General features: G+C 47.8%; 2 protein-coding genes across 2 annotated transcripts; one reads left to right on the top strand and one right to left on the bottom strand.

The window, feature by feature from the left end:
* Window positions 1-49,995: 49,995 nt before the first annotated feature.
* RPS19 (ribosomal protein S19) lies at window positions 49,996-61,477 on the top strand. Its single transcript, XM_069201345.1, has 6 exons — window positions 49,996-50,089; window positions 50,706-50,776; window positions 51,049-51,149; window positions 60,717-60,900; window positions 61,059-61,113; window positions 61,413-61,477. The coding sequence occupies exons 2-6, from the start codon at window positions 50,706-50,708 to the stop codon at window positions 61,440-61,442; spliced, it is 441 nt and encodes a 146-aa protein (XP_069057446.1). The 5' UTR covers window positions 49,996-50,089; the 3' UTR covers window positions 61,443-61,477.
* A 215,776-nt stretch (window positions 61,478-277,253) lies between these two features.
* On the bottom strand, window positions 277,254-559,994 carry LOC138247461 (guanylate-binding protein 1-like). The gene is made up of 10 exons (XM_069202085.1): window positions 559,923-559,994; window positions 497,795-497,992; window positions 497,549-497,676; window positions 497,253-497,362; window positions 494,094-494,272; window positions 492,088-492,330; window positions 483,810-484,087; window positions 424,559-424,771; window positions 352,420-352,522; window positions 277,254-277,921 (listed from the first exon to the last, which is right to left on the bottom strand). Exons 2-10 carry the CDS (start codon window positions 497,967-497,969, stop codon window positions 277,611-277,613), a joined length of 1,740 nt encoding a protein of 579 aa, XP_069058186.1. The 5' UTR covers window positions 497,970-497,992; window positions 559,923-559,994; the 3' UTR covers window positions 277,254-277,610.
* Between the last annotated feature and the right edge of the window lie 16,722 nt (window positions 559,995-576,716).

Genomic DNA, 576,716 nt, shown 5'->3' with positions numbered 1-576,716 from the left:
TCCCTATGGGTGGCAAAGAAAATGCTGCAGCCCATAGGGATCTCCTGGAACCCCAATACCCTGGGTACCTCAGTACCATATACTAGGGAATTATATGGGTGTGCCAGTATGCCAATGTGAATTGGTAAATTTAGTCACTAGCCTGTTAGTGACAAATTTGGACAGCAGAGAGAGCATAACCACTGAGGTTCTGGTTAGCAGAGCCTCTGTGAGACAGTTAGGCATCACACAGGGAACACATACAGGCCACAAACTTATGAGCACTGGGGTCCTGGCTAGCAGGGTCCCAGCGACACATAACAAACATACTGACAACATAGGGTTTTCACTATGATCACTGGACCCTGGCTAGCAGGATCCCAGTGAGACAGTGAAAACACCCTGACATATACTCACAAACAGGCCAAAAGTGGGGGTCACAAGGCTAGAAAGAGGATACTTTCTCACAACTTTCAAGTACAGTTGTGTATCATCTGCATATTGATGAATCTTGATGCTGTCATCTGTGAATAGAACACCAAGCGGCTCCAAGTAAAGGCGTGTTGGAAAATGGGTTATTGGTAAGGGCAGGTAAGTACCTACACTTAGCAATAGGCCACTAACCTCCACTTAGGTCCAGTTAGGTCTCAGTAAATTAAACCTAGCTCAACCCTTGGTAGCTTGGCAACGAGTGACAATGCTTAACTTACGAGACAAAGTGTAAAGCATTCAAATATCACAAAACAGTAATCAAATAAAACACAGGAAACAGTTTAAAAATCCACAATCAATTTATACATATAGTTTATATTTTTATCTTTAAAGTGACACCAAAACGAATAAAATTGGATAAATGGAACCGGAGATATGAATTTTTAAAGAATTAATACTTTCTAGTGCATAGAAGCAACTAGCGCTCAAAGGGTTAAAAAGGTCACACTGGAAAGGAACAAAGTCCAGAGTTCAGGCCACCCATGAGGTAACACTGTCACACTTACTTTCAGAAGTATCTGAGTCAGGAAAGTGGTCCACAGCACCAGCCAAGGGTTCAGAGGCTCTGGTGTGCCTCTTGGGGTCTGGGACTACAACTCCCACAGTGCACCTCTTCAACTTATGGAGTTGCTCCATACGTCTCCAAACTTCTGGATTTTTTTCCAGAGGTCCTTTTTGTGTCCTTGAAGTGTCCCCAACTTGATCCAAGGTTCCAGAAGTTCTGAGTTGCTCCTTGGGAGTTGGGACTACAATTCCCAGAATGCACCTGGTCAGAATCCTCAAATGGCCACTGGACGCTGGTCAGCTGGGCTCTGCTTGCAGGACTTGGTGCAGGGGACTCTGGGCAGCTCCTTTGTACCTGCAGCAAACAAGCAGTAGAAGACAGGTAAAGTCCTTTTAGTGGTGAAGCCCAAGTGTGCAGCTGGTGCAGTCCTCCAGAGTGCAGTGTCCAGGTGCAGGTCTGGGTCCAGAAGGGCAGTCCTTTTTTTCCTGTAGTTCTTAACTGATAGGGATCTGAGGTGTAGGTACAGGTTCACCAGTTTCATCCTTGCTCCTGGGTGAAAAACAGGGGGGTCCTGGTTCTCCAATCAGGGGCAGGGTCCTTCCCCCTGTGATGACCACTTCCTGGGAAGTGTGGCAAAAATCAATCCCAGGGAGCAACATTCCTAAAAAATCCATCATGGCTGAAAGTGATTTGTAGAGGTTTCATCTGGCTGAGCCCACCCACTGGTGTGGCTAAAAATCCTAAACACACCCCTCTCCTGCCATCTCGTAATCTAATCAAGGGGGCACCTAATTGTCTTGGTTTGCAGGATGTGAGGGTGTTGCTGGGTTGCTCCAAATGTCCTTCTCTGCCTTTGAAGACCAGTATGGCAGCCCTCCCCCTTCCTGCTTCACCATCTGCTGAGGGGAGATCCCCTCACCCAGGCACATCTCTTTGTGTGGAGCCAGGCCACTTCACACCTCATCAATGCAGCCTGGCCAGGCTGCCAGAGGCTGACCAATCAGAGCAAAGCAGCAAAAACACTGCAGGGCTGAAGTTGGCATCTTTTCAGGTAAAGTTTAAAACTCTTTACCTGAACAAGTTATATTAAATCCCACAACTGGAAGTTGTGGGATTTATTATAACAATTAATTTGATACCAAACGTCTCGTATCTGTTACTTAAGGGGACTTTTAAAATTAAAATAAAGTCTCCCCATTCTAGCCTATGTAAGCCATTCACTGCAATGAGGGAAAAACAAATGTGGCTGTTTTACCTCACCAGGGCTTATAAAACTATTTTCATAAGGTCCCTGCTTATAGTTCCATGGCACCCAGCCATAGGGGCACATAGGGCACACCTTAGGGGTGACTTATATGTAAAAATAAGGTAGTTTAAGACTTTGGAACTACTTTTAATTCCAAAGTCGAATTGGCATGTAACTTTAATTTAAAAGCAGCCAGCAAGGCAGGCCTGCCTTTAAAAATGACACTGGGCACCTCATCAGTGCACCTATGGGGGCACAAACTATGCTGGGGACCCTAAACCTCCATGCCCTACCATATACTAGGGACTTATAGGTAGGTTGACTTAGCCAATTATAATTAGCCTAATTTGCATACTGATTTTACACAGACCACAGGCCCTGGGACTGGTTAGCAGTACCCAGGGCACCATCAGAGTCAGAAAAACGCCAGCAAAAAGTGAAAAATGGGGGTAAAAAGTTAGAGGGCCTCTGCAATCAGCCCTGTTCTCTCACAAGGCTGAAGAGGACAAGGGATATTACAGACCCTTCGTGAACTCCTGAGGTGAAAGAGGTCTTTTGGGACCTGAAAGTGTCCAAGTGAACAAACTGGTGTTAGTTGGAAGGGAAGGTGGAGCACCAGTGATGGACACTGCACATAAATCCTATTGAAGACACCACAGTGTGTATTGGGGTGGTAGGGTTGACTGTGTTGAAGTCAGCTGAGAGGTCCAACAATATCAGGAGACAGGGTTCATCTTCACCTGTGGGCTGTAGGCCATCATGTAAGGCAGCAGTCTCTGTGCTGCAGCGTGGTCTGATGCAAGGCTGAAAGTCAAGCAGGAGATGGTCAACATTAATGTGACCTTAGAGTGGAACATAGACTTCCTTTTGAATGATCTTGCTGATGAATGGTAGGTGATTGGTAGGCCACTAGTTGGCAAGGTTATCAGGATGTAGGTTTCTTTACGAGTGGGAGCACCTAGTCTGTGTTAAGACAGGATGCATTGAGTTAGGGGAGGATTCACAATGGCGAGTAAGGCGAGAGAGCATCCCCAGAGAAAGATCCGATGTAGGACGATGGTAAAACATCATCTTCATAAGAAGTGGGTTTGCGAGGGTTGAGTGCGAAATCCATATCTGGAAGAAATAGGGCTGACTGCTGTGCGGTTCTACGGGAAGGAGTGGATAGAAAAGATGAAGCAGGCTTGGTGTTGTCGGTTTGCAGTTGGATCTTCTGTATTTTCCCTTGAAGAAGAAGCTGATGGCATTGCACTTTTCTGTGGAGTGAGAAATAGGTGGACCTGCCAGGCAGTTCAAGTAGTGCTTGATTGGTTTGAACAGTGTTGTGCTTCTGTTAGTGGGTTTGATGGTGTTGGTATCCTACTTTCCTTTGGCTGATATTATGAGTAATCTGTGTATTACACAGAGGGACTCTAGTATCATGAGGTCATTGGGAGGTCTGTGAAAAAAGTGAATCTTCAATAAAAACCCAGGTTAATTTCAGTCAGAATAAGAGCTTAATATATCACAGTATTCGGTACTGGCATTTGAGATTAAATCCTTGAAGGTGCCAGCCACAGTAAGATGTATTTCTTCCAGAGTCCCTGACCTGGTTCTAGTCTTGAAGAAACCATCAATCATAATGGCCCTGTTTCACCCACAAATGTCTCTAGACCAGTGATTATCTTACCCATGAAAAGTCTACGAGCAAGATGTGCCAAGTATTTACCCTTCAGTGGGGGCACCGGTGGCAAGACAGAGACAAACTTAAGGCAACATGTCTTCAAAGTGTACCCAGTTAGAGTAGTGTGCATCTTCCAAGGCTTTTGTAGATCAGAAGTAGTGGGTATTAAATGGTAAATCTTTGGTGTCTTACCTTTGACCAATGCCAGTTGGGTTAAGCCAAGACCTTTGTCATTCTGCTAGACAATGTCATTGACAAAATAGAAAGGGAGAGGGAAACTCGGGTACTGTGGCCTGGAGAAACCTGCTTGCTGCCCACCAAACTCTACAGAGGTTCAAGGCAGGGTTCAAAAATAATGCATGTGCTGGTTGTTCTGACCACAGGAGCGGATGAAGCAATCTGAATGGAAAACACCACTTTATTGAGACACTCGCCATGTGCTCATGGGTTCCTCAAACACGAAACATTCCACTCTGAGTACACTGCACATAAAATACAGAGGGAGGATATGGGGAGGAAGAACCCCGGTTTTAAGGGACTGCATGAATTTTCAAGAGAGATGCTGGAGTTTCCTCTACCCTCCCACGGTCATAAAGTAGAAGTAAAAAAAGGGGCCTGCTCACCCAACCCAATTCAGTTGCCCCAACCACCTGTGACCCCATAGCCTTGTAACGGGGGCAGTAGCCATGATCCACTAAGAACTCTCGTGATGTGCTGGTGAAAGTCACTAAAATGATGGTGCCCCTCGAATACACTCACAGGTCTTCAGAATTGTTTTCTTTCATCAATAAATTAAATCATGAGGGAACAACCTGAGACTCATCGACTGACAATTTCCCTATGGGGTCAAATAGAGCAGAGACACAAAATGTGGAAGAAATGGCAGGTAGTGCAGCCTCCCCAGACATGTCATGACATTTGTGTATGCTGGTGGGTGCCTGTGCCATTGTAAGTAGAGGTGCTAAACTGTGTATCTGATAATGCAGACAATGGAAGGAAGTAACCTGATTAGCAGTGAACTGTCTGGGCACCATAATCTTAGCATTCTAGCAGTCTATATCTTTGCTAATAGTGTGGCACACAGCTGTAGAGTTCTAATGACTCCCTTTCTTCCTTCAGTTATACCATCTATGTGAAGAAGAAGTGGATGATGCTGATGGTGGCATTCTGTTGGCTCTTTTCCTGTCTCATTGGCTTCTCTCCGATGATGGGCTGGAACCGCTTCCAACAATATGTGACTACCAACCGGACCATTTACAGCACCCTGAGCATTCCCTCCGAGAGGTCCATCATTGGATATAACCTCCCTTATGGCGGCTTCTTGTCCAAGGTCTACTTCAGCAACCGGAGGAGCTTCAACTACAGCGAGGTGCATGGGTCACACATGGGTGCCTGCTCCTTCACAGCAGTCTTCAGCCCAGAGTACCAGGTCTACTTTGTCTTCTTTGCCTGCACTTTAGTGCCTCTGGTCATCATGCTCGGCCTGTACGCTGACATCTTCCGGGTCATTCATGGGCACTTTATGTCACGGTCTATCAGAGCCACCAAACGGGGGGAGGCAAACATGGCCTCTACGCTATTCATGCTGATGGGCATCTTCTGTGCCTGTTGGATCCCACTCAATGTGCTCAACAGCGTTCGTCTGCTATGCGGCCATTGTGTCATCCCAGAGGACCTGAACCGGCTGGCTGTGCTCTTGTCTCACACAAACTCATTGGCCAACCCTCTGGTGTATGCCATGAGGAGAAAGAACTTTGGCCAGGCGCTCAGGTCGGTCTTCTTCCGCTATGTCTTGTTTGGGTCTAGGGTGAAGGCCTGCTGCGCCAGGTCAAAAGTCTACCCGCAACACAACTTTTCATAGATGCGGTTACTGAAATGGAGTAGGCCACAAAGTTAATCTATTAGTCAAAATGTCTATGTTGTTATATTGTTCATTTCTTCACAGCCTCCTCCTCTACAAAGGTTTACGTGCCTGGAAGCACTTCTAAGTCTACTCTCCTGAATGCAATCCTTCCCCTCTATAGGACTTGTGTTCCTGTATACCCCCCAGGACCACCCAATTGCTTCCTACAGCTGCCTCACTGTATGCTCTGCAGGGATCCCCCTTTCAAACCTTTGTTGGACTTGTGCTACTGCGTGGTCTGCCTCAAGCTTCCTCTTACTGTGGTGTAGGGTCTGTAGGGACTTCCCTCTTAATGCCTTGCCTGTATGACATTTGTCAGTGGGTGCTCTACAAGTGCTTCCTCTCATTACCAGAAATACTTGACTTGTGTTACTGAAACCACTGCAAAGAGCTCCCTCTGGTGCTTGTGCCTCTATTCCTGTCCTTCCCCCCTGTGCTGGCACCATTTTAACAGGCTGGCGCCAACGCAGGCACGCTTGCACCATTGTGCAAGGGTGCCTGTGTTGCATGCAGGATTGTTTTTGTGCAGGAAGGGAAGGCTTCCTGCACAAAAAAAGCCCCGGAGGGTTTTTCCTCGTTCTAGGTGGGCTACAGAATGCAGCCTGCATACAATGAGGAAACAATTAGGATAAATTTACATATTTCTCCTCGTTACGCATCTTCTGGGGAGACATATCTTTTTGGTGCATTTCCGGGTTTACACATTCTTGTAAATCTGGAAATGTGTCACAATCCATGGATGTTGCATGGGAACACCCGCGCAACACCCGCAGTAATGCTTCCCCGGCGCAGACTTCGGCAGACAGGTAGGATATGGCACTTTTTATACAGCGGGCCCTTCTCATTGATATAAATGATGGCCTAAGGGCCTGATTCAGACCTTGGCGGATGGGATCTTCATCACAAATGTGACAGATATCCAGTGCGCCATATTACAAGTGCTATATCCTACAAATCCTGAGTCCTATGGCACTTGTAATAGGATGGATGGGATGTCTGTTGCACTGTCAGAGTAACCTGTCTGCCAAACTCAAAATCAGTTCCGTGCACGGGGGTGTCTCGCCAACCCTTTCTCTCATCATGGCATTCTGGAATTAAGAAGAAACCAAAATGACGAAATCCAAGCCAAAAAAGTCGAATGAAAAAAGTAAAAATGAGGGAAAAGTGAAAAGGAAGAAAAGTTAAATCAAAATATTTTTATATGAATTATTGCAGTAATGGTAACATGGTGGCGCTGCTGACGCTCTCAGCATGGCAGGGCTGGGGCTCGGTTAGGACAGGCAATGGTGTTAAGGTTGTGCGAGGTGTTATGGTTAGGGTTGTCTTATGCTTAAATTTTAGGTTTACAGATGCGACTAGGGTTGGGGCAACATTAGGTTGTGGCTGGTGCTAGTGTTAGGGCAGATGCTTTGTTGCGCTTAGGTTTAGTGTTTAGGGTTTAGGGTTTAGGCTTGGTGTGTTTGATGTTATGGTTTGGCTTAGAGTTAGGAGTAAATCTTAGTCTGGGTTTAAGTTTGCCGTTAAGTCTTTATTATGCTTTGTGTCAGGGATTTTCTCCATACGCGTATATTTCTCAATGGTTTATTTATAATGATTAATAAATAGAATGTAAGGCTAACTTATGATTGGTAATTGATTCCTCATAATATCTGCTTCTAAAATAAATGTAGTATTTTGAGCTGTCAGGGGTGTTACAGGGATTACTTGGGAGTAACTGAAAAGTACCTTGATTGCTACACAAATTAAAAATTACAAAATAAAATTGCACCATTTATTCATTGCTTTCTTGTTTTCTTTCAGTGTTTGTATTTTGAGTGACTGCGTCAAGTAAGTTCGTGATGTTGGGATGGAGAGCTTCGCAAGAGGGCAAAGTCTGCTTTGCCTGACAATTTTGTTTTTTATGGTCTAGATCCCCTCAGAAAGCACACTGGAGAACTGTGTGATAAACATATACATTGCACTCTCTTCTAGTAGGTCCCTGCCCTGCTCAGGAAAATGAAAGCCATGCATTAGACATGCAAGGGATAGTCATGTTTCCAACACATTCCTACCTAAGGATGCCACATTTCAAAATAACACGTATGACACCTCTCATAGCTGTCAGAATTATTAAACACAAAAATGAAATATGTGTCAACTCCTGAGAAACAACTCAACACTGGACTCTTGATTGATGTAAAACCTTTATGGAATGTTTCAAAGGATAAATACAGAGCAATGAAGAGAGACGGATGAACTTCCGGTTCATGACTCTTGATTTCTCTGCTCACAGGGTGCAGTTAAGGAGAGACTTTGCCATCAGAGAGAAAGACAGCAACTGTCACATTCAGAGATCATGACAGCAGATGGCAGCACCTATGACATGTATCAGACAATAATAAACATTATATTACATTTTAATTATGAGAAATAAACCTGGTGGTTCTGATTCAGGCAGATCTGCCTCTCAGTTTCAATCAGATGTAAAAGCACATGCACAGCACCTGAGAAAGAATGCTATCACCTCAATAAAGGAAAATTAAATTACGTCTGAAGATGTTACTTCCCTAGTTATCTGAGGAGACCAAACGCCAGGCCGGTGCACACCAGAGAAGATTGTGGAGGACTAGAAATGCAGACATTGGGCCTGATTACAACCTTGGCGGAGGGGATTACTCTGTCCCAAATGTGACGGATATCCCGTTCGCCGTGTTACAAGTTCCATAGGATATAATGGACCTGATGGGTCACGAGTGGTGAGCTGAACCTGATGGGTCACGAGTAGAGAGCTGAAACTGACTGTCACGAGTATTGAACTGAACCTGACGTGTCATGAGTAGAGAACTGAAACTGATGGGTCACAAGTATTGAGCTGAAACTGATGGGTCACGAGTAGAGAGCTCAACCAGCCGATCTCATTTTTGATGACCAAGGCTTAGCAGGGCCTGACAGAAGATCATTGCTGCCCCCTGGAAATACAGCTAGTCACTTCAACCAAAGGGTGACAATAGAGAGAACAGCAACTTAGTTTTCCTCCACTGCTAAAGGAGCAACTGAGACATTCCTGCATTACCACTGGGGCACCAGGTAGAGGATTCCCTCCCTACAGATGATGTCACTGGGGGAGGTGGACGACCGAATCAAAGGATCTATATGAGAGGTCTGACCTCCTTTGCAGTCAGCATTTTCCTACCCACCCACCCAACCATTGCTTAAAGACTTTGCTTGCTTCCAAGGCTTAAGAATGTTCCTTGCCTAACAATAGGGTCCAAATTTACAAACAATTTTCACTAGGTTTGCGTTACTTATTTAACACAAACCCTACTCAAAGTGTAGTCACTGAATTTACAATCCAAAGCAAATCATGATTTGTTTTGGATGGTAATCCAAAGTAAACCAAAGTTGGTAATGCGCTGCCTTGCGATACCTTGAGTCAAGGGGACAGTCCATGTGTGGTATAAGGGTGTTCCTGTGCATCTCGCATGTTTTTGACAGAAATCCCTAACTGTAAAGAATTGCAGACTGGGATTTGCGCCAAAAACACGTGTCGCTTTGAGCGAGGAGTAACAAGGAGAAATTTCTTCATTTCATTTTCCCTTGTTCTTTCTTCTTTGAATGTCTGCTGCACTCTACAGCACATATACAAAGTGGAAAAGCCTTAAAGCATTGTTTTTGTACTGGAAGGAACAATATCCTGTGCAGAAACTATGCTTACCACAACGCAAATATAAAGCTGGGCCTGTGTTTTTAGAGTTGCAAGACGGAGTTATAAGGTGATCCTAACGCTGCATGAAACAACAAGTACCTCCAGATAGTTGGGAGGCATTAAGGTTCTCCTCACATCACAGGGAGTCCTTATGGTGGGACCTGAGACAAACACAATGGTGCTTTTCAGTCCCTCAACGGGCAGTTATAATCCTGAGCAACTGTGGAGAGGGGCCTTGGTTCGTGCCAAATTATAGAAAGGTTTACAATGTTGGAGACCTTTAGATTTAATGAGCTCTAAATCAAAACGTTGGAAAGGTTGGATCCCTTTGTTGGAAGAGGAACTGACTTTATTTTATTTTGGCCCTGGTGTCGCACTAATCTAGCATGTGGGCAGAGGTCTAGGTCTGCCCTTTACACTTGAAAAGCAGTAAATAAAATATTGGAAAAGTTAACATTTTATGAACTTGAGACTTAAAATGGTAAATGTTGGTTATTATTACTGCATCCCTACAAAAGTTAGGGAGCCATACTAAGTTACTTGCTGCGCTCCCTCACCTAGCAGCCAGCCACAGCTGCTGCTTGCAACAGCAGTTCAGTGTCCACATGCTGGTTGTGTCCTAACTGGATTGTTGACTATACATGCTTTGTGGTGGAACTGGACGTAAAGATCATGCACCATGATGCCACATGCTACAGCACAAACATGAACAGATCACATGCTCTGAAAAAATGATGTGGCTTGTTGGTCTGTACATCACATGAGCCTGGTGGGGTGGGGGCTGTATCCATGCTCATGTGTTATCCTTGTCCAAACAGAATCAGAACATGGTGAGCACTGTTAGTAAAAAAAGTGCAATTAAATCTAGAGTAATTCCAGACATTCATTATAAAAGTAATACATTAACTTTTTAATATTAACTTTATAGCAATAGGTATGAGAGTCTAAAATCCAGAGCCGTGTTTACAACTTAAATGCAGGGCTGCATTTACAACTTTGTGGTGCAGGTCAGCGCCGCAAGGCTTCCTGCATCGCTGCCCTGCATAAAAAATAAAGGGCAGGAATACGCCATATTAATGACTTACAGTGCATTCCTGTCATTTCTGCCCACGCTGGTGCAGAAATTGGTGCCCAGTGGCAATGCAGGAACCCTTGCACCATGGTGCAAGGGTGTCTGCATTGTTGTTATGATTGTTTTTGTGCAGGAAAGGACACCTTCCTGCACAAAAACAATCAATAGAGGTGGGAACAAAATCAGAATAAATTACGTTTAAAAAAAAAATATATATGTATTTAGTACACGTAGTTAACAAGTACATTACACTGGTAGAATGTGCCAATATATATCCAGAAGTGTGTAATAGGCAAACTGTAATATTTGCAGATATCATTGCGTGGGACCTCGTATGTTCACGGAGCCCGTAATCTACATTTTCAACAAGAAACAGGACATTAACGGTGAGCAAACAACAAACTAAACAGTGTCATTAAGGAACCCTCCAACCCCCATGGTCTTCCAAGAACTCCAGTAGCCTTGTGAAAGTACAGTTATCAAGTTTGCTAGTAATGTGGTCTCTAGTTGGCAGCGGTATACACCCTTGTCCAAATAGGAACCACAATCCTAGTCAGGGTAAGTCACACACAATCCAAATTATCCTGTGCCCACCCTCTGGTAGCTTGGCACTGAGCAGGCAGGCTTAACTTAGAAGGCAATTCTAAGTATGTGTGCAATAAATGATACAGTAGGTAGGTCGCTCCCCCTGCTGCTGCAGCTCCTCCAGCTCCTCCAGGTTTCTGAGTTCCTGAGACCCACCTCACAGTAAGTACCCCCCACCTCCCTGCCCCTCGCCCTGCCCCGCGCTACTCACCCTCTCTGCTGCTCCTGCTTCTTTTCTTCTCATCTTCTTCTCTGTTCTTCCTCCTCCTCCTCCTTCTGCCTTCTGTTCTTCGTATCTTCATCTGTGATCTTCTGGACTCCTGTTCTTCTGTTCTTCTGTTCTTCCGGTCTTCTGTTCTTCTGTTCTTCCGGTCTTCTGTTCTTCTGTCTTCTGTTTTCTATCTTCTGTCTTCGACTCCTCTGCCTCCTCCGTCTTCTTCTCCCCGCGCCTGCCCTCCTGCTCCTGCCTCATCCCCCTCCCTCACTCGCCTCCCCCTCTCTATCACCCCTACCTACCCCGTTCGCTCTCTACCTCCCTCACTCCTCCTATCTACCTATCTCTCTATCTACCTATCTCTCTATCTATCTATTTCTCTATCTATCTACTTTCTCTATCTATTTCTCTATCTCTCCCCCCCTTCCCGCCACCCCCTCTATTACCTATCTTCCTATCCTCTCACTCTACCTCTCACCCTCACCCACCTCTACAACCCCCCCTCCCCTATCTTCACAACCCTACTCCTATCTCTCTCCCTAATCTCCTAAACCTCCTAACACTCACCCCCCTCCTCCCTTAAACCCCCCTCCCCCAGCTCTTCTCACTCTACCTGTCCCCCCCTCCCTCGCGCTTTCCCCCCACGACCTCCTGCACGCCCCCGCCCCCTGCTCCCATTCGACCCCAGCTGACCCCTCTCCCCCCTCCTACCTCATATGGCGGCCGCTGCGCGACAGTGGTAGCAACCCTTGACCCAAGGGTAGGTCGCTCCCCCTGCCGCTGCAGCTCCTCCAGCTCCTCCAGGTTCCTGAGTTCCTGAGACCGACCTCACAGTAAGTACCCCCCACCTCCCTGCCCCTCGCCCTGCCCCGCGCTACTCACCCTCTCTCCTGCTCCTGCTTCTTTTCTTCTCTTCTTCTTCTCTGTCCTTCCTCCTCGCTCCTCCTCTGTAATCTTCTTCTGTACTCTTCTTTTCCCCGTCTGCTCTCTTCTTCTGGGTGCTTCTCTGCCTCTCCTGTTCGCCTCTCTTCTTCCTCATCTTCTTCCGTGGTCTTCTGCCTGTCTTCTGCCTTCTGTTCTTCGTATCTTCATCTGTGATCTTCTGGACTCCTGTTCTTCTGTTCTTCTGTTCTTCCGGTCTTCTGTTCTTCTGTTCTTCCGGTCTTCTGTTCTTCTGTCTTCTGTCTTCTATCTTCTGTCTTCGGCTCCTCTGCCTCCTCCGTCTTCTTCTCCCCGCGCCTGCCCTCCTGCTCCTGCCTCATCCCCCTCTCTCACTCGCCTCCCCCTCTCTATCACCCCTACCTACCCCGTTCGCTATCTACCTCCCTCACTCCTCCTATCTACCTATCTCTCTATCTACCTATCTCTCTATCTATCTATTTCTCTATCTATCTATTTCTCTATCTATCTACTTTCTCTATCTATTTCTCTATCTCTCCCCCCCTTCCCGCCACCCCCTCTATTACCTATCTTCCTATCCTCTCACTCTACCTCTCACCCTCACCCACCTCTACAACCCCCCCACCCCTATCTTCACAACCCTACTCCTATCTCTCTCCCTAATCTCCTAAACCTCCTAACACTCACCCCCCTCCACCCTTAAACCCCCCTCCCCCTGCTCTTCTCACTCTACCTGTCCCCCCTCCCTCGCGCTTTCCCGCCGCGACCTCCTGCACGCCCCCGCCCCCCTGCTCCCATTTGACCCCAGCTGACCCCTCCCCCCCCTCCTACCTCATATGGCGGCCACTGCGCGGTGCGCCAGAGGCAAGCCCGTCTGCGCCTGTCCGCGCCTGGCCCGCGCCCAGCGCCACGACCCCTGGTCCCCAGCTCTCCCAAGCACGCTGATCCGCTACGACCCCACCACCCTCCACGCCCTCAACCCAGGGCGCTCCAACACCTGCTTCCAAGCTCACCCCAAACGCACCCATGGACCCTTTGCCTGCAACTCCTGCAAACGCTTCTTCCACCACGCAACTACCACGACCACAAGCCCACGCGCCATCAACCACCTCAAGTGCATCCTGGTCAACGCTCGTTCCGTCCACAAGCATGCCGTTGAACTCTGGGACCTCCTGGACTCCACAGCACCGGACGTCGCCTTCATCACGGAGACCTGGATGAACGCCTCCTCTGCTCCAGACATCGCCACCGCCATCCCCGAAGGCTACAAGATCTCCAGAAAAGACCGCACCAACCAAGTAGGAGGAGGTATCGCCATCGTCTTCAAAGACTCCATCAGCGTCACCACCTCCACCGAAGACACCACTCTCGCCGCTGAACACCTGCATTTTCAGATTCGCACCGACCCCAGGACCACCCTCAGAGGATCCCTCGTCTACCGTCTTCCCGGACCGCGCGCCCCTTTCAGCGACGCCATCGCGACTTCATCTCCCCGCACGCCCTCGCCTCGCCGGACTACATCCTCCTAGGCGACCTCAACTTCCACCTGGAACAAAACAACGACCCCAACACCACCACCCTGCTCGCCAACCTCGCCAACCTCGGCCTCAAGCAACTGGTGAACACCGCCACCCACATCGCCTGACACACGCTTGACCCCATCTTCTCCGCCAGCAAACACGTCTTCTTCAGCCACACCTCCGCTCTACACTGGACCGACCACAGCTGTGTACATTTCACATTCCGACGCGAGACCCGCCACCTCCGCACTCAACCCATCCCTCGTCGACAGTGGAACAAAATCCCCGAAGAGCAACTCTTCTCTGCACTCGCCGCCAACCAACCCACCCTCACCACCGACCCCAACAACGCAGCCCTCAGCCTCACGAACTGGATCTCCAACTGCGCAGACAACCTTGCTCCCCTCAAACGCACGCATCGACAGGCCAACACCAAAAAACCTCTCTGGTTCTCTGACACCCTCAAAGAATCAAAGAAAACTTGTCGCGCCCTCGAGAAGGCCTGGCGCAAGGACCACACCGCTGACAACATGACCGCCCTCAAGAACGCTACACGCGAACACCACCACCTGATCCGCGCTGCCAAAAGGAACTTTTTTACCGACAGACTGGACAAAAACAGCCACAACAGCAGAGAACTTTTTAGCATCGTCAAGGAGTTCTCCAACCCCAACGCCAACGCCGTCACGCCCTCACAAGATCTATGCAACTCCCTCGCCATCTTCTTCCATCGCAAGATCAGCGACCTCCACAACAGCTTCGGACACCAGACCCAACCAAGCATCACCGAACCCACACCTCCGACCATCACCCTCAACGACTGGACCCACATCAACACCGAAGAAACCAAAACCACCATGAACTCGATCCACTCCGGTGCTCCATCGGATCCCTGCCCTCACTTCATCTTCAATAAAGCCGACGACATCATCGCCCCGCACCTCCAGGCCGTCATCAACTCCTCTTTTTCTTCTGCTACCTTCCCCGAATGCTGGAAACACGCCGAAGTCAACGCACTACTAAAGAAACCTACGGCTGACCCGAGCGACCTGAAAAACATCCGCCCCATCTCGCTCCTCCCCTTCCCCGCCAAGGTAATAGAGAAGGCCGTCAACAAACAGCTGACCACCTTCCTGGAAGACAACAACCTGCTCGACCCTTCACAAACCGGATTCCGAACCAACCACAGCACTGAAACCGCCCTCATCTCAGTCACAGACGACATCAGAACCCTGATGGACAACGGCGAGACAGTCGCCCTCATCCTCCTCGACCTCTTGGCTGCCTTCGACACCGTCTGTCACCGCACCCTAATCACCCGCCTCCGCTCCACTAGGATCCAAGGCCAGGCCCTGTACTGGATCGCCTCCTTCCTCTCTAACCGATCCCAAAAGAGTCTACCTCCCTCCGTTTCGCTCAGACCCCACCGAGATCATCTGCGGCGTACCTCAAGGCTCATCACTCAGCCCGACACTGTTCAATGTCTACATGAGCCCCCTCGCCGACATCGTACGCAAGCACGACATCATCATCACCTCCTACGCCGACGACACCCAACTTATACTCTCCCTCACCAAGGACCCCGCCAAGACCAACCTACAAGAGAGCATGAAGGACGTCGCAGATTGGATGAGGCTCAGCCGCTTAAAGCTGAACTCTGACAAAACGGAAGTCCTCATCCTCGGCAACACCCCGTCCGCTTGGGACGACTCCTGGTGGCCCACGGCCCTCGGCACTGCACCGACCACCGCAAACCACACCCGCAACCTCGGCTTCATCTTGGACCCTCTTCTCACCATGACCAAGCAAGTCAACGCTGTGTCCTCCGCCTGCTTCCTCACCCTCCGCATGCTCCGCAAGATCTTCCGCTGGATCCCCACCGACACTAGAAAAACCGTGACCCACGCCCTCGTCACGAGCCGCCTGGACTACGGCAACACCCTCTATGCTGGGACCACCGCCAAGCTCCAAAAACGCCTGCAACGTATTCAAAACGCCTTGGCCCGCCTCATTCTCGACGTACCCCGCAACAGCCACATCTCCGCACACCTGAGACACCTGCATTGGCTCCCAGTCAGCAAAAGGATCACCTTCCGACTTCTCACCCACGCAAACAAAGCCCTCCACAACAAGGGACCGGATTACCTCGACCGTCGCCTCAGCTTCTACGCCCCCACCCGTCTCCTCCGTTCCTCGGGCCTCGCGCTCGCTGCCGTCCCTCGCATCCGCCGCTCCACGGCGGGTGGGAGGTCCTTATCCTTCCTGGCAGCCAAGACCTGGAACTCCCTCCCCACCAGCCTCAGGACCACCCAGGACCACTCCGCATTCCGGAGACTCCTAAAAACCTGGCTCTTCGAGCAGCAGTAACCCCCCCCTTTTTTCCCCTAGCGCCTTGAGACCCGCACGGGTGAGTAGCGCGCTTTATAAATATTAATTAATGATTTGATACAGTAAAACAGTGAAAACACCACAAACATACATGACACAGATTTAGACAAATATATGATATTTATCTGGTTATATTAAGTTCAAAACTATAAAGATCCAATAAGCACAAGTTGAGATATCACTTTTGCAGAATTAAAAAGAGTCTTAAATCTTAGAAATCAACAGTTGTCTCTTGTTTATACAAAGTACCTGGCTTGCGTAAAAAGACACACATAGACTGCAGATGAGGTGATGCTTGGAAAAATAGGGTGTGCGTTGGATTTTCCGACTCAGCACAGACGATGCGTCCTTTCTTTCCACGCTGCAAGGGGCTTTGCGTCTTTTTTCTGCGTGCAGGCTTGTTTCCTCACTGCGATGCAAGGATCTTTTTGACGCCCAAGGACGATGCAGGGAAATTCTGGGCATGTGGGAAGAAGTCACAGGCATGCTGTCGATCCGGTATGGCAATGCGTGAACTTTCTGTTGCATGGAAGGTGTGGCTTCGATTTTCCACTTGGGGAATCAGCTGCATTGTTCCGGTTTGGCTGTGCGTCGATCCAGTACGGCTGTGCATCGAATTTCTGGTCGCAAGGTCGGCACTGCGTTGAATCTTCACTCAGGAAGTTGGGCTGCGTCGTACCGGCTCGGCTGTGCGGCGATTTCACAGTCGCAAAACAGCTGTGCGTCGTTTCCGGCAGGCTGTGCATCGATTGTAGGCGCACAAGGAGTTTCCTGAAATGATGAAGCCTTTTTGGCCCTGACACTTCAGAAAACAGGTGGCAAGCTCAATCCAAGCCCTTGGGGAGCACTTCTCAGCAAAGTCAGAGGGCAGCAGGGCAGCAGTCATTCTCAGCAAAGCAGTCCAGATCAGTCCTTTGGGCAGCCAGCAAGTTCCCCTTGACAGGTTGCAGGTTCAGGTCCAGAAATGTCTGAGTTGGTGAGGCCAGAGACCCAGTTTATATACCCAAAAATGCCTTTGAAGTGGGAGAGACTTCAAAAAGGTGGTTGTGAAGTGCACAAGTTCTCCTTTCAGTACAGGTCTGCCTGTCAGGGTCCCAGTAGGGGGTTTGGCAGTCCATTGTGTGAGGGCAGGCCACTAGCCTTTGAAATGTTAGTGTCAGGCCTTCCACCCTTCCAGCCCAGGAAGACCCATTCAGTGTACAGGTGTGACGGAGTGTCCTGTGTCTGTGGTTGTCTGGGTGGAATGCACAAAGAAGCTTTTAAGTGCAGAGAAATGCTCACTGTCTCAAAGTGGCATTTCTAAAATTGTAACATAAAATCCAACCTCACCAATAAGCATGATTTCCTATTACCATTCTGGCCAAACCAAATATGACCTGGTTACCCCTTTCTGAGCAGAATCTACCACTCAAACAGTATATGAAGGTATCCATAATGCTATCCTATGAAATAAGCAGGCCTCACAGTAGTGGAAAACAAATTTAGGGGTTTTCCACTACCAGGACATTTAGAACACACATTTATAGGTCCTGCTTTTTACCTACAAAGCACCCTTCCATATGGGTTACCTAGGGCATCCCTTAAGGGTGACCTATATGTATTAAAAGGGGAGTTTAGGACTTGGCAAGTACTTTTAAATGCCAAGTCGAAGTGGCAGTGAAACTGCACACACAGGCCTTGCAATGACAGGCCTGAGACATGATTATGGGGCTACTTATGTGAGTGGCACAACCAGTGCATCAGGCCCACTAGTAGCATTCAATTTACAGGTCCTGGGCACATGTACTGCACTTTACTAGGGACCTACAAGTAAATCAAATATGCCAATTGGGAATTAACCAATATTACCATGTTTAAGGGAGCGAGCATATGCACTTTAGCACTGGTTGGCAGTGATAAAGTGTGCACAGTCCTAAAACCAGCAAAAACTGTGTCAGAAAAGTGGAGGGAGGCAGGCAGGCAAAAAATTGGGGGAAGGCTGTTACGTCTAACAAAGTTGTGCACATTAGTCCAATGACAGGATTAGATATCATGTGTAAAGAGCACTGTTCATCTCTCCTGTAGGGAAAGCAGCAATGCATAGGATGCAGTACCTACTGTTAAGTATACTAGGGGTTAGTGCCATCCTTATCCTGACAATTCTGTTCCCCCAAGCCTCCCTCAGTATATTCAATAAAGCCTTGTGTCATCAACCCAGGCAAGCAGGGTGCCCCCCTTATTACCTATTCTAGTCCATCTGATATGAGTCTCTTCTGCACCAGCCCATCCAATTAAGTCTTTCTTCCAGCCCTTATTGTCGAGGGCCAGGGACTAAGCCAGTGAATCGCAATGCGACATTTGGCCTCTGTGAGCCCCAGGATCGTGTATCGTATGCTAAGGGTCTTTTTGGGGTTTACAGGGAGTAGGCCCAGCAAGCACCTGAGTGGTTGTTGTGGTAGTGTCCACCCCATGACACGCTGAAGACAGGCAAGCATCTTGTCTGGAAACGGGATCACCCACGGGCAGTACCAGAGGAGGTGGAAAAAGTCAGCTTCAGTCACCTCACAGTGGGGACAACGGGGTTCTCTGTCAGGGTAAATGGTGTGAAAGCTTCTGGGAGAAAAATAAGTCATGTCCACTATGTTGTACTAAATTTGTTTGAAGCATGCACATGTGGTCCCACTACGAGCTCCCTCATGGATATTACCCCATTGTGCCTTCGTAAGGGGGTCCTCACATATGTCCTGCCACTTCTCCTTGACCTGTAGCAGGGGTGCCTGTCTGTTGGGGTGAAGGGCCCAGTATAGATGGCTTTTTTCTAGCCGCGTCAGCTGCAGCACCCTCCAAGTACCACCCCAGAATCCTGCACCAAGCTCGGACAGCCACCTCAAGTGCATACTTCTCAACACATGCTCCCTTGTCAAGCACTCAGTAGAAGTCTGGGACCTCCTCAACTCAACAGCCCCGGACGTCGCCTTCCTCAAGGAGCCTTGGATCAACCCCACTGCTGCCCTAGACATAGCCACGGTCATCCAGGACAACTACAAAATCATCCACAAGGACAGAACCAACCGGCTTGGAGGAGGCATTGCCATAATCTACAAGAATAACCTCCACCTGACTATCACCATTAAGTCGCAGCCTCAGTCAAAGCACGAGCACCTACATTTCCAGATCCAGACCAACCCAAACACCTCCCTACATGGCACCCTCATCTACAGGCCACCCGGGCCACGACCCCAGTTCTGCGAAGACGTCGCCGACCTCATCACCCCCAAGCACTCACCTCCTCCGACTACATCCTACTCGGCGACCTCAATTTCCACCTTGATACCCTCGATGACCCCAACACCTCAAACATCCTGGACAACCTCACAACTCCCAGCCTCAAACAACTTGTCAACGTCCCCACCCACAGAGCCAGACACATTCTCGACTCCGTCTTCTCAGCAGGGGACAACATCACCATCTCCACACCTCCGATCACCACTTCACAGATCACAAGTGCATCCACTTTACCTACACAAAGGACACCACACGCCACTATACTCCCCCACCCCCGGCAGATGCTGGGGCAAATTCACAGAAGCACAGCTCACCAACGCTCTCAACCACTCCCTCCCACCGGACGCAGCGGCGCTAATGAAGCCGCAGCCAACCTACACCTCTGGCTCTCAAACTGTGCCGACAACGTAGCCCCCCTAAGGAAATCAGCAGGGAATCGACAGATCAAAACACCCATGTGGTTTAAGCCAGACATACAGAAATCCAAGCCTGTCTTCAGACATAATGGAGGCTCAGCAAATCCACCGAAGACAGCACAGCCTACAAAATTGCAGCCACCATACACCACCAGAACATCAGAGCGGCCAAATAAGCCACCTTTCAAGCACGCCTCAACACCAGCACTCACAACAGCAAAGAGCTCTTCACCATCGTCAAAGAGTTCACAAACCCTGAGGCAGACACCTCATCCATCCCTCCCTCCCAAGACCTCTGCAACAATCTTGCTACCTTCTTTCACCGTAAGATACAGGACATCTACGAAGGCTTCATGAACCAAAGAACGCCAGCACCGCTCACCACCATGGACCTAGCACCCACCAGACACTGAACTCCTGGACCCCCATCAACATAGAGGACACCCAAAGACTGATTCACTTCATCCACGCGGGAGCACGCTCGGATCCATGGCCTCATTACATCCTCAACCTGGCCAGCGCCTCCATAGCCCCGGAGCTCTGACGAACCATCAACCTATCCTTCAAGACCGCCACATTCACCTCAGACTGGAAACATGCTAAAGTCAGCCCGGTACTCAAGAAACTCACCACCGACCCTAGGGAGCTGAAAAACTACAGACCTGTCTCTCTGTTCCCTTTTGCAGCCATGGTAACGGAATAAGCCGTCAAGCAGCGACTCCCTGAGTTCCTTGAGACACACTGTATCCTAGACCCTTCCCAGTCCGGATTCCGAAGCAACCACAGCACCGAAACCGCACTCCTAGCAGCCACCCAAAACATATGCATCATACTGGACCCTGGAGGCACTGCCGCTCTCATCCTCCTTGACCTCTCCGCTGCATTTGACACCGTCTCCCACTCCACCCTCTGCAACAGACTCCACAACGCCGGCATCCAAGACAAGGACCTGAACTTGATCAGGTCCTTCCTCACCGGAAGAACACAGAGGGTCAGACTACCACCGTTCACTTCACAACCTAAAGGCACTTGCTACGGAGTGCCCCAAGGATCCTCACTCAGCCCGATGCTTTTCAGTGTCTACATTGCCCCGCTCACTAAGATCACCAAACAACACAAGCTAAACATAGGGGGTCATTACAACTCTGCCGGTCTTCGACCGCCAGGGCTGTTTTGGAGGAAGCACCACCAACAGGCTGGTGGTGCTTCCAGAGGGATTACGACAGCGGCGGAAGCGCTGCGGTCGCACCGCCGGTACCGGCGGTTTCCCGCAACATTGGTCCCAACGGTGTAAATCCCCCAGGGCAGCGCTGCCCAGGGGATTACGAGTCCCCCTCCCGCCAGCCTTTTCATGGTAGTAAGAACCGCCATGAAAAGGCTGGCAGAAAGGGTAGTTGTGGGGCCTCCTGCCACGGCCCCATGGAGCTTTTCACTGTCTGCTATGCAGACAGTGAAAAGCACGACGGGCGCAACTGCACCCGTCGCACAGCCGCAACACCACTGGCTCCATTTGGAGCCGGCTCCCATGTTGCGGCCCAGATCCCCGCTGGGCCAGCGGGCGGAAACCAGGTTTCGGCCAGCCGGCCCAGCGGGGATCTCATAATAGACCCCGCGGGAGTGCGGGTGCATTGGCGGCCGCCTGGCGGTTCAACCTTGGCGGGCGGCCTCAGCCGCCCACCAAGGTTGTAATGAGGGCCATAGTCTCCTACGCCAACGACACCCAACTGATCCTCTCGGTGTCTGAAGACTCTGCGCAAGCCAAGAGGAATTTCCACAAAGGGATGAGAGCAGTCACTGCCTGGATGGAGGCCAGCTGTCTCAATCTCACTCGGACAAGACAGCGATCCTCGTGATCGGCTCCACTCCTTCTGCCTGGAATGACTCCTGGTAGCCCACCACTCTGGGTAATGCCCCTACCCCCACTGACCATTCGCGTAACCTGGGCAACATCCTGGATGCCTCTCTATCGATGACCTACCAAGTTAACGCTGTCTCCTCATCAAGCTTTCACACCCTCCATCTCCTGCGGAAGAGTTTCAAATGGATTCCCCCCCAACACGAGGAAGTCAGTCACCCATGCACTCATCACCAGCAAACTGGACTATGGCAATGCACTCTATGCCGGCATTACGAAGAAACTTCAATCAAGACTACAAAGAGTCCAGAATGCAGCAGCCAGGCTCATTTTGGACATCCTCCGACACAGCCAACTCTCCTCCCACCTTAGAGACCTGCACTGGCTCCCAGTCAACAAGCACATCACATACAAACTCCTGATCCACACCTTCAAGGCACTGCACAACATAGAACCGGCATACCTCAACTACTGCTTCACCTTCTACGTACCCAACAGATGTCTCCGTTCTTCCCAGCTCGCCCTTGCAGCCGTCCCCAAGATCCGGACAAGTACAGCAGTAGAAAGATCCTTCTCTTACCCAGCAGCTCGGACATGGAACACACTTCCCCTCAAGCTCAGGCAAACTGCATCACTGAAGCAATTCAGGAAGGACCTCAAGACCTGGCTCTTCGACTGAGCAGTACGCCTAAATTCAGCAGCTTGAGACCCTATGGGTGATTAGCCGTGCTCTACAAATCCATGATTGACTGATGCCATGTTCAGCATGGTCACCACCATAAGGGAGGGAGCGGCGCATCTGGGAACAGGGGCCACAACTGTCTGGCACAACTTTTGGCGTACTGAAGAAACTGGCCACGTCCCAGTCCAAATGTGTCAAACGCATACTGCATAGTTATGAAGCGCCCTTCTGGGTATAAACCAGACAGCGACAAGCAGCCCCCCTCCTACCAGCAGTCCACCTCCATACACAACGCTATTTGGGCAAAGGGGTGCAAGAGCCAAATATCCAGGTCTGGAGCAAAAGGGGTGTGGTTACTATCCGACGAGAGACCCTTTCCCACGGTCTCCCCATCTGACATATCAGGAACGGGCAAGCTTCGGGGATGAGCCGTCCCTTGAACAGTAATTCCCCTAGCTGGTAACCATTATTGGTACCGTCGAACAGGGACCTTTCCCAGTTCAGCTTCCCGTCCAACCAGTGAACCACGTGTTGTAAGTGGGCCACAAAAAAATATAGTTCTAGGTCAGGGACCTCCATACCTCCCCTGCTCCATTCCTCTTTAAGCACTGCAAGGCTGACCCTCGTCTAACACCCGCCCAGAGGAAGTTAAGCAATAATGAGTCAAGTTCCTTAAGATGAGAAATACAGTTATTTCTCCTCGTTACGCCCCCCCCTAGTGAGGCGTACAGTTCTGACGCATTCCCAGGTTCATAGATTCTTGTAAATCTGGGGCACTCTCAAAATCCATGGGTGTAGCGTGGGAAAGCCCATCGCAATACCCATGGAACGCATCCTTGCCGTAGTGTAAGGCAACGCAGCGCTTTGCACTGCCTTGCCTTACTCCATATCTATGAGGCCATGTAAAGTCACGCAGGGTGGCTTTGCGAATGCCTCATAGATATGATTGACAGGCCTGCGCCACCGGAACAAAATAAAGAGGGACGCTCTGGTGGCTCAGGCCTCTTGTCAATGAGGCCCCCAGTATATAAAGCACTTGTACCAGAGTTATGGCAAGAAATGAGACCGACGGGTGGCGAAATGCAGGAGTAAGTGTAGAGTTGCAGCCCTCCACCGGCTGCGGCTTTCCTTCTGCCCTTAGGCTTGTCCTAGAAGAGAGCCTACAGTTAGAGCTATTGACCGTCTCTGAGGTCACTAATGCTACTTTGGGCTGTAGCATCAGAACAGTAATAACTCATTAACTTTATTAGGTCAGCAGGTCAGCACAGCACGTTGAGTCAACTACCCGCAGCCATCCCTTCCCTGAGTTCAGGGGCGTAGCTACCACTGGTGCAGCAGGTGCAGTGCACCGGGGCCCACAGCCCTTTACTGCGTCCAGCAATAGTGAAATGGACCATTTTCCTTGCTTGCACCAGGCCCGTGGCATCATTGCTACGGTGCTGCCTGAGTTTTGTGCTTGGTGTCCCCACAACACCCCCGCCATCCCTACAAACCGCCCCCCACTCCCCCCCCCCCCCAAAATCCCGCATTGAGCAGAATGACCTTTATTCCTGCTTGCGTCCAGAGACATCTTAAGGAGTTTTGGGACCCTGGGCCAACTGAATTTAGGGGGCCCTTGTTCAGAACAGCATTGAATGTATTAAGCAGTTTCAGGTCGTTCACGCCCCCTTTGCCCAGGTCCCTTGTAAGGCACAGGCACTCTCCAAAGCATTTTCAAAATTATAACACAGGCAGCTCAGTGATATTACTGCAAATAGTCTCTGTGACCCTCCCAGTTATCATATGTAAGGTCCTGCTTTGATCGGAAAGAAACTTTTTGGGTGTTGCATGAAACATAAACAACATTTCTTTGCAAAATGTCTGTAATAAACTCTCACACATCACCCACATTGAAAGCAAAAGAAAGGAAAACGGTATTTAACACAATCTCTTAAAGACTTATTCAAGGTCACCGGGGCAAGGTTCTGCAGAACAGAGCAGGCGAAGTCAGGGGTCCCCCTGGAAGTCTGGGCCCACTTTGCCCAGGCCTCACAACGTCTCTGTCTGTGTCCCTCTGAGAAGGCTCCTACTGAAAGCACCAGCGGCTCCTCCTGGTTCATGCAGAGCTGCGCCTCAAGGAGCGAGACCCAGCCTGGGGCTCCCTCATCGGCCAGACCCGGACCTGAACAAGGATGCTCCAGGACTCGGCCTTCATTCATTTTTCCTTTGCTCGTGAGTCATAAAGCTGAGCAGATAATAGCCACAGTAATCATGAACAGATTGGCAGCCGCCAGCAGCCTCGGCTTTACCACCTATCGCGGGAGGGTAATCGATAGCGCCCACTTTCAGCCATTACAGATCCTCTGCAGAGCTGCAGGTTCAATAACCCTCGCGTCCGCACGATCTCAGCCTGACGACGCTTGAGACGCCTTGATAAGAGGATATCGACTGGGAGTTATTACTGCGGGGCCTGGCTTTAGGAGATCAGGAGGGGGTCAGCGCACAGAAACAAACAGATCCATGCCAAGCACTCTGCGCCTCGCAGGGGGAGGAAGGCGCTACATACGTGCCAATGTAATACAACACAGCCTCGGGGGGGACGACAGCTGTAGCATGAATTACGAACTATAAAAAATGGGTTACACTAGAACTGATCTTAATACACAACCTCTTTACTGAAAAAGGTTGTCCTGTCACACCAGTGTTTGTGGGTCAGGCTGAGCAAAAAACTGCCAGGACATCTTTGCTTATAGGTCAAGATTTCTGCTTTGCCTTTTCCCGGTTATGGTATTTATTTTTTCAAAATTTTCGTTTGCATTTATCCATATTTATTTTTTGGCCAAACTTATTACTATGTATCCATATTTATTTTGTGTTTTGAGAATAAATTGAGTCGTATAATGGTGGATTTTCACATTTACTTAACTGATGAACATACACTCACACTTTGATACCTGTCGCGTTTTAAGAAATTAGTCAGGCAAATATAACAAAACAATACACCCACAGGTACATATGACCATTATACGTTATATATACATTAACCTATGCTTGTATTTAAGGAAATCTCACCCTGTTTAGCTCCCCAACCTGTCTATCTGCTCAGCTGTTGGCCTGTAATACATGAAAGACAGAGTGGAGAGTCACTCACAAAAAGCACAATTTCCTGTATTTTTCTGTTTTAAAAAATAAATGCAGATAGGAAATAGATTGTTTTCTGTCCGTATTTATCTGTAAATATCAGTAAAAAGGGAACTTGGCCCTTTATTACGGTGTTACCTATTAACAGTACCTTCTTAGGAATTATCAAGTATTAAACAACCAATGCTTCCTTTTTCGCAAATATTCTCTGCCAGAGTCAAAAGTGCAGATGACGTAAGTGACAGAAGAGGGGTGACACCCTAGGGGTGTGACCCTTCGGCTACCCGTTATGAGGATACTTTTCTATCTTCCACCAGTGACATCCCCTCACAACCCACTCACATCTCTCATGGTTCCCAGCTGGATTCATGGGATCCAGCATTTATCATCTGCCTGACCCACTGGCCAAGGGCAGGGACTATGACCTAAGAGTCTGTCACCCACTTGAACTCAATTTTGCACAGGTATGGCCAGGTGTAGCCTGTATTTCAACCCACCCATGGAGTAGGACTGCTTGTGGTATGTCGCCTTCAATGGAGAAAGTGGCCTGCCCCGTCACAGAGTTCTTCTCTTGACAGGTTGGACAACTACCTGTGAAATCCCAGATGGCTTCACCACCAGGAACTCATAGACTGGGAATGGAGACAAGCCGATCAGCCCTAATGGACTCCTCAGGTAGGGTGACCCCTCCAACTAGAGGTGGGCGAGCCACTGAAAGCTTGAGCCAGGTTCAAGTCTCAAGTCAAGCTCTGTTGGGACCTCGAGCCCATAACGAGCTGAGCTTGCAAGTGGCTTCTGCCTGCCCCCCCCACCTCTACCCAGAATGTGACATTATGACCAGCACTGCCAACTTTGGAACTGGAGAACCAGGTTCGGTGCTGACCCTGCATACTGCGATTCTGGACAAATCACTTAATCTCACTATGCCTATAAAAATTAATGTGATTTGGTGTAGTGTAACAGGTGCTCGTGTAAAGTACTGCAATAACTTCGGGCAGAGTTTGCAGGGTATAAAAACTGCAGAAAAATGCATAAAGAGGTCAAACTAAACATGTACATAAAAAGGAAATACAGAGAGATACACACTAAGTGGCTGATTTTTACAAAGTGAAACCAGATAACTGGAAAAAACATGTCTTAGCATTTAAACTGTGTGATCTTAAGCAAATATTTTATTTTAGCAAAACTTTTTTATTCATTATCACTTAATAAAGCACTTTCAAATATGTGAGTTCAGAATGCCACTTATACAAAACCTGTTGTGTTTGATTTATTAGTCTATAATGTTGCTCTACAAGGCAATGCACAGGGTTTATTTGACAACTGTCTTCCCTCTTAGTTCACTAATAGTTCATGCTTAAAAAACATCACTTTTAATAAGTATTTCTCATTGCAGTGCTATAATGTCGTCAAAGCTTTCACATTTCAAAACTTTTTTTGAATTTTGAAGAGGCGTTATCATATTTTTTATGATGTTTGTATGATGTACATAGCAAACATTTTGAAGGCGCAGCTCGTGAATGGGCTCTATCCGAGCTAGACCCTTGGCTCGGCTCTAGCTCAGCTCTCCCTGTATATTTGTGAGCACGCCCACCTCTACCTCTGACATCACAAGAGTTACACCCCCTGGTGACGAAAGCCAATGCGATTGGCAGGGGCTTAGCTTGGTTAGTAAGACTCGGGGTATAAGACTCAGATTGCCCAACAATCACGCTGGCATAGGTTGTTTAAATACATAAAGGAAGCCAGACACGAGGTGGGCTGAAATGGCAGCGGAAAGGAAGAAGATTTTGGATTGTTAGTGGTACTTAAAACATAATCATTTTCAAACCAAGTTTTAAGGCAGTTGAGTTGTGTGCATGTGTGTGTGTCTGTAGGAGGCTGGCTCTCTACAGTATATAGTGTATGAAAATGATGTGCACTGCGGAGAGAGTCCAAGCAGCCCCACTTTGGTATCCAGAGGTACAAAGGAGAACACCTAATGCTCTGATTTTGTGGTAGTGTAGGCAAGCAATTAGGCTAATCCAGGAGCTGTGCTAAGCATTTGTTGTACTCACAGTATCAATAAATGCGGACACACACTCAGAAGAATAACTCGAGACAATTTACAAAAATATTATAGATTTTCATCAAATTTTTAAGACCAAGATCACCAATATACAGTAATTACTTTTTTAGTTATGATTTTTAAAAAGTCTAGTAAATGTTGCTTTTCTGTGTATAATTATGCTCCATATGAATCAATGGGGAAATAATTTAAAAGCATATAAAATCAGGCAATGCTTTAAAAAATAGCACCTTCTGTTTTGAGGTCAAGGTCATCGAATTGTCCAATGGGCCAGCCGGAGGATGTTGGGTGGATCCCGGGTTCAAGCGGGAGCAGCGGCAGAAGGTCTTGCAGCTGGCGTCCAAAGTAGAAGGGGACCACTTGGAAACACACTGCAAAGGTGGACTTAAAGTTAAGTCCAGTGGTTCCAATTGGAGGATGGAGGTTGCAGGGGATTAGGGGCCCCTAGAGCACAGCTGGTTAGCAGGTACAAGGGCAGGGAGACTGGGTGCAGCGCAGGTATGTTGGTGTGTTCGACATTGGTGGTCTGGTACCTCCGGTAGTGGTACGCCACAACCCTGGAGAGCTGTAGTGCCACTAAACTTGGCACAGTGGCAGGGCTGTTGTATTGAATTTGGCTGGGCTGCTTGGTCTGGGTCGTTGGTCAGCAGATGGTCACTTTAACAGACTTTGTGGGTTCCTAGCCTGCTGGGTGCAGGGAGTGATACCTTCATTCAAAGGAAGGGTCTTGGTGATTTTTAGAAACCTGGAGGTGCTCTGGGGTTTTGTAGAGTCCTTCAAGTTTCCAGACGACACCTCTATGGTGACTGTTTAGTCCTTGGAGCAGCACCGTTTTCTTTCTGCAGCAGGGCTACAGTTCTCGTGCCTTGGGTCTTCTTTGTCCTGGTCTTCTTTGTGTCCATTGAATCTGAGGACTTGGTCTAGGGATGCCCTCTAAATGCTGTATTTAAGGTATGTTAGAGGGAGTACCAGTTAGTGGCCAATGGGCCATGTACCTTAGGGTGGCTACACCCACTAAGTGACCACTTCCTGCGGGAAGGAATCACATGCCTTATTGCCTGATTGGCTATTTTCCTGCCATCCAAGATGGAGGAAAATTAAATGGAGTGGTCATCTTGACTGCCACACCTGAGGTGTGGTGCAGGCTGGGGAAAGCCACTCCTCCTATCCTTGTTACATTTCCCACTGGTTGTGCTGCGTAAAGTGGGGGCAACACAATTAGGCAGCCATCTGCAGCTAGCAGCAGAGGCAGAGGTCAGATTTAAAAGGCGGCATAAGCTTTAAAGCTGACCACTGGTGCAGGGTGCCTTCCTGGAGGAGGAGGTGTGACACCTCTGCTCAGGAAAGGCTTTGTGTTCTTATTCTTGAGAGCTTGGTTAGTCAGACTCTCACCCCAGGAATCCAGAATCAAGTCTGGTGGTGACAGGCTGGTAAGGAGCAGTCAGTAAATATGCCAGTTAGATTTTGCAGGGGGCACTTCTAAGGTGCCTTCTGGATACATTTTATAATAAATCCAACACTGGCATTAGTGTGAGTTTATTATTCTGAGTTGTTTGATACAAAACAACCCATGGTTCAGGAAGGCCATCATGTAGCTGGGGAACTAGTAATGAACGATGCCCAGCACATGCATTTGATGTGGCTTCCTTGCACACTTAATATGTCTAAGAATGAGCAAAGACACAGTAGGGGCATATTGGCTCATGCACACATATGCTCTCACATGCATAATAGTTCACCCTGCTATAGGGCTGCAAGGCTGCCAGAAGGGTAACTTACCTGTATTGCATGCAGTTTTAGTGGACATGTCACTTTTGGTGAGTGCCATGTTGAGTTTGCATCTTTTTATACACCTTGTCATGCACTTGCAATGGCAGTGTGCATGAGGCTGGTGTGGGGCCTCTCAGAGTGGCACAAGTGGTGCTGTAGGTCTGAGGGGCCCTCTTCAGTACCCATGCCCTGGGTACCAGGGGTACATTTACTACGGAATTTCAAAGGTGGCGGAAGTGCCAAACATGGTACTGTTTTGGGGGAAGAGATCTGGCCCTGGAAACCTGTTGAGCAGGGGGCCAGGTGTAACGGAGCCGCTTCGGCTCCGTTGCAAACGGAACCCCCGGGACATGATAAACAGTCCCCCGGGGGCACGTTCCTGTGGCCAGAAGACACGTCATCTGACACCGGCCCAGATGTCAGATTAAACGCGCCAGAATCCAGAAATGCTCGTCCAACGCCGGAGCGTAAAACGGAGCACGGAAGAAATGAGGAGGAGACCAATACCTCGGGGAGCCAAGGACCAAGAGGGACGTCGGAGCAGGAAACTGAACGTGGAGCGGAGGAGGGGGAGACCAAAACACCAACAGCCATGACGACTCCCGAGAAGAACCGTCGCAGGAGCAGTTCATATGCCACAGTGCATGCCACATCCCTGGAGGGAGGTGGCTTTCGCAGGTACGTGCCAGTATGCTCAACCCTCCGGGGTATTATTGGTAAAGGAGCTTTGCAGCTCCTTACCACCTACACTGCTCTGTTTTTTTTGTTTACTTATTTTTCTCTCTCTTTTCTTTTATTTCCTTCTCGTTGACACTGGGTGTGTACCCATACTTTTTATTTTACCCTTTTTCCTCTCCACACTGCTGCCAAGTTGAAAGGAATTTTGAGCCCTAATATGGGGTTAACAGTTTAAGTAAAACCTAATAAAACTAGCTGGAAATCTTCAAAAAGGCTTGTTTTCTCTTTTCAAAATCCTTAAATAAATAACTTGCTAAAACCTATCTACAGAGACACATCTATGCGGTTTTTCGGTGGTGTAAACATCCCCCACCCTCTGTCCCAAAAGAAGAAGGTCTGAAGGACAAGACCCTCACCTTTATTTTCTTATCTTTCTCTTCTCTCCGGGGAAAACACAGTCAGTGCCACTCTGACCGAAACCGTACCTGAGAAATAAGAAAAAGAAAAGGAGTAAGGAAGAGACTCCGGAAAGACATAGAAAGACTCAAGAAGAGCAGAAACTAAAAACATAGAAAAAGTAAACATAGAAAAATAAGAAGACATACTTGAATAAAGAAGTCAAACAAACTATTTTTCTGTTTAAAAGTGTCATCCTTCCTTTTGGTAAAAAGAACCCACTACACCAGGTTACTTACAATTTGAAACCACATCATTTTCCAGGCATAATATAGGGGAGCTAACCATGTCAAAAGAGGCTCTTTCTCACAGTGTGTGTGTGTGTGTCAGTGTGGGCATGTCTAAATCCAGGATGAAATCCAACAGACACCTCTCAATACCCGACTGAAAGCACCTGTACTCAAACATTTACAAGCATACTACATATTTTAGGGGGGTGTAAACCCAAGCACTACCTCCACCTTCCCCTCCCTGAAGCTATGCCCCTGGCTATTGGGTTTTGAAGTCCTGCTTTCCTCTAGACTGGCTGTCATGGGAGGCAGTCACCCTGGAAGAAAGAAGTGTAGTTATGCATTACACCTCGGCTAGCGGCTGCCACTTACTGTTTAGTATATCAGTAGAGTGACCAGCTTTTCATATTCAAAACCTAGTACGAGTAACTGACATAGAAGTAGGACTATCATTTGGCAATGATTATGACCATGTAACTACAAAGAACACTCTCCCATTGGAGCTAGAACAATTTTCAGTATTTGCAAAATGCTTGTCATTTGTTATCTATTATAGGCTCTGACAAATCTTTCAATGGACTAAGGGCCTGATTTAGAGTTTGGCGCATGGGTTACTCTGTCACAAATGTGACAGATATCCCATCCACTGTATTACAATCCCATTACATCCTATAGGAATCGTAATAGAGTGGACGGGATATCTGTCATGTTTGTGACAAAGTAACCCGTCCGCCAAACTCTAAATCACATCCTATATGTCAATATTTTAAGGCATTTATGATGTACATGTGGTTCAGTCACAGGAAGACCCAGGCCCGTGCAATAGTGGAACCTTTCATAGCCATGCACAAGAGAGTAACACAGATCACCAAGGCCACTAAGTCCCATATCTTGATTGTGCTGCATCTAACTCTGATGAACTTTAGAGAAGCCCACATACCACAAAGTGTCCAGTCATACAGCTGCTTGGGTGCAAGTTGCATCTCGTCTTCCCCAAGTCATTGATGGGCTGCTTCCTGACTTAAAGGAAGCGAGAGAACATGATTTCCATATAAAGAAAGCTGCAGCAATACGCAGACTATAGAAGACATTTGAGGCTGTGACAAGGAGATTGAGTATTGGCACCTTCCAAATGTTCACACAAGAATGACCCTCCCTTTGATCCTCTGCAATATGCAGTAATCAACATTAAGGGGTCCATGCTCACGGTTTGGAGGGATTTACACACGTTCATCCACAATACTTCTATGTGCTGAATGGAGGCCTGTGTCTGTCCTCCTCAACCTACTGACTAGAGATCTGTGTGAACCCTCATCAACTGACTGACTAGAGACCTGTAGGAATCCTCATCCATGACTGACTAGTGACCTGTGTGACTCCTCATCAAGTGACTGACTAGAGACCAGTGGGAATCCTCATCAGCCGACTCACTAGAGACCTGTGTGAATCCCCATCAACCAACTAACTAGAGATCTGTGCAAATCCTCATCAACCGACTGCCTAGAGACCTGAGTGAAGCCAGCTGGATGCTCTACATATGCAGCAACCGTCCATCCCTTTGAATGAATGAAATTACTTGTTAAAGCTCATGGTCACATCACAGCCTGAACTGATGGTCATGGTACTATTTGCAGGAAATAAAGCCATGTTCGTGTTGCGCTTTAGACAATACATTAGGATAAACATGGTTGCCTACATAAAGGCATCAATGAGACCTCCTTTCCTGTTGAAGCACCCCTTTCAGCCACTCCAAGTGCTGAGCTTTTTTAGGTGGAGCCTAGCAGCCAGAAATTGTAAAGACATCTGATGAGCTTCTCAAGAGCTTACCTAGGCTTACAGGGTAGCCACCTGGCCAGTTTTTTGCCGGCATGACCAGCATTTTAGTGTCTAGGCCAATAAAAAATTAATTAAATCACCTAAAGCTGAATTTTTCCTTACTCAGTGCATGCATAAAGTTGCAAATACAAGAACAAATCATTTCAAAAAGTTTTCCCAGCTTAGCTTAGTAACATGCAACAGAAGTGTTCCGCGCAACCCTGTCTTAAATGATCGTGCCAAAGCACGCCAACAGGTAGGATCGGGAGCGGTGTAATCCCGATACAGACTTTGTTGCTCCCCGATTGAACCCGTCGCTCAATACATTTAAGATCAAGTTCAATAATCACATTCTCAATAAGCATAACAGACACAGATTATAGTTTGAAATTTTATATAAGGAATTAATAGACAAAATACATGAAATATGTCTAGCAGCATCATGGATAATTCATAAGTACAAAAGACTCAGTAAAGTTCTATATGAAGTCCGGCATAGATTTGCCTTCTAAAAGTTGGAAGTAGGGGTGTTCCCTGGGTACAGAGAACACATGCCCCTTTATAGGACTTTAGACAATGGCTTTCATACATTAATGCACAAGTACATGGTTCTCATGATATGGACAGACAAGGAACAAGCAATAGGAAACATTTTACTACATAGTATATTGGGGGATTTGCTCATAGTAGTGTTGCATTGGATTTCGCCGTTCTCACAGTTTATTCAAGCATGCTAGTTGATACATTGTACGTCGATAGCCTGGGACAGTCTAACGCTCCTTGATTAGGTACGGTGCTGGGAGATTTCTCTGGGAACTCCCTTTATTTACTAGTGTAAAACTTGCAATTCTTTATTTAGAACGAGAACCAACGGTTCTATTCATCACATGGTATAGTACGACAGTGATTCAAGATGGAGGACAGCGTAAACAGAGTTCATGTTAGCTTAAGCTCAGTTTCTAATGCATTTAAAAAGAGAGAAAGAAAAGAAACAGCTCTCACAGGGGTTAGACTAACACATTTTAATGCAAGTAGGCACATGACCGCACACAAATGTAGATGTTTAAGGGGCATTCCCAAGCAAATCACTCCGGTGAGAGTCACAGACACTCTACCCAGGCTCAGTACAGACTGGCAGCCAACATAGCGAGTCACACACCTTCACTGTCTCTCTAACTGTGCACAGTTCACTGATCTGATGATTTCTGCAGCATATACTGTAACTGTGCTAGGTCACCTTAATTCCACTGCATTTAGAGGTATGTTTTTCCTAATTTATGTTTCAGACTGACACCAAATGCTTAGTGTTAACTTGTTCTGCACTAAGGATGAATGTTATGTATGTGTGATAAATGATGGGTGGAGATTTTGAGCTCCATGCAGCTTTAAAAACCAAGCTGTGTGGTCATCTTAGAAAAAGGCTGTAGGTTCATGACCTTTTTATTTCAGTGCTCTTGCAGCAGTTTCAAGATATTCTCATTGTTCAAAATGGTGTAATTTGTGATATATACATTTTTCCAAGCACTTCATCGCTTGGTTTTACCTCTGAGAAATTGTCACTCTAAGTATCACACATTTGGCAGTCAAATGTCACTCATATGGGCACTGAAACCATGGGAATGTCACTCATAATCTGAAAACTTGGCAGCTATGAACAAGGAGCTGCATATTGTAACATAAGCACCAGTGCATGCCAGTGCTAGCTTTCTGACACTGCAAGTAGGACCCCATCACAGACCAAGCTCAGGCTGGGAAGTATGAGCACTGTGGGTTAAAAGCTGGGTTGAAATTCTACACCAAGCGATTGCTGATGGTTAGATGAATTGCATGCAGTCATCTCATGTGTGCTTGATGTTCCGCCCTACGTGGTATGAGTATGCCCTGACGTGTGTCTTGTTCCCACTGTGCCACTGGAACCATGCTATACCTCAGCATCAGCCACTTGTAAATAAGCTCCTAAAGACTTTTGGCCTCATTACAAGGCACTCCAGCCGATCCGACCGCAAAACTACAACCTTGGCGGGTGGACCCACCTAAAGACCACCGTCCCCGCCAGGAATATTGTTTCTGAACTCAGCACCACCTTGCAGATTACAATCCCACTTTCTGCCAGCCTTTTAGTGGCAGGGAACCACCATGAAAAGGCTGGCAGAAAGCCTGTGCCAGGGGCCACAGGCAGGCTCCTGCACCGGTCGGGCACATGGGTTGGGCAATGCAGGGACCCCCCTGCCTTGCACCGTCAGAAAGTGCACTGTCTGATCCTGCCAGGCAGGGCCCCAGTGCTCATACTGTATGCCCTGTATGTGTTCCCTGTGTGGTGCCTAACTGTATCATTGAGGCTCTGCTAATCAGAGCCTCAGTGTTTATGCTCTCTCTGTTTTCTAAATTTGTCACTGCAGGCTAGTTACTAAATTTACCAATTCTCATTGGCACACTGGTACGCCCATATAATTCCCTTGTATATGGTACTTAGGTACCCAGGGTATTGGGGTTCCAGGAGATCCCTATGGGCTGCAGCATTTCTTTTGCCACCCATAGGGATCTCTGACAATTCTTACACAGGCCTGCCACTGCAGCCTGAGTGAAATAACATCCATGTTATTTCACAGCCATTTTTCACTGCACATAAGTAACTTATAAGTCACCTATATGTCTAAACCTCACTTGGTGAAGGTTGGGTGCCAAGTTACTTAGTGTGTGGGCACCCTGGCACTAGCCAAGGTGCCCCCACATTGTTCAGGGCAATTTCCCCAGACTTTGTGAGTGCGGGAACACCATTACATGCATGCACTATACATAGGTCACTACCTATGTATAGCGTCACTATGGTAACTCTGAACATGGCCATGTAACATGTCTAAGATCATGGAATTGTCACCCCAATACCATTCTGGTATTGGGGAGACAATTCCATGCATCCCCGGGTCTCTAGCACAGAACCCGGGTACTGCCAAACTGCCTTTCCGGGGTTTCCACTGCAGCTGCTGCTGCTTCCAACCCCTCAGACAGGATTCTGCCCTCCTGGGGTCTGGGCAGCCCCGGCCCAGGAAGGCAGAACAAAGGATTTCCTCTGAGAGAGGGTGTTACACCCTCTCACTTTGGAAATAGGTGTGAAGGGCTGGGAAGGAGTAGCCTCCCCCAGCCTCTGGCAATGCTTTGATGGGCACAGATGGTGCCCATCTCTGCATAAGCCAGTCTACACTGGTTCAGGGATCCCCGAGCCCTGCTCTGGTGCGAAACTCGACAAAGGAAAGGGGAGTGACCACTCCCCTGACCAGTACCTCCCAGGGGAGGTGCCCTGAGCTCCTCCAGTGTGTCCCAGACCTCTGCCATCTTGGATTCAGAGGTGTTGGGGGCACGCTGGACTGCTCTGAGTGGCCAGTGCCACCAGGTGACGTCAGAGACTCCCTCTGATAGGCTCTTACCTCTCTTGGTAGCCAATCCTCCTTTCTTGGTAGCCAAGCCTCCTTTTCTGGCTATTTAGGGTCTCTCCTCTGGGGTATTTGTCAGATAACAAATGCAAGAGCTCACAAGAGTTCCTCTGCACTTCCCTCTTCGACTTCGACCAAGGATCGACCGCTGACTGCTCCAGGACACCTGAAAAACCGCCAAAAGTAGCAAGATGACTACCAGCAACATTGTAGTGCCTCATCCTTTCTCGACTGTTTCCTGTTGGTGCATGCTCTGGGGGCTGTCTGCCTTCACCCTGCACTGGAAGCCAAGAAGAAATCTCCTGTGGGTTGACGGAATCTTCCCCCTGCTAACGCAGGCACCAAAAGACTGCATCACCGGTCCTCTGGGTCCCCTCTTATCCTGACAAGCGTGGTCCCTGGAACACAGGAGCTATATCCAAGTGACCCCCATGGCCCAGTGATCCTTCAGTCCAAGTTTGGTGGAGGTAAGTCCTTGCCTCCCCACACCAGACAGCAAACCTGTGTACTGTGTGATTTGCAGCTGCTTCGGCTTCTCTGTACTTCTCCAAGGATTCCTTTGTGCACAGCCTAGCCTAGGTCCCCAGCACTCCGTCCTTCAGTGCTCAACCCTCTGAGTTGGACTCCGATGTCGTGGGACCCTCCTTTTGTGACTCCAGTTCACAAATCTTCTAAGTGCCTGCTCCGGTACTTCTGCGGGTGCTGCCTGCTTCTGCAGGGCTCTCTGAGTTGCTGAGAGCCCCCTCTCTCTCCTCCTCCAAGGGGCGACATCCTGGTCCTTCCTGGTCCCCAGCAGCACCCACAAACCTCTACCGCAACCCTTGCAGCTAGCAAGGCTTGTTTGCGGTATTTCTGCATGGAAATACTTCTGCAACATTCAGCACGCCGTGGGACATCTTCTATCCAAAGGAGAAGTTCCTAGCCCTTTTCGTTGTTGCAGAATCTTTGGCTTCTTCCACCCGGAGGCAGCCCTTTTGCACCTTCATCCGAGGTTTCCTGGGCTCCTGCCCCCCTTGGGCTTGGTCCCTTTGCCTTGCAGATCCTCAGGTCCAGGAATCCGTCTTCAGTGCTTTGCTGGTGTTTGTGGTTCTTGCAGAATCCCCCTATCACGACTATTGTGTTCTTTTGGGGTAGTAGGGGAACTTTACTCCTACTTTTCAGGGTCTTGGGGTGGGGTATCTTGGACACGCTGACTGTTTTCTTACAGTCCCAGCGACCCTCTACAAGCTCCCATAGGTCTGGGGTTCATTTGTGATTCGCATTCCACTTTTGGAGTATATGGTTTGTGTTGCCCCTAGACCTATATTCACCTATTGAATCCTATTGTGATTCTACATTGTTTGCACTACTTTTCTTACTGTTACTTACCTATTTTGGGTTTGTGTACATATAACTTGTGTATATTACTTACCTTTTAACTGAGGGTACTCACTGAGATAATTGTAGCATATTGTCATAAAAATAAAGTACCTTTATTTTTAGTAACTCTGAGTATTGTGTTTTCTTATGATATTTTGCTATATGATATAAGTGGTATAGTAGGAGCTTTGTATGTCTCCTAGTTCAGCCTAAGCTGCTTTGCCATAGCTACCTTTATCAGCTTAAGCTGCTAGAAACACCTCTTCTACACTAATAAGGGATAACTGGACCTGGTACAGGGTGTACGTACCACAAGGTACCCACTGTAAGCCATGCCAGCCTCCTACAGTCATATTAACGTTTTATAAAATATATTTGCTTAACCTTATGTGATTTAGAGGAAACTGTGAAATTATGGGCCCTGTCAACAAGGTCTTATGTTAAGTTTCATGAAATAAATAAATGCTTGTAAATGTTTTGTGAAAGCAGAGAATTAGTATTTGTCAATTGTTCACACAGTGCAGACCAAGCGATTCGTAAGTGTCTTAAACCTTCTTGTGAGAACTGTCTGCTGAAATGTACTGTACTACGAATTGCTACTAATGTTACCTTGATGCATGAGAAATCAGGCCTGGACAATGGCCGCACTGACTAGAGCTAAGATTGCAACTAAAAAGTTACCTGATGAAACTAATGACGGGACCGGGGGAAGAGGAGCCAATCATCGACGTGTGAAAGACTGTCTCTCTATATCTTGGATTTGAGAAATGTAGTCAACTGGTTCTACTGTGAGCGTACGATATTCTGACCAATGGCGACGTGGGAAAATTACCTTATGGATTTTAGTATATCCAGACTATACTTTTGCACATTAGCCAGTCGTTCTCTTAGGAGTCAGACCTCATTCCCTATTTTTTTACCGGTCGAGTGTGAGCTATTCAGTTGCAGATGTCTTTCTCATCATTCCTTAGCCTCATCGCTTAATTATTTACATTGATTGCAAATGCTATTAATGCTTGTAGGAAGTTGGCTCTGTATATACTATCTCAAAGTAAGAGATAGTGTGCACAGAGTCCAAGGGTTCCCCTTAGAGGTAAGATAGTGGCAAAAAGAGATAATCTAATGCTCTATTTTGTGGTAGTGTGGTCGAGCAGTAGGCTTATCAGAAGGTAGTGTTAAGCATTTGTTGTACACACACAGGCAATAAGTGAGGAACACACACACTCAAAGACAATTCCAGGCCAATAGGTTTTTATATAGAAAAATATATTTTCTTAGTTTATTTTTAGAACCACAGGTTCAAGATTTACAATCAATACTTTAAATGAAAGGTATTTCACTCAGGTATCATAGGAACTTTGAATCAGCAAAATAGCATGTACAGTTCTGGCAAAAATGGCAATAAGCTATTTTAAAACTAGACACAGTGCAATTTTCAACAGTTCCTGGGAGAGGTAAGTATTTGTTAGTTTTGCAGGTAAGTAAACCACCTACAGGGTTCAAAGATGGGTCCAAGGTAGCCCACTGTTGGGGGTTCAGGGCAACCCCAAAATTACTGCACCAGCAGCTCAGGGCCGGGCAGGTGCAGAGGTCAAAGTGGTGCCCAAAACGCATAGGCTTCAATTGAGAAGGGGGTACCCCGGTTCCAGTCTGCCAGCAGGTAAGTACCCGCGACTTCGGAGGGCAGACCAGGGGGGTTTTGTAGGGCACCAGGGGGGACACAAGTCAGCACAAAAAGTACACCCTCAGCGGCACGGGGGCGGCCGGGTGCAGAGTGCAAACAGGCGTCGGGTTTGCAATAGGTTTCAATGGGAGACCCAGGGGTCTCTTCAACGAAGCAGGCAGGCAAGGGGGGGGGGCTCCTTGGGGTAGCCACCACCTGGGCAAGGGAGAGGGCCAGCTGGGGGTCGCTTCTGCACTGGAGGTCGGATCCTTCAGGTCCTGGGGCCTGTGGGTGCAGTGTCTTTTCCAGGCAGTCACGGTCAGGGGGAGCCTCTGGATTCCCTCTGCAGGCGTCGCTGGGGGGGCTAAGGGAGGGTCAACTCTGGCTACTCACAGGGTCGCAGTCGCCGGGGAGTCCTCCCTGCAGGGTTGTATCTCCGCAGGTCGAGCCGGGGACGTCGGGTGCAGAGTGGAAAGTCTCACGCTTCTGGCGGGAAACGTGCAGTCCTTTAAAAGTTGTTTCTTTGTTGCAAAGTTGTTTCTTCTTTGGAGCAGAGCCGCTGTCCTCTGGAGTTCTTGGTCCTTTTAGATGCAGGGTACTCCTCTGAGGCTTCAGAGGTCGCTGGACCCTGGGGGACGCGTCGCTGTTGCAGTTTTTCTTGAAATGGGGAGACAGGCCGGTAGCCAAAGCAGTTGGTGTCTCCGTCTTCTCTGCAGGGCTTCAGGTCAGCAGTCCTTCTTCATCTTCAGGTTGCAGGAATCTGATTTCCTAGGTTCTGGGTAGCCCTAAATACTGAATTTAGGGGTGTGTTTAGGTCTGGGAGGGCAGTAGCCAATGGCTACTGTCCTTGAGGGTGGCTACACCCTCTTTGTGCCTCCTCCCTGAGGGGAGGGGGGCACATCACTATTCCTATTGGGGGAATCCTCCAAAATCAAGATGGAGGATTTCTAAAGGCAGGGGTCACCTCAGCTCAGGACACCTTGGGGCTGTCCTGACTGGTGGGTGACTCCTCCTTGTTTTTCTCATTATCTCCCCTGGACTTGCCGACAAAAGTGGGGGCTGTGTCCAGGGGGCGGGCATCTCCACTAGCTGGAGTGCCCTGGGGCATTGTAACACGAAGCCTGAGCCTTTGAGGCTCACTGCTAGGTGTTACAGTTCCTGCAGGGGGAGGTGAAGCACCTCCACCCAGAGCAGGCTTTTGTTTCTGTCCTCAGAGAGCACAAAGGCCCTCACCACATGGGGTCAGAAACTCGTCTCTCAGCAGCAGGCTGGCACAGACCAGTCAGTCCTGCACTGAACAATTGGGTAAAATACAGGGGGCATCTCTAAGATGCTAGAATGTCACTGTCACAATAATCGTTAACAGAGGATTGCATTGTTCGTCTGTTGACAAATGTATGCCATCTCTGTTACTCAGTTATTGTTGTTATTGATATGTACGGGAACCCTTGAATGTTTCGTAATAAATGCCTTGTTTAGATTGATATTTTTCCCCCGCTTTGGTCAGCCTGTGTGGTTTGTATATGCTTATCATTTGGTATTGAGATTGATTTACGTGATATTAGCATTGTAAATCTAGGGAAATAAACTTACCAACTTTATTAAAAAGGTGCGGTTATTCATGGCCACCTGGGTCATGGTGTGTTAGAAAATTACTGACTCTTAAATGTTGATGTTGTTGAACTAGTTGTCTAAATGTTAGTTAAGGTTATGAGAAGTATTTGTAACCATGGTGGAATCACTCTAAGTATAGTCAAAAGGTCCATCGATCCTCCAACGTGTCCCCTTATCAAATAACATAGAAAACAAAATAAGGCTAGCCGCACTCACACCCCATACCCCGTCCACAAAAAAAAAGAAATGCTGAGGCTACTGCTGATGTGCTGGGGTGTGTTGACAACCATTAATGGGCATCAACTTTCAAAAGTCTCAAAAAAGGAGCTGAAAAACATTTGCAGGTTGTTTTCCCGGTCACCGTGTGATTTTGGCTTCTCATCAAGGAAACCGTGTGAGTTGGCAGGTCTGAGGTCAATAGCACTCACCCTATTAAACCAAACTTGTAATAAGGGCCTGTGACACAAAGTCCAACAACCAGCATGACTGACCTTAACCCCTTTGCAGCCAAGGTTGTAACGGTTACGTCCTTGGCTGCGGCGTTTAGGAGCTAAGGACTTAACCGTTACGTCCTAAGACCGGCCCATGGGGGAGCGCTACCTCGCCTCAGCGCCCCCACTGCAGGGATGGAAGGGGAATCACATCCCCTTCCACTCCCCCATGGTGTCTGATGATGTCAGTGCATCATTGCGCGCTGACCTCATTAGAGGCCTGCCACTCTGTGCTGGAAGCGCAGATCGGAAGAGAAATGCTTTTGCATTTTTCCTCCGATCACTGGCCTTTCCTCTGCTTTCATATCTCTCTCAGCATTTCCGCTGCCCGATGGCAATGCAATCGGGCAGCAGAAATGCCCACTAGACACCAGGGAATTTTTTTTTTGTTGCAATTGACATGAAGGAAGTGCCCCCTTTGGGCAAGGGCCACTCCCCAGGGGGCTAAATTATTCTTAGGTAATTTCTGCACCCACCCCCGGGGGCAGATTGGCCTAATATGATTAAGCCAATCTGCCCGGGGGGAGGGGGGCAGAAACCCCCTAGACACCAGGGATAATTTATTTTCTTTATTTTATTTTTTATATGTGGGGAGCAACCCATTACGCAAGGGTCGCTCCCCGGAGGTCAAAATTTATTTTAGGCAATTTCATTTTTATTAGGCCAATCTGCCCTCAAAGGGGACAGCAGAAACTACTAGACACCAGGGATTTTTATTTTTTTTAATTGACATGAGGAGAGCGGCCCCTTGGGCAAGGGCTGCACCCCAAGGAGCCAAATTATTTTTAGGTCATTTCTGCTCCCCCCCCCCCCCCCCCCCCCGGGGCACATCTGCCTAGAAACCACTAGACACCAGGGATTTTTTTTATATACTTACACATAATGGTAGCTGTCCCTTGGGTAAGGGCCGCTCCCCAGGCCATACCCCCACCCCAAATAAATGGGGCCAAAGTTGTTCTGCCCACCAGTGGGTAGATGGGGTAATTATCCCCGATCCACACCCCGGGGGGGGCAGAAAGTCTATTAGATGCCAGGTAATTAAAAAAAAAATAGTGGGGTGGTGGCTACCAACCAGTATGGGTTCTGGTTATGCCCCCACCCTAGCTGAAGGGGGTAACAGTATTTCAGCTCTCCCCCCGCACACTAAAACATCTTATTCCACGGCAAGCAAGAGGACATTTGATTATTTGGGGTTTTGGTTTTACATTTGGGCCATGAGAGCTTGGCTAACTCTCAAATCGTCCCACTTGGAATGGTGAGAGCTGCACTTTTTGGACTTTGGGAACCTGCTGTAGAAGGCTGGCCTGGCTTGTAGTGGGTACCAAGGGGTACTTACACTCTGTACCAGGTCCAGTTATCCCATATTATTGTAGAAGAGGTGTTTCTAGCAGCTTAGGCTGCTGATAGAAGGTAGCTATAGCAGAGCAGCTTAGGCTGAACTAGGAGACATGCAAAGCTCCTACTATACCACTGGTGTCATATGCACAATATCATAAGAAAACACAATACACAGATATACTAAAAATAAAGGTACTTTATTTTTATGACAATATGCCAAAAGTATCTCAGTGAGTACCCTCAGTATAAGGATGCCAAATATACACAAGATATATGTACACAATACCAAAAATATGCAGTAATAGCAAAAGGAAGTAATGCAAGCAGTGTAAAGTTACAATAGATTGCAATAGGAGCACATAGGTATAGGGGCAACACAAACCATATACTCCAAAAGTGGAATGCGAACCACGAATGGACCCCAAACCTATGTGAGCTTGTAGAGGGTCACTGGGACTGTAAGAAAACAGTGAGGGTTAGAAAAATAGCCCACCCCAAGACCCTGTAAGGTAGGTGTAAAGTGCACCTACAACCCCCAGAGAGCTCAGAAGTCGTGATAGGGGGATTCTGCAAGGAAAACCAACACCAGCAATGTAACAACAGTGGATTTCCGGACCTGAGTACCTGTAAGACAAGGGGACCAAGTCCAAGAGTCGCGTCAGTATCAAGAGTGGGCAGGAGCCCAGGAAATGCCAGCTGAGGGTGCAAGGAAGCTGCCACCGGATGGAAGAAGCTTGGTGTTTTGCAAGAATAAAGAGGACTAGGAACTTCCCCTTTGGGGGATGGATGTCCCACGTCGTGAAGAAGCTTGCAGAGGTGTTCCCATGCAGAAAGACCGCAAACAAGCCTTGCCAGCTGCAAGGGTCGCGGTTAGGGTTTTTGGATGCTGCTGTGGCCCAGGAGGGACCAGGATGTCGCCACTTGGATGAGGAGACAGAGGGGGCCCCCAGCAAGTCAGGGAGCCCCCACAGAAGCAGGCAGCACCCGCAGAAGTACCGGAACAGGCACTTAGAAGAGGAGTGAACCGGAGTCCACCCGAAGTCACAAAAGGGAGTCCCATGACTCCGGAGGACAACTCAGAAGGTTGTGCACTGCAGGCTCGAAAAGGCAGTTTGGCAGTACCATGGTTCTGTGCTAGAGACCCGGGGGATCATGTTACATGGCCATGTTCGGAGTTACCATTGTGAAGCTATACATAGGTAGTGACCTATGTATAGTGCACGCGTGTAATGGTGTCCCCGCACTCACAAAGTCTGTTGAATTTGCCCTGAACGATGTGGGGGCACCTTGGCTAGTGCCAGGGTGCCCACACACTAAGTAACTTTGCACCCAACCTTCACCAGGTGAAGGTTAGACATATAGGCGACTTAAAAGTTACTTAAGTGCAGTGGTAAATGGCTGTGAAATAACTTGGACGTTATTTCACTCAGGCTGCACTGGCAGGCCTGTGTAAGATTTGTCAGATCTCCCTTTGGGTGGCAAAAGAAATGCTGCAGCCCATAGGGATCTCTTGGAACCCCAATACCCTGGGTACCTCAGTACCATATTCTAGGGAATTATAAGAGTGTTCCAGTATGCCAATGTGAATTGGTGAAATTGGTCACTAGCCTGTTAGTGACAATTTGGAAAGCAGAGAGAGCATAACCACTGAGGTTCTGGTTAGCAGAGCCTCAGTGAGACAGTTAGTCATCACACAGGTAACTCATACAGGGCACACTTATGAGCAATGGGGCCCTGACTGGCAAGGTCCCAGTGACACATACACTAAAACAACATATATACAGTGAAATATGGGGGTAACATGCCAGGCAAGATGGTACTTTCCTACACCTACCATGTAGAAAAATCCACAAGACCTAGACACATCTGAGAACTAAACATCTGGGTGATTCCAGGGTGGTGTGCGTCACATGCACCACACACCATTTTGTTACTCCCAATACCCTGCAAACCTCCAACTTTGGTGGAAATCACATTTCCCCATATTTTTTGTGATGGAACCTTCCGGAATCTGCAGGAATCCACAAAATTCCTACCACCCAGCATTGTCTCATCTATACCAATAAAAATTCAGCTGCACTTGTCAGCCTAAAAATGTTTTTTTCAAACTGTCCTTTTGGACCCGCTTTCGTTCCCCCTGAATTGCGACATGTTTTTGGCTCTTCCCTGTCACAGGCACTTGGCCCACCTACACAAGTGAGGTATAATTTTTACTGGGAGACTGAGGGGAACGTTGGGTGGTAGGAAATGTGTCCTGGTGTGGTGATCCCACACAGAAAATGTGGGAACAATTTGATTTTTTTTAGCTGAAGTTGAGGTTTGCTGAGGATTCTGGGTAAGAAAACATTAGGGGATCCACGCAGGTCACACCTCCCTGGACTCTGTTGGGTGTCTAGTTTTCAGAAATGTCTGGGTTTGGTAGGATTCCCTAGATGGCTGCTGAGCCCAGGACCAAAAACGCAGGTACCTCCCCCTGCAAAAACAGGTAGTGTTGTATTTGATCATTTTGATGTGTCAGGATAGTGTTTTGGGGCATTTCCTTTCGCGGGCACTAGGCCTACTGTAGGAAAGTACCATCTTGCCTGGCATGTTACCCCCATATTTCACTGAATATATGTTGTTTTAGTGTATGTGTCACTGGGACCTTGCCAGCCAGGGCCCCAGTGCTCATAAGTGTGCCCTGTATGTGTTCCCTGTGTGATGACTAACTGTCTCACTTAGGCTCTGCTAACCAGAACCTCAGTGGTTATGCTCTCTCTTTACTTTCCAAATTGTCACTAACAGGCTAGTGACCAATTTCACCAATTCACATTGGCATACTGGAACACCGTTATAATTCCCTAGTATATGGTACTGAGGTACCCAGGGTATTGGGGTTCTAGGAGATCCCTATGGGCTGCAGCATTTCTTTTGCCACCCATAGGGAGCTCTGACAATTCTTACACAGCCTGAGTGAAATAACGTCCACGTTATTTCACAGCCATTTACCACTGCACTTAAGTAACTTATAAGTCACCTATATGTCTAACCTTTCCCTGGGAAAGGTTGGGTGCTAAGTTACTTAGTGTGTGGGCACCCTGGCACTAGCCAAGGTGCCCCCACATTGTTCAGGGCAAATTCCCCGGACTTTGTGAGTGCGGGGACACCATTTCACGCATGCACTATACATAGGTCACTACCTATGTATAGCGTCACAATGGTAACTCCGAACATGGCCATGTAACATGTCTAAGATCATGGAATTGTCACCCCAATGCCATTCTGGCATTGGGGAGACAATTCCATGATCCCCCGAGTCTCTAGCAAAGACCTGGGTACTGCCAAACTTCTTTTCCCGGGGTTTCACTGCAGCTGCTGCTGCTGCCAACCCCTCAGACAGGTTTCTGCCCTCCTGGGGTCCAGCCAGGCTTGGCCCAGGAAGGCAGAACAAAGGACTTCCTCAGAGAGAGGGTGTTACGCCCTCTCCCTTTGGAAAAAGGTGTCAGGGCTGGGGAGGAGTAGCCTCCCCCAGCCTCTGGAAATGCTTTCATGGGCACAGATGGTGCCCATCTCTGCATAAGCCAGTCTACACCGGTTCAGGGATCCCCCAGCCCTGCTCTGGTGTGAAACTGGACAAAGGAAAGGGGAGTGACCACTCCCCTGACCTGCACCTCCCAGGGGAGGTGCCCAGAGCTCTTCCAGTGTGCTCCAGACCTCTGCCATCTTGGAAACAGAGGTGCTGCTGGCACACTGGACTGCTCTGAGTGGCCAGTGCCAGCAGGTGATGTCAGAGACTCCTTCTGATAGGCTCTTACCTGTGTTGCTAGCCTATCCTCCTTCCTAGTTGGCCAAACCTCCTTTTCTGGCTATTTAGGGTCTCTGCTTTGGGGAATTCTTTAGATAACGAATGCAAGAGCTCATCAGAGTTCCTCTGCATCTCTCTCTTCACCTTCTGCCAAAGGATCGACCGATGACTGCTCAGGATGTCTGCAAAACCGCAACAAAGTAGCAAAGACGACTACTGCAACCTTGTTTCGCTGATCCTGCCGCTTTATCGCCTGTTTCCTGGTGGTGCATGCTCTGGGGGTAGCCTGCCTCCTTCTTGCACCAGGAGCTCTGAAGAAATCTCCCGTGGGTCGACGGAATCTTCCCCCTGCAACCGCAGGCAACAAAAGACTGCATCACGGGTCCTCTGGGTCCCCTCTCAGCATGACGAGCGTAGTCCCTGGAACTCAGCAACTCTGTCCAAGTGACTCCCACAGTCCAGTGACTCTTCAGTCCAAGTTTGGTGGAGGTAAGTCCTTGTCTCCCCACGCTAGACTGCATTGCTGGGTACTGCGTGATTTGCAGCTGCTCCGGCTCATGTACACTCTTCCAGGATTTCCTTCGTGCACAGCCAATCCTGGGTCCCCGACACTCTAATCTGCAGTGCACACCCTCCTGAGTTGTCCTCTGGCATTGTGGGACTCCCTTTTGTGTCTTCGGATGAGCTCCGGTTCACTCCTCTTCCAAGTGCCTGTTCCGGTACTTCTGCGGGTGCTGCCTGCTTCTGTGAGGGCTCCCAGACTTGCTGGGCGCCCCCTCTGTCTCCTCATCCATGTAGCGACATCCTGGTCCCTCCTGGGCCACAGCAGCATCCAAAAACCCTAACCGCGACCCTTGCAGCTAGCAAGGCTTGTTTGCAGTCTTTCTGCGTGGGAACACCTCTGCAAGCTTCTTCACGACGTGGGACATCCATCCTCCAAAGGGGAATTTTCTAGCCCTCTTCGTTCTTGCAGAATCCACAGCTTCTACCATCCGGTGGCAGCTTCTTTGCACCCTCAGCTGGCATTTCCTGGGCATCTGCCCACTCTCGACTTTGTCGCGACTCTTGGACTTCGTCCCCTTGTTCCACAGGTACTCTCGTCTGGAAATCCACTTTGGTTGCATTGCTGGTGTTGGTCTTCCTTGCAGAATTCCCCTATCACGACTTCTGTGCTCTCTGGGGAATATAGGTGCAATTTACACCTACTTTTCCGGGTCTTGGGGTGGGCTATTTTTCTAACCCTCACTGTTTTCTTACAGCCCCAGTGACCCTCTACAAGCTCACATAGGTTTGGGGTCCATTCGTGGTTTGCATTCCACTTTTGGAGTATATGGTTTGTGTTGCCCCTATACCTATGTGCTCCTATTGCAATCTACTGTAACTTTACATTGCTTGCATTACTTCCTTTTGCTATTACTGCATATTTTTGGTATTGTGTACATATATCTTGTGTATATTTGGCATCCTCATACTGAGGGTACTAACTGAGATACTTTTGGCATATTGTCAGAAAAATAAAGTACCTTTATTTTTAGTATATCTGTGTATTGTGTTTTCTTATGATATTGTGCATATGACACCAGTGGTATAGTAGGAGCTTTGCATGTCTCCTAGTTCAGCCTAAGCTGCTCTGCTATAGATACCTTCTATGAGCCTAAGCTGCTAGAAACACCTCTTCTACACTAATAAGGGGTAACTGGACCTGGTACAGAGTGTAAGTACCCCTTGGTACCCACTACAAGCCAGGCCAGCCTACTACACCTACCCACACAAGTGAGGTACCATTTTTATCGGGAGACTTGGGGGAACACTGGATGGAAGGAAATTTGTGACTCCTCTGAGATTCCAGAACTTTCTGTCACCGAAATGTAAGGAAAATGTGTTTTTTTGGCCAAATTGTGAGGTTTGCAAAGGTTTCTGGGTAACAGAATCTGGTGAGAGCCCCACAAGTCACCCCATCTTGGATTACCCTGGGTGTCTAGTTTTGAAAAATGCACAGGTTTTGTAGGTTTCCCTAGGTGCTGGCTGAGCTGGAGGCCAAAATCCACAGCTGGGCACGCACTTTGCAAAGAACAGCTCTGTTTTCTTTGGGAAAATGTGATTTTCCACATTGTGTTTTGGGGCACTTCTTGTCGCGGGTGCTAGGCCTACCCACACAGGTGAGGTACCATTTTTATTGGGAGACTTTGAGGAATGGTGGGTGGGTAGAAATTTGTGGCACCTCTCAGATTCCAGAACTTTCTGTCACCTAAATGTGAGAAAAATGTGTTTTTTTGACCAAATTTTGAAGTTTGCAAAGGATTCTGAGTAACAGAACCTGGTGAGAGCCCCACAAGCCACCCCTTCTTGTATTCCCCTACGTGTCTAGTTTAAAAAAATGCACAGGTTTGGTAGGTTTCCCTAGGTGCTGGCTGAGCTAGAGGCCAAAATCTACAGCAAGGCACTTTGCAAAAAACTTGTCAGATTTCAATGTAAAAATGTGATGTGTCCATTTTGCGTTTCCTGTCTCAAACATTAGGCCTACCCATGCAAGTGAGGTACCATTTTTATCTGGAAACTTGGGGGAACACAGAATAGCAAAACAAGTGTTATTGCCCCTTGTCTTTCTCTACATTTTTCCCTTCCAAATGTAAGACAGTGTGTAAAAAAGACTTCTATTTGAGAAATGCCCTGTAATTCACATGCTAGTATGGGCACCCCAGAATTCAGAGATGTGCAAATAACCACTGCTTCTCAATACCTTATCTTGTGCCCATTTTGGATATACAAAGGTTTTCTTGATACCTATTTCTCACTTTTTATATTTCAACAAATTAATTGCTGTATGCCCGCCCAGTATACAATGAAAACCTGTTGCAAGGTGCATCTCCTTTATTGGCTCTGGGTACCTAGAGTTCTTGATGAACCTACAAGCCCTATATATCCCCGCAACAGAAGAGTCTAGGAGATGTAACAGTATATTGCTTTTGAAAATGTGACGTTGCAGGAAAAAGTTACAGAGTAAAACGTGGAGAAAAATAGCTGTTGGTTTCACCTCAATTTCAATATTTTTTTATTTCAGCTGTTATTTTCTATAGGACACACTTGTAGGTTCTACACAAATTACTCCTTGCTGAATTCAGAATTGTTGTCTACTTCTCAGAAATGTTTAGCTTTCTGGGATCCAGCATTGGTTTCACACCCATTTCTGTCACTAAGTGGAAGAAGGCAAAAAGCACAAAAAATAGTAAAAAATGGGGTATGTCCCACTAGAATGCCAAAATTGTGTTGAAAGTTTTGGTTTTCTGATTCACGTCTGCCAGTTCCTGAAAGCTGGGAAGATGGGGATTTTAGCACTGCACTTTGTTGAGGTTTTTTTCAGGGGAAAAAAACACAAGTCTTCCTTTGCGGCCCTTCCCCCCCATTTTTTTAAAAACGAAATGTTTGCTGTATTTTGGCTAATTTCTTGGTCTCCTCCAGGGGAACCCACAAAGTCTAGGTGCTCTAGAATCCCTAGGATGTTGGAGAAAAAAAATTGGTATGGGTAGCTTATGTGAACAAAAAGTTATGAGGGCGTAAGCGCGAACTGCCCCCAAATAGCCCCCCAAAAAAGCTCGGCACAAGCGGGGAAAATGCCTGGCAGCCAAGGGGTTGATCAGTAGAAGCACCTTAACGTTTTTGAAAAAGGGCTTTTTAAATTGCTTTTTAACACGTTTATTCACCGTGACTGTGATTTAAAGATGGCCGCCCTGATGACTACATTGTGCAAAGCCTCCAGTTTCGAACGTTTCTATTTCTAAGGACCTCGGCGTGATCTCGCGAGATGCTGACGCAGGCACGCTGTGCGCACGCTCGCCCTTTCTTGTGCGGCTCGGAGACCCCGTGCTCTCCCTTTTCCCTTTCCGGCAGCGGGAGAGACGCAAGGTGATGGCGGCCCCGGGGAGCCCGGGCGCCCGGTGCACGGGGTTGGGGGCGGGAAGAGGCCTCTAGAGCGGGCGGGGGAGGTGTCAGCCGGACAGGGGTGTCAGGACCGGTGGTTCTGCGGGATTGGAAGGCGGCTGCGAGCGGGAGCCTCACGTGTCCGTTCGCAGCTTCTTGAAGGCTCTGCCCTGGTGCACGTGGGTCGGATTCCCCGGTGGTGACGGAGGGAAGAACCTTGTTCTGTTCCCCGCTTTTCCACTTCACCGCACTGAGTGATCCTGGGCATCTCCTCCACCCATGACCTCGCCCCCCAGTTGGCTCTTGTGATAAAGCGCGGCTGCCGGGCTTTGAGCGGGGAGTCTGCCGTGCCCCGTCATTGCAGTGTCTGCATGGGGTCCTGCAGCACCCCATAGCTTTAGCACTCTGGCACTCTTCAAAATACAAAGCATTTCACTGCAACACAACGAATGTGAAATTTCCAAAATAAATCACGTTTCACCTAGATTGTGACAGTCAAGATTCCATTTCAAGGTTTAGATTTAGCAGTACAGGCATCTTTGTTTTTCTGTATACAGGCTGTAAACTTGCTTTCGCCTTTTTTGTTGCTATATTTGTACAGATGCCTGGTGTTACAGTAAAAGACGTGAACCAGCAGGAGTTTGTCCGAGCCCTCTCCGCATTCCTGAAAAAGTGAGTTATTTTGTTTTTATTTAAGTATACGAGTGCTGCTTCTGTGTGCACAAAATAAGCAGTCTGCTAAATAAATTGTTTCTATTGCTATCAACATGATGGCAAACGTATTAAGTACTTTCCTGCTAAGATGCTAACGAAATACATCTTGCTTTGTGGCAAACCTTATTCCCCGTCCTTGTCATTTGAAGAAGTGACTAGTTTAGCATCCTTCTGTGTAACGAGCCACTGATGCACCTAGACTAAATGGTACTTCGTTGTTGCTCCTCAAGGTCAGGAAAACTGAAGGTTCCCGAATGGGTGGACACTGTCAAGCTGGCAAAGCACAAAGAACTGGCTCCATACGATGAGAACTGGTTTTACACCAGAGCTGGTGAGTGAGAAGCCTTTACATGTTTACCGCGTTTTCCTGGATATCATGTCAACATTGTAACTACTGACTTAATCCATTAGTAAGTTTGTGCTCTTAAGTTCTCGTGATGTTTTAGGCGGTCTCTTAGAAAAGAGTGCACATGTTTGTTTATTAGGTGAACTGACTAAAGAAGGGGGAAGTTTGGGAGTTCGTAGTAGTCGAATTCACAGAAAAAGGATGGGGCAAAGGTAGTAGGGAATAACTGAACATATGTAGAGCCATTCCCACACCTAAATATGCAGTGGTGTGCATATTTACACACATCACTTAGTAAAGATTTTTTTTATATATAGTTGCAGGCATAGGTCCCTCTATATACCCGATACGTACTTGTATATAGGAATTATTGCATGCTTCTGATGTATCTTGTCGTTAAGGATACAAAGTTTGGTTTTCCCAGATTGTATATGAACATATATTGTATTACACCTACGTGTACCTTTCCTATAATAAGACTTGCATACTGTGAATTGCATGTGCTTTCATAAACAAGCGTAACGCCATATACACTATCCTCGACTTGTCATTAACATCTGTTTATAACGTAGAATATTTTGCATTTTCCTTGTTTTGCTAAACCAGAAATAAATACATGTTATACAGATACCCGCACATGAGATGTGTACAGTAATATTTATAACATACCCAAGCATTACACTTAAGATTGATGTGAGAGTAATGCAGTCCTATATAGCGCCATCTAATCTATTTGTTGGTGTATGTAACAATAGTTACATGTCCAAACATACCAGTTGTGTGCATAAATTGTTTATTTGATATACATTTTTTTACACACTTGTGTTTTTTTTTTTGTACTCGAATCGTATTTCCTGGAAAACGTAAACATGGGCTGATATTAATATATATATATATATATATACTAATAATGGCTGTGATGTATAAACCTAAGTATCTTGTGTATTTACTAGACTTTTTTGTAAATATGTAGACATACACATGCAAGCGTGTTTACATATACATACAGATAACTGTGCCGCCCCTCTGTGGAGTATAGATGATGCATCTCTCTCGCTATCTCGCTCTATATATATGTGTGTGTGTATATATAGATGTGTGTCCATGATGTTTCGAAGTGTGTGTATTTTTCCTTGCTCCCTGAACTTTATGGTTTAATTTACAATGAATATATACATTTCGGACTTGATGGTGCAGGCGGTTCTTTCTGACCCTCCCCTTGCAGTGCAGTGTTGGGAGGATGCTGTGGAGGGACAACTGTGTGTGCATGCACCCACATATGTATATGCACATGCAGCAGAGGATTTAATGTCTTGTGCATAATGTGACTAATAGTGGTCGTATAAAGAAGCTAGCCCTTTACTAATCTTCAGAGGCTGAGGTGGCTCAGTGGATTTTGTTTGTAAGAAATTCTATTGTTTTGACTAAATAGGGTAAGATGTTCCACTTGTGGTATGCTGGAATGTGGGAGACAGTGTACCATTTTAGAGCGTGTGCCCCTTTGTCTGTAGTTGAGGGTTTTCTTTCTGGTGAAGTGTGGTCTTTTGCCATATATTGCCTTGTGGCTTATACAAAGAAGCTTGAAGTTGGATTTTATAGTAACCAGTGTAGGGTCCTCAAGGCAGGCGACTTTATACGTAGGAGGAGTCTAGCAGCACTGTTCTGAATTCTATAATCTAGTTGGTAAAGGTGAGTCGTGGTGTAGACCGTGAGGATAATCCAACTTTGATACATTAGATTGTTGCTTGGATCTTGGGGAAATCCTAGGTTCGATAACAAGCGTCACAGCATTTTCACTGGAGGAAAGCTTGATTTGGTCACCTCATCCAGTTGCATGTTCCTAGCCGAGGATGTTATTTTCAGGGATTCTTACCTCAAATATTTTGGTGGTGGTCTTGGATTGCCAGGCTAATTCTATTTGTACGTGTTTGTTGCTCAAAGCTTTTAAAAATGAGGTTTTGAAAAAGATGGTGCAGGTCACTTTTATAAAGTTATTTTTTTTCCTGCGAAAGACATCAACCACGTTTTGCGTTGCCAAAATTACCATCTCCCCATCATCCAGGAGGATTCAGACTTTATTCTGAAATGTATTTTTCTTTAAACCATTTAGGCATTTTACTGAGAGCCCGTTTTTCTATATATTTTTTTGTTTGTTTTTAATCTCCTTCCACTTTATGGTGTGAAGGAACTATGTAGTTCCAAAATGGGCACAAGATTTGGAACCTATAAGCAGGGGTTATGTGCACATCTGTGAATTTGTGGGTACCCATACTAGCATGTGAATGAGAGCAGAATTTCTCAACCTTTTGACATTTGAGGATTCCCCCACAAAAACCTCTCAGCTGGGAACCCAGGCATAAACAATGTAGACAATTTGAACTGCAAAACAATACACACAAAATACAGAAGCAAGCATTCTATCAAACATGCACAAATGATAACACTTAAGTTAATTCACAAACAAAATCTAAAAAAAATACATTTTAATAGGAAGGTTGGAGCTTTTCTAAATTCAGTTGAAGCCACACATCATCCATTCTATATTTATCACCTGCAGTGCTCCCACGCATTAATCTGAGCATACTAATGTAATTTTTGGCCTCCAATTTTAAATTCCTTGACGTTTACAGTGTTTCAAATCTCTCTTGTACATTTAGCCACTTTATTTTTAAACACATCTGTCAATATTTCCTAAGCAGTCGGACACCCTGAGAAGGCTTCATGGACCCCCAGGGGTCCCTGGGCCAGAGGTTGGGAACGACTGAATTAGAAGGTATTTCTCAATGTCTTTTCTTAAACATTGTCTTATATTTGGATGGTACAAATGCAGGGAAAATTGGTAGTCTTATTATTCTGTGTTCTCAAGTCTCAAAATAAAAACTGTACCTCCCTTGTGTGGGTAGACCTAGTGCCCACAATAGGGAATGACCCAAAACGCAACATGGACGCATCATGCTTTTTCCTTGCAAAACTGGTCTGTTTTGTACATAGTGAGTAGCTGTGGGTTTTGGGCCCTAACTCAGCGGACATCTATGGAAAATCTAGCAAACGTGTACATTTTAAAAACTGGACACCTATTTAAAGGATTGGTTACTTGCATGGTTCTTACCAGGTCGCTTGCAAACTTCAAACTTTGACTTAAAAAAAAACATATCCCCTCATTTCTATGATGGGAAGTTCTGGAGTTAAACCGGGTGAATGTTGACTCTTTTTGAATTTCATAAATTAGAGTTCAAGTGTAGAAAGGTGGAATGTAAACTGTATATTGCAGTGCGGTCATAACTCCAATATGGTGTTTCCAGTTCAAGGGGTCTATTTGGGTTGGCCTCTGCAGCAGCCATGTTTTGGCGTCTTGTGTACAAAATATTTCAGGACAGGAAGAATCTAACTTTTTTTTTTATTTTCTCCAAGAGGACGTTCTAACTATGGTGAAAGATTTATAAAAGAATAAAGAGAATGATACAGAATTACATGGGGGTAATAAACATTAGAGCAGTATGGGTTGACAGCTGAGGAAAGTGTGTGCAGAAAGCGGACCTTACTTTCTTGATTCAGGAGGAGGGGTTTGCTGCTGTTGCTTTCTGTAGAAGTATTTCATATTTTGTCTGCGAGGGACAGTGCTTTTGATCGAGATTTACATGACACAAGATCGCCACCTGGTGGTTAAACAGAGCTTTGCATTTCAGGTGAGTAGTCAATGGCGTGCCTTAATTACTAGTAGCGCCTCGTAACCTTTTTCGGTCTGGCATAGTGCGCCGGCGCTGCTTTTCTGATACCTTGATATGTATCTGGGCTTTTAACCACGCTCCTCCCTATCACTCGTTAATGAGCTTACCTTTTAAACATCCTTTGATACCACTGATACATGCTTTACGTTCCTCCCTTCTTGGGGAGGTTTTGTTACCACCTTGTGAAGCGGCTCTGTTACATGTATAATTGCACAATTGCTGATACGTTTGACTGTGATCGAACTTATTTTTCCTTTTTGTGTCCATCGTGCTCATGGCAGCTGTGGCGCTTTGAATCAGCTTGCTTATGTCAACTGTTTTTTACTTCTTTTTTTTTTTTTTTTTCTTTGTATAAGAACTCCGAGAGTGCATATATTACCTGCTGCTTCCCGTGTGTGCTTCTCTTGGCCCTTAACTTTGATGCTCTCCCAACCTCCCTCCACCATTCCTGTCAATCCAACAGCCTCTCCCCGCTTCTTTCCCCTTCACCCGTTCCCTTCTCGTTGTTTATCAGGTCGAGCAGTTGCAGTTTGCTGCCACACTTGGACGTATAATTAGCAGCAAACTGCAGAGGAGTGTGAGTGATTGAAAGGACCGCAAATGTCACATTTCAATCAGTTCCCAAGTCTTATGTTTAACTTCAGCCACTGAAATAATTCTTCATTGGTGTTTTTAATCAAATTAACGTCAACATTTATTTCATGGGTTCTGGTGGAAATATATTGAAAAAAAAAAAGCGGGGAACTAAGAAAGATCTTAGCCACGCAAGAGAATGTGCTGGATCTGTCCTCGTTAATGCTCAAAAGACTTCCCCAAGGGCAGACATGCAACAAATGCTTCATCTTCATTTGGAAAAAAGCAAAAACTGAAAATAGCGCTTTACTTCTGTTGTCATCACAGTAAACACCTGCATGCTATTTCCTTTAGTGGGCATTTGTGGAGTCCAAAATCTGCCATACAAATAGGAAACTAAGCTAGGCGAGAAGTGACAATTACAGTACCTGAAAGAATGCTTTGGATTTAGACACAATCAGAAAGAAAATGTGCTCTGGCTGGGAAGAGTCCAAATGTAAAATAATTCTGAAGGTCACTACATTTTCATCTACTTGCTAATTGTTAGCATCCCCAATTAGCCAGCAGGCTAGCTCAGTGGGATAACTGCTTACCCTTAAACAATGTGATAGGCCTGTCAGAAGTTCCAGTTCAATACCGAATTGACTTTGCTGACAAGTGTGCTGTTAACTAAGCAGGGTTGAAAGATGTTGGAAAAAATTGTGCTTTCAAAAGTGTGGAAATGAATTCTGTCAGCTATGGTATTGTGATGTGTGAAAGATTAGTGGTACCCAAAAGTTCGTCATAGACTAATGGGTTTACTACATGTGGGACATGGAGGAATGCTGGACGTGAAGCAAAAAGCCTGGATTGCTTTTTGGTAGCCAGGCATGTATATACAGATTGAACGTTTTGTCAAGAACTGCAGTCTGTGAGTGTAGTGACAAATCTCACACGTCACAGGACACACCTTTGACTTTCTTTCCATTTCCTGATTGGGCGTGGGAGAAAGTAGCCACATATGTTTGTGGTCCTTTTGAGTGTTTAGGTACTAATGAGAGGTCTGCAATAGTGATGATGGATTACCATTCTAAGTGGCCAGAAGTGGCATTCATGAGGGATGTAAAGTCATCCAACATGATTATATTTTGTGAGGGGTGTTTTTTTTTTTTTTTTTTAATAGAAGGGTAGCCAGGCATTATTCTGTCTGACAATGGTCCTCAATTTGTTTGAGGAATTTGAGTCATTTTTAGCAAGTGGGGTATTAAGCATTACTAGACACCTGTCTATCATCCCTGGGGAAATAGTTTGAAGTGTTTCAACAGCGTGTTGGGAGAGTGAATACAACTGGCTATATCTGGAAACCTGTGTTGGAAAAAAACAAGTAAAGGATATGCTATGGGATTACAGAATTACACCACATTCTGAGACTGGGGAAACCCCATTCAGGTTGATGAAAGGTAGAGTGCCGTGCACAGTGGTGGTGTTGCTTGCTTGGGTGGAAAAGACAAGACAGGCCAACAGTGGTTAAAGGAAAAAGCAATGAAAGAAGTTAGACGGTACCAAGACCAGTATTTGCAAAGACATAATGAAAAGTTGCTAACGGGGAGAAGGTGTGAAAGGGGAATGTATGGTTGTTTAAAAAAAAAAATAGAGCCTAAAGTGCTTGAAGCTAAAGGAAATTTGGTGATTGTCAGATGGAAAGTGGTGGAATAGGGGGAAGGTTACTATGTGCAGCGAGTTTGAAGCGAGACATTTTTCGGAAACAGAAGACTGCATCCGAGGTTACAGAAAATAGAACTTCTAATTGTGTTAAGATAAGACTGGACAAGTTAGTGATTGTGTTCATAGTATTCTTCCTTGATTGGTTAGGACGAGCATTCTTACAATGCATTATATAGTCCTTTATGTAAGGTTCTCTATTTTTGTTTTTTAAGTCTGTGATTCTCAACCCCCTCCCGTTACTATGGTTTTAGTTTATGATGTTTAGGAAGGGGGTTTGTTAGATCTTGGGACAGTCGAAGTATGTATTTGATCATTGTACTTCTCCTTACAAGCTATGGGATATAGAATGTGGCCAGTGGGAAGATGCCATGATGAGGCTGGGACAGCTGCTGGATGCTGCGGTCAAGGGTCCTTGTTGGGGACTGAATAAACAGCTTGAACCTATTTCCAAGGAGTGCTCTCTACTTGCTGGAAAAGTGGCCATGGCGCTCACATCGCAAACAGGCACGACAGCGTGAACTCTATCTGTGGTATTGCAGCGCTGGTCACATTGTTCAGTTTCCTAATCAGTCATTTCTTGTGGCTCTCCCCTTAAACACTTGAAAAATTGAGTGCTATACGTAAACAGAAATCCTCAGAGTGAAAGTGGTGCTACCGGCACAGCGGGAGAGCCGATAAAATATTCACTGCACTCTGGAAAACTCGAGCCATAATGCTTTGCAGGGCATTACTTTTACAAAACATTCTCAGAACTCTGCCTGTGGTGGGCTTAGGACAACGGGGCCACCACTAACACATTCAGCACAACATGCTGTTTCTGTCTACATCTTGGGTCCACATTCTAGGTTAGTGGGGACCCCAAAATAATATCCCGCCTACCATTCAGTGTCTGTTTAAGCTCTCTCATGGCTGGAACTTTTTGTTTTACAGCTGGGAGCTACTTGTGTGTTAAGGGCCTTGTTTGTAATATTGTTATAGGCGTGCCTTCCCTGAATGTGTAATGCACTATGCCCTCTAGGGGCTAAATACATGGTTACACTTGTCGTAGTTTGGACTCTTGCTCTGAGCAAGACTGCTGGTCTCAGGATGACAGTACTTTTGTAGGTGACTAAGTCTCTTCCTACAACTAGTTGTAACTGTTGTCCAAACCTTACCGGCTCACTAGCAGTACCTCACCAGAAACACAATAGTAAAAGGTGATTTGTAGCAGTCTCTTACGCATGGACTCAAAGATATCTCAGGGTTGTCGTGGTTAAACGGAAATTACCCTTTTCTCACAGATATATTATGTCTCATACAAGCAAAGGCAATGACACAGATGCAGTAAAGTTATAATAGTTTTTTATTTAACATAACTGCAGTTTGCAGTAAGTTGCATGAACTGCAATGATTAGGATAATGAATATACCAAGCAACAGTATTGTGAAGAAGAGTGTCATGGTTATAAAGACCCCCACCATTTTGCGATATATGACAGATATATATATATATATATTATATATAATGGAATATGCCCTAATGAGAATAGGCCTAATCTCCTACCTAAAGGAGAGCTGGCAAAGCCGTGTCCATGAGAGGAGCCCCCCAACCCTCGTTACCTTGGAATGAGGTCTCTATCTCAGACTCCGTAGGGACACGAAGACTGGGTCAGCGTCAAGACTGCAGCATCGGTATCAGCGATGGTGGCGATATACTCTTGTCGGAATCCCTCTGATTATCTGAAGTGTGGTGTATTTATACAGATCTACATGGTCCCCTGACGTAGGTGTATTCCAAAACAATAGATAACAGGCATGCTTGGGACGGCAATTAATATCAACAATCCCTCGAAAGTATAGAGAGGGAAAATCCCTAAGTGTGAACACATACTATTTGTTTGTCTCTTGTGCTTTATCTTGACGCCTTGGCACAGTGACCCTGATAATAAAACTCATAGCAAGTGGCCTAACTATAAACAAGGCAGCCATCTTAGAGGAAATAAATAATTCAATGAGTTAAGACAGAGCAAGCTAAGTAGGTTAAAAGTCACTAGGTGACTGGGGCACGAGTTTACAAGCCTACGGCTCAGCTAACTCCTGTTATCCCATTAAAACAAACTAGGATTCACTACACACTGCGTTATTTATTTCCATTTTCTTTGTGTGGTTATGCCCTTGAGTGGTCAACTATATAGTTACATGACCATGTTTCATGTGTCTTTTCTAGGGCAGTGGTTCCCAACCTGTGGTCTGGAAACCCCTGTGGATCTGCAAAGCCTTCTTTGGTGGAAGGGTGTGGACATGCGACTGATTATAAAAATATATAACAGTTTAGGCCCTCCCCCGCCTTTCAGTGATGACTCGGAGGGTGGGTCCCTGGGTTCCAGTAATGCTAAAGGTGGGTGGGGGCGGGCACAGAAGTTAAAAGGTTGGGAGCCACTGCACGGAAAACTGTACCAAAATGCCTTGCATTACTTTTACAAAAAATGTTTGCTCATAACTCAGCCTGTGGTGGTCCTATGACAATTAGAATACATTTAAAAGATTGACCACAAAGTGCTTTCTGTCTAGATCGTTTCAGTCCCCACACTGTTAGTGGGGGACTCCAAAATAATGACCCCTACCACCATTCATATTTTCTTGAGTTTTGTCATGGCTACAACTTTTTTCTTTACAGCTGCGAGAAGTTTTGTTTTAGAGGCCTTGTTTGTAATATTGCAGTAGGGCTGCTTGCCCTAAAATGCTCTCTCTGGGCTAAAATTATATGGTTACACTGCATTACTTTCTCCTGTTTTTTTTTTTTATGTGGTGTCCCCTAAGGGCTGTTATGAGCATTACAGTCTAATGCCAAGAGTTTTTCTGATGGTGTATGACAATGGTACGCGTTTTAATAATCTCTCCTTATTACAGTTATGAAAGTTCATGCCATCTTATGCTTCACTATGACTGAACACTCTTGATATGCTTGGGTGACACTTCCAGTTTTTCTCCTGCGGCTGTCTTGTATCTTTTTTTATTTAGGGGGGAAAATTGTTAGCCAGCAACTCTGATGGTGGGATGGTGAAAGTGGCATTCTATTGGAATTAGCATAGCAGACTTTAGTTGCGATGTTAAATGGCAACATTTTCATTTTTTTGCTGCAGATGGAAGAAGGTAAATTGGAAGTGTTAGTTATATACAGGGCAACTGGAATTGCATGGTAGGATAAAAAGAAATTGAGGCAGGCGTTGACCAATTTATGTGGCAAGAAAAGTCCAGTTATGGATTTACACTGCCAATAGCTCTAACTCAAGCAAATGAGGGACTTATTCTAATGCTTGTTTTGAGGGAAATTGCAGCCTCTGGTTGAATTGGTGCACAGTGACACCTGCTGCATTGATTGTACAGATTGCATTAATGCTAGCTTGGGCATTGACCAAGTCCTGACCCACAGCAAGTGTTATGGTTGTTAGCCGGTGATGGTGTCCAGGTCGCATTCGGTCACTGTATTATCTATTAGCTGGTTGAAATGGCTGTTTTCAGTCTCTGTAGACATTCGCGACTCACTTTTTTTTTCTTTTTTTATAAAGCTTCCACTGTCCGTCACTTGTACCTCCGCGGTGGGGCCGGCGTTGGCTCAATGACGAAAATCTATGGTGGTCGGCAGCGGAACGGAGTGATGCCCAGCCACTTCAGTGGCGGCTCGAAGAGCGTGGCGCGGAGAGTCATGCAGTCGCTAGAAGGAGTGAAGATGGTGGAGAAAGACCCCAATGGGTGAGCCTTGCAGACTAGTAGAATTGTAGTCGGAGATGGTACACTTGTAGCTCTTATCTACCCTTCCTAGTTTAACTGAGGAGATTATGGTTGTATGGAGTTGTGAAACTTTTTGATCCTAGTCTGTTTGAATTTGACTTTCAAACCCTTCATTTCAGAGGACGCAAGCTAACTCCCCAGGGCCAGAGAGACTTGGACCGAATCGCAGGACAGGTAAACACTTCTTGTTTAATGTCTCTATTTGCCACCTTAAAGTGCTCTGCTGTGTGCGCGCCTTATGCATTGCTGTTGTGATCATAACACTGCTGCGTATAACTTCCCACACACACGTCACATAAGTGTATTAAAGCTACTCTGTGTACATAAAGCAGCTGGATTGTTACTTGGTGATAGAACTGTTGGTACCTTGATGTGCAAAGCAGTGTCATTTGGTTTCCCACACACCTGCCACCCCAGTATGGATTCAGGAAATGATGCAATAATTTTTACTTTTCTAAAATTTTATTTTACAGGTTGCCACTGCAAGCAAAAAACCGCATTGAGATGGATGAGAAATAAAACAAATTAAATACATCAATTCCTGTGTCTTTCTTTTTGCCAACTAAATGTGAGCATTTGTTTGCTTCTTGACAGTACGAAGATTGGCGCTTAGTTAGCAAGCCCACTCAGACACATTGGACACTGGGCCCAATAAACCATGCTCATCTTAAGTAAATGAGCATTGAATGCAAGCTAATTGTGGAGAGGAACAGCGTAAAAAAAGGGGGGGGGGGGGGGGGAGTTGGACATCCACATGAGGCTTCCAGGTCAGACAGCAAGAGACACGGCCTGATAGGGAATGATGAGGTGGAGCAGAGGCCTGTTGAAGGAGTAGAAATTGGATTGTAAGGGGCCCACAGGTAGATTAACGCAGTGACTAGTAATGGTTCTATTCCCTTGATCATGAGGGGATCATTACAAATTACAATATGTGTTTCCTGCTATGCAGGTGTCTGCACATAACCCATTTAATATATTTGTGTCCCCCACTTCCTTTAATAATCAGGAAGCAATTTTTTTTTTTTTTTTTACACCGCTGCAGATTATGCTCGGCTAGGGTTTCCTTTATATCTGGCTTTTCATGAGATGTTCTAATGTGTGCAATGTTAAGAACTCAAAAACAATCTAAATTCTTATCAGCATGGAGAACACTGGTCCTAGTAGAGGGCAGCAACCCCCCCTCCCCCTTAACCTAGCCTCTTTGGTCCAGTGAACAGTGTCCGTTTTTCCGTGTGAAGTCAGTTGTGAGCAGTCTGGGTGTTCACATGTACATAGATCAGCATTTGGTGTGCGATCTGTCTCGGGGAACATAGAGAAGAAACCTGCAACGCTTGCAGATTGTTTTGATCCAAAAAGACACTTCTAGACCGAAGGGGGTGCCAAATGGAGATGGTGTCCAGGTTGACGGAACACACTAGACATCTTCAGATAAGAACACGTGTAAGAAATAATAGGACAGCGTGTAGCCGTCTCTATTGCAGGCTCTGATCCAGGTGATGACAGGCAAGTTTTTCTTCCGGCGCAGTACGTGAGTACATCAACTCCATCACATCAAACAATTAAAGACACTGCATCAGTCTTAGGTCCTCCACTGCCTTTAGCCATGGTTGGACATTGGGGGGGGGGGGGGGGGGGGGGGGTACCTACTGGTTGAAAAGCCATGTCTTGAAGTGTTTCCTGAATAAGGGGTCTTGGTTCTGGCGGAGGAGGAGCGGTAGGGAATTCCAGGTCTTAGCGGCTAGGTGAAAGAAGGATCTTAATCTGGTGGTGTTTTTGAGGTAGGTAGGACCCGTGTTGAGGGCTTTGTGAGCGTGGACAAGGACTTTAAAGGTGATCCTCTGATACTGGTAGCCAGTTTAGGTCTCTGAGGTGGCTTGAGATGTGGTCGTGGCGTGGGATGTCAAGAATGAGGCAGGCGGACGCGTTCTGAATTCTTTGCAGCTTTGATTGGAGTTTGTTATTCCTGCATATAGGGTGTTTCTGTAGTCCAATCTGCTGCTGACCAGGGCATGGGTTGTCACTCAGATTGCTCCGCAAAATCTTCAAATGGATTCCCGCCGAAACCAGGAAAACTGTCTTCCTGGTTTTGGCGGGAATCCATTTGAAGATTTTGCGGAGCAATCTGAGTGTGTTGTAGCAGGAAGAGGAGATGGCGTTGACCTGCTGTGTGGAATCCAAGATGAAGCCTAGGTTGCGTGTGTTGGTGGTTGGTGGTGGGTGGGGGTGCGGATCCTAGGGAGGTGGGCCACCAGGAGTCGTTCCAAGCTGAAGGGTTGCTGCCAAAGATGAGTATTTCTGTCTTGTCTGTGTTTAACTTGAGGTGGCTTGATTCCATCCAGCTGGAGATGGCGTGAAGTCTGTTGCGGAGGTTGTTCTTTGCAGTTGTAGGGTCTTTTGTGACGGAGAGGATGAGCGGAGTGTCTACGTAGTAGACTATGTTGATGTGGTAGGTTCGTGTGATGTTGGTGAGGGGGGGGGGAGGGGCTGAGCGAAGATCCTTGGGGCACGCCACCGGTAGTTACGGAGGCTTCTGACTGGAACGGTGGGTGGTGGGCTCTCTGGGTTCTGCCCATGAGGATGAGATCCAATCCAGTGCCTTGTTACGGATTCCAGTGTTGTGGAGGCGTGTGCAGAGAGTGTGATGACCTACTGTGGCGAAAGCTGCGGAGAGGTCCAGGAGGATGAGTGCTGCTGTTGCTCCTTCGAGCATGTTCCTGATGTGTCTGGCAGCAATGAGTGCGGTCTTGGTGCTGTGGTTTTTGCGGAATTCGGATTGGGAGGTGTCGAGTACCTTGCTGTCTTCCAAGAACTGGGATAGTTGACTTTTCATGATTTCTTTTGATGACCTTGGCTGGGAAGGGGAGGAGGGAGATCGGTCGGTAGTTCTTGGGTTAGTCAGGGTCTGCCTTTGGTTTCTTCAGCAGGGCGTTGATTTCTGCGTGCTTCCATCTCTCTGGGAAGGTGGCTGACTTGAAGGAGCTGTTGATGGTGTTGCGGAGATTGGGAGCGATGATGGTGTTAGCTTTGTTGAAGATATGGTGTGGGCAGGGGTCTGATGGTGATCTGGAGTGGATGGAGGCTATGGCGTTGGTGGTGTCTTCTGTGTTGAGGGCGAGGTTGGAGGTCAGTTGATCTGTTGGTATTTTGCTCTAGTTGGTAGTGGCAGCTGGGAGGATGGGGTGGATTAACCAATGAAGGTGTGGCTCAAGGTGGGGAACAGGAGTGGACCGGAGAGTCTTGGTCATGGGGGTGGAGGACCATAGCCTCTCCTCTGACAATAAAAAGAAAACTGACTTTTCAAGAGACCTTGAATGCTGTGCCTCCACCTTTTAAGTTCTCTAAACAGATGAAAAAACAAAGGTAATCCAACAGTCTCAGCCTTAACCACCACATTCTCTTATCCTTCTTGATACCCCCACCTACACAATCAATACAGATCTCTACACAGGAATCATGTACATTGCCACGTACAGATGACCTTATTGATCCTCTACAAGAGGTAGACCCATGTGTTCTATATGGTATAGATCCCATTCTCCCTAATGATCCAGATTTATACCCAGCAAGACAGTCTCTCCCTGAAGATACAACTGGTTATAATCAAGTTATAGCCAGAGCAGCTGCGTATCATAAAGTACAGGTACTAACCGATCTTATTGAAATTGACTTTATATTTAGCGCATCTACTCATAAAGCGTATCAGTGTCTGCCTATTCTTTGACATGCTGAAGGCATTTTTAAAGAACCTGTGATAGCAAGAATTATTACACCCAGGGTTGATTTAAAAAAAAATACAAAAATATATAGATATCTGCACCTTCTGATCCAGTTTTTATTAGGAGGCAATTACCACCTGATTCTATAGTGGTAGGTGCAGCAAGAAAAAGCCTGTCTACAGATATGCTTTTCCAGACAAAGTCGGATATTTGATGTAGTGGGTAAAAGATCTGTACTTGAGCTGCTAACCATTGGAGGATTGCAAACACCCAAGCACTCCTAGCAAGGTATGACCGGATTCATTGGGATCAGATAGTCTTGTTATATCTCCCACCAGAACATTAAAAAAAAAGGGGACTACAGAGTAGCAGCAGGGCAGGCTATTTCTAACAACGCAATTAGATGTGCTAAAGATGCAGCTGCAAGGGGAGTCAACACCAGCATAAGCATTGGGTAAACATGAATGACTAAGAGCTTCAGGATTTAAGCCAGAGATACAGTAAGCAGTATTAAACATGCCCTTTGATAAAGACCATCTGTTGGGGCCAGAGGTTGATACCACAATATATAAAAGATTCGGAGATGGCTAGAGCTATAGGTGCATTTTACACCACGCCAACTAGGGGTACTTTGTCGTAGGACACAATTTAGGGGTTTTCACACCCATCAACCACAGAACCATCTACTTCACAGCAAAAACGAGCCACACTTCTATCGCAGAGGTTAATTCAGAGGCTTTCACAAAGGATCTGATTATAGGGGTATCACAAACAATTTGGAAACGGGCAATTCACAATCATATTCAATTAATGGTGGTGTATACTCCAGGGCTACACAATCAACTAGTGGACCACTTAAGTGAGATGCAGCAACAAGTACACGATTGGGAGATTCACCCACAGGTGATTCAACAATACTTCCAAATTTGGGGAGCCCCAGATATAGACCTTTTTTGCCACAAGAGAAAACACAGAATGCCAGAACTTTGCATCCAGGTACCCACACCCTAAATCCAAGGGCAATTCTCTATGGATGATCAATTGGCCAGGGATATTTGCTTATGCTTTTCCACCTCTCCCTCTAATTCCATTTTTTTTATCAAAAAGATGAAACAAACCTCACTCAGTGATAATCGGAGCTCCCACGTGGGCACATCAACATTGGTACACAACACTGTTGGATCTGTCTGTAGTACCACATCACAAACTACCAAACATACCATATCTGTTGACTCAAAAAGGAGGTCAAATTAGACATCCAAATCCCAGCATACCCAGCCTGGCGATTGGGCTCCTGAAGTCCTAGAGTTTGGCTGCTTACAACTTCCTGATAATCCTTGCACACCTGGCACCATCTGCTCTGCTGCACTGTTGCTTTTAACCGATCTGAGTCCGCAAGCAGCTGTGGCGCATTGAGCTGTACAATGGAGGGCTGGCTCCATCGGACACCCATTCTTTGGTGCCAGACACTTCTCGGGTATGTGAGGCCTACACCATAGCTGGGCATGTGCTTCCCCCTGCCCTTCGGGGGGTTGGGTTGCGCCTGGCTGAGAGAATTATTGCTGCACCTCAGTGGTGGTGTGCTGGCCCAAGGAGAGAGGAGACTGCAGCAGAGAGACTTAACTAAACTGAGGCTCTGCGATGGCCCCTCCCTTCTCACCGAGACTGACCACCTCCACTACCCCTGAAAAAAACAAACACACCTGTAAGGAAGGGCTAAAGCCCACCATAATGACTGAATACTCCTAATACCCTAACACACGTGGACTGCTTGTGCTGCCCTAACACCTGATCAAACCCTGGCACTGATATTGAGCTGGAAACATTTTTAGAGGCAATAGCAGACACTAGGCAAAATTTGTGCTAGAGTGGATGCTGTGGGATGATCAGCGTAAGATCACTGAGTGCGTTACACAGAATGAAGGAATTGCAGTCATCGGTAACAGACTTGGTGGGTCAAGAAGGCCTACCGCTAAGGTTCAGGGCAGTAGAGTCTAATGGGGCTGCAACAATATGCATATAGTAGGCTTTCCAGAGGGATCGGACCCTGTCACATTCTTTGAAAACTGGCTGGCGCAGGTGGTGGCCCCAGACAAATTGTCCCCACACTTCTGATGAAATGTGCCTGCTGTGTTCTGGTACGGTGACGACCAACAGGGGCACCTCACAGACCTGTGGTGACACAAATTATGAACTAAAGAGACAAGGCGGTCTTGTCACAGACGTCACTGGAGCCCCACTCCATTCCGAAACTGCTTGTATCTTATTTTCACAGATTATACCTTATCTAGGCTGCGCCCTAGGTGGACTGACCTATTTATTGCTTTCCCTAGCTAAGCTTAAAATAATGGTGGGTGGCTGGAGTTCTTCACAGAGCCAGTGCCGCTATGAATTCTATGTTCCATCATCATCGACCCAACAATCACGGCCAGCACAACGTAAGCCCCGTCTTAGACATGCAGCCCGACAGGCCTGAAGCACCTTGACTTTGGAAACACCGACCCTGGAGCAGGCAAGTGGAGAGCAGAGACAGGCTCTGTCTGCTGTGACAGCGCTGTGGGCGAACTGAAGATCCCCACCTCTCCAGAGCCTTGGACCCAGAGTCTCAGCATGCCACAGTGAGAAAGGAGCGCAGGGTCGGGCTTGCTGACACTGACCACATTAATATACTCCTGGTAGGCACTGATAAAACATGAGTACCCCACACAAGCGCACTGTTAGCCATGATACCAGCCCAGAAACGAGACAGGCTGTTATGAGGCTGGCAATAACCCCCACCCCACAATTTGTTTCTGGGTGTTCTATGTACAATACAATGTAATGTTAGGAGAACCCAATGCATGGGATTGTTTGTTCACTGTTTGGGTGACCTTGCATTTTGGGGCTTCCCTGGTAAGGGAGTTGAGGCTTCTGGTTTTGCTCGTAGTCATGTGCTGGGTACTGTTTTGATTTTTCATGTGATGCTCCACGCATGGTTTGTTATGCAGGAATAATTGCTCATATCGCTGCTACGCCTGCCTTTTGCCAGTTCCAACTAATGGTAAGAGTGAGCGTATTCACATGGAGTGGAGAGGCACACTGTAGGAAGCTAGCCTGGTGTGTGGTGTGTACCCAAGGTACTTAACACCAGGTCCAGGTAGCCCCCTTAGTGAAGTGTAGGCAGTCTAGAAGCCAGGCTCTCTAGAAGTAGCTGTGGACGAGCAGCCAAGGCTTATCTAGGAGACATGCAAAGCTCATGCAATACCACTAGTCACCCAGTACTTTCACACAAGAAAGAAAACATTGTACACAATTGAAGGTGCTTTATTTTTGGCACACAGTATCAGAAAATACTAGAGGCAACCCTCCAATAGGGAAGGTAGGTGTAGGAAAGTACCATGTTCCTTGGTATGCTACCCCCATTTTTACCTGTATGTCAGTATGTTTTTGCCTGTCTCACTGCAGGATCCCAGTGCTCATAGTTTATGGCCTAATGTGTGTCTGTATAGTGCTTGACTGTGTCACTGCGGTTCTGCTAATCAGAACGTCAGTGCTTATGCTCTCTCTGCTTTTAAATGTGTCACTGTAGGCTAGTGACTTCATTTACCAATTTCAATTGGCACACTGGACCTCCCCTTATAAGTCCCTAGTAGATGGTACCTAGGTACCCAAGGCATTGGGGGTCCAGGAGATCCATGTGGGCTGTGGCATTTCTTTTGCCACCCATAAGGAGCTCAGACAAACCCTTACACAGGACTGCCATTGCAGCCTGTGTGAAATGGTGTACACTATTTCACATCCATTTTCACTGCAATTAAGTAACTTATAAGTCATGTATATGTCTAACCTTCACTTGCTGAAGGTTAGATGCAAAGTTACTAAGTAGGAGGGCACCCTTGCACTAGCAAAGGTGCCCCCACATAGTTCAGGGCCATTTCCCGAGATGTTTTGAGAGGGTATGGTTGGAGGAAGAAAGAAGTGGAGCAATTTGTTGGGATAGGCATTTTTTCCATCAACCCGTAGCTGAGTGTCTTTGTGCGATTTAAAGAAGCAGTCCAATTGTATATATTTTTGCGACCTGCAGTGTTGAACTATACTAAAGGTCTCCAAATTAACCAGCAATAGGTGGCAGGTCTCTTTGGATACTCAATGCCTGTCCATGTGGTGATGGCTGTTTCTTTTGGCTGTACAGTGCTGGTGATGGACAACACCCATAGCAGTTATATCCTATGTGGATTTCAGAAGTATAGGTTGTAATTTGTTGCCAATTGTTATGGCTTTAGTAATATTGTGGGCCATAACTGTAATATATATAGAGGTACATAACTATATAATGCCATGGTGAAACATGGGTCAGCCCTGTTCGCTTAATTGCACATCAAAACCAGTTTGCTGGTTCAGTTGTGTGCAATTTCTGGGTTGTAGGCTGAGGATTGTGCTCGTGGGTGCAACTGTTTTCTGTTGCTGTGATGTGTGTGTGGTGTAGTTATGTAGGAAATAGTCATGTTTTCACAGTAGTGAATTCCAAAGCTTGGCTTGTACTCCGAAAGCAGTGCCTCCTATGGATTTCTTGTGGTAAGGTGGTCTGAAGGTGAGTGCTGCAAGCCGGGAGCGCAGTGTTCTGTTTGGTTTGTATTGCTTTAATTAATGCTTGTAGGTATAGGCACTGTGGACAATGGAGGGTGCCTTGAACATTGCCCTCCTTGCTATAGGAGCAGACCAGAGTCATCCTTTCTCTTGGGTGAAGCCAGAGAAGAAGCCTTGCTTGTAGCATTTTGGATGAGTTGTATTTTGGGTATAATGAATGCGGGTGTGCTAAGCTTGGAGATGACCAGTGTTAGGGTGGCTCATAGTTCATGTTGGTGTGCAATGTATGAAAAGATGCAACATGGTGTTTTCATTGTGTAGACGACACTCTGTGACTGTAGGAAAGTAGCCTCTTTCTAGCATGGTTACCCTCACTTTTGGCCTGTTTGTGAGTGTGTGTCAGTGTGTTTTTACTGTGTCACTGAGATCCTGCTAGCCGTGACCCCAGTGCTCATAGATAAAAACCTATATATCAGTGTGTTTTGCCTGCCTCACTGGAATCCTGTTAGCCAGGACCCCAGTGCTCATAGTTTGTGGCCTAATGTGTATGCCTGTGTAGTGCCTCACTGTGTCACGGAGGCTCTGCTAATCAGAACCTCAGTGCTTATGCTCTCTCTGCTTTTAAATGTCTCTGTAGGCTAGTGACTTAATTTACCAATTTCAATTGGCACACTGCCCCCCCCCCCACCCCCCCCCCCCCCCCTTATATGTCCCTAGTATATGGTACCTAGGTACCCAGGGCATTGGGGTTCCAGGAGATCCATATGGGCTGCAGCATTTCTTTTGCCACCCATAGGGAGCTCAGACAAACCCTTACACAGGCCTGCCATTGCAGCCTGTGTGAAATAACGCATGTTATTTCTCAGCCATTTTCACTGCACTTAAGTAACTAATAAGTCACCTATATGTCTAACCTTCACTTGCTGAAGGTTAGATGCTAAGTTACTATGTGTGAGGACACCCTTGCACTAGCAAAGGTGCCCTCACATAGTTCAGGGCTATTTGCTGGGAATTTGTGAGTGCGGGGATGCCATCACACGCGTGCACTACATATAGGTCAATACCTATATGTAGCTTCACAATGGTAACTCTGAATATGGCCATGTAACATGTCTAAATTCATGGAATTGTCCCCCCATTCCAAATCTGGTATTGGGGAGCCAATTCCATGCATCCTGGGGGCTCCACATTGGAACCCCAGTACTGCCAAACCAGCTCTCTGAGGCTTGCACTGCAGCTATAGCTGCTGCCACCTTTCAGACAGGGTTCAGCCCTCCTCGGGTCTGGGCAGCCCAGTCCCAGGAAGGCAGAACAAAGCATTTCCTCTGAGAGCAGGGCGTTACACCTCCACCCTTTGGAAATAGGTGTTACAGGCTGGGGAGGGGTAGCCTCCCCCAGCCTCTGGGAATGCTTTGAAGGGCACAAATGGTGCCCTCCTTGCATAAACCAGTCTACGCCGGTTCAGGGACCCCTTGTCCCCTGCTCTGGCGCGAAACTGGACAAAGGAAAGGAGAGTGACCACTCCCCTGTCCATCACCACCCCAGGGGTGGTGCCCAGAGCTCCTCCAGTGTGTCCCAGACTTCAGCCATCTTGCTTTGTAAGGTGTGGGGGCACTCTGGAGGGCTCTGATTTGCCAGTGCCAGCAGGTGACGTCAGAGGCCCCTCCTGATAGGTCCTTACCTGATAATGTAGCCAATCCCCCTTCTCAGGGCCATTTATGGTCTCTTCTGTGGGTTCTCTTCAGATTCTGATTGCAAGTTTCCTTCAGGAATCCTCTGCAACTACTACTTCATCCCCCGACCTCGGATCAACCGCAGCCTGCTCCAGGAACCGCTGTAGCAGCAACAAAGTATCCACAAGGGATACTTTTCTTCTGCATCCTCGGCTCCAAGTCAGCAACTGCAACAGTTTCCACGGTGTGCACACTGTGGGGACTCTCTGTCTTCATCCTGCACCAGACGGACAACTCACCTGCTCAAGCAGGCACCTTCCAAGACGACGACTAGTACCCTTGGACTCCTCTCACAGCGACGAGCATGCTCCTAAGGACACAGAGAGTGGACTCTATCGACGTAGACTGTCCTGAGGTCCTGCTGATGCAATTTGGAGGAGGTAAGACTGTGGCTTCCCAGAGAGCGACAGTACCCCTCTACGTCGTCTTCACTTCCATTGGCCTCTGTGACCTGTTTGCAAAATTCCTTCTTGCACAGCCTGGCCCAGGTTCGCAGCACTCCATCCTGCGATGCTCAACTTGCTGAGTTGTTCTCTGGTGGCGTGGGACCTTCCTTTGTTGTGCTGCATCAACCGCGTTTTTCACCTCCTTTGTCGCCGTGTCCTGGGACGCACAGGGGTGCTGGCTGGCATCCTGAGGGCTCTCTAAAGTGCTGAGAGCCCCCTCTTCCTCCTCACATAGTTGAGGCCCCCAGGTCCCTCCTGGGTCCATCCTGCGCCATTTGGACGCTAAATGCACTTTTGTTGTAACTAAGGCTTGTTAACGACTTCTAACACGAAATCCCGTCTGCAACCGTCTTCATATCGTGGGACATCCTTTGCATCACGCAGGAACCCACTGGCACCTTCCTAGGGTGCATTTCTGCAGTCTTCGACTAACCGTGGACTCTTCTTTTGCACCCTCTACTGGGTTGGCAGGGGCTCCTGTCCTTCCTGGAACTTCTTTCGACTTCTGGACTTGGTCCCCTTCCATTGCAGGTCTTCAGGTCCAGGAATCCAGCAGTTGTTGTTTGCAGACTTGGTTGGGTGCTGCAAAATCCCAATCACGAGGTGTATTGTGTCCTAAGGAAACTTACAGTACTTTACTCCTGCTTTTCTAGGCTCTGGGGTTCGGTAATTTACTTACCTTTTCTGTATTCTTACTCTCCCAGCGATTCTGCACACACTACACTTGTTTAAGGGGGAATTTGTGTTTTGCATTCCACTTTGAGTATATGGTTTGTGTTGCTCCTAGACCTATTTTCTCCCATTGCATTCTATAGCATTTCCTATTGTTTGCATTGTTCTATGACTATTTACTTGTCTAATTTTCGTGTCTAGTGTAAATATTGTGTATAATACTTACCTCCAGAAGGAGTATTGTCTCTAGGATATTTTTGGTACCGTCACCCAAATATATACCTTTATTTTTGGTAACACTTGAGTATTGTCTTTACTTGTGTATAAGTACTGTGTAACTATAAGTGGTATTGCATGAGCTTTGCATGTCTCCTAGTTCAGCCTAAGCTGCTCTGCTATAGCTACCTCTCAGCCTTAGCTGCTGGAACACGACTGCTTCACTAATAAGGGATAACTGGACCTGGTATAAGGTGTAAGTATCCACTACAAACCAGGGCAGCCTCCTACAGTAAGGAATTACACTAAATATATACACTAATAAACAGTAAGATTCATAAAATGTTAGAAAACTGTGAAATAGCAATATTGGAGCTAGTGGGAGCCCAAACCATATACTAAGAAAGTGGAATGTGAACATGGGGCCTCCACCTCAGTAACTAAATCGTATAGAGGGGAGCTGGGAGTACTAGGAAACCTCACAGATAAGTAATACAGTAACCCGCAGCGACCAAGAATTCAGGAGTAAAACAGTGGATTTCCCCAAAACTACCCCAAAGGAGGAAAGTATAAAAAATAAACAGACCAGACTGCAAGAAACCAGCGGTGGACTACTGAAGAGGAAAACCTGTGGAGTCCAGGAGGAGTAGGAGGTACTACCCACCCAGAGGTACATGCAGGAGTTCGTTGATGTGGAAGGAAGGCAGGTCAGCACTGCAGCCCTGGAGCCGGAGAAGAGTTCCTGACTGGTGCAAAAGATGTCCCACGCTGAAAGCTGGATTGCAGATGGGAGCTTGTGAAGGATTACCACCAACAAGCCTTGGCAAAGGCAAATTCGCTGTTGAAGGAAGAGAGGTGCTGCCAGGGACCAGCAAGGCCCAGACGGACTCTACATGGGGGTAAGGAGGAATCACAGGGGACCCCCATGTCGCAGAAGACCCACAGGAGCAGAGGCAGCACCCACAGGTGTCCCACAGGATAGGGACACAGAAGTCGCTGAAGCAGCCCACGCAGCACTACAGAAGAGAAGCCCACTCCGCAGGAAGAAAACGCAGAGGGCCAGGCGTCGCAGGAGGGTGTGCTGGGATCTGGAGCTACATGTTGAACAAGCCTTGGCAGCTGCAAGGGACGCGGTGCACAGGGGTACTGTCTTGCGTGGTGTGGCAAGGGCTTACCACCACCAAAGTGCGACAGCTGGTAGAGAAGACCAATGAGACCAGTCCAGACCACCTCCCGTGATGCAGGATCCACGCCACTCAGGATGAGAGAACACCCACTCAGCCAGTCGTTTTTGCAGCCAGGTACCTGCGGATGTAGAGGAGTGATGCCTTCACTCCAAGGCAGATTCCTCCTCCTTGTGCAGGCTGAAGAGTTGCAGTCCTCTGAGGATGCACGGCCAGAGAAATGTTGCAAAGCTGGCAGGAGCTGGAGAACAAAGTTGCAGAAGTCTTCCAAGTTTGCAGCAATTTCTGTTTCTGGAGGGTCTGAACGCAGTTCCAGTAGCCAGAAGTCGAAGTGGAGGTTCCAGAGGAGTCCTGCTGGAGTCTTGCAAGCCGAATCTGGGGACCCATCCTAGAGGAAGACCCTAAATAGCCCTAAGAGGGGGCTTGGTCACCTAACCAGGGAACTACCCATCAGAGGGTGTCTCTGACATCACCTGCCTGGCCACTTAGATGCTCCCAGAGTTCCCGGCCAACCGTGGAATCAAGATGGCAGAATCCAGGGTCCCTTTAGAGAAGCTCTGAGCACCACCCCTGGGGTCGTGATGGACAAGGGAGTGGTCACTCCCCTTTCCACTGTCCAGTTTCACGCCAGAGTAGGGATTGAGGATCCCTGAACCAGTGTCGGCTGGTTTATGCACAGAGGGCACCAAATGTGCCCTTCAAAGCAAACCAGTGGCTTGGGGAGGCTACCCCTCCCAAGCCAGTCACACCCATTTCCAATGGGAGAGGGTGTTACCTCCCTCTCTCAAACAAAATAACTTTGTTCTGCCTTCCTGGGCTTGATCTGGTCAAGCAGCAGGAGGTCAGAAACCTGTCCGAGGGGTGGCAGCAGCTGGACTGCCTGGAAATCCCTGTAAGGCTAATGGTAGCAATGCTGGGGTCCCCTAAGGAGCCCCAGAGTGCAAGGAAGCATACTTTCAATACTTGGAACAGTATTGGGGTATGATTCTGACAAACATGCCCAGGTTCAGAGTTACCATTATGTAGCTGGACATAGCTAGTGGCCTATGTCCAGTAAACACGAAAAATAATGTCCCCGCACTCAGGAAGTCCTGGAAAATGGAGCTGGAGTTTGTGGGGGCACATCACGGACACAGAACCTGATCAGCATCGACTTGTACATGCCCTGTATCTCATGGACAGAGACTGTAGGCTCATTACGTGACTTGCCAAGCCCAGGCATACAATACCCATTAGCTGCAACTCGCTCCAATTGGGAGATTGATATAGGTAGAGATGCTTACGCAGAAAGTGGGACGGAGCACTTTTATACCCTAGAAAGCTGTCAAGAAATGCTACATTTCAATACGTACAGCACAACACCTTACACTGAGCATATCTCATGCCCAAAACAGATGTTTGGATCCCCCACTGATTGCCCATGTTGCCACCAAGCTGAAGCAGATATGATGCACGTTTCGCCACTGTCCAGCAGCCACTGGTTTGTGGAATGCTGTTTCTGAAGCACTGGTTAAGGCGATTGTCCATCCAGGCTTCTGCACGGTAGAGGGTTCGTTACTAGGGCTATTCAAATGCTCGCCGACTGCAATAGCTCCAAATCATTTTATTGACCTGTCGCTACTGATGGCCTATGTACTCATTGCCATGTACTGGAAGGCATGGTTATTGCAAGATGTCAAGCATTGGTTTGCGGCGATGATAGTGTGGTAGAGTGGAAGCAGTGGCAATGCGACGCTAAGAGGTTTGTGGATCGCGCCTACTCCCCATAGCAGGAGACTGGGAAGCACTATTGCAGGGTCTCCATGCATAAAAAGGACTAGTTGGTTGACAATGGGTACGCAATGGCACCTAGATATGGACTTTAAAAAACTTGGGCGTGATCTTAATTTTCTCTTCCCAACCACCCCATGTAAGATATATGGTTCCCTTCCATATACACACTGTTGTTTCCCGATAGACATACTGTCTTACCGCCAACTGTGTTGACTCCGCTGTGTATGTAGCAGCATATTGCATGCAGGTAGGAGATTCAAGATCATTTAAACAAATGCCCAGTGTTGGAGCAATTTATTCTGTGTTGATAACTCTGCATAACTAGTTAGTACACAGTTTTTTCATGTTTTGTTGTAAGACATGAACCAAAGGACTCTTATTGACACCATGATCCTGTAATGCAGTTGTAGAGATAAATTAGTGTTCGATGGCATATGTTGCTGCAGATACACATGTTGAGCACAGTCCGCTGCCTGGTGTTGGGCTCGGAGTATTACAAGTTGTTTTTCTTCGAAGAAGTCTTTTTTTTTTTGGTCACGGGACCGAAGGACTCCTCCCTCTTCGGCTCCATTGCGCATGGGCGTCGACTCCATCTTAGATTGTTTTTTTCCGCTGTCGGGTTCGGACGTGTTCCTTTTTGCTCCGTGTTTCGGTTCGGAAAGTTAGTCAGAATCTCGGAAGAAAGCGTCGGTATTGTTCCGTTCGGTATCGGGATAGTTAGGTACATCGACACCGATCATCGGAAGACTTTGGGGTAGCTTCGATCCCCCATCGGGGCCTGGTCGGCCCGACCGCGTGTGACGTCGAAGCCGATGGAACGGACCCCGTTCCGTTTCTGCCCAAAATGTCACAGTAAGTATCCTTATACAGATCAGCACTTGGTCTGTAACTTGTGCTTGTCCTCCGAGCACAAGGAGGATACCTGTGAGGCCTGTCGAGCCTTCCGGTCCAGAAAAACACTCCGGGACCGAAGAGCCAGGCGTCTACAAATGGCGTCCACGCCGACAAAACAACGTTTCGACGACGAAGAGGAAACATTCTCGGTTCCGGACTCAGAATCCGGAGACTCCGACGTCGAACAACAACAACAAACAGTGAGTAAGACGTCGAAAATAAAGACCATCGAAAAAACAAAAGCCCAGGGGACGCCACTGCCAACAGGCCATGGCTCGACCCATAAAACCGGCGACCCGTCAAAGGCGCCGAAAAAGGGCACGCCCATAGCGAAGACACCCGACTCCGGTCGAGGGACCGCAATGGAGCAACCTCGGAGCCGAGATAGCAGCTCCGAGAAGCAAAAACAAGATGCCGGCACCGAAAAACATCGGCACCGAGACACACTGCCGAAAGCCACAAAAATTCAGTCGGTACCGAAGCCGAAAAAAGATTCTCTCTCGGCGCCGAAAAATTCCACACCTCCTTCCTACACAGAGGAACAAGGAATAAGTGGCCAGATGCACAGATTTGGACAAGAGCTCCAAAGTGTAGAATCAGACTACGCACAAAAGAGACTGTACATCCAACAAGACACAGGGAAGATATCAACTCTTCCCCCAATAATGAGAAAAAGAAGGATCGGATTTCTCAAGGATGACGCACAACCACAAGCCAAAGTGGTTAAAAAAAGTCACGCCTCCGCCCTCTCCACCACAACAGGCATCGCCGGCACAAACTCCGCCACAAATGCACTCACCAGCGCAAACTACTATAAGTCAAGATAATCAGGATCAAGACGCTTGGGACTTATACGACACCCCAGTGCCGGACAATAATCCCGATTCATACCCCACAAAGCCGTCACCGCCAGAGGACAGTACCTCATACTCGCAACTGGTGGCTAGGGCAGCAGAATTCCACAATGTCCAACTGCATTCCGATCCTATAAAGGATGATTTTTTATTTAACACCCTCTCGGCTACACATAGCCAATATCAATGTCTCCCAATGCTACCAGGGATGTTACGGCACGCAAAACAAATTTTTGAAGAGCCCGTAAAATCAAGAGCCATCACCCCAAGGGTGGATAAGAAATATAAACCACCACCCACAGACCCAGTGTTTATTACTTCGCAGTTACCACCTGACTCCGTAGTAGTAGGGGCAGCTCGCAAAAGAGCAAATTCCCATACATCTGGCGACGCCCCACCTCCGGACAAAGAAAGCCGAAAATTTGATGCGGCAGGAAAAAGAGTCGCATCACAGGCAGCCAACCAATGGCGCATCGCAAATTCTCAAGCGCTGCTAGCCCGATATGACCGCGCACACTGGGATGAGATGCAACTTCTCATAGACCATCTTCCCCAGGAATACCAAAAAAGGGCGCAGCAAATAGTTGAAGAGGGACAAACGATCTCGAACAATCAAATCCGCTCTTCAATGGACGCAGCCGATACTGCAGCAAGAACAGTCAACACTGCTGTCACCATAAGGAGACACGCATGGCTCCGCACTTCAGGGTTCAAACCTGAAATCCAGCAGGCTGTCCTTAATATGCCCTTCAACGAGAAACAACTTTTTGGCCTTGAAGTGGACACAGCCATTGAAAAACTTAAAAAGGACACAGACACGGCCAAAGCCATGGGCGCATTCTACTCCCCGCAGAGCAGAGGCTCTTTTAGAAAAACTCCATTTAGAGGGGGGTTTTGTGGCCAACCCACAGACACCACCAGCCAACAAACAAGAACCACACCCTATCAGGGTTCATTCCAAAGGGGAGGTTTCAGGGGATATAGAGGGGGTCAATTCCCAAGGAGTAGGGGAAAATTCCAAACTCCAAAAACACCTCCACCTAAACAGTGACTTTCAAGTCACACAACCCCTTCACTCAACACCAGTGGGGGGAAGACTAAGCCAATTCTACCAATCTTGGCAGCAGATTACAACAGACAATTGGGTACTAGCAATAATCCAACATGGCTATTGCATAGAATTCCACAAATTCCCACCAAACATCCCTCCAAAAACACGCAAAATGTCACTACAACATTTAGAACTTTTAGGACTAGAAGTTCAAGCACTACTGCAAAAGGATGCAATAGAATTAGTACCAGTACAACAAAAAAACACAGGAGTTTACTCCCTGTACTTTCTAATTCCAAAAAAAGACAAAACATTAAGACCAATATTAGATCTCAGGACACTAAATACCTACATCATATCGGACCACTTTCACATGGTCACACTACAAGACATCATTCCACTGCTCAAACAGCAAGATTACATGACCACATTAGACCTAAAAGATGCGTACTTTCGTATACCGATACATCCTTCTCACAGAAAGTACCTAAGGTTCGTATTCAAAGGAATACATTACCAATTCAAGGTGTTGCCATTCGGAATAACAACTGCACCAAGAGTATTCACAAAATGTCTAGCAGTAGTAGCAGCACATATCAGGAGACAACAAATACATGTGTTTCCTTACCTAGATGATTGGCACAACAATATCTAGGGGCAACCATCAACACATCAAAAGGAATTGCCACTCCAAGTCCACAAAGAGTTCAAGCATTCCACAAGGCAATAAGTGCTATGTTTCCAAACCAAAAGATACAAGCAAAATTTGTGCTAAAACTTCTTGGCATGATGTCATCATGCATAGCCATTGTCCCAAACGCAAGACTACACATGCGACCCTTACAACAGTGCCTAGCATCACAATGGTCACAAGCACAGGGTCAACTTCTAGATCTGGTGTTGGTAGACCGCCAAACATACCTCTCGCTTCTATGGTGGAACAGCAACAATTTAAACAAAGGGCAGACATTTCAGGACCCAGTGCCTCAATACGTTATAACAACAGATGCTTCCATGACAGGGTGGGGAGCACACCTCAATCACCACAGCATTCAAGGACAATGGGACGTACACCAAACAAAATTTCATATAAATTACCTAGAACTGTTGGCAGTATTTCTAGCGTTAAAAGCCTTCCAACCCATAATAACACACAAATACATTCTTGTCAAAACAGACAACATGACAACAATGTATTATTTAAACAAACAAGGAGGAACACACTCAACACAATTGTGTCTCCTAACACAAAAAATATGGCAGTGGGCGATTCACAACCACATTCGCCTAATAGCACAATTTATTCCAGGGATCCAAAACCAACTAGCAGACAACCTTTCGCGAGATCACCAACAAGTCCACGAATGGGAAATTCACCCCCAAGTTCTGAACAATTACTTTCAAATTTGGGGAACACCCCAGATAGATTTGTTTGCAACAAAAGAAAACGCAAAATGCCAAAACTTTGCATCCAGGTACCCACACCGCGAATCACAAGGCAATGCTCTATGGATGAGTTGGTCAGGGATATTTGCATACGCTTTTCCCCCTCTCCCTCTCCTTCCATATCTAGTAAACAAATTGAGTCAAAACCAACTCAAACTCATACTGATAGCACCCACATGGGCAAGACAACCTTGGTATACAACTCTACTACACCTTTCACTAGTACCGCATGTCAAACTACCCAACAGACCAGATCTGTTAACACAACACAAACAACAGATCAGGCATCCAAACCCAGCATCATTGAATCTAGCAATTTGGCTCCTGAAATCCTAGAATTCGGACACTTAGACCTCACACAAGAATGTATGGAGGTCATAAAACAAGCTAGAAAAGCTTCCACTAGACACTGCTATGCATCTAAGTGGAAAAGATTTGTTTGCTACTGCCATACCAATCAAATCCAACCATTGCATTCCTCTACAAAGGACATAGTGGGATACTTACTACATTTGCAAAAAGCAACCCTCGCTTTTTCATCTATAAAAATACACCTCGCAGCAATATCTGCTTACCTACAAACTACTCATTCATCGTCTCTATTTAGAATACCAGTTATTAAAGCATTCATGGAAGGACTAAAAAGAATTATACCACCAAGAACACCACCAGTTCCTTCATGGAACCTTAACATCGTCTTAACAAGACTCATGGGTCCACCTTTTGAACCCATGCATTCCTGTGAAATGCAATATTTAACGTGGAAAGTCGCATTTCTCATTGCAATCACATCCCTCAGAAGAGTAAGTGAAATACAGGCATTTACCATACAAGAACCATTTATTCAAATACACAAAAATAAAATAGTTCTAAGAACAAATCCAAAATTTCTACCAAAAGTAATCTCACCATTCCATTTAAATCAAACAGTAGAATTACCAGTGTTCTTCCCACAGCCAGATTCCGTGGCTGAAAGGGCACTACATACATTAGACATCAAAAGAGCACTAATGTACTACATTGACAGAACAAAGATAATCAGGAAAACAAAACAACTGTTCATAGCTTTTCAAAAACCACACATAGGAAATCCAATCTCTAAACAAGGCATTGCTAGATGGATAGTCAGATGTATTCAAACATGCTATCTTAAAGCCAAGAGAGAATTGCCTATTACACCAAAGGCACACTCAACCAGAAAGAAAGGTGCTACAATGGCCTTTCTAGGAAACATTCCTATGAGCGAAATATGTAAGGCTGCAACCTGGTCTACGCCTCATACATTTACTAAACACTACTGTGTAGATGTACTAAATGCACAACAAGCTACAGTGGGCCAAGCTGTACTAAGAACATTATTCCAAACTACTTCAACTCGTACAGGCTAAACCACCGCTTTTAGGGGAGGTAACTGCTTTATAGTCTATGCTCAACATGTGTATCTGCAGCAACATATGCCATCGAACTGAAAATGTCACTTACCCAGTGTACATCTGTTCGTGGCATTAGTCGCTGCAGATTCACATGTGCCCTCCCGCCTCCCCGGGAAGCCTGTAGCCGTTTAGAAGTAAATCTTAAATCTTAAACATTTGTACATTTGTAAATAATTATTATAAACTTTTTATGTACATACGTATTCACTCCATTGCATGGGCACTATTTATAGCAAACAACTCCAGCCTCACCCTCTGCGGGGAAAACAATCTAAGATGGAGTCGACGCCCATGCGCAATGGAGCCGAAGAGGGAGGAGTCCTTCGGTCCTGTGACCCAAAAAAAAAGACTTCTTCGAAGAAAAACAACTTGTAATACTCCGAGCCCAACACCAGGCAGCGGACTGTGCTCAACATGTGAATCTGCAGCGACTAATGCCACGTACAGATGTACACTGGGTAAGTGACATTTTCAATATACCCCTTGTATGTATGCTACACTAATGCTATTGCAGTTGCTTTACACTTGTCACTATGATGAAACTTTATAAAAAATAGGTAAAAAAAAAAAAAAAAAGGGAGGGTTCGGATGTCATTGGCTGCCATCAGGGATGTTTTGGTGCTGTGATTGCTCCAGAAGCTGGATTGGGAGGCGTCGAGTAGTTTGTTCTGCTCTAGGTACCTTCGCTGGTAATAGGAAAAGGGAGATTGGCCGCTCGTTTTTAGGTCCCCCTAATGGGGTAAACACCCCCTTTGCATACATTATGCCTGGTGCAGGATAATGTAGCACAAAGTGGCGCAATTTTGGGCACCGATTTTGACATTGTTGGGCCACATTACCATCAAAAAAATGATGCTAATGAGGCGTAAGGGGCTCATAAATCTGCCCCAGAGAGGAAAAAAACTATAGTGTGGTATCCTCTAAAATGTTCAAGCTTGAAAAACCTTCAGGCACATATAAGTACTTCCTATAAAGCTGAGGAACAATAATCCCTAACACCACAGGCATCTCCATTTTAAGGTGATTAGGAACATTGGGCACACACAACTACTCACGAGACACGTTAAATAAGTACCTGACCTATAAACCTTGGTGGCACCATGGTATATGGTTCCCGCTAAAAGGTAGGACTACATTTTAGGGTGACAGAACTTCAGGATGAGAGAACTATACCATCAGGAACTGCTAGTTACAGTGCCTCACCTGAACCCCCAACCTTCCCAGGGTAACTGATAATTTCTGCAACCTTGAACATGACACTCGGACTCCCAAAGAAGCCATGGAAACAGATCTTGCCCTTTTGTTGTTTTACTCGTACCTGCCCAGGGTAAACATAAGAAAGATTCGAGTAACGGTTTTCAAACGTTTATTGAAATAATTGTATTCTTGCATAGAGAGAATGATTTTTAATTATTAGGCAGGTGAAACATTGTAACCAGCAGTACCAACATGATGAAAAGAATAAACAGTCCAACCATGGTACTCTTAGATCAGTATCTTCCTACCTATTACTACCTACACTGTGAGAGCATACTGGGTGTACCCTCTGCCTGAACTAGGAGGATAGCCTACGACCCCCATACCTGGAGAGTTGAGCCAGAGAGCCGGTCTAGAGTGAAGTTGGTAATCCTTCTCTGCAAGATTGAAGATTAGCGTCAGCAGAGATGCATGTAAAACACAGGTTTCATTCTAGGACAGTTGTCACTGGAGTGTTCCTTTGACCCCTGTAGGGCAGCGCATCGTTATTCAATCAAAACCATACTGTGCTAGAGGCACAGCTTTGATGCAGTAACATGTTTAGATGTTAGAAGCTCATCTCCTAACGGGCAACGCAAGCAATAGGATATCTTGTTCTGTGTTCCTAGCTGTGAACAAATTACATAGTGAGAAAGTCTTTCTGAAAACAAGCAACTTATAAGTGTCTTCTCAGAATATTATTGTGCAAGCATAAAATACGTACGTAAAATATATTTGCTAAAAGTGATGTCTGCCTAAAACGTGTAATTTATAAAACTAAGCTGAGATGGAGAACCAAAGTGGGTGTTTTCCTATTTGGAAACTCTAAACCTCTACCAGTGAGCTCTGTGGCACAGGCTCCACCCCTCTTCTTTGTGTTATCTTAGGGTACCTGGGTGGACTGGCACCCTGAGTAGACACTACCCTCCTACAGCTAGCCCAGTGACTAATAGATTAGTGGGACTTCATTAACCATGCCAAGACATCAGGCACCTAACCTGACACGACCAGAGTGGTGGCCTCACCAAGGAAGAGTGGGCATCTCTGTTGCTTTGGATGGTGGTACAGTTGGCAGACCAGGAACATTTGACTTTATATCAACTGATAAACCCACATCATTGCAAAGTTAGTTTTGATACCATTGCTTTAGCTTAAAAGAATAACCCTATTCAACGTGGTTTGTATAATGCATTGCTAAGTGTTTTCTAGGTGCTATAAACTGGGGTTAGAACTTTGGCCCTTAGGGCTGGAGAGACTTCTGGCGTTTACTGTATATCTTAGTTTTATGTGTAATATAATTTTCTTTTGTGTATTAAAGTACTTTAGTTTTAAAAAGCAAGGCATGCTATGAACATTGATCTTATTAGCTGGCATGACAGTGTAAACTGTGTTCTGAATGTGTAGCCCACCTCATGTCCTTGAGTAAGCTTTGGACTTCGCTGTCTTGTTACTCAGAGAGAGCCAAATGCTGGAGAGGAGTACTTGGTTATCCAGTTTAGAGCCCAGTAGTACTGTGGTCTTAGGACACGAGGCGAACAACTCAGTCAAAACAGTTTTATTCAGTTACACCACCAAAACTGTAAATGCACAACAATACTAATTACATTTCATATTACACAAAAATAAGAATTAAAAGAAAAAATACATACTGAAATCTCATCTAAATTAATGTATTCCACAAGGTTATCATGTTAAAAAATAAGAGTTAAACAAATAAAACAGACAGGTCAATTTTGCCCATAACTAGCTGAATCAAAACAATGTCGTTTGGTGAGATGTTATTCTCTTATGTTGTGTAAAAGTGCGCATTTGCAGAATGGGTGGCATTCTTCCTTGAAATCTCATACATTTTACAAACGAGTACAATGAGGATTGTTCCGAAGCATTCGCTCATGGATGCCTGAAAAGTGTAATAGACCAATCATTCACTGTTGGAAAAGATACAAATTACAACTTAATTGATTAAAACATATCTGTGCATTATATAATTTTCTCAAATAAAATTGGATACCTCCATTAATTAGCAGGAATTCATGAAATATGCTCCCTATATAACCTTTCTTTCTCCAACAATTTAACCGCTTTCAGCTCTACCCTGCTGATACTTTCTAGGGTGGCAGGATCGTTTAAAAAATCCTTCCTGCCTAGTGTACATCAGAAATTATTTGTGGATTTAATCCAGGGATTTTTTTCAGTGTACTCCAACGATAAACAGTAGGTGACTATCTTGCTGGTCAAGATGCCTCTGGCTGTGTCCAAAATCTGTAAAATAGCAAAATTAGACTGAGCTTGATAAGATCTTTTGTAAAGTGAAAACCTATCTCCACGTGGCATAGATAGGTGAAAAATATTTGTGGTACTGAGAGTTAGTTTACTAAACTAGCATTTTCGACTAGTTGCAGCTTTTCCAAGTTGAAACATCTCCAGACGCCTGCCCCATACAACACTACGAGATACATTTTGCTTTATAAAAAAAAGACCCATTTCTTTCAGCAACTTCACCCCGTTTGGCAGAAAAGGAATTAGTTGCAGTGCTTTTTTTTTTTTCTTTCTCAAACTGTAATTTCTTGGCTTTAATCAGCTGTGACCATGTACACAGAGCATCAAATAAAAGACCCAAATAAGAAAAAGAATCTACTAATAATAAGGTTAATCCTTTCAATTCTATACTGATTTTGGCCAACTTTCATGACGTAGGTTTTAGTTAGGTTAACCTTTAGGTCCAGGTCAGCCATATAGTCAATGAAAGTGCCTATAAGTATTTGGAGACCCCTTGGTGTACGTTCTGTAAGAAGCGCTCATCCGCATATAAGGGTGCAAGGACCAAAAATTGCTCGACCTGGGGGGGGCATCCCTACTGTGTTCATATAGCACTTTGCTCAGTTTGTTGATGTAAAGTGTGAAAAAGAATGGGGTCAAAACAGCCCTGTCTCAGCTCCCACCACCGATCTCAAATCCTTGTGTGCAATCCCCATTAATGCCAGACCTCGTTATGGCACTTGCACCTGTGTAAAAGAAATTCACCATTGACTGCCCAACTCCCATCTCAGTCATCAATTGCCATAATTTGCTGTGATTAACACAGTCAAAAGAACCAGACAAATCCATGAATGATATTTAGAGTGGTTTCCTCTTGTCTAGTATATTTTGTTTTTACATGTAAAAAGACTTAGGTTCAGGCACTGTTTGACAGTATCTAACCTCTTCCAAAAGCCATATTGTGTATCAGAAAAACATCCTTTTCTTCTGCCCAATTTTGTAATCTGGACAATAGTATGCTTCCTGACACTTTAAATGCGGAATCAAGAAGAGAATTCGTCCAGTTGGATGAGCTCGATCACCCTTCTTGTACATTGGAGCAATCAAGGACGCTGTCCAAGTCTTTGAGAACTCTGATCTACATCCAGCTTTCAGGACATTTGTCAAGAGTGGGGCCCATAGTTATAATAATGTAGATACACCTATTTCTTAACATTCTATAACCACTAATTTGAAAATATGGTGAACCTAAATTCTTATGTACCAGTGTCCCAGGAAAAAATGTTTAGATGTTGTTACTAAACCCACCTTTGCTCTCCCCGCAACTAAAGATACTGCTAGTGATGTAATTCATAATGGACAAATACAGAGTAGCTGTCTTATTACTTATTATTATTTATGAGCTCCATTTGACACTGTCCACAAGCCCACGCTGCTGCGCAGACTTTACAGTATTGTTTAAAATGGATTGCTTCTTATCTCACAAAATGTAGTCTAATCCTTTAAATATTATGGGGCATGTTTATACTTGCTTTCCGCCGAATTTGCGTCTTTATTTATTTATTTTTTATACACATTCGGTGCAAAACGAACTCCATATTTATACTTTGGCACCAGACCTATCTAGTGCCAAAGTTATGCAGTTAGTCATTTTTTGGACGTGGATACCTACCTTGCATCATTGAGATCCAAGGTAGGTGTTCCCGTGCAAAAAATTACTCTATGTCCTTAGCGCCATATAGACTCCCCCCGTGCTAAAAGCACACGTGGGGGAGGAGGGGTCAAATAATGGTGCAAAGCTTGCTTTGTCAGGACGGGCGTTACGGGGACCTGTGGGCCTATTTCCATGGTGGAACACCATGGAATAAGCCCACAGGGGCCTTCCCCAGGGACACCCACACCAGAGGGATAGTGGAGGATCCCATGCCAGGTAAGTATAGGGAAGTACAGGTACGTGTGTGTGTGTGTGTATATATATATAATATATATATACATATGTTCGGTGGCCTGTGTAGCTGCAGATACACATGCTGTGCGTTATCCTGCCATCTAGTGTTGGGCTCGGAGTGTTACAAGTTGTTTTTCTCCTCCCTTTCGGCTCCATTGCGCATTGGCGTCGACTTCATCTTAGATTGTTTTCTTTCCGCCATCGGGTTTGGACGTGTTCCTCTTCGCTACGTATTTCAAATCGGGAAAGTTAGCAAAAGTATTGAAAATTCAACAGTATTGTTATCGCTCGGTACCGGGTTAGTGTTAGTGAATCAGCACCGACATCAAGACCGCTTCGGCGGCCCTTCGGGGCTTCCACTTTTCACCGAGGCCTGGTTGGCCTAACCACACCCGTCATGCCAGACTAATGGACCGGACCCCCTTCCGTTTCTGTCCTAAGTGTCACGCAAAGTATCCTTATACAGACCAGCACCTGGTCTGTAATCTGTGTTTATCACCCGAACACAGAGAGGATACTTGCGAAGCTTCCGGAGCGTTCCGATCGAAAAAGACCTTGAGGGATCGACGCACAAGAAGACTACAAATGGTGTCAAAACCGAAAGAACAGCTCGACGTCGGAGAGGAGGAAAGCATCTCCATCCAAGAGACGGACTCGGATGAACCCTCGACAGTGCAACGAACTGTGAGTAAACCTGCCCTGTCCAAAACTCAGGGTCACACCAAAACATTTAAGGCCATGGGGACGCCACCGCCAGCAGGCCATGGCTTAACCCACCGAAAGGAAGGTGACCAAACATCGGCACCAAAAAAGGCCAAAGAATTGCCGACGACTTCCGACTCCGGTTGAGAATCCGGCATCGAACGATTTCGACACCGAGAGTTCAAATCGACCAAACCACAGAAAATCTCCCCGGAACCGAAAAAGACTGTAATAACAGAAACCTCGGTACCGAAAAAAACGGCCTCGGAGCCGAAAAGAAGATCTTTTACAGAAGAGCAAGGACTTTCCAGCCAACTCAAGGAAAGACATTAATTTGAGCAAGAGTTAGGTATGGAAGAACCTGACCATACACAACGGAGGTTACACATTCAAAAAGAGACTGGCAAGATACAAAGTTTACCTCCACTCAAATCAAAAAGGAAACTTGCATTTCAGGAGACAGAAATGCAACCTAAGGCATAAGTGGTTAGAGACAAATCTCCACAACCGATGTTCTCACCACAACCGTCCCCACCTCACACACCACAATTGTCACCAGTGGGAAAGCCTATAATGCAGTCACCCACACATACTGGGATGACACAGGATGATGCTGATGCATGGGACTTATATGATCCACCAGTATCAGATAACAGACCAGAATGTTATCCAACAAAGCCGTCACCACCAGAAGACAGTACTGCGTACACGCAGGTACTATCCAGGGCAGCTACGTTCCACAACGTAGCAATCCACACAGAGCCAGTGGAGGATGACTTCCTTTTCAACACTGGCATCCACCCACGCTTCCTATCAGAGTCTGCCGATGCTCCCGGGCATGCGCAACAGGTCTTCTAGGAGCCTGTAAAGGGAAGAGCTATCACGCCTAGAGTTGAGAAAAAGTATAAACCTCCCCCAACAGATCCTGTGTTCATAACACAGCAACTCACACCGGACTCTGTGGTTGTAGGGACGGCAAGAAAAAGAGCAAACTCTCAATCGTCAGGAGACGCTCCACCACCTGACAAAGAAAGTAGAAAATTTGACGCAGCGGGCAAGCGAGTGGCAGCACAAGTAGCCAATCAATAGCAAATTCACAAGCCCTACTTGCACGCTACGACAGGGCGCACTGGGACGAGATGCAAAGAACACCAAAAACGTGCCCAGCTAGTAGTGGAAGACGTACAGGCCATATCTAATAACCAGATAAGGTCCGCAATAGACTCGGCAGACACGGCAGCACGGACTGTCAACACAGCTGTGACCATTCGCAGACATGCATGGCTGAGGATATATTTAAGGGACTCCCATCGTACTAGACCTGAAGAAGACCCATTGTGGAGTTGGGATTTGGCCCAAGGTATAGAGGGGTCGAAACGTCGACGGATATATCATAGTCTTGATTGGTTTCTGCAGAGGATCTTTGAAGGATTAAAGGAATTGATTTAGACTCTCTGAGGATTTGGAATGGAGTTAATGCAGCAAACAGAAAAGAACCAACCGAGCTGCGTTAGTGCAGTTTTGCACCAAAAAGTATAAATATGCCCCTAACTACTCCGATACAACAATGTGGTAACCCTCAGGGGTCCATCATATTCCCTCTAGTATTCAATATCTACTTAACCCCCTTACCAAATCTGATGAAATCATACAACCTCACCTGTTACAACTATGCAGAAGACAACCAAATCATTTAAAAAATGGATACCTCCGAAGACCTTTAACATTCTGAACGCAGTGACTGCTTTTGATCCATAAGCAAATAGATGATGAATAACATTCTAAAGCTAAATACCACAAAAACTGTGGCAAAAATACTGGCCTTTGGACATGTGGCCTAAGGAACATGAACCCTCCTCCAATAATATCAAGAGAAGTTAGAAACCTAGAAGTAACCATAGATTACAATGTATCCTTGATGCTGCATGCTAACAACGTTAGCAGTACGAGGCTGGTCTGGTTTGTAGTGGGTACCTTGGGTACTTACACCAGGTCCTGTTATCCCTTATTAGTGAAGTAGTAGTGTTCTAGCAGCTTAGGCTGATAGAGGTAGCTATAGCAGAGCAGTTTAGGCTGAACTAAGAAACATGCAAAGCTCATGCAATACCACTTATGGTGACACAGTACTTATACACAAGTAAAGACAATACTCAGTGTTACCAAAAATAAAGGTATTTAATTGGGTGACACAGTACCAAAAATATGTTAGAGACAATACTCCTTCTGGAGGTAAGTATTATACACAATATATACACTAGACACCAAAATTAGACAAGTAAATAGTTACAGAACAATGCAAACAGTAAGAAATCCTATAGAATGCAATGGGAGAAAATCGTTCTAGGGGCAACACAAACCATATACTAAAAAAGTAGAATGTGAATCACGAATTCCCCCCTAGACATGTGTAGTGTGTGCAGAATCGCTGGGAGAGTAAGAATACATAAAGGTAAGTAAATTACCCCACCCCAGAGCCCAGAAAAGCAGGAGTAAAGTACTGCAAGTTTACTTAGGACACATTACACCTTGTTTTTGGGATTTTGCAGCAGCCAACCAAGTCTGCAAAGAACAACTGCTGGATTATTGGACCTGAAGACCTGCAAAGGAAGGGGACCAAGTTCAGAAGTCGAAAGAAATTCCAGGAAGGACAGGAGACCCTGGCAACCCAGAAGAGTCCCCCAGTTAGTAGAAGACTGCAGAAATGCACCCTAGGAAGATGTCAGCGGGTTCCCAGCATGATGCAAAAGATGTCCCACGGCGTGAAGATCGTTGCAGAAGGGATTTCGTGTTGGAAGGCACCAACAAGCCTTGGCTATGCCAAAAGTGCGATTTTCATCAAATGGCGCTGGATGGACCCAGGAGGGACCTGGGGGCCTCTACTTTGTGTGAGGAGGAAGAGGGGGCTCTCAGCACTTTGGAAAGCCCTCAGGATGCTAGCCAGCACCCCCAGAAGCTGCAGGATCTGGGTTCAAAGGAGGTGCAAAATGTAGTTGATGCAGCACAACAAAGGAAGGTCCCACACCGCCGGAGAACAACTCAGCGTGTTGAGCGTCGCAGGGTGGAGTCCTGGGGACATGGGTCAGGCTGTGCACGAAGGAATTTTGCAAAGAGTGCACAGAGGCCTCAGGAGTCGAGGAAGACACAATACACAGGGGTACTGTCATTCTCAGGGAAGGCAAGGTTTTACCTCCTTCAAATTGCGTCAGCAGGACCTCAGGACAGTCTATGTCAATGATGTCCACCCTCAGTGTCCTTAGGTGCACGCTCGTCGCCGTGAGAGGAGTCCCAGGGTACTGGTTGTCGCCTTGGAAGGTGGCTGCTTGGAGCAGGGGAGTGACTTCATCACTCCATGGGAGATTTCTTCGGTCCTTCTGGTGCAGGATGAAGACAGGGAGTCCCCAGAGCTTGCACACCGTGGAAACTGTTGCAGTTGCTGACTTGGAGCTGAGGTTGCTGAAGAAAAGTGTCTCTTTTTGTCTTTCTTGGAGCAGGCTGGGGTTGATCCGAGGTCAGAAGAGTCTGAAGTTGTTGCAGAGGATTCCTGAAGGAAACTTGCAAGCAGAATCTGAAGAGAACCCACAGGAGAGACCCTATATAGCCCTGAGAGGGGGATAGGCTACCTTATCAGGTATGGACCTCTCAGGAGGAGTCTCTGACGTCACCTGCTGGAACTGGCCACTCAGAGCCCTCCAGAGTGTCCCTACACCTTGCAAAGCAAGATGACTGAAGTCTGGGACACACTGGAGGAGTTCTAGGCACCACCCCTGGGGTGGTGATGGACCGGGGAGTGGTCACTCCCCTTTCCTTTGTCAAGTTTCTCACCAGAGCAGGGACTGGGGGTCCCTGAACCGGTGTAGGCTGGCTTATGCAAGGAGGGCACCATCTGTGCCCTTCAAAGCATTTCCAGAGGCTACGGGAGGCTACCCCTCCCCAGCCTGTAGCACCTATTTCCAAAGGGAGAGGGTGTAACACCCTTCTCTCAAAGGAAATGCTTTGTTCTGCCTTCCTGGGACTGAGCTGCTCAGACCCCGGGGGCAGAACCCTGTCTGTGAGGTGGCAGCAGCTGTAGCTGCAGTGCAAGCCTCAGAGAGCTGGTTTGGCAGCACTGGGGGTCCATGGTGGAGCCCCCAGGATCATGGAATTGGCTCCCGAATACCAGATTTGGAATAGGGTGACAATTCCATGAACTTAGACATGTTACATGGCCATATTCGGAGTTACCATTGTGAAGCTACATATAGGTATTGACCTATATATAGTGCACGTGTGTAATGGCGTCCCCGCACTCACAAAGTCTCGGGAAATGGCCCTGAACTATGTGGGGGCACCTTTGCTAGTGCAAGGGTGCCCTCACACTTAGTAACTTTGCACCTAACCTTCAGCAAGTGAAGGTTAGCCATATAGGTGACTTATAAATTACTTAAGTGCAGTGAAAATGCCTCTGAAATAGTGTGTGCATTATTTCACGCAGGCTGCAATGGCAGTCCTGTGTAAGGGTTTGTCGGAGTTCCATATGGGTGGCAAAAGAAATGCTGCAGCCCATAGGGATCTCCTGGAACCCCAATGCCGTGGGTACCTAGGTACCATGTACTGGGGACTTATAATTGGGGGGTCCGGTGTGCCAATTGAAGTTGGTAAATGAAGTCACTGGCCTACAGTGACAAATTTAAAAGCAGAGAGAGCATAAGCACGGAGGTTCTGATTAGCAGAGCCTCAGTGACACAGTTAGTCACTACACAGGCATTCACATTAGGCCACAAACTATGAGCACCGGGGTCCTGGCTAGCAGGATCCCAGTGAGACAGGCAAAACACACTGACACACACTCACAAACAGGCCAAAAGTGGGGGTAACCATGCTAGAAGGAGGCTACTTTCCTACAGTCACAAAGCGTGTCTTCTACACAATGAAAACACCATGTTGCATCTTCTCATACATTGCACACCAACATAAACTCTAAGCCACCCTTACACTCATCATCTCCAAGCTTAGCACACCTGCATTCATTATACCCAAAATACAGCTCATCCAAAATGCTACAGCAAGGCTTCTTCTTTGGCTTCACCCAAGAGAAAGGATGACTCTAGTCTGATACCTGTAGCAAGGAGGGCAATGTTCAAGGCACCTTCCATTGTCCACAGAACCTATTCCTACAAGCATTAATATTAATACAAACGAAACAGAACACTGTGCTCCAGGCTTGCACCACTCATCTTCAGACCACCTTACCATAAGAAATCCATACAAGACACTGCTTTCTGAGTACAAGAAGCCAAGCTTTGGAATTCACTACTGAGGAAACATGACTATTTCCTAGATAACTGCACCACACACATCCCAGCAACAGAAAACAGTTGCACCCACGAGCACAATCCTCAGCCTACAACCCACAAATTGCAAACAACTTAACAGCAAACTGGTTTTGATGTGCAAGTAAGCAAAGAGGGCTGACCCAAGTTTCACCATGGCATTATATAGTTATGTACCTCCATATATAACAGTTATGGCCCACAATATTACTAAAGCCATAACAATTGGTGACAAATTACAACTTATACTTCTGAAATCCACATAGGATATATCTGCTATGGGGGTTGTCCATCACCAGCACTGTACGGCCATCACCACATGGACAGGCATTGAGTATCCAAAGAGATCTGCCACCTATTGCTGGTTAATTTGGAGACCTTTAATATAGTTCACCACTGCAGGTCACAAAAATATATACAATTGGACTGCTTCTTTACATCACACAAAGACACTCAGATACGGGCTGATGGAAAAAAAATGCTATCCCAACAGATTGCTCCACTTCTTTCTCCCTCCAACCATACCCTCTCAAAACCACAACTATACACAAAATCTCAGAATGGACAGCTCAGTGGAGTAACCAGCTAAGCGGACCATATCATATGAAATACCATGATTGGCCCTGCAGGTTGTTCAAAGCTACCAGCATAACGTAAACCATAAAACTTGCAATGATGATCACGCTTTATCATCCAACATACTACTAAGAGCTGCATCCCATAACACAATAACCACACATCAGTGGTCATGGAAACACTTCTCACATAGAATCAAAACAAAGACTACATTCTTCCAGCTGCACACCCTACTCTGTGTAGCACGCTACTCGTGTAGGCAAGCGCTTCAGCGCTCCACATAGGGGTAGTAAGTGATAAATAAATACATCTCTACAGTATCCACAACAACAGATGTGGCTGTTTGATTTGCTTGAAAACCTTAAAAAAACACATTAACACATTTTCTTTAGTTCTTCCAGTTAAAACAACCCCTTACAACAATGCAGCCACTGGTAAATCCAAAATGGTTTGCCTACGTAAGCTATTGGCTTTGCCTGTGTTTTTAGCAATGCTGTATAGTATGTAAAAGTATTTAAAAAGTATGTAAAGTATTGAAAAAAGGGCATCATAGCACCTTTTTTATTGTTTGGGGGTGGGGTTAAGAGGCGTGGAAGGAGGGTATGTGGGGGCAACAGGGTCAGAGGGTCTAAGGAAAAAAAAGGGCTATATTGTGTGTGCTGGCCACGTCATGCTTTTTTTGTTTGTTTATTGCACAGTTCAAGAGGGAGGCAATACAGAGGGAAGGGGGCTGCAGGGGTGAGGGAGAGCAACTTCTTGGACAACAGGAGGGAGCCAAGCAACAGCATGGAATGTGGTGGGGGGCCAACAACACAAAGGTTAGTAGGGAGCACGCATCAACACAGGGCAGGAGGGGGAAAGCACCAGCACAGACATTGAGTGAAGCAAACAGCAACAGGGAGGTTGAGGGGGGAGGCAAGCAACAACACCGACAGCGGCTGGGGCAAGCAACAACACCGACAGCGGCTGGGGCAAGCAACAACACTGACAGCGGCTGGGGCAAGCAACAACACTGACAGCGGCTGGGGCAAGCAACAACACTGACAGTGGCTGGGGCATGCAACAACACAGAGCACAAAAGTAGATGGGTAACAAGAGTGACAAGGAGGGGTGGACAGAAGCAGCCTGCAAATACAGCACTGTTATGGAGTGCTTAAAAAAATAGTCCAAAAGCGTGAACACTAGAAGGACACAAGTACGTGGAACATACTCCAGAGGAGGGTCAAATAAAAGAAGAAAAAGCTAAGCCTGCATGCACTACCAAAAAGAGAAGCAAGCACATGAGAGTGACGATGAAGCCAGCCAATGGTAAGCAGTGTGCGAGCACTAACCCCACACTAAGGATCAGGTAGGTCTGAACACTAGAAGCAAGATCACAAGGCCAGAAAATGTTGCCTAAAAAGATGAGTATTCATATGTTTGCAGATGGACATCAGGGTAGGTTCCGCTCTTAAGTTAACTGGTAGCAGGTTCCACAAAAGTGAAGAAGCACCTGATAAAAATTCTGGGCATGTGCAGTTTTGAAGGAGGGTAGCTGGAGAAGATTCACATGCTAGCATGCTCCTGCAATGTAAGAAGATTCACATTCACAGTTTCACAAGTAGATGCTTGCCATGCCTACCATCTATTGTTTGGCCCGGATGTTGCAAATGCAAATTCTATGATGAGGATTTAAAATGACTTGATCCCCTTACCCAAAACCCATAATGCACCAGGACAAAGACTACATATTGGATTTCTCCTTAACCCGCAAGCTGCAAACCGATTGTTATAGATAAGTAATATTTTCTGTTTGCAGCATGTGCTGCTGTATGCCAGTGATAGCATGGATGAAAAGAAGTGGCCTCCTTCCTAAAGCTATGGATTGCGAGCAGATGTAGATTTTTGAAAGCAATTTTAAAGACTGTTTGTCCAACTTGTGCTTTTTGAAGAGCATGTATGTCTACACAGTAGTGTTATGTAAGTATGAGGTGTAGCCCAAATTGATGATTTACAGATGTCTGCAAACAGTGGGGCATATTACTGGAATGGTGGCTCAGGGCTGTGCAACGAGTTACCTTGCTACGCTGCTATGCGCCACAGGAAAAGGGCAGGAATGCACCATATTTATCAAATATGGTGCAGTCCTTTCCTTTCCCCCTGCGCTGGTGCCGTTTTGATGCAAAAAGAATGAGTGATGGACAGAATGTTGAACAATGTCAAACATTCACCCCCAGTACAGAGATCTGGGGCTATCTCCATAATTTGTTTGCTACCCATGCCATTCCAGTTTGGACCCAGCCAAATGCAAATCATTCTTGACCCTGGTCTCCAATGGAAACAGTCCAGCCCAAACTGCCAAGCCAGGTCCTCCCTGGACGGGAAACAAGCATCCTGGGACCAGTTTCAGGGTATCACCCTTCATCAGCCAGGCTAGCTTGACTCCAGTGGCATGTGGAGCAATGGACCCACGTCTGGGCATACTCTTCCCATTTAGGGTAACAAATGCAGAAAGAACAAGTGATGGACGGAATGCTGAACAATGTCAAGCATTCACCCCCAGCAAAGAGATCTGGGCCTAAATCCATTGTTGTTTTGTTACCCATGCCATTCTAGTTTGGACCCAGCCATATGCAAATCAGTTTTGACCCTGGTACCCATGGGAACAGTCCAGCCAAGCCAGGTCCTCCCTGGACTGGAATGAAGCATCCTGGGACCAGTTTCAGGGTACCACCCTTCATCAGCCAGGCTAGCTTGACTCCAGTGGCATGAGGAGCAAGGGACCCACGTCTGGGCATACCCTTCCCAATATGTCAAAATCCAGGGTTGTTGCGTGAGAAAACCCACCGCAATGCCCATGGAACGGCTCCCTGGTGACTTGTGCTACCTTGCCTTACTCCATCTCTATGAGGCCATGAAAAGCCACGTAAAGTGGCTTTGCGTGCCCTCATAGATATAGTTCTGCAGTTTGCACCACCACAGCTTGTAAATATGCCCCATTATATTTCTCAAGAAGGCCACAGTTGACATTTTTTTGGGACAAAATGTGCTGTAGGGACAGTTTCGAGTCTATGCTTAGCTTTAGTGTAGCACAATTGAACACACTTGACAATTCATCAGAATGCTCCCTGTTTATGGATGTAGTCATGTCTCCAGATAAGCACTGCATTTCAGCGAATCATTATATAGAATGCGCCTAGTGCCATCTGCACTGCTATCAGCTCTAGGCGATTTTTGAGCAACTTCTGCTATCTCTCCAGATAGTGAACTTGTCCAAATGTCCCCCTATCCCCATGAGAAAGGCATCAATGGTCATGGTCTCTTGCAGTTGTTGATAGAAAAACGACCTGCTCAGTAACAATTTTTTGTTCTACCATTTTATTTTGCGCTGAATTCTGGGCTCCACCAAAACTAGATCCTTCTACTGACTAGTGGCTTGTCACCAGTCCCTGACTTAACATTCTTTATTCAGGCAAATGAGCAATTGAGCATATGGATCTATCACATTGCAATAGGCCAAGTAGTTTCCGAATCATTCTCAGTGGTTGTAACATCAGGTAACGGTAAGTAACCTTTAGAATGCCATTGCTCCCGTGCTCTTGAGGTACGCTCTGCCCATGACTTTATTTAATATAGATTCCCAGAAAAGTTGTGTTTGTTTGGGAGAGAGGTGTGACTTTGTGGCCTTCACCATAAAGCCTAATTTGTGGAGAAGTGATGCTGCTTTCTGGGTGTAAGCAAGGCATTGCTGTCATCTGCTGCTCCTTACCAACCACTCATCAAGGTATACAAATACATAAATAGCATTGTGATACATATGCACAGAAACCACTGCAAGACATATTGTAAATAACTGTGGTACTGATATGACTCCAAATGGTAGGACTTGGAACCGATAGTGACAGTGATGTCTACTTACTACAAACCTGAGGCACTGGTGCTTTTCTGGGTGGAATGACATCAGGAAATAGGCATCCTTAAGCTCTCTGATCGTCATGTAATCCCCAATGCAGAGCTGTGGAATTATGTCTTCCAGAGTATACATATCTGTTTAATGACCTGAGATTGAGGTGGCCCGAGTGTGCCTTCCTTCTTGGGAATTAGAAAGTAAAAGGAGTATATCTCTTTGGTGCAATGAAACTGCTTGTGTTGCACCCTTATGATGATGTGTATCAGTGGCGACCCGTCCTTTAGGGCGGAGGGGCCACACCCCCCCACCTTTTGCCCCTCATGAAGAGTGTCTGCCAGGCTGAGCAAAGGTCAGAATGACAGACACTCTCCATGTTCAGCTCAGGCAGCCAGGAGCAGACATGCGCAATTTGCGCACACTCCTGGCTGCTTGAGCTGAACTTTGCTGGGCTGAGGAGGTCACACCTCCTATGGGCGTGACCTCCTCACCTCAGCAAAGGTGCCTCGAGGCCCTCCCCTGGGTGACGAGGAAAGAGTCACCAATTGACACTCTCCCTGGGCGCTTCGGTTTAAGCCCTGAAGTGCCCAGGGCGAGTGTCAATCAGTGACACTTCGTCAAAGAGTGGGGCGGGGTCAGCAATCTCACTGACCCCATCCCACTCTGTGATGAGGCTGGGACTTCTGCCTTCCCTAGGTCAGCCAATGAGGGAAGGCAGCAGTCCCAACCCTCCTGGGACCTGGAGGCTGAAGGTAAGTGTGTGTGTGTGTGTAAGTGTGATGTTTTAAATTGAATGTTTGGTGCACACATGCATGTTTGAATGGTATGAGTGTTGTTAATGGATGTGCGTGCGTGTCTTTGTGTGAAAGAATGAGTATGAGTATGAGTGTGTGTGTGTGTCCCGCCCACCCCCCTCCCTCCTAAAGCTGCCGGCCGCCACTGATGTGCATTCTCTATGTTTGTTTTTGTAGCAGCCTCGGATGATCTTGGTTGATGTTTTGATGGTAATCTGCCTTGCTTGGTGGTGTGGTATAGAACTCCAAGCGGTAACCTTCTTCAGTGGATAGGACCCACTTGTCTGAGGTTATCCCATCCTGTTGAGGAAGGTATAACCTTATGTTCGATGGCATCTGTTGCTGCAGATACACATGTTGTGCACAGTCCGCCATCTGGTGTTGGGTCGGAGTGTTACAAGTTGTTTTTCTTCGAAGAAGTCTTTCGAGTCACGAGACCGAGGGACTCCTCCTCTTTGCTTCCATTGCGCATGGGCGTCTGCTCCATCTTAGATTGTTTTTTTTCCGCCGTCGGGTTCGGACGTGTTCCTTTTCGCTCCGGGTTTCGGGACGGAAAGATAGTCAAAACTTCAAAAAACTACGTCGGTATTGTTTCGCTCGGGATCGGGATAGTTAGAATCGACACCGAATCGTGAAGAGCTCCGGTAGCCCTTCGGGGTAATTTCGATCCCCCGTCGGGGCCTGGTCGGCCCGACCGCGTGTAACATCGACACCGATGGAACGGACCCCGTTCCGATTCTGTCCTAAATGCCACAATAAATATCCATATACGGACCAACATTTGGTCTGTAACTTGTGTCTGTCACCCGAGCACAAAGAAGAAACTTGTGAGGCCTGTTGTGCGTTCCGGTCCCGAAAAACTCTCCGTGACCGTCGAGCCAGAAGATTACAGATGGCGTCCACGCCGACAGAACACCGAGAGTTCGAGGAACAAGGAGAAGAGGAGGAAGCCTTCTCCGTCCATGACTCGGACTCGGATGAATTCGACGTCGATGAAACTGTGAGTAAGACGTCGAAAAGCACACAGCACAAGAAAACAGGGCCAGGGGACGCCACTGCCAACTGGCCATGGCTCAACCCATAAAGGTGACCGTCTATCGGCACCGAAAAAGGCCGAACCGGTGCCCAGATCGTCCGACTCGGGTCGAGACACAGGCACGCAACATTCTCGGGACCGAGAAAGTGTTGCCGAAAAAGATCGACGCCGAGAAGGCGGAGCCGACGCTGCTCGACGCAGAGACAGCGGCACCGAGGATGATCGACGCCGAGAAGGCTCGACTCCGAAAAAGAAGAGATTCGCCTCGGAGCCGAGAACAAAAAAGGACACAGTTTCGGTGCCAAAACAATCAGCAACCAAAACCACTACCGGCTCATATTCAGAGGAACATTCATTGTCCTCTCAAATGCGTAAGCACAGGTTTGAAGAGGAGCTACAGACTACTGATGTAGACCATACACAAAAGAGGATCTTCATCCAGAGTGGAACGGGGAAGATTAGCACTCTTCCACCAATCAAGAGAAAAAGGAGACTAGAGTTCCAAACTGAACTACTAACACCACAAGCAAAGGTGGCAAAGAAAGCAACTCCGCCACCCTCTCCTCCACCTGTAACTCAAATATCACCGGCACAAACTCCGTCACATTCACCGGCTCACACCACCATGAGCCAAGATGACCAAGATGCTTGGGACCTATACGACGCACCAGTGTCAGACAATAGCCCAGAGTCATACCCTACCAAGCCATCACCACCCGAGGATAGCACAGCGTATGCGCAGGTGGTAGCTAGGGCAGCAGAATTCCACAACGTGTCGTTGCACACAGAACCTGTCGAGGATGACTTCCTTTTTAACACCCTCTCCTCCACCCATAGCAACTACCAAAGCCTGCCTATGCTTCCGGGAATGCTAAGGCACGCGAAGCAAATCTTCAAAGACCCCGTCAAGAGTAGAGCAATCACTCCAAGGGTAGAGAAGAAATATAAAGCACCTCCCACAGACCCTGCTTTTATCACCTCTCAACTGCCACCAGACTCAGTCGTGGTAGGAGCAGCTCGCAAGAGAGCCAATTCGCACACATCGGGCGATGCACCACCCCCGGATAAGGAAAGCCGAAAATTCGACGCAGCTGGGAAAAGAGTCGCTGTACAAGCTGCCAGCCAGTGGCGCATCGCCAACTCTCAGGCGCTCCTAGTGCGCTATGACAGAGCCCATTGGGATGAGATGCAGCATCTCATCAAGCATCTACCCAAGGAATTTCAGAAGCGGGCAAAACAAGTGGTTGAGGAGGGACAAAACATCTCCAATAACCAAATACGCTCCTCTATGGATGCAGCAGACACAGCTGCAAAAACAATAAACACTGCAGTTACCATCAGAAGGCACGCATGGTTGCGCACATCTGGCTTTAAGCCAGAAATACAGCAAGCAGTACTCAATTTGCCGTTCAACGAACAACAACTGTTCGGACCAGAGGTTGACACGGCGATTGAGAAGCTGAAAAAGGACACTGACACAGCCAAGGCCATGGGCGCGCTCTACTCCCCGCAGAGCAGAGGCACTTTCGGCACCTTCCGTAAAACAACATTCAGAAGAGGGTTTCGGGGTCAGGCCACACAAGCCAGCACCTCACAATCAACACCGTCTACCTACCAGGGACAGTACCAAAGGGGAGGTTTTCGGGGCCAGTACAGAGGAGGACAATTCCAGAGAAACCAGGGAAAATTTCAAAGCCCCAAAACCCCAACAACCAAACAGTGACTTACAGGTCACTCAACCCCTCCACATAACACCAGTGGGGGGAAGACTAAGTCAGTTTTATCAATCATGGGTGAATATAACAACAGACACTTGGGTCCTAGCAATTATCCAACATGGTTATTGCATAGAATTTCTACAGATCCCTCCAAATATCCCACCCAAAACACAAAAAATGTCAAAACAGCATTTAGACCTCCTAGAAATAGAAGTTCAAGCACTACTGCAAAAAGAAGCAATAGAACTGGTACCATGTACAGAAATAAACACAGGAGTCTATTCACTGTATTTTCTAATACCCAAAAAGGACAAAACACTGAGGCCAATCTTAGATCTCAGAATACTAAACACCTACATCAAATCAGACCACTTTCACATGGTCACGTTACAAGAAGTGTTACCACTGCTAAAGCAACAAGATTACATGACAACCTTAGATCTCAAAGACGCGTATTTCCACATACCGATACATCCTTCGCACAGGAAATACCTAAGGTTTGTATTCAAGGGAATACACTATCAATTCAAAGTCTTACCGTTCGGTATAACAACCGCACCAAGGGTGTTTACCAAATGCCTAGCAGTAGTAGCCGCACACATCAGAAGGCAGCAAATACACGTATTCCCGTATCTAGACGATTGGCTAATCAAGACCAACTCGCTAACAAAGTGTTCACAACACACAGAGTATGTCATACAAACCCTCTACAAACTCGGGTTCTCCCTCAACTACACAAAATCAAACATTTTGCCGTGCAAAATACAGCACTACTTAGGAGCGGTAATCAACACAACAAAAGGATTAGCCACTCCGAGTCCACAGAGGGTTAAAAATTTTCACAAGGTCATACAGGCCATGTATCCAACACTAAAAATACAGGCAAAAGTGGTTTTAAAACTCCTAGGCATGATGTCCTCATGCATAGCCATTGTCCCAAACGCAAGACTGCACATGAGGCCCTTACAACAGTGCCTAGCATCACAATGGTCACATGCACAGGGTCACCTTCTAGATCTGGTGTTGATAGACCGCCAAACATACATCTCGCTTCTATGGTGGAACAGTACAAATTTAAACAAAGGGCGGCCGTTCCAAGACCCAGTGCCACAATACGTAATAACAACAGATGCTTCCATGACAGGGTGGGGAGCACACCTCGATCACCACAGCATCCAAGGACAATGGGACGTACATCAAACAAAACTGCATATAAATCACCTCGAATTGCTAGCAGTATTCCTGGCGCTAAAAGCATTTCAACCCATCATAACCCACAAATACGTTCTTGTCAAAACAGACAACATGACAACAATGTATTACCTAAACAAGCAAGGTGGAACACACTCGACACAGCTATGTCTCCTAGCACAAAAAATATGGCAATGGGCAATTCACAACCACATTCGCCTAATAGCACAGTTTATTCCAGGGATCCAAAATCAACTAGCAGACAATCTCTCTCGAGATCACCAACAGGTCCACGAATGGGAGATTCACTCCCAAATCCTAAACACTTACTTCAAAATTTGGGGGACACCGCAAATAGACCTATTTGCCACAAAGGAGAACGCAAAATGCCGAGACTTCGCATCCAGGTACCCACACAGACAGTCTCAAGGCAATGCCCTATGGATGAACTGGTCAGGGAAATTTGCATACGCTTTTCCCCCTCTCCCTCTCCTTCCATATCTAGTAAACAAATTGAGTCAAAACAAACTCAAACTCATATTAATAGCACCAACATGGGCAAGACAACCTTGGTACACAACACTACTAGACCTGTCAGTAGTACCGCACGTCAAGTTACCCAACAGGCCAGATCTGTTAACACAACACAAACAGCAGATCAGGCATCCAAACCCAGCATCGCTCAATCTAGCAATCTGGCTCCTGAAATCCTAGAATTCGGACATTTAAACCTCACTCAAGAATGTATGGAAGTCATAAAACAAGCTAGAAGGCCATCCACTAGACACTGCTATGCAAGCAAATGGAAAAGGTTTGTTTGCTACTGCCATAATAATCAAGTTCATCCATTACACGCATCCTCAAAAGATGTAGTGGGATACTTACTACACTTACAAAGGTCAAATCTAGCCTTCTCTTCCATAAAAATACACCTTGCAGCAATATCTGCATACCTGCAGATTACTCATTCAACTTTACTGTTTAGGATACCCGTCATTAAAGCATTTATGGAGGGCCTAAGAAGAATAATACCACCAAGAACACCACCAGTTCCTTCATGGAACCTTAACATCGTCTTGACAAGACTCATGGGACCACCTTTTGAACCCATGCATTCTTGCGAAATACAATTCTTAACCTGGAAAGTTGCATTTCTCATTGCCATCACATCTCTAAGAAGAGTAAGTGAAATTCAGGCGTTTACAATACAAAAACCTTTTATCCAAATACACAAAAATAAGGTTGTACTAAGAACCAATCCTAAATTCCTACCAAAGGTTATTTCACCGTTCCACTTAAATCAAACGGTAGAGTTACCAGTGTTCTTCCCACAGCCAGACTCAGTAGCTGAAAGGGCACTACATACATTAGATGTCAAAAGAGCACTAATGTACTACATCGACAGAACAAAGGAGGTTAGGAAAACAAATCAACTGTTTATTGCATTTCAAAAACCTCATACAGGAAACCCAATATCAAAACAAGGTATAGCCAGATGGATAGTTAAGTGCATCCAAACCTGCTATCTTAAAGCAAAGAGACAACTGCCCATTACACCAAGGGCACACTCAACCAGAAAAAAAGGCGCTACCATGGCATTCCTAGGAAATATTCCAATGCACGAAATATGTAAGGCAGCCACATGGTCCACGCCTCACACATTTACTAAACACTACTGTGTAGACGTGCTATCAGCACAACAAGCCACAGTAGGTCAAGCCGTACTGAGAACTTTGTTTCAGACTACTTCCACTCCTACAGGCTGAACCACCGCTTTTGGGGAGATAACTGCTTACTAGTCTATGCACAACATGTGTATCTGCAGCAACAGATGCCATCGAACTGAAAATGTCACTTACCCAGTGTACATCTGTTCGTGGCATTGGTCGCTGCAGATTCACATGTGCCCACCCGCCTCCCCGGGAGCCTGTAGCCGTTGGAAGTTATCTTCAACATTTGTACATTTGTATATATATATATTACTTAACCTTAATTTGTACATACTTATTCATTCCATTGCATGGGCACTATTACTAACACACACAACTCCTACCTCACCCTCTGCGGGGAAAACAATCTAAGATGGAGCCGACGCCCATGCGCAATGGAAGCAAAGAGGAGGAGTCCCTCGGTCTCGTGACTCGAAAGACTTCTTAGAAGAAAAACAACTTGTAACACTCCGACCCAACACCAGATGGCGGACTGTGCACAACATGTGAATCTGCAGCGACCAATGCCACGAACAGATGTACACTGGGTAAGTGACATTTTCATTTTCTCCCAACAGGTGTTTTGAGATCGGAGGAAATAGTGGGTAAGATGTTTTTGAAGATGAGGGGCCCTTTCCCTGTACTTTTGTACCCTTACTGCTGCTGTTGCCTTGGAAGCCTCTTCTTGGGTATGCCTTGGAACCGTCTTTCCTCAAAGAACTGTTGCTGCTGAAAGTTAGGGTGCTGCATTGTCGTAGCCCTTCCCTGTGGGTTCTGTAAACCAGACCTGCCAGTTTGGAGGGCCCCCAAATCCCTGACTGTGTCCATATCATTCTTAGTTTTCTCAAGCATTGAGTCTACATGAGGTCCATATAAGTGGTTGCTGTTGAACAGGACATTTGATAGTTCTACCGCTAGGAACAGGCCTGAAATTCTGAGCTGTGCATGCCTTTGGAACAGAACTTTGGGGCAATGTCCACAGCGCATCGCGTGTTCGCATTGGAGATTATTTTACCCTTAAGGCACCAACTCTTTGCCTCTTGTGGTAAGCCTCTGGTAAGTGTTCACCCCTGCTGGACCATCTCTGCCAGTGTTACATATTATACCTGGAGGACAGGCTTACTGAGTTGGCAGTGCTCCTCGGTCTCAGATCCTGTGGCCACCCTCTTGGCAGCTTCACCTTGTGGTGATCTGCAGCGCTCTGGATAACTTTAATATGCTGTATAATCTCCAGCCTGGAAGCCTTCACTTGAAAGGGCTCTGATGATGAGGCCTGTGGGAGTCCATGCTATAGTCTTGGTAAGGGAAGTCTCCATTATAAGTTCATATAGGCTCTTTTCGTGGGTCAGAAAAATCTGGCCCATGCTCAGTGTTCATTGCATAAATTTCATACTTTTTGATGGGCACTAACACTGGAGGACATTGGATTTATTAATAGTACACTTTAATTCAGCTACTTTGCATGCACTAATAACAATAGTTGCAACACTGTTTTTCTCCATACAAAATGTAGAAAAAAAGTTAAAATTGTATACATCTGACATTAAACAGTATGCCAACCAATACGGACTCCTCATCATTGATCCTATCTAAACTTACCCCACCCCATAACCCTAAAATCCCCATTCTAACACTAAACTTCATCCATTCCTCAACTCTAAAATGCCTTTCTTACCCTAAATTCTACTTTGTCCTGAACCCTATGAACACCTCACCATCAGTAAGCTATCCCTGACACCTAAAAACCTCTCATAACCCCTAAACTCAACCACCAGTGCCCCCTAAAACATAACAAAAATACACCACACAGGTTTAGAAAAATAGATAATATTTATCTGAATAAATTAAGGTCAAAACAATGAAAATCTAATGTACATAAGTAGAATTAAGAATTTTTAAAGATTAACTCCAACAAAAGCACCTAGAAAACACAATAGTTCCAACTGGGGCTATCACAGCGTCGTTGACTGAGTCGTTCCAAACAATCCGACACAATGGTGCGATCACTGAGTCACACGGACCCCAGCTACAGTGCCTTTGGAAAACGAAGAAAATGGTGTTGCACGGAGTCAGAGAGAGGCGTCGCTGGAGTCGGTGCGGCACCAATCCCTTAAGGTGTGCAAGGAGGTGAGGCTTCAGTTCTGCTCTGAGAAGCAGGTGAACGTGAGGCATCTGTTCCCTCCGGATGTTGGGGGAATCGAAGCGTCGTTGTCCGCGATGCGTCGGTCCTTTGTGACCCGGCGGGGTTGTAGATTCAAATCCGTCCAGACACGATGTGTTGACTTCGCAATGTCGCGAGGACCCTCAGTGATGTCAGTGGAGTTGGGGCAACGTCGGACTTGCGTTGCAGGTCGGAGTTGTTGTGTGCAGCGAGTTCCAAGGACCGGGAGCAGGCTGTGGCGTCGCTGACATCGCTGAAGTCTTTCCAGAGTCACTGGAGTCGGAAACTAGCAAAAAATTAGTTGGTGAAGTCATTTTTGCCCTGAGACTTCAGGAAACAGGAGGCAAGCTCAATCCAAGCTCTTAGAGAGCACTTCTCAGAAAAGTCAGAGGGCAGCAAGGCAACAGCAGGGCAGCAGTCCTTCAAAGCAAAGCAGCCAAGATGAGTCCTTTGGGCAACCAGGCAGTTCCTCTTGAAAGGTTGCAGGTAGAGGTCCAGAAGTGTCTGGTTTGGTGGGGTCAGAGATCCAGGTTATGTACCCAAAAATGCCTTTGAAGTGGGGGAGACTTGAAAGAGTGGTTTGGAAGTGCACAAGGTCCCTTTTCAGTACAGGTCTGTCTGCCAGAGTCCCAGTAGGTGGTTAGGCAGTCCATTGTGGGAGGGCAGGCCACTAGCCTTTGGAATGTAAGTGTCAGGCCCTCCACCCTCCGAGCCCAGGAAGACCCAATTAGTATGTGTACGAAAGTACCATCTTGCCTGGCATGTTACCCCCATATTTCACTGTATATATGTTGTTTTAGTCTGTGCCACTGGGACCCTGCCAGGCAGGGCCCCAGTGCTCATAAGTATGTGCCCTGTATGTGTTCCCTGTGTGACACCTAACTGTCTCACTGAGGCTCTGCTAACCAGAACCTCAGTGGTTATGTTCTCTCTGCTTTCCAAATTTGTCACTGACAGGCTGCTGCCAACCCCTCAGGCAGGTTTCTGCCCTCCTGGGGTCCAGGCAGCCCTGGCCCAGGAAGGCAGAACAAAGGACTTCCTCTGAGAGAGGGTATAACACCCTCTCCCTTTGGAAATAGTGAAGGCTGGGGAGGAGTAGCCTCCCCCAGCCTCTGGAAATGCTTTGATGGGCACAGATGGTGCCCATCTCTGCATAAGCCAGTCTACACCGGTTCAGGGATCCCCCAGCCCTGCTCTGGCGCGAAACTGGACAAAGAAAAGGGGAGTGACCACTCCCCTGACCTGCACCTCCCAGGGGAGGTGCCCAGAGCTCCTCCAGTGTGTCCCAGACCTCTGCCATCTTGGAAACAGAGGTGTTTGTGGCACACTGGACTGCTCTGAGTGGCCAGTGCCAGCAGGTGACGTCAGAGGCTCCTTCTGATAGGCTCTTACCTCTCTTGGTAGCCAATCCTCCTTCCTAGGTAGCCAAACCTCCTTTTCTGGCTATTTAGGGTCTCTGCTTTGGGGATCTCACCAGATAACGAATGCAAGAACTCACCAGAGTTCCTCTGCATCTCCCTCTTCACCTTCTGCCAAAGGATCGACCGCTGACTGCTCAGGACGCCTGCAAAACCGCAAAAAAGTAGCAAGACGACTACTAGCAACCTTGTATCGCTTCATCCTGCCGGCTTTCTTGACTGTTTCCAGGTGGTGCATGCTCTGGGGGTAGCCTGCCTCCTCTCTGCACCAGGAGCTCTGAAGAAATCTTCTGTGGGTTGACGGAATCTTCCCCCTGCAACCGCAGGCAACAAAAGACTGCATCACCGGTCCTCTGGGTCCCCTCTCAGCACGACGAGCGTGGTCCCTGGAACTCAACAACTCTGTCCAAGTGACTCCCACAGTCCAGTGACTCTTCAGTCCAAGTTTGGTGGAGGTAAGTCCTTGCCTCCCCATGCTAGACTGCATTGCTGGGTACCGCGTGATTTGCAGCTGCTCCGGCTCCTCTTCCAGGATTTCCTTCATGCACAGCCAAGCCTTGGTCCCCGGCACTCTAACCTGCAGCGCACAACCTTCTGAGTTGTCCTCCGGCGGGACTCCCTTTTGTGACTTCGGGTGGACTCCGGTTCACTTTTCTTCTAAGTGCCTGTTCCGGTACTTCTGCAGATGCTGCCTGCTTCTTTAAAGGCTTCCTGACTTGCTGGGTGCCCCCTCTTTCTTCTCATCCAAGTAGCGACATCCTGGTCCCTCCTGGGCCACAGCAGCATCCAAAAACCGTAAACGGCACCCTTGCAGCTACCAAGGCTTGTTTGCGGTCTTTTTGCGTGGGAACACCTCTGCAAGCTTCTTCACGACTTGGGACATCCATCCTCCAAAGGGGAAGTTCATAGTCCTCTTCTTTCTTGCAGAACACCAAGCTTCTTCCAACAGGTGGCAGCTTCCTTGCACCCTCCGCTGGCATTTCCTGGGCTCCTGCCCATTCTCGACACTGTCGCGACTATTGGACTTGGTCCCCTTGTCTTACAGGTACTCAGGTCCGGAAATCCACTGTTGTTGCATTGCTGGTGTTTGTTCTTCCTGCAGAATCCCCCTATCACGACTTCTGTGCTCTCTGGGGGTAGTAGGTGCACTTTACACCTACCTTTCAGTGTCTTGGGGTGGGCTATTTTTCTAACCCTCACTGTTGTCTTACAGTCCCAGCGACCCTTTACAAGCTCACATAGGTTTGGGGTCCATTCGTGGTTCGCATTCCACTTTTGGAGTATATGGTTTGTGTTGCCCCTATTTCCTATGTGCTCCTATTGCAATCTACTGTAACTTTACATTGCTTGCATTACTTCCTTTTGCTATTACTTGCATAATTTTAATTTGTGTACCTATATCTTGTGTATATAACTTATCCTCATACTGAGGGTACTCACTGAGATACTTTTGGCATATTGTCATAAAAATAAAGTACCTTTATTTTTAGTACTTCTGTGTATTGTGTTTTCTTATGATATTGTGCATATGACACCAGTGGTATAGTAGGAGCTTTGCATGTCTCCTAGTTCAGCCTAAGCTGCTTTGCCATAGCTACCTTCTATCAGCCTAAGCTGCTAGAAACACCTCTTCTACACTAATAAGGGATAACTGGACCTGGCACAAGGTGTAAGTACCTCTGGTACCCACTACAAGCCAGGCCAGCCTCCTACAGTATGCAGGTGAGTGCAGGTGTGACTGAGTATCCTGTTTTTGTGGTTGACTGGGTGAAATGCACAAGGGAGTTGTCAACCAGCCCATCCCATATGTTGATTGGAGACAGGCTGTAAGGCTCAGGTGGGTTTTAAGTACAGAGAAATGCTCACTTTCTAAAAGTGGCACTTCTAAAATAGAAATATAAAATCCAACCTCACCAATAAGCAGGATTTTCTATTACCATTCCGGCCATACTAAATATGACCTATTTACCCCTTTCTGATCAGAATCTACCACTCAAACAGTATATGAGGGATCACCCTAATGCTATCCTATGAAAGCAACAGGCCTCACACTAGTGGAAAACAAATTTAGGAGTTTTCCACTACCAGGACATATAAAACACACATGTACATGTCCTGCCTTTTACCTACATAGCAACTGCCCTGTGGGTTATCTAGGGCCTACCTTAGGGGCGACTTATATGTAGCAAAAGGGGAGTTTAAGGCTTGGCAAGTACTTTTAAATGCCAAATGGAAGTGGCAGTGAAACTGCACACCTAGGCCTTGCAATGGCAGGCCTGAGGCGTGGTTAAGGAGCTACTTAATGTGGGTGACACAACCTGTGCTGCAGGCCCACTAGTAGCATTCAATCCTTTGGCCCCTAGGCACATGTTGTGTACTTTACTAGGCACTTACAAGTAGATCAAATATGCCAATTGGGTATGAACCAATGTTACCATGTTTAAGGGAGAGAGCATATGCACTTTAGCACTGGTCAGCAGTGGTAGAGTGCACAGAGTCCTAAAACCAGCAAAAACAGTGTCAGAAAAGTGGAGGGAGGCAGGCAAAAAGTTGGGGGATGACCACCCTAAGGCTGTCCGGTCTAACAGCCACCCACCCATGAACAATAAAAAAACCCACGGCACCCCTAAACTCCACCCATCAATGAACCTTAGAAAGCCCTTGCCACCTCTAAACACCACCCTTCTATGAACCCTAAAAGGCCCTCACCGCACCTAAACACCACCCAACCCTTCTGATACCGCTTTGGTTATATAGTTAACATTTGATTAATATTAATATACATATTCAGAAATAGTCATATAAATATAATTTCACCTCAAGTCAAGGTCAAATTTGATAGAGTGTCATTTGACATCGTGGAATCTGCAGTACTTATGAATTAAGTGGTATTTTTAAGTAAAAGAAAATTGATAACTGTAGCACATCCTCTGTCAGTCAATGAGCTAGTCAATGCGCTGGAGGTGTAGGACTGGGGTCTTTTTGCCGGTGTTTTGTAGGTATAGGATATATTCTAGGTTGCTCCGATGGACTCTTTAGCACTGACCCAGGGTCCTGCTGCGGCAGAGGTGCAAGTACCTATCCTGTCTCAGTGGATGCTCCAGTGGTTCTAGGGATGACGTTGGCTTGCTTGACGTCAACATAGGATACCATTACTGTTTGGAAGCCAAGGTGTTTCTTTGCCTTTGGACCTTGGCGTCAAGCCCTTTGCTGAGCTGAGGTAGCATCTTTTTGTCAAGTGGGCTCTAGGACAGTGGTCGGTGCCCGCTGCAGAGGGCTTGTTGTTGGGGCACAGGGCTTGCAGTTTGTCTCTGTTAAAGCCCGTGTCAAAGTTGAACCCTGCAGGGAAGATCCTCAGGTTGGATTGGAGTCTTGGGTGCAGTGTGTCTTGGGTGCAGGTTTCACCTGGCGCCGAGGAGACTATTGACCTCCAAAGTCCGTGTCCTTTGATGACAAACATTTTGGACTCCGCTTTCTCTGGCCTCCCAGGATCCTGGATGGCCCTCTCTTCTCTCCGTCGGAGTATGTGCCATCAACTTCTGCAGAGGTGGATGTGGTTGATGGCACTGCATTTTCTAGTGCACCGACCCAGGGTGTCGCCAATAGCAGGTAGGGTTTATTTTGAAAGCTTTTCAAGCTAAACCGCTCATTCCTTGCGGTACTTAGGTTAGCAAAGGTCACAGACTCTTTGTATGAACACAGGAAACTGCTGCTGCGGAAGGGTGTTTCCTCCACTAAGCCCTCTCTTCTCCCAATCAGTCATGCTCATATGTCCAGGCGATGAAGTTGTCCTCTCCGATTATAACGCGGATGGTAGACCTACAGTGCAGTGCGTGCGTTGATGGTGTTCTGGACCTTGGAGTCGAGGGATTTCTATGTAGCACACTGGTCCGAGAGCCCATAAAGTACGTACGAGCCAGATGACAGTAAAACATCTAGGCCCATATTTATACTTTTTTAGCGCTGCATTTGCGTCAATTTTTGACGCAAAAGCGGCACAAACGTACAAAATACAATTGTATTTTGTAAGTTTGCGCCGATTTTGTGTAAAAAACAATGCAAATGCGGCGCTAAAAAAGTATAAATATGGGCCCTAATGTGAAGCAAGGGCGTAGTGAAACACCCCCTTCATCAGTTAAAAGCCTGGCTGCCACTGGAGAAAAATGCATGTTTTATGAGCCTTCCTAACTTCGATATGTGGCTCGTAGTGCGGCATGAATAATTACCACGACGAAGCTGTGGGATGAGGGCCAAAGGTTGCCAAAGAAATCGAAAGGTGAGAGAAATTATTAACTAGCAAAGACAAACAAAAATAAGTGACAGGCAAAGAGAGTGAGAGAGCGTGAAAGAAAGAAGGAAAATAGAATGCAGATGAGGAGAGAAAGATGAAAAGCAAAAAGGAAGCACAATGTAAAACGACACAAAATAAGACAAGCATTTGCAATGCAATGTGTCTCGCGTTTGCTCGAGCTGGTGCTGTTAGCGTTGTAAATTCCTAACTGGACTTTTCTTGCCACTGAAATTGAAAATGAAAAGTAAAACAGTTGACATAAGGGAGCTGATTCAAAGCACCACGGCCGCCATGAGCGTGAGCGCGAAGGAGAGACACAAAAGGAAGTTCACTCGCAGTCAAACATCCCGGCAATGGTGCAATTATCTATAAAACAAGGGCAGTCTGCAAGGTGGTAACAAAACCGCCCCAAAGAGGGACAAACGTAAAGCATTTACTAATCATAAAGGATTTTTGAAAGGCAAGCCCACGAACGAATGAAAGTGATGGGCGTGTGGTGGGCATGGTTAAAAGCCCACAATACTTATTAAAGGTTAAAGCGCTTGCGTGCTCGCACTAAAAAGGGCACTTTCCTACAACATGCAGATATTCAGAATACAATATGTAACTTATCGTTGTTGAGGGAGGTGCAATGACTCAAGAGAGGCAAACGCTCAAGTGGGTCATTATGCCTCTCCCTCAAGAATGCCAATAAACAGCATCCTACACACTATGCATCTGCACACATAGTTTATGCTGTGGCATCTTTTACGAACAGCGTTTTATACAAAGATGTTCTGGTTTTCTTTACAGAGAGGGAAACACAGTAAGGTAAAAAAATAAATAAATGAATAAATAGCGTTGAAGAGGCCAGGTGACTACAAGGAGAGTTGTTTCCTTGTGTAAAGTAAGGTACATGCAATCTATGGAGCACTAAGGGGGTCATTACAACATTGGCGGTAAAAGCCACTTACCGCCGTGCAGAAGATCGTCAAAACACCGCCGCGGCCACGGAATTCCGCCACAGCTATTATGACCCACATCTCGGAATCCGCCGAAATTCAGACACCCACACAAGACCGCCACACCAAAGGTCAGTGATAAACTGTCGAAAACAAAACCTCCTCCGTCACGCCAACAGAAACACGCCCATGCTATCACGACACACGAATCCACGCGGCGGTCTTTGAACCGCGGTATTCCATTGGCGGTACAAACCGCTGGGCTCAAAATACACACACATCTCCAAAACACCGCCACATTGGACAAATACAAATACACACACCTGATACACATACAAACACCACTCCCACACACCCAACACAATATGAAACACACACCCACATCACCCACAAACCCCTACGACCAAAAATCAGAGACGAAGGCCAGATAGACAGAGAGCACAGCAACTGAGAACCCCACCACACAGAGGCACACAACACCATCACCCATACAACGTTACACGCACAAAACACCACACACCCCTACACATCAACACACACATCAACACTTACACCACCCCACACATCACCCACACCACCTCCTGTCACGCCAAAGACACCCCCGGTTTTCCGAGGAGGAGCTCAGGGTCATGGTGGAGGAAATCCTACGGGTAGAGCCACAGCTATTTGGCTCACAGGTGCAGCACACATCCATAGCCAGGAAGATGAAGCTATGGCAAAGAATCGTGGACAGGGTCAACGCAGTGGGACAGCATCCAAGAAATCGGGACGACATCAGGAAGAGGTGGAACGACCTACGGGGGGAAGGTGCGTTCTGTGGTATCCAGGCACAACATCGCGGTACAGCGGACTGGCAGCGGACCCCCACCTCCTCCCCCACAACTAACAACATGGGAGGAGCAAGTCTTGACCATCATGCATCCAGAGGGCCTCGGAGGAGTCGGTGGAGGAATGGACACTGGTAAGTCAAATCTCAACTATTATATCCCCCACCCTACCTGCATGCCATCACACACCCCCACCCTCATCCCCCTCCCCTATCACTCCAACTCCTCACTAATGTACTCATAACACAAACCACACATCCCAACACCAAGCCCGCATGGAAAAACAAAGCATGGTCTGCCCTCACCAAAGCATGCTCATTGCACATACCCATAACAACCCCCTAACCATCATCACACAAACCCACACACAGGAATGCTTGCACTTTGATACACAAACACCCACCCATTGCACACCATTACTCGCACACATGCACTAATCATGCTCTTATATCCCTGCAGGACCACTACGTAACGTCACCAGACAGGAGTGTCCAGACATGTCCACTCCACCCACAGAAGAGGCCTACAGTGACGACAGCAGCTCTGCCCTACTGGATCCTGATGACCGGCCCGGACCATCGTGGGCCTCGGGACAGTCGGTTCCTCTTGCACAGGGACAGCCCAACACTGACCTTCCCTCCTCTGGTAACACCAGCACAGCACCCACCCATCGGGCCCATACCTCCGTACCCAGGACACGTCAATCAGCGGTGTGTCCACCCCTACAGGGAATCCAGGATAACCCACCACCCCAACAACAACAGGGACCTGGGGGCAGTGGTAGTGGGCACATGGTCCAGGGGACGGAGGCACAGGAACACAGGGGAACTGGGAGGGCTGCTGTGCGACAGGGGGCGGACAGGCCAAGGGAACCCACTCTCCACGAGGCCCTCTCCTCCATTATGGGAGCATACCACCACTCCCAGGAGACGATGGCGACGGTACTGGTCAAGTTTCAGGAGACCCAGCGCATGCAGGACGAACTGTATTTGGGGTTCAGGGAGGAGCTCAGAACCATCAGCTCTGCCCTGGGCACCATCGTAGGGGTGCTGAAGGACATACAAAAGACCATGAGGGACACCGTGGCACACCAAGGGGCTCCTGACACTAGCATGGACGATGAACTGCCCACCACCTCCGCCGACGCTAGTGTACAGGATGCCCCGCCACAGGACCACCACACCAGCACCCCACCCCCTGCAGACGGACAACCACCCCACAAGCGGTCCCTGAGATCCAGGAACAGGACAGAGCAAGATGGCAAGACCCCCGCCAGGAAATGAGACCACCCTGATTGTCCTCCCACTGTCCCACTTTGTTACCCTGTCCAGATTGAAACTGCCCCAGCTCCACTCCCTATGCCCATATGGGCAGTGCACCTGTGTGACTAATGGACTGGACTCTGCCATGGACATTCCTCCACCGTCCCCCATCACCATATCACTACCCCCTCCATTTATGAGCACCTAAATAAACACCCTTGAACCACAAAACAATCTGGAGTCAGTCTGTGAATTGGTAAATATGTATTATCAATGACAGTGTCAAAATGGTTTCCAATTTTATAGCCAACATACTTATGTCACACATCACAAGTCCTTGAAGGATGCAAGCAGATGACACACGTTGCTAACCACACCTGTGAAACCGTAATGGAAAGGTACAACTCAGTGACCAAATACTGCTATGAACTGACAGACAGGATAGAGGTAGAAGTGTGAAAGTGAATGTAATGGCAAAAAGCAAACTGTTCTCACCTGTGTGTCACTGGAAATATTGCTGTATGACTGACTCCCTGTTGTCTATGTCTTCTTCCTCAGCTTCCTCCTCATCACTGTCCACAGGCTCCACAGGCTCCACAGCTGCCACAACACCGCCACAACACCACCATCTGGACCATCCTCCTGCAGAAAAGGCACCTGGCGTCGCAAAGCAAGATTGTGAAGCATCGAGCAGGCGATGATGATCTGGCACACCTTCCTTGGTGAGTAGAATAGGGAACCACCTGTCATATGCAGGCACCTGAACCTGGCCTTCAGGAGGCCGAAGGTGCGTTCGATCACCCTCCTAGTCTGCCCATGGGCCTCATTGTAGCGTTCCTCTGCCCTGGTCCTGGGATTCCTCACTGGGGTCAATAGCCAGGACAGGTTGGGGTAACCAGAGTCCCCCAATAGCCACACCCAGTGCCTCTGGAGTTGACCCATCATATAAGGGATGCTGCTATTCCGCAGGATGTAGGCGTCATGCATTGATCCAGGGACCATAGCATTTACCTGGGAGATGTACTGATCTGCCAAACATACCATCTGTACATTCATAGAATGATAACTCTTCCGGTTCCTGTACATCTGTTCACTCCTGTGGGGGGGGACCAGAGCTACATGGGTCCCATCAATAGCACCTATGATGTTAGGGATATGTCCAAGGACATAGAAGTCACCTTTCACTGTAGGCAAATCCACCACCTGAGGGAAAACGATGTAGCTCCTCACGTGTTTCAGCAGGGCAGACAACACGTTGGAAAACATAGGCTGGGACATCCCTGATGCCATGGCCACTGTTGTCTGAAACGATCCACTTGCAAGGAAATGGAGCACTGAAGGCACCTGCACTTCAGGGGGGATTCCTGTGGGATGACGGATTGGTGACATCAGGTCTGGCTCCAACTGGGTACATAGTTCCTGGATAGTGGCACGGTCAAATCTGTAGGTGATGAGTAAATGTCGCTCCTCCATTTTCAACAGGTCCACCAGCGGTCGTTACACCGGAGGATTCCGCCATCTTCTCAAATGTCCAAGCTGACGGTGCATAGGAAGGACAACAGCGACCACGGAGTCAACAAAATCCCAGGTATGTACCCACAGATACACAGAAAACGACACCAAAGACACAAATCCTCCTGTATGAGTGTCGAGTGTAGGCCCAGGTATGTGTGACGCAGTTGCAAATTAAGCCATGTGGGCCCCTGAAATGGCGGCTGCCTGACCTCTAAACTGGGACAGTGGGATGTGAGGTAACTGCGCTGGCGTTGTACACCGTCGCGGTAGGCGGTCGTAGACTGCGGCGCAATGCTGCATTGGTTAACATTGGACCCTATGGGTCCCAGGAGCCAATGATGAAGGGCGCCGGCGGTGATGATACGCACCGCCGCGGACGTCACCGCCATTTTCTATCTGTTCAATCACTTGATACCTGATCTTCGACAGGAGAGGACCTACACTGCAAGTGCTGCTGTGACCTCGGTCTGGAAGAGACAATGGCTGCTGCGTCTGGGGAAAGGGCCCCTGCCTTCACTGCTCAGGAGTTGGAGAAGCTCGTGGACGGGGTCCTCCCCAGTACACGCTACTCTACGGTCCTCCAGACCAACAGGTAAGTACACAGGGAGCACGTTGTATGGGCTATGCCTGGGTGGAGAGGGCGGGTTGTAAGAGGGAAGGGGGCAGAGTGCAGTGAACATGAAGGACTGTGAATGCATGTGCCACATGGCAAGGGCAGGGATGGGGGCCACTCACTTCGACGGTGCTCTTGCTAATGACTTCTCTTCTTCCCCTGTGCATGTCATGTAGGTCAGCGCCCACCAGAAGAAGGACATTTGGTGTACCATCGCCAAGGACGTCCGGACCCTGGGGGTCCACCAGAGACGGGGCACCCACTGCCGTAAGAGATGGGAGGACATTCACCGCTGGAGCAAGAAGACGGCGGAGACTCAGCTGGAGATGGCCTCCCAACGTGGGAGGAGTGCCCGTCGCACCATGACCCCCCTTATGTTCCGGATCCTGGCGGTGGCCTACTCTGAGTTGGATGGGTGCTTGAGGGCATCACAGCAGACACAAGGGGGTGAGTACACAATCATTCTGGGGACTCTGCGCGCTGTTGAGGGGTCTAGGTGTTGGAGGAGGGCTGTGGGTTTCCCTAGGCCAGGGCGACTTCCATTGGCTAGTCCCCTCCGTATTGCAGGCCATGTGGCACTCCACCCCACCGCAGTAGAGTGCCAAGTACAGGTATACATGCCCCTGTGGCATCCATGTGTGTAGATGTCGACCATAGCGATGTAGGCCACATCCGAGGAATTGCATCTGTAGAGGCCAGGAGCACGGCATAGTGCAGGGGGCTGCTGTGTCTGTATTGTCCGCCAACGGTAGCGGTATGCCATGCACTCAACCTGTCTTTCTTCTGTTGTCCCTCCCCCCTTTTTCTGCTCTCCATGTTCTTTTGTGTATCAGCATCATCAGGCGGAGGTACAGTGGCACCGGAGCACGAGGGAGCTGCATCCCACATGGCCATGGAGGGCCACACCAAGGACTCAGAATGCACCAGTGGGACGGAGGGCAAGGGGAGCTTCACGTCGGGCACCGGATCCCAACCAGCGATACGGACTCGTCCGCCGATGAGAGCTCCCTTGTGGTGGCGGCACCATCTGTGCCCCCCACTTCTACAGGTACAGCCCCCACCTCCCCTACCAGCACCGCCCTTCCAGCAGCCCCTCAGCGTTTGCCCCGTGCCAGCTCACCCAGGAGGGTGGGCATCACCTTTGCCCCAGGCACCTCAGCCCCTGCCCCTGTCACCCCTGCTGCCCTCAGCGAGGAGGCCATTGACCTTCTCAGGACACTCACTGTTGGGCAGTCTACCATTGTGAATGCCATCCAGGGTGTAGAAAGGGAGTTGCAACACGGTAATGCATTCCTGGAGGGCATTCATTCTGGTCAGGCTGCCCTTCATCGAACCCTGCAATCTTTGGCCTCAGCACTGATGGCAGCCATTGTCCCTGTGTCTAGCCTCCCCCTCCAACTTCCTCCGCCCACACCCAAGCCCCTGTACCCCAGCCTATCCCAAGCACACCAACAGACAAGCATGCACACACCTCAACACACAAAAGTAGCTCAGGCAAACATAGGCATCACACAACCCACAGGCACCCACGCAAGCATCACCCACATACAGACACAGCAACATCCACTGCCTCCACTGTGTCCCCCTCCTCGTCGTCTCCCTCCCAGTGTCGTCTACACTCTCACCTGCATACACTACATCTACAGCCACTAGGACTCGCACCAGAACACCCAGCAACACACCCCGCTCACCTGCACTCACCACCCCCACTCCCATTTACACGTCCCCTGTGTCCTCTCCCAGTGTGTCTGTGATGCCCCCTCCCAAAGTACACAAACGCGGGCACCCACACACCCAACATCCATCCACCTCACAACAGCCTCCACTATCTGCACCTGCACCCAAAACACCTAAAGTGATACCTCCTACAACCACCTGGAGGGCCCAAGTATCGTCACTGGTCAGGAGACCACCGCCAGAGTCAGTGCCCTGGAGGGCCCAAGTATCGTCACTGGTCAGGAGACCACCGCCAGAGTCAGTGCCCAGGAGGGCCCAAGTAGCATCACTGGTCAGGAGACCACCGCCGGAGTCAGTGCCCAGGAGGGCCTCGGCTGCCACAGCCCCGCTGGCCAATGAGGGACCATCTTGCCACACACCAATGCACAGGTCAGAGACCGCCATGGCAAAGCACCGCTGAACAGGGCAAGCACCACTGAACATCCCAGAGACCGCCATGGCAAAGCACCGCTGAACAGGGCAAGCACCGCTGAACATGGCAAGCACCACTGAACAGCCCTGAGACCGTCATGGCAAAGCACTGCTGAACAGGGCAAGCAACGCTGAACAGCCCAGAGACCGCCATGGCAAAGCACCGCTGAACAGGCCAAGCACGCTGAACAGCCCAGAGACTGCCATGGCAAAGCACCGCTGAACAGGGCAAGAAACACTGAACAGCCCAGAGACCGCCATGGCAAAGCACCGCTGAACAGGGCAAGCACCGCTGAAGAGCCCAGAGACCGCCATGGCAAAGCACCGCTGAACAGGGCAAGCACCGCTGAACAGCCCAGAGACCGCCATGGCAAAGCACCGCTGAACAGCCCAGAGACCGCCATGACAAAGCACCGCTGAACAGGGCAAGCACCGCTGAACAGCCCAGAGACCGCCATGGCAAAGCACCGCTGAACAGGGCAAGCACCGCTGAACAGCCCAGAGACCGCCATGGCAAAGCACCGCTGAACAGGGCAAGCACCGCTGAACAGCCCAGAGACCGCCATGGCAAAGCACCGCTGAACAGGGCAAGCACCGCTGAACAGGGCAAGCACTGTTGAACAGCCCAGAGACCGCCATGGCAAAGCACCGCTGAACAGGGCAAGCACCGCTGAACGGCCCAGAGACCGCCATGGCAAAGCACGCAGAACAGGGCAAGCACCGCTGAACAGCCCAGAGACCGCCATGGCAAAGCACTGCTGAACAAGGCAAGCACCTCTGAACAGCCCAGAGACTGCCATGGCAAAGCACCGCTGAACAGGGCAAGCACCGCTGAACAGCCCAGAGACCGCCATGGCAAAGCACTGCTGAACAGGCCAAGCACTGCTGAACAGCCCAGAGACCGCCATGGGAAAGCACCGCTGAACAGGGCAAGCACCGCTGAACAGCCCAGAGACCGCCATGGCAAAGCACTGCTGAACAGGCCAAGCACCGCTGAACAGCCCAGAGACCGCCATGGGAAAGCACCGCTGAACAGGGCAAGCACCGCTGAACAGCCCAGAGACTACCATTGCAAAGCACCGCTGAACTGGGCAAGCACCGCTGAACGGCCCAGAGACCGCCATGGCAAAGCACCGCAGAACAGGGCAAGCACCGCTGAACAGCCCAGAGACTGCCATGGCAAAGCACAGCTTAACAGGGCAAGCACCGCTGAACAGCTCAGAGACCGCCATGGCAAAGCACCGCTGAACAGCCCAGAGACCGCCATGGCAAAGCACCGCTGAACAGGGCAAGCACCGCTGAACAGCCCAGAGACTGCCATGGCAAAGCACCGCTGAACAGGGCAAGCACCGCTGAACAGCCCAGAGAACGCCATGGCAAATCACCGCTGAACAGGGCAAGCACCGTTCAACAGCCCAGAGACCGCCATGACAAAGCACCGCTGAACAGGGCAAGCACCGCTGAACAGGACATGCACCGCTGAACAGCCCAGACACTGCCATGGCAAAGCACGGCTGAACAGGTCAAGCACCGCTGAACAGCCCAGAGACCGCCATGGCAAAGCACCGCTGAACAGGGCAAGCACCGCTGAACAGCCCAGAGACCGCCATGGCAAAGCACCACTGAACAGGGCAAGCACCTCTGAACAGGGCAAGCACAGCTGAACAGCCCAGAGACCGCCATGGCAAAGCACCGCTGAACAGGGCAAGCACCGCTGCAGAAGGAAAAGACCTTCACATCAAGCATCATTATCCCATGTACAGCTGGGACAGTGACGGGACAGGAACTGTCACGGGGAGCCTAATCCAGTGTAGGCACCATTCCCCCTCCAGAACCAGTGGAGAGATCCATCCACTACCTCTGTCCTTCACAGGATGAAGCACTCTGGGCACCAGTCCCCTTCCAGAACCAGTGGAGGCTGTTATCGACTTGAGAGACTGTGGCTTTGCACTCCCCAGGATATGGCAGTGGGCAAACCACCCACTGTAGAGACTTGAGAGACTGTGGCTTTGCACTCCCCAGGATATGGCAGTGGGCAAGCCACCCACTGTAGAGACTTGAGAGACTGTGGCTTTGCACTCCCCAGGATACGTCAATGGGCATGGAGCCCCGTCGTGGATCTGGCGTGGGACTGTAATCCGGCTGAGGTGCCCCCCCCCCTTCCCTTCCCCCTGAGGTGCCTGTTGTATTTCTCTCTGATGCCCCAGCAGTGTTCTCTCCGTTTGTGGACAGGTATCTTGTGTGGGCCTCGCCCATGCATTTTTGGCCCAGTGGTGCACGGACATTGAGATGTACATATCTGCACTACTTATCGTAATGTATATACTTTTGAATGAGTGTATATATATCTGTATATATTTGAAACATGTATTTTGATACATTACAATGTTTGAACTGCTTTCGTTTTGTCTTCGCATTCTTCCGGGGGGGTTGTAGGTTGTTAAAGTGATGTTTGGAAATGCATTGGTGTTTGTGTTGTAATGTGCGAGGGTGGGGGTGGGGGTGGGGATGTTGCATGTGTCCCCCCCTGACTTTTGCCTCCCCACTCCCCTGTGTCGTAGGTGCAGTACTCACCGTTGTCTTCGCTGCCGCCGGCGCTGGTGTTCGTAGATGAGTAGGAAGACAAGGGCAGGTAGGATTTGTAATTCCGGATCCATGGTGTCCTCCTTCCTCGTGGAGTGTGTTAAGGTCAGTGTTTTCCCATTGCAAAAGCTGTTTCTGCCGTGTTTTTATCCACAGTGAAACCGCCCCGGAAAAGGTGGCGGATTGGCGGGTTGTGATACCGTGGGCGGTACATTGTCTTCTGCCTGTCTGTTGGCTGTGACCGCCGCGCTGCTTGTCTATACCACCGTGGCGGGCGGAGTGTTAAAGTGGCTGTCTTTGTTGGCGGTTTCCGCCACGGTCATAATTCCCTTTTTTTGTCCGTCGCCCTGTTTGCGGTATCACTGCACCTTTAACACCGTCCGCCAGGGTTGTAATGACCCCCTAAATGTTTTTCTCATGTCTGTAATGCTGTACTGCGGTAAACTGCAGTTTGACCTTTACATTGATGTGATACATGTCCCCATGCATGTTTATTAATATAACTGTGCTAAGTAACTTATTGGGTAACACTGATTTTCACTGCCATACCATAAAGGACCATCACAAATTAAGTAAGTGAAAAGAAATTCAACTGTGCAACTGAGATCTGCAACTTGAAAGGCGTAATTAACAGAGAAATCTTTAACTGAATGTGTGTTCATAATCACCCCTAAAAAACTGCTGCAGACCTTTGCATTAAAAAATAACACACACAGGCGTTAAAGTGGCGTGCAGAATGTCTGGCCATCGCCTGATGGATAACGTTATTGAGACTGAATTACAGAGCAAAAGCCCAAGAGACACTGGAGGCAAAAACCCACCAGAAAACATGGAAAAAAAGGATGAGCAAGAAAAAGAAATAAGTACCTTCTAAACAGCAGCGACTAGGCACATGCTATGTAATTTGTTAGATGTCCAAGACTCCTATCAAAAGCATGACCAGTTTGAGTACAAGATGTTTTAGGTAATAGCTTGTAGGTGACATCTGGAATGGCAGTCGGTTTAACTTAAAGGTCAGCAATCAGATGAATAGGCCTGTGCATATGTTATATGCTACACTCTTTAGATTCATAAGTGGTACTACATCCAACAATCTGATGCATATTGAGCGGTATAACCTAAAAGAGGTATGCTACCAATAAGCACATGAAAAAGGAACTCCTAACATCTGGAACAAATTGCGACCTATGCAGTGTAGCTATGACTGAAGTTGCAACCCTTCTGCCTTACTAACACCTAAAATCCCCCAACCATAGAAACATGCCTTCTGCAGGGTTCCACCACAAAACTGCACAATAATATGGAGTATTGCGGAATTCAAACAGCCTAGTGAAGAAAGCCTATGTAAGAACGGCCCAGATATGTTGTTTTTACGAAACCTGATCCATAGAAGAGGCAATGGCTGGGATAACCCCCTACTGTCTTTCAGCCACTAAAATCTTGCAATGGAAGCACAAGGGAAGCCCGACTATATGATGATAAAGGCGAGTTCCAAACTTTCAAAAACCTGAACATCAGTTCTTGTAACAGATGCTGTGCTTGGGTCCAGGGATGAGGATGCATTAAGACTTGAAATGCAGCTCAATGATGGTGATACCAAGTTCAGCTTAAGCCTGTTTGCTACTAGTACAGAGTTTGGACCAGACATGCTGATAAGATCTATCTAAATGCTCTCGGGATGTTCAAACTTGTAGGAGGTTAGTAAACATTGACTGACAGACCCACATTAAAAAAGTATTAGAAGCAATAGGCCTGGAATACTGATGAATCCTGGTTCGATGTCTAAATCCAGCGCTACCTCAACTAAAAAAGCCAATTCTATATCAGGACCGGAGGCTCAGATTATGCTATCTCTTTCTTTACTGAGCCAAACACAGCAGCCAATCAAATAAAAATAAACAAAAAACTACATTTCCCAAGATGCTCTAGTCCCAGCATCACATGATCCAATCACCGAGTGTGACCTTAGCCCACATAAGCCATAACCTTAAACGTCACATCCTCTTTCTTGGCTGCTTTGTAACAGATAAGTGACTTTTACATTTACTCTGCTTCAATTTTACTGTTTGTATTGATTTATTGTGCTCGAATTTGAATTTAAATACAGCGACGCAATTTCGCTCGCTTTGTGTTTTGTTAAGATACTGTTTTCGGCGGTCTGCCGAACTTGTGCCCTTTTAATCAGTGCAATTTTGGTGGAGCGGGAGTACTGTACGCGCTTTGCGCGTAGTATGTTTATAGTGGCAACGCGCTCTGCCGAACGCGTGCGTTTTTACGAGCCGATCTCCTTTCCCCGAGTTCTTTGAGGAGATCAGCTCGTTCCTTCAAGCGCGTCTTGGCATTTGTAGTTGTTTTCTCCTGCAGACTCTACAAAGTGTCTCCCTGACGCCCAGATTAATCCTTTCTGGGTTGTAATATTATACTAAGGCATTGCCTAGAGTGAATAACAGGCAGCTCCCTCCACTTATTAACAAGGGCTTCATTGATTCTTTTGGTGCCGGTAAGGGTTTTTTTTCACTCCCCCTTGTTTTCTGACCTTGCTAATTTGGCAGACTATTAAGGATTATGGCTCAATGGAGTGACCAAGATACAGGGTATTACCCTGATGATACTGGTAACCAATTAGAGGTTAATCTTGTGGAAGCGCTCGATTCTAGAGTGCAACAGTTGGTAAATGATGCCTTGGTGAGAGCGCTAGGTCCTTTTTCGGGACAATTGTTAGAGTACGCTCACTCTCAAGGCTGGATGACTGATAGTGCATCTCCTGTCTCAGAAGGGAATACTCCAAAGTAGCCTCAAAATCTAAGGCTAAAACTAAGAATCTTGTAAGGGATGATCCCTCTGAAGACTTACATGCTGATGTGTTTGAGAACCTGCTTAAGAAAAGAAGTGCAGAGCATAATTATCGTACTTTGAATAATTCCTCCTCTTCAGGAGACTCTGATGATCAAGATTCAGATTATTTAAATACCCCAGCTCCTAGTAAGAAAGCGAAAAAACAACCTCCCCCCCTTCAGTTGTTAGACTTCGACCCTTCAGATATTGTGCATCCTAGGTCTTCTAATTGGATTCCAACTTCGGAAGTTGCACAGTATGTTCATGCTAATCTAAGAAGAAGCTTTGACAAGGAGGTTCGCTCTCGCCTCAAGGCGGAAAGCCCTAGGCCAGATTTGGACAATAATGTGGCGGACACTCCAGAAATTTACCCTACAATGGTAACCTTCCTGAAGAAATTTGCGAATGATCCTAAAAAAGGTTTAGACAGATCATGGCGTCTTTGTCAGGACAAATTGCTAGACATGTCAGGCCATTAATAAAAATTCTAGATTTAGCTGTCGTCTCTAAGGAATCGGGCATCCCTATTGACACAGATGTTCTTTTGGGCTGGGCTCAGAGAGCGGTGTGCCAGTTAGATAACACTAACTGTGCTATTTCCGCTGAGCGCAGGAAGTCCATACTTATGTGTATGGATCCTAAACTAGCCGATTTAGCCTCTTCGGAAGCGGGACCAGCTGCAGAAGGTCTTCTCTTTGGCTCATCTTTTATTAAGGAGTTGGCGAAATTTTGTTCCACCATTTCCACCCTGGACAAAGCGCAATAGTCCCTTAAAAAAGTTTTTAAGCAAGGACTTTTTATCAGGGCCGGGTGTTATGGTGGACAAATGCCCGGCCAGGAATCTTTTACCAGTCCCCAAAACTATTCCCCTAGAGGTAGGGGTAACTGGTCTGGAGACAAATCAGATGCCACTTTCTACCCCACTCGCTCCAGAGGTGGTAGACCCAGAATCCGCAGGGGGCATCGCAGAGGTCAACAAGGAGCGATACAGGACTCCTCCTATACTGGTAAGCATTATTCACCATTCTCAAGTTATGCTTGGGGGAAGAGTGGGATTGTTTGTGGACAACTCGAGAAAAATCTCTGGGGATCCTTGGATTTTTCAGACGGTGTCAGGTTTTCATCTGGAGTTTATCAGCACTCCGTTCCAACTGTACCCCCCTGTACAAATGAGTTTTTCCCACGGAAATCAGAATTTTATAGATGTAGAGGTACAAGCTTTATTAGACAAAGGAGCAGTAGTTTTTTCAGCTCCTCACCCCTCTGGGTTCTGCAATCCCATTTTTGTGGTAGAGAAGAAAGGCGGAGGACATCGCCTGGTTCTAAATCTAAAAGACTTCAATTCTTGGATAGTGTACAGACACTTCAAGATGGAAAGGATTCACATGTTGAGAGATATCCTTTTAGAGGGAGACTGGATGGTACGCCTAGATCTAAAGGACACGTACCTCTCAATTCCGATTTTTGACCCTCACAGGAGATTTCTCCAATTTCAGTGGAAGGGTCATTGTTTGGAGTTCACAGCTCTACGGTTCGGCCTGTCCTCGGCCCCCTGGTGTTTCACAAAGCTGTTGAGACCAGTGGTGGAATGGTTGAGAACCAAGGGAGTTCGACTAATCATTTATTTGGACGACATCTTAGTGATTGCGCAGGACCCCCAGACTTTGTTGACGCATTTGAACTGGGCAATCAGTCTGTTACAGGATTTAGGTTTCCTTATCAATGCGCAGAAGTCATTGTTGAAACCAACTCAAGTGATAGAGTTTTTGGGGTTCAAGATCGACTCAGTTCAGTCGCAACTGATTCTCCCCTCATTAAATATTCGCAACATCAAGAGGGAGTTAAGATCAGCTTTAGCCAGTCCGACTATTTCTTTAAGGAATATTGCCCGACTGGTGGGTCTTTTGGCCTCCTCCATTCAGGCAATCTTCCCTGCCCCCCTGCATTATCAAGCTCTACAGATATTGAAGATCAAGTACTTAAGACAAGGTCTGAGTTACTCGGCTTTGATTCCTTTATCTTCAGAGGTCAAGGAAGAGATTCAGTGGTGGCTTCACCACATGGAGGCCTGGAATGGCAGGGCCTCCAGTCTCCCTATTTGGGTCTCACCCGGAAGTTGTGATAGAATCAGACGCCAGTCAGTGGGGATGGGGAGCCCGCTGTGGGTCTGTAGTGACAGGGGTCGCTGGTCAATGACGGAGCAAGATCTCCACATCAATTGCTTAGAGCTTCTGGCGGGATCGTTTGCGATAAAGAGCATGTCCCCTCTCAAGACAGACTGCTGCATTCTTCTGAGAATGGACAACATTTCAGCAGTGCGTTATGTCAACAAGCTGGGGAGAACGAAGTCCAGGGTCTTAGCGGAGATAGCCAAGGAGTTTTGGCAATACTGTTTGAGTCACAGGTTGGTGGTTCTAGCGGAATACCTACCGGGAGTTCAGAACACTATTGCAGATTGAAACTCCAGATACCTGACGGATCCCAGCGATCGGAGACTGGATCCAATTATTTTCCAACAGATAGTCCAGGAATGGGGTCCTTGCAAGATAGACCTTTTTGCGTCTCGCCTCAATGCTCAGATCCCGAAGTTCTTCAGTTGGAGGCCGGATCCCCTGGCAATAGAGACAGATGCCTTTTTACAGAATTGGTACCCTTTTCAGGGTTATGCGTTCCCTCCATTTCTTTTGATTCCCAGGGTCCTGTCTCAAGTTCGGAGACAGAAATCAGATCTGGTTTTGGTGACTCCATTGTGGCGGTCTCAACCCTAGTTCTCTCTATTGCACTTCAGTTAGCCTGTGTCCTTCTGTTGCTCATCCCTCCTCACCAGAATCTGTTATTGAGTCCGGAGGGCCTTCAACATCCATTGATTGCATCAGGGAATCTGACGTTGATGGCTTGGATTGTTTCAGGACAAGATGGAAAACCCCAGGACTTTTGCAACAGGCTGAGAACTATATCATGCAAGCCTGGGCTTCTAGCACTCACAAGAGATATGCATCTGCATGGCGCAGATGGGATAGTTGGTGCAGTGGAAGGGGTATCAATCCCATGGAGTCAAATATTGATTTATTACTCAATTTTATGGCTGAACTAGCTTCTTCAGGTCTAGCCTATAGGACTGTTAATAATTTTAGATCAGCTATTTCTGCTGGTCATAAACACATTGATGGCAAACCAGTGGGGGAACATTCCCTTGTTTGTAAGTTATTAAGAGGTATTCGATTTTCTAATCCCCTTCAGGACAAATATTCGGTGTTATGGGACGTGAACATTGTGCTAAAATTGATAGATTCTTGGTCTAGTAACAAATATTTAGCCCGCAAACAACTTTCAGCGAAGTTGGCTATGTTGTTATGCCTAATTTCCTGTAAGAGGGTTTCGGATGTCAAGGCCTTAGACTTATCTGGTAGGGTTTACTCTCCTAATGGTGTTACTTTCAATATTTCCAGAAGAACTAAAACTGATTGCAGGTCACTAACTTACCCTTGGTATCCGGATAATTCAAAGTTACGTGTGGTACAATGTTTAAAAGATTATGAACTGGTTACAGAGGAGTTTAGACAGAACGTGAATGGTCAAGTGCTAATTTCCTTGCAGAAACCTTTTAAACCAGTTTCCTCAGCCAAGCTCTTGAGATGGATAAAATGGTTAATGAGTGAAGCAGGTACTAATACCAATTCGGAGCTCATTCTGTTAGAGGGGCTGTGGCTTAAAAATCATATACTTTAGGATCTAGCCTTGAGGATATTATGAAGACCGCAGACTGGTCTTCTGAATGTAGTTTTCGTACATTTTATTTTAAACCTGTGATGGATGTTGCCTCTGTTGTCATTGGTCAGCTTTGAACCAGCATAATCTGAGCCTCCGGTCCTGATATAGAATAAAATAAATTCTAGCTTATGCGTCAAGAATTTTCAATTCTATTACGGTCATGGAGGCGAGGATTATCCCTCCCTTAAATGAATAAAGAAAATCTGTTCTAATGTGTATATGTTTATAAATTTGATTCATTTATACCCTCCCTTTGTTATATGTTGAAGATTGAATTAGAAAAGAAGGGCCAGATGTATCATGAAGGCCTTTTTGCGATTCGGAAATAGCGATTTTTAAGAAATCGCTATTTCTGACACGCAAAATGCCATGTATCACATTTGCGAATCGGTAATAGCGATTTCTTAAAAATCGCAAATGCTATTACCGAATCGCAAATTGCGATACCGGCCCCTTTCGCACCTATGGGCCTGAAGGCCCATATCTGCACATTTTTTGCATTTCCAAAATTGCAATTTCTTACCTAGAAATTGCAGTTTTGGAAATGCAAAACCCCAGGGTGCTGGGGGCCTAAGGCCCTCTCTGCTGCACCCCAAAAATGTTTTGGGGGACATGTAAGGTACACACATGCCAAAAGGGCATGTGTGCTTTACATGTTCAATTTAAAAATGCATCTTAAATGCATTTTTAAATTTTGCACCAGGTTACCACCTGGTTGCAGTCCATGGTATATTGCATGTGCAAAATGCCATTCTGCGAAAAATCGCAATTTGCGATTTTTTGCAGCATTGCCTTGCGAACTGGAATTTGCGAATTGCAAATTGCGAACTCGCAATTTCCAGGTTGCAACGCAAGAAATCGCAATTTTAGCGATTTCTTATTTATGGTCTGCGAATGCCTTTCATGCATTGCAGACCGCTGTTTTGCACTCGCAAACTGCCGAAGTTACAGATTCACACCGTTTGCGAGTGCAAAACATTTTCATACATCTGGCCCCATGTCTCCAGTTGCTTGAATCATTTAGATATTGCGAGAGCCCAATCAGCAATTGTATTGAAAATACAAAGAAGGTATGCTGCTCGAACAAATATTTTGTGAGAGAGAGAAAACTCCCAGAAACATTTTGCTAGTTCCGCAAGAGGCTTGGACTTTGCACCTCCGAGGTGGTTGCTATATCTTACTGCTGTGAAATTGTCCATCAGAAGAAGTATGGAACATCTTACCTTGAGTTTTGCAAAGCTCTGGATTGCAAAGGAGCCTGCAGTTTTGACTCCGGAAGAGACCGTGTACCTCCAGTCGAGATCTGACCATACCAGGCATCCCAGCCTGTCTAGCTTGCATCTGATCCTAAGACAAGATTTGGGGCCGAAGTGAAAATTGTCCTACCATTCCAGGCATCTAAATGGTCTATCCTCCATTGATGTTCTATTCAAGACTCATGATCAAGACTTATGAGGCTGGAATAAGCTAAGCCTTTGCAACAATGAAAATTATTTAACAATTAGAGAGCCCGACAATGAAGAGGTCCTGGAAAAAAATGGCATGTATCAATGAGGATAGAAAACCTATAATCCTTGAAAGAGGCACGAGGGAAACCGAAGAAATCTGTAACATCTGAGTAGTTACTGTTTTTATCAATTTGACTTTGGATTGGGGTAAATGAAGAGTTGCCCTCTCTGAATTTATTAAAGAACCCTGGAAATTCTCTTTGTGTGGAAGGAGTTAGAATCAACTTCTCTTGGTTGAAAAGAAAACCCAGATCCTGTAAAAGAGAACAAGTAATTTGAATCTAAGACTGAAGGGACTGAATATTTGACCCATTACAAGAGTGCCGTCTAGATAAACTATTAACCTGATACCCTGAGATTTGAGGTGGGCAATTATCACATTCATTATCTTTGTAAAGCACTAAGGTGCTGAAGATAGACTGAATGGGAGAGAGGAAAACTGCTAAGTTTTTCCTTTCCACTGAAATGAAAGGTATTTTCTGCAGTTGTAATGGATCGAAATTGTTACATATGCATCCTACAAATCTACCTGAACCATTCAATCATTTTGTAATAACTAGCCTATTAGAAGAATAATAATTTCCATTTTGAAATGACGATCCTCAACAAACTGATTGAAATCCCTTAAATTTATGACAGGTCTCATTTTCTTTCTTCTGAACCAAGCATACAGAACTTAGGAAGCCCATCAGATATAGATGAGTCGCTTGGATTACTTGTTTGTGTAAAAGTGATAGAATTTCTTTGCTGACCAAAGAAGTCATTTTGTTTGAAAACCTTAAAGAAGCGGGATGATGAATCTGAAAAGGAATTGCATACATCTCTATAAAATAACCATGAAGAACATTCAACATCCAAGCATCTGTTGTTATGGACTGCTACTTGCTGAGAAAAAAATTGACCCCCTACAGTATGAAGACCAGAAGAATGACTTGGTGGGTTGCATCCCTGTGTACTCCTGGCCCACTACTGTGAAATCCTCTGCCTCTTTGGGGATATAAATTTGGTCAGAAATCCAGGGCAGAGCCTCTGAAATTTTGATTTCTGTAGGTGCGACCAGCAAAGCGGCTCCTGTCTCTGCTGGCCCTGGCAAAATTGTGCAAAAAACTTTTTCAGTGATTGCTGGGCTTTATCAAAAGAGGCAAAAGTGGTGATGTATTTGCTAAGCTCTTTAATAAAAGAATCACCAAACAATAAGCCTTCAGCCTTAACTCCAGTATCCATAGTTGCCAAATTCTCTAACATAGGATCTAACTTCAAAAGAAGTCCTTTTCTCCTCTCATGATTAATAGCCGAATTGGCGTTCCCCAATAAACAAAGACCCCTTTTAAGTCCACATGGAGAGCTCCTCTGCATCATTTAACATATTCTAAAATGTTGGAAAGAGGATCTTCCATATCCCGCAAGGTAAAATGCTGGACATTGAAGGTCCTCTTTTCCGCATTTTAGAGTTGGCGGAATGAGCCAGATTGCAGAATATGTTAAATGATCGTCCTCTACCCCTTGTGAGAAACCTTCAACGACCAATTGCACATTTATTGATCTTTTAAAGGAGATCTCTTACACCTTGGAAGATGAGGAGGTCTTCGTAACCGTCATAACGTTGCGCTTTCTGCCTACCCAGCAGACTGTACCAAAATATTTGATAATTATGACACTATTTTCAAATTTTTTTGTAATCTTTGTAATAGATGAGGATACAGCCTGTTCCACTGATGATTGCATAAATCCATTTAAATTGCTGCAAAATTCCTCCCCATCATCGTCATTGTGATAAAACACAAGTGTGATGCCCAGCTCCATGTCAGCAAAAAAACAAATAGAATAAAGCCTCCACTAAAATCCAACTAAAAACATTATGCACACTGAAGGGTAAATACAAATGTAGTGTTAGAAGATGAGGAGAAGTACCCCTCCCACATAGAAGGAGAAACACGCTATAAAAGGCTTAATATGAAGGTTTCATGTTGAAGAAAATATTGTGCGGAACTGCTAATTGCTTCAATATGCAGCAAAGAGGAAATGACGGACATCGACCAACAGTCAAGGACGAAGTGAGAAAAAACCCTTGCGCGCTGTGTGTTATATAGGAAGAAACAAAACTCATAGAGTAAGTTGAAGCACTTAGATGTATAAAAAACCACAGAAGAGATAAAGCTTTCCAATAAACATATGCCTTCTTGTACTTAATTGAACATAATAAAATATAATATTTATCTTGACTGTGAGCAGCAAGAAAAGAGGACTGTTTGCAGTCAAGGTAGGTATTATAGGGGTCCCATGGACCTGGTTGGTTAGGATTGGTACTACCATTCTTTTACCATTGGCTTATTGTTTTTTAAGCCTGATGGAATTTGTAGTTTTTTCAACGTTCTTGACTTCTTCTGTTTAATTAAAGCAAGATTAAAAAAGCATAATAGGGGCTTCCGGTCTTGTCATAAAATTTCATGATGACCACTGTCTTGATAGTGAGGTTCGACCCACAAGGGAATGCATTCTCTTAGTGGGTACCCCATTTCCTGCGTGTTTTGCTTTACTTTTTGATGCCTTGTTTGCCATATGCACACATTTCGTACTGTAATAACAAATTTCATTGGTTCTCTTATATGGCCCCTGTGTGTGTAGCAATTAAACCTTCTTTCACTTGATGGACAAAACTGAGCAGTGTTTATTTATCTATTTAACCCAGCATACTGGCACGTCATTTTTTAAATAAGTGGATTTTTGGCTTTTTACTGTTATTTCATCTGTGCCTATTGCATCTATGGGTGCATGTCATGCTGTAATTATGTGCACTTATCATGACACCTAATTAAATTAACTTCATGTGTGGAATGCAAAGCTTTTCAGGCCGTATGTGCATTTCATTTACTTTCCCATTTGGATTGCAACAGTACACCACCTGCTTCTCTTTGTCTTTCTATATAGGTTGCCACTTGACCGGAAGAGGTAATCAATAAATGCAGTTTTTGTAATTTTGTTCTCAGTCATGTGAGTAATATCATCAGGTAGATATCAGGCAACATGGTCTCAGCTGGCATTAAACCTGATTCTAAATCCATCACTATGTGAGGTGGTTAAATAAACTTTGCATTATTTTTACATATGTCTCCCATCATTCTTTGGACACCTGACGCCATTCTCAGTGTCTCTCATTGCCTGTATCCAGGAGTCTCATACAGAGTCTGGAAAAGTCACAACCTATGCATTCTGAGCCCAATTCATAAAGGTAAAGTTAGACCAAAAGTCCAACTTTACTACTTTTCGGTATTCCCAATGGTAAGTTACTACTTTTAAAGTTAGATTTTTGGTCTAACTTTACCTTTGTGAATACCAAAAAGTAGTAAAGTTATACTTTTGGTCTAACCTTACCTTTGTGAATCGGGCCCAACATCTGTAAAAAAGATATCTCACTTCTCACAGCCACTACCCAAAATCAGTCTTTTGGGATGTATGGCGGTGCTGTTTATGAGTGGCTCCTGGGACCACTGGTAGAAACACATACCCCTGACCCCAGCCTAGTCCACCTGCACATCTTTCCACAGCCCACTTGGCTGTGTCCTGGACTCCAGGAACCCTTCAAGGATGGTGTGTGCCATATTCATATCTTTTATATAACTGTACCCCTGATTCAGAGGGGGTAAGGCTACTGACTGGTCACTACATTTTCTTTTACAAACCCACTGCCTCTGAAACATGTATAACTCACAATGAATGCCATCTATCTTGCTCTTAAACCTTTTCTTAGTGAGGCTGCATCTCATCACAATGAGGTTCCAGGTGGCTTTACATTCTATGGCACTTAGACAAGTCTCTGCTCCCAAATACGCCCTGTGTGTTCGCTCACTGAGATACTCAATGTTATTGGGAGGCTTTTGCTTTTTAATAAAAAGGAGCACCCCAGGTGTGGTAAGTGTGTGATGTCAAAATGTCGGAGCAGGGTGCATTGAGGTGTGTTTGCAACATCAGTGGACTAGCCTGGATGCCAGGGCCTCACTGACTCGCCTGTCAGTTACACTGTGTTTTTATCTTGCAGAGTGGATAAGAGTCAGACCTGCCGTCCATATGCACTTGTCCTCAATGCACCAGACAGAAGCAAATTTGACAGAAGGCTAACAATTACCAGGGTTCCTTTTCCCCTTTGTCAGCACACACATAGTTGCACACAGTAGTTGTGCAGTACTATTGTTTTAAAAGATGAACTTAGGGTAGAGTCTCTAAGCACCTCTCAGGGCATAGGCTGGTACGCCACTGGCATTTTTTGCAGCACAGTTGGTAACCCTGCATATAATGCATATCATGCTAGATTGCATACTTGCCCGCTGTGCTTAAAAGTGCGACTGGAACCCTTGAGCTCTCCCATCACTGCCTGTCAGTCCGCACCATTTGTGGTGCGCTGTGCCCACTAGTCTAATTTATTGCTTTTATATTAAAATAAAATGCCGCTCAGACAGTGGAGGTGATTTGTTTTTGTTGCACTTGGTGTCCGCAATCTAGAGAGAAATTACCACATGACTAGCAGTAGAGATGTCTTTGTAAATCGTCACTTGATATTAGGATCTTTATCACAGATGCATTGTATAAGTGGATGTGAGTGTGACTGAGTGTGCATATGTGTAGGAAACTGGGTTACTGGTTGAGGGGTGAAACCGTACTCAACAAGCAACTACAATCTTTGTCAGGGTGAAGTCACAGGCATACCCTAAATTAAGCTGTGCTCAATCCTCTGGTAACTTGGCACAGAGCAGTCAGACTTAGGCCTCAACTATGAGCCTAGCGGTCACCAGAAGCCTGGCAGTCTCGGCGGTTGTAATCCGCCAGGGCAGCACTGCTTGCAGCACTGCCCTGGGGATTACAAGTCCCCTTTCTGTCAGGCTTTGCATGGTGGTAGCCCCACCATGCAAAGGTGGTGGAAAGGGGGTGCTGGGAGCCCCACGGGGGCCCCTGCACTGCCCATGCACTTGCCACCCGCCGCACCGCCACATTGACGCCGGCTCGATTAGGAGCCGGCATCAATGTTAAGGCCCTGTTCACCAGGGTGAACTATTAGTAGGGCGGGCGGTATTCTGGACGCACAGGCGGTCTGATGGCAGTACGAGTTTGGCGGGCGGCCTCTGCCGCCCACCAACCTCATAATGGGGGCCTTAACGTAGAGGAAATGTGTAAAACATTTATGCAGCAATTTAAACAGTAATAAAGTGAACCACAATGTCAGAGGAATCTCACACCAATGTAGAAAAAATAGAGTAAAACTTAATAAACAATTTAAGACCAAAACAACAAAAACTCCAATCAATAGAACCACGGATATACAACTTTAAAGATTTAAGTGGATATAGTGCCAAAAAGCCCAAAGCACCAGATGTGTTATCTGGTCCCTCTAGACTGGGACAAAGTCACAAGTTCAGGCCGACAGCGATAAAGCGCAAGCCTGCACAGGGAGCCAGTTAAGCCCGCTGAACAAAGTACTTTAAAGCCTGGTTGTGGAGTGATTGAGGATGGATCGAGCTGGGGGAGATGTCACGCACAATGGCTGTTCCATGAAGCAGTGAGGCTGTGATGTACGATCCTACATCATTGTTGAGGATGACATCAATGGGGGGCTTGAGATGTGAAGTCTTGCATTTAAGATGTTACTCACCGGCTGCTTCCAAAGAAGTTGCAGGGCTTGTGATGCAGAGTTCTGCATCACCATCAAGGATTCCAGCGACGAAGGCTTCTGTTGAGGATGCGAAGGGTTGCATTAAGGATACGTTGCACCACAGTGGTTCCAATGGGCTGTAGCGTGAAGTCCTTCATCAGAAGGGGCGAGGAGTGTCGCTCCCCCCCGCCATCAGTGGCAGCTGCAAAACCTTTAAAAGTAAAGGATAATAAACTTTGTTTATTATCCTTTTCTTTTAAAGGGGCGGGGCCACGGGGGTGACGAGCAGTGAGTGGGAGTGCACAGCACTCCCAGCCACTGCGCATGTATGTTTGGCCAGCCGTCTCGGGCCAGCCAAACATGCCTGCACAGTCACCGGGCTGGAGAGAGCCTGCACAGGTTCCCAGTTTGCCTGGGAACACCCTGGCTAGGCGCTCCCAGCCAATCCTGCTGCTGCTCTGAGCAGCGTCAGGATTGGCTGCAGGGCAGGCTGGGAACCTGTGCCTGCAGCGAGACGGAGGAGAGGAGTGACGCAACGAGGAGCGAGGTAAGTGGTTTTAAAAAAATGCAATTCATTTTAATGTTTATACACCTCCCCCCGCATGCTGCCCCACCCCTTCTATGCCCTGCAAGACACTCCTGTACATCAGGGATGCATCACACAGTGGTTAAGATGAGGGGTTTTGTGAGACAGTGCGTCACACTGTCAATTCTGCTGGAACTATGGATGGATGGGCAGAGCACCTTCAGGCCCACCTCAAAGAGCCTAGGACTGGGATAGCACCACATAGGAGGGCGGGACTCACAATTGGCAGACTCCAGGTGGTGGGTTCAAGGTTCTTGGAGCCTGTTCTGTCCCTGAGGCTCTGATCAGGAGGCCAGCCAGCTAGCCCTTGGAAACACTCTGGTGGTCCTGGGCTCAAGATGAAGTCCAGTCCTTTTCACTCAGGCAAGAGGGCATTAGATTGGCAGTCCTTCTTGAGATAAAGCAGCACAACCATCCTTCTTCTCAGTCTTCCACAGCTCCAGATGGTACAGAAGAGTTGGGTGTGGGTGTCTATTATATACTTGGTGCCCACTTTGAAGCAGGAGAAGGTTCTGGAGGTTTCCACCCTGCTCCACACTGAGGTGTCAGGCATCTCCCTTCCTCCCTGCCCTTGACTCGGCTAGGGACACAAAAGACAAATGACAAACCCTTTGTCAGTGTGTTCAGGCACAGCCTTGGTGAAATATATGTTTGGTAGTTGACAGCTCCTCCTCCTCATTAAGTCAGAGTGGCCTGTCCTGCCAACACCTTGCTTCCCTTTGTCTCACTGTCTGGAAGCAGTACACAAAGACCAACTGCCAGCTACACCTAGTCATGTGACCCAGGGACAGGCTGTAGGCACGAAATGTTTAGGAAAAGAAAATGGCAACTTTCTAAAAGTGGCATTTTCAGAATTGGAACTTAAAATCCAAAATGACCATGAAAGGGGACTTTAGCCACCAAACTCAACCTGTCTACCAGCTCCCAAAAGTCACCACTTATTAAATGTAATATGGGAACCCAATGTTAACCTATTGGAAAGGTAGGCCTTGCAGTAGTGAAAAACAAATTTAAGAGTTTTTGACTACCAGGACATGTAAAACAAGTACATTTCTAACTTTTTGAATACAGTGCACCCTACCCTCTGGGCTGTTCAGGGCTTAATTTAGGGGTGACTTATATTTCTTAAAAAGGAAGATTTGCGCCTGGTAAAAGGTTTATTTTGCCAGATCAAAATGGCAGTTTAAAACTGCACACAGGCTGCATTAGCAGGCCTGAGACATGTTTTACAGGGCTACTCAAGTGGGTGGCACAATCAGTGCTACAGGTCTATTAGTAGCATATAATGCATAGGCCCTGGAGGGCCACTTTACAAGGGACGTACAAGTAAATTAAATTTGCCTATTGGGTATAAGATAATTCTACCATATTTTAAAGAGAGAGCACAAGCACTTTAGCACTGGTTTGCATCAGTAAAGTGCACAGAGTACTATGGCCAAGAAAAACAAGATCAGCAAAAATAGGATTGGTGAAGGCAAAATGTTTGGGGGAGCAACACCCTATTGCTGACAGGTCTAGCAATATGTAAACATGGATGTTTGTGAACCAGTTTCTTCCTGCCACTCCCATTTAGTTTTAGAACACATAGGTCCGAGTACTGGAATTGCGACATGATAGCATTTTATTTGATTGTGTTCTCTGAACAGATATGGTTAACTCTACATTAAACAAAACCTACATTAATCTGTGCTCCATTGTTGACTCTTTATATACCGTGTTGTTATCGGAAACTTTGAGTTACACATATTTTTATGTTATGGAATAATGTATTTTTTATTCGAGCATTCTGTAAATGAGCCATTACGATAATATTTAAATAATCTTTCAGCATCACGAATCAACACTTCACAAACGTAGCAATTTCATAATATTCCATTTCTCAGACATTCTCAGACATTCTTTTAAACGCTTGCTTTCTATATTATGCGGGTAGATATGTCAGGTACCTTACCTACTACATCAATCTGACGTCCTTTATTGTCCTGGCTCTTGCAAAATGAAACTTCATCACAAACAAACAAATATTACGTTTACTATTTACTTTCATTTCAGTTACATTTTTTTCTCTGACTTCTTATTTCAGGTTGTTACATTTGTTTCTCTGAATTCTCTTTTCAGGTTGTTACATTTGTTTCTCTGACTTCTCTTTTCAGTTTGTTACATTTGTTTCTCTGACTTCTCTTTTCAGTTTCAGTTACATTTGTTTCTCTGACTTTTCTCTTCAGGTTGTTACATTTGGTTCTCTGACTTCTCTTTTCAGTTGGTTACATTTGTTTCTCTGACTTCTCTTTTCAGTTTCAGTTACATTTGTTTCTCTGACTTCTCTCTTCAGTTTGTTACATTTGTTTCTCTGACTTCTCTTTTCAGTTTGTTACATTTGTTTCTATGACTTCTCTTTTCCGTTTCAGTTTCAGTTACATTTGTTTCTCCGACTTCTCTTTTCAGTTTCAGTTACCTGTGTTAAAGATGTAAATGCAGGTGCGTTATCCCACCTGGTGCGATAGGTCTACCTACATGCCATGACTGCTGAGCTTAAGAGTGGAGCGCATGCTTTATTGTGTACGGAACGTACCATTGCTGCGGGTGTATAGTACAACCTACATAAATAAATAGGGAAGGTAAAGATAAAACCACTTTATTTGGAAGTTGTACAGTCTAAACCATAAAATCCTGCAGTTGTGGGTGCCCCATTCATCTTCCCACTTTATGTGAATTTTGCCATCTCTATTTTCTCAAACTGTAAAATGCTAAATAATTATTTTTAGTCTGCTGAATAAGCATATAAGCAGAAAATAATGATTTGTCAGGGATTATATTCCCTTTCCTATAAAGAACAGCTTTACCTGTCTCTTCATCCTCCTATTTTCTAGAAAGAATAACAATAGAAATACAGAAATGTGCACATGTATGCAGGGATTTCGGTTAGCCCTCCTAATTCACTAGTCTGTTCAAGGGTCAGTCATATTTTCCTGCCACCGCAACAAGGCCTGGGCTGCTCAACCAGTCCTTTTCAGGGTCGAGCATGCATTGCATGCACTCGCGTATCGCAGCGAGACGCTTTAGTATTTAGAAAAGGGCTCGGAGCCCTGTCAACTTCACGTCAGTGTTTTTTTTTGGTTCGTGGGCTTGCCTAATAAAATCTGCTTGCTTTCATTAGTCTAAGGCACGCATACGTCATGCCTTTTCCGGTGGCTAGCCCTCCTCGAGCGCAGCGACCAAGTACAGAAAACATGCGAGGCTCGCTGTTTTCCATCGGGCTCGTGGACTTCTTTTTCTCTAATTTACGAGCGCGATTTGGCTTGGCAGAAGTCGAGCGCTTTACATAGTTAATTTCACTTTTTCAGGTTACGTACATAAATGCACTTTTGCCTGATAGGTGAAAAGTCGGGTTAGGAGTTTACAACGCGATCAGCTCTAACATGAGCAAACGCGAGACCCGTTGCATTGTAAATGCTTGTTTTAATTATGTTTCCAGATTGTTCCTTTTGTTTAGCGCAAGTGTCTGCAAAACAAAATAATTAAAAAACACTACACTTGTCAGAGGCAGACATAGTGGCTTTTCCAATGCTTGTCTGAAATGAAAAGAACAGCTACAAGGACAGAAACGTGGAAATTTGTGCACATAAAATAAAAATACATCTTATTGTCTACAAGTGTTGCATATAAATCCAAAAAAGTGACCAGAGGCCTAGTTCACTAACTTGAGGCCTAGTGATGCTAACTTAAGTTAACAGTTAATCAAGCATTAATTCTATTTTTTAAATCTGCTCTCACCACTTCCCCCTCTGGTGATTTCTAAATCATCACTAAATTACACCTCTTTACCCTATAATGTTTAATATCAAACAGCAATAAAGTGAAAACACAACACAAGAAAAATAGTCTATTTCAATAAATAAACTGACAACAAAATCACAAACATCCAATAAGCAGACCAAAAATTACGAATTTTCTACAATTTTAATAAAAAAATGGCAACAAAAATTATCAAGCACCAACCCGGGTCATAAGGTTGCACTGGACTGGGTCAGAGGAAGGTTTTAAGGCTGACTGTGAAGGAGCGCAGGTAGGATACAAGGACCAGGTTTTTCCTGGTCAGAAGGTTACCTTTGCACTTAGAAACTTTTTAGGAAGCAGAAAGTCTTCAACCGGGCAAGGCAGCAGGCTGAATGCAAAGAGGGGCTCTTTGATGGCAGGTTGGTTGGTGAAAAAGTCAATGAAGGAGGAAAAATATTTGAGCAGAAAAATGACAAATTTCGTTCTGATGAGCTCTTCAACCTCATTCAGATCCTGGTTGGCTGCAGGCCTGCTGAAGCTTTCTATGTTCTGACTTAGAAACCGTTCTGGAAGTTGTATTTCCTCAACGGGGCAAGGTTGCAGGCTGCAGGATCGACAGCAATCCAGCTGAAACATATTTCTTGTTGTGGAGAAGAACATAGCAGGAACTACTGCAAATTCAATTCCAGTGGCGATGCACCCTCAGCGGATTGTCTTGTAAGGTGGTCCAGGTCCTACTCTGGTTCTCAGGTCTTGGACTCCTTCCCCAGAGATTTTCTGTCTGTTGATGTTATTTACTGCTCTGTATTGTGATGATATGTTGTTTAGTATATGTGGCTCTCTAACAGTGAATTATCTGATTAAGTGACTTGGTTATTTATTCAACTGTTAGAATATTATGTTTCCTGTTATAGATGTACAGCACTTTTGGCACATATTTAAATTGAAATTTTCTGTTGATGTCGCTTACAGTTTTCATGGTAATGTGACAATATTGCGTTTTAGTACACGCTGCCTTCTAAAGTTTGAAACAGGGATGTAAGCATGCAATAATGCCACAATAATGTTTGGTGCATTACAAACAAGTTCAGGTTTATACGTTCAGATTATTCTGTTCACCACATGACTGGTCATCGTGTGTGAATTGGTCAGCCTTTACTGTTTAATCACAGGCTTTGAGGACTGTCTCTTATATTTTATATACATTTTTTTAAGCAGGCACACTTGCTTTTGACAAAAGGTAAAGTATTGAGGGTGATACTACGGCCCGTATTTATACTCCGTTTGCGCCGAATTTGCGTCGTTTTTTTCGACGCAAATTCGACGCTAAACTAACGCCAACTAACGCCATATTTATACTATGGCGTTAGAGGCGTCTAGCGCCAAAGTTCCCGGAATGTGCGTCATTTTTTAGCGTGAACCCCTTCCTTGCGTTAATGATATGCAAGGGAGGCGTTCCCGTCTTAAAAAATGACTCCCAGGCCTTTACGTGGTATTTATACTCCCGGGCAAAAGAGACGCCCGGGAGTGGGCGTGGCTAAAAACGGCGCATTTGCGCCGCTTTTTAACGCCTGGGTCAGGCATGGCGTTAAGGGACAAGTGGGCTCAAAATGAGCCCAGAGTGCCCTCCCCTGCCCCCAGGGACCCCCCCTGCCACCCTTGCCCACCCCAGGAGGACACCCAAGGACGGAGGGACCCATCCCATGGACATTAAGGTAAGTTCAGGTAAGTATTTTTTTAAAAAAATTTTGTGGCATAGGGGGGCCTGATTTGTGCCCCCCTACATGCCACTATGCCCAATGACCATGCCCAGGGGACAGAAGTCCCCTGGGCATGGCCATTGGGCAAGGGGGCATGACTCCTATCTTTACAATGATAGGAGTCATGTTGATGGGGGATGGGCGTCGAAAAAAAATGGCGCAAGTCGGGTTACGACGATTTTTTCGACGTAACCTGACTTGCCCCATTTTAAGACGCCCATACGCCATTTTCCCCCTACGCCGGCGCTGTCTGGTCTACGTGGTTTTTTCCCACGCAAACCAGGCAGCGCCGGTCTGATTGCGCCGTCTAACGCCATTCCATAAATACGGCGCCCGCATGGCGCTTCAGAATGGCGTTAGACGGCGCAAAATTTTTTGACGCTAAACTGCGTTAGCGCAGTTTAGCGTCAAAAAGTATAAATATGGGCCTACATGTGTTAACATGGCGGTATAGCTTTTGAATTACACTCCGCTTTTGACACTTGCACCAGGGGTGTATGGACAATCCACTAGGTTCACTTGATGCTGTCTTTTGATGCACTAACCTAATGACTTGGCTGGACTTCACGAATAATTCGAACACTGTGACTCTTTATGTGTATATCTTCCGGGTCTTCGCATAGTTAGTTGTTGCGTGTGATCTTATTTGATATTACATATAGTTCACATAGTGACTTTAAGTTTTTATACTGTTAATTTACAGAACTTGATGATTACTTTTTATATTTTACTTACTTTTTGAGCTTGGACTTTTGCCTTTAACAAAAGTTAGTGTATTGGGATTTTTGTTAGCAAATTAAAGTGCCCTTCCTTTGGGTAACTAAGTTGAGTAATATTACATTTGTATTCTATTTTCTTTTAACAGAATCAGCATTTGGACTGTCATTACTTTGTATTAGGTTATTGTTTCTTTGATCCTGGGGGCTCTTTACGCTGCATCCGTTTGATGCTTTGACACAGGTGGATGGAAAGACTGGTTGGGTTGTATCTAATTTATGATTATTTTCAACAATTAATATATTATAAACTTTTTTTACGAGTTCTAAATCACTTCTTTGTTTTGGTTCCAATGGTTTCTCAGTTGTGATGGATTTCTAACACAATGCTTTAATATATTAAGGATTCAAAATTATATTGCACCAATTTATTGGTGATGGGACCTTTACTTTTTCAAATATATTTAATAGTTTAAAAAGTATATTTTGTTTGATTGTAGCCTTGATGAAGTTGAAGGTGTATTTACTATAACGGCTAAACATGTGTTGGCTCAAAGTGCATGTGAAACCACGACTGTACGACCCATTTGGAACTTGCTTGAAGATTGAAATAGAGAACTGTGGAATCCTTTGGAACCTATTACTAAATTTTATATAATTTTGGATGCTGGGGGGGGGGGAGGGCACTTGTATATTGTTGGAGGCATGTGTTTCCAGAGAAAGTGTTTGGTGGCCCTTTTCCACCCTTGAGCACCACTTGGCACTGATATATTGTCGTGTTACTAGAGACTTGCACTGGAAGCACCTTTTGAGCCCTGCCACCTGTTTTTGTTTGTTTATAAAATCACCTTATATGTGGATTATTTATTCCTTATGTTGGGTTCCCACGTGTGTTCCTCTTGGCAGTTATTGATCACTTTAAACCTTTGTATTAGTCTGTGGCTATAACATGAATTAGTAGAAGTCAGAGATTCTAACACTGACTCTCGGGAGCTGAAACTATGCATCATATCATATGCAGCAGTTTTCATTGAGGTTCGAGTGGAGGAGCTGGAGCCCCAGACCAGCTCAGAAGCTCCTCAACCAAGCCTGAGACAAAGGCGGACTTGGCATGCCCAGTGTTACTATCCAGAATCCCAGCTGCAAACAGCAATAGATTAGTCTCTGGCACAATTATGAAGAACTGAATTCACATGGACCTTGCGATAGTATGGGGCCCTTCTGGGACTTGAAAAGAAGTCTAGACAACCAAATGCATATCTGACCTCACTTGTTAGTACTAGTCCACGGGCCTGGGATAAATTAGTGGTAGCAAATTGCCTTATGGCATACCCCTCACTGTTTATGCCCATGCACTTGGAGCAGTCTCCCCAACAGTGTGCACTCAAAGGTCAGGGGTTCCAGAAATGGAGAAGTGGGGGTTACAGAAGTCTATGTGATATGTAGGGATCTAACCTCCTTAGAACGTTTGAACAGTGTAGAGGTGAATCCTATCTCTGTCAGGTAAAACACCTGCACTATGCTCAGATCATGCACTGGATCCCTCATCCAAGCACTCAGCAAGCATCCTTTAGGGATAGGACAACTTTCGAGATACTTTTTCTCAAGCTGATAGGCACCAGGGCACCAAGCAAATTATTTCCAATACTTATCGGGTACTGGTTGCCCGAGGTACTGCACAGTTGGAAACACAATAAGGAATGGGATCAGATACTGGGCAGGCAGATTTCACACAAGCGGTGGCACTGCACAAGCATTTATAACATACAAAAATACATGTGTAACATACAAATCAAATCAAATCAAATCATTAACATTTATAAAGCGCGCTACTCACCCGTGCGGGTCTCAAGGCGCTAGGGGGGAAAGGGGGGGTTATCGCTGCTCGAACAGCCAAGTCTTTAGGAGTCTCCGGAAAGCGGAGTGGTCCAGGGTGGTCCTGAGGCTGGTGGGGAGGGAGTTCCAGGTCTTGGCCGCCAGGAAGGAGAAGGATCTCCCACCCGCCGTGGAGCGGCGGGTGCGAGGGACGGCAGCAAGTGCGAGGCCAGCGGAGCGGAGGGGGCGGGTGGGGACGTAGAAGCTGAGGCGTCTGTTGAGGTATTCCGGTCCCTTGTTGTGGAGGGCTTTGTGTGCGTGGGTGAGAAGACGGAAGGTGATCCTTTTGCTGACTGGGAGCCAATGCAGGTGTCTCAGGTGTGCGGAGATGTGGCTGTTGCGGGGTACGTCGAGGATGAGGCGTGCCGAGGCGTTTTGGATGCGTTGCAGGCGGTTTTGGCGGTGGTCCCGGCGTAGAGGGTGTTGCCGTAGTCCAGGCGACTTGTGACAAGGGCGTGGGTCACGGTTTTTCTGGTGTCGGCGGGGATCCAGCGGAAGATCTTGCGGAGCATGCGGAGAGTGAGGAAGCAGGCGGAGGACACGGCGTTGACTTGCTTGGTCATGGTGAGAAGAGGGTCCAAGATGAAGCCGAGGTTGCGGGCGTGGTCTGCGGGGGTCGGTGCGGTGCCGAGGGCCGTGGGCCACCAGGAGTCGTCCCAGGCGGACGGGGTGTTGCCGAGGATGAGGACTTCCGTTTTTTCAGAGTTCAGCTTTAGGCGGCTGAGCCTCATCCAATCTGCGACGTCCTTCATACCCTCTTGTAGGTTGGTCTTGGCGCTGGCGGGGTCCTTGGTGAGGGAGAGTACAAGTTGGGTGTCGTCGGCGTAAGAGGTGATGATGATGTCGTGCTTGCGTACGATGTCGGCGAGGGGGCTCATGTAGACATTGAAGAGTGTCGGGCTGAGCGATGAGCCTTGAGGTACGCCGCAGATGATCTTGGTGGGTTCTGAGCGAAACGGAGGGAGGTAAACTCTTTGGGAGCGGTTAGCGAGGAAGGAGGCGATCCAGTCCAGGGCCTGGCCTTGGATCCCGGTGGAGCGTAGGCGGGTGATTAGGGTGCGGTGACAGACGGTGTCAAAGGCAGCCGAGAGGTCGAGGAGAATGAGGGCGACTGTTTCACCGTTGTCCATCAGGGTTCTGATGTCGTCTGTGACTGAGATGAGGGCGGTTTCCGTGCTGTGGTTGGTTCGGAATCCGGTTTGTGAAGGGTCGAGCAGGTTGTTGTCTTCCAGGAAGGTGGTCAGCTGTTTGTTGACGGTCTTTTCTATTACCTTGGCTGGGAAAGGTAGAAGAGAGATGGGGCGGAAGTTTTTCAGGTCGCTTGGGTCAGCCGTAGGTTTCTTTAGTAGGGCGTTGACTTCAGCGTGCTTCCAGCATTCGGGGAAGGTAGCAGAAGAAAAAGAAGAGTTGATGACGGTCTGGAGGTGCGGGGCGATGATGTCGTCGGCTTTGTTAAAGATGAAGTGCGGGCAGGGGTCCGAAGGGGCGCCGGAGTGGATAGAGTTCATGATGGATTTGGTTTCTTCCGTGTTGATGTGGGTCCAGTTGTTGAGGGTGATGTCCGGGGAAGCGGGTTCAGTGGTGTATGGTTGGGTCTGGTGTCCGAAGCTGTCGTGGAGGTCGCTGATCTTGCGATGGAAGAAAGTGGCGAGGGATTCGCACAAATCCTGTGAGGGCGTGACGGCGTTGGCGCTGGCGCTGGGGTTGGAGAACTCTTTGACGATGCTGAAGAGTTCTCTGCTGTTGTGGCTGTTTTTGTCTAGTCTGTCGGTGAAAAAGTTCCTTTTGGCAGTGTGGATCAGGTGGTGGTGTTCGCGTGTAGCGTTCTTGAGGGCGGTCATGTTGTCAGCGGTGTGGTCCTTGCGCCAGGCCTTCTCAAGGGCACGACAAGTTTTCTTTGATTCTTTGAGGGTGTCAGAGAACCAGAGAGGTTTTTTGGTGTTGGCCTGTCGATGCGTGCGTTTGAGGGGAGCAAGGTTGTCAGCGCAGTTGGAGATCCAGTTTGTGAGGTTGAGAGCTGCGTCGTTGGGGTCGGTGGTGAGGGTGGGTTGGTTGGCGGCGAGAGCGGAGAAGAGTTGCTCTTCAGGGATCTTGTTCCACTGTCGATGAGGGATGGGTTGAGTGCGGAGGTGGGAGGTCTCGCGTCGGAATGTGAAGTGGACGCAGCTGTGGTCGGTCCAGTGTAGGGCAGAGGTGTGGCTGAAGAAGACGTGTTTGCTGGCGGAGAAGATAGGGTCGAGCGTGTGTCCGGCGATGTGGGTGGCGGTGTTCACCAGTTGTTTGAGGCCGAGGTTGGCGAGGTTGTCGAGCAGGGTGGTGGTGTTGGGGTCGTTGTTTTGTTCCAGATGGAAGTTGAGGTCGCCTAGGAGGATGTAGTCCGGTGAGGCGAGGGCGTGCGGGGAGATGAAGTCGGCGATGGCGTCGCTGAAAGAGGCGCGAGGTCCGGGAGGACGGTAGACGAGGGATCCTCTGAGGGTGGTCCTTGGGTCGGTGCGAATCTGAAAATGCAGGTGTTCAGCGGCGAGGGGGGGGTCTTCGGTGGAGGTGGTGACGCTGATGGAGTCTTTGAAGATGATGGCGACACCTCCTCCTACTTGGTTGGTGCGGTCTTTTCTGGAGATCTTGTAGCCTTCGGGGATGGCGGTAGCGATGTCTGGAGCAGAGGAGGCGTTCATCCATGTCTCCGTGATGAAGGCGACGTCCGGGGCTGTGGAGTCCAGGAGGTCCCAAAGTTCAACGGCGTGCTTGTGGACGGAACAAGCGTTGATCAGGATGCACTTGAGGTGGTTGATGGCGCGTGGGCTTGTGGTCGTGGTAGTTGCGTGGTGGAAGATGCGTTTGCAGGAGTTGCAGGCGAAGGGTCCATGGGTGCGTTTGGGGTGAGCTAGGAAGCAGGTTTTGGAGCGCCCTGGGTTGAGGGCGTGGAGGGTGGTGGGGTCGTAGCGGATCAGCGGGGCTTGGGGGAGCTGGGGACCAGGGGTCGTGGCGCTGGGCGCGGGCCAGGCGCAGACGGGCGCAGACGGGCTTGCCTCTGGCACGCCTCTGGCGCGCCAGCGGCGTGCCCGCTGCGCGCGCGCCGCTGCGCAGTCGCGCAGCGGCCGCCATAAGAGGTAGGAGGGGGGGGGAGGGGTCAGCTGGGGGCGAATGGGAGCTGGAGGGCGGGGGCGTGCAGGAGGTCGCGGCGGGAAAGCGCGAGGGAGGGGGGGGGACAGGTAGAGTGAGAGGAGCTGGGGGAGGGGGTTTAGGGTGGAGGAGGGTGAGTGTTAGGAGGTTTGGAGATTAGGGAGAGAGATAGGAGTAGGGTTGTGAAGATAGGGGAGGGGGGGTTGTAGAGGTGGGTGAGGGAGAGAGGTAGAGTGAGAGGATAGGGAGATAGGTAGTAGAGGGGGTGGCGGGAGGGGGGGAGAGATAGAGAAATAGATAGAGAAAATAGATAGAGAAGTCGATAGATAGGGAAATAGATAGATAGACAGATAGGTAGGTAGGAGGAGGTGGAGAGTGGGGGAGTTAGATAGTGAGATAGGGAGCTAGAGAGATAGGAAGATAGGAGGAGTGAGGGAGGTAGATAGCGAACGGGTTAGCTAGGGGTGAGAGAGGGGGAGGCGAGTGAGGGAGGGGGATGAGGAAGGAGCAGGAGGGCAGGCTCGGGGGAAGAAGACGGAGGAGGTAGAAGAGCCGAAGACAGGAGAACAGAAGACAGAAGAACAGAAGACAGAAGAACAGAAGACCGGAAGAGCAGAAGACAGAAGAACAGAAGACCGGAAGAGCAGAAGACAGAAGAACAGAAGACCGGAAGAGCAGAAGACAGAAGAACAGAAGAACAGAAGACAGAAGAACAGAAGAACAGAAGACAGAAGAACAGAAGACAGAAGCACAGAAGATCGGAAGAGCAGAAGAACAGAGAAGAACAGAGAAGAACACAGAAGAACCGAGAAGAAGAACACAGAAGCACCGAGAAGAACAGAGAAGAAGAACACAGAAGACCGGAAGGACACAGAAGAACAGAAGGGAAGAACAGAAGAACAGAAGAGAAGAACAGAAGAACACAGAAGAAGATTGCAGAGGGGGAGCGAGGAGGAAGAGACAGAGAGGAGGAAAAGAAGCAGGAGCAGGAGAGAAGGTGAGTGGCGCGGGGCAGGGTGAGGGGCTGGGAGGAGGGGGGGTACTTACAGTTAGGTGGGTCTCAGGAACACAGGAACTCGGGAACTTGGAGGAGCTGCAGCGGCAGGGGGAGCGACCTACCCTTGGGTCAAGGGTCGCTACCACTGTCGCGCAGCGGCCGCCATAAGAGGTAGGAGGGGGGGGGAGGGGTCAGCTGGGGGCGAATGGGAGCTGGGGGGCGGGGGCGTGCAGGAGGTCGCGGCGGGAAAGCGCGAGGGAGGGGGGGGACAGGTAGAGTGAGAGGAGCTGGGGGAGGGGGTTTAGGGTGGAGGAGGGTGAGTGTTAGGAGGTTTGGAGATTAGGGAGAGAGATAGGAGTAGGGTTGTGAAGATAGGGGAGGGGGGGTTGTAGAGGTGGGTGAGGGAGAGAGGTAGAGTGAGAGGATAGGGAGATAGGTAGTAGAGGGGGTGGCGGGAGGGGGGAGAGATAGAGAAATAGATAGAGAAAATAGATAGAGAAGTCGATAGATAGGGAAATAGATAGATAGACAGATAGGTAGGTAGGAGGAGGTGGAGAGTGGGGGAGTTAGATAGTGAGATAGGGAGCTAGAGAGATAGGAAGATAGGAGGAGTGAGGGAGGTAGATAGCGAACGGGTTAGCTAGGGGTGAGAGAGGGGGAGGCGAGTGAGGGAGGGGGATGAGGAAGGAGCAGGAGGGCAGGCTCGGGGGAAGAAGACGGAGGAGGTAGAAGAGCCGAAGACAGGAGAACAGAAGACAGGAGAACAGAAGACAGAAGAACAGAAGACAGAAGAGCAGAAGACAGAAGCACAGAAGATCGGAAGATCGGAAGAGCAGAAGAACAGAGAAGAACAGAGAAGAACAGAGAAGAACAGAGAAGAACCGAGAAGAAGAACACAGAAGCACCGAGAAGAAGAACACAGAAGCACCGAGAAGAAGAACACAGAAGCACCGAGAAGAACAGAGAAGAAGAACACAGAAGACCGGAAGGACACAAAAGAACAGAAGGGAAGAACAGAAGAACAGAAGAGAAGAACAGAGAAGAAGAACACAGAAGACCGGAAGGACACAAAAGAACAGAAGGGAAGAACAGAAGAACAGAAGAGAAGAACAGAAGAACACAGAAGAAGATTGCAGAGGGGGAGCGAGGAGGAAGAGACAGAGAGGAGGACAAGAAGCAGGAGCAGGAGAGAAGGTGAGTGGCGCGGGGCAGGGCGAGGGGCTGGGAGGAGGGGGGTACTTACAGTTAGGTGGGTCTCAGGAACACAGGAACTCGGGAACTTGGAGGAGCTGCAGCGGCAGGGGGAGCGACCTACCCTTGGGTTTCAGGTGACACGCATTACTAAAAAGTGAAAATCCAGGTTCTGACCCAATTTTGAAAAAGAAAAACACCAGGAGCTGAACATATTCACAAATTATTCGCAGCTGCACCTTAGAGAGCCAAACGTATATGGAGGCGCTGTTTATAGGTCTTTTTAGTGGCTCAACCAGGAGTGGTATATGTTGAAGGACATTGCTTTTATTTTTCCCTGTAGGCTCATTCCTCTCCAATAGCGCTCTCCAACTGCTCTCTATTGTCATCGCGTATCAAAGCCACACAAGTCAAGGGTTCTGTTCAGTACACAGAACACCTAGATATGACTGGTGAGTAGGGACAACCTTCTATATGGGTGACTTGAAGCGTGAGCTGTAATCTCCTCAGTTCTTTTGCAGAGCGAAGAGGAGGATATCAACCTCGCCAGCCCGCACTGTGATTTGGATCTCTTCAAACACTTGTCTGAGCATACTGAATGCTGTCCATAGGCTCTACGGGCAGTTGTTTCAAAGGGAGAGCATTCAGTGCTTTCAGAAGGGTACGCTCAACAATTGAGAGCAGTTGGAGAGCCCTATTGAAGAGGATTGGGCCTGCATTAGTATCAACTACTCCTGGACTCAATATCAGCTTTCAACAGAAAGTGCAATGCTCAGGTTCTCTGTCAGACCAGATTGTCTCTGGTAGTAAAACGAGCAATAATCTGGGTGAAGGAACTCTCCTGACAAGTGGTCAAGTGGCAGTCCTTTTATACTATATCTCATCTAGGATAGAATTTCCAATACTTCCTTAGGAATGTCTTATATAACCAATGAGCATCAAAATACTAGTCTAAGGTGCATTTCTTTCAACACATAAGGTAAAAATGTGACTGTGAGAAAACAGGGCTGCATGCAGAGGTCCCCTAACTTTTTGCCCCCATTTTTCACGTTTTGCTGGTGTTTTCCTGACTCTGAAGGTGGCCCGGGTACTGCTAACCAGTCACAGGGCCTGTGCTCTGTGTAAAATGAGTATGCAAATTTGGCTAATTATAATTAAGTCCCTAGTATATAGTAGGGCACATAGGTTTAGGGACCCCAGCATAGGTAGTGCACCCATAGGTGCACTGCTGAGGTGCCCAGTGTCATTTTAAAGGCAGACCTGCCTTGCTGGCTGCTTTTAAACTAAAGTTATATGCAAATTTGACTTTGGAATTAAAAGTACTTCTAAAGTCTTAAACTACCTTATTTTAACATGTACGCCACCCCTAAGGTGCGCCCTATGTGTCCCTGGAGTTGGGTGCAATGTAACTATAAGTAGGGACTTTATAAAATTGTTTTATAAGCCCTGGTGAGGTAAAATAGCCAAATTAGTTTTTTCTCCTCACTGTAGTGAATGGCCTCCATAGGCTAAAATGAGGAGACTTAGGGGGTGATTCTAACATTGGCGGGCGGCGGAGGCCGCCCGCCAATGTTCCCCCGTCAAAATACCGCTCCGCGGTCACAAGACCGCTGAGGGTATTTTGAGATTTGCCCTGGGCTGGCGGGCGGCTGCCAAAAGGCCGCCCGCCAGCCCAGGGCAAATCTACCTTCCCACGAGGACGCCGGCTCCGAATGGAGCCGGCGTAGTGGGAAGGTGCGACAGGTGCAGTTGCACCCGTCGCGTATTTCAGTGTCGGCTTTGCAGACACTGAAATACTTTGTGGGGCCCTCTTACGGGAGCCCCTGCAGTGCCCATGCCATTGGCATGGGCACTGCAGGGGCCCCCAGGGGCCCCGCGGCACCCCCTACTGCCATGTCTCCCGCCAGGAACAGGATGGCGGTAGGGGGTGTCAGAATCCCCATGGCGGCGGAGCGCGCTCCGCCGCCATGGAGGATTCTGTAGGGCAGTGGTAAACCGGCGGGAGACCGCCGATTTACCCTTTCTGGCCGCGGCTGAACCGCCGCGGTCAGAATGCCCTTGGGAGCACCGCCAGCCTGTTGGCGGTGCTTCCGTGGTCGATGACCCTGGCGGTCACCGGCCGCCAGGGTCAGAATGACCCCCTTAATTTTAATTAACAAAGTCCCCTTGAGAGACAGATACCTTGTGTTAGGTATCAAATTGATTGTTATAATAAATCCCACAACTTGCAGTTGTTGGAGTTAATATAACCAGTTCAGGTAAAGAGTCTTAAAACTCTACCTGAAAGTTGCCAACTTCAGCTCTGTAGTGCCCTTCTCTGATTGGCCAGCCTCTGGCAGCCTGGCCAGGCTGCCTTGATGAGGTGTGAAGTGGCGTGGTCCAGACACAAAGGATGTGCCTGGAGGAGGAGCTCTGCCTCAGTAGATGGTGAAGCAGGAAGGAGGAGAGTGGCCAAACTGGTCTTAAACGGCAGGAAAGGACATTTGGAGTAGCTCAGCACCTCCCTCACATCCTGCAAACCCAGACAATAAGGTGCCCTCTTGATTAGACTAGGAAAGGGCAGGAGAGGGGTGTGTTTAGTATTTTTAGCCACACCATTGGGTGGACTCAGCCAGATCTAACCTCCAAAAATAACTTTCAGCCCTGTTGGATTTTTCAGGAATTTTGCTCTTTGGGATTGATTTTTGCCACACTTCCCAGGAAGTGGTCATCATCAAAGGGGGAAGGAGCCTGCCTGTGATTGTATTCCAAGGACCCCCCTGCTTTCCACCCAGGAGCAAGGATAAATATGGTAGAGCTGCACCCACACCTCTGAGCCCTACAAGAAGAACATAAGAAGAGAAAAGGACTGCCCTGCTGGACCCCTGACCTGCACCTGGACGCTGCACTCTGAAGAACTGCACCAGCTGCACACTTAGGCTTCACCACTAAAAGGGCTTTTCCTTTCTTCTGCTGTTTCAAGAAGGGACTCCCTGTTTGCAAAAGGTAGAAAGGAGCTGCCCAGAGCCCCAATGCATCAAGTACTGCAAGCAGAGCCCATCTGGCCAGCTTCCAGTGGCCATTTGAGGATTCTGACAAGGTGCATTCTGGGAATTGTAGTCCCAACTCCTAAGGAGCAACTCAGAGATTCTGAAACCTTGGATCAAGTTATGGACACTTAAAGGACCTCTAGAAGAAGATCCAGAAGTTTAGAGACGTTTGGTGCAACTCCATAGTTGAAGAGGTGCATTGTGGGAGTTGTGATCCCAGACCCAAGAGGCAAACCAGAGACTCTGAACCCTTGGCTGGTGCCGTACACTACTTTCCTGAATCAAGAAACACTTTTGAAATTAAGTGTAGCAGTGTACCTCATGGGTGGCCTGAACTCTGGACTTTGTCCCTTTCCAGTGTGACCTTTTTTTAACCCTTTGAGCGCTAGTTGCCTCTATGCACTAGAGAACATTAACTCTTTAAAAATTCATATCTCCGGTCCCCTTTATCTGATTTTAATCGTTTTGGTGTCATTTTAAAGATAAAAATATAATCGAGGTTTATAAATTGGTTTAGGATTCTTATTGTGTTTTATGTTTTACTTATTTACTGTTTTGTGATTGTTAAATGCTTTCCACACTTGTCTCCTAAGTTAAGCCTTGTCGCTGATTGCCAAGCTACCAAGGGATGAGCTTGGTTTAATTTATTGAGAGCTAACTGGACCTAAGTGGAGATTAGTGGCCTGTTGCTAAGTGTAGGTACTTACCTGCCCTTACCAATAATCCACTTTCCAACAGTGACAATTCAGACTGTATTGTTTTGGCTATTGTTCTCATTTGACCTTGAAATTGGGATAACAAGGCACTTGTTCCAGACTGCTGTCCAATCAAGTTTCTTGTTGATGTCTGTATCTGAGTGACTTGGTACTTGCTTACTGTGCCACTGAATTCAAGTTAGCCTGGCTGATGAGAGGTGAGACCCTGAAACCATTCCCAGGATGCTTGTTTCTGGTCCAGGAAGGTTCTGGCCTGGACATTTCCCATTGGGAAAAAGGTCAAGACTGATTTGCATATGGCTGGGTACAAACTGGGGTGGTATGGTGAGCAAAAGAATGATGGATTTAACCCAGATCTATGACTGAGTGTTTGAAAGGTTTGAGCACTCCATCATCTTGTGTTGATTTGATACTGTCACAGGTTCTTAGAAAGATAAGGACAGACAACATCTGTGTCAAAAGCAAACGATGATTGTGAAAAAATACAGAAAATAGAGCCTCGGCCTACTTAAAATGTAGTTGGACTTAACATTTTTAAGTCAACTTGCTTGCAAACATGCGGGAAGGTTGGTTACAATAAGATCGACAATGTGTAGTAGACTAGGTAACATTCAAGTTGAGTTAGTACATCATAGTGGTGATGTTGCAATACACCTTGCACAAATATCCAACACCCCTGTAGAAATGCAAACTACTAATGCAGGAAATGAGGAAACTGAGGATGGCTGAAGTGTGAGGACTGTATCCGATGGTGAGCCTACCAGATCAACGGACACTAAAAGCCAGAATGTGGAATGGCAAGGAAGGACCAACCAGCGTTCTCAACAAATGTCAAGTACTGGATAGCAAAGGCGTAAATAGTGACATAAACTTTGACAAGCCTTATTATCATATTTATTGAAAATTAAACAATAGATTTGAGATTAAAAACAGTATATTTGATATTATGACCATCTTTATTACAATATGACTAAAGAGAATATTTTGTTTAGTATCCATCACATCTTGAGTTGTGCTTTTCTTTACATATGTTTCACAATGATTTATTTACCTTAAAAATAGGTATTTGTAACATAGTCTCTACGTGCAATTCCCACTTCAGCTCTTGCAGCATCCAGTCCTGGAGGTGGCAAGAGAGGGGGATTACCCTCTTCTCCTGTTCAGAATCATCACTTGCTGCCTCCATGGGGTAGGCTCCTGCATACAGCTCAGTTGTGTAGCAAAGCACACATGGTAATTACGAACAGTACATGGTAGGGTCATACTCCAGGACACACCCACTTTTATGCAGACATTTAAATAATTTTAAACATTCAAGTGTTCTTTCTATAATGCTCCTTGTTTGTCTGTGGAGAGCAGTGTTTGGCTAGATTTCTAGGCTGTAAGTGTGGTGTCATAAGCTAAGGCCTTAAGGAGTTTGCACTGTCACCTGAAAATTAACATAACTCATATCCTAATCAGTTCGAAGAAATAAGTAATCTTAATAAAAATTACCTAATAACCAGCTGTCTTTAAACTATCCTCTAGATAGGTGCTCTTAGATCCCACAATGTCTACATTTAAAGGCGTCGTGAGAACTCCCAGGGTATAATGCAACTAGGTCTGTGATTAGACATTTTGCATTACATATTACTTGTATGTTTAATGAAGGTTGACATTTATGATTACAATACACATTCTCTGTGTCAGAGGGTGGGCAAATTACAATTTTGTGGGAAATGTGCTATTACATTAGAATGAACTTTGTTACTTTCCACCTCTGCAGGGATGTGAGGCAATTATTTTGAGACAACATTGCCTCTAGAAAATTCCTGAAAACCCTACATAAATACTGTTGCGAAATTGAACCTGCAACAGCCTCAGTGCGTTGGTAGCTGCCTGAAGCTAGCAGGTTTAAACTACGCAATACCTGAATATGTGAAGGTTTTGCTACACTTCGCTGAGCAGGCCTTTAATGCAGGGTCCAGTTTATTAATTACTTTATAATTAACCTATTTGGTAAACCTGTAACTGGCATAAACCTCATCAGTTCAAACAAAGTCACAATCTGCCTGAATACCCTTTCTCTGGTTTGTTGATCTCCCAAAATTCACATTCTCCTCACTACAGCATTGAGTGCATCCATTGTGAAAGACTGCAGGGCCTGTTGGGACCACTTTCATACTTTGCATCTGATTTCCACTTGTTTCAAATCAATGGTATTTAGTATGTGCAAAATTCTGTGTTTTTCCTATTTTTATTTTGTAGGTGCTTCTATATACTTTGGTTGAAGTAGTAGTAGCACCTCTGTTTTTCTGTGTGGGTGAACCTTCTGGGTAGTGTAAATCATAGAATGTTCACACTTGGAAGCATAATTGTTTGTTTTAGTTGTGTTAAGCCTTCGTTATTGATGAAATGAATCTTAGCATGATGATATGAAGTTTCTCTTCTCCCATGCAAAAGAAAGCAAACAAAACGAGCATACAGATAAAAGAAAATCAGCCTACTAGAGGTGTCACGTAGGCTCTCATTATTCTAATGAGACTACTCGATTTTCAGCAGCAAGATCATCCACAGTGTGGGAGACTGAGTCTGACCCACAGTGGGTGACACCTGTCCCTCCAAATCCGGGTTTTGCTCCGGTGAACTAGCAGTGCCTCGTCTCTCCCGAAAGGTAGAGATGATTGGGCAGCCGAGCGCATGACATATCATACTTCACAGGGAAGTCATAGTCACTCAGGTCGCATCCGGTTCTCTCATTCACAATTCAGTCTCATATATAAATGACAATGAAAGCAGTATACGTTTTAAACACTGATTTAATAAAGCGACTGCATTTTAGATAGGAAAGCTTGAGCTGCAATAACCAGAACGACACAACATGACAATTTTAAAATGGTGACGATGACAGTGAAGCATAAGAATAACACTATCATATTGCCACTAGAGTCAATGGACTATTTTCTATCTGAGTCATAATTTGAGCACAGCATGTTAAGCTCTAATTCTGCCTTTCAGGTTCCCCCGGGAGGACATCGACCCTCATACCTGAGCAAAGGTCTGTAGTCTGCATTAGCATCTGCAGTGAAGCATTCAGCAATTGGCATACAGTCGTGGTTCCCTGGCTGCAATCTCCCCCTTAACGTGTAACGGGACTAGGAAGTGTTTTTATAATAACACAGCTGATGTTCTAAGAAAATGTCCCTACGTAAGGATGTGTATTTTATACGAACGTTGGAGACTAAACTTCTACGACGTTCACCGGCAATGTACCAGACTGTAGCCTTGACTGAAGCACAAAGTGATCAAGGATGTCTTGTTTGAGAACACAGTGCTGGACTAAGCAAAACAGTTAGATAGAAGAAATTAAAATAAGACCGTAAACCTGGTTATTGTAAAAATAACAATGCAAAGCCAAATAAAATATATCTAGGTCAAAGTGCACAGCGGCCTAGTGTATTAAACTAACGTGCATGGAGCTATAGCTAAAATGGCTACACAACAGAGGCACACCGTCATCTTGTTTCTTTGGTTTTTGTAGGAAGTTGGCTCTGTATGTACTATTTCAAAGTAAGAAATAGCATGCACAGAGTCCAAGGGTTCCCCTAAGAGGTAAGATAGTGGCAAAAAGAGGTAATTCTAATGCTCTATTTCGTGGTAGTGTGGTCGAGCAGTAGGCTTATCAGAGGGTAGTGTTAAGCATTTGTTGTACACACACAGGCAATAAATGAGGAACACACACTCAATGACAATTCCAGGCCAATAGGTTTTTTTGTATAGAAAGATACCTTTTCTTAGTTTATTTTAAGAACCACAGGTTCAAGATTTATAAGTAATACTTCAAATGAAAGGTATTTCACTTAGGAACTTTGAATTAGCAAAATATCATATACAGTTTTCCCAAAAATGGCAATAAGCTATTTTAAAACTAGACAGTGCAATTTTCAACAGTTCCTGGGGGAGGTGAGTGTTTGTTAGTTTTGCAGGTAAGTAAACCACCTACAGGGTTCCAAGTTGGGTCCAAGGTAGCCCACCGTTGGGGGTTCAGGGCAACCCCAAAGTTACCACAGCAGCAGCTCAGGGCCGGTCAGGTGCAGAGGTCAAAGTGGTGCCCAAAACGCACAGGCTTCAATGGAGAAGGGGGTGCCCCGGTTCCAGTCTGCCAGCAGGTAGGTACCCGCGTCTTCAGAGGGCAGACCATGGGGGTTTTGTAGGGCACCGGGGGGACACAAGTCAGCACAAAAAGTACACCCTCAGCGGCACGGGGGGTAGGGTGCAGAGTGCAAACAGGCGTCGGGTTTGCAATTGGTTTCAATGGGAGACCCAGGGTTCTCTTCAGCGAAGCAGGCAGGCAAGGGGGGGGAGGCTCCTCAGGGTAGCCACCACCTGGGCAAGGGAGAGGGTCACCTGGGGGTTGCTTCTGCACTGGAGGTCGGATCCTTCAGGTCCTGAGGGCTGCGGGTGCAGTGTCTTTACCAGGCGTCGGGTTCTTAGAAGCAGGCAGTCGCGGTCAGGGGGAGCCTCTGGATTCCCTCTGCAGGCGTCGCTGTGGGGGCTCAGTGGGGTCAACTCTGGCTACTCACGGGCTCGCAGTCGCCGGGGAGTCCTCCCTGTAGTGTTGTTTCTCCACAAGTCGAGCCGGGGGCGTCGGGTGCAGAGTGCAAAGTCTCACGCTTCCGGCGGGAAACGTGTGTTCTTTAAAAGTTGCTTCTTTGTTGCAAAGATGTTTCTTCTTTGGAGCAGAGCCGCTGTCCTCAGGAGTTCTTGGTCCTTTTAGATGCAGGGTAGTCCTCTGAGGCTTCAGAGGTCGCTGCACCCTGTGGAACGCACAGTTTTTCTTGAAGTGGGGAGACAGGCCGGTAGAGCTGGGGCCAAAGCAGTTGGTGTCTCCGTCTTCTCTGCTGGGCTTTCAGGTCAGCAGTCCTTCGTCTTCAGGTTGCAGGAATCTATCTTGTTAGGTTCTGGGAGCCCCTATATACTCAATTTAGGGGGGTGTTTAGGTCTGGGGGGTTAGCCAATGGCTACTAGCCTTGAGGGTGGCTACACCCTCTTTGTGCCTCCTCCCTGAGGGGAGGGGGGCACATCCCTAATCCTATTGGGGGAATCCTCCATCTGCAAGATGGAGGATTTCTAAAAGTCAGAGTCACCTCAGCTCAGGACACCTTAGGGGCTGTCCTGGCTGGCCAGTGACTCCTCCTTGTTTTTCTCATTATCTCCTCTGGCCTTGCCGCCAAAAGTGGGGCCATGGCCGAAGGGGGCGGGCAACTCCACTAGCTGGTGCCCTGGGGTGCTGTAACAAAGGGGGTGAGCCTTTGAGGCCTTTGAGGCTCACCGCCAGGTGTTGCAGTTCTTGCAGGGGGAGGTGAGAAGCACCTCCACCCAGTACAGGCTTTCTTACTAGCCACAGAGTAACAAAGGCACTCTCCCCATGTGGCCAGCAACATGTCTGGTGTGTGGCAGGCTGCTAAAACTAGTCAGTCCACACTGGAAGTCGGGTATGGTTTCAGGGGGCATCTCTAAGGTGCCCTCTGGGGTGTATTTTACAATAAAATGTACACTGGCATCAGTGTGCATTTATTGTGCTGAGAAGTTTGATACCAAACTTCCCAGTTTTCAGTGTAGCCATTATGGTGCTGTGGAGTTCGTGTATGAAAGATTCCCAGACCATATACTCTTATGGCTACCCTGCAATTACAATGGCTAAGGTTTTGCTTAGACACTGTAGGGGCATAGTGCTCATGCACCTATGCCCTCACCTATGGTATAGTGCACCCTGCTTTAGGGCTGTAAGGCCTGCTAGAGGGGTGACTTATCTATGCCATAGGCAGTGTGAGGTTGGCATGGCACCCTGAGGGGAGTGCCATGTCGACTTAGTCATTTTCTCCCCACCAGCACACACAAGCTGGCAAGCAGTGTGTCTGTGTTGAGTGAGGGGTCTCCAGGGTGACATAGGATATGCTGCAGCCCTTAGAGACCTTCCCTGGCATCAGGGCCCTTGGTACCAGGGGTACCAGTTACAAGGGACTTACCTGGATGCCAGGGTGTGCCAATTGTGGAATCAAAAGTACAGGTTAGGGAAAGAACACTGGTGCTGGGGCCTGGTTAGCAGGCCTCAGCACACTTTCAAATCATAAATTGGCATCAGCAAAGGCAAAAAGTCAGGGGGTAACCATGCCAAGGAGGCATTTCCTTACAGTTTTCGAACAGAATGTCCTATAGATGTAGCTGTGCTGCTTTTCTCCTTTCCATCCTTCTCCACCAACTCATCACCACTCTTCAATTTCTGCCACTTTACACTTCTGCATCTTATTACCCTTTGCATGTTCCATTTCTTATCATTGTCCAGTATCACACTATTGGTCCTCAATCTCCTTACATTTGTGGAATAGAGCACCTGGATGACCTCTTTCTCTTCGCATTCCTTAATTTCACAGGAAACACATCACCAACCTTGCATGGTTTACTCCATCTCCTAACCTTAAGCTAGTGTCTCAACACATGCTTGTCTTGATTTTCCACCCTCAAACTTACACCTTGAACAGCATCCTTCACAGTTCTTTCTGTCTATGCCAGTGACACTGCCGTGGAGGGTAGTCTTGCCTTCAACAGAAAAAATGGTGTTACCTCTGTCACAGTATGAGATTCAGCTTTTTCTTTACTTTATTCTTCTAATTTGCACATTTTGTAGCACCAACTGCACACACTCCATCAGCTATATATTAAAACGTTCCACAAAACTGTCCTCATGAGGATGGTGCAACATAGTTTTGTAACGTTTTATACCTCCTTAGGAACTCATTAAATTCTTTAGAGATAGACTGCGGACCTTTATCCATGTAATTACCTCTTCAGGGCACCCTTCTCTCCTAAACACCTAGTCACAGAAAGCCATTACATTAGGTGATATGATTTTGTTCCCAAACATCACTTCTGGCCACTTAGAACAGTAATCGACCAACACTATGGCATATTTCCCTTCTGGATCCCAACAGTTAAAAATACCACAAATGTCATTCCCAGCCTTTTGACACAGTCATTCAGGAAACTCCACAAGCACTACTGGAGTGTTACCAGCCACGTGAGTCTTATGGCTGCATGCACATGCCGTACCCCGAATATGTTTTCTTATATCTCAGTCTTTCCAGGCTGCAATAAATCAGTGCAGGCCCCTCTTTGAATGGAAGACATGACTCAATGTCCCACGTGTATAAAATCAATTAGTCTACCTCATCCAGTACCCAGAACCACCAAACTGTCACCTCTCCTAACTACACTTTCCTACACAGACAATTCAGAGGATAGCTGTTTGAAACTGTTCATAGTTCCATTCTCCTGGAGAAATGTCTGCCACCCCTTCGATACAATGGAGCTCTTTCAGAGAATGAAAAGTTACTAAATTTTGGTTGTCCTTGATGCTTAGGTGTAACATATGATGGTGAGGGGATGGCATAGTGGTCAATCCAGGGTTTTGCAGTGGATAATTGGGAACTCTGATCGGAAGAGGTCCAGTATGTTTCCTTTTATACTGCTTTGAGTGATTGATGGGTTTTTTGTGTTTCCACTTTGGTCAGAAGTATGTAGAAATCTCCTTTTCACATTTTGTTTTGGAGTTGCCATTGCAGTTGAAGTCTCTGAGGAATGTGGGATGTGTGTTGGATGGAGGCAGAGGTGATTCAAGAAATTGCTTGTTTGACTCAAGTGGTGTGTAGATTAAGCTATATTGGGAATTGAAAGAGGGGATTGGCAGGAAGGGAGCTTGAATGACCTAGGTTTTGTAGAGTTCGTAAGAGTTCAGTCCCGGGATGTCCTGTGCATAAAGGCAAGTCCTGCTCTTGTTTTGAATGTCCAGCTTTTGCACTGGATTTTATATCGATTGTGGATGAAGATATCCAGGATGTATATGGACAAGGGTGTTTATCAGGTTTCAGTGATGAAACGTACATCAATATTGTGTTGGTTGATGATGTCAATGATGTCTGGAGCTTGCATTCCTGGACAGTGTGTATTTATGACTGTCAATTGAGTGTGTTGTGGGAGAGGTTTGTGTTAGTGATGAATGCACAAAGTTCCTTATGCAGTCAACTTATTTCTGGCTATTTTAAAAAGAAAAGTTGATATCAAGTGCACAATGCATACAAGGGCAAGAGCATGAAATAATCTGAAACTACTGACATAAAGAAATGTAAAACATCTCACTAATAATGATGTATGGATGGTGTTAAGTCAAATGCCGTAAGGCTTCATCTATTCCTTAAGATCTGTTCTTTCAGATATAATTTGATGAGGGAGCCATTAATGTTAGACTGCCAAAGTTGGTGAAAATGGGAGTAATGGGAAAAAACTATTCTTCACAATGATTAGCTCCAGTGGGTTAGACACTTAAGGAAGGATGCATTTGTGTGCATGTATGTGGATCTCAGAGATTTGAACAAGAATATTTGGGTGGACAGACACTCTCTCCCAAAATATAGTTGAGCAAAATGCTATGTTAGAAGGTGCAAACGTTTTCAGTATGATGGATCTATCTTTAGCGTACTTAAATCAAGCTTCATTATAGTTCTTTTCACCTTACCTCTTTTATAGCATGTTTAGGAGCTTTTAGATCTTTTGAAATGCTGTTCAGCTTACCATCAATGACTGGAGTCCACAATGCGATGAAGAATGTTTTAAAAAGTATGGTGAAAGTGATGTTTTTTTCCAGGTTGATATACTAATTTATGGGAAATATGAACAGAACATGGCAAACTGCTGAGAATCGTTTTGGAAAGATTAAAGTTGATTGCATGAAATATCCAATTATGGAATAAAATCCAAATTGAAATAGGTAGAGCCAGCAGAGAGAGTGCCTACTCCCAAGTTTAAAGATGACATGATGGTATTTTTACAACTGGCAGTATTGTTGCAAATTTGTGAAATAGTTTCCTGAAATAGCTGTTCTTTCAGAATGTTTCTGAAGAAAATTGAAGAGACTGAAGAGTTCAAATTGGCAAGCCTGTGTTAAGATCCTTTTCTGGAGAATAGGGCTGAGGTAGGTAGAAGCACTTTGTTGGGCTGCTTCAAAACATAGGTGAAATGGTTTCAACCAATAATACCAGTCAGAAAGAAGCAGGTGCAGTGTTGTAGAAGTTGATAACAGGAATGATCATTGAGGGGGCTTAAGAAAATGACTCAGCTATTGAGAAAAAAGCCCTAGCCATTATTAAGTGAGGAAACATATAAAATTGTTCCTGTGGGGAACACCATTTTCAGTCTGCCATCCATCCACCTATGCACTCTGCCATCCATTCACTCTGTCACTCATCCATCAATTCTGCCTTCCATTCATTCATCCACTCTGTGATTCATAAATCCACTCATTCATTTACCAACCCATGCACTCTCCCAACCTTCAAACCAGCCACCCATCTACTCTGCTATCTATCCATCCACTCTGCCATCTAGCAATGCAGTCTGCCATCTAGCCATTCACTGTATCCATCCAACCATCCATCCACTCTTTCACACATCTGTTCTGCCATCCATCCACTCTACCATCCATCTACTCTGTCATTCGTCCATCAATCCTTCCATTCTGCCATCCATCAAATCATCCGCTCTACCATGCATCAATCCCCTATGCCTAACATTTATTCATTCACTCTGCCATCCATCCATTAATTCTGCCATCCATCCATCAACTCACTCTACCATCCATCCATTCGTCAACACTGCCATCCATCTACTCTGCCATCCAACCATTCTGCCATCCTGCCACCAATCCATCACCCACCCACCCACTCTGCCTTTCATCTGTCTACTCTGCCTACTATTCACTTATCCTTTCACCCACTCAGCCCCCCATTTACTGCCTCATCCTTTCACCTGCTCATCCACCTATCCCTTTACTCTGGCATCCTTTTGCCTGTGCAATCACCTATCCATTCACCCCCACCCATCCACTCTGCCATCCTTTCACTTGTCTATCAACTAGCCATCCCTTCACCTGTTCTTTCCCATCCTTTCACCTGTTCTTTCACCTATCCATTTAACAACATATGACTTCATTCCAGTCAACTGGCCTGATCACATGCAGATCCCGTTCTCTCTAACCGGCTCTAACACCAAAACATATGGGCAACCCAAGAAAAAGAAATATGGTTTAGAGACACATCCAGCCTTGACACAGATGTCATGCGATCATGGCCTTCACCACTCTAATTTCAATCACACCTCATCTTGACATTAAGGAGGCCACTGACAAGTTCAACTCCTGCATGGAATCCCTTATTGACAAATGTGCACCTCTGAAGTGCAAATTATCCAGATGAAAACCCTTTAGGCCCTGGTTCTCTGAAGAGCTTTATGAAGAATGGAAGCTTATCAGAAAATATGAGAAAGAACAGAAAAAAGCACCATCTTTCCTGAGTATGGCTAAGGTTTCCCAAGCGAAAAGACAATACAAAGACCAAATCCTCAGAGCCAAATCCTCCCATATCTGAGCCCTTGGGAATTCTGAAAAGAATAGACTCTGAATCATGTCTACTAAACCCTCTATCTCTTTGGCTCCTAAGCCATCTGTGGATAATTACAACGACTTTGTGAATTGCTTTGATAAAAAAGTTAGAGGCACCCATATTGTGCTTCCCATCAATGACTCCTTTGAAATGGTTGATTTTCTACCAACCATCTAGACAACCTGCTATTTATCTAATCTTCAAGCAGGACCTTCAATAAACTTTCTCCAAAGTAAAATCTTCACACCATCATCAGGGTGCTACTCCAGGCTCTATCAGCAAATCTCTTGCCGTGCACCTACTCCCCATATGGACCACCATGGTCAATTCCTCTCTCAAACATTACCACCAACCCTCCAAACTCCCATTTTTAGGCAAATCCATCAAAAGTTGCATAGCGTCCCAACTAGCCTCACTCATCCAAACAAACAACCTTTAAGACACTCTCCAATCAGATTTCCACCATAGTCAGAACAGAAACTGCAATCCTCCAAATAGTCGATGATGCCCTAAGAATCCTCCACTCCGGCAACTCCTGCCTCCTAGTCCTCCTGTATATATCCACCGTATTCACAACTGTCAGTGGTCATGACCTCCTTCATATCCTTGAACAATGCATGGAATATAAAGGTACTGTCATCAACTGGATCTCCTTTTACCTATCCAGTGGTCCCCAAATTGTGAAAATGGCAACTCGTTCTCGAACCCAGTCAGCATTCAACAATGTGTCCCTTGATTCTCTCCCCAACCCTCGGCAACGTCTACCTAGAACCACTATGTGTGATTCTCAGAAATTCTGGGATTCTCTTCCACCTATATGCTGATAATACCCAAATATACTTGAAAATCTCATTCCCCAAGGACATTGCCATGCTTTCAAATACTCTTAAAGATTCACAGCTAGATGTCCAACCAACACTTAAAACTAAAACAGAATTTCTATTGATCTCACCTCCAAAAGCAAAAACACCAGTTCAAGAATGGATGGCCAAGTCTCACACCTTTGAAAGCTGCCCCACCATTGTCACGAGTGCTAGATCACTTGGCAACACCCTTGATAATCGTCTCACTCTTCACAGCCGCATAGCAGCCATGGCCAACACTGCACAACACCAACTAAGGCTGCTTTGGGGCATCAGACAGTTGATTCTGGAACAAGACCTCAAAACAGTGGTGCAGTCTCCCGTTCCCTGTAGACAAGACTATGGAATTGCCCTTCTCTCAGGCATTCCCAAACATGCTGCAGCACGCTTCGTCTTAGGTCTCAAGAAATTTGGCCACATTTCCCCTGCCCTGATAACCCTCAAGTGGATCCCCATTGAAGCGCCGGCCCAATTCAAAATTGTTTGCATTACGCACAAAGCAATGCACTCCTCCTCACCCTCCTTTCTAAATGAGAAACTGAAAATCTCCAGTGCAAATAGGTTTCCGGAAATGCCCAATCCTTGTTTCTGGAAACCCCCCTTCAGTCGAGAACAATACACAAACCAGTCATTCTTTGGTAACACCACTAGAATCTGGAACTCTCTACCTTCCTCACTCCATTTAATCACCTGCCTAGCAACTTTCAAAAAGGATCTCAAGCTCCTCCTATTTGACAGATTTGTCGGTTACTTCACCCTCGACCAGACTTAGGGGGTCATTCTGACCTCGGCGGTAAAAGGCCCTTACCGCCGGTCAGAAGACCGCCATAACACCGCCGCGGTTAACCGCCATGGTCATTCTGACCCACAACGGCCAAACCTCCAAAATTCCGTCCTCCACTGCAGCCCGCCACATCAGCGGGCAGCGAGAAACTGGAGATGACCAAACCTCCACCGTCACGCCAACAGAAATACGCCCATGCCATTACGACCCACGAATCCACACGGCGGTCATTCAAACGCGGTATTCCATTGGCGCTACACACCGCCGCGGTCAGAATACACACACAGCACCAAAACACAGCCACATTGGACAATTTGAAATACACACACCTGATACACATACACACACCACTCCCACACAATCAACCAACTATAAAACACACACCCACATCACCCACAAACCCCTGCGACCATAATTACTGAGAGAAGGAGAGAGAGACACAGCAGACAATCCAAAGCAAGACACACTGAGGCACACTACACCATCACACACACCACATAGTAGCACAAAGCACCACTCACCAACATACTTATCATCACATACACCACCCCACACCTCACCCACACCACCCCATGGCACCCCAAAGGCACCCACGCTTTTCGGACCAAGAACTCCGGGTCATGGTGGAGGAAATCCTAAGAGTGGAACCCCAGCTCTTCGGCTCGCAGGTGCAGCACACCAGTATAGCTAGGAAGGCGGAGCTATGGCAGCGGATCGTGGACAGGGTCAACGCGGTGGGACAGCATCCCAGGAATAGGGAGGACATCCGCAAAAGATGGAACGACCTACGGGGGAAGGTCCGATCGATGGTCTCCAGGCACAACATCGCGGTCCAGAAGACTGGCGGCGGACCCCCACCCACCCCTCCCGAATTCACATCGTGGGAGCAAGACGTCTTGAACATCCTGCATCCTCAGGGCCTCGCAGGAGTAGCCGGAGGAATGGACTCTGGTAAGTCCAATCTCAACTACTATATCCCCCCCACCCCACCAGCATGCCAACCCACACCCCCACCCTCAGCCCCAACCCCCCAGCACACATCCTCCCTGACAATGTCTCACCAGCACAACCCACCCATCCCAACACCAACTCCTGCATGCCAACACAAATCATGGGCACCCATCACCTAAGCATGACCACTGCACTAACCCCCCCCCCCCCCACTAACTACCCTCACAACACCTCCCTCAAGGGAATGCCTGCACTGGGGGACAAGGGCACCCATAACACGCACGCTATTGCACACACAGAAACAATAACCAAACTCTCTTACCCCATGCAGGACCCGAACGACAACACACCAGCCAGGAGGGTCCAGAAGTGTCCATCCCACCACCGGAACAGGCCCACACTGAGGATAGCAGCTCTGTCGACAGTGAACCCTGATGACCAGCCCGGACCATCGGGGACCTCTGGGCAGTCGGTTCCCCTCAGGCAGCCACAGGCCACACCAGACCCGACCCCCTCTGCCAACACCAGCACAGCTCCCACCCAGGGGGCCCATGCCTCTGTCTCAAGGACAGCTCAATCAGCGGTGTGTCTGCCACTACAGGGCACCCAGGCTAACCCAACACCCCAACAACAACAGGGACCTGGGGGCAGTGGTAGCGGGCACACCGTCCAGGGGACAGAGGCCGGGGGAAACCGGGCAGCTCGGAGGGCTGCTGTGCGACAGGGGGGCGAGGAGAGGCCCAGGGAACCCACTCTCCAAGAGGCCCTCACCACCCTCATGGGGGCATACCACCACTCCCAAGAAACGATGGCGACGGTACTGGCCAGGTTCACTGAGATCCAGGCACAGCAGGAGGAACGCTACATGGGGTTCAGGGAGGAGCTGAGAATCATCGGGACCGCAATGGGGACCATCGTCCTGGCCCTCCACAGGATAGAGGACGCGTTGCGGGACCATGGTGCACCACACAGGGCCCCTGTCACTAGCCCGGACCAGGAACAGCCTACCACCTCCGCCGGCACTAGTGGACAGGAGGTCCCAACACCTCGACAGCCCCCCAGAACCACACCTCCTGCTGAAGAACAATCACCCCGTAAGAGGAGCCTGAGACCAAAGAAAAAGACAGAGTAGGATGTCAAGACCCCCGCCAGCAGGACATACCCCCTCAAGTCTTCCCACTGTCCCACATTGCCACCCTGTCCAACCATGAACTGCCTATGCTCCATCCTTCCACAGGCAAAAGGACAATGCACCTGTGAGACTGAGAACTGGACTCTGCCATGGATATTCCTTCACCCCCACCCATCACCCTTAGAATCACATGTACCGATATCTAGCACTGTAAATAAATCACATTTTGCACACAAATCTGTTTTGAGTCATGCTGTATTATTTACAAATGTATTACATATTACTGTTCAATTTCTGTTCTGTCAATTAGTCATGACAACATACCAATGTCAATACGCTGTATTTCATGGGCGAACCAAGCAGAAGTCAGGTACTGAGTCAGACAGCACTGAGAAGGGAAGGGAAAGGCAAAAATTAATGAAAAACATCTGTGGGGAACTACAGAAAGTACAGATGCAGGAGGCTATAAGCAATTGTGAAATGGCGTGGGTGATTCTTACCTGTGTGTTACTGGAAATACTGTTGTATCACTCTGTCCCTATTGTCTGTGTCGTCCTCAGAGTCTTCCTCCTCTTCACTCTCCACAGGCTCCACGGCTTCTACAACACCACCATCTGGACCATCCTCCTGCAGGAAAGGCACCTGGCGTCGCAAAGCCAGGTTGTGGAGCATATAGCACGCCACGATGATATGGCACACCTTCTTTGGTGAGTACATTAGGGATCCACCTGTCATATGCAGGCACCTAAACCTGGCCTTCAGGAGCCCAAAGGTTCGCTCAATCACCCTCCTAGTACGCCCATGGGCCTCATTGTACCGTTCCTCTGCCCTGGTCCTGGGATTCCTCACTGGGGTCAATAGCCACAGCAGGTTTGGGTAACCAGAGTCACCTATTAGCCACACACGGTGTCTCTGTAGCTGTTCCATCACATAGGGAATGCTGCTATTTCGCATAACATACGCGTCATGCACTGACCCTGGGAACTTGGCATTTACATGGGAGATGTACTGGTCAGCCAAACAGACCACCTGGATATTCATTGAATGGTAATTCTTCCTGTTCCTGTACACCTGTTCATCGTCATTTGGGGGGACTAAAGCCACATGGGTCCCATCAATTGCACCAATGATGTTGGGGATGTGTCCAAGGGCATAGAAATCAGCTTTCACTGTAGGCAAATCACCCTCCTCTGGGAAAATGATGTAGCTCCGCATGAGTTTCATCAGGGCAGACAACACTCTGGATAAGATCTTGGAAAACATAGGCTGAGACATCCCAGATGACATGGCCACTGTTGCCTGGAATGAGCCAGTTGCAAAGAAATGGAGGACAGACAGAACCTGCACTAGAGGGGGAATTCCTGTGGGTTGGCGGATGGGGGACATCAGGGCTGGCTCCAGCTGGGCACACAGTTCATGGATGGAGACTCGGTCAAGTCGGTATCGTAGTATTATGTTGCGTTCTTCCATTGTGGACAGGTCCACCAGCGGCCGGTACACGCGAGGATTCCTCCTTCTCATCGCTAGTCCCAGCGGACGGTGCCTAGGAAGGAGAATATGGAGTACAGAGTCAATCCACTCACAGGTACGTACAACACAGCTTGCACAGTACAGGTAAATGTATGGTTTGATATGTTTGTATGTGTGCCATTGCAAGGCCTAGGCCTGTGTGACGCATTAGAAATTAAGCCATGTGGGCCCTTGAAATGGCCGATGCCTGACCTGTGAAGTGGGACAATGGGATGTGAGGTCACTGCGCTGGCGGGGCACACCGTGGCGGTAGGCGGTCGAAGACCGCTGTGCGAAGACGCATTGGTTAACATTGAAGCCTATGGGTTTCAGGAGCCAATGGCGATGTGCGCCGGCGGTCGCGGGACGCACCGCCGCGGTACGCACCGCCGCGGGCGTGACAGCCATTTTCTATCTGCTCAATCGTTCGAGACCTGATCATCCACAGGAGAGGACCTATACTGCAAGTGCTGCTGTGAACTCGGTCTGGAAGTGACAATGGCTGCTGCTACTGGTGAAAGGGCCCCCGCCTTCAGTTCAGAAGAGTTGGAGAAGCTCGTGGACGGGGTCCTCCCCCAGTATGCGCTACTCTACGGTCCTCCAGACCAACAGGTGAGTACACTCAGTGCACATTGAATGGGTTATGCCTGTGTGGAGGGGGGGGATGTAAGTTGGTGGGGTGTGGAAGGAATGAGGAGTGCAACGCACGACAGATGAGAGAATGGGAACCATGACAAGGTTGGGGAGGGGGGGGCATGTACTCCAAACATGCAGATATGTGACGGTTTCTCTTTCCCACCCTGTACATGTCAAACAGGTGAGCGCCCACCAGAAAATCGATATTTGGCGTGCCATCGCCGAGGAAGTCCGGAACTTGGGGGTCCACAACAGACGGGGCACCCACTGCCGCAAGAGGTGGGAGGACATCCGCCGCGGAACGAGGAAGACCGCAGAAACACTGCTGGGGATGGCCTCCCGACCTAGGAGGGGTGCCAGTCGCACCATGACCCCCCTGATGTCCCGGATCCTGGCGGTGGCCTACCCTAATTTGGATGGGCGCTTGAGGACAGCACAGCAGACACAAGGGGGTGAGTATCCGCACATTCTCCTATCTGTATGCGCATTGGAGGCGTCTGGGTGGGGGAGGAGGGCTGTGGGTGACATTAGGCCAGGGCGCTCTCTGTAGTGTAGTCCGTTCCCTTAGGCATGGCCCTGTGCCCCCGCCCCCCACCTCTGTAGGGTGCCAAGTGCAGCTACCCATGCTCCAGCATCACACATGTGCGCGTGTGTTATCCCTAGACCTGTTTGCCTAGTCAGAAGTACTGAGTAGTGTACCCCAAGTTCGCGACTTAGTGCACGAGGCACCTGTGTCTGTCCTCTCCGCAAAGGGTATTGCTAAGGCATGCACTCAACTTTGTTTCATTTCTCCCCCCACCCTAAATCTTTGTCTTCTTGTGTTTTAGCATCATCCGGCGGAGGAGATTTGGCGTCGGAGCAGGAGGGAGCTGCAGGTCACCAGGCCCCGGTGGGCACTGACACAGACACCGAGGGCACCAGTGATCCGGAGGGTGAGGGGAGCACCACAACGGGGGCCGGTGGAGACACCAGCGACACGGACACGTCCTCGTTTGGGAGCTCCCTAGCGGTGGCGGCACCATCTGTGCCCCCCGCAACAACAGGTACAGCCACCACCCAGCGCACCAGCACCGCCCTCCCAGCAGCCCCTCAGTCTTCGCTCCGTGGCCGCTCGGCCAGGAAGGCGCGCGTCTCCTTCGCCCCAGGCACCTCAGCCCCTGCCTCTGTTACCCCTGCTGCCCTCAGTGCGGAGCTCATTGACCTGGTGAGGACGGTCATTGTTGGGCAGACTACCCTTCTGAATGCCATCCAGGGGGTGGAAAGGGAGGTGCATCGGAGCAATGCCTACCTGGAGGGCATTCATTCGAGTCAGGCTGCCCATCAACGAGCGTTCACTGCTCTGGCCTCAGCACTGACGGCAGCCATTGTCCCTGTCTCCAGTCTCCCTCTTCTATCTGCCTCCACCCTTTCTCTGTCTCCTGTACCTCAACCTATCCCATCCACACCATCAGACCAGCCTGCACACACCTCAACACCCAAGGCCAGCTCATCCAAACATAAGCACCACAGAAAACACAAGCATTCACCCAAGCAACACACAGATGCAGACATATCAACAGTCACTACCACCTCTGTGTCCCCGTCCTCCTCGTCTCCCTCCTCCCTCCCTGTGACGTCTACACTCACACCTGCATGCACCCCAACATCGGCCAGTTCTTCCACCACCAGCAAACCCTCCACTACAGTCCGCACACCTGCAGTCACCACCCCCACTGGCATTTACACGTCCCCTGTGTCCTCTCCCACTGTGTCTGTCACCCCCTCTTCCAAGACACATAAACGCAGGCAGACACCCAAACAACAGCCAACCACCTCACCACAGCCTACGTCCCAGTCACCTGCACCCAAGGACAGCACACCTGGCTCTCATACAACCACATCCTCTTCCTCCACTTCTCTCACCACTACTCCTACCCCTTACCTTGGTCCCAAGAAAAACTACCTCTCCAGTTTTGACCTCTTTCCCTCCCCCGACCCCCCCCCCTCCAACTGGGAAAAGTCCCAAGGACACCTCAGCCACCACCAGCCCAACTTCTACAGTGCAAGTGGTGCATGGCATGTGGAGTCCACCCTTTGGCGGCAGTAACACTTCGGTGAGCAGCAAGGGGACAGCCAGCCCCCCCCCCCAGGCAAGAGGACCCGGAAATTGAAGGGCCGCCGTGAGCGGACAGAGACGGCTGCCCCCAAGGAGGTGACTCCGGCCACTTCACCGGCCACAGCAGCCAGGGGAGGCAAGGGCCCGAGAGCCCCATCTAAGGAGCGGAAGGACAGCAGGGCGGAGAGGACAACCACCAGGAGCGCGGAGCAGGAGGGCCCCACAAGCCCCATCCCGGCTGCAAGGGACGACACCAAAGGGCCCAGGACTCACTCCCCGAAGGGGCCTGACACAGCACGGTCGGAGGGCGAGTGAGCAGGGTGTCCAGGCCAGGTATGACTCCCTTGACATACTGCAAGAGCACCGCTGAACAGGGCACCGCCGTGAAGACAGGTACCGCTGAACAGGGCCCCGCCGTGAAGACAGGTACCGCTGAACAGGGCCCCGCCGTGAAGACAGGTCCCGCTGAACAGGGCCCCGCCGTGAAGACAGGTACCGCTGAACAGGGCCCCGCCGTGCAGAAGAGCACCGCTGAACAGGGCCCCGCCGTGAAGACATGTACCGCTGAACAGGGCCCCGCCGTGAAGACAGGTACCGCTGAACAGGGCCCCGCCGTGAAGACAGGTACCGCTGAACAGGGCCCCGCCGTGAAGACAGGTACCGCTGAACAGGGCCCCGCCGTGAAGACAGGTACCGCTGAACAGGGCCCCGCCGTGCAGAAGAGCACCGCTGAACAGGGCCCCGCCGTGAAGACAGGTACCGCTGAACAGGGCCCCGCCGTGAAGACAGGTACCGCTGAACAGGGCCCCGCCGTGAAGACAGGTACCGCTGAACAGGGCCCCGCCGTGAAGACAGGTACTGCTGAACAGGGCCCCGCCGTGCAGAAGAGCACCGCTGAACAGGGCCCCGCCGTGAAGACAGGTACCGCTGAACAGGGCCCCGTCGTGAAGACAGGTACCGCTGAACAGGGCCCCGCCATCTCAAGCACCGCTCCGCTGGGCCCTTCCTGTCAAGCACCGCTCCGCTGGGCCCTTCCTGTCAAGCACCGCTCCGCTGGGCCCTTCCTGTCAAGCACCGCTCCGCTGGGCCCTTCCTGTCAAGCACCGCTCCGCTGGACATCGCCATGTCATGCACCGCTGCGCTGGGTCCCGCCGTCTCAGGCACTGTTTATGGTTCACTGTGCCCACCATGCCTCCTCCTTGACCAGTGGACTCTGTAATCCACCTGAGAGACTGTGGCTTTGCACTCCCCAGGATGGCACAGTGGGCAATCCACCCACTGTAGAGACTTGAGAGACTGTGGCTTTGCACTCCCCAGGATGGTCCAGTGGGCAACCCACCCACTGCAGAGACTTGAGAGACCGTGGCTTTGCACTCCCCAGGATGGTACAGTGGGCAACCCACCCGCTGTAGAGACATTGAGAGACTGTGGCTTTGCACTCCCCAGGATGGTCCAGTGGGCAACCCACCCACTGCAGAGACTTGAGAGACTGTGGCTTTGCACTCCCCAGGATGGTACAGTGGGCATGGTGGCTCCTCGTGGATCTGGCGTCGTGGACTCATGTGGCTGTGGTGGCCCCCCCTTCCCTTCCCCCTGAGGTGCCTGTAGTTTTGACATCAGATGCCCCTGCAGTGTTCTCTCCAAAGGACTCAGGTCTCGTGTGTGGGCTTTGCCCTTGTTTCGCAGAACCTTGGCCCACGGACATGTTAGATTCGTAGGATGTGCAGGACTTGTTACTTCAGTGATACACTGATGTGTATATCTTTTTGGTTTTTGTAAATATTTTTCACGGTTGCTCAATTATTTCCAGGTGCTTTTTTTGTACATGAAAATTTATTCCAAATTTGGTTGTGTCATTGTATTTTTAAAGGGTCTTTGTGTGGTGTCACTGTGACTTCCTGCTCTGCATTGGTGTGTACATATTGGGGGGGTGGGGGGGTCGCATATGTGTATGCCCATAACCTTTCTTCCTCCCCCCTCCCGTGTGTCGTAGGTGCAGTACTCACCGTTGACGTCTGCGCCGGAGTTCGTACTCGTGGTAGATGAGCAGGTAGACGAGAGCAGGTATGATGTTCAATTCGTGTTTCATGCTGTCCGGATTCCGCGTGGAGTGTCTCGAGGTGAGCGTTTTCCATTGGAAATGTCTGTTTCCGCCGTGTTTTTATCGGCGGGGCTCCCGCCCCGGAAAAGGTGGTGGATTGGTGGGTCGTGATAGGGTGGGCGGTACATTGTCTGCCGCCTGGCTGTTGGCGGTGACCGCCGCGCTGTTTGTTTGTTCCGCCGTGGCGGTCGGAGTGTTAATGTGGCGGGCTGTGTTGGCGGTTCCCGCCAGGGTCAGAATTGCATTTTTTTGTCCGCCGGCCTGTTGGCGGGTTGGCCGCCGCTTTATCACCGACCGCCAGGGTCAGAATGACCCCCTTAATTACTTTCCCCACTGCGCCCTGACTGCCTTAGTTTAACTGTTCATGTCCTCTGCCCTATCTTTGGAACTGTCTTTTTTCACTCACTCGTGAATCGACCCATCCCTTTATTTTGTCATCCTTTTCCCTGTCCATCCACCTATCATTCACTCATCCTTTCACCCACACATTCATCCACCTACTCATTAATTCATAGTTCCTTCTTTTCAATCAATCAATCAATCAATCAGGAATTTGTAAAGCGCACTACTCACCCGTGAGGGTCTCAAGGCCCTTCCTTCCAATAATCCTTTTTTGTTTCTCTGTTCTATTTATGCAGCTGTATTTTGTCTTGCTTCTGCTTGTTCATCTGTTGGCTCTGTATTCGACAATGATGTGCCTTTGTCTGCAGAGTTCCAGACAGAAGAGGCCCACAAAGAACATCACCCCGCTGTAGCTGCTAAAGCAGGGGGTTATCAACGCCCCATGAGTACAAGTCAGTGCTTGCTTCAGTGGTAGTCTGAAGTTTTCACCCTAGTTGGTACAGCTAGTGCTGTATACCGCAATACATGTTTCTGGATCTAGTCCTTCATCAGTAGACAACAGCAGGCTTTTATCTTTCTGGGGTTTCTGGGAATGCTGTCAAAGTCTTCTCATGTCTCAGTACCGCTCACTGGCACACAGCTGCATCAGCCAGACCTCACCCGCTCTTTTGCTCAAGGGAACCTTTTTAAACAGAAGAAAGGAGGAAACACACTGCCTCACAGCAACCCCATATGACTTTTCATTGATCTCTATTATTTTTGGCCTCTACCGAAGAAGGACTGAACTCAAAAATGTGTCTAGAGATAACAGTACTACCAGTAGCAGGAAGGGATACCTTCAATCACCATTTAAAAGTGACAGTTGTCCTGCTCTGGAAGTGACGTCACTTCCGTGACTGGGACTTCCGTTGCCCCTGAGAGCCCTCACTGGAAGTGACGTGGGTGCATGGGGGTGTCACGTGGTTTGTGACCTCATGATGTCACGTGTTAGCCCTGTGCCTGGGTCCTAGCCCCTGGGTATTGGTCTATGGGCTGTGAAAAAAGTATGCCTTAGTTTTGTGCAAGTGGTTTCAGAGCCTGAGGGGGACAGGTCTGGACATGTCAGACATTCATGCCCAAGTGGCTGTTAGGGGGCCTCGGCACAGGGCGGCAAAGTGGGCGGTCTGGCCAAACCTCCACACTGTTGGCTAATCCAAAAAGAGGGAATGGTCAAATGCTGCTTTTGTTAGAGCCAGCCTATCAATTTAGAGAGGTAAATCTAAAACAGATGTGTGCCTAAAGGCTTTCCCTGGGACATAGTGGGGGCTAAATTAGAAATTGGCCAAGTAATTAAAAGTTTGAAACACAACAAAGGATGAGTGGCATAGCAAATCTAAAACAGCTGTGTACCTACAGGCTTTCCCTGGGACACAGTGGAGGCTAAATTAGAAACTGGCCAAGTAATTAAAAGTTTGAAACAAAACAAAGGCCAAGTACTGCAAACCTATAACAGATGTCTATTTCCAGGCCCCACCAATCACAGAGCCCAGGCCTAATTACCATAGTGAGTCTTGTATAAGAACCCCCCACCTTCACAGACTTCTTTTTTCTGAACTACATACTGCTGTTTGTGGCAAGCAGGGGATCATCAAGACATCATGGCTGAAAACATGAAAGGCAGAGCGCAGACTGGTGTTGCTAAACCTCTTCTACATAAGGTCTGTAACAGTGTGGTGTCTGTATGTGTTTTACTATAGTTTAACAATGACATTAGCCCCGTCCTGTTTAACTATACATAGACATGTAAAATGCATGTTTTAAAAAAATGATATTAATGTATTTTTGAGGTTCTGTAATTACTTTGTGGGCTGGTTGTAGGGCTTAATTTGTACTGGCTGTTCCCGGGACTATGTATGGGGTCTGTATTTTTGAAAGTCTGCACTTATTTTGTGGGATGGTTTTGTTTAGTTGGTACTTGTGGGGTCTTGTGCTATGTATTTGTCTGTATTTTTGCGTGGGTGCCCTTATTTTGGGGGCTGTATTGGTATTGCTTAACTTTTACCTGCTGGTTCTGGGACTATGTAGGGGCATGTATTTTTGAAAGTCTGCACTTATTTTGTGGGCTGGTGTTGTTTAATTGGTACTTGTGGGGTCTTGTGCTATGTATTTGTCTGTATTTTTGCGTGGGCGCACTTATTTTGGTGGCTGTATTGGTACTGCTTAATTTGTACATGATGGTTCTGGGACTATGTAGGGGCCTGTATTTTTGAAAGTCTGCACTTATTTTGTGGGGTGGTATTGTTTAATTGGTACTTGTGGGGTCATGTGCTATGTGTTTGTATTTTTGCGTGAGCGCACTTATTTTGTGGGGTGTATTGGTACTGCTTAATTTGTACATGATGGTTCTGGGACTATGTAGGGGCCTGTATTTTTGAAAGTCTGCACTTATTTTGTGGGGTGGTATTGTTTAATTGGTACTTGTAGGGTCATGTGCTATGTATTTGTCTGTAGTTTTGCGTGGGCGCACTTATTTTGGGGGCTGTATTGGTATTGCTTAACTTGTACCTGCTGGTTCTGGGACTATGTATGGGGCCTATATTTTTGAAAGTCTGCACTTATTTTGTGGGATGGTATTGTTTAATTGGTACTTGTGGGGTCTTGTGCTATGTATAGGCATGTATTTTTGCGAGGTCGCACTTATTTTGATGGCTGTAGGATGTGCTTAATTTGTATTTGCTGGTTCAGTGCATTTTCTTTTTCCTTGGGCTGCATTTATTGTTCTACTCTGCCACAGCATTCTGTGCTCCCACAATTAATTGCAGCAGTAGTGTGTTTAGGCGGAGAGCTTTGGGGTGCAAGGTTATTAATTTTAGAACTCTGCTCTCCGCGTTGCTGGGTGCAGAGATCTAAAATTAATAACCTTGCACCCCAAAGCTCTCCAGAGCTGTCCTGCACTCTGGGGTGTCTCATTATTAACTTTTCCGGCTGCTCTCAGAGCCCACGTGGGCTCTGAGAACAGCTCGGAAATATTATTAACGCGACAACCCAGAGCCGTCCTGCACTCTGGGGAGGCCTGTTATTAACTTTTTCCGGCTGCTCTCAGAGTCCACGGGTGCTCTGAGAGCAGCGCTGAAATAGTTAATAACAGGCCTCCCCAGAGCCGTCCTGCACTCTGGGGATGCCTGTTATTAACTTTTTCAGCGTTGCTCTCAGAGCCCACGTGGGTTCTGAGAGCCGCTTTGGCCATAACAATAATGCAGGTCTCCGAGGCTGCAGACGCCCGGAGACCCGCGTTATCAAGGTAGCAGATCTCTGCTCACAGGCCGCGTTGCCTCTGAGCAGAGAGATCTGCTACCTTGATAAAGCGGTCTCCGGGCGTCTGCAGCCTCGGAGATCCCATCTCAGGGTTTCAGCAAGGCGGCTCTCAGAAGCTGCTGGGAAATACCCCAGCAGCTTCTGAGAGCCGCCCGGGAGGTTTAATTACAGAGAATGCCGCACGTGTTTCAGCGGCATTCTCTGTAATTAAACCTTCTTCCGACCGGCTCACCGAGGCCTTGTGGTGTTCCCGAGGCCTCGGTGAGTCGCTCGCTTGCCGCCAGAGTACGGCAGCGGTTTAAATGTTTAGGAATGGCGCAAGGTCGGGGCCTATGGGGCCCTGACCTCGCACGCTTGGGCCCTCAGGCCCTTACAAATGTAAATACATAAAAAAAAAAAAAAAAAGTAACAGGGTTTTGGGGGCCTTGAGATTAGGGTCCCCAGGGCCTCGTAGGGCCGTTTAAAAAAAACAACAACAAAAAATACATCCATACATAAAAAATAAGTCATGTGAACCCCTGGGGGCTCACATGGCTGTTTTTTAAAATCAAAGAAAAAAATAAAAAGATCTTGAAATAAATAAAAAAAAATAATAATTAAAAAACTAACCCGGGCAATTAGGCTCAGACCCCCATGCCCCTAGCCAGTCACCTTAGTTCAGGAGGGTCTGGTGTCCTAGGTTGATGCCATGAAAAACATTCAGCCACACACATGCTGCATCCACAGACGGCCATTTAAAAAAAAGACTGTGTGATTGTTGGAGCTGGCTCAGCATGGGCGCTCCACCCTGGAGGTTGGAGTTTAGAGAGAGCTCCGCCCCCACACATGGTTCAGATCCTTGTTGAGCTAAGGTGAAAACCCGGCATGGATCCGGTTTCCAGTCTGTTGTACACGTATAAATTCTAGGAACTGTGATGTTTTTTTAAATAGGACTGTGTTATATATTTTAACAAATGGTGTAATTATAAGGCATTATAAAGACCTTAGGGTGCAGTGTAATATGAGTAAAAAAAAAAAGATTGTGGAGCCTACAGAATTATATAAATAATGTTTTATAGAAACAATCCTACAGCTTATGTTGTGCAAGAGCGCCACCATGTGGATTTTGTTTATTAAACAATGTATAGTTTTTGAGAAAAGCTTTACAAATGGCCCAGTGTATTATACTGCCAGAACATAGGGGTTCAACACATGGCATCTTTAGAGATTTTTTATTTTTTTTGTTAATTATAAAAAAAATATTTTTTAATTATCATTTTTTTTCTCCAACACTTGGCATGCTTTTGTGAAGGGCTTGTGCATATAACATTAAATGAGTTGTGTTTAAAGGCAATTCTGTCTCTCTTGTACGTAGGACCTCCAAGAGTTTGGGGCTAATGAGAAAAACAAGGAGGAGTCACCGGCCAGTCAGGACAACCCCTAAGGTGTCCTGAGCTGAGGTGACTCTGACTTTTAGAAATGCTCCATCTTGCAGATGGAGGATTCCCCCAATAGGAATAGGGATGTGCCCCCCTCCCCTCAGGGAGGAGGCACAAAGAGGGTGTAGCCACCCTCAAGGACAGTAGCCATTGGCTACTGCCCTCCCAGACCTAAACAAACCCCTAAATTCAGTATTTAGGGGCTCCCCAGAACCTAGGAAATCAGATTCCTGCAACCTAAGAAGAAGAGGACTGCTGAGCTGAAAAACCCTGCAGAGAAGACGAAGACACCAACTGCTTTGGCCCCAGCTCTACCGGCCTGTCTCCCCACTTCTAAAGACACTGCTCCAGCGACGCTTTCCACAGGGACCAGCGACCTCTGAAGCCTCAGAGGACTGCCCTGCATCTAGAAGGACCAAGAACTCCCGAGGACAGCGGCTCTGTTCACTAAAGACTGCAACTTTGCAACAAAGAAGCAACTTTGAAACAACACGCGTTTCCCGCTCGAAGCGTGAGACTTGGCACTCTGCACCCGACGCCCCCGGCTCGACTTGTGGAGAACAATCACTTCAGGGAGGACTCCCCGGCGACTGCGAGACCGTGAGTAGCCAAAGTTGACCTCCCTGAGCCCCCACAGCGACGCCTGCAGAGGGAATCCCGAGGCTCCCCCTGACCTCGACTGCCTGCTTCTATGAACCCGACGCCTGGTAGGGACACTGCACCCGCAGCCCCGACCTCCAGGTGCAGGAGCGACCCCCAGGTGGCCCACTCCCTTGCCCAGGTAGTGGCTACCCCGAGGAGCCCCCCCTTGCCTGCCTGCATCGCTGAAGAGACCCCTTGGTCTCCCATTGCTTTCTACTGAAAACCCGACGCTTGTTTGCACACTGGCCCCGGCCGCTCCCGTGCCGCTGAGGGCGTACTTTCTGTATGGACTTGTGTCCCCCCCGGTGCCCTACAAAACCCCCCTGGTCTGCCCTCCGAAGACGCGGGTACTTACCTGCTGGCAGACTGGAACCGGGGCACCCCTTTCTCCATTGAAGCCTATGAGTTTTGGGCACCACTTTGACCTCTGCACCTGACCGGCCCTGAGCTGCTGGTGTGGTAACTTTGGGGTTGCTCTGAACCCCCAACAGTGGGCTACCTTGGACCCAAACTTGAACCCCGTAGGTGGTTTACTTACCTGCAAAAACTAACAAACTCTTACTCCCCCTAGGAACTGGTGAAAATTGCAGTGTCTAGTTTTAAAATAGCTATATGTGATTTATGTGAAAACTGTATATGCTATTTTGCTAATTCAAAGTTCCTAAAGTACCTACCTGCAATACCTTTCATTTGAAGTATTACATGTAAATCTTGAACCTGTGGTTCTTAAAATAAACTAAGAAAATATATTTTTCTATACAAAAACCTATTGGCCTGGAATTGTCTCTGAGTGTGTGTTCCTCCTTTATTGCCTGTGTGTGTACAACAAATGCTTAACACTACTCCTTTGATAAGCCTACTGCTCGACCACACTACCACAAAATAGAGCATTAGAATTATCTCTCTTTGCCACTATCTTACCTCTAAGGGGAACCCTTGGACTCTGTGCATACTATTCCTTACTTTGAAATAGTGCATACAGAGCCAAATTCCTACATTGGTGGATCAGCGGTGGGGTACAAGACTTTGCATTTGCTGGACTACTCAGCCAATACCTGATCACATGACTAAATTCAAAAAATTGTCATTAGAAACTGATTTTTGAAATTTGAGCTATTTTTCTAAATTTGTAAAAGTCCTGCTAGGGCCTTGTGTTAGCATTTCTTTTAGAGTTTAAAAGTTTTGTAAAGGTTTGAATTAAGTTCTAGAGATAGTTTTAGATTCTTAAAAAGTATTCCAACTTTTAGAAACATAGGTGGTCATTACAACCCTGGCGGACGGTGTTAAAGCAGCGGAAATACCGCAAACAGGCCGGCGGACAAAAAAAGGGAATTATGACCCTGGTGGAAACCGCCAACAAAGACAGCCACTTTAACACTTCGCCCGCCACGGCGGTACAGACAAGCAGCGCAGCGGTCACCGCCAACAGACAGGCGGAAGACAATGTACCGCCCTCAGTATTACAACCCGCCAATCCGCCACCTTTTCCGGGGTGGATTCACCGTGGATAAAAACACGGCAGAAACAGTTTCTGCAATGGGAAAACGCTCACCTCAACATATCCCACGAGGAACGAGGAATCCATGGAGCCGGAACTCCAAATACTCCCTGCCCTTGTGTTTCTGCTCATCTACGACCAACAGCTACGTAGGCGCCGCAGACAACGGTGAGTACTGCACCTACGACATGGGGGAGGCAAAAGTTAGGGGGACACCCACCAAACACCCCCACCCCGACCCTCGCATATTACAACATACACACCAATGCATTCACAAAAAATCACTGTAACAACCCACAATCCCCCCGGAAGAATGAATACACAAAGCGAAAATCGGTCAAACAATGTAATGTGCCAATATACATGTCATACAAAAATATACAGATATATATTTGAAAATCAGTCATAATTATATACAAGACGAGAAGTAGTGCAGATATGTACATAACAATGTCTGTGCACCAACAGTCCAAAAATGCATGGGTGAGGCCCACAAACGATACCTGACCACAATCGGAGAGAACACTACCGGGGCATCAGATAGAAATACTACAGGCACCTCAGGGGGAAGGGAAGGGGGGGCACCTCAGCCGGATTACTGCAAACGAGAGCCACGACGGGGCTCCATGCCCATTTATACCATCCTGGGGAGTGCAAAGCCACAGTCTCTCAAGTCTATACAGTGGGTGGTTTACCCACTGTGCCATCCTGGGGAGTGCAAAGCCACAGTCTCTCAAGTCTATACAGTGGGTGGTTTGCCCACTGTGCCATCCTGGGGAGTGCAAAGCCACAGTCTCTCAAGTCTATACAGTGGGTGGGTTGCCCACTGTTCAATCCTGGGGAGTGCAAAGCCACAGTCTCTCAAGTCTATACAGTGGGTGGGTTGCCCACTGTGCCATCCTGGGGAGTGCAAAGCCACAGTCTCTCAAGTCTATACAGTGGGTGGGTTGCCCACTGTTCAATCCTGGGGAGTGCAAAGCCACAGTCTCTCAAGTTGATGCAGGTCTCTAATGGTACTGGGGGGGACTGGTCCCCAGACTGGATGAGTCTCCCCGTGAAAGGTCGTGTCCTGTCACTGTCCCAGCTGCACATGGGATAAGGATGCCTGATGTGGCGGTCCATTCATTCCTACCCGGTGCATTGCCCTGTTCAGAGGTGCTTTGCCATGGCGGTTCAGGACTGTTCAGCGGTGCTTTGTCATGGCGGTCTTTGCCTTGTTCAGCGGTGCTTTGCCATGGTGGTTCAGGACTGTTCAGCAGTGCTTTGACATGGCGGTCTTTGCCCTGTTCAGCTGTGCTTTGCCATGGCGGTTCAGGACTGTTCAGCGGTGCTTTGACATGGCGGTGTTTGCCCTGCCCTTGCAGTTCTGATAAGGACATTGGTGTGTGGCATGACGTCTTCTACACTGGACATTGGTGTGTGGCATGACGTTCTCTACACTGGACATTGGTGTGTGGCATGACGTCTTCTACACTGGACATTGGTGTGTGGCATAACGTTTCATCATTGCCCAGCGGGGCTGTGGCAGCCGGGGCCCTCCAGGGCACTGACTCCGGCGGTGGTCTCCTGACCAGTGACGATACTTGGGCCCTCCTGGGCACTGACTCCGGCGGTGGCGGTGGTCTCCTGACCAGTGACAATACTTGGGCCCTCCTGGGCACTGACTCCGGTGGTGGCGGTGGTCTCTGGACCAGTGACGATACTTGGGCCCTCCTGGACACTGACTCCGGCGGTGGTCTCCTGACCAGTGACAATACTTGGGCCCTCCTGGGCACTGACTCTGGCGGTGGTCTCTGGACCAGTGACGATACTTGGGCCCTCCTGGGCACTGACTCCGGCGGTGGTCTCCTGACCAGTGACGATACTTGGGCCCTCCTGGGCACTGACTCCGGCGGTGGCGGTGGTCTCTGGACCAGTGACGATACTTGGGCCCTCCTGGGCACTGACTCCGGCGGTGGTCTCCTGACCAGTGACGATACTTGGGCCCTCCTGGGCACTGACTCTGGCGGTGGTCTCTGGACCAGTGACGATACTTGGGCCCTCCTGGGCACTGACTCCGGCGGTGGTCTCCTGACCAGTGACGATACTTGGGCCCTCCTGGGGACTGACTCTGGCGGTGGTCTCTGGACCAGTGACGATACTTGGGCCCTCCTGGGCACTGACTCCGGCGGTGGCGGTGGTCTCCTGACCAGTGACGATACTTGGGCCCTCCTGGGCACTGACTCCGGCGGTGGCGGTGGTCTCCTGACCAGTGACGATACTTGGGCCCTCCTGGGCACTGACTCCGGCGGTGGCGGTGGTCTCTGGACCAGTGACGATACTTGGGCCCTCCTGGGCACTGACTCCGGCGGTGGTCTCCTGAACAGTGACGATACTTGCGCCCTCCTGGGCTGTGACTCTGGCGGTGGTCTCTGGACCAGTAATGACGGTGCTGGCGGTTGTGTGTCGATCGCCGGAACTGATGGCGCACTTCTCTACCGTGACACTCACAACAGGCTGGGGAGACTTCCTCTGGCCCTTCCCCACCTTTGGTGGAGTCACAGCTGACTCTCCAATCCCCTTGGAACCCATGTCAGTTGTTTTCCCACCAGGAGTCTTAACACGGTCCCGTCGTCCACTCTCCAATTTTAGAGCCTTTACAGGGAGTGGGCTGCCAGTGCCTTGGCTCCGGGTCCTACTGCCTGCCCTGGTGGCCGGTGCAGTCCAAAAACCTTGAACAGGCACCACTGGTATTGGAGGCTTTTTGGCTGAGGCGCTACGACAGGACTGATGAATTGGAGGGGTGGGGTGGGGGCAAAAAGGTCAACTTTACAGAGGGACAGTTTCTGACGAACACTGGGATGGGTAGCTGGAGGGGGTCTGGGAGTTGAGGAAGTGGAGGTGGTTGTCGGAGGTGTCACTTTAGGTGTTTTGGGTGCAGGTGCAGGTACTGGAGGCTGTCGTGAGGTGGATGGATGTTGGGTGAGTGATTGCCGGCGTTTGTGTACTTTGGGAGGGGGCGTCACAGACACACTGGGAGAGGACACAGGGGACGTGTAAATGGCAGTGGAGGTGGGGAGTGCAGGTGAGCGGCTTGTGGTGCTGGGTGTCCTGGTGCGATTCATGGTGCCTGTAGATGTGGTGCATGCAGGTGTGTGTGTAGACGAGACTGGGAGGGAGGAGGGAGAAGAGGAGGAGGGGGACACAGTGGAGGCAGTGGATGTTGTTGTGTCTGTATGTGGCTGAGGCTTGCGTGAGTGCCTGTGGTGTGTGTGGTGCCTATGTTTGCTTGAGCTACTTGGGTGTGTTGACTTGTGTGCATGCTGGTCTGTAGGTGTGCTTGGGATGGGCTGGGGTACAGGAGATTGGGTCTGGGTGGAGGAAGTTGGAGGGGGGAGGCTAGACACAGGGACAATGGCTGCCGTCAGTGCTGAGGCCAAAGATTGCAGGGTTCGCTGAAGGACAGCCTGACCAGAATGAATACCCTCCAGGAATGCATTACTATGTTGCAACTCTCGTTCTACACCCTGGATGGCATCCACAATGGTAGACTGCCCAACAGTGAGTGACCTGAGGAGGTCAATGGCCTCCTCACTGAAGGCAGCAGGGGTGACTGGGGCAGGGCCTGAGGTGTCTGGGGCGAAGGTGATGCCCATCCTCCTGGGTGAGCCGGCACGGGGCGAACGCTGAGGGGCTGCTGGGAGGGCGGTGCTGGTAGGGGAGGTGGCAGCTGTACCTGTAGAAGTGGGGGGCACAGATGGTGCCGCCACCACAAGGGAGCCCACATCGTCGAAAGAGTCCGTGTCGCTGCTTGGTGATCCGGTGGCCGACGTGAAGCTCCCCTCACCCTCCGTCCCACTGGTGCATTCAGAGTCTGTGGTGTGGCCCTCCATGGCCTTGTGGGATGCAGCTCCCTCGTGCTCCGGTGCCACTGTACCTCCGCCTGTTGATGCTGATGTACAAAAGGACAGGGAGAGCAGAAAAAGGGGGGGAGACAGAAGAAAGAGGGTTTTAGTGCATGGCATACCGCTACCGTTGGCAGACAAGACAAACGCAGCTGCCCCCTGCATTACGCCGTGCTCCTGCCCTCTGCACATGCAATTTCTGGGATATGGCCTATATGGCAATGGTGGACATCTGCGCACATGGATGCCACAGGGGCAAATATACCTCGACTTGGCACTCTGCTGAGATGGGGTAGAGTGCCACATGGCCTACATTACGGAGGGGCCTTGCCTACCGAACTCGCCCTGGCCTAGGGGCACCCACAGCCCGCCTCCCCCACCCAGACCCCTCCACTGCGCGCAAAGTCTTCAGAATGATAGTGTACTCACCCCCTTGTGTCTGCTGTGATGCCCTCAAGCGCCCATCCAACTCCGGGTAGGCCACCGCCAGGATCCGGAACATCAGGGGGGTCATGGTGCGACGGGCACCCCTCCCACGTTGGGAGGCCATCCCCAGCTGAGCCTCCGCCGTCTTCTTGCTGCAGCGGCGAATGTCCTCCCATCTCTTACGGCAGTGGGTGCCCCGTCTCTGGTGGGCCCCCAGGGTCCGGACCTCCTTGGCGATGGCACGCCAAATGTCCCTCTTCTGGTGGGCGCTGACCTACATGACATGCACAAGGAAAGAGGAACAGTCATTACCAACTGCACCGTCGTTGTGAGTGGCCCCCTCCCTACTCTGGCCATGTGGCCCATTCATTCCCATGCATTAATGTTCTATGAACTGTGCCCCCTTCTCTCTTCCAACCAGCCCTCTCCACCCAGGCCTAGCCCATACAACGTGCTCCCTGTGTACTAACCTGTTGGTCTGGAGGACCGTAGAGTACCGTGTACTGGGGGAGGACCCCGTCTACCAGTTTCTCCAACTCCTGTGCAGTGAAGGCAGGGGCCCTTTCCCCAGACGCAGCAGCCATCTTCGCTTCCAGACCGAGGTCACAGCAGCACTTGCAGTGTAGGTCCTCTCCTGTCGAAGGTCAGGTATCTAGTGATTGAAGAGATAGAAAATGCGGTGACGTCCGCGGCGGTGACGTCCGCGGCGGTGCGCAGCATCACCGCCAGGGCACCTGTTCATTGGCTCCTGGGACCCATAGGGTCCAATGTTAACCAATGCAGCATTGCGCCGCGGTCTACGACCGCCTACCGCGACGGTGTGCAATGCCAGCGCAGTTACCCCACAATCCCATTGTCCCACTTTAGAGGTCAGGCAGCCGCCATTTCAGGGGCACACATGGCTTCATTTACTACTGCGTCACACATAGCTAGGCCTACACTCAACACACATACAGGAAGGGTTTTGTGAGTGGTGTAGTCTTGTGTGTGACTGTGGGTACATACCTGGAGGAATAATGACTGGTTCTTCGCTGTTGTCCTTCGTAGGCACCGTCTGCTGGGACATATGAGAAGATGGCGGAATCCTCTGGTGTAACGACCGCTGGTGGACCTGTTGACAATGGAAGAGCGACATGTCATCGTCACCTACCGGTTTGACCGTGCCACAATCCAGGACCTATGTACCCAGTTGGAGCCAGGCCTGATATCACCAATCCGCCATCCAACTGGAATCCCCCCTGAGGTGCAGGTGCTGTCAGTGCTCCATTTCCTTGCAAGTGGGTCTTTTCAGACAACAGTGGCCATGGCATCAGGGATGTCCCAGCCTATGTTTTCCAACGTGTTGTCCAGAGTGTTGTCTGCCCTGCTGAAACACGTAAGGAGATACATCATTTTCCCTCAGATGGAGGATTTGCCTACAGTGAAAGGTGACTTCTATGCCCTTGGACATATCCCCAACGTCATAGGTGCTATTGATGGGACCCATGTAGCTCTGGCCCCCCCCCCCACAGGAGTGAACAGGTGTACAGGAACCGGAAGAGTTATCATTCGATGAATGTACAGAGGGTCTGTTTGGCAGACCAGTACATCTCTCAGGTAAATGCTATGTTCCCTGGCTCAGTGCATGACGCCTACATCCTGCGGAATAGCAGCATCCCTGATATGATGGGTCAACTCCAGAGGCATCGGGTGTGGCTATTGGGGGACTCTGGTTACCCCAACCTGTCCTGGCTATTGACCCCAGTGAGGAATCCCAGGACCAGGGCAGAGGAACGCTACAATGAGGCCCATGGGCGGACTAGGAGGGTGATCGAACACACCTTCAGCCTCCTGAAGGCCAGGTTCAGGTGCCTCCATATGACAGGTGGATCCCTATTCTACTCACCGAAGAAGGTGTGCGACATCATCATCGCCTGCTCCATGCTCCATAATTTGGCTTTGCGACGCCAGGTGCCTTTTCTGCAGGAGGATGATCCCGATGACGGTGCTGTAGCAGCTGTGGAGCCTGTGGACAGTGATGAGGATGAAGCTGATGAAGAAGACAACGACAACAGGGAGTCAGTCATACAGCAATATTTCCAGTGAGACACAGGTGAGAACATTTTCATTTTTAGCATTACATTAACTTTCACACGTCTACCTCTATCCTGTTTTTCGATTTAAATCACTATTTTGTAACTGAGTTGTACCCTCCCATTACGGTTTCACAGGTGTGGTTACCTACGTGTCAACTGCTTGCATCCTTCAAGGGCTTGTGATGTGTGACATAGGTATGTTAGCTTTACTATGGTACACCCATTATGACACTGTCATTGATAATACATTTTTACTAAATCACAGACTGACTCCAGATTGTTTTGTGTTTCAAGGGTGTTTATTTAAGTGCTCAAAAATGGAGGGGGGTTGTAAAATGGTGATGGGGGATGGTGGAGGAATGTCCATGGCAGAGTCCAGTCTATTAGTCTCACAGCTGCACTGCCCATCTGGGCATAGGAAGTGGAGCTGGGGCTGGGAAGTGGACAGGGTGACAAAGTGGGACAGTGGGGTGACAATCAGGGTGGTCTCATTTCCTGGCGGGGGTCTTGCCATCTTGCTCTGTCCTGTTCCTGGATCTCAGGGACCGCTTGTGTGGTGGTTCTCTGTCTGCAGGGGGTGGGGTGCTGGTGTGATGGTCCTGTGGCGGGGCGTCCTGTCCACTAGCGCCGGCGGAGGTGGTGGGCAGTTCATCGTCCTGGCTAGTGTCAGGGGCCCCTTGGAGTGCCACAGTGTCCCTCAAGGTCTGCTGTATGTCCTTCAGCACCCCTACGATGGTGCCCAGGGCGGAGCTGATGGTCCTGAGCTCCTCCCTGAACCCCAAATAAGGTTCGTCCTGCAGGCGCAGGGTCTCCTGCAACTTGTCCAGGACCGTCGCCATCGTCTCCTGGGAGTGGTGGTATGCTCCCATGATGGAGGAGAGGGCCTCGTGGAGAGTGGGTTCCCTTGGCCTGTCCACCCCCTGTCGCACAGCAGCCCTCCCAGTTCCCCTGTGTTCCTGTGCCTCCGTCCCCTGGACCGTGTGCCCACTACCACTGCCCCCAGGTCCCTGTTGTTGTTGGGGTGGTGGGTTACCCTGGGTGCCCTGTAGTGGTGGGCACACCGCTGATTGACCTGTCCTGGGTAGGGAGGTTTGGGCCCGCTGGGTGGGTGCTGTGCTGGTGTTACCAGAGGGTGGAAGGTCGGTGTTGGGCTGTGCCTGTGCAAGGGGAACCGACTGTCCCGAGGCCCACGATGGTCCGGGCTGGTCATCAGGATCCAGTAGGGCAGAGCTGCTCTCGTCACTGTGGGCCTCTTCTGTGGGTGGAGTGGTGTTGTCTGGAACCTCTGGTGTGGTGACGGTCCTTTGGGTTCCTGCAGGGGCATAAGAGCATGATTATTGCATGTGTGTGTGTAATGGTGTGCAATGGGTGGGTGTTTGTGTACCCCAGTGCAAGCATTCCTGTGTGTGGGTTTGTGTGGTGATGGTTGGGGGGGTGTACTGGGTATATGCAGTGGGCATGCTTTAGTGCTGGGTGTCCATGCTTAGTTGTGTCATGCAGGGCTTGGTGTTGGGATGGGTGGTTGGTGTCATGGGTACATTAGTGAGGAGTTGTAGTGATAGGGGAGGGGATGAGGGAGGGGTGTGTGATAGCATGCAGGTAGGGTGGGGGATATGATAGTTAAGAATTGACTTACCAGTGTCCCATCCTCCACCGACTCCTGCGAGGCCCTCAGGATGCAAGATGGTCAAGACTTGCTCCTCCCATGTTGTTAGTTGTGGGGGAGGAGGTGGGGGTCCGCTGCCAGTCCGCTGTACCGCGATGTTGTGCCTGGAGACCGTTGAACGCACCTTCCCCCGTAGGTCGTTCCACCACTTCCTGATGTCCTCCCTATTTCTTGGGTGCTGTCCCACGGCGTTCACCCTGTCCACTATTCTGCGCCATAACTCCATCTTCCTGGCTATTGATGTGTGCTGTACCTGTGAGCCAAATAGCTGTGGCTCTACCCGTACGATTTCCTCCACCATGACCCTGAGCTTCTCCTCAGAGAAGCAGGGGTGTCTTTAGCGTGCCATGGGGTGGTGTGGGTGGTGTATGTGGTGATGGTTGTGGTGAGTGTAGTGGTGTGTGGTGTTTTGTGCGTGGATGTAGTGTGAGTGATGGTGTTGTGTGCCTCTGTGTAGTGGGGTTGTCTATTCTGTGCTCTCTGTCTGTCGCCTTCGTGTCTAATTTTTGGTCGTAGGGGTTTGTGGGTGATGTGGGTGTGTGTTATATATTGTATTGGGTGTGTGGGAGTGGTGTTTGTATGTGTATCAGGTGTGTGTATTTCTATTATGACACACAACCTGGGGTGTCTTTGGCGTGCCATGGGGTGGTGTAGGTGATGTGTGGGGTGGTGTATGTGGTGATGAGTGTGGTGATGTGTGGTGGTGTGGGGTGTATTGAGCGTGGATGTTGTATGGGTGATGGTGTTGTGTGTCTCTGTGTGGTGGGGTTGTCTATTGCTGTGGTCTCTGTCTGTCGCCTTCGTGTCTAATTTTTGGTCGTAGGGGTTTGTGGGTGATGTGGGTGTGTGTTATATATTGTATTGGGTGTGTGGGAGTGGTGTTTGTATGTGTATCAGGTGTGTGTATTTCTAATTGTCCAATGTGGCGGTGTTTTGTATATGTGTGTGTATTTTGAGCGCAGCGGTGTGTACCGCCAATGGAATACCGCGGTTGAAAGACCGCCGCGTGGATTCGTGGGTCATAATAGCATCGGCGTGTTTCTGTTGGCGTGGAGGTGGAGGATTTGTTTCTGCCACTTTATCACTGACCTTTGGTGTGGCGGTCTTGTGTGGGTGTCTGAATTTCGGCGGATTCCAAGATGTGTGTCATAATAGCTGTGGCGGAATGCCGCCGCCGCCGCAGTGTATTGGCGGTCTTCTGCACGGCGGTAATCGCCTTTTACCGCCAATGTTGTAATGACCCCCATAATGTGTAATGCAGAAGAGACTGTGATGGAACTCGACCTCACCCCTTACCTCCATCTTAGGATGAGGGAGTTAAGCTCTCTCTGCAAATTAAAAAATATTAAAGCTGGTTTAAACCTTACCAAACTACAGTTCCAGGAGTTGTTGGCAGAGTTTGCCAAAGACAACCCCTCTGAGGATGACCTCCTAGAGGAAGAAACTAGTGATGTGGAGGAAGTCCCACCTCCAGTCCTAGTTAGGGAGATCAGGGCTCCTCAAGCCCTGACTCCAAATGTGATAGTCATAGATGCTGCTTCCCTCACAGGAGGGTCCAGCACCTCTGGAGTCACTGAGGATAGCCTCAGTGAAGATGACCTCCTGCTAGCCAGGATGGCCAAAAGATTGGCTTTAGAGAGACAGCTCCTAGCCATAGAAAGGGAAAGACAAGAGATTGGTTTTGGTCCCATCCATGGTGGCAGCAACCTAAATAGGGTCAGAGATTCTCCTGACATGTTGAAAATCCCCAAAGGGATTGTAACTAAATATGAAGATGGTGATGACATCACCAAATGGTTCACAGCTTTTGAGAGGGCTTGTGCAACCAGAAAAGTAAACAGATCTCACTGGGGTGCTCTCGTTTGGGAAATGTTCACTGGAAAGTGTAGGGATAGACTCCTCACACTCTCTGGTAAAGATGCAGAATCTTATGACCTCATGAAGGCTACCCTGATTGAGGGCTTTGGATTCTCCACTGAGGAGTACAGGATTAGGTCCAGGGGGGCTCAAAAATCCTCGAGCCAGACCTGGGTTGATTTAGTTGACTACTCAGTGAAAACACTGGATGGTTGGGTAACTGGAAATGAAGTGCATGACTATGTTGGGCTTTATAATTTGTTTATGAAAGAACACATTTTAAGTAACTGCTTTAATGAAAAGTTGCATCAGTATCTGGTAGACCTAGGTCCAATTTCCCCCCAAGAATTGGGAAAGAAGGCAGACCACTGGGTCAAGACTAGGGTAACCAAAACTTCCACTGGGGGTGACCAAAAGAAAGGGGTTACAAAGCCTCCCCAGGAGAAAGTGGGTGACACTAGAAATAAAGACAAAGAGTCCTCTGTAGGCCCCCAAAAGCCAGACCAGGTGGGTGGGCCCCGAGACACAACCCAAAACAAAGGTGGGTACCAGGGTAAGAACTGGGATACCACTAAGGCATGGTGCCAAAACTGTAGACAGACAGGTCACCACACCAAGGACACTTCTTGTCCCAAAAACAAACCCTCTAGTAAAATCCAGGGGTGACCAGTGTAGCCATTGGGGATGACTCCTCAGATGAGGAGGTCTTCATAGCCTTCAACTGGAAGAAGGGCCCAACAGGTGAGTTGGAGATTCCAGAGGGAAGTAGACACTTCCACCACCTATTGGTGAACGGAATCCCAGCCACTGCCCTGAGAGACACTTGTGCCAATCACACTATTGTGCATGACAGGCTGGTGTTCTCAAACCAGTACATCCCAGGTGAGACTGCCAGAGTAAGAGTTAGCCCAGACAGGGTCACTGATAGGCCTGTGGCTTTTGTGCCCATAGAAGTGGGTGGGACTTTTAGCTGGAGAAGGGTGGTAGTCAGTACAGACCTCCCCCTTGATTGTCTCCTTGGAAATGACTACCCAGACGTAAGTCAGAGCCCAAGAGAGGAACTGGTCCAGGGCCAGTCCTCTCCCAAGGATTCTGGAGGTCCTGCCCCTGCAGTAACTGCAAGCAGGCCCCAGAAGAAAAAGAAAGGAAAACAGTGTAGGAAGGGTGGACAACCTTTAGCCAAGGTTCCAGCAAGCCAAGGAGATTCTACTCCAGTAGGGGAGAACTCCAAAAGTGGCACTGGTAAAGTCCAACCTGACCTACAAGAAGTCCTGGCTAGTCAGGAAACTGTTAAGCCTGAGTGGGTGGCTCCTCAGCTAACAGAAGAAAGAGTGGAAGAAGGGTGTTTACTACAAGATGTAGTGACCCCCCACTCTTACACAGCAGACAGGCACCCTGAACCCAAAGAAGCCTGTAACTTAGCCCCTTCCCTTGTAGGTGAAGAGCTAAAGGTGTGGTTCTGGGCACTGACAGCTGTCAGTGGCCTCTGCTGGGTGTTAGCCTTTATGGCGGCTCTATCCTTGGCATGGTGGTCTGACCCCATGCCAAATAGCAAATTAGGCCCCCTGACCCTGTTGGTCATGGTGGGGTTACTCCAGCTCTGGGTAACCTCTTTGGGTAAGCTAGGGGTGACCCTGGCTAAAATAAGATTAGCAGAGGTGGATACCTCTAACGCCAAAATAGAGAGAATGGATGAAGACATTAAAAGCACAGACAAGAGGCAATTCAGACTAGGTCCTATCACTGTGGAAGTGGGTCAGTTCCCCAGAGGGAATGACCTAAACAGGAGTATGTAAGGCAGAGTAGGCCCTGCAACAAACCAGCCTATTTCCTCTACTCTTCCTCGCCTGACAGACTAGGAAGACTCTCCCAGCTTTGGCTGAGTCTCCTGGCCTGTGGGCTGGGGGTGGGGGGGACTTGTGTAAGGAAATGGCTCCCTGTTGCAGTTACCCCCCACTTTTTGCCTTATACTGATGCTGACTTGACTGAGAAGTGTGCTGGGACCCTGCTAACCAGGCCCCAGCACCAGTGTTCTTTCACCTAAAATGTACCGTTGTCTCCACAATTGGCACAACCCTGGCACCCAGGTAAGTCCCTTGTAACTGGTACCCCTGGTACCAAGGGCCCTGATGCCAGGGAAGGTCTCTAAGGGCTGCAGCATGTCTTATGCCATCCTAGGGGCCCCTCACTCAGCACAGACACACTGCTTGCCAGCTTGTGTGTGCTGATGGGGAGAAAATGACTAAGTCAACATGGCACTCCCCTCAGGGTGCCATGCCAACCTCACACTGCCTGTGGCATAGGTAAGTCACCCCTCTAGCAGGCCTTACAGCCCTAAGGCAGGGTGCACTATACCACAGGTGAGGGCATAGGTCCATGAGCACTATGCCCCTACAGTGTCTAAGCAAAACCTTAGACATTGTAAGTGCAGGGTAGCCATAAGAGTATATGGTCTGGGAGTCTGTCAAAAACGAACTCCACAGCTCCACAATGGCTACACTGAATACTGGAAAGTTTGGTATCAAACTTCTCAGAATAATAAACCCACACTGATGCCAGTGTTGGATTTATTAAAAAATGCACACAGAGGGCATCTTAGAGATGCCCCCTGTATTTTACCCAATTGTTCAGTGCAGGACTGACTGGTCTGTGCAAGCCTGCTGCTGAGAGACGAGTTTCTGACCCCATGTGGTGAGAGCCTTTGTGCAAAAGCCTGCTCTGGGTGGAGATGCTTCACACCTCCCCCCTGCAGGAACTGTAACACCTAGCAGTGAGCTTCAAAGGCTCAGGCTTCGTGTTACAATGCCCCAAGGCACACCAGCTAGTGGAGATGCCCGCCCCCTGGACACAGCCCCCTCTTTTGGCGGCAAGTCCAGGAGAGATAATGAGAAAAACAAGGAGGAGTCACCGGCCAGTCAGGACAACCCCTAAGGTGTCCTGAGCTGAGGTGACTCTGACTTTTAGAAATCCTCCATCTTGCAGATGGAGGATTCCCCCAATAGGAATAGGGATGTGCCCCCCTCTCCTCAGGGAGGAGGCACAAAGAGGGTGTAGCCACCCTCAAGGACAGTAGCCATTGGCTACTGCCCTCCCAGACCTAAACACACCCCTAAATTCAGTATTTAGGGGCTCCCCAGAACCTAGGAAATCAGATTCCTGCAACCTAAGAAGAAGAGGACTGCTGAGCTGAAAAACCCTGCAGAGAAGACGGAGACACCAACTGCTTTGGCCCCAGCTCTACCGGCCTGTCTCCCCACCTCTAAAGACACTGCTCCAGCGACGCTTTCCACAGGGACCTCTGAAGCCTCAGAGGACTGCCCTGCATCTAGAAGGACCAAGAACTCCCGAGGACAGCGGCTCTGTTCACCAAAGACTGCAACTTTGCAACAAAGAAGCAACTTTGAAACAACACGCGTTTCCTGCCGGAAGCGTGAGACTTGGCACTCTGCCCCCGGCTTGACTTGTGGAGAACAATCACTTCAGGGAGGACTCCCCAGCGACTGCGAGACCGTGAGTAGCCAGAGTTGACCCCCCTGAGCCCCCACAGCGATGCCTGCAGAGGGAATCCCGAGGCTCTCCTGACCACGACTGCCTGCTTCTAAGAACCCGACGCCTGGTAGGGACACTGCACCCGCAGCCCCCAGGACCTGAAGGATCCGACCTCCAGTGCAGGAGCGACCCCCAGGTGGCCCTCTCCCTTGCCCAGGTGGTGGCTACCCTGAGGAGCCCCCCCCTTGTCTGCCTGCATCGCTGAAGAGACCCCTTGGTCTCCCATTGCTTTCTATTGAAAACCTGACGCTTGTTTGCACACTGCACCCGGCCGCCCCCGTGCCGCTGAGGGTGTACTTTCTGTGTGGACTTGTGTCCCCCCCGGTGCCCTACAAAACCCCCCTGGTCTGCCCTCCGAAGACGCGGGTACTTACCTGCTGGCAGACTGGAACCGGGGCACCCCCTTCTCCATTGAAGCCTATGCGTTTTGGGCACCACTTTGACCTCTGCACCTGACCGGCCCTGGGCTGCTGGTGTGGTAACTTTGGGGTTGCTCTGAACCCCCAACGGTGGGCTACCTTGGACCCAAACTTGAACCCCGTAGGTGGTTTACTTACCTGCAAAAACTAACAAACTCTTACTCCCCCTAGGAACTGTTGAAAATTGCACTGTCTAGTTTTAAAATAGCTATATGTGATTTATGTGAAAACTGTATATGCTAGTTTGCTAATTCAAAGTTCCTAAAGTACCTACCTGCAATACCTTTCATTTGAAGTATTACATGTAAATCTTGAACCTGTGGTTCTTAAAATAAACTAAGAAAATATATTTTTCTATACAAAAACCTATTGGCCTGGAATTGTCTCTGAGTGTGTGTTCCTCATTTATTGCCTGTGTGTGTACAACAAATGCTTAACACTACTCCTTTGATAAGCCTACTGCTCGACCGCACTACCACAAAATAGAGCATTAGAATTATCTCTTTTTGCCACTATCTTACCTCTAAGGGGAACCCTTGGACTCTGTGCATACTATTCCTTACTTTGAAATAGTGCATACAGAGCCAACTTCCTACACAGGCTCAACCCTAAACATTCTGAAGGGCCCCCACCCTCAGTAGGTGAAGTGTCAGGGTCACCACTTGTAAACACCCTAAATGTTATTCAGATAGGTGGTGGCAGGTTACCAAAAAACAACTGGACCTGTACGAAGCACAAGTGGGCTGGTAGCACTAGAAACTGCACGGTTTTAATAAGAAAGTTAAAGAAAGGCAGACTCTGCGTTACCCGAAGGTATAAAAACACACCTACAGTTAACCATAACCAACCACCTGTGGTTGATACCCCGGGGAGCCCTCCAACCACAGGCAATTCTCATGCTGAGGCTTCAGAACAGGTGTTTATGGAAAGTGGGAGACAGTATAGTCGCAATGTAGAGCGGTTTAACGCTATAGAGCACTATAAGGAGTTTAGGTTTGTTAACCTTGATCTCCTAAACTCCTCAGATCATGGCGTTATAGCTATACACCAGGCCGTGCAAACGCTAATAGAACGATTGTTACAATATGTGGGGCCTAACGATTTCTTTCAGATGCGTTTTCAGGGACAGGGTCTCAATAGTCCCCTGTTCACCAGACGGTCGTCTTGGGATGTGTTTGACGCTGTGACGTTTTTAGAAAACCTATCTAAACTTTTACAGAGCAAGGCCGAATTACTGGCGTACGGGTCCTTTAGAATCATCGCCCTCGTTGTTAGGGGTCGCGAGGGTTGTGCTTCCAGAACCTTAAATAGCGTCATGTACAGTAAAATCATTGGCACAAAATCTCGTTGGTTGCTCGACTTTAATGCCAGAGCGACCAATATATGTTTTGGCAGCAAGCATCGCAGGGTTGTTGGTGGACCGCACTACCCCAGACACCGTTATTATGTAGATGGCTGCAGCAGCCCATGAGGCGCTTCAACTACCGCCCGACAGACTGGTTGGTTTTGGGGACCTGGGGCTTTTTGAGAACCATTTTGCTGTGACGGTAAAAGTTCTATACCACGACGGTTCTTGGAAGAACTTCACTGCCAATGAAGGTGTGAAAAACAAGACTGTTTATGTGGTACATCATGAAAAACACTTTTACGGTGTCTTGAACCTGAAGGGTTTTCTAGGTGCCAAATATGTGTGTAAGCATTGCGATCACATATACAACAACCGGACCATACATCAGTGTGAACTACACTGCAAAATGTGTCAGAGGGACGGGTGTGTCAACAACGCTGCTCAGAAAGTGAACTGCTCGACGCGCAAGATGTTTTGTCGGTCACAGGACTGCTTAAACATGCACATCAGCCTAGCACAGTGCGTCCATAAAGCGGATTGTGGGGTTTGCGCCCGTTACACGGCTGCCAAACACAATTGTAAAGGTATGCAATGTCCCAGGTGTACAGCAGTTTTTATAGCCGGAACAACACATGAGTGTTACATGCTCGGAGTCCATCCCCAGAAAAAAACAGAACACTATATCGTATTTGATATAGAGTGTACGCAAGAGACGGGTGTGCACCAGCCAAACTACATTTACGCCCACCATCTAACAGGCGATGAAAGCTGGGACTCTGAAGGGGGGTCATGCGTGAATGATTTCCTCAACACGTTCATGCAGCCGAAATACCAGGAGTATCCAAAGCAAACGACTCGTTCTTCATTCTACGTGACCTGATTCGTGAAAAGTTGGCCGTGCACCTTATCACCCAAGGTTCCAAACTGATGCTGCTAAAGGTTGTGCCTTTTGACATTAGGTTCATAGACACCTTGAATTTTCTGCCCATGAAGTTGAGCAAACTGCCAAAAGCCTTTGGTTTTGAAGGCTGTAAGGGTTATTTCCCTCACTTTTTTAACACATGGGCTAATCAGAATTACAGCGGGCCTATGCCTCCGCACGACAGTTATGGTTTCGAGTACATGATGCCCTCTGAAAAAGAGAGTTTTACTACAATGGTACGACAAAAACCGTGAAAACTGGTTTCATTTTCAAACCGAATTGAAAGCTTACTGTCAGGCGGATGTCATGATATTGCGAAAAGCGTGCAACCTTTTCAGAGACATTGTGGTGGAGATGACGAAATGACTCAGGTTTATTAAAACCAAATCCACCAAGAGAAAAAAAAAAAAAACTGAATACCTGGACCCCTTTAAAAACATTACTCTGGCATCAATGTGTATGTCTATTTATAAACACGTTTTTAATACCTGGAACTATCACTTTAGTACTACCTGACCTTTATAACGGTAAACAGAAGCGTTACTCCACCCCGTCTATTCAGTGGCTCATATACGTCTCGGAGAATGAGAACATCTCCATTCAGCACGCGTTGCAGGAGGGCGAATACCGCTTGGGCCCCTACTACTTAGACTGGTATGCATTAATTAACGGGGTACCAACAGCCTTTGAGTTCAACAGGTGCTTTTACCACGGGTGTCCACGGTGTTACAAACCCCGCGAGTTTAATAGACTGCAGGGCACCACGTTTGAACATCTGCACCGATGGACTCTGGCGAAGGCGCAGTATATTGAAAGCTGTGGCTTCGTTCTGAGAACCCTCTGGGAACACGAGTGGTTACAGGAGCTAGCAAAAGATGCCGAACTGGGTACTTTTATTAAGAGCCAGCAGCTACCTGCACCGTTGGAACCCCGCGACGTCTTATTCGGCGGTCGTACAAACGCCATACAATTGTACTGCATTGCTGGGGAGGGTGAGAAAATACACTACTATGACTTCACTAGTCTGTATCCGTTTGTGAACAAGGTGAAGTTGTACCCCGTGGGGCATCCTACGATCATATACAGGAACTTTAAGCCTCTCAAAGAGTACTTTGGACTCGTTAAGTGTCAGATTCACCCTCCGCGGAACCTTTGCTTTCCGGTGCTCCTGTGTAGAGTCGACGGTAAGCTAATGTTCCCCCTATGTCGAACATGCGCTGAAAGTAAACAGACTAGCGAGTGCCGGCATAGTGATGAGCAGAGGCTGCTGGAGGGGACATGGTGTACCATCGAGGTGCAGACGGCCCTCGAGAAAGGATACTGTCTCAGTAAAATCCTGGAAATTTGGCACTTTCCAAACACCACAACCCAACTCTTTTCTGAGTACATCAATCGTCACAGATCCAGATGAGCTTTTTAAGTATATATTCACACCGTCTTATGACATTTCCAGTTGTGAATTTATCGACGACGAGACGGCCGTTCTATGCTGGAAATACGCCAAGAGTACCCCACAACATGTAACAATATAAACATCTTTATAGCATGCTTCACAACCGCTCACGCGCGACTAGAGCTTTACAGTTTGTTGGATAAGCTTCAGGATCATTGTTTGTACCATGACACCGACTCTGTTATTTTTGTGAGTAAAGAGGGTGATGAAGATCCTCCGCTGGGTGATTATCTAGGGGATTTGACTAGCGAGCTCGAAAAGGCGGAGTACATTCTCGAATACACCTCCTCTGGACCCAAGACCTATAGTTACAAGACCTCTAACAATAGGGTTTGCATGAAAGTCAAAGGTATCACTTTAAATGTCAGCAATACCGTTAAAATAAACATTGACAGTCTGAAGGGTCTGGTGCACGAGTACTACACATCGAGCGATCACAAAAACACCAAATCAATAGTCGTAAACCACCCCAGCATAGTCAGGTCCAAAAAAAAGTGGGAAATTACAACACAGCCGTTGTATAAAACCTTAAGAGTAGTGTTTGATAAATGGGTCCTCACGAGGACTATAAAACACTACTGTACGGTTATTAAAAGACATTAGAGGGTCAAGCCCCAGCCGCTATGAACACCAGGCTGCAACACCCCTTCTCCTGCGTTTTAGCAGATCCCTCAAATAGCGGTAAAGGTTTTTTTATAAAGAAACTTCTAGAAAACGCTCCCAGTGTTTTATCTCAAACCCCTAACAACATCATATGGCTTTATTCCTGCTGGCAGGATCTTTACACGGAGTTCTCCCTAAAGTTCCCACACATCCGATAATCTCAACGACGATGACTTGTTACCTAAACACCTTGTAAACATGATCGTTGTGGACGACCTCATGCGTGAAGGCGGGGACCACCCGAGATCGAGTGGGCTTTTACTCAATATTCACATCATTGTAATCTGAGCATATGCTATATAGTGCAGAACTTGTTTTACAAGGGTAAGAGCAGCCGTTCCATAACTCTCAACGCCTCATACCTGGTCTTATTTAAAAACCCTTGAGACAAGTTACAGATATCAATTATAGCTAAACAAATGTACCCCGGAAACACACAGTTTTTAATGGAAGCGTTTAAAGATGCTACCACAAAACCCCACGGCTACTTACTGGTAGATTTAAAACCCAATACTCTAGAAGACTACAGGCTGCGCGCCGGTATGCTGCCGCCTGAATTCCCGGTCGCTTACACGCCTAAAACAGGTCCCAAAGCCTATAAAAAAAACCTGGTAAGAACACTTTTATAACATTTACACTCTAAACCTTGTAATATAAGGTCCCTACCATGTCTGCACGACTACGGCGTAATTTAGGCCTCCTAAAAATGCTGATCACAGCCAGCCCCTCGAAAAGAAAGGCTATCCTTTGCGCTGCCTCGGACGATTTAGTGGCGGCCATTTCAGAAATAGCCCTAAACACCCTAAAAGGTAACGTCCTGATATCAACGAGCCAGTTCCGGGTTCTGAAGAAGAAGCACCACATTATTAAGAAGCTCAGCAATAAGAGGGCGTCGCTCCTTTCTAAAAGGAAACTGGTCAAACAGTCTGGGGGTTTTATAGGGTCGCTGTTAGGTATAGCTGTACCCCTAATCACCGGACTCCTGTCAAGGCCCTGATGGAGTACGCCCACAAAATGTACCTTGTACCGCGTCAACAGTTGGAACAGCTGGGCCCTTCTACCACCGACGTCTGGGACATACGCAAAAACGAGACACAGCGTCTCAACGCTGAAATCAAAGCCATTATGAACAGGACAGATTTAAAACCGCACAACAAAGCGGGGCTTTACTCAGGAGCCCTTCAAAACTTTCTACAGTATTACAAGCAGCTAGCCTCTGAAAAAAAAAAATTACTCTGTATACCCCCGATGCTGAACAGCCGCCAGCACCCCCGGTGGCGCCTCAAGACCATAGACCCTCACCCACCACGGACGCCTTTGTCATAGACCTTTTAAAAAATATAAGTCAGAAGTATAGAGGGGCTGCTCAAATGTTGCTCAGTAAAATGGCTGCTACTAAAGATTTGACCTCATGGAACGACTGGGGTGAATTCGGTTACAAGGGTCAGCCGGTTGCTGGATCCCACATGTATGATCTGGTCAGGGGTCTCACGCACGGTAAAACCCTATCGAAAAAGACGTTCCTAGAGGTTGGGAGCAGTTCCTAAGTGCCGCGGCGGAACTCAACATTCCCTCAATGATTATCGGTAACGCAGACAACCGACGTAAGCTTGAAAGTTTAAAAGATCCGTCTCCTGGCATTTTTACACGGAGCCTCGCCGTATCGACATCGCCTTTCTTTCCACAACTGACACCATCTAGGAGCAGCGTTGCTCTACCTCTGGGTCCTAAAAAGCGACTGTTCAAAATGAACACCTGGCTACCACTCTAAGGTTATCATAATATGTGATCAGCTGTACAGTTTTGTTAAACGTTTCGCGTGTCAAAAGATTTTACTTCATTTATTTGTTTACACTTGTAAATGTTTGTGTTGAAACCGGACTGTAATAAACACTTTTTAAATTTTCAACAGTAGTCCGACATCTTTTTTTTTTTTAAAAAGGTTTGAAAATGTGCGCCGTGTGAATAAAAATGCATAGTCTGAATTCATGTTTAAGATGATTTTTTTTATTTTAGACATTCATCACTACAAACAGAGGCGTTACAATGCCTTACACTTTTGACAAACACCATATTCTGTTTTAACAATGTTCGACATAGTCCTGGAGTTTTCATTCACATATTTCATAACAATACCATAGTTGTTTACTAGATCGGCTGAATACAGATTTTAAAAATTTCTAAACGTCATACCTTCAGACATTTTACTAACAAAATATATACAATGCTCCCCACATGTGATGGCTAGAGAATCCTGTAGACGCAGTTTGTCATACACAACCGTGGGTGATGCTTTTTTTACCTAAAATATCGGTTTTGTACTGTATAAATGTTATGCTCGGGGAACTCGGCGAAACTGTCAAACACTATAACCTTGTCTACATCAAGAAACATTGCAGCCCAATGTGTACCGCCCTTGTAATGAGGGTCAGTGTTAAAGACGAGGGTGCAGGGTCTTTCTGGGCCTATCTTTTCAGGTAACCCATTGCTAGGAAATACACCTAAAAAGTATTTCTTGGCATATTTATGTCTACTTAAGAAGTCACGTATCTCAGTAGTGTCCATTTTACAAGCTTTTAATGATAGTCAAACATAAGTTGGCGGGCGTGATTGACCTGAATAACGCTGTCAAATACCGAGAATACAACCATGTTCACATTGGTCGCCAAGGCCTGTGTAAAACGTATTTCAGCTTTTAGATTTCCGTTTTTGATCAGGTTGTAGTGGTCACCGTCTTCCATTTTAGGAGTCAGGTTGAATGCAAACAGCGTGTAGCCGGCCGCATAGCCCTCTCTTGAAACAACGACTCCTGAGTCCCGCAGATGTTTCCCCGTTATCAAGACCAGACCAAGATATTCCCGGACAAAATTGGATGTTTCAAAATTCGGCGTGAACAGTTTTGCGGGTATCACAGCGCCCTCATGAACCAAAGCTGCGTAGTTGATGTCGCAGTGTTTGAAGTTGAAAGGGTTAGAGTTGTAGAGGCTGCTAAAAGCTGTATTGTGCACAAACCCTATGATGATGAGTTTCGGTAATTGCGCCAGAAATAGATTCTGCTGCTGCGTTAATCTACTACCGGCGGGGATGCTGAATATCTTCAGAGCAACTCTTTCAATGGTGTATTTGGCGTTCGATAATTGTAAAGCTTCTGCATGGGGTAGTCTGACGCTCGGGGACACTTTCACTCTCTTTACAAACAGGCTTGCGGACAATGTAACCAGTCTATACTGCTCGGCATCGCCACTGATGAGACAGAAAGCGTCCTTGTTATGATTGAGTTTGATCTTGAGATCTATACCATTGACTAGCAGCTTGTCTTGGAAGAAAAGGTCTGAATGTATGCGCCCCAGGAGATCAAACTGCCTACTGCCGGCGGCGAAGCAGGCTCTTTTTTTAAAACCCTTGTTGCCCCCGTCCAAAGCTGTGTTCTCAAAATGCGCTCCAGTGTCTTTGTAGAAGAGTCCCGCTGAAAGTTGTGTGTCCAGGGCTCAGCGACCGTAATTTAGAATACTCTCTATGTAGGCCCTGTAGGCATATATGTTATCACTCTGCGTGACGAGTCGATCGCCTAGGTTAATGTCCACTTGATTAAACATGGTTGCGATGGGGTATGCGATCGGGCCACTCTAGCATCATCCTCGATGTCGGCGCCACTCGCTTTGGTTATTTTACAGACGAGGTGTAGCAGAGTGTTGTTGAGATCCAGATAGATATCCATGGACCCCAACACATAAAACTCTATCTGTGCAAGCGGCGTCAAAGCGGCCATAGGCGATACTTCCATGAAAAAACTGTTCTCGATGCTGGTCTGTGTGGGTTTGAGAGAAAACAGATCTAGCTCGGATTTGGCGCATTCACCTGAGGCGCTTCTTTTGAGTGGGCCTTTTGAAGACATCTGCCGCTTCTTATAGGGCATTGGCGGGCCCCTGCGTGTCGAAGCCCTTCGCTTCATTTTAACACCCGCCCGCGCATTGTACATCAACCCTGCTCCTTCTTGGGGCTGTCTATTCATGCGTTCGGTGACAGCCGACATTACAGAGCCCACGACGTCCTGGGCTATGTTCGTAGCCGCCGCTTTAACATGAGGTTTTGCAATTTCGTACCCTCTTCTCAAAAAGGGCATGGCTCGCCTAAACAAACTCCGAAAGAAGCCCCCTAATCCGGCCCCATACATAACAGGAGCCCCTTGAAAGTAGGGTGGGGGACCTCCATAGCCCTCTTGAACTCTATAATAATCCCTGTACATAGAGGGATCCCTGTATGTTTTCATGATGACCATTGCAACTGCCTAGTAGTCACTGTTGCGGCCTGTAATGAAGCTTAACAATAACGTTCCCGTATTTAAAGGCCACCGGCTCCGACTGATCGTCGTAGATCATGATGGTTATAGTGTCAAAATGTTTTGGGGAAATTGTCACGTAGTCGGGTTTGTGATGTTGTATATTAACCATTGTTTTATTCTACTCCTTCACAGGGACCCATCTCAACAACGGCGAATAACTATCACCAATCCTCTGTGGTTCTATGATGTCGCTATACACGTCATAGGAACTTTACAGGTGTTGAGTTGCAATATTGAACCATCAAACCATGGCATCTGGCGAGTACACACACCAAAACCTAACTTTAAAAGAATACGCCAACCCACCCCAGGTTCAACAAAGGTGCGTGGTATAGGATTCACCGGCCCTGACTGTCAAAGACATGCGCACTTACACTTTTACATTGACGCACCCAAGTATACGATTTCCCCGTTTTGTGTAACATTATGCATGGGTACACCCTCCTTCAAGTGCAACGAGTAGGAGTTTTCCCCTTTAAATCTGAGAATAACTACAGTCTCCAGAATTTGTGGGTATTTACAGGTATTGTTCTTACCTATGCCTATAACGTAAAGGTCCAACATTCTCAGATGTTGTATGCAGGAGTATCTTATTTTTCAAAAGTAGGAGGAGAAACACCTCCAAAATTAAGGGGATGCTGAGGAAGGAGCATCCATAAATAAAATATATTTTCACCATGGAGAACAAAAAGGTACAAATGCAGTAACACTTCTTTATGCACAGTTGTAATTTGTGTAAACATGAGCATATGCAAATATTTTCACATGGTTTCGAATGGAGAATTCACTAAATCCTTCCAGGTGCATTGCTGGAAATCTTTGTGAATTTCAACAGTGTTTAAATCTACTGAGAGGTGAGGTAGTGAACTTGCATAATCACATCTATGGATGTTTTTTAGAACCGAATTGCACGTGTTGTGTGATTGACAGAGCCTTAGTGAGCATTTACATGAAGTTATAGCTGTAGAGGTCGAAGAGGGATGGTGTGAAGTTTCACATTAGCTTAGACCAGAGGCATTAGTAGGGGGCCTGATCTAGTATTCAACCTAACCTTAGACCTTGGGACACCTACAATTCCCCATGTGGGATTCTGCACCTGTATAGATTGTGCTCATGCGCTTTTGTCACATCATAATCGTTAGCCTAGTGATTGACAAGTGCCCAAGCTGTTCCAGGGGATCAGGAGTACCTTGGCTAGTCAGTCTTGGTTTTTGGCCTTACAGTTATTGGCTGGCCTTCTAACAGGAGAAACACTGCTTTATTTAAGTTCATGAAAGGTTTTTAAGGTATACACCACCACTTGCAACACAATGGGGCAGATTTAAGAGCCCCTCGCAGCTCCTTACACTACATTAGAGTAATTTTTTTTTTTACACTAATGTGGCCAAAGGAGGCCAATATCGCCGCACTAAAGTTACAAAGTGGCGCAATGCCTGCATTGAGCCACCTTGGAACCCTTTGTGCTACATTACTCCTTCGCCCGGCATAATGTGTGCAAAGTGGACTTTCCCCCATGGTGGGGGGGGGGGGGGAGGCTGACAAAATGGAACAAAGAATTCTAAGAGATTTCTTTGCGTAATTTTTGTTCGGCACTTTAACGCTTGCTCAGAGCAGGCGTTAAAAGGAGGCTCCCATTGTTTACAATGGGCCTCGATGGGCTTTGCAGGATTAGCGTTAACTTTTTTTATGCTAATCCTGCAATGCTCCAAACTAGCATAAAAAATGTTGACGCTCGTTCCCTATTTACTGCCATGGTGCATCGTATCTTGGATATGGTGCACACATGGTGGATATAGGGGGGTGCAACAAAAGAGGCGCTGCACTGGGTGAAGCACCACTTTACTTAAATCAGGCCCAATAGAATGTGTTTTATTTAGCTAGATGCTGAAGGCTTACACAAGTGAATGGCACAATTGTATTTGTAAATATACTCACGGAGTATACTGATAGATTATTGTAAGGCACCGTTCTGTCATAACTGCATTATTTGAATATATGATTCACTACCCACCTGATAGTACTTACTAGTGTGAGATATATATTATCCGCCCTTCCAGAGCATAAAACCTGGGGGCGGGGGCAAATTGGAATATTGCTTGCGATCCCCGAAACTACTTACTCTGGACAAAACTAATTAAAGATACAAACACCGAGAAGGATTCCTGGGTGTGTGTACATCCTCAAAGAGTCATTCTTGTTCCTGTAACTTCACACGGCGCTTCACTGCAGTGCTACAAGAAAGCAAAGAAACGCTGCTGCCTGTATCGTTTTTTGGTTAGCTCTATACTATTTTTCTATGCAACAAACCTTTCCCTAATTCTATAGCAAGACAAACAAGCATTTGCAATGCAATTGGTCTTGCGTTTGCTCGAGCTAGAGCAATTAGCATTGTAAACTCCTAACCGGACTTTCCTTGCCACATAAATTGAAAATGAAAAGTAAAACAGTTTGACATAACTAACTGGACATTTCTTGCCATATAAACTGAAAAGTAAAATGTTCACATAAGCGAGCTGACGGCCGCCATCAGCGCAAAGCAGACACACAAAGGGAAATAAAAGTTCACTCGTAGTGAAACCTATCGGCACAAGTGCAATTATCCATGTAACCGGCAAAAGTGCAATTATCTACGTAACCAGCAAAAGTGAAATTACCTATGTAACAGGATCGATGTCATGCAAAGGGCTCGACTACTGCCCAGCAAGATTGTGTTGCAAAAAAAGAGAAAAAGTAGCCCAGAAACCGGACGGGAAAACATGGAGCCTCGTATGTTTTCAGTAGTTGGCCGGTACGCTCGAGGAGGGCGAAACACCGTAAAAGGCATGAATTATGCATGCCTTCCACTAATGAAAGCAAGCAGATTTTAAAAGGCAAGCCCATGAACCAATGAAAGAGACTGATGTGACATGGGCGTGGTTTGAAGCCTAAAGAGAGATTACAACATGGGACGGAGCGCTTTGCGCTCGCCCCTAAAAATGAGGTTTATTTGGGACCCACAGCAGCCAAAATCAAATTATCAAACATTTCTCCAGATCCTACCGGAGATGAATTAGAAAACATCAATTGACATCAACCGCCAAACAGATTGAAGACAGTCAGCGACAGTCGCTTTGTTCGCCCTGCTCGGACTCTTTCTCTACTGTCCACAGGAATGTAGCTTAGTCAGTATGGGGGTGGGGGAAGTGGGAGAGTTTCCAGTCTGAGTTTCCAACAATCACGCTGACATATATTCTTAAAATACATTGAATGACAAGCACAGCTCATGAAAGGGGCTTACGGAGCAGTTGGAAGGGAGAGGAATGCGAAGTGAAAGAAAACACAATATTTTGTAAAAGAAGCAATATTTTTTAGGACTTTCAAATCAGAGAGGAAGAGAGTGTGTGAGAGTTTTTGTCTCTGTATGCAAAAAATCCTGTGTGAAAGCCGACAGGCACCTCACCATACCCCACTGTAAGCACCTGTACCCATCAGAAAATACATTTATGAGGGGGCAGTGGCGTAATTAAGGCTCCCGCTGTCCAGGTGGTGGTGGTGGGGGGAAGCACCTGAGCTCCAGGGAGCCCCCTCAGGACAGTACCCTGGCATGACAGCTCCGGAGGGGGTCCCCTCTATGTACTTTGTATAGGGGCTCACTCATGTGTTGTTACGCCCCAGGAAGTGGGGGATGTAACACCCCAAACACCGCCTGCTCAGCAGCCAGTTCAGTAGTACACTTTAATTTTGCCTCCACCTGCATTGTTGACCATACTTCCGACCCATTTAAATGAGTTGTAAGAAACAGTTTTTGATGTTTTACCTGTCGGTCAGATGTGCCAATAGTCTTGCATGCTAGGGGTCTGGGAGTGTTCTTGTTCTCCCAGCAAACCCTTTAGTTCTTCCCTTGATGCTGTGTCTGCCATGCCTGCAAGACACCTTGTCTGAACTGGCATGGCTATGGTCACAAATTCAGGGCAGCTTGGCAGACTGTGTCCAGTGCAGATCCCAGTCTATATACGGGGCACATACGCCCAACCTCCTCATTGCGCTGGACTGTTCCGATTGTCGGGGTACAGGGCAAACTAAGAAGGGTGCCCCCGTCCCCGAATCAGAGGGTAGTTCAGCATTCACAGGCTAGAGTGACAGGGGAATCCAGTAAATGAAAACTAATGAAGGTGTTCGCCACAGAATGTTCCCTTATTTGTCGATTTCTGTAGTTCAATTACTTTGTGCCCCTGCACTTGTGTATGGAAGAGAGACCCAAACCTTCTGGCTTCCACTTTTGTCTCAGGACAGTATGCAGAGGAGAAGGAAATCTCTTAAACCTTGGATACGGACTGTGCTGTGCCATTGACTACTCAGAAATCTGTCAAGAGGGCAGTGTCAGTTAAATGGCTTAACCACCATCTGGACTTGACTAACTTGGGCAGAAGGGATGAAACCATGACAAGTGGTACGAAAGCATCTTCAAATAAATCCCAGCATGGCAAAGGTCCCCTCAAAGACTCTGAGCCATTTCAGAAGCTGCAAGGACACAAGAAGTGCCAGCCACGCTCCCTGATCAGACGTAAGACCAGGGAGGTCCAATACCCCAACCCCACAGCCACAGGGGTAACACACATTTGAGGAAGTGTGTCAGTATTCCATCAAAGGTAGTAACAACACCTGAAGTCACTACAGACACGCTCAAGATCCAGGAAGAGACTGGAGTCTATGGCCCATCCGCTCAGGTTCCCAGAACTACACAAGGATGCCTGGAAACAACTTTGTGTTTTATGGCTCCTCTCTCAGTAGGTTTGTCACTTGCTTGCTTTTTCACTCTGTTTCAGATTTACTAACATTTTGCGTTATGGCCGTGCCACCTTTTATGGGCAGCCATGATAGAAAATGTTACCTGATATTTACAATGCCACACAAATCAGATTTGTATGGCTTTGTGAGGGAGTTTTCACAAAAAACAAAGCTTGGCAGCCCATAGCGCTGCCTTGCGTTACTTTTCATCAAGAAGGCGTTCCATGACTGGAGCATGGTGTTCCCATGCATTATCCCATGGATTTTGACCGAATCCCAGATTTACTAAGGTGAGTACTTCTGGGACTGTGCCAAAATGTCACTCCTTCCTGAGCCAGGTGTAACAAGGACAAATATCTTTATCTCTCCTCTTTATTTCCTCTTTTTATGCTTGCTACATTTGGCGGCATGCACAGAAAGAGGAAAATATGTTTAAGCAGAAGAGAAGGCATGTATAACTGCCGAAGGAAGATGGCAGTGTTAGCATCAGCTCCTGCTGAGGAGAGCTAATCTGGCAACATCCTAACTAGTTGGTGGGACGGATAACCTCCAGTGTGCATCCGAGGTTACTAATAAATTGGTTCACAAAATACCTAATCGTGGTGGGTTGCAATTTGACTTACCTCATAAATATTAACGAGGTAGGTCGCAAATTGTGAACGACTACCAGTGGCTAAAATCATAGGCATGTTGGTCTGCTGGGGCCAGCAGACCACCATGTCTGTGATTTCTTTTAAATAAAGCAATAATTTTTTTAATTCAGCCGTTTTCCTAAAAGGAAAATGGGAGGTGTTTAAAAAAATGAAATAAAAATATGTACTTTTTTAAGATTAAGTAGTGGTCCATAGAAACCTAGGCCCAATGTCTACTGTTAAAAATGTCTTTTAACCATTCACAAAGTGGAAACGGTCCCTTGGATACCCCTACTAATTTGAGAATTATTTACTTATTTAGTTGCAAATCATTGATACATACCTTAACGAATCAGAATCTGGAAGGGACTCCCTGGCATTGTGCACAGGTATCCTGAAGTGTAAAGTTTTAAAAGTAAAAATTTGACCTGTCAAAATAATTCCCTTTTCAAAACCTTCCTTTTTAATCTGTCACTCCAAATTAGGCCTTATTGGTCATAAATCAGGGTGCATGGTATTTAAAGTTAGGCCATGTAAAGGTTTAATGTTCCGCAAGTCCTTACAGTAAAATAGCCCAACAGCTACTGTAGCAAGGCTGGCTGCTCTATAGGGATACAGTGAATAAATGCTAAATTAGGTTTGGGAGCAGCCAGTAAAGCATTTCCTACATTCCTTTTAAGCGTAATCTAAAATCCTCTTTATTGGTAAGGTCGGATTATACATAACCATTTTCGAAACTACACTTTTAGAAACTTGTCTTTTTTGTGTCTGAGGCTTCCTTTTTATGAGTGGTACTGTTTCTGGACTGTTAATGGCTCCCCTGTGGTGAAATGTGTATTGCTCTGGACAGGGGACAAAGGGCCTGGGCATGGGGTGGCGTGGATTCTTCTGACAGGATGGCTGGAGTGGGGCTTTGCCCCACCTTGATTACACTACAAGAAGCATCCCATGTCTGAAGCAGATTAATCTGACATCAGGTCTGCCCCCTGTATTTGTCTCTGTAGTCAGCCTGGCACCAAACCAGGAGGGTGGGGTGAAAGTTGCCCAGAACTAGTTTAAAAGGTGGACAAACGATTGCCCTCCACCCACAGGCTAGCGCTGGGCATAAAAGTGAATCCCACAGACCACTCCAGGGAGCACGACCCTGGTCCTGGATGGCGATGACAGCAGAATCATGGACAGCTGGAAGAAGAAACCACCTGATATCCCTCAAAGAGAAACTGAGAGTTTGCATGTTCACCCCCACTTTGTGCCCCCCCATATTGATTAAAAGGCACTGCTGTAATGACTCTGAAATGCTCTGAGTCCCGCTACTCACAACTCAGTGCCTGTGCTCTGACCCTTAAAAAGGTATTTATTTAATTGGAATATCGCCAAATGGCATAGCTTGGCGTACTTGTCAGTCCCTAGCATATGGTACCAGGGGTACCAAGAGTCAGTAAGTTAAAGTATCTCTCATGGACTGCAGCACTAGCATTGCCACCATGAGAATGACAAGATGAAAGCATGACTCCCAGCCTGCCGTTGCTTGCTGGCAGAACAGTTTCAAACTGCTAAGTCAATTTTGCCATTACACCCAATGGCAAAGCCAAAGCCATACTTTTTAATATGTGTACGTCACGCCTATAGCAGGCCCACTTATCCCTAAAGGCAGGGTGCATTGTGTTAAAAGGTTAAACCTGTAGTTTTGTGTTTTTATGGTCCTGAACGAAAAAAATACCATGGTCATTGTTAGTTTTAAAAGACTAATAGCCCATTGGCGAGTGCAGAGTTACAGACTGACATCTCAGCCCTTCTAACTTCTCAATGTGCCTGTAGTGAATCCTAATTTGTTTTAATGGGATAACAGGAGTTAGCTTAGCCTCCGGCTTGCAGACTCGTGCCACCTTCACCTAGTGACTTTTAACCTACTTAGCTTGCTCTGTCTTAGCCCATTTAATTATTTAATTCATTTAGGATGGCTGCCTTGTTTATAGTTAGGCCACTTGTTATGCTTTGCATTATCAGTGCCACCGCGTTAACATGTTCTGTGCCTAGGACGTGACCATTACGTCCTGGTCACAGAGCCCAGAGGTCCTGGCGCTCCCTCTGTGGGGTTCCGCCCTAACCCCCCAAGTCAGGGATGGAAGGGGAAGCCCTTCCCCTTCCACCCCCAACCCCCCCTGTGATGCAAAGCATTTCTCTTCCGATCACGGGGAGGAGGCAGAGAGGCTTCAAAGGGAAGGAAATGTATTTCCTTTGAAGTCTCTCTCTGCGTTTTGGCAGCCGGATTGTAAAGCAATCCGGCTGTCAAAACGCCCACTATACTGTACACCAGGGATGTCTATTTCATTTATGAAACAGACAAAGGGTCGCTCCCAGGGGGGGCATTTTTTTTAAGGCCTTTTCTGCCCCCCCCCCCCGGGGGCAGATCGGCCTATTAGCAGAAACCTCTAGGCACCAGGGATACATTTTTGTTTTTTTTGTTTTTTTTGTTTAGGTTTTTTTTTTTTGAGGTGGGGAGCGACCCCTTAGGCAAGGGTCGCTCCCCTAGGGGGCAAATTATATTTAGGCCATTTCTGCCCCCCTTGGGGGCAGATTGGCCTATTTTTATGAGGCCAATCTGCCCCCAAGGGGGGCAGAAACCACTAGACACCAGGGAGTTTTTTTTGTTAGTTTGTTTTTCACGTAAGAGGAGCGACCCCTTAGGCAAGAGTCGTTCCCCTGGGGGGCAAATTTATTTTATGCCATTTCTGCCCCCCCATGGGGGCAAATCAGCCTATTTTTATTAGGCCGATCTGCCCCCACGAGGGGCAGAAACCACTTGGCACCAGGGATTTTTGTTGTTGTTGTGTTTTACTGATGGGGAGCTCCCCTGGAGGGGCAAATTATATTTAGGCCATTTCTGCCCGCTTTGTGGGCCGATCAGCCGATTTTAGGTCAATCTGCCCCCAAGGGGGGCAGAAACAACTGGCACCAGGGATCTTTTTTTTTTTTTTTGCGCCGTCACGCAAGGGGAGTGACCTTGTAGGCAAGGGTCGTTCCCCGGGAGGGGCAAATTTATTTTAGGCCATTTCTGCCCCCCCTGTGGGCAGATCGGCCTATTGGTATTAGGCCGATCTGCCCCCATGGGGGCCAGAAACCTCTAGGCGCCAGGGCAAATTGTTTTTTTGTGTTTTTTTTTGTTTGTTTGTTTTTTTAGAGATTGGGAGCGACCCATTAGGCAAGGGTCGCTCCCCTGAGGGGCAAATTGTATTTAGACCATTTCTGCCCCCCTTGCGGGCAGATTGGCCGATTGTAGGTCAATCTGCTCCCAAGGGGGGCAGTAACCACTATTCACCAGGGATCTTTTTTTTGCACCGTCACGCAAGGGGAGCGACCTTGTAGGCAAGGGTCGCTCCCCGGGGGAGTTGGGGGGGCAAATTTATTTTAGGCCATTTCTGCCCCCCCCTGGGGGCAGATTAGCCTATTGGTATTAGGCCGATCTGCCCCCAGGGAGGGCAGAAACCTCTAGGCGTCAGGGCAAATAGTTTTTTTTTTTTTTATTTTTTTTATTTTTTTTTTAGAGATTCGGAGCAACCCATTAGGCAAGGGTCGCTCCCCTGGGGGGCAAATTGTATTTAGACCATTTCTGCCCCCCTTGGGGGCAGATTGGCTGATTGTAGGTCAATCTACCCCAAGGGGGTCAGAAACCACTAGGCACCAGAGATCTTTTTTTTTGCGCCGTCACACAAGGGGAGCGGCCTTGTAGGCAAGGGTCGCTCCCCGGGGCGGGCAGGGGGGCAAATTTATTTTAGGCCATTTCTGCCCCCCCTGGGGGCAGATCGGCCTATTGGTATTAGGCCGTTCTGCCCCCTGTGGGGGTACAAACCTCTAGGCGCCAGGGCAAATTGTTTTTTTTTTTTTTTTTTTATTTTTAGATTGGGAGTGACCCATTAGGCAAGGGTCGCTCCCCTGAGGGGCAAATTGTATTTAGACCATTTCTGCCCCCCTTGGGGGCAGATTGGCTGATTGTAGGTCAATCTGCCCCCAAGGGGGGCAGAAACCACTGGGCACCAGGGATCTTTTTTTTGCGCTGTCACGCAAGGGGAGCGACCTTGTAGGCAAGGGTCGTTCCCCGGGGGGGAGGGGGGGCACATTTATTTTAGGCCATTTCTGCCCCCCCTGGGGGCAGATCGGCCTATTGGTATTAGGCCGATCTGCCCCCAGGGGGGGCAGAAACCTCTAGGCGCCAGGGCAAATAGTTTTTTTGTGTTTTTTTTTTGTTTGTTTGTTTTTTTAGAGATTGGGAGCGACCCATTAGGCAAGGGTCGCTCCCCTGAGGGGCAAATTGTATTTCAACCATTTCTGCCCCCCTTGGGGGCAGATTGGCCGATTGTAGGTCAATCTGCCCCCAAGGGGGGCAGAAACCACTAGGCACCAGGGATCTTTTTTTTGTGCCGTCACGCAAGGGGAGCGACCTTGTAGGCAAGGGTCGCTCCCCGGGGCGGACGGGGGGCAAATATATTTTAGGCCATTTCTGCCCCCCCCGAGGGCAGATCGGCCTATTGGTATTAGGCCGATCTGCCCCCAGGGGGGCAGAAACCTCTAGGCGCCAGGGCAAATTGTTTTTTTGTGGTTTTATTTTTGTTTGTTTGTTTTTTTAGAGATTGGGAGCGACCCATTAGGCAAGGGTCACTCCCCTGAGGGGCAAATTGTATTTAGACCATTTCTGCCCCCCTTGTGGGCTGATTGGCCGATTTTAGGTCAATCTGCCCCCAAGGGGGAGGAAACCACTAGGCACCGGGGATTTTTTTTTTGGCGCCAATGTCACGCAGGGGGAGCGACCCCATAGGCAAGGGCCGCTCCTGGGAGGGGGGTTGGGGGGGTGGGTGACAAATTTATTTTAGGCCATTTATGCCCCCCCTGGGGCCGGCTGAGCTAGAGGCTTGGGGGAACGCTGGGTGGAAGGAAATTTGTAGCTCCTCTCAGATTCCAGAACTTTCTGTCACCGAAATGTGAGGAAAACGTGTTTTTTTAGCCAAATTATGAGGTTTGTAAAGGATTCTGGTCAGAGCCCCACAAGTCACCCCATCTTGGATTCCCCTGGGTTTCTAGTTTTCAAAAATGCGCTGGTTTGCTAGGTTTCCCCAGGTGCCGGCTGAGCTAGAGGCCAAAATCCACAGGTAGGCACTGTTTTCTATGAAAAAATGTGATGTGTCCACGTTGTGTTTTGGGCCATTTCCTGTTGCGGGCGCTAGGCCTACCCACACAAGTGAGGTATCATTTTTATCGGGAGACTTGGGGGAACGCTGGGTGAAAGGAAATTTGTGGCTCCTCTCAGATTCCAGAACTTTCTATCACCGAAATGTGAGGAAAATGTGTTTTGTTAGCCAAATTTTGAGGTTTGCAAAGGATTCTGGGTAACAGAACCTGGTCAGAGCCCCACAAGTCACCCCCATCTTGGATTCCCCTAGGTCTCTAGTTTTCAAAAATGCACAGGTTTGGTAGGTTTCCCTAGGTGCCGGCTGAGCTAGAGGCCAAAATCTACAGGTAGGCACTTTGCAAAACACAGCTCTGTTTTCTGTCAAAAAATGTGATGTGTCCACTTTGTGCTTTGGGGCGTTTCCTGTCGCGGGCGCTAGGCCTACCCACACAAGTGAGGTATAATTTTTATCGGGAGACTTGGGGGAACGCTGGGTGGAAGGAAATTTGTGGCTCCTCTCAGATTCCAGAACTTTCTGTCACCGAAATGTGAGGAAAATGTGTTTTTTTAGCCAAAATTTGAGGTTTGCAAAGGATTCTGGGTAACAGAACCTGGTCAGAGAGCCCCACAAGTCACCCCATCTTGGATTCCCCTAGGTCTCTAGTTTTAAAAAATGCACAGGTTTGGTAGGTTTCCCTAGGTGCCGGCTGAGCTAGAGGCCAAAATCTACAGGTAGGCACTTTGCAAAAAACAGCTCTGTTTTCTTTAAAAAAATGGAATGTGTCCACGTTGTGTTTTGGGGTGTTTCCTGTCGCGGGCGCTAGGCCTACCCACACAAGTGAGGTATCATTTTTATCGGGAGACTTGGGGGAACGCTGGGTGGAAGGAAATTTGTGGCTCCTCTCAGATTCCAGAACTTTCTGTCACCGAAATGTGAGGAAAATGTGTTTTTTTAGCCAAATTTTGAGGTTTGCAAAGGATTCTGGGTAACAGAACCTGGTCAGAGCCCCACAAGTCACCCCATCTTGGATTCCCCTAGGTCTCTAGTTTTCAAAAATGCACAGGTTTGGTAGGTTTCCCTAGGTGCCGGCTGAGCTAGAGGCCAAAATCTAGAGGTAGGCACTTTGCAAAAAACAGCTCTGTTTTCTGTCCAAAAATGTGATGTGTCCTCTTTGTGGTTTGGGGCGTTTCGTGTCGTGGGCGCTAGGCCTACCCACACAAGTGAGGTATCATTTTTATCGGGAGACTTGGGGGAACGCTGGGTGGAAGGAAATTTGTGGCTCCTCTCAGATTCCAGAACTTTCTGTCACCGAAATGTGAGGAAAATGTGTTTTTTTAGCCAAAATTTGAGGTTTGCAAAGGATTCTGGGTAACAGAACCTGGTCAGAGAGCCCCACAAGTCACCCCATCTTGGATTCCCCTAGGTCTCTAGTTTTAAAAAATGCACAGGTTTGGTAGGTTTCCCTAGGTGCCGGCTGAGCTAGAGGCCAAAATCTACAGGTAGGCACTTTGCAAAAAACAGCTCTGTTTTCTTTAAAAAAATGGGATGTGTCCCGTTGTGTTTTGGGGTGTTTCCTGTCGCGGGCGCTAGGCCTATCCACACAAGTGAGGTATCATTTTTATCGGGAGACTTGGGGGAAAGCTGGGTGGAAGGAAATTTGTAGCTCCTCTCAGATTCCAGAACTTTCTGTCACCGAAATGTGAGGAAAATGTGTTTTTTTAGCCAAATTTTTAGGTTTGCAAAGGATTCTGGGTAACAGAACCTGGTCAGAGTCCCACAAGTCACCTCATCTTGGATTCCCCTAGGTCTCTAGTTTTCAAAAATGCACAGGTTTGGTCGGTTTCCCTAGTTGCCGGCTGAGCTAGAGGCCAAAATCTACAGGTAGGCACTTTGCAAAACACAGCTCTGTTTTCTGTCAAAAAATGGGATGTGCCCACTTTGTGTTTTGGGGTGTTTCGTGTCGCGGGCGCTAGGCCTACCCACACAAGTGAGGTATCATTTTTATCGGGAGACTTGGGGGAACGCTGGGTGGAAGGAAATTTGTGGCTCCTCTCAGATTCCAGAACTTTCTGTCACCGAAATGTGAGGAAAATGTGTTTTTTTAGCCAAAATTTGAGGTTTGAAAGGATTCTGGGTAACAGAACCTGGTCAGAGAGCCCCACAAGTCACCCCATCTTGTATTCCGCTAGGTCTCTAGTTTTAAAAAATGCACAGGTTTGGTAGGTTTCCCTAGGTGCCGGCTGAGCTAGAGGCCAAAATCTACAGGTAGGCACTTTGCAAAAAACAGCTCTGTTTTCTGTGATGTGTCCACGTTGTGTTTTGGGGCATATCCTGTCCCAGGCGCTAGGTCTACCCACACAAGTGAGGTATCATTTTTATCGGGAGACTTGGGGGAACATAGAATACCAAAACAAGTGTTATTGCCCCTTCTCTTTCTCTACATTTTTCCCTTCCAAATGTAAGACAGTGTGTAAAAAAGACGTCTATTTGAGAAATGCCCTGTAGTTCACATGCTAGTATGGGCAGCCCGGAATTCAGAGATGTGCAAATAACCACTGCTTCTCAACACCTTATCTTGTGCCCATTTTGGAAATACAAAGGTTTTCTTGATAGCAATTTTTTACTCTTTATATTTCAGCAAATTAATTGCTGTATACCCGGTATAGGTGCAGGCCATTTATTGGCTCTGGGTACCTAGAGTTCTTGATGAACCTACAAGCCCTATATATCCCCGCAACCAGAAGAGTCCAGCAGACGTAACGGTATATTGCTTTCGAAAATCTGACATTGCAGGAAAACGTTACAGAGTAAAACGTAGAGAAAAATTGATTTTTTTTTCACCTCAATTTCAATATTTTTCTTTTTCAGTTGTTATTTTCTGTAGGAAACCCTTGTAGGATCTACACAAATTACCCCGTGCTGAATTCCGAATTTTGTCTACTTTTCAGAACTGTTGCAGTTTCTGGGATCCAGCGCTGGTTTCATGCCCATTTCTGTCACTGACTGGAAGGAGGCTGAAAGCACAAAAAATCGTAAAAATGGGGTATGTCCCAGTAAAATGCCAAAATTGTGTTGAAACATTGGGTTTTCTGATTCAAGTCTGCCTGTTCCTGAAAGCTGGGAAGCTGGTGATTTTAGCACCGCAAACCCTTTGTTGATTCCCTTTTCAGGGAAAAAACCACAAGCCTTCTTCTGCAGCCCCTTTTTCCGATTTTTTTTAAAAAAACGAAATTTTCACTGTATTTTGGCTAATTCTTGGCCTCCTTCTGGGGAACCCACAAAGTCTGGGTACCTCTAGAATCCCTAGGATGTTGGAAAAAAAGGACGCAAATTTGGCGTGGGTAGCTTACGTGAACCAAAATTATGAGGGCCTAAGCGCGAACTGCTCCAAATAGCCAAAAAAAGGCTCGGCACAGGAGGGGGAAAAGGCCTGGCAGCGAAGGGGTTAAGGCGTCAAGATCAAGGGACAAAGACAAACAAACAGTAGGTGTTCACACTTAGGGATTTTCCCTCTCTATACTTTAGAGGGATTGTTTATATTAATTGCCGTCCCAATCATGTCTGTTATCTATTGTTTGGGAACACACCTACGTCAGGGGTCTGAGTAGATCTGTAGAAATACATCACACTTTAGACAGATAATCAGAGGGATTCCAACCAGAGGGCATCGCCACCATTGATGATATCGATGCTGCACGTCGTCTTGACGCTGACTCAGTCTTCGTGTCCCTGCGGAGTCTGAGATAGAGACCTCATTCCAAGGTAACAAGGGTTGGGGGCTCGTCTCATGGACAAGGCATTGGCAGATTAGGTTTAACATACTCAGCTCTCCTTTAGGTAGGAGGTTAGGCCTATCATATTAGGGTATCAGGACATATTACACACCTCATGTCTTTCATGCTATTGCAAGATGGTGGGGGTCTTTGTAATAATGTCTTTACAATTCTTTTTCTTGCACTGTTCATTATCCTAATCATTGCAGCCCATGCAACATGTCACAGGTTGCAGTTGTGTTAAATAAAAGCTATTGAAACGTTACTGCGTCTTCGTTATTGCCTTTGTTTGGATGAGACATGATGTATCTGTGAGAAAGGGGTAATCTCCGTTAACCACGACACTCCCTGAGATGTCATACTCTTGAGTCCATGGCTGCCACAAATCACCTCTTACTACTTGGGTTTTTGGTGAGGTACTGCAAGTGAGCCGGAAGGGTTGGGACAACAGTTGCGACTTGTTGTAGGATAGGCATAGTCGCCTACAAACATAAGTACTGTCATCCTTAAACCAGCAGTCTTGCCTAGAGCAAGAGTCCAAACTACGATATGCCTACTAAGGTTGGTACTGTAAGGTATCAAAAGAATCAGTGCATTTAATTAGATTTAGTGGTTAAACCAAATTTAACATCCATGGTAGGCCTCCTCTGGAGTAGTGTGAATGACTACAGTGCAACAGATACCCTCACGGCTAATACGCCATGCTCCACAAATGCACAAACATAACAGGAAAACCTACAAAGGATCTGCTGAGGGAGGAGCTGTTATCTCCTCCTGCTAGGAAAGACACACAAGGTGTGAGCCCAAAAGGCCAGCTTCAAAGGGGAAGTTTCCTTTGATGGGCAAATGGCAAACACACACGAGAGAGACTGCTCCTTTGTCTAGGTAAACAGATAGGTATCAGGCACAGTCCAGGGAAAACACTGGTCAGAACGGATTTCCCTTTGAGGTTGCCACACCCCATGGGTGGGCTACCAAGCTCTAGAGGCCGAGAGAGAGAGGTTCTGCCATCTTGATAGTGGGCAGAGCAAGGCATTATGGGTTAGCCCAGGGCCACACACATTTCATCAGGCATAAGGAATCCAAGTAGCCCATTGGCTAGTGATGGCGACCTCCCCTATGGGGACTTTCTGAGCATAAAAGAAGCACCCCTGTCCACTAGAACTCAGATCTCACCTGGATTGGAGAAGAGGACCGAAGAAAGACTGCCATGCTGACTAAGGACCTGGCAAAGAGAGGCTGCACCGAAGTTGGACTGCATCTGTTGCTTCTTGGGCTAGTGAAGAGAAGACTGGCCCTGTGGTATCCTGCTCATGGAGAGGTCGTCCCCCGAGCCACGCCAGAAGCAGAGACACAAAGTTCAGTTGGCTGACTTCCTGTTCACAGCACAGGGGCACAAAAGCTGAGGAAGTCTGCTTGGGCGAGTTGGTAGCCCAGATCACTAGCTCATCGCCCCTCGCCACAGCGCAGCCTGGGAGACTGAGTCTCAATGCTCAAAAGTTGCACTCAAATCTTCTAGACCCGGGAGACCCATAGGAGGGCTGTTTTGGGTCCTAGATGGAGAGCTATCATCTGAAGAAGGGAACCACTGGTTTGGCTGTGAGAGGAGACCATTAGTACTGGGGTGACTGGAAATTGTGCTAAACCAAAGAGGACTTCGAGAGACATCTACCCCTGTGACCAAGGTCACCCCACCAGGCCCATGGACTGAGGAATAGCCCCACGATGGCCCCCATTTGACCGCACCACATCTTCAGCATTATTTAGCATCTTTAACATCCTGTATCCCTTGCATCGGGGCAACTCCATAGAAGTCAATTACATGCTGCTGTTGAAGGTAGAACTGGACTGGACATTATTTCTTCATGAAGGTAACTTTTCTTTGGGGCTTTGTTAGGTTCTCTCACTTGATCCCTGTTGGAGCAGGCCATCCAAAATGACTGGAAGTGACAGTATACAACTTTGACAAAAGTTTGCTTATAAGGTTTCTAAGTGTCTATTTAGTTGATTTTGCCAATGCTTGTTCACGGTTGAGTCAAAGGTTGTGATTTACTGTTCATTTAAGTATTTATATCTCCAGGACCCTCTTTTACATTTTGATGTCTAAATATTTACAGAAATACAGTCTATTTTCATAACTTGGTATCGGATTTCTTTAGTGCTGCATAGATTTCTTGTTGAAGTGTTTTGGTGTAGCTAAAATGCTTCAAACGTGTTCCTTTGTTTAAGCCTGACTGCTTCACATTTACCCAGGGCTGAGCTAGGTCTGACAACAAGCCTGTTCCCAAGATGGTTTCATGAGTGTATTCCATAGTTAGGTCGCATAACCACACAATATGATATCACCATCCTCACAGTTAGTGTTTATTTCATTGAAATAACTGCTCGATGCATTGCCTCATTTGTCCCATGAACTATATTGCAATATTGCTTTTTGAGGGTCTTTGGAGAAGTTCTTTAGAGGAGTTCAAAGGATAGCAGCATTGATAAGCTAGGTGTTTTTTTGCTTTTACACTTTGTATGTCACCCACATTTCACAGACTCACACACCCATCCAATGATTTTGTCGTATAGTTTTGACTTCTACGCAGGACAACGTGTTTCAGAAGGAAGTTTTTAGACAGGTTTTAGACAGTCAACAGAGATGGTGTCTCAGTGAATGACTGCTGCCCAGGCCCTAACTTGAGTTATGCAGGACAGCTGTAAGGCAGAGTCAGATTGTGAAACTGCATTTGAGGGATAGAAAATGACCCAATGATTTGTCTTCCAGACATTCTGACGAACATGGTCATGGCACTGGTGATGTCCCTGTGCAGCGGTGAGACAGTAGCAGGGTAGACCAAACCAGAGAGCAGATATATGCGGTGGCAAGCACACAGAGAATGATCTCTTGGTAGCCCCCCACTTTAGTGCAGTCACAAATTTCCCCAATCACTGCAGACGCTGGCTAAAAATTCAAGACAGCATTTTGTTTCCATATTGACTACATCCATCTAATTCCAGATGCTGACTTGCTTGAGGAAATTATGCACCGACACTAGTGTGCTGAACAGTTTATGAGGAAGAATGGAGGCAATCTTGGGCCTCATTCTAGGGCGTTCCGGTAGACTCACACTTCATTTGGGGATTTGATGACATTTTTGGGCCTTACCCTTGAAATGGGGATATAGCACAAACCAAGTGTACAGTCCTATGGTCTACTCGCATGTTGAGGATAACACTGAGCTGCGCACTGTCAAGAGCAGAGATTGTTTTCTGTAATTGCAGCATGTGCTGCATTTCAATTGTATTTCTGCTGCGTTGCCTCAGGACCATCCAGACCATGACAGGTTGTTCAAAATTTGGCCAGTTGTGGAACATTAATCTGTGAGATTAACACTCCTTGAAGCCATTGATGAGTCCTGTACAAAGAGTAGGTGCTGTTCACGCAGTACCTACTGAGCAAAAGAGCTTGTTATGTCATCAAGATATACATGATGTGGAGATACTCGTTATGAATACAGCCTGAAAGTGTATACAGGGAAGGACTCCACTCTAAATCCTGTAGGCTGCCCTTCACACTAGGAATCACAGCAAAGATAGTAAGGGAGCTTGTCCAACCACTCCTTCATGATTGATTATAACCTTTATGTGAACAATGTCTATGCAGGAGTAGAGCTGTTCAGTGAGTGGTACAAAGCTGGCCTTGTGGCATGCAGTACAGTTTAATGTTTCAACAAAGGATTCCTGCAGGAGCCTGATTGTAAGAAGCCTCAAAACCCCCAGAGCTCTGCACTGCATTTCAACTGACTGATCACAGTCAAATTCTCTAATAGGTAGGATGTTTACCTTCTCACTACAATCCATAATGAGAGCACTTCCCCAGTCATGGTTTGGGGGTCAGTTGACTGAGGTTCACAAGCCTACCTGAATAGTTGATTACAAGTACACAGACGGAGTAGATAAGAATGACCAGGTACTTCAGCCATACAATGTGAGTTATAAAATTCACACATGGTATAAGAAGCTGTTTACCCACCTGATCAAGTTGACAATAAGTGTGTTGTCTACTGTTAGACTGCCACAGGAAGACAGACGCCTTTCCTTGACTTTCAGTTGACTGTAACTGAAAGTCTTAGTGCTGCAGAAGCAGTAGCCTCCACTTCTTTTGCTGACAAGGACGTGGCAAGGCTGCACGATTGGCAGTGTGACAGCCTCATTCCTGCAGCAATAAGACTCAACCATGTAATCATTGCAGAGTCAAGAAAAGAGTCAGGGGACACCTCAGTGCCCATCATGGTCAGGCCCATGTTTTCCAACTTGCTTTATGTTGTAGCATACAAGAGGGAAGTATTAGGAAATTGACTGAGGTGGAGCTGCCCAAGTTTATACTTTTCAATGGCTTTGCATGGATACATACCTTCGATTGACCACTACTTCAGTACGCAAGTATCCTTTTAAACTGTTTTCTCTACTTGAGAAAATCTTGGACTTGCTTATGTCCTGCTAGACTTTTTTATCCACCATCAGCAGATGTTTTGATCGTTGTATGACAAGTGCATTACAGTCACCGCACTGCACATCACGTTAATGGAACAGAGGCAATGTTGTCAGCACAACCTAAACTCCTTAGTCGTACCTGAAGTGCTGTTTAGGTAACCTGGGACAGTCTTCCCCTGCATGTTTATCTTAGTTTCAAAGGTAGATACGCTCATTCAGTTCAAGGAATCTACGCCACAAGGAATCCTTGGACACCCACCAACTTGCATTATCAACTTGGAAGGAGTTGGATTTGGCACAGTGAGGGCACTAAAGGCGCATGAAAGACACACGTTTTTGAGACTCAGGGGGCTGCCATGAAAAGCAATAGCAATGGTTCACTTGTCAGGTATATGGGATTAGTCAGGACTTTGAAGGAGATGAAAATATGAACAGGTAGGAAACGTTTAGGCTAGGTATGCTTTCATAGACATTTGTCATAAGTAAAAGGCAGACAGTTAAGGTAGTAGAGGTACACATGCCATCACTCCATCTTCACTAAAGGACTCAACCCCATCGGCGCCACACTCATCGAGATACTCAGAGACTCCCTCATTCAGCTAACCAGATGATTCTATACCATACAGAACGCAGCAACCAGGTTCACCCTCAAACCCTTACCATGCACTCACATAACTCTGCACTAAAAAGAGCTTCACTGGTCCCCATCCACAGGCGAGCTCACTTCAAACTCCTCAAGCACACATTCAAAGCCATACTCAACGTTGGCCCAGAATACCTCAACAGTTGAATGAGATTCCAGCAAACTTCGAGACACCTCTGCCCAGTCGGAGTCCTACTCACACACATCCCATGCATATGCACACCAGAAGCAGTGGTGAGGCCTTCTCCTACCCTGTTCTGAAAGCCTGGAACGACCAGTCCTTTCACATCAGCACCGCTGCCTTTTAAACTCTTGGATTACACACAAACTGTTGACTTTGGCAGGGTACTCAAAAAATGCTATCAACCGCCAACTCACTGAACCCCTGGAGAGGAACCATCTTCTACAAACCCCCCAGTCCAGATTCCACACAAACAACAGCACAGAAACCACCCTAATGGCTGCCTCCAATGATATCCAAACCCTCCTTAACCAGAAAGAAATGGCTGCCCGATCCTCCTCGACCTCTCAGCAGCATTTGACACTGTATCCCACCAGATCCTGATCAAGTGGACTGCCTCCTTCCTCACCGGAAGAATCCAGAGAGTCCGACAAACACCGTTCACCTCAGAAACCAAGAATATCATCTGCCGCGTTCCTAAAGGCTCGTCTCGTCCCTCTGCCCCACTCTGTTCAACACCTACATGACCCCCTTGGCCAACATCGGCAGAGTCCATGGATTAAACATCATATCCTATGCTCCCAGCTCATTCTCTCCCTCTCAAAAGACCCCACCACCACGAGAAGCGATTTCCACAGATGTATGACAAGCATTGCCAGCTGGATGAAAAACAACTACCTGAAACTCACCACAGACAAAATGAAGTTCTGACCTTCGGCAACAAACCCTCCCTGTGGAATGACTCCTGGTGACCCCTGGAACTAGGACCTTCTCACCACTGCTAGCTACAGACCAAGCTCATAATGGTGGCATTATCCTGGACAGCAAACTCACCATAAAAACCCAGATCAACGCAATCTCATCTGACTGCTTCCTCACTCTTCACATGCTCAGGAAAATATTCAAATGGCTGCACATCAGCACCAGATGCACCGTCATTCAAGCCCTAGTCACTAGCCTCCTAGACTAGAGAAACACACTCTATGCAGGAATTACCACTAACCTCCTTAAGAGACTACAAACCATACAGAGTTCCTCAGCCAAAACTTGTACTCGCCCCCCCCAAATGTACCCACATCACCCCTCACCTCAAGAAACTCCCCTGGCTCCAAATACAGAAGAGGTGTCAATTCAAGATGCTGATCCACACCTACAAAGCCCTGCACAACCAAGGACCAGCCTACATCAACCACTATCTGATCTTCCACCAACCCTACAGACACCTGTACTCCACCTCTCTTTCCCTCTCACACACCCCCTGCATCTGCCAAAGCAACAGTGGAGGGCGCTCCTTCTCCTGCCTTGTGGCTAAAACCTGTAAAGACCTCCCACTGCATCTCCAGACTGTCACCTCTCTCCTAGAATTCTGGAAGGCACTCAAGGCTTTGCTGTTCAACTGAACCCACCCAAAGCAGCAAGAACCTCAGCACCTGGATACCCTCCTGTATAATTAGTCATGCCTTATAAATCCTAATTGATTGGTTCAAGCAGGTGAGTCAACGGATTGGCCCAGACTGCTCCAATTTGGAACAGCATACCCTCCGGGTGATAGCAAGCTTCACAAATACAGATAACATTACACAGAACTGTGCACCCACTACTACACATATGGATCATATTTGTGGCCCGCTTGGTATGTTCATGTTGTTTATTTTTATTTTTTTATATGTGGGGAGCGACCCCCTAGGCAAGGGTCGCTCCCCGGGGGGCCAAATTAATTTTAGGCCATTTCTGCCCACCCCGGGGGGCAGATCGGCCTAATAAAATTAGGCCGATCTGCCCCCGGGGGGGCAGAAACCACTAGACACCAGGGATTTTTCTTTATCATACTTACGAATAAGGGAAGTGGCCCCTTGGGCAAGGGCCAATTCCTGGGGGTGGCACAATATTTTTAGGCCTTTTCTGCCCCCCCGAGGCAGAAACCTCTAGACAGCAGGGATATATATATTTTTTTACTTACTTTATGTTTTTATGTATGGTGAGCGACCCATTACTGTTGGCCATATCTGCCCCCCTTGGGGGCAGATCCGCCTATTTTTGGAAGGCCCATCTGCCCCCAAGTGGGGCAGAAAGCCCACCAGAGACCCGGGAAGGTTTTTCTTTCAAAATAAGAGGGTGGGTGTATGGCCATACCCCACCCCAAATTAATGGGGCCAAAGTTGTTCTGCCCATCAGATTGGGCAATTACCCCCGATCCACACCCCGGGGGGGGGGTGTTCTGAAAGTCTACTAGATACCAGTGAATTAAAAAAAAAAAAAAGATTGTGGGGTGGTGGTTACCAACCAGTATGGGCCTGGTTATGTCCCCAGTCTTTCAGCTCTCCCCTGCACACTAAAACATCTTATCCCACGGCAAGCAAGAGGACATTTGATTATTTTGGGTTTTGGTTTTACATTTGGGCCATGAGAGCTTGGTAACTCTCAAAATCGTCCCACTTGGAATGGTGAGGGCTGCACTTTTTTGACTTTGGAACGCCGCCATGTAGAAAAATCCACAAGACCTAGACACATCTGAAAACTAAACATTTGGTTGATTCCAGGGTGGTGTGCTTCACATGCACCTGCACCATTTTCTTACCCACAATGCCTGGCAAACCTCCAACTTTGCTGGAAATCACACATTTTTCCCTCATTTTTGTGATGGAACCTTCCGGAATCAGGGCATTTCCTGTCGCGAGCACTAGGCCTACCCACACAAGTGAGGTACCATTTTTATTGGGAGACTTGGGAGGAATGATGGGTGGAAGGAAATTTGTGGCTTCTCTCAGATTCCAGATCTTTCTGTCACCGAAATGAGAGGAAAAAGTGTTTTTTTGGCCAAATGTGGAGGTTTGGAAAGGATTCTGGGTAACAGAACCTGGGGAGAGACCCACAAGTCACCCCAACTTGGATTCCCCTAGGTGTTTAGTTTTCAATAATGCGCAGGTTTGCTAGGTTTCCCTAGATGCTGGCTGAGCTAGAGGCCAAAATCCACAGCTAGGTACTTTGCAAAACACAGTTCTGTTTTCTTTGGGAAAATGTGATGTGTCCACGTTGTGTTTTGGGGCATTTTCTGTCGCAGGTGCTGGGCCCACCCACACAAGTGAGGTACAATTTTTTATCGGAAGACTTGGGGGAATGCTGGGTGGAAGGAAATTTGTGGCTTCTCTCAGAGTCCAGAACTTTCTGTCACTGAAATGTGAGGAAAAAGTGTTTTTTTGGGCCAAATTTTGAGGTTTGCAAAGGATTCTCGGTAACAGATTCTGGTGCGAACCCCATAAGTCACCCTATCTTGGATTCCCCTAGGTCTAGTTTTAAAAAATGTGCAGGTTTGGTAGGTTTCCCTAGGTGCCGGCTGAGCTAGAGGCCAAAATCTACAGGTAGGCACAATGGATACGAAGACTAATGAAACTTATTAATAATGAATTAATTATGTACTAATGTTTTGAATTTGTAGTAGCATATCATAATTAGAGTCATGTATTAGGAGTTTGTTAAATTAATCACTAGGCCTTAGTTTAGCAAGGGTCTGGTCCTAGCTGCCTAGTTTCATATTAAACTGTGTTTTTCCTAACGTGCAATGTGCTGTCTTCCTGAAGGACACGACGCTGTACTTTTCCAGAAGCTAGATGTGTGTGTAGCCGTAGTAAATTCTTTCTCATGGGACCCAACTTGCTCAAGGAGACATACTTGCTGAATGCAACAGTGTAATTCGTAACAGGTGCAAGGCTGCCTGGAGTAGGAGAAAACAATGGAACAACTGACTGGACCGTAAAGTGTAACTTTTCTTACCTGACATTCCAACCGATGAAGACGTCAATAACACGGGCCAATCAACGACATGAGAACAGTGGTTTATGGAAAATTCTAGTGAAATGCGTGGAGAATTATTGGACAGAGATAACGATGCACAATTATTATCCAATGAGGAATTAGGAGCAAATAAGGCAGTATTGATTTAACCGCATGACCCAAGGAGAAATCAGCCATTATCGGACATTCCACGCCAAGCCATACCTTGCCATTTTACTGAGGCATTTAGGCCATTCTTTTGAGACTTTGCCGATTATTCTTCCTGATTCTTTAACGATCCTCTATCCAATTCGTACCTGATACTTACTTCTCCGCCATATGAGGGAAGAGCCTTATTCCTTAGCTATTCCATACTGAGACTTTGCCCTGTCCTATCTTTGCTGATGGTGAATCGACTGATGTCCTGAGGACGAAGACTGACGCTGTTTGCTGATTCGTTGGATGGGTAACTATCTGATGAAAATTGTAATTGTCTGTTTGCCTTTCTCTCTAGGTACCAACTGCACTTTTGATAAAGGCCATAGTTAGAGGTTTTCCAAATTTGTGTTTGCTAAATTGTTTTGCATGAAGCCCAACATGCTGATACTAATTCGAGGTTAGTAAAGGTGTTCACTAATATCTGACGCAAATGGACAGATGACTGAGTTATTGCTTTGTTGAATCCTGCACTACTGAGACTTTGCTAAGCTGCTTCTTATTAATGATGTGTTAATGCTGAATGAATAGTCTCTATGTATTGATTAATTGTGTTCTAATTACAAATCTGAAGAGTTACTAATGAGATTGATTGCTAATGAGATTAACAGAGATGAAATTAGATTGTAACCAATAGGGAAATAAATATTCTAACACTTAACTAAATGGGTGTGGTTATTCATGACTGAAAGGTCATGGTGTGTTCGCTTTATTGATTCTTATTAAATGTTATTGACTAACTTGTTGATTAGTTATTGTAATTATTGATTGAGTCACTGACCTATTGATTCTGTGATGTCAAAGAGACACCTCGTACTGGGAAGTCCCCGAACGTGGTCCAAAGGTTCATCGACCTAGGCGTGTCTCCTTGTAAGCTTACTTATCAAGGTTCTGGCGCGCTATCACAAGTGAGGTACCATTTTTATCGGGAGACTTGGGGGCACAGAATAGCAAAACAAGTGTTAGTGCCCCTTGTCTTTCTCTACATTTTTTCCTTCCAAATGTAAGACAGTGTGTAAAAAAGACATCTATTTGAGAAATGCCCTGTAAATCAGATGCTAGTATGGGCAGCCCGGAATTCAGAGATGTGCAAATAACCACTGCTTCTCAACACCTTATCTTGTGCCCATTTTGGAAATACAAAGGTTTTCTTGATACCTATTTTTCACCCTTTACATTTCAGCAAATTAATTGCTGTATACCCTGTATAGAATGAAAACCCATTGCAAGGTGCAGCTCATTTATTGCCTCTGGGTACCTATGGTTCTTGATGAACCTACAAGCCCTATATATCCCCGCAACCAGAAGAGTCCAGCAGACGTAACGGTATATTGCTTTAAAAAATCTGACATTGCAGGAAAAAGTTACAGAGTAAAAACGTGGGGTAAAATGGCTGTTTTTTTTAACCTCAATTTCAATATTTTTTTCATTTCAGCTATTATTTTCTGTAGGAAACCCTTGTAGGATCTACACAAATTACCCCTTGCTGAATTTAGAATTTTGCCTGCTTTTCAGAAATGTTTAGCTGTCCGGGATCCAGCATTGGTTTCACACCCATTTCTTTCACTAACTGGAAGGAGGACAAAAGCACAAAAAATAGTAAAAATGGGGTATGTCCCAGTAAAATGCCAAAAGTGTTTTGAAAAATTGGGTTTTCTGATTCAAGTCTTCCAGTTCCTGGGAAGATGGTGATTTTAGCACAGCAAACCCTTTGTTGATGCCATTTTCAGGGAAAAAACCACAAGCCTTCTTCTGAAGCCCTTTTTCCCCTTCTGTAAAAAAATAAAATAAAACTAAGGGGGTCATTACAACCCTGGCGGACGGTGTTAAAGCTGCGTTAATACCGCAAACAGGACGGCGGACAAAAAAAGGGAATTATGACCGTGGTGGAAACCCCCAACATAGACAGCCACTTTAACACTCCGACCGCCACAGCGGTACAGACAAGCAGCGCGGCGGTCACCGCCAACAGACAGGCGGAAGACAATGTACCGCATACAGTATCACAACCCGCCAATCCGCCACCTTTTCCGGGGCGGATTCACCGTGGATAAAAACACGGCGGAAACAGCCATTTCAAAGGGAAAACGCTCACCTTAACACACTCCACGAGGAAGGAGGCCATCATGGAGCCGGAACTACAAATACTCCCTGCGATTGTCTTCTTGCTCCTCTACGAACACCAGCAACGTAGGTGCCGAAGACAACGGTGAGTACTGCACCTACGACATAGGGGAGGGGGGAGGCAAAAGTCAGGGGGACACACACGCAACACCCCCACCCCCAACCCGACCCTCACCCACTACAACACACACACCAATGCATTTCCAAACAGCACAGTAACAACCCACAACCCCCCCGGAAGAATGCATAGACAAAAGGAAATCAGTTCAACCATTGTAATGTATCAAAATACAGTAACCAAGATATACATATATATATATATATATATATATATATATATACACACACACATACACATTACAAAATATATACACCACGATTAGTAGGGCAGGTAATGCACAAGTCATTGTCCGTGGACCACTGGGCCCAAAATGCATGGGCGAGGCCCACACTAGATACCTGTCCACAAACGGAGAGAACACTGCAGGGGCATCCGATAGAAATACAACAGGCACCTCAGGGGGAAGGGAAGGGGGGGGCACCTCAGCCGGATTACAGCACCACGCCAGATCCACGACGGGGCTCCATGCCCATTGCTGTATCCTGGGGAGTGAAAAGCCACAGTCTCTCAGGTCTCTACAGTGGGTGGGTTGCCCACTGCTTTATCCTGGGGAGTGCAAAGCCACAGTCTCTCAAGTCTCTACAGTGGGTGGGTTGCCCACTGTACCATCCTGGGGAGTGCAAAGCCACAGTCTCTCAGGTCTCTACAGTGGGTGGTTTGCCCACTGCTTTATCCTGGGGAGTGCAAAGCCACAGTCTCTCAAGTCTCTCAAGTGGGTGGTTTGCCCACTGTACCATCCTGGGGAGTGCAAAGCCACAGTCTCTCAAGTCTCTCCAGTGGGTGGTTTGCCCACTGTACCATCCTGGGGAGTGCAAAGCCACAGTCTCTCAAGTCTCTACAGTGGGTGGGTTGCCCACTGTACCATCCTGGGGAGTGCAAAGCCACAGTCTCTCAAGTCTCTACAGTGGGTGGTTTGCCCACTGCTTTATCCTGGGGAGTGCAAAGCCACAGTCTCTCAAGTGGGTGGTTTGCCCACTGTACCATCCTGGGGAGTGCAAAGCCACAGTCTCTCAAGTCTATACAGTGGGTGGGTTGCCCACAGCTTTATCCTGGGGAGTGCAAAGCCACAGTCTCTCAAGTGGATAACAGTCTCCACTGGTTCTGGAGGGGGAATGGTGCCCAGAGTGCATCACGCTCCCCGTGACGGTCCCAGTTCCGTCACTGTCCCAGCTGCACATGGGCTAAAAATGCTTCAGTTGGCGGTCTTTGCCCTGTTCAGCGTTGCTTGCCCTTGCTGTCTTTGCCCTGTTCAGCGGTGCTTGCCCTTGCTGTCGTTGCCCTGTTCAGCGGTGCTTGCCTTTGCTGTCTTTGCCCTGTTCAGCGGTCTTCACCATGACGGTCTTTGCCCTGTTCAGCGGTGCTTGCCTTTGGTGTCTTTGCCCTGTTCAGCGGTGCTTGCCCATGCTGTCTTTGCCCTGTTCAGCGGTGCTTCGCCATGGCGGCCTTTGCCCTGTTCAGCTGTGCTTGCCTTTGCTGTCTTTGCCCTGTTCAGCGGTGTAAGGAAATGCCTCCTTGGCATGGTTACCCCCTGACTTTTTGCCTTTGCTGATGCTATGTTTTGAATTGAAAGTGTGCTGAGGCCTGCTAACCGGGCCCCAGCACCAGTGTTCTTTCCCTAACCTGTACTTTTGATTCCACAATTGGCACACCCTGGCATCCAGATAAGTCCCTTGTAACTGGTACCTCTGGTACCAAGGGCCCTGATGCCAGGGAAGGTCTCTAAGGGCTGCAGCATGTATTATGCCACCCTAGAGACCCCTCACCCAGCACAGACACACTGCTTACCAGCTTGTGTGTGCTAGTGAGAACAAAATGAGTAAGTCGACATGGCACTCCCCTCAGGGTGCCATGCCAGCCTCTCACTGCCTATGCAGTATAGGTAAGACACCCCTCTAGCAGGCCTTACAGCCCTAAGGCAGGGTGCACTATACCATAGGTGAGGGTACCAGTGCATGAGCACTGTGCCCCTACAGTGTCTAAGCAAAACCTTAGACATTGTAAGTGCAGGGTAGCCATAAGAGTATATGGTCTGGGAGTCTGTTTTACACGAACTCCACAGCACCATAATGGCTACACTGAAAACTGGGAAGTTTGGTATCAAACTTCTCAGCACAATAAATGCACACTGATGCCAGTGTACATTTTATTGTAAAATACACCACAGAGGGCACCTTAGAGGTGCCCCCTGAAACTTAACCGACTATCTGTGTAGGCTGACTGGTTCCAGCAGCCTGCCACACTAGAGACATGTTGCTGGCCCCATGGGGAGAGTGCCTTTGTCACTCTGAGGCCAGTAACAAAGCCTGCACTGGGTGGAGATGCTAACACCTCCCCCAGGCAGGAGCTGTAACACCTGGCGGTGAGCCTCAAAGGCTCACCCCTTTGTCACAGCACCGCAGGACACTCCAGCTAGTGGAGTTGCCCGCCCCCTCCGGCCCCGGCCCCCACTTTTGGCGGCAAGGCCGGAGAAAATAATGAGAATAACAAGGAGGAGTCACTGGCCAGTCAGGACAGCCCCTAAGGTGTCCTGAGCTGAGGTGACTCTAACTTGTAGAAATCCTCCATCTTGCAGATGGAGGATTCCCCCAATAGGATTAGGGATGTGACCCCCTCCCCTTGGGAGGAGGCACAAAGAGGGTGTACTCACCTTCAGGGCTAGTAGCCATTGGCTACTAACCCCCCAGACCTAAACACGCCCTTAAATTTAGTATTTAAGGGCTCTCCCTGAACCTAGAAATTAGATTCCTGCAACAACAAGAAGAAGGACTGCCTAGCTGAAAACCCCTGCAGAGGAAGACCAGAAGACAACAACTGCCTTGGCTCCAGAAACTCACCGGCCTGTCTCCTGCCTTCCAAAGAACTCTGCTCCAGCGACGCCTTCCAAAGGGACCAGCGACCTCTGAATCCTCTGAGGACTGCCCTGCTTCGACGACGACAAGAAACTCCCGAGGACAGCGGACCTGCTCCAAAAAGACTGCAACTTTATCCAAAGGAGCAGCTTTAAAGAACCCTGCAATCTCCCCGCAAGAAGCGTGAGACTTGCAACACTGCACCCGGCGACCCCGACTAGGCTGGTGGAGAACCAACACCTCAGGGAGGACCCCCGGACTACTCTCCGACTGGGAGTACCAAAACCTGTCCCCCCTGAGCCCCCACAGCGCCGCCTGCAGAGGGAATCCCGAGGCTTCCCCTGACCGCGACTCTCTGAAACCTAAGTCCCGACGCCTGGAAAAGACCCTGCACCCGCAGCCCCCAGGACCTGAAGGACCGGACTTTCACTGCAGAAGTGACCCCCAGGAGTCCCTCTCCCTTGCCCAAGTGGAGGTTTCCCCGAGGAAGCCCCCCCTTGCCTGTCTGCAGCGCTGAAGAGATCCCTTGATCTCTCATTGACTTCCATTGCGAACCCGACGCTTGTTCTAACACTGCACCCGGCCGCCCCGCGCCGCTGAGGGTGAAATTTCTGTGTGGGCTTGTGTCCCCCCCGGTGCCCTACAAAACCCCCCTGGTTTGCCCTCCGAAGACGCGGGTACTTACCTGCTGGCAGACTGGAACCGGGGCACCCCCTTCTCTCCATTGAAGCCTATGCGTTTTGGGCACCACTTTAAACTCTGCACCTGACCGGCCCTGAGCTGCTGGTGTGGTAACTTTGGGGTTGCTCTGAACCCCCAACGGTGGGCTACCTTGGACCAAGAACTGAACCCTGTAAGTGTCTTACTTACCTGGTAAAACTAACAAAAACTTACCTCCCCCAGGAACTGTGAAAATTGCACTGTGTCCACTTTTAAAGTAGCTATTTGTGAATAACTTGAAAAGTATACATGCAATTGAAATGATTCAAAGTTCCTAATGTACTTACCTGCAATACCTTTCAAACAAGATATTACATGTTAAATTTGAACCTGTGGTTCTTAAAATAAACTAAGAAAATATATTTTTCTATACAAAACCTATTGGCTGGATTTGTCTCTGAGTGTGTGTACCTCATTTATTGTCTATGTGTATGTACAACAAATGCTTAACACTACTCCTTGGATAAGCCTACTGCTCGACCACACTACCACAAAATAGAGCATTAGTATTATCTCTTTTTACCACTATTTTACCTCTAAGGGGAACCCTTGGACTCTGTGCATGCTATTCCTTACTTTGAAATAGCACATACAGAGCCAACTTCCTACATTGGTGGATCAGCGGTGGGGTACAAGACTTTGCATTTGCTGGACTACTCAGCCAATACCTGATCACACGACAAATTCCAAAATTGTCATTAGAAATTGATTTCTGCAATTTGAAAAGTTTTCTAAATTCTTAAAAGACCTGCTAGGGCCTTGTGTTAGATCCTGTTTAGCATTTCTTTTAGAGTTTAAAAGTTTGGTAAAAGTTTGAATTAGATTCTAGAACTAGTTTTAGATTCTTAAAAAGTATTCCAACTTTTAGAAGCATAATGTCTAATACAGATGTGAATGTGGTGGAACTCGACACCACACCTTACCTCCATCTCCAGATGAGAGAGCTAAGGTCACTCTGTAACATAAGAAAAATAACAATGGGCTCCAGACCTACCAAAGCACAGCTCCAGGAGCTGTTGGCAGAGTATGATAGAGCCAACCCCTCTGTGGATAACACAGAGGAGGATGATAGTGACTTGGAGGTTGATTCCCCACCACCAGTCCTATCTAGGGAGAACAGGGCCTCTCAAGCCCTGACTCCAAAAATAATAGTCAGAGATGCTGGCTCCCTCACAGGAGGGTCCAGCCTCTCTGAAATCACCGAGGATAACTCCAGTGAAGAGGACATCCAGTTAGCCAGGATGGCCAAAAGATTGGCTTTGGAAAAACAGATCCTAGCCATAGAAAGGGAAAGACAAGAGATGGGCCTAGGACCCATCAATGGTGGCAGCAACATAACTAGGGTCAGAGATTCTCCTGACATGTTGAAAATCCCCAAAGGGATTGTAACTAAATATGAAGATGGTGATGATATTACCAAATGGTTCACAGCTTTTGAGAGGGCTTGTGAAACCAGAAAAGTGAACAAATCTCACTGGGGTGCTCTCCTCTGGGAAATGTTCACAGGAAAGTGTAGGGATAGACTCCTCACACTCTCTAAAAAAGATGCAGAATCTTATGACCTCATGAAGGGTACCCTGATTGAGGGCTTTGGATTCTCCACTGAGGAGTATAGGATTAGATTCAGGGGGGCTCAAAAATCCTCGAGCCAGACCTGGGTTGACTTTGTAGACTACTCAGTAAAAACACTAGATGGTTGGATTCAAGGAAATGGTGTAAATGATTATGATGGGCTGTACAATTTATTTGTGAAAGAACACCTATTAAGTAATTGTTTCAATGATAAACTGCATCAGCATCTGGTGGACCTAGGACCAATTTCTCCCCAAGAATTGGGAAAGAAGGCGGACCATTGGGTCAAGACTAGGGTGTCCAAAACTTCCACAGGGGGTGACCAAAAGAAAGGGGTCACAAAACCTCCCCAGGGGAAAGGTGGTGAGACAGCCAAAAATAAAAATAGTAAAGAGTCTTCTACAGGCCCCCAAAAACCTGCACAGGAGGGTGGGCCCAGAGCCTCTTCACAAAACAATCCTGGGTACAAGGGTAAAAACTTTGATCCCAAAAAGGCCTGGTGTCGAAACTGTAGTCAGTCTGGACACCAAACTGGAGACAAGGCCTGTCCCAAGAAAGATACCACTTCTAACTCCCATCCAGCTAAAACTGGAATGGCCAGTCTCCAAGTGGGATCAACAGTGTGCCCAGAGCAAATCAGGTGTCACACTGAAGCTACATTAGTCTCTGAGGGTGGGGTGGATTTAGCCACACTGGCTGCCTGGCCCCCTAACATGCAAAAATACAGGCAGCAGCTCTTAATTAATGGGACAAGTGTAGGGGGCCTGAGGGATACAGGTGCCAGTGTCACCATGGTGACAGAGAAACTGGTTTCCCCTTGCCAATACCTGACTGGACAAACCTATCCAGTCACCAATGCTGACAATCAAACTAAAGTACATCCCATGGCAATGGTAACTTTAGAATGGGGAGGGGTCAATGGCCTGAAACAGGTGGTGGTCTCCTCAAATATCCCAGTAGACTGTTTGCTTGGAAATGACCTGGAGTCCTCAGCATGGGCTGAGGTAGAACTGAAAACCCATGCAGCCATGCTGGGTATCCCTGAACTGGTGTGTGTCAAGACTAGGGCACAGTGCAAGGCACAGGGTGAAAAAGTAGAGCTGGAGTCTGGAAAAATGGCCCAGCCTACCAAGAGAAAAGGAAAGTCAGCTGGGAAACCAGCTGCAACACAACACCAAAAAGAGAACCTCTCCTCTCAGGAAGAAGTTCTGCCCTCTGAGGGAACTGAGCCTATGGAGCTGGAACCTTATCAGGTTGAGCTCTTGGGCCCAGGGGGACCCTCAAGGGAAGAGTTGTGTAAGGGACAAGAAACCTGTCCCTCTCTTGAAGGCCTTAGGCAGCAAGCTGCTGAAGAGTCCAAAGGCAAGAAAAATGGAACACATAGGGTCTATTGGGAAGATGGACTCCTGTACACTGAGGCAAGAGATCCCAAACCTGGTGCCACTAGGAGAGTGGTAGTGCCTCAGGGTTTCAGAGAGTTTATTCTGACCTTAGCCCATGATATTCCCCTTGCTGGGCATTTGGGACAAACCAAGACGTGGGAGAGGTTAGTCAACCACTTCTACTGGCCCAATATGTCCCAGAAGGTTAAGGAGTTTTGCCTCTCCTGCCCCACCTGTCAATCCAGTGGTAAGACAGGTGGGCATCCAAAGGCCCCCCTCATTCCACTTCCAGTGGTGGGGGTCCCCTTTGAAAGAGTGGGTGTGGACATAGTTGGTCCACTAGAACCTCCCACAGCCTCAGGAAATATGTACATCCTAGTAGTAGTGGATCATGCTACTAGGTATCCTGAAGCTATTCCCCTTAGGTCGACTACTGCCCCTGCAGTAGCCAAGGCCCTCATTGGTATCTTTACCAGAGTGGGTTTCCCTAAGGAGGTGGTGTCTGACAGAGGTACCAACTTCATGTCAGCATACCTAAAACACATGTGGAATGAGTGTGGAGTGACTTACAAATTCACTACACCATATCATCCACAAACTAATGGCCTGTTGAGAGATTCAACAAGACATTAAAGGGCATGATCATGGGGCTCCCAGAAAAACTCAAAAGGAGATGGGATGTCCTCCTGCCATGTCTGCTTTTCGCTTACAGAGAGGTGCCTCAGAAGGGAGTAGGATTCTCACCCTTTGAACTTCTGTTTGGCCACCCTGTAAGGGGACCACTTGCTCTTGTTAAAGAAGGCTGGGAGAGACCTCTTCATGAGCCTAAACAAGACATAGTGGACTATGTACTTGGCCTTCGCTCAAGGATGGCAGAGTACATGGAAAAGGCAAGTAAAAACCTTGAGGCCAGCCAACAACTCCAGAAGTTGTGGTATGACCAAAAGGCTGCACTGGTTGAATTTCAACCAGGGCAGAAAGTCTGGGTTCTGGAGCCTGTGGCTCCCAGGGCACTCCAGGACAAATGGAGTGGCCCTTACCCAGTACTTGAAAGGAAGAGTCAGGTCACCTACCTGGTAGACCTGGGCACAAGCAGGAGCCCCAAGAGGGTGATCCATGTGAACCGCCTTAAGCTCTTCCATGACAGGGCTGATGTAAATCTGTTGATGGTAACAGATGAGGACCAGGAAGCTGAGAGTGAACCTCTCCCTGATCTCCTCTCATCAGACCCTAAAGATGGCTCAGTAGATGGAGTGATCTACTCAGACACCCTCTCTAGCCAACAGCAGTCTGACTGCAGGAAGGTCCTGCAGCAGTTTGCTGAACTCTTTTCCCTAACCCCTGGTCAGACACACCTGTGTACCCATGATGTGGACACAGGAGACAGCATGCCTGTCAAAAACAAAATATTTAGACAGTCTGACCAAGTTAAGGAAAGCATCAAGGTGGAAGTCCACAAGATGCTGGAATTTGGAGTAATTGAGTACTCTGACAGCCCCTGGGCTAGCCCAGTGGTCTTAGTCCCCAAACCTCACACCAAAGAAGGAAAGAGAGAGATGAGGTTTTGTGTGGACTACAGAGGTCTCAACTCTGTCACAAAGACAGATGCTCATCCCATTCCTAGAGCTGATGAGCTAATAGACAAATTAGGGGCTGCCAAATTCTTAAGTACCTTTGACTTAACAGCAGGGTACTGGCAAATCAAAATGGCCCCTGGAGCAAAAGAAAAGACAGCATTCTCCACACCTGATGGGCATTATCAGTTCACTGTTATGCCCTTTGGTTTAAAGAATGCCCCTGCCACCTTCCAAAGGTTGGTGAATCAAGTCCTTGCTGGGCTGGAATCCTTTAGTGCAGCTTATCTTGATGATATTGCTGTCTTCAGCTCCACCTGGCAGGATCACCTGGTCCACCTGAAGAAGGTTTTGAAGGCTCTGCAATCTGCAGGCCTCTCTATCAAGGCATCCAAATGCCAGATAGGGCAGGGAACTGTGGTTTACTTGGGACACCTTGTAGGTGGAGGCCAAGTTCAGCCACTCAAGCCTAAGATCCAGACTATTCTGGACTGGGCAGCTCCAAAAACACAGACTCAAGTCAGGGCATTCCTTGGCTTGACTGGGTACTACAGGAGGTTTGTGAAGGGATATGGATCCATTGTGACAGCCCTCACAGAACTCACCTCCAAGAAAATGCCCAAGAAAGTAAACTGGACTGTAGAATGCCAACAGGCCTTTGACACCCTGAAACAAGCTATGTGCACAGCACCAGTTCTAAAAGCTCCAGATTACTCCAAGCAGTTCATTGTGCAAACAGATGCCTCTGAACATGGGATAGGGGCAGTTTTGTCCCAAACAAATGATGATGGCCTTGACCAGCCTGTTGCTTTCATTAGCAGGAGGTTACTCCCCAGGGAGCAGCGTTGGAGTGCCATTGAGAGGGAGGCCTTTGCTGTGGTTTGGTCCCTGAAGAAGCTGAGACCATACCTCTTTGGTACTCACTTCCTAGTTCAGACTGACCACAGACCTCTCAGATGGCTGATGCAAATGAAAGGTGAAAATCCAAAACTGTTGAGGTGGTCCATCTCCCTACAGGGAATGGACTTTGTAGTGGAACACAGACCTGGGACTGCCCATGCCAATGCAGATGGCCTTTCCAGGTTCTTCCACTTAGAAAATGAAGACTCTCTTGGGAAAGGTTAGTCTCATCCTCTTTCGTTTGGGGGGGGGGGGTTGTGTAAGGAAATGCCTCCTTGGCATGGTTACCCCCTGACTTTTTGCCTTTGCTGATGCTATGTTTTGAATTGAAAGTGTGCTGGGGCCTGCTAACCAGGCCCCAGCACCAGTGTTCTTTCCCTAACCTGTACTTTTGATTCCACAATTGGCACACCCTGGCATCCAGATAAGTCCCTTGTAACTGGTACCTCTGGTACCAAGGGCCCTGATGCCAGGGAAGGTCTCTAAGGGCTGCAGCATGTATTATGCCACCCTAGAGACCCCTCAACCCAGCACAGACACACTGCTTACCAGATTGTGTGTGCTAGTGAGAACAAAATGAGTAAGTCGACATGGCACTCCCCTCAGGGTGCCATGCCAGCCTCTCACTGCCTATGCAGTATAGGTAAGACACCCCTCTAGCAGGCCTTACAGCCCTAAGGCAGGGTGCACTATACCATAGGTGAGGGTACCAGTGCATGAGCACTGTGCCCCTACAGTGTCTAAGCAAAACCTTAGACATTGTAAGTGCAGGGTAGCCATAAGAGTATATGGTCTGGGAGTCTGTTTTACACGAACTCCACAGCACCATAATGGCTACACTGAAAACTGGGAAGTTTGGTATCAAACTTCTCAGCACAATAAATGCACACTGATGCCAGTGTACATTTTATTGTAAAATACACCACAGAGGGCACCTTAGAGGTGCCCCCTGAAACTTAACCGACTATCTGTGTAGGCTGACTGGTTCCAGCAGCCTGCCACACTAGAGACATGTTGCTGGCCCCATGGGGAGAGTGCCTTTGTCACTCTGAGGCCAGTAACAAAGCCTGCACTGGGTGGAGATGCTAACACCTCCCCCAGGCAGGAGCTGTAACACCTGGCGGTGAGCCTCAAAGGCTCACCCCTTTGTCACAGCACCGCAGGACACTCCAGCTAGTGGAGTTGCCCGCCCCCTCCGGCCCCGGCCCCCACTTTTGGCGGCAAGGCCGGAGAAAATAATGAGAATAACAAGGAGGAGTCACTGGCCAGTCAGGACAGCCCCTAAGGTGTCCTGAGCTGAGGTGACTCTAACTTGTAGAAATCCTCCATCGTGCAGATGGAGGATTCCCCCAATAGGATTAGGGATGTGACCCCCTCCCCTTGGGAGGAGGCACAAAGAGGGTGTACTCACCTTCAGGGCTAGTAGCCATTGGCTACTAACCCCCCAGACCTAAACACACCCTTAAATTTAGTATTTAAGGGCTCTCCCTGAACCTAGAAATTAGATTCCTGCAACAACAAGAAGAAGGACTGCCTAGCTGAAAACCCCTGCAGAGGAAGACCAGAAGACAACAACTGCCTTGGCTCCAGAAACTCACCGGCCTGTCTCCTGCCTTCCAAAGAACTCTGCTCCAGCGACGCCTTCCAAAGGGACCAGCGACCTCTGAATCCTCTGAGGACTGCCCTGCTTCGACGACGACAAGAAACTCCCGAGGACAGCGGACCTGCTCCAAAAAGACTGCAACTTTATCCAAAGGAGCAGCTTTAAAGAACCCTGCAATCTCCCCGCAAGAAGCGTGAGACTTGCAACACTGCACCCGGCGACCCCGACTCGGCTGGTGGAGAACCAACACCTCAGGGAGGACCCCCGGACTACTCTCCGACTGTGAGTACCAAAACCTGTCCCCCCTGAGCCCCCACAGCGCCGCCTGCAGAGGGAATCCCGAGGCTTCCCCTGACCGCGACTCTCTGAAACCTAAGTCCCGACGCCTGGAAAAGACCCTGCACCCGCAGCCCCCAGGACCTGAAGGACCGGACTTTCACTGCAGAAGTGACCCCCAGGAGTCCCTCTCCCTTGCCCAAGTGGAGGTTTCCCCGAGGAAGCCCCCCCTTGCCTGCCTGCAGCGCTGAAGAGATCCCTTGATCTCTCATTGACTTCCATTGCGAACCCGACGCTTGTTCTAACACTGCACCCGGCCGCCCCCGCGCCGCTGAGGGTGAAATTTCTGTGTGGGCTTGTGTCCCCCCCGGTGCCCTACAAAACCCCCCTGGTCTGCCCTCCGAAGACGCGGGTACTTACCTGCTGGCAGACTGGAACCGGGGCACCCCCTTCTCTCCATTGAAGCCTATGCGTTTTGGGCACCACTTTGAACTCTGCACCTGACCGGCCCTGAGCTGCTGGTGTGGTAACTTTGGGGTTGCTCTGAACCCCCAACGGTGGGCTACCTTGGACCAAGAACTGAACCCTGTAAGTGTCTTACTTACCTGGTAAAACTAACAAAAACTTACCTCCCCCAGGAACTGTGAAAATTGCAGTGTCCACTTTTAAAGTAGCTATTTGTGAATAACTTGAAAAGTATACATGCAATTGAAATGATTCAAAGTACCTAATGTACTTACCTGCAATACCTTTCAAACAAGATATTACATGTTAAATTTGAACCTGTGGTTCTTAAAATAAACTAAGAAAAGATATTTTTCTATACAAAACCTATTGGCTGGATTTGTCTCTGAGTGTGTGTACCTCATTTATTGTCTATGTGTATGTACAACAAATGCTTAACACTACTCCTTGGATAAGCCTACTGCTCGACCACACTACCACAAAATAGAGCATTAGTATTATCTCTTTTTACCACTATTTTACCTCTAAGGGGAACCCTTGGACTCTGTGCATGCTATTCCTTACTTTGAAATAGCACATACAGAGCCAACTTCCTACAAGCGGTCTTCACCATGGTGGTCTTTGCCCTGTTCAGCGGTGCTTGGCTTTGCTGTCTTTGCCCTGTTCAGCGGTGCTTGCCTTTGCTGTCTCTGACCTGTTCAGTGGTGCTTGCCCTTGCTGTCTTTGCCCTGTTCAGCGGTCTTCACCATGGCGGTCTTTGCCCTGTTCAGCGGTGCTTGCCTTTGCTGTCTCTGGCCTGTTCAGTGGTGCTTGCCCTTGCTGTCTTTGCCCTGTTCAGCGGTCTTCACCATGGCGGTCTTTGCCCTGTTCAGCGGTGCTTGCCTTTGCTGTCTCTGACCTGTACAGCGGTGTGTGGCATGACGGTCCCTCAGTGCCCAGCGGGGCTGTGGCTGCCGGGGCCCTCCAGGCCACTGACGCTGGCGGTGGTCTCGGGACCAGTGACGATACTGCTGCCCTCCAGGGCACTGACTCTGGCGGTGGTCTCCGGACCAGTGACGATACTGCTGCCCTCTAGGGCACTGACTCTGGCGGTGGTCTCCGGACCAGTGACGATACTGCTGCCCTCCAGGGCACCCACTCTGCCGGTGGTCTCTGGACCAGTGACGATAGAGCTGGCGGTGGCGTCCCGGCCGGCGGGGAGGATGGCGGCCTTCTCCGCCGTGCTGCTCTTACCAGACTTTGGAGACTTCTTCTGCCCCTTCACCACCTTGGGAGGAGTCACAGCTGACTCGGCACTCCCCCCGGGACCCTTGTGAGCTGTTTTGCCGGCAGGAGTCTTCACCCTCTCCCGTCGGCCACTTTCCAACTTAAGGTGCTTTACAGGGGGTGGACTGGCAGTGCTTTGGCTCCATGTCACACTGGCTGCCCTGGTGGCCGGTGCACTCCACAGACCTTTAACACTCACCACTGGTACCGGACTTTTTTTGGCTGAGGTGCTACTACGGGACCTATGAATTGGAGGGATGGGGGTGGTGGGAAAGAGGTCAACATTGCTGAGGAAGAGTTTCTGACGAACACTGGGATGGGTAGCTGGAGGCGGTCTGGGAGTGGAGGAAGAGGAGGTGGTTGTAGGAGGTGTAACTTTAGGTGATTTGGCTGCAGGTACTGGAGGCTGTCGTGAGGTGGATGGATGTTGGGTGTGTGTGTGGCCGCGGTTGTGTACTTTGGGAGGGGGCGTCACAGACACACTGGGAGTGGACACAGGGGACGTGTAAATGGTAGTGGGGGTGGTGAGTGCAGGTGAGCGGGGTGTGGTGCTGGGTGTTCTGGTGCGAGTCCTAGTGCCTGTAGATGTAGTGCATGCAGGTGAGAGTGTAGACGACACTGGGAGGGAGGAGGGAGACGACGAGGAGGGGGACACAGTGGAGGCAGTGGATGTTGCTGTGTCTGCATGTGGGTGATGCTTGTGTGAGTGCCTGTGGGATGTGTGGTGCCTATGTTTGCCTGAGCTTCCCTTGTGTGTTGAGGTGTGTGCATGCTTGTCTGATGGTGTGGTTGGGATAGGCTGGGGTACAGGGGATTGGGTCAGGGTGGAGGAAGTAGGAGGGGGGAGGCTAGACACAGGGAAAATGGCTGCCATCAGTGCTGAGGCCAGAGATTGCAGGGTTCGATGATGGGCAGCCTGACCAGAATGAATGCCCTCCAGGAATGCATTAGTGTGTTGCAACTCCCTTTCTACACCATGGATGGCATTCACAATGGTAGACTGCCCAACAGTGAGTGACCTGGGAGGTCAATGGCCTCCTCACTGAGGACAGCAGGGGTGACAGGGGCAGGGGCTGAGGTGCCTGGGGCGAAGGTGATGCCCACCCTCCTGGGTGAGCGGGCACGGAGCGAAGGCTGAGGGGCTGCTGGGAGGGCGGTGCTGGTAGGGGGGGTGGCGGCTGTACCTGTAGAAGTGGAGGGCACAGATGGTGCCGCCACCACAAGGGAGCTCCCATCGGCGGACGAGTCGGTGTCGCTGTCTGCTGATCCGGTGACCGACGTGAAGCTCCCCTCGCCCTCCTTCCCACTGGTGTATTCAGAGTCTGTGGTGTGGCCCTCCATGGCCATGTGGGATGCAGCTCCCTCGTGCTCCGGTGCCACTGTACCTCCGCCTGATGATGCTGATGCACAAAAGAACAGGGAGAGCACAAAAAGGGGGGGGGGGACGACAGAAGAAAGACAGGTTGAGTGCATGGCTTACCGCTACCGTTGGCGGACAATACAGACACAGCAGCCCCCTCCACTACGCCGTGCTCTTGGCCTCTACAGATGCAATTCCTGGGATATGGCCTACATGGCTATGAGTGTCATCTGTCCACATAGATGACACAGGGGCATGTATACCTGTACTTGGCACTCTACAGAGGTGGGGTGGGGGGCCACAGGGCCATGCCTTACGAAGGGGCCTAGCTTACGTTACTCGCCCTGGCCTAGGGAAACCCACAGCCCTCCTCCCCCACCCAGACCCCTCCACTGCACGCAAAGTCCGCAGAATGAGAGTGTACTCACCCTCTTGTGTCTGCTGTGATGCCCTCAAGCGCCCATCCAACTCAGGGTAGGCCACCGCCAGGATCCGGAACATCAGGGGGATCATGGTGCGACGGGGACCCCTCCCACGTTGGGAGGCCATCCCCAGCTGAGCCTCCGCCGTCTTCTTGCTCCAGCGGCAAATGTCCTCCCATCTTTTACGGCAGTGGGTGCCCCGTCTCTGGTGGACCCCCAGGGTCCAGACGTCCTTGGCGATGGCACGCCAAATGTCCTTCTTTTGGTGGGCGCTGACCTACATGACATGTACAGGGGAAGAAGAGAAGTCATTAGCAACTGCACCATCGAAGTGAGTGGCCCCCATCCCTACCCTTGCCATGTGGAACATGCATTCACACTCCTTCATGGTCGCAGAACTCTGCCCCCTTCCTACTGACATCCAGCCCTCTCCACCCAGCATAGCCCATACAACGTGTTCCATGTGTACTTACCTGTTGGTCTGGAGGACCGTAGAGTAGCGTGTACTGGGGGAGGACCCCATCCACGAGCTTCTCCAACTCCTGAGCAGTGAAGGCAGGGGCCCTCTCCCCAGACACAGCAGCCACTGCCTCTTCCAGACCAAGGTCACAGCATCACTTGCAGTGTAGGTCCTCTCCTGTCAAAGATCAGGTATTGAGTGATTGAACAGATAGAAAATGGCGGTCACGTCCGCGGCGGTGACGTCTGCGGCGGTGCGTATCTTCACCGCCGGCGCACTTCATCATTGGCTCCTGGGACCCATAGTGTCCAATGTTAACCAATGCAGCATTGCGCCGCGGTCTACGACCGCCTACCGCGACGGTGTACAACGCCAGCGCTGTTACCTCACATCCCATTGTCCCAGTTTAGAGGTCAGGCAGCCGCCATTTCAGGGGCCCACAAGGCTTCATTTACTACTGTGTCACACATACCTAGGCCTACACTCAACACAAATACAGGAAGAGTTTTGTATTTGGTGTCGTGTTCTGTGTAGCTGTGGGTACATACCTGAGAATTTGTTGACTCTTTGTTCACTGTTGTCCTTCTAAGGCACCGTCAGCTGGGACATTTGAGGAGATGGCGGAATCCTCTGGTGTACCGACCGCTGGTGGACCTGTTAACAATGGAGGAGCGACATTTGATCATCACCTACAGGTTTGACCGTGCCACAATCCAGGAACTGTGTACCCAGTTGGAGCCAGACCTGATCCCACCAATCCGCCATCCCACTGGAATACCCCCTGAAGTGCAGGTGCTATCAGTGCTCCATTTCCTTGCAAGTGGATCATTTCAAACAACAGTGGCCATGGCATCAGGGATGTCCCAGCCTATGTTCTCCAACGTGTTGTCCAGAGTGTTGTCTGCCCTGCTGAAACACGTGAGGAGCTACATCGTTTTCCCTCAGGTGGAGGATTTGGCTACAGTTAAAGGTGACTTCTATGCCCTTGGACATATCCCCAACATCATAGGTGCTATTGATGGGACCCATGTAGCTCCTCCCCCCCGCAGGAGTGAACAGGTGTACAGGAACCGGAAGAGATATCATTCCATGAATGTACAGATGGTATGTCTGGCAGACCAGTACATCTCCCAGGTAAATGCTATGTTCCCTGGCTCTGTGCATGATGCCTACATCCTGCGGAATAGCAGCATCCCGTATGTGATGGGTCAACTCCAGAGGCACCGGGTGTGGCTATTAGGGGACTCTGGTTATCCCCAACCTGTCATGGCTATTGACCCCAGTGAGGAATCCCAGGACCAGGGCAGAGGAACGCTACAATGAGGCCCATGGGCGGACTAGGAGGGTGATCGAGCGCACCTTCGGCCTCCTGAAGGCCAGGTTCAAGTGCCTCCATATGACAGGTGGTTCCCTATTCTACTCACCAAGGAAGGTGTGCCAGATCATCATCGCCTGCTCGATGCCTCACAATCTTGCTTTGCGACGCCAGGTGCCTTTTCTGCAGGAGGATGGTCCAGATGACGGTGTTGTGGCAGCTGTGGAGCCTGTGGACAGTGATGAGGAGGAAGCTGAGGAAGAAGACATAGACAACAGGGAGTCAGTCATACAGCAATATTTCCAGTGACACAGAGGTGAGAATTTTTTTTTTACTATTACATTCACTTTCACACTTCTACCTCTATCCTGTCTGTCAATTAGAAGCCGTATTTTGTAACTGAGTTGTACATTTCCATTACGGTTTCACAGGTGTGGTTACCAACGTGTGTCATCTGCTTGCATCCTTCATGGACTTGTGATGTGTGACATAGGTATGCTGGCATTACAGTTGAAAACGCATTTTGTCACTGTCATTGCTAATACGCATTTTCAAAATCACAGACTGACTCCAGATTGTTTTGTGGTTCAAGGGTGTTTATTGAAGTGCTAATTATTGGAGGGGGTGGCAAAATGGCGAGGTGTGATGGTGGAGGAATGTCCATGGCAGAGTCCAGTCTATTAGTCTCACAGGTGCACTGCCCATATGGGCATGGGAAGTGGAGCTGGGGCTGTTCCAATCTGGACAGGGTAACAAAGTGGGATAGTGGGATGACAATCAGGGTGGTCTCATTTCCTGGCAGGGGTCTTGCCATCTTGCTCTGTCCTGTTCCTGGATCTCAGAGACCGCTTGTTGGGTGGTTGTCCGTCTGCAGGGGGTGGGGTGCTGGTGTGGTGGTCCTGTGGTGGGGCGTCCTGTCCACTAGCGCCGGTGGAGGTGGTGGGCAGTTCATCGTCCAGGCTAGTGTCAGGGGCCCCTTGGAGTGCCACGGTGTCCCTCATGGTCTTTTGTATGTCCTTCAGCACCCCTACGATGGTGCCCAGGGCAGAGCTGATGGTTCTGAGATCCTCCCTGAACCCCAAATACTGTTCGTCCTGCAGGCGCTGGGTCTCCTGAAACTTGGCCAGGACCATAGCCATCGTCTCCTGGGAGTGGTGGTATGCTCCCATGATGGAGGAGAGGGCCTCGTGGAGAGTGGGTTCCCTTGGCATGTCCGCCCCCTGTCGCACGGCAGCCCTCCCAGTTCCCCTGTGTTCCTGTGCCTCCGTCCCCTGGACCGTGTGCCCACTACCACTGCCCCCAGGTCCCTGTTGTTGTTGGGGTGGTGGGTTATCCTGGGTTCCCTGTAGTGGTGGACACACAGCTGATTGACGTGTCCTGGGTACGGAGGTATGGGCCCGCTGGGTGGGTGCTGTGCTGGTGTTACCAGAGGATGGAAGGTCAGTGTTGGGCTGTGCCTGTGCAAGGGGAACCGACTGTCCCGAGGCCCACGATGGTCCGGGCTGGTCATCTGGGTCCAGTTGGCCAGAGCTGCTGTCGTCACTGTGGTCCTCTTCTGTGGGTGGAGTGGAGATGTCTGGACCCTCCTGTGTGGTGACATTACTTAATGGTCCTGCAGGGGTATAAGAGCATGATTATTGCATCTGTGTGTGTCATGGTGTGCAATGGGCGGGTGACCATGTACCCCAGTGCAAGCATTCCTGTGTGGGGGCTTGTGTGATGATGGTTGGGGGGGTGTTATGGGTATGTGCAGTGAGCATGCTTTAGTGATGGGTGTCCATGCGTAGTTGTGTCATGCAGGGCTTGGTGTTGGGATGTGTGGTTTGTGTTATTAGTACATTAGTGAGGAGTTGGAGTGATAGGGGAGGGGGTGAGGGTGAGGGTGTGTGATAGCATGCAGGTAGGGTGGGGGATATGATAGTTAAGATTTGACTTACCAGTGTCCATTCCTCCACCGACTCCTCCGAGGCCCTCTGGATGCATGATGGTCAAGACCTGCTCCTCCCATGTTGTTAGTTGTGGGGGAGGAGGTGGTGGGTCCGCCGCCAGTCCACTGAATCGCGATGTTGTGCCTGGAGACCACTGAACGCACCTTCCCCCGTAGGTCGTTCCACCTCTTCCTGATGTCCTCCCGATTTCTTGGATGCTGTCCCACAGCGTTGACCCTGTCGACGATTCTTCGCCATGGCTCCATCTTCCTGGCTATGGAGGTGTGCTGCACCTGGGATCCAAATAGCTGTGGCTCTACCCGTACGATTTCCTCCACCATGACCATGAGCTCCTCCTCGGAAAACCTGGGGTGTCTTTGGCGTGCCATGGGGTGGTGTAGGTGATGTGTGGGGTGGTGTATGTGGTGATGAGTGTGGTGATGTGTGGTGGTGTGGGGTGTATTGAGCGTGGATGTTGTATGGGTGATGGTGTTGTGTGTCTCTGTGTGGTGGGGTTGTCTATTGCTGTGGTCTCTGTCTGTCGCCTTCGTCTCTGATTTTTGGTCGTAGGGGTTTGTGGGTGATGTGGGTGTGTGTTTTATATTGTGTTGGGTGTGTGGGAGTGGTGTGTGTATGTGTATCAGGTGTGTGTATATTGAATTGTCCAATGTGGCGGTGTTTTGGAGATGTGTGTGTATTGTGAGCGCGGCGGTGTGTACCGCCAATGGAATACCGCGGTTGAAAGACCGCTGCATGGATTCGCGGGTCGTGATAGCATGGGCGTGTTTCTGTTGGCGTGACGGTGGAGGAATTGTTTTCGCTAGTTTATCACTGACCTTTGGTGTGGCAGACTTGTGTGGGTGTCTGAATTTCGGCGGATTCTGAGATGTGGGTCATAATAGCTGTGGCGGAATTCCGCAGCCGCGGCGGTGTATTGGCGGTCTTCTGCACGGCGGTAAGCGGCTTTTACCGCCAATGTTGTAATGACCCCCTAAATTTTCGCTGTATTTTGGCTAATTTCTTGGTCTCCTTCAGTGGATCCCACAAACTCTGGGTACCTCTAGAATCCCTAGGATGTTGGAAAAAAGGACGCAAATTTGGCTGGGCAGCTTATGTGGACAAAAAGTTATGAGTGCCTAAGCGCAAACTGCCCCAAATAGCCAAAAAAAGGCCTAGCACCTGAGGGGAAAAGGCCTGGCAGCGAAGGGGTTAAAGGTTCACTTGGGACACGTTCAGTATTACTCAGAATGTCAAGGGAGTCAAACACTAGTAAGGTAGTAGGTAGTAAAAGTCATCTGATGTTTCTTTTTATTTCTTATGTTGTGAATCTTCTTAAGGCACAAACCGACAACATGACATATGTGTGTAGAGGTTTGCTTGTGGTGTATTTGTGCGTAAGCTGGTCAATGACTAGGTGAGTGGGGGAGTGGTGGTTTTATTAGTGATTCTGTCCTGTGCAATTTAAATGTGATGGGCCCTTCAATGGATGTGGTATGTTGATGTGAGTTTACTGTTGTGCTGGATTGGGTCCGTGGCTAGCAATATGAAAGTTTTTATGTACAGGCATGTGAATGGTCCATAAAGTGGTTAGTGCTTTCTTGTGGCTTTATGGGTCATCTTCAGTAGTCTTGGACTCAATATTCTGATACTATGATTAGTATTTGTTCTTTGAAGCTAGCACTTCTAGTAGTGCCAAAAGCAACCTGTGCAAGTATGTACTTCAGTAGTGGTTTCACTTTGAAAGTACAGTAACAACCCCTCACATTTTTGAGAACTGAACACCCAGAGTTGTCTTGGCTGGTGTAACATACATCGATCCCACTCACGTTCCCACAAAGCCCTGCAAACTTAAAAGTTTGCACAAATGGCGACTCATTTATTTACAATTTGTGTTAGAAATTACCGAATTCTGTGTCGATCCACAAATTAAAAAAGGCCTTGTAATCTGCTAAACTGAAAAAAAAACCACACACATTTTCCTCACATTTCTGTGTGTGAAGGTTCAGGAACATGCAGAGGTCCACACATTTCCTACATCTCAACGTTCACACACTCCTCTCAATAGCAACATTGCCCCACTTGCATGAATGACCCGAAAGATCACGACATAGAAGCGGCACATGGAAAGATCAGCAGTAGAAGTGGCTGTGGTATTTTGGGCCAGGCTGGGCTGCCACCCATGAAAACCTGCCAACACGGACATTTTTTAAAAGTAGACACACACGGGACTCCAGGGTAGCATGCCATATGTGGATCCTATGACTTTTTTCTCACCCACAGTGCCCTGCAAATCTCACACAATCTTCTCAAAATCATGTAGTTACCTTAAATTTCTGTGATGGAAACTAACAAAATCAGCAGGAATCCTCAAAATTCCTACCACCCAACATTAACCCACTTGTCCTGATAAACGCTTCCTTACTTGTGTGGCTGAGCCTAGTGCCAATGACAGGAATGGATCAAATGAAGGTGAATTGGGGGGTGAGATCCCACTGACCCTAGTTTGATCCATTACTGTTGCAGGCGCTAGGCAAACTGTGAGGTTTGCACATCATTGTGGGTATGAAAATGTTGTGGATCCACCAAGGCACACCACCTTGGGCTCTCCAGGATGTCTAGTTTTCAGAAATGTCTAGGTTTAGTATGTTTCCCTTGGTGGCCACCAAACACGGGCCGAAATACTGCAGTTATCCACATTGCATTTTGAGCTCTTTCCTTTTGGGAGAGCTAGAGCCACCCACACAAGTAAGCTATTGTTTTTAGTAGGACACTTAGGAGAATGCTAGGTGTAGGAGGCTGGTCTGGCTTGTAGTGGGTACCAAAGGTACTTACATCCTGTGCCAGGTCCAGTTATCCCTTATTAGTAGAATAGAGGTGTTTCTAGCAGCTTAGGCTGATAGAATGTAGCTATGTCAAAGCAGCTTAGGCTGAACTAGGAGACATGCAAAGCTCCTACTTATACCACTTATATCATATGCACAATATCATAAGGAAACACAATACACAGAGTTACTAAAAATAAAGGTACTTTATTTTTATGACAATATGCCACAAGTATCTCAGTGAGTACCCTCAGTAAGAAGGTAAGTAATATACACAAGTTATATGTACACAAACCCAAAACAGGTAAGTAAGAGTAAGAAAAGTAATGCAAACAGTGTAGAATTACAATAGGTTGCAATAGGTGAACATAGGTCTAGGGGCAACACAAACCATATACTCCAAAAGTGGAATGCGAATCACGAATGGACCCCAGACCTATGGGAGCTTGTAGGGGGTCGCTGGGACTATAAGAACACAGTCAGGGTGCCCAAGATACCCAACCCCAAGACCCTGAAAAGTAGGAGTAAAGTACACCTACTACCCCAAAAGGACACAATATTTGTGATAGGGGGATTCTGCAAGAACAACAAACACCAGCAGTGCACTGAAAACGGATTCCTGGACCTGAGGACCTGCAAAGCAAGGGGACCAAGTCCAATATTCGCGATAGTGTCCAGGGGGGGCAGGAGCCCAGGAAACCCCGGATGAAGGTGCAAGGAAGCTGCCTCTGGATAGAAGAAGCTTGGAATTCTGCAAGAACGAAGAGGACTAGGAACTTCTCCTTTGAATGGAAGATGTCCCACGTCGCGATGAAGGTTGCAGAAGTGTTCCCACCCAGAAATACTGCATACAAGCATTGCTAGATGCAAGAGTTGCAGTAAAGGCTTTTGGATGCTGCTGGGGACCAGGAAGCACCAGGATGTCGCCCCTTAGAGGAGGAGACAGAGGGGGCGCTCAGCAACTCAGAGAGCCCCCACAGAAGCAGGCAGCACCCGCAGAAGTACCCGAACAGGCACTTAGAAGATTTGTGAACCAGAGTCCATGCAGAGTTACAAAGGAGGGTCCCACGACGTCAGAGGTCAACTCAGAGGGTTGAGCACTGCAGGACGGAGTGCAGCTGCAAATCACGCGGTACACAGGTTTGCAGTCTAGCATGGGGAGGCAAGGACTTACCTCCACCAAACTTGGACTGACGGATCACTGGACTGTGGGAGTCACTTGGATAGAGTTCCTGTGTTCCAGGGACCACGCTTGTCAGGATGAGAGGGGACCCAGAGGACCTGTGATGCATTCTTTTGGTGCCTGTGTTAGCAGGGGGAAGATTCCGTAGACCCACAAGAGATTTCTTCTTGGCTTCTGGTGCAGGGTGAAGGCAGGTGACCCCCAGAGCATGCACAACCATGAAACAGTTGAGAAAGCTGGCAGGATGAGGCACTACAATGTTGCTGGTAGTCGTCTTGCTACTTTGTTGCGGTTTTGCAGGTGTCCTGGAGCAGTCAGCGGTCGATCCTTGGTAGAAGTCGAAGAGGGAGATGCAGAGGAACTCTGGTGAGCTCTTGCATTCGTTATCTGAAGAATTCCCCAGAGGAGAGACCCTAAATAGCCAGAAAAGGAGGTTTGGCTACCAAGAAAGGAGGATTGGCTACCAAGAGAGGTAAGAGCCTATCAGAAGGGGCCTCTGACGTCACCTGCTGGCACTGGCCACTCAGAGCAGTCCAGTGTGCCCCCAACACCTCTGTTTCCAAGATGGCAGAGGTCTGGGACACACTGGAGGAGCTCTGGGCACCTCCCCTGGGAGGTACTGGTCAGGGGAGTGGTCACTCCCCTTTCCTTTGTCCAGTTTCGCACCAGAGCAGGACTGGGGGATCCCTGAACCGGTGTAGAATGGCTTATGCAGAGATGGACACCATCTGTGCCCATCAAAGCATTTCCAGAGGCTGGGGCAGGCTACTCCTCCCTAGCCCTTCACACCTATTTCCAAAGGGAGAGGGTGTAACACCCTCTCTCAGAGGAAATCCTTTGTTCTGCCTTCCTGGGCCAGGGCTGCCTGGACCCTAGGAGGGCAGAATCCTGTCTGAGGGGTTGGCAGCAGCTGCAGTGGAAACCCCGGAAAGGCAGTTTGGCAGCACCCGGGTTCTGTGCTAGAGACCCGGGGGATCATGGAATTGTCCCCCCAATACCAGAATGGTATTGGGGGGACAATTCCATGATCTTAGACATGTTACATGGCCATTTTCGGTATACATAGGTAGTGACCTATGTATAGTGCACGCGTGTAATGGTCCCACAAAGTCCGGGGAATTTGCCCTGAACGATGTGGGGGCACCTTGGCTAGTGCCAGGATGCCTACACATTAAGTAACTTGCAAAAAAAAGGGAGCACACTGCCTCACTCTCCAGCATAAAATAGCCCCAATGCATCATGGTAAATGCAGTCATTTGATTTAAAGATAGAGAAATTTTTCAAAAAGTCTTTCACCTTAAGTAGGTGCAGCAAGTGCTGTATCTCTGGACACGTGTTTCTGGCTTTCGGCCGTCATCAGTAGAGAGAAAATATATCTGAAGGGGTTGCTTGAAATGCCGCCGAACGTCTTCACAGGTTTTTGTACCACTCAGTAGGCGAACAGGTGCATCACCAGAGCTCGTCAGCTCGTAGGCTCACAGGAGCCGTCAATTAGACACACAAAAAAAAAGAGCACACTGCCTCACACTCCAGCATAAAATAGCCCCAATGCATCATGGTAAATGCAGTCATTTGATTTAAAGATAGAGACATTTTTCAAAATGTCTTTCACCTTAAGTAGGTGCAGCAAGTGCTGTATCTCTGGACACGTGTTTCTGGCTTTTTTTGTGTGTCTAATTGACGGCTCCTGTGAGCCTACGAGCTGACGAGCTCTGGTGATGCACCTGTTCGCCTACTGAGTGGTACAAAAACCTGTGAAGACGTTCGGCGGCATTTCAAGCAACCCCTTCAGATATATTTTCTCTCTGCTGATGACGGCCGAAAGCCAGAAACACGTGTCCAGAGATACGGCACTTGCTGCACCTACTTAAGGTGAAAGACTTTTTGAAAAATGTCTCTATCTTTAAATCAAATGACTGCATTTACCATGATGCATTGGGGCTATTTTATGCTGGAGTGTGAGGCAGTGTGCTCCCTTTTTTTGTGTGTCACATTAAGTAACTTGTCACCCAACCTTCACTAAGTGAAGGTTAGACATATAGGTGACTTATAAGTTACTTATGTGCAGTGAAAAATGGCTGTGAAATAACGTGGACGTTATTTCACTCAGGCTGCAGTGGCAGGCCTGTGTAAGAATTGTCTGAGCTCCCTATGGGTGGCAAAAGAAATGCTGCAGCCATAGGGATCTCCTGGAACCCCAATACCCTGGGTACCTCAGTACCATATACAAGGGAATTATATGGGTGTACCAGTATGCCAATGAGAATTGGTAAAATTAGTCACTAGCCTGCAGTGACAATTGTGAAAAGCAGAGAGAGCATAAACACTGAGGTTCTGGTTAGTAAAGCTTCAGTGATACAGTTAGGCACCACACAGGGAACACATACAGGGCACATACTATGAGCACTTGGGTCCGGCCTGGCAGGGTCCCAGTGACACATAGACTAAAACAACATATATACAGTGAAATATGGGGTAACATGCCAGGCAAGATGGTACTTTCCTACAATGTTGTTGTGGGTAGTAGGAAATGTGTGGCTCCTGCAGAGTCCAGAACTGTGAGGAAAATATGGGCCCTCATTTACAAGAGTCTAACGCAGTCATCAATGCATCAGATTTCTTGCGCCTGCTGCACATCCCATACCAACGCCATGGATGCTCTGTATTTACAGTACAGAGCTCCATGGTGCACATTTTCACAGATGCGTCAGAATTTCTGATGCATCTGTTGGTTCCAAACTGACACATTGTTGGTGTTGCATTGTTAAAAAAAGTCATTAAAAAAAATAACGCAGCGGTGGCGCAAAAGGCTTTAGGCAAAGTTTGAGGTTTGCAAGGACTTTTGGGTAAAAAAATCTGGTGACAACCACACAAGTCACACTAGTTTGGACTCCCCAGGTGTCTAGCTTTCAGAAATGTGCAAGCTTGGTAGATTTCCCTAAGTGCCAGCTGAGATAGGGCCTGAAAGAACAAGTTACGTACCTTCAGTAACGTCCTTTCTGGTACAGACTCTATCTAGCCGCAGATTCCTTTAGTTTTTAATACTATCCATGTGTCAGACTGGATCTGTATACTTTTCAGCAGTACCTCTGTGTGCCAGTAGGTAGCACCGTCCAACTCTGCAGTAACACGTTCTGCTATGGAAATGACGTGACCCACTCCCGCATGCTGATATCAGTTGCTTTCGAGACTGTCCACTCACCCAGACGCTGAACCCAAAAACCAAACGGCATGATTAGTGTGCAGATTCCTAGATTTGGGATCTTGTTAATGGATAGAGTTCAGTCACAGAATGGGGAGGATGGGAGGGTCAGTGAGGAATATGCAGATAGATAGAGTCTCTACCAGAAAGAGCGTTACCAAAGGTAAGTAACTTGTTCCTCTGATAGAGACCTCTAGTGGCTGATTCCTCACCTTTTAAGTAGACCCCAAAGCAGTACTTAATTGGAGGTAGGCTATGAATGTACTCAAACCAGAAAGTCCTGTAGGACCAAGTGGGCGACCTGGCGGTCCAGACAGTAGTGCTTTGGGAAACTATGGAGGGACGCCCATATCTAGGACAGGGGATCCGCGTGCTTATTCAGTGGTTGCAGCTTTGGCCCTGGTAGAATGAGCATGCAGTCCTTCTGGAGTCTGCTATTTAGTCAGTGCGTATCAGATCTTAATGCAGAGCACTATCCAGTGGGAGATGGTTCTCTTCTGCACTGCCTTGCCTTTCTTCACTCCAGCAAACCTCGGAATTGCCTGATCATCCACCTGATGGTCTTTGGTATGATCAATGCATTGGTGAGACCATAATGGAGCACAGCAAACTGAAAATGATCCTGTCCCACCAGGAACAGTAGGTAACGCCATTGGGCTGGCAGGATGGATATAAAGGAATAGGCGTTCTGCAGGTCCAATGCTACCATCTAGTTTCTAAGATATAGGGCAGACAAGCCCTGGGCCGGTGTAAGCATTTTGAATTTTTTACTTCTGAAGGCATGCATTGAGGAGATGCAGGTTAAAAATAGGCCAGAGGTCTCTAAAATGTTTGAGCACTAGGAAGTAGTGGGAGTAGCAATCACATTCTACTTCTGACACAGGTACCCTCTCAATAGCCCCTTTTTCGAAATGACTCGCACTTCCTGTTGCAGAACAGAAAGATAGTTCTCCACCAGTCGTTGGGGACAGGGTAGAAGGTGTGGCAGTACAGAAAGGGAAGAGCAGGGCTTAGTCCTTTCCTTCCAGACAATTTTCAGGACGCATATATCGGATGTTATGGCCTGCCAACCCGGTAAGAATTGTCAGATTCTGCCTCCCACCGGGTGACTGTGCTCCCCTAATAGCACGTAAAAAGGGATTTGCGAATGCAGGCATTGCAAGGCTGGTAGTAGACTGCTTGCCCATTGACCTTGACCATGAAACTGCTGGATGCCAAGCTGGGGTTTGATTGGTTGTCAATATGGGGTACCTCTTCCGAAACTGTGAAAGGAGCAGTAGGGCTGATGTGGCTGGCAAGCTGGAACAGATCTCAGGGATCATGTAGTGGCCCTGCTCTCTTTGAATTGATCAAGAGCAGTCTGCCTTGATCTCAAACAGCCGAACCACATTGAACGCCATGTCCATAAGGAATGACTGGACATCGCCTGAAAAAAACGTGGACCACAGTCAGGCGTGATGGTGAATGGCAACACTTGTACCAATGAATTTGGTGGTGTCCAAGCCACAATGAACTTGGAAGCATCTTCTTGTCCGCCTGGAATGTCTTGGGCAAAGACGGGTCAGAGATCTTCAGGGACACCTGTGAGTGCTTGAGCCACCAAGTCCCAAAAAGTGTGTAAATAGTACTACAGCAGGCAGCTGGCATTCACTGACCTGAGCGCCAAAGATGGAGGTGGATGAAAGTACTTGTTTGCCAAAGGTTTCAACACATTTTCACTCTCGATCATTGGGAGTACCTGGGAATGCATTGGGGTTAGTTTTGTTTGCAGACGCTTGTACCACCAAGCTTTCGGTGGGAAGGGCACTGAGATGAAAATGCGGGTTCACCTGGGGCAGAGTAATGATGTCACATAATTTGGAAGTTGACTGGTGAGCCAGAGCAAGGTTTTGGCCTTACCCTCAATAAAGTGTCTGATAGGACCTTATTAAATGGGAAAAGGGGCTTAAAAGGTGTTTGATCCAAATGGAGAACTTCTGTCAATAAGTTAGTCTTTACCTGTAAGGTAGGGTGCTGAAGGTCAAGGACATTAGCCATCTTATGCATTACCATGTCGTAGGATGCAAACTCGCCGGTGGATGAGAGAAGGACCATTTCTGGGGAGTTATTAAGACCACTAGCCTCCTTCATGTCATCATATCAATTGTCGTCTTGATAGGGCTGATCATAAACAGCACCAGGATCATAATCATTATCCAAGTCTGTGCCAAAAAGTGAATGTAGGGTGTGTTGTCTTCCTGAAGAAGCAGCAAAGCAAGTGGAGGACGTGGTGCCTCAACTGTCATCAGGCACGACTCAGGGTGTGGTAGGACCAGGGCCATCATGGAGTCGGACAGTACTTTGGGTAGCTCATAGTCCACATCGACTGATTCGGTACTGGTTTCGAAGTCCTAGGGATTGGCGTTGACTGTGGAGCCAGAGGCAGGGGTCATAATAGGCTTTTAGGGTCCAACTGGCGCCGAGTGAGAATCCACTAGTGATAGTCCAGGTGGAAGGCCTCTCCTCTCCCTGGGCCCTAAAGGTGCTCCAGATGGAGATGGCAAGGATTTGAACAGACGGAGCATGGTTGGGCAAACCCTTCGATCTGTTGTGGAGTGGCAGATGGCCACAGAGACTAAGGTTGTGCTGGAACCAGTTGTGGGCTTGGCTCTGAACTCATCGGACTCCGGAAGAGCTAGATCCATGGCGCTACCTCAGTGCCTACTCAGCCAAATGTCAGTAGTGAGAGGGAGCTAAGTTCCGCTTTGTTTTCTGATGTTTCTTTTTAGACTTATCAAACAAGTTGGATCACGATGAAGACTGGACTCACAAGTGGCTTCTGTGACTCCTGGAGCGGGGATAGGACTAGGACCGATCCTTGGACTTGCACTTTCACATATGGAAATGTGAGGAAAATTTGTATTTCAAGGCACAGTTTGAGGCTTGCAAGAGCTTCTGGGTAAAAGATCTTCATTACAGCCACACAACTGACACCAACCTAGACACTACAGAGTGCCTAGTTTTTAGAAATGTCTGGGTATGGTAGGTCCTCCTGGGTGGTGGCTGAGGTAGAGCCCAAAATGTGCAGCTACCCATATTCTGAAAAAAGTATAGATTCTGCTGGGTAAAATATGATGTCTTACATTTGGTTTATGAGCTAAAACAACTGGGCTTAACCATTCTGAAGCCTCGATTTTTTTCTATCACACCTAACTCCAACAGTCATGTAAGTTCCTCTTTCAAAGCATCCTTTAGGACCATCGGTACACTTCTCACTTTATGCACTCTTGGTAGCGCCCCCTCCCTCAACACAATCTTGTGCTGGAACTTCTTCAAACAACCCAGTTTATTATTAAATAAGTTAGGAAACTCAACTTTCCGCTTTTCTGCTTCACCTTGCTCTACAGCCAAAACTTGTTCCTCATTGTTGGGATCCAATACTATCTTTAACTTGTTTTATTCCTTCCAACCTAGCAACCAACAACCACTTTCCACAACATACACCCAACACTTAGTCTTCCTTTGCTTAAAAACCACCTTTCCCCGGAAACAACCCATGATGGATATTCTATTACCACCGTATCCCACCAATTCAACTTCAGAGCTGGAAAATTACATTGTCCCCACTTAATCCATGTAGTTTTATCAATAAGTGTATAAGGGGAACACAAATCTGCCCACATATTAACTACAATTCCATTCAAACTAATTTCACACTTCGGAGGAGTGTACTGATCTTGTTCAAGTTCCCAAACCTCACTTTCTTGTTCCTGTACACGTGCAGAACTGTCATTTATCATGAGTACCTCTATACGATTCCCAGCATCCTTTTCGGAGATATTCTGTTCCTGAATTTCCTCACACAAACAATTCACACTCTTTTTCTTATATGAACCATTCTTTTGATTGCATACCTTAGAAAAATGACCCACTTTGTTGCACAAAAAACACTGGTGTCAGGAATAAGGCTGTGCGCGGTCCAGGTCCTGCCAAAACTCAGTTGGGCGTATTTGCGGCACTTCATGCGCACCAGTTGTCATCCCCTCTTGTTCTAGAAGTGGTTATCAGTGACACCTGCCCTGTGGTAAAGCTCATGTAGCTGCAGGGTCAAGACAATGGTGGACAAGATACACTTATCAGTGGTATTCTATGAATGGACTACAATTCCCAGGTTGCTAGAGGCAGCGGCCATCTTGGGGTGTGGCAGGCCTATAAAGCCCAGCCACACCCAAGCACATTGCTCACTATTTTGAAGACTTCAATGCAGTCAGACCTCATGGGGGGGTCCTATGAAGAAGAGCAGATTTCCTGCATGGCAGATTGACAGCAAACCGAGTATCCTTGTTTCCATGGTGAATTCAGATACGAGTAGGTCGTACTCGTAGTGGTAAGGTCTTGATGAACCCAATATTGAAGGGAGTTGTTACTTCCAAAAGTAAAGCGCCCCTTAGCACAACGAGCAAAGCGTTTCAGGCCACACGTGTAAAGCGCCCTTGGCACGATAATCAAAGTGCTTCAGTCCACACGAGTAAAGCGCCCTTGCCAAGACAATCAAAGGCCCTTCAGGCCACATGAGTAAAGCGCCCTTGGCACGACAATCAAAAACGTTTCAGGCCACACGAGTAAAGCGACCTTGGCACGACGGTCAAAGCGATTCATGCCACATGAGTAAAGCGCCCCCTTAGCACAACGAGCAAAGCGCTTCAGGTCACAAGAGTAAAGCGCCCTTGGCACGACAATCAAAGTGATTCAGGCAACATGAGTAAAGCGGTCTTGGTACGAGGATCAAAACGATTCAGGCCACATGAGTAAAGCGCCCCCTTAGCACAACGAGCGTAGCGCTTCAGACAAAGCAAGTAAAAGCGCTCTCTGGCATAATGAACAAAGCGCTTCATGTATGATGAGCAAAGCGCTTCATGAACAATAAACAAGGCGCTTCTGCCCAACGAACAAAGCGCTTCAAGTTCAATGAGTAAAACTTTCAGGCCTTAGTAGTAAATGTGAAAACGTTTTGGAGATAAGCAAATTATAGTTTCATTGTTTTTTGGGAAGCATAATATGTGAGATACATATTTAAGTCTTTGCGAATTTCTAGGCTGAGATCAAACGTTTATGTTATGAATGCACAATTGTTACATGATTGATATTCAGAGTATGACCATAGTCCAAAGCTCTTGCCATCTCTAGGTTCAGAGGTTGCAGTTTGTTCTTGTTCCATGATTCAAAGAAGGGGCTACGCCCAATTCACAAAGGGTCTCAATCTGATACCACGGAGACGCCTTTATTCAAGAGTCTATTGGTGAGTTTATACTGTTATGAATGAGTATATGCACATTTGTTCTAACCGTTTCTTTTCAGATCTCTCTCCTTGCAGTTCCCTACCCTAATTCCCTTCCCCCGCCTGGCTTCATCATAACTCTGTGCTCTGATAGCTTTCTGAGTTGGTGACGCCGGGAGGTAGGCTTTTTGTTCAGCAGCGTGCAGATCCCGAGGAAAGGGCACTGTGACAACGGGGCTTCTTTTGCAGGACAACTGGTAGAAAAAGCCAAATCTTTCACACTTCCACATCTAAAACATTTTTTTTTCCATCCACCTTACTGCTGGTCTTGTGTTTCACAATATTAACCGATTGTCCCAAAACATCCTCCACATTATTATTACCCAATTCTTTAACATATCTCGAAGTATCATCCACACACTTTGCTATTGCTATAGCTTCATCTAAAGATGGTTCCTTCAAACTCAACAGTTTCTCCTGGATACGTAGACTTTTAGTGTGATTGATCAATTAGGCCCTCATTCTGACCTTGGCGGGCGGCGGAGGCCGCCCGCCAAAGTCCCGCCGTCAGGTTACCGTTCCGCGGTCGAAAGACCGCGGCGGTAATTCTGACTTTCCCGCTGGGCTGGCGGGCGGTCGCCTTCAGACCGCCAGCCAGCCCAGCGGGAAAGAGGCTTCCACGATGAAGCCGGCTCGGAATCGAGCCGGCGGAGTGGAAGCTGTGCGACGGGTGCAGTTGCACCCGTCGCGTATTTCACTGTCTGCGCAGCAGACAGTGAAATACATGTAGGGGCCCTCTTACGGGGGCCCCTGCAATGCCCATGCCAGTGGCATGGGCACTGCAGGGGCCCCCAGGGGCCCCGCGACCCCCCCTACCGCCATCCGGATCCCGGCGGTCCGACCGCCGGGATCTGGATGGCGGTAGGGGGGGTCGGAATCCCCGCGGCGGTGCAGCAAGCTGCGCCGCCGCGGAGGATTCAATGGGGCGGCGGTACACTGGCGGGACCCCGCCAGTGGTGCCGGTCCGACCGCGGCTTTACCGCCGCGGTCGGAATCCCCATTGGAGCACCGCCGGCCTGTCGGCGGTGCTCCCGCGGTCCTCCGCCCTGGCGGTCAAAGACCGCCAGGGTCAGAATGACCACCTTAGTCCCTAATTATCTCCTCATGCAAGTCTCCAAACTTGCATGTAATTGCTAGCATTCGCAGTGCACTCATGCAATGCTTGTGCCCTGGAGAAAAATTTATGACGCTCTACCACAATACTTAACTTGCGTCCAAAATGATTTCCCAAAGCCAACATCGCATTTGTATATATATCATCTTCATCGCCTTCTTCATCCGATCCTGCATTCTCAATCACTACTATATTTTCATGTGGTAGCGTTTTCAAAACTTTCCTCCCTTCAAACCCCAGATTATGTTTCAATAATGCTAACTTCCTTTTAGCCGTAACCACCCAACGCCTCTAAATATGTTTCAAAAGCCTCTTGCCAATCCTCCCAAGACATAATGGTTCACCTGGAACAGGCAAAAATGTGGATGGAGGTGCTATACCTTGCATGGTCAAATCTAAAACCACTGTTCTTTATATAGTACACTTATCACTCCAAAGCTCCTCACACTCTACCAAAATAACAAATTAAAACAATAAAAGTAGTCACCGTTGTCCATACGCTTCCACGTTAAAGAGAAACACATATTCAAAACGTAAATGTCCAAAGAGAATTTTTTTTTTTAAAGTACATTTACCTACCAAAGTTCAATCTAAGAAGGAGAAAACAAACTAAAAAAAATGCACCTGAATAAAAAATGCTTCCTTCTTTTTTCTTTTTTCCCTTTTTTTTCTGTAGACCCCAAACACTTGTTCCAAACGCTGAGTTGAAATCTAGCCGCCTAGCGTTCTTATAACGCTGACGAATCGCAAAACAAAATCTCCTCGTACTCAGGCGCTAACATGGGACTGCCGCGTTGCTGTCGCGTTACTGCTGCGCTGACTTGTTACTATGGTGCTGACGCGTTGCTGTGGTGCCGACGCACAACAAGATTACGTGCGTGCATGCATCCACCACTTACTTGTTGCTATGGTGCTGACATGTGCTGCGTGCAGTGCGTTCTGATGAAAGAAGAAACACCGCTCGTGCTGGCTCACGCTGCTGGAATTCTCACGCCATTCAAAGTTCAACAAATCCTGCACCGTAGTTAACGCACAGTAAGTTATCGGCACGCGCTGCCGATTCCTGTAGTTCTGTTATATACAAAGACGAAGAAAAACAGCAATAGTATTCCTAAAAAAAAAAACAAAGAAATACAACAATAGTATTCCTCCCTTCTGCTAATCCAATCCGTTGTATGTACGTCATTCGTCTTGGTACATACTAATGACCATCACTGAAGGTCGCCACACCTAACCAAACAGGCACAAATTACTTGCACATGTTCAGTCTTCCAATAACGCGTATACCTCAAGATTGAAGTGCCGTTGTCAGCGTCCATACAAATGTTCTTGCTGCTGTAACTTAAGTTTCCTCTTCTGTATACTGCCTCAACAGCTTGTGGCCCTCACTTGTATTCTGCCAAGGTATCCACAGAATTGCATCCCATCCTCGTCGCCAATAAAAAGAAGCACACTTCTTCTTTCTTCTTATTCCTTGCTTTATTCTTCTCGAAAGATAAAGACATCCAACCCTGGCAGATAACAGCAGCAACTGCTCACTGCCTTACAGACTACTCCACAATTCTAAATTCTAAACCCTGTTGCCAGGCAACAGGGACAAACTACTTCACAATATACCATCTAAATACAACAGTGACCCTTTGGAAAAGTGAATAGGCCTGCTTTATATTGTGGTAACCCCTTGACAAAGCAAATAGGCTTGCTTTTTATTTTAATGAGTTGACACCTTGACAAAGCCAATAGGCTCACTTTTTATATGCGGTGATCCCTTGACAAAGGCAGTCGGCCTGTTTAATATATAATGACAGCCACGTTTTATTGTAAAGTTGTACCTGTTACAGCTGGTGGGTATTGTGCTAATGGGTGTCATGATCCTTATAATGGTGTCATCAAAGTTGTGTCAGTTTCAGTTCTATTTAACAGTGTTTGGTTAATTACAACCATTACACATACAATAAACACAAGTAATAAAATACTAAAAAGGCCAATTTTAGAGTAAGCAACCTTAATTGTGGATTATTACAGGTTTGCTTGCTAATTATGCGCGCATGTCTTAAGTTCTCAATCTCTGGGAGCTGGCTCCCTAGTTTGTCCAAAACTTTCACCAGTCTGCAGCTGAGCTGCACATTATCCCCTTTAACTCCAGCCAAAATTGCCAGCCTGCACCTGTGCAACCCCATTTGAAGCCATGCTGGTCGTAGGAGCCTTTTACGGTCCACCATAGTACTTTTGCAGAGGCATATCGGATGGATCAGTGTTTCCGGGGCCACCCTGTAGAGCCAACAGACACCCTTATTATTGCTTTGCGTCCACCTGGGGAGATGGGCGTATGTTGGAAGACAGCCCATTCAGTATTTCATAAAGGCTGTTTTATTCCACGGATGGACTGCTACTCCCGGGTGCGGATGCAGGACGAGGCTGTCATATGATGACAAGCCAGGCGTGGCTTCATTTTGATAGGGCTTCTTTGTTCATTAACTGAAAAAGATTTTGCACTTTCTTTCATCACACGCTTGATGAGCTCACTTGCAATAGTTGGTCTGCCAGGCCCAGTCCCGCCAGAGAGGACTCACAATAAAGACAGAAAGGAGAATAGGATTGAGCAGAGATTTCAGTCCAGAGGAGGAAGCTTAGAGTACCTTGTCTTGCTGTCTTTAGTTTGTAGCATATCCTAATAAATGTCCCCTTCCTTGCAAGAGACTGCTTGACCAAGCCAAATTCAAGATGGCCCTGGCCAGTGAAGCACAATTTGGCAGACTAAACAGCCCCTTGAAAGCTTGACGATCATTATGTCCAAATGCTTCCCTCCTCTGCCCCCTTTTTTTTTTTTTAAATCTGTTTATTGAAATTTTCGGTTATTTTACAATGATCGCAACATTTTGTCGGACTTATGTGACAGGTTACTTCACCTGAAAGTTTCATTTCTTTTTTGTTTTACGATACATTATCTTGTCCGTTTTTCTGTTTTGAGATAATTACCAACACTAGTTCAAAAGAAATGGAAAAGAATAACAAAGAAGGGGAAGATAGGGTAAGGGGGAGATCAAGAAGGAAATAGAAAAGGAGTTGATGTGGATGGAGGTTTGCTCTGTAGGATATCCAAGAGTCTTGCTACTGGCGATCAGGGGAGGAAGGAGACGCGCGGGGGCACAGGGGGCGCAGCAGGCGGGCGTAGGGTATCATCATTGTTCTTTGGGGGGGGCGACCAGTGGGGAGGGAGAAGTATCTCAGTCGTGGCGTCATATTTATCCATCTTGGCTTTGCGTTTTCTCAATTGTTGCCTGTGTTCTATGCGGCTTGTCGGTCTGTGTGGTCGGCCGCTTCCTGTGTTCATTTGGTGCGCTTTTTTTAAAAACATTTTTGAGTGAGTGTTGTGCCAGCAGTCTAAGGTGGACGTGTGTCATCTTTTTCCTGCAACTGATCTAGGAAGGTGTCCCATATGTCTGCGCCCTTAACCTCGACCCTGATGTTCCGGAGTGTTTGCAGTACTTGTATCTCCGCATTTGTCCAGTGTGTCAGGTCTTCGGTCCATCTATGCATGTCTGGGGTGCTAGGTGACTTCCATTGTGTTGCGATGAGCCCCTTAAGCATGACAAACACTAAATCTGCGCATCTGTGTTTTTGTTTGCCTTTATTACGCCTGTGGCGTATTCCTAATATGCAGGATTAGGGTGTGGGGGTCAGAGGCAATCCCGACCATGTAGCAATCTGTTTTGTGGCGTCGTGCCACACACGGAGTAGCGGTGGGCAGTTCCAGGTCATATGGTAGAAGTCTGCCTCTGTATTTCCGCACCTTGGGCATTCAGAAGTAGCCTGTGGGAACATGCGTTTTATGCGAATTGGGTTAAGTATGTCTGGTGTAGGTAATTGAGTTGGGTATATCTGAAGCGGGCATTGCATGATATCTAGCGTGTGGTTGTGAGGGCCATGGACCATGCTTGCCCTGTGAGGGGTGTTTGTAGGGTCTTGTCCCATCTGGTCTTGGCTTGTGATTGTGCCACTTCTGGACAGGCCTCTAATGTGTTATATATCCAGGAGATGCTTGCTTGTGTGTCGGCGCCCATCAACAATTCGTGTAGAGTGGGTCATGTTGGTGGTTCTGAGCTGCCGCAGCCCCATATTTTGCGTATTAGACACTTTAGTGCCCTGTGCATAATAAACCCTCCTGGTCCCAAGGTGTATGTTTCCGCTAGCATCGCATAGGAGATAAAGTGGTCGTCTGCAAACAGGTCGCCAACTAGTTGAATACCTTTTGTGGTCCATAAAGTAAGGCCCGGTCTGCCCGGTCTGCCCTGTAGTTTATCTGTTCCTGGTATAGCTAGTACTGGGATCTTGGATGAATATGGTGGCGTATGGGCATCCCTAGATACATATCGGCGCCAGATGCGGTCAGCTACTGTTATCAGAACATTACTATGGGGTGAGGGAGCTTCGTGTCCGATGAGCCAACCCAGCACGTCTGAGCGACCCAGGTGTGTTCTCACTTTGCGACTCTCCGGGCTGAGGGGATCTTGTAACCAGGCCAAAATCCTGTGCAGTTGTGCTGCTGCGTAATAGAGTTTGAGTTGTGGGGCACCCATCCCACCCTTCTCCACTGGAAGACAGGTCTTGGCCAGATCTTGGCCATGGCCACCCTCCTGCTATATCTCAGTTCAGTCAGCAGGGAAACATCCTGAACAACTAGGTCTAAACCACTACTTGACTGAATCACTACTGCTAAACAACTAAAAAGTCTCTACAACTAAGTACTGAACAACTACTGTCTGAACAACTACTGTGTCTGAATAACAATTGCCTGAACAACTCATTTTAATGTAAGGTTTTCCTTTTGGTTTTTATGGTTTATGGTTTATTAGTTGTTTAGAATATATATATATATATTAGTTGTTCAGGCAATTGTTATTCAGACACAGTAGTTGTTCAGACAGTAGTTGTTCAGTACTTAGTTGTAGAGACGTTTTAGTTGTTTAGCAGTAGTGGTTTAGGCTATAGTTGTTTAGGACCTAGTTGTTCTGTCACATATTCCAGTCAGCAGCTTGGTTAGTTGTGTGAAGAGGGTTTTTGGCAGTATGAGTGGTAGTGCACCGAAGTAGTACAATAGTCAAGGAAGCACAATCATTTTTGCCAAGGCCACTCTTCCTATGGCCGAGAGAGGTAGTGAACACCAGAAGGGTATGGAGCCCTTTATTGATCTGATTGTCCTGTCTAGGTTACCTTCTCTTAAATCGGAGGCGCTGTGATAAATATGTACTCCTAAATATTTAAAAGTTGTGTGTTCCCATTTTAGATCATTGCTAGTGATAGTATTGACTTGTGGATCTGGAAGTGGCTGCATGGGGAATATGCATGATTTGGCCCAATTGACACGTAGGCCAGATAAGGCACCATAAAGATTAAGCAGATGTAGTATGTTCGGTAGGGATTTAATGCATCGTCTGCGTATAAGGAGGTGATGCAGAATTCCTCTCCGTCCGGGATACCCTATCTTGTTGCTTCGTTGCGCAATCTCGCTGCTAGGGGTTCGATTGTTAATGCAAACAATAGCGGTGACAATGGGCAGCCCTGGCGTGTGCCTCTACCTATTTCAAATTCCTCTGAGATGATGGCACCGGTCTTGACCCGTGCTTTGGGTCTAGTATATAATATGGATATCCAGTGCATGAACGCTGCACCGAATCCCATTTTCTGCAGAGTTGCCATCAGGAAGGGCCAACCCAGTGTGTCAAAAGTTTTCTCAACATCTAGTGAGACCCCCACACGGGAGTAGTCCGCTTCGGGGGTCTCGGCCATAAAGAGTAGTAAGTTCCTAATGTTGATAAAGGTATTAAGTCCGGGTATAAAACCAGATTGGTCTGGGTGTATCAGGGTAGTCATCAATGGTAGGAGGCGGTTCGCCACCACCGTCCCTAGTAACTTGTAGTCTGTGTTTAATAGTGTGTTTAATAGTGATAAGGGTCGGTAGGAACGGACGTCCAAAGGGTCACGGCCTTTCTTATGCAGGACTACGATTGTCGCTTCGCGCTGTGAGTCGTCCTAATTCGTATGCCTACTGTAACATTGTTAGGTATGGCGTAAGTGTCTGTGATGGGAAAGTCTGGTAGTATTCAATTGGTAGCCCGTCTATCCCCGGGGCTTTATTGTGGGCTAGCTGCTTTAATGCCTGTAGTATCTCCTCCCTTTCTATAGGTTTATCTAGATCCGCTAGTTGTTCTGCGTGTAGACGTGTCAGCGGGGCATTTCGTAGAAACTCTGCCAATTGTAACAGGTGTGGGTGGAGTTCAGCCTTGTCCCCCCTCACACCCAGCCCCCCTCCCGTCTAGTGCAGAAGAATGTAGAGCATGTTGGGAGAAGAGAGAAAGAATAAGATATATTACAACTTACATTGATTAATCTAACTGTGAGCTGCCAGACACAACTGGTGCAACTAGGAACATTGGTCCCATCTAGGTCCATTCGGTAACCCAACTGGGTTAGGGGGGGTGTTTGTTGTATAGTCCAAGACAGCTCCTGAGTTCGGCCCATACGGATATGGTCATCTCCCATCTTGGACTCTGTGTTGCGCCTTCTGGAGCCTTTACGCGCGGGTTGTAGTGGGTTGTATATTAGTGTGTCCTCTGCTTGTATTCCGTGGGGGTCTGTGATTGTCAGTGGGCAGCAGAGTCTATTAAATTGCCACTATCACTTTGGCAGACTGGACGTGTGCATCGCTGGGTGTGATTTTGCGTTGGTGAGGATGCGTGAGTTTGTGTTGTTGCAGCCATTGCGTACTATTTTAGAGATCATCTGCCAATCGTGGGGTAAACGTTGGGCCCGAGATCAGAGGTGATATGGATGGGCCATGTTGACTACTCGCTGAGTCTGAGTCCGTGATGCTGGTGTCTTGATTGGGCTGTGGCCGTATGCACGAGAATCTGTTTACCACATTTAAGGCTTGAGCTTGGTCGTCCGCTGCTTGTGACTTGACTTAGTTGGGCACGACTCAGCTCTGGACTTTGATCTTTTCTTTCGTCATGGCTGCTGGGTTAACCAATACTTTTGTTCTTGAGTTTCCGCAGTGGGGTCTGCCAGGCCCTTTGCATGTATCCAGGTCCATTCTTCTTCCGAGGTCGGGAATATATGAGATCTGTTGCCATCCACCACGCGTAATCTAGCCGGGTACATAAGGGAGTATGAGTAGTTTTTGTCCCGCAGTACCTGTTTAGCTGTGTAGAAGGTGACGCGTTTACGTTGAACCTCGGCTGTGTAGTCCGGGTAAGCCGTAATTTTTGCATTCTCAATGTCTATTGGACCAGATGTGCGGAAGCCCTTCAAAACCTGATCTCTGTGTCGGTGGTTTAAGAATCTCTCTATTAATGGGGGGCTCCTGGGTGAGGGGGACCCCCCGGGATTCGATGTGCACGTTCCACCGACAGGAAAGGGGAGGTCCCTTGTGTTAATATGGTTTCTTTGAGCCAGCGTTCTAGGAATAATTCCACGTTTGGAAGTTCAATCCGCTCCGGGAACCCTGGCGTGAGCGGCCTTCTGCTTCATCCGCTCGCCTTTGCAGCCGCAGTATTTCACATTCCTGGTGTTGGAGACGGAGTTTCATGTCTTCGATATCAGGTTGGGCCCTTTCGAGGGTTGTTTCAGCTGTAGTGACCCTGTCCGTTAATTTCCGATGTTCCATAAGGAGGATGTTGACTTCCGCCACCACTGTATCTATCTTGCCCTCTAGTAATGTTCTGGTGTCTAGTACCGCCTGCAGCACTTTGTCAATTTGTGTGGAGTGGGCGGCCAATGTCTCCGTTACTTTGCGCAAATCGTTTGAATTTGATTTTGTGTCTGTTTCCAGTGATGGGGCTATGGGTCTAGTTTCAAGTTAGCCCCTCAGGGGTTTTGGTTTCACCATGATTGTGCACGTTTTAGGCTCCTGGTGCATTAGTTATAGGGCTAGGTGGATGGCTCACGCTGTTGCATGTGCGCCCTGTGAATCGGTCCCGGATCGTCAGGCGACCGGTCCGGGTCGACACAGGCGTCTCAGTTTGTATTAGCCCTGGGTGCGCTGGCTCATGCAAGTAGTTACCTTTACATGGGTGTCCACGGAGAGTCTTCCAGGGGGGCCCGCTCAGGATCACCAGTTGTGAGTTGTGGGGCGGGCAGTCGCGGGAGAGGAAGCACCCGACTGGCGCTATGTGGCTAGGCAGGCCGGGGCAACGTGTTCTGTTTGGGTTCCCTGATATGTGGTGCTTAGGGAGGTTGCTTCAGGGCTCCCAGGCCGGGTGACTGCTTTTTAAGTCCACGCGTTGCAGTGTGTGTTCTCCTGCCCCATGTGCAGTGGAAAGGCGCTTTAGCGTCTCTTGTCTCTCGCGGATTGGTCCCAGGTAAGTGTTATTTTCCACGTCCAGTCTCTGTGTTTTGTTTATCGCAGGGGACGCTCGCCGCGACGTCTCCGCAGCTCAGGTCACCTTGATGTTGCTGGGTTTGGTGGTCCGTTTCTATGCCCCCACTGGAATCGGCATTGCCGGGTTGTGTCCCAGCCTGACGCCCGTGCAGTCCATTATCCCGCGGCGTCTCCGGGATCTCTCCGGTCTGCTTCAGTTCTTCGTCGAGAGTTGGCGACGCCGGGCTGCACCACCGACTCGTCACCCGCGCCGACCTCTCACCTCAGGTGCCTCCTGTTTTCGGGTGTCGTCGTCTCCAGCTCCAGTCGCCGGGACGCATAGGATTTCGGCAGGTCCCGGTCGTGGCCTCTATTTCGCAGCCGGCTCAGGTCAGGTCCAGATCGTGCTAGCAATGACGTGCGCTGCTGTTGACAGGCCCGCTGGTGTGTAGCGGGTCACGGTGCTCCAGACACTCCGTGGATTGAGTTAGGGTGTCCTAGGGATGGATATTTTCAGGATCTTTGCGGGCCGTGAGCAGAGCTCTCTGCTGAGCATCTTCTCACGTCGCCATCTTGGCCACGCCCCCGCCCTCCTCTGCCCCTTAATGCTTCACTACGGTATGTTATTGTGTGGATTAGTTTGGCTTGAATAACCTTCAGAGGCGGGAGGTATGTTGAATAACCAGTGGTGTTTTTAACGTGCTTAAATGCAAAAGTACGAGAGATGGATTTCCAACAGAGACTTTCCAGGTGGGGCTTAAAAGAGCTGTTGCAATCAAGGAGGACACATAGGTGTTTGTATTCACGCACAGATTCAATTTTGCTGTTGCCTGGGTACTACTGGGTCCTCGGCCTTGCTGTCGACCTAAAGGACATGATTTTTTATTTCCCCAAAGTGATGAGGGTTTTCTTCTGAGAATCCAGCTGTTGCAATATGTAGCCTCTGGAGTCCTATTCTGGCATGGCTAAAAAGAATAAGATCGTCAGCATACATCAAGCATTCCATAGCAGTTTTTCCTAATCTTGGTGGGCGAGAGTTCACCTTGTCCAGTCTTGTTGGGAAATCAGCCAGAAACAGGTTGAAAAGAAGAGGCGCAAGCATGCATCCCTGTTGCAGACCCTGGGAGGTTGGAAATTCTCTGGAGAGGGGCATGCAATCACCTATTTTGATCCTCATCCAAGTATCTCTATGGAGAAGGGTTATTGCTTTTAATAGGTGGGCCGGGTGTCCCATTTTTCAAGACTAGACCATAATTTTCTTCCGTCTACACAATCAAATGTTGCTTTATAGTCGATGAAAGAGAGGAAGAGGAGCTTTATGGCATGCCGACATTAGCCGAATAATCAGGGATCTGTCAAAAAGTGTTCTGTGCCACAATGGCCTATTTATTATTTAGCATTCAATCCCATTCAATCAAACCGGCTTCTCCAAACGGGGTAGGCACAACTGCTAACAATGTCTGTATTGTTATTATTCGACTATCTGACATCTCTGGGGGGATATTATATGCTAAATAATGCTAAATAATGCTCCTTACCCTAAGCTGATTCTATCAGGTGACTTCAACATGAATCTATTAGGCACGGAGCTTTCTGAAGAGGCCATTGTGGCACAGAACCACAAGCATTATTTAGCGTTATTTAGCAGCTCTTCTATCTTCTCTTTCAGTTGCCGTGCAGCCTCCAGTTTACAAGCTTTCTCTGACAATCTCTGTGGGGATATACATATTCATTAGAGCTAGATGGAGGATGGAGAGGGCCTTATAATGTGAAGAGAAAAGATATCATTAGATTTTTGTATGTGGCTGGGGGCACATAGTGGTGCCCTTTCATAGCTGAGCTGAGATATATGATGAGCCCACCACTCAAACGCCCAAAGTGGGCTGTCCTTGTTGCCGGGACATGATAAATCTTGAATCCCGGAATTACAGGCGGAGTTTCCGTCCAGGTCTCCTGCAGCATTATTATTTGGAAGGATGTTAGGTAGTTCAATAGGTTCCCATCCTCCAGTTTTTCCAGCAGCCCATTGATATTCCAGGAGCACATTGCGAGGTTGGTTTTATCTTCTGAGCTGCTGGGAGTTGGCCTGCTCCTTCATAATTGTCTTGGTGCTGTGCTCAGGGTACCAGGTAGCCAGCTCCAATCATCAGAGGGTGAGGGAGCCTTGGGGCAGGGCAAGGGTGCCTGGATCGCTCATGCTGTTTGGTTTGAGGGGAGAACAGCTTGCTTTGAGATTTCTTAAAATACCTCTGGGGGCACAGGGCAGTGGCTGAGTCCCCCTTCATACTGTTGTGACAACAGAAGATATAAATAGACAGGCTCAATTACAGGGGAGCCATGAATTCCCCAGTTCCTGAAAGACCCTCCAAGTACTTGCTCGACTACTTCAGCAGAGGTCCAGGTCACTTTGGTTGCTTCATTCATCTGGAATGCAGAAGACGGAATTAATTCCACCAAAACCATATCCGCTGAGGTGAGACTTGCCGTCTCAGGGAGCTATCTCAGTAGCTGTAAAATGTTCCCCCGGTTCAGCAGGCCGAATGTGCCCCTTGATTTATATTCTGGGTACATCAAAGTTGCTGTAGCGCTTATGCCAACGTTACTGAAAGTCGGAACCGCAGGGGCGGCTTGAGGGGAGGGCGTCTTGCTGCAGGTCTTTGTTTGAAGTCTGGTAGCCTCCTGAGTTGCTGGCGCTGCCAATGTGTGGTTGCTCCCCTGCACACTCCACCTGGGGGTTTCCTGATATGATGATTCAAGGACAATTTAACCAAGCAAGACTTTTTGTCAAAATTTGTTGTAACAATGAATGATGCATTAAATACAACACAACTATTGGCATCAAGAGGAGCAATCCAGGAAGTACCGAGCTGCTGCCCAGAGAGTTGATTTTGTACAAAAGGAAGGCTTGACTGATTCTCCAATCTGGGGTCGCTGAGTGGTGTTCTCTGTGAAGGCTTGTTCACCAGCTCATGAGAACTGGCTATGGATTGCTCCTGGGTTCTCCGTCAGAGATGCTTGCCTGAGGTTGATTTAGTAAAGAAATGGAGCTAGACTGATTCACCAGTTTGGTAGGATTGGGTGGTGTTCTCAAGGAGGGCTTTGTCATCAATACTTGAGGATTGGCTAAGGTGCTGTCCTTTATTTCTGCATAAGGGGTGCATGCTTGAAAAAGAGATGTTTTTAATGAGGTAGTCCTGCTTTGGCTATCCAGATTACCTATCTATGACCCTGGGGGGGGAGTTGGATGGCATTTTAGTCCCCCCTGCTTTGTTGTTAAAGAAGGAGATAATTGTCTTCTTCTCTAGTGCTTTTAACCTGTGCTTTCGCCCTTTCCGTTGGAATTTCTTCCGGGGTGTAGATGGTGAGCAATTTATGGCTGCAGTGCCTCTTGTAATAGGGAGAGAGGCCCCAGTGCTGATAACGGAACCTAAATTCTGTTTGACAGAAGGACTACTTAATGAGTTAGAGACTTGTGAAGGTGTTTTAGGAGATTCTGCTGTTTGGCAGATTACTGGGGTTCGATGCCCATGTAAAGGTTCCTGTTCATGTGACTTAGGGGACCCCTAACAACCTCCCTGTAGAGGGGCTCGAATAGGAGGGCATGTTGTTTGAGGCTGCGGTGGATTTCCACTCCTAGTATTGGTAGAAAACGTGGAATTGGCTACCCCATTTTAGGTCAGAGTTCTTTTCATAACCCCAAAGCCGCTACTTAAGATTTCTGGTAAGGGTCCCAGCTTATCCAGGGTTAGAGAACAAGTGCAAGAACAAACTGGTAGCCAGGAGTCGGCAGATTTCTGGGCTCTGACTATAAGGTTATTATGGTCTGCAATTTTTGAGTCAAATCCTGAAGCAAAAACTGCCAGTGTTTATCAATTTGATTTGAGTGTCCATTTTTGTAGACTGGGAGTTAAGGACTTCAGCGGTGAGCGGGAGGGTGCTCTGTATAATGTTCAGAACCATTGGTATATCTGGATCTGCGGTGGTATCAAGGTGTGTACTGATGCCAAGTTGGTTCCTGGTGGGGAGGGAGATGCTGCAGGTGAGCATGGAGTGAAACAGGTATGGGTTTTGCCCTAAGGCTCCATCTCTGTCACCATAAATTGCCACCACTGCATCGCATTCCAGGGAAGGGAGCGAAGAAGGATTCTGCTGTGTGTGGCTCACTAGTTTGTCCTGGGGTGCGGAGCTGTCAAGAAGGGCCTTGCTGAGACAAGATCTGTCCGCTAAGTCCTTTAGCAAATGTTGATCAGGCACTAGGTCGACTTGACCTGTGCCGGGAGTGACATCACTGAGGCAGACTCTCGATGATAATAAGGAGTGATTTGAAATAGTCAACTGCCTTGGTTCTGATGAGACCAGGGAGGAGGGAGAAAAATGAGTGGATTTTGCTACAATGGGCTTATCTGCACAACTGTCAGCTTCGCCTGCACAAAACAACTCTATTCCAGGGCCATTTGGATGCACCAGTGCCACTGTAGAAGCCGCTTGAGAAGCCGATGACTTCGGTAGTGAGAGAACTAGTGGGCTTGATGGACATCCAATGGTCTTAAGGCTACACGATGTGTTTGCAGTTAAACCAAAGGCAGATACTTGACTAATAATAGTTGGCTCCAGAGGAGATGGTGGGTCTGCAATACTTGAGTTTGCTGCATAGATGGTTGAAACAGAATCTTTGAGAAAAATAAATTTGGCGGAATTTTAGACTGACGCTTAATGACTGTGAGGATTTCTTGCACAGTCCTGTAGCCTATTTGATTAGTCTTGGTGTGTGACTCCATCTGAGTAGCCGTGATTGAGCTACTGCCCTGCGAAGGCCCTGCTGGATCAATGATGTTTGCTAGGGCTTCAGGTGTTTCAGCCTCCCTTCCCCGACTTGGTTTCTTTCCCTGACGAGAGGTAGGAGGGTCCCTAGTTTTTCCAGAACGCATTTTAGTTGATTCGGCCGGATGCCTTCCTTTCTGCTATTCTTGGTCTTTCTGTGCATTACCACCTTGTTGCACTGTTGCCGTGTAGGTGCTGTGTCAGTGATTTCACTGGATAGCAGGGTTGGGTAACGGGTTAGGACTCTGCTGTCTCCAGTCCTTAGAGGGGTATCCTGCAGAGGACCTGGGAGACCTGGAGTAGGGCAGACAGGCAGTTGGACAAGCAGTTGGAAGAAAGATGGGTCACGAGCAGGCACAGGGTTATACTGAGCTGCACTGCTGCTATGAGGTTCAGGAGGATGCTAGGAGCGCTCTAGGGCCTTAACCACCAGCCTGTCTGCCCACCTACCCGCCCAGACCACGGCCAAGGCAACCTGAGCAGCGGCGGCCGGCAGCTAGGGCAAAGACAGGGCAAGGGCAAAGCAAGGCAAAGGCAAGGCGAGAGCTGGTGGTAGTGGCAGTGGATAGGGAAGGGTGGAAGCAGGGGAGGTAAGGAGGAAAGCAAAGGAGGGGGCGGGAGTATGGTGGATGAGGACGAGAGAGAGCAGAGGGCCGGAGGGCAGGAGGGCAGGCTGTAGCTCCGGCCCTATCCAGCCTCCACCTGAGCCCTGCCTCAGCCTCAACTCTCCCCTCACAGCTCTCCTGGTCAACCGACCTCACCCTTGGCCCTAAACCCTGCACCCCACCGCTCCCCACTGTCGTACCGCCACTCACCTTGGGCACAGCGTGCAAGCAGAACATGCAGAGCAGCTTTGCAGGGCAGCGGTCTCTCCCGGCTCGCATCTCCTCGCTAATCCGGAATGCTAGACGCAAAACCTGGCCTTCTTCAGGGATTACTCTTTCCTCACTGAAGCTTCCAGTTTTGTTAAATACACCCTGAAATGCAGAGGTAAGCAAGCCCTCAGGTCTTCCTTCTAAGCAGCACTTTACTCCTTAAGTATTCCACAATTCCCTCCACTCTCTCTCCGAAGCGCAGACCGCACTGATGCTCTCGGCTCCAGAGACTGTGGGTGTCTACCTGTCCTACCCAGCTCAGTCCAAGTTGTATCAATGTACCTGATGTATATATTTGTAAATGAATATGTATTAGAACATTGGAACGTTGGCAGCTCCATTGAAAACAATGGAGTGCTCCGGGCTTTTACTGGCCGGTAAAAGCCTGCAGCGCCTACATTCCAATGTTCTCTTTGTTCACAGCAAGAGCTGTGAACAAAGCCTCATAAAGCCCGAGGGGATTTTAATCCCCTCAGCCTTTGTGAGGAATTTGTTTTATTTAATAGAACATTCTGCCCTGAGAGGCAGAATGTTCTAATAGCCTTAGAACCCGCCGTAGCCGGCTCTACCGGCTATTAAAGGCCCGCTCCCGCGTTAAAGGCCCTCGCCTTCAGCTCGGGCCTTTAACAAGGCTATATTAGAACACTGGAATGTTGGGAGCTCCATTGAAGACAATGGAGTGCTCCGGGCTTCTAATGGCTGGTAAAAACCCCAAGCTCCAACATTCCAATGTTGTTGCTCACAGCTGTTGCTGTGAACAAAGGTGTCACGGAGCCCGAGTGGATTTTAACCTCCTCTGGCTCCATGAGGCCTTTGTTTTAGTAATTAGAACATTCTGCCCTCTAGAGATGGAATATTCTAATAGCCTTAGAACTCGCTGTAACGTACTATACCGACCATTAAAGGCCTGCTCCCTTGTTAAAGGGCTCGGGCCTTTAAAGCTGGAGTGGGCCTATAATGGCTGGTATGGCCTGCTACTGCGGGCTCTAAGGCTATAGTATTTAGTAGTGGGTGTGCAATAAATGTAAATGTTTCCTTTTCCAAAGAAAAAGCACTGACTGAGCAATGATTTTTTGAGTGGTGTTGTGTGTGTGACTGAATTGGATTACTAGCCAACACCACCTCTCCTGAGCATGCCTTGGACTGCTGTGCTTCGCTACCCTGAGAAAGTCAAATACTACAAGGAGTACTTGGTTCCCCAGTAAAGAGACAATTAGGGACCTATTAAATGAGTAGGATTCAAATTGTGCACAACTAATAACCAAGGTCCCAATGTATGTTTTTTTTTGCTGGGCAGGTCAGCAAGTCTCCTTGCTGCTCTTCCCTGCGTCAAAGGGAAAGGGCAGGAATGCTGCATATATATGTAATAATACAGCACACTCCTGTCCTTTCCCATGGGCTGGCGCTGGTTTTGGCTGCCTAACACCAACACAGGCACCCTTGCACCATGGTGCAAGAATATCTGTGTTGCATGCAGGATTGTTTTGGTGCAGGAAGGGGCACGTTCCTGCACAAAAACAATCATTGGGGGCTTTTTCCCCTTTCTATGTGTCCTGCAGAATGAAGCACACATAGAAAGAGGAAATAACAAGGAGAAATAAAGGTATTTCTCCTTGTTGCACCTCCCTTGGGGATGTGCAAGGTTTTGGTGCATCCCCAGGTTTACAGAGTCCTGTAAATCTGGGGATGCATCAAAATCCATGGGTGTTGCGTGGGAACACCCACTGCATTGCCCATGGAATGCGTTGTTTGTGCAGTGTAAGGCAACACAGCGATTTGCGCTGCCTTACCTTACTCCATACCTATGAGGCCATTCAAAGCCACACAAAGTGGCTTTGTGTGCCCTCATAGATATGGTTGAAAGGTTAGCACTGCCATTGCATCACAAATAGTGACGTAACAGTGGCTGAAGCCTCTCATAAATATGTCTCCAAATTTCTTAGACCCAGTATCCCAAGGAAGATAGGCCCATACCTATGGGCTTTGTGGTGCAGGGCTGCGCAGCCCTGCCCCGCGTCACTGGGAAAGGGCAGGAATGCGCCATATTTATACAAAGCAGTGAATTCCTGTCCTTTTCCCCTGTGCTGGTGCCCTTCTGGCAGCCAAGCGCCAATGCAAGCACCCTTGTGCCATGGTGCAAGGGTGCTTGCACTGCATGCAGGATTGGTTTGTGCAGGAAGGAACACCTTCCTGTACAAAAACAATCATAGGATGCTTTTTCCTCTTTCTGTGTGTGCTGTAGATCGGTGTGTGCTGCCGAATGGTGGGAGGGGTAAGGTTTTGGCACATCCCCAGGTTTACAAGTTCTTGTAAATCTGGGAATGCATCAAAATCTATGGATGTTGCTTGGGGCCACCCATGCAACATCCATGGAAATGTGTCCCTGGCACAGAGTAATGCAACGCAGTGATTTGTACTGCGTTACTTTGCTGGAGATTTATGAAGCCACGCAGAAAACTAAGGTGGCCTTGCGTGGCTTGATAAATCTCACTTAGGGTTTGCGTCCCACTTGCAACATGTTGCGTGGTGCAAGAGCAACGCAAACCAAGCTATAAATATGGCACATAGAATTTAAGTTTTATTTTTCCTGGTGGATTCAAACTCAACCACACTACTTTTTAAAGCCACCAAGATAACTGCATTAAAAAAGAAGTTGGAAAGTGTTTTCATGGTCAGCGAGTATCTCTAAGTGTCATGGCGAGGTTTTGGGAATCATGTTTTCATCCATTCGGGTATGTTTTTTCTGGGGCCATTGAATTATTGGGCACTGCGGCGAGTCTTGTCCATGGACCTGAGAAAAGACATCGCTTAATACCTAGGACGTCAAGTTTTTTGAAGAAGCAAGGGTTGTGAACCAAAGTTAGTTGTATCTTAGGCACACATGGCACAGCTGAGCTAGTTTGGGCCCTGCACCTTATGTGATAATACAATCTCCTTCCGGTGCTCATTCTTGAGAATACAGGTTCTGGAAATGTCTGCAGTAAAGAAAAATCATCACAAGCCTTACTTCTGTGCACTCAAGAAAATTTTGTTTGCAATGGCTACAAAATTGTACAACTTTCCTCCTCTATAGATCTAGCCCTAGCCTCCAATTCCAATGCAGCAAGTTCCATTTCCCTCAACCTGTTCTCATTTTCAATCGCCTGAATCCGCAATCTTTCGTTCAAACACATCAACTCCCTCTCGGCATTCTCCCTGTTATATTCATCTGCCGCTGCCTTTTCGCGCTCCATTTGTTCCAGGTTCTCCTGATATCTGCACTGTTGGGCCTTCAGCAGCTCTTCGGCCTCTGCCATCCTTGCCTCCGCCTCTGCCTTCTCCTGCTCCATCAGCGCCGCTTTCTGCTGTTCATCTGGTCGTGAAATTGAAATATAAGTAGAAGAGGTTAGTGGCAACTTTTAAGGAATATTCTGAAAGACTGAGCTACTCAAAAAGACATTTAACCTGGACAGAGACCTGATTTTACAGATTTTTGCATGACAATTGATGTTTTTTAAGGTTACTTCTTAACACTTCCACAAAGACTTGGGACTTACTGGACAAATGCAATCCGTTCCCTCCAATGCTTAATTTGTAAATAAAAACGTGCTGATGTGGAAAGCTCTCCTGTGAAACGCGCGGCTGCTGCAATTAGATGTGCGAGCACAAAATACTGAGGCAGCGTAATCCTGAAGGTATCTCACCAGTGCTTATTTTGTAAATAAAGAGGTGCCGGTGCCCAAAGCTCTCCTCTTAAACACGCTGCTGCAATTAAATCTGCGAACACGGAATACTGAGGCAGCATAATTCTGAACCCATCTTGGGCCTGTTCAATCCATTTACAGCCACTCCATGCCCCTTCAACTCACTCTTGCAGCTTTTTGCTTTCTCCCATTGTGACGTGTTTTTGTTTTTCTCTTCCTCCATTTTTTTTGATGCTAAGGTGACCTTTACGCAGTGCCATATTTACAAAGTGGCGCAATGTTTGCATTGTGCCACTTTGTAAACCCTCGCGCCACATTATGCATGCGTCATGCGGGGCGTTCCAGCACCTGGGAGGCACAAACAAATGACACAGTGAAATTTACAACATTCTACTGTTCATTTTTTTTCAGTCATTTTTAACGCCTGCTCAGAGCAGGCATTAAAATGACACCCATTTTTTTCAATGGGCCTCCCTGTGCTTTGCTGCACTAGAGTCAACATTTTTGACGCTAGTGTAGCAAAGCACCACAATACCTTAAAAAATGTTGACGCTATTTTGCTAATAACCGCCATGCTGCGCCGTATTATAAATACGGCACGGCACAATGACGGTGTCGTTATGTGCCGGTAGGAGGGTGCAAAAAAAGTGGTGAACACAGCTGATGCGCAACTTTCTTGTAAATATGCCCCTAAGTGTTGGCCCTCAAAAATAGATGCCAGTGCCCCACACCGGAAACCACCGGCTCAATTTAACCACTGATCCGGCTTCCTACCTTAGATGTCAGTTGTGAGCACAAAAACATTAGCATAGCGGCCCGCTGACTTTGCAGTTACTCACAGAAATAAAACACTGCACAGCATCGGCAAATAAACCAGCTAGCTAGTGCCTATGACTGAAGGTTGAATGAATAAACATGCAATGCACGTTTATGTAAACCGCCAGGTCCAGGCATGTGCCGAGAGTATGGAGGCTCACCTTGAACCACAAATAATTACACAGACTTGCTAGATGAGATGGGTATGTGCAATGAGCGGCTAAGGCATCTTTATTTAAACCTTCGGGTCATGGCTGGCCCTCAGGATGCATACATATACATTGTATCATAGTGGCAGGGTGGCTCACTATGGGCCAGATGTAGCAAAGGTTTTTACCCATTCTGTGTCTATGGGAAAAAGTGTTGGTACACATGGCCCTATATCCCTTATAACCTTTCAAGAAAGAAAAACAAACAAAATAAAATAAAGTAGAAGGAAATTCAATCAGGAATTAAATCAAAGATTATTCAGCACATTTTCGTAGCCTCTGATTGGGACGTGTGGTTGCTGTCAGTTGGTACGGGTGGCCACGGGCACCTGTCGCTGTGCCTTTCATTTGCAGACTGTCTTCTTCTGGCATTGCTGGTGATGTACTGCACTCATCTCCATGACAGCTTTCCAGTGTTCGAGACAATAGATCTTTCTGAGTCTGTTCAGCGGTGGTCACACTCTCCTGTGCTAAATCTTCCTGAACCAAGAAACATCCTTGCTATCTCTACGCTTCCTCTCCACGATGTTCTCATGGTTCTGCTCACCTTCACAACTCTCCACACCTCTTTTTCCAAAGGAGTGAGAAACTTCCACCCTGGTTGATGATCTCTGATGACTACTTTGTCACCCACTCGTAGGCTTGTTTCCACAGCTCTCTGGTGGCAGCTTGCCTTGTCATTTCTCTTGAATCACCTGTACATCAAGGACAGCTGACTTTCAGTTAAGAGCTGCCAGTAGAAGATCTCTGGCTGCCCTTCTCATCCAGAGATCACTCGAAGCACACCTCGTGGTGCTATGAGGAGTTTGATGGTATGCTCTTAGGAACTGGTGCAAGCAGCCCTCCAGGTCTTGTCTTTTTTCTACCGCTGTTCACAGTGCTTGGTTGGGTTTGTCCACATAAATCTTTCCACCTCCCCATTGGCCTGAGGTAACTCATGGGTTATTGTTTGATGCCATATGTTCAAGTGGTGTAGGTATTCCTGAAACTCCTGCCCCTGAAGGAGTGGGCCATTGTCAGTTTTAATTTCCTATTGTAATCCTGATGAGGCAAAAACCTTCTAGAGGGCAGGTCTTACATAGTCAAATGCAGTGGGCCTAACTAGCTCAACCTCAGGGAATTTGGAGCCATATTTACAAGAAGGTGGCGCGTTACTACATAACTGACTTATTGGGTGTGTCAGTACATGTCATTGACTGCATGTGTGAATAGTTGTTTAGTTGAGTGATTGGGTGTGTATGTGAGTGTACTGATGAGTTTGACGCTATGTCAGTTACTGAATGATTGAGTGTGTGGGTGTGTGAGTGGTTGTACAGCTGATTGACTGGATGTGTCAGTAGGGGAGTAATCTATTAATGGATTTTTAGAGCGATTGTAATAGTATATTAGTGTGTGTATAGTTGTATGAGTTGGTGTATAACTTCATGTTTGAGTGTGTGAATATGCCAGTTAGTACTGTATGGGTGACTGACTAGTTCTTTCAGTGGCTGTTTGAGAGAATGAGTGTATGCATGTCACTAGGTTTGTGTATATGTGAGTAGATGTGTATGTGTCTGGATTTTCAAGAGTCTGTGTGTCTGAATGAGTAGGTGTGTGAGTGTTTGTGTGGATGAGTTCATCAATGAGGTCATTTTAGATGCCATGAGCGATGTCATCAGTTATGTCACTGACCATGTCATGAGCGATGTAATATGTGAGGGCATAAGAAGTGCATTACGGGGGTGCAAGTTATAGTTAGCTCAGTTAACTATAACTGCTGAATTTCACTGGTTTTGTAGGTTTGAAGTGTTAACCTAACTATAACGTCCCTCTAACCATTTGTTTTTTTCAGTGAATTTCTATGTTTTAAAAAAAATCTATTTCCTAACTATAACGTCCCTATAACCTTTGATTTTTTCAGTGAATTTCAATGTTTTTTTAAAATCGAATTCCTAACTATAACATCCCTATAACCTTTGTTTTTTTCAGTGAATTTCTATGCTTTGACAGCAGCTCCGTGCTTGCTGAAGAATTTCATCTCTGTCCCGTGCACGTGTGCTGGGGACAGAGATGCAAGCTCTGCTGTTTGACAGTGGGACCTGCTTTAAAGGTCCTGCTGTCAAACAGCAGAGTGTTTGCTGTGGTTTGGCTGTAGTTGCAGTGCTGCGGCCAAGCCACAACACACAGCTATGTCCCAGGAGTGAGCACCTCCGAGCATAGCAGGAGCCGGCCCTGGGGGGTGGTTGTCCCCAGGGCCATCTGTGGCTCCACAAGGGGGGGCCCCCCTCTAACCTGAAGGTAGCCCTGGGGGTTGTGGTACCCAGGGTGTGTGGGTCAGAAACAGACCCTCTTTTCATTTTTTACTGTTTGCCCCAGGGGGTGGGGGTCCCCAGGGTGTGGGGGGCCCAGGCCCCGCACATATGTGTATAGATGCCCCGGGGGTGGTGGTCCCCTGGCTTTTTAAAAAAAATATATGCCCCTGGGGGGGTGGGGGGGTCAGGGGGTTTCTTTTATTTAATATTTGACCTGGGGAGGTGGTGCTCCATGGGGCAGGGGGAAGGGGCTAGAAGCCCCCACGCAGTTCTAAAGAAAGGCCCCACCCGGGGGCTTCATAATAATCAAGCGTGGGAGCCTGCCTTCATTTTTTAAAAAACTTTTATGGCAGATTTGCGGATTGGTCCGTAAAATAAAAACAAAAAAATGCTTTTTAGCCCGGGGGGCGGGGGTGGGGAGGGGGAGCTAAGGGGTCAGGGTGTCGTACCCTGGCCCCCTTTTGTATTTTTTAATATTATTTTCTGTGACTCGGCTTCAGCTGAGTCCCAAGATGGCTGACAACACTTCTGTTGCTGAAGTTTTATCAGCCAATCAGATCTCTTCACAAGATCGGTTGGGGTCGGGGTCGAGAATCCTCACGTCCCTGTACATATAAAGTTGGATTTCTTTAAATTTCTCAAAAACTACTGAACAGATTTACACCAAATAACAAAAAGGACTCTATCTGGACCAAGAGCTACATTTCTGCCAAATTTGGTGTAATTTCGTCCGGTAGTTTTTGCGCTATTGCTGTTCAATTTTTCACTGGAAAAGCTCTAAATTTCACCCCCCTTTTATCTCTGCCCCCACTTGATGGATCACCCCAAAATTTTCCAGACAGCAGGTCACATGACTGTCGAATTTTTTGGGAAACATTTGTGAAGATTCATCAAGAGCTGCTAAAGGTATAGGCAAGCAAAAAACAGCTTTTTCTATAGAAAGTAGGTCCTAACTATAACTACCTACTGGCGACTGCCAGGACGTAATATTTGTATACCTATATCACACATTAGGGAAAGGTAATTATTTAGGGGTTAGGGTGGCTATGAGTTTTTGGGTGGCATGGGATTTTTTAGGGTTTAGGGTGGGTATGTGTTTTTGGAGGACAAGGGTATTTTTAGGGCTTAGGGTGGGTATGTTTTTTTGGGCCGCAAGGGATTTTTTAGGGTTTAAGGTTTGTATGGGTTTTTGGGCAGTCAGGTTTTTTTTTTAGGGTTTACAGTGGGTATGGATTTTGGGTGCCAAGAGATTTTGTAATAGTTTTGGATGGGTATGGGTTTTGGAGGGGCAAGGGTATTTTTAGGATTTAGGGTGGATATGGGTTTTTGGATGGCAAGGGATGTCTTTAGGGTTTAGGAGGGATTGGGTTTTTGGGTAGTAAGGTTTTTTTTAGGGTTTAGGGTGGATATGGGTTTTTGGGTGGTAAGGTGTTTTTAGGGTGGGTATGGGTTTTTGGATGGTAAGGTGTTTTTAGGGTTTAGGATGGTTATAGGTTTTTGGGTGGTAAGGGATTTTTTTAGGGTTTAGGGTGGGTATAGGTTTGTGGGTGGCAAGCGTAGTTTTTGGGTTTAGGGTGGGTATGGGATTTTGGGTGGTGAGTGGTTTTTAGAGCTTAGGGTGGGAATGGGTGTTAGGGTGGTATGGTGTTCTAGGGTTTAGACTGATATATCATATATCTCTCTGCCACTCACACCCTTAAGGTAATCCATGTCAACATGCAGCCCCTGTTTGCATTTCACTTAACTCTTTATCTTACATTCCCTAAGAGCACATGCATTTTAAAGGTGCTGTATTTCTGTAGTTTTTAATCATGCACCGTGTAATTGTTGAATAGTGTGTAGAGTGAACAGAGTTGTCTCTAGGTTATGAGTTCAGCTTGTGGGGTATGTTTGTAACAAGGCACGATTACCAGCTCTGGAGTTGAGGGGGGTGGCGGTGTCGGTCTCTAACAGATCCTCCAGGTAGGTTATTATGAGGTTCAGTCTACATGCTCATCCAATCCTTGGCCTCTCTGCAGAGCGCACAGAGCGATTACATTGTCACATGTGTGAAATGGAATTTGCCTGTTATGTGAAAGTGTGAATGATGTATACACAACTGTTCAAATATTGTCCGGAAGAGAACATACTGTGTGTGCTGCATTCTGATTACTTCATTTGTGAATTAAGGTGCCCTTCCTGCACAGAAACAATCCTGCATCAGCAGAGGAACCCACGGTGTCTCCGGTGCATGCAGAATTGTTTTTGCACAATGGTTTTGCGAGGGTTCCTACGTTGGAGCTAAGGGCCAGATGTAACAAAGGTTTTTACCCATTCTGTGTCTATGGGAAAAAGTGTTCGTACATATGGCCCTAAGTTACAAAAACGGCACCGGTGCGGGGGAAAAGGCAGGCATGCGCTGTATTAATTAAAAACAGCTCAGTCCTGCCCTCTGCCTGTCACACAGTACCTCACAGCAAGGTGACTTGTTGTGCTGCACTGAGTGATACACTTATAAATATGCCCCTTAGTGGGTTATCTTGGTGCAGCTCAAGTCAGTGCAATCACCTCATTGGCTGACACTCGAATTTCCACTGTCCACTTTCTTACCATGTGCTTTTTAAAGCATAAACTGCTATATTTTCCAGACATTCAATTTGTTTAATAGTGTTCTGTATTGCACATCTGCCTTCTGTAAGGGCTGAAATCACAAGAGTGTATATTTCCCAATTACAGGACACTAACTGTAACCAGAAGTATGAAAAGCTGAACCGAATTTGTCAGAATCTGAACTTATGACTTACAAGTACCGCCAGAGGTCACTGGCAAGAATTTTACAAGTACCGCCAGAGGTCACTGGCAAGAATATATCTCACTAAGTTACCGTGCCTGTTTACACAGACACTCTTCATGTGCATCCTTAACCAGTCGTTGTGAATCCCGCTGGCTGTGCATGCCCAAAACATCAATAATCCATATCAGTGTTTAGAAATGGCATAACAATAGTAAATAAAAAATGATTTATTGTTATACCTAACACTAATTATGTCTTGTAAGGTCTTCAGCTGCACTATTAATATTATACCCAACTCCCTTTAACAAATAAGGAAAATGTCACTTACCCAGTGTACATCTGTTCGTGGCATGAGACACTGCAGATTCACATGCTGTGCATTATCCTGCCATCTAGTGTTGGGCTCGGAGTGTTACAAGTTGTTTTTCTTCGAAGAAGTCTTTTCGAGTCACAAGACCGAGTGACTCCTCCCTTTCGGCTCCATTGCGCATGGGCGTCGACTCCATCTTAGATTGTTTTCCCCGCAGAGGGTGAGGTAGGAGTTGTGAATATACTAGAGGTGCCCATGCAATGGAGTAGTTATGTATGTACTTAATGTGGTTTAAAAGAATTTTATTTACATATTTACAATTTTCATTCAACTAAAAATGGCTACAGGCTACCGGGGAGGTGGGAGGGTGCATGTGAATCTGCACCGTCTCATGCCACGAACAGATGTACACTGGGTAAGTGACATTTTCCTTTCGGTGGCATGTGTAGCTGCAGATACACATGCTGTGCATAGACTACCAAGCAGTACTCTCCCCAAAAAGCTGTGGTTTAGCCTGTAGGAGTTGAAGTTGTCTGAAATAATGTTCTTAATACGGCCTGTCCTACTGTGGCTTGTTGCGTTGCTAACACATCTACACAGTAATGCTTAGTAAATGTATGAGGCGTAGACCAGGTGTGAATTTTCGATAATTTAGATAACTTTCCCGATTCGAAATACGGAGCGAAGAGGAACACGTCCGAACCCGATGGCGGAAATAAAACAATCGAAGATGGAGTCGACGCCCATGCGCAATGGAGCCGAAAGGGAGGAGTCACTCGGTCTCGTGTCTCGAAAAGACTTCTTCGAAGAAAAACAACTTGTAACACTCCGAGCCCAACACTAGATGGCAGAATAATGCACAGCATGTGTATATGCAGCTACACATGCCACCGATAATATATTTACAAGACAAGATGCTTGCAGCTTCTCTGGAATCAGTGATCACAGGTATCTTATTTGAATATTGTATTACCATTTATATAGCACTTTCCTATCCTTTGCAAGGCTGGTAGAGTATTCATTTGAGTGGTGTTTGTGGGAAGAAATGTGGTGTGGTGCCTGAGGCATGGAGGTATAGTTCTACTGTTTACATAAAAACAGAGCTGGGTACGCCCATGATATAAGAATGTCTTGATAAAAGCTCTCGAAGGTTTACAGGATATTCTATTATGAGGTATCAAATCTGAACAGGTAGGACTTAAGTAGAGCCTGCTTTATCTCTGGATTACTAAATAAACTAAGTGGCATATTTAAGAGCGACGTAAGTGGAAAATGATTATGAAGCCATGCAAGGCCACTTTGCATGGTATCATAAATCTTGCGTAATGCACCGCACTGCAGATCGCTGCGTCAATTTATTTTGCATTAGGAAAGCATTCCATAACAGCTGCGTCAGTGTTCTCACGCAGCTCCCAAAGTTTTCGATGGATTTCTAGATTTACCAGAACTGGTAAAATTGGGAATGTGCAAACAAGATGCCCCTCCCTAGGAGAGGCTTAACAAGGAGAAATACCTCTATTTCTCCACGTTACTTCCTCTTTCTATTCGTGCCTCATTTTGCAGCACACATAGAAGGAAGAAAAACCCTCTCAGAAATGTTTTTGTGCAAAAAGGTACCCCTTCCTGCACAGAAAAATCCTGCATGCAATGCAGACACCCATGGACTATGGTGCAAGGGTTTGAGCGATGGCGCTAAGCAGCACATTGTGCGCCAGGCCAGGAGAAAAGTCAGGAATGCACCATATTGCCTAAATACGGAGCATTCCTGGCAAATCCCGGTGATGCAGCTCAGCAAGATGACTTCCTACGCTGCGCCACTATTTCATAACCATGCCCTTTGGTAAAAAAATGTAATTATTTATGGGTCTTCGATAGGGTGGGAGGAGCTGATGGAGTTCCGCTCTGCACAATTTCACAGAGTTGATATAAAACTCAGTGGAATTCAGCGGAAGCAGAGTTCCATGAGCGGTGGAGTGCTCCAGGCTCTAGTGCCACCCTGTCATGAATGCGTGCAATCTCAGAAGCGCTAAGCAGGATCTGGCCTGGTTAGCCAGGCCCGACCCTGCTTAGCATTTCCGAGATCCCATGCATTTAGGACAGGGTTGTTTCAGGTCTCTTGTACACTGGCCTGCCCCGTGTGTGCTGCACACGGGGCAGGCGGGTGCACCTGAGGCCTCGGCAGGCCAGTGTTCAAGATGCTTGAAATGGCAGCTTTTTCTGCCTACTGTCCTGGCCGTAGGCAGCGAAAGCTGCAGTTTCAGGCATTTGTGTACCAGCCTGGCCCTCCGTGTACACACAGAAAAGAAAGGGAAACAAGGGGGCCTTACCTGGGTCCAAGTCTACTCCAGGGTCCCCGTTGCCACTTGCCAGCGGCCTGGCTCTCTGCCTTCCTCTGCCCCCTGCTCCCGGGCCCAGCCTGCTGGTGGAGGGAGGCCTGGATCCGGAGCTGGCGCTAGCAGCAGCTCCATGCTGCCAACTTCAGGCTGAGACTGTGCACTGCCGCCTAGTTATGAGCCACACAGTGCAAGTGCAGACTGTCTGCGCTTGCGCTGTGTGGCCCATAACTGGATTGCAGTGCGCATGCGGTGAGCTCCACTCTGCTTACGAGCTAGCAGAGTTTTTCATAGAACTCTGCACTCCGAGCAGAGTGCGGTGTGCCAAAAACTCTGTTAGCTCAGCCAATGGAGTGGAGCTCGCCGCCCACCCCTAGTCCTCAATAGATTCCAACATCTAATCAAAGGGGGCATATTTATACTCTGTTTGCGCTGAATGTGTGTCAAAACCTTTGACGCACATTCGGCGTGAACCGTGCACCATATTTAAACTTTGACGCCCGAGCCCACGGATGTTAGTAATTTTTTGGATGCGGGAAACTGCCTTGCGTTAATGACATGCAAGGTAGGAGTTCCCGCCCAAAAAATGACTCCTGCGTCATTTTGACGCACAGGAGAGGGCGGGCCTTAAAAAACGGCGCACATCCTGATGTGCGCTGTTTTTTAACGCCTGGGTCAGGGCAGGCGTTAAGGGACCTGTGGGCTCACTTCCTGGTCTCTGACCATGGAAGGAGTCCAGAGGTGGCCTTCCCTGCCCCCAGGGACACCCACTACCACCCTCGCCCACCCCGGAGGACACCCATGGATGGGGGACCCATCCCAGGTAAGTACAGGTAAGTTGAAGTAAGTAAATATATTTTTTTTAAAGTGGCATAGGGGGATAGGGGGGCCTAATTTGGGCCCCATTACATGCCACTGTGCCCAATGACAATGCCCACGGGACAGAAGTCCCCTGGGCATGGCCATTGGGCAAGGGGGCATGACTCATGTCTTGGCTAAGACAGAAGTCATTTCATTGGGGGTTGTGCGTCAAAAAATGCTGCAAGTCCGGTTTGAGGCATGATTTTTGCCTCAAACTTGACTTGCACCATTTTTTGACGCACAACCCCCATTTTCCCCTACGCCGGCGCTGCCTGGTTTGAGTCTTTTTTTTTTTTACTCAGACCAGTCTGCAGCGCCGGCTAACATCATTCCTTAAATAAGGCGCCCATAAGGCGCGTAGGAATGGCGCTAGCGCTGGTTTGCGTCAAAAAGTATAAATATGGGCCAAAGTGTTTGAAAACTTGGCTAGAACCATTAGAGGCCCTTGGTTCTAATACTGTAATGTTCTGTGCTTAGGGTTTCCCAAGAAACCTTTGAATAGAGGACAGGCTATATTTTCTGCTTGCAGGTGGTTAGGCATGACCTCCAGACCCAATCATATGATACCAACATTGTGCAGTCTGTACTGCCTTCCTCATGCTCAGTCGGCCCAATTCAAAGCCACAGTTGAGACTGACTAATACCGACTCAACCTGTTATCAGAAGCATTACCAAGGACTACTAAATATAATGGCAACCAAAGATATGCTGCTAAACGTGGCTCCATACAGTGAAGGGAGCTAAAAGTTCAAAGTACAAGAAACAATTGATTATAAAGTCTTTTAATTCTCAAAGGGAACATATTTTAAGATGTCCATCATCAGGAACGGTTGCCGCAAATCTCAAGAAGGGGACGGGGTAAATAAAAAGATAAATAAACTTACCTGTCCCAATGCGGCCGGCCACCTCACGCTCCTCTTCTGATGGTGTCCCAGCACTCCCTGGGACATCAGCACAGGCTCCCCATGCAATCCTAGTGTGGCTCTCATACTATACCTACCATGAGAGCAGCACCAGGATTGGTCTAATGTGGCTAGGTCTGCCCCTCAAACACTGCGTTGGAGTCTGTGCATTTTCTTCAACCTGGCTGTGTAAGATAGCCGGCCAAATTAACATGCGCACTTAAGTACACTCCACTCCTCCTCACCCCTCCCATGGCCTAGCCCTGCCCCTCCCTTCACACGCTGGCACAACTGAGCCAGCAGCTGAAAAATAAAATTAAATATCATTTTAAGTTTCCAGCTGCTGACTCTTAGCCAATGGGGCGACGCTCCTCTGCCATTGCAGAGTAGCCACTGGTGTCCATCATACAAATACAACCTTCAGAGAACTAGTTCGGTCTGTCCACTCTGTGGGTTGTCTCACCAGAGGTTGTAGGCATCAGAGGCTCACTATCAACCGAACATGTCCATCCACACACATTAAACGTTCTGAAGATGAGTAAAAAAAAACAGGACCTTTCACCCTCTCCTGGCAACGGACCTTAAGCCAATTTTCTGGGCATATTTATGCTTTTTTGGGGCAGGGCAGTAATGCAACCCTTCTTGCTGTACTGACCTGCGTCAAAAGAAAAGGGCAGGAATGCGCCGTATCTATAACATACAGTGAGATACAGTGCATTCCTGTCCTTTTCCCCTGCAGTGGCGCACAATGGGCTGCCATGTGCCAAAGCAGGAGCCCGTGCACCATGATGCAAGGGTGTCTGCGTTGCAGGGATGACAGTTTTTGTGCAGGAAGGGACACCTTCCTGCCTGAAAACAATCATAAGAGGCATTTGCCTCTTTCTATGCGTGCTGCAGAATACATGTCAAAAGGCTCTTCAGCGGTTGCAAACAGCCCAGTTTGCCGTTAGCAACCGCTAAAAATGTTTGTACATGTGGCCCTCGTTTTCCAACAACATGCATTGAAGAGTAATGTTAGCTTTGCAATGCCCGATTTGATATCTTGTAAGCAGCTATATCAGCTTTTCAAGCACGCACTTGTTATTTACTTCTAGTTTGACAGCAAGCAAGATTGGTGAGAAAAAGATAGCGCTGTTTTTCTATGCATCTATTGTAGAAACCCGGATGTAGCAGATTTGAGTCTAAGGGCCATATGTACGGACATATTTTCCCATAGACACAGATTGGGTAAAACCCTTTGCTACATCTGGCCATAAGTGGCCTAAACAGCCTTTTCTCAAGGTTGAGTAGTTTGCACAATTAGACAATTCAATATTAAGGCACAGTGATTATTATTCATTCCCCCTAAAAGAAATAACTTGTGTTTATCATAAACACTTAAAAAAATCATGCTGTCATCTCAGTCAAAAACCGATCCCTCTGAGGTTCATCAAAGGAGTGCCAGCTGGGTTATTGGTAGGGCAGGTAGGTACCTACACCTAGCAACAAGCCACTAACCTCCACATAGGTACAGTTAGGTCTCAGTAAATTAATCCCAGCTCAACCCTTGGTAGCTTGGCAACGAGCGTCAAGGCTTAACTTAGGAGACAAAGGGGGTCACGGGAGCACCGCCAACAGGCTGGCGGTGCTCCCATGAGCATTCTGACCGCGGCGGTTCAGCCGCGGTCAGAAGCGGAAAGTCGGCGGTCTCCCGCCGACTTCCCGCTGCTCGGGGGAATCCTCCATGGCGGCGGAGCGCGCTCCGCCGCCATGGGGATTCTGACACCCCCTACCGCCATCCTGTTCCTGGCGGGTCTCCCGCCAGGAACAGGATGGCGGTAGGGGGTGCCGCGGGGCCCCTGGGGGCCCCTGCTGTGCCCATGCCAATGGCATGGGCACTGCAGGGGCCCCCGTAAGAGGGCCCCACTGTGTATTTCAGTGTCTGCAATGCAGACACTGAAATACGCGACGGGTGCAAACTGCACCCGTCGCACCCCTGCAACTACGCCGGCTCAATTCTGAGCCGGCGTCCTCGTTGCAGGGGCATTTCCTCTGGGCCGGCGGGCGCTCTTTTGGAGAGCACCCGGCGGCCCAGAGGAAATGTCTGAATGGCCGCCGCGGTCTTTTGACCGCGGTGCGGTCATTTGGCGGCGGTACCTTGGCGGACGGCGGAGGTCATAATCAACCCCAAAGTGTAAAGCATTCAAATATCACAAAATAGTAATTAAATAAAACACAGGAAACAGTTTAAAAATCCAAAACCAATTTATCTTTAAAATGACACAAAAACAATTAAAATCGGTTCAGGGGAACCGGAGATATGAATTTTTAAAGAATTATTACTTTTCTAGCGCTTAGAAACAAAAAGCGCCAATCGGGTCATCTGGTTGCACCTCGACCGGGGCAAAGTCAAACTTTCAGGCCGACCGCGATGGAGCCCTGCTCGGCTACAGGTCGCGGGAGGCCTCGGTTAAAAAGTTACCTTCTGACTTAGTCTTTATTTTGAAGTTTTTCTTCACCGTGACGAACCTGCCAGTTGAATCCGACCTCCTGGAGCCCTTGTCCGGATACGCGATGTGGGTTTCCTCGGTGGAGACTTTTACCTTCGGACTTAGTCGTTTTTTCGAGATGAAAATCCTTCGACCTGGGTAAACCTGGATCTTGATCCGACGTCCATGGAGCCCTTCTCGGATACGATGGCTGGGAGGTCCCAGTCAACTTTTTACGTTCGGACTTAGTCTCTTTTTTGGATGTTTTTCTTTACCGGGACGAACCACGAAGTCAGGCCGGGTCACGGTTGAGGCAAGCCGGCTAGAATTTCCGCGGCGGGTCGGTCCCTCTCTGGAGCTTTTTTCCAAAAATTCTCAAATCTTTTCCAAACTTCTGGGGCTTCACCCAGATGTTCTTTTAAGGTTCTTTTGGGGTCCACAGCTCACCCCAAGGGTCCAGAAGTTCTGTGATGGTCCTTGGGGGGTGCGGACTTCAACTCCCAGAATGCACCTGGCGCAAACTCCTTTTTGGCCACTGGACAGTGGTCAGCTGGTCGCTTTCTTCAGAAGTTGGTGCAGGGGACTCTGGTTTAGCAATTTTTCACCTGTAGCAAACAGGGAGTCCCTCCTTGAACAAGTTGAAGCCAGGCAAAGTCCTTCTTGTGGTGAAGCCCAAGTGTGCAGCTGGTGCAGTCCTTCTGAGTGCAGGGTCCAGGTGCAGGCCAGGGGTCCAGCAGGGCAGTCCTTCTTCTTCTTTAGTTCCTTTCTTGTTGAATTCTGGAGGGGATCTGAGGTGTGGGGGCAGGTCTGCCAGTTTTATTCTTGCTCCTGGGTGAAAAGCAGGGGGGCCCTGGTTCTCCAATCAGGTACAGGGTCGTACCCCTGTGATGACCACTTCCTGGGAAGTGTGGCAAAAATCCATCCCAAAAGGCAACAGTCTCTAAAAATCCAACATGGCTGAATCTGATTTTTGGAGGTTACATCTGGCTGAGCCCACCCACTGGTGTGGCTAAAAATCATAAACACACCCCTCTCCTGCCCTCTCCTAATCTAATCAAGGGGGCACCTAATTGTCTGGGGTTGCAGGATGTGGGGGTGTTGCTGGGTGCTCCAAATGTCCTTCTCTGCCTTTGAAGACCAGTTTGGCAGCCCTCCCCCTTCCTGCCTCACCATCTGCTGAGGGGAGATTCTCTCCCCCAAGCACATTCCTTTGTGTGAAGCCTGGCCACTTCACACCTCATCAAGGCAGCCTGGCAGAACCTGCTGCAGGCTGGCCAATCAGAGCACAGCAGCAAAAACAATGCAGAGCTGAAATTGGCAACTTTTTAGGTAAAGTCTAAACTTTTTACCTGAACAAGTTATATTAAATCCCACAACTGGAAGTTGTGGGATTTATTACAACAATTAATTTGATACCAAATTCTTGGTATGTAACATTTAAGGAGACTTTAAAATTTAAAATAAAGTCTGCCCATTCTAGCCTATGAAGGCCATTTACTTCAATGAGGGAAAAACAAATTTGGCTGTTTTTACCTCACCAGGGCTTATAAATCTATTTTTATAAAGTCCCTGCTTATAGTTACATGGCACCCAGCCCTAGGGGCACATAGGGCACACCTTAGGGGTGACTTATATGTAAAAATAAGGTAGTTTAAGACTTTGGAAGTACCTTTAATTCCAAAGTCGAATTTGCATATAACTTTAATTTAAAAGCAGCCAGCAAGGCAGGCTTGCTTTTAAAATGACACTGGGCACCTCAGCAATGCACCTAGGTGTGCACCACCTATGCTGTGGTCCCTAAACCTACATGCCCTACCATATACTAGGGACTTATAGGTAGGTTAACTTAGCCACTTATAATTAGCCTAATTTGCATATCCATTTTACACAGAGCACAGGCCCTGGGACTGGTTAGCAGTACCCAGGGCACCTTTAAAGTCAGGAAAACACCAGCAAAAAGTGGAAAATAGGGGCAAAAAGTTATGGGGCCTCTGCAATCAGCCCTGTTTTCTCACACAACCCCCCCCCCAGCCCACACGCCCAGGAGACTCAGCCCAACCCTGGGAGAGTCTTCCTGGCTTGTTAGGCGAGGAAGACAGTGAAGAAAACTGTCTGTCCCTTTGCAGGGCCTACTCTGCCTTATATCCTCGTGTCGGGGTCACTCCCTATGGGTAGTGAAGCCATCCCAACAGTAAAAGGACCCAACACAAACTGAAACTTTCCTCTAGGGGGGTCTTCCTCCTTTCTATCTGCCAACTTGGGTAGTGAGGTGCCCACCTCCCCTACTCCAAACTTTGCTAGGGCAACACCTAGCTTACCCAAAGAGGTCACCCAACACTTGAGCAACCCCACCATGACCAATAGGGTCAGGGGGCCTACTTTGCTATTGGCCCTGGGGTCTGCCTCCCAGGCCAAGTACAGTGCTGCCAGGACGGCTAGCACCCAGCAGAGGCTACTGACAGCTGTCAGTACCCAGAACCACACCCTAAGCTCTCCACTGACAGGTGGCTGAGCTGCTTTAGGGGCATCTTTGGGGTCCTGGCACCCCTCTTGCTGTCTAGAGTGGGGGGCTACCACCTCCTGTGGCAGACACCCTCCTTTCACTCTCCCTTCTGTCAGTGCAGGGGCAACACCTTGCATCTGGACAGCTGCCTGACTACTCAGGACTTCTTTGGGGTCAGGTGAGGCCTCACCAGTGCCAACTCTGGGCTCCCCCCTTAATGGGGCAGAAGGCCCTTGGCTCCCTGGAACTCTCTTTAAGAGTGGCCTACCCTTCCTTTTCTTCTTTCCTTTTCTTGGGGACCCCTGTCTCCTAACTGTAGGGACTGACTCCCCAGGACTTTGGGTTGGGGGGGCGCACTGGGCGACCACCCCATCTGTGACCAGACTCACCTCTGGGAGGTCATTGCCCAGGATACAATCTAGGGGAAGGTCAGCACTGACTACCACCCTAATCCAGTCAAGGATACCCTCCCTCTCTAGGGGCACTATGGCTACAGCTTTGGAGGTGACCTCCCCTGTGGCTATCCTGACTTTCTTTGTCTTTCCTGGGACATACATGTCTGGGGTCACTAACCGGTCACTCACTATAGTGTGACTGGCACAGGTGTCTCTCAGGCCAGTGGTAGGGATCCCATTCACTTGAATGTGGTGGAAGTGCCTACTCCCACCCTCAGGGATCACCAGCTTACCATCTGGTCCTGTCTCCCAGCACAATGCTAGGAGGACTTCATCATCTGAGGAATCCTCCTCTATGGCTACACTGGACAGCCCAATGCTAACCACCTTCTTTGGACAGGCTGCATCTCCTCTGAAGTGACCTGTCTGCTGACAGTCAAAGCAAGCCCTACTGTCCAAGAGCTTTTTTAACCCTGGGTCTCCCTGTCTCTGCTTGTTAGAGTGGGAGTGGGATTTACTCTCCTCCTTCTTAGGGTTCTGGGGTACAGAGGGAGTCTCTGTGGTGGGCTTACCACCTCCCTCCTTAGGTTTTTGGGGACCTGTCCCCCCCTTCTTGGAGTCTCCCCCCTGGGACTTGACAACCACCCTGGTTCTCAACCACTCATCAGCTGCCTCCCCTAGCTCTCTAGGGTTGGTCTGCTTAGAGTCCACTAGATGCTGGCGTAACCTTTCTTGGGTACAATTAGTCAAGATGTGCTCTCTCATGATCAGATTGTATAACCCCTCATAAGTATCTACTTTGTTACCAATAATCCAGCCCTCTAATGTCCACAAAGTCAACCCAAGACTGGGTACTGACCATCTGGGTGTCCCTGAACTTCATTCTATATTGCTCTGGGGTCAGACCAAACTTCTTGGCTAAGCACCTCTTCATACTAGGGTATGAATCTGCCTCCTCCCCCCTTAAGGTCAGAAGCCGCTCCCTCCCTGAGTTGGGGACCAACTCCCACAAAAGGGAACCCCAGTATTGAGGCCTAACCCTTCTCATTTGGAGTGCCCTCTCAAAGGCCCCCAGCCACTTATCTATGTCATCCCCCTCTACATAAGCAGGAACTACCCCCTTGGGTAATCTGGGGCAAACTCCCCCACCCATGGACACCTCAGCTTCTTTATCGCTGCTTCCATCTCTTTTCTCTTTGTATGCCCACTTTTTCTTTTCTAGGGCCAGCTTCTCTGCTTCCAAAGCTATGTATGCTAGCTGGGCCTCCAGCTCTCTTTCTCTGATGGATGGGTTCTCTCCTCCTGAAAGGACCCCCTTCCCACCACTAGCTTTGGATCTGCCCCTAGTGACTGTGTTTACTGAGGACCGTTCTTCCTCGTCCTCACTTAGGGTCAGATGCCTTCCCTCCCCTGAGTGGTTAGAGCTTGCATCCTCCCTTCTTTCTCCCTCCTCTGGAGCTTCTTCTGACTCTACCTCTTGGGCCTCAGCCCATGCTGTCAGGGATGTGATCAGGATATGCTTCCTGAGATCAGTGGTTGCAGGCAACCCTCTTTCAATACACAACCCCCTAAGCTGGACTACTGTCAGTGTGGGTAGGCTAGCCAGATCAAGCTCCATGGTTCCCTAGTTTTGTGTCAACAAAAACTTTTTGCAAATATTGGAAACAAGAATTTAGAAAAATTACAAAAATTCAATAATTGAAATTAATCCAAATTAAAAATTAAAAACAATTTTTGCACTAGGACAATTTAAAGGATTTTTAATTTGTTTTACCTAAAAGTGTAACGTGATATTGAACACAAGTACAGGATCCCGTCGCTGCTTCCAATTATGTTGGAAAATGGGTTATTGGTAGGGCAGGTAGGTACCTACACCTAGCAACAAGCCACTAACCTCCACATAGGTACAGTTAGGTCTCAGTAAATTAATCCCAGCTCAACCCTTGGTAGCTTGGCAACGAGCGTCAAGGCTTAACTTAGGAGACAAAGTGTAAAGCATTCAAATATCACAAAACAGTAATTAAATAAAACACAGGAAACAGTTTAAAAATCCAAAACCAATTTATAGAAATAGTTTATATTTTTATCTTTAAAATGACACAAAAACGATTAAAATCGGTTCAGGGGAACCGGAGATATGAATTTTTAAAGAATTATTACTTTTCTAGCGCTTAGAAACAAAAAGCGCCAATCGGGTCATCTGGTTGCACCTCGAACGGGGCAAAGTCAAACTTTCAGGCCGACCGCGATGGAGCCCTGCTCGGCTACAGGTCGCGGGAGTCCTCGGTTAAAAAGTTACCTTCTGACTTAGTCTTTATTTTGAAGTTTTTCTTCACCGGGACGAACCTGCCAGTTGAATCCGACCTCCTGGAGCCCTTGTCCGGATACGCGATGTGGGTTTCCTCGGTGGAGACTTTTACCTTCGGACTTCGTCGTTTTTTCGAGATGAAAATCCTTCGACCGGGGTAAACCTGGATCTTGATCCGACGTCCATGGAGCCCTTCTCGGATACGATGGCTGGGAGGTCCCGGTCAACTTTTTACGTTCGGACTTAGGCCCATATTTATACTTTTTGACGCTAAACTGCGCTAACGCAGTTTAGCGTCAAAAAGTTTTGCGCCGTCTAACGCCATTCTGAAGCGCCATGCGGGCGCCGTATTTATGGAATGGCGTTAGACGGCGCAATCAGACCGGCGCTGCCTGGTTTGCGTGGGAAAAAACCACGTAGACCAGACAGCGCCGGCGTAGGGGGAAAATGGCGCATGGGCGTCTTAAAATGGGGCAAGTCAGGTTACGTCGAAAAAATCGTCTTAACCCGACTTGCGCCATTTTTTAACGACGCCCATCCCCCATCAACATGACTCCTATCATTGTAAAGATAGGAGTCATGCCCCCTTGCCCAATGGCCATGCCCAGGGGACTTATGTCCCCTGGGCATGGTCATTGGGCATAGTGGCATGTAGGGGGGCACAAATAAGGCCCCCCTATGCCACCAAAACAAAATATAAAAAAATAAAAAATTATACTTACCTGAACTTACCTGAATGTCCCTGGGGTGGGTCCCTCCATCCTTGGGGGTCCTCCTGGGGTGGGCAAGGGTGGCAGGGGGGGTCCCTGGGGGCATGGGAGGGCACCTGTGGGCTCATTTTGAGCCCACAGGCCCCTTAACGCCTGCCCTGAGCAGGCGTTAAAAAGTGGCGCAAATGCGCCGTTTTTAGCCACGCCAACTCCCGGGCGTCTCTTTTGCCCGGGAGTATAAATACCACGTAAAGGCCTGGGAGTCATTTTTTAGACGGGAACGCCTCCCTTGCATATCATTAACGCAAGGAAGGGGTTCACGCTAAAAAATGACGCACATTCCGGGAACTTTGGCGCTATTCGCCTCTAACGCCATAGTATAAATATGGCGTTAGTTGGCGTTAGTTTTGCGTCGAAATTGCGTCAAAAAAAACGACGCAATTTCGGCGCAAACGGAGTATAAATATGGCCCTTAGTCTCTTTTTTGGATGTTTTTCTTTACCGGGACGAACCACGAAGTCAGGCCGGGTCGCGGTTGAGGCAAGCCGGCTAGAATTTCCGCGGCGGGTCGGTCCCTCTCTGGAGCTTTTTTCCAAAAATTCTCAAATCTTTTCCAAACTTCTGGGGCTTCACCCAGATGTTCTTTTAAGGTTCTTTTGGGGTCCACAGCTCACCCCAAGGGTCCAGAAGTTCTGTGATGGTCCTTGGGGGGTGCGGACTTCAACTCCCAGAATGCACCTGGCGCAAACTCCTTTTTGGCCACTGGACAGTGGTCAGCTGGTCGCTTTCTTCAGGAGTTGGTGCAGGGGACTCTGGTTTAGCAATTTTTCACCTGTAGCAAACAGGGAGTCCCTCCTTGAACCAGTTGAAGCCAGGCAAAGTCCTTCTTGTGGTGAAGCCCAAGTGTGCAGCTGGTGCAGTCCTTCTGAGTGCAGGGTCCAGGTGCAGGCCAGGGGTCCAGCAGGGCAGTCCTTCTTCTTCTTTAGTTCCTTTCTTGTTGAATTCTGGAGTGGATCTGAGGTGTGGGGGCAGGTCTGCCAGTTTTATTCTTGCTCCTGGGTGAAAAGCAGGGGGGCCCTGGTTCTCCAATCAGGTACAGGGTCGTCCCCCTGTGATGACCACTTCCTGGGAAGTGTGGCAAAAATCCATCCCAAAAGGCAACAGTCTCTAAAAATCCAACATGGCTGAATCAGATTTTTGGAGGTTACATCTGGCTGAGCCCACCCACTGGTGTGGCTAAAAATCATAAACACACCCCTCTCCTGCCCTCTCCTAATCTAATCAAGGGGGCACCTAATTGTCTGGGGTTGCAGGATGTGGGGGTGTTGCTGGGTGCTCCAAATGTCCTTCTCTGCCTTTGAAGACCAGTTTGGCAGCCCTCCCCCTTCCTGCCTCACCATCTGCTGAGGGGAGATTCTCTCCCCCAAGCACATTCCTTTGTGTGAAGCCTGGCCACTTCACACCTCATCAAGGCAGCCTGGCAGAAGCTGCTGCAGACTGGCCAATCAGAGCACAGCAGCAAAAACAATGCAGAGCTGAAATTGGCAACTTTTTAGGTAAAGTCTAAACTTTTTACCTGAACAAGTTATATTAAATCCAACAACTGGAAGTTGTGGGATTTATTACAACAATTAATTTGATACCAAATTCTTGGTATGTAACATTTAAGGAGACTTTAAAATTTAAAATAAAGTCTGCCCATTCTAGCCTATGAAGGCCATTTACTTCAATGAGGGAAAAACGAATTTGGCTGTTTTTACCTCACCAGGGCTTATAAATCTATTTGTATAAAGTCCCTGCTTATAGTTACATGACACCCAGCCCTAGGGGCACATAGGGCACACCTTAGGGGTGACTTATATGTAAAAATAAGGTAGTTTAAGACTTTGGAAGTACCTTTAATTCCAAAGTCGAATTTGCATATAACTTTAATTTAAAAGCAGCCAGCAAGGCAGGCTTGCTTTTAAAATGACACTGGGCACCTCAGCAATGCACCTAGGTGTGCACCACCTATGCTGTGGTCCCTAAACCTACATGCCCTACCATATACTAGGGACTTATAGGTAGGTTAACTTAGCCACTTATAATTAGCCTAATTTGCATATCCATTTTACACAGAGCACAGGCCCTGGGACTGGTTAGCAGTACCCAGGGCACCTTTAAAGTCAGGAAAACACCAGCAAAAAGTGGAAAATAGGGGCAAAAAGTTATGGGGCCTCTGCAATCAGCCCTGTTTTCTCACACAACCCCCCCCCCAGCCCACACGCCCAGGAGACTCAGCCCAACCCTGGGAGAGTCTTCCTGGCTTGTTAAGCGAGGAAGACAGTGAAGAAAACTGGCTGTCCCTTTGCAGGGCCTACTCTGCCTTATATCCTCGTGTCAGGGTCACTCCCTATGGGTAGTGAAGCCATCCCAACAGTAAAAGGACCCAACACAAACTGAAACTTTCCTCTAGGGGGGTCTTCCTCCTTTCTCTCTGCCAACTTGGGTAGTGAGGTGCCCACCTCCCATACTCCAAACTTTGCTAGGGCAACACCTAGGTTACCCAAAGAGGTCACCCAACACTTGAGCAACCCCACCATGACCAATAGGGTCAGGGGACCTACTTTGCTATTGGCCCTGGGGTCTGCCTCCCAGGCCAAGTACAGTGCTGCCAGGAAGGCTAGCACCCAGCAGAGGCTACTGACAGCTGTCAGTACCCAGAACCACACCCTAAGCTCTCCACTGACAGGTGGCTGAGCTGCTTTAGGGGCATCTTTGGGGTCCTGGCACCCCTCTTGCTGTCTAGAGTGGGGGGCTACCACCTCCTGTGGCAGACACCCTCCTTTCACTCTCCCTTCTGTCAGTGCAGGGGCAACACCTTGCATCTGGACAGCTGCCTGACTACTCAGGACTTCTTTGGGGTCAGGTGAGGCCTCACAAGTGCCAACTCTGGGCTCCCCCCTTAATGGGGCAGAAGGCCCTTGGCTCCCTGGAACTCTCTTTAAGAGTGGCCTACCCTTCCTTTTCTTCTTTCCTTTTCTTGGGGACCCCTGTCTCCTAACTGTAGGGACTGACTCCCCAGGACTTTGGGTTGGGGGGGCGCACTGGGCGACCACCCCATCTGTGACCAGACTCACCTCTGGGAGGTCATTGCCCAGGATACAATCTAGGGGAAGGTCAGCACTGACTACCACCCTAATCCAGTCAAGGATACCCTCCCTCTCTAGGGGCACTATGGCTACAGCTTTGGAGGTGACCTCCCCTGTGGCTATCCTGACTTTCTTTGTCTTTCCTGGGACATACATGTCTGGGGTCACTAACCGGTCACTCACTATAGTGTGACTGGCACAGGTGTCTCTCAGGCCAGTGGTAGGGATCCCATTCACTTGAATGTGGTGGAAGTGCCTACTCCCACCCTCAGGGATCACCATCTTACCATCTGGTCCTGTCTCCCAGCACAATGCTAGGAGGACTTCATCATTTGAGGAATCCTCCTCTATGGCTACACTGGACAGACCAATGCTAACCACCTTCTTTGGACAGGCTGGATCTCCTCTGAAGTGACCTGTCTGCTGACAGTCAAAGCAAGCCCTACTGTCCAAGAGCTTTTTTAACCCTGGGTCTCCCTGTCTCTGCTTGTCAGAGTGGGAGTGGGATTTACTCTCCTCCTTCTTAGGGTTCTGGGGTACAGAGGGAGTCTCTGTGGTGGGCTTACCACCTCCCTCCTTAGGTTTTTGGGGACCTGTCCCCCCCTTCTTGGAGTCTCCCCCCTGGGACTTGACAACCACCCTGGTTCTCAACCACTCATCAGCTGCCTCCCCTAGCTCTCTAGGGTTGGTCTGCTTAGAGTCCACTAGATGCTGGCGTAACCTTTCTTGGGTACAATTGGTCAAGATGTGCTCTCTCATGATCAGATTGTATAACCCCTCATAAGTATCTACTTTGTTACCAATAATCCAGCCCTCTAGTGCCTTTAGTGAAATGTCCACAAAGTCAACCCAAGACTGGGTACTGACCTTCTGGGTGTCCCTGAACTTCATTCTATATTGCTCTGGGGTCAGACCAAACTTCTTGGCTAAGCACCTCTTCATACTAGGGTATGAATCTGCCTCCTCCCCCCTTAAGGTCAGAAGCCTATCCCTCCCTGAGTTGGGGACCAACTCCCACAAAAGGGAACCCCAGTATTGAGGCCTAACCCTTCTCATTTGGAGTGCCGTCTCAAAGGCCCCCAGCCACTTATCTATGTCATCCCCCTCTACATAAGCAGGAACTACCCCCTTGGGTAATCTGGGGCAAACTCCCCCACCCATGGACACCTCAGCTTCTTTATCGCTGCTTCCATCTCTTTTCTCTTTGTATGCCCACTTTTTCTTTTCTAGGGCCAGCTTCTCTGCTTCCAAAGCTATGTATGCTAGCTGGGCCTCCAGCTCTCTTTCTCTGATGGATGGGTTCTCTCCTCCTGAAAGGACCCCCTTCCCACCACTAGCTTTGGATCTGCCCCTAGTGACTGTGTTTACTGAGGACCGTTCTTCCTCGTCCTCACTTAGGGTCAGATGCCTTCCCTCCCCTGAGTGGTTAGAGCTTGCATCCTCCCTTCTTTCTCCCTCCTCTGGAGCTTCTTCTGACTCTACCTCTTGGGCCTCAGCCCATGCTGTCAGGGATGTGATCAGGATTTGCTTCCTGAGATCAGTGGTTGCAGGCAACCCTCTTTCATTACACAACCCCCTAAGCTGGACTACTGTCAGTGTGGGTAGGCTAGCCAGATCAAGCTCCATGGTTCCCTAGTTTTGTGTCAACAAAAACTTTTTGCAAAAATTGGAAACAAGAATTTAGAAAAATTACAAAAATTCAATAATTGAAATTAATCCAAATTAAAAATTAAAAACAATTTTTGCACTAGGACAATTTAAAGGATTTTTAATTTGTTTTACCTAAAACTGTAACGTGATATTGAACACAAGTACAGGATCCCGTCGCTGCTTCCAATTATGTTGGAAAATGGGTTATTGGTAGGGCAGGTAGGTACCTACACCTAGCAACAAGCCACTAACCTCCACATAGTTACAGTACAGTTAGGTCTCAGTAAATTAATCCCAGCTCAACCCTTGGTAGCTTGGCAAAGAGCGTCAAGGCTTAACTTAGATGACAAAGTGTAAAGCATTCAAATATCACAAAACAGTAATGAAATAAAACACAGGAAACAGTTTAAAAATCCAAAACCAATTTATAAAAATAGTTTATATTTTTATCTTTAAAATGACACAAAAACGATTAAAATCGGTTCAGGGGAACCGGAGATATGAATTTTTAAAGAATTATTACTTTTCTAGCGCTTAGAAACAAAAAGCGCCAATCGGGTCATCTGGTTGCACCTCGACCGGGGCAAAGTCAAACTTTCAGGCCGACCGCGATGGAGCCCTGCTCGGCTACAGGTCGCGGGAGGCCTCGGTTAAAAAGTTACCTTCTGACTTAGTCTTTATTTTGAAGTTTTTCTTCACCGGGACGAACCTGCCAGTTGAATCCGACCTCCTGGAGCCCTTGTCCGGATACACGATGTGGGTTTCCTCGGTGGAGACTTTTACCTTCGGACTTAGTCGTTTTTTCGAGATGAAAATCCTTCGACCGGGGTAAACCTGGATCTTGATCCGACGTCCATGGAGCCCTTCTCGGATACGATGGCTGGGAGGTCCCGGTCAACTTTTAACGTTCGGACTTAGGGGGTGATTCTGATTCTGGCGGGCGGCGGAGGCCGCCCGCCAGAATTCCGCCCCCATTATACCGCTCCGCGGTCAGAAGACCGCGGAGGGTATTATGAGTTTTTCCCTGGGCTGGCGGGCGGTCTCCAAAAGACCGCCCGCCAGCCCAGGGAAATACTCCCTTCCCACGAGGATGCCGGCTCGTAATCGAGCCGGCGGAGTGGGAAGGTGCGACGGGTGCAGTGGCACCCGTCGCGTATTTCAGTGTCTGCAAGGCAGACACTGAAATACTTTGCGAGGCCCTCTTACGGGGGCCCCTGCCGTGCCCATGCCATTGGCATGGGCACGGCAGGGGCCCCCAGGGGCCCTGCGACCCCCCCTACCGCCATCCTGTTCATGGCGGCTTTCCCGCCATGAACAGGATGGCGGTAGGGGGGGTCAGAATCCTCATGGCTGCGGAGCGCGCTCCGCAGCCATGGAGGATTCAAACGAGCAGCGGAAAGTCAGCGGGAGACCGCTGACTTTCCGCTTCTGACCGCGGCTGAACCGCCGCGGTCAGAATGCTCGTTGGAGCACCGCCAGCCTGTTGGCGGTGCTCCCGTGGTCGGTGGCCCTGGCGGCCACCGGCCGCCAGGGTCAGAATGACCCCCTTGGTCTCTTTTTTGGATGTTTTTCTTTACCGGGACGAACCACGAAGTCAGGCCGGGTCGCGGTTGAGGCAAGCCGGCTAGAATTTCCGCGGCGGGTCGGTCCCTCTCTGGAGCTTTTTTCCAAAAATTCTCAAATCTTTTCCAAACTTCTGGGGCTTCACCCAGATGTTCTTTTAAGGTTCTTTTGGGGTCCACAGCTCACCCCAAGGGTCCAGAAGTTCTGTGATGGTCCTTGGGGGGTGCGGACTTCAACTCCCAGAATGCACCTGGCGCAAACTCCTTTTTGGCCACTGGACAGTGGTCAGCTGGTCGCTTTCTTCAGGAGTTGGTGCAGGGGACTCTGGTTTAGCAATTTTTCACCTGTAGCAAACAGGGAGTCCCTCCTTGAACCAGTTGAAGCCAGGCAAAGTCCTTCTTGTGGTGAAGCCCAAGTGTGCAGCTGGTGCAGTCCTTCTGAGTGCAGGGTCCAGGTGCAGGCCAGGGGTCCAGCAGGGCAGTCCTTCTTCTTCTTTAGTTCCTTTCTTGTTGAATTCTGGAGGGGATCTGAGGTGTGGGGGCAGGTCTGCCAGTTTTATTCTTGCTCCTGGGTGAAAAGCAGGGGGGCCCTGGTTCTCCAATCAGGTACAGGGTCGTCCCCCTGTGATGACCACTTCCTGGGAAGTGTGGCAAAAATCCATCCCAAAAGTCAACAGTCTCTAAAAATCCAACATGGCTGAATCTGATTTTTGGAGGTTACATCTGGCTGAGCCCACCCACTGGTGTGGCTAAAAATCATAAACACACCCCTCTCCTGCCCTCTCCTAATCTAATCAAGGGGGCACCTAATTGTCTGGGGTTGCACGATGTGGGGGTGTTGCTGGGTGCTCCAAATGTCCTTCTCTGCCTTTGAAGACCAGTTTGGCAGCCCTCCCCCTTCCTGCCTCACCATCTGCTGAGGGGAGATTCTCTCCCCCAAGCACATTCCTTTGTGTGAAGCCTGGCCACTTCACACCTCATCAAGGCAGCCTGGCAGAAGCTGCTGCAGGCTGGCCAATCAGAGCACAGCAGCAAAAACAATGCAGAGCTGAAATTGGCAACTTTTTAGGTAAAGTCTAAACTTTTTACCTGAACAAGTTATATTAAATCCAACAACTGGAAGTTGTGGGATTTATTACAACAATTAATTTGATACCAAATTCTTGGTATGTAACATTTAAGGAGACTTTAAAATTTAAAATAAAGTCTGCCCATTCTAGCCTATGAAGGCCATTTACTTCAATGAGGGAAAAACGAATTTGGCTGTTTTTACCTCACCAGGGCTTATAAATCTATTTTTATAAAGTCCCTGCTTATAGTTACATGGCACCCAGCCCTAGGGGCACATAGGGCACACCTTAGGGGTGACTTATATGTAAAAATAAGGTAGTTTAAGACTTTGGAAGTACCTTTAATTCCAAAGTCGAATTTGCATATAACTTTAATTTAAAAGCAGCCAGCAAGGCAGGCTTGCTTTTAAAATGACACTGGGCACCTCAGCAATGCACCTAGGTGTGCACCACCTATGCTGTGGTCCCTAAACCTACATGCCCTACCATATACTAGGGACTTATAGGTAGGTTAACTTAGCCACTTATAATTAGCCTAATTTGCATATCCATTTTACACAGAGCACAGGCCCTGGGACTGGTTAGCAGTACCCAGGGCACCTTTAAAGTCAGGAAAACACCAGCAAAAAGTGGAAAATAGGGGCAAAAAGTTATGGGGCCTCTGCAATCAGCCCTGTTTTCTCACACAACCCCCCCCCAGCCCACACACCCAGGAGACTCAGCCCAACCCTGGGAGAGTCTTCCTGGCTTGTTAGGCGAGGAAGACAGTGAAGAAAACTGGCTGTCCCTTTGCAGGGCCTACTCTGCCTTATATCCTCGTGTCAGGGTCACTCCCTATGGGTAGTGAAGCCATCCCAACAGTAAAAGGACCCAACACAAACTGAAACTTTCCTCTAGGGGGGTCTTCCTCCTTTCTCTCTGCCAACTTGGGTAGTGAGGTGCCCACCTCCCCTACTCCAAACTTTGCTAGGGCAACACCTAGGTTACCCAAAGAGGTCACCCAACACTTGAGCAACCCCACCATGACCAATAGGGTCAGGGGGCCTACTTTGCTATTGGCCCTGGGGTCTGCCTCCCAGGCCAAGTACAGTGCTGCCAGGAAGGCTAGCACCCAGCAGAGGCTACTGACAGCTGTCAGTACCCAGAACCACACCCTAAGCTCTCCACTGACAGGTGGCTGAGCTGCTTTAGGGGCATCTTTGAGGTCCTGGCACCCCTCTTGCTGTCTAGAGTGGGGGGCTACCACCTCCTGTGGCAGACACCCTCCTTCCACTCTCCCTTCTGTCAGTGCAGGGGCAACACCTTGCATCTGGACAGCTGCCTGACTACTCAGGACTTCTTTGGGGTCAGGTGAGGCCTCACCAGTGCCAACTCTGGGCTCCCCCCTTAATGGGGCAGAAGGCCCTTGGCTCCCTGGAACTCTCTTTAAGAGTGGCCTACCCTTCCTTTTCTTCTTTCCTTTTCTTGGGGACCCCTGTCTCCTAACTGTAGGGACTGACTCCCCAGGACTTTGGGTTGGGGGGGCGCACTGGGCGACCACCCCATCTGTGACCAGACTCACCTCTGGGAGGTCATTGCCCAGGATACAATCTAGGGGAAGGTCAGCACTGACTACCACCCTAATCCAGTCAAGGATACCCTCCCTCTCTAGGGGCACTATGGCTACAGGTTTGGAGGTGACCTCCCCTGTGGCTATCCTGACTTTCTTTGTCTTTCCTGGGACATACATGTCTGGGGTCACTAACCGGTCACTCACTATAGTGTGACTGGCACAGGTGTCTCTCAGGCCAGTGGTAGGGATCCCATTCACTTGAATGTGGTGGAAGTGCCTACTCCCACCCTCAGGGATCACCAGCTTACCATCTGGTCATGTCTCCCAGCACAATGCTAGGAGGACTTAATCATTTGAGGAATCCTCCTCTATGGCTACACTGGACAGACCAATGCTAACCACCTTCTTTGGACAGGCTGGATCTCCTCTGAAGTGACCTGTCTGCTGACAGTCAAAGCAAGCCCTACTGTCCAAGAGCTTTTTTAACCCTGGGTCTCCCTGTCTCTGCTTGTCAGAGTGGGAGTGGGATTTACTCTCCTCCTTCTTAGGGTTCTGGGGTACAGAGGGAGTCTCTGTGGTGGGCTTACCACCTCCCTCCTAGGTTTTTGGGGACCTGTCCCCCCCTTCTTGGAGTCTCCCCCCTGGGACTTGACAACCACCCTGGTTCTCAACCACTCATCAGCTGCCTCCCCTAGCTCTCTAGGGTTGGTCTGCTTAGAGTCCACTAGATGCTGGCGTAACCTTTCTTGGGTACAATTGGTCAAGATGTGCTCTCTCATGATCAGATTGTATAACCCCTCATAAGTATCTACTTTGTTACCAATAATCCAGCCCTCTAGTGCCTTTAGTGAAATGTCCACAAAGTCAACCCAAGACTGGGTACTGACCTTCTGGGTGTCCCTGAACTTCATTCTATATTGCTCTGGGGTCAGACCAAACTTCTTGGCTAAGCACCTCTTCATACTAGGGTATGAATCTGCCTCCTCCCCCCTTAAGGTCAGAAGCCTATCCCTCCCTGAGTTGGGGACCAACTCCCACAAAAGGGAACCCCAGTATTGAGGCCTAACCCTTCTCATTTGGAGTGCCCTCTCAAAGGCCCCCAGCCACTTATCTATGTCATCCCCCTCTACATAAGCAGGACCCCCTTGGGTAATCTGGGGCAAACTCCCCCACCCATGGACACCTCAGCTTCTTTATCGCTGCTTCCATCTCTTTTCTCTTTGTATGCCCACTTTTTCTTTTCTAGGGCCAGCTTCTCTGCTTCCAAAGCTATGTATGCTAGCTGGGCCTCCAGCTCTCTTTCTCTGATGGATGGGTTCTCTCCTCCTGAAAGGACCCCCTTCCCACCACTAGCTTTGGATCTGCCCCTAGTGACTGTGTTTACTGAGGACCGTTCTTCCTCGTCCTCACTTAGGGTCAGATGCCTTCCCTCCCCTGAGTGGTTAGAGCTTGCATCCTCCCTTCTTTCTCCCTCCTCTGGAGCTTCTTCTGACTCTACCTCTTGGGCCTCAGCCCATGCTGTCAGGGATGTGATCAGGATTTGCTTCCTGAGATCAGTGGTTGCAGGCAACCCTCTTTCAATACACAACCCCCTAAGCTGGACTACTGTCAGTGTGGGTAGGCTAGCCAGATCAAGCTCCATGGTTCCCTAGTTTTGTGTCAACAAAAACTTTTTGCAAAAATTGGAAACAAGAATTTAGAAAAATTACAAAAATTCAATAATTGAAATTAATCCAAATTAAAAATTAAAAACAATTTTTGCACTAGGACAATTTAAAGGATTTTTAATTTGTTTTACCTAAAACTGTAACGTGATATTGAACACAAGTACAGGATCCCGTCGCTGCTTCCAATTATGTTGGAAAATGGGTTATTGGTAGGGCAGGTAGGTACCTACACCTAGCAACAAGCCACTAACCTCCACATAGGTACAGTTAGGTCTCAGTAAATTAATCCCAGCTCAACCCTTGGTAGCTTGGCAACGAGCGTCAAGGCTTAACTTAGGAGACAAAGGGCCTGATTCTGACCTTGGCGGTCTTTTCGCAAGACCGCCGAGTTACCGCCGCGGCAAAGACCGCCGACCGCGGCGGTATGCCGCTGCGCGTATTCCGACTGCTGGGAGCGTTCCGCCGGAATACCGCCAGCAGCCACACTGGCGGTCGGCGGGAAAGTGGAGACTGGTGAACCTCCACCGCCACGCCAGCAGAACACCGCCCCCAGAATTACGACCCACATTTCTGTGTGGCGGTCTTCTGTTGGCGGTCTTCTGTTGGCGGTCACGTCCCTATGGCTCCCGTCGCCTCCCGGAGGACCAACGCACAAGGTAAGTTGATCGTCCGTGAGGGGAGGGGGTGGGGGGGTGTTGTGTGATGTGTGCGTGCATGGGGGTGTGTAGAGGGGGTGTGTGAGTGCGTGCATGCGGGCGGGGGGTGCTGCTGTGCCTTTGGGCAATGTGTGTAGTTCGGCGGGTGCGCATGTCGGCATGTATGTGTGCGGGTATGTGCCCCCGTTGTGTATGTGTGTGTGTAGGGGGTGTGCATACGTGCATGTTGGGGGTGCGTGCATGTCGGGGTGCGTGTATGTGCATGTCGGGGTGGGGGGGGCAGGGGGTTCGTACCACCTCTGGGGGGTGGCAGGGGGGTGGAGGGTGTGGGGGGAGGACTCGTGGGGGGCAGTGGGGGGTGGGGGAGACCCCTATCAGTGCCAGGGAAGGAATTCCCTGGCCCCGATAGTGCCTACCGCCATGGTTCGCATGGCGGTTCCCGACCGCCAAAAACCGCGGCGGTAAGCAGGGTCATGATACGGTTGGCGGTCTTGGGTCGACCGCCGGGCCGGAGTGTGCGAACTCCAGCCCGTCGGTCATGACCGCCGTGGCGGTCGGAGTGGGGAAGTGGCGGTCGATCGCGGCGGTGACCGCCGCAGTCAGAATGCCATTTTTTGGACCGCAGGTCTGTTCGCGGTCCAACCGCCGCCTCTCCGCCGACCGCCAAGGTAAGAATCAGGCCCAAAGTGTAAAGCATTCAAATATCACAAAACAGTAATTAAATAAAACACAGGAAACAGTTTAAAAATCCAAAACCAATTTATAAAAAATAGTTTATATTTTTATCTTTAAAATGACACAAAAACTATTAAAATCGGTTCAGGGGAACCGGAGATATGAATTTTTAAAGAATTATTACTTTTCTAGCACTTAGAAACAAAAAGCGCCAATCGGGTCATCTGGTTGCACCTCGACCGGGGCAAAGTCAAACTTTCAGGCCGACCGCGATATAGCCCTGCTCGGCTACAGGTCACGGGAGGCCTCGGTTAAAAAGTTACCTTCTGACTTAGTCTTTATTTTGAAGTTTTTCTTCACCGGGACGAACCTGCCAGTTGAATCCGACCTCCTGGAGCCCTTGTCCGGATACGCGATGTGGGTTTCCTCGGTGGAGACTTTTACCTTCGGACTTAGTCGTTTTTTCGAGATGAAAATCCTTCGACCGGGGTAAACCTGGATCTTGATCCGACGTCCATGGAGCCCTTCTCGGATACGATGGCTGGGAGGTCCCGGTCAACTTTTTACGTTCGGACTTAGTCTCTTTTTTGGATGTTTTTCTTTACCGGGACGAACCACGAAGTCAGGCCGGGTCGCGGTTGAGGCAAGCCGGCTAGAATTTCCGCGGCGGGTCGGTCCCTCTCTGGAGCTTTTTTCCAAAAATTCTCAAATCTTTTCCAAACTTCTGGGGCTTCACCCAGATGTTCTTTTAAGGTTCTTTTGGGGTCCACAGCTCACCCCAAGGGTCCAGAAGTTCTGTGATGGTCCTTGGGGGGTGCGGACTTCAACTCCCAGAATGCACCTGGCGCAAACTCCTTTTTGGCCACTGGACAGTGGTCAGCTGGTCGCTTTCTTCAGGAGTTGGTGCAGGGGACTCTGGTTTAGAAATGTTTCACCTGTAGCAAACAGGGAGTCCCTCCTTGAACCAGTTGAAGCCAGGCAAAGTCCTTCTTGTGGTGAAGCCCAAGTGTGCAGCTGGTGCAGTCCTTCTGAGTGCAGGGTCCAGGTGCAGGCCAGGGGTCCAGCAGGGCAGTCCTTCTTCTTATTTAGTTCCTTTCTTGTTGAATTCTGGAGGGGATCTGAGGTGTGGGGGCAGGTCTGCCAGTTTTATTCTTGCTCCTGGGTGAAAAGCAGGGGGGCCCTGGTTCTCCAATCAGGTACAGGGTCGTCCCCCTGTGATGACCACTTCCTGGGAAGTGTGGCAAAAATCCATCCCAAAAGGCAACAGTCTCTAAAAATCCAACATGGCTGAATCTGATTTTTGGAGGTTACATTTGGCTGAGCCCAACCACTGGTGTGGCTAAAAATCATAAACACACCCCTCTCCTGCCCTCTCCTAATCTAATCAAGGGGGCACCTAATTGTCTGGGGTTGCAGGATGTGGGGGTGTTGCTGGGTGCTCCAAATGTCCTTCTCTGCCTTTGAAGACCAGTTTGGCAGCCCTCCCCCTTCCTGCCTCACCATCTGCTGAGGGGAGATTCTCTCCCCCAAGCACATTCCTTTGTGTGAAGCCTGGCCACTTCACACCTCATCAAGGCAGCCTGGCAGAAGCTGCTGCAGGCTGGCCAATCAGAGCACAGCAGCAAAAACAATGCAGAGCTGAAATTGGCAACTTTTTAGGTAAAGTCTAAACTTTCTACCTGAACAAGTTATATTAAATCCAACAACTGGAAGTTGTGGGATTTATTACAACAATTAATTTGATACCAAATTCTTGGTATGTAACATTTAAGGAGACTTTAAAATTTAAAATAAAGTCTGCCCATTCTAGCCTATGAAGGCCATTTACTTCAATGAGGGAAAAACGAATTTGGCTGTTTTTACCTCACCAGGGCTTATAAATCTATTTTTATAAAGTCCCTGCTTATAGTTACATGGCACCCAGCCCTAGGGGCACATAGGGCACACCTTAGGGGTGACTTATATGTAAAAATAAGGTAGTTTAAGACTTTGGAAGTACCTTTAATTCCAAAGTCGAATTTGCATATAACTTTAATTTAAAAGCAGCCAGCAAGGCAGGCTTGCTTTTAAAATGACACTGGGCACCTCAGCAATGCACCTAGGTGTGCACCACCTATGCTGTGGTCCCTAAACCTACATGCCCTACCATATACTAGGGACTTATAGGTAGGTTAACTTAGCCACTTACAATTAGCCTAATTTGCATATCCATTTTACACAGAGCACAGGCCCTGGGACTGGTTAGCAGTACCCAGGGCACCTTTAAAGTCAGGAAAACACCAGCAAAAAGTGGAAAATAGGGGCAAAAAGTTATGGGGCCTCTGCAATCAGCCCTGTTTTCTCACAGATAACCTTTTTGCAGATTATAGATAACTTGATTTGTGGCAGCTTGTGCTTTGAGTTTAGAGATAACTAATATTTACAGTAAATTATTTTATAATGTGGCTGCCATAATAAAGTGAATAAGTAAAAGTAAAATCACTGTGGCAGGATAATAGTTACAAGTTAAATTAACCACAGGAGTGGAGTGTAATCTAATATTTTAATTTTGTTTTACAAAGAGAACCTTTGTGTCAAAGTCCATTGTAAACGTTCCTTAACTCTTACTTCTCTGCAAAAGCGTCCCTTACTCAACTGTAACATTGTAGGCAGAGGGATGTTGTCACCAGCGCCCCGGGCCTCAGGGGCGGTGTAGAGTGTCCCGAGGGTCAGGGGACCCTGATGTATGAATAAATGGGCAGAGCTGCACGTAGGCAGTTCTGCACCAGACGACCACCAGTGTGCAGGCAATTTCTTTGACTGCATGCCCTACACCGCATGCAGCATCCCAGTGTGGCCCACCTCAGGGAACACAAGGACTGGCGACGAGGACGCCTACCCCTGCTCTTGCATCACTGGTCTGTGGTGCCGGACCATGCCACATTCGGCTCCACACCTTTTGCCACCAGCACGAGCCTTCCAACGCCTGTAGTGCATGGCGCTGTCCCACCCATGTGTCCTGGCTCATATGGCTAGCTCGACGGTGGACTCCTCCACTGCCTGGGCCATCGCTCATGCATCCTACAACTCATGCTCGCTGAGCATAATTTTTGGAAACACCACCCCGGAGCTGCATGACATGCTCCCTGCCCAGGTCCCTCACATTTCCTCTTCTTTCTACACCTCTCGGTGGGCAAGACAATGCTAGAGGTGGGGCCTACATCTAGGCACAGCCCTATTAGTGGGGCCTCACCTTCCCAGCAAGATGATAAGGCTGTGTCATGTGACATCTGTTAGAGGACACTGGCGTCCACACAGTCCCAGTGGCATGGCTGTGAAAAAAAACAGGCTACACAATCTGCTCCCATCGGTCTATCAGGCAAGTGCACCAACTTATCACCTTGCTCCCACTGAGAGGCCGCACCTATGGCGTCAATACCGACCATCAAGCCTTTTATCATTTCTGGTGCCCCCTCATCTCATGACATAAAGTAGGCAACCTGGATTGATCGCCTTGAAACTTATTTTGTGGCAGTGGAGCTGGAAGTAGATAGGCCCCAGCCTATGCTCCTTCACCTAGGTGGGGCTACCATACACAAGCTGTCCAAAACGATAGATGAAGTCGACCCCCCCCTATTCCTATGCCACACTCAAAGCAGTCTTGAAGGCCCCTTTTGAACCTCTAGCCAACCTGGATTACAAGCATAATTTGGGCCTAGTTCATTTGGGGTTGCTCTTCTGCCAAGCTACAAGACAGATACTCCAGGTTCCCTGCATGACCTTGATGGACATCCTCCCTCTCGGGAGGTCGAAGGAGCTTTCAAAGTCATTGGCGGCCCACATGGAGGCAACCCTTCAGTGTGCCATTAAGATGGAACCAATCAACCAATGGACCTCGCAGCAAACACGACCGCCCTAAAATGCCTCAACCCAATATGCCATGCCTGTGATGTGGTGGTGCCATCTTACACTCAGGGGACTGCCCATCGAAAGGAAAGAAATGTTCTCCATGTGGGAAGATGAACCATTACACCAAGGGTTGCCACTTAACACTTCTACCGACGGTGCCAAAGAAGAAAGTAACCAATCGTGTGGAATCGGAATCAGAATTCATAGATGATGATGATATGGGTGCCTTAGAAGGGACTGTTCATGTCATGCATGCAATTGAACCAACCCTGAGCCGTGCCCGTCATGCCCCCTGCTGCCAGGTCACAATAGATGGACAACTGCTCAGGGCCCTTGTGGCCACAGGGGCGTCAATCAACATACTGCCCTTAGCCCTACATCAGAAAATGCCATCTCCACCAGCACTTTGTCCCACCACCAACAGAATGTATGCTTTTGGCACCACTACATGCCTCCCTCTTGCCAGAGCCTTCACCACCACGACTGGACACCAAAGACACTTAACAAAAGCAAAGGTGTATGTCACCACAGGTGGATTTGACATTCTCATCAGCTGCCACATGGTTGAATATCTGGGGTTGTTAGTCCAGTTCATTTTTGGGATCCATGCAAGCCAATGGACTCTCTCCTCAGCGAGTTTGAACACATCTTCCAAGGCACTGTCTGCCTCAAAGTCTGAGTATTCCACGTGCATATCAATCAGTCAGTCCAACCCATCACCCTGTGCCACAGCCATTGCCAAGTGCCCCTGGCCTCAGGAAAGACAATGCTAGAGGTGAGGCCTACCTGTAGGCACAGCTCTACTAGTGGTCGCAGGCCCTCACCCTTCCTGCAATCTTAGGGCTGTGTCATGTGACATCTGGCAGCCGACACTAGGGTCCATACAGTCCTGACCTGGTCACTGTCATAGCTATGTCCGCTGGAGGCCTTATAGACTGCATGCACTGAACTCCTAGGCCTCATGAAGGTCAATATTACAGCTACACAACTTACTCCCACGACCCGTAATGCAAATGCACCCTCCTGCTGTTTCATCTTTGACTAAAAGTAGAGGCAAAGCTACATAAGCTAGATGTGGCAGACATAGCTGAGAGAATGGAGAGGCCGCCGCCCTGGGTCTCACCTATCGTGATTGCTCGCAAACTGAAGCAACCTGGAGAGGTACGAATATGTGTTGACATGAGGCTTCTGAACACTGCCATAAAGAGGTAAAGGCACATACTCCGAATGTGGATGACATTGTAGGGGACCTGTCAAGCTCCCGCTGGTTCTCAAAGATGGACCCAAGGTCTGGCTTCCATCAGCTCCTCCTACCACCTGAGTCCCAGCATGTTATGACATTCTCCACCCGCCTTGGGATGAGGCCATACAAATGCCTCAATTTCAGCATATCCAGCACCCCTAAGATGTTTCAGGACATCATCAGTGGAGTGCTGGCTGGTCTTCATGGAGTCTTAAATGTCAGCAACTTCATTCTTGTCCATGTACCCTTCACCTTCACATACTGAGAGTGGTCTTCAAATGCTTTCAAGACTGCGGGTTCACCCTACACAAGAAAAAATGTAAGTTCCTCAAGGACGAGATTTGTTTTTTTGCCTACCACTTCCCCACTAAGGGAGTCGCCCCTGACCCGTCCAAAGTCTGGAACGTCAGTCAGCACCAGCTCTGACCAACTTCACTGGGGTAGGAACCTTTTTGGATATGGTCACTATTGCAGCCTGTTCATGCCGAACCTCACCCAACTCACTGGGCTGCTGTGGGTCCTCAAAAAAGCATCGACTCCCTGTCACTTGGATGACAAGCAAGAGCAATATTTTCAGGACACTAAGCGGGCACTGTCAGAGAACATCACGTTCACCTATTTTGACACGGACCTGGCAATGGACATCAGCATTATCAGCCTGGGGCAGTTTTGTCTCAAAAATAGCGATGCAGGGAGTGGGCTCCCATCACATATGCTAGCAGCACACTAACCCTTACTGAATAGCAGTAGTCCCACATTGAAAAGGATGCCATTATGATCCCTTGGGGGGGTGTTGGCATTGCCACATCTACCTACATGGCCACCCATTTAAGGTTAGCACCTATCACAAACCACAGATCCCACTATCCAAGGGATCTGCATCAAAACCTCCACAAGGAATCAAAAAGTGAATACTCCAGCAACAAGAATACCACTTCCCATTGAATTATAGATCTGATGCCCACAAATCGCTGACTACCCGCCAGCAGGGTATAATTCACCTTCTCAGTGAATTATAGATCTAATACCCACAACACACATGACCAGCCACGCCCCAAGAACAACAGGAAGCTACAGATGAGGATGACTATGTCAGGATGGTCATGGAATGATCACATCCAATTTCTGTCCCTTTAACTAAAATCATGGAAGCCACTAAAACAGATGTCTGCATTCAACAGGCCAAAGCAGCGACCTAGTAAGGAAAATGGAATGCCATCACCACAGAACTCTGCCAGAAGACAGCAAAGGCCCGTTAATATCCCTGCACTATGTATGAGATGAGCTCACTGTCATAGCAGATGGATGTCTGCTAAGAGGCCCTTGGCTCGTCGTTCTGGCCAGCCTAACTGAATGGATGGTGGACCTTGACCACAGGTCCCACCAAGGAATCTTCAAGACCAAAAACAGACTGTGCAGCAAAGTGTGGTTGGGCGACTGAGTTGAACAGACAGTCCGAAAATGTGACCTATGCCAAGCCACCAAAGTTCCAGACCCTCGCCACCTATCACCATCAAACAGATTCCGAAGACACCATGCCTGTGCTGATTTTGACAGCCTCCGAGAGGGCAGACATTTGTTATTAGTCATAGATGATTTCTCCAAATACCCGGTGGTGGAGATAGTAAGGACCACCTCTGCGGAGGAAACAATTCCAAAGCTGGAGAAGGTCATGGCCACTCAAGGCTTCATAAAGGAGCTCAGCATGGATAATTGCCCCCCTTTCAGTGGTCAGGACCTTGCCAGCTAGTTCCCGTATCAAAGGACTAAGATCCGCAAGATCACCCCTCGGACTATCAGAAAGACCATCTGTATAGCACAGGAGGAGCAGCAATGCTTTGAAAGGCCATCTACGCATTTCTGAGAGTCTATGACCTGCCCTCTCACACCACCACAGGTGTAGTACCTATTATCCTCTGTTTTGGACAATGGGTTGAGGATGCAATCTTGCCCCATCTGACATTGGAGATGACCCCGGCTCCAAGCAGCCAAGCACACTCCCGATGACAAGAACAGAATCGCCGGGCATCATAGTGCCAGCGAGCCAAGACATCAAGCATCCACATAGGATACTGGGTACTAGTGAGAGACAGGCACCAGGAGCAAGTTCAGTCTCCTGTTCAAGTGTCACCTGTGGTGAGTTATGAAGATTCAAGGGTCCATGATATCAACATCAAGAAGTTGAGAGACAGTCATCTGGAATGTGTCCTAAATTTCCAACAGGTCCATGGTTGCGCTAGAGGGCCACCTACACACAGGAACTTTCTCCCAGCAGATGAACACGCAGGAAACCTGGATGGCCCGACCCATCTGGCATTCACCCTGAATGCCCAACGGCCACACAGTGGTCCACGACGGATTCCGAACTAACAACACCATCCATCCATTTGAAGTCAGAAGATGGCACTGGAGGGAGCACCCCGTGCAAGATGGACATGACCATGGCCTGCCTGGGTACAATCTATGGAGGAACCCCACTCCACCCCAGAATTTCAAGACTATGGCCCTCATTACAACATTGGCGGTAAGTCCCGCTTAATCCTGTGCAAAAGACCGCCAACACACTGCAGCGGCGGCGGAATTCCGCTACAGCTATTACAACCCACAGCTTGGAATCCGCCATAATACAGACACCCACACAAGTCCGCCACACCAAAGGTCAGTAATAAACTGGCGATAACAAAACCTCCACCTTCACGCCAACAGGAATACGCCCACACTATCACGACCCACGAATCTTTCAACTGCGGTATTCCATTGGTGGTACACACCGCCGCGCTCAAAATACACACACATTTACAAAACACAACCACATTGGACAATTCGAAATACACACACCTGATACACATACACACACCCAATCCAATATAAAGCACACACCCACATCACCCACAAACCCTTACTACCAAAAAGTACGAAAGAAGGCTAGAGAGATACACCACCAGAAACAACACCAGCATCCACAGACACACAACATTATCACTCACACAACATCCACGCACCTCAAACAACACACAACAACACATCCCTTCACACATCACAACACACACCACCTCACACATCACCCACACCACATCATGGCACCTCAACAACACCCCAGGTTCTCTGATGAGGAGCTCAGGGTCATGGCAGCACACCTTCATTGCTAGGAAGATGGAGCTATGGCGCAGAATCTTCAACAGGGTCAACGCAGTGGGACAGCATCCAAGAACTAGGGATGACATCCGGAAGAGGTGGAACAACCTACGGGGGAAGGTGCGTTCCGTGGTCTCCAGACACCAGATTGCCGTACAGAGGGCTGGCGGTGGACTCCCACTTCCTCCCCCACAACTAACAACATGGGAGGAGCAAGTCTTGGCAATACTGCATCCTGAGGGCCTCCCAGGAGTAGCAGGAGGAATGGACTCTTGGTAAGTCAACTCTTAACTATTATATCCCCCACCCTACCTGCATGCCATCACATACTCCCACCCTCACCCCCATCACTCCAACACCCCACATATGTCCCACTATCACAACCCACCCATCCCAACACCAAGCCCTGCATGCAACACCAAAGCATGGACACCTATCACCAAAGCATGTCCACTACAGATACCCACATAGACCCCAAACCAAATATCACACAAGGACCTAGACAAGAATGCAAGCACTGGAGTACAGGGTCACTCACCCATTGCACACGATGGCACACACAGATGCAATAATCATTCCTTTACACCCCTGCAGGACCCCTACCCAATGTCACCGGACAGGAGGTACCAGACATATCCACTTCCCCCACAGAAGAGGCCCACAGTGATGACAGCAGCTCTGCACAAATGAATCAAGATGACCAGCCCACCCCATCTGGGACCTCGGGGCAGTCGGTTCCCCTGACACTGGCACAAGCCACCACAGAGCCTCCCCCTCAGGAAACACCACCACGGCACCCACCCAGCAGGCCCATCCCTCTGTCCCCAGGACACGTCAAGCAGCAGTGAGTCCACCACTACAGGGAACCCAGGCTAACCCACCAACCCAAGAAAACCAGGGACCTGGGGGCAGTGGCTGTGGGCACATGGTTCAGGGGACAGAGGAACAGGAAAACAGGGGAACTGGGAGGACTGCTGTGCGACAGGGGGAGGACAGGCCTAGGGAACCCACTCTCCACGAGGCCCTCTCCAACATCATGGGAGCGTACCATCATTCACAGGAGACGATGGCAATGGAACTGGCCAAGTTTCAGGAGACCCAGCAGCTGCAGGAGGAACACTATCTGGGGATCAGGGAGGAACTCAAGTCCATTAACACCACCCTGATCACCATTGCAGGGGTGCTGCAAGACCTTCTCAACACCAGGAGGGACACTATGGCACAACAAGGGGCCCCTGACACTAGCCTGGATAATGAACAGCCCTCCACCTCCGCTGGCACTAGTGGACAGGAAGCACTGCCACAGGAACATGACACCAGCACCCCACCCCCTGCAGATGGAGAGCCACCCCGCAAACGGTCCCTGAGATCCAGAAACAAGACAGAGAACATTGCCAAGACCCCCGCCAGGAAATGAGACCCCCCTGAATGTCACCCTTCTGTCCCACTTTGTTACCCTGTCCATCCATCAACTGCCCTTGATCCACTTCCTATGCCCCTTTGGACGATGCACCTGTGAAACAAATAGACTGGACTCTGCCATGGACATTCCTCCACCATCATCCCTGCCCATTTTACACCCCCTCCACTTATTTGCACAGAAATAAACACACTTCAATCACAAAACAATCTGGAGTCAGTCTGTGCTTTCACAAATGTGTAATTGCAATAACAATGGAATATAGCAATGTCAATTTAATTGTTCACATACCGATGAAACATAGCTGTAGGGCTGGATGAAATATAGCAGAGGGCACAAAGTGGGACCCACATCTGTTAAATGGAAAGGCAAAGTGACAAGTCAGGGTCCATACACTGAGTAAAAATGACAGACTTATCATAGCTCAAACAATAGTATGAGATATGTGAGGCAGTGACATCTTCTTACCTGTGTCTCACTGGAAGTATTGCTGGATAACGCTGTTTCTGTTGTCGATATCTGCCTCCTCTTCTTCACTGTCCACAGGCTCCACAGCTTCCACAAGATCTCCAGCTGGTCCATCCTCCTGCAGATAAGGCACCTGTCGTCGCAAAGCCAGGTTGTGCAGCATACAGCACTCCACGATGATCTGGCACACCTACTTTGGTGAGTAGTAGAGAGAACCACCTGTCATGTGGAGGCACTGGAACCTGGCCTTCAGGAGGCCGAAGGTCTGTTCGATCACCCTCCTAGTTCGTCCATGTGCCTCATTGTAGCGTTCCTCTGCCCTTGTCCTGGGATTTCTCACTGGGGTCAATAGCCATGACAGGTTGGGGTACCCAGAGTCACCTGCAAATGTCGAGGGACAACTGTTAAACACCCACTAACCCGTAGGGACAACCCCATACCAAGACAACTATTCACACTGTATAGGGTCCTTGTCCTCACCTATTAGTCACACACGGTGCCTCTGGAGTTGCCCCATCACATAAGGGATGCTGCTATTCCTCAGAATGTAAGCGTCATGCACTGAGCCAGGAAATTTGGCATTCACATGGGAGATGTACTGGTCTGCCAAACACACCATCTGCACATTCATCGAATGGTAGCTCTTCCGGTTTCTGTACACCTGTTCACTCCTGCGGGGGGGTACCAAGGCCACATGTGTCCCATCAATGGTACCTATGATGTTGGGGATATGTCCCAGGGCATAGAAGTCACCTTTCACTATGGGCAAATCCTCCACCTGAGGGAACACGATGTAGCTGCGCATGTGTTTCAGCAGGGCAGACAACACTCTGGACAACACGTTAGAGAACATTGGCTGGGACATCCCTGATGCAATGGCCACTGTTGTTTGAAAGGATCCACTTGCCAGGAAATGGAGTACTGACAGGACCTGCATTAGAGGTGGGATCCCTGTGGGATGGCGGATAGCTGACATCAGGTCTGCCTCCAACTGGGCACACAGTTCATGGATTGTTGCACGATCAAGTCTGTAGGTGACTATTACGTGTCTCACTTCCATTGTTGACAGGTCCACCAGCGGTCTGTACACCGGAGGATGCCGCCATCTCATCACCTGCCCCAGCGGACGTGCCCTATGGAGGAGAACGGCGAGCACAGGGTCAGCCAACACTGAGGTATCACAAAGTGTTATTTGCAGAAACGTTATTAATCCGTAATGTGCCTGTTACTGTGTGTATGCAAGGCCTACATTGGTGTGACTCAGTTAACATTAATGCCATGTGGCCCCCTGAAATGGCGTCTGCCTCACCTGTAAGGTGGGACAAGGGGATATGAGGTAACTGCGCTGGCGTTGTACACCATCGCGGTAGGCGGTCGAAGACCGCGGCGCAATCCTGCATTGGTTAACATTGGACCCTATGGGTCCGAGGAGCCAATGACGATGTATGCCGGCGGTGACGGTATGCACCGCCGCGGACGTGACCGTCATTTTCTGTCTGTTCACTCACTTTATACCTGACCTTCAACAGGAGAGGACCTACACTGCAAGTGCTGCTGCTACCTCAGTCTGGAAGCGACAATGGCTCATGCGTCTGGGGAAAGGGCCCCTGCCTTCACTTCGGAGGAGTTGGTGAAACTAGTGGATGGGGTCCTCCCCTAGTACACACAACTGTACGGTCCTCCAGACAAACAGGTGAGTACACTGTGAGCATGCTGCATGGGCAATGCCTGTTTGGAGTGGTGTGGATGGAAGATACATGGGTGGGGGACTGAGGCCTGAGAGCGGATAGTGAGTGTATGTGCGTCAGGGCAAGGGTGGGAACATGGGCCAATGAGTATGACAGTCTGGACGGGTAAATATTTTCCTTTTCCCCTGTACTATTCCTCTAGGTCAGCGCCCACCAGAAGCAGGCTATTTGGCGTGCCATCGCCAAGGACGTCCGGACCCTGGGGGTCCACCACAGACGGAGCACCCACTGCCGGAAAAGATGGGAGGAAGAAGACGGCGGAGGCCCAGCTGGGGATGGCCTCCCAATGTGGGAGGGTGTGCCCATCGCACCATGACCCCCCTGATGTTCCGGATCCTGGTGGTGGCGTATCCGGAGTTGGATGGGCGCTTGAGGGCATCACAGCAGCCACAAGGGGGTGAGTACAGTCACATTCAGCTGACTCTGCGCGCATTACGAGGTGTCTGGGTGGGGGAGGTGTTCAGTAGGTTCCCCTAGGCCAGGGCGAGCTTGGTAAGCAAGGTCCCTTGTGAGGCAGGATCAGTGGAACCCCAACCCCACTAGTGGTTAGTGCCATCTACACCTAGTCAGGCACCTGTGACTTCCATGTGTGCAGCAATCGGGCTTAGGCCTTGAACCCAATGGGCATGTGATAAATCTAGGAATTATAAGTGCATGGCGTAGTGCACAGGGCTGCTGTGTCTGTAGTGTCCGCCAACAGTAGTGGTGTTGCATGCACTGAACACGTCTTTCTTCTTTCTTCCCCCCCCTTTTTGTGGTCTCCCTGTTCTTGTGTGCAATAGCATCATCAGGCAGAGGAGCAGTGGCACTGGAGCAGGAGGGAGCTGCATCCCACTTGGCCCTGGAGGGCGACACAACAGAGTCTGAAGCCACCAGTGGGACGGAGGGCGAAGGGAGCTCCACGGCGGGGACAGGAGGTGACAGCGGCGACTCCTCTGATGGGAGCTTCCTTGCAGTGGCCGGCCCCTCTGTTCCTCCCGCATCAACAGGTACAGCCTCCACCCCACCTACCAGCACCGCCCTCCCAGCACCCCCTCAGCGTGTGTCCGTGCCCGCTCACCCAAGAGGGTGGGCATCTCCTTCGCCCCAGGCACCTCAGGCCCTGCCCCAGTCAGCCCTTCTGCCCTCAGTGAGGAGGCTATTGACCTCCTGAGATCCCTCACTGTTGGGCAGTCTACCACTGTGAATGCCATCCAGGGTGTTGAAAGGCATTTGCCTCAAACAAATGCATATCTGGAGGGCATTCATTCTGGCCAGGCAGCCCAACAGAGAGCATTTCAGGCTCTGGCCTCAGCACTGATGGCAGCCATTGTCCCTGTGTCCAGCCTCCCCCACCAACTTCCTCCACCCAGACCCAATCCCTTGTACCTCAGCCTATCCCAAGCACATCATCAGACCAGCATGCACACACCTCAACACACAAGGGTGGCTCAGGCAAACATAAGCACCACACATCCCACAGGCACTCACACAAGCATCATGCCCATGCAGACATACCAACATCCACTGCCTCCACTGTGTTCCCCTCTTCCACGTCTCCCTCCTCCCTCCCAGTCTCGTCTCCACTCACACCTGCATGCACTAAATCTTCAGCCGCTACCTCCATCCCCAGCACGCCCATCACCACACACCGCTCACGTGCACTCACCACCCCCACTACCATGCACACATCCCCAGTGTCCTCTCCCAGTGTGTCAGTGAGCCCTCCTCCCAAAGTACACAAACGCAGTCACACACCCACCCAACAGCCATCCACCTCACAACAGCCTCCGGCCCATGCACCTTCACCCAAATTCAGCAGACGTACACCTCCTACAACCACTACCTCTTCCTCCACTCCCAAACCCCCTCCATCTACCCATCCCAGTGTGTCTAAAAAAACTTTTCCTGGCTAATATTAACCTCTTCCCTACACCACCCCCCTGTCCTTCCTCTAGGGCCAGGCTTTCCAGGTCCCAACCCAGCACCTCAGCCACCACATCCCCAGGCACAGTGGTGCCAGCAACTGCGGGCTATTGGAGTGCGCCAACCATCAGGGCTGCCAGTGTGTCACGTAGCGAGGGCAAGGACATTCCGCCACCTGCCAAGCTAAAAAAGTTGCCCACATCCCGGATGGAGAAGCCGAAAATACCTGCCACCAAGGGGTCAGGGAAAACGAAAGGGGATAGTGGCAAGACAGCTGCGCCACCAAGGGCCAGAAACTGAAGGGCAGGTCAGGAGAGGGCATGGTGGCACTGACTGAGGGACCAGTGTCACGCCTTCTGTCCACGTCGACCCCAACCTGTACGACGGAGAAGACCGCCACCTGCACCGCCACCTACACCGTCACTTGCACTGCCACAGAGCCTGCCGCAAGCACCACTGCCACAGAACCCGCTGCCAGCACCGCTGCCACAAAGCCCGCAGCCAGCACCGCCGCCACAGAGCCCGCAGTCAGCACCGCCGCCACAGAGCCCGCAGCCAGCACCGCTGCCACAGAGCCCGCAGCCAGCACCGCTGCCACAGAGACCGCCGCCTACACCGCTGCCACAGAGCCCGCAGCCAGCACCACTGCCACAGAGCCCGCAGCCAGCACCGCCGCGACTGACACCACCGAAAGCACCGCCAGCGGCCCCGCGACATCCTGAGCCAGTGGCACCACCGCAGACATGGCTGCCATCCCCAGTGGTCAGTTGTCCGAGGCTGGTGGTGAGTTCCAGGAGCCTGGGCAACTTCCATGAAGCATCACTGTCATCACAGTTGTCACCTGCATATGGAAGGCGAAGCTGCAGCAGTGTCGGGTATGTCTCTACCTCCATGGAGTATCATGCTACCTGTTCCAGGTACGTCGAGTGGCTGAGACACCCAGGTGAGACGAAGTCAACTGCCACACCCCAGGTGCAGCATAAATGGGCACAAAGCCCCCACCAGAACCAGTGGAGAAAGGCATCCACTACCCCAGTCCTTGGCAGAATGAAGCACTCTGGGCACAAAGCCCCCTCCAGAACCAGTGGAGAAAGGCATCCAGTACCTCAGTCCTTGGCAGGATGAAGCACTCTGGGCACAAAGCCCCCTCCAGAACCAGTGGAGACTGTTATCCACTTGAGAGACTGTGGCTTTCCACTCCCCAGGATCAAGCAGTGGGCAAACCACCCACTGAAAAGACTTGTGAGACTATAGCTTTGGACTCCCCAGGATAAAGCAGTGGGCAAACCACCCACTGAAAAAACTTGAGAGACTGTGGCTTTGCACTCCCCAGGATACACCAATGGGCATGGAGCCCCCTCGTGGAGCAGTGGCATTGTGCGTTCATCAGGCTGAGGTGCCCCCTCTCCCCCTCCCCCTGAGGTGCCTGTATATTTTCAATGTGATGCCCCAGCAGTGTTCTCTCCGTTTCCAGTCAGGTATCTAGTGTGGGCCTCGCCCATGCATTTTGGTCCCAGTGGTCCACGGACAATGATTAGTACACTATCCAAACTTGTGTAGTTGGTGTACATATTTGTATATACTGGATTTTGACTAATGGATTTTTATTGATTACAATCGTTCAAATCAATTATTTTTGTCCTTGCGTTATTCAAGGGGGGGGTGGGGGATGCATATGTAATGTTGCAGCATGTATTTGTGTGAATGGTGTTGTGGGTGAGGATGGGGGTGGGGGTGTTGCATGTGTGTGTGTGTCACTCTCTTTTCCCTCCCCTTCCCCTGTGTTGTAGGTGCAGTACTCACAGTGGTCATCGCCGCCATCGTTGGAGCTCCTGATAGAGAAGCAGGAAGACCATCACCGGCAGGATCTGCTGTTCGGGCTCATTGGCATCCTGGTTCCTCGTGGGGTGTGGAGAGGTGAGTGTTTTTCCCTTCTGTGTACTGTTTCCGCCGTGTTTTCATTCACGTTGGTTCCGCCCCGGAAAAGGTGGCGGATAGCTGTGTTGTGATAGGGTGGCCGGTACATTGTCTTCCGCCTGTCTGTTGGCGGTGTCCGCCGTGCTGTTTGTTTGTACCGCCGTGGTGGGCAGAGTGTTAAACTGGCTGTCTATGTTGGCGGTTTCTGCCACAGTTGTGATTCCATTTTTTTTTCTGACGGCCTGTTTGCGGTATTACCGCCGCTTTAACACCGACCACCAGGGTTGTAATGAGGGCCAGTGTGATGGACTTGTAATACTGGAGACCAGATCCTAGCTGCTATTGTCTAATACAGCCCATATCCTTTAGTCTGCAGTTTTACTTTGTTTGTCGTTGTGCCCCTCCAGGGATGTCGTTAATGTTTTCGAAGTTCAAATCAAGTGTTTTGTCTTCTGTTTGGTTTTATTGGGGTAAAGGAGTAAAATAACATTGTAGAGCGAGAGGTGTTGTCTCAAGAGCACCCGACCTCAGGGGCAGTGTGGTGTGTTCCAAGGATCACAGGGCCTTGATGTATAAATAAATGGGCAAAGCAGCACTTAGGAAGTTGGGCACCACACGATCACTGGTGTGCTGGCTATTTCTTTGCTGTGCACCCCACACTGCACACACCACCCCGGTGCAACCTAGTCAGCTAGCAGACCCCTCGGGAACACGAACCTTACTGTATGCAGTTCAAACAACTGGAAGAGGATGGACGAGGGCACCATGCGTGTCTGTTTGCTAAGGATTGAGTTGCCTGGGAGTTCAGCCCTGGAGAGGGATAGTCTGGTAATTTGTTTACACAAATGCCAAAGCAGAGAGGGCTGATCTTAGAGCTGGTGATTCGGGATGGCCAGATGCATTAAGCAGGCACCAGTAGGTGAGAGCTGTCAGCACTCCCACCCATGAAGAAGTAACACACTACATAAAGTTGCAAACACAGAACTCACTTATTTTCCACTAGTTTTTTAAGAGTACACACTGCTTCTTCCTGATAGCTCTGCAGACAGGCTGTGGTGTCTTGAGATGAGCTCCTTTTCCTTCTCTGCACCTTGGGGCCACCTCCTCTGGGTGTATAATGATGCAGTAAAAGGGCAAATGCCATCTCTCAAAATGACAGACATCCCATTTATTGAACGGGTGACCTGTGAGTTGAACCAACAAGTTAATGATTACCAGCAAAGCAATGAGTGAGGAGGACATGAACGTTGCCTAACGAAAGTATACTAGGCTGTGGGCTGACTCAAAATGTGACAGACAATTCAAATGTTATACAGTCCCAGCAAGCAGTGTCACAAGGGGGCTGAGCCAAAGCCTCTCTTAATGTTTATATTATGTATTATATAATCTCCTTGCAGCAAACACTTTCTCTCGCTCCTACACTTTTCCAAGTTTCTTTATCAATTCCTCTATCTGGGGGAAGTGTTTTGCTTTTCAGTTATGTGGCTGATTGATCTAGCTACTAACATACACACAAAGATTTTCTTAATATACACGGACATCACATGCCTTCCGACCCCACTGACATCACAGAATGTGACATCATAAGGCCTTTGATGAGTTCCCAGATGTTATACCATGTGACAATTAGGTCTGGTGAAGTCACACGAAATACATCACTAAAATTCTAAACTCTACAATGAATGCAAAATGAATAACATATGGAAACTGTTTATATATTTATCATATCATTCCACATCTTTCATTCACCACCTCCTTCTCTCACAGCGGTGCCTTAGGATCTCTCTCACCTCGTCCTTCCCATCTTCCTCTAACCTCCACATTTTCATGTGATACTAATCACTTTAGCAGTTTTTCTTCATTACCATGTAATGCTTTTCCTCATTCCAAGTTTACCCCTTACCCACACCTATGGAATCCTTTTAAATCAAATTTCTCTCTTATTCTCACAGTTCCACCACCTGTTCTCTCTCACTATCACCTCTCACTACCATTGGCGATATATGTCCCATCATATCTAGCTTCCATTCTCCCACCTCTTAATCTCTGAATTTGGTTTCTCTCTCCTCTTTCTTCTGGGTTTCTCTATAGCCCTTTGTTTTCATTTGTGTCAAACGCCAGACCAATTAGCTTTGCAAATGCTTGTTATTAGAAGCTTCATACCTGACCATGCATCACTCTGTCACTCCCTGAGTCACCCCACCTCTCCAGTCGGCCTAACACTGAGACAGCCTAATTTCTGCTGCCTTATCTGTCTTGGATTGTTTCATGCCCTCACACTAATAGTCTCCCTCTCATGATGTTCTCCCTCTCATGATGTTCTTCCATGTTCCACCTTGCTCAGATGGGCTACTGAACTCTAAGAAATGAAAAGCTTGACATCGCAGGAGGCACTATGGTTTGGTTAAAGAGGTCAACCAGGATGCCTCATCATCTCACATCTCAGGGACACCTTGCTGAAGCATCTGAGTTTGTTGCACTTTGTGCAGCAGCCTTACACCTGTCAGAGGCAAGCCATGACTGAGAGCATTATGATGATAGCGTCCCCCCTGAAAATTACTGATACCCGGGACATGGATAACGGTGTGTGAAGGGGGCTGGAATCAGTAGGAAGTCTGAGGTATAGATTGAGGATACCTTCAGAAATGAGGAATTGCTCAGGAAATCAGGAGTATTGCATCCCATTCACCTGGTAGTTTTGCATTGCTACACCCGAGTTGGCCGGTTACAGCTGTTACTGGGCCTATCACATGGGACTTGTGGTGAGGCCTTCAGAGACTTATGTCACTAGAACTTCTTTTCTTCTCCTGAAAGCAGAGCAAGTGAATCAGACAGCTGCTGGCTTACATTCCTGAAATGCATTCTCCATGCAGGTACCTCACCTCAGAATGACCCTCTGCCTTTCATCCAAAGACATGCACTTCTTGCTTTAGTAGGCTAGGTAAAAGCAACTGAGTCCTATTTCTTTTGAAAGTGTCTGTTGCTTTGAAGCAGTATGGATACCAATAACCAGAGCAACCCAGTGCCTTGGGGCGGCTGTGGAGATGTTTGTTACAGCTGTGCATGTTAGCAAAATCCTAATTATTTAGTTGATGCCTATTTTGTGGTATAACTAATTTTAGAAGTGTGTTGCACAGTCTCATACATTAAAATGTTCTAGTTCAAGTGAAGCAGTAAAACGTAAACAGGGCTCATTAGAGACCAATTTTTCCTGTCCCTGACACTGCTTTTGAACCTTGGGATTATAAAGCCAGTGCAAGGGGTCTGAAGGGTCAAGCTATGGGTAGAAGAAGCTGCTACCACTGATGATCCAACATCCACCTGCTCAGAAGCAGCTCATCCGGTATTTCGAGTCACCAGGTGACCTGCCTTTTAGGATGGACTTTCAAGTAGCAAGAAAACAGGAGGATATTTTTTAGTGCCATGAAGCCTTAGGGCATCCATTTTGTGCTGTGTAAATATTTTAGTCATTCACTCAGGAGTGAATGAGAGCAGAGTACTGCTGTCTGACACAGACCACAAAAAAGTCTCTTCTTGTTTCTGAGGTTCTCTTTTTCTTCCCCCTTTCATTGTATAAAAGATCCTTTCCAGCTTTTCAATTTAGAAGCAGCCACAGTTTTAAAACTAATTCCATGAGGTTAGTAGATTCCCATATTCACAACATATCACAATGGAGTGATAAAATGTCACTCAAAGGCCCGGATTATGAGTTGAGTGGAGTAGAATTTCAGTGTGGAATTAGCTCCACTCATTCATGAGTAGTATGATATTCCCGCACTTTGATTTATCATATGCTTGAACAACAGACTGTATTTTACCAGATTGGAAATCCAGTCCATACACTTACAATAGGAAATGGGTGCCTTGCACCCTGAACCTATTTCCCAGCCAGGCCTCAATTTCAGGCAAGGCATGGGGGACTATGGGGGAGCATTTAACGGTCTCCCTACCAGCCAACATCTTCCTTTCCCCTTCCCACCCTTATGACTACCCCCCACCTCAAAGGCCCCCCCCCACACACACACGGTGATAGAAGGAATGTTTGCAATTTGTCTAACCACTGGCAATTACTTGGGTGGCATGCCAACCCATCGTTCTTCTGCTCACTATGCTATCTTAGATTGGACCCAACCATGTGCAAGCCAGCCTTGACCCTGGTGCAGTCTAGCTCGAACTGCCAGGCCAGATCCTCCCTGAACCAGAACATAAGCAACCCAATATTGGTTTTGCCCTGATTGTGGCTCATCAGACAGGTATAGCTTGGTTTCAGTGGCACAGTGAGCAAGGGACCCATTTTCCTACATCTGGGCGTACCCTTCAGTCTAGAAAAACACCAATATCAAGAGCCTGCAATCCAAGCACACTCACTCACCTAGAGTCTTCGAACAGTGTTTCTAGGTGACAACTTAACTGTTTGGACAAGCTGAAGTTTCAACTGTGCTCTGTATCTAGCAGCCTACAGGAGCTATTATAGTGAGAGAGCAATCCCATAAAAATCTGATCGTTCATTCGATGGGCATTAGTATGATCAACTAAGTCCTTTAGGGGTGCAACCTTTGGAGTCTCTCTGCCTCTTTTGAGGATTGAGGGGGAGGAAAGAACGTTGGTAGAGTGACTGATTTTCCAAGAGAGTCACACCTTTCAGTAAGAAGGCTGCCTGAGTCCTCAGCACAGATTGTCAGGAAAGAAGGAGGTGTCAGAATGTTGAACTGAAGTGCATGCAGTTTATTCACATGACAAGGTGGCGTATTTGGAATGAGGAAGACAGTCTTCAGAGTCAGGAGATGTGGCAATCAATTATGCGTAGGCTCGAAGGGCGTACACATGAGGAACATCAAGAAAAAGGTATGGTCACAGTTTGGGAGGAAACGTGTGTCAAACATGTAACAACCTTCACCACAACAGGTGATATAAATAATGATGGTTGGTCCTGAAAACATGTAATGTCCAAAAGACCAACAAATAACCTTTTACAGTGACTACTGAAAGACCGTACAGGGCTAAAATCAAAATAAATAAAATAATATTTGACAGCTTCGTTTGTAAAGGGTCAGTGTCCAAGGTGCCTTACAGGGTTATAAACTTGTCACAGCGCACAGTGTAAATGCGTTTTTTGGAGGGGTGTGAAGTGGCGAGGATGACATCCACCACTTTAGACAGCAAATAAATACAGTACATTGCCACAGTTAAATCTCCACACATGATCGGTGGGCAGATGCTTATGCTTAGGCATACCAGATGCCACACTTTCTTAGCCCAATCCCGGGATAATTAGGATGACCTGGGCCTTGTGGTTCCTGTTCTTCTTCAGACCTCATGACAGGAGAGGCATTGGTGGGAAGGTGTTCAGAATTCCCAGCCAGAATGTGCCTTCTAATGAGTACTCTCGTAGAAACTCCAACGTTCAAAACTATTAACACTGAGTGTTTTCGATGATGGTAGAAAGATCTAGCAAGGGCTCTGCCCTCTGGTCGAACATACCCTTCACCACCTTTGGGTGTAAATGCCACTTATAGTCTGCCAGACAACATCTGATCAGTTTTTCTGCTCTGGCATTGGTGGTTGCAGACCAGTAGGAAGTTAGGTTTATCCAGCCACCAACAGATGCGCAGACCCTCCTGGCACTCTACCTAGGACCCCACTTCACACCGCAGTTCGCAGTAGCACATGGTTGTGTTGTCCGTGAACACCTGCACTGTCCTTCTCTTGATTGTCAGCAGGAAATCCTTCAGAGTCAAACAGATGGCCTGTAGGTTGATGAGGCCTCTGATATCCTCCTTCTCAAGATGATCCCTTTAACCCATTATAGATGTTCCTATCTCCCCTGTAAGCTTTGGGTGAGGGATGGAGAAAGGCCTTCTGCAGGACAAATTATGATTGCCATCATCTCCGAGACCAGGATGGTGTCTGAAAGGCAGCCTTGATGCCAGGTCCACTGGGACTTCTGGTTCCACTGAAGGGATTGTATGTGCCATTTGGTATAGTTGACAATAAAGATGCACAAGGCTAAGAAGTCAAGTAGTTTTAGAGCCACTGTCATTGGGATCCAGTGTTGAGACAGAAAAACTGGGATTATATCACAAATTTTCCAGATTTGTATCAGTAGAGAAAATCCTTCAACTCCACCATGTCCAACTTCACGCCAATGAATGGTAGCCTCTGTGATGGAATCAGGTGAGACCAACTTGTTTATGGTAAACCTAAATGATGTTAGGAGTGCTGTCATCATCTGTCAGAGTTATCAAAGTACGAGAATACAGGAATCATAAACTGGGCAGCAACCACTGAAATCACTTTCATGTACACCGGAGGCTTGCTGGTGTGGCCATAGGGGACCACAGCAAACTGATAATACACGTGACCCGCTTTGGACCACACGTAACACCTGTGGGACTGCATGATGGGTCTATAAAAAATGCATGTCCTGCAAGTCCAAGGACACAATCCGTTCTCATGAGTTCATGACAGAAAGGATATGAGCCAGTGTGAGCATTTCAAATGTATCTTTCCACAGGCAGGTATTCAGAGGCTGAAGGTCTAAAATAGGCCTGAAGTCCATCTCTTTTTTTTGGGATGAGGAAATAATAGGAATCACCACACCCACCTTTCTCTGAATCCAGGACCTGCTTTATTGCACCCTTTGAAAGCAACAAGTGTACCTCCATTAGAAGGATGGACAGATGTTCCTCTGAAACATGTTCTGGTGCAGAAGGAGTACTGGACAGAAAAAGCAAGGCATAACCCTTTTGAACAATCTACAAGACCCATCTATTGGACATGATGGATTGCCAACCTGGGAGGAAATGCTGAATCCTGCCCCAACACACACTTAACACGTATGAACTGCTGAGGACAAACTAAAGTGGTTTGTTGGCTGTTGTAGCAGGGGAAAAGGAATTGGAGGACTGGTGCCTCTGCTGGCCTATGTGCAGACTACCTGTTCCATGTCTTCTGCCCACACTTGGCTGTCTGATGCATCGTTGCTGGGATGGCTGTGACTGCCTGTATGACCACCCCCTGTAGTAGCCCCTACATTATTGGAAATGGTTGGCAAGTTGCTTTGCAAGGGTCAATAGCACCAAGAACGCTCTATGGCTCTAATATCTTATAAGCATTTTAGAACAAAGTATGCTTTCTCTTTGAAGAGGCAAGACCCATCAAAGGGAACATCCATTAGCAATTCCTGTGCATCACTAAAATGTCTAGGGGATCTCATCCAGGCACCTCTACCAAGCACAACATTTATACTGACTGCTCTGCCAACTTCTCTGCATTCTGCTGGTCATGGATCGCCTTAGCCAAAGTAGCTCTAAGGTCCTCTCTCTCTGACCGTGAGCCATAGACACGTGTACACTGGCCCAACAGAGAGCCTGTGTTTATGGATCTCAGTGCCAGGCTGGCAGAAAGGCATCAATCCTTTTGGTTTGTATATCTGGTGGACTAATAATCAAAAATGAATTAGGATTCACCTTATTATTCAAAGCCTTTTCAATAAGACATTCTAGGTGACAAAATGTGGTTCTCCAGGTGATGGCCTACCTCATATGGTCACCTACTGACTAATTGGCAAGCAAGAACATGTTTGGAACAGGTAGTCATGTGTGAGGGTGACATTAAAAGGAACCAAGGGGTCTGGCACAAACCAAAATGAGGCAATTTCTTCCATTGGTGGCCCATGTGGCAAATCAAGTTCTAGTTCAGGGGAGGTATTAAGCCTCTTGGCATTTTGTAAATCATAGAGTAGGGCATCATCAGTATAATGAGGGGGAACAAGCCACCCCCTTCACTTATTATCATCAGTATCCTGAGGTGCACATTGGTCTAGCACAGGATCAGTGTTAGTACCAAAAGCAAAATGTGCCACAATGGTGACATTGGATTAGAGTAAGAGGGCACAAAAATTGCACATTTGTAATTTCAGAGCATGATATAGGCGTGGGTATAGGATCATCCACTAAGGCTGTAAGAGTTGGTATCCACATCAGGGTGATAAGGACTAGTGTGGATCCCAGGATCGGAGTGCTGGTAATGGTTCCCACAGGGGCAAATAGAGATGGGGAAAACCCCACCCGTGGAAAGTTGCTGCCAAGCAGCTGATGTTCCATTGGGTCCAATGGACCCCCAGAGGGACCCGAAAACATAATAAAGATTTGCAGAAAGTCGGTTTTGCTCTGCTTCAGGTTTGATGACACCGTGCTGAACTTGGGCACATCAGGAACAACTAAGGCATTGGTTGCAAGTCTGTAGTCTGTGTGGGAGTGACATTGAAATCTTGATGCCTTAACGCCTTCTCTTTTGAGTCAGAGTAGCGGGATGGGGTTGAGTCCTACTTCAAGTTCTTATGATTGTTTTTGGGCTTGCCATGGACTTGGAGCTGGAAATGAAGCAGTTGTGGGAACGGACCCATGCAATGACCAGGACTTACACATGGTCTGCGACTTGGAGTGGAACTTGCATAAAGACAGCAAAATCTTCTTTTGTTCGGGGACACACAAGTTCACCTATCAGACCCAAATCACCTTTAGGTGCATTAGGGCTCAGTTGTCACATGACTTTGAATCATATCCAGAGCTCAGGTACAAAAGGCACACCTCATGTGAGCCTGTGGCCAACCTCTACTTCCTGTAGTCTGGAACAGCTTGAATGCTGTTGTCTTCAGAGGAGACATAGCCAGACCACCGCCGTGGCTACTAGCCGTCTACGTGTATCATGACCGCCAATGGTATTCCAGCCGATTGCTGGCGGAACACTGCCGACGGTCATGGTGGCCGACGGCGGTAAGGCGGCGCAGCTGACAGCAGCACTGCCGCGCCAGCAAAACACCGCCAGACCTTATCATGATCAATGATACGGCCTGGTGGTGTTTTGCTATCGGACGCTGCTGCTGACAGCAGCTCCGCGGACCGTCTCCAGCCGGAGGACCCCCTGCAAGCAGGTAAGTCAGGTTCTCCGACCAGAGAGAGGGGGTGGCGGGTGTTGTGTGTATGTGGAGGGGGGTTTGTGTATGTTTTGGTATGCATGCATGCGGGTGTGAGTCGCGTAGGATACATGCGTGAATGAGTGATTGTGAGTGTTTGTGATGTGAATGCATGTGTGTGACAAGGTATGTTGTGTGTTGCGGTGTGTGGGTATGTATGTGTGCATGCGTGGGTGGTGGTGGGTATGCGTGTGTGCATGTGTGTATATGGGTGTGTGTGTATGTGCGGGGCCAGGAGAGGGAGGGGGAGTGTGGGAAAGGACTCTGGGGAGGGGAAGAGGGCCGGGGGAGACCCCTATCAGTGCCAGGGGAGGGATTCCCTGGCAATCAATCAATGAATTTATAAAGCGCGCTATGTACCCGTTAGGGTTTCGAAGCGCTGGGGGGGGGGGTGCTGCTATCGTTCGAAGAGCCATGTCTTGAGGAGTCTCCTGAAGGTGAGGAGGTCCTGGGTCTGGCGTAGTGGGGTGGGGAGAGAGTTCCAGGTCTTGGCGGCGAGGAAGGAGAAGGATCTGCCGCCAGAGGTCTTGCGCTGGATTCGGGGGACGATGGCGAGGGCAAGGTTGGCAGAGCGTAGTTGACGTGATGGAACGTAGAAGTTGAGTCTGGTGTTCAGGTAGGTGGGTCCGGTGTTGTGTAGTGCCTTGTGTGCGTGGGTGAGGAGTTTGAACGTGATCCTCTTATCCACGGGGAGCCAGTGGAGGTCCTTCAGGTGGGGGGAGATGTGACATCGGCGGGGTATGTCGAGGATCAGGCGGGCGGATGCATTCTGGATGCGTTGGAGTCGTTTGATGTCTTTCGTTGGGATGCCTGTGTAGAGTGCGTTGCCGTAGTCGAGTCTGCTACTGACGAGGGCTTGGGTCACCGTTTTTCTGGTTCCTGTTGGAATCCACTTGAAGATCCTGCGGAGCATGCGGAGGGTGTTGAAACAGGAAGAGGAGACAGCGTTGACATGTTTGGACATGGTGAGAGCGGAGTCGAGGATGAAGCCGAGGTTTTGTGCGTGGCTGGCAGGGGTGGGTGGGGCGCCGAGGGCGGTGGGCCACCAAGAGTCGTTCCAGGCCGAGGGGGTGCGCCCGAGGATGAGGACTTCCGTCTTGTCGGAGTTAAGTTTCAGTCGGCTGTTGCTCATCCACTCGGCGATGGATTTCAGTCCCTTGTGGAGGTTGGTTTTGGCGGTGAGAGGGTCTTTGGTCAGGGAGAGGACGAGCTGGGTGTCGTCGGCGTAGGAGATGATGCTGAGGTTGTGTTGGCGGGCCAGTTGTGCGAGGGGGGCCATGTAGACGTTGAACAACGTTGGGCTAAGTGAGGAGCCTTGGGGGACGCCGCAGATGAGGTTGGTGGCTTTGGAGCGGAATGGTGAGAGTCGGATTCTCTGGGTTCTGTTGGAGAGAAAGGATGAGATCCAGTTGAGGGCTTTGTCTTGGATGCCGGCTTCGTGAAGACGGGTTAGTAGGTTGCGGTGGCAGACTGTATCGAAAGCGGCAGATAGGTCGAAGGAGGATCAGGGCTGCGGTTTCGCCGTTGTCCATTTGTTGTCTGATGTCATCTGTGGCGGCGAGGAGTGCGGTCTCAGTGCTGTGGTTTCGTCTGAAACCAGATTGAGAGGGGTCTAGGATGGAGTTGTCTTCTAGGAAGTGGGCGAGCTGTGCGTTGACGATCTTCTCAATGACTTTCGCTGGGAAAGGGAGGAGGGAGATCGGTCGGAAGTTTTTGAGATCGTTGAGGTCAGCCTTAGGTTTCTTGAGGAGGGGTTGGATTTCTGCGTGCTTCCAGTTGTCCGGGAAGGTAGCGGTGTTGAAGGAGAGGTTGATGATTTTGCGAAGTTTGGGGGCGATGGTGGCGTCGGCTTTGTTGAATACGTGATGTGGGCAGGGGTCAGCGGGAGATCCTGAGTGGATGGAGTTCATGGTCTTTAGGGTTTCGGCGTCGTCTACTTGGGTCCAGGTGGTGATGCGGCAGGCGTGGGAGGAGTTCTCGGGGGTGGGGTCTGGCGGAGGTGAGGTGTTGAAGCTGTCGTGGATGGCTGCGATTTTCTGGTAGAAGAAGGTGGAGAGATCGTCGCAGAGTTTCCGGGAAGGAGGGATGTCGTTGGCGTTGAGGTTGGAAAGTTCCTTCACGATGCAGAAGAGTTCTTTGCAGTTGTGAGCGTTGTTGTTGAGGCGTTCTGTGAAGTGGGAGCGCTTGGCGAGTCGGATCAGTTGGTGGTGTTCACGGTTGGCTTCTTTGAGGGTAGCAAGGTTGTTGGGTGTGCGCTCGAGGATCCATTTTTTCTTGAGTTTCTGGCAGGTGCGTTTGGAGGTGGTCAGTTCGTCTGTGAACCAGGCTGTTTTTTTCTTTTCTTGGTTGGCGGTGGGTCTCTTGAGTGGAGCTAGGATGTTGGCGCAGTTGAGGATCCATTGATGGAGGTTGATGGCAGCTGAGTTCGGGTCGGTGGGGTCGGGAGGAGGGTTTTTGGCGAGGGTGCTGGTTAGTTGGTCTTCGGTGACTTTTCCCCAGCGGCGGTGAGGCGGTAGAGGGGTGCGGTGGTGTTCGGTGTTTTTCTTGAAGGTGAAATGGACTCAGTGATGGTCGGTCCAGTGGAGTTCGGAGGTGTGGCTGAAAGAGATGTGGTTGCTTGCAGTGAAGGGTGGGTCAAGGGTGTGTCCGGCGATGTGGGTGGGAGTGTTGACCAGTTGACGGAGTCCGAGGTTGGAGAGGTTGGTAGTCGGCGATGCGATGTTGGCGTCGTTGTTGTTCTCCAGGTGGAAGTTTAGATCTCCCAGGATGATGTAGTCTGGAGAGGCGAGGGCGTGGGTGCTTGCGAGGTCGGAGACGGTGTCGCTGAAAGGGGCTCTTGGTCCTGGAGGGCGGTATATGAGGGTTCCTCTGAGGGTGGTGTTGGGGTCCGTGTGAATCTGGAAGTGGAGGTGTTCGGCTGTCTTCAGGGTGTCGTCCGTGTGGGTGTGGATCTTGAGGGTAGATTTGTGGGCGATGGCTATTCCTCCGCCGATTCCGTTGGTGCGATCTCTTCTGGTGATCTTGTATCCGTCAGGGATGGCGATGGCGATGTCAGGGGCCGAGGAGTCGTTCCACCAGGTTTCGGTCAGGAAGGCCACGTCTGGGGCGGTGGTGTCGAGCAGGTCCCGGAGCTCGATGGCGTGTTTTCGTGCGGAGCGTGTGTTGAGGAGGATGCAGTGCAGGTGGTTTGTGTTGTTTGTTGCTGGCTTCGTTGTTCTGTTGCAGGAGAAGTTGCAGGTGCAGCAGGAAAAAGGTCCTTTGGTGTGCTTCGGGGTGGCCAGGAAGCACTCTGAGGAGGGGCCAGGGTTGAGGGCGAGGAGTTCGCTGGCCGAGTAACGGAGGCAAGGGGTGCGGGGGGCGTCAGGACCACGGGGGGTGGCGCTGGGCGCGGTCCAGGCGCGGACAGTCGCAGACAGGCTTGCCTCTGGCGCGCCCGCTGCGCGGATGCGCAGCGCCAGCCATTAAGAAGGGAGGGGGGAGGGAGAAGCAGCTGGGAGGCGGGAGGGAGCAGCGAATGGGGGCGCGAGGGGGGCGGGGCCGCAGGGAGGCAGCGGCAGGGAGAGAACTGCAAGGGGCGAAAAACAACAAAACAAGGCACAAAAAAGTCGGGCACAATATGAGAAACAGTCACAGAAATACACTAATGGCACAAAATGCAATCGGGGTACAGCAATCAGAGGGGCACAACGGGGGCAGAAGCGCAAGGAGGCAAGGCGCTGAAAAATAGGAAAAAACACTTACAGATGGCGAAAAGCGGCACACGGGTCAAGAGAGGCTAACCAGGGCCTCGAACACGCTAGCTGCAGCGTGGGCGGGGGTCAGGGGCACGAGACAGCTGGGTGGTGCTGCGGACGTGGGGGGCGAGCTCTAGACCTAAAGCAGGTCAGAGGTCGCTCACTCGCGACGCGCAGCGCCAGCCATTAAGAAGGGAGGGGGGAGGGAGGAGCAGCTGGGAGGCGGGAGGGAGCGGCGAATGGGGACGCGAGGGGGGCGGGGCCACAGGGAGGCAGTGGCAGGGAGAGAACTGCAAGGGGGAGCGCCCAAGAGGCGAAAAACAACAAAACAAGGCACAAAAAAGTCGGGCACAATATGAGAAACAGTCACAGAAATACACTAATGGCACAAAATGCAATCGGGGTACAGCAATCAGAGGGGCACAACGGGGGCAGAAGCGCAAGGAGGCAAGGCGCTGAAAAATAGGAAAAAACACTTACAGACGGCGAAAAGCGGCACACGGGTCAAGAGAGGCTAACCAGGACCTCGAACACGCTAGCAGCAGCGTGGGCGGGGGTCAAGGGCACGAGACAGCTGGGTGGTGCTGCGGACGTGGGGGGCGAGCTCTAGACCTCAAGCAGGTCAGAGGTCACTCACTCGCGACGCGCAGCGCCAGCCATTAAGAAGGGAGAGGGGAGGGAGGAGCAGCCGGGAGGCGGGAGGGAGCGGCGAATGGGGGCGCGAGGGGGGCGGGGCCGCAGGGAGGCAGCGGCAGGGAGAGAACTGCAAGGGGGAGCGCCCAAGGGGCGAAAAACAACAAAACAAGGCACAAAAAAGTCGGGCACAATATGAGAAACAGTCACAGAAATACACTAATGGCCCAAAATGCAATCGGGGTACAGCAATCAGAGCGGCACAACGGGGGCAGAAGCGCAAGGAGGCAAGGCGCTGAAAAATAGGAAAAAACACTTACAGACGGCGAAAAGCGGCACACGGGTCAAGAGAGGCTAACCAGGGCCTCGAACACGCTAGCAGCAGCGTGGGTGGGGGTCAGGGGCACGAGACAGCTGGGTGGTGCTGCGGACGTGGGGGGCGAGCTCTAGACCTAAAGCAGGTCAGAGGTCGCTCACTCGCGACGCGCAGCGCCAGCCATTAAGAAGGGAGGGGGGAGGGAAGAGCAGCTGGGAGGCGGGAGGCGGGAGGGAGCGGCGAATGGGGGCGCGAGGGGGGCGGGGCCGCAGGGAGGCAGCGGCAGGGAGAGAACTGCAAGGGGGAGCGCTCAAGGGGCGAAAAACAATAAAACAAGGCACAAAAAAGTCGGGCACAATATGAGAAACAGTCACAGAAATACACTAATGGCACAAAATGCAATCGGGGTACAGCAATCAGAGGGGCACAACGGGGGCAGAAGCGCAAGGAGGCAAGGCGCTGAAAAATAGGAAAAAACACTTACAGATGGCGAAAAGCGGCACACGGGTCAAGAGAGGTTAACCAGGACCTCGAACACGCTAGCAGCAGCGTGGGCGGGGGTCAAGGGCACGAGACAGCTGGGTGGTGCTGCGGACGTGGGGGGCGAGCTCTAGACCTCAAGCAGGTCAGAGGTCGCTCACTCGCGACGCGCAGCGCCAGCCATTAAGAAGGGAGGGGGGAGGGAGGAGCAGCTGGGAGGCGGGAGGGAGCGGCGAATGGGGGGCGCGAGGTGGGCGGGGACGCAGGGAGGCAGCGGCAGGGAGAGAACTGCAAGGGGGAGCGCCCAAGGGGCGAAAAACAACAAAACAAGGCACAAAAAAGTCGGGCACAATATGAGAAACAGTCACAGAAATACACTAATGGCACAAAATGCAATCGGGGTACAGCAATCAGAGGGGCACAACGGGGGCAGAAGCGCAAGGAGGCAAGGCGCTGAAAAATAGGAAAAAACACTTACAGACGGCGAAAAGCGGCACAAGGGTCAAGAGAGGCTAACCAGGGCCTCGAACATGCTAGCAGCAGCGTGGGCGGGGGTCAGGGGCACGAGACAGCTGGGTGGTGCTGCGGACGTGGGGGGCGAGCTCTAGACCTAAAGCAGGTCAGAGGTAGCTCACTCGCGACGCGCAACGCCAGCCATTAAGAAGGGAGGGGGGAGGGAGGAGCATCTGGGAGGCGGGAGGCGGGAGGGAGCGGCGAATGGGGGCGCGAGGGGGGCGGGCCGCAGGGAGGCTGCGGCAGGGAGAGAACTGCAAGGGGGAGCGCCCAAGGGGCGAAAAACAACAAAACAAGGCACAAAAAAGTCGGGCACAATATGAGAAACAGTCACAGAAATACACTAATGGCACAAAATGCAATCGGGGTACAGCAATCAGAGGGGCACAACGGGGGGCAGAAGCGCAAGGAGGCAAGGCGCTGAAAAATAGGAAAAAACACTTACAGACGGCGAAAAGCGGCACAAGGGTCAAGAGAGGCTAACCAGGGCCTCGAACATGCTAGCAGCAGCGTGGGCGGGGGTCAGGGGCACGAGACAGCTGGGTGGTGCTGCGGACGTGGGGGGCGAGCTCTAGACCTAAAGCAGGTCAGAGGTAGCTCACTCGCGACGCGCAACGCCAGCCATTAAGAAGGGAGGGGGGAGGGAGGAGCATCTGGGAGGCGGGAGGCGGGAGGGAGCGGCGAATGGGGGCGCGAGGGGGGCGGGGCCGCAGGGAGGCTGCGGCAGGGAGAGAACTGCAAGGGGGAGCGCCCAAGGGGCGAAAAACAACAAAACAAGGCACAAAAAAGTCGGGCACAATATGAGAAACAGTCACAGAAATACACTAATGGCACAAAATGCAATCGGGGTACAGCAATCAGAGGGGCACAACTGGGGCAGAAGCGCAAGGAGGAAAGGCGCTGAAAAATAGGAAAAAACACTTACAGACGGCGAAAAGCAGCACACGGGTCAAGAGAGGCTAACTAGGGCCTCGAACACGGTAGCAGCAGCGTGGGCGGGGGTCAGGGGCACGAGACAGCTGGGTGGTGCTGCGGACGTGGGGGGCGAGCTCTAGACCTAAAGCAGGTCAGAGGTCGCTCACTCGCGATGCGCAGCGCCAGCCATTAAGAAGGGAGAGGGGAGGGAGGAGCAGCTGGGAGGCGGGAGGTGGGAGGGAGCGGTGAATGGGGGCGCAAGAGGGGCGGGCCGCAGGGAGGCAGCGGCAGGGAGAGAACTGCAAGGGGGAGCGCCCAAGGGGCGAAAAACAACAAAACAAGGCACAAAAAAGTCGGGCACAATATGAGAAACAGTCACAGAAATACACTAATGGCACAAAATGCAATCGGGGTACAGCAATCAGAGGGGCACAACGGGGGCAGAAGCGCAAGGAGGCAAGGCGCTGAAAAATAGGAAAAAACACTTACAGATGGCGAAAAGCGGCACACGGGTCAAGAGAGGCTAGCAGCAGCGTGGGCGGGGGTCAGGGGCACAAGACAGCTGGGTGGTGCTGCGGACGTGGGGGGCGAGCTCTAGACCTAAAGCAGGTCAGAGGTCGCTCACTCGCGACGCGCAGCGCCAGCCATTAAGAAGGGAGGGGGGAGGGAGGAGCACCTGGGAGGCGGGAGGGAGCGGCGAATGGGGGTGCGAGGGGGGCGGGGCCGCAGGGAGGCAGCGGCAGGGAGAGAACTGCAAGGGGGAGCGCCCAAGGGGCGAAAAACAACAAAAGAAGGCACAAAAAAGTCGGGCACAATATGAGAAACAGTCACAGAAATACACTAATGGCACAAAATGCAATCGGGGTACAGCAATCAGAGGGGCACAACGGGGGCAGAAGCGCAAGGAGGCAAGGCGCTGAAAAATAGGAAAAAACACTTACAGACGGCGAAAAGCGGCACACGGGTCAAGAGAGGCTAACCAGGGCCTCGAACACGCTAGCAGCAGCGTGGGCGGGGGTCAGGGGCACGAGACAGCTGGGTTGTGCTGCGGACGTGGGGGGCGAGCTCTAGACCTAAAGCACTGATAGTGCCTACCGCCATGGTTTTCGTGGCAGTAAGATTGGCGTGAAAACCATGGTGGTAGGCGGGGTCGTAATCCCGAGGGTGGGATTGTGATGGCCACCGGGCTGGAGACAGAAGTCTCCATCCCAGAGGCTGTTGCCACCCTGGCGGTCAGTGTGTTAAAGTGGCGGTCTTGGATGGCGGTAACCGCTGTGGTCAAAATCCCATTTTGTTTTTACCACCGGCCTGTTGGTGGTATTACCACCGCTTTAACACCGACCGCCAGGGTTGTAATGAGGGCCATAGTTCCCTACCACAGTGTGTGTGTGATTTGAAGTAATCGGAAGACTGACAAAGTTGGGAACAGAGCCCCGAATCTGCATCAGAATCAAAGAAATAAAGCAAGTCACATCAGTGAACAAAGGTGGTACTTTTATGGGCTACGTCACTTCTGGAGTGGTGTGAAGCATGGAGCTGCACGACCACCACATGTTGGCATACAGGAGCACTGCTACAAAATTCTCTGGAACCAGTCTGGTGCCTGGGAGATAATATTCCAAGGTGAAGAATCTGCAGTTAGAAGTACCCATCAGAATCTTGATGCTGTTAACTGTGAGCAAAGCCTCTAGGGTCTATGTGTAGAGTTTGAACGACAGTATGAAACCCTGATTGACACCACAGGTAATAAGGATGTTTTGTGACTTTGTGATGCCCATGTGAATAGACTGCGGCTGATTGGAAAGGTAGGAGGAGAATCAGTGAAGGATCTTGCCAGAAATCCCATTTGAGACAAAAGGCATTTGAGAGGGCCATCAATGTCAGGAGGCCATGGTCATCAGATCAGACAGGTGTTGTCACCAGGGATGAGGTAGCAGTCTCTGTGCTGAAGCCTGATTTCTAGATGGTTAGTACTGACGTGATATTGGAGTTGACCATAGGCTGCTTTTTTAATGAACTTGCCGATGAAGGGTAGTTGAATGATGGGCCGTGTTAGAAATGGGGTCTCTAGTTGGCAGTCGGTTTGCACCCTGTCCAAGTAGGGACCCTCCCTCTAGTCAGGATACCGGAGATACCCACTCAGATAACCCCTGATCACCCCCTTGCTAGCTTGGCACGAGCAGTCAGGCTTATCTCAGAAGTAATGTGTAAAGCATTTGCACATAACACACAATAATAAGTGAAAACACAAAAGAACACCACACCAGTTTTAGAATAATAGCCAATATTTATCTATATAAAACAAGACCAAATACGATAAAAATCCAACATACAGTAAGAAAAATATGAATTCTGCAAGATTTACTCAAAACTACAGTTCCTTGAAGTTGATAGCTCCACCTGGGGCTATGACGGCGTTGTGATCAACAAAACCAACAGTTCAGGCCGGCCGCGGCTTTGCGGGCCAGCTACGGTGTCGGGAAGACCTGCAAACAGTACCTTGGATTTGCAGGGCGTCGTGATCCCCGCGGTGAGCTCCGGAGAGCCGCATCACTGACATTGCGATGTTGGTTCCTGAGTTGGTGCAGGAGTCATCGTTCCCTTGAGGTCACACGCGTTGCAGATGGAAATCCAGGCTGATGAAGTCAGGTGCGTCGGCATGGATGGCGTTGGGGCTGCGGTGCGAAGCGGGACGATGCGACGTGCGGTGTCCACCGGTCACGGTGCAGGCAGCGGCTCGGTGACAGCGTCCAGTGGCGTCGGTGAAACCAGGGCTGCGGTGTGAAGTGGGGCAGTGCGACATGCGGTGTGCACAGGTCACGGTGCAGGCAACGGTGTCGTCGTTGCTGAAGTGCTGTCCTTGTTAAGCCCAAGCCAGCGGTGTGGGACGGGACGGTGCTTCGTGACCCTCACAAGTGGTGTCCACAGGCCACGGTGCATGCAGGATACCTGGTGACCACACAAGAGTCGATGGTGCTGGCGTCGGTGGACTGGGGCTGCGGTGCGGGATGGGATGGTGCTTCGTGTACCTCACAAGCAGTGTCCACAGGCAGGCAGCGGTGCTGGTGTCAGCAGGAGCATCGTCGTCGGGGATGCCCAGGTTGCGGTGTGAGCAGGCAATGCCGGAGTGCGGGGCCCACAGATCGTGGTGTGAGCAGCGTCTCGGTGAAGTTGTCCGATGACGGCGACGGCGAGACCATTGTCGCGGTGCGAAGCGGGGCGATGTGACTCAGTGTGGCGTCGGCAGGTCACGGTGCAGGCCAGCGGCTTCGTTGGCGGCGTGGCAGTGGTTTCTCCTCTTGAACAGCACAAAACGCACAGTTCCCAGTGCTGCAGGTCGAGGAAACTGAAGTCTTTGGTGTCCCTGAGACTTCCAACAGGAGGAAAGCTCTACTCCAAGTCCTTGGAGAATTTTGTCAAGCAGGACACACAGCAAAGTTCACCCTTTGCACTCTTTTCACGCAGAAGCAGCAACTGCAGGCCAGTCTAGCAAAGCAACACAGCAAAGGGACAGTACTCCTCCTTCAGCTCTTCTCCTGGGCAGAGGTTCCTCTTGATTCCAGAAAGATTCTAAACATCTGGGGTTTGGGGTCTTCTTCTTATACCCAGTTCTGCCTTTGAAGTTGGCAAACTTCAAAGCAAAGTCTCAAGTGTTTGCAAGATCCTTCCTTGTCCAGGCCAGGCCCCAGACACTCACCAGAGGGTCGGAGACAGCATTGTGTGAGGGCAGGCACAGTCCTTTCAGCTCTGAGTGACCACTCCTCCCCTCCAGCACAGATGGCTAATCAAGATATGCAAGCTACACCCCAGCCCCCTTTGTGTCGCTGTCTAGAGGAGAGGTGTGAACAGCCCAACTTTCAAACTGACCCAGACGGGGAATCCACAAACAGGCAGAGTCACAGAATGGATTAAGCAAGAAAATGCCTACTTTCTAAAAGTGGCATTTTCAAACTAACAATCTGAAAAACAACTTCACTAAAAGATGTATTTTTAAATTGTGAGCTCAGAGACCCTAAACTCCACATTTTTATCTGCTCACAAAGAAAATCTGCGCTGTAAGGACATTTAAAGGCAGCCCCCATGTTAACCTATGAGAGAGATAGGCCTTGCACAGTGAAAACCGAATTTGGCAGTATTTCATTGTTAGGACATATAAAACACACTAGTATATGTCCTACCTTAAACATACACTGCACCCTGCCCATAGGGCTACCTAGGGCCTAACTTAGGGGTGCCTTACATGTAGTAAAAGGGAAGGTTGAGGCCTGGCAAATGGGTACACTTGCCAAGTCAAATTGGCAGTTTAAAACTGCACACACAGACACTGCAATGGCGGGTCTGAGTCATGTTTACAGGGCTACTAATGTGGGTGGCACAACCAGTGCTGCAGCATTTGATTTACAGGCCCTGGGCACCTCTAGTGCACTTTACTAGTAAATCAAATATGCCAATCATGGATAAACCAATCAACAGTACAATTTCTATGGGGAGCACTTGCACTTTAGCACTGATTAGCAGTGGTAAAGGTCGCAGAGACAATAAACCAGCAAAAACAGACCTAAAAAAATAGGAGGAAGAAGGCATAAAGTTTGGGGATAACCCTGCAAAAAGGGCCATTTCCAACAGGCCAGTTTTTGACAAGATTAGACTTTCAAAGATGATGATTGAAGAATGTTAAGAGAAGGGATGGTCTGCAAGATGGAGCAGGGTAAGTGTTTATGATGTGCTGTTGGATATTATGCATTTTCTTTACTGGAGAAGAGGTTGATGACATTGCATGTGTTTGTGGAGTAGGGTAGGGGGGTCAGGCAGAGAATTGATGTAAAGATTATTTTGAAAAGTGTTCTCCTTCTGGTGGTGGCTTCATAGGGGGTATACCCTACTCAACCAATGATTACTCCATGTATGCAGATATAAACTCCTTGTCATACTTCTGTTTCCCACTCCTGTTTTTGCAATGCTTTGTAGAGATCTCTGATCAAATGTTTATTTTAGGCTTGTTATTTTATTTCAAAGCTATTTACATTGCTCTGAAATCTGTCCTGGTGAAATCTATGGTACAGAAAACAAAATATACATAAATAAAAGAAACACAAACTCAAAGAGCTGTAGGAGTGCATTGCATTCGGAAAGGAGTCCATGTTTTGTTTCTAGGATTGGAGGCACATGTGGACATCCAAGCCAGGTCAATGGCCAGACTCTGCAGTCCCTTTTTGTGGGCTCTGATGTTCTCTCACATCTCCAGAATTTCCAGTGCCTAACACACCTGACATCAAGTACACAATTCAATTGTATCTCTAGAGCTCTTTATAAAGGAACTTCTTGACACAATAAAACATGGGTGAAACTTTCAAAAGTGTGGAGAAGATACTGAAAGTAGGACCCCATTGGAAGTTTTACTTTCTGACTCTCTCTGAAACTGAAGCCGAAAATTCTCTATAGGGGAAGGCAACCAGCTCTGGCAGAGGAGGGCTGCATGACATTGGATTTTTTGTGATATATTTGAATGTTTTACCCAGAGAAGGTCCCTTTCCAAACGGATACTTTTTGGAACTTCATCCAGTAGGGATTTCTTCATTTGGACTTTTTTGAAGCTTGACTTTCTTCAGCGAGGCAAGGCTGCTGGCTGTAGCTGAACCGGGCTCCATGAGGCTGGATACCATAGTTGGGAGGTCCAGCTGACAAAGGATCTGCTACTACAGAAATGCAATGCCCCTCTGACCTAAACCCTTTCTTCTCCTGTGCAGAGCTCCTTCTCTGTGGGCACTCTAAACCAGTTCTGGGGGTTGCTTCCATCCCACCTGGACTGGTGCCAGCTACATCTGCCTGCAACAATCAAGCTCTTGGGCACAGCCCCCAGCCCATCCTGCCAAAGGAAAGACAAAAGCAGTCCATACCTAAGGCCTTTTGTAATAAGAACAGTTCACACCTCACCACAGGGGAGTCATGAAACTGCCAGGTAAAAGTTGAATTCACACAAATAAATGTCCAGAAACTGTGGGCAGGGGAAGTGTGTAGGAGGCTGGCCTGGCTTGTAGTGGGTACCAAAGGTACTTATACCTTGTGCCAGGTCCAGTTATCACTTATTAGTAGAGAAGAGGTGTTTCTAGCAGCTTAGGCTGATAGAAGGTAGCTATGGCAAAGCAGCTTAGGCTGAACTAGGAGATATGCAAAGCTCCTACTATACCACTTATATCATATGCACAATATCAAAAGAAAACACAATACACAGAGTTACTAAAAATAGAGGTACTTTATTTTTAGGACAATATGCCAAAAGTATCTCAGTGAGTACCCGCAGTAAGAAGGTAAGTACTATACACAAGTTATATGTACACAAACCAAAATTAGGTAAGTAAGAGCAATAAACGTAATGCAAACAGTTTAGAATTACAATAGGTTGCAATAGGCAAGCATAGGTATAGGGGCAACACAAACCATATTCTCCAAAAGTGGAATGCGAATCACAATTGGACCCCAGACCTATGGGAGCTTGTAGAGGGTTGCTGGGACTGTGAGAAAACAGTCAGGGTGTCCAAGATACCCCACCCCAAGACCCTGAAAAGTAGGAGTAAAGTACACCTACTACCCCAAAAGAGCACAGTAGTCGTGATAGGGGGATTCTGCAAGAAGAACAAACACCAGCAGTGCACTGACAACGGATTTCCAGACCTGAGGACCTGCAAGGCACAGGGACCAAGTCCAATAGTCGCGACAGTGTCCAGGAGGGGCGTGAGCCCAGGAAACCACGGATGAAGGTGCAAGGAAGCTGCCTCTGGATGGAAGAAGCTTGGAGTTTTGCAAGAAAGAAGAGGACTAGGAACATCTCCTCTGGAGGACAGATGTCCCACGTCGTGATGACACTTGCAGAGGAGTTCCCACGCAGAAATACTGCAAACAAGCCTTGCAAGCTGCAAGGGTCGTGGTAGAGGTTTTTGGGTGCTGCTGAGGACCAGAAGGACCAGAATTTCGCCTTTTGGAGGAGGAGACAGGGGGGGGGGGCTCAGCAACTCAGAGAGCCCTCACAGAAGCAGGCAGCACCCGCAGAAGTACCTCAACAGGCACTTAGAAGAAGAGCGAACTGGAGTCTGCGCAAAGTTACAAAAGAGGGTCCCACGACGTTGGAGGACAACTCAGAAGGTTGTGCACTTCAGAATGGTGTGCTGGGGACCCAGGCTAGGCTGTGCATGAAGGAAATCCTGGAAGAGTGCACAGGAGCCGGAGCAGCTGAAAATCACGCAGTACACAGCTTTGCAGTCTAGCGTGGGGAGGCAAGGACTTACCTCCACCAAACTTGGACTGAAGAGTCACTAGACTGTGGGAGTCACTTGGACAGAGTTGCTGTGTTCCAGGGAACAAGCTCGTCAGGATGAGAGGGGACCCAGAGGACCGCTGATGCAGTCTTTTGGTGCCTATGTTAGAAGAGGGAAGATTCCGCTGACCCACGGGAGATTTCATCGGAGCTTCAGGTGCAGGGTGAAGGCAGGCTACCCCCAGGGCATGCACTACCAGGAAACAGTTGAGAAAGCCGGCAGGATTAGGTGCTACAATGTTGCTGGTAGTCGTCTTGATACTTTGTTGCGGTTTTGCAGGCGTCCTGGAGCAGTCAGCAGTCGATCCTTGGTAGAAGGTGAAGAGGGAGATGCAGAGGAACTCTGGTGAGCTCTTGTATTCGTTATCTGAAGAATTCCTCAAAGCAGAGACCCTAAATAGCCAGAAAAGGAGGTTTGGCTACCAAGATAGGAGGATTGGCTACCAAGAGAGGTAAGAGCCTATCAGAAGGAGCCTCTGACGTCACCTGCTGGCACTGGCCACTCAGAGCAGTCCAGTGTGCCCCCAACACCTCAGTTTCCAAGATGGCAGAGGTCTGGGACACACTGGAGGAGCTCTGGGCACCTCCCCTGGGAGGTACTGGTCAGGGGAGTGGTCACTCCCCTTTCCTTTGTCTAGTTTCACGCCAGAGCAGGGCTGGGGGATCCCTGAACCGGTGTAGACTGGCTTATGCAGAGATGGGCACCATGCCCATCAAAGCATTTCCAGAGGCTGGGGGAGGCATGGCATGGCAGGGTCCCAGTGACACAAGGACTAAAACAACATACATACAGTGAAATATGGGGGTAACATGCCAGGCCAGATGGTACTTTCCTACAAAGTGTATCTTTCTAAAAAGTAACTTTTTCTTAACAGTTATACAAAATTTGATATTACCCTTAAATCCTATGTTGAGTATGGTTTGTTTTGGATTGGTAGCAATCACGTAGCCCGATCCACTCAGCTTTGCTTTTTCTAGCTAAGTGCCGCACACTCTGGAAGTCCAGATCCCAGGCGCTGGGAGCTGAAATGGTCCACTGCCAGCAAGTGAGCAGCAGTTGAAGCAAGCAGCGGCCTAAGAATCTAGGGGTTTGGAGCCACCTCATATGAAAACCTTAGCACCGGACCCCCTGCAACTGCAGAGCAATCCTTGAGAAACAGGGGGAGGTCCCAACTGTCTTGCAAACTATAATACCAAATTGGAAAAAAGTCTCTGCAGTGAGAAAATGTGGCCATTCAAGACCAACCTTGAACCACTAGCACACACATTGGTTTTAAATGAAATTCAAAGTGCATAATCTATATAAATTGAGCTAGGTCTGAAAGCTTTGCGAAGAGAACAATTCTCGGGGCAACCCTTCCACTACAACAATGGAAGCCTTAATCTAAAAATCTTCAGTGACTGTAAACAAGAGACCAATGAAAAAACAAGCAAGGCTTTATAAACTACACTAAAGAGAACACACAAAGCAATCTCAAAAGAGACCACAACAATGGCCGGCACAGAAGGTCCTGCAGACCCTCCACTTATACCAGTTAACTGTGAAGTCAAACCATTGCACATAAGTGAATGTGGACTCGATCTTGGATGTGATTCTCTAAAGATCCCCCATCATGTATTTCTCCATCCCCTGCATCAGGTACACATTTTTGAGGGAAGAACTGATCACTGAACACTCTTGCAAAGATTCCCATCACGAATGAGAGAGATCCACCATTACCAATCACAATTAGGAGTCTGTTGTCATTTAAGACCGTGAATCATCTGTATGTCTCTGGGAGCAACTAGGCCAACCTCACAACCAGATACTATTGGGATCCCAGCCACAGCTCTCATCCAGCTCTGTTGTCCAAAAGAAGCTGACATAATGCTACCTGCTGACAATAACAACTACACTATCTCTCAGGGGGGAGGAGGGTAAACACTTCTGGACCAAGAACCATATGATGCAGCAGCTGAACAGCCCTACCCAGGGCCAGTAGCTGGCCCATATTTCACCTCAGTGAAACGGGCATCCAGAACTACACCTCAGGCTCTATTGATAGAAACGTTGTCCTTTATCACAGAGCCAACTCCACCAACAATGCTGGACAACTGAAGAAAAGGGATCCTCCCCTTAATACTCTTTGAACCCAATACCCGTTCAAGTTGGTCCTATGGTATATTAAATAGGACAAACATTTTTAAATTGATTACCTCGCTCCAGGGCCTGCAACACATTACAGCTAAAGACCTTATCCGGGTGACGTTTCACCAAAGAGAAACAAACAAGGCACATGAGGCAACAGAAACCTGCTGCACAACGAAGGAATAATCAGCCTATAATAACACATTCAGACAAATTTGAAAAATCAGGTATATTGTTGACTCGTAGCACAAACGTATATCCAGTTCTGCTGCAAACCGCTAGCCAGACAACCGGACTCAGCATGGCACACACAAAGGGGATAGTGAGATCATCAAAACTGGCTTTGTCTAACCAGTCACTGCCATCGTTCAATTAGCCTGTCAGACAGACCACTACTGAGGCGATTTTTGACTCAAAGGTGTTATTCAAATGACACTTCAACATACGCTCCAAGTTCCTCTGGCCCCGATTACTGAAATCTGAGGGTGCCATGGAGGAACACTGAAGGGCTGTCATCCAAGCTTGAAGACAGAGACTGGGCATCAAACTTCATCATACCTGCTGCCTGCATGAAGGCTTGGCCCTGAATCCTGTTGAGCTGGAAAGCTGTACTGCTTATAGCATCTGGTCAACCAAATCGAGGCGAGGGAGGCCCAAAGGGCATTCTGCCGCACGCATAGAAAAAGCAAAATGCCAGAAAAGATTGTTTATGTGCGGGAAGGTGTCCCTTCCTGCACATTAACAATCATTTGAAAAAGACGCTTTGGCACTTCTCTGTGTGCTGCATTGTGCAGCACACACAGAAGTGACAAAGCGCCATTAGTGATTGGACACCTTCCCCCACATAAACAATCATACACCTCAATGCATACATCCTTGCATGATGGTGCAAGGATGCCTGCATTGGAGCTGGCAGCTAAATATAACGCCAGAGCAGGGGGAAACGCAAGGGTGTGCCCTATTCCCTTAAATACAGTGCATCCCTGGATTTCTAAAGTGACGCAGCGTGGCGTTGCCAATTTTGGTGCAGCAACGTGCTGCGCTACTTTTCTTTAAATCTGGCCCTAAGCTTTTACATACCCTATTCTGATATGCCATGCATTGTGAGCTATAAGGCCTACATAGGTGTATCTGAATAATGTTTTAGGCCTGTCAAAAAGGGTTTATTTTGACAGGTAGAATTGTCATTTCAAAACTGCACAGCTGGCTACAAAGATAGGCCTTGGGACAGGTTTGCGGTGTCACTGCATTGGGTGGCCCAACGGGGGCTGCAGCCCACAGGCGATGTATAGCTTACAGGTCCTGGGTACACTTTTTGCTATATGCTAGGGACTTAAGAGTGAGTCAAGTATGTCCGTCAGGTATAAACCGTCATCATGTTTCATTTTGGTGCAGAAGTACTTTGCGAGTGTTTACCAGCAGCACAGTGAACAGAGTTCTACGGACAACCAAAACAGTCGAGGAAAAAATCTGGGGAAATACCACGCAAAAGGTGGTCATTTCCAATGTGGTTCCACCAGCGGAAAGCAGTGACAACTATCCAGCCCAGTGAGAATTCTCATCCCTGAGGTGGAAACATCTAGCATGAATACCACATCCTAAAGCTGGCTGTTTACTGCTATAACGTAGCACCAGTTGTTTCCCAACCATTGCTGTGTCTTAATGGAATTCTAGACTATATGATACAGCTTTAGGCGGGGAGGAGGGAAGACGCGGAAACTGGTGGGGGTGGGTGGCAGGAGGAAGCTATTTTTGTTTTTCATTTGGGAAAGGGAGAATAAGCCATGCTATTTATTGCTCCCTGATTGCTCCCTGATTACTCCTCTGTAGAGCATTTGATTCTGGGAGCCATACATAACAAAGTTGTAGATGGGGAAATCATGAACAAAGTAGGTATCTCGCTGTCTCTTCGATGTCACTCATAACCCTTTAATGATATTCACGGTTGTCCATCTATAATTCTACAAAGTGATTTGCAAACTGTGAGTGTAGTTTATGCCTATGTATTACCTATACGTAGGTGTGCAAGTCCTTCACCCCAACTGTGGAGTCTCCGCATACTTAAGTCTACATTTTAGTAGTATTTGTGGGAGGGACTGGATGGCGTGGGTAGAAAAGGCGACAGATTTACAACAAAAGGAGATGAGATTAGGGAGGAGTAAAGAGTCTAAATTACCTTTGTGACTCAAACTCTTTGTGTTTAAAAATCAATAAGAACCATCAGTTAATGTAGAATTGTGGCCCACCCTGGCCTTTATTCGATTTACTTCCTGAATGCTTGCGGCTGTTAATTCTTCCTTTGCTTCTTGCCACCGGTGAATTAATATTGACATTTATTAGTACAGATTTCTTCTTTTCAATGTACGTATTTTACAACATATCCTATGATGAAACTGCTGGTACACCATTTCCAATGATAACCTTATGCCTGTTTTGCTGGTAATATGTGCTTCCTTCCGTAGAATGTCTATCACAAGTGACTTTAGTTTTGCAGAGGTTGATGAACAATCTACCAAGATGTCTTCCCCAGAAAGCTATCATTCTTGCCTAAAAGGCAGACATAAATATGGTTAGATTTATTTAAACAAATTACCTGCAAGTCTATTCTCTGCTTCAGTCAAGGTTGTATCTGCGTTCAGAATGCTCTCACCCTCCCCTTTCCTCCCGGCCAGGAATTCTTCCAGCACCACCTCAGCCTGTGGACAAAGATAAACATGACAGTGTATGAGTGCCAGCTTCTCAATCAGTCTTCAGCCTTATCTGCATAAGGAATGGGAAAAAGAGACTTGGAAACACACTCAGCACACCACCAGTCTTGAGTTATCAAACCTTCAAAAAGCGGTCCAGATATTTGTGAAAAAATGATGGTTTCTAGCTGCTATGCCTGAGACATTCAGGCAATCCATGTCAGAAATAGCTGCTTGTGAACTTCGAAGGTGATGGGGAATAAACACCCATCTTCAATTGCATCAACTGCACATCCTTAAGGGGGGTTGGTCTTTGAAGAAAATGCAGTCCAATTGGACATTTTAATGTACAATTTTCGCATAAATTGTCAAAAAAACAAAGGTTTCAAAGTTTTGCAAATGAAATATTGCAGTTGGGTCACGCAAGACTGGTTCACCATGGCGTTCTTGGGGACAGACAGCCGTTACCCTACAAAACTCTGAAGGTGTAATGGCAATGCGGTGCACATGTCGGCACACGATCCCTGGAAACTAGAATAAATATTTTTACAGACAGTGCATTTTCAAATATTTCAAAATAAATACAAAAAATGTGACTTCTATAATCAGCTTAATTTCGTTGGTCCAACATGCAGCTACTTAATTGATGTCATTAACAAGAATCTGTATGGAAATGGCAAGGCGAGTTATTGGTGGAAGATAGATTTCACAGAATCATAGATGAGCGAGACGACTGAAATCCTACAGGGTGGGGCTTCAGACAAGAAAACTGACAATGTCTTAAAAAGATGCTGAGTCCTCAGTATGAGTCATGAAATAACATAGCACTCGTTGTTAAACATCTTCACTTTCCAAGGAACAAATCTGCTATAAACCTTTTAAACACAACATGCATTTCATTCCCAGGTCTGCTATAAATATATGTTGGACTTTTAGTAATTTGTACCAGTTTATTAAACTACACACATTTTGCTCTTAAAATCTGAGTTCTAATTTGGGCGAATCCACCCAATTCCTCTTAACATAAGCTTTTAATTTTCATGAAAAACAATCTTCACCTTTTTATTTTTAGTAAAGATATCTCTAACGGTTTGTGTTGTCCAAGGTCACTTATGTGCCGGACTAGTTCCAACAAATCTTTCCTGCCATAGCTGACGTTAGACGACAAAGAGCAGACGGGACGGGCCCTACTGGTACCAGGCATTTTTTGGGTAGGCCGGAAGGATGGAGGACAGTTTTACTGCTGGTGTGGTCCACTTTTGGTGCTGGGGGCCAGCCTGCTACATTTCCTGTCTGCAGCGCTCCGGATCTTTACAAACAAACTGTGCTTTAAAACATGTCCAGTCAGAGCACACTCGCTGGAAAACCCATTTGTTTTTGCATTTGGTTGGTCCCTCCCTCCTGCAGGGTCGACACGAGGAGCGCTGACCTCCAGGGCTTTAGGTGGAGAAGAGCATTTAATAATGCATTTTCAGGCAAGTTAGGCCTTCATGATAAACTCTTGCGGTGGCCAGATCTCCATCTGGTAAATGTAGTCCTTCACCGTTTGATCCATCTTTTGAGTCGGCACATTCAGGTCCTGACTGTTTGATAGTACTGCTCTCACTTGGGGGTGGGGGGAATGCAGAGCTATCCCCCATGATCACACCAGGGGCCGGAAGTATTACATAAAGTGGTCTGCGGGTGCAATGTGTGCCAGCGCTATCACCACACATTGGGCCATATGTACGAACACATTTTCCCATTGACACAGAATGGGAAAAACCCTTTGCTACATCTGGCCCATTGTTCCCTCATTTGCATGGGGGAGCGGCCTCAGGGAATCCCTTTCACCTCTGCTCCCGCGCCATAGGGTAGATGTGGGCGCAGAGGCATGGAAGCTGTCAGGGGGCGCACTGCCAGTGCACCCCTGAGAGCAGCCCTCTGGAGGGGGTAAAGGGGATCTATGGACCCTTCCAGACATCCCCTTGCAGGCAGGTGCAGTCACTCACTGCATCCGCCTGCGAAGGGATCTCTAATCCCCCTTAAAAGTGCAGGTGGGTTGCCGGCCGGATCACTGCAACATGGAGTGGCTTTAAAACAGCTGCTCTGTTTTACACATGGATGCTCTGCCCCTGGGGCAGCATATTCATGCTAATACAGCACAAACAAGGAAGATGTGTTGTATGTGTGATATGCCCCCAGGTAATCCAAACGTGAAGTTGTCGTAAAATATAATGTGCCATGCCTGTTAGGGAAGCACACCAAAGTATGTTGGGGTCACTTCACTTTTCAAGACTGATCCACGTTATTGTTGCTGCAGCAACCCAAACAGGAGTAATTACAGTAGACACTCTGGCCCTCATTATGACATTGGCGGTAAGTCCTGCTTACCGCCATGGTGACTGCCGCCAACAGACAGCGACTGCGGCGGTATACCGCTACCCATATTATGACCCATACATAGAAATCCGACACTATACAGACCCACACACAAGCCCACCAGCCCAAAGGTCAGTGATAAACTGGCGGTAGCACAACCCACACTGTTGACCGTTACGCCAACAGAACTACGCCCACAGCATTATGACCTTCGAATCACTGCGGCGGACATGAAACCGTGGTAAACCATTGGCGGTACATACCGTTGCGCTCAAAATACACACACACATACAAAGCAACACCACATTGGACAATTCAAACTACACACACCTGACACACATACACACACCACACCCACTATACACTATAAAACACCCACCCACATTACCCACAACCCTTTACGACTCAAGACTTTTTACAACTGAGAGAGAGACACACTAAGAGCACCCACACAACCAGAGCCACAGAACACCATTACCCATACACCATCCACGCACCTCACAGCACACACCCAAACACATCACCCCACACACCCTCACACACACCACTCACACTACACCCATGGCATCACAAATACACCCCAGGTTCTCAGAGGAGGAGCTAAGGGTCATGGTGGAGGAAATCATCCGGGTAGAGCCACAGCTATTTGGATAACAGGTGCAGCAGACATCCATTGCAAGGAAGATGGAGCTATGGCAGAGGATCGTGGACAGGGTCAACGCCGTGGGACAGCACCCAAGAACAAAGAATGACATTAGGAAGAGTTGGAACAACCTACGGGGGAAGGTGCGTTCCGTGGTTGCAAGACACCTGATAGCTGTACAGAGGACTGGCGGTGAACCCCCACCTTCTCCCCCACAACTAACAACATGGGAGGAGCAAGTCTTGACAATAATGCATCCTGAGGGCCTGGCAGGAGTAGCTGGAGGACGCAAAGTCAAATCATTACTACTTTCACCCCCCCACCTGCATGCCATCACAAACCCCCACCCTCACTCCCATCACTCCACCACTACCCACATACCCCACTATCACAACCCACTCATCCCAATGCCAAGCCCTGCATGATATACCAATGCATGGACACCACTCACAGACCTACATGGACAACCATCACCACTGCATGTACCCTAGAGACAATCACCTGGCCCACCAAATAACAACTCTCACTAAGGCCAATCTGCCATGTCAATATCAACCATAGTGGGCAACATACCCATGCACAAGATGACACACGCTGAAACTATAACACTGCATGTACATCCCCACAGGTCCCCCACACAACGTCACCTGAGAGAAGGTGCCAGCAACATCCAGTTCTCCCACAGAAGAGGCCCACAGTGATGACAGCACCTCTGCACGCCTGGATCAGGATGACCTACCTGGCCCATCAGGGACCTCCGGACAGTCGGTTACCCAGCCACAGTCCCATAACACCACAGAGCTTCCCACCTCAGGAAACACCAGCACAGCACCCACCCAGCGGGCCCATATCCCAGTCCCCAAGACATGTCAACCAGCAGTGTGTCCACCACTACAGGGACCCCAGGCCACCCCAAACACAGGACGATCAAGGACCTGTGGTCAGTGGCAGTAGGCACACGGTTCATGGGACAGAGGCACAGGGCAACAGGGAAGCTGGGAGGACTGCTGTGTGCCAAGGGGAGGACAGGCCCAGGGAACCAACCCTCCACAAGGCACTCACCAACATCCTGGGAGCATACCACCATTCCCAGGAGACGATGGGCCAGATACTGGCCAAGTTGCAGGAGACACAGCGGCTGCAGGAGGGACAGTACCTGGGGATCAGGGAGGACCTGAGGGACATCCACACCACCCTGGTCACCATTGCAGGGGTGCTGGCAGACATGGCCAACACTATGAGGGAGGCAGTGGCACACCAACGAGCCCCTGACACTAGCCACAACGATGAACAACCCTCCACCTCCGCTAACGCTAGTGGACCGAGGCCCCGCCACAAGAACAACAGGCAACCAGCACCCGACGCCCTGCAGAAGGAGAACCACCATGCAACGGTCCCTGCGATCCAGGCAGAAGCCAGAGAACATTGCCAAGACCCCCACCAGGAAATAAGACTCTCCTGATTGTCACCCTTGTGTCCCACTCTGTTACCCTGTCCACCTTGATCTGCCATTGCTCCACTTCCTATGCCCCCTTGGACAGTGCATCCGTGATACAAACAGACTGAACTCTAGCCTGGACTTTCCTCCATCATCACCCCAGCACATTGCACATCCCCATTTACTTCTCAGCACTGAAATAAAAACCCTCTTAAAAAATACAAGTATGGAGCCTGTCAAATGAATTAACGATGTACTTGTTTAACAATCTGTAGACATTACATTTAGACTGTACAGTTATGTATACATAGGTATGACCTGTAATGTGCTGCAGTCAATACACCCGGGAGCCAGAGTAGGGCAAAAAGATCTGTGAATAGACATGTCAAAGGGTATAGTAAGTGGCCAGAGTAGTGGGAACAGCAGCCTACCTAGAGAAAATTAACTACACAAAACTGGAATGGAAGGTGAAGTTACAGTGTCTTACCTGTATGTCACTGGAAGTACTGCTGTATGATAGTTGTTCTGTTGTCCACATCCTCATCCTCTGTCTCCTCTTCGTCACTGTCCACAGGTTTCACAGCTGCCACACACCCATCTCCAGCCCCATCCTCCAGCAGAAAAGGCACCTGGCGTCTCAAGGCTAGGTTGTGCAACATGCCACGATGATCTGGCACACCTTCTTGCGCGAGTAGCACAGGGATCCACCTGTCAGATGGAGGCACCTTAACCTGGCCTTCAGGAGGCCAAAGGTGCGCTCAATAATTCTTCTTGTACGCCCATGTGCCTCATTGCAACTTTCCTCTGCCCTTGTCCTAGCATTTCTCACTGGGGTAAGTAGCTGTGAGAGGTTGGGGTAACCAGAGTCACCTGCCAATATTGAGGGATACCTGTTAGCCAGACACTCACCCTTAGGGCCAACCCCACACCCATATAGGGCTCACCTATTAGCCACACCCTGTACCTCTGGAGTTGAGCCATCACATATGGGATGCTGCTATTCCTCAGGATAAAGGCATCATGCACAGACCCAGGATACTTAGCATTCACATGGGAGATGTACTGGTCCACCAGGCACACTATCTGCACATTCATAGAATGAAAGCTCTTTCGATTTCTGAACACCTGTTCATTTCTCCGGGGGGAGAGGGGATGACAAATTCAATATGTGTACCATCAATTGCCCCAATGATGTTAGGGATATGTCCCATTGCAAGGAAGTCAGCCTTCACTGTGGCCAAATCCTCCACCTGGGGGGAAATGATGTAGCTGTGCATGTGTTTCATCAGGGCAAACAACACTCTGGTCAGCACGTTTGAGAACATTGGCTGAGACATCTCTGCTGCCATGGCCACTGTCGCTTGGAAGTAGCCACTTGCCAAGAAATGTAGCACTTCCACAAGAGGGGGATCCCAGTGGGGTGATGGACAGCTGAGATCAGGTCTGTCTCCAATTGGGCACACAGCTCTAGGATTGTGGCCCTATCAAGTCTGTAGGTGAGGATAATGTGCCTGTTCGCCATTGTTGCCAAGTCCACCAGGGGCCTGTACACGGGGGATATCTCCATCTCCTGTTCATCCTCAGTGGTTGTACTCTAGGGGTAAAAACAATGAGCATCTGGTTACTTTTTAACATTTCGTCATTGTACAATGCATTGCATGTTGTGATAGAAACAGTATGTTTATATTTTATCCCAAAATGTGCTTATGCCGGCTGTGATGCAGTTAGGTGCCATGGCCTGCATCCCCTGAAATGGCGGCGTCTGTCCTATGTGGAGGGACAGGTGGGAATGAGGTAATTCCGCTGACGCTGTGCAAAGTTGTGGGAGGCGGTCGAGAACCGCCATGCAACTCCTCATTGATTATCATTGGGCCCTATGGGTTCCAGTAGTCAATGGTGATGTACGCCGGCAGTGACCGTACGCACCGCCGCAGACGTGACTGCCATTTTCTATCTGTTCACTCACTTGCTACCTGACCTTCAACAGGAGAGGACCTAAACTGCAAGTACTGCTGTGACCTGTGTCTGGAAGCGACCATGGCTCGAGTATCTGGGGAAAGGGCCCCAGCCTTAACTTCGGGGGAGTTGGAGAGACTGGTGGATGGAGTCCTACCCCAGTACGGATTGCTATATGGGCCTCCAGACCAACAGGTGAGTACACTGTGTGCACGATGCATGGGGCATAAATACACGGAGTGCTGTGGGCGGAGCCCCCATGTAAGGGGGGGCTGGTTGAGGGGTCCTGGGCAGAGTGCTGCATGTATGGTGGGCAATGTATGTGCATAAGGGGATGGGAAGGATATGGTGGGGCATGAGGGTAACAGGCCGGACTGTATGACTGATAGCATTATGATAGCATTATTCTATGTTTATTTCCATGCAGGTCAGCACCCATCAGAAAAAGGGTATATGGCAGGCCATCGCCAAGGATGTGCAGACCCGGGGGGTCTACAACAGCCGGTGCACCCACTGTCGCAAACGGTGGAAGGACCTGAGACTCTGGGCAAGGAAGACGGCGGAGGCCCAGCTGGGAATGGCTTCCCAACGAAGAAGGGGTGCACGTCGAACCCTGACCCCCCTGATGTTCTGCATACTGGCGGTGGCCTATCTGGAGCTGGATGGGCGCTTGAGGGCATCACAGCAGCCACAAGGGTGTGAGTACAGTTTCAAATTCTGCAATTATGCATGGTGGGGTGTTACCTGGGTGGGGGATGTCGGCCTGTGGGTGCCCCTAGGCCGGGTCGAACATTGCAGCGTAGGTTTCATGTTGGGCAGGGTCTGTTGCACTCCACTCCCAAACATGCTAGTGGGCATCCACTAGCTGGGCAGGGTTCTGTGGGTCTCAGGTATGCTGCTATTGGCGTTAGGCATTATTCTCCATGGCCTGGTGACTAGCATTGTGACTGGTAGTGCATCTCCTAGTGCATAGGTCTGTCCCTTGTGTGTTGTGTACGCCAACTGTGGTGTTGTTGCTGGCATTGACCAAGTGTATCCTCTGTCTCTTCCCCCCCTTTTTGTTTTGTCACCCTGCCCTTCTGTGCACTAGCATCATCTGGCGGAGGAGCAGAGACACCGGCGACGGAGGGAGCTGCATCCCACATGGGCCTGGAGGCCTAATCCACCGACCTTGAGGGCACCCGTGGGGTGGGGGGCGAGGGGAGCAGCACAGCGGAGTTTGGAGGGGACAATTCGGACAGTGATACCTCCTCCGATGGTAGCTCCCTGCTGGTGGCAGACACCTCTGTGCTCACCCCAACTACAGGTACAGCCGCTACCCCCGTACCAGCCCTGCCCTCCCAGCAGCCCCTCATCGTGTTTCCCGTGCCCGCACAACCAGGAGGGTGGGCATCTCCTTCACCCCAGGCACCTCAGGCCCTGCCCCAGTCAGCCCTGCTTCTCTGAGTGAGGAGTTTATTGACCTCCTGCGATCCATCTCTGTTGGGCAGTCAACCATTGTGAATGCCATCCAGGGGCTGGCAGGGCATTTGAAACAAACAAAGGCGTTCCTGGAGGGCATTCACTCTGGTGTGGTGGCCCAACAGAGATCATTCCAGGCTCTGTCCTCCTCCCTGATGGCAGCCATTGTCCCTGTCTCTAGCCTCCCTCCTCCAACTTCCTCTACCCAGTCCCATTCTCCTCAACCCCAGCCTATCCCAAGCACACCATCAGACCAGCATGCACCTAAGACAACACACAGGAGTGGCTCAGGCAAACACAAGCACCACACATCATCCCACAGGCACTCACACAAACACCATCCAGATGCAGACATAACAACATCTACTGCCTCCTCTGTGTCCTCCTCCTCCTTTTCGTCCACCACCCTCCAAGTAGCGTCTCCAATCACACCTGCATGCACTACATCCACATCCACCCCCATCACCATCACGCCTATCACTACACACCTCTCACTGGCAGTCACCACCCCCACATCCATGCACATGTCCCCTGTGTCCTCTCCCACTGTGTCTGTGCCCCTTCCTCCCCAAGTACACAAACGAAAGCACTCAGACACCCAACAGCCATCCACCTCACAACAGCATCCAGCCCATGCACCTGCACCCAAACACACCAGACAGACACCGCCAACCACCACTCCCTTTTCCTCCACTCCCAAACCTTCACCCTCTTCCCGCCCCAGTGTCCCTAAAAAGGTTTTCCCCTCCACCCTTGACCTCTTCCCTGCCCCTCCCGCCCTTCACTTCGGGCCAGGGTAGGCAGAACCGAGGCCAGCACCTCGGTCACCCAGTACACGGTCACTCTAGTTACGGCAGCTACTGCAAGTGTGAGAGGCTCCAAGGAGACACCCGTCAGCACTGGCAGTGTGCCTGCACCTGCTGGCAAGGGCAAGAAGGGACCACCAGCTACCAAGGGCAAGGAGGCACCACCAACTACCAAGGGCAAGGAGACAGCTCCAGCTGGCATGGGAAAGGAGGCACCACAGCTGGCAAGGGCAAGAAGGTACCCACAGCTACCAAGGGCAAGGAGGCACCACCAGCTACCAAGGGCAAGGAGGCACCACCAGCTGGCAAGGGCAAGAAGTGACCACCAGCTGCCAAGGGCAAGGAGGCACCACCAGCTACCAAGGGCAAGGAGGCACCACCAGCTGGCAAGAGCAAGAAAGGACCACCAGCTGCCAAGGGCAAAGACAAAGGGCCGGCCACTGCATGCAGGATGGATAGGGGACCTGGTGCTGGAGCTGGATCTGAGCACACAACACCAACCATGGCACTTCAGCCATCCAAGAATGCAGGGGAAGGGCTGGAGCCTCCCTCCACCACTGCCAGCACCGCCACTAGCACCGCCACCAGCACCGCCAGCTTCACCGCCACCTGTAGCGCCACCTGCACCACTGTCAGGACCACTACCGGCAGCAGCAGCCCTAGTGGGTGGCCGTCCGAGGCTGCAGGGGAAGGGCTGGAGCCTCCCCCCACCACTGCCAGCACCGCCACCAGCACCGCCACCAGCCCCGCCACCAGCACCACCAGCACCACTGTCAGCACCACTGCCAGCAGCAGCAGCCCCAGTGAGCAGCCGTCCGAGGCTGCAGGGGAAGGGCTGGCGCCTCCCCCCACCACTGCCAGCACCACCACCTGCACTGCCACTACCACCACTGTGCAGCCGTAGCTGCTGGTGGATGGACTGTAGTCCTGCCTCCATGGAGTGTCATGCATCCTGCCCACTGAAGATCTCATGGGTCTGACACCCAGGTGAGGGACTCTGAGCTGGCACTCCCCAAGTGCTACATCACTGGGCACAAAGCCCCCTCCAGAACCAGTGGAAAAAGACATCCACTCACCGCATCCTTGCCAGGATGAAGAACACTGGGCACAAAGCCACCTCCAGAACCAGTGCAAAAAGCCATCCACTCACCCCCCTCCTTGCCAGGATGAAGCACACTGGGCACAAACCCCCTTCCAGAACCAGTGGAAGAAGGCATCCACTCACCGCATCCTTGCCAGGATGAAGCACACTGGGCATAAAGACCCCTCCAGAACCAGTGGAAGAAGCCATCCACTCACCCCATCCTTCCCAGGATGAAGCACACTGGGTACAAGGCCCCCTCCATAACCAGGGGAAAAGCCATCCACTAGAGAGACTGTGGCCTTGCATTCCCCAGTTCCATGGAGTAGGCAAACCACCCACTTGAGAGACTGTGGCCTTGCACTCCCCAGGACCAAGCAGTGGGCAAACCACCCACTTGAGATCTGTGGCCTTGTACTCCCCAGTTCCAAGGTGTGGGCAAACCACCCACTTGAGAGACTGTGAGTGGGCATCCACTAGCTGGGCAGGGTGTTGTGGGTCTCAGGTATGCTGCTATTGGCGTTAGGCATTATTCTCCATGGCCTGGTGACTAGCATTGTGACTGGTAGTGCATCTCCTAGTGCATAGGGCTGTCCCCTGTGTGTTGTGTACAGCAACGGTGGTGTTGTTGCTGGCATTGACCAAGTGTATCCTCTGTCTCTTCCCCCCCTTTTTGTTTTGTCACCCCGTCCTTCTGTGCATTAGCATAATCTGGCGGAGGAGCAGAGACACCGGCGATGGAGGGAGCTGCATCCCACATGGGCCTGGAGGCCTAATCCATCGACCTTGAGGGCACCCGTGGGATGGGGGCGAGGGGAGCAGCACAGCGGAGTTTGGAGGGGACAATTCGTACAGTGACACCTCCTCCGATGGTAGCTCCCTGCTGGTGGCAGACACCTCTGTGCTCACCCCAACTACAGGTACAGACGCTACCACGTACCAGCCCTACCCTCCCAGCAGCCCCTCAGCATGTTTCCCGTGCCCGCACACTCAGGAGGGTGGGCATCTCCTTCGCCCCAGGCACCTCAGGCCCTGCCCCAGTCAGCCCTGCTTCCCTGAGTGAGGAGTCTATTCACCTCCTGCGATCCATCTCTGTTGGGCAGTCAACCATTGTGAATGCCATACAGGGGCTGGCAGGGCATTTGCAACAAACAAATGCATTCCTGGAGGGCATTCACTCTAGCGTGGTGGCCCAACAGAGATCATTCCAGGCTCTGGCCTCCTCCCTGATGGCAGCCATTGTCCCTGTCTCTAGCCTCCCTCCTCCAACTTCCTCCACCCAGTCCCATTCTCCTCAACCCCAGCCAATCCCAAGCACGCCATCAGACCAGCATGCACCTAAGACAACACACAGGAGTGGCTCAGGCAAACACAAGCACCACACATCATCCCACAGGCACTCACACAAACACCATCCAGATGCAGACATAACAACATCTACTGCCTCCTCTGTGTCCTCCTCCTCCTCTTCGTCCACCACCCTCCAAGTAGCGTCTCCAATCACACCTGCATGCACTACATCCACATCCACCCCCATCACGCCTATCACTACACACCTCTCACTGGCAGTCACCACCCCACATCCATGCACATGTCCCCTGTGTCCTCTCCCACTGTGTCTGTGCCCCTTCCTCCCCAAGTACACAAACGAAAGCACTCAGACACCCAACAGCCATCCACCTCACAACAGCATCCAGCCCATGCACCTGCACCCAAACACACCAGACAGACACCGCCAACCACCACTCCCTTTTCCTCCACTCCCAAACCTTCACCCTCTTCCCGCCCCAGTGTCCCTAAAAAGGTTTTCCTCTCCACCCTTGACCTCTTCCCTGCCCCTCCCGCCCTTCACTTCGGGCCAGGGTAGGCAGAACCGAGGCCAGCACCTCGGTCACCCAGTACACGGTCACTCTAGTTACGGCAGCTACTGCAAGTGTGAGAGGCTCCAAGGAGACACCCGTCAGCACTGGCAGTGTGCCTGCACCTGCTGGCAAGGGCAAGAAGGGACCACCAGCTACCAAGGGCAAGGAGGCACCACCAACTACCAAGGGCAAGGAGACAGCTCCAGCTGGCATGGGAAAGGAGGCACCACAGCTGCAAGGGCAAGAAGGGACCCACACCTACCAAGGGCAAGGAGGCACCACCAGCTGCCAAGGGCAAGGAGGCACCACCAGCTGGCAAGGGCAAGAAGTGACCACCAGCTGCCAAGGGCAAGGAGGCACCACCAGCTACCAAGGGCAAGGAGGCACCACCCGCTGGCAAGAGCAAGAAAGGACCACCAGCTGCCAAGGGCAAAGACAAAGGGCCGGCCACTGCATGCAGGATGGATAGGGGACCTGGTGCTGGAGCTGGATCTGAGCACACAACACCAACCATGGCACTTTAGCCATCCAAGAATGCAGGGGAAGGGCTGGAGCCTCCCTCCACCACTGCCAGCACCGCCACTAGCACCGCCACCAGCACCGCCAGCTTCACCGCCACCTGTAGCGCCACCTGCACCACTGTCAGGACCACTACCGGCAGCAGCAGCCCTAGTGGGTGGCCGTCCGAGGCTGCAGGGGAAGGGCTGGAGCCTCCCCCCACCACTGCCAGCACCGCCACCAGCACCGCCACCAGCCCCGCCACCAGCACCACTGTCAGCACCACTGCCAGCAGCAGCAGCCCCAGTGGGCAGCCGTCCGAGGCTGCAGGGGAAGGGCTGGAGCCTCCCCCCACCACTGACAGCACCACAACCTGCACTGCCACTACCACCACTGTGCAGCCATAGCTGCTGGTGGGTGGACTGTAGTCCTGCCTCCATGGAGTGTCATGCATCCTGCCCACTGCAGATCTCATGGGTCTGATACACAGGTGAGGGACTCTGACCTGGCACTCCCCAAGTGCTACATCACTGGGCACAAAGCCCCCTTCAGAACCAGTGGAAAAAGACATCCACTCACCGCATCCTTGCCAGGATGAAGAACACTGGGCACAAAGCCACCTCCAGAACCAGTGGAAAAAGCCATCCACTCACCCCCTCCTTACCAGGATGAAGCACACTGGGCACAAAGCCCCCTCCAGAACCAGTGGAAGAAGGCATCCACTCACCGCATCCTTGCCAGGATGAAGCACACTGGGCATAAAGCCCCCTCCAGAACCAGTGGAGAAGCCATCCACTAGAGAGACTGTGGCCTTGCACTCCCCAGTTCCAAGGAGTGGGCAAACCACCCACTTGAGAGACTGTGGCCTTGCACTCCCCAGGACCAAGCAGTGGGCAAACCACCCACTTGAGATCTGTGGCCTTGTACTCCCCAGTTCCAAGGAGTGGGCAAACCACCCACTTGAGAGACTGTGGCCTTGCACTCCCTAGGACCAAGCAGTGGGCAAACCACCCACTAGAGAGACTTTGCCTTGCACTCCCAGGACCAAGCAGTGGGCAAACCACCCACTTGAGAGACTGTGTCCTTGCACTGCCCAGGACCAAGCAGAGGGCATATGGCCCCCTCCAGGAGCAGTGGCGTTGTACCATCTTCTGGCTGAGATGTCCCCCCTTCCCTGTCCCCCTGAGGCGCCTGTGTATTTTCGACCTGATGCCCCAGCAGTGTTCTCTCCATATAGAGGCAGGAGTCAAATGGGGCCTTGGCCTATGTGATATGGCCCTGTGGCCCACGGACATTATGGACTGGCGAGTGCCCCTCCATTTGAATATATGTATATACTGTTTTGATTTGAATAACGAATTTCTAGTATTGTATCTTATTACACTCACTTTAATCAATTCTTTTGGGCTTTGCATTATTCCTGAGGGGTACGGGGTGGATATGTAATATTATTGCATATGTTTGTGTGTATGATGTTAGGGGTGGGGATGGGGGCAGGGGTGTTGTGTGTGTGTGCCACTATCTTTTTCCTCTACCCTCCCCTGTGTGCTAGGTGCGGTACTCACCGTGGTCGTCTTCGGCGGCGTTAGTATTCCTGTTGTAGGAGGAGTTAGACCAGCATTGGTAACACCTGTAGTTCGGGCTCCATGGTGTCGTGGTTGTTCCCTGATTGTCCAGAGGTTAGTCATTTCCCTTCTGTGTACTGTTTCTGCCGTGCTTTTGATGGCGTTGGTACTGCCCTGGAAAAGGTGGCGGATTGGCTTGTTGTAATAGGGTGGGCGGTACATTGTCTTCCGTCTGGCTGTTGGTGGTTACCACTGCGGTGCTTGTTACTACTGCCGTGGCGGTCGGTGTGCTGTCTGTGTTTGCGGTTTCTGCCGTAGTCATATTTCCATTTTTTTTTACCATCGGCTGGTTGGCGGTATTACCGCCGCTTTATCACCGACCACCAGGGTTGTAATAAGGGCCTCTGACTAGATGAACAGGTTGTAGCATAGTTCTTAGGAGCTTAGGTGGACGTGTATTACTGGGTTTTCTTGTGACGTGTAGGTCTAGTTACTGGCATTTTATAGATACAGGATGTTTGGAAGGCAGACTCCTCCCTTTAGACAATTTTAGGGGAGTTGGGCTGTGGTTCATAGTCTCGGGGTTGTCTTCATCAGCCACAAACTTTCAGCAGCAGTAGAGGCTCCATTTTAGGTTCAGTCACCGGTTTGCAAGTCATTGTCAGCAGCATGCCATTTCAACAGCAGCAGCAGCGTTTTCTTGCAGTGAGAGGCAGAGGTGTTGAAAAAGGGCTTAAAGATGCCACATCTTCTTAGCATTCCTATGCACAACAAACATAAAAATGATTCCAAACAATTATAGTTACCTACACATAACCCTCCAGTTGGGGGCTTGTTTTAGTATTTCTTTCAAAGTTGGTCAGAAACAACCTTAGAGTGGTGGGTTCTTCACACTTTAAGACAAGGTTATTTTTTGCTTTTTTGGAACAGCTCTCACTTCATAATCTTCTGTCTCCACACAAGTAGATCTTATATTGTTTTCTGTAGAAAAAAGCTACACAAAATGTTCCTCAATTGCAGAGAGGTCAAAGGAGTTATCTTTGTTATTTAATTATTCTCAAAGCCTTTGGCCAATTCTGTATCTTAGAACACTGAGAAAATATCAAAATCTTCACTTTGCAGCAAGTACTCCTGTCCATTTAGGAACTGGATTTCCTGGAATCTATGGATGCATGACAGGCACATTATCAAGTTTAAATAACAGAGGCTTGGAGGGAATATCTAAAGTTTACTCTAGGATAGATTAAGTTGCATTTCAAGATTTTATTCTTTGGGGTTATCATCATAGACGAGCTGGCCTGGTGTGTGGTGGGTACCTATGGTACTTACACCTTATACCAGGTCCAGTTATCCCTTATTAGTGTAGTGCAGTCAGTGTCTAGAAGCCAGGCTCTCTAGAGGGAGCTGTGGATGAGCAGTCAAGGCTTAGCTAGGAGACTTGCAAAGCTCATTCAATACTACTGTAGTCAGACAGTACTCACACACATGAAAGGAAATACTCAGTATTACAAAAATAAAGGTACTTTCTTTTGGTGACACAAATACCAAAAATACCATAGAGACCACATTCCCTTAGGAGATAATACACAAAATTATATACACTAGAATGCAGAAATAGGCATAAAAACAGTTAGAAAACAGTGCAATTAGTGAAAATCACAATAGTTAGAAATGCACCTATGGGAGCATAAACCATATACTAAGAAAGTGGAATGCAAAAGTCGGTCCCCCACCTAGGCAAGTGTAGTGTGTAGAGGGGAGCTGGGAGTACTAGAAAAGCCAAAAGGTAAGTACCACAACCCACCCCAGTGACCAGGAAAGCAGGAGTAAATCACAGTAACTTTCCCAGAACATACACAGAAACGAGAAAAAGAATTATGCAAAACCCAGAAGAGACTGCAAGACACCAACAGAGGATTCCGGGACAAGATGACCTGTGGAAAAAGGGGACCAAGTCCAAGAAGCACAGAAGAGGCCAAGAAGAGCAGGAACCCCAGCTACCCTGGATGAAGGTGCAAAAGGTGACCCACCGGTGAAGAAGAAAAGTCAGCACTACACCCAAGAAGACGAAGTCGGGCTCCTGGAGGGTGCAAGTGATATCCCACGCCGGATCGAGGATTGCAGTTGAGTTTGTGTCGTCAGAGTCCGCCAACAAGCCTTGCCACACGCAAAGCTCACGGTTAGCGGAAAATGGCACTGATAGGGACCAGGAAGGACCAGGTGGACTCTACCCAGGAGGGTGAGTCAGAGGGAGCCCTCAGCAACACAGAGAACCCACAGAACACCAGGCAGCACACACAGGAGTCCCACAGGACAGGAACAAGAAAGTTGCAGAAGAGGCCCATGCAGCACTACGACAAAGGCTTCCACGCCGCTGAAGAAAGACTCAGGAAGCTGTGCGTCACAGGATAGAGTGCCGGGGGCCGGAGCTACAAAATGCACAAAGAGCTTGGAGGAAGGATGCCAACAAGCCTTGGCAGCTGCAACAGATGGGCTGTACGGGGTACTGTCTTGCGTGGGAAGGCAAGGTCTTACCTCCACCAAAGTAGGACAGCTGGAAGAAAGGAACGTATGGACCACTTTAGCCCAGCACCCGTGATGCAGGATCCACGCAGCTCAGCAGGAGAAGGGATCCATGCATCCGCTTGTCATCACAGTTGGTACCTGCAGAAGCAGGGGAGTGACTCCTTCACCCCAAGGTAGATTCCTTTTTCCTTCTGATGCAGGCTGAAGACTGGCTGTCTTCAGAGGATGCACGACCGGGAAACTGTTGCAGTTGCTGGCAGGAGCCGGAGATACAATGTTGCAGGAGGCATCTTGCTTCTTTGTTGCAGCTTGTAGGTTCCTGGAGGGTCCAGATGCAGTTTCTTCAGTGAGAAGTCAAGTGGAGGATGCAGAGGATTCCTGCTGGAGTCTTGCAATCCGAATCTGAGGAACCACCCAAAGGAGAGACCCTAAATAGCCCTGTCACCTAACCAGGTAAGCACCTATTAGAGGAGGGCTCTGAAATCACCTGCTGTCACTGGCCACTCAGATGCTCCCAGAGTTCCCTGCCAACCTTGAATCCAAGATGGCAAAACCCAGGGACAGTCTGGGGGAGCTCTGAGCACCACCCCTGGGGTGGTGATGGACAGGGAAGTGGTTACTCCCCTTTTCTTTGTCCAGTTTCGTGCCAGAGAAAGGACTGGGGGTCCCTGAACTGGTGTAGACTGGATTGTGCAAGGAGGGCACCAAATGTGCCCTTCAAAGCATTTCCAGTGGCTTGGGGTGGCTACCCCTCCTATGTCTGTAACACCTATTTCAAAAGGGAGAGGGTGTAACACCCCTCTCCCAAAGGAAATCCTTTGTTCTGACTTCCTGGGCTTGAGGTTTTCAGAAACCTGTCTGTGAGGTGGCAGCAGCTGGAGCTGCCTTGAAAACCTCAGAAGGCTGAAATGGCAATACTGGGGGTCCTCTAAGGAGCCCCCAGGATGCATGGAATCATACAACCAATGCTTGCAAAAGCCTTGGCCTATGATTCCAATATGTTTGATACCAAACATGCCTATGTTCAGAGTTACAATTATGTAGCTGGACATAGGTAGTGACCTATGTCCAGTACATGCATAAAATGGCGTCCCCAGACTCATGAATCTGTGAAAATGGTCCTGAGTTCGTGGGGGCACCTCTGCTAGTGTAGGGGTGCCCTCACACACTGGTACTTTGCACCCTGTCTTCATGGCTAGCGGGCCTGCTATAGGGGTGACTTATAAGTGACCTGGTGCAGGGAAAATGGCAGTGAAAGGGTGCTTGTACCTTTTTTCACACAGGCTGCAATGACAGTCCTGCAGAAGCCTTTGCATGGGCTCCCTGTGTGTGGCAAAATATATGCTGCAGCCCATTGGGATCCCCTGGAACCCCAATGCCCTGGGGACCTAGGCACCATATACTAGGGACTTATAAGAGGGCACCAGCATGCCAATTGTGGGTGAAATACAGAGTTTTGGGAGAAAGAGCATAATCACTGGGGTCCTGATCAGCAGAATCCCAGTGAACACAGTCAAGCACACTGACATCAGGCAGAAAAAGAGGGTAACCATGCAAAGAAAGAGGGTACTTTCCTACACATCAGCACCAATGGTGCTCCTAAAGGTGATGGCTATGGTTTCCATTCACCGCCATCGTTAGGGACACTGCCTGTTTTCACATTTAGACTTTGTTTTGAAACCTTACCAGTGCAGTGAAACTTTTGCATGAGTTGTTTTTTTGTGTGAAGAAGTCACACCTTATTCCACCTTATTCCATATCAGCTCATCAGGCTCATAGCAGCTATTCTGGATACCACCCAGCTCTGTGCTTTCCCTCAGACCCAATTAACCCAAATAAACCATATGACTTCAAGTTATTGTTTTGACTCAGTGTTGTCCCTTCTATATCGTACAGCATTATATTGTTTTTTCTGATGACTTTTGGCTGTAATTGATGCAACCACTTCATTTGTGTCTGAGTGTAAAGTGGAACCAACTTTGCTGCAATATGAAGGAACTCCTGATTCCCCTCATTATTTAAATTCTTTAAAGTGGGTGCCAAAACACTTATCTTTTTCAAATGATGATTATGATTAGGAGATATGGCACTGTCTCGATTTATGAAGACTGAGAGCAGTTTGAAACAAGGATGCATTTCAGCTCCCTTACTCTTTTTCCTTTGTTTAAACAACGTGCCTAACTATTTGTCTTCCAATAACACTTTTTCTCCAAAATTTGAAAATGTTGTCTGCCATTCTTTTAAATGCTGGCAATTTAATTTTATTAGATTTCACTGTGATTGGCTGATAAAGAAATATGATATTAAATATCATTACATTGCGGGACACATTTAAAATAAGTAAGGAAAAGTGAAATTGTCGTTTTGTAAGCAAGAAGAGCAGAACTTATTGCTGGAAACTGGGGGACAACATACTATCCATACACCAGAAAACAAAGATGTCCTTACCAATTGCTCTCCATCTTGGAGGTAAATCCCCTCAGTGCTGAGAGCATTCTGTACTATTGGTGATATATTTATCCCAATAAGCCGCAAACAGGACCTGAAGAGCATTTGCCTAAAAAGAATGGCATGACCTCACACACACCCTGGTTGCCATGTTTCATCCTCAGCTATCCCACACTCGCCATTGGGCTATTGCTATTGGGCAAGTGTAGGAAGATGGCTCTGTATATACTATCTCAAAGTGAGAGATAGTGTGCACAGAGACCAAGGGTTCCCCTTAGAGGTTGATAGTGGCAAAATTAGATAATACTAATGCTCTATTTTGTGGTAGTGTGGTCGAGCAGTAGGCTTATCAGAGGGTAGTGTTAAGCATTTGTTGTACTCACACAGGCAATAAATTAGGAACACACACTCAAAGACTTAACTCCAGGCCAATAGTTTTTATATAGAAAAATATTTTTCTTAATTTATTTTAGAAGCACAAGATTTGAAGTAAATACATAAAATGCAAGGTACTCCACATAGGTAAGTAAGGAACTTTGAATTAAAGCAGTAGTACACACAGTATAACTTAAAATGTCAATAAGCTATTTTAAAAGTGGACACTGCAAAAATCAACAGTTCCTGGGGGAAGGTAAGTTTGGTTATTTTTTGTAGGTAAGTAAAGCACTTACACAGTCAGTCTCCTGGGCATAAGCAGCCCACCGTTGGGGGTCCTAGGCAACCCCAAAGTCACTGCACCAGCAACACAGGGCCGGTCAGGAGCAGAGGTCAAAGGAGGGCCCAAAACACATAGGCGCCTATGGAGAACAGGGGTGCTCCGGTTCCGGTCTGCTGGCAGGTAAGTACCTGCGTCCTCGGGGAGCAGACCAGGGGTGTTTTTTAGAGCACTGGGGGCAGCCGGGTGCAGTGTACAAAGTTGCCATCGGGTTTGCTATAGAAAGCAATTGAGGGGCCCGGGGGTCACTTAGGCGATGCATGCTGGGCACAGGGGGGCTTCTCGGGCCAGTCACCGACTGGGCAAGGAAGAGGGCTGCCTGATGGTCACTCCTGCACTGGAGGTTGGTTCCTTTCGGTCCTGGGGGCTGCTGGTGCAGTGCTTGGTCCAGGCGTCAGGCTCTTTGTTACCAGGCAGTCACGGTCAGGGGGAGCCTCTGGATCCTATCTGCAAGCGTCGCTGTGAGGGTGCAGGGGGGTCGACTCAGGTTACTCACGGAGTCGCAGTCGCCTGGGAGTCCTCTCTGCGGTGTTAGTTCTCTGGAGCTTGAGCCGGGGGCGTTGGGTGCAGAGTCTCACACTTCCGGCGGGAAGAGTGAGTTCTTTAAAAGTTGCTTCTTTGTTGCAAAGATGTTGCTGTTGTTTAACAGTGCCACTGTTCTCTGGAGTTTCTTGGTCCTTCGGGTTCAGTGCAGTCCTCTGAGTCCTCGGAGGTCGCTGGTCCCTGTCGGATGCGTTGCTGTGCAGATTCTTTGAGTCTGGAGACAGGCCGGTAGGGCTGGGGCCAAGTCAGTTGTTGTCTCCATCGTCTCTACAGGGCTTTCAGGTCAGCAGTCTTTCTTCTTTGTGTAGGTTGGAGGAATCTGATTTCCTGGGTTCTGGGTCACCCCTACATACTGAATGTAGGGGTGTGTTTAGGTCTGGGGTACAGTAGCCAATGGCTACTGTCCTGGAGGGTGGCTACACCCTCTTTATGCCTCCTCCTTAAGGGGAGGGGGCACATCCCTAATCCTATTGGGGGAATCCTCCAATCTCAAGACGGAGGATTTCTAAAGGCAGGGTTCACCTCAGCTCAGGACACCTTAGGGGCTGTCCTGACTGGTGGGTGACTCCTCCTTGTTTTTCTCATTATCCTCTCCTGCCTTGCCTCCAAAAGTGGGGGAACTAGCTGGGATGCCCTGGGGTGCTTTAACAAAAGGCTTGAGCCTTTGAGGCTCACCGCCAGGTGTTACAGTTCCTGCAGGAGGAGGTGAGAAGCACCTCCATCCAGTACAGACTATTCCTGGCCACAGAGTGACAAAGGCACTCTCCCCATGTGGCCAGAAACTCGTCTGATTGTGGCAGGCTGGCAAAAACTGGTCAGCCTAGCAATAGGAGTCGGCCTGGTATTCAGGGGTATCTCTAAGATGCCCTCTGGGTGCATTATTTCAATAAATCCCACACTGGCATCAGTGTGCATCTATTGTGCTGAGAAGTTTGATATCAAACTTCCCAGATGTCAGTGTAGCCATTATGGAACTGTGGAGATCGTGTTTGACAAACTCCCAGACCATATAGTCTTTATAGCTACCCTGCTCTAAGGTAGGGGCATAGTGCTCATGCACATATGCCCTCACCTGTGGTATAGTGCGCCCTGCCTTAGGGCTGCAAGGCCTGCTAGAGGGGTGAGTTACGTATGCCACAGGCAGTGTGAGGTGGGCATGGCAATTTGAGGGGAGTGCCATGTCGACTTAGTGATTTTCTCCCCACCAGCACACACAAGCTGTGAGGCAGTGTGCATGTGCTAAGTGAGGGATCCCCAGGGTGGCATAGACATGCTGCAGGCCTTAGAGACCTTTCCTGGCAACAGGACCCTTGGTACCAGGGGTACCAGTTACAAGGGACTTATCTGTGTGCCAGAGCTGTGCCAATTGTGGGATCAAAGGTACAGTTTAGGGAAAGAACACTGGTCCTGGGGCCTGGTTAGCAGGGTCCCAGCACACTTTCAATCATAACTGGCATCAACAAAAGGCAAAACGTCAGGGGGGTAACCATGCCAAGGAGGCATTTCCTTACAGCAAGATACAATCATATTTGTCAATGACTATTGATCATAATGTTAGAAGAACCATATTCATGCTACGAGCAGACAAGCTGCCTATTGCAGCGGTTTTAGGAACTTAGGCCCAGATTTAAGAGGGCTAGTGCCTCCTTGCGCCACATTAGTGTATTTTTGTTTACACTAATGAGCCTCAATGAGTCGCCATGCCAGAATTGTGCCACTTTGTAACCCCTTTTGCCACATTATGCCTGAACCATGCATACTGTATGCAAGGGGGGCATTACCCCGTCAGGGGGACTGCAAAAACGGCGCAATGTAATCCATAAGATTCCACTGCACCATTTTTGTGGGCTATTTTTAATGCCTGCACAGAGCAGGCGTTAAAAGGGGGTACACCATTGTTTTTAATGGGTTCTTATGTATTGTGCTGGATTAGGGCCAACATTTTTGGAGCTAATCCTGCAAACTACAATAGCGTATAAAATGTTGACGCTATTGTCCCTAACCTGCGCCATGGTGCGCCGCATATTTAATATGGCGCCCACATGGTGGCGTTAGTGGGGCACTAAGGGGCACAAGGAAAGTGGCGCTGCATTATATGTAGTGCCACTTTTCTTAAATGTGGGCCCTAGAGTGGGATTGCTGCTGATCTCAGTATTTGTCCTTCATGTAGCAACTAAATACAGAACATGGACCATATCTTTTTTGGGTGTTCTGAGCTCATACATTGTCATGCTTCGGTCTTAGATCCCTATTTTACTCATTAGAGAGTGTACAATGTAGGGGATATCTTAGCTTTTATTTTATCATCAAGTAATGAGAATATATCATATTTTTAATTTTTTTTATGTGTTATACATATCTTTCAGGTCATAAATCTGTACATCATCAAGTACAGCACAGAGATTTTGTTCAGTACTCATTGTTTATGCATGTGCATATTATTGTCTACAGCAGGTGACTAAATCAATAAAGATTTTTGTACCTTTTCCATCGATAACAATGCTCTAGAGTTGACAGCTATCAAGCTAGATTTGAGGACGTTTCTTCTTCAGTTGCAGAAGGTGATGTAAAATATGTGAGGAGAAAGAATATGACTGTGGACTCTCTGAGCATAATGTATTTTTGCATTGGGCTCTCCAACTACAGATCAGTTTACCAGCAATGTCTTTGTATGCCACGGATAATGCTTGTGGAATAATCCCTTGCATTAGGTCTTCCCTACAATTCCTATGATGCAGTAGTCTCACTTATAATTTGGCTTTAAAAGACTCCTATAGTATTGACTGAGTCAAGAAGATCTCACACCCTGACCTACTTCATCTTAAAAAGGAACCTTCTATCTATCAGCCGCCGGTGAAGGAGAATCTAGTGTTAAAGAAAGGATGGTTACTGTACACCAACTTGGGAACTCTAAACATTAGTGGTTAGAAATCCGAAGGTTGGTGTGGTATCAGCAGTCAGCTTTGTAGACGTTTATCTCAGTGGACACTCTGGATTTCTGTTTTAAAATGTATTCCTATGTATCTCTGTTGTATACCAAGGAGGCTGGAAGGTGTGAAACCCACAGGGTGGTGGATGGAACTTCTCTTGTTTACAATAAACTGAAGTCTACCTCAAGGTGTCTTCTCATTTAACTTCTGATCTACGTTACTTGGCAATAACTGGAAACATTCTGCACAGCTTTCAGTTGGGAGAATCTTTAACATCCACAGAGTTTATTGCTCTCAAGGCGCTGTTGCTTTAATAACTTTGTTTTGCACAGTCGTTTGCAATTCCCCACAGTCTATACCTTTGCTTTGTGACCACTACACTTTAAAATCTGCTTTTATCCCTATTGTGATTATTTCACACCATGCAGGACTATCCACCTTTTGCGCTCACCGTCTACCCAACAGAGTCTGCTGATGATAACTTCTTTTTCTACTTGTATAACTCTCACCCTTTCACTTCTGGATCTACTGGTTTGTCTGATCTGCAGTAGGAACAATAATAACTTCTTTCACTTTTCTGCTGACACACGGGAAACATTTCATCAAATGACTCTTTTCATCCTCCTACACCACCTTGTGGCCACAACTTTCCTATACTTGTTAACTTTTCTTCTTCTTCAGGTGGAGCTTGTTTATTTTTTAGATATGTGATTTTCTCGGCTATCGTATTGTATAGTAAAGTCTCTTAAAAGACATAATTTCTTTTTTGTTTTGCTTATTTCTATTTTTTTGTATTTCTCTATCTTTAGCCATCTTTTACATTTTTTATCACAATTGCCTGCTATAATGCAGAACATTTCTCCCCTCCTCCACTCTTCCTGGTCACACCAGCAGAACCAACTATCGGAAAGTCCAAATAGAAAAGTGCTTTTGCAAACTAATTTAAAGTATGTGGTTCCACTTTAGCAAGGCATCACTATTGCTTCATTCGTTAGATTCTGTAGGTCGGGAAGTCTTTTAAAATGTATTTGGGTTTACTAATGATGAGGAGGACAAAGTTGCAGTCAGATTGAATGAATATGAGATACCGATAAAAACTGGATAAACATTATTTACCAATGGCTTCTGTAGTTATCAGACCTCATCCCTTTGGGATGGCCATTATGATTCTATTGAATAATATGCCACTGTACAACAAATGTTAGTTCCCACATATAATTTTAGAGGAAGTTCAGATTAAAGAATCTGTGAATAATTCATGCTCAGATGCAAGACTGGCAGCGTTAGGGAGGCACATTGGCTGAAAGGGGATCCCAAATTGAACTAAGCATTTGCCACAAACAAAAAAGTAAAACATGCATTAGTTTGTATTGAAGAGTTACACAGAAACAAGGGTACCACTGTCATTATCAAAGCTATTGACATTAAACCAAAATTGTCCACCAGATCCACAGATTTCCAGAAATCTAGGAGTGTCTGTTGTGAAAACTAAGCCATTTGGCCAACCTTAAAGACTGCCCTGCCATTAAACCTATATGCAAAATTGTGGGATACAGAGGGTACTTAGTCAATTGTTTTTATTGTTTAGGCTCCTGTAACAAAGAGCCTGATTTAGATTTCGGCGGATGGGTTACATCTTCACAACAGTGACGGATATCCTCTTCGCTGAAATATAAATCCCATAAGAATTTATAGGATTTATACTTCGGCGGATGGGTTACTCTGTCACCGTTGTGATGGAGTAACCCACCCGCCAAAATCTAAATCAGGCCCCAAATCTTTTAAATCACTTCTGATTTAGGTGAGATGGTTTTTCAAGTCAACAATTGTGTCATCAGTGTATCTAAACATAATTCTGATCATCCTTTGGATGTGCTACCGTGAAATAGTACTATTGAATCCATATGCTGGATTCTGTTAAAGGCTTTATGGATATCAGAGTGATTGCAAAAACAATTTTAAATGCATTGTAGTACTGATGCAACCTAATCTCAACTCCCATGGAGGGAAACCAGTTGAGTCACTAGGTTATTTTAACACAAAAAATAAATACAGAGGAAGCCGCATACAAAGAAAAAGGTATGTTCCTGTGGCTGGTGATACTGTGTGGAGGTAGTACATCAGAGACATATTTCTCGTCCAAAATTGCTCAAAGCAAGAACTACCGGATATTGTTAGCACATGACATGAACATTTGCAACAAAGGTTGGTGGAGGATTATCCTTTGGTGTTTTAGACAAAGTTGGATGTGTTTGGGGATATGTACCTAGTATTTGCCTAAAAGAAGGGTCAGAACTTGTAATATGCAAAGGGAGGGGGATACTGATTAGTGTTAAAGAAACTGTCAAATATAATTAGATTGATAGAGTCAATATCACTGAGCCAGTAGAAGTTATGGAGTGGTTGGCTCATGTGGTCATAGCACATAAGGTCAACAGAGAAATAAGGCTTTGTATCCTTCTTCATGACCTCAACAAAAGAGTAGTGGATTGGTTTACATTCACAACTATAAATGAGATGTTGGGTATGCTGACTTGAGCCAGATTCTTCACCACCTTGCATCCGACTTTAGCATAACACCAGGCTAGGATGAATGAAGTGCTCAAAAAGCTGACGCCTTTCATTAATCCATTTGGCATTTATCATTTTGACCGCAGGCGGTTTGCTCTGGGCTTCAGTGTGTCAGAAACTCATTACTAACTTGTTTGATGTGTCTCCTGAGATCAATTCTTCCAAGATGACATCTTCGTTTATGGTAATACTTTAGAACAGTGCACTGAGAGGGTGAGAAACATTTTGGAGACCATAGTATGGCTTAGAAAGAAAAACAAATAATTGTTCAGAATTATGCTACCTGTGTCATATTATCTTGTCAGATGCTGTAAGACCTAAAGTTGAGCTAGTTAAATTCAATAACTACCAAGTCTGAAAATAAGATGTTCAAACCTTTTTATGTTTGGCAGAATGTTGTTCCGGCTTTATTCTCAACTTTGTCTGTAAGAACAGAAACATAAACTTTCTAACAAAAAAGAGCTAGAACTGTAAATGTAAATTTTAGTTTGAATATATCAAACGTCACTGAGTTGAGCAGGATAAGCAGAGTTCTATACCACGTTTACCATCTTGTCTTATTTTTGCTGCCAGTGATGGGGCCTTAGATTCTGCTTCAAACATGGCTTGCTTTAGCGTTGGTGGCACCCTAGGCAACAGTTTTTGTTGGTGCCCCCCTCCCATGACCACCTCCTTTAGGGTTTCCATTACTACCACCCTTCAGTGGTACACATCACCTCTCCTTAACATCTCTCGCATATATTTATTTTATAGCACTAATCATCCCAATGTAGACTTCAGAGCATGTTACATCACAAACATATTATACAAAGACAATTAGACATAAAGTGTGGAATCATACAAGTGTGTAAATCAATGTATAGAAAATGTTACTAAGGACAATGAGGACTACAAGGTGTAGGAGTCACATCATCCATAGTGATAGGCATCATATGTTAAGAATGCTTGCTCTTGAGAACCGAAGGGGTAGATTAACTAAATGTGTGTGATGCTGAGTAACCAAATGCTACATAGTGTGAAAAGGAGAGAGCAACAGATCAACTAAGATACGTTGTTGTTACTCTCTCCTCTAGTGCTGGTGTACATTTGGCTGCCTTGCGCCAGTTCACACATTCTGGCACCATAGTGCAAGGGTGTGTGCATGATGTCAAGCAACGTTTTTATACTGGAAGGGTATCCTTTCAACACAAAATTCTATGCTTTGACAAAGTTGGGGAGGATCGGAAAAAAAAGTTTTTCTCCAACTTTACGCTTGCCTGGAGGAATAATTTTTTGATGCAATTTCCGCACTACCACAGTTACTAGATAGAGATTTGCATCAAAATCCATGGGTGGATGCATGAGAATGTCCATGTACCACCAATGGTATGCCTCCCTGACATAAAGTAGCATGTAGTGCTACGTTGTGTTACTTTAGAGCTACTGTCCAATGCAATTCAGGATTTGCGCTGGAAAGTAAAGCTCAAAACAATACTGTGCACTAGGTTTGCATCACTTCTGTGATGCAACTCAGGTGCAAAGTATAGTAGATCTGCCACCTACACTCAGGATTAGAAATGTAACACAATGATTAGGTGGGTTATACTAATACAATTTTATTGTTACCCAACAGGACGTTTTTCTTAGCAACCTTAGAATATGAAAAGATTAAAGTAAAAAGCAATAAGGTTCTAAGCTTTTGCCTTTTTATATGCATGCAGTGCTTTGATACCAATTCATAGCTCAATTAGCTATACTAGAAGGATTGTAACTTATGAACTCCAAGTAACAAAAGGATCTTTGTCTTGAAAGCAGTAATCCACCTAGCTACCTACAGAAACTACTCATCTATGATTTACATGTCACTCATCTTGTTTTGTAGTGGAAACATAAACTCTCTATGCTATTTTATCATAAGTAAAAACTGACTAGAAAAATCTGAGATCTCTCTATCAAGTGCATAACCCCACCACAGTTATCATCTCTGTTGTAATTATCCTCTCAAAAATACTGTGCATACAAAAATCTTTGCAAGTTGTTCTTATCTGAAATCAGGCTGTCATACAAAGGGTGCCCCTTCGATCTGGATGCCCAGTGCGATTGCAGCCGACACTGGTTTTAAAATAGGTACAGGGTGTGAAGTTGGTCACCATTCTATTTTTATTTTTTCAAGAACTCTGCAGGGATCAGACTACAATTACTCTGCTATAGGAAAGAAGACCCCTGCTGTATTCTGGGCTATAAGGAAATTTAAACAGTTTTTAGGTGGGAATTGAATTGAGATTTCCTCAGATTTCTCTGTTTTTTTGCAAAGTGAGGCACTAGTTGTACTTTCATGGTGGCCTCCTTTTGAGACGCTCAAGGCTGATTTCCTCCACCTAAAGTCCACAAATGTCCCATTGAGTTCGCTCATGAAGGACATCAAGGTGTGTGCCAAACCAAGGTAAGGTTCAGGAGCTGCTACTGGTGGCCAGGGCTTGATTTACAAGTTGAGAGGTTGTGTTTGGACTGTAGTGTAAGTGAGATCAGAGCAGCTCTGCAGAGAGGTTCTTGAGGTGGGAGGAATTGGCAGGAACCACTTCCAAAATAACTCAAAGGGAGTACCGTCCTGCACATCTCACTCTTCCAATCCCTCCTCTTACTCCTCGGCCACTGCACACTCTCCTTTGCCTCCTAGGCAGTCATTTGTACATTTTATAGGCGGAGTAGTCCCGGCCTGGTGGATGTAAAGTCCTCCGCCAGGCCAATGGTGACTAGTTAATCTGCCAAAATTAAATTGGGTCTTTAGTCCCCTAAAGTGAAGGTTTCCTCTTGCACATTATCTATTTCTTCTTTGGGATGCTGCTGTGCATGGTAGGCTGAAGATGCTGCTGGGTGCCATGGCCAGGCCCACTCCATGTACATCTCACCGAGCAGGGATCACTTTGACTCTGCCCTGGCAAAGTTGCTGTGGTCTGCATCAGGCATACATTGGTATGTTAAAGTAATCACTCATGTATGCTGAAGCTAGTATGGAGAATGCACTAATGAGTAATTTAATGGTTAAAAACATTACATTGAGTTCTAAAAATGTAATGTGTTTGTCTATACAGAAATGGGAATGCATAAAAGCAATGTTGAATTCATACAGAGAGTCACACGTATTGAGAGGTGATAGAGGTAATTTCACTATGAGTTAGACATTGTTATGAGTGAAGTATATTATTGAAAAGCTAAGAAAAAAGATTGGGTGAGAGCAGCTTGAACTGTTTTTTTGCTGTAGACGGTGAAGGGGTCAGATATACTGTATGTATGCTGAAGAGGAGGTTGCTGGGTCTATAGAAAAGGAAAAAAAGTGTTTTTAATTTTTATTGTGTTAAAAGTGCACTCAATATGTTAAGGTATAGGTATACTGTCTAATGTATACTGTTAAGGAGATAGAAAATAATACAAATATAAAAGGAGACTGATACTCATTTAGAGACATCAACAACCACTTTTAAAATTATTTAGATATAGAGAATTTAAGTACACAGGCTGCAGTAATAGATGTATTTAGGATGTAAATACTGAATGCAATATGTAGTTTTGTATATTGATAATATAGATTCTTATTTACATACATTGTGGTTTAAATATGGTTTAGGGTACTAATTATGAGCAAAGGTACACAGTTTTATTTTTAAGTACACTTGACATTAGAAAATGGGCTTAAGTAGGTTTGTACTTTGTGTTGTAAGAAAAGTCACCCTGTAAGTGAGATGCATGGAGAGTATAGAAGTGAGTGTTTTTTTATTAAAAGATTAAACATGTTGTTATGAGTTTTAGTGACTGAGATGAAATGTTTTAGAGGACTGTGCCTAGGTATATATGCACTACAGTAGAACATATGGTACTTATATAGCTAATAAGGAAACAATACAGTCAGTCTCATATCTAGTGAAATATTCATAAAGTCACTTGTGTATTCATCAATGCAGATACTAATATACCAAACCATGCATCAGGGATCACCCTGATAGATTCAATAACACAAGCATGGATGCACTGATACATACACTGACACACCTGGGCACACACTTATCTGCACACTGACACACCTATGCACACTGTGATATATAGACTAACATCCCCAGGCACGTACTAATGAGTAGAGTGACACACCCTTGCATGCACTGTTGCAGGCACTGAGACAACCAGGTGGAACTGATACATTGACTGAGACACCCAGGTGCATTGTATTGCATACACTATAATAGTTAGGTGACAGTGATGTATACACCGACACAACCAGGGATACACTGACATATACACTGAGACACGTAGGTATGCAGTAATGCATGGAGTGGGACACAGAGATACACTCTTATCTATGGACTGATAGAGCCAGGCACACACTGATGTATACAATGATACATCCAGACACACTCTCTTACATATACTGATACATCCAGGGATGCAATTATGCATCTACTGACAGATCCAGGCACATATTGGTGCATGCAGTGATGCAGCAAAGTGGACACTGATGTATTCAGAGAATCATTCAGATGTACAGTGATGTATACACTGAAACACCCAGGAAGAGAGAAATGGCTAGAGTGAAACACACATACCTATGAGTACACTGATGTATAACCTACCACACACAAGACACATAAGCACACACTGATGTATACACTGACATAGCCAGGAAGACACCCATGCATACACTAACACAGCTATGTACAAACTAATGCAATCACTGATACAGCCGTACGGATACTACTGCATACACTGACACACTGAAATGCAAAATGATGCATGCATTGACAAACCCAGGCCCACATGATTGCACACACTGACACACTCAGATGTACACTGATGTGTAGATTAATGCATTCAGAGACACATTGCTACACACACTAACACACTGAGATACACACTGATGCATATACTGAAAGACCCAGGCAGACACTAATGCAGAAACTAACAAAGCCAGTTACATAGTAATGCTTCCATTCGAACATAGAGGTAGACATTATCATATAAATTGAAATACCCAGAATCAGATTTACACATACACTAACACACACAGGGACACAATTATGGATAGATTGAGACACCTAGACAGAAACTTATAAATAAACTTATAGATGGAAATGAAAAGTTATATCTGCACTCAGACAGGTAAGGAAATACTGATGAGTAATAAAGACTCAAACACAGCTGTTCTTTTGATTGGTGGTTCTAATAAGAACCATTTTTTTTGTAGTTTTTGATAGAACAAGTTTTTATTTTTTTTAGTATTATTTTTTTCCAGAAAATGTATTGGAAACTTGGGAAAACCTTAAACGCAATACTTTTGCATTATGAAAGCACAACAGTGTGCAATAACAGCTAGATTGAAGAAAAACATGGGAAAAATGTTAGTAACAGTGGTTTTTGACCTGTGAAAAGATGTTGTTGACATTTTTAACTTTTGCAACCACAAGATTGTGGCATATGCTGCAGGATGTTACTATTTGACCTAATCAGTGCATGTGGCTGGCATACTGATATTCTGTGCCGTAGCTTGGCTAGATGATGATGTATCAGGTTCAGAATGTGTCAGTTCTTTTTCTGTCATCATTCGTCAGCATGCCCGTTCGTGGATTGTGCACAGATGTTTCCACATACTCGACGCTCCATGGCTGTATTTCTTTGATGTACCACAAGAGAGATTTTTTTCACAGAGGTTGCATTTGACATTTCTTGCACTGACTTTTTTTCCACACTAGGTATGGTAAAAAATGTCCATGCATCACTCTCATTTCTAGATGAAGAAGGCACCGGTTGAGAATCATCTTCTTCATGAATATCTTAAGACTCTCCAGATGGTGATGGAGCACTCTGTTCAGCCATTTTGGAAATGTCTGTATCAGGAGGATCACAGCTGAGATGCTTCTCCCCCCAGAGGTAGCAGAATAATAACTGTTTTAGGGAGTGACCTAACCCAAAACTAGGTGTGGTTCAAAAGTAACCAGTGAAATGTTAGATTGTTCTTCACACATCGAGCGGCCCGCGGTTCTGAACTGGAGTCATGGTTCCATGAAAATTGTAATATAAATTTTGTGTTCTTTTGTAAATTAATCCAATATGTTTGTGAGTTGTAAATATGTGAAGTCTTCTGGCAGGGGGGCAGCAAGGCAGTACTCCAGCACAGCTGCAGTCCAGCAGAGTAGCAGTCCTTCCAGCAGAACAGCAGTCCTTCCTGGCAGAGTCTTCCACAGGTTCAGAAGTGTACTGAAGAGGTGGGATTCTGAAGTCTACTATTTATATCTGGTGCTCACTTTGAAGTAGGAGAAGGTTCTGGTGGTGTCCAACACCCTGAGGTGTCAGGTAACCCCTTCCTCCCTGCCCTGACCCCAGCTTGTCAGGGGCCACAAAAGGCTAGTGACACACTGTTTGAGAGTGTGAAGGCTGTGCCTTGGTGATGTGTAGGCATAGTAGGTAATATCTCTTCCTCTCGTTAAGTCAGAGCGTCCCATCCTGTCAGCACCTAGCTTGCCTTTGTCTCACTGTCTGGGAGCAAAACACATAGACCAAATAGCAGCTACACCTAATCATGTGACCCAGTAGGCAGGCTGCAGGCACCAAATGGCTAGAGTAAGAAAATACCAACTTTCTACAAGTGGCATTTTCAGAATTGTTACTTAAAATCCAACTTAGGGTTTAAAATAAAAAATCTTCAGATATTAAACTCAATTCTCCAACCTGTTCCCAATCTGAAAATAACACTTATTAAATGTAATAAGGTAACCAAATATGACTCTATGGAAGAGGAAGGGCTTGCAGTAGAGAAGAACAAATTTAGGAGTTTTTCACTATCAGGACAAGTAAAACATAAAGGTACATGTCCTGCTTCTTAAATACAGTAAACCCTGGACTATTGGCTGTTTCGTACCACAGCAGTGACGTATATGTGTCAAAGAGGAAGATTTATCCCTGGCAAAAGGTTTATTTTGACAGATTTACATGGCCATTTAAACTGCACATACATATTCTGCAATGGCAGGCCTGAGACATGTTTGAGAGGCTACTTAAGTGTGTGGCACAATAAGTGGTGCAGGCTCACTAGTGCATTTCCTCTATAGTAGGGACTTACAAGTAAATTAAATAGGCCAATTGGGTAAAAGCCAATGTGACCATATTTTAACGAGTAAGCACAAATACTTTAACACTGTTTAGCTATGGTATAGTGCACAGAGTTCTAAGGCCAACAAAATAACAAACAAAATTAAGATCAGCAAAAATATGGAAGAGTAAGGCAAAAAGTTTTGGGGAAGACCACTCCAAGGGTGACAGTTCAAACAGACCCAAAAATGGTTATCCTGGAATGTTCCCAAATTGGGATGGCTACAATGGGCAGAAACAACTGATTGCCAAAAGTGATATTTCAACCCAGTTGTGCCCCTCTCCAATGAAGATCTAGGAGGGCTCCCTCTTTTTAAGAATGGCTAAGGGATATGGACTACTGCTCCATCGCAGAGGAATCAGTATACTGGTAAAGGGTCTGCCCGCAGAATCACAAACAAATGTGGAGTAACTGGTGGGATAATTTTCACAACAACAGACCAAGTATATTTGGTGAATATAAAACCTGTATGTCATTCGAATAAGGGTTATGATGTGTACTTATTTTATAAGAGCCAAGAGTACACAATTGCTGTTTCTTTGCATTCCCATTAAATAATGTAAAAAATCCATCAGTAAAGTAGACAACTTCATCAAGTCTTCTCCCTTTAAACATTATGGTCTGGCAAAAGTTTGCGGCACACAGTCCACTCTCAGTATTGATTCTCCACTTCAGGAAGAAGCAATGTACATATTCATATTTTAGGGCAGCTTTAGCCCTGGTTACGAGTGAGTCCGTGTTTGCCAATCCCAGCGTAAACCTTGAATTGTGCAGGGGTGACAATTACAAGTTGGATGGTATTTATCACATCCAGTTATTAACGGGTGCATTGAATTTCTAACTCTTTGTTAAATTTCTGCAGGTCAAACCTGCTGGAATTTCACAGGCAAAGTGTATTCTATTTACAGTGCCATGTGGATTTTGGTGTGGTAAAGACAAATATTGCATCTCATAAAAGATCCTAATTATTGCACTCAATAAATAACATACCCCAAGGTTTAATTATTTATCTGGTGTGATAAAAAACACTTGATTTGGACAAACTCAGTTTGTGCACAAATAACTGCTGCGCTCCTCACTTTGGGCAGGGGTATAGAGCTAGCCAAATAACCTAAGCTCAAAACCTGTGTACCTTTCTATTCAAGTTAGGACAGAATATATAGGCACCCGCAGCATGTATTTTTGTCGTGACTCCATTGCTGTTAGTTGATATGGACAACACAAGATTGAATAGACTACTGAATGTAATGAATGTTGTTAGACCTGGCATCCTTGGCGTGGTTTCCCCAGTCTTTTTGCCTCTGCTTCCTGTGTTTTTGACAGTATGTTGGACTTTTTTGGTTTTTGCTGGTTTCAAATTCAGTTTTCACTATCGCACGACCGATCTCTCCCATTGGTTAACATGGGGGGCTGCCTTTAAATCTCTTAAGTGCTTTTTTACCATTGCGAACCGATAGAGATATGGAGTTTGGGGTCTCTGAACTCACCATTTAAAAATACATCTTTTGGTAAAGTTGGATTTTAGATTGTCAGTTTATACCTGCCTGTTGAATCCACGTCTGGGCCAGACTGACAGTTGGGCTGTTTGTGAATTCCCTCTAGACAGCAACACAAAGGGAGCTGAGGAGTGTCCTGCATATCCTGATGAGTCTCCTGGGCTACAGTGGTGAGGGAGGAGCTCACCCTGAGACCTGAAAGGGCTGTGCCTCTCCTCACACAATGAGGTCTCCAACCCCCTAGCCTGTGTCTGGGGCCAGGCCTGGGCAAGGCAGGATCTTGTGAACAACAGAGACTTTCCTTTGCAGTTTGCCTACTTCAAAGGCAGAAATTAGTTTGATTAGTGGACCCCAAACCCCAGACTTTTAGATTACTTCTGGAAGAAGAGGAACCCCTGCCAAGGAGAAGAGCTGGATGAGGAGTACTTCCCCTTTGCCAGTGAGTGTGCTTAGCTGGATTGGCCTGCAGTTGCTGCTTCTACCTGATAGATAACAAAGACTAGACTTTGCTGTGTTTTCCTGCCTGCTTGTGAAGTGTCTCCTCTGGCTTGGTCTGAGCTTGCCCCCTGTTCTGAAGTCTCAGGGCCGTCAAAGACTTCCTCTGCCAGCACCTGGACTCTCTTACTGAGACTCCTACCCTACCAAATGGTGCCCTATCCAGTCCCTGGGCCCTTGGAAGGAGAAGCTGGTGGAAGCAAGGCTGAAATATAGTCACTGGAGCCGAGCAGGAGAAAAATCGATGCATCACCTGCATCGTGGCTGGAAAATCAACGCACCTCCTGCATTGCGGCTGGAAAATCAACGCAACAACCGCTTGCGGCTGCAGGAATCGACGCATCACCCATGCAGCACGACTCTTCACCATGGTGCGTCAGGAATTTGCATACATTTAATTAGGCTGTAGCTGATACGCTTCTGGACACCTGGGCAAGACCAGAACTCTGCCCACCTGTTAATAGGCAGATAGCTAGGAACACGCAGGCCTGCCCCTGATGACCCAGGCTTTTTCCTGCAACACCCTACAACACTGAGTCTTGTAGTCTAGACTTCTCTAGCAGGAAACTTAAATCCAACATGATTTGAACACCCCCACAGATAGAGATTCAAAACCCATCACAATGGGTTTGCCAAATGTATGTTCTCCCTTGGCAGCCTCGCCTTACACTCTGGGAACTCAATCTGACTTCTGGGGTGTTGTAAGGAAATGCCTCCCTGTTGCAATTACCCCCCACTTTTTGCCTGATACTGATGCTGACTTGACTGAGAAGTGTGCTGGGACCCTGCTAACCAGGCCCCAGCACCAGTGTTCTTTCACCTAAAATGTACCATTGTTTCCACAATTGGCACACCCTTGGCACACAGATAAGCCCCTTGTAAAAGTTACCAGTGGTACCAAGGGCCCTGTGACCAGGGAAGGTCCCTAAGGGCTGCAGCGTATGTTGTGCCACCCTAAGGGACCCCTCACCTAAAACATACACACTGCCATTGCAGATTGTGTGTGTTGGTGGGGAGAAAAAAGGCAAAGTCGACATGGCATCCCCCTCAGGATGCCATGCACACAAAATGCTGCCTGTGGCATAGGTAAGTCACCCCTCTAGTAGGCCTTACAGCCCTAAGGCAGTGTGCACTATACCACAGGTGAGGGCATAGCTGCATGAGCAATATGCCCCTACAGTGTCTAAGTCCATTCTTAGACATTGTAAGTTCAGTGTGGCCATATTAAGTATATGGTCTGGGAGTTTGTCAAAAACGAACTCCACAGCTCCATAATGGCTACACTGAATACTTGGAAGTTTGGTATCAAACTTTTCAAAATAATAAACCCACACTGATGCCAGTGTTGGATTTATTAAAAAAATGCACACAGAGGGCATCTTAGAGATGCCCCCTGTATTTTACCCAATCCTTCAGTGCAGGACTGACTGGTCTGTGCCAGCCTGCTGCTGAGAGAAGAGTTTCTGACCCCCTGGGGTGAGAGCCTTTGTGCTCTCTGAGGACAGAAACAAAGCCTGCACTGGGTGGAGGTGCTTAACACCTCCCCCCTGCAGGAACTGTAACACCTAGCAGTGAGCCTCAAAGGCTCAGGCTTCGTGTTACAATGCCCCAGGGCACTCCAGCTAGTGGAGATGCCCGCCCCCTGTACACAGCCCCCACTTTTGGCGGCAAGTCCAGGGGAGATAATGAGAAAAACAAGGAGGAGCCACCCACCAGTCAGGACAGCCCCTAAGGTATCCTGAGCTGAGGTGACCCCTGCCTTTAGAAATCCTCCATCTTGATTTTGAAGGATTCCCCCAATAGGAATAGGGATGTGCCCCCCTCCCCTCAGGGAGGAGGCGCAAAAAGGGTGTAGCCACCCTCAAGGACAGTAGCCATTGGCTACTGCCCTCTCAGACCTAAACACCCCCCTAAATTCAGTATTTAGGGGCTCCCCAGAACCTAGAAAATTAGATTCCTGCAACCTGAAGACGAAGAAGGACTGCTGACCTGAAGCCCTGCAGAGAAGACGGAAACACCAACTGCTTTGACCCCAGCCCTACCCTGCCTGTCTTCCCACTTCAAGAAAAACTGCAACAGCGACGCGTCCCCCAGGGTCCAGTGACCTCTGAAGCCTCAGAGGACTACCCTGCATCTAAAAGGACCAAGAAGCTCCCGAGGACAGCGGCCCTGTTCAACAAAACTGCAACTTTGCAACAAAGAAGCAACTTTTAAAGACCACACGTTTCCCAACGGAAGCGTGAGACTTTCCACTCTGCACCCAACGCCCCTGGCTCGACCTGCGGAAAACTAACACCACAGGGAGGACTCCCCGGCGACTGCGAGCCTGTGAGTAGCCAGAGTTGACCCCCCTGAGCCTGCACAGCGACGCCTGCAGAGGGAATCCAGAGGCTCCCCCTGACCGCGACTGCCTGCTTCAAGGAACCCAACGCCTGGAAAAGACACTGCACCCGCAGTCCCCAGGACCTGAAGGAACCGAACTCCAGTGCAGGAGTGACCCTCTTCCTAGCCCAGGTGGTGGCTACCCCGAGATGGCCCCCCTGTGCCTGCCTGCATCGCTGAAGAGACCCCCGGGTCTCCCCATTGAAAACCTGACACCTGTTTGCACTCTGCACCCGACCGCCCCTGTGCCGCTGAGGGTGTACTTTCTGTGCCTGCTTGTGTCCCCCCCCGGTGCCCTACAAAACCCCCCTGGTCTGCCCTCCGACTGGAACCAGGGCACCCCCTATTTCCATTGAAGCCTAGGAGTTTTGGGCACCACTTTGACCTCTGCACCTGACCGGCCCTGAGCTGTTGGTGTGGTAACTTTGGGGTTGCCTTGAACCCCCAACGGTGGGCTACCTTGGACCCAACTTTGAACCCTGTAAGTGTTTTGCTTACCTGTGAACTTAACATTTACTTACCTCCCCCAGGAACTGTTGATTTTTGCAGTGTCCACTTTTAAAATAGCTTATTGCCATTTCTGCCAAAACTGTACATGCGATTGTGATAATTCAAAGTTCCTAAGATACCTGAGTGAAATACCTTTCATTTAAAGTATTGTTTGTAAATTTTGAACCTGTGGTTCTTAAAATAAACTAAGAAAAGATATTTTTCTACATAAAAACCTATTGGCCTGGAATTGTCTTTGAGTGTGTGTGTACAACAAATTCTTAACACTACCTTCTAATAAGCCTACTGATAGACCACACTACCACAAAATAGAGCATTAGAATTATCTCTTTTTGCCACTATCTTACCTCTAATGGGAACCCTTGGACTCTGTGCACACTATTTCTTACTTTGAAATAGTATATACAGAGCCAACTTCCTACAGGAGTGATCTGCATGCCTTGTGAGACATAGTGGCAGATGACCTCAGAACTAACCTTCAACAAATCGTTCATGATTTTCAGGACTCAGCAAAATATGTCATATGGAAAGGCCGGACACTTCCGCCTGCTTGGGTAAGGCAGTCGGCACCATTATAGTGCTGCACTTGGATATGCTCCACAGAGTTCCTGAGCATATTCAACAATACATGATTGTGAGAAGGTAGCCTCTTTCTAGCCTTGTTACCCCCACTTTTGGCCTGTTTGTGAGTGTATGTCAGGGTGTTTGTCACTGTTTTCACTGTCTCACTGGGATCCTGATAGCCAGGCCTCAGTGCTCATAGTGAAAACACTATGGTTTCAGTATGTTTGTTATGTGTCACTGGGATCCTGCTGGTCGGGACCCCAGTGCTCATAGGTTTGTGGCCTATATGTATGTGTCACTGGGACCCTGTCACACAGGGCCCCAGTGCTCATAGGTGTGCATGTATATGTTCCCTGTGTGGTGCCTAACTGTCTCACTGAGGCTCTGCTAACCAGAACCTCAGTGGTTATGCTCTCTCATTACTTTCAAATTGTCACTAACAGGCTAGTGACCAATTTTACCAATTTACATTGGCTTACTGGAACACCCTTATAATTCCCTAGTATATGGTACTGAGGTCCCAGGGTATTGGGGTTCCAGGAGATCCCTATGGGCTGCAGCATTTCTTTTGCCACCCATAGGGAGCTCTGACAATTCTTACACAGGTCTGCCACTGCAGCCTGAGTGAAATAACGTCCACGTTATTTCACAGCCATTTTACACTGCACTTAAGTAACTTATAAGTCACCTATATGTCTAACCTTTACCTGGTAAAGGTTAGGTGCAAAGTTACTTAGTGTGAGGGCACCCTGGCACTAGCCAAGGTGCCCCCACATTGTTCAGAGCCAATTCACTGAACTTTGTGAGTGCGGGGACACCATTACACGCGTGCACTACATATAGGTCACTACCTATATGTAGCTTCACCATGGTAACTCCGAATATGGCCATGTAACATGTCTATGATCATGGAATTGCCCCCTCTATGCCATCCTGGCATTGTTGGTACAATTCCATGATCCCAGTGGTCTGTAGCACAGACCCTGGTACTGCCAGACTGCCCTTCCTGGGGTTTCACTACAGCTGCTGCTGCTGCCAACCCCTCAGACAGGCAGCTGCCCTCCTGGGGTCCAGCCAGGCCTGGCCCAGGATGGCAGAACAAAGAACTTCCTCTGAGAGAGGGTGTGACACCCTCTCCCTTTGGAAAATGGTGTGAAGGCAGGGGAGGAGTAGCCTCCCCCAGCCTCTGGAAATGCTTTGTTGGGCACAGATGTGCCCAATTCTGCATAAGCCAGTCTACACCGGTTCAGGGACCCCTTAGCCCCTGCTCTGGCGCGAAACTGGACAAAGGAAAGGGGAGTGACCACTCCCCTGACCTGCACCTCCCCTGGGAGGTGTCCAGAGCTCCTCCAGTGTGCTCCAGACCTCTGCCATCTTGGAAACAGAGGTGCTGCTGGCACACTGGACTGCTCTGAGTGGCCAGTGCCACCAGGTGACGTCAGAGACTCCTTGTGATAGGCTCCTTCAGGTGTTAGTAGCCTTTCCTCTCTCCTAGGTAGCCAAACCCTCTTTTCTGGCTATTTAGGGTCTCTGTCTCTGGGGAAACTTTAGATAACGAACGCATGAGCTCAGCCGAGTTCCTCTGCATCTCCCTCTTCACCTTCTGATAAGGAATCGACCGCTGACCGCGCTGGAAGCCTGCAAACCTGCAACATAGTAGCAAAGACGACTACTGCAACTCTGTAACGCTGATCCTGCCGCCTTCTCGACTGTTTTCCTGCTTGTGCATGCTGTGGGGGTAGTCTGCCTCCTCTCTGCACCAGAAGCTCCGAAGAAATCTCCCGTGGGTCGACGGAATCTTCCCCCTGCAACCGCAGGCACCAAAAAGCTGCATTTCCGGTCCCTTGGGTCTCCTCTCAGCACGACGAGCGAGGTCCCTCGAATCCAGCGACACCGTCCAAGTGACCCCCACAGTCCAGTGACTCTTCAGCCCAAGTTTGGTGGAGGTAAGTCCTTGCCTCACCTCGCTGGGCTGCATTGCTGGGAACCGCGACTTTGCAAGCTACTCCGGCCCCTGTGCACTTCCGGCGGAAATCCTTCGTGCACAGCCAAGCCTGGGTCCACGGCACTCTGACCTGCATTGCACAACTTTCTAAGTTGGTCTCCGGCGACGTGGGACTCCTTTGTGCAACTTCGGCGAGCACCGTTTCACGCATCCTCGTAGTGCCTGTTTCTGGCACTTCTCCGGGTGCTACCTGCTTCAGTGAGGGCTCTTTGTCTTGCTCGACGTCCCCTCTCTCTTCAGGTCCAATTTGCGACCTCCTGGTCCCTCCTGGGCCCCAGCAGCGTCCAAAAACGCCAAACGCACGATTTGCGTGTAGCAAGGCTTGTTGGCGTCCATCCGGCGGGAAAACACTTCTGCACGACTCTCCAAGGCGTGGGGGATCCATCCTCCAAAGGGGAAGTCTCTAGCCCTTGTCGTTCCTGCAGTATTCACAGTTCTTCAGCCTAGTAAGAGCTTCTTTGCACCAACCGCTGGCATTTCTTGGGCATCTGCCCATCTCCGAGCTGCTTGTGACTTTTGGACTTGGTCCCCTTGTTCCACAGGTACCTTCAGACAGGAATCCATCGTTGTTGCATTGCTGATTTGTGTTTTCCTTGCATTCTCCCTCTAACACGACTATTTTGTCCTTAGGGGAACTTTGGTGCACTTTGCACTCACTTTTCAGGGTCTTGGGGAGGGTTATTTTTCTAACTCTCACTATTTTCTGATAGTCCCAGCGACCCTCTACAAGGTCACATAGGTTTGGGGTCCATTCGTGGTTCGCATTCCACTTTTGGAGTATATGGTTTGTGTTGCCCCTATCCCTATGTTTCCCCATTGCATCCTATTGTAACTCTACATTGTTTGCACTGTTTTCTAAGACTATACTGCATATTTTTGCTATTGTGTATATATATCTTGTGTATATTTCCTATCCTCTCACTGAGGGTACACTCTAAGATACTTTGGCATATTGTCATAAAAATAAAGTACCTTTATTTTTAGTATAACTGTGTATTGTGTTTTCTTATGATATTGTGCATATGACACTAAGTGGTACTGTAGTAGCTTCACACGTCTCCTAGTTCAGCCTGAGCTGCTTTGCTAAGCTACCATTATCTATCAGCCTAAGCTGCTAGACACCCTATACACTAATAAGGGATAACTGGGCCTGGTTCAAGGTGCAAGTACCCCTTGGTACTCACTACAAGCCAGTCCAGCCTCCTACAATGATGTACATGTGTGAGAAAGTAGCCTCTTTCTAGCCTTGTTACCCCCACTTTTGGCCTGTTTGTGTGTATATGTCAGGGTGTTTTCAATGTCTCACTGGGATCCTGCTAGCCAGGGCCCAGTGCTCATAGTGAAAACCCTATGTTGTCAGTGTGTTTGTAATGTGTCACTGGGATCCTGCTAGCCAGGACCCCAGTGCTCATAAGTTTGTGGCCTATATGTGTGTTCCCTGTGTGATGCCTAACCGTCTCACTGAGGCTCTGCTAACCAGAACCTCAGTGGTTATGCTCTCTCTGCTTTACAAATTTGCCACTAACAGGCTAGTGACTAAATTTACCAATTCACATTGGCATACTGGTACACCCATACAATTCCCTAGTATATGGTACTGAGGTACCCAGGGTATTGGGGTTCCAGGAGATCCCTATAGGCTGCAGCATTTGTTTTGCCACCCATAGGGAGCTCTGACAATTCTTACACAGGCCTGCCACTGCAGCCTGCGTGAAATAGCGTCCACGTTATTTTACAGCCATTTACCACTGCACTTAAGTAACTTATAAGTCACCTATATGTCTAACCTTCACCTGGTGAAGGTTGGGTGCAAAGTTACTTAGTGTGTGGGCCCCCAGCACTAGCCAAGGTGTCCCCACATCGTTCAGGTGCAAATTCCCCGGACTTTGTGAGTGCGGGGACACCATTACACATGTGCACTGTACATAGGTCACTACCTATGTACAGCGTCACAATGGTAACTCCGAACATGGCCATGTAACATGTCTAAGATCATGGAATTGTCACCCCAATGCCATTCTGGCATTGGGGGGGACAATTCCATGATCCCCCGGGTCTCTAGCACAGAACTCCTATTGCAATCTATTGTAACTTTACACTGCTTGCATTACTTTCTTTTGCTATTACTGCATATTTTTGGTATTGTGTACATATATCTTGTGCATATTTGGCATCCTCATACTGAGGGTACTCACTGAGATACTTTTGGCATATTGTCATAAAAATAAAGTACTTTTATTTTTAGTACTTCTGTGTATTGTGTTTTCTTATGATATTGTGCATATGATACCAGTGGTATAGTAGGAGCTTTACATGTCTCCTAGTTCAGCCTAAGCTGCTTTGCCATAGCTACCTTCTATCAGCCTAAGTTGCTAGAAACACCTCTTCTACACTAATAAGGGATAACTGGACCTGGCACAAGGTGTAAGTACCTCTGGTACCCACTGCAAGCCAGGCCAGCCTCCTACAACATGCATTTCATGACACACGTCCCTTCAGACTAAGCCTTGGAGCACTTAAAAGAAAGCAAGACAACAGCATGCTCCTTTGGACAACCACTTCCTATACTGCAGTTGCCCAAACAATTTTACCCCTTTTAAGTCTTCGGAAGAGGGTTCTAGTAGAGGCCGCTTCAGACCTTTGCTCAGTAACAGCAGACCTACCAGGCCTTTCAAAGCAGAGGTTATGGGTCTGACCACCAGCTTCCAGGATCTCAGGGGTAACAAACTATCTAATCCTCTCATCCCCCTGCAGTTGCAGCAAAACCACTTTAAGTAGCCTTCGGTGGCACACAGTCACCCGTTAGGCGGTTGGATCACATACTACCTCCACGGGTGGCAGAGCATCATATTGGGGAGAAGGGTGCTGCAAATCATTCAGAATGGATACACCCTCCCTTTCCTCTCTACCCTTCCAAACATGCCTCCTACTCCACAACAATGTCCAGAGAACTAGTTGCAATTTTGCAAGGGGACGTTCAGGCTCTCTTGGACAAGAGCGCCATAGAGAGTGGGTCGGCATCAAAAGTTGTGACTTTATGTTACTGCCAATACTTTTAGGTGCCGAAGAAGGATGGAGGCCTCCATCCTATCCTCATTCTCCGCCTTCTGAACTTCTTCCTTAAAAATGATTAGTTCAGTATGCTCACTTTGTCTCAAGTTCTGCCTGTCCTGGATCCAGGCGACTGTATGGTAGTGCTGGATTTGCAGATTGCAGGATGCCTATTTTCAGATCTGCATCCTGCAGTCCAGCTAGTGCTACCTGTGGTTTCAGTTAAGCTACATGCACTTTCAGCTCACAATGCTCTCATTTGGCTTTTCCAGTGCACCTCAGCTGTTCACAAAATTGATGGTGGTGGTTGCTACCCATCTTCCAAGGTTGGCAATAAAAGTCTTTCTATAATTCAAAAACTGGTTACTGAAAGTGGACTTGCCTCTGGCAGTTGTGGACTACCTTCAGACGACAGTCAAACTGTTGACTTTATTGGAGTTTTCCATCAAGGCGCTGACTCCATCACAGAATCTATGGACATGGTTCCCCTCTCCTACTTTAACTCTGTACCACAAGTTGATCCTCTAAAATTACCCCTTTCAGGGGTTGATCTGGGAGCCCAGCATCCATTAAGTAAGAGGGGAAAAAAAGGCTTTGCAAACAACGCAACAAAAGGTGGAGCCCACCGTCTCGTAAGACTGCAAATAAAGGCCATCAATCTGTCCAACATGAGTCGCAGCAGCCGCAGGAGGTGACCAATTGGCTCTGGCTGACTAATTCCTTTATGAACTAACAGAGTGGCCTCTTGCTGCCTAGAAAGCCTGTGCATGATCCATCGATCAGTGTCGCAACCAAAGGAGATGGAATTCCTCCTAAAGAACTATCCAGTCAGGATAAGAAAGGCAAAGCAAACAGTCTTGCCTTTCCTACTGTTACAAGCTCAGGGGACATGGCATTGTGGGCATCACAGTTACATCATCAAACTCCTTGGGGTCCCATGATCCCACTAGCTGTAATGTCGTAGGTCTGAGAGCCCCTCTTCCCTTTGGGCGCCCTCCAAGAGTCAAGATAGCCAGTCCCCTTCACAGTCACTTCGTCATCAAGACTCTTCTACTGAGTTCTTGGTGACAGGGCCTGAGATTCCTTTAGGCTCCTCCAGCTCAGTGGACCAATTTCACCCGAGGCCACCACTGTGCTCTCCAAGGGCATCATTTAACTGTTTAACTACTAAACTACTTTTTATACTGGAATATCTCTCAAGGGGTGCCCATGACATTCTGAATAGAGGAAATATTTTAAGACTTTTCAAAGCCATCACAGAGCTGAGTGACATTGGATCTGGTGATATCGTCTCTATTGAATTTCTCCCACAAATGGGCTCACGGACAGGGGAAACTACCCTGGTTTCACTGCCTTCTGCTACTTTAGCGCAGTCAGTCTTCGCTAGAAAATACATGTTCCATTCCTGGGGCATCACAATTACTCCCCATTAGAATCCTGGTTATTCTGCGTTGCTATCTAAACCTCCCACTCTAAATCCTCTCCCTGTGCTGAAGCCATTTTTAATTTTGAAAGGCGCTCAGGGTAGCACCAGTACCTTTAACGGCACAGGAAGGATTGGTGCTGGTGACCAATTGGGGGTTAACTGGGACTGTTTGCCATCTGCTTTTCTATATGGGCAACCCAAATGACCACCGTGGGAGGTGCCCTCTGTGTTAGAGTCTGAATGTTTGTCTTTATGTTCCTGGAATATTAATGGGGTTGTTCACAAGTTTGAATTGGCTGACTTAGGTGGTCATTACGAACTCGGCGGGAAAACCCGCCGAGTTCGACGCTGGTGGTCTACAATAGACCACCAGCGTGTTGAAGACCCCGCCGGCCACCATATTAACATTCAGGTGAGCCGGCGGGCGGAAAGTGTTTCCGCCAGCCAGCCCAACTGAATGCAGGGGCTCTACACTGACACCAGCTCCACGTGGAGCCTGCAGCAATGTAGCAGTGTGGCGGGTGCAGCAGCACCCGCCACGTATTTCACTGCCCGTAAATCTGCAGTGACATGCGCAATGGGGCTGTGCACGGGGGCCCCTGCACTGCCCATGCCAAGTGCATGGGGGGCCCGAGGCACCCATTCCACCAGCTTTTCCCAAGTGGGGTAAACCGCCAGGGAAGGCTGGTGGAATCAGGTACATTATCCGGCGGGCAGCGCTGCCCTGTCGGATACGTAACTCTGCCATCGCCATGCTGCCTGGCAGTGGCGGAGGTACGGCAGTAGTGGTTCTGCCACGTTAATTATATGGCGGTCTGGGCCGCCTTGCTGGTGGCGGTAATGGCAGCCCAGACCGCCATATTCGTAGTGAGGCCCTTAGTGTCCTTTTTAAATTATTACAATACAATCACTTTGCAGGAAACATGGGCTAAGGTCAGTTGCCTACTGTTGGGATTTCTGGAAGTCTGCAAATCTGCCTATGGAGTGCGGAAATGCGGCTGCGCTAGGGGGGTTATCTACTTGTGTTGCTGTCAAATTAAAAGGTCATATTAAGCCGCTGGTTTGGGAAGAGAATTGGGTTCAGGCCCGCAGTGGTTCCCAAACTTTTTCGATCCCCGGCTCCTTTGACCTATTGGCCGTGTTGGCCACGGCTCCCCATTATGTTACTTTTTTTGGCGGGTGGGGGAACGTAATCCCAGCCTGTACCTGTACCTACACTATTTACAGTTTGACTTCTTAATTCTCTCGTTCAGATTCCTGAAAACCATTTATTTTAAATTATTTCTTTTCTTTTGTCACAGGGATATTATTAATGGTACTCTGGCGCCCTCCGCTGGTCACAATAATTAATGCAGGGGGTTTTGTTTCCAAAACCACGGTGAAAAGCTACGGATTAAAAGCACCTCCGAGTGGTTTCCAGACTGTGTGCGGCGCCCCTGGCTAATTTTGAAGGCGCACCAAGGAGCCGCGGCGCACAGTTTGGGAACGGTTCAGGGGATTATGATCTGTAATTGGAGTTTGCAGCAAACCCTTATTGTGGCTAATGTCTATATCGCTCCAGGTACCCAGAAAAAAAAGGGAAGCTGTCCCGTCTAATGCGGACCTTGGGTGACTTAGCTGGGGATCATCCACATGCTGACTATCTGGTAATTGGGGATTTTAATACAAACTTGTTCCAGGATACCTCTGAAGCACTTGAAGGCCCTGATCTTTGCAGCAACCAGTTAGTCCCTGATCAGCTGAGACCCAGGGACTGTCCTTACAGTGCTTTGGGGAAGTATGTGGTAATGCATTTAAATAGTATGGGCTTCAAAGTTTTGAATGGCAGTCTGCAACAAGACGTCCCTCCGTGTTGGACAAGATCTGATGGGCTAACTTACTCCTATTTGGATTATACTATTTGTGACATGGAATTGTTCCACTTTATTGAAATGTTTTCAAGTTCCTAGGCCCCCAGGCTGTAACTATAAAATCTAATTTTTATTATCATACTGAGTCCTGGGCCGTGGGAGGCGGTGTACGCTTTGAGTCCTTAAACTGTATAAAGTGGAGCCCCTCTTCCAGCAGCACAGCAATGGCTGAGTGTGTTAACTTTTTTGCGTCTGACATGGCTGGCCATGTGTCCCCAGTTAAGCTATGGGACAAATTTATTTTCTTTTTATGGTCAAGGTTTCATCAACCTTTTTCGTATTTTTCCTTTGCATCCCGTTATTTCAAGGGAAACCCAGAAATTAAAGGAAGCCTGCAACAAAGCTGCTAGGGCAATCAGGAAGAGTCTCGACTCTAAGACATGACTTATTAAGTTTAATGATTTGCAGAAAGGTTATAGGAAGGCTGTTTATGAGAAAATCAGAGACGTTCCAATATGTTATAAGTGCCAGTAGGGACTCGAACTCAAGAAAGTTTTTGTCTCTAATCAATAATCTAACAAAGAACCAGTGGGGGCTTGGCACTGCCAATATTTCGGAAGTTGATTGGACTGCCTTTTTGACTAAACATTTTTCAGTAAATGTGTCTGATGGAAATCAGCTGGGTATGGAAGTTCATCTTTCCAGAGCAGCTTTGGCTAATTGGCAGCCTCATTCTGTAGCGTCTCTGTCCCCCCTCTGAAGCTATGATCTTTTCCCCGCACTGTCTCCATCGCATTATTTCCAAGTCAAAACGGGATGGAGCACCGGGCCCCAATGGTGTTCAGCAGATGCTGTTTAAACAGGATATCCCCTGTTGGGTAGATCACCTTGCAAATGTTCTTGATTATTGTGCCTTGTTCTTGAGGATCCCGGAGTCCTGGTGTGGTGCCATAATTCTCCCAATACATAAAAGCGGCTCAAGGTCTGATCCAGCCAACTTTAGCCTTGATAATGAGACTAAGTTTTAGGCCAGTCATCTGCTAGATCTTCGATCTTGGGCTTGAAGGGCCAAATTCCTATTTCCCAAGTGGGGTTTTCTGCTGCATGAGGCACAGCCACAACCTTATTAGCCCTGTCTATTTTGATGGATAAGGCAAACTTATCAGGCTCTGTGTTGCATTGCTCTTTTGTTTTGTTGACTTTAAGGCAGCTTTTGATCGGGTTCCCTGGAGCTCCCTGTGGGTTAAACTACGTAATTGGGGAATTTCATCGGTGCTCCATTATAGAATTACACATAGACACCTGGGTCCGTATTAAATTAGGAGATGGACACTCAGTTTCCAGGAAAATTCCCACCTTTTGTGGTGTGAAGCAGGGCTGCATGCTTGCTCCTAAGCTTTTTAATCTGTTTATTGCAGACCTGTCACCTGCTCTCACCCCCCCACCCCCAAGATCGGTGGACTTCGGTTTAGCCATTTGCTCCATGCTGATGATTTTGCAATGTTTAGCTATACAAGGGATGGCCTTCAATTGTTGCTTAACCAACTTGCACTTTATACAGCTGTGAACTATTTGGAAGTAAATCTGCTCAAAACTAAAGTGGTCTCCTTTAGCAGGAAAGGGCAACTGGGAATTAGCTGATATTACAAAAGAGGTAAACTAATTTCAGATTTGTTTTATAAATTTTTAGGGGTGCATTTTGACACTAGAGGTAGCTTTGTCAGGCACAGGAAGGAGATTGAAGTTAATGCTGTAGCTCTGCAGGTGTCCTTCTCTACGGTATTCAGAACTTTGAGGGGCCTAACCTGGCCCCATTAATGGAAGTTATGCTCCCTCACTGTCTTATTGTCAGGAAGTTATGCTGGGCACAGGTTCATGTCTGTTAAACAGGTTGTTCATTAAGATCTACAAGAAGATTTTTCATTTACCTCAATCCTCATCTCCTGTGGAGGTGCGGTTGGAATTTGGTCTTTTAGACCAGTGGGCAGTAGGTGCAGGTGCCCTTCCGAAACGTTGTCATAAGTTGCGCCAGGCCAAGGTGGGTAGTTTGGAGTCAGTCCTGTGGCTTGAAATTAGTGCGACTGAGGTGAAAGGGTCCCACCTCCCCTTTTTGACTGATTGTAGACAGCTACTTAGGGCTGCTCAGGCACTGCGAGCAGGGATTAACAATGTGCGGAAATCATTTCTGCTCTAGCTCCGCTGGGTTTTGAATGAATTTTGTATAGCCTATGAGTCCCAACTTTGCACTGTGGCTTTTAGTATCGGTTGGTTGTCACCCTATGGCTGAATAACCAATGCACGTAAGCACTTTAAGGGCCTTGACAATTGTTGGTTTTATGTTCACTATTTATTAGGTGGAGGTTAGGCCTGCCAGTAGGCCCAGAAGTAAATGTAATAAGAATTGTGTGCAATGTTATACTTTCTCAACTGGATCCCCTGCTATTATGGTGATTGTTTTTATATTGATGTCAATATAGATAAATCAATTAAGGATTTATCATGTATTTTATGTCTGATTTTATTATCATGTTTACTGGTAGCTTGGGTTTCTCATTTGTGTACTGCTCTATTTGATTGTTCCTGGTTTTAAATTGTAATGGATTTTACTATCTGTACAATAAACATTTTTCACCATCAAAAAAAGAAAATCAAAACTTCCTTTCCTCCAATCTATCAAGATTCCCCCCACCCCTCCCAGCAACTTGAAGAATAATTTGATCACAAATCTCATCATGTATCTCCTCCACTTCCTTCATTTTCTTTTTCCCAGAATCCACACTTGTTCATCACTCAGGAAAATAGCCCATCGTGCCATATTACAGCTTGGTTTTATATCAGCAGGATAGTCTCCATTGTTGGCTGGTTACCAACCTGGCCACATCTGAAACACTGGCCCTTTAATGTCTTTGCTTTATCTTCTCCTCTCTCTTTCATCTTGCTCACTACCATACTATTACTACCATATTATCTCAGAATCTTTTGACTCCCCTTTGTCAGCTCAGAGACACATTTTATCATGTGTTCAACCCTTTTTGCTACTTTAATTACCTCATTTAACTCTGGTTCATCTTTCAGCCATAGTTCCTTACAAACCTTCTCAGTTCTGCAGTATATTACAAACTGATCTCTGATTCTCTCATTGACCAGTGAACCAAACTTACAAGTGCCAACCAACTTCCGTAGCGCAGTGACATATTCTTCTACCAACTAATTTTCTGTCTGTTTGCACTTCCCAAAATGATATATTTCAGAAATTGTTGATACGATACTCCAAGTAAACTATGAAAAATGTAACTCCAACTTTTTAATATGTCATATTCATTTAGGCCCTGACTAGCATCTCAGTTCAACTCTAGTAGACTATCCAGAATCTCCTAACCCTTTGCACCTTAACCAAATAACTTCTTCCATTTGGCCCAACTCAAAAGTGGTTCTCCAGGATTACTCATGAAAAACAGAGGTGTTATATTCCACATCTGTCACACACCTGTTCCCAAAGACCCACAATAAACCCTGATGATAACTTTCAGGTTATTACACCCAAAAGTAATTTAAAAAAAATAAATACTCAGAGCACAAAGGTGGGCTCATCACCTTAGAATAAAATGAAAATGTCAATGTTCTTAAAGAAGGTGTGCCAAGTACTTATCTCCATTGAAACAGGTTCAAGGGGATCCAATGTAGCTGTGAGTAGTCCTTCTTCTTCATAACATAAATAGATTGAAGAAAAAGAGTTCCAAACCTCCTAAGCTTCCCATCCTTAGAGAGTTTAAATAGACTGTACAGTACCCGGAAAACGCAGATGACCATTTTGGATGAAGTGCTCCCTACTATCAGGAGTCCCTCATCTGTTTCCTGGATGACAGGGTCAGAATTTAACATTTGCTGAAAGGCTAGTATAGTCTGTCTGTGTGAAATGCTCACCCCTCTGGTAGTACCTCATCTTATTCCACCGCTCCTGAGATGACTGGTTCAGAGCCTCCAACCTCGTCTTTTATAACAGCTTTGCAAGGCAGCAAACAAAACTTCCTCAAGACTATATAGGCTTTCCTCGAGACCGCCACACAACACGAGGGTCTGCTGCAATCCAAAGGCTTGATGGGAAACACAACACTCCAATGAGGCTAATAATATTTCCGAATGATCCGTCAACGAATTGAGGCATTTTCACTCGAACACCATAGATCACACGTATCCCATCCTGCGCATCGCCAAATGCAGGGTACCACAGGAAAAATAACAACACACAACCAGTAAGCATCTTTCTTTGAGTGACATGTTTAGTCTTCCAGGCGCCCAATCTACAGTCTGTAACTGAGTAGTGGAATTCCTGTCCAGTTCATACTGCAACAATCTGTTAATCGCATTACTAGCCTCAAGGGACCACGAGACACCACAAAGACCCATTTCCCCTGTCACCCATTCATGAACATCCAGCAGCAGATTTTAGATTAGAAGACTGCTGATTACCTGTCAAAGTATCAGATAACTTCACTCCACCAGCATTTCCAAATAAATAATAATTGTACCACATAACGACAGCCTCCTTATTTTACCAGTGGTGTTCTCCGAGTAGTACAGCACTTTTAGATACTGTATGTCAGGGGTCTTCAAACTAGTGGGCACGCCCCCCATACAGAGTCCTCCAGTGATCCCAGAGAGGGCGCCAGGCTCTGGGCAGAACAAGCATTATGCAGATAACAGTGCTTTGTTTTAAGCAGAAAACAGTTTTTTGCATTTTGAAACAAGGTAACAAAACTTAACTGGAATGTTTAAATAAGTCTAGACATGTCTATACATTGCCAACTTAAAAAAATAGTTGTGTTGAATTCTAAGAGAGGGCTTGATGATTTATTTTTCCACTGGGGTGCAGCATTAAAAAGTTTGAAAAACACTGCTCTATATACATGAGCCAGATCAGAAAAAAATTAGAGTTATCTTTAAGTATGCCGTGACTTGTTTTTTAAAGATCACCAAATCTCTTTGTTGAATAACTCTTACTTTAGCTTTTCAGACCTGATCACAATACTGTGCAGTTTTGTTTTGCAACTGTAACCTTTTCTGATCTGATCACAGTACCTTTTGGCTTTGCTTGTAAGTCACCCTATTCAGCAAGTCAATATTGCAGTCAAAAAATGTACTTTCATAATGTTTCCAACCTACAATCAACCTTGAATTTGCCTCTTCCCCTCCCAAAAGATAAAAAGGTGACAGAAGGAGGGGTACAAGCATAATGCCACACGCTTTCTTAGGCAATTTATGACATTCAACTCAGCAGCAATGGATGTTTGAAGCCCTCCTTAAGAAATGTCTTGGTCTGTTGAACCAATGTTTTAGAGGGAAGAGAATACATACAAGTTTTCTCTTATATTATATCTTACAATTTCAAATAATTTTTGCGGAAACAAAAAGAGTTCCATTATCAGAAACAAGTACACTTTCAATACCTTCTTTTCAAAAAAGTTCCTGTGGGCCGTAGTGGGGGCATCTACGAATTTATCATATAAGCATTTAGAGAAATAGTCAATTAGGGCAATTATAAAGGGCAAATATAAATCTAGTATCTGGTGGTAAAACGCAATACAGCCATGCAAAATGTATGGCTAACTTTTGGTAAGCATTTTTATGTTATAAAGTTTGTATTTGTCCTATAGACCAATGTTTCAAGCAATAACAGGTAAGAGAAAAGCAGAGGAAGGCCCATCAGGTATTCGCACGTCTAACACCGCCCCCCCATGCTGCTGAAACCGGCACTCTTAAGGATATTGGCACCTTGACTGAAGAGGAAGAATCATTATTTAGTAAGGGCAAACCACAGAAGGGTGTCCCAAAGATCACCCACTTTTTAAAATAAATCTGACAAAAGTACTCCATCAGCATCTCCTCTACGAGTGCTCCACTTGCTCTTCGGTGCCTACCTGCACCTGGACCAGTTCTTCATACTGCAGTTCCTGAAAACAACTGGGATTCTGTACCTTCTGGCCATCTGATTTAGTGTAGCAATAGATTCACCATGCTTCAAAATTTAAAGGAAGACTAAGTGCTTGATCAGTCTAAATCATTCGCGCTTAGCAGTAACCCTGTCCCTTCCAACCTGGATCAACTATCAACTCATAAAATATTTGATATCTTGTGTACGCTGAAAGATGAGATAGCTCATCTAAAATCTCTTATTACTAGTCTCATACTCCTAGGACAGGTAACACCCTCAATAGCCAATTCAAGTGAGGGATGCCATTGCGCTTTTAGATATGCTACAATCTCCCTCAGCCCCCTGTTATTGAGTTTCATTCTACTCCGCGGTCACCAGCTCTTCCACCAGCTTCAAATGCTCTGCTGTGCTCTCGTGCTACTCGCATTGCATCCTCCAACTCCGAGAGGGAGGGTTTCTTCTCCCCAATGGCTCCAAATCCCAGGGTGATAGATCTATGAGAGGCTCACATACATCTTTTCTCCCAAAAGTGGGCATATTTCCAGTTAGGAATCTTGCATTTAAACCTCCCCCTCTAGCCTACACCTTTAACCACTCCTTTTCAAAGCCCAAGACTTCATCTGCTTTGCAAGACCGCGTGGGTCAAGGGTTTTTATGATTAATGTGCCCAAGCATGGGCGTAGGACATTTGAAGATAGTGACTCTCTTGTTTATAAAGTAATCTACTGGATTAGAATTCTCTATTATCCTTTCTGATACCATCCGGGCTTTCTGATACCATCCGGGCTCATAGAATATCGGCCAGTCATTCCCCCTGCAGCTGTGTATCCTTGGTGCTTAGTCCAGAGCCTATTGAGCACAGACTGTCTGTCCATAGCTTCTTCGGGTTCTCCAACAATATTTAAAGTTCATCTCCAATTCCGCTAGACCTGATCCTCAATCACACTCTCTTCCTTTTGGTAAATAGGTTTTCTGCTATTCCCTCTAGTCTCCCAACTGAATCTGATCTTGCAATCAACTGGCTTCCATTCAGTCTCCCAACCCAAATAATTCCTTCACTGTACCTTTAACGGCCTTCTCAATGAAATAGACTAGCTCCCATTGTCTTTAGTTCCTGCTACTTCTAATAGTGTTTCCTCAACTTTTTCGTCAAGGCATTTCCCCAATGCACCTACCTTTCATACATATTCAATAGATGACTCGTAGACTTCCAACAGCAAGATTCACATATTTTCATGGAATGTCACAGAGCTTAGTGGTAGAATTGCAGACCCCACTTGGAACAGCTTTATGGACTCCTTCCATATAATTTTAATACAGGAATCCTGGTCTGTTTCTCTGCTTTACAGACCAGGGTATACCACCTACTGTAACCAAGCAACTCCATTAGACCAAAAGCAGACCTTCAGGTGGCTTGACAATTTGGCTCCTAATATCCTTTTGTTGCTACAATAAAAGGCTAGATATTCTGCCTTCTGACTTTTTAGGGCTACATCTAGCCCTTGTTAAGGGAGCACTATATATTTTTAACATCTATAACTGTATGGACCCCAAAAAGAAATAGTCTTTCACCCTTGCTATCGTGGAAAATGTCCTTTCTTCCCACTTTAGCACTGAATTTACATTTCTAGCTGGGGACTTCAAAACCACCTATGAACCTATAGAGCTCATTGCAACTATAACTCAAAATAATGATGATGCTATGCCCATCCCTTGAGGCGAACTTGCTGATCCACGGCAGCATTAACACTTTCCTTTGGCCATAGGGCATGAAATGGGAGCTCAGAGTCCAATAAACCCAAAACCTTTATCCTTAAAAGAGACAATGAAAACACATATTAAATATTGTACTATAGACTTTGGATTGTGGAGTAATCTATGTGATTTTAAGATTTTCCCTAGAGATGATAGCGACCACAACACCCTAGAATAAACTCTTCCAGGGCACTTTCTTCATGATCAACCTAATTCACAGACTATGGTCCAATTTAGTCCCTCTGTTACTAACAACAGAAGGAGCATTGAGAATCCATTAATAGCAAACAACCCTGATTTGCTGTCCCAAATCTATACTCTTTTTCTGAAAAGATGGCTAATATCAAACATTGCTTTTCCCCGAATAAGCTTGTATTAGATAACCATCTTTCTCTTTTCCAGTCCCTTAAAGATTTATTTTAAAGACCATACAGACAACCCCATATTAAACTTCCTAAGTATAACCATTCTTTTGACAAAGCGTGTCGCCAGGTCATGGCGTGCCTCTTGAAGGAGATCAAAGACCATAATTCTGTCACTGTTAGCGACATCTGAAAATCTGATAAACAGATCCTCAAAGATTAACAACGTAAGTGGGATGAAATCATTTGACAGAACCTGCCAGGCACTGCCCAGGGTAAGCATGAGACATCGTTCTGGAGGATCCTTTCCCATGGTCACATTGGGGCTAACACCCAACCGACCACTTTACATCATCATCGTGTTCAGAGTTACCATTATGTAGCTGGACACAGGTATTGACCTATGTCCAGTTGACGTGTAAAATGGCATCCCCGCACGCACAAAGTCTGGGAAAATGTTCCTGGAGTTCGTGGGGGCACCTCTGCTAGTGCAGGGGTGCCCTCACACACAGGTACTTTGCACCCTGCCCTCAGGGCTGAAGGGCCTGCTATAGGGGTCACTTATATGTGACCTGGTGCAGTGAAAATGGCAGTGAAACTGTGCTTGCACCTTTTCACATAGGCTGCAGTGGCCATAGGGCCTTTGCATGGGATCCCTATGGTTGGCACAATATATGCGGCAGCCCATAGGGCTCTCCTAGAACCCCAATGCCCTGGGTACCTAGGTACCATATACTAGGGACTTATAAGGGGGCACTAGTATGCCAATTTTGGGTGATATACAGAGTTTTGGAAGAGAGAGCATAATCACTGGGGTCCTGGTCAGCAGGATCCCAGTGAACACAGTCAAGCACACTGACATCAGGCAGAAAGGGGAGTAACCATGCCAAGAAAGAGGGTACTTTCCTACACAACCCCACCCCCACCCCCAACAAGGGGCAAGAAGGCTAACCTTGCCTACATGAGTCTTCCTTGTCTAAGTGGAAATATCTGGAGAGTCTATCTGCATTGGTGGTTACTTCCAGGTCTATGTTCTAATGTGAAGTCTATACCCTGTAGTGAAATGGACCACCTCAGCAATTTGTTTTTTTTTCCTTTCATCTGCTTAAGCCATAAGAGAGGTTTGTGGTGTGTCTGAACAATGAAGTGAGTACCAAAGAGGTATGGTCTCAACTTCTTCAAGGCCCAGACCACAGCAAAAGTCTCCCTCTCTATGGCTGACTAACGCTTTTCTCTGGGGGTCAACCTTCTGCTGATAAAAGCTACTGGTTGATGCTGGCCCTCTGTATTAAGCTATGAAAGAACTGCCCCTACCCCTGAAGCATCAGTCTGAACTATGAACGTCTTGGAGTAGTTTGGGCTTTTTAGAACAGCTGCAGAGCACATCGCCTGTTTAAGTTCCTCAAAAGCTTTTTGACTGCTGGCTGTCCACAATACCTTCTTAGACATTTTCTTGTAGGTGAGGTCATTAACAGGGGCAGCAATGGAGCCATAGTTCTTAATGAACCTCCTGTAATACCCATGAGACCAAGAAAGGCTCTGACCTAAGTCTGTGTGGTAGGAGAATTCCAATCCAAAATGGTTTGAATCTTCCCCTGTAGTGGCTGAATATTCCCCCCCCTTGTAGGTGTCCCAGATAAACCACTTTCCCCTGCCCTATGTGGCACTTTGAAGCCTTGATAGTAAAGCCTGCTTTTTGCACTTTCCAAAGGTGGACCAGGTGGTCATCCCAGGTGGAGCTAAAGACAGCTATATCATCTAGATATGCTGTACTGAAGGCTTCCAAACCGTGGAGGACTGTATTCACCAACCTCTGAAATGTAGCAGGTGCATTCTTCAGAGCAGAGGGCATTACTGTGAATTGGTAGCGGCCTCCAATGGTTGAAAATGCTGTCTTTGGTTTAGCGTCTTCTGACAGCTTAATCTGCAGATGCCAGTGTATCTATGAGCTCATCTGCCCTAGGGATTGGAGTGGCATCTGTTTTCTTTACTGTATTGAGCCCTCTATAGTCAACACAAAGCCTCAGCTCTCTTTTTCTAATTTTGAGAGTGTGGTTTTGGGACCAGCACCACAGGCTAGCCCAGGGGCTATCTGAGTACTCAATGACTCCCAGGTCAAGCATCTTTTGCACCTCTGCTTTGATGCAATCCCTTACATGATCAGGTTGCCTGTATTTCTTTCTTTTGATAGGCAGACTGTCCCCTGCATCAATGGTGTGCTCACACCATGTGGTTTGACCAAGTATTAGGGAAAACAGTTCTGAGAACTGCCCCAGGAGATTTCTGCAGTCTTCTTTTTGAGACTGAGAAAGGCAATCTGCTAAGACTACCCCTTCAATTGAACCATCAGCTGCAGAATTTGAAAAGAGGTCAGGGAGAGGGTGACTCTCATCTTCCTGTCCCTCATCAGTGGCCATCAGCAGGATTAAGTCAGATGTTCACATGAAATACTCTGAGACGACTTCTTGGAGTGGCAAGGTCAACTAAATAAGTGACCTCACACTCTTTTCCACTATGACGTATGGTCTACTCCATTTGTCTTGAAGTGCTGTTGGTGCTACTGGCTCCAGGACCCACACCTTCTGCCCTGGTTGGTACACTGTCTGGACAGCCTTCTGGCCATGCCATTGCTTTTGCAATTCTTGGCTTGCCTGAAGTTTCTTACTGGCCTTCTTCGCATACTCAGCCATTCATGATCTGAGGCCAAGTACATAGTCCACTATGGCCCACATTTTAACCTCAACTGTCTTTTTCCAAGACCGCCGAGGTTCCTCCGGGCCGAAGACGGCCAGTGGTGGCGGTCTTCCGCAACCATATCATGACTGCTGGCAGCCCTCCGCCCTTTTTCGGATGGCGAGCCGCCATCAGCCATACTGGTGGTTGGCGGTGAAGTGGAGGCTGCTCCACCGTCACCGCCATGTCATCAGAACACCGCCCACCGAATAACGTCCCAGTATTCAGCGTGGCGGTGTGCTGGTGACGGGGTGCTGGGAGCGGAGCAGCCCCCATAGATCCCGTTCCCTCCCGGAGGATCACAGGAACAGGTAAGGTGATCGTCTGTTCGGAGAGGGGGGTGTTGTGTGGTGTGTGCGTGCATGGGGGTGTGTGTGTGAGTGTGTAGAGGGGGTGTGTTAGTGCGTGTATGCATGCAGGGGTGTACAGTGTGTATGGGAAATGTGACATGTATATATGTGTGCATGTGTGCATGTATGTGTGCATGGGGGTGTGCGTGTATGTGTGTGACTGGTATGAGCATGTGTGTGTAGGGGGTGTGGGGGTGTGTGTGGGGGTTTCTGTGGGTGTGTAGGGGCGGGAGCAGGGGTGGGGAGTGGGTCCAACCACCTTGGGGGGGCGGTGGGGGGGTTGTGGGTGTTGGGGGAGGACTCAGGGGGGAGGGGGGGAGGGGGACAGTGCCTACCCCACAAAAATCATGGCGGTATGCAGGGTCCTGATACTGCCGGCGGTCTAGTGACGGCCGCCGTGCCGAAGACCAAAGTCTCCAGCCCAGCGGTCATTACCACCCTGGCAGTCGGTGTGTGAAAGTGGCGGTTTTGCATGGCGGTAATCCCATCCCATTTTGTTTCCCGCCGCTTTAGCACTGACCGCCAGGGTTGTTATGAGGACCTATATCTTGTTTAGGGGCCTTCTGGGGTTGCTCCCAACCATGATTTACAAGAGCTAATGGACCCCTATCTGGGTGACCAAAGAGGAGTTCAAAGGGGCTGTAGCCTACTTCTTTTTGGGGTACCTCCCTGTAGGCAAAGAGGAGGCATGGTAACAGGACATCCCATCTCCGCCTGAGTTTTTCAGAGAGTACCATAATCGTGCCTTTGAGTGTTTTATTAAAATGCTCAACCGATTGATTTGTTTGGGCATGGTAAGGCATAGTGAATTTGTATGTTACACGATACTCTTTCCACATTGCTTTCAAGTATGCAGACATGAAGTTGCTAACTCTGTCTGATACAACCTCTTTAGGGAAACCCACCCTGGAAAAGATTATGAGTAGGGGTTTGACCACTGCTGGAGCTGTAGTGGTCCTAAGAGGTATGGCTTCTGGATACCTGGTGGCATGGTCTACTACCAACAGTATGGATCTGTTTCCAGAAGCTGTAGGAGGGTCAAGGGGTCCAACAATGTCAACCCTTACCCTTTCAAAGGGTACCCCAACCACTGGCAGTGTGATTAAGGGGGCCTTTGGTGTGCCACCTGTCTTGCACAGGTGTGAGAAGGTAGCCTCTTTCTAGCCTTGTTACCCCCACTTTTGGCCTGTTTGTGAGTGTATGTCAGGGTGTTTGTCACTGTTTTCACTGTCTCACTGGGATCCTGATAGCCAGGCCTCAGTGCTCATAGTGAAAACACCATGTTTTCAGTATGGTTGTTATGTGTCACTAGGATCCTGCTAGTCAGGACCCCAGTGCTCATAGGTTTGTGGCCTATATGTATGTGTCACTAGGACCCTGTCACACAGGGCCCCAGTGCTCATAGGTGTGCATGTATATGTTCCCTGTGTGGTGCCTAACTGTCTCACTGAGGCTCTGCTAACCAGAACCTCAGTGGTTATGCTCTCTCATTACTTTCGAATTGTCACTAACAGGCTAGTGACCAATTTTACCAATTTACATTGGCTTACTGGAACACCCTTATAATTCCCTAGTATATGGTACTGAGGTACCCAGGGTATTGGGGTTCCAGGAGATCCCTATGGGCTGCAGCATTTCTTTTGCCACCCATAGGGAGCTCTGACAATTCTTACACAGGCCTGCCACTGCAGCCTGAGTGAAATAACATCCACGTTATTTCACAGCCATTTTACACTGCACTTAAGTAACTTATAAGTCACCTATATGTCTAACCTTTACCTGGTAAAGGTTAGGTGCAAAGTTACTTAGTGTGAGGGCACCCTGGCACTAGCCAAGGTGCCCCCACATTGTTCAGAGCCAATTCACTGAACTTTGTGAGTGCGGGGACACCATTACACGCGTGCACTACATATAGGTCACTACCTATATGTAGCTTCACCATGGTAACTCCGAATATGTCCATGTAACATTTCTATGATCATGGAATTGCCACCTCTATGCCATCCTGGCATTGTTGGTACAATTCCATGATCCCAGTGGTCTGTAGCACAGACCCTGGTACTGCCAGACTGCCCTTCCTGGGGTTTCACTGCAGCTGCTGCTGCTGCCAACCCCTCAGACAGGCAGCTGCCCTCCTGGGGTCCAGCCAGGCCTGGCCCAGGATGGCAGAACAAAGAACTTCCTCTGAGAGAGGGTGTGACACCCTCTCCCTTTGGAAAACGGTGTGAAGGCAGGGGAGGAGTAGCCTCCCCCAGCCTCTGGAAATGCTTTGTTGGGCACAGATGTGCCCAATTCTGCATAAGCCAGTCTACACCAGTTCAGGGACCCCTTAGCCCCTGCTCTGGTGCGAAACTGGACAAAGGAAAGGGGAGTGACCACTCCCCTGACCTGCACCTCCCCTGGGAGGTGTCCAGAGCTCCTCCAGTGTGCTCCAGACCTCTGCCATCTTGGAAACAGAGGTGCTGCTGGCACACTGGACTGCTCTGAGTGGCCAGTGCCACCAGGTGACGTCAGAGACTCCTGCTGATAGGCTCCTTCAGGTGTTAGTAGCCTTTCCTCTCTCCTAGGTAGCCAAACCCTCTTTTCTGGCTATTTAGGGTCTCTGTCTCTGGGGAAACTTTAGATAACGAATGCATGAGCTCAGCCGAGTTCCTCTGCATCTCTCTCTTCACCTTCTGATAAGGAATCGACCGCTGACCGCGCTGGAAGCCTGCAAACCTGCAACATAGTAGCAAAGACGACTACTGCAACTCTGTAACGCTGATCCTGCCGCCTTCTCGACTGTTTTCCTGCTTGTGCATGCTGTGGGGGTAGCCTGCCTCCTCTCTGCACCAGAAGCTCCGAAGAAATCTCCCGTGGGTCGACGGAATCTTCCCCCTGCAACCGCAGGCACCAAAAAGCTGCATTACCGGTCCCTTGGGTCTCCTCTCAGCACGACGAGCGAGGTCCCTCGAATCCAGCGACTCTGTCCAAGTGACCCCCACAGTCCAGTGACTCTTCAGCCCAAGTTTGGTGGAGGTAAGTCCTTGCCTCACCTCGCTGGGCTGCATTGCTGGGAACCGCGACTTTGCAGCTACTCCGGCCCCTGTGCACTTCCGGTGGAAATCCTTCGTGCACAGCCAAGCCTGGGTCCACGGCACTCTAACCTGCATTGCACGACTTTCTAAGTTGGTCTCCGGCGACGTGGGACTCCTTTGTGCAACTTCGGCGAGCACCGTTTCACGCATCCTCGTAGTGCCTGTTTCTGGCACTTCTCCGGGTGCTACCTGCTTCAGTGAGGGCTCTTTGTCTTGCTCGACGTCCCCTCTCTCTACAGGTCCAATTTGCGACCTCCTGGTCCCTCCTGGGCCCCAGCAGCGTCCAAAAACGCCAAACGCACGATTTGCGTGTAGCAAGGCTTGTTGGCGTCCTTCCGGCGGGAGGGATCTGTCCACCAAAGGGGAAGTCTCTAGCCCTTTTCGTTCCTGCAGAAACCTCAGCTTCTTCTGTCCAGTCGAAGCTTCTTTGCACCCGCAGCTGGCATTTCCTGGGCATCTGCCCATCTCCGACTTGCTTGTGACTTTTGGACTTGGTCCCCTTGTTCCACAGGTACCCTAGATTGGAAATCCACAGTTGTTGCATTGCTGGTTTGTGTCTTTCCTGCATTATTCCTCTAACACGACTCTTTTGTCCTTAGGGGAACTTTAGTGCACTTTGCACTCACTTTTCAGGGTCTTGGGGAGGGTTATTTTTCTAACTCTCACTATTTTCTAGTAGTCCCAGCGACCCTCTACAAGGTCACATAGGTTTGGGGTCCATTCGTGGTTCGCATTCCACTTTTGGAGTATATGGTTTGGGTTGCCCCTATCCCTATGTTTCATCATTGCATCCTATTGTAACTATACATTGTTTGCACTGTTTTCTAAGACTATACTGCATATTTTTGCTATTGTGTATATATATCTTGTGTATATTTCCTATCCTCTCACTGAGGGTACACTCTAAGATACTTTGGCATATTGTCATAAAAATAAAGTACCTTTATTTTTAGTATAACTGTGTATTGTGTTTTCTTATGATATTGTGCATATGACACTAAGTGGTACTGTAGTAGCTTCACACGTCTCCTAGTTCAGCCTAAGCTGCTCTGCTAAGCTACCATTATCTATCAGCCTAAGCTGCTAGACACCCTATACACTAATAAGGGATAACTGGGCCTGGTGCAAGGTGCAAGTATCCCTTGGTACTCACTACAAGCCAGTCCAGCCTCCTACAACAGGCTTGACAAGTGACACAGGAGCACCAGAATTTCTTGGTATCTTCTGACATATGAGGCCAGTGAAAGTGACGGACCAGTCTGTCCCATGTTTTACTTTGCCCCAGATGTCCAGCAAGGGCAACAACAACTCTCTGTATTGCAGAGGGATGACCAGTCTTTTGGTGGCACCAGGTTTGGGTTCCCTTGCTTCAGAATACATGAGATTGTTTTCCCAGTACACCCTGTGGGTGCCACTGACATCCCCTTCCTCTTCTTTGACAGTTTGCTGTCTCAAACCCTCAAGTGTGGGGCAAGTCTGCTGTGCCACACTTAGCTCCTCCCTCGCAGGCCCCCCTGCACCTAAGAGTTCAGCTGTGTCAGCTTGAAGTTCTTCAGGTATAGGTTCTGTCCAAGGAGTCGATTCCTCCTCCTCAAAGGGGGAATCATCAGAGGAGAGAAGGATAAGGGATAATTTCTTACCCTTCCTAGCCCCTGCTTTTGTGAAGCTCTTGGTCCATAGTTTCAGGATCCATGTTTCCTTGTTCCCTTATCTTTTTGGCCTGAGCCCTTGTTAAATCAAAGATATGACCAGGAATGCCCATCGTGGCTGCATGGGCCTCCAACTCTACTTCAGCCAAAGCTGAAGTCTGCAAGTCGTTCCCTAGAAGACACTTTACAGGTAGGTCTGTGGACACAACAACTTTTTTAGGACCAGTATTCAATCCCCCACCCCCAGTTGAGTTCAACAACTGCCATGGGGTGGCTCACAATATTATTGTGGGTGTCAGTCAATTGGTTCTGATGACCAAGTAGGTGTTGCTCAGGGACTACCAGTTTTTCAGTCACCATGGTGACACTGGCACCTGTGTCCCTGTAGGCCTCAACCTGAACACCATTTATTAGAGTTTTTTGCTTGTACTTATCCATATTAAGGGGGCAAGCAACAAGGGTGGCAAGCTCAATGCTACAATCAGAGACTAAAACAGCCTCTGTGGTTTCCCTAACTAAACCAACCCCCACCATATTTCCCAGAGTGAGCCCTGCTACACCCTTGGTCAGACTATTTGTAGTATTAGTTTTACCACCACCACTGCTATTGGTGATGCCACTAGTTGTAGCAGTAAGGATAGTAGTGGTGGGAGATTTGGTGTTTTTCTTAGGGCAAGAGCTCTCTCCTGCCCTATGGCCCTTGTTTCTACAAATATAGCGCCAAGGTTTTTTATTCTGATTGTGATGGGAAGAGGATTTAGACCCCCCCCCCCGGAAGAGTTTTGTGGCCCTGATGAAGACTCTTTTCTTTTAATTTGTCCCCACCTTTGTCATTAGACTTACCATCCTTCTTCTTGTCCTTGCCCCCCCGAGTATGAGTTTTCTGCTCACTCTTGTTCTGACCCATTTGTGTTCCTTCTTTCCCAATTCTTGGGGAGAGGTCAGATCTGAGTCCACCAGGTACTGGTGCAACAAGTCAGACACACAATTATTCAAAATATGCACTCTTAGTAACAGATTATACAAGCCCTCATAGTCAGACACTTTCTTGCTATGTAACCAGCCTTCTAAAGCTTTAACAGAACAGTCCACAAAGTCAACCTGATCCTGTGAGACCTCTTTTCTGGTCTCCCTGAACGTGATCCTGTACTGTTCAGTGGTGAGACCAAAACCCTCTCAGAGTGCTGTTTTTATAATATTGTAGTTGTTTGCATATTCCTCTCTGACAGTGAAAAGTCTATCTCTCCCATTGTCAGCGGACAACCAGAGAATAGCAGCCCACTGCCTTTGAGGGACCCTCTAAACTTTACAGGCCCTTTTAAGTGTTAAGTGCAGCAAACATCTTGTAGATGTTATCCTCCACCTTGTATGAGGGAACAATTTTTTGCAAGTTTCTAGAATCTATGGACTCCTCGCTGACTCTATAATTCCCCAAACTGTTGCTGCTGCCACCACGGTGTGGTAACCCGTACCCTTGCCCCTCCCTCTCCACTGTCAAGGCCTCCCTATCTAGGGCTAGCTTTTGCTGCTTCAGTCTCAGCCTGGCCTCCTCCAGGCTTAGCTTTCTGAGCTCTCTATCTATAGTCATCCCCTGGAGTTGTGCAGTGTGACCCCTCAGACACTGAAGTAACACAAGATAGGGCAGAAGTGGATCTTTCCCTAGTCTTAGTGACCTTAGCTACTTGTCCTCTGGGTGTAAAGGGAGCCCTACCTAAGTGACTCCCCCTTCCACTATCAGCTACACTAGTTGGTCTGCTAGGAACAAGATCCTTTGAAGAACCCTCCCCTGGGCCTAGATGATTATCCTCTAACTCAATGGGGTTAGAGTATCTTTCCTCCTCCTCCTCCTGGCATGTTCTTGGTCATCCTAAAGAAGGAGGCTTAATAGTAGACTCGTTTTAGGATTCTTCCCTATGTCTAGCTTTCTCTCTGAACACAGCCCCTTCAATTCCTTGAAGGTCATACACTCATAAGGAGAATCTAGGATCTCAGAGCTAGGTCCAGCTGCAGAGATGGTATGTGTTAGGGTGGTATAGGGTGTACCTAACTTACCTAACCCCTAGTCTCTCAGAAAGATGTTTAGAGACTAGAGTCCTGCCCTAGGTACTATGTGTATGCCTCTAGATATAGAGTGGTAGTTCCTGTGAAAAGCACCATGTGACAGAGTGATAAGGCAATTGCAAGTACTTATCCCACGGCTGCACCACTAATGTAGGAGGCTGGCCTGGTGTGTAGTGGGTACCTATGGTACTTACACCTTATACCAGGTCCAGTAATCCCTTATTACTGTTGTGTAGGCAGTGTGTAGAAGCCACGCTCTCTAGAGGTAGCTGTGGATGGGCAGCCAAGGCTTAAGTAGTAGACATGCAAAGCTCATGCAATACCACTATGGTCTCACAGTACTCACACACATGAAAGAAAACACTCAGTGTTACAAAAATAAGGGTACTTTATTTTGGTGACACAAATACAAAAAATACCTTAGAGGCTATACTCCCTTAGGAGTTAAGTAATACACAAATTATATACACTAGTATGCAGACACAGGCATAAACTAATAGTTAGAAAACAGTGCAAATAGTGAAAATCACAATAGTTAGAAGTGGGCCTAGGGGGCGCACAAACCATATACTAAGAAAGTGGAATGCGAAAGTCGGTCTCTCACCTAGGCAAGTGTAGTGTGTAGAGGGGAGCTGGGAGTACTTTGAAAGCCCAAAAGTAAGTACCAGAACTCACTCCAGTGACCAGGAATGTAGGAGTACATCACAGTAACTTTCCCAGAACACACAGAAAGAAGAACAGAAGAATGTTGCAAAAGACACCAACAGTGGATTCCTGGACAAGAAGACCTGTGGAAGAAGGGGACCAAGTCCAAGAATCACAGAAGAGTCCAGGAAGAGCAGGAACCCCTGCTAACCCAGATGAAAGTGCAAAAGGTGAACCACCGGTGAAGAAGAAAAGTCAGCACTGCACCGAAGAAGACGAAGTCGGGTTCCTGGAGGGTGCAAGTGATGCCCCACACCGGATGGAAGATTGCAGTCGGGTTTGCGTTGTTGAAGTCCGCCAACAAGCCTTGGCACATGCAAAGCTCACAGTTAGTGGAAAATGGTGCTGCCTGGGACCAGGAAGAATCAGGTGGACTCTACCCAGGAAGGAGAGTCAAAGGGGGTCCTCAGCAACTCAGAGAGCCCACAGAAGACCCCACAGAATACCAGGTAGCGCACACAGGAGTACCACAGCACGGGAACAGGAAAGGTGGAGAAGAGGCTCATGCAGCACTACGACAAAGGCTCCACCGCCTCTGGAGAACCTCTCAGGAAGCTGTGCATCACAGGATAGAGTGCTGGGGGCCGGAGTTACAAAATGCATGAAGGACTTGGAGGAAGGATGCCAACAAGCCTTGGCAGCTGCAAAAGATGCTGTGCACAGGGTACTGTCTTGCGTAGGGATGCAAGGTCTTACCTCCACTAAAGTGGGACAGCTGGAAGAGAGGACTGTTGGGACCACTTCAGTCCAACACCCGTGATGCGGGATCCACGTAGCTCTGCAGGAGAGGGGATCCACGCAGCCAGTCATCATCACATTTGGTGCCTGTTGAAGCAGGGGAGTGACTCCTTCACCCCAAGGGAGATTCCTTCTTCCTTCTGGTGCAGGAGGAAGACAGGCTGTCCTCAGAGGATGCACGACCGGGAAACTGTTGCAGTTGCCGGCAGGAGCCATAGATACAACGTTGCAGGAGGCGTCTTGCTTCTCTGTTGCATCTTGTAGGTTCCTGGAGCGTCCAGATGCAGTTTCTTCGGTGAGAAGTCAAAGTGGATGATGCAGAGGATTCCTGCTGGAGTCTTGCAATCCGAATCTGAGGAACACCCAAAGGAGAGATCCTAAATAGCCCTGAAAGGGGGATTGGTCACCTAACCATGTAAGCACCTATCAGGGGAGGGCTGTGATGTCACCTGCTGGCACTGGCCCCTCAGATGCTCCCAGAGTTCCCTGCCAACCTTGAATCCAAGATGGAAAACCCAGGGACCCTCTGAAGGAGCTCTGACCACCACACCTTTCCTTTGTCCAGTTTCGTGCCAGAGCAGGGACTGGGGGTCCCTGAACCGGTGTAGACTGGTTTATGCAAGGAGGGCACCAAATGTACCCTTCAAAGCATTTCCAGCAGTTTTAGGGGGCTACCTCTCCCAAGCCTGTAACACCTAGTTCCAAAAGGAGAGGGGGTAACACCCCTCTCCGAAAGGAAATCCTTTGTTCTGCCTTTCTGGGCTTGAGCTTTTCAAACAAAAGGAGTGCAGAAACCTGTCTGTGAAGTGGCAGCAGCTGGGGATGCCTGGAAAACTTCAGAAGGCTGAAATGGCAAAGCTGGGGTCCTCCAAGGAGCCCCGAGAGTGCATGGAATCAATAAACCCATGCTTGCAAAAGCCTTAGGGTATAATTCCAACATGTTTGATACCCAACATGCCTATGTTCGGAGTTACCATTATGTAGCTAGACATAGGTAGTGACTTATGTCCAATACATGCGTAAAATGGTGTCCCCGCACTCACGAAGTCTGGGAAAATGGTCCTGGAGTTTGTGGGGCCACCTCTGCTAGTGTAGGGGTGCCCTCACACACAGGTACTCTGCACCCTACCCTCAGGGCTGATGGGCCTGCTATAGGGGTGACTTATAAAGGACCTGGTGCAGTTCAAATGGCAGTTAAAGGGTGCTTGCACCTTTTCATGCAGGCTGCAATGGCAGTCCTGCAGAAGCCTTTGCATAGGCTCCCTATGGTTTGTAAAATATATGCTGCAGCCCATAGGAATCCCCTGGAACCCCACTGCCCTGGCTACATAGGTACCATATACTAGGGACTTATAAGGGGGCACCAATATGCAAATTGTGGGCAAAATACAGTGTTTTGGGGGAGAGAGCATAATCACTGGGGTCCTGGTTAGTAGGATCACAGTGAACACAGTTAAGCACACTGACATCAGGCAGAAAAAGGGGGTAACCATGCCAAGAAAGAGGGCACTTTCCTACAGTCAGCGTTTGTGTAAGCTGTCACAGAGGAGTTTAACATTACTATTCAACCTGCTCTGAGGGATGTGGCACAGGAAACACTGCCAGCTCCCATATTTGTAAGGTCCCAGCCGAGACCTGCAACAACCTCTGCCTCAGTAGAAATATGCACTGCAGAGAGGCAATCAATGAAACGCCGACCTGCCTCAAGTTCTTCTTCAAGCATTGGCACACTAAGAAAGAAATCCTCTCCAGTTTCTGACTTTTTTACGCTCAGCAAACAGAAGGAGAACATTGCAATATGCTCCATTTGCCACACGTGTTCGTCAAGGTAAGCCTGATTCACATTATGGTACTGGGGACCAAACTACCCATATGAAAAAACATCACGCAATCCAGTGGGATGAGCACTTTAAAAAAAATTCTGAAGGTGGTTTTGGTGGTGAAGGTGAAGAGAGGTCAGAAACATCAGCTACAAGTCCAATCATGGTAGGAGGTGATGATGAGGAAGAAGAGGGAGACACATAGGGGGTTATTCTAAGCAAGCGGGAACCGCCAGAAGACCGTACCGCGGTCAAAAGACCGCAGCGGTCATTCTGGGTTTCCCGCTGGGCTGGCGGGCGACCGCCAAAAGGCCGCCCGCCAGCCCAGCGGGAAACACCCTTCCACGAGGAAGTCGGCTCCGAATGGAGCCGGCGGAGTGGAAGGGGTGCGACGGGTGCAGTAGCACCCGTCGCAAATTTCAGTGTCTGCTAAGCAGACACTGAAATTCTAAGTGGGGCCCTCTTACAGGGGCCCTTGCAGTGCCCATGCCATTGGCATGGGCACTGCAGGGGCCCCACGACACCCCATACCGCCATCCTGTTCCTGGAGGCCGAAACCGCCAGGAACAGGATGGCGGTATGGGGGTCGGAATCCCCATGGCCCGGCGGTACACCGCCGACTTTCCGTTTCTGGCCGCGGCTGTACCGCCGCAGTCAGAATGCCCAAAGGAGCACCGCTGCCGGTTTTTACCGCCAGGGTCGTAATCAGGCCCATAGTGTTGTGAGACTAGGTTCACTAAGACCTTTGTGGTTCTGGGCATACTTAGGAGAGACACTGTGTACCCTGCTGGAGGGTGTTAAAGTGTGGTTATTAACGGTTATGATGTAATCAGTCCGTAGTGTGTGGCTGTATGCTGAGGGATAAAGACGTTTCCTCAAGAGCTCCTTGTGTGGCATGTTCTTTTGGACTGGAGAGGATGCTACACTTTACATCAGCACCAGTTACATTACAGAACGGCACCATGTTTTTTTGACACATGAAAAGGACGAAGTTCTCTCCTTTTCGCCAAATTGCTTTCTGCTCTCAGGCAAGAAAAGGAGGCACAAATCAGCAAGAAGATTTTCTCGACATTCAACTCGGCAATTAAAATACTCTCAATAATCAACCTCAAATAAATCCAGCCATGTCTGAGGAGTGTCGTAACTGCATTCCACAGAGAAAGCTCCAGCAGGCATTGCATTCTAAGGAATAACAACATTCTGTAATATAAATGAAAGAAAATGTCACATAAATGAGTGAACAAACATAGATATAACACAGTAACAAAAATATATAGGAATAAAAAAAATTCTAGCTTACGCAATACAAATTTTCAATTCTATTAACGATACGGAGGCAAGTTCAGCTGTGCAGCAAATGCCCTCTTCACGGCTCAACAAAGACGGGCTGCTCGTGGTGTACACACCACCACCCGGCAGGCGCAGTCTCTCCTGCAAGCAGAGCTGTTGGATCGTTCCAGCAACTGGATCTGCTCCTGCTAAGCAGATATAAGGTAGGTCACTTCTCCCCTAACGGGCGGGAGTGATTTGATCGGCTAGCTTCTGACCAGAGTTCCAACAAGGGTGTGACATCTTCAGTGGCGTCCTTGCAGTCCTCAGCAAATCCATCAGGTGCAGGTCACAGCTGGTGGGCTTGACCCGCCGGTCACAGCAATCATCTTCCCATCCTGGCAACAACCAAACTCATGACCACACTTGTACTGGCAGCCCCTCTTTGCAAACGCGGTAGCTGTGGTTCTGCCCTCACTGCAGTGGCCCCTCCTACCATACAGGGCCACCAATATCAAGAAATACAAGTTTAATGCTCCTGGTGAAAATAAGTTAAACGGTGCCCCTTCAGGGATATGGGGTCGGCAAGGCGGTGCAGGCTTGGCGCTTCCACACAGTGTCCCTTGCAAGGCTTAGATCACTTAACCTCTTTGTAGAACTCCCCCACTGGGCCTTGCTCTCTCCAACGATCTCTTCTTTCTCATAGGACACACTGGTCTTGGCAAGCAGGCAGGCACTAGTGCTCTATGCTCCAGGGAGGATGATCTTGGTTTCTCTGGGTGATGTCTCCCCTCCAGCATGCCTTGGTCCCCAGTCCTGGTCATAGGCAGAAGTCTTGCAGAGCTTGACAGATGACAAAGATTGGGGTCTCAACCTCCCCTTCTGGTAGTCTATTTCCAAACACCAAAATGTAATTTAAGTTCTTAGTCTTTGACAGTTTATGTTGGGGTTCTGCTTCATTTGAAGTGGACAATTCTCTTTTTCGTTTTCCCCTTTCCCTCACAGCAGGCAAGACTCTAAAGATTATTGACCCACAACTCAGTTAATGGAAGTAACCATAGCTCACACTTGGATGTCAGCTACAGTGATATTTGCATCAAAAGGTTAACCATGGGTCCCAGCCTTACTCTTTATGATTCCCTTATCAGCCCCATCTCCTTGCTGTGATGTGTTCAGGACCCTTTCATGTAATCTATCATTGAATCAAAGAGCAACCTTTTGAAATGGGGGGGGGGGGGAGTCTCTCCCTTGGTCTTCCTCCACTGTGTCCCACCCAGCTGACAAGAATGCAGCAATACACAAATCTGTCTGGGGTGATTCCGCTGCTCCTCATGTCTTCACCAGGCAGGCATTGGTTTCTCATAATGGAACCCAAGCTCATCCATGTAATGTACCATTGCAGGTGCACTTGCACTCAGTGTGCTTTTGCAGCAGACATGCTCTCCAGTACTGTTACCTTCATGCATTGTACTATTACATGCACATTCATTCAGCAAACACATTCAGTCTACGCACACTGTTCAGCACTATAGCTTTTCTGTCTTGTACTAGGTGTGCTGTTTGCAAACATGCACATTGCCAGCACACACATTCACTATATGTGTGCTGCATACCACTTAACCCTTCATGTATTGCACTTCACGCAATGGCACGCAGCACAAGCTTTCATTGTGCACGCACTGCACAGCACTACATCTCTCACGTAAGATATTTCCAACAGAAGTAGAAACTCTCATACATGCTCTAACCACACATATACTGCACAGTGCTTCTCTATCCCTGTACTGTACCCTTCCCAGAAACACATACATCCAGCACAGACTCACTACTCCTGTGCTCTGCAGCACTCCACACTTACCTGATGTAGGCTAAAGGGTGGGTTAAGCACACAGCAGGAAAACCTTTAAAAAGGTACGTGAGCCTGTATGCCTCACTCCAATGACAGAGTAAAAATCACTGTTTCACTACTACTGATCACTACACAGTATGCTGTCACTAATGTACTTGGGCCTTCCATCACTGTGAGGGTAGCGATTTTGGTGTCCTTCATGGTCTAATAAGACCTCAGTTCTTGTACAGGCCTATGTCATGGTGCACACGCATGATCCAAAAAAAGAAATCATCATTAGCGACCCAGAAAACAGTGCAGTTGGGCACTCAGTGCAGGTTTACATGTCTTTTACCATGCAAAGGACTTTTTCTGTCCCAACAGCAACATATTTATTTTTTGCGCTCCATAGATAATTGTGGAAAAATTAGAATCATTCAGCATGTTCCTACACATTTTGATCTACTGTGCCTTTAAAAAAAAACATCAGACTTATTCAACTGGTTTAAATATATTTTTGCAATAAATATCTAACAGCTTTTTAGCATTGGAGATTCTTATAATATTCTTCATGTTTGCTGTCTTTCATATGAAAGAACTATGCACCAAGAATTTAAGTGGTTTGTGGGAAATTAGGTGGTGTGACTATGTATTATATGGGATAAAGTACCCCCTGGCTTACATAATGAGGCTATTGCAAGACACCTCGGAGTTCCATAACCTTATAACGGAACTCTGTCTCACCATGTCCCTATATATTGTTATGGGACTCCTAGGTGTCTTGTATGTTGACTAACATACTGGGTAGTCCAGACTACATAAAAGAAGATGACCTTGCATTTTTTGGTAAATAACAATGCATGGGAGAACAGAGTGAGCTCTGAGGGCTACAAAGACTTTAAAGCTATAGAGTCTGATTTAGATTTTACCCCACAGTTTACTCCATCACAAATGTGACAGATATCTCATCCAATTTATTACAAGAGCAATGGGATATAACACACGGATAATAGAGTGGATTGGATATCTGTAACGTTTTATGATGCAGTAACCTGTATACCAAATTCTAGCCCATAGTGTAGTTGCATGAAGAGAGGTAGATAAAATTGGATCTCCCTGCAATGATGGTGTGAGCCAAAGCTTCCATGGCCAAGTGGGTGCTCTGCGTGTGCAGGAGGCTCCTATTGTGGATGATGTTAAATGGCAAGTTTTGAAGAGAAGTGTCCATTGCATAAAAGTGACTTCACACAATATATTTGAGCCTATAGAAAGAGACCAATGTTGAAGCTGACCCGTTGAGATGTACGCTTTAACCAGGATGAACAGACTTGAGGTCATTCAAGCTCTCCCATGGCTGTTGGATATAATATTCAGCTTCCATGTCAATACCTGCTACTATGGGAAGCCCCCTCTTCTCATATCTTATACCAGAACAATGACATCAACTTTCATTGCAGGACTCATCTCACCTTTACACCTTTATTCAGGATTTCCTCGAACTGTTCCACAACTTCGTCTCTGTCACAAATATATTCTGTGTGCCCACCAGACCTGGAATAAACACCGCTGGCCACTTTATTATCAAGGTTGGTGGAGAGGGCCTTAAGCAGATATTGGCATATTTCCGAAGAGGCGTTTTCATTCTTTGCAACCATTGCCCTGTAGTGTTCTATCAGTTGATTCTGGAGGATAGAGAAGAACACTGGTGAGGCAATCAATGCTAAAAAAGGCATTTGCAATGTTATAAGAAACAGAGCAGCATAGAAACAGATTAATAGATGCAACATGTTACATTCATCAAGTTAGGTTTGAGTTTTTATAGTTAGTAATTTATCGTCTAAGTGCCCCACGTTTGGAAGGCACAGCTTAGTTATCCTATGATGTCTTTGATAACAGAGATTTCAAAACATACCTCACCAAGCTTCAAAGGCGTTTACTACAAAATGTTGCAGGCCTCGTGCCATAACAATAGGAGCCACTACAAAACCAGGGCTATGTAGGGGTTGGTAGGTGCAGATGATTTGCCTAAGTAATGAGAAGGAAAATGTTACTTATCCCGTAAGCATATGTTTGTCTCATGTAGATTCACATGCTTAGCATAATCCTGACATGTAGTGTAGGGCTTACATGTGTGAAAGATGTTTTTCTTTGAAGTAAATCTTTCGAGCCACGAGGTAGTATGACTCCTCCTCTTGCTGGTAATTGGTATGGTGATCAACTCTACCATTGGATTGTTTTTCCGCATGGCGGGTGAGGATAGAATGTGAAGCAGAGTGTAGTACAGTGAGATGCCCATGCTAAAAGAGTTTGTGATAACCAATGAAAGGAACTGTAACAAACACAGGTGTCTGAGGAGGAGGGTGGGTGCATGTGAATCTACAGCACTACATGCCACAAACAGATGATTACCAAGTAAGTAACATTTACCAGTCAAGGCATGTGTAGCTGTAGATGCACATGCTTAACATAGATTATAAAGAAGTCCTCCTTAATAGCGGTGGCTAGCCTGTGGGTGTATAGTTGATTGAAATAATATACGTAGAACATCTTGGCCCACATTGGCTTGTTGACAGGCAAGCTCATCTATGCAGTAATGGTTTGTAAATGTATGGGGTGCAGACCATGTACCTACTTTACATTTGTCAGCTAAAGGTATATTTCCTAGGTAGGCCATTGAAGCACCTTTTTTACGAGTGGACTGAGCTCGTGGAGGGATAGGTAAAGTTCTTTTAGCTTTAGCATTGCATGTTTGGATACATTTAACAATCCACCGTCCTATGCCTGATTTAGATATGGTTCTTCCTTTGTGTGGTTTTGAGAAGGCAACAAATAGTTGTAGTGTTTTCCTAGATAATTTATGAGAGCTTGCTTTACGTCTAATGTATGGAAAGCCCTTTCTGCAACTAGGTCAGTTTGGGGAAAAAGACAGGCAGTTAAAATGGAATTATAAACCACCTTTGGAAGATATTTAGGATTGGTACAATGTCCCACCCTATTTCCATGTATTTGTAAGAAGGATTCTTCTAAATTTAACACCTGAAGCTCAATGACATGTTTGAGTGAAGTGATAATGACTAGGAATGTTACCTTCCAGGACAAAGACTGGAGGGGACGGGAGTGGGGAGAAGTTCAAATGAAGAAGCCATCAATCTCAATAATACAATATTTAAACTCCACATAGGAGCTGGTGGCACTCTAGGTGGAATGACTCTTTTAAAACCTTCCAAAAAGGCTTTGATGACTGGAATCCTGAATAGGAAAGTGTGTTGTCTATTTTGTAGATGTGCTGGTACCGCCACTAGATGTAACCTTATAGATGTAAAAGCAGAACCAGAGGTAAGCAAATGAAATAAGCAGCAGACGATGTATTGGACTTTGGCTGCTAATGGATCAATGTGTTTTGAATGGCAACAGAGAACAAATATTTTCCATTTAGCACAGTAACAGGCACGAGTAGTAGGCTGGGGCAACTCTTTAAGAATATCCATGGACTGCTGGGGGAGATTTAGGTAACCAAATTCTAGGACTTTGGGAGCCAGATCGCAAGGTTGAGGGACTGGGGCCTGAGTGCTGATTTCTCCATGGTTTTGTGCGAGAAGGTCCTGCTTGTTCTGCAGTACTTCATGGGGACCTACTGACAGTCCCAGGAGCATGGTGAGCCATTGTTGCTGCAACCATTTGGGAAATGACTAGGAAGAGGGTGAGAGGTGTCTGCCAAAGTTTGTGAACCATAAATGGAGGCAGTGGGAGAGGTGGAAAGCATAAACAAATATCCAGGACTAAGTCATCCATAGTGCATTGCCCTTGGACTTTGGGTGTGGGAACCTGGAAGCAAAGCTTGGCATATGGCATTCTCGGCTGTGGCGAAGAGGTATATTTGCTATTGTCCCCAACGCTTAAAGTATCTGATGAGGAACTGCGGATGTAGTTCCCACTTGTGGACTTGTTATTGCCCCCTGCTGAGGAGATCTGCAAAGTCACTGTCCACTCCTGCAGGTACTCTGTTAACAAGTGAATGTTGTATGGGCCCACCTCCAAATGGTCTGGGCTAAATGAGAAAGCTGAGGTGACCTGGTGCCCCTTGCTTTTCGAGATAATACATGGCTGTTGTGTTTTCCATTCTGATCAGGACTACCTTGCCAATCAGGTGAGAAAGGAAGGCTTTCAGTACTAGCTGAACAGATAGCAACTGCAAGTGCTTGATGTGGAGTTGTCTCTGGTTGAATTTCCAGTGTCCCTGGACAGATAGATTTTGAAGATTCGCTTCCCATCCGGTGAGTGAGGTTTCCATTGTTATGGTTCTCTCAGGACTGGGTCTAGGAAAGGATATCCTTTTATGACCAATAGTGATATCACTTAGGCCAGATGTATTTTTGTCTTTTGCAATAAATATCTGCCATCTACCTGGAAATTAAATTGGTAGGTGTTAATAAACTGAGTTACCAGGTGTGTGTAACCATTGAACAAAAGAAGTGGCAACAAAGAACGTTGGGGAATCCTGCATCGGATTCAGAGGACCTGTTGCTAACTTGTTTATATATGCTAGGAGTAAACTATTCAATTCCAAATCCAACCCGGGAGTCGCTCCCTGAACATTAGACCATATTGTAGGTGACTGAAAGGTAGGTTGGTTTGTATCCAGAAGTGAGAGGAAGTCTTTACAATTGAATAATAGCTAGAGTAGTTAGTTTAATCTTATTACTAAATAAAAAAATCTGCTGATTGTAGTACTGACTGTATCTGTTACTGGTCTCAGTCCTCATGCTCTATCATGAAATTGAAATTAATTTAGCCACGGAGGGTCTAATTAGGATTTAGATGAACTGGGACTATTTCTTGTTGAAATGAGACATTGATCACATCATCAAAAAGCACAAATAAATTAAACAAGCATTAGCAAAGCCAATAGGTCTTTCATATGCGAGATCTGTTGGATTTGTCTATCTTTTTTAGGTATGTTATACAGCAGCATGGCTGCTAAGCAGCATGATTAAAAGTAAATTAAAAAAAGTGATATGCACGGTCAATGCTGGCAGCATCATAGTGCTTCTTTCTTACACTTTTGACCATGCTGCACAGCATCCACTGTGCTGTACAGCATAGCTTAAAAAATATTGACAAAGCCAAAAAAACACAGCTACGGGTGCAGGTACTGTCCAACATTGTTGAAAGTAACATTTAAAAAAGTACCTTGCAGTGGTCAATGCTGATCGAGTCATAGCGCTTTTTTGTGGCTTTCATCCATGCTGCACAAATGCCACACATAGTTAAAAAACATTGACAAAGCTAGCACATCTCACATAGGTGAGACCTACTGGCTTTGCCATTCTTGTTCTAATAATGGTTAAAATCACCTCTTTCAGATGTCCCTGCGCTTCAAATACAACACAAACAAATTACAAACAAAACGCATGGAAGACACCAATAAAGAATTTTCAGTTTTCAAAAGGATACTAATAACACCTAATGGCGGTGTGTTTGATGACATTTTCTTTTAACATTTAATTGTTGGGCAAAGCATCAGCAATGCATCTATTCAAGACTGGTACCCAGTTCAATAGTTTCAGCTCAACATTTAGTCAGTGGCGTGACAAAACTGGAGGGGGTCCCCCTGCTAAGAAAACGGAGGGGGCCCACCCAGTAGTGGCTCGCTTTGGTCATAAGGGGTGGAACGGGTGTAGCACGTAGGCGTGGGGTGGTGGTGGTAGGGGCTAAAATCGATTTGAAAATATAAAAAAATAAAAATAATTACCTGCTCTGCTACCGCACCGCTCCCATTGCTCATGTCACTGCAGGCAGGCACAGGCTCCCGGCCTGCCCTGCAGCCATTCCTGATGCTGCTCAGGGCAGCATAAGAATTGGCTGGGAGCGCCCAGCCAGGGCACTCCCAGGCAGACTGGGAGCCTGTACAGGCTCTCTCTAGCCTGGCAACTGTGTTGCTAGGCTGGAGAGAGCCTACTGCGCATGTGTATTTGGCTGGCCTGAGACAGCACAGTGCACTCCCGTCACTACTCATCATCCCCATGGCCCGTCCCCCTTAACAAATGAAAAAATAATAAAAGTTTTTTATTATTGTTTCGTTGTTAAAGGTTTTGCAGCTTCTGCTGCTGGCGGGGGGGGGGGCAATGCTCCTCCTCTGTAACGGAGGAGCTGCCCTAGAGCCCTCCTCCAGATTCACTCAGGCCACGTGCTGTGCTGAGGGGGGCCACCTGAGCACATCCCTCCCCCCCCAAGCTGTGGGAGCCTTTGTTATGCCACTGTATTTAATGTTTAGGTGGGAGGGTTTCGGTTTTATTTCACCTTCTGTTTTGTATGCTTGCTAAGTATGCTATAGATTTAAGTATAGGGTGTACAAACACAAACATTACTTTGGTATTAACACACTACACTTTTATAATGTCCACTTCACTAGGATTACCTCACTTTCAGCGTGGTAAATGTCAGATGCTGTGTCTAGGCTACAGAAACATCAATAGCCCATGTAGTGCACCGTAAAAGAGACATCACACGGCTTCCATAAATGCTGGTGCAGATGTGCCATATGCATTCTAGGAGCATTTTTGTGACTGGAATCATATTTTTGTAAATGGATAAAGAGCCCAAAATATTTTTGAACTGCTCAGAGAGTGCACGTTTCTGAGAGCAGTGCAGTAATAAACACTCGTTAAATTAAAGGAATGCGGCTCTGGCTGTGAACTCACTGCTCTCTTTCCGAGCAGGTAACATTCCAGACTGTGCTGTGCAGTGTGGCTGATATTTAAAACAAGCATTGGCAAAGTCAATAGGTCTCGCCTATGCAAGAGCTTTTGGCTTTCCCCAATGTCTTTTAGCCATGTTGTACACCAGCATGGCTGCTGTTTAGCATGGCTAAAAGTTAGTAGTGTAGAGGTGAGTCGCAGTGAATGTCCTAGAGTGGAATGGCGTACAGTAGAGTATTGTAGGGTGGAGTGGAAGAGAGTGTTGTGCATTAGAGTGGCATAAAGTGGAGTTGTTTCCGAGTGGCACACACTGGGTTTCCGACCCTCAGTATCTAGCAAGATTGCCATATAAATCCATTTGAAGTCAGAGAAGGAAAAGTAAGCAAGTGCCCTCAGAAAGCAGAGCCTGACATTTGACCTCAGTCTTTGAATACACAGCAAATGTGACAAGATAAGAACAAGATTTAAAGGCCTGTTTACAGAAAGGGAGTTTGTGGAAGAATACAGTAAACACTCTTTAGGCAATGGGAAGGACGAACCTGGAGAGCCTAAAGCAAATAAAGCCATAGAGTAGAATGGATTGGTATAGAGTTAATTGGTGTAGAGTGTTGCAGAATATAGTGGCGTGGAGCAGGAGCGGCTCACAGTACTAAAAAGGAGCGGGCAGTGTGCACGTGGATGGGGGGGGGTATGGGAGAATTAATAATAAAAAGAAAAACTTACCTGTGCCGCCGCCGTCACACTGCGTTGCTCCTTTCCTCTCCTCTGCAGACAGGCTGAAGGCAGAGGCTCCCAGCCTGCCCTAAGGTCAATCCTGACGCTGCTCAGAACAGCTTTACGATTGTCTGTGAGCGCCCAGCCAGGTCCCTCCCAGGCAGAAGGGGAGCCTGTGCCTGCTCTCTCCAGCCCGGCAACACAGTGCCGGGCTGGAGAGAGCCTACTGTGCATGTATGTTTGGCCAGCCTGAGCCAGCCAGCCAGACATACATGCGCAATGAACCTCAGTGCTCGTCACAGCCTGTGGCCCGCCCCTTTTACCCAAAAACGATAGTAAACATAGTTTATTATTATTTATTAGTAAAAGGTTTGCAGCTGCTGCTGCTGGTGGGGCGGGGGAGGGGGTGATGCTTCTCCGCCCTAGCAGAGAAGCTACACCTGGTATAGAGTGCAGTGGCAATGTAATTCAGCGGCATACAATGCAGCATCCTAGAATGCAGTGGCGCAGAGTAGAGTGGTGCAGAGGAAAGTCGAGTGGGCAGATTAGAGTAGCATAGACTGGTGCAGAGTAGAGCATAGTGCTGTAGAGTGCAGTGGTATAGAAGGAAGTGGCACAGAGTGGAGTAGCATAGACTGTAGTGGTGCAGAGTGGAGTGGCATAGAGTTCAGTGGTGGAGTGTGCAGTGTTGCAGAGTGGAATGTTAGAGTACAGTAGTGTGGAGTGGAGTAGAGTGACGCAGAGAGCATGAGCGAAGAGTACAGTGATGCAGAGTAGAGTGTAGTGGCGTAGGATGCAGTGATGCAGAGGGCACTGATGTAGAATTTAGTGGTCACAAGTAGAGTGACATAGATTGGAGTGGTGCAGAGTGGAGTAGAGTGGCATAGAGTACAGTGGCATAGAGTAGATTTTTTTCTGAGTAGAGTGACATGGCATAAAGTAGCCTGTTGCAAGGTAGAGTGCAGTTGTGTAGAGTGGCATATAGTATAATGGCTTAGAGTAAAGTGAAGAGTGCAGTGGCATAGAGTGCAGTGGTGCAGAGCGGCGTACAGTGCAGGGCATAGAGTTGAGTGTTAGAGAGTAAAGTGCATTGTCAGACTGTATTGGCATTGAGTGCAGTGGAGTGGGGTGCAGTGTTGCAGAGTGGCCTATAGTACAGTGGCATACAGTGGAGTTATGCAGCGTAGATTGGTGTGGCTTAGACTGGAGTGGTGTAAAGTGCAATGGCGTAGAGTAGATTTATTCAGAGTAGAGTGAAGTGGCATAAAGTGGAGTGTTGCAAGGTACAGTGCAGTTGTGAAGAGTGGAATAGGGCGAAATGGCTTAGAGTAAAGTGGTGTAGAGTGCAGTGGCATAGAGTGCAGTGGTGCAGAGTATTTTAGAGTGGCGTACAGTGGATTGGCGTAGAGTGCAGGGGCATATAGTTGAGTTTTACAGAGTAAAATGCATTGTCAAACTGTATTGGCATAGAGTGCAGTGGTACAGTGGCGTAGGGTGCAGTGTTGTAGAGTGGCGTAGAGTACAGTGGAGTTATGCAGCATAGATTGGTGGGGCCGAAACTGGAGTGGTGTAGGGTGCAGTGGTATAGACTAGTGTGGCAAATAGTGCATTGGCTGGAATAGAGTAGAGTGGTACAGGATAGAGAGGCATAGCATGAAGTGGCATAGAGTGCAGTGGCATAGAATGGAGTGGTGCAGAGTAGAGTGCAGTGATGTGGAGTGGTGCAGAGTAGAGTGAAGTGGCATAGAGCGACGTATGCATGGTATAGTAGCACTCTGCTATTACAGACAACACATTTTCATTTGAAATGACCATTACATTTGCACATACATACAGTTTTACTAATAAAACTATAAAGTGCACAAATGAAAATGTGTGGAAATTGCATTACATAGTGAAATCATTTGTTTTGATTATATTAAAGTATTTCATCCCAACACACTTCAGAAGTAACACAGAATGTGTTTCATATGTGTTCCTAGTTATGATATATCCTGAAATACTTACACAGTTCATTTAAATGTTGTTGTGTGCTAGAAAAAACATGTTTCCTACCCGCAGTATCCAGCAAGATTGTCACATAAATTCTTTTGAAGTCAGAGAAAGAAAAGTAAACAAGCGTCTTTGGAAGGCAGTGCCTGACATTTGACCTCAGTCTTTGAATACACAGCAAATGTGATAAGATAAGAACAAGATTTAAAGGCCTGTTTACAGAAAGCGAGTTTGTGGAAGAATACAGTAAACACGCTTTAGGCAATGGGAGGGACAACCTGAACCTGGAGAGCCTCAAGCAAATAAAGCCAGCAAATAGATAGCCAGAAAATGTGTTACAAACCACAAAGCCAGTGGTAATTAATGGGCAGAATAGATTCCTAGCTCCACTTTATGAAAGTTCTCAAGATGTGTATAGCAAACCAGACTGCTGCGCTGTCTGGTACACTGCAAACTAATAAGCGCTATCATGCGGTAAGCAGTGGCTGCGTCATAGCACTGTTATTGTTTATTACGGAGGGAAGGTGGGTTGTTAGGTAACAAGAAGAGAGGGATGGAGATGGACTGGGGCAACATGGAAGACGGTGGTTGGAAGGAGTTTGGGGCAGGACAGTGTGAGAAAGTAGCCTCTTTCTAGCCTTGTTACCCCCACTTTTGGCCTGTTTGTGAGTATATGTCAGGGTGTTTTCACTGTCTCACTGGGATCCTGCTAGCCAGGGCCCAGTGCTCATGGTGAAGACCCTATTTTTCAGTATCTTTGTTATGTGTCACTGGGACCCTGCTAGCCAGGACCCCAGTGCTCATAAGTTTGTGGCCTATATGTATGTGTTCCATGTGTGATGCCTAACTGTCTCACTGAGGCTCTGCTAACCAGAACCTCAGTGGTTATGCTCTCTCTGCTTTACAAATTGTCACTAACAGGCTAGTGACCAATTTTACCAATTCACATTGGCATACTGGAACACTCTTATAATTCCCTAGTATATGGTACTGAGGTACCCAGGGTATTGGGGTTCCAGGAGATCCCTATGGGCTGCAGCATTTCTTTTGCCACCCATAGGGAGCTCTGACAATTCTTACACAGGCCTGCCACTGCAGCCTGAGTGAAATAATGCCCACATTATTTCACAGCCATTTTACACTGCACATAAGTAACTTATAAGTCACCTATATGTCTAACCTTCACCTAGTGAAGGTTGGGTGCAAAGTTACTTAGTGTGTGGGCACCCTGGCACTAGCCAAGGTGCCCCCACATCGTTCAGGGCAAATTCCCCGGACTTTGTGAGTGCGGGGACACCATTTCACGCGTGCACTATACATAGGTCACTACCTATGTATAGCGTCACAATGGTAACTCCGAACATGGCTATGTAACATGTCTAAGATCATGGAATTGTCACCCCAATGCCATTCTGGCATTGGGGAGACAATTCCAAGATCCCTGAGTCTCTAGCACAGGCCTGGGTACTGCCAAACTGCCTTTCCCGGGGGTTTCACTGCAGCTGCTGCTGCTGCTGCCAACCCCTCAGATGGGTTTCTGCCCTCCTGGGGTCCAGCCAGGCCTGGCCCTGGAAGGCAGAACAAAGGACTTCCTCAGAGAGAGGGTGTTACACCCTCTCCCTTTGGAAAAAAAGTGTCAGGGCTGGGGAGGAGTAGCCTCCCCCAGCCTCTGGAAATGCTTTGATGGGCACAGATGGTGCCCATCTCTGCATAAGCCAGTCTACACCGGTTCAGGGATCCCCCAGCCCTGCTCTGGCGCGAAACTGGACAAAGGAAAGGCGGAGTGACCACTCACCTGACCTGCACCTCCTGGGGGAGGTGCCTAGAGCTCCTCCAGCGAGCCCCAGACCTCTGCCATCTTGGATTCAGAGGTGTGCTGGCACACTGGACTGCTCTGAGTGGTCAGGGCCAGCAGGTGATGTCAGAGACTCCTTCTGATAGGCTCTTACCTGTCTTACTAGCCTATCCTCCTTCCTAGGTAGCCAAACCTCCTTTTCTGGCTATTTAAGGTCTCTGCTCTGGGGAATTCTTCAGATACTGAATGCAAGAGCTCATCAGAGTTCCTCTGCATCTCCCTCTTCACCTTCTGCCAAAGGATCGACCGCTGACTGCTCAGGACGCCTGAAAAACCGCAACACAGTAGCAAAGACGACTACTGCAACCTTGTATCGCTTCATCCTGCCGGCTTTCTCGCCTGTTTCCTGGTGGTGCATGCTCTGGGGGTAGCCTGCCTCCTTCTTGCACCAGGAGCGCTGAAGAAATCTCCCGTGGGCCGATGGAATCTTCCCCCTGCAACCGCAGGCAACAAAAGACTGCATCACCGGTCCTCTGGGTACCTTCTCAGCACGACGAGCGTGGTCCCTGGAACTCAGCAACTCTGTCCAAGTGACTCCCACAGTCCAGTGACTCTTCAGTCCATGTTTGGTGGAGGTAAGTCCTTGCCTCCCCACGCTAGACTGCATTGCTGGGTACCGCATGATTTGCAGCTGCTCCGGCTCCTGTACACTCTTCCAGGATTTCCTTCGTGCACAGCCAAGCCTGGGTCCCCGACACTGTAACCTGCAGTGCACAACCTTCTGAGTTGTCCTCCGGCGTCGTGGGACTCCCTTTTGTGACTTCGGGTGGACTCCAGTTCACTCCTCTTCCAAGTGCCTGTTCTGGTACTTCTGCAGGTGCTGCCTGCTTCTCTGAGGGCTCCCTGACTTGCTGGGCACCCCCTCTGTCTCCTCATCCAAGTGGCGACATCGTGGTTCCTCCTGGGCCACAGCAGCATCCAAAAACCCTAACCGCGACCCTTGCAGCTAGCAAAGCTTGTTTGCGGTTTTTCTGCGTGGGAACTCCTCTGCAAGCTTCTTTGCGACATGGGACATCCATCCTCCAAAGGGGAAGTTCCTAGTCCTCTTCGTTCTTGCAGAAACCAAAGCTTCTTCCATCCGGTGGCAGCTTCTTTGCACCCTCAGCTGGCATTTCCTGGGCATCTGCCCACTCTCGATATTGTCGCGACTCTTGGACTTGGTCCCCTTGTTTCACAGGTACTCAGGTCCGGAAATCCACTGTTGGTGCATTGCTGGTGTTGGTCTTCCTTGCAGAAACCCCCTATCACGACTTCTGTGCTCTCTGGGGGGTTATAGGTGCACTTTACACCTACTTTTCAGGGTCTTGAGGTGGGCTATTTTTCTAACCCTCACTGTTTTCTTACAGTCCCAGCGACCCTCTACAAGCTCACATAGGTTTGGGGTCCATTCGTGGTTCGCATTCCACTTTTGGAGTATATGGTTTGTGTTGCCCCTATACCTATGTGCTCCTTTTGCAATCTATTGTAACTTTACACTGCTTGCATTACTTCCTTTTGCTATTACTGCATAATTTTGGTATTGTGTACATATATCTTGTGTATATTTGGCATCCTCATACTGAGGGTACTCACTGAGATACTTTTGGCATATTGTCATAAAAACAAAGTACCTTTATTTTTAGTAACTCTGTGTATTGTGTTTTCTTATGATATTGTGCATATGACACCAGTGGTATAGTAGGAGCTTTGCATGTCTCCTAGTTCAGCCCAAGCTGCTCTGCTATAGCTACCTTCTATCAGCCTAAGCTGCTAGAAACACCTCTTCTACACTAATAAGGGATAACTGGACCTCGTAGCAGTGATACGTCAACTCACTCCATGGTATATCATTGTTAAGGCTATTAATATGGGTCTTCATCCGAAATACCCAATATTGTTACCTTTAGAGAAGGGTGCTTTTGCATGCATTAGTGTGTGTTTCTATGACAACCTAATCAATGTCGTTTGGGTTGTGATTTTTCTCTAGATAATGAGTACTCATTTTGGTGGTGACCTGCTTGCACCTGACGCCACTACGGTGCTCGTTGATCCAAATTTTAACTTATCTGGTGGTCATGCCTGCATGTTCAAGGCACACAGGCAAGTAATTATTATATATATATATATATATATATATATATATATATATATATATATATATATATATATATATGGAAAATGTCACTTACCCACTGTACATCTGTTCGTGGCATGAGGCGCTGCAGATTCACATGCTGTGCATTATCCTGCCATCTAGTGTTAGGCTCGGAGTGTTACAAGTTGTTTTTCTTCGAAGAAGTCTTTTCGAGTCACAGGACCGAGTCACTCATCCCTTTTGGCTCCATTACGCATGGGCGTCGACTCCATCTTAGATTGTTTTCCCCGCAGAGGGTGAGGTAGGAGTTGTGAGTATACTAGAGGTGCCCATGCAATGGAATAGTAATGTATGTACCTAATATCTATTAAAATAATATTTATTTACATATTTACAATTTTCATGCAACTAAAAATGGCTACAGGCTACCAGGGAGGTGGGAGGGCGCATGTGAATCTGCAGCGTCTCATGCCACGAACAGATGTACACTGGGTAAATTACATTTTCCGTCCGGTGGCATGTGTAGCTGCAGATACACATGCTGTGCATAGACTATGAAGCAGTAATCTCCCCAAAAAGCGGTGGGTTAGCCTGTAGGAGTTGAAGTTGTCTGAAATAATGTTCTTAATACAGCCTGTCCTACTGTGGCTTGTTGTGTTGCTAACACGTCTACACAGTAATGCTTAGTAAATGTATGAGGCATAGACCAGGTGGCTGCCTTACAAATTTCTGTCATTGGTATATTCCCAAGAAAAGCCATGTGGCGCCTTTCTTTCTAGTGGAATGTGCTCTTGGTGTAATCGGCAATGCCTTGTTTGTATATAGGATTACCTGCATGAGGTTTTTGGAAAGCTACAAACAATTGTTTTGTTTTATGAAATTGTTTCGTTCTGTCAATGTAATACATTAGTGCTCTTTTTATGTCTAATGTATGCAAGGCCCTTTCAGCAACTTAGGGGGTGATTCTAACCCTGGCGATCGGTGATAAAGCGGCGGCCAACCCGCCAACAGGCCGGCGGTCCAAAAAATTGAATTCTGACCCTGGCGGGAACCGCCAGCACAGCCCGCCACATTAACACTCCGACCGCCACGGCGGTACAGACAAACAGCGCGGCGGTCACCGCCAACAGGCAGGCGGCAGACAATGTACCGCCCACACTATCATAACTCACCAATCCGCCACCTTTTCCGGGGCGGGAGCACCGCCGATAAAAACACGGCGGAAACAGACCACGAATGGGAAAACGCTCACCTCTACGCACTCCACGAGGAAGGAGGACAGCATGGAACCCGAATTAAACATCCTACCTGCTCTCGTCTACCTGCTCATCTACCACGAGTACGAACGCCGTCGCAGACGACAACGGTGAGTACTGCACCTACGACACAGGGGAGGGGGGAGGAGGGAGGAGGAAAGGTTACGGGCACACACATATGCGACCCCCACCCCCCCAAACTATGTACACACCAATGCAGAGCAACAAGTCACAGTGACACCACCCAAACCCCCCTGAAAAATGCAAAGACATAATTAAATTGTGAATAAAAATTTATGTACAAAATAGGCTCTGAAAAGTATTGGTCAACTAGGCAAAAAATCAATACCAAAATAATTCTATATACAGTGCAATGGATAACCGAGGCAATTAGTCCTGCACATCAAAAGTAAATCGAAGTGTCCATGGGCCAAAGTGTAACAACACAAGGGCAAAGCCCACACAGGAGACCTGAGTCCTTTGGAGAGAACACTGCAGGGGCATCTGATGAAAAAACTACAGGCACCTCAGGGGGAAGGGAAGGGGGGGGCACCACAGCCACATGAGTCCACGACGCCAGATCCACGAAGGGGCCACCATGCCTACTGTGCCATCCTGGGGAGTGCAAAGCCACAGTCTCACAAGTCTCTACAGTGGGTGGTTTGCCCAATGTTCAATCCTGGGGAGTGCAAAGCCACAGTCTCTCAAGTCTATCCAGTGGGTGGTTTGCCCACTGATCAATCCTGGGGAGTGCAAAGCCACAGTCTCTCAAGTCTCTACAGTGGGTGGTTTGCCCACTGATCAATCCTGGGGAGTGCAAAGCCACAGTCCCTCAAGTCTCTACAGTGGGTGGTTTGCCCACTGATCAATCCTGGGGAGTGCAAAGCCACATTCCATCAGGTGGATTACAGTCTCCACTGGTCAAGGAGGAGGCATGGTGGGCACAGTGAACCGTTAACAGTGCTTGACAGGATGGGCCCAGCGGAGCGGTGCTTGAGACGGCGGGGCCCAGCGGAGCGGTGCTTGACAGGAAGGGCCCAGCGGAGCGGTGCTTGAGACGGCGGGGCCCAGCGGAGCGGTGCTTGAGACGGCGGGGCCCAGCAGAGCGGTGCTTGAGACGGTGGGGCCCAGCGGAGCAGTGCTTGACAGGAAGGGCCCAGCGGAGCGGTGCTTGACAGGAAGGGCCCAGCGGAGCGGTGCTTGAGACGGCGGGGCCCAGCGGAGCGGTGCTTGACAGGAAGGGCCCAGCAGAGCGGTGCTTGAGACAGCGGGGCCCAGCGGAGCGGTGCTTGAGACGGCGGGGCCCAGCGGAGCGGTGCTTGACAGGAAGGGCCCAGCGGAGCAGTGCTTGAGACGGCGGTGCCCAGCGGAGCGGTGCTTGAGACGGCGGTGCCCAGCGGAGCGGTGCTTGACAGGAAGGGCCTAGCGGAGCGGTGCTTGAGACGGCGGTGCCCAGCGGAGCGGTGCTTGACAGGAAGGGCCCAGCGGAGCGGTGCTTGACAGGAAGGGCCCAGCGGAGCGGTGCTTGAGACGGCGGGGCCCAGCGGAGCGGTGCTTGACAGGAAGGGCCCAGCGGAGCGGTGCTTGACAGGAAGGGCCCAGCGGAGCGGTGCTTGAGACGCACAGCGGGGCCCTGTTCAGCGGTGCCTATCTTCACGGCGGGGCCCTGTTCAGCGGTGCTCTTCTGCACGGCGGGGCCCTCTTCAGCGGTGCCTATCTTCACGGCAGGGCCCTGTTCAGCAGTGCTCTTCTGCACGGCGGGGCCCTGTTCAGCGGTGCTCTTCTGCACGGCGGGGCCCTCTTCAGCGGTGCCTATCTTCACGGCGGGCCCTGTTCAGCGGTGCTCTTCTGCACGGCGGGGCCCTCTTCAGCGGTGCCTATCTTCACGGCGGGGCCCTGTTCAGCGGTGCTCATCCAGTAAGTCAAGGGAGCCAGACCTGGCCTGGACTCCCTGCTCAGTCGCCCTCCGACCGTGATGTTGTGGGGCCCACCTGCTCCGCGCTCCTGCTGCCTGACTTCTCCGCCCTGCTGCCCTTTCGCTCCTTAGATGGGGCTCTCGGGCCCTTGCCTCCCCTAGATGCTGTGGCTGGTGAAGTGGGCGAAGTTTGCTCCTTGGGGGCAGCCGTGTCAGTCCTCTCACGGCGGCCCTTTTGTTTCCTGGTCCTCTTGCCTGGGGGGGGCTGGATGTGTCCTTGCTGCTGATTGAAGTGTCACTGCTGGCAAAGGGTGGACTCCCGAACCCATGCACCACAGTGACACTCGAAGCTGGGCTGGTGGTGGCTGAGGTGCTCTTGGGACTCTTTGCAGATGGAGGGGGTGGGTCATCGGAGGGAAAGAGGTTAAGATTAGCGAGGAAAAGTTTTTTAGGACCAAGGTAAAGGGTAGGAGAAGTGGTGATGGGAGTGGAGGAAGAGGATGTGGTTGTAGGAGAGTCAGGTGTGCTGTCTTTGGGTGAAGGTGCTGGTGCTGTAGGCTGTCGTGAGGTGGATGGCTGTTGGGTGGGTGGCTGCCTGCGTTTGTGTGTCTTGGAAGAGGGGGTGATAGACACAGTGGGAGAGGACACAGGGGACATGTAAATGTTAGTGGGGGTGGTGACTGCACGTGTGCGGACTGTACTGGAGGGTGTGCTGGTGATGGAAGCACTGGCTGATGGTGGTGTCACAGGGAGGGAGGAGGGAGACGAGGAGGAGGGGGACACAGAGGTGGTAGTGACTGTTGGAATGTCTGCATCTGGGTGTTGCTTGGGTGAATGCTTGTGGGTTCTGTGGTGCTTGTGTCTGGATGAGCTGCCCTTGGGTGTTGAGGTGTGTGCAGGCTGGTCAGATGGTGTGGATGGGGTAGGCTGAGGAACAGGAGACAGAGAAAGGGTGGAGGCAGTCAGAAGAGGGAGGCTGAAAACAGGGACAATGGCTGCCGTCAGTGCTGAGGCCAGAGCATTGAACGATCGTTGATGGGCAGCCTGACCCGAATGAATGCCCTCCAGGTAGGCATTGCTCCGATGCACCTCCCTTTCTACCCCCTGGATGGCATTCAAAAGGGTAGTCTGCCCAACAATGAGCGTCCTCAGGAGGTCACTGAGCTCCGCACTGAGGGCAGCAGGGGTGACAGGGGCAGGGGCTGAGGTGCCTGGGGCGAAGGAGACGCCCGCCTTCCTGGGCGAGCGGGCACAGAGCGTAGGCTGAGGGGCTGCTGGGAGGGCGGGGCTGGTGCGCTGGGTGGCGGCTGTACCTGTAGAGGCGGGGCCCGGATGTTGCCGCCACCGCTAGGGAGCACCCATCCGAGGACGTGTCGGTGTCGCTGGTCTCACCACCGGTCCCCGTTGTGGTGCTCCCCTCGCCCTCCGGATCACTGGTGCCCTCGGTGTCTGTTCCTGGGCCCACCGGGGCCTTGTGACTTGCAGCTCCCTCGTGCTCCGATGCCAAATCTCCTCCGCCTGATGATGCTAATGCACACATGCACAAGAAGATGAAGAAGAAGGGTGGGGGGAGAAAAACGAAGACCAGGTTGAGTGCATGCAATGTCAACACCGTTGGCGGAGAGGACAGACACAGGAGCCTCATGCACTAAGCCGCGCATTCGGGGTACACTACTCAGTACTTCTGACTAGGACAACAGGTCTAGAGACGACAAACGCGCACATGTGTGATGCTGACCATCAATAGCTGTACTTGTCACCCTACAGAGGTGGGGGCTGGGAGCACAGGGCCATGCCTAAAGGAGAGGACTACACTACAGAAAGCGCCCTGGCCTAATGTCACCCACAACCCTCCTCCCCCACCCAGACGCCTCCACTGCGCAGAAAGATAGGAGAATGTGCTGATACTCACCCCCTTGTGTCTGCTGTGATGTCCTCAAGCGCCCATCCAAATCAGGGTAGGCCACCGCCAGGATCCGGGACATCAGGGGGGTCATGGTACGACTGGCACCCCTCCTAGGTTAGGAGGCCATCCCCAGCAGTGACTCGGCAGTCTTCCTGGTCCCGCGGTGGATGTCCTCCCACCTCTTGCGGCAGTGGGTGCCCCGTCTGTTGTGGACCCCCAGGGTCCGGACTTCCTTGGCGATGGCACGCCAAATGTCAACTTTCTGATGGGCGCTGACCTATTTGACATGTACAGGGTGGGAAGGAAACATTCATCAATTAACTGCATGTTAGATGTGATTGGCCCCCCCTCCCCAACTTTGCCATATGGCACATGCTCTCATCTGTTGTGCGTTGCACTCCTCATTCGCCCCCCACCCCACCAACTTACATCCACCCCACTCCACACAGGCATAACCCATTCAATGTGCACTCAGTGTACTTACCTGTTGGTCTGGAGGACCGTACAGTAGCGCATACTGGGGGAGGACCCCATCCACAAGTTTCTCCAACTCTTCAGACGTGAAGGCAGGGGCCCTTTCCCCAGTCGCAGCAGCCATTGTCACTTCCAGACCGAGGTCACAGCAGCACTTGCAGTATAGGTCCTCTCCTGTGGATGATCAGGTCTCGAGTGATTAAGCAGATAGAAAATGGCGGTCACGTCCGCGGCGGTGCGTACCGCGGCGGTGCGTACCGCGACCGCCGGCGCACATCGTCATTGGCTCATGAAACCCATAGGGTTCAATGTTAACCAATGCGGCTTCGTATAGCGGTCTTCGACCGCCTACCGCCACGGTGTGCCACGCCAGCGCAGTGACCTCACATCCCATTGTCCCACTTCACAGGTCAGGCAGCCGCCATTCCAAGGGCCCACATGGCTTAATTTCAACTGCGTCACACAGGCCTAGGCCTTGCATTGCCACACATACAAGCATAACAATCCATACATTATCGTGTACTGTGCAAGCTGTGGTGAACGTACCTGTGAGTTGATTGACTCTGTGCTCCATATTCTCCTTCCTAGGCACCGTCCGCTGGGACTTGCGATGAGAAGGAGGAATCCTCGCGTGTACCGGCCGCTGGTGGACCTGTCGACAATGGAAGAACTCCATATTATACTCCGATACCAACTTGACCGTACCACTATCCATGAACTGTGTGCCCAGCTGGAGCCAGCCCTGATGTCCCCCATCCGCCAACCCACAGGAATTTCCCCTCTAGTGCAGGTTCTGGCAGTCCTCCATTTTTTGGGAAGTGGCTCATTCCAGACAACAGTGGCCATGTCATCTGGAATGTCTCAGCCTATGTTTTCCAAGATTTTGTCCAGAGTGTTGTCTGCACTGATGAAACTCATGCGGAGCTACATCATTTTCCCAGAGGAGGGTGATTTGGCTACAGTGAAGGGTGATTTCTATGCCCTTGGACATATCCCCAACATCATTGGTGCCATTGATGGGACCCATGTGGCTTTAGTACCCCCAAATGACGATGAGCAGGTGTACAGAAACAGGAAAAATTACCATTCTATGAATGTCCAGGTGGTCTGCTTGGCAGACCAGTACATCTCCCATGTAAATGCCAAGTTCCCTGGGTCAGTGCATGACGCGTATATCATGCGTAATAGCAGCATCCCCTATGTGATGGAACAGCTACAGAGACAGCGTGTGTGGCTAATAGGTGACTCTGGTTACCCCAACCTGCCGTGGCTACTGACCCCAGTGAGGAATCCCCGGACCCGGGCAGAGGAACGGAACAATGAGGCCCATGGGCGTACTAGGAGGGTGATCGAGCAAACCTTTGGGCTCCTGAAGGCCAGGTTTAGGTGCCTGCATATGACAGGTGGATCCCTCATGTACTCACCAAAGAAGGTGTGCCATATCATCGTGGCCTGCTGTATGCTGCACAACCTGGCTTTGCGACGCCAGGTGCCTTTCCTGCAGGAGGATGGTCCAGATGGTGGTGTTGTAGAAGCCGTGGAGCCTGTGGAGAGTGAAGAGGAGGAAGACGACGGGGAGAACACAGACAACAGGGAAACTGTTATACAACAGTATTTTCAGTAGCCCACAGGTAAGAATCACCCACGCCATTTCACATTTACTTAGAGCCTCCTGCATCTCTACTTTCTGTATTTCCCCCCAGTTCTTTTGAACTAATTTTTGATTTTCCCTTCCCTTCTCAGTGCTGTATGACTCAGTGCGTGACTTCTGCTTGGTTTGGCCATGAACTACAGCGTATTGACATTGGTATGTTGTCATCACTAATTGACTGAACATATATTGAAATGTAATGTGTGATACATTTGTTAAGAATACAGCATGACTCCAAAAAGATTTCTGTGGAATAAGTGATTTATTTTTAGTGCTAGATATTGGTCCATGATAGTGAAACGGTGATGGGTGGGGGTGGAGTAATGTCCATGGCAGAGTCCAGATTTTCAGTCTCACAGGTGCATTATCCATATGCCTGTGGAAGGATGGAGCAGGGGCAGTTCAAGGTTGGGCAGGGTGGCAATGTGGGACAGTGGGATGACTTCAGGGGGTATCTCATGCTGGCGGGGGTCTTGGCATCCTACTCTGTCTTTTTTTTTTATCTCAGGCTCCTCTTGCGGGGTGGTTGTTCTTCAGCAGGAGGTGGGGTTCTGGTGGCCTGTCGTTGTGTGGGGGCCTCCTGTCCACTAGCGCCGGCGGAGGTGGTAGGCTGTTCGTGGTCCTGGCTAGTGACAGGGGCCCTGTGTGGTGCCACATGGTCCCGCAACGTGTCTTCTATCCGGTTGAGGGCCAGGACGATGGTCCCCATTGCGGTCCCGATGTTCCTAAGCTCGTCTCTGAACCCCATGTAGCGTTCCTCCTGCTGTGCCTGGATCTCCTGGAACCTGGCCAGTACCGTCGCCATTGTCTCTTGGGAGTGGTGGTAGGCTCCCATGATGGTGGTGAGGGCCTCTTGGAGAGTGGGTTCCCTGGGCCTCTCCTCCCCCCCCTGTCGCACAGCAGCCCTCCGAGTTGCCCGGTTTCCCCCGGCCTCTGTCCCCTGGACGGTGTGCCCACTACCACTGCCCCCAGGTCCCTGTTGTTGTTGGGGTGGTGGGTCGGCCTGGGTGCCCTGTAGTGGCAGACACACTGCTGATTGACCTGTCCTAGAGACAGAGGCATGGGCCCGCTGGGTGGGAGCTGTGCTGTTGTTCCCAGAGGGGGTTGGGTCTGCTGTGGCCTGTGTCTGTGTGTGGGGAACCCACTGCCCAGAGGTCACCGATGGTCCGGGCTGGTCATCAGGTTCCAGGTCGACAGAGCTGCTGTCATCACTGGGGGCCTGTTCCGGGGGTGGGATGGACATTTCTGGACCCTCCTGACCGGTGTGTTGGCATTCGGGTCCTGCATGGGGTAAGAGAGTATGGTTATTGTTTCTGTGTGTGCAATTGCGTGCGATTTATGGGTGCCCTTGTCCCCCAGTGCTGGCATTCCCTTGGGGGAGGTGTTGTGAGGGTGGTTTGTGGGGGGGGGGGGGATGGGTATGTGCAGTGGTCATGCTTAGGTGATGGGTGTCCATAGTTTGTGGTGGCATGCAGGGGTTGGTGTTGGGTTGGGTGGGTTGTGCTGGAGAGACATTCTCAGGGAGGATGTGTGATGGGGTTTGGGGGTGAGGGTGGGGGTGTGGGTTGGCATGCTGGTGGGTGGGGGGGATGAAGTAGTTGAGAATCGACTTACCAGAGTCCATTCCTCCGTGTACTCCAGCGAGGCCGTCAGGATGCAGGATGTTGAAGACCTCTTGCTCCCATGATGTGAATTCGGGTGGGGTGGTTGGGGGTCCGCCGCCAGTCTTCTGCACCGCGATGTTGTGCCTTGACACCATCGAGCGCACCTTCCCCCGTAGGTCGTTCCAGCGTTTGCGGATGTCCTCCCGATTTCTGGGATGCTGTCCCACCGCGTTGACCCTGTCCACGATCCGCTGCCATAGCTCCGCCTTCCTGGCTATAGTGGTGTGCTGCACCTGTGAGCCGAAGAGCTGGGGTTCAACTCTTATTATTTCCTCCACCATGACCCGGAGTTCTTGGTCCGAAAACCGTGGGTGCCTTTGGGGTGCCATGGGGTGGTGTGGATGAGGTGTGGGGTGGTGTATGTGGTGATGAGTGTGTTGGTGTGTGGTGCTTTGTGCTTCTATGTGGTGTGTGTGATGGTGTAGTGTGCCTCTGTGTGATGTAGCTCTCTATTCTATGGTGTGTCTCTCTCTCCTTTGTCTCTGATTTGTGGTTGTAGGGGTTTGTGGGTGATGTGGGTGTGTGTTTTATATCGTATTGATTGTGTGGGAGTGGTGTGTGTATGTGTTTCAGGTGTGTGTATTTGTAATTGTCCAATGTGGCTGTGTTTTGGTGCTGGGTGTGTATTTTGACCGCGGCGGTGTGTACCGCCAATGGAATACCGCGTTTGAAAGACCGCCGCGTGGATTTGTGGGTCGTAATGGCATGGGCGTATTTCTGTTGGCGTGGCGGTGGAGGTTTGGTCATCTCCAGTTTACCACTGGCCGCTGATGTGGCGGACTGCAGTGGAGGTCGGATTTTTGGAGGTTTGGCGGTTGTGGGTCAGAATGACCGTGGCGGCTTACCGCGCCCGCGGCGGTATTGTGGCGGTCTTCTGACCGGCGGTAAGCGGCTTTTACCGCCGAGGTCAGAATGACCCCCTTAGTCTGGTTGTGGAAAGAAGACTGGGAGTTCCACAGTTTGGTTTAGATGGAATGGTGATATGACCTTTGGTAAGAATTTTGGATTTTTACGGAGAACCACTTTATGTTTATGTATTTGTATAAAGGGTTCTTGAATAGTAAATGCTTGTATTTCACTCACTCTTCTAAGTGATGTGATAGCTATTAGAAAGACTACTTTCCAAGTCAGATATTGCATTTGACAAGAATGCATGGGTTCGAATAGTGGGCCCATGAGTCGTGTTAATACAATATTAAGGTTCCACGAAGGTACTGGTGTTGTCCTTGGGGGTATGATCCTTTTTAGTCCCTCCATAAATGCTTTAATGACTGGGATTCTAAAAAGTGATGCTGTATGTGTAATCTGCAGATAGGCAGATATTGCAGTGAGATGGATTTTAATGGAAGAGAATTCTAGATTAGACTTTTGTAAGTGTAATAAATAGCTTAAAATGTCCTTTGTGGAGGCATGTAGTGGTTGAATTTGATTAATGTGGCAGTAGCAAACGAATATTTTCCATTTGTTTGCATAACAATGTCTTGTTGTAGGTTTTCTCGCTTGTTTAATGACCTCCATACACTCTTGTGTAAGATTTAAATGTCCGAATTCTAAGACTTCCGGAGCCAGATTGCTAGATTGAGCAATGCTGGATTCGGGTGTCTGATCTGTTGTTTGTGTTGTGTTAACAGATCTGGTCTGTTTGGTAGTTTGATGTGGGGTACTACTGATAAGTCCAACAGTGTTGTGTACCATGGTTGGCGAGCCCAGGTTTGTGCTATGAGTATTAGTTTGACTTTGTTTTGACTTAGTTTGTTGACCAGGTAAGAAATGAGTGGGAGAGGGGGAAAAGCGTAAGCAAATATCCCTGACCAGCTGATCCATAGAGCATTGCCCTTGGACTGAGGGTGTGGGTACCTGGAAGCAAAGTTTTGGCATTTTACGTTTTCTTTTGTTGCGAATAGGTCTATGTTTGGTGTTCCCCAGCAGTGGAAGTGATCCTGTAGGATCTGGGGATGTATTTCCCATTCGTGAGTTTGCTGGTGATCCCGACTGAGATTGTCGGCTAACTGATTCTGAATGCCTGGTATGTATTGTGCTATTAGGCAAATGTGGTTGTGAATTGCCCACTGCCAAATCCTTTGTGCTAAGAGACACAGTTGTGACGAGTGTGTCCCCCCTTGTTTGTTGAGACAGTACATTGTTGTCATGTTGTCTGTTTTGACAAGAATGTGTTTGTGGGCTACTAGTGGTTGAAACACTTTTAATGCTAGAAAAACCGCTAGCAGTTCCAAGTGATTTATGTGAAGTAGTTTTTGTTGATTGTCCCATTGACCCTGTATGTTGTGATTGTTGAGATGTGCTCCCCACCCAACCATGGAAGCATCTGATGTGAGCTTGAGGCACTGGGTCTTGGAATGGCCGCCCTTTGTTTAAATTTATAAGGTTCCACCATTGAAGCGAGGAGTGTGTTTGGCGGTCTATCAACACTAGATCTTGAAGTTGACCCTGTGCTGGTGTCCATTGTTTTGCTAGGCACTGTTGTAAGGGCCGCATGTGTAATTTTGCATTCGGGACAATGGCTATGCATGAGGACATCATGCCTAGTAGTTTCATTACAAACTTTACTGTGTAGTGTTTGTTTGGTTGTATGCTTGATCTTAAATTTTGGAACGATTGGACTCTTTGTGGACTTGGAGTGGCAATTGCCCTTTGTGTGTGGAGTGTTGCTCCCCAGTATTGTTGTATTTGGGATGGTTGCAGATGTGATTTTTGGTAATTTATAGAGAACCCTAGTTTGTGTAGAGTTTCTATGACGTATTGCGTGTGAAAATGACGTTGTTGAGTGTTGGTTTTTTTTAGCCAGTCGTCCAAATATGGGAATACGTGTATTTAACCTGTTTCCTTATGTGAGTGGCTACTACTGCTAGGCATTTTGTGAATACTCTGGGGGCTGTTGTTATTCTGAACGGTAGCACTTTGAATTGACAGTGTATGCCTTGCATTACAAACCTTACTGTAGGAAGTTGGCTCTGTATGTACTATTTCAAAGTAAGAAATAGCATGCAACAGGGTCCCCCTCAGAGGTAAGATAGTGGTAAAAAGAGATAATTCTAATGCTCTATTTTGTGGTAGTGTGGTCGAGCAGTAGGCTTATCAGAGGGTAGTGTTAAACATTTGTTGTATACACACAGGCAATAAATGAGGAACACACACTCAAAGACAATTCCAGGCCAATAGGTTTTTGTATAGAAAAATATATTTTCTTAGTTTATTTTAAGAACCACAGGTTCAAGATTTACAAGTAATACTTCAAATGAAAGGTATTTCACTTAGGTAACTTAGGAACTTTGAATTAGCAAAATAGCATGTACAGTTTTCACAAAAATGGCAACAAGCTATTTTAAAACTAGACAGTGCAATTTTCAACAGTTCCTGGGGGAGGTAAGTATTTGTTAGTTTTGCAGGTAAGTAAAACACCTACAGGGTTCAAAGTTGCGTCCAAGGTAGCCCACCGTTGGGGGTTCAGAGCAACCCCAAAGTTACCACACCAGCAGCTCAGGGCCGGTCAGGTGCAGAGGTCAAAGTGGTACCCAAAACACATAGGCTTCAATGGAGAAGGGTGTGCCCCGGTTCCAGTCTGCCAGCAGGTAGGTACCCGTGTCTTTGGAGGGCAGACCAGGGGGGTTTTGTAGGGCACCAGGGGGGACACAAGTCAGCACAAAAAGTACACCCTCAGCGGCACGGGGGCGGCCGGGTGCAGAGTGCAAACAGGCGTCAGGTTTGCAATGGAGCTCAATGGGAGACCCAGGGGTCTCTTCAGCGAAGCAGGCAGGCAAGGGGGGGGGCTCCTCGGGGTAGCCACCACCTGGGCAAGGGAGAGGGCCACCTGGGGGTCGCTTCTGTGCTGGAGGTCGGATCCTTCAGGTCCTGGGGGCTGCGGGTGCAGTGTCTTTACCAGGCGTCGGGTTCTTAGAAGCAGGCAGTCGCGGTCAGGGGGAGCCTCTGGATTCCCTCTGCAGGCGTCGCTGGGGGGGTCTCCGGGGGGTCAACTCTGGCTACTCACAGGGTTACAGTCGCCGGGGAGTCCTCCCTGTAGTGTTGTTTCTCCACAGGTCGAGCCGGGGGCGTCGGGTGCAGAGTGGAAAGTCTCACGCTTCCGGCGGGAAACGTGTTGTCTTTAAAAGTTGCTTCTTTGTTGCAAAGATGTTTCTTCTTTGGAGGAGAGCCACTGTCCTCTGGAGTTCTTGGTCCTTTTAATGCAGAGTAGTCGTCTGAGGCTTCAGAGGTCGCTGGACCCTGTGGAACGCGTTGCTGTTGCAGTTTTTCTTGAAGTGGGGAGACAGGCCGGTAGAGCTGGGGCCAAAGCAGTTGGTGTCTCCGTCTTCTCTGGAGGGCTTCAGATCAGCAGTCCTTCTTCGTCTTCAGGTTGCAGGAATCTCTCTTGCTAGATTCTGGGAGCCCCTAAATACTCAATTTAGGGGTGTGTTTAGGTCTGGGGGGTTAGTAGCCAATGGCTACTATCCCTGAGGGTGGCTACACCCTCTTTGTGCCTCCTCCCTGAGGGGAGAGGGCAAATCCCTAATCCTATTGGAGGAATCCTCCATGTGCAAGATGGAGGATTTCTAAAAGTCAGAGTCACCTCAGCTCAGGACATCTTAGGGGTTGTCCTGACTGGCCAGTGACTCCTCCTTGTTTTTCTCATTATCTCCTCCGGCCTTGCTGCCAAAAGTGGGGCCGTGGCCAGAGGGGGCGGGCAACTCCACTAGCTGGAGTACCCTGGGGTGCTGTAACAAAGGGGGTGAGCCTTTGAGGCTCACCGCCAGGTGTTACAGTTCCTGCAGGGGGAGGTGAGAAGCACCTCCACCCAGTACAGGCTTTGTTACTAGCCACAGAGTGACAAAGGCACTCTCCCCATGTGGCCAGCAACATGTCTGGTGTGTGGGAGGCTGGTAAAACTAGTCAGCCCACACTGGAAGTCGGGTATGTTTTCAGGGGGCATCTCTAAGATACACTCTGGGGTGTGTTTCACAATAAAATGTACATTGGCATCAGTGTGCATTTATTGTGCTGAGAAGTTTGATACCAAACTTCCCAGTTTTCAGTGTAGCCATTATGGTGCTGTGGAGTTCGTGTATGACAGACTCCCAGACCATATACTGTTATGGCTACCCTGCACTTACAATGTCTAAGGGTTTGCTTAGACACTGTAGGGGCATAGTGCTCATGAACCTATGCCCTCACCTATGGAATAGTACACCCTTCTTTAGGGCTGTAAGGCCTGCTAGAGGGGTGACTTATCTATGCCATAGGCAGTGGGAGGTTGGCATGGCACCCTGAGGGGAGTGCCATGTCGACTTAGTCATTTTCTCCCCACCAGCACACACAAACTGGCAAGCAGTGTGTCTGTGCTGAGTGAGGGGTCCCCAGGGTGGCATAAGACATGCTGCAGCCCTTAGAGACCTTCCCTGGCATCAGGGCCCTTGGTACCAGGGGTACCAGTTACAAGGGACTTACCTGGATGGCAGGGTGTGCTAATTGTGGAAACAAAGGTACAGGTTAGGGAAAGAACACTGGTGCTGGGGCCTGGTTAGCAGGCCTCAGCACACTTTAAAATCATAACTTGGCATCAGCAAAGACAAAAAGTCAGGGGGTAACCATGCCAAGGAGGCATTTCCTTCCACTTAGGTATTTTCTGTGAGAAGGATGGATGGGTATGTGGAAATACGCATCCTTGAGATCCAATGTTGTCATGTATTCCTCCTTTTTTAGTAAGGGAACTACGTCTTGAAGTGTTACCATGTGGAAATGATCTGATTTGATGAAGAGATTCAGTGTTCTGAGATCTAAGATAGGTCTTACTGTTTTGTCCTTTTTTGGAATCAGGAAATATATTCATTAGACGCCTGTTCCTTTTTGGTGATTGGGTACGAGCTCTATTACTTGTTTTTGTGGCAGTGCTTTGACCTCTATTTGTAATAGGTCTAAGTGTTGCTGAGACAGTCTGTGCGTTTTGGGTGGCACGTCTGGAGGGAATGTTGTGAATTCTATGCAATAACCATGTTGGATAATTGATAGGACCCATGCGTTTGAGGTAATATGTGTCCAATTTTGGTAGTATGTGGTTAGTCTCCCCCCCACTGGTGACAAGTGTTGGGGTGTTATGATGTGGTACTGAAAATTCTGGACCCGTGTTATAAACGTCGTCGTATCACAACGATTTTGGTATCAGCAGACCGGGAATGATTAGAATAGTATGCACAAGCATTGTATTCATATTCGGGTAACAAAATCACCCGAATATCAGAGTTTCCGTCCTAAACCCTCGTGTTCCATTTAAACGACAGCCATTTTATGATTGCCCTCACATAGGCCAATGTCTAATGCTGAAAACTAGTCTGAAGGACACGTACACCTTTGCTGACTCCTCTGTGACCTGGGCAAGCTGACTCCACTGCCTGAAGCCAAACCTGTTCGGGCAGTTTCTTTCCCAGTGGCCGAATGAGATTAGTATCAAGGCACAACACATCATGAACTTTTCATCACACACAAACCATGCCTAATCTTACACACACCTGTCCCTGTTTCTTTCTTTATGACTTGCTTTACAAGGAGGAGGTGCCTGTTTATATTGGGGGTCCGTCGACATCTGATGAAAGTACTGAGCCTTGCATGGGTAATTGATTGAGGGCTGGACAAACTGAAATATGGCTTGTCATCATAACCCTGCTATTTCTTTGTAGTGAAAATATGTGAATGGTCAACTGTAAAATAAGGAATGTTTGCCTAAAGCATAATATTTTGTATAAAAGAGAAGGTTAGCTTTGCAAGGGAAGCAGTCTCCTGAGAACATACACCGTGTTGTACTTCTAGGATACCTGTTACTGGCTGCAGCCAATAAACAAGATCTTTGACTTCACCAAGAAGACTCTGTGTTTCTGTAGTCTGAAACAGGAAGGACTCGAAGTCTTAGGGTGTGTTCCCTGGCACCACTGGGTTCTGAAAAACCCAGTACTTCAGTGACATTGAAGTCACTGCTTGGTCTGGCTTGGTTTGGTTGGTTGGAAATTTCCCCTTCCTTTTGCGAATTGTCCTCTATAGGAACCACAAAACCCTCCCCTTCGGTATTGTTATTGATGGGTGGGTCTGGTTTGAGAGGTGGAAGGTTCAGATGTTTGTTGGCGAAACCCCCCTCTGAATTGTGGTTTCCTAAAGGTGCCTCTGACTTGTGGGGAATAGAGCGCGCCCATGGCTTTGGCCGTGTCCGTGTCTTTTTTCATGTTTTCATTTTTTCAATGGCTGTATCGACTTCCGGCCCAAACAACTGTTGTTGATTAAACGTCATATTTAACAGCGCTTGTTTAATCTCTGGCTTGAATCCAGAACTTCGCAGCCATGCATGTCTGCGAATGATTACAGCCGTGTTGACAGTCCGTGCTGCCGTGTCTGCCGAGTCTAGTGCGGACATTATCTGGTTGTTAGATATGGCCTGTCCCTCTTCCACTACTTGCTGGGCACGTTTTTGGTGTTCCTTGGGCAAGTGCTGTATGATGTCTTGCATCTCGTCCCAGTGTGCCCTTTCGTAGCGTGCAAGTAGGGCTTGTGAATTCGCAATTCTCCATTGATTGGCTGCTTGTGATGCCACTCGCTTGCCTGCAGCATTGAATTTCCGACTTTCTTTGTCAGGTGGTGGAGCATCTCCTGACGATTGAGAGTTTTCTCTTTTCCTTGCTGCCCCTACAACCACTGAGTCCGGTGTGAGCTGCTGTGTTAAGAACACCGGATCTGTTGGGGGTGGTTTGTACTTTTTTCAACTCTAGGCATGATAGCTCTTCCGTTTACAGACTCCTGGAAGACCTGTTGCGCGTGCTTGAGCATGCCCGGGAGCATTGGCAGACTCTGATAGGATGCGTGGGTGGATGCCAGAGTGTTAAAAAGGAAGTCATCCTCCACTGGCTGTGTGTGCATTGCTACGTTGTGGAACGTAGCTGCCCTGGATAGTACCTGCGTATACGCAGTACTGTCTTCTGGTGGTGACGGCTTGGTTGGATAACATTCTGGGCTGTTATCCGATACTGGTGGATTATATAAATCCCATGCATCAGCATCATCCTGGGTCATCCCAGTATGTGTGGGTGACTGCATTATAAGTGTTCCCACTGGTGACAATTGTGGTGAGTGCAGTGGGGATGGTTGTGGTGAGACCATTGGTGGTGGTGATTTGTCTCTAACCACTTTTGCCTTTGGTTGCATTTCTGTTTCCTGAAATGCAAGCTTCCTTTTCGATTTGAGTGGAGGTAAAGTCTGAATCTTGCCAGTCTCTTTTTGGATATGTAACCTCCGTTGTATATGGTCAGGTTCTTCCATTCCTAACTCTTGCTCGAATCGTTGTCTTTCCTTGAGTTGTCTGGAAAGTCCTTGCTCTTCTGTATAAGAGCTTCTTTTCGGCTCCGAGGCCGCTTTTTTCGGTACCGAAGTTTCTGTTGTTATAGTCTTTTTCGGTCTCAAGGAGATTTTTTGGGGTTTGGTCGATTCGATCACTCGGTGTTGAAATCGTTCGGTGCTGGATTCTCGACTGGAGTCAGAAGTCTTCGGCAACTCCTTGGCCTTTTTCGGTGCCAATGTTTGGTCACCTTCCTTTCGGTGGGTTGAGCCATGGCCTGCTGGCGGTGGCGTCTCATGGCCTTAAGTGTTTTGGTGTGACCCTGAGTTTGGGATGGGGCAAGTTTACTCACGGTTCGTTGCACCGTCGAGGGTCGTTCACTTTCGGATTCATCCGAGTCCGTCTCTTGGATGGAGATACTTTCCTCCTCTTCAACGTCGAGCTGTTCTTTCGGTTTCAATGCCATTTGCAGTCTTCTTGCGCGTCGATCCCTCAAGGTCTTTTTCGATCGAAACGCTCGGCAAGCTTCAGAAGTATCCTCTCTGTGTTCGGGCGACAAACACAGATTACAGACCCAGTGCTGGTCTGTATATGGATACTTTGCGTGACACTTAGGACAGAAACGGAAGGGGGTCCGGTCCATTAGTCTGGGACGACGGGTGTGGTCGGGCCGACCAGGCCTCGGTGAAGAGTGGAAGCCCCGAAGGGCCGCCGAAGCGGTCTTGATGTCGGTGCTGATACACTAACACTAACCCGGTACCGAGCGTTAACAATACCGTCGAATTTTCAATACTTTAGCTAACTTTCCCGATTCGAAATATGGAGTGAAGAGGAACACGTCCGAACCCAATGGTGGAAAGAAAACAATCTAAGATGGAGTCAACGCCCAGGCGCAATGGAGCCGAAAGGGAGGAGTCACTCGGTCCCATGACTCGAAAAGACTTCTTTGAAGAAAAACAACTTGTAACACTCCGAGCCCAACACTAGATGGCAGGATAATGAACACCATGTGTATCTGCAGCTACACATGCCACCGAACATATATATATATATATATATATATTCACTGACAAAAACAAAGGCTACAGGGGCGTTATAGTTAGGTTCTGAATTTTCTCGTACAAAACCGTAGCAATTCAGCAGTTATAGTTACCTGAGCTAACTATAACTGGCGCTCCCTTAAGCACTACTTATGACTTCACATATTTCATCACTCATGACATGGTCAGTGACATCAATGATGACATCTCATATGACATCACTGATGACATCATCCACACAAACAGCCATACACCCACTCATTTCCTCATACAAACTCTTGAATACCCACACACACATCTACTCACATACTTATTCAGAGATGCACTCACCCATACACTACTGAGGTATTCACAGACTCATACAGTTACTCATACATCCACTGACACACCCACTCATACTCAGTCAGCACATTAATGGATCACTCATCTAGTGACACATCCAGTTAACCAGCTGTAGAGGAACTGGCACACCCACACACTCACCCAAGCAGTCACTGACTCACTAATACAGTCACTTACACATGCAATCACTCAACTAGACAACTATTCACACACCAACTCACTCACATGAACAGGCACTTACATACCCACTCAGTCACCCATACAGCCATTCACACAGCCACTCACTGACCAACACAAGTTCCTACACATCCACTCACTATCCTATATAAAAACAGACTCACCCACTCAGTTTACGGTACAGCTACTCATACACCCACTGACTCTTGCATAGAGTCACTGACACAGCCATTCAATTATACTTACAGCCATACAGTAAGTGACTCCCCAAGTCACTCACCAATACAGTGACACCCATTCACTTACCCAGACAACCGCTCTGACACCCACTCACTCACGCGTGCAGCCACCCACAGATCAGGGTGTTTGTACCCTGGTCTCTTTTGTTTTTTTTAACTTTTATTTTGGGCCTGAGCTGAAGCCGAGTTCCAAGAGCCAGCTAGAAGTATCCCCCATCATTTGCAAATAATTTTCTGTACTTGTTTGGAGATGGGAGTAAAAGTGGTCACACAAGTAAGGGTCTCATCTGCCTCCCTTGACACTGTTTTAAAGAGAGCATCCCTATTGTTATTTATTGCCCTCTTGCAACCTGAATTTACAATATGTCACAAATATTGTCTATTTTCAAGTTGTGTAGTTAAGGACTGTGCTTGTGTGTCAAAGTCAGCAATGGAGCTACAATTAGGGTGGACCCTAAGAAAAATGTCTAAAGGGAAGGTTGTTCCTAAGGGCCTTGGGAGTGTGACTCTCATAAAGGAGCAGGCTATTACAATCCATTGCTTTCCTACAGGTCTTAGTGCTGCGATTTCCTGCTTCAAGAGAGATTGAACGATCTACAAATGAGGCCTACTTGTCTAAGGTACAGCTAGTAAAGCGACGGTAGGGGTCACAGGAGTTGATTCAGATTGTAGATTTTCCACTGGTAACACGCGCCCACCCCACCAAAGTATAGCATCAATGTAGTGGCGCTACAAAAGTGTATTATCGGCATGGGGATTGTCAGATGTCAGAAAGTGCTCATATTCAAAATGGGCCATATACAGACATCCCAAGCTAGGTGCAAAAGAGCTGCCCAATGAAGTCCTTTGAGTCTGTAAATACAAGGTGTCCTCAAACTGGAAGAAATTTTCTTTCAGTGCTATTGTTGGATTTTCGAGAGTGACTAATTTTTAACTCGTTTGTGCTAGAAAGTTTTGGCGTGATCCGTCAAGTGGGGGCTGAGAAAAAGGGGTCCCAAAATGTGCTTTCCCCATTCATTTTTCTATAGGAACTTTAGACACAGCTACAGTCCAAACCGCTGAACAGATTTACACCGAATTTGGCAGAAAGCTTGATCTTGGCACAGACAGAGTACTCTGCATAATTTGGTTTGAATCCATTCAGTAGTGTTTGAGCAATTAATACTCATATACGTTGTATATCCTGGGACATAGACACTCAACAGTGCTGGCATAGGGTGCATTGCTGTAACTTGCTGCTGCTGAGCTCCTGGGTAACGGAGCAGGCAGAGCGTGTGGAAGCAGGAGGATGAAACAGCATTTATTTCACAGTTCATTGAGAACAAGGAGTCGAGGATGATGCCGAGGTTGCGTGTGTGGTAGGTGGGGGTGGGGAGAGGTTCCGAGTACAGAGGGCCACCAGGAGTCATCCCAAGTGGAGGGGGTGGAGCCTAGGGTGAGGACTTCGGTTTTGAGGGTCGGAGTCGAGATTCAGGCAGCTGTCCTTCATCTAGGCGGCGACTGCCTTCATTCCATTGCGGAAGTTGCTTTTGGCAGTTGTAGGTTGGTGGGTGAGGGAGAGGATCAGCTGGGTGTCATCAGCATAGGAAACAATGTTGAGTCTGTGGTTTCTGTAGGAAGTTGGCTCTGTATGTACTATTTCAAAGTAAGAAATAGCATGCACAGAGTCTAAGGGTTCCCCTTAGAGGTAAGGTAGTGGCAAAAAGAGATAATTCTAATGCTCTATTTTGTGGTAGTGTGGTCGAGCAGTAGGCTTATCAGAGGGTAGTGTTAAGAATGTGTTGTACACACACAGGCAATAAATGAGGAACACACTCAGAGATAATTCCAGGCCAATAGGTTTTTGTATAGAAAAATATATTTTCTTAGTTTATTTTAAGAACCACAGGTTCAAGATTTACAAACAATACTTTAAATGAAAGGTACTTCACTTAGGAACTTTAGGAACTTTGAATTAGCAAAATAGCATATACAGTTTTCACACAAATGGCAAATAGCTATTTTAAAACTAGACAGTGCAATTTTCAACAGTTCCTGGGGAGGTAAGTGTTTGTTAGATTTGCAGGTAAGTAAACCACCTACAGGGTTCAAAGTTGGGTCCAAGGTAGCCCACCGTTAGGGGTTCAGAGCAACCCCAAAGTTACCACACCAGCAGCTCAGGGCCGGTCAGGTGCAGAGGTCAAAGTGGTGCCCAAAACGCAAAGGCTTCAACGGAGAAGGGGGTGCCCCGGTTCCAGTCTGCCAGCAGGTAAGTACCCGCGTCTTCGGAGGGCAGACCAGGGGGGGTTTGTAGGGCACAGGGGGGGACACAAGTCAACACAAAAAGTACACCCTCAGCGGCACGGGGGCGGCCGGGTACAGTGTGCAAACAGGCGTCGGGTTCGCAATGTAATCCAATGGGAGACCAAGGGGTCTCTTCAGCGATGCAGGCAGGCAAGGGGGGGCTCCTCGGGGTAGCCACCACCTGGGCAAGAGAGAGGGCCACCTGGGGGTCACTCCTGCACTGGAGGTCCGATCCTTCAGGTCCTGGGGGCTGCGGGTGCAGTGTCCTTACCAGGCGTCGGGTCTTTGGAGCAGGCAGTCGCGTTCAGGGGGAGCCTCGGATTCCCTCTGCAGGCGTCGCTGTGGGGGGCTCAGGGGGGTCAACTCTGGCTACTCACGGGCTCGCAGTCGCCGGGGAGTCCTCCCTGTGGTGTTTGTTCTCCACAAGTCGAGCCGGGGGCGTCGGGTGCAGAGTGCAAAGTCTCACGCTTCCGGCGGGAACTTGTGTTGTTTCAAAGTTGCTTCTTTGTTGCAAAGTTGCAGTCTTTGTGGAACAGAGCCGCTGTCCTCGGGAGTTCTTGGTCCTTCTAGATGCAGGGTAGTCCTCTGAGGCTTCAGAGGTCGCTGGACCCTGTGGAACGCGTCGCTGGAGCAGTGTCTTTAGAAGTGGGGAGACAGGCCAGTAGAGCTGAGGCCAAAGCAGTTGGTGTCTCCGTCTTCTCTGCAGGGTTTTTCAGCTCAGCAGTCCTTCTTCGTCTTAGGTTGCAGGAATCTATCTTGCTAGGTTCTGGGAGCCCCTAAATACTCAATTTAGGGGTGTGTTTAGGTCTGGGGGGTTAGTAGCCAATGGCTACTAGCCCTGAGGGTGGCTACACCCTCTTTGTGCCTCCTCCCTGAGGGGAGGGGGCACATTCCTATCCCTATTGGGGGAATCCTCCATCTGCAAGTTGGAGGATTTCTAAAAGTCAGAGTCACCTCAGCTCAGGACACCTTAGGGGCTGTCCTGACTGGCCAGTGACTCCTCCTTGTTTTTCTCATTATCTCCTCCGGCCTTGCTGCCAAAAGTGGGGCCGTGGCCAGAGGGGGCGGGCAACTCCACTAGCTGGAGTACCCTGGGGTGCTGTAACAAAGGGGGTGAGCCTTTGAGGCTCACCGCCAGGTGTTACAGTTCCTGCAGGGGGAGGTGAGAAGCATCTCCACCCAGTACAGGCTTTGTTACTAGCCACAGAGTGACAAAGGCACTCTCCCCATGTGGCCAGCAACATGTCTGGTGTGTGGCAGGCTGCTAAAACTAGTAAGCTTACCCAGGTAGCCGGTTGAGGTTTCAGGGGGCACCTCTGAAGGTGCCCTCTGGGCTGTATGTTAAAATAAAATGTGAACTGGCATCAGTGTGCTTTTATTGTGCTGAGAAGTTTGATACCAAACTTCACAGTTTTCAGTGTAGCCATTATGGTGCTGTGGAGTTCGTGCATGACAGACTCCCAGACCATATACTCTTATGGCTACCCTGCACTTACAATGTCTAAGGTTTTGCTTAGACACTGTAGGGGCACAGTGCTCATGCACTTATGCCCTCACCTATGGTATAGTGCACCCTGCCTTAGGGCTGTAAGGCCTGCTAGAGGGGTGACTTATCTATACCTGTAGGCAGTGTGAGGTTGGCATGACACCCTGAGGGGAGTGCCATGTCGACTTAGTCTTTTTATCCCCACTAGCACACACAAGCTGGCAAGCAGTGTGTCTGTGCTGAGTGAGGGGTCCCCAGGGTGGCATTAGACATGCTGCAGCTCTTAGAGACCCTCCCTGGCATCAGGGCCCTTGGTACCAGAGGTACCAGTTACAAAGGACTTACCTGGATGCCAGGGTGTGCCAATTGTGGAAACAAAAGTACAGGTTAGGGAAAGAACACTGGTGCTGGGGCCTGGTTAGCAGGCCTCAGCACACATTCAAATCATAACTTGGCATCAGCAAAGGCAAAACGTCAGGGGGTAACCATGCCAAGGAGGCATTTCCTTACAGTTTCTGACAATGTTTGCAAGCTGGGCCATGTAGATGTTGAAGAGGGTGGGACTCAGAGAGGAGCCCGAGGAACTGCACAACTGATCTTTGTCAGTTTTGATGAGAATCGTGGGAGCCTGACTCTCTGGGTTCAGACGGTGAGGAAGAACGGGATCCACCCTAAGACTTTCTCATGGATACCGACGTAGTGAAGTCTGGTGCAGAGGGTGTGGTGACAGCCACCTTAGGACTCTGGCTTTTTTTTTTATGTTGCCACACATTCACAGTGGATCCATGAATCCCCACCAAAATTTTAAAAATAAGCTCTTCACTTTCAGACCACCCTAGGGTATGCTAGCACCTGGGTGGAAAATACTTTTTGATATTTTGAGGAGGGGTTGTGGCCCCCATCCCCAGGTCATAGTTGTTTTATTGGGGGGGTGCAGCCCCACTCCCTATGCTGTTTTGGGCCCTGGGGACCCAATTCCCCAAGCCTGCAGTATTTTAAAGGGGAAGGCGTGTGTGGCCCCCCTTCCCTGGCCCTTTCCAGCCTTGGTGGCCATGTAGCCCCCCACCCTGAGCCATTAATGTTCTCAGGGACCCCATCCCCTGGGGCCAGCTCACATGCTATGATCCAGAAGGCCCACCCCTGGGACAAAGCAGTTTCCCTGCCAGCACAGGCAGGGAAACTTGTGTTTGCTTCAACTTGGCAGGAGCTTTTTTAAACCTCCTGCCAAGCAGGAGGAAACGCAAAGTCTGCTCCCAGCAGGTAGGAGCTTTAAAAATGCTCCCACCAGCTGTGAGTATACTTCTGATCTGCTTCCCAATAACATGACTACAACATCATTGATGACAGCAGTGTGTATGTGCATGACGAGGCACAAGTTATAGTTACTTTAGGGTACCAGTTATAGTTATTTAAGATAACCATAACTGGTGAATTTTAGTGGTTTTGGTAGCTTAAAACAGTTTAACTGACATTTTTACCTAACAATAACATCCCTGTAACCTTTGTTTTTTTTCAGTGAATTTCCAAGAATTATGTTAATGTAAAGTAACATATTATGGCAATTCCTAACTATAACATCACTTTAACGTTTGTTTTTTCAGTGTTTGTGTGTCTCTGCAGTAATAACGATATGCACTCCAGCAGCATGTGCTCACATAATGATGTTTATTTTGACTTCATCACACAGCAAATGGATGTAAGCAACCATCCATTTGTTGTGTGATGAAGTCAAAATAAACATCACTATGAAAGCACATACTGATGGAGTGCATGTCGTTATTGATGAAGAGAGCCTGCTATTTTCCCAGTAAGCAGGAAGACTTGCCCCAGTGTGCACCAAGTTTCCATAGAAAAAGCATTTTTTGACTTTCCTATATCTTTCACACCGTTTGACGAATCTTCATTAAATTTCCCCCAAAAAATGCCCTGGTGATTCTTGTTGCACATGGAAAGTTTGGGAGTGATCCATCAAGCGGGGACCGAGAAAAAGGGGGGCTCTAAAAAGCTGCGTTTCACATGTTAAGTTTCCCATGACCTTTATACACGACTACAGCCCGAACCACTAGATGGAATTATACAAAATCTGGCAAAAAGCTAGCTGTCGGTAACCAAATTACGCTTTTGCTTACTTGATGTAAATCCGTTCAGTAGTGTAGGAAGTTGGCTCTCTATGTACTATTTCAAAGTAAGAAATAGCATGCACAGAGTCCAAGGGTTCCCCTTAGAGGTAAGATAGTGGCAAAAAGAGATAATTCTAATGCTCTATTTTCTGGTAGTGTGGTCGAGCAGTAGGCTTATCAGAGGGTAGTGTTAAGCATTTGTTGTACACACACACGCAATAAATGAGGAACACACACTCAAAAACAATTCCAGGCCAATAGGTTTTTATATAGAAAAATATATTTTCTTAGTTTATTTTAAGAACCAAAGGTTCAAAATTTACAATCAATACTTCAAATGAAAAGTACTTCACTTAGGTATCATGGGAACTTTGAATCAGCAAAATAGCATGTACAGTTTTGGCAAAAATGGCAATAAGCTATTTTAAAACTAGACACTGCAAATTTCAACAGTTCCTGGGGGAGGTAAGTATTTGTTAGTTTTGCAGGTAAGTAAACCACCTACAGGGTTCAAAGTTGGGTCCAAGGTAGCCCACCGTTGGGGGTTCAGGGCAACCCCAAAGTTACCACACCAGCAGCTCAGGGCCGGTCAGGTGCAGAGGTCAAAGTGGTGCCCAAAACACATAGGCTTCAATGGAGAAGGGGGTGCCCTGGTTCCAGTCTGCCAGCAGGTAGGTACCCGCGTCTTTGGAGGGCAGACCAGGGGGGTTTTGTAGGGCACCGGGGGGGACACAAGTCAGCACAGAAAGTACACCCTCAGCAGCACAGGGGCGGCCGGGTGCAGAGTGCAAACAGGAGTCGGGTTTGTAATAGAGTTCAATGGGAGACCCAGGGGTCTCTTCAGTGAAGCAGGCAGGCAAGAGGGGGGCTCCTCGGGGTTGCCACCACCTGGGTAAGGGAGAGGGCCATCTGGGGGTCGCTTCTGCACTGGAAGTTGGATCCTTCCGCTCCTGGGGGCTGGGGGAGCAGAGTCTTTACCAGGCGTTGGGTTCTTAGAAGCAGGCAGTCGTGGTCAGAGGGAGCCTCTGGATTCCCTCTGCAGGTGTCGCTGGGGGAGCTCAGGGAGGTCAACTCTGGCTACTCACAGGGTCGTAGTCGCCGGGGAGTCCTCCCTGTAGTGTTGTTTCTCCGCAGGTCGAGCCGGGGGCGTCGGGTGCAGAGAGGAAAGTCTCACGCTTCTGGCGGGAAATGTGCAGTCGTTTAAAAGTTGTTTCTTTGTTTCAAAGTTGTTTCTTCTTTGGAGCAGAGGCGCTGTCCTCAGGAGTTTTTGGTCCTTTTAGATGCAGGGTAGTCCTCTGAGGCTTCAGAGGTCGCTGGACCCTGGGGGACGCGTCGCTGTTGCAGTTTTTCTCGAAGTGGGTAGACAGGCCGGTAGGGCTGGGGCCAAAGCAGTTGGTGCCTCCGTCTTCTCTGCAGGGCTTCAGGTCAGCAGTCCTTCTTCATCTTCAGGTTGCAGGAATCTATCTTGGTAGGTTCTGGGAGCCCCTAAATACTCACTTTAGGGGTGTGTTTAGGTCTGGGGGGTTAATAGCAAATGGCTACTAGCCCTGAGGGTGGCTACACCCTCTTTGTGCCTCCTCCTTGAGGGGAGGGGGCACATCCCTAATCCTATTGGGGGAATCCTCCATCTGCAAGATGGAGGATTTCTAAAAGTCAGAGTCACCTCAGCTCAGGACACCTTAGGGGTTGTCCTGACTGGCCAGTGACTCCTCCTTGTTTTTCTCATTATCTCCTCCGGCCTTGCCGCCAAAAGCGGGGCTGTAGCCGGAGGGGGCGGGCATCTCCACTAGCTGGAGTGCCCTGTGGAGCTATAACAAAGGGGGTGAGCCTTTGAGGCTCACCGCCAGGTGTTACAGTTCCTGCAGGGGGAGGTGAGAAGCACCTCCACCCAGTACAGGCTTTGTTACTAGCCACAGAGTGACAAAGGCACTCTCCCCATGTGGCCAGCAACATGTCTGGTGTGTGGCAGGCTGGTAAAACTAGTCAGCCCACACTGGAAGTCGGGTATGTTTTCAGGGGGCATCTCTAAGATGCCCTCTGGGGTGTATTTCACAATAGAATGTACACTGGCATCAGTGTGCATTTATTGTGCTGAGAAATTTGATCCCAAACTTCCCAGTTTTCAGTGTAGCCATTATGGTGCCGTGGAGTTCGTGTTTGACAGACTCCCAGGCCATATACTCTTATGGCTACCCTGCACTTACAATGACTAAGGTTTTGCTTAGACACTGTAGGGGCATAGTGCTCATGCACTTATGCCCTCACCTATGGTATAGTGCACCCTGCCTTAGGGCTGTAAGGCCTGCTAGAGGGGTGACTTATCCATGCCATAGGCAGTGTGAGGTTGGCATGGCACCCTGATGGGAGTGCCATGTCGACTTGGTTATTTTCTCCCCACCAGCACACACAAGCTGGCAAGCAGTGTGTCTGTGCTGAGTGAGGGATCCCCAGGGTGGCATAAGACATGCTGCAGCCCTTAGAGACCTTCCCTGGCATCAGGGCCCTTGGTACCAGGGATACCAGTCACAAGGGACTTACCTGGATGCCAGGGTGTGCCAATTGTGGAAACAAAGGTACAGTTTTAGGGAAAGAACACTGGTGCTGGGGCCTGGTTAGCAGGCCTCAGCACACTTTCAAATCATAACTTGGCATCAGCAAAGGCAAGAAGTCAGGGGGTAACCATGCCAAGGAGGCATTTCCTTACAAGTAGTTTTTGAGGTATTAAAAGAAATCCATATTTGTATATCTGGGCTTGAGAATAATTCGCGATTATTCGTGAATTTTGGCAAAGGCTTGTGCGAAAAGAAGCAATGTAATTGGCGGATTGCTACCTGACTAGAAAGTTGCGGCTGCCATTTTATTTCACGGGACAGGTCCCTAGGGGTGAAAATCCTAATTTAAAGTTGCATAAGAGGTCAGGGTGGAGGTACCCTAACCCCAAGGGTGTGTTTTAGGGGAAAATTGTTGGTTTAAAATAATTTTGCATCACCACGTGCAATATTCACAAAACTTCACAAATTTTCGTAAATTTCCACGAATTATGTGCAAAATATTTGCAAATAGGAAAACATCTGGGAGAGAAACCACAGACTCATTCATACACTAATTCATTCACTTATACATGCACTCAGAGGCTCATGCGCCACTCACAGACCCATTCAGACACTGATGCACCCACTCACACACCCATTGAGACACTGATGCACCCACACACAGACCCACTGAGACACACATACACCCACTCAAAGACCACTCAGAGCCTCATGCACCCATTCACAGACCCACACAGTGTGAGTATGAGTGCATAAGTGTTTTTTGAATTTGACGTGCACATATGGGTGAGTGAGTAAGTGCGTGAGTGAGAGAGTGAGTGAATGAGTGCTGTATGGGTGAGTCAGTCAGTGGATGAGTTCTGTATGTCTGAGTGAATGAATGTATGGATGGTGTATGGGTGAGTGAGTGATGGTAGAATTGTTGCATGGTTGGTTCACTGTGTGTATGAGTGGATGTATGGGTGAGTGAGTGCATGAGTGGTGCATGGGTGACTGAGTGCATGTGGGCATCTATAGGTGAATGAGTGAGTGCATAACTGCTGCATGGGTGATTTATGGGGGAGTGAGTGAATGTGTGAGTGATGTATGAGTGACTGAGTGCCTGAGTGGATGTGTGGGTAAGTCAGTGCATTTTTGGGAGATTGACTGAATGGATGAGTAAGTCAATGCATGAGTGCTGTATGGGTGAGTGAGTCAGTGCATCAGTGCTGTATGCATGAGTGAATTAATGTATGGATGTTGTATGGGTGAGTGAGTGGTGTTATGAATGGTGTATGAGTGACTCACTGTGTGTATAAGTGCATGAGTGAGGGAGTGCATGAGAGGTGCTTGGGTGATTGAGTGTATGAGTGCTTGTATGGGTTAGTAAGCGTATGTGTGAGTGGTTTTTGGGAGATTGACTGAGTGGATGAGTGCGTATATAGGTGAGTGAGTAAGTGCTGCATGGGTGAGTGAGCCAGTGGATAAATGCTGTATGTCTGAGTAAATGGATGTATGGATGCAGTATGGGTAAGTGAGTGACACTATGAATGGTGCCTAGGTGACTCACAGTGTGTATGAGTGGATGTATGGATGAGTGAGAGCGTGCATGAATGCATGCATAGGTTACTGAGTGAGTGTGGCTGTGCATTTGTGTGTGAATGTGACTGGTGTGTAGGTAAGTGAGTGTATGACTAGTGTATAGGTGAGTATCTGACTGTACGAGTAGCATATCAGTAATTTACTGATTGTGTGAGTGCATGTGAGGGCGAGTCAGTGAGTGCATGTAAGTGTGAGTGAGTTTGTACATGAGTGTATGTACGGGTGTATGAGTACATGTATGAGTGATTGAGTGAGTGCATGTGTATGTATAGTTGACTGAATGAGTGCATGACTACATGTATGGGTAAGTGAGTGAGGGTATATGTGTATGTATAGGTACGTCACTGAATGTATGAGTGGATGTGTTAATGGGTCTATGAATGGCTCCATTGACGAGAGAGTGAATTCATTACTAGGTGTATGGGTGACCGTGTGTGCAAGAATGTACGTAAGAGTGAATGAGTACATCACTGCATATATGAAAGAGTGAGTGTATCAGTGCATATGTGTGAATGACTGAGTGCATGAGTGGATGTATGGGTGAATTAGTGACTGCAGGAGAGGGGTATGGGTAATGGGCAAGAGTGCTGTGTGGGTGACTGAATGAGTGTTTCACTGCTTGTATGGGGACTACCTGAATGTATAGAACATCTATGGGTGAGTAAAAGGGTGAATTGGTCTATTGAATGAGTGAGTAGGTACCTGACTGCTTGTAAGAGTGAGTAAGTTAGTGCATGAGTTCACATATAGGTCAGTGAGTGGATGAGTGAATTCATGGTTGAGTGAGTGTAGGAAAGTACCATCTTGCCTGGCATGTTACCCTCATATTTCACTGTATATATGTTGTTTTAGTCTATGTGTCACTGGGACCCTGTCAGACAGGGCCCCAGTGCTCATAAGTATGTGCCCTGTATGTGTTCCCTGGGTGATGCCTAACTGTCTCACTGAGGCTCTGCTAACCAGAACCTCAGTGGTTATGCTCTCTCTGCTTTCCAAATTTGTCACTAACAGGCTAGTGACTAAATTTACCAATTCACATTGGCATACTGGTACACCCATATAATTCCCTAGTATATGGTACTGAGGTACCCAGGGTATTGGGGTTCCAGGAGATCCCTATGGGCTGCAGCATTTCTTTTGCCACCCATAGGGAGCTCTGACAATTCTTACACAGGCCTGTCACTGCAGCCTGCGTGAAATAACGTCCACGTTATTTCACAGCCATTTACCACTGCACTTAAGTAACTTATAAGTCACCTATATGTCTAACCTTCACCTGGTGAAGGTTGGGTGCAAAGTTACTCAGTGTGTGGGCACCCTGGCACTAGCCAAGGTGCCCCCACATCGTTCAGGGCAAATTCCCTGGACTTTGCGAGTGCGGGGACACCATTACACGCGTGCACTATGTATAGCGTCACAATGGTAACTCCGAACATGGCCATGTAACATGTCTAAGATCATGGAATTGTCACCCCAATGCCATTCTGGCGCTGGGGGGACAATTCCATGATCCCCCGAGTCTCTAGCATAGTACCCGGGCACTGCCAAACTGCCTTTCCGGGGTCTCCACTGTAGCTGCTGCTGCTGCCAACCCCTCAGACAGGTTTCTGCCCTCCTGGGGTCCAGGCAGCCCTGGCCCAGGAAGGCAGAACAAAGGACTTCCTCTGAGAGAGAGTGTAACACCCTCTCCCTTTGGAAATAGGTGTGAGGGCTGGGGAGGAGTAGCCTCCCCCAGCCTCTGGAAATGCTTTGATGGGCACAGATGGTGCCCATCTCTGCATAAGCCAGTCTACACCGGTTCAGGGATCCCCCAGCCCTGCTATGGTGCGAAACTGGACAAAGGAAAGGGAAGTGACCACCCCCCTGACCTGCACCTCCCAGGGTAGGTGCCCAGAGTTCCTCCAGTTTGTCCCAGATCTCTGCCATCTTGGATTTAGAGGTGCTGGGGACTCACTGGACTGCTCTGAGTGGCCAGTGCCAGCAGGTGACGTCAGAGACTCCTTCTGATGGACTCTTACCTCGCTTGGTAGCCAATCCTCCTATCTTGGTAGCCAAACCTCCTTTTCTGGCTATTTAGGGTCTCTGCTTTGGGGAATTCTGCAGATAACGAATGCAAGAGCTCACCAGAGTTCCTCTGCATCTCCCTCTTCACCTTCTACCAAAGGATCGACTGCTGACTGCTCAGAACGCCTGCAAAACTGCAACAAAGTAGCAAGACGACTACTAGCAACCTTGTATCGCCTCATCCTGCCGGCTTTATCGAATGTTTTCAGGTGGTGCATGCTCTGGGGGTAGCTGGCGTTCTCCCTGCACCAGGAGCTCTGACGAAATCTCCAGTGGGTCGACGGAATCTTCCCCCTGCTAACGCAGGCACCAAAAGACTGCATCACTGGTCCTCTGGGTCCCATATCAGCCCGATGAGTGTGGTCCCTGGAACTCAGCAACTCTGTCCAAGTGATTCCCACAGTCCAGTGACTCTTCAGTCCAACTTTGGTGGAGGTAAGTCCTTGCCTCCCCATGCTAGATTGCATTGCTGGGTACCGTGTGATTTGCAGCTGCTCCGGCTCCTGTGCCACTCTTCCAGGATTTCCTTCATGCACAGCCAAGCCTGCGTCCCCGACACTCTATCCTGCAGTGCACAACCTTCTCAGTTGTCCTCTGGCATCGTGGGACTCCCTTTTGTGACTTTGTGTGGACTCTGGTTCACTTTACTTCCAAGTGCCAGTGCCTGTGCACTTCTGCGGGTGCTGCCTGCTTCTGTGAGGGCTCCCTGAGTTGCTGGGCGCCCCCTGTCTCCTCCTTCAAGTGGTGACATCCTGGTCCCTCCTGGGCCACAGCAGCACCCAAAAACCTCTATCGCGACCCTTGCAGCTAGCAAGGCTTGTTTGCAGTCTTTCTTCATGGAAACACCTCTGCAAGCTTCATCGTGACGTGGGACATCCGTCTTCTAAAGGAGAAGTTCCTAGCTCTCTTTTTTATTGCAGAACTCCAAGCTTCTTCCATCCGGTGGCAGCTTCCTTGCACCCTCAGCTGGCATTTCCTGGGCTCCTGCCCACTCTCGACACTGTTGCGACTATTGGACTTGGTCTCCTTGTCTTACAGATACTCAGGTCCGGAAATCCATTGTTGTTGCATTGCTGGTGTTTGTTCTTCCTGCAGAAACCCCCTATCACGACTTCTGTGCTCTATGGAGGTAGGTAGGTGCACTTTACACCTACCTTTCAGGGTCTTGGGGTGGGCTATTTTTCTAACCCTCACTGTCTTCTTACAGTTCCAGCAACCCTCTACAAGTTCACATAGGTTTGAGGTCCATTCGTGGTTCCAATTCCACTTTTGGAGTATATATTTTGTGTTGCCACCATACCTATGTACTCCTATTGCAATCTACTGTAATTCTACACTGTATGCATTACTTTTCTTGCTATTACTTCCCTAAGTTTGGTTTGTGTATATATATCTTGTATATATTTCTTATCCTCATACTAAGGGTACTCATGGAGATACTTTTAGCATATTGTCATAAAAATAAAGTACCTTTATTTATAGTACTTCTGAGTATTGTGTTTTCTTATGATATTGTGCATATGACACCAGTGGTATAGTAGGAGCTTTACATGTCTCCTAGTTCAGCCTAAGCTGCTTTGCCATAGCTACCTTCTATCAGCCTAACCTGCTAGAAACACCTCTTCTACACTAATAAGGGATAACTGGACCTGGCACAAGGTGTAAGTACCTCTGGTACCCACTACAAGCCAGGCCAGCCTCCTACAGTGAGTGAGTGTATGAGTGGTGTATGGGTAACTGAATGGATGTATGAATTATACTCTTGTGATTGAGTGCATCGATAACTGCATTTATAGGTAAATGAATGTACTAAAGTTGCATGGGTGACTGACTGCATGTATGACTCCATGTATGGGTAAGTGAGTGAGTGCATGAGAGGTGTATTGGATATTTAGTAAGTACATTACTACTGTTATACATGAGTGAGTGTATCAGTACTTGAAACATTTTAATATGATACAGAATATTGAAAAACGATACAGAAAGAGGAAACTAATGGGAAAGTATAGCAAGAGTACTATATATTTACAGAATTATGTTCATAAAACATTGTTGAACTGCATCTGGTGTTAGAAAAGAAAAGGAAGATAAAGATGTATTAGTGTGTAATCTTCAAAGACAGACGAATATTACAATAGACATAACTTATTCTGTAACAATACATTGCACTATAGCACACATATCATTTTGATTGTTTTACTGTTCTCATCTTATATACTCCTTTGTCTTAAATGTTGGTTTGTATAAAGAATCATCTTCGAACAGTGGAGAAAAAATCAATGGATTATGAGAAAAAAAAAACAAGGTTGCACAGTGGGTCACTATAATAAAGTGGTACTATGGTTCACACTCACTACATTTTATTAATTACTACCCCTGGGTCTAGTTACCACAATAATCTAAACAAGCTGTTTGTAACATTTTTCTTTAATTAATATATCTGGCACAATATATGAAAATAATATGAAGTAGTGTTGACTTTTACAAATCCTATTGAAAACATCATCCCTGCTAGGCCAAATGATGTCTATAGTGCTCACAATCCATGGTCACAGAAACATACAGAGTACTATTTTTCGTTAGTTAGCATGTAGAAGTTCGGTTGGAGAAACAAAATGGGACTTTTCCTTTAGTTTAGAATTAATTGTGTTAGTTGAACTTGAGGCCGTTGTAATTGGAATATCCTTCCAGTTTCATTTAATTTGTCTGTGTTGTGGTGACTTCTTATATTGACTTCTTTCTGAACTAATTAAAGATCTCTTGAGGTTTGAAGAAGTTTTTTTTTAAAGACATTACCCTTGATAGGCCAAATAATGTATATAAAACAGATAAAGTACGTACAGGAAACTCTGTGTCCACTTGTTTAATCATTATTTTTCATTAAAACTTTAGTTGGAGAAAAAGAAGATATGAATTTGGTAGTTTAAAGGGAACATTCCCTTTGTATATTAGGTTGATGTCATTGCATTCTGTTCATCCGCTTTTGCTTTTCAAATACACAGTATAGTGCCCTGAGGTTATATTAACTCCTTCACGAAATATGATAGCCAAAGTAGTAAAAGTTCTCCCTGAAAACAATATATGCCCAGCTTTGAAGTTTCTAAATTCATTTTCCGCTTTGTAACCATCTGCTCTGCCTCGTTGCAGCATTACAATAATGTATTTTCCTGTTCTTCATAGAAATAATGTAGAGACAAGGTCTGATCTGAAGTGTGGACAAGTCATATTTTGGTAAGCATTTCTACACAATTTGTCAAAAGGCACAGTTTTACAATCTGTTACGGTTAAGTAAAGAAGTTGTTCAGAGTTGATGTCAGTTGGAGATGTACAAGAGCAATATTCACCCTCATGGGTCCATTTGTAACTCAGTCCAAAAAGATCATCCATATTCACTTCTTCTTGTTCTAAGACTCCAAGCATCACCATAATAAATTCCTGTGCATCTTGCTGAGTGTTCAGAGTGAATATTATAGATCCAGTACATATATCTAAAAAATCTTGGATCCCTGAAGCAGAATGTGTTACAGTCCTGTCATTCATTAAACATTGCAGCAAACTATTTAGAGCAGAACACATTCTTTTACTTGACTGTTGTTCAATTTGGTTTACTACATGGGGTAAATATAATTATACGTTGAGAATGACATTGGCGTAGCAGTTGACATCTGAAGTGTTTTCTAACTGGTATCCAACAAGTTCACTATCTTTTTCCAGTTTTCTCTTCTTAGTACTGTCTGTCTTGTCCTTTCTTTTCTTGAAGGTCTGTGGACCTTTTTGTAATCTTCCACTTTGGACACAGTATATGTTTCTCATAAACGGGGTAGTGCCCTAAATGGGGAGCATAAAGACTTCTTAACTGATTATACTCTCATACACAGTTCAGCACTAATGGTGCTTTTATCAAAGTCAATTAAAATCGGGCCAAACAAACTTCTAATCCGTGACAATGCTACCTATGACATTCCTTCTTTGAAAACAGAGCTTCCAATGTTTACCAAAGCTGCATTTAGACTTAGACCTTGCGATTTATGGATCGTTACTGCATATGCTAAAGAGAGAGGAAACTGTTGTCTTCAAATGTATAAGTCTTTTACAAGTAAAAGAGTACAACACAATCTTCTTAACAGCACCTAACTGATCAAATGTTATAGACAAGTATTCCACCTCATTTCTATTTGGAAAATTCATTAAATTAACAACTTTACCCATTGCACCATTCCTTCCTCAACATTTAAATTGCATCATAAAATAACTTGACAGTTTTTAAAGACACAGAGAAGCTTTTCTAGTCCTGCTGTTTTTTATCCTGATTTTGCCAAAGAATCCAATGTTGTTTGTAGTTTATCTGACAGTATTATTGTAAATCCTTGGTGTTCCAATTTACCAATAGCTGTAATTTCTTCTTTCTCCGGTTGAAGTAATTTTCATTAAAGTTTGAGCACTCTTGAAGTGTTAGTAATAAACAAACTTTAGATTTCTGTTCTGTGATGAAATTGAACATTAGTTCTGCTGCGCTTATGGTGGATGAGAAGAGAGTTTCGATTAGGTGACTTTCCAAAGCATGTTTCTCCTGTTTTGCAAGAACTCCGACTCTAAAGTCTTTCAGTATGTCTCTAAATCATCTATCAGATGCTTGATGCATAGTTTTTACTAATTCTTTGTATTCCAAGTTTAACCAAATGTTTACACTCCCAATACTTCCTAGGGAATTTCTTGTTCATTATGCAGAAGAGTTTTTAAAATTGGTTGTCCCGTTATAGGGGTAAGTTGGAGTAGATCACCAAAGACAATTAGATGTTTTCCTCCAAACAGTACATGATAGTTTGTTTTTAAAACTTGCTACATCTTTAAATGTATAAAAGCAAGTATTATGTTTGATACCATGCTTACTTCATCAATCATGAGCTGATGAGACGAGTCATCTTTTTTAATTTTCTGGATACTTCATGGCAAGCGTCACAAAATTACTTCTGATACTCAAGTTTATTATCATGTTCAACTGGTTGCATTAAAAATCAATGCAGAGTGTTGGAAATGGCCCTTCTGCAGGGTTATCCCCAGACTTTTTGCCTTCATCCTTCTCTTTTTCTGACCTCATTTTTGCTGGTTTCTAGACTCTGCGCACTTTACCACTGCTAACCAGTGCTAAAGTGCATATGCTCTCTCCCTTTAAACATGGTAACATTGGATCATACCCAATTGGACTAGTTAATTTACCTATAAGTCCCTAGTAATGTGCACTGTATGTGCCTAGGGCCTGTAGATTAAATGCTACTAGTGGGCCTGCAGCATTGGTTGTGCCACCCACTTAAGTAGCCACTCCCCCTTGTCTCAGGCCTGCCATTGCAAGGCCTGTGTGTGCAGTTTCACTGCCATTTCGACTTGGCATTTAAAAGTACTTGTCAAGCCTAAAACTCCCCTTTGTCTACATATAAGTCACCCCTAATGTGTGCCCTAGGTAACCCATAGAGCAGGGTACTGTGTGGGTAAAAGGCAGGACATGTACCTGTGTAGTTTATATGTCCTGGTAGTGTAAAACTCCTAAATTCGTTTTTACCGTACTGGGAGGCCTGCTCCCTTCATAGGCTAACATTGGGGCTGCCCTCATACATTGTTGAGGTGGCAGCTGCTGATCTGAAAGTAGCAGGAAGGTCATATTTAGTATGGCCAGAATGGTAATACAAAATCCTACTGACTGGTGAAGACGGATTTAATATTACTATTCTAGGAATGCCACTTTTAGAAAGTGAGCATTTCTTTGCACTTAAATCTTTCTGTGCCTTACAATCTACGTCTGGCTAGGTTTAGTTGACAGCTCCTTGTGCATTCACTCAGACACACCCCAAACACAAGGTACTCAACCTCACTTGCATACATCTGCATTTTGAATGGGTTGGGAGGGTGGAGGGCCTGCCCTCACACAAAGGACTGCCACTCCCCCTACTGGGACCCTGGCAGACAGAATTTAAGTGAAAGGAGACCTGGTGCACTTCTTAGCCACTCTTTGAAGTCTCCCCCACTTCAAAGGTACATTTGGGTATAAAACAGGGCCTCTGCCCTACCACCTCAGACACTTGCTGGAGAAGAAACCTGAACCAGAACCTGCATCCTGCCAAGAGGAACTGCCTGGCTGCTCAAAGGACTCAACTGTCTGCTTTCTACAAAGGACTGCTGCCTTGCTGTTGGCCTGCTGCCTTGCTGAACTCTTGTCTGGCTGCCAAAGTGCTCTCCAAGGGCTTGGATAGAGCGTGCCTCCTGTTCCCTGAAGTCTCAGGACCAAAACGACTTCTCTTTTTCATTTGGACTCCTCGTGTGCCGAAAAATGCGATGCACAGCTTGCTCTGCAGTGAGAAAATCGCCGCACGCCGATGCTGCCAGATGCGACACCTACGGGGCGACCGGAACTTCGACACACGGCCTCGCATGGACAACGCCGCCCGGCTTCCAGAGAGGAAATCGACGCAACGCCTGCCGTGAGAAAAAAAAAAATACCACGCACAGCCTCCTGGAACGACGCGCAGCCGGATAACAAGCCAAGGAATCCACGCACAGACCCTGGAACATCTGGTAATCCCGCGAACCATAGAAGGAGTCGGCCCGCGTGCTAGAAAATGACGCACGTCTTCCCCGAGTGAAAAATAACGACGCAAGTCAGTGTGTGAAGGGGCGAAACCGACGCACAGACCATTTTTCTTCCAGCAGAACGACGCACGTCTCCCCGCGTGAAAAATAACGACGCAAGTCCGTGTGTGAAGGGGAGAAACCGACGCACACACTATTTTTCCACGCATCTCCTCCTCTGCGGAGATTTTCCACTCCAAACCAGGTACTTTGTGCGTGAAAGAGACTTTGTTTGCTTTTTAAAGACTTAAGACACTTTATATCACTTTTCAGTGATATTTCTACAAATTCTTATTGCATCTTTTATTGTGTTGATCTACAAATATCCAGATAAATATTCTATACTTTTCTAAACACTGTGTGGTGTATTTTTGTGGTGCTATATGTTGTTAGTGTATGATTTATTGCACAAATACTTTACACATTGCCTTCTAAGATAGGCCTGATTGCTCGTGCCAAGCTACCAGAGGGTGGGCACAGGATAATTTGGATTGTGTGTGACTTACCCTGACTAGAGTGAGGGTTCTTGCTTGGACAGAGGGTAACCTGACTGCCAACCAAAAATCCCATTTCTAACACAGAGTAATTCCTTTAATATTATGAACAGCTAATCCTGTTGGTGCTGTTACAACACATGACAAATTGGTATCAGTAAGCTTTAGTAGGTAACTGGTGAGAACTTTAATTAGGAAACTTTTCACAGCCACAGCTTGTCCACTGATATACAGTACTATTGGTTGATATGTAGAACAGTCCTAATTTTTTGTTGTTGTGAAGAAATCCATGTTCTATTTTTGTTTTTACTTAATTGAAAATGTTCTCTGTTCATTGTTCAGTTGTTCCACTAACTGTTCTAAAGCCACACTTTCCTCTCTCGCTTGATGCATTGCAATCTCAACTTCGTTCATTGCTATAGCTGCCTCATTTTGAATTACTGGTTCTCCAAGAGGATCTTGACTTGCTGGTGCAGACCTTTAGCTGCTCTATAAACTCTCTCTGGCTATTTCAGCTGCAATCGTTTCTTCTTGTTCAGCCTCATCTTTCAACATCTGTAGGTATGTTGGAAAGACAGAACACTGAATAGTATTTTTACTATGGATGGAAGAGAGAGAGAGAGATAGTCAATGCAATGGTCTCGCCATGCAATGACTACAATAAGAAGTCACTTGTGGCATAATGGTCAAGGTCCCATACCCTCAGACTGAAAGTTGAGGATTCTAGTCCAGTTGTGTCTGTGGTCATCCCCCTACTTTAATTTATTTTAAACTTTAAAAGTTGAAGGTTCATACTGAAAGGTGATCTCACTATTTTTCATTGACAAATACATTTTTCTTCACTGCTAATTACCCCACAAATTACAGCACTCATGACATATTTGATAACATTATTGACAATATCAGTGTAATATTTGCAGTAACATTTTTGACAAAAAAACTGTGCATGGTGGGGGCGCGAGTTAGTTACCTTAGGGCACGAGTTATGGTTACTTGAGGTATCTCTAACTATAACTGGTGAATTTCTAGGGTTTCGTACATCTAAAATGTGAGCCTAAATAACATCCCTGTAGCCTTTGGTTCCTTTGTTTTTTTTCAGTGAATATATATATATATGTATGTATATATATATATATATATATATATATATATATATATATATGGAAAATGTCACTTACCCAGTGTACATCTGTTCGTGGCATGTTCCGCTGCAGATTCATATGCTGTGCACTGTTCCTGTCATCTAGCGTTGGGCTCAGAGTGTTACAAGTTGTTTTTCTTTGAAGAAGTCTTTTCGAGTCACGGGACCAAGTGACTCCTCCCTTTCGGCTCCATTGCGCATGGGCATCGACTACATCTTAGATTGTTTTCCCGCAGAGGGTGAGGTAGGAGTGGTAGAATGAGAATAGTAAAGATGTCCATGCCATGGGATAGATATGTATGTACATAGTTTGTGCTAAAGGAATGTTTATTTACATATATACAATTTCTACTTGCAACTTAAATGGCTACAGGCTCCCAGGGAGGTGGGAGGTCGCATGTGAATCTGCAGCGGAACATGCCACAAACAGATGTACACTGGGTAAGTGACATTTTCCGGTAGATGGCATGTGTAGCTGCAGATACACATGCTGTGCATAGACTACAAAGCAGTAATCCTCCCAAAAGCGGTGGTCAGCCTGTAGGAGTTGAATTTGTTTGAAATAATGTTCTTAGTTCAGCCTGTCCTACTGTGGCTTGTTGTGTTGCTAACACATCTACACAGTGGTGTTTGGTAAATGTGTGAGGTGTGGACCAAGTGGCTGCCTTACAAATCTCTGTCATTGGTATGTTACCTAGAAAGGCCATTGTTGCTCCTTTCTTTCTAGTGGAGTGTGCCTTTGGTGTAATGAGTAGCTCTCTTTTAGCTTTTAGGTAACAAGTTTGTATGCATTTGACTATCCATCTGGCTACGCCCTGTTTGGATATAGGGTTACCAGCATGTGGTTTTTGGAAAGCGACAAACAATTGTTTAGTTTTACGAAATGGTTTTGTTCTGTCTATATAGTACATTAGTGCTCTTTTTATGTCTAACGTATGCAGTGCTCTTTCTGCTACTGAGTCTGGCTGTGGGAAGAAGACTGGGAGCTCCACGGTTTGGTTTAAATGAAACGGTGAGATGACTTTTGGCAGAAATGTTGGATTTGTTTCGGAGAACTATTTTATGTTTGTGTACTTGTATGAAGGGTTCTTCGATAGTGAACTCTTGTATTTCACTAACTCTTCGTAGTGAAGTAATAGCTACTAGAAATGCCACCTTCCAAGTTAAGAATTGGATTTGGCAAGAATGCATTGGTTCAAGTGGTGGACCCATGAGTCGTGTAAGTACAATATTAAGATTCCACGAGGGAACTGGTGGGATTCTTGGAGGTATTATCCTTTTTAGTCCTTCCATAAAGGCTTTAATAACTAGTATTCTAAATAGTGATTTTGTGTGTTTAATCTGCAAGTAAGCAGAGATTGCAGTGAGATGTATTTTGATGGAAGAAAAAGCGAGATTTGCTTTTTGTAGGTGTAGTAAATAGCCTACAATGTCGTGTATGGAGGCATCTAACGGTGTGATGTGTTTTGCTTGGCAGTAGAAAACAAACCTTTTCCATTTATTAGCATAGCAATGCCTGGTGGTAGGTTTTCTTGTCTGTTTAATGACTTCCATACACTCATTTGGAAGATTTAGATAGCCAAACTCTAAGACTTCAGGAGCCAAATTGCTAGGTTGAGCGTCACTGGATTGGGGTGCCTGATCTGTTGTTTGTGTTGTGTTAACAGATCTGGTCTGTTTGGAAGTTTGATGTGAGGTACTACAGAGAGGTCCAACAGTGTGGTGTACCATGGTTGGCGTGCCCACGTTGGTGCTATGAGTATTAGTTTGAGTTTGTTTTGACTCAGTTTGTTGACTAGAAAAGGAATGAGTGGGAGAGGGGGAAAAGCGTAAGCAAATATCTCTGACCAATTGATCCATAGAGCATTGTCCTTGGACTGAGGGTGTGGGTACCTGGATGCAAAGGTTTGGCATTTTGCGTTTTGTTTTGTGGCGAACAGATCTATGTCTGGTGTTCCCCACTGGTGAAAGTATTCTTGTAGTATCTGGGGATGTTTTTCCCACTCGTGAGTTTGCTGGTGATCTCGACTGAGATTGTCCGCTAATTGATTGTGAATGCCTGAAATATATTGCGCTATTAGGCGAATGTTGTTGTGAATTGCCCACTGCCAAATTTTTTGTGCTAGGAGGCATAGTTGTGATGAGTGTGTTCCCCCTTGTTTGTTTAGGTAGTACATTGTTGTCATATTGTCTGTTTTGACAAGAATGTGTTTGTGAGCTAGAAGAGGTTGAAATGCTTTTAGTGCTAGGAAGACTGCCAGCAGCTCTAAGTGATTTATGTGTAGTTGATTCTGTTGACTGCCCCATTGTCCTTGTATATTGTGATTGTAGAGGAGTGCTCCCCACCCAATCACGGATTGTGAGAATGGCGTGAGGCACAGGGTCTTGAAAAGGCTGCCCTTTGTTTAAATTTACAGGGTTTCACCATTGAAGCGAATAGTGTGTTTGGCGGTCTAGCAACACTAGATCTTGGAGGTGACCCTGTGCCTGCGTCCATTGTTTTGCAAGGCACTGCTGTAAGGGCCACATGTGTAGCCGTGCGTTTGGGACAATTGCGATGCATGATGCCATCATGCCTAGAAGTTTCATGACAAATCTGACTGTGTAGTGCTGATTTGGTTGTATCTTTGGTACCATGGTGTGGAATGATTGCACCCTTTCTGGGCTTGGACTGGTAATCGCTTTTTGAGTGTTGAGTGTTGCACCTAAGTATTGTTGTAGTTGGGATGGTTGCAAGTGTGATTTTTGGTAATTTATAGAAAACCCTAGTGTGTGTAGGGTATCTATTACGTACCGGGTGGGATTTTGACACCGCTGTTGAGTGTTGGCTTTTATTAGCCAATCGTCGAGATATGGGAATACGTGCATGTGTTGTCTCCTTATGTGGGCCGCTACTACTGCGAGGCATTTTGTAAATACTCTGGTGGCTGTTGTTATCCCAAAGGGTAATACTTTGAACTGTTAATGTTTTCCTTGTATGACAAACCTGAGGTATTTTCTGTGAGATGGATGGATGGGTATATGAAAATACGCATCTTTTAAATCCAGTGTTGACATGTATTCTCCCTGTTTTAGTAAGGGGACTACATCTTGTAGTGTCACCATGTGAAAATGTTCTGATTTGATGAATAGGTTGAGAGTCCTGAAATCTAAAATTGGTCTTAGTGTTTTGTCCTTTTTGGGAATAAGGAAATATAGGGAATAAACCCCTGTTCCTTTTTCTTGGTGAGGTACTAGTTCTATGGCTTGTTTTGTTAATAGTGCCTGCACTTCTGTTTGTAACATTGCTAGATGTTGCGACAACAGTTTGTGCGCTCTTGGGGGAATATCTGGAGGAAAATGTGTGTATTCTATACAGTAACCATGTTGGATAATTGATTGGACCCATGTGTCCGTGGTTCTGTCTGACCAATGTTTGTGGTAAAATCTCAGTCTTCCTCCAATAGGTGATGTGTGTTGGGGGAGGCTGACAGGCAAGTCACTGCTTGTTATTAGTGGCCTGCTTAGTGGGCTGAAATTTCCCTCTTGACCATGGGAATTGTCCCCTGAAGGACCCGCGAAACCCCCCTCTCTGATATTGTGATTGGTAGGTGGGTTTTGTTTGAGAGGTGGATGTTTCTGAAGGCTGTTGTCTGAAACCTCCCCTATATCGCGGTTTTCTGAATGTCCCTCTATATTGGGACGAGTAGAGCGCTCCCATTGTTTTTGCCGTATCAGTGTCCTTCTTCATTTTTTCGATGGCTGTGTCCACTTGTGGTCCAAACAATTGTTGTTGATTAAGTGGCATGTTTAGGACTGCCTGCTGAATCTCCGGTTTGAAGCCTGAGGATCTCAACCAAGCATGGCGTCTAATGGTCACAGCAGTGTTTACTGTTCTTGCGGCAGTGTCAGCAGAATCTAATGCAGATCGTATCTGATTATTAGATATTGCTTGTCCCTCCTCTACCACTTGCTGAGCTCTTTTCTGATATTCCTTGGGGAGATGTTGGATGATATCACTGATCTCGTCCCAAGGAGCTCGGTCATAACGTGCAAGAAGGGCCTGAGAGTTTGCAATGCGCCACTGATTGGCAGCTTGTGACACTACTCTCTTTCCTGCCGCGTCGAACTTCCTACTCTCCTTATCTGGAGGTCGTGCATCTCCAAATGACTGCGAGTTGGCTCTCTTCCCCGCAGCTCCCATCACTACAGAGTCCGGGGGCAACTGTTGTGTGATGAACACTGGGTCCGACGGTGGTGGCTTGTATTTCTTTTCCACCCGCGGTATAATGGCTCTCCCTTTCACGGGCTCCAGAAAACCCTGTTGGGCATGTTTAAGCATGCCTGGGAGCATAGGAAGACTCTGATAGGAAGCATGAGTTTTGGACAAACTATTAAATAGAAAATCGTCCTCCAATGGCTCTGTATGCATGCTCACATTGTGGAATGCGGCTGCCCTAGCTAAGAATTGAGTATATGAGGTGCCATCCTCGGGTGGAGAGGGTTTCGAAGGATAGCACTCTGGGCTATTGTCCGACACAGGGGGATTGTAGAGGTCCCAGGGGTCTGTATCCTCTTGTGATTGCACAGTGTGTGTGGGTGACTGTGCAGTGGGCGTTGCAACAGGTGACACTGTTCTCTGCGGAGAATGTGGCGGAGAATGTTCTGGTGAAAAATGGCCTGACGGAGATCTTTCTCTGGGTACTTTAGCCCTTGGCTGTTCAGTGTCTGTCCGTCCTTGGAAAGCTAGTTTACTTTTGAATTTTAGAGGAGGTGCAGTTTGGATCTTCCCAGTATCCTTATGGATCTGTATCCTTGTCTGTGTTTCATCAAACTCCTCCATTTGAAGTTCCTCCTCAAATCTGTGCCTCTCTTTTAGTTTCTTTGAGAGTCCATGTTCCTCGGTGTATGAGGCTTTTTTCGGCTCCGAAGCCGGTTTTTTTCAGCACCGAAATGCCCATGCTGACGGTAGGCCTCGGCTCCGAAAGACTCTTTCGAGGCTTCTCCGACTCGACGAGTCAATGTCGAGTTTTCTCAGTGGTGGGATCTCGGCTCGAGTCAGAAGACTTCAGCACGATTTTGGCCTTTTTCGGTGCCGAAGGTGTTGCTTGGTCACCGCTTATTTTTTTATGGGTCGAGCCATGGCCTTCCAGCAGTGGCGTCCCGAGGCCTTGTGATTCTTCTACTGACTGTGGGCTTGAGTCAGGGCAGGCGTAATCACGTGTTGGCCTGCTGTAGGTGGTTGGTCTGCGTCAGAGTTGTCCGAGTCCGAACCTTGAATGGTGATAGCCATCTCCTGTTCTTCGACATCGAGGTGCCCGGAACTTTTCGACGCCATTTACATCCGCCTCGCCCTCCGATCCCTCAAGGTCTTCTTCGATCGAAAGGACTTGCAGGCCTCGCAAGTATCTTCTCTGTGCTCCGGTGACTAACACAGATTACAGACCCGATGTTGGTCTGTGTAGGGATACTTGGCATGGCACTGTGGGCAGAAACGGAAAGGGGTCAGGTCCATTAGGTTTCGACGTTTTTTGTGGTCAGGCCGACCAGGCCCTGGCTGGGCACGGAAGCCCCGAAGAGCCACCGCAGCTGTGTTTCACCAGTGTCGCGGTGTCGATGCAAAGATCGAAAACAATACCAACGCTTTTCGGTGAATTTTAGTCTTTTTCCGATTCGAATAACGGAGTGAAGAGGAACACATCCGAACCTGATGGCGGAAAGAAAACAATCTATGATGGAGTCGATGCCCATGCGCAATGGAGCCGAAAGGGAGGAGTCACTCGGTCCCGAGACTCGAAAAGACTTCTTCGAAGAAAAACAACTTGTAACACTCCGAGCCCAACACTAGATGGCAGGAACAGTGCACATCACGTGCATCTGCAGCTACACATGCCATTAGACATATATATTTATGTATATATATATATATACACACACATATATATTTATATATTTTCATACTCTCCTTTCCTCACATCCGAAGAAGGATAGCACTCGGGGATCGTGGTGTCAAAGTTTATTTGTAGCGGAAACAAGAACGTGTTTTTTTCAAAACAATGCCTTTGTCAACGACTGAGGCTCCATTTTGCCTCAACCTTTAACCTACCCGTGTGATTAAACCTACCAATCACCTATGCACGCGGTTACCCACATATCACTCATAAGCCCCGGGGAGGTGGTGATTCCCGGGGCAGCGGGAGGGGGCCAGGAAGTCCCCCCTGCATTTTTACCCAAATGCCCCCTGGACCTGGCCCACCCGATAATGAAGCGCCGGAAACCGCCCTTCATTGTTTTTTATTTTACAGAGGATCCGTGGATCAAGCCACAAAATAAAAAAAATGCTTTTTAGTCCTGGGGGGATCCCTTTGGGATCCCCACCACCAGAGCTAAGGGGTCAGGGTGTTCGAACCCTGGCCCCTTTTCTTTATTTGTTACTTTTTTTTGGGACTCGACTTCAGTCAACGGCTTCTGTTGTTGAAATGTTACCAGCCAATCAGATTTCTGCACGAGATCGGGAGAGGTTGCGAATCCTTTGTGCCCCTATATATACAAATTTTCTTTAATTTCTTTAAAACTACTGAATGGAATTACATCAAAACAAAAGAAGGTCGCTTTCAGGACCAGGACCTACCTTTCTGCCAAATTTGGTGTAATTCTGTCAAGTAGTTTCAGTGCTATCGCTGTTTAAAATCCCTATGGAAAAATGAATGCGGAAAACGTGTTTTGGCCCCCCCCTTTTTTTTTTGCCCCCCCCCCCCCGGACGATTCACCCCAAGACTTTGCAGACAGTAGCTCACATGACTGGCAAATGGTTTTTAGAAAGTTTCATGAAGATTTGTCGAGCAGCCCCAAAGATATAGGCAAGTAAAAAACACTTTTACATAGAAACTAGGTCCTAACTATAACTATCTAGTGGTAACCAGTATATACACACACACAATAGGGTAGTTCCCAAACTTAAGAGGTGAGCAGCTCCTTTAAGCTACAGCTCTCTGCTGAGCTCTAATTAGAGTCAACACATGTGTCAGGGGTACCTTTTGTTCATTCCAGCTTGGCTTGGATAGTATTTTACCAATCCAAAGCTGTAATACTGTATTTGGAGTGGTAAAAGGCTTTTGTCATTTTTCAGCTCTGCGTGGATGGCACTGTGTTAATCCTATAATTAAAGACTTTGCTGTAAAATTGGAAAAATATGTTGTCATGTTTTTTAGCTTAGCATGGATGGCACTGTAACAACACTATGGTTAAACACTTTGCTAGAGAAACAGACATTTGAGCTCAGCAATTAAGTGTGGGTGGTGTTGTATGGTGCTCTATATAATAGAGGTGATGTCTGCACTCTTAGCTTGAAAGTGTATTGTCTATACATATATATGCAAAACAATAAATAACAAATGCACAGTACCAAGGACACTAAAAAACACCACTAATGATAGGGACTTATAAATAACTAATGTTAGCGACTAGTAAATAACATATATGTATATGTATGTACTTTGTCATTTTAAAAAAACTTAGATTACCTTGGAAATAGGTTGTGTGGTACTTACCAGCATGGTAACATCTGTGCTGTAAAGGTGGTTAATGGAGAAAACAAACTTGTTACAAAGGTGACATAACCTAAACATATAGGGCCTTACTTATAATGACACTATGGATGCTCTTTTGTGAGGATTTGCCTTCCCAATAAAATGTATGAAGAGTAAACAGCAGTGTACATGTCTCATTTCTCAGGTTTGTACACAAGCAATAAATGTAATCTAGGAAAAAAGCAGATGAGATTAACCACAGGACTGCCCTGCCCTACCAGCTGGATCCTATATCGCTTCCAATCTACAAAGAACATAACAGTGGCAATAGGAATGACCTGAGTTCAGAATGTTACATCATATGTCTCAAGTATGTATCATAAGGCTTCTGAATTATACCAGCCAGGACATATTTTTAGATTTTGTTTTCTGGTGAACAGGACTTGTTTTACAGTATTTTTGTCAGGTTGATAGTTGTAGCTTCATTATTACACAGAAAAACAAACAAAACTCTAAAAAAGTAAAGCTAGGTATTGGCTGAAGACATCACCTTGAGATCCTCCTGGTACCGCCCACCTTCGTCTTTGAAGGAGCGCTTCATAAAGATCTGGAGGGCTTCGTCCTGACACTTCTCATGCAGATAAGAGAGCAGTTGGGCTTCTGCTGGGAACATCACAAGGTTCTGCATCTGGGTCTTGTAGTGCTCCAAAGCGTCCTTTACAGCAGCCTTGGATTCAATGGTAGCCAGTGAGAGGACCATATTATCCAGGGAGGGAACTGCCCCACTCAAGATGATCTCCGTGTAGCTCTGGACCAAGAAACTGAACACTACAAATAAAAGAGGGTGTCATGAGATTCGTGCAGGAGTGATCATGCAAGAAAGAATCAACTACCTGTGGTGCCTTGGAGAACATGGCAGATGATGAAGCAGAGGCTGAATGAAATGCACAGGTGAAGGCCTGAGTGCCCTTTTGCATGACAAATAAAACAAAAGACTTGAAAAGTAGGACTCTGAATACCTAAACGTTTAACCAAAACTAATCCAGAAAAACCAACAAACTGAAGCACTAATGGAGAGGCATAATTTAAATACCTGTCTCAGCCTACATTTCTCCATCTCAAAGTGCAACATTGTGCACCTGAAATAATACTAGAAAACATGTCTATGCATCTGTATTGCTTGAACAGTGAGTAGGTACCCATAAGTATCTAATATCCTGTTTCCCTATGTGCCCCAACAGAGAATAAATAAATATATAGAAGCGGAAATAGTGAGAAAATGCACAACAGTACACAGTTCAAAGACTTCTATGTGGCTATACATTAGGAATAAGCAAATACAAAATAAAAAAGATTACAAGCAAAACAATAAATAACAAATTACATTACCGAGGAAAATAAAAAAGGTGGCACTAATGTTATGGAAGGGGGAACCACACTTCTACTAGCTAATAAAGCTTTAATAAAATGTTCTAAACATTTTTCTGTTTTTAAAACAAAAACCTGATACATTCTCCAGGGTCTTCTAGAGTACGACGTTTGGTTTTCTAATACCCTGGCACTAAGGACTCTGTCAATGTGCCAACACGAATCCAAAATCCAGTTAGATTTCAACCAATACATAACCCACTGAGCAATGTTTGCGTGAGAAGTGAGGTCTAGTAATACGCCTATTCTTGAGTTTCAAGGATTTGCACTTGCATACCTTTTTCAAGACAATGAGCTCCTATTGTTCTGTGGGGATAACAAGCCTGCTAGCTCCATCAAAAGGTGTGAGTAAACAAAGCCCAAGAATTGCCTGCGAAGGACACCTTCTACATAGCAACCTTCAGGTAGGGTTGGTGCAGAAGCCGTGGCTCTCTGGAAATCACAGGTGTGAAGTTCCTCTCGGACTTCTGGCTTTCTGAGTCCATTTTTATATCATTTAATCAGACGTCTTTTGAAAACTCTTAAAGAAGACAATAAACATTGGGTGGCACAACATCCTCACAGTGGATTGTTGAACATCCGTAAAATAAACAATAAACACAAGGTGGCAAAGTGCCCTTGCAGCTACTGTTAAGATAGCTTTACAATGTTTCTTTCTCTTATTATGTGTTTGCATATGCTTGATTATCACAACTTCATGATGCAGTTGGAGTTCTGACTCGTGATCCCTTTAGATAATTCTACTTTTGCTATGTAAAGCAACAGATTGTCATTTCTGCACTACTTTTGATTTTTCCACCCACTGCAAAATAACCATGCAGAATATTTGCAAAGCAGCACTAATGCATGTTGCTAACAAAAATAATATGACATTCTCTACTATTGTGGAAATATTAGCTGTCAACCTAACACCACACACCTTACTTCTACGCGCTATATTATGAGAACATTGGAGTAGCTTAACTTGCACCTAGAGTTTCGTAGGAATCCACGCATTGCATTCCTGTTTACAGCACAAAGGTGTCATGATCAGTAGCCATGAGAGTGTGTTCCCTTGGACTTGGCTCGGTACCGGCATAGGACTGGATGCTGCAGTAGTACAGCACTCTGGCAGTCTCTGTCAGGATCGTCTGGTAGTAGCTTGTAGGAAGGGCCTCTCTATCTAAATGGGAACTTGGTGAGCCTTTTATACTGATGATCACTGATCTCATTTTATATGAGGAATGTTTGAGGAATTTCTGACCTAACCTGTGTGCATCCCCAGGCTAGTCTTTGACACATTAATATAGCAAATATGGTAAACATATGCCAATTCAGACCACATTATTTATGGTATTATGGTTAGCTGACTTTGAAATATGGATAACAAGACAATTGTCCCAAAACGATGTCGCATTAGGGCCCTCATTATGAGTCTGGCGGTCCAAGGACCGATTACGAGCCGGCCTCAGTGTTGTGGGCTGTTTCACACTGGTCCAGCAGGCGGAAACTCTGTTTACGCCCACTGGCCCAGTGGGAAACTCATAATAGGGGCTGCAGGAGGGCTTCCACATAGGCGGTAACCCGACAGCGGAAGTTTAGCAGGTGGGCTTTTCCGCCCGCCAAACTCATAATCACGGCCTAGGTGTCTTATAAATGTTATTCTCTGGGTGTCTTTGCACCTTCACCAATTCTTAGAAAGATAAGGGATGACGCCATCTATGTCAAAGGTAGACATGGCAAAAGTGGCCAAAAATGGAGTCTTGGTCTGCTCAAAATGGGGTCTCGCCTTACGGACTTTGTATCACCAGACCCAAAGTAGATTTTCAGTCATACAGGTTGGCGAAATGCTAAGGCCGATTGTCTTTCATGAATGTCCTCGGAGTGGGCGGGAGTGGACAAAGAAAATGTGTTGACAAAGGAGCAAGAAGGAGCGGTGATGTGGTTAACGGATGTGGAAGAAGAATTCATGGCAAAGGTATGGAGTGATTGCATGGAGTTGGAATGTGTTTTGAAAGTTGTGAAACAGATGGTGGTGGAAGGGAGCATGGGGAAAATACAGTTTCCCCCTCTGTGAGACCATTTGTAAAAATTTTGGATGAATAGACTGTAGGTGCTGGAATGGTTGTTCTGAGGAATGATAAATTTGTGCCGCCAGAAGGTATGAGGAAGAGAATTTTCGATCTGGCTCACGACGGGCATCTCAGTCAAACCTTAATGAAGAAAAAAGAGGGACAGAACTTTTGGTGGCCAAGAATGGATGACCTTATCATGCAGTGGACTGTGTTATGTGCAAGAAAAGTGAAAAAAGACTAAAAACTAGTGTGTAAGCCATGTCAGAGCATATTGTGAATCCAGATACGCCTTGGAGTACAGTGTGCATGGACTTTATTGGACCCTTACAAGGGGTTTATGATGAGGTCAAGAATGCTTTGGTCAGGGTGGATGCCCATTCTAGGTGGCTCATTGTCAAATTTATGAAGGAGATGACGACTAAATGCACCATTAGTGCAACCAAGGTTTCTCCTTTCAAGGGGGTGAGGGGAAGGAAGCCAAATACCAAATTGGCTCTCACATGGTTGTTGAAGTGTGAGGACCAAGCAAAGGGTAGAGCTTTGAGGAGTGTGTCATGTGGTATTATTCGGGTTGGTGATTGGGTGAAGGTGAAGCATGGTAGAGTGAGCGGGGGTTGTCAAAACACTGGGGCTCTTACAATGGTCAATGGTAACGAGTAGAACTGATGCAAAGTGGCTTTGTACCAAAAGGGTGAGGATGTCAGACACAAAGGATTGTGGAATAGTGAATGTTGATGAGTGTTTAGGGAGGTGTGTAGACATGGAGCCGGAACACTTGAGTGGTGGTGGGAGTAGGGTGACCAGATTGTGAAAAGAAAAAACTGGGACAGGTCAGATATAAAAGTAGGACTAAAGCCCTCAGTCTCACTTTTATATCTGACCTGTCCTGTAAATGTGTGTGTGTATATGTGTACACTCACACACAGAGGAGCAGGCAGCAGCAGACAGGCAGAAACCAATAAATTACTTTGTCAATTATTTAAGACTCTAGTGCTGCATCTGAAAGGAGAGCACACCTTTCACTACTGCCTCGCAGGTTAACCTGACCTTTCTCCCAAAAACCGGGATATTTACTTAAAATTAACATAGCGTTCACAGGTTGACCTGACCTTTGGCCCCAAAAACATTTATTGAAAGTGAACAAAAGCGTGGGGACACTGGGACAGTCCTCTGAAAACCAGGACTCTCCGTTGAAGTTCTGAACGTCTGGGAGGTGGGAGGTGGGAGGAGGTGGGAGGAGCAGGGCTGTTCCTCAGTTGGAAAGAGGAGCATCATGTGCCCAAAAGTCACAGAGGTCCCGCAGACCCCTGTCTACTTAAAATATTGTGTACAAGGCCATTAATGTATTGTATTTTGCATTGTGTTATTCTGTTCTCTTATTTTTATTATTACATTTACTTTTGTTCCTTTATCTGGTGGGTGTACAGTCTGTTTTTTCAGTTTTGTTTTTTGGGGTTTTCTTTGCTGTTGGTAGAAAGGAAGGGGATGTGCAGTAATGTAGTGGGCGGGTGGTGGAATGATGAACTGTGTTCTGTTCCAAGGTTCACTGGAGGGCCAGTCCGGGCAACAAGCCTACATTTAAGGTTTACTTTCGCCTCTGTGTCTACTTCACTACAAAATGCCATGTGTGCTTTAGAATCTTCAGTGAGCTCACTTTGGTGGTGGTAGGCCTGCTTCAAATCTAGGATGGAGAACACTGTGGCTCCTTCCAGGAAAAATAGAATTTCATTGGTCTTAGGCAGGGGATGCTTGTCAATAATAATAGAAGAGATGAACTCCCTCAAGTTGATGCAGATATGTAATGTGCCATTACTCTTCTTGGTAATAACAATGGGTGAAATCTAGTATGATGATTCAGTCTTCTCCATGTTTCAATTTCTTGGAAGATCCTCTAAACAAAATTACAATTCCTTTCAAACAGAAAGGAGCACTCCTCTCAACTTTTGTTTCACCAGGATTGCACCATTCCTACATTATACAGTGCAGCAACACTTTAAGCCTGCCTGGCATGTTGTTAAACACCTTGGACAGTGATTCAAAGATCAAATGGTTTGATTCAGGTTCCACGAAAGCCAAGACAGAATCAGGTGGACAGGAGTTGAGTGCTATCTTCAAGAGTCTTGACCCTTCCACCCTAGAGCACACACTCCTTTCTATGCCACGTGTATCTTTATCCATGGGGGTCTTCACTTGAATCCCACATTATTTAGGAATTTCCATAAAAAGTAATTCTTGTGCCCATTGAAAATGACCCCCTTTACGTCAGGCTCCAGAGGCTTACTTTGTGTGGCAACACGACTCAAAATTTTCCTTGGTTATGATGGTGAGTGGGGACCCAGAATCACCCACAACATGTAATTTTATACTTAATATGTGTAAGGCAAACATGGGCAGTTCATTAACTGCATTTTTTCCCACTCTGTTTATACTTTATAAAGCAAGTCCACAATGCCAGCATTCATATCACAATCGCTGTTGGAGTCAACGAGATAGGATGGTTCCTCAGAAATAATGGCCACCCTGGCTATGAAAATGCACTTGTTCTCATGACAATCTCTGGCAAAATGCCCAATCCTGCTGCAATTGTTGCATTCCCTGTTGTTTGCTGGGCATTCTTTGTACAATACAATGTGGTTAGAGCAGCCACAACGCTAGTGCACCATTTCAGCATCATTCTTTTTGTTTCTAACAGGTTCAATCCTAGTTTTCTACAAACTACAAATTTCAATGCAATTCAACCTACAACTACAAATATCAATGTCATTCTTATTTGTATGCTTCTCCTCATATACCTCTTTCACCCTTGACACAGTGCTCTATTGCCCAGGCTATTTTCATTACTACTTCCATTGTGGGTTCACTAATTACCCACACATGTTTTTATATTCTTTTACAATGAGTATTTGCCATAAATTGATCCCTTAACAACTCTTCAGTGGACGCACTAAAGTCACAGGTAGGGGATAAACCCCTAATGGGAGTCAAAAGATCAAAGGTCTTATTCTCTTCTGGACTTCTGGTGTCAAAGTAATGTGTTTCTAATGTTAACCCTACTGCTAGTTTGAAATATTTTTCTATTCTAATCATTTTCTTCTCATGATCATCATATTTCTCTTCCCCTTCCTGACATTCGACTTTGAGCAGTGTTCAAAAAAGTTCCTGCCACTGAGATCCTAGGAAGTGAAGCAAAAGGCCTTCCCTATGTTGCACTGGCCTTTCGTTGGCATCAACAGCAATCAAGTAAGTGAGAAATTCCTCCTTAACCTCTTCCTAGGTATGGGAGGATCTCCTTTATTTTGGAGGACCTTCTGTGGATAATAAAAACGCATTCTTTCTTTGTAACTAATCAGTCAACAATAAAATGTCACATGCTCAGAATAGAAGAAAAAACACGTCTCTTAGGAAAATATGTGCTTCGCCAAGTTCAGATCCAACAACAGACACAAGCAACTACTGCAAATAGGGACAATTCCACTGTAAATCTCATAATATGTAAATTTGGCTCAGTTCAGGATGAGGAATATAAGGCTCAGTCAATTGAATGTGTGGCCCACAGAAAGATAAGCGTAACATTGTTGTGAGGCCCTTTTGAACCCTCTGTGGTTATCCCTCTTTTTAGTACATTTTAGACATATACATGTTGTAGCAGTCAGCGTCTAATGGTTACATTTCACACACTTTCTGCTTACACTACATTCTTCTAGGAAGACACAGAGCTCGCTTCTTGTTATAAGTTTGCCTTTCCTGTCATTTTATCTGTACATCCTGTCCAAAGCTAGTACATGATGTCTTAGTGCTAGTGTAGTCCGTTTAGTGGACAGCCTCCAGCCTCTAGACATAATCATAGCAACAGAGCTGCACTTCTAACACAGTGACGGTTTTCATTATATATATATCAGTCCTGACCTTTGAAAGGCAGAGGAGCATTCCACGCCGGGCGAGGGGACAGTCACTATGTGTGACATGCAGCTTTGCTGACACTGAGATCCCAGGTATAGGGTTGTGGGCTATCCTTTAGGATCTGGCTAAGGCAGTGGGTACGCCTGTTATGGTCTCAGCTTAGTACTAGGTAGAAGTCTATAGAAATCTGGTGTCATGGTAGTACTGTTCATTCTATTCACACTGTTCCAGTGGCATAACAAAGGCCCCCAAGGGCCTCTCCGTCCCCGGTGCAGGGTGGCCCCGAGCTCCAAGGGGCACCCTCAGCACAGTACCCTGGCCGGAGAGCTCCTGAGTGAGTCTGGAAGGGGACCCCCTCCTTGTACTATGCAGGGGGGGCCCGGAGGTGTTGTTACACCACTGCCCTGTTCATATTGCTGGTAATATTGCTTTGTTTCATTTCTCTTATTATTGCAACCCATTATTTCATTTCAAGATTGTGTTTGCTTTAATAAATGTATTGAAAACCTATCTTGCGTCTCTCTGGTATTTTCGCTTGTGTATGCATGAGTGATCCAACAACCGGGGTAAATCTGCTTCCACAATTCACCGGGGAATTGAAATCAGAGTGTCATGTTCAGGTTGCCTAATCCCCTATCCCCTGTCTAGGTTAGGGGTTTGGGTGAGGCACTGTGAGCTAGCCAGGATTGTGGCCGACAGTTGCGGATGGTGTTGATGTATCCAATTTCTATATTCTGATGCTCTGTCGTCTCAAAAAGCGCAGTCCTATTCTCATGATGGGAACCGCATGACAACATTTTCTCAGAGATTGAAAGTGGTCCTCTTGAACACTGGAGCAAATTTCTCCAAAGAATTGTGATAGGTCAGAATGGTGCTAAACCTGAAAACCAGTCTTGGAGCACAGACCAAGCACCTCTGCCCATGGCAGGCCTTCCTGACACAATCCAGCACTGTATGGTACATGCAGCTGAGTAGTCGAAGTAGATTTTTCTCTGCTCGGAACAGAGCATCAGCAAAGCAGTAAAATGGAGCTGAATTACTACCTTACACCAAGCGTCACACACCGGTTTCAGGGACACTCACTGGTGCTCAGTCAGGTGAGAGGTGCAGCACATACCTAAGATGCAATGTCTTTAGGAACCAGTTGGGACAGGTCTCCAGCATGTGTGCTAAGCTCCACTTAGATGGCAGCACATCCGTTCACACCGCAGGATGTCAGTTCCTGTTGCCTTGTCACCAGAACTTGCACACAGATAGAACTCGAGAAGGCAATTCAAATTAAAAGTGTATTTATGAAGAGAAGAGCAAATATAAGAAAGAGCCTGATCCCAAAGACAGTTAAGCGACTAAATGCACAGGTTAACATTTCTACCTGATTGTACTAAATGGTCCGAAGGGGAGGAAAGGGACAGAAATGATACTGCTTTCACAATTTAGTGAACTTACTCCTGCCATTAAGCTCTTGTTGACCTGCCAGACGCTTCACCTCTGCTGTGTGAAAGATGTAGTCGCAGAACTTGTGTGTCTGCTCAACAAAACGGGGTTCCAGCACACTCTCTTGAAGAGTCTCCAAAGAAGTGATGTCCTGCCCCTGGGCTGGGCAGACAAACACAAAGCAATTTCTTGCTGGGAAAAAGTTCTTTAAGTACTCACGAGGCACGTTATAATCCATTGTGGCTTTGCTGTGGCCTGTGTGATGAAAAAAAAAAACCATGTTTAAGAAGAGATTGTAAGTTTTGAATGTACATAGACATGCCAGGTCTGAGAAGAGAGCCACAAAGAGTTTGTTAGATAAGTAGTTAAGGAGAAAAAAAGTTATAATGAATCTGAGCATCAGAGAATGATGACAAGGCTCAGATCCTCCTCAAATCTAAAGCGAAGCTCACTGAAAGTCCCATTATAGAAGATAAGGGGAACGGGTAGCCAGGTCAGGTTTCATTTAGAGAATTTCCACTAAGGAGAAGTGCAGTCTTGGCTTTCCCATACTTGTATTTGACAGAATAATTTAGGGTTGAAAGTTCCTGGCACATAGTCCATGTAACATACTTCTCATTCGTCTGGCCTAGTATGTGTTCCTGTGAAGGAGACTTGAGTCAAGAGTCCCTAAACACGTGTCATGTCTTTATCTGTTGATTACTATCAGAGTATAAGACTCGTTTGGTGCACGCTGCCTTTCCATGCCTGCACCTATCTTTTTACAAGTCCTTCAGACAGTGTGGAGAGAGTCAAGCAGCCATAGGGGCAGCTCTCTTATGAGTTCATTTCCCACCCAGCCCTGACCTATGGCCATATGAGATGCAACTCTGACAAGCAAAGAACCCTGGTCAAATATGAGGTCTGGGAGACGGACAGTCCTCCCTTAGTACCTCATCTCCATGACTACAATCCACTGACCATATCCACTGGCCCTGTAGCTATAGCTCTGATAGCCCATCAGCAGTTCTTGATACTGACCCCAGTCAGTGAGGTGTGCCCCCCACCTCGGTTCCTGCTTCTCAGGATCTACTAGTGCACCCAATCAGCTGTGACCTGCGACCAAGATTTTGGAGGAAGTCTCCTTATACATCCTTCAACATCACTCCCTTCTCTGGAGTGGCTTAGACTGCATTACTTCCTAACCGGTGAGAGAACACATTACTTCAGGGAGAAGTAAATTGAGATAATGCTCTTTCCCACTTTAAAAATGTATCTCTGCTATGAACAGACACAGAACAAGCTTTGAGACACAGAGTATCCAATGATGGGTGTTCAAGGACTGTACTTCCATGAGTTACTATGCATCTTTTGTAATGTAAATAATATCCTATTTTCTTTTTATGACGAAATAAGCCTGCCTCAACAATATATTTATTTTGAGTGGTATGTGTGCTAGCTTACTCTAACCACTCTACTCTACGCCACCCCAAGTAACCTCTACTATTTGAATTTTCAACTCCCTGAAGGGCAAATTTTAAATAGGAGGGACTTGGTAAATCGGTGATATTGAAGTGAAATCAGGCTTTTGAGGTTCCAGGGACCACAGCAAGGATGGCCTAGTTACCCCTGAGCCCCATGAGCCCAAGAGAGCCGGCATGACAAATAACCACAAAAGGAAGTCTTAAGGAATCAGTCAAAATGTTTTTGAGATTTAGAAATGGTCAAAGGTACCATGTTTAATGTTTCAGAGGATGGCGGCATACAGCATTTAACATTCACAGCTTCTTATGGTTATAAGTCATACACGTACTAATACTTGGAACAGTCACCACCCTTTCACCCTAATTAGCATTTGTTGTCTAGCAGGACCTGTAAATCCACCCGCAGTATACATTGAGCCAGGCTATGCATCTCGCATTCAGAGAAGAGTGGACTACCCCTATGGTGCTCGAATCTCATTTTGGTAAAGTTCCGTATGAGATCCATATGTCTCGCCTCCCCTACTAATCACCCTTGGTACCAGTAATTTCCATTACCATTCTTCAGTTTTAGCATGTGCTCCAAGTACTCCTTCTCCGTCAAGACCCGATCTTTGATCTTCAGCTCCAAGTCGAAGTCACGCACTACCCAGACAAGGGTCGGGAACTGATCATTTTGCTCATCTTTCTTTTGTTTCGATCTCACCTTAATGCAGTCTGCAAGCTCTGTCACCAAGCTGGTCAAGGTGTTAAGGAATATTTGGAGGACAAGAATGGTTCACACTGGGAGAGCCAGTGAGGTTCAAATGAAAGTTATCTGACTCAATAAATTGGTGTATATATTGGAAAGAGTGGTTCACTCTTGACTTATTTACAAACTTTTCAGGGTACCAATAAGCAACTCAATTGCTGAAAACATTCAATCTAAAAAATAAGTACTTGGGACTAGCATAAATACAACATATTTAGTAAATCTAGTGAAAAGAGAAAAATTTGAATAATATGCTTCAAGTGCTCAGTGTCCCCAGTAATCATACAGTGAAAAAGAATAATAATGGTGAATATACGTGTGTATGTACAAATCAAGTAACTTGGATCAAGATACCACACTGCTTAATCTTTCATTAAACAAAATAAGTCCTAGTCTGTTTGCTAAGGTGTCAACAATGATTTGGTCTTATGACTTAGGGTCTGATTTAGATCTTGGTGGTGTTACCACCAATCCGCAGCAGCGGAAGAACTGAAAAGACTGTCAAGCCGACAGAGTACCGCCTGCTGTATTTAGATGTATTTTAGTTTGAGCCACAGGCCGACATGATGGAGTGCTCTACATAGCTGGCAGGATGGCGTGTTCCTGCAGGGCCTACTTAGATGTTACAGTCCTGCAGACGGTGTACTGGTGCCAGATTGCTGAAGGAGAGAGATCGTTACTGAACCCAACGCACAATGGGACTGGCAATGGAATGGAGGTAAGTCACACATACACACTGTACCTTAACTATATGTGTCCCCCTGCACTACACACAACACCACACATACACACTATAACCCATTGCCATTCACATGTCAGAAACACACATTGCCACACATCCATGACACAACATACCAAGCACAACCACAATAATCATCACAACTACACACTCACACACAAGTACATCTACACACTTCACGACTACCACACAACAGCACTCACCTGAATGTGACAAACAGCAACACAACATCAAACCCTTATACACAGACAACTACATCACCCAAGCTGCCACCGCCACAACCAGACAATCACATTACAGACACACATACACATAACGACTCATGGCACAACATCACATGCCCCCTGCAATGTGCACACATGAATATAGTTGACGGGTGTGAAAGTACAGTCATTGTGGTGCCAGCATTCAATTGGCAGTGATTACTGACACCACAATGAAAGTTGTGTATGTTTGCGGTATATGTCATCTACAAGTGTGTCCCTATTCATGTTCAGACAGAAGTATGCCAGACATATGCATGTCACATGAATTTTTAAAATTACAGTGACGTACATAGAACTGCAGTGGTCCCATGCCATACGCAGTGCCCACACAACGTATACAGCCAATGCAGGTTTTCTACCTTGAGGTCTGGTGAGGAGGAGGAGGGTTGTTTTTTCCGTGGTCCAGTGGCAGCAGTGACGGAAGGTATTGTTCAGTGTTGTGTCCATTCGAGAATGGAAGCGAAAATGCAGTAAAAGGTGAACTTTGGGAATCTCTTCCCCCCAGTCTGCCAACTCAGACACAGAGGTCGGACCACCACAGTTGGCTTGGCAGTAAGGAACACCCAAATCTGTTCAGCAGGAAAAGTGGCTGGACTCCTACCGTCGGCAGGACTCAGGAGATATTTCGCCTATTGTCCTGCCAACATCTAAATCAGGCTGGAAGACCCCCAAAGGCGGCGGACAGGAAATCCTACGTTTTTGTGACAGCTGGACTGTTACCTCCAACATCTAAATCAGGCCCTTAGTTTAAAGATCATTATCAGGACAGGGCTGTAAGGTACATCAAGGTACTTCCACCCAATTAATTAAAAATTAGTTAGGAATATTAAGAATAAATCAATTGCTCCAATGTAACTTAGGAAGGATTTTCAAAACTATCAGAAACACTTACGACGTATCACATGATCAATTCATGCAGTTAACAAGAGGCACCAAATAAGTTATTTGAAAAGGAGGAGTGAGGAGCACCAATTGTGTAAGAGATGAGAAAGTGTCACTCATGAAAATGAAGAAATGAATGGCTGAATTGAAAAAAGAGAGCCAGTCATTGAATAGTACCTAAGAACCTCTTGTCTGGTATGGTGTTTCATTGCGGTTATTACTCAAGCAATAGTCAAAAAAGGGGCATGCGAAGCACCCAATGTATGGGATGGTCGCCAGATGCCAGGCAGCCAAAAGTCTACTGTTTGGGGCAAAAGGCTTCAGATGTATGTGCGTTCAGAATAAAAAAAGGTGGGCTTGGCATTGACAAAATTGTGGTTTACTACAAATCAAGTATGATAGTAAACTCCAAGTAAAAAGTGAATTATCAATTTAAAGTTAAAGAAATAAATAGTGTTCACTAATACAAAAACAATTTAAATTTTGGAAGTAAAAAATATAAAGGTAAAAAATAATCAACATGCTTCAATGAGACAACATAATTGAATATGCACTAGTAAACAGAAACAGAGAAAAGAAGAAAAAAATGCATTAAAATTGACGGTGTGGTAACACAGACTAAACGCATGCTGTATTATTTCACTGAAACACAACTTTTAATATTCTAATGGGACTACTTCTGATATACGCACAAACAGAAAATATGTTCTTGCCAACAGAAATCCAGTGCTGATTAGAGAAAACTGTTGACATTTTCAGAATAGGAAACACACAGCAGTAGTTGAAAACAATTATTTCACGAGTCTAAGGACTCAGTTAAGCTGCCCAGAATCTGAGGAAAATCTAAGCAAAAGGACCCGGTAATTCTTGTCCTGGAAGTGTATTTCCCATTCCAGGGAGTTTAGCATGTAACCCCCATTATTTGCTACCTCAATACCCCCCTGCAGAGTCAACAGGGAACTCATTAAAGGGGGTAAGTGACTGATTATAGAGGAGAAGGTGATGAGCCAGGTATAATCTGACACACATTTACACATTATTTTTAAACCATCATGGAACCCACTCTCATAAGAGGATACTACAGCTGATCCATGTCCTTCTGGTTGATGGTGCTTTTGCTGTTGTAGACAAAGATGCTGCTCATAAGCACGGCTAGAGTGACAATCCATAAGTCATTCTTTGAATCAACCTTGAAAAATTAGAAATAATTTATTAGATAAGCCTTGAATTCCATCTTTCTTGGCAAGGGTTATAACTTACGCATGCTTTTTATTTACTGTTGCTGCACAGGATTCTCTACTTAAAAGTGCTAAATACACACCACTACTCTGCTCTGTCCACTCCACAACCCATTGGGACATTTGTTACCATTCACCTTTTCTAAGTCGCCGATTCCCTCAGTGTCCAGGAGCACCAGGGTGTGGCCTGGTTTTGTGGGATGTGAGACACACCACATCCAGATTCCCTTGGTGTGAGACTGGACAGCGTTTCCAATTGAGAAGCCTGGAAAAAGGGAAAAGGAGCAGGGTGCCTGAGATGAACCAACACAAACTACCAGCTAAAAGTTAACCAATTCATGGGCAATCATTTTATTCCCAACAGTGCATGGGAGTGGTCTTACCATTTTTCTTTCCAGACAGCATGTTCATAAGGTAGGACTTGCCTGTGCGGTACATTCCTCCAATGGCCACCACCACTAGTGGTTGATCAATGCCTTTGATGATCTCCAAGGCGTCTTGCTGTACCTGCAACGATGCATCGTTGTCGTTTCTGATGAGACACACTGGTGCTTCCATTATTCACCAAAAGGATGAACCTACTTGAAAATAAAATGAATATCAAGTGAAGAACAGAGAACAGAAGTACAAGAATCTTGCCATTTTCATGTGACTATTTTGAGAGGTAACACCCCATTAAGCACAACAAGTATCCATAAAATTACCTTTATCATATTGGGTTTTCACCAAGCACTGTCACATCGGTAGCAATTCATCTATGGATATAAATATCTGGTGGTCTTGCCTCTAACCTCTCAGTCTTGCCCCCATAATCCCCATAAATTGCTATAAGTTTATAGTGGCCCATCCCTCAAATATAGCTATATTTAGCTGGCAATCTTTCCATCCTGCACCTCATTCCATCCTTCTGACTGGCCCTGGGGCCTGATTCACAAAGGTAACTTACACTTTTGAGTGAGCTTCCAATTTGAGTAACTTACACTTTTGAGTAAACTTACATTTTTGAGTAAATTATGACTCAAACAGTTGTAGGTCCATTACTACACAATGATCATTAATTTATATTTGTTTATTATATTTTCTTTGGTAAACAATTTAATAAAATAATAATTTAACATAACATAATCTCCTATGCGGTTCTATTTTAAGTCCCTCCCTCCATTATTTTCTATGAAAGTGTGCTGCAGTACCAGTGGTTGGCAATGTGTAGTGCCGGATTTACTATGTTTAATTTGTTTTAGTAGTGACTTGTACTCAGAGTGTGTGAGTACCCAAAAGTAGTAAACTTACTCAATAATATAATGTTACTCAAAAGTGAAAGCTTACTCAATCAGAATTTCAACTTCAGTCTAGTTTTGGTCACTGTGTGGCCCAAATGACCACAATGGGATAGTACAATCAACTTGTCACATGAAGCTGGAGGGGCAAATCTGTCACCTCTCACCACGACTCAGTCACTACAAACTGAAAACTCATTCTGAAACTTAAAATATGGGCAACCCTTGGTACTGCTTCCTCATTTACAACCTCTCTCGATCATCTTTACATCCTCTTTGAGAACTGAATCCTCCTCAAAATCCACAGCCCACTCTTCCTGCATAATGGCACATCACGTCACCCACAATCGCAGCAACCTCCACACCATCAAACATATAATCAACTTCTTACGCCCCTATTTAGGTGCAACAGTTGCAGGCCTGCATAGTGGGCGCAGTTAGAAAGCCCGTCTACACCCATCAGCCTCTGAGAAGCTCTGGTCACCAGGCATGCCGCCTTTTTGGTCACCCACATCAGTTACACTCTCAATTAATTGTCAAACTGAAAAATGTTTAAGAAGGTGAGCTTGGGATGAGTAGCAAAATCTCAAAGGAGACAAAGGGCTTAAGATAATCATAAAGGAGAGCGTGAACCTTTTTTAAATTGTAAGCTGCTAAATTGCTGTTAAATAAATAAATAAATATTGAGGTGAAACTGCCCTCCTTCTAGAAACAGAAAAAATAGGTATTATGTTTCTACTTTTATTTACCTCCCCCAGGTATTAAATTAATCTAATTTCTGTATATTGGTGGGACACCAATAATATATGTGATTGCAAGGATCTACTTCAGTCTTTTGCAGCACTAGATCTAGAACAAACAGTTCCTCACCCCTTCACCTACATGCAAAAGGTCACTTTGTTGATTTATTTTCACTATAAATTGAAGTTAGGGTACGAATCAAATTGTTGTGGTCTGACTGTGAGAAGGTAGCCTCTTTCTAGCCTTGTTACCCCCACTTTTGGCCTGTTTGTGAGTTTATGTCAGGGTGTTTGTCACTGTTTTCACTGTCTCACTGGGATCCTGATGGCCAGGCCTCAGTGCTCATAGTGAAAACACTATGTTTTCAGTATGGTTGTTATGTGTCACTGGGATCCTGCTAGTCAGGACCCCAGTGCTCATAGGTTTGTGGCCTATATGTATGTGTCACTGGGACCCTGTCACACAGGGCCCCAGTGCTCATAAGTGTGCATGTATATGTTCCCTGTGTGGTGCCTAACTGTCTCACTGAGGCTCTGCTAACCAGAACCTCAGTGGTTATGCTCTCTCATTACTTTCAAATTGTCACTAACAGGCTAGTGACCAATTTTACCAATTTACATTGGCTTACTGGAACACCCTTATAATTCCCTAGTATATGGTACTGAGGTACCCAGGGTATTGGGGTTCCAGGAGATCCCTATGGGCTGCAGCATTTCTTGTGCCACCCATAGGGAGCTCTGACAATTCTTACACAGGCCTGCCACTGCAGCCTGAGTGAAATAACGTCCACGTTATTTCACAGCCATTTTACACTGCACTTAAGTAACTTATAAGTCACCTATATGTCTAACCTTTACCTGGTAAAGGTTGGGTGCAAAGTTACTTAGTGTGAGGGCACCCTGGCACTAGCCAAGGTGCCCCCACATTGTTCAGAGCCAATTCCCTGAACTTTGTGAGTGCGGGGACACCATTACACGCGTGCACTACATATAGGTCACTACCTATATGTAGCTTCACAATGGTAACTCCGAATATGGCCATGTAACATGTCTATGATCATGGAATTGCCCCCTCTATGCCATCCTAGCATAGTTGGCACAATCCCATGATCCCAGTGGTCTGTAGCACAGACCCTGGTACTGCCAGACTGCCCTTCCTGGGGTTTCACTGCAGCTGCTGCTGCTGCCAACCCCTCAGACAGGCAGCTGCCCTCCTGGGGTCCAGCCAGGCCTGGCCCAGGATGGCAGAACAAAGAACTTCCTCTGAGAGAGGGTGTGACACCCTCTCCCTTTGGAAAATGGTGTGAAGGCAGGGGAGGAGTAGCCTCCCCCAGCCTCTGGAAATGCTTTGTTGGGCACAGATGTGCCCAATTCTGCATAAGCCAGTCTACACCGGTTCAGGGACCCCTTAGCCCCTGCTCTGGCGCGAAACTGGACAAAGGAAAGGGGAGTGACCACTCCCCTGACGTGCACCTCCCCTGGGAGGTGTCCAGAGCTCCTCCAGTGTGCTCCAGACCTCTGCCATCTTGGAAACAGAGGTGCTGCTGGCACACTGGACTGCTCTGAGTGGCCAGTGCCACCAGGTGACGTCAGAGACTCCTTGTGATAGGCTCCTTCAGGTGTTAGTAGCCTTTCCTCTCTCCTAGGTAGCCAAACCCTCTTTTCTGGCTATTTAGGGTCTCTGTCTCTGGGGAAACTTTAGATAACGAATGCAAGAGCTCATCCGAGTTCCTCTGCATCTCTCTCTTCACCTTCTGATAAGGAATCGACTGCTGACCGCGCTGGAAGCCTGCAAACCTGCAACATAGTAGCAAAGACGACTACTGCAACTCTGTAACGCTGATCCTGCCGCCTTCTCGACTGTTTTCCTGCTTGTGCATGCTGTGGGGGTAGCCTGCCTCCTCTCTGCACCAGAAGCTCCGAAGAAATCTCCCGTGGGTCGACGGAATCTTCCCCCTGCAACCGCAGGCACCAAAAAGCTGCATTACCGGTCCCTTGGGTCTCCTCTCAGCACGACGAGCGAGGTCCCTCGAATCCAGCGACTCTGTCCAAGTGACCCCCACAGTCCAGTGACTCTTCAGTCCAAGTTTGGTGGAGGTAAGTCCTTGCCTCACCTCGCTGGGCTGCATTGCTGGGAACCGCAACTTTGCAGCTACTCCGGCCCCTGTGCACTTCCGGCGGAAATCCTTTGTGCACAGCCAAGCCTGGGTCCACGGCACTCTAACCTGCATTGCACGACTTTCTAAGTTGGTCTCCGGCGACGTGGGACTCCTTTGTGCAACTTCGGCGAGCACCGTTTCACGCATCTTCGTAGTGCCTGTTTCTGGCACTTCTCCGGGTGCTACCTGCTTCAGTGAGGGCTCTTTGTTTTGCTCGACGTCCCCTCTCTCTTCAGGTCCCATTTGCGACCTCCTGGTCCCTCCTGGGCCCCAGCAGCGTCCAAAAACGCCAAACGCACGATTTGCAGCTAGCAAGGCTTGTTGGCGTTCTTTCGGCGGGAAAACACTTCTGCACGACTCTCCACGGCGAGAGGGATCCGTCCACCAAAGGGGAAGTCTCTAGCCCTTTTTGTTCCTGCAGAAACCTCAGCTTCTTCTGTCCAGTCGAAGCTTCTTTGCACCCGCAGCTGGCATTTCCTGGGCATCTGCCCATCTCCGACTTGCTTGTGACTTTTGGACTTGGTCCCCTTGTTCCACAGGTACCCTAGATTGGAAATCCACAGTTGTTGCATTGCTGGTTTGTGTCTTTCCTGCATTATTCCTCTAACACGACTACTTTGTCCTTAGGGGAACTTTAGTGCACTTTGCACTCACTTTTCAGGGTCTTGGGGAGGGTTATTTTTCTAACTCTCACTATTTTCTAATAGTCCCAGCGACCCTCTACAAGGTCACATAGGTTTGGGGTCCATTCGTGGTTCGCATTCCACTTTTGGAGTATATGGTTTGTGTTGCCCCTATCCCTATGTTTCCCCATTGCATCCTATTGTAACTATACATTGTTTGCACTGTTTTCTAAGACTATACTGCATATTTTTGCTATTGTGTATATATATCTTGTGTATATTTCCTATCCTCTCACTGAGGGTACACTCTAAGATACTTTGGCATATTGTCATAAAAATAAAGTACCTTTATTTTTAGTATAACTGTGTATTGTGTTTTCTTATGAGATTGTGCATATGACACTAAGTGGTACTGTAGTAGCTTCACACGTCTCCTAGTTCAGCCTAAGCTGCTCTGCTAAGCTACCATTATCTATCAGCCTAAGCTGCTAGACATCCTATACACTAATAAGGGATAACTGGGCCTGGTGCAAGGTGCAAGTACCCCTTGGTACTCACTACAAGCCAGTGCAGCCTCCTACATTGGTTGTGCAGTGGTGGAATAAGTGCTTGAGACTACTTACCACTCTTGTCATTGTACTTTTCATAAGAGAAAAATATACAAAACAAGGTCAGTGTATATACACATAGCCAAAAAGTTTTGCATTTCCTCTTTTCACTCTTTTCTAAGTGCTGAAAAGTACTTCTAAACTTTCAAAAAGTTCTTAAAAGTTTAAAAAGTTTTTTTTCTGTCTTTCCAAAAAGTTCTGAAAACTTTTTTCTCTTTTTCTATCACTTTAACTCTCTCTAAAAAATGTCTGGCACAGGAAAAAATGTCCAAACTTGCATATGATCACCTTAGCTGGAAAGGAGCAAGGAGTCTCTGCATAGAGAGAGGTTTGAGTGTAGGGAAGAATCCTTCTTTAGAACTGTTAATTAATATGCTTAGAGTACAGGATAAGGCCATAAGTGCCCAATCTGAGGAAAAAGTAGCTAATGGTTCTCAATCTGATCCAGGGACTCCCCCAGGAAAAGGTTCAGGAAAGAAACTTCTCAGCCTGCCCATTACTAGACAGTCTAGCATAGTTGGTACAGAGGTTGAATCACACCATACTAATGGTGTGCTCTCACATTATACTGGTAGCCAAGCTGTTAGGGTGCCCTCTGTAAGGGACAGGTCTCCTTCTGTTCATTCCCATCATACCTCTGTATCTAGAAATGTCCCTCCCACCCACCCTGATGACAGATTGTTAGAAAGGGAGCTCAATAGATTGAGAGTGGAACAAACCAGACTGAAGCTCAAGAAGCAACAGCTGGATTTGGATAGACAGTCTTTAGAAGTAGAGAGGGAAAGACAGAAGTTGGGTTTAGAAACCCATGGTGGCAGCAGCAGTATTCCCCATAGTCATCCTGCAAAAGAGCATGATTCCAGGAATCTGCACAAGATAGTTCCCCCTTACAAGGAGGGGGATGACATTAACAAGTGGTTTGCTGCACTTGAGAGGGCCTGTGCTGTACAGGATGTCCCTCAAAAGCAGTGGGCTGCTATCCTATGGCTATCATTTACTGGAAAAGGTAGGGATAGGCTCCTTACTGTAAAAGAAAATGATGCTAATAATTTCCAAGTTCTTAAGAATGCACTCCTGGATGGTTATGGCTTAACCACTGAACAGTACAGGATAAAGTTCAGAGAGACCAAAAAGGAGTCTTCACAAGACTGGGTTGATTTCATTGACCATTCAGTGAAGGCCTTGGAGGGGTGGTTACATGGCAGTAAAGTTACTGATTATGAAAGCCTGTATAACACAATCCTGAGAGAGCATATACTTAATAATTGTGTGTCTGATTTGTTGCACCAGTACCTGGTAGACTCTGATCTGACCTCTCCCCAAGAATTGGGAAAGAAGGCAGACAAATGGGTCAGAACAAGGGTGAACAGAAAAGTTCATACAGGGGGTGACAAAGATGGCAATAAGAAGAAAGATGGTGAAAAATCTCAAGATAAGCATGGGGATAAGGGTAAAACCAAAGATCCCACTTCAAATCTTAAACACTCTTCAGAGGGTGGGGATAAAACAAATTCTTCCTCTTCTTCCCAACCTGCACACATTAAAAAGCCTTGGTGCTTTGTGTGTAAAAATAGAGGCCATAGGCCAGGGGATAAGTCCTGTCCAGGTAAACCCCCTGAGCCTACCACCACTAATACATCAAGCTCTAGTGCCCCTAGCAGTAGTGGTACTAGTGGTGGGACTGCTGGCAACAGTCAAGCAAAGGGTGTAGTTGGGTTCACTTATGGGTCCATAGTGGAAACTGATGTCATCAGTCCCAGGACAGTTTCTGTCACACCTAGTGGCATTGGCCTTGCCACACTGGCTGCTTGTCCCCTTACAATGGATAAGTACACGCAGACAGTTTCAATAAATGGTGTTGAGGCCTTGGCCTACAGGGACACAGGTGCCAGTTTCACTTTGGTGACTGAAAACCTAGTGCCTCCTGAACAACACATCATTGGACAACAGTATAAGATTATTGATGTCCATAACTCCACTAAGTTTCTTCCCTTAGCTATAATTCAGTTTAGTTGGGGTGGAGTTACTGGCCCTAAGCAGGTGGTGGTATCACCTAGCTTACCTGTAGACTGTCTCTTAGGTAATGACCTAGAGGCCTCAGGTTGGGCTGATGTAGAGTTTTATGCCCATGCAGCCATGCTGGGCATCCCTGAGGAATTGTTCCCTCTCATTTCAAGTGAAATGAAAAAGCAAAGGAGAGAAGGCCTGAAAACTCAGGATCCCTCTCCATCAACAGGTAAAAAGGGTATCACAGTATCCCCTAACCACCCTACCATTCAGGATACTATTCCTGTGGTGGGAGAAACCTCTCCTGGGGTGGCACCTGTTCCAAGGGAATCATCAGCTGGAAAAGCTGGACTCCCTGAGGTGGAAGTACCTCTCTGTGGGATAACTAACATTGGTGAGAAAAACAGCACCATTTTAGTTAACATGGAGCATCCCTCCAACCCTCCCAGAGAAACTTTAGTGCAGAAACTCTGCACTGCCTCACAACACTTAGGACAGCATCCCTGCCCTAGTGTGGAGCTGATAGGACAGCATCCCTGCCCTGCTCCAACCCAAGAGAAACAGCATCCCTGTTCTCTCTTCCAGCCATATGGACAAAGTTTTTGCCCAGCTATGGCTTTTCTGAGACAGCATCCCTGTCTGGCATTTCCATCACTACAAATAGGTTCAGTGGACAATTCCCACTGCTCTAAACTAAAACTTACTGATAGAAACTCTGAAAATACATCTTCACATTGTTGCTTAGCTAAAAAACTTCAAACAGGGTGGTTTACATCCCCACAGGGAAGTAACCATATAGTGGATGATAAAGGGAGTAACCAGTCTATTGCAGAGCTACTCTCTACTTATCACCACTTAGACAATAAAGTCTCAACTGGTCAAGGTTAGCCTTATTGTCCTTCGTTTGGGGGGGGGTTGTGTGAGAAGGTAGCCTCTTTCTAGCCTTGTTACCCCCACTTTTGCCCTGTTTGTGAGTGTATGTCAGGGTGTTTGTCACTGTTTTCACTGTCTCACTGGGATCCTGATGGCCAGGCCTCAGTGCTCATAGTGAAAACACTATGTTTTCAGTATGGTTGTTATGTGTCACTGGGATCCTGCTAGTCAGGACCCCAGTGCTCATAGGTTTGTGGCCTATATGTATGTGTCACTGGGACCCTGTCACACAGGGCCCCAGTGCTCATAAGTGTGCATGTATATGTTCCCTGTGTGGTGCCTAACTGTCTCACTGAGGCTCTGCTAACCAGAACCTCAGTGGTTATGCTCTCTCATTACTTTCAAATTGTCACTAACAGGCTAGTGACCAATTTTACCAATTTACATTGGCTTACTGGAACACCCTTATAATTCCCTAGTATATGGTACTGAGGTACCCAGGGTATTGGGGTTCCAGGAGATCCCTATGGGCTGCAGCATTTCTTGTGCCACCCATAGGGAGCTCTGACAATTCTTACACAGGCCTGCCACTGCAGCCTGAGTGAAATAACGTCCACGTTATTTCACAGCCATTTTACACTGCACTTAAGTAACTTATAAGTCACCTATATGTCTAACCTTTACCTGGTAAAGGTTGGGTGCAAAGTTACTTAGTGTGAGGGCACCCTGGCACTAGCCAAGGTGCCCCCACATTGTTCAGAGCCAATTCCCTGAACTTTGTGAGTGCGGGGACACCATTACACGCGTGCACTACATATAGGTCACTACCTATATGTAGCTTCACAATGGTAACTCCGAATATGGCCATGTAACATGTCTATGATCATGGAATTGCCCCCTCTATGCCATCCTAGCATAGTTGGCACAATCCCATGATCCCAGTGGTCTGTAGCACAGACCCTGGTACTGCCAGACTGCCCTTCCTGGGGTTTCACTGCAGCTGCTGCTGCTGCCAACCCCTCAGACAGGCAGCTGCCCTCCTGGGGTCCAGCCAGGCCTGGCCCAGGATGGCAGAACAAAGAACTTCCTCTGAGAGAGGGTGTGACACCCTCTCCCTTTGGAAAATGGTGTGAAGGCAGGGGAGGAGTAGCCTCCCCCAGCCTCTGGAAATGCTTTGTTGGGCACAGATGTGCCCAATTCTGCATAAGCCAGTCTACACCGGTTCAGGGACCCCTTAGCCCCTGCTCTGGCGCGAAACTGGACAAAGGAAAGGGGAGTGACCACTCCCCTGACCTGCACCTCCCCTGGGAGGTGTCCAGAGCTCCTCCAGTGTGCTCCAGACCTCTGCCATCTTGGAAACAGAGGTGCTGCTGGCACACTGGACTGCTCTGAGTGGCCAGTGCCACCAGGTGACGTCAAAGACTCCTTGTGATAGGCTCCTTCAGGTGTTAGTAGCCTTTCCTCTCTCCTAGGTAGCCAAACCCTCTTTTCTGGCTATTTAGGGTCTCTGTCTCTGGGGAAACTTTAGATAACGAATGCAAGAGCTCATCCGAGTTCCTCTGCATCTCTCTCTTCACCTTCTGATAAGGAATCGACTGCTGACCGCGCTGGAAGCCTGCAAACCTGCAACATAGTAGCAAAGACGACTACTGCAACTCTGTAACGCTGATCCTGCCGCCTTCTCGACTGTTTTCCTGCTTGTGCATGCTGTGGGGGTAGCCTGCCTCCTCTCTGCACCAGAAGCTCCGAAGAAATCTCCCGTGGGTCGACGGAATCTTCCCCCTGCAACCGCAGGCACCAAAAAGCTGCATTACCGGTCCCTTGGGTCTCCTCTCAGCACGACGAGCGAGGTCCCTCGAATCCAGCGACTCTGTCCAAGTGACCCCCACAGTCCAGTGACTCTTCAGTCCAAGTTTGGTGGAGGTAAGTCCTTGCCTCACCTCGCTGGGCTGCATTGCTGGGAACCGCAACTTTGCAGCTACTCCGGCCCCTGTGCACTTCCGGCGGAAATCCTTTGTGCACAGCCAAGCCTGGGTCCACGGCACTCTAACCTGCATTGCACGACTTTCTAAGGTGGTCTCCGGCGACGTGGGACTCCTTTGTGCAACTTCGGCGAGCACCGTTTCACGCATCTTCGTAGTGCCTGTTTCTGGCACTTCTCCGGGTGCTACCTGCTTCAGTGAGGGCTCTTTGTCTTGCTCGACGTCCCCTCTCTCTTCAGGTCCAATTTGCGACCTCCTGGTCCCTCCTGGGCCCCAGCAGCGTCCAAAAACGCCAAACGCACGATTTGCAGCTAGCAAGGCTTGTTGGCGTTCTTTCGGCGGGAAAACACTTCTGCACGACTCTCCACGGCGAGAGGGATCCGTCCACCAAAGGGGAAGTCTCTAGCCCTTTTTGTTCCTGCAGAAACCTCAGCTTCTTCTGTCCAGTCGAAGCTTCTTTGCACCCGCAGCTGGCATTTCCTGGGCATCTGCCCATCTCCGACTTGCTTGTGACTTTTGGACTTGGTCCCCTTGTTCCACAGGTACCCTAGATTGGAAATCCACAGTTGTTGCATTGCTGGTTTGTGTCTTTCCTGCATTATTCCTCTAACACGACTACTTTGTCCTTAGGGGAACTTTAGTGCACTTTGCACTCACTTTTCAGGGTCTTGGGGAGGGTTATTTTTCTAACTCTCACTATTTTCTAATAGTCCCAGCGACCCTCTACAAGGTCACATAGGTTTGGGGTCCATTCGTGGTTCGCATTCCACTTTTGGAGTATATGGTTTGTGTTGCCCCTATCCCTATGTTTCCCCATTGCATCCTATTGTAACTATACATTGTTTGCACTGTTTTCTAAGACTATACTGCATATTTTTGCTATTGTGTATATATATCTTGTGTATATTTCCTATCCTCTCACTGAGGGTACACTCTAAGATACTTTGGCATATTGTCATAAAAATAAAGTACCTTTATTTTTAGTATAACTGTGTATTGTGTTTTCTTATGAGATTGTGCATATGACACTAAGTGGTACTGTAGTAGCTTCACACGTCTCCTAGTTCAGCCTAAGCTGCTCTGCTAAGCTACCATTATCTATCAGCCTAAGCTGCTAGACATCCTATACACTAATAAGGGATAACTGGGCCTGGTGCAAGGTGCAAGTACCCCTTGGTACTCACTACAAGCCAGTGCAGCCTCCTACATTGGTTGTGCAGTGGTGGAATAAGTGCTTGAGACTACTTACCACTCTTGTCATTGTACTTTTCATAAGAGAAAAATATACAAAACAAGGTCAGTGTATATACACATAGCCAAAAAGTTTTGCATTTCCTCTTTTCACTCTTTTCTAAGTGCTGAAAAGTACTTCTAAACTTTCAAAAAGTTCTTAAAAGTTTAAAAAGTTTTTTTTCTGTCTTTCCAAAAAGTTCTGAAAACTTTTTTCTCTTTTTCTATCACTTTAACTCTCTCTAAAAAATGTCTGGCACAGGAAAAAATGTCCAAACTTGCATATGATCACCTTAGCTGGAAAGGAGCAAGGAGTCTCTGCATAGAGAGAGGTTTGAGTGTAGGGAAGAATCCTTCTTTAGAACTGTTAATTAATATGCTTAGAGTACAGGATAAGGCCATAAGTGCCCAATCTGAGAAAAAGTAGCTAATGGTTCTCAATCTGATCCAGGGACTCCCCCAGGAAAAGGTTCAGGAAAGAAACTTCTCAGCCTGCCCATTACTAGACAGTCTAGCATAGTTGGTACAGAGGTTGAATCACACCATACTAATGGTGTGCTCTCACATTATACTGGTAGCCAAGCTGTTAGGGTGCCCTCTGTAAGGGACAGGTCTCCTTCTGTTCATTCCCTTCATACCTCTGTATCTAGAAATGTCCCTCCCACCCACCCTGATGACAGATTGTTAGAAAGGGAGCTCAATAGATTGAGAGTGGAACAAACCAGACTGAAGCTCAAGAAGCAACAGCTGGATTTGGATAGACAGTCTTTAGAAGTAGAGAGGGAAAGACAGAAGTTGGGTTTAGAAACCCATGGTGGCAGCAGCAGTATTCCCCATAGTCATCCTGCAAAAGAGCATGATTCCAGGAATCTGCACAAGATAGTTCCCCCTTAAAAGGAGGGGGATGACATTAACAAGTGGTTTGCTGCACTTGAGAGGGCCTGTGCTGTACAGGATGTCCCTCAAAAGCAGTGGGCTGCTATCCTATGGCTATCATTTACTGGAAAAGGTAGGGATAGGCTCCTTACTGTAAAAGAAAATGATGCTAATAATTTCCAAGTTCTTAAGAATGCACTCCTGGATGGTTATGGCTTAACCACTGAACAGTACAGGATAAAGTTCAGAGAGACCAAAAAGGAGTCTTCACAAGACTGGGTTGATTTCATTGACCATTCAGTGAAGGCCTTGGAGGGGTGGTTACATGGCAGTAAAGTTACTGATTATGAAAGCCTGTATAACACAATCCTGAGAGAGCATATACTTAATAATTGTGTGTCTGATTTGTTGCACCAGTACCTGGTAGACTCTGATCTGACCTCTCCCCAAGAATTGGGAAAGAAGGCAGACAAATGGGTCAGAACAAGGGTGAACAGAAAAGTTCATACAGGGGGTGACAAAGATGGCAATAAGAAGAAAGATGGTGAAAAATCTCAAGATAAGCATGGGGATAAGGGTAAAACCAAAGATCCCACTTCAAATCTTAAACACTCTTCAGAGGGTGGGGATAAAACAAATTCTTCCTCTTCTTCCCAACCTGCACACATTAAAAAGCCTTGGTGCTTTGTGTGTAAAAATAGAGGCCATAGGCCAGGGGATAAGTCCTGTCCAGGTAAACCCCCTGAGCCTACCACCACTAATACATCAAGCTCTAGTGCCCCTAGCAGTAGTGGTACTAGTGGTGGGACTGCTGGCAACAGTCAAGCAAAGGGTGTAGTTGGGTTCACTTATGGGTCCATAGTGGAAACTGATGTCATCAGTCCCAGGACAGTTTCTGTCACACCTAGTGGCATTGGCCTTGCCACACTGGCTGCTTGTCCCCTTACAATGGATAAGTACAGGCAGACAGTTTCAATAAATGGTGTTGAGGCCTTGGCCTACAGGGACACAGGTGCCAGTTTCACTTTGGTGACTGAAAACCTAGTGCCTCCTGAACAACACATCATTGGACAACAGTATAAGATTATTGATGTCCATAACTCCACTAAGTTTCTTCCCTTAGCTATAATTCAGTTTAGTTGGGGTGGAGTTACTGGCCCTAAGCAGGTGGTGGTATCACCTAGCTTACCTGTAGACTGTCTCTTAGGTAATGACCTAGAGGCCTCAGGTTGGGCTGATGTAGAGTTTTATGCCCATGCAGCCATGCTGGGCATCCCTGAGGAATTGTTCCCTCTCATTTCAAGTGAAATGAAAAAGCAAAGGAGAGAAGGCCTGAAAACTCAGGATCCCTCTCCATCAACAGGTAAAAAGGGTATCACAGTATCCCCTAACCACCCTACCATTCAGGATACTATTCCTGTGGTGGGAGAAACCTCTCCTGGGGTGGCACCTGTTCCAAGGGAATCATCAGCTGGAAAAGCTGGACTCCCTGAGGTGGAAGTACCTCTCTGTGGGATAACTAACATTGGTGAGAAAAACAGCACCATTTTAGTTAACATGGAGCATCCCTCCAACCCTCCCAGAGAAACTTTAGTGCAGAAACTCTGCACTGCCTCACAACACTTAGGACAGCATCCCTGCCCTAGTGTGGAGCTGATAGGACAGCATCCCTGCCCTGCTCCAACCCAAGAGAAACAGCATCCCTGTTCTCTCTTCCAGCCATATGGACAAAGTTTTTGCCCAGCTATGGCTTTTCTGAGACAGCATCCCTGTCTGGCATTTCCATCACTACAAATAGGTTCAGTGGACAATTCCCACTGCTCTAAACTAAAACTTACTGATAGAAACTCTGAAAATACATCTTCACATTGTTGCTTAGCTAAAAAACTTCAAACAGGGTGGTTTACATCCCCACAGGGAAGTAACCATATAGTGGATGATAAAGGGAGTAACCAGTCTATTGCAGAGCTACTCTCTACTTATCACCACTTAGACAATAAAGTCTCAACTGGTCAAGGTTAGCCTTATTGTCCTTCGTTTGGGGGGGGGTTGTGTGAGAAGGTAGCCTCTTTCTAGCCTTGTTACCCCCACTTTTGCCCTGTTTGTGAGTGTATGTCAGGGTGTTTGTCACTGTTTTCACTGTCTCACTGGGATCCTGATGGCCAGGCCTCAGTGCTCATAGTGAAAACACTATGTTTTCAGTATGGTTGTTATGTGTCACTGGGATCCTGCTAGTCAGGACCCCAGTGCTCATAGGTTTGTGGCCTATATGTATGTGTCACTGGGACCCTGTCACACAGGGCCCCAGTGCTCATAAGTGTGCATGTATATGTTCCCTGTGTGGTGCCTAACTGTCTCACTGAGGCTCTGCTAACCAGAACCTCAGTGGTTATGCTCTCTCATTACTTTCAAATTGTCACTAACAGGCTAGTGACCAATTTTACCAATTTACATTGGCTTACTGGAACACCCTTATAATTCCCTAGTATATGGTACTGAGGTACCCAGGGTATTGGGGTTCCAGGAGATCCCTATGAGCTGCAGCATTTCTTGTGCCACCCATAGGGAGCTCTGACAATTCTTACACAGGCCTGCCACTGCAGCCTGAGTGAAATAACGTCCACGTTATTTCACAGCCATTTTACACTGCACTTAAGTAACTTATAAGTCACCTATATGTCTAACCTTTACCTGGTAAAGGTTGGGTGCAAAGTTACTTAGTGTGAGGGCACCCTGGCACTAGCCAAGGTGCCCCCACATTGTTCAGAGCCAATTCCCTGAACTTTGTGAGTGCGGGGACACCATTACACGCGTGCACTACATATAGGTCACTACCTATATGTAGCTTCACAATGGTAACTCCGAATATGGCCATGTAACATGTCTATGATCATGGAATTGCCCCCTCTATGCCATCCTAGCATAGTTGGCACAATCCCATGATCCCAGTGGTCTGTAGCACAGACCCTGGTACTGCCAGACTGCCCTTCCTGGGGTTTCACTGCAGCTGCTGCTGCTGCCAACCCCTCAGACAGGCAGCTGCCCTCCTGGGGTCCAGCCAGGCCTGGCCCAGGATGGCAGAACAAAGAACTTCCTCTGAGAGAGGGTGTGACACCCTCTCCCTTTAGAAAATGGTGTGAAGGCAGGGGAGGAGTAGCCTCCCCCAGCCTCTGGAAATGCTTTGTTGGGCACAGATGTGCCCAATTCTGCATAAGCCAGTCTACACCGGTTCAGGGACCCCTTAGCCCCTGCTCTGGCGCGAAACTGGACAAAGGAAAGGGGAGTGACCACTCCCCTGACCTGCACCTCCCCTGGGAGGTGTCCAGAGCTCCTCCAGTGTGCTCCAGACCTCTGCCATCTTGGAAACAGAGGTGCTGCTGGCACACTGGACTGCTCTGAGTGGCCAGTGCCACCAGGTGACGTCAGAGACTCCTTGTGATAGGCTCCTTCAGGTGTTAGTAGCCTTTCCTCTCTCCTAGGTAGCCAAACCCTCTTTTCTGGCTATTTAGGGTCTCTGTCTCTGGGGAAACTTTAGATAACGAATGCAAGAGCTCATCCGAGTTCCTCTGCATCTCTCTCTTCACCTTCTGATAAGGAATCGACTGCTGACCGCGCTGGAAGCCTGCAAACCTGCAACATAGTAGCAAAGACGACTACTGCAACTCTGTAACGCTGATCCTGCCGCCTTCTCGACTGTTTTCCTGCTTGTGCATGCTGTGGGGGTAGCCTGCCTCCTCTCTGCACCAGAAACTCCGAAGAAATCTCCCGTGGGTCGACGGAATCTTCCCCCTGCAACCGCAGGCACCAAAAAGCTGCATTACCGGTCCCTTGGGTCTCCTCTCAGCACGACGAGCGAGGTCCCTCGAATCCAGCGACTCTGTCCAAGTAACCCCCACAGTCCAGTGACTCTTCAGTCCAAGTTTGGTGGAGGTAAGTCCTTGCCTCACCTCGCTGGACTGCATTGCTGGGAACCGCGACTTTGCAGCTACTCCGGCCCCTGTGCACTTCCGGCGGAAATCCTTTGTGCACAGCCAAGCCTGGATCCACGGCACTCTAACTTGCATTGCACGACTTTCTAAGTTGGTCTCCGGCGACGTGGGACTCCTTTGTGCAACTTCGGCGAGCACCGTTTCACGCATCTTCGTAGTGCCTGTGTCTGGCACTTCTCCGGGTGCTACCTGCTTCAGTGAGGGCTCTTTGTCTTGCTCGACGTCCCCTCTCTCTTCAGGTCCAATTTGCGACCTCCTGGTCCCTCCTGGGCCCCAGCAGCGTCCAAAAACGCTAAACGCACGATTTGCAGCTAGCAAGGCTTGTTGGCGTTCTTTCGGCGGGAAAACACTTCTGCACGACTCTCCACGGCGAGAGGGATCCGTCCACCAAAGGGGAAGTCTCTAGCCCTTTTCGTTCCTGCAGAAACCTCAGCTTCTTCTGTTCAGTCGAAGCTTCTTTGCACCCGCATCTGGCATTTCCTGGGCATCTGCCCATCTCCGACTTGCTTGTGACTTTTGGACTTGGTCCCCTTGTTCCACAGGTACCCTAGATTGGAAATCCACAGTTGTTGCATTGCTGGTTTGTGTCTTTCCTGCATTATTCCTCTAACACGACTACTTTGTCCTTAGGGGAACTTTAGTGCACTTTGCACTCACTTTTCAGGGTCTTGGGGAGGGTTATTTTTCTAACTCTCACTATTTTCTAATAGTCCCAGCGACCCTCTACAAGGTCACATAGGTTTGGGGTCCATTCGTGGTTCGCATTCCACTTTTGGAGTATATGGTTTGTGTTGCCCCTATCCCTATGTTTCCCCATTGCATCCTATTGTAACTATACATTGTTTGCACTGTTTTCTAAGACTATACTGCATATTTTTGCTATTGTGTATATATATCTTGTGTATATTTCCTATCCTCTCACTGAGGGTACACTCTAAGATACTTTGGCATATTGTCATAAAAATAAAGTACCTTTATTTTTAGTATAACTGTGTATTGTGTTTTCTTATGATATTGTGCATATGACACTAAGTGGTACTGTAGTAGCTTCACACGTCTCCTAGTTCAGCCTAAGCTGCTCTGCTAAGCTACCATTATCTATCAGCCTAAGCTGCTAGACACCCTATACACTAATAAGGGATAACTGGGCCTGGTGCAAGGTGCAAGTACCCCTTGGTACTCACTACAAGCCAGTCCAGCCTCCTACACTGACCATCATGTTATTCTTTTTCAAGTTAAAGGTAATAAACATGGCGTGCCGTGACAGCCACTGGGGTGGCACACCAGATCAAAATCACAGAAACCTTTAAAAAAGCCTGTGAATAAATTCTTCCCCCCCTACAAGTGACAATACGATGGATGCAACCCAGTCAACTGTGGAGTTTCAATGGGTTGGTTGACACTTTGGACATTATCATCTCTTGAAGTCTCAAAAAGCACCAAAAGGAAAATTTGCCCTCTCATTAAAACAGAGTTACCTGGATCCAAGAACATATATGCAATTTTCTCACCTTTTTTCATGAGAAGATAAATAAAAGCAGGAAAAAATTATCTTGGAAGCTTTGTAGAGATAGTATTTCAAGATTCTCAGTTTAATCTACAGTCTATCTTGCTTGGAGCTGCTACAGGTCGACTTGTTGAAGGCCTCTATGTTGACAGTAAAACACCACTGGACCCGTGTCAAGCTTTCTGTTTTCAGCTGGTTGCTGATACTTTTGCACCAATAGTTACTACTTTGTCCAACTCATCCATCAGTTCAGCAGCATTGCCCATAATTGTGGAAGGAAGTTCATATTCTTCCCATTAAAAAAAAAAGCCACCAGCAGATTCTCCTTAATTGTTTAATTATATGCCTATTTCTCGACGGCCTATTCCAGCAAAACCATTGGAAATGGGAAATTGATAGAAAACTGGAATTTCAACTCGAAGCCAGCAAAGATTTTGACAAAACAAAAACTGAGTTCAGGCCACTGCATTTGTGACAGTCCTTGATGAGGTGATATTGCGTCTGGATAAAGGCTGTAGCGCAACACCGATATTGCTGGATCACAGCATAACATTTTTACAGTCTCACGCCCTACACTGATACATAGATGGTGAACACTGGCTTTTGTTGGCACTAGGACTCTGTGCACTTTACCACTGCGAACCAATCTTAGAGTGCTTGTGTTCTCTACTTTAAAGATGGTAAAATTGGTTTAAACCCAATTTGCACATTCAACGTACTAGTAAGTCCCTAGTAAGGCGGCACTACATATACCCATGGATGTGTTGGGTTGTGTAGCACAGTAACCACCCAAAAGGGTATCCAGGTGCTTGGGCAGGTGTGTAGTTGTGTGGTCCCCAAGGTGCTTACAGGAAGAACCAGGTCTTCAGCTTTTTGTGGAACTCAAAAAGTGAGGCGGAGGCTCTTATGTGTTGAGAAAGACTGTTCCATGTTTTGAGTGCAGTGTAGGGAAATGAGCGATCTTCAGGTTTGCTTTTGTGGATACAGGGAATGTGTGAGGGTGAGTGTGAGGCAGAACATATGTGTCTGGTGGGTTGGTGAAAGTGTATGCAGCTTTTCAGCTATTCTGGTTCTGTGTTGTGTAGGGCTTTGTATGTGTTTGAATCAGATGTGCTTGTGAATGGGAAATCAGTGAAGTGTCCTGCGATGCAGTGTGATGTGGGTGTGGCATGGGAGGTTGAGTAGGAGTCTTGAGGCGGTGGTCAGGGTGGTCTATGTAGGAGTTGCTTGGATATTCTGGCATAGAGGAGTTGCTGTAGTGTAGCCTGCTGGTGATGAGTTCTTGTGTGACGGTCTCTCTGGTGTTCTGAGGCAACCATTTGAAGATCTTTTGCAGCAACCGTAGTATGTGGAAGCTTGTAATTTAGAATCATCCCTAGATTTATTGCGTGGTCTGTGGGTCCTAGCTCCAACAGCCACCAGGTGGAGTCTCATGGGAGGTCTTATTGCTGAAGACCAGTACTTCTGTCTTGTCGGAGTTAGGTTTCAGGCAGTTGGTTTGCATCCTGTCTGCTTACATGGTCATGCAGTTGGTGAAGATGGTTCTAGTGGTGGTTGTCTTGTCTGTCAATGAGAGGACGAGTTGGGTGTCATATGTATAGGAGATGACAGTGATGTCCTGTGATCAGATGATGTTGGTGAGCAGTGTCATGTATTTATTGAAAAGGGTGAGGCTGAGTGATGATCCCGGTGGGACTCTGCATATCGTTTCCTCGTCTCTGATGTGAAGGGTGGAAACCTGACTCTTTGGGTTCTTCCTGGCAGGAAGGATCAAATCCATTTGATAGCAGATCTTTGTATAACTATCTCGTGGAGGTTTATGATGAGGTCCCCTGAGTGGATGTTCCAAATGACTGCCGCTGTGTTGTTGCTGGTGAGGGTTGTTGTAGGAAAGTACCATCTTGCCTGGCATGTTACCCCCATTTTTCACTGTATATACGTTGTTTTAGTTGTATGTGTCACTGGGACCCTGCCAGCCAGGGCCCCAGTGCTCATAAGTGTGCCTGAATGTGTTACCTGTGTAATAACTAACTGTCTCACTGAGGCTCTGCTATCCCGAACCTCAGTGGTTATACTCTCTCATTTCTTTCAAATTGTCACAAACAGGCTAGTGACCAATTTTACCAATTTTCATTGGCTTACTGGAACACCCTTATAATTCCCTAGTATATGGTACTGAGGTACCCAGGGTATTGGGGTTCCAGGAGATCCCTATGGGCTGCAGCATTTCTTTTGCCACCCATAGGGAGCTCTGACAATTCTTACACAGGCCTGCCACTGCAGCCTGAGTGAAATAACGTCCACGTTATTTCACAGCCATTTTACACTGCACTTAAGTAACTTATAAGTCACCTATATGTCTAACCTTTACCTGGTAAAGGTTAGGTGCAAAGTTACTTAGTGTGAGGGCACCCTGGCACTAGCCAAGGTGCCCCCACATTGTTCAGGGCAAATTCCCCGGACTTTGTGAGTGCGGGGACACCATTACACGCGTGCACTACATATAGGTCACTACCTATATGTAGCTTCACCATGGTAACTCCGAATATGGCCATGTAACATGTCTATGATCATGGAATTGCCCCGTCTATGCCATCCTGGCATAGTTGGCACAATCCCATGACCCCAGTGGTCTGTAGCACAGACCCTGGTACTGCCAAACTGCCTTTTCAGGGGTTTCACTGCAGCTGCTGCCAACCCCCCAGACAGGTTTCTGCCCTCCTGGGGTCCAGCCAGGCTTGTCCCAGGATGGCAGAACAAAGGACTTCCTCTGAGAGAGGGTGTTACACCCTCTCCCTTTGGAAAATGGTGTGAAGGCAGGGGAGGAGTAGCCTCCCCCAGCCTCTGAAAATGCTTTCATGGGCACATTTGGTGCCCATTTCTGCATAAGCCAGTCTACACCAGTTCAGGGACCCCTTAGCCCTGCTCTGGCGCGAAACTGGACAAAGGAAAGGGGAGTGACCACTCCCCTGACCTGCACCTCCCCTGGGAGGTGTCCAGAGCTCCTCCAGTGTGCTCCAGACCTTTTCCATCTTGGAAACAGAGGTGCTGCTGGCACACTGGACTGCTCTGAGTGGCCAGTGCCACCAGGTGACATCAGAGACTCCTTCTGATAGGCTCCTTCAGGTGTTGCTAGCCTATCCTCTCTCCTAAGTAGCCAAACCCTCTTTTCTGGCTATTTAGGGTCTCTGCTTTGGGGAATTCCTTAGATAACGAATGCAAGAGCTCATCAGAGTTCCTCTGCATCTCTCTCTTCACCTTCTGCCAAGGAATCGACTGCTGACCGCGCTGGAAGCCTGCAAAACTGCAACAAAGTAGCTAAGACGACTACTGCAACTCTATAATGCTGATCCTGCCGCCTTCTCGACTGTTTTCCTGGTGGTGCATGCTGTGGGGGTAGTCTGCCTCCTCTCTGCACTAGAAGCTCCGAAGAAATCTCCTGTGGGTCGACGGAATCTTCCCCCTGCAACCGCAGGCACCAAGGAACTGCATTACCGGTCCCTTGGGTCTCCTCTCAGCACGACGAGCGAGGTCCCTTGAATCCAGCAACTCTGTCCAAGTGACTCCCACAGTCCAGTGACTCTTCAGTCCAAGTTTGGTGGAGGTAAGTCCTTGCCTCCCCACGCCAGACTGCATTGCTAGGAACCGCGACTTTTGCAGCTACTCCGGCCCCTGTGCACTTCCGGCGGAAATCCTTGGTGCACAGCCAAGCCTGGGTCCACGGCACTCTAACCTGCATTGCACGACTTTCTAAGTTGGTCTCCGGCGACGTGGGACTCCTTTGTGTGACTTCGGGTGAGCACTGTTTCACGCATCCTCGTAGTGACTGTTTCTGGCACTTCTGCGGGTGCTGCCTGCTGCTGAGAGGGCTCCTTGTCTTGCTCGACGCCCCCTCTGTCCCCTGACGCAATTGGCGACATCCTGGTCCCTCCTGGGCCACAGCAGCATCCAAAATCACTAACCGCACAATTTGCAGCTAGTAAGGCTTGTTGGCGGTCTTTCGGCGGGAAAACACTTCTGCACGACTTTCCACTGCGTGAGGGATCTGTTCTCCAAAGGGGAAGTCTCTAGCCCTTGTCGTTCCTGCAGAAACCTAAGCTTCTACTGTCCAGTAGCAGCTTCTTTGCACCCACAGCTGGCATTTCCTGGGCATCTGCCCATCTCCGACTTGCTTGTGACTTTTGGACTTGTTCCCCTTGTTCCACAGGTACCCTTGACTGGAAATCCATCGTTGTTGCATTGCTGGTTTGTGTCTTTCCTGCAGAATTCCCCTATCACGACTTCAATGTCCTTTGGGGAACTTTAGTGCACTTTGCACTCACTTTTCAGGGTCTTGGGGTGGGCTATTTTTCTAACCCTCACTATTTTCTAATAGTCCCAGCGACCCTCTACAAGGTCACATAGGTTTGGGGTCCATTCGTGGTTCGAATTCCACTTTTGGAGTATATGGTTTGTGTTGCCCCTATCCCTATGTGCTCCCATTGCATCCTATTGTAACTATACATTGCTTGCACTGTTTTCTAAGACTATACTGCATATTTTTGGTATTGTGTACATATATCTTGTGTATATTTGCTATCCTCATACTGAGGGTACACTCTGAGATACTGTGGCATATTGTCATAAAAATAAAGTACCTTTATTTTTAGTATAACTGTGTATTGTGTTTTCTTATGATATTGTGCAAGTGACATTAGTGGTACTGTAGGAGCTTCACTCGTCTCCTAGTTCAGCCTAAGCTGCTCTGCTAAGCTACCATTATCTATCAGCCTATGCTGCTAGACACCCTATACACTAATAAGGGATAACTGGGCCTGGTGCAAGGTGCAAGTACCCCTTGGTACTCACTACAAGCCAGTCCAGCCTCCTACATTGGTTGTGCAGCGGTGGGATAAGTGCTTTGAGACTACTTACCACTTTTGTCATTGTACTTTTCATAAGAGAAAAATATACAAAACAAGTTCAGTGTGTGTACACATAGCTAAAAAGTTTTGCATTTTCTCTTTTCACTCTTTTCTAAGTGCTGAAAAGTACTTCTAAACTTGCTAAAAAGTTCTAAAAACTTTAAAAAGTTTTTTTTCTGTCTTTCTAAAAGTTCTGACAAACTTTTTATCCTTTTTCTATCACTTTAACTCTTTCTAAAAATGTCTGGCACAGGCCAAAATGTTGATCTGTCCAAACTTGCATATGATCACCTTAGCTGGAAAGGAGCAAGGAGTCTCTGCATAGAAAGAGGTTTGAGTGTAGGGAAGATACCTTCCTTGGAATTGTTGCTTAACATGCTTAAAGAACAAGATAAGGCCAGAAGGGCCCCATCTGTTGAAAAAGTAGCTAATGGTTCCCAATCTGATCCAGGGACTCCCCTAGGAAAAGATTCAGGAAAGAAACTTCATAGCCTGCCCATTACTAGACAGTCTAGCATAGTTGGTACTGAGGTTGAGTCACACCATACAGATAGTGTTGTCTCACATCATAGCAAGAGCATTCATTCTCACCACAGTAGAAGTGATGTTTCTGTTAACCAAGCTGTTAGGGTGCCTTCTGTAAGGGATAGGTCTCCTTCTGTCCATTCTCACCATACTTCTGTTTCAAGACATGTCCCTCCCACCCACCATGATGACAGATTGTTAGAAAGGGAGCTCAATAGATTGAGAGTGGAACAAACCAGACTGAAGCTCAAGAAGCAACAGCTGGATTTGGAAAGACAGACCTTAGAAGTAGAGAAGGAAAGACAGAAATTGGGTTTAGAAACCCATGGTGACAGCAGCAGTATTCCCCATAGTCATCCTGCAAAAGAGCATGATTCTAGGAATCTGCACAAGATAGTTCCCCCTTATAAGGAGGGGGATGACATTAACAAGTGGTTTGCTGCACTTGAGAGGGCCTGTGCTGTACAGGATGTCCCTCAAAGGCAGTGGGCTGCTATCCTATGGCTATCATTTAGTGGGAAAGGTAGGGATAGGCTCCTTACTGTGAAAGAAAATGAAGCCAATGATTACAAAGTTCTTAAGAATGCACTCCTGGATGGTTATGGCTTAACCACTGAACAATACAGGATAAAGTTCAGAGAGACCAAAAAGGAGTATTCACAAGACTGGGTTGATTTCATTGACCATTCAGTGAAGGCCTTGGAGGGGTGGTTACATGGCAGTAAAGTTACTGATTTTGAAAGCCTGTATAACTTGATCCTGAGAGAGCATATTCTTAATAATTGTGTGTCTGATTTGTTGCACCAGTACTTGGTGGACTCTGATCTGACCTCTCCCCAAGAATTGGGAAAGAAGGCAGACAAATGGGTCAGAACAAGGGTGAACAGAAAAGTTCATACAGGGGGTGACAAAGATGGCAACAAGAAGAAGGATGGTAAGTCTTCTGACAAGGGTGGGGACAAATCTAAAACGGAGTCTTCATCAGGCCCACAAAAACACTCTGGTGGGGGTGGTGGGCCCTAATCCTCTTCTAATCAAAACAAATAAAAGAAACCATGGTGCTATTTATGTAAAATAAAAGGTCATTGGACAACAGATCCCAGTTGTCCAAATAAAAGCACCAAGCCTCCTACCACTACAACCCCTACTGCTACACCTAGTGTCCCTACTAATAGCAGTGGTGGTGGGAGCAAACCTACTAATAGCCAATCTAGGGGAGTAGCTGGGCTCACTATTGGTAACTTAGTTGGGGTTGGTCTGATTAGGGTGACCACAGAGGCTGTGTTAGTCTCTGAGGGGGCTATTGATTTAGCCACCTTGGTTGCTTGTCCCCTTAACATTGATAAGTACAAGCAGCTACCCCTAATAAATGGTGTTGAGGTTCAGGCCTACAGGGACACAGGTGCCAGTGTCACAATGGTGATAGAGAAACTGGTCCACCCTGAACAACACCTACTTGGTCACGAGTACCAAGTAACCGATGCTCACAACAACACACTTAGCCACCCCATGGCTGTTGTAAATCTCAACTGGGTGGGGGGTTACTGGTCCAAAGAAAGTTGTGGTAGCCTCAGATTTACCTGTAGTCTGTCTACTAGGAAATGATTTGGAGACATCAGCTTGGTCAGATGTGGCGTTGGAGGCCCATGCAGCAATGCTGGGCATCCCAGGGCATATTTTTGCTTTAACCAGGGCTCAGGCCAAAAAGCAAAAAGGACAGGGAAACTTGGATCCTGGAACAATGGACCAAGTGCTCCCTAAAGCTAGGGCTAGTAGAAGTAAAGCACTACCTACTATCCCTCCCTCTACAGTGGATTCTTGTTCTGAGGAAGAAGAATTTCCACCCTGTGCAGAACCTACACCAGAGGAGCTGGAAGCAGACACTGCTGAGCTTTTGGGTGAAGGGGGGCCTGCCAGGGAGGAGCTGAGTGTGGCACAGCAAACCTGTCCCACACTAGAGGGTCTAAGACAGCAAGCTGTCAAACAAGGTAATGGGGATGTCAGTGACTCTCACAGAGTTTACTGGGAGGACAACCTCTTGTACACTGAGGCAAGCGATCCTAAACCTGGAGCTGCCAGGAGATTAGTGGTTCCTCAGGAGTACAGAAAGTTCCTCCTAACTCTTGCCCACGACATTCCCCTAGCTGGACATTTAGGGCAAATGAAAACTTGGGACAGGCTTGTTCCCTTGTTTCATTGGCCTAGAATGTCTGAGGACACAAAATAATTTTGTAAGTCCTGTGAAACCTGTCAAGCCAGTGGCAAGACAGGTGGCACTCCAAAGGCACCCCTTATTCCACTGCCTGTGGTTGGGGTTCCCTTTGAAAGGGTAGGGGTTGACATAGTTGGCCCCCTTGACCCTCCTACTGCTTCAGGCAATAGGTTTATCTTGGTGGTAGTGGACCATGCCATAAGATATCCTGAAGCAATTCCTCTAAGGACCACTATAGCTCCTGCAGTGGCAAAGGCCCTCCTAGGAATATTTTCCAGGGTGGGCTTCCCAAAAGAGGTAGTTTCAGACAGAGGAAGCAATTTCATGTCTGCTTACTTGAAGGCCATGTGGAAGGAGTGTGGGGTGACATACAAGTTCACCACACCCTATCATCCACAAACAAATGGACTGGTGGAGAGATTTAATAAAACTCTCAAAGGCATGATTATGGGTCTCCCTGAAAACCTCCGCAGGAGATGGGATATCCTGTTTCCATGCCTCCTTTTTGCCTACAGGGAGGTACCCCAGAAAGGAGTGGGCTTCAGCCCCTTTGAACTCCTCTTTGGACACCCTGTCAGAGTCCACTAACACTTGTCAAGGAGGGTTGGGAACAACCTTTAAAAGCTCCAAAACAAGATATTGTGGAGTATGTACTTGGCCTCAGATCAAGGATGGCTGAGTACATGAAAAAGGCCAGTAAAAACCTTCAGGCCAGCCAAGAGCTCCAGAAGCAATGGCATGACCAGAAGGCTGTTTTGGTTCAGTACCAACCAGGGCAGAAAGTGTGGGTCTTGGAGCCTGTGGCCCCAAGAGCACTCCAAGATAAATGGAGTGGACCCCACACAATTGTTGAGAAAAAGGGTGAAGTCACCTACTTAGTTGACTTAGGCACTGCCAGGAGTCCACTTAGGGTGCTCCATGTCAATCGCCTGAAACCCTACTATGACAGGGCTGATCTCACCCTGCTCATGGCAACTGATGAAGGACAGGAAGAAGAAAGTGATCCTCTACCTGATCTCTTCTCTTCCACAGAACAAGATGCTCTAGTGGAAGGTGTAGTTTTGGCTGATTGTCTTACTGCTGAGCAGAAAGACCATTGCATAAATCTCCTGGGTCAGTTTTCTGAACTCTTCTCTACTGTGCCAGGTACCACTTCTTGGTGTGAGCACACTATAGATACTGGAGACAGCTTGCCTGTCAAAAGTAAGATCTATAGGCAGCCTGACCATGTCAGAGACTGCATAAAGCAAGAGGTGCAGAAAATGTTAGAACTGGGAGTGGTTGAGCACTCTGAAAGTCCATGGGCTTCTCCTGTGGTACTTGTACCAAAACCTCATTCCAAAGATGGAAAGAAGGAAATGCGGTTTTGTGTAGACTACAGAGGTCTCAACCAGGTAACCAAAACTGATGCTCACCCTATACCCAGGGCAGATGAGCTCATAGATACACTGGCATCTGCCAAGTATCTAAGCACTTTTGATTTGACTGCAGGGTATTGGCAGATCAAATTATCAGAAGATGCTAAACCTAAAACTGCATTTTCAACCATTGGAGGCCATTACCAATTCACAATAATGCCTTTTGGATTGAAAAATGCACCTGCCACTTTTCAGAGGTTGGTGAACACAGTCCTGCAAGGGCTGGAAGCTTTCAGTGCAGCATATCTAGACGATATAGCTGTCTTTGGCTCCAGCTGGGATGATCACCTGGTCCACCTATGGAAAGTTTTGGAGGCCCTGCAAAAGGCAGGCCTCACTATCAAGGCTTCAAAGTGCCAGATAGGGCAGGGTAAGGTGGTTTATCCTGGACACCTTGTTGGTGGGGAACAGATTGCACCACTACAGGGGAAAATCCAAACAATTATTGATTGGGTTCCCCCTACTACTCAGACTCAGGTGAGAGCGTTCCTAGGCCTCACTGGGTATTACAGGAGGTTCATTAAGAACTATGGCTCCATTGCAGCCCCTCTTAATGACCTCACATCCAAGAAAATGCCTAAAAAGGTATTATGGACAGCAAACTGTCAGAAAGCTTTTGAGGAGCTGGAGCAGGCCATGTGCTCTGCACCTGTCCTGAAAAGCCCTTGTTACTCTAAAAAATTCTATGTCTAAACTGATGCATCTGAATTAGGAGTAGGGGCAGTCCTATCACAACTTAATTCTGAGGGCCAGGATCAACCTGTTGCTTTTATTAGTAGGAGGTTGACCCCTAGAGAAAAGCGTTGGTCTGCCATAGAGAGGGAGGCCTTTGCTGTGGTCTGGGCACTGAAGAAGTTGAGGCCATACCTGTTTGGCACTCACTCCATTGTTCAGAATGACAACAAACCTCTACTTTGGCTAAAACAAATGAAAGGTGAAAATCCTAAATTGTTGAGGTGGTCCATATCCCTACAGGGAATGGACTATACAGTGGAACATAGACCTGGGAGTAGCCACTCCAATGCAGATGAACTCTCCAGATATTTCCACTTAGACAATGAAGACTCATCAGGTCATGGCTAGTCTTATTGTCCTTCGTTTGGGGGGGGGGGGGGTTGTGTAGGAAAGTACCATCTTGCCTGGCATGTTACCCCCATTTTTCACTGTATATATGTTGTTTTAGTTGTATGTGTCACTGGGACCCTGCCAGCCAGGGCCCCAGTGCTCATAAGTGTGCCTGAATGTGTTACCTGTGTAGTGACTAACTGTCTCACTGAGGCCCTGCTATCCAGAACCTCAGTGGTTATGCTCTCGCATTTCTTTCAAATTGTCACTAACAGGCTAGTGACCAATTTTACCAATTTTCATTGGCTTACTGGAACACCCCTATAATTCCCTAGTATATGGTACTGAGGTACCCAGGGTATTGGGGTTCCAGGAGATCCCTATGGGCTGCAGCATTTCTTTTGCCACCCATAGGGAGCTCTGACAATTCTTACACAGGCCTGCCACTGCAGCCTGAGTGAAATAACGTCCACGTTATTTCACAGCCATTTTACACTGCACTTAAGTAACTTATAAGTCACCTATATGTCTAACCTTTACCTGGTAAAGGTTAGGTGCAAAGTTACTTAGTGTGAGGGCACCCTGGCACTAGCCAAGGTGCCCCCACATTGTTCAGGGCAAATTCCCCGGACTTTGTGAGTGCGGGGACACCATTACACGCGTGCACTACATATAGGACACTACCTATATGTAGCTTCACCATGGTAACTCCGAATATGGCCATGTAACATGTCTATGATCATGGAATTGCCCCCTCTATGCCATCCTGGCATAGTTGTCACAATCCCATGATCCCAGTGGTCTGTAGCACAGACCCTGGTACTGCCAAACTGCCTTTTCAGGGGTTTCACTGCAGCTGCTGCTGCTGCCAACCCCCCAGACAGGTTTCTGCCCTCCTGGGGTCCAGCTGGGCTTGTCCCAGGATGGCAGAACAAAGGACTTCCTCTGAGAGAGGGTGTTACACCCTCTCCCTTTGGAAAATGGTGTGAAGGCAGGGGAGGAGTAGCCTCCCCCTGCCTCTGGAAATGCTTTCATGGGCACATTTGGTGCCCATTTCTGCATAAGCCAGTCTACACCGGTTCAGGGACCCCTTAGCCCTGCTCTGGCGCGAAACTGGACAAAGGAAAGGGGAGTGACCACTCCCCTGACCTGCACCTCCCCTGGGAGGTGTCCAGAGCTCCTCCAGTGTGCTCCAGACCTCTGCCATCTTGGAAACAGAGGTGCTGCTGGCACACTGGACTGCTCTGAGTGGCCAGTGCCACCAGGTGACATCAGAGACTCCTTCTGATAGGCTCCTTCAGGTGTTGCTAGCCTATCCTCTCTCCTAAGTAGCCAAACCCTCTTTTCTGGCTATTTAGGGTCTCTGCTTTGGGGAATTCCTTAGATAACGAATGCAAGAGCTCATCAGAGTTCCTCTGCATCTCTCTCTTCACCTTCTGCCAAGGAATCGACTGCTGACCGCGCTGGAAGCCTGCAAAACTGCAACAAAGTAGCTAAGACGACTACTGCAACTCTGTAACGCTGATCCTGCCGCCTTCTCGACTGTTTTCCTGGTGGTGCATGCTGTGGGGGTAGTCTGCCTCCTCTCTGCACTAGAAGCTCCGAAGAAATCTCCCGTGGGTCGACGGAATCTTCCCCCTGCAACCGCAGGCACCAAAGAACTGCATTACCGGTCCCTTGGGTCTCCTCTCAGCACGACGAGCGAAGTCCCTTGAATCCAGCAACTCTGTCCAAGTGACTCCCACAGTCCAGTGACTCTTCAGTCCAAGTTTGGTGGAGGTAAGTCCTTGCCTCCCCACGCCAGACTGCATTGCTGGGAACTGCGACTTTTGCAGCTACTCCGGCCTCTGTGCACTTCCGGCGGAAATCCTTTGTGCACAGCCAAGCCTGGGTCCACGGCACTCTAACCTGCATTTCACGACTTTCTAAGTTGGTCTCCGGCGATGTGGGACTCCTTTGTGCGACTTCGGGTGAGCACCGTTTCACGCATCCTTGTAGTGCCTGTTTCTGGCACTTCTGCGGGTGCTGCCTGCTGCTGAGAGGGCTCCTTGTCTTGCTCGACGCCCCCTCTGTCCCCTGACACAATTGGCGACATCCTGGTCCCTCCTGGGCCACAGCAGCATCCAAAATCACTAACCGCACAATTTGCAGCTAGCAAGGCTTGTTGGCAGTCTTTCGGCAGGAAAACACTTCTGCACGACTCTCCACGGCGTGAGGGATCCCTCCTCCAAAGGGGAAGTCTCTAGCCCTTGTCGTTCCTGCAGAAACCTAAGCTTCTACTGTCCAGTAGCAGCTTCTTTGCACCCACAGCTGGCATTTCCTGGGCATCTGCCCATCTCCGACTTGCTTGTGACTTTTGGACTTGGTCCCCTTGTTCCACAGGTACCCTCAACTGGAAATCCATCGTTGTTGCATTGCTGGTTTGTGTCTTTCCTGCAGAATTTCCCTATCACGACTTCTATGTCCTTTGGGGAACTTTAGTGCACTTTGCACTCACTTTTCAGGGTCTTGGGGTGGGCTATTTTTCTAACCCTCACTATTTTCTAATAGTCACAGCGACCCTCTACAAGGTCACATAGGTTTGGGGTCCATTCGTGGTTCGCATTCCACTTTTGGAGTATATGGTTTGTGTTGCTCCTATCCCTATGTGCCCCCATTGCATCCTATTGTAACTATACATTGTTTGCACTGTTTTCTAAGACTATACTGCATATTTTTGGTATTGTGTACATATATCTTGTGTATATTTGCTATCCTCATACTGAGGGTACACTCTGAGATACTTTGGCATATTGTCATAAAAATAAAGTACCTTTATTTTTAGTATAACTGTGTATTGTGTTTTCTTATGATATTGTGCAAGTGACATTAGTGGTACTGTAGGAGCTTCACTCGTCTCCTAGTTCAGCCTAAGCTGCTCTGCTAAGCTACCATTATCTATCAGCCTATGATGCTAGACACCCTATACACTAATAAGGGATAACTGGGCCTGGTGCAAGGTGCAAGTACCCCTTGGTACTCACTACAAGCCAGTCCAGCCTCCTACAGTTGTCCATTTGTTAAGGTGAGTATCTTGGTTGGCAGTGCATAGGTTAGCAATGGGTTTTCTGGGTTTGGGTTTGTAGGAAACTACCATTTTTCTTGACATGTTATCCCCAATTTTACATGTATGGCAGTATGTTTTTGTCTGTCTCACTGGGATCCTGCTAGCCAGGGCTGCAGCATCTCTTTTGCCATCCATAGGGAGCTCAGACAATTCTTACACAGGACTGCCACTGCAGCCTGAGTGAAATAATGTCCACGTTATTTCACAGCCATTTTTCACTGCACTTAAGTAACTTATAAGTCACCTATATGTCTAACAATCACTTAGTGAAGGTTAGGTGCAAAGTTACTTAGTGTGAGGGCACCCTGGCACTAGCCAAGGTGCCCCCACATTATTCAGGGCAATTTCCCCAGACTTTGTGAGTGCGGGTACACCATTACACGTTTGCACTACATATAGGTAATACCTATAGGTAGCGTCATCATGATAACTCCGAACATGGCCAATTCCATGCATCCCCGGGTCTCCAGCATAAAGCCCGGGTACTGCCAAACTAGCTTTCCGCGTTTTTCTCTGCAGCTCCCGCTGCTGCCAACCCTCAGACAGGTTTCTGCCCCCATGGGGCTGCCCCCCAGTCCTGCTCTGGCGCGAAACTCGACAAAGGAAAGGGGAGTGACCACTCCCCTGACCAGCACCTCCCAGGAGAAGTGTCCAGAGCTCCTCCAGTGTGTCCCAAACCCCTGACATCTTGGATGCAGAGGTGTGAGGGCACAATGGACAGCTCTGAGTGGCCAGTGCCAGCAGGTGACGTCAGAAACCCCTCCAGATAGGTGCTTACCTTTCTCTGTAGCCAATCCTCCTCTAAGGGCTATTTAGGGTCTCTCCTGTGGGTATCTCACCAGATAACAAATGCAAGAGCTCACGAGAGTTCCCTCTTCGACTTCTGCCAAGGATCGACTGCTGATTGCTCCAGGATGCCTGCAAAACCGCAACAAAGCAGCAAGAAGACTACCAGCAACATTGTAGCGCCTCATCCTGACGGCTTTCTCGACTGTTTCCTGGTGGTGCATGCTCTGAGGGCTGTCTGCCTTCACCATGCACTGGAAGCCAAGAAGAAATCTCCCTTGGGTCGACGGAATCTTCCCCCTGCCAACGCAGGCACCAGATTTCTGCATCACCGGTCCTCTGGGTCCCCTCTCATCTTGGCGAGCGTGGTCCCTGGAACACAGGAGCTGGATCCAAGTGTCCCTGACAGTCCAGTGGCCCTTCTGTCCAAATTTTGTGGAGGTAAGTCCTTGTCTCCCCAATGCAATGCAGTAATCCTGTGTACTGCGTGAACTGCAGCTGCTCGGGCTTCTGTGCACTTTTGCAAGACTTCCTTCGTGCACAGCCTAGCCCAGGTCCCAGAACTCCGTCCTGCATTGCCCAACTCGCTGAGTTGGACTCCAACTTCATGGGACCCTCTTTTGTTGTGCTGAGGCGACCGTCGTGCTCAGATCTTCTGAACGCCTGTTCAGGTGCTTCTGCAGGTGCAGCCTGCTTCTGCATGGGCTCTCCGTGTTGCTGAGTGCCCCCTCTGTCTCCTCCTCCAAGGAGCAACCTCCTGGTCCTTCCTGGGCCCTGACAGCACCCAAAACCTTCAACCACAACTCTTGCAGCTAGCAAGTCTTGTTTGCGGTCTTTCTGCATGGAAACAATTCTGCATCCTCCAGCACGCCGGGACATCTTCTGACCAAAGGAGAAATTCCTGTCACCTTCCGTTGTAGAATCTTCGGCTTCTTCCACCGGAGGCAGCCCTTTTGCACCTTCATCCGGGGTTTAGTGGGCTCCTGCCCCCAGACCCTTGCATGACTCTTGGACTTGGTCCCCTTCCTTTACAGGTACTCAGGTCCAGGAATCCGTCTTCAATGCTTGGCAGCCAGTTGTTGTCTTTGCAAAATCCCCTATCTCGACTTTACTGTCTTTCTGGGGTAGTAGGGTAACTTAACTCCTACTTTTCAGGGACTTGGGGTGGGGTATCTTGGACACCCTTAGTGTTTTCTTAAACTCCCAGCGACACTCTACACACTACACTAGGCCTGGGGTCCATTCGTGGTTTACATTCCACTTTTGGAGTATATGGTTTGTGTTGCCCCTAGGCCTATTGTCTCCTATTGCATTCTATTGTGTCCTACAGTGTTTGCACTACTTTTCTAACTATTTACTTACCTGATTTTGGTTTGTGTGTATATTTTGTGTATATTACGTACCTCTTAAGGGAGTATATAGTCTGAGATACTTTTGGCATATTGTCACTAAAATAATGTACCTTTATTTTTAGTAACTATGAGTATTGTGTTTTTTATGATATAGTGCTATATGATATAAGTGGTATAGTAGGAGCTTTGCATGTCTCCTAGTTCAGCCTAAGCTGCTCTGCTATACCTACCTCTATCAGCCTAAGCTGCTAAAACACTTGCGATCTACTAATAAGGGATAACTGGACCTGGCACATGGTGTAAGTACCACAAGGTACCCACTGTAAGCCAGGCCAGCCTCCTACATTGGTGGTGCAGCGGTGGGATAAGTACTTGTAACTGCTTTACCACTTTGTCCTTGGTGCTTTTCATAAGAAAAACATATACCAAATACTTCAGAATATACAAAGTAACCTAAACAGTTTAACTTTCCTTCTCTAAAACTTTCTAAAAAGTTTCTGAAAAGTTTCTGAAAACTTTCAAAGGTTTTCAAAAGTTTGAAAAAGTTTTTCTCTGTTCTTTTAAAAGTTCTAATAACGTTTTTCTCTCTCTGTCCTAAACCTTTTCTGTCATGTCTGCAGTAGAGCTTACTCCCACAGTTGTCCAAGCAACGTATGGGAATCTAAACTTTGAAAGTTTGAGGGGTCTCTGCATTGAAAGAGGTTTAGCAATTGGTAAGAATCCTACAAAAGATATTCTCCTTAGCCTTCTCCTAGAAAGTGACCAGAACCAGTCTGGCCCATCCCAGGATCAGGAGGTAGAGGAGGGGGGTACCCAGCCAGACTCAGAGGAGTCCCCTGAGGATGCTGGGGAGGGTTCTTCCAAGGACCTGCCAGCTAACAGGCCACCTAGTGACACTGGTAGTGGGAGGGGGTCACACACTAGCAGGGCACCTTTCGCTCCTAAAGGCCAGGTTATTAGGGTCCAGCCAGTTAGGGACAGGTCCAACTCTGCCAATTCCCACATTTTTTCTGTGTCTCACAATTCCTAAGCCTCCCACCCTGAGGATAACTTAATGGAAAGGGAACTCAGAAAGCTTAGGTTGGAAGAGGCCAGGCTGAAGCTTAAACGGCAGCAGCTGGCCTTAGACAGGGAATCTCTGGACGTGGAAAGGGAAAGGCAGAGGTTGGGGTTAGTTCCCCATGGTGGCAGCAGCAGTGTTTTTGATAGTAATCCTGTTAGAGAGCAGGATTCCAGAAACCTGCATAGGATAGTCCCCCCTTACAAGGAGGGGGATGACATTAACAAGAGGTTTGCTGCACTTGAGAGGGCCTGTATGGTACAGTTGGCCCCTCAAAGGCAGTGGGCTGCTATATTGTGGCTATCTTTCACTGGTAAGGGTAGGGATAGGCTCCTTACTGTCAGAGAAAGTGATGCTAACAATTACAAAGTTTTGAATGATGCACTCTTGGATGGATTTGGATTAACCACTGAACAATTCAGGGTTAAGTCCAGAGACACCAGAAAATAGTCCTCTCAAGACTGGACAGACTTTGCAGACTGTTCAGTGAAGGCCTTGGAGGGTTGGTTACATGGCAGTAAGGTGACTGACTATGAAAGCCTGTATAATCTAATCCTGAGAGAGCATATTTTGAACAATTGTGTGTCTGATTTGTTGCACCAGTACTTGGTAGACTCAGATCTGAGCTCTCCCCAAGAACTGGGAAATAAGGCAGACAAATGGGTCAGAACAAGAGTGAACAGAAAAGTTCATACAGGAGGTGACAAGGATGGCAAGAAGAAAGATGGTGAGAAATCTCAGGATAAGTATGGGGATAAGGGTAAAACTAAAGATCCTTCTTCAAATACTAAACACTCTTCAGGGGGTGGGGATAAATCAACTTCTTCCTCTTCTTCACCACCCACACACATTAAAAAGCCTTGGTGCTATGTGTGTAAAAAATAAGGGCCATAGGCCAGGGGATAAGTCCTGCCCAGGTAAACCCCCTGAGCCAACTACCACTAATACATCAAACTCTAGTGCCCCTAGCAGTAGTGGTAATAGTGGTGGGACTGCTGGCAACAGTCAAAGTAAGGGCGTGGTTGGGTTCACTTTTGGGTCCATCATAGAAACTGGGGTAGTCAGCCCCAAGACAGTTTCTGTCACACCTGGTGGCAGTGGCCTTGCCACACTGGCTGCTTGACCCCTTACAATGGATAAGTACAGGCAGACAGTTTCAATAAATGGTGTTGAGGCTCAGGCCTACAGGGACACAGGTGCAATTATCACTTTGGTGACTGGAAACCGAATGTGTCCTGCACAACACATCAATTGACAACATACAAGGTTATTGATGTCCATAACTCCACTACGTTACTTCCCTTAGCTATAATTCAGTTTAGTTAGGGTGGAGTTACTGACCCTAAGCAGGTGGTAGTATCACCTAGCTTACCTGTAGACTGTCTCTTAGGTAATGACCTAGAGGCCTCAGGTTGTGCTTAGGTGGAGTTTAATACCCATGCAGCCACATTGGGTATCCCTGAGGAATTGCTTTCTCTCATTTCTGCTGAAATGAAAAAGCAAAGGAGAGCAAAAGGCCTGAAAACTCAGGATCCCTCTCCAACAACAGGTGAAAAGGGTATCAAAGTATCCCGTACCCACCCTGCCATTCACAATAACATTCCTGTGGTGGGAGAAACCTCTCCTGGGGTGGCACCTGTACCAAGGGAATCATCAGCTAACACAGCTGTACTCCCTGAGGTAGAAGTACCTCTCTGTGGGATAACTAATATTGGTGAGAAAAAGTGCACCAGTTTAGTTAACATGGAGCATCCCTCCGACCCTCCCAGAGAAACGTTAGTGCAGCAACCCTGCACTGCTTGATAACACTTAGGACAGCAGCCCTGCCCTAGTGTGGATCTCATAGGACAGCATCCCTGCCCTGCTCCAACTCAAGAGAAACAGCAACCCTGTTCTCTCTTACAGCCATATGGACAAAGTTTTTGCCCAGCTATGGCTTTATTGAGACAGCACCCCTGTCTGGCATTCTCATTACTTGATATAGGTCCAGTGGACCATTCCCACTGCTCTAAACTTAAGCATACTAATAGGAACTCTGAGAATATAACTTCACATTGTTGGATAGCTAAAAAACTTCAAACAGGGTGGTTTACATCCCCACAGGGAAGTAACCATATAGTGGATGATAAAGGGAGTAACCAATCTATTGCAGAGCTACTCTCCACTTATCACCACTTAGACAATAAAGACTCAACTGGCCAAGGTTAGCCTTATTGTCCTTCGTTTGGGGGGGTTGTGTAGGAAGGTAGCCTCTTTCTAGCCTTGTTTCTCCCACTTTTGGCCTGTTTGTGAGTATATGTCAGGGTGTTTTTACAGTCTCACTGAGATCCTGCTAGCCAGGACCCAGTGCCCATAGTGAAAACCCTATGTTGTCAGTGTGTTTGATATGTGTCACTGGGATCCTGCTAGCCAGGACCCCAGTGCTCATACGTTTGTGGCCTATATGTGTTCCCTGTGTGGTGCCTAACTGTATCACTGAGGCTCTGCTAACCAGAACCTCAGTGTTTATTGTAGGAAAGTACCATCTTGCCTGGCATGTTACCCCCATTTTTAATGTATGTTTGTTTTTTGCCTTTGTGTCACTGGGATCCTGTTAGTCAGGACTCCAGTGCTCATAAAGTATGTCCTGTATGTGTTCCCTGTGTGGTGCCTAACTGTATCACTGAGGCTCTGCTAACCAGAACCTCAGTGTTTATGCTCTCTCTGCTTTTTAAATTTGTCACTGCAGGCTAGTGGCTAATTTTACCAATTCTGATTGGCACACTGCAACACCCTTATATTTCCCTAGTATATGGTACCTAGGTACCCAGGGTATTGGGGTTCCAGGAGATCCCTATGGGCTGCAGCATTTTTTTTGCCACCCATAGGGAGCTCAGACAATTCTTTCACAAGACTGCCACTGCAGCCTGAGTGAAATAACGCCCACTTCATTTCACAGCCATTTTACACTGCACTTAAGTAACTTAGAAGTCACCTATATGTCTAACCCTCACTTGGTGAAGGTTAGGTGCATAGTTACTTAGTGTGTGGGCACCCTGGCACTAGCCAAACTGCCCCCATATTATTCAGGGCAAATTCCCCAGACTTTGAGAGTGCGGGGACACCATTACATGCGTGCACTACATATAGGCCAATACCTATATGTAGCGTCACAATGGTAACTCTGAACATGACCATGTAACATGTCTAGGATCATGGAATTGTCACCCCAATACCATTCTGGTTTTGAGGGGACACTTCCATGCATCCCCGGGTCTCCAGCATAGAGCCTGGGTACTGCCAAACTTGCTTTCCGGGGTCTCCACTGCAGCTAGTGCTGCTGCCAACCCCTCAGGCAGGTTTCTGCCCCCCTGGAGCCTGGTCAGCCTGGTCCCAGGAAGGCAGAACAAAGGATTTCCTCTGAGAGAGGGTGTTACACCCTCTCCCTTTGGCAATAGGTGTGAAGGGCTCCCCCAGCCTCTGGAAATGCTTTGATGGGCACAGATGGTGCCCTCTCTGCATAAGCCAGTCTACACCGGTTCAGGAATCCCCCAGCCCTGCTCTGGCGCGAAACTGGAAAAAGGAAAGGGGAGTGACCACTCCCCTGACCAGCACCTCCCAGGGGAGGTGCCCAGAGCTCCCCCAGTGTGTCCCAGACCTCTGCCATCTTGAATGCAGAGGTGTGAGGGCACAATGGACAGCTCTGAGTGGCCAGTACCAGCAGGTGATGTCAGAGACCTCTCCTGATAGGTTCTTACCTCTCTCAGTAACCAATCCTCCTCTGTGGGCTATTTAGGGTCTCTCCTGTGGGTATCTCACCAGATAACGAATGCAAGAGCTCACCAGAGTTCCTCTGCACTTCCCTCTTCGACTTCTGCCAAGGATCGACTGCTGACTGCTCCAGGACGCCTGCAAAACCGCAACAAAGTAGCAAGAAGACTACCAGCAACATTGTAGCCCCTCATCCTGCCGGCTTTCTCGACTGTTTCCTGGTGGTGCATGGTCTGAGGGCTGTCTGCCTTCACCATGCACTGGAAGTCAAGAAGAAATCTCCTGTGGGTCGACGGAATCTTCCCCCTGCCAACGCAGGCACCAAACTTCTGCATCACCGGTCCTCTGGGTCCCCTCTCATCTTGACGAGCGTGGTCCCTGGAACACAGGAGCTGGATCCAAGTGTCCCTGACAGTCCAGTGGCCCTTCTGTCCAAATTTGGTGGAGGTTAGTCCTTGCCTCCCTATGCCAGACAGTAATCCTGTGTACTGCGTGAACTGCAGCTGCTCGGGCTTCTGTGCACTTTTGCAAGACTTCCTTTGTGCACAGCCTAGCCCAGGTCCCCAGCACTCTGTCCTGCATTGCCCAACTCGCTGAGTTGGACTCAGACTTCATGGGACCCTCTTTTGTTGTGCTGAGGCGACCGTCGCGCTCAGATCTTCTGAATGCCTGTTCAGGTGCTTCTGTGGGTGCTGCCTGCTTCTGCGTGGGCTCTCCGTATTGCCGAGCGCCCCCTCTGTCTCCTCCTCCAAGGTGCAACCTCCTGGTCCTTCCTGGGCCCTGGCAGTACCCAAAACCTTCAACCGTGACTCTTGCAGCTAACAAGGCTTGTTTGTGGTCTTTCTGCATGGAAACAACTTTGCATCCTCCAGCACGCTGTGGGACATCTTCTGACCAAATGAGAAATTCCTGGCACCTCCCGTTGTTGCAAAATCTTTGGCTTCTTTTACCCAGAGGCAGCCCTTTTGCATCTTCATTCGGGGTTTAGTGGGCTCCTGCCCCCCAGACACTTGCGTGACTCTTGGACTTGGTCCCCTTCCTTTACAGGTCCAGGAATCCATCTTCAGTGCTTGGCAGTCAGTTGCTGTCTTTGCAGAATCCCCTATATCGACTTTACTGTCTTTCTGGGGTAGTAGGGTAACTTTACTCCTACTTTTCAGGGTCTTGGGGTGGGGTATCTTGGACACCCTTAGTGTTTTCTTCCACTCCCAGCAATCCTCTACACACTACACTAGGCCTGGTGTCCATTCGTGGTTCGCATTTGGAGTATATGGTTTTTGTTGCCCCTAGGCCTATTGTCTCCTATTGCATTCTATTGTGTCCTACAGTGTTAGAAAAGTAGTGCAAATTATTTACTTACCTGATTTTGGTTTGTGTGTATATTTTGTGTATATTACTTACCTCCTAAGGGAGTATATCCTCTGAGATACTTTTGGCATATTCTCACTAAAATAAAGTACTTTTATTTTTAGTAACTCTTGAGTATTGTGTTTTCTTATGATATAGTGCTATATGATACAAGTGGTATAGTAGGAGCTTTGCATGTCTCCTAGTTCAGCCTAAGCTGCTCTGCTATAGCTACCTCTATCAGCCTAAGCTGCTAGAACACTTATGATCTACTAATAAGGGATAATTGGACCTGGCACAAGGTGTAAGTACCACAAGGTACCCACTATAAGCCAGGCCAGTCTCCTACAGGGATATACACATACACCTAGTGTCAGGACATTGGGCCTTATTATGACTTTGACGGAGGGGTTTCCTCCATCACAAATGTGGCGGATATCCTGTCCGCCATATTATGATCCCATTATATTCAACGGAGATCGTAATATGGCGGACAGGATAGCTGTTACATTTGTGATGGAGGAAACTCCTCCTTCAAGGTCGTAATAAGGCCCATAGTCTCTGGGGTTTGGGTAAGAGAGGGGTCTAGGCATAGCCCTTTCTCCAAATTTCTCTAAGAGAAACTAGAAGTTAGGGAGGTTAGGCACACCCTACACCACTCTAAAATGTCTTCAGTACCTAGAACATCTCAGAACATGTGCTCTCACTATGAGGACCTCACCTTTCAGGAACTGAGGGAAGTGTTTAAGAGTAGGAAACGGAAACTGAAAACAGGAAGAAACACTAATAACAGTCTGCTCCTAGGATTTCTCCTCCAGGATGACCAGGATCAAGCTGGTAGCCAGGAGGAGAGTGGGGAGGATGTAGATTCTAACCCTGTGTCCTCTCTCCAAGAATTGGGAAAGAAGGCAGACAAATAGTTCAGAACAATGGTGAGCAGAAAAGCTCACACAGGGTGTGACAAAGATAAGAAAAATGAAACAGGTAAGTCTCAGGACAAGGATAGAAGTAAGGACTCCCCATCAGGCCCACAAAACTCCTCTTGGGGTGGTACTAAAACTCTTTCTGATCTGCACATGTTAAAAAGCCTTGGTGCTGTGTGCAGAAATAAAGGCCATAGGCCAGGGGACAGCACCTGTCCTGGTAAAGACCCTGAGCCTTCCACCACTATTACCTCCACTTCCACTCCTAGGGCCCCTAGGAGTAGCAGATAGTGGTAGGACTCCTGCTAGGAGTCAACCCAAAAGTTAAGTTGGATTCACATTTGGGACCATAGTGGAATCTGGGGTAGGTTTAGAGACCCCTAAGACAGTTTCTGTCTCCCAGGGTGGCACTGGCCTTGCCACTCTAGCTGCTTGTCACCTTAATATAGGTAAGTACAAGCAGCACATTCAGGTAAATGGTTTTGTGGCTGAAGCCTAAAGGGTCATAGGTGCCAGTGTCACCATAGTTACTGAAAAGTTAGTGTAGGAAGCTGGCTCTCTATATACTATCTCAAAGTGAGAGATAGTACGCACAGAGTCCAGGGGTTCCCCAAGAGGCTTGAAGAATAGATCATACTAATGCTCTATTTGTGATAGTGTGGTCGAGCAGTTAGGCTTATCAGAGGGTAGTGTTAAGCATGTGTTGTACACACACAGGCAATAAGTGAGAACCCACACTCAATGGCTTAGCTCCAGGTTTGGCATAAAAGGGCAATAAGCTATTTTAAAGTGGACACTGCAAACTTCAACAGCTCCTGGGGGAGGTAAGTACAGTTAAGTTAACACGGTAAGTAAAGCACTTACAAGTTCAGTCTCCGGGGCATACGTAGCACACCGTTGGGGGTTCAAGTCAACCCCAAACACCCAGCACCAGCAAGACAGGGCTGGTCAGTTGCAGAGGTCAAAGAGGGGCCCAAATAACATAGGCATCTATGGAGACTAGGGGTGCTCCAGTTCCAGTCTGCTAGCAGGTAAGTACCTGTGTCTTCGGGGAGCAGACCGCTGTCCTCAGGAGTTCTTGATCCTTTGGGGTTGCAGAGCAGTCCTTTGAGTCAACAGAGGTCACTGGGCCCGCAGGATGTGTCGCTGTTGCAGGTTCTTTGAATCAGGAGACAGGCGGTAGGGCTGGGGCCAAAGCAGTTGTCATCCTTCTTCTCTGCGGGATTTTCAGGTCAGCAATCCTTCTTCTTTGTAGGTCATCAGGAATCTGATTTCCTGGGTTCAGGGTAGCCCCTAAATACTAAATTTAGGGGTGTGTTAGGGCTGTAGGGCCAATGGCTACTGTCCCTGAGGGTGGCTACACCTTCCTCTCATCCCTATTCCTATTGAGCTAAACCCTCCAAAGCAAGATGGAGGATTTTCTAAGGAGGGGGTCACATCAGCTCTAGTCACCTTAGGGGTGGACCTGGCTGAGGGGGTGACTCCTTGTTTTTCTCATTATCTCCCCGGATTTGCCGCCAAAAGTGGGGGCTGTGTCCAGGGGGGCCGGCATCTCCACTAGCTGGAGTGCCGTGGGGCATTCAAACACTAGGCTTGAGCCTTTGAGGCTCACCGCCAGGTGTTACAGTTCCTGCAAGGGTAGGTGTGAAGCACCTCCACCCAGGACAGGCTTTGTTCCTGGTCACAGAGTGCACAAAGGCACTCACCCCATGTGGCCAGAAACTAGTCTGGAAGTGGCAGGCTGGCAGAGACCAGTCAGCCTAGCACTAGCAGTTGGGCTGGCATGCAGGGGGCATCTCTAAGATGCCCTTTGTGTGCATTTCTCCATAAATCCCACACTGGCGTCAGTGTGGATTTATTGTGCTGAGAAGTTTGATACCAAACTTCCCAGTGTTCAGTGTAGCCATTATGGAAATGTGGAATTCGTGTTTAACAAACTCCTAGACCATATACTCTTTATGGCTACCATGCACTTACAATGTCTAAGAGTTGGCTTAGACCCTGTAGGGGCATAGTGCTCATGCAGCTATGCCCTAACCTGTGGAATAGTGCACCCTGCCTTAGGGCTGTAAGGCCTGCTAGAGGGGTGACTTACCTATGCCATAGGCAGTGGGTTGTGGGCTTGGCACTCTGAGGGGAGTGCCATGTTGACTTAGTCTTTTTCTCCCCACCAGCACACACAAGCTGTGAGCCATTGTGCATGTGTTGAGTGAGGGTTCCCCACGGTGGTATAATACATGCTGCAGACCTTAGATACCTTCCCTGGCCACAGGGATGTTGGTACTACGGTTGCCATTTACAAGGGACTTAACTGTGTGTCAGGGCTGTGCCAATTGTGGAGACAAAAGTACAGTTTTAGGGAAAGAACACTGGTGCTGGGGCCTGGTTAGCAGGGTCCCAGCACACTTTCAATCAAAGCTGACATCAACAAAAGGCAAAAAGTTAGGGGCTAACCATGCCAACAGTGGCATTTCCCTACGGTTAGTATCATCTGTACAACACCTACTTGGTCACCAGTACCAAGTCACTGATATAAATAACTCCACTCAGTCCCTCCCCTTAGCTGTAGTACACTTTAGCTTGGGTGGAGTTACTGGCCCTAAACAGGTGGTAGTCTCTCATAACTTACCTGTTGAGTGTCTCCTAGGAAATGACCTAGAGACCTCAGATTGGACTGAGGTAGGGCTCTTTCCTCATGCAGCCATGCTGGGCATCCCCAAACATTTGCTCACTTTACTCTCCAACCAGACTGAAGAGCACAGTAGGGAAGGAGCCATTGAGCCTGGAATAATGGCCTAGGACACTCCTAAAAACACAGACATGCAGGATACCAAGTTATCCAATGCCCACCCTTCCACTAAGGATCTCCCTCCTCTGAGGGAGGACATCACCCCTGTGGCGGAGACTGTAACACAAGAGCAAAAAACTACCACAGCCGAGCTCCCAGGAGTAAAAGTACCATTCTAGAAGGAACCTAAGACTGAAAAGCAAACCTGCCCTGCCCTGCCCTGAGCAGCCCTCCTACCCTCCCAGAGAAACTTTGGTGCAGCAACCCTGCACCACCCCTGACTGTAAAGTGGAACATAGACCTGTAGGGAAATGGACCACCTCAAAAATGTTGGGTTTTCTCCTTTCATCTGCTTAAGCCATAAGAGATGTTTGGGGTCTGTCTGAACAATGAAGTAAGTACCAAAGAGGTGTGTTCTCAACTTCTTCGAGGCCCAGGCCACAGCAAAGGCCTCCCTCTCTATGGCTGACCAGTGTTTTTCTCTGGGGGTCAACCTTCTGCTGACAAAAGCTGCTGGTTGATCCTGTCCCTTTGAATTAGGCTGCAAAATAACTACTCCCACCCCTACCTCTGAAGCATTAGTCTGAACTATATACTTCTTGGAGTCGTTTGGAACAGGTGCAGAGCACGTGGCCTGTTTGTGTTCCTCAAAAGCTTTTTGACAGCTTGCTGTACATAATACTTTTTTAGGCATTTTCTTTGAGGTGAGGTCACTAAGAGGGGCAACAATGGAGCCATAGTTCTTAATGAACCTCCTGTAATACCCAGTGAGACCTAAGAAGGCTCTGACCTGGGTTTCTGTGGTAGGGGGAGTCCAGTGTATCTATGAGCTCACCTGCCCTGGGGATTGGATGGGCATCTGTCTTGGTTACTGTATTGAGCCCTCTATGGTCAACACAAAACCTCATCTCTCTTTTCCCAATTTGAGAGCGTGGCTTTGGGACTAGTACCACTGGGCTAGCCCAGGGGCTATCTGAGTGCTCAATAACTCCCAGGCCAAACTTCTTTTGCACCTCTGGTTTGATGCAATCCCTTATATGATCAGATCGCCTGTAGATTTTACTCTTGACAGGCAGACTGTGTCCTGTATCAATGGTGTGTCCATACCATGTGGTTTGTCCAGGTGTAAGGGAAAACAGTTCAGAGAACTGTCCCAGGAAAATTCAGCAGTCTTCTTTTTGAGACTCAGATAGGCAATCTGCTAAAACCACCCCCTATAATGAGCCATCAGCTCCAGAAGTTGAAAAGAGGTCAGGGAGAGGGTCCCTCATCTTCCAATCCCTCATCAGTGGCCATGAGCCGGGTTAAGTCAGCCCTATCATAGTAAGGCTTTAGGCGGTTCACATGAAGTACTCTGAGAGGACTTCTTGGAGTGCCAAGGTCCACTAATTAAGTGGCCTCACCCTTTTTTTCCACTATAGTATGTCATCCACTCCACTTGGCTTGGAGTCCTCAGGGTGCCACAGGCTCTGGGACCCAGACTTTCTGCCCTGGTTGGTACACAGTCAGGGCAGCCTTCTGGTCATGCATTGTTTTTGCAAATCTAGACTTGCCTGAAGGTTTTTACTGGCCTTCTTCATGTACTCAGCCATCCTTGATCTGAGGCCAAGTACATAATCCACTATGTCTTGTTTAGGGGACTTTAGGGGTTGTTCCCAACCCTCCTTCACAAGAGCTAATGGACCCCTAACAGGGTGACCAAAGAGGAGCCCACTCCTTTTTGGGGTACCTCTCTGTGGGCAAAGAGGAGGCATGGCTATAGGACATCCCATCTCCTCCTGAGTTTTTCAGAGAGTCCCATAATCATGCTATGCTATGTTACGCCACACTCTTCCACATTGCTTTTAAGTATGCAGACATGATGTTGCTACCCCTGTCTGATCTCTTTTGGGAAACCCACCCTGGAAACGATTCCCAGTAGGGCCTTGGCCACTGCAGGAGATGTAGTGGTCCTAAGAGATATGGCTTCTGGATACTTGGTGGCATGGTCCACCACCATCAGTATGAACCTGTTCCCAGAAGTTGTGGGAGGGTCAAGAGGGACAACAATTTCAACCCCTATCCTTTCAAAGAGTACCCCAACCACTGGCAGTGGGATTAAGGGGGCCTTTGGGATGCCACCTGTCTTGCTACTGGCTTGATAGGTGACACAGGAGCGACAAAACTCATTTGTGTCTTCTGACATGTGGGGCCAGTGAAAGTTGAGGGACCAGTCTGTCCCATGTCTTGCATTGCCCCATGTGACCAGCAAGGGAAATGTCATGGGCTAAGGTCAACAAAAACTCTGTGTATTGCAGAGGGATCACCAGTCTTCTGGTGGCACCAGGCTAGGGTTCCCTAGCTTCTGAATACAGGAGGTTGTTGTCCCAGTACACCCTGTGGGTGCCACTGACATCCCCTTCTTCTTTGATAGCTTGCTGTCTCAAACCCTCAAGTGTGGGGCAATTTGGCTGTGCTAACACTTAACACCCTCCCTGGAAGGCGTCCCTGCACCTATGAGTTCAGCTGTGTCAGCTTGAAGCTCTTCAGGTGTAGGTTCTGTCCAAAGAGTTGATGCCTCCTCCTCAAAGGGGGAATCATCAGTGGAGGCAGGAATAGGGGATCATTTTTTACCCTTCCTAGCCCTGCTTTTGGGAAGCTCTCTGTCCATACTTTCAGGATCCAGGTTCCCCTGTTACCTTTGTTTTTTTTACCTGAGCCCATGTTAAAGCAAAGATATGCCCAGGAATGCCCAGCATGGCTTCATGGGCCTCCAACTCTACTTAAGCTGAAGTCTCCAAGTTGTTACCTAGTAGACACTCTACAGGTAGGTCTGTGGACACTACAACTTTCTTAGGACCAGTAACCCCCCTACACACCCCATGCCTGAGATCAACAACGCCATGGGGTGGCTCACAGTATTGTTGTGGGCGTAATCACTTGGTATTGGTATTGGTGACCAAGTAGGTGTTGCTCAGGGGACACCAGTTTTTCAGTCACCATGGCGACACTGGCATGTGTGTCCCTGTAGGCCTCAACCTGAACACCATTAATTAGGGGTTGTTGCTTGTATTTATCTATATTACGGGGACAAGCAACAAGGGTGGCAAGCTCAATGCCACCATCAGAGACTAAAACAGCCTCATTGGTTTCCCTAACTAAACCAGCCCCCACTACACTTCCCAGAGTGGGCCCTGCTACATCCGTGGACTGACTACTGCTATTGCTAGGGGCACTAGTTGTAGCAGTGGGGGTAGTGGTGGTGGGAGGTTTGGTGCTTTGCTTAGGGAAAGAGCTGTATCCTGCCCTATGGCCTTTTCTTTTTTTACAAACATAGCACCAAGGCTTTTTGGTCTGATTGAGTTGTGAAGGTGATTTAGACCCACACCCAGAAGAATTTTGTGGGCCTGCTGAAGACTCTTTTCTTTTATCTTTGTCCCCACCTTTATCACTAGATTTACCATCCTTCGTCTTGTCCTTGGTACCCCCTGTGTGAGCTTTCTGCTCACTCTTGTTCTGACCCACTTGTGTGCCTTCTTTCCCAATTCTTGGAGAGTTCAGTTCTGACTCTACCAAGTACTGTCAGACACACAATTATTCAAAATATGCTCTCTCAGTAATAGATTGTACAAGCGCTCATAGTCAGACACTTTGCTGCCATGTAACCAGCCTTCTAAAGATTTAACAGAACAGTCCACAAAGCCAACCCAATCCTGTGAGGCCTCTTTTTTGGTCCCCCTGAACTTGAGAACAAAACCATCCAAGAGTGCCGGTTTGAGTATACCGTGGTTGTCTGAAACTTCCTCTCTCACAGTGAAAAGTCTATCCCTCCCCTTAACAGAAAAGGACAACCAGAGAATAGAAGCCCACTGCCTATGAGGGACCCTCTGAACTTTACAGGCCCTCTCAAATTCAGCAAACCACTTACAGATGTCATCCCCCACCTTGGAAGGGGAAACAATCTTGTGTAAGTTTCTGGAATCTATGGAGTCCTCCCTGACTCTGTAGTCCCTGAAACTGTTGCTGCTGCCACCATGGGGTGCTAACCCCAATCCCCGCCTCTCCCTTTCCACAGCCAAGGCCTCCCTGTCTAGGGCCAGCAGTTGCTGTTCCAGTCTCAGGTTTCTGAGCTCTCTATCTCTAGACTCATCCCCTGGAGTTGTGCAGTGTGACCACTCAGACACTGAAATTACATGAGAGTGGGCAGAGGTGGATCTTTCCCTAGTCTTAGTGACCCTAGCTACTTGTCTTCTGGGTGGAAAGGGAGCCCTACCTGAGTGACCTCCCCTCCCACTACCAGCTACACTAGTTGGTCTGCTAGAAACAAGATCCTTTGAAGAACCCTACCCAGGGTCTGGAATATAATTCTTTAACTCATTGGGGTTAGAGTCTCCTTCTTCCTCCTCCTCCTGGTTACCACCATGTTCTTGGTCATCCTGAAGGAGAAGGCTCAAGAGTAGACTTTTGTTAGGATTCTTCCCTATATCTAGCTTCCCCCTTGAACACAGCCCCTTCAATTCCTTGAAGGTCGGGCCCTCATAAAGAGAGTCCATGACCTCAGAGCTAGGTCCAACTGCACACATGGTGTTGGTTAGGATAGTGTAGGGTGTGCCTACTCTACCTAACCCCTAGTCTCTCAGAAAGACGTTCGGGGACTAGATTCTTGCACGAGGTACTATGTATTGTCTGTAGGTATGGAGTGATCTTTTCTGTGGAAAGCACCAGGTGACAGAGTCATAAGGTAATTGCAAATACTTATCCCACCACTGCCACCAATGTAGGAGGCTGGCCTGGTGTGTGATGGGTACCTATGGTACTTACACCTTATACCAGGTCCAGTTATCCCTTATTAGTGTAGCATAGTCAGTGTCTAGAAGCCAGGCTCTCTAGAGGTAGCTGTAGATAAGCAGTCAAGGCTTATTTAGGAGACATGCAAAGCTCATGCAATACCACTGTAGTCACACAGTACTCACACACATGAAAGAAAAGACTCAGTGTTACAAAAATTAAGATACTTAATTTTGGTGACACAAATACCAAAAATACCATAGAAACTATACTCCCTTAGGAGTTAAGCAGTACACAAATTATGTACACTAGTATGCAGAAATAGGCATAAAAACAGTTAGAAAACAGTGCAAATAGTGAAAATCACAATAGTTAGAAATGGGCCTAGGGAGAAAGTGGAAAGTGGAATATGAAAGTCGGTCCCTCACCTAGGCAGGTTTAGTATATAGAGGGGAGCTGGGAGTGTTAGAAAAGCTCAAAGGTAAGTACCACAACCCACCCCAGCAACCAGGGAAACAGAAGTAAATCACAGTAGGTTTCCCAGATCACACACAGAAATGAGGAGAAGAATTATGCAAAACCCAGAAGAGACTGCAAGACACCAACAGTGGATATCTGGACAAGAAGACCTGAGGAAGAATGGGACCAAGTCCAACAAGCAAAGAAGAGTCCAGGAAGAACAGGAGCCCCTGCTAACCTGGAGGAAGGTGCAAAAGGAGAACCACCGGTATAGAAGAAAAGTCAGTACTGCACCCAAGAAGAAGAAGTCGGGTTCTTGGAGGGTGCAAGACATGTCTGTAGGAGGCTGGCCTGGCTTGTAGTGGGTACCAGAGGTACTTACACCTTGTGCCAGGTCCAGTTATCCCTTATTAGTGTAGAAGAGGTGTTTCTAGCAGCTTAGGCTGATAGAAGGTAGCTATGGCAAAGCAGCTTAGGCTGAACTAGGAGACATGTAAAGCTCCTACTATACCACTTGTGTCATATGCACAATATCATAAGAAAACACAAAACACAGAAGTACTAAAAATAAAGGTACTTTATTTTTATGACAACATGCCAAAAGTATCTCAGTGAGTACCCTCAGTATGAGGATAAAATATATACAAGATATATGTACACAAACCAAAATTATGGAGGTAATAGCAAGAAAAGTAATGCAAGCAATGTAAAGTTACAATAGATTACAATGGGAGCACATAGGTATAGGGGCAACACAAAGAATATACTCCAAAAGTGGAATGCGAACCACAAATGGACCCCAAACCTATGTGAGCTTGTAGAAGGTCGCTGGGACTGTAAGAAAACAGTGAGGTTTTGAAAAATAGCCCACCCCAAGACCCTGAAAGGTAGGTTTAAAGTGCACCTACTACCCCCAGAGAGCACAGAAGTCGTGATAGGGGGATTCTGCAGGAAGAACAAACACCAGCAATGCAACAACAGTGGAATTCCGGACCTGAGTACCTGTAAGACAAGGGGACCAAGTCCAATAGTCGCAACAGTGTCGAGAGGGGGCAGGAGCCCCGGAAATGCCAGCTGAGGGTGCAAGGAAGCTGCCACCTGTTGGAAGAAGCTTGGAGTTCTGCAAGAAAGAAGAGGACTAGGAACTTCCCCTTTGGAGGATGGATGTCCCACGTAGCAATGAAGCTTGCAGAGGTGTTCCCATGCAGAAAGACTGCAAACAAGCCTTGCTAGCTGCAAGGGTCACAGTAGAGGTTTGTGGGTGCTGCTGTGGCCCAGGAGGGACCAGGATGTCGCAACTTGGAGGAGGAGACAGAGGGGGCGCACAGCAACGCAGGGAGCCCTCACAGAAGCAGGCAGCACCTGCAGAAGTACCTGAACAGGCACTTGGAAGAAGAGTGAACTGGAGTCCACACAAAGTCACAAAAGGGAGTCCCACCACGCCGGAGGACAACTCAGAAGGTTGTGCACTGCAGGTTAGAGTGTTGGGGACCCAGGCTTGGCTGTGCATGAAGGAAATCCTGGAAGAGTGCACAGGAGCCAGAGCAGCTGCAAATCACGCGGTACCCAGCAATGCAGTCTAGCATGGGGAGGCAAGGGCTTACCTCCACCAAACTTGGACTGAAGAGTCACTGGACTGTGGGAGTCACTTGGACAGAGTTGTTGAGTTCCAGGGACTACGCTCGTCGTGCTGAGAGGGGACCCAGAGGACCAGTGATGCAGTCTTTTGGTGCCTGCGGTTGCAGGGGGAAGATTCCGTCGACCCACAGAAGATTTCTCCAGAGCTCCTGGTGCAGGAAGGAGGCAGGCTACCCCCAGAGCATGCACCACCTGGAAACAGTCGAGAAAGCCAGCAGGATGAAGCGATAAAAGGTTGCTAATAGTCGTCTTGCTACTTTGTTGTGGTTTTGCAGGTGTCCTGAGCAGTCAGCGGTCGATCCTTTGGCAGAAGGCGAACAGGGAGATGCAGAGGAACTCTGATGAGCTCTTGCATTCGTTATCTGAAGAATTCCCCAAAGCAGAGACCCTAAATAGTCAGAAAAGGAGGTTTGGCTACCTAGGAAGGAGGATTGGCTACCAAGAGAGGTAAGAGCCTATCAGAAGGAGCCTCTGACATCACCTGCTGGCACTGGCCACTCAGTGCAGTCCAGTGTGCCACAAACACCTTTGTTTCCAAGATGGCAGAGGTCTGGGACAAACTAGAGGAGCTCTGGGCACCTCCCCTGGGAGGTGCAGGTCAGGGGAGTGGTCACTCCCCTTTCTTTTGTCAAGTTTCGCGCCAGAGCAGGGCTGGGGGATCCCTGAACCGGTGTAGACTGGCTTGTACAGAGATGGGCACCATCTGTGCCCATCAAAACAGTTCGAGGCTGGGGGAGGCTACTCCTCCCCAGCCTTCACACCCATTTCCAAAGGGAGAGGGTGTTACACCCTCTCTCAGAGGAAGTCCTTTGTTCTGCCTTCCTGGGGCAGGGCTGCCTGGACCCCAGGAGGGCAGAAACCTGTCTGAGGGGTTGGCAGCAGCAGCAGCAGCAGCTGCAGTGGAGACCCAGGAAAGGCAGTTTGGCAGTACCCGGGTTCTGTGCTAGAGACCCAGGGGTTCATGGAATTGTCCCCCCCAAATGCCAGAATGGCATTGGGGTGACAATTCCATGATCTTAGACATGTTACATGGCCATGTTCGGAGTTACCATTGTGACGCTGTACATAGGTAGTGACCATATACTAGGGAATTATATGGGTGTACCAGTATGCCAATGTGAATTGGTAAATTTAGTCACTAGCCTGTTACTGACAAATATGGAAAGCAGAGAGAGCATAACCACTGAGGTTCTGGTTAGCAGAGCCTCAGTGAGACAGTTAGGCATCACACAGGGAACACATACAGGGCACATACTTATGAGCACTGGGGCCCTGCCTGGCAGGGTCCCAGTGACACATAGAATAAAACAACATATATACAGTGAAATATGGGGGTAACATGCCAGGCAAGATGGTACTTTCCTACAATGTCCCACACCGGATGGTGGACTACAGTCAGATTTGCATCGTCGAAGTCCGCTAACAAGCCCTGGCACATGCAAAGCTCATGGTTCGTGGAAAATAGCGCTGCCTGGGAACAGGAAGGAACAGGAGGACTCTACCCAGGCGGGTGAGCGAGAGGGGTTCCTCAACAACTCTGAGAGCCCACAGAAGACCAGGCAGCTCACATAGAAGTCCCACAGCACGGGGACAAAAAAGTTGCAGAAGAGGCCCACACAGCACTGTGACAAAGGCTCCCACGCCCCTAGAGAATCACTCAGGATAGAGTGCTGGGGGCTGGAGCCACAAGATGCATGAAGGACTTTAAGGAAGGATGGCAACAAGCATTGCCAGCTGCAAAAGACGTGGTGCACGGGGTGCTGTCTTGCATGGGAAGGCAAGGTCTTACCGCCACCAAAGTGGGAAAGCTGGAAGAAAGGACCGTCAGGACCACTTCAGTCCACCACCTGTGATGCAGAATCCACACAGCTCTGGAGGAGAGGGGATCTATGCAGCCAGTCGTTGTCGCAGTTGGTGCCTGCTGAAGCAGGGGAGTGACTCCTTTACCCCAAGGGAGATTCATTCTTCCTTCTGGTGCAGACTGAAGACGGGCTGTCCTCAGAGGATGCACGACCGGGAAACTGTTGCAGTTGCTGGCAGGAGCCGAAGAAACAATGATGCATGAGGCAACTTGCTTCTTTGTTTCAGTTTGTGAAGGAGGGCCCATATGCAGTTTCTTCAGTGAGAGTGCAGACAATTCCTGCTGGAGTCTTACAATCCAAATCTGAATACACACCCAAAGAAGAGACCATAAATAACCCTGAAAGAAGGATTGGTCACCTAACCAGGTAAGCACCTATCAGAGGAGGGCTCTGATGTCACCTGCTGGCACTGGCCACTCAGATGCTCCCAGAGTTCCCTGCCAACCTTGAATCCAAGAGGGCAAAACCCAGGGACCCTCTGGAGGATCTCTGAGCACCATCCCTGGGATGGTGATGGACAGGGGAGTGGTCACTCGCCTTTCCTTTGTCCAGTTTCGCACCACAGCAGGGACTGGGGGTCCCTGAACTAGTGTAGACTGGATTATGCAAGGAGGGCACCAAATATGTCCTTCAAAGCATTTCCAGTGGCTTGAGGAGGCTACCCCTACCAAGCTTGTAACACCTATTTCCAAAGGGAGAGGGTGTAACACTCCTCTCCCAAAGGAAATCCTTTGTTCTGCCTTCCTGGGCTCGAGCTTTTCATGCAACAGGAGGGCAGACACCTGTCTGTGAGGTGACACCAGCTGGGGCTGCCTGGGAAACCTCAGAAGACTGAAATGGCAATACTGGGGGTCCTCTAAGGAGCACCCAGAGTGCTTGGAATCATACAACCAATTGTTGCAAAAGCCTTGGGGGTATGATTCCAACATGTTTGATACCAAACATGCCTGTGTTCATAGTTACCATTATGTAGCTGGACATAGGTAGTGACCTATGTCCAGTACTTGCGTAAAATGGGTGTCCCTGCACTCACAAAGTCCAGGAAAATGGGTCTGGAGTTCATGGGGGCACCTCTGCTGGTGTATGGGTGCCCTCACACACAGGTACTTTGCACCCTGCCCTTTGGGTTGGAAGACCTGCCATAGTGGTGAGTAATAAGTGATCTGGTGTAGTGAAAAGGGCAGTGAAAGGGTGCTTGCACCTTTTCACGCAGGCTGCAATGGCAGTCCTGCAGAAACCTTTGCATGGGCTCCCTATGGGTGGCAAAATATATGCTGCAGCCCATAGAGATCCCCTGGAAACCCAATGCCCTGGGTATGTAGGTACCATATAGTAGGGATTTATAAGGGGCACCAGTATGCCAATTGTGGGTGAAATACAGAGCGAGAGCATAATCCCTGGGGTCCTGGTTAGCAGGTTCCCAGTCAACACAGTCAAGCACACTGACATCAGGCAGAAAAAGGGGGTAACCATGCCAAGAAAAAAGGTACTTTCCTATATCTGTCTTGGGTGGGTCCTCATATTCAGCTTGCAAGATTCCAGCAGGACTCCTCTGCAACCTCTTCTTCAACTTCTGCACTCCGGAACTGTGACTGGAACCTCCAGGACCCGACAAGCTGCTTCCAAGAAGAAAGGACTCTTCAGCAACATTGTTTCCAGGGTTCCTGCCAGCTTTGCAACATTTCCCTCACTGTGCATCCTCACAGCCTGTACAAGAAGAAGAAGGAATCTCCATTGGAATGAAGTCACTTCCCTGCAACCACAAGCACCTACGACAAGTGACGACCGGCTGCGTGGATTCCCTCTCCTGCTGAGCTGCGTGGATCCTTCATCAGGGTTGGTAGTCCAGAGTAGTGCCCTTGGTCTTCTCTGCCAGCTGTCCAACTTAGGTGGAGGTAAGCCCTTGACTTTCCATGCAGGACAGTACCCCCATGCACTGAATCTCTTGCAGCTGCCAAGGCTTGTTTACATCTCATCCCAGGGCAACTTGTAGCTCCAGCCCCCAGCACTCCATCCTGGAAAGCATAGCCTCCTGTGTGGATCTCCTGCGGCGTGGGATCCTCTTTTGTAGAGCTGCTTGGGCTTCTTCTGCGACTCCTGTGTCCCCCATCCTGTGGGACTCCTGTGGGTGCTGCCTCTGCTCCTATGGACTCTATGCGATGCTGAGGGTCCCCTGTGACTCCCCCTCCTGGGTTGAGTGCTCCTGGGCCTTGCTGGTCCATGGCAGCACCTCTTTTCCACTGACCGGGAGGTTGACTTTGCCAAGGCTTGTTGGTGGAATTCCTGCACTGACACCCATCTGCAATCTTCCTTCCAGCATGGGACTTCATGGCACTTCTTCGGCTCCAGGGTTGCAGTGGTGACCTGTTCTTCAACACCGTCAACCAACTACTGCATCCACAGCTGGGTGGGTAGTAGTTCCTACTCCTCCTGGACTCCACTGTGGCTCTTGGACTTGGTCCCCTCTCACCACAGGTCTTCTTTCTTTAGGAATCCACCGCTAGTTTTCTTGCAGTGTTTTCTGGGTGTCTTATTTTTCTTCTTTTCCTCCTTTTGGGGGGTTTGGGGAAAATCCAGTGTTTTACTCCTGCATTCCTGATCGCTGGGGGGTACTGTTACTAACTTTTATGGTTTTCTGATACTCCCAGCTCCCCTCTATACATTTTACTTACCTAGGTGGGGGTACCTTGTTCGCATTCCATGTTTTTTAGTATATAGCTTGTGCTCCCCCTAGGGTCACTATTGGTTATTGCTATTTGCACTGTTTTCTAACTTTTTCTATGCCTGTTTCTGATTACTAGTGTATATATTTAGTGTATTACTTACCTCCTAAGTGTGGGTTACCTGTCTAGTATTTTATGGAGATTTGTTCCAAAAATAAAAGTACCTTTATATTTGTACAACTGAGTGTTTTCTTTCATGTGTGTAAGTGCTGTATGACTACATCGGTATTGAATGAGCTTTGCATGTCTCCTAGATAAGCCTTGGCTGCTCATCCACTGTTACCTCTAGAGAGCTTGGCTTCTAGGCACTGCCTACACTTCACTAAGAGGGGATACCTGGACCTGGTATAAGGTGTTAGTATCATTGGTACCCACTACACACCAGGCCATCTTCCTACAGCATAGTATTTTCTACTGGAAGGGAACTGTTCTAGTACAAAATCTTTGTGGGACTCACGCACACACACTTGCACTACGGTGCAAAAGGTGTGTGTGTGGGGGTCACTCCACAGCAAAATCCTGAACCAGCGCAGGGAGAGGGGAAGAGAGCGTGCCATATCCCTATAGATATGGTGCACTTCTGCTCGGACTTCTTCACACAACACAGCATTTTTAGCTGCTGAGCTGTGTTGGGTAACACGTCCTTAACCCCTTCTGTGCCGGGGACTTAATCTTTACATCCACCGGCACAGTGCTCATGTGCCGAGGACATAACCATTACGTCCTCAGCACTGAGCTCAGAGAGAGAGCGCTAGCGCTCCCTCTGTGGGATTAATCCACCCACCCCCCTCCCAAGGCAGGGATGGAAGGGGAAGCCCTTCCCCTTCCACCCCCGGCCCTCCCAGTGACGTCTGATGACTTTAGCGTACATTTGCGTGCTGACCTCATCAGATACCACTTCCCCATCGCGCTGGAAGCTCAGCTTCCAGCGCATTTCTCTTCCAATCGTGTGATGGGGGCCCTGAGAGGCTTCAAAGGGAATGAAAGGAATTTCCTTCCATTTGAAGTCTCTCAGAGCATTTCAAAAGCCGGATCGTAAAGCGATCCAGCTTTCGAAATGCCCACTAGACCCCAGGGATATTTCATAAAAATGAAACTGGCACAAGGGGAGCGACCCCTTGGGCAAGGGTCGCTCCCCAGGAGGGTTAGGCCAATCTGCCCCCAGGGAGGGCAGAATCCACTAGGCGCCAAGGATAAATTTATTTTTTGTTTTTTTTGTGTGGTTTTTTTTTTGTTTTTTTTTAAGTTGGGGAGCGACCCCTTAGGCAAAGGTCGCTGTCTAGGGGGAAAATTATATTTAGGCTATTTCTGCCCCCCTCGGGGGCAGATCGGTCTATTTTTATGAGGCCAGTCTGCCCCCAAGAGGGGCAGAAACCACTAGACACCAGGGAGTTTCTTTTTACGGCAAATTCACGGAAGGGGAGTGACCCCTTAGGCAAGGGCCGCTCCCCGGGGGGGCAAATTTATTTTAGGCCATTTCTGCCCCCTGGGGGCAGATCGGCCTATTGTTAGTAGGCCTGTCTGCCCCGGGGGGGCAGAAACCTCTAAGCCCCAGGGATATTTTTTTTTGTTTTTTTAGAGATAGGGAGCGACCCCTTAGTAAAGGGTCGCTCCCCTGGAGGGCAAATTGTATTTAGACCATTTCTGCCCCCCTTGGGAGCTGATCGGCTGATTTTTGCCCAAGGGGGGCAGAAACCTCTAGGCGCCAGGGATACATTTTTTTAGGGGGTTTTTGTTTTGTTTTGTTAGGTCAATCTGCCCCCAAGAGGGGCAGAAACCACTAGGCACCGGGGATCTTTTTTTTGTGCCAATTTCACGCAAGGGGAGCGACCCCTTAGGCAAGGGTCGCTCCCCGGAGGGGGGGAGCAAATTTATTTCAGGCCATTTCTGTCCCCCTGGGGGCAGATCGGCCTATTGTTATTAGGCCGATCTGCACCCAGTGGGGGCAGAAACCTCTAGGCGCCAGGGATAAATTATTTTGTTCTTTTTTTCTTTCTTTTTATTTTTTAGATCTAGGGAGCGACCCCTTAAGCAAGGGTCGCTCCCCTGGGGGACAAGTTGTATTTAGACCATTTCTGCCCCCCTTGGGGGCTGATCGGCCAATTTTTGTTAGGCCAATCTGCCCCCAAGGGGGGCAGAAACCAGTAGGCACCGGGGATCTTTTTTTTTACCCCCCGGGGGGGTAATTTATTTTAGGCCATTTCTGCCCCCTGGGGGCAGATCGGCCTATTGTTAGTAGGCTGATCTGCCCCCAAGGGGGGCAGAAACCTCTGGGCGCCAGGGATAGAAAAAATATGTTTTTTTTGTTTCGTTTTGTTTTTTTAGAGGTGGGGAGCGACCCCTTAGGCAAGAGTCGCCCCCCTGGGGGGCAAATTGTATTTAGACCATTTCTGCATCCCTTGGGGGCAGATCGGCTGATTTTTGTTAGGCCAATCTGCCCCCAAGGGGGGGCAGAAACCACTTAGGCACCAGGGATTGGTGTGTGTGTGTGTATGCGTGTATTTTCTTTAGGGGGGCAGCCCTTTGAGTAAGGGTCTCTCCCCATGGGGGCACATTACTGTTCGCCATATCTGTCCCCCTGGGGGGCAGATGGGCCTATTTTTGGAAGGCCCATCTGCCCCCAAGGGGGGGCAGAAAGGCCACCAGAGACACAGGGAAGTTTTTTTAACCAAAATAAGAGGGTGGGGGTATGGCCATACCCCCACCCCAAATAAATGGGGCATATGAGGCAATTACCCCTGATCCACACCCCAGGGAGGCAGAAAGTCTACTAGATGCCAGGGAATAAAAATAAAATAAAAAAATATTGGGGTGGTGGCCACCAACCAGTATGGGCCTGGTTATGCCCCCACCCCAACTGAAGGGGGTAACAGTCTTTCAGCTCTCCCCCGCACTCTAAAACATCAAGCAAGAAGCCATTTGATTATTTGGGGTTTTGATTTTACATTTGGGCCATGAGAGCTTGGCTAACTCAAAATCGTCCCACTTAGAATGGTGAAGGCTGCACTTTTTGGACTTTGGGCTGCTGCCATGTAGAAAAATCCACAAGACTTAGACACATCTGAAAACTAAACATCTGAGTGATTCCAGGGTGGTGTGTTTCACATACACCCCACACCATTTTTGTACCCACAATGCCCTGCAAACCTCCAACTTTTCTGGAAATCACACATTTTTCCCATGTTTTTGTGATGGAACCTTCCGGAATCTGCAGGAATCCACAAAATTCCTACCACCCATCATTGTCTCATCTATACTGATAAAAATTCTGCTGCACTTGTCAGCCTAAAAATGTTTTTTTGCAAACTGCCCTTTTGGACCCCCTTTTCTTCCCCCTCAATATTGACATGTTCTTGGCTCTTCCCTTTCACAAGCACTTGGCCCAACTACACAAATGAGGTATCATTTTTACTGGGAGACCGAGGGGAACATTGGGTGGTATGAAATTTGTCCCAGTGCAGTGATCCCACACAGAATTTTAGCTAAATTTGAGGATTGCTGAGGATTCTGGGTAAGAAAACATTGGGGGATCCACGAAAGTCACACCTCATTGGACTCCCTCGGGTGTCTAGTTTTCAGAAGGGTCTGGGTTTGGTAGGGTTCCCTAGAAGGCTGCTGAGCCCAAGACCAAAAACGCAGGTGTCCCCCCCAAAAACAGGTAGTTTTGTATTTGATAATTTTGATGTGTCCAGATAGTGTTTTGGGGCATTTCCTTTCGCGGGCAGTAGGCCCATCCACAAAAGTGAGGTACCATTTTTTATCAGGTGACTTGGGGAAACGCTGGGTGGAAGGAAATTTGTGGTTCCTCTCTGATTCCAGAACTTTCTGTCACCGAAATTAGAGGAAAAAGTATTTTTTGGGCCAATTATTGAGGTTTGCACAGGATTCTGGGAAACAGAACCTGGTCAGAGCCCCACAAGTCACCCCATCTTGGATTTCCCTAGGTGTCTAGTTTTCAAAACTGCACAGGTTTGCTATGTTTCCCTAGGTGCCGGCTGAGCTAGAGGCCAAATTCCACAGCCAGGCACTTTGCAAAAAACAGCTCTGTTTTCTTTGTGAAAATGTGATGTGCCCATGTTGTCTTTTGGGGCTTTTCCTGTCACGGGCGCTAGGCCTACCCCCACAAGTGAGGTACCATTTTTATTGAGAGACTTGGAGGAACGCTGGGTGGAAGGAAATCTGTGGCTCCTCTCTGATTCCAGAACTTTCTGTCACTGAAATGAGGAAAAAGTGTTTTTTTGGCCAAACTTTGAGGTTTGCAAAGGATTCTGGGTAACAGAACCTGATTAGAGCCCGACAAGTCACCCCATCTTGGATTCCCCTAGGTGTCTGGTTTTCATAACTGTGCAGGTTTGCTAGGTTTCGGTAGGTGCCGGCTGAGCTAGAGGCCAAAATCTACAGGTAGGCACTTTGCAAAAAACAGCTCTGTTTTCTTTGTGAAAATGTGATGTGTCCACGTTGTGTTTTGGGGCAGCTCCTGTCGCGGGTGCTAGGCCTACCCACACAAGTGAGGTACCATTTTTATTGGGAAACATGGGGGAACACAGAATAGCAAAACAAGTGTTATTGCCTTTGTCTTTCTCTAAATTTTTTCCTTCCAACTAAGACAGTGTTGAAAAAAGACATCTATTTGAGAAATGCCCTGTAATTCACATGCTAGTAGGAGCACCCCCGAATTCAGAGAAGTACAAATAACGACTGCTTCTCAACACCTTATCTTGTGGCCATTATGGAAATACAAAGGTTTTCTTGATACCTATTTTTCACTTTTTATATTTCAGCAAATGAATTGCTGTATACCCGGTGTAGAATGAAAACCCATTGGAAGGTGCAGCTCATTTATTGGCTCTGGGTACCTAGGGTTCTTGATGAACCTACAAGCCCTATATATCCCCGCAACCAGAAGAGCCCAACTGACATAACGGTATACTGCTTTCAAAAATCTGTCATCGCAGGACAAAGTTACAGAGTAAAACGTGGAGAAAAATGGCTGTTTTTTTCACCTCAATTTCAATATTCTTTTATTTCAGCTGTTATTTTGTGTAGGAAACACTTGTAGGATCTACACAAATGACCCCTTGTTGAATTCAGAATATTGTCTACTTTTCAGAAATGTTTAGCTTTCTGGGATCCAGCATTGGTTTCTCACCCATTTCGGTCACTAACTGGAAGGAGGCTGAAAGCAGAAAAAAAAAATAGTAAAAATGGGGTATGTCCCAGTAAAATGTCAAAATTGTGTTGAAAAATTGGGTTTTCTAATTCAAGTCTGCCTGTTCCTGAAAGCTGGGAAGATGGTGAATTTACCACCACAAACCCTTTGTTGATGCCATTTTCAGGGAAAAACCACAAGCCTTCTTCTGCAGCCCTTTTTCCCATTTTTTTTTTTTAAACGATGTTGTGCTGTATTTTGGCTAATTTCTTTGTCTCCTTCAGGGGAACCCACAAAGTCTGGGTACCTCTAGAATCCTTAGGATGTTGGGAAAAAAGGACGCAAATTTGGCGTCGGTAGCTTATCTGAACAAAAAGTTATGTGGGCCTAAGCGCGAACTGCCCCAAATAGCCAAAAAAAAGGCTCGGCACAGGAGGGGAAAAGGCCTGGCAGCGAAGGGGTTAAATATACCCTTTGTTTATACCACTTTGTGCATTTTCCTGTAGTTTACACACAGAGCAACGGGACCAGAAGGTAAGAGCAATCTGGCGAACACTAGTTACATAACACAAGGTCACTTTCATTATTTTGCTGCGGGAGAAAAACAGGAACCTGGTTTCCCAATTTTAATGGGGGGCAACTCTGGCCATAACATCACAGCCTGGTCAGAGAGAGGTGGCAGGCAGAAGCCACATGAATGCTCGGCTCGTTATGGGCTCGAGATTCCACAGGACCTCTGACTTAGCCAGAGCCAGGCTTCAGGCTCAAGCCGAGCTCCAGCTTTCAGAGGTTGCTCACTTCTACTGGTCACGCATTGGTTTCACAACAGCCAGGCAGTGCTTAATTCAGTGCTTAATTTGTAACTAAAAACGTGCTGTGCCCAAAGCCCTCCTCTTAAACACGCGGCTGCTGCACTTAAATCCGCGAGCACAGAACACTGTGGCAGCGTGTTCCTGAAGCCATCCCCGGCCTCTTTAATCGATTTACAACCACTCCCTCACCCTTCAGGTCACTCTTGGACGACGCTTTTTCGTTTTTCTCTTCCTCTGTCTTTCCCATATGTATCTTTGTATTCGCAGCAAATGCTTGAGGCAGAAAAATAAGTGCTGGCCCTCAATAATAAGTGCCGGTGCTCAGCATCGGAAACAACAAGCGCAAATTAGGCACTGCAGCCAGGCAGGATATCATAGTTTAAGAAATATCTCTTCTCAGCAGCCTACCTTGTCTATCACAGGTATCCTGCCTTTATAGCGCCTCTGCTGGCTATCATAGCTTAGAATGCTAAGAAGTACCTCTTCTCGGCACCAGCACCCTACCTTGGATATCACAAGTATCCTGCTGTTATAGTGCCTCTGCTTCATAGCTTAGAGTGCCATGAAGTACCTCTCCTCGGCACCAGCACCCTACCTTGGTTACCACAGGTATCCTGGTGTTATAGCGCCTCTGCTTCACAGCTTAATGTGTTAGGGAGCATGGGCGTAGGAAGTGTGGGGGACATGGGGGATATATCCCCCCCAGATTTTGGAGGGTGGGGGACACGGGGGACGAAGGTGGGGGGGACAAGGGGACAGAACAATTTCCCCTTTTACATCGATTATTCAGAGGGCCATTAGCGCACAAAAGCGCTACATATAATAGCCCTGTAGGGACCATCCTCCAATCTGATGGTAACAGACTGAAGGTGAGTCAGGAGGCCCCCTGTGCCCTCTGCCCTTTTGTTTGTCCTGTTCACAGATGTGGGCATTAAGAGTGCTCATAAGAACAAAGGGCAGGAGGAGGAGAAAAGAGTTTTGGATGATTACTGTCTGCATCACCTGCCGCCTTGAAGAGGAGCACTGCAGGAGGCCTTTAAGAGGAGCTGCAGGACTATGAGGAAGATCTAAAGAGGAAACCTTGGCTGCTAGCTCTGGCAGAAGGCATTGTAATGTCAGAACTCGACTGTAATAACCCTATCATAGTCATTTTCTGATGTCTTTTCTTTATAATCAGTGAATGTCTTTTCTTTACACGCTGTGACTTGGTGCATCACAAACAGCCGTTTCTAAAGGAATTAGTGACTGCAGTTTATACAGAGATTAGAGAATCCATGTTTATATAGCCTGTAGCTTCAAGAGCTTCTTCAGTTGAAATGCTCCTAGTTATGACTGATGTGGATCTGAGCTGCCCAAGATCACACACAGGAGTAGAAGTGTTATTAGAACTATGGTTTCCGAGCACAGTTTACAACTATTGTACCTGATCGCTTTTGATCTCTCCAGTGCGGTTCCAATTGGCATGAGGCAAAGGGCATGATGGGTGTGGGCTGCAAAGGGTATGTTCTTTCTTTTTACCCTCCTACCTTGATTTGCTTGGTGCATGAAGATGCAAGGTTAATCAACATGTTATTTTCACATTTGAGCTAATTACTTTGTGAATGTAAATAACAATAAAAGATACTTTCAGACTGTGAAAACATGCCTTCCTTTCTCCCTATTTCACTTCCAATGTATATGATTGTGTATATTTATCGGAGCCTGCAGTTCGTAAACAACGAGCGATTTGTATAGGGTTGATTGAAAGTCCCCAAGGCTGTCCCTGTCCCCCCCAGAAATGTGTTGTCTCCTACGCCCCTGTTAGGGAGTACCTCTCCTCGGCACCAGCACCCTACCTTGCCTCCCACAGGTATCCTGGTGTTATAGCGCCCCTGCTGGCTATCATAGCTTAGCGTGCTAAGAATTTTCTCTTCTCGACACCTAACCGCGGCTACCACGATCCTGCTGTTATAGCGCCTCTGTTGGCTATCATAGTGCCATGCGCCAGGACGTACCTCTTCTCGGCACCGGCCGCGTCCTCGATCAGCTCCTCGGCTTGGGTCTGCGGCAGCGATCGGTGCATCCGCTCCGTAGGAGTGTGACCGCCAGCGGGGGAGGGAGCCCTTAAATAGGGCTTTCTAGGCGCGCCCCGCCCTCTCCCGGCCCTGCTCCAGAATTCCCTTTTAGGATTGGCAGCCAGCAGTGGGCATGGGGTACTCCTCCGCCCCTAACAGTGGCCCCTTCTCCTCCCCACAAAAGTCGAAAAGTTCTGCAAAGTGTCAGACGCACGTAGAGTGGACTTGGCTCGGTCCCACTGGCCCTCAAAGGGGTCACAAGGGGCGGCGCGGTTCTCGGGGGTCTCCACATTAGAAGTCCAATGCGACCTGCAATCGAACCCTTGTCCCTTTGGTGCGGTGGTTTCTGTTATCTCTTTTCTGGACAAGAAGGATGAACGGCCGACTCAGCCCTGCTAAGTTTAGAACCCGAGAGCCCGCATGCAAGGATTGAGGGTCATGCGAATGGCACTGCCAGTCCTGCTCAGACAGAGTAATACACATGCCAGTGTCCCAAAAATATCATAGGGCATTCACACACTGAGGGATGCCTATGCATCCATGCTCGGGTGAAGCTCAGCTTCCTGGCAACTGGGACTTCATGTCTCACGTCAGTGGGGACCCTCAAACTCTTGGAAAGCCTTATGGACGAGGTGACACCTCTGTGGCGGCCTAGAACACAGTTATTTAAGCTGTTGTTGTACTGGCCCACCCCAAATGCCAACACCGTCCTAGGTGACCTCCCTGTCACTCAGGCCTCAGCAGTACATCTTCTGAGAGTGATGGAAGCTTGCACAATTCAGCCCTGCTAGACCGTTGCTGGCAGAACAGAACACTTGCTGCCTTCTTTGAGAGAGTGAAGCTTCCTTTGTTCCTGCCATCCTCTACCTGTGTGGGGAAGGATGGAAGCGTGTGCTGCTGCCCTGGCTGTACCTGTCCTGTGAAGGAGAGTAGATTGCACTGCTTCTGCCCTTGAACTACCTGTCTTCTGACAGAGGGAAGCTTGCACTGCTGGTAGGAGGCTGGCCTGGTTTGTAGTGGGTACCAAAGGTACTTGCACCTCATACCAGGTCCAGTTATCCCTTATTAGTGAAACGTAGTCAGTGTCTAGAAGCCAGGCTCTCTAGAGATAGTGTGGGTGAGTAGCTGTAGGAAAGTACCATCTTCCTTGGCATGGTACCCCCAATTTTACTTGTGTGTCAGTTTGTTTTTGCCTGTCTCACTGGGATCCTGCTGGTTAGGACCCCAGTGCTCATAGTTTATGGCCTAATGTGTATGCCAGTGTAGTGCCTAACTGTGTCACTGAGGCTCTGCTAATCAGAACCTCAGTGCTCATGCTGTCTCTCTGCTTTTAAATTTGTCACTGTAGGACAGTGACTTCATTTACCATTTCCAATTGGCATACTGAACCCCCCTTATAAGTACCTAGTATATGGTACCTAGGTACCCAAGGCATTGGGGTTCCAGGAGATCCATATGGGCTGCAGCATTTCTGTTGCCATCCATAAGGAGCTCAAACAAACCCTTTCACAGGACTGCCGAGGCAGCTTGCCTGAAATAGTGCACACACTATTTCACAGCCATTTTCACTGCACTTAAGTAACTTATAAGTCACTTATATAGGTGCAGAGTTACTAGGTATGAGGGCATCCTTGCACTAGCAAAGGTGCCCCCACATAGTTCAAGGCCATTTTCCCAGACTTTGTGAGTGCAGGGATGCCATTACACATGTGCACTACATACCTATATGTAGCTTCACAATAGTAACTCCGAATATGGCCATGTAACATGTTGAAGATCATGGAATTGTCCCCCAATTCCAAATCTGGTATTGGGGAGCCAATTCCATGCATCCCTGGGGCTCCACTATGGACCCCCAGTACTGCCAAACCAGCTCTCTGAGGCTTGCACTGCAGCTACAGCTGCTGCCACCTCACAGACAGGGTTCTGCCCTCCTGGGGTCCGAGCAGCTCAGTCCCAGAAAGGCAGAACAAAGCATTTCCTCTGAGAGCAGGGTGCTACACACCCTCCCTTTGGAAATAGGTGTTACAGGCTGGGGAGGGGTAGCCTCCCCCAGCCTCTGGAAATGCTTTGAAGGGCACAGATGGTGCCCTCCTTGCATAAACCAGTGTACACTGGTTCAGGGATCCCCCAGCCCTGCTCTGGCACGAAACTGGACAAAGGACAAAGGAAAGGGCAGTGACCACTCCCCTGTCCATCACCACCCCCCCCTGACAGGGCCCCGTGCAGCTTTTCACTGTCTGCTATGCAGACAGTGAAAAGCGCGATGGGTACAACTGCACCCGTCGCACGGCCGCAATGGAGCCGGCTCCTGGGTTGCGGCCGAGATCCCTGCTGGGCCGGCGGGCGGAAACTAGGTTTCCGTCCGCCGGCCCAGCGGGGATCTCAAAATGGCGGCTGCCCGGCGGTCCGATCTTGGCGGGCGGCATCAGCCGCCCGCCAAGGTCGTAATGAGGGTCAAAATCCTGTCCTAGGTATAAGTATGTATAGCTCTAGGTATAGAGCACACTTTCCTGTGGGAAGCACCAGTGGCAGAGTGATAAGGCAATTGCAAGTACTTATCCCATCGCTGCACCACCAATGTAGGAGGCTGGCCTGGTTTGTAGAGGGTACCAAAGGTACTTACACCTTATATCAGGTCCAGTTATCCCTTATTAGTGAAATGTAGTCAGTGTCTAGAAGCCAGGCTCTCTAGGGGTAGTGTGGGCGAGCAACCAAGGCCTCACTAGGAGTCATGCAAAACTCATGCAATACCACTGTAGTCACACAGTACTCTGAGTCCAGGGAGAACAGGAGCCCCTGCTAACCCGGATGAAGGTGCAAAATGAGAACCACTGGTGAAGAAGAACAGTCAGTACTGCACCCAAGAAGAAAGATGTGGGTTCCTGGTTGGCGCAGATGATGTCCCAAGCTGGATGGATGATTGCAGTCTGGTTTGCGTCACTGGATTCTGCCAACAAGCCTTGGCACACACAAAGCTCGTAGTTGGAGGAAAATGGCGCTGCACGGAACTAGGAGGGACCTAGTGGCCTCTATCCAGAAGAGGGAGACAGAGGGGGCTCTCAGCAACTCAGAGAGCCCTCAGAAGACCAGGCAGCATGCACAGGAGTCCCACAGCATGGGGACAATGAAGCTGCCCTGGCTGTACCAGTCCTCTGAGGGATGGAAGCTTGTGTTGCTGTTACCCTAGCTGTGCCTGTTGCCTGAAAGAGATACAATTGCACCACTGCTCCTCTGGCTGTACCTGTCCTGTGTAGGAGAGTAGCTTGCACTGCTGCTGCCCTGGCTGTATCTGTCTTCTGACGGAGGGAAGATTGCACTGCTGTTAGGAGGCTGGCCTGGTTTGTAGTGGGTACCAAAGGTTCTGTCAGAGTCACTGGGGTCTGTGCACGTTCGCAACACGTCCACCACTGAACAGCTCCTAGACTCTGATAGATAAATCACAGAGACTGAGAGAGTCCAAGAGGGGAAGAGGGGATTAGGAAGGGAACAGCTGGGAAGGAGACCTGTAGTAAGAAAAAGGTTAGAACACACAATATGAAAATTATATCTCCTGAAATCAATACTACACTATGATTCTAAGCCTAGTCACTCTGAAAACAGGAACAATCTAAGAGTTAAGTTTAAAATGACTAAGTTTCAAGATGGTCGGATACCTGTAGGGGAATCAAGATGAATTAAATGAAAACTTTCTTATTCAAGTACTTTCCTTTACATGAGAATCAGAAAAAACTTTCTGACTAAATTTTAAACCAGTCATATAAATCCTGTTTTGAGGATGTATACTAGGACCATACAATATTGCATCTAGAAACTCTGGCCTTCTGTGTACTCTTAAAATGTTTCAACACAAATTGCGCATATTGCAGATATATATATATATATATATAGTAAACACCATAAAAGGATTGTGCACCATGAATAACACAATATGGATTCAGGAAACAAATCACATAACTTGTCAACTCAAATATTACATAATAAATATCTTAGAATGGTAGCATACAATAAACAACATGAATTAAACTCGAGGAAAGAATCGTGCGTCTTGCCAATTCGCGTGTTACCATGTAAAATACCAAGAAATGGTAGCACGCAATGAATATCAAAGTCAAATCATCATTAATCGAATTGCGCGTCTTGCTGATTTGTAAAACACGATGTAAATGTCAAGGAATAACAGCTCACAATAAATAACAAGATCAAAGTACAATGAAACGAATTGCGCTTCTTTTGCCGATTCTTAAGCCACCATGTAAAATGTCAAGAAATGGTAGCGCGCAATGAACAACAAAGTTAAATGCTCATGAAACGAGTTGTGCGTCTTGCCAATTCGTAAAACATCACGTAAATGTCAAGAAATAGTAGCGCGCAATGGACAACAATGTTTAAACACCATAAAACAAATCACGCGTCTTGCAGATTCTTAAGCCACCATGTAAATGTCAAGAAATGGTAGCGCGCAGTGAATAACAAAGTCAAACCTTTATGAAATAAATCGCGTGTCTTGCCTATTTGTAAACTACCATATAAGTGTCAAGAAATGGTAGCGCGCAAGTAATCTGTTACTCATTTAAGAATTTAAACCAAGAATATGAAAATTCTAAATAACGGCGTTGGGACAGTCCAACCACCGTCTTACCGCCTGGAACAATGATCACCAATGAAGGATTAGGGCAGAAGATTGGAAAATCCAAATAGGCCGCCGAGACAGGAGCTCAGGAAGAAGCTGCTGCTCTGCACCGGGACCTCTGAATAGGGAGCACTGGGAGTTGGGCTGGCTCTCTAATATAGAGTCTTGGCCCAGCCCAGAACCACGCCCAGGCATGTTGCAGGGAAAGTCTCTGGAAGGTCCTGGAAAGGGGCCACACCCTAACACACTCTGAAAACCTGCAGCAATACATTGCAAAGGAACAGTATTTGTAAGCATATTAAAAATATGTTTTCAGGATTGAACTCTGCAATGCAAAAGGTTTAACCGCAACATATCAGCACAATGCATAAATTACTTTGTTTTGAGAGTGCTGGGTTTTTGCATTTTTGTCGCCAATAGAGCGTCTATTGCTCTGGTGTTGACAGGTACTTACACCTTATACCACGTCCAGTTATCCCTTATTTGTGAAATGTAGTCAGTGTCTAGAAGCCAGGCTCTCTAGGGGTAGTGGGCGAGCAGCAAAGGCCTAACTAGGAGTCATGCAAAGCTCATGCAATACCACTGTAGTCACACAGTACTCACACACATGAAAGAAAATACTGAGTTTTACAAAAATAAAGGTACTTTATTTTGGTGACGCAAATGCCAAAAATACCTTAGAGACTATACTCCCTTAGGAGTCCTACACTGCTTCCCTGGCTGTACCTGTCCTGTGAAGGAGAGACGCTTGTGCCGCTCCTGCTCTGGCTGTACCTGTCCTGTGAAGGAGTGAAGCTTGTACTGCTGCTGTAGGAGGCTGGCCCTCTATGTAGTGTACAAAGCTAGGCACACCGTGCAGGGCATCCAGGCAACCACACATTGGTTTATAGGCTAATAAACTAGACCACCTAATGCTCTAATATTTATGGTAGCTTGGTCGAGCAGTTAGGCCAATCTTGGAGAAGTGCAAAGCATTTGTTGTTCTGACAGCATCAATCTTGCAACTCACACACTCAAAGGAATAACTGTAAATTAATGTACAAAACCCATCAGATTTTTATGTAATTTTTAAAACCAAGATCATCAAAATTGGTTAAGTACTTTTCAAACTATGAATTTTTGAAGTGTAATAAAAATAGTATTTTTTGTGCGTAATTATGCACCATATAAATCAATGGAGGGTAGCCTTAAAATACATGGAAAATGATACAGTTGGTTTACCAAGGTCTTCTTTTGCAGGTTGGTCGAGCTCATCAGTGGGCACACTGTACCAGCTGGAGAAGTTCGGGCGGCTCCTGGTTCCAGTGGGAGCAGTCAGGAAAGGTCTCTGGAGCTGGTGCAGGGCCACTGCAGGGGACCACTTGGAAAAGCACTGCACAGGTAAGTTTAAAGGTGGATCCGCGGGGACCCCTTGAAGTGGGGGTCACAAGAGGTGGGGGACCCATAGAGCACAGCTGGTTCTTTGGTGCAGGGCACAGGGCGGCCAGGTGCAGAGCGAATCAGTGAGCCATGAACTGTGCTCAAGGATGCCCTCAGAAGCGGTAGATAGGTTGGTTCAAGGGTCAATTGCAGGACAACAGGGGCACGGTGGTGGGGAGTCAAGATTGTTTCTGAGGTCCCTTGGCTGGGGCTTCCTCCTGGTCCTTTTACAGTCTCAGATGGGCTGTCTTTCTTCGTGTCTGAAGTCAGGTGACCAATACCCAGGGTATTGGTACGATTCAGCTGCCAAACTTGCCACACTAGCAGGCTTTGCCCTTGCAGTTGTCATTATGAAGTTTGGTCTGGCTGCTATGTCCGGTTTCAGAGGTAGCATCCAGTCAGTTAAGTGGACTTCACTGGCTTGTTGGTTTCTTGTGGATTTAGAGTGGTAGCTCCACTCTGGAGGAGTTCTCTGGCAATTTGCAAAGCCTGGAGGTACCTTCAGGTACTTTAGAGTTTTTCTAGTTGTCTTGAAGCTCCTCAGTAGCGATTGGTAGGTCCTTGGTGCCGCGGGCAGGGCTTGCGCCATTTCTTGGTGCAACAGGTCCACAGTTCTCGTGCCTTTGGATCTTCTTGTTGCTGGCCTTCTTTTGTCCGTTGAATCTGATTTCTTGGTCTAGGGATGCCCACTAAATACTGTACCTAATGGGTCTTTTAGGGGGACCCCGGTAGTGACCAATGGGTCATCTAGGGTGGCTACACCTACTAAGTGACCACTTCCTGTGGGCAAAGGTCACTTCCCTACACCTGATTGGCTATTTTCCTTCCACCCAAGATGGAGCGAAATCAAATGGAGAGTCCACCTCGCGTGCAACACCTTAGGGGTGGTGCATAATAGGTAGGGCAACTCCTCCTGTCCTTTGTGTAAGTTTCCTGCCGTTGCTCCCGCCAAAAGTAGGCGTTTGCAATGGGGGCACCCATCTGCTTCTAGCAGCGGGCTTGGAGGTTGTTTCAAAAGCGGTAAGCCCTTTGAAGCTCGCCAACAGGGCAGTGCACATTCCTGAGGGAGGGTCTTAGTACCTCCACTCATGAAGGGCTTTGTTCTACATCCCATAGGCCATCAGCCAAGGAGTGCAGATTTGTGTCTGGAGGTGGCAGGCTGGATGTGACCGGCCAACAACTATGCCAAAGTAGTTAGCTTTTGCAGGGGGCACCTCTAAGGTGACCCCTGGGTACATTTGGTAAGAAATCCTATACTGGTACCAGTTTGGATTTATCATTCTGATTGTTTTTATTCCAAACAACCCAGAGCTCAGAATGGCCATCATGAAGCTGTGAAACTCGTATTGACCAGTGTCCAGCACGTGTATTAAAATGGCTGCTCTGTTCACTCACTATGTCCCAGTTTTAGCAAGGACACAGTGGGGGGCCTATTGCTTATACAGCAATGCCCTCACATGCAGTATAGTGCACCCTGCCTTAGGGCTGGAGGGCCTGTCTGAGGGGTGTCTTACCCATAGTGCATATAGTGTATAGTGGACAGGGCACAGAGTCAGTGTGCCATGTCGAGTTTGCATTTTAAGTTTGCATCAGGACACTGAGCCTGCAATGGCAGGACCCTAGAGGGTGGCACAAACAGTGCTGCTGCCCCCAGGGGCCTACCCTTAGTACCTCCTGCCCTGGGTACCTAAGAATATTTACTAAGGTCATATGGGGGCAGCTAAAGGTGTCTCCAATTGTGTCAATGCATCAAAACAGTTTTGGGAAAGAGCTCTGACCCAGAGAGCCTGGTTAGCAGGAGCCCTGGGCACTAACGACTTCTAGGCTACATCGCATACCAAGCAAAAAGTGGGAGATAACCACGTTAAAAAGAGACCTTTTCTCACAGCTGCTGCCCTGGCTATACCTGTCCTCTGAAGGAGAGAAGCTTGTTTTGCTGCCATGGCTGTATCTGTCCTGTGAAGGAGAGAAGAGTGCACTGCTGCCATGGCTGTATCTGTCCTCTGAAAGAGAGAAGCTTGATTTGCTACTGCCCTTTCTATATTTGTCACCTGAAGCAGGGAAGCTTGCTCTGTTGCCCTGGCTGTGCCTGTCCTTTGAAGGAGGGACGTTTTTGCTGCTGCTGCCCTGCCGCTGCCTGTCCTCTGAAGGAGGAAAGCTTGTGCTGCTGCCCTGGCTGTACCTGTCCTCTGAAGGAAGGAAGCTTGTGCTGCTGCTGCCCTAGTTATATCTGTCCTCTGAAGGAGGGAAGCTCGCACTGCTGCTGCCCTGACTATACCTGTCCTCTGAAGGAGGGAAGCCTGCGCTGCTGCTGCCCAGGCTGTGCTTGTCCTCTGAAGGATGAAAGCTTGCGCTGCTGTCCTGGCTGTACCTGTCCTCTGAAGGAAGGAAGCCTGCGCTGCTGCTGCCCTGACTGTACCTGTCATCAGAAGGAGGGAAGCTTCCACTGTTGCTGCCTTGGCTGTACCTGTCCCCTGAAGGAGGGAAGCTTGCACTATTCCTGCCCTGGCTGCTCCTGTCCTCTAAAGGATAGAAGACTGTGCTTCTTCTGTCCTTGCTGTGCCTGTCTCGAGGGAAGCCTGCACTGCTCCTGCTGTGGCTGTACCTGTCCTCTGAAGGAGGGAAGCTTGCAATGCAGCTTCCCTGATTGGTCATGTCCTCTGAAGGAGGGACGCTTGCAATGCAGCTTCCCTGATTGGTCCTGTCCTCTGAAGGAGGGACGCTTGCAATGCAGCTTCCCTGATTGGTCCTGTCCTCTGAAGGAGGGACGCTTGCAATGCTTCTACCCTGGCTGTGTCTGTCCCATGAAGTAGGAAGCTGGATTTGCAGCTGCCCCGGCTGTACCTGTCCTCTAAGGGAGGGAAGCTTGCACTGTTCCTGCCATAGCCATACCTGTCCTATGAAGAAGGGACGTTTCCACTTCTGTTGCTCCATCTTATGATAAGGGGATATGTGTATTGCACTTCTATAACTTACCTGTTGAACCAGGAACAGTTTCACAATGTTTGATGTGAGATATTGAGACTTGTAGTCCTGTGGAACCTGACCCTGTGAGGGCTGTACGCGAGCACTGAAAACAAAACCAAATTATTTTGCGTTGTCCTCCTGTTTGTGGTAGGGAGACATAAGTAAACCAGCACTAGCAGAGCCAATTGGTCTTGACTATGGGGGCCATGGGCTTTGTTAATGTTTTTAGCCGTGTTCAACAGCATTGCGGCTTGAGTAATCCAGGGCAGAAAAATGACCTAATGACGAGTCTGTGACGTCAATTTGTAGACACGCACATGCATGCACTTACAAAGGACACTATTTTGTCTTTTTATTTAATGATCCGAGATGGATCGGTGAATTAATGAAAAATAGCGAGAAAGTGCTATTTCAAAACGTAGCTCGAATGGCTTGTTTAAAAAATAAAATAATGCATGAGCTGGTTGCAGGAGTGGGATAGGGTGAACCAACATGGCAGGTGGGGGAGAAGCACCAAGTGGGAGAGCAGTACGGAGTGTGGAGGATAGAAGCACACAGTGAAAGACAGCAATGTGGAGTGTGGGGGCATGAGCACAATTGTGAGAGAACAACACAAGTGTAGGTGGTGGGAGAAAGCACATGGACAGAGAGATGAGGGGGGGGGTCAAAAAACACGAGAAAAACAGCTGGAAATCATCTGCACTCTCATGCAGTGCTTCAGCAAAAAGAAAAAAGAAGTTCCCTGAATACGAGCAGAGAACGTACAGAAGGCAATCAATCAAAAGGACACAAGACTGAAAAAAATCTAATAAGAACAGGCAATTAAGAGTGGAAGTAAGAAACTAATGGCGATCAAAGGATGGGGTTCAAGCTCCTGTATGTTCTTGGTGAGCCCACAATATTACATTTTCAACCAGACAACATATACTAACCTTTTCAGGAGGGTAATGAAACACACAGAAAGAGCAGATATAGGCAGATTTAGTTCAAGAAGTAAAATAACAGGGGCATGCTTGGACCACCTGCAAGATGGCCACCGGCTTCTAAGTCTCTCAGAGCCTCAGAGACGTGCTGTATTTTCTCTCCTCTACCGCTCAGGTGAGCCGTGGCAGCACCACAAAACAAGGGGAGCAATTAGGTGTATGTTCAGACCATTTTAAGGTCTGTGGCCTTTACATTTACCCCACACTTTGCTCCTCACATCTGGCCGTCACAGATGCCATTTTCTGTATGCCTCAACTGACTTTGCATACCTGATGGGCAATTGGGTAACAAAACTGTAGGCCCCCCCTGCAAGGAACATGATGGGGGCCCACCCTCTGGACTCACTCAGGCCAGGTGCTGTGCTGGTGAGGCCCCTGGAGCTCAAGGGTCCCCTGCCACGTGGGGCTGTGGGGGCCTTTGTCACGCCAGTGCTGATGGGCGCACCTCTAGTCATTTCACGAGGACACAGAAGATGAGACATGGAGGACGATTCCTTTAGAGATCTTCATCTTATTCAATCCATGGAAGATTTTATCCCTCATTTCACTTCCATATCTGTTTCCACCTCTATACAAGATACATCTGATAGCGACTGCTTGCGTGCTCGGAAGAGGAGGCGGGAGACCGGAAGAGGAAGAGGAAGAGAGGTGCTGCAGCCGGTGTTGCAAGTACACTGTGAGGACCGTGAGGAGGGCCGCGCCCGACCGCTGCCTCCGCGAGCTGCTGCGGCGCTGGCCACTGGAGAAGGCAGAGCGGAAAGACGGGGAAAAGGGCGGTAAAGTGTCAGAAGCCGTCGGGAGCCACGATTGAGCTATAGTGCATACCGGCATACCGGGATATGGCGGCATATTGGAGCGTTAATCTACGTTTGTGCCCGCCTCATCGCCTGCCTGCATTGCCATTGCTGGTCTTTTACCTCAGGCAATTGCTGTAATTGAGGCTATTGCTGCTTTTGAGAACCAGTCGTAGCTGCTGAAGAGAAAGAGAAAGAGGAAAGCAAAGGATATAAAAAAAAGGAGTTGGACTTCTCCAGAAAATTTGCAAGCCTGCTTTGACTTGTTTGTGCCCCCTTGTACCCGGTCATTTTTGGATTAGTGTGGCACAGCGAGACTGTGAGAGCAAGGCAGAGTATTTTATGCCAGCCTACGCCTACATCTATGCAAGCTTGTGCTCCACCCTTCCCTTTCCTTTCCCCTTCCACCTCACGCCTACTGCCCAGGTGCCCAGGTATCTAGGTACCCAGTGCTACTAAGGGCCAGATATAGCAAACGTTTGTGAGTCGCAAATGGCCCGAATCGCTATTTGCGACCCGCAAAATCGGAAATGGGATGCAAAAATCCCATTTCCGACTCGCAAAATGTGATGCGAGCCAGTACCGACTCGCAAAATTTGCGACCCCATTTTGCGACCCGCTAATAGGAAGTCGCAATTTGCGAGTCACAAACCATATGCAATAGCAACTCGCAAATTGCAACTAGTCGCAAAAAGCCCATTTTGCACGTCCAATTTACCACTAACTCAGAGCAGGTGGTAACCATTACCAAAGTATAAAAGGAGACCCAGAAGGCATCTGGGTTACTCAAGATGGCGGAGATATACCTGATAGCAGTGAGGAGGAGAGTCCACGCAGCCCAGCAGAGGAGGAGGAGGAGCCAGAGACAGGAGAAGATTTACAGAACAAGGCAGACACTCTTCCAGCAAACTGAGGAGGAAATATATGACAAATACAGACTTAGCAGCGCAGCTATACTAGATTTAATAGATTTACTCAAACCACAGCTAGAACGCCAGACTGTGCCCGGCTGCGCCATCCCTACGCATGTGCAAGTGCTATGCTCACTGCACCTCTTGGCCTCGGGGAGCTATCAGGGGGTCATTGCTGTGGCAGGTGGGGTATCCCAAAGTGCACTATCAAGGTTCCTCAGGGCATTCCTAGATGCCTTACTCACACACATGTCCAGATACATATACCTACCCAGGAATGAGGCAGAAATTAACAGCACCAAGTTGGACTTTTACCGTATTGCCAACTTTCCCCATGTCATAGGGTGTGTAGACGGGACACATATTCAAATATGCCCTCCTGCAAACCTGGAATATCTGTTCCGCAATAGGAAGTGTACCCACTCACTCAATATTCAGGTTGTTTGTGACGCCCATTATGTCATCACTGACATGGTTGCTAAATTTCCAGGCAGTACTCATGACTCCTACATTTTTAGGCACAGTGGGATACACCAACGCCTGGAACGTGGGGAGTTTGGAGACGGATACCTCCTAGGTAGAGCTGCATACACCTTGTAGACATGCACACAGATCAATGTGCAAACCAACCATGACTTGCTATCAGTGTACGTTTTGTGCCTAACAGGTGACAGTGCATATGCACTACGGTCATGGATACTGACTCCGTACTTAACACCCAGCAATGAATGTGAGAGGTGATACAACAGTGCACATAAGAGGACCAGGAAAATGATTGAAAGAACCTTCAGACTGCTGAAAGCAAGGTTCAGATGCCTCCACCGAAGTGGAAGTGCCCTCCAGTATACCCCCATAACGGCTTTCAAAATAGTTGTCGCATGCGCTATCCTGCACAACATTGCCACCCGACGTGGGCTACCTCTCACCCCTGCAGACCCAGATTCGGAGGATGAAGAGCAACCACATCGCCATCATGGGGATAGGAGCATCGCAAATCAAGGCAGACTGAGACGGGAACACATTGCAAACCAATACTTTGGAAGGTACTGCCAACTTCTACCATACTCACCAATAGAACAAACACTCCATGTGTTAAGTGTAACGAACAAATGATTTAATATGTGCAAAAAACCAAACTATATACAAGGAAATACTGTTCAGGGACTTCAAAAGTCCACCTGGCATGGGACACATTGCCATCATGTGCCCCAACATCAGGGACAGTGTTTAGCTCACACCCTACGGCGGGCTCGGCCAGCTTGGCTGGTACTAGGTGGGTCAGCAGTGCTCTGCCTTGTACTCCCACTCCGTAGCACCCTGGTGTCACCGGCAGGGACACTGCTGACAGTGGAGCCCTCCTCACTGTCTTGTGGGGTGTCACCTGTACCCCTGGACACCTGCCGTGCCTCCATGAGGTCTATTGCATCGGTGATCCGGCCCAGTCCCCTTGCGACATCGCCAGCAAAGTGGCTCATGTCAACCTGGAGGCTGACTGTTCTCCTAGACAGCCCAGTTGTGTTCACTGCCAGCCTGACGATAGAGGAGGCCATCCTGTCTAGCCGTTGCAGCAGCTGGCGGTCCCTGCGCCACGCACCGTCACTCTGCGTTAGCAGTCCAGCCACCAGTTCGCGCATTGACAGGGCAAGGTCACCTGTGTTGTTCCCAATGACCTCCAGTTGTGAATGCACCTGCTGCATGCTGTTTGCATGGTTTCTCTCAAAGCGCTGCAAAACCCCACTAATCCTCCTTAACTGTTGGTTTTGCAGGCGCTGACCCCGTAGCAGTTGGGCCTCCGTTGGTGTTATCGAGGGAAGCCCTGACTCTGCCTGCTGTCATCATCCTGCATCGCCTGCGCAGCGGTGAAGGCCCTGTGATGTCTGATGTGGCACTCTGGCTTGTACCTGGTGCAGACTCCAAGACCACTGTTGCAACAGGTGTTGCCAGAGAGGGGATGGTGTTGGTGGTGCAGGTGGGAGTGGTGGCTGAACCTGTTGTCTCCTCTCGGGGCTGGCTGACCATTGGCACCTGGCTGCTTGGGCTGGTGGGGATGTCTTGTGGGAGACCTGTGGGACATGGGGAAAACACTGTCAGTGTCTACTATCAGTTAACAACTTCCTAATAAACAATAGCCTATGAAATGCCTACTTGACTACATTGCCCATAATGCATCATTCTGGTGTTTGCTACTCTGAAATGGAGCTATCTTGGTTGTGCATGCCCCTGTGTACATGGTGGGTGGGGGTATGGCATTGATGGGGGTACAGGCATATCACATGGTACTCACAGGTTGATGGTCCGGGCTCAGAGGTGTCAAGTTCTTCAATTCCAGTAACAGCCTCCGGCTCCAGGGTCTCCTCAACCCTTTCCTCCAGGGGTGTGGGTGGTGGTATGGTAGATGATCCCCCTCCTGTGCCTTTCATCTCCCGGAGCCTTTCTGCCACCCTCTCCTTGGTCCGGGAGCGGAGGTCGTATCACCTCTTCTTTAGTTCGTCCACACTCCGGTGGCTGACCCCCAGTGAGTTTACCTTGTCCTGGATATCCTGCCAAATTCGTTTTTTTTCAGAGTCTGGCACATTGAGGGCTGCCTTGCCAAACAGCTCATCATGGTGCTGACTGCACTCATCCGTTAGCACCTCCAGCTCCTTCTCTGCAAACTTGAGCTTTCTCTTCCTGGGAGTGTCAGCCATGGTTGCTGGTGCTCTGTTAACTGTGCTGCAGTTAAAAAGGGTGTGATCCTCCCTCCTCCCAGGTGTATTTGTAAACTTCCTGGCTGTGATGTCATCATCATGTGCTAGGAAGTGTTTTCCTGAGTGTTCTGGAGTGGTTTCTAGAGTGTTCTGCAGCACCTGCTTTCAATTTTCAGCACAGTCGCAATTTGCGACACCCACTCGCAAATTGCGAGTCCGTTTTTTGCGCGGTCGCAAAAAGCGACCTCGCAAACAGCGGACTCGCTATCTGCGTTGCGACTCCAGGTGCGAATCGCAATTTGTCCGTGCACTTCCTACCTGCATTGCAGATAGCGACTCGCAAATTGCGAGTCGCACATGCTCGCAATTTGCGAGTCGCTATTTTTTTCCTACCTACATCTGGCCCTTAGTGACCAACTGGGCAGGGCAGGTAGTGGCTAGCTTGTGGGGGGGGGGGTAAAAGCAGCAAGTACAGCAGGTACAGCAATAGAAAAATGCAGAGGAGCTGAGGAGTAGAGGTAGCACAGAGGCGGTAGATACCTGGTTGTGACTGGCTGTGAATAGAGGCGACAATAAAGGGACCAGCAGCAGCAGTAGCGGCAACCAGAGAGACTCTCTTGTTCCCCGGTTGCTGCCAAGGTAACCTCCCAGGGAAAACTGTAAACTATAAACTATAAATTATAAATGGTAAGGTCAGCCAGCCTGAATATAGTGGCTGGCATATTTGATTTCGAACTTTGAGAATCCTGTCCGGACCCTGGACTCTGGAAAGTGCTAATATAAGTGCCACTATTACAAGCGCCACATTCAAAGCACAAATTGAGTATGTATTAAGCACGAATTAAGCACAAGCTAGCGCAGGATACGCTAGTCCTGGGAGACCTAGGAGAGCTAAAATAGAGCTAAAGTTGAACCAGGGGAGGTAAGTTTAGAGCTGTAGTTCCCAGTTGCGGTGCAGAGGCTGCTGGCATTAGGCCTGTGCGGCTTGCTCCTCTCAGGGGTCTGCCCTCCCCGGCACTTACTTAAGAACGTAAGAAATAAAAGTACCTTTAAAGAACCCTTGCAGTTTGGAATTTGGAGCGGGTATATCCGCTGTAAGGGGTAGACATAGTATACAGTATGTCAGCGAAAAAAAGCTCGATCACATGGTACTTGTGGTGTAAAAAAGGGACTGAAGACAGTCTCTAAAGGAAAGGAAACTTTGAATGGATGTCAGGCTTCAGGGGTAACAGTCAGTAGTCAAGAAGGAGGAGGGAAAATACTCCAATCGTTGGAACAAGGGGATACCCAGAGAGATAATGGAAACATTGGCAAAAGTTCCTCAGTAACTCCACCTGGGGCATCGATCAGAGAATTTGTGGGGAAATATTTTAAAAAGAGTCATTACATATCACATGTGTCCGAGGGAAATAATATTTTTGATTCTAACCAGAGTGAAATCAAATGATCTATAAGGAATGACTTTCAGACCTCAGACTCACTGCAGATAGAGGATTTATTCCTGGGGGGAAGTCAGGGGAGGTTACTGGGGGGAAAGCTTCGCTGGAACTCAGGCAATCCTCATCACCATGCCTCCCACCTCAAGTAAGGGATGGTAATAGGCTGGAAGAGAGATCTGCGTCTTACTCTGTCTCAGAGAGAAAGGAAGAGAGGGAGGACCTTCTAGGAGGTCTAGGGGGAGGCGTCAGAGGAGAAAGTAAAATGGATACATTTTTAACACCCTCCCCTTTGGGGAGACAGTCTGCATTTGCTTTAGACACCACTGCCGTACCTGCTGAATCGTTGTTAGATGTAATGTTCTTAATGCAAAAAAACTCTATAGGCAATTCTAGAGGTCCTAACCGCAAACAATAGTTTGGGAAAAGCACATAAAAATCAATTGCAATGGATAACAGAGGAGTTGAAATATATCAATAGCAGCATGCCAGTACTGGTACGACCTGTACAGGAAAAGAGGGATCAAGAAACAGGTATCCCAGAACAAAGTATAGAAGGAGGGGCTGACAATATAATAAAGACATCAAATCATCCGTCAGTATATGTTTCTAAGCATCCAATGCTAGTGATGAGAATGAATCAAGGATGGGGGAGGAGAGGATATAGACCCTATAGACTCTATCATAATCCCCAAAGAAGTAAACAAAGTAAGCAAAGAAGTGTTAGGAGCAAAATATTAGCAGAGAGAGAGGGGAAAGGTAGCCCAGGTAGCCCATGATAAGAAATTAAGGACAACCTAAGGACAAGGATCAGAAGTACTAGTCCAGATCAGGGGAGTATGCCACAAAAGATACCCAGTGTACCTCTTAAAGAGGATAGTCAGCAAGTAGAAAAGAAAAAAGG

Source organism: Pleurodeles waltl, chromosome 7 (genome assembly GCF_031143425.1).
Source record: "Pleurodeles waltl isolate 20211129_DDA chromosome 7, aPleWal1.hap1.20221129, whole genome shotgun sequence".
NCBI classification, from domain to species: Eukaryota; Metazoa; Chordata; class Amphibia; order Caudata; family Salamandridae; genus Pleurodeles; species Pleurodeles waltl.
This window is presented reverse-complemented; position numbering and strand designations above follow the sequence as displayed.

Excerpts from the sequence above, each read along its gene's own strand:
- RPS19 (XM_069201345.1), top strand. The coding sequence starts at position 50,706 with ATGCCTGGTGTTACAGTAAAAGACGTGAACCAGCAGGAGTTTGTCCGA. Across the intron at positions 50,777-51,048 it reads CTCTCCGCATTCCTGAAAAA|GTCAGGAAAACTGAAGGTTC; the intron begins GTGAGTTATTTT and ends TTGCTCCTCAAG. Across the intron at positions 61,114-61,412 it reads TGGACCGAATCGCAGGACAG|GTTGCCACTGCAAGCAAAAA; the intron begins GTAAACACTTCT and ends TTTATTTTACAG.
- LOC138247461 (XM_069202085.1), bottom strand. The coding sequence starts at position 497,969 with ATGGAAGCACCAGTGTGTCTCATCAGAAACGACAACGATGCATCGTTG. Across the intron at positions 352,523-424,558 it reads TCCTGAATAAAGGTGTAAAG|GCTGAGGTGGTGCTGGAAGA; the intron begins GTGAGATGAGTC and ends CTTTGTCCACAG. Across the intron at positions 277,922-352,419 it reads AGCAGAGAATAGACTTGCAG|ATGAACAGCAGAAAGCGGCG; the intron begins GTAATTTGTTTA and ends TTTCACGACCAG.